Raw genomic sequence first — 514,381 nt, forward strand, 5'->3', positions numbered from 1 at the left:
CAGGGAAGGTAGTCTTGGTTCCTCAGGTCCCCCGATCTGAGTTCCACAAACCCCTCCCCCACCAGGCATCCCAGTGCACGCCCCTCTCTGTTTCGAGAACCATTTTCATTGGTTCCTATTTCCTAGAACCCAAAACACTGTGTTAAAAGAAATTTTACTTCATCTTCTCCACTGTGACCTTCTTATGGTCAAGGACTAAGTCTTCATTGTGTCACCAGAATGTAACTGAACACATGGGAGGTGCACACAGTAGGAGTTTTGAGTGAGTCCTGAGCAAACAGACATGACTCTGAGTCTCTGTGTAAGGAGCCCTGGCTAAGTATGTCTTTCTAGTCAGTCTTTCCCTGCCCTTCCCTTCTTGTACAAAACGTTTCCTTGCTGCTATCTACACAACCCACATGACCTACGTCCTCCTGCTTCCTGAAGTCTGGCTGTGACAGATATCATTTCCATGAACTTTTTTTGTTTAAAAAAAATACTATGTCTAGCATATTAGTCCTTGTGTGTGATAGGAGACAATACCTTCAGTTCAATTGCATCTGCCTCAGCAGATACCCAAGGTGGCCCCTGGACCACTCATTGAAGAAACACAGGGGGAAAGCAGGCTGTGTGTAGAGACATATAAGTAGACCTTTTATTTTATTTTTATTATTTTTTTTTGAACCAACCCAACATTTCCACCGGCAACTGTCAACACAGCTTAGGACACGAGCATTGTTTTATTTTTTATTTTCTTTTTAAAAAATCTGTTTAAAATTAAACAGGTGTCGTTTTAATTTTGTCTTTCTCTCTTAGAAAATGTATTTATGTCAATGCAGAAAGCCTCAAGACCCGTGGGCAGTTTTGTAGTGTGTGTGTGTGTGTGTGTGTGTGTGTGTGTGTGTGTGTGTGTGATTTAAAGCCAGGTCTTTTCAAAACACACAGGGGAAAGGTCTGGGAGGTGGGGTGTCAGCGTGTCAGTTCTTGTTTTCTAGAAGCCTGGATTCTTTGGCAATGTGGTGACTTGGATCCCTTGGGGGCAGGGCATAAGAAATGCCCCACAGTCTGGGAAGAGGGAGCTTTATGCGGTTTAAAAACAAGCAGGAACATGGGGGAAATGAAGGATTCCGGTCCCCATCCAATGAACATGCTTTCAAAAGTGGCCTGAAGGCCAGGAGAGGGGGAAGGAAGCCCCTGTTCTCTTACAAGCCTCCAAATTCATTTCAAGCCACCTCTTCAGCCCTCGGAGTATGGCACATCAGCCAGGGAGGGGTGGTGACGCTGCCATGCCCCCAATCACTGACACTTTAAGAGACCCTTAGAGACACACTCCCTTAGAGACCTCCCCAGTTGAAGACCCTCTTCTCCCCCACCTCAGACACAAACTCAGAAACATTGGAGAGGTGTTCCCCGTGTGTCCCCGGGTGCCCTTGGTCAGCCTGGAACACTCTTATCTCTGCTCTGAAGTCTCTTTGTGGGAGGGCACACACACACACAGGTGCAGCACAGAGACGTAGAATGGCTTCCACTGAGAAGAAGGTGATTCCTCTGTGGTTTGGCTTTGATGTCAATGCACGAAGAATGAAGCTCCTCCTATGCCCTGAGTTGGAGCCAAGAGATGGCAGCGGCCTGATGAGAGTGGGAGGGTGTCTGTCACTCAGATTTGGAATTCCTTCAGGGTCCTTTGTCACTAACTTCAGGAAGAGAAGACAAGACAATAACCTGGTAGGAGAATGAAAATGACTACAATGACGACCAGGTGAAGAGAGCATCCCAAGGCAGCCATTGTCCAGATGGCTCCTTCTCATACCCTGACAGCTGAGTGAGGGAGTCTTGATGCATCTTGCTGGAGACAGGGCAGATCCTGCCCCTTGTGGGGAACTAGAGTCAAAGGAATAGTTGGGTGGTGGGATAGAAGGGGACGCTCAGGGCTGTGAGTGGCAGGATGGGGAGAGGTGGATTTTTTGCTGTTGTTGGTTTGTTTTTAATTAAATACTTTGGACAGTGGATGCCTTCTCCAGTTTATTGGATTGGTTAAGTTTTGCCCTTTCTGTGCAGTGCCAGGGCCAAGGTCAGGTGAAGTTCCTGGGGCTCGGGTCCCGATGTGTCTGCTCCAGGGATGAGTAACCTGGGAAGGTTGGTGAGGATGCGTCCTTCTCTCAGGAGAAGTCCCAGGTCTGCCCTGTGGCGGTCTTGTTCCGGCGGTTCAGAACCCCTTGATGTAGCAGTAGGCCTCCAGCGTGGCAAATAGTATGTAGAGGAGCCATAGGCTCACAAAGAGCCATGTCGTGGCAAGCTTGCAGCCACGAGGACCTCCGAGCTCCCCGCCCAGATGGGGCCGCCGACGATACAAGAGCACACTGAGGCAGACAAATGCAAAGATGGTGAAAAGAGTGACCGAGAAGGCCAGAGTGCCAGCGGACACATGGAACTCCTGTCCCTGCATGGCCCAGTAGATGGCGGCCACGGACCAGGCCAAACCAATACCCAGGAAGACATTGACGGCATTACTGCCTGTGACGTTGCCAATGGAAGCATCTGCATACACGTCCTGCAGGGCAGCGGCTTTGCTGGCAAATGTATCTGGAAAAGGACAGAGACAAATGGGAGCTGTGGGAGGATGGGCTGAGCGGGGCCTTATGAGCATCCTTTATAGGCAGCTTGGCAGCATGGGCAAAGGGACCACTTCCAGCTCTGCTACTCTTGAGCTGTGTGGCCTTGAGTGCATCCAATATGGGTCAGGGTTTCCTAGTCCTCATCTGTAGGTATCTGAAGCTTTCTACGAGCTATTCCCATCCCAATATTTACCTATCAGGCATATCGTTCCCCACTGACTCTGTTTTTAGCAAAGAAATAATTCATAACATCTACCCAAGGAACTTTCACATCCCTGGAAGCAGGTTGCCACTGTCATGTGGGTCATGCACTCACGTAACCTCGACGGCGACTGAACGATGCCCATGTGCTCAGGAAAATAAGGGCTAAGGCATCTACAGAAGGTCCTTAAGTTAGCTAAAGACTTGACTCTAGAATTCCTGTGGAAGAATCCTTTTCATAGTATCCTCCCACAGCCAAAGAGTTTCATCAAGAGCCATGCAATCAGAGATATGAACCATAGCATATTCTTCTGAAAGCCCCGGTGTCGTCATGTGCTTTCTGGACCAATTTTTGGGTCTTGGAAATACCTTAAACTATGCCCCTATGCAGTATATCCTGATATCTCACTGTTGCCAAGTTTCCTGGATCTCCCAGGGAAAGTGTCTTGGTCTATCTTAACTATAATTTTTCAGGTTGGCTCTTATCTATCCCTGGTTATTTTCCCCATATGTCTTTCCCCCTCACATCTGCCCCTTTCCCTCTGATGGCTGAGGCATGTCAAGGCCTGGGGAGCAGTGAGCACAGGGCATCTCACCTGCAAGGCTCCTGGCACCATTTGATTTCTTAACAGCAGACTCACTTCTATAATAGCCAGATTTCTGACATCACTAATTCATAAAGCAGTTCTCTCAGCCCCCCAGTCTGAGCTGGGATTTTAGAAGAAAGATTTCCTGAAATGTGCTGTGGGTATAGTGTGATGATTCATTTAGAGTATTAACTTGGTTAGATGGGGATTGGTCGAATGGTATCTGTGGGTGTGTCTGTGATGAAGTTTCCAGAGATTATTAGATCCTAAGGGCTATGAGTCAAGGAATGGACACATTCACTAATGAAGTCATAATTCAGTGACATTATTAGGAGGCACTGAAAGGCAAGAGGGACCTAGTTGGGGCAGGTATCTCACTGGGGAACATTTCTTGGGGGATAATAGCTTGCCTTGGGCCTTTTACCACATTCTTTGTTTCTTGTCAAGCAAGATATGAATTGCTTTTCTCCATCGTATCCTTCCATGACATGTTGTGCTGACACCCCAAAACTGTGAATAAAATGGATTCTTCCGTCTTTAAGTTTTTCTCTTGGGATTTCTGTCATAGCCACACTGAAGAACTTAATACTTAGAATTGACCTCTGGAAGGGTATCCTTCTTTGTTACGGTGACGGATGCCCCAGATTCACCCTGGAGACCTTTGCCTGGTGAGATTTAGTACAAATACTTGAAGCTAGCAAAAGGTCAGAGTTCAAATGCCGTAGAAACCCAGATTGAGTTAAGTAGGGAGCCTGGCCTAATACCTGCTACTTAGTATTTGTCATTCAGGCATGGTTTCCATAGGACCTGCCCTGACTCAGCTTAACTCAAGGTTTCCTGTTTGACACCTTTACTTCATAGGAATTATTAAGATGGATTTTAATTAGTTGGGTCTAGTCTCCTTTGCTAGATTTTTTTTTTTAGCTAAGGGCTGAGGAGGAAACATGTCTGCCTTGACTCACATAATAGATCTGCAACCAGCACAACACCGTACCAGGCATCTTGAGAGCTCAGTCAACATTAGTCTACTAAACGAATTAATGAATAGTTACTGCGGTTTGCCTTTGGATGCTTAGAAGAAGATAAACAGCATGGAATTCCTCACACTAAAGGACAAATCCCACTAAGGTTCTCATGCCAGTTCTGATAGGAGACGCTTTGACTTCAAAGGTGACCACAGGAGCAAGGGAGGCCAACAAGGATTGTAGGTATCTTTATGGGGACATCTGTGAGCAGGCTAATCTTTAAACTCTCATAGGCTGCCGAAGGCAAATGGAAGGGCGTTATTCTATTTATTTAATTACATTGCGTGTATCTTATTAATATAACATGAAGGCTAAGAAATCGGGCCACTCACTTGGTTAGGTACCATATACTTGGTAGGCCTCAGTTTCCCCTGTCTAGTAAGGCTTGGATGAGCAGGGCAGGGATTGGCCATGTGAATTGTTTGTGACCCACAGGGCCTGCTGTTTCTGATCTGAGATTAGGCAGAGTGTAGGGGTCATTTAAATGAGGGGACATCCTCCCTGCAAACTTAAGCACTCCTCACTCTCACCTGGCACAGAGGTGCCGAATGCCACAAAAACAACAGCTGTGACCGAATCCTTGAGCCCGATGGTGCAGCCGAAGTGAGAGGCCAGGTCCCCGATGATGGCGGTGAGCATGCCAATAATGAGGATGGAGACCACGAAGCAGGCCCAGCCGTGGCAGTACTCTGTGGGGGGCACACAGGCAAAGAGCACCTTCCAGAAGACCGTCAGGAAGTGCATGACGTAGTCAAAGCAGGATGGCAGCCTCTCCTCTCCAGATTCGTCTTCATCCTCATCCCCTCCTGGAGATAAGATAAACAGGCCTGAGAAAGGGAAGGGAGGTCAGAGCTCCACCCATGAAAATGTCAAGTCCAACCCACATCCCAGGCATCCCAGGCCAGAATGGGGATCCAGCTCTCTCTGGACAGCAGGTGGGAAACAGGGTGGGCACCACACAAACAGTTGGGAAATGGGAAACAAACTGGTCATGCAGCCACTGATCAGCTTAAATGCAGGGTGCTGAGTGAGCACGGAAGAAGGCAAACAAGCCATGGGATAAAGAAAAGGAATAGAGAATGGGATTAAGAGGCAGGGTGGGAAAACAGGACAGGAGATACAGAGGAGGGACAAAGAAGGCCGGGACTGGATGCATTTGATCTAGGCAAAGAAAACAAAATTGGCTGTGTGGTTGCTCAGTCTTCACTGGGTGCCAGTGGGATTCCTCCTGTGTTTTCTAACCTGTCTACAGCAATAGCAATCATAATACTGTCGTTATTCATCTCCAGGGGAATGGCTGTCATCCTAGATCATGGAGGTAGACCAGAAAGTTAGTACCATCCCTCTGATACCCCATGGTCTATGCTCATTCTTGCTAAGAGATGTGGATGCATGTGCCCCTCCAGTGGCCCAGGAGAAAAATCTGCCTTAGTTTGGAAGGAGCAGAAGTCAGGAATTTGGATTCTAATTCTAATTTTGAATGAAAGAAATCTTAGCCTGGGGCACTTTACCTATAGTTTCTGAGCTTCAGTTCCCTCCTTTGTGAAGGGGGGGGGGTAGACTATGTGGCCTACATTCCTTTTGTTGTCTCTTGAGGGGCACAGTCAGGTCATCAGAAGGGACACAGCAGAATGGGTGAGAAAGCAGGGCAGCAGCAGCAGCGAGCCTCTTTTCCTGGCTGTGAGTTTGCTCTGGCTCTGGGGCCTTAGGGATGTGACCCTGTGGGTTGCTATGACAACAAAACCTCATGGAAAAAGACAAGGCCAGTAGTGCTTGTCAGTTCCAGAGAACTATAGTGTTGCTGAGAGACAATGCAGGGGCAGCTGGGAGACCCTGTCCATCCTCATTCCAACACATTTCCAGGCATCTGGGGCTTCTGCCTGGGCTAGACTGGGTCCTCCTGTAAATGTCAAAGGAACCATCCTGGGTGGAGATTAGTTAAGGGGGTCAAGGCAAAACATTTTGCTAACTCTTGACATCCAGTCCTGTAAGGCAGAATTATTTTTCATTTTACAGAAAAGGAAGACAAACCAAGGAGAAGATAAAGAATGGTGGGGACTTGAGTTTCCTCTGTACTTATTTAACAGTCGTTCTCTTTAGGGCCAAGAACACTGAAGACAGAGAGCATCCTTGCACTAATTGACACAAAAGGATCAAGGTTGGAAGACAGATGTGGCTATCTCTTTCAGCTGCTCAGTGAGATAGGTAAACATGTAGGACCAGAGCCAGGAAGATCCACTGTAGACTCTCCTTGGAAGTGATAAGCCACAAAGCTAGGCTTGATCTTCTTTCTTGGGCATTGTCGGTGCTCCTAGCAAGGCTCTTTTTAGGACCCTCTTACCTGCACTAACAGTGATGGCTTCCATGAACTGGTCCCTCCAGGAATGGGTCCCCACAACCAATGCCAGGTTTGTCTTCTTGATCAGCTTATCCACTGTACTCTGTCATGGAGAGAAAAACTTGGCATGATAAAGTTAGAGTTCTCAGAACCAATGAGGCCTCTGTGTTACATAGGAATGAAAGATGCCCTAAATTGTCCGAGTTCTAAACATTTTCCATGAGGTGGCTTTGGATGGTGTCTTCCCTTTTCTTTGGTTGTGAATTCTGACAGCAGGTGCTCAGAGAAATGTAACTCTAGAGGATTTTTGTGGTCTCGCTGAGACAGGGTCTCTCTGTTATGGATCTCTGGTTGTGGTGGAATTCTCCATGTGGACCAGGCTGACCTTGAATTTACAGAGGTCATCTGCTTCAGCCTCACATGTACCTGGAATTAAGGGCCTGTGAACCACCACACCTGACTTTAAATATCACTATAGAATAAGATGTCAATAGGCCTTGCCCTGGAGTAGTGAGTTTTGGTATCTTTAAAACATACACTTAGACAGTTATGGTGCCACACCTAAAGGCTGCCTCCCCTACTTATTTGATATTCTATATCATGTTTCCCTATAGTATTCCTAGTGTACAAATAACCAGCACTACTTGTTGGATATTATAAATGGGGAAATGGAGACTTGAGTGAACACATGATTTGTTCAGTTTCCATTTCACATTCTCAGTAGTGAAATCAGAACAAGGCCTTATGGAGAGATGGCTCAGTGGTTAGGAAATACCCAGTTCTACTCCTGTCCCCCACCTTAATTAGCTATCATTTCATTAGACCTCACTGATGGTCTGACCTTGAACTCATAGGACTCTTCAATGATGACCTCTAGTTTGGGGTGTTCACCCAATACTGGCTTTCCCATCTCTGCTATTCTCTTGGCTTCCTCTTCCTCCACAGTCAGCTTCCTGTCTGTCACTTCTGCAACAAAAGAAACAGCAGACTAGCTTTAGCACATGTTCCATCTCCCAGAACGTCATAGCTCAGAGACACAAGCAGTGAGTGCAAAACAAGCAGCCCTCAAATACTGGGTATATCCTAGCCGCTGAGCAATCGCTCCAGCTTTTGGCCTGTGTATTTCTAACATCTCTTTCTACTAAGTGCCGGATATTCTGTGATCAGACCATAAACAGGCTCCTGGTAGGCCTGCGATGAGCATTTATCTTTTTGTTTTATCCCTGGGTAGAGAATCTGACCCAAAAAATTCCCAGTGAATGATACCAAGTTAAGTCCCCAAGACGTTTGGTTGCAGAGCTGGGAAGGAGGGCCAAATCTCTTGATCTTTAATTCGTTTGAATTGCTGGCTGTGGTTGTCTACTGCTCCATGTAAGAGTTCTGGGAGATACATGCATCCAATGGCCCTGCCTACTGGCTCCCGTTAGCATTTGTTTAACACAGCTGTCACTGTTCCATCTATGAAAGAGAAAGGAGAATGTTCGCAGCGATAGCTCCACTTCATACGGGAATGACATCCTCATGGTGAGAAAGTAGAATAATATCCCAAGGAACTGCATGGTGTTCCGATGACAGATCCCCCAGGATTTCTATATAAGGCAGGGACATTTCTTCTGGAATAACAATAATATAACTCATTAAGAACAAGAATAAAACAAAGTTCTTCCTTTATGTTCTTCATAAGCTTTCTGTGAGTCACTCTGCCTCTTGCATCATGGACTGACAGTCCCTTCTCATGCTGAACAGCTAAACAGTCTTTCCACTTCATCTGGTGAGCCCATTCTACAGCCACTTCACCATGAAGACATGTTTTCTGGATTAGAATGAAATAGAGATTGGATCTTTTTATTCCCCTTTGATTAGAAAATCGCTCTTGGCAGCCTGTTTCTTTCAGAGCTCATTTAAACATCTCCCCCATCCAAGTCTACATTCTCACATGCAATTAGTTCTTTTATTCAGCTCTTTAATTGCTTTCATTCCACACAGTAAACCTCCCACAGGAGTCCTCTAGTCCTTGGATAATCCCAAGGACAAAATGGGTTGGAGGCCAAGGAAGTCTTTTTTTTTTTTTTTTCCTGAGGCCTAGGAATTAGTGAAGTGTGGGGCAGAGAAACTTGGGTTCTTGTGGCTGCAGTGAAAGCAACTCAGGGGAAGACTATGAAGCACGGATGGGTGTTGCTAAATAGAGAGACTTATTTATATGAAGATTTTTCTCCTTGGAGAAGGGCAGTTGACAGTGGCGCAGGCTCCAGTATCTGAGCCAGTTGTTGGAGTTATTGTTTTCTGCAACCAATGGGAAGGCTATCTGTGACAAGGTCTGGGAGCTGTCCGTGGTGCTGCACCAGCCTAGCGCTGGTGTTTGTTGAAGATCTAGGTCTTTTTTTTGTTGTTAGACTTGTGCTGTGACACATGTGTAATGCATTGTAATTGATATGGACCCCTCCCCTCGTTCCCTATCACCTCTGTCAAGACTCTCTCAACAAGTTTCCATTCCACATTCATACATTTTAGTTAGATTTTGAGACCCTGTGAGTTTAACCTGGGCCGTCTGCAAAATGGTGGGTTTGGAACTATATGCTGGAGAATTGTGGGCTCCCTAATTGTTTACTCAACTGACAGCAATGACCCCCTAGTTCCCAGAACCTATCGTGGTCACTAGGGTTGCAGGTTGGGAGGGTTGTTTTGACTTCCTTTCCCTTCCATGGTTGCCATTGGTGAAAGAGTCATTCTTGTGCAGGCTCATTGTAGATGAGGAAAGTTCATTGAGTTCATGATGAGAATGGCTGTACAGTGTCCATGGGATGGCATTCTCTAGTTCTTCTTCTTGTCCTCTGGCTCTTGCACTCTTCCTGCCCCTCTTCCACAATGTTCTCCAAGCCTTAAGGAGGGGCTCTACATGTCTTGTTTACCATGGGTAACTCACCTTTCACTTATTCTCCATTCCTTTTTATACTTCCAAGTTGGATGTTATCTTCTAGCAGCCTCACCTCACATACTTTAATATGGGTCTCTGGTGAGTTTATTCTGAAGGCAAATCTGGAAGTCTGAATTGATGGGGGTATTTGCAAGGACAGCAGTCCTAGAAATGGAACTGCAAAGCATTGCGGGGAGAAGCCCTTAGAGAAGGCAGAGAAACTCCTTAAAGAATTGGTAGCCTTTTCTTCTTCTCTCTGGCATTGGCATCACACCGTACCGCTTGTCTCAGCAGTGACAGTGTCATTCTGCCCCTCCCTCCTCAGTTCCCTCGTGTCATACTTTACATGTGCCACGAGAAGTTTATACCAATATAATGAGCTCTCCAGTGACACATAAATGTACCTGTCTAACCCCTTGTCTAGCTATCAATCTAGCACTATATCCATCTGGCATATTATTGATTACCTGCTGACCTGTCCACCCCTGTGGTGACAGCCACTTTTTGTATCTAGCCTCCTGCAAAAATCTCTTTGACAAGCAGCCAATCCTCTATGATTAAGTCACCCAGAGCCCCACAGAAGCACTGTTTATATCTGTTAACTGACTCTCTCACACACACCTTTCTATAAACTCTGACTTGCAAGTTATCCTCTCTTTTTTCTAATTTTTGTATAATGGTCATTACTTTAAGTTCAAGTTAAGTTAATTTCTTCAAGTTCCAAACATAAAAGACAAAGGATAATCACTCCTCAGAATTTCCAGTGAGGAGAACAAAGGAGAGGTGATCTTGATATTCAGGCCGACTAAACAAACTCTCAGTTCTAGGAATAGAAAGGGAAAGAGGTGGGGAGGGAGGGAGAATATAAATAAGATGGAAGATTGGACAAATACTGGAAGAACAAAGAGCCTTCCAGGCTAGACAAGGATGGACTGTGAGTGCTCTGAAGACATCCCCACAAAGAAGCAGAGGTGGGGTTAAGTCTCCCACTTTAAGGCCCCTGAACTTGACGAGACAGCCCAGGACAAGTGCATTTACTCTCGTTCACCACCAGGCACTGTTAACCATGTTTCTGTTCTCCCAAGAAGGTTGAAATCAAAACCTGAGCTGTCTGGTAGCTATGAAGCCTAGTGAAGGGCTCCTCAGAGGTCTATCCGCTGAAAGGTAGAGAGCATCCCCTCTGTGTTTTATATTTCTACAGGCATTTGAAAGCATGTTAAAGGTGCAGTGAAACTTAAACCAAATCCAGATATGTGTGTTAGGGAGTGAAGGAGAGAGCTGGAACAAGGGAACCTGAACATATTCATGTGGGGGTAGTATGAGCACAGAGAAAGAAAGAACAGCATCCTGGGGGCAGAGTGCAGAGCATAGAGCTGGAGCTAGCCCTTATCCTCCTGGCATAAAAATAAACAAGAAGACAAAGAGGTTATAGCATCACTTTCACAAAAGGAAAACACTAGGTGCGCTTTTTGCTTATGACTTCAAGGAGGCGAATGATCTTCTACATCTATTGCTTCTTCCTAAACCCAAGGGTTGTCCTGTAGGTAACCTCGAACACCAGTGCACTCTGTAAGATGTTTCTTCTCTCAAATGGCCTCAGTGTGTGTGTGTGTGTGTGTGTGTGTGTGTGTGTGCATGTGTGTGTGTTCAAAGAACAGATGAAATGTAAGATGTTCTTTTAAAACATCTTGAAACTGTCTTGTGGAGCCCATTCCATCTGAATTGAGTACAGTGCTGCCAGACACAAAGGGCTGCCTTCTTTTTTGGTCATGAGGTTGGATGCTGTTCGTGAAGGGCTCCCACTCATGCCAGTCTACTCTCAGAGTATGTCCACGTCCTACACAGGATCTAAATTCTGAATGAGTATCTCTCTCTCTAAAATAAAGTCTCTACATGTCTTTCTTATCCAGAACCCTGTTCCCTCACAGTTTTACTAATTGGAGCATATGTAACTTTAAGGATAAATGATGAATGAATCTAAATCTAGCAATTTAGGTCTCATCTGTGATGAGTTAGCAGGTCTTTAGGAACAATAAAAGTCTCTCTGTATATTTTTAAACAAACTACCTTTCATGTTCTAGGTAGTTACTGGTTGTTTTTTCCCGGGTGTCTGGGGTCAGTCTTTTCGTTTTGAATTCTATGTCAATCCTGTTGGAGATTCTGGTCCTAACTTTTATCCTAACTCACCCAACAATAAGATGCAGATGAACTGAGATGCATGGAAGTCTATGATCTACTGTCCTCTTGGAAGGTTTTCTTTTAACGACTAACTATGCGTTCCCCCACATTCACTGATGAGAATGATGCTCAAGGAGTTATCTACTTCCCCATAATTACATAATTATGTAAGGGGTCTCACAGTCTTGGGAGAATCTGTCAGGTTATCTTGACCCTGAAGTTCCTCTTAAGTAAAATAATGGATATTGATCTTAAACCAAGTAATAGCATTGGCAAGAATAGAAAAGAGGGGAAAGACAGACAGCTCTTACCTGGAGATAACAGGAGCGCTGTTTGCAAGTGGATACCAGAGAAGAGGGAGAAAGAAAAGTAAAGAACATTAAGGACCCATTTGAAAGTGTCCCCTGGCTTTGTGGCTCCTGACAGCAAAAGGAATGCAGTGGGTTTAGAAGGTGAGAGCTCAAGAACACATGCAGACAGCAGCATTTGAGCATGTGCAGCGCTTGAACATGCGCAGCAACAGCAGCAGCAACAGCAGCAGCAAGAGGCGTGAGAAGCTGGAACAGCTGCTGAGCAGTTATAAGAAAGTTAGCACCACACCTTCCCTGAACACATGAGTGCTAAGGATGGAGGCATGAGGATGGGAGGACCAAGTGGATAAAAAGGGTGCTAGGGTGATCACCGTGACTCAGTCTGAAAAGGAGTGAGGACTAGTTATCACAGACACGGTGTGCATCTAGCAATCCTGCCAGAGTAGCTGGCTTGCTGATGACAAGTGAAGCATAGGGCTTGAATGTAAACTCCAGATAGCAATATGCAAGAGTGTAATAGTGTTCACATCTATGATTCCCAGCTCTAGCCTTACAATCGATCATGCTTTGCCTCCTACCACCCATAAGGTTTTCACAATCACAAATGGTATCTTAGATACCATTATGGCCAGGCTTTTGACTTTTCCCTAAAAGAATGATATAAGGAAAAAGATGCATCCTTCATCAGACTGTTGTCCCTGAATGATTTGTAATATCTTGGACTTCAGAAACATGGACTCCTCCTACTTTGTTGCACCTGTCTCCTCTTGTCCCTGTAGTTAGTAATGCTTAATAAAGCCTTGTTGTTTACTATCTTGAAAGTTGGTAGTGTTTTTGTTCAAAATGGTAGGTGAACTGTAGAACAGAGGGACAGTCAGACCAAGACTTGTATAAGGACAGGAAACAATCAAAAAACACACACAACACAGGATATCTCTAGCTTATTTTTGTTTGTGCCAAACTCTCTTGTCTCTATGGTAACCTGACAGGTTCTTCCCATGATTGAGAGACTCATTACATGAAATAAGAGCTTTGCTTATGCTAAACTCTCTTGGACTTCAAAATCCACCAGTTAAAAAGAAATTCTCATGATTTTTCACAGCACATTTTCATCCTGATTGTATGTGTAATTGTACACCCCTCACTCCTTGGCACTTGTCAGGTCTGGCAACATCTTGCTACATACTCCTGGTAGAGACTGACAAGGAAGAAGAGTCTGCTTATATATGTGGGGATATCTCTAAACTTTTTTTCTAGTAACCTCAAGGAATGCAACACATGCCTGAGACCCTCCATATGTGTAGACAACTGCACATTCATAGCCACTGAAGATATGTGTGGACTCAGAATCTACATGGTGTGTAAGTAGGTGAGCAACAGTCAATTTTTCTTAGTTGTTTCCATTTAGACTGTGAAGGTAGTTAAATGGCCAGTGGGTATTCTCATTACATCGACAAAGATAGCAAGGGAGGTAGTAGTTCATTCTGTTCCTTCTATGGATCAGCAGGAAGAGCACTTCAGACTCTTAGGCTCAAGTGAAGATCCAAACATATTAATGTACCCAGGCAAACCAGACATTCTCTGCTTCTTGTCTTCATGAATCTGAGGTTTAACTAAGGAGGTATGGATGCGTCTGTGAGATCCAAGTAGGTCAACTTTGAGTGACTGACGACTGCCAGGGTGTTTTTCTTAATTTCCCATGTATTGATCTTCAGGGTCATGTGAGAATTATTTATTCCTGCTCAGATACTCTAGAGACAACCAGGAAAGAAGATCTCTCAATGATCTTTTTTTGGGGGGCAGGGGGGGCACTTGACAAGGTGTGCCTCTGGATGTGGAAAGAAATAGGCCTCACTATTGGATAGCGCCTTCTTGCCTTTCTACAGGAGGCTTCCTATGGCCAGGCACTGACCCAGTAGCCCTGACAATGCAGCGCTCATCTTGCTAAGAGAAGTTCACACTTACACGCTGAGGTTTAGCTCCATGCCAGGGCAATCTCATTTTCTCTCATTCTTTTTTTTCCCCCTCTACTGCAGATCATGCAGAACTTTTAATATCACCTCCGAAAAGGCTGTTGTGTTTCTCAGAATAGAGTCTCCTATTTCAAGTGCAGTCCTTTTTAAAAAATTCAATTGTCATTTTGACCATGCAGAGATGATGCCAGCCTGAATGCCTGAGCCTTTCCTAGACAGTGGTGATAATGAAAAGCAATTTCCACTGTACTGTCTCTCACTCTGAAAACAGTAGGGCATCCTGCAAATCAGAATGGATTTTCATTTGACTCTGGATCTAGACAATTGGGTTTTATAACCTTTCACCTCATGGTCTAATGCCAATATCAGGGAAGAACTGAAGAAACTGAAAATTAATGCCCTAGAGTCTAGGGCCTAGACCATAGGTCAGGTGGCTGGAAATGCCATACATTCTTCACTGAAAACTTCCATCTTGGCACCTTGGTCTCTGGGAAGATCTGGGGGGCATACCACATAAACAGTTTTCTGAAATCCTTTCTCCTTACCTTCCCTCCCACCCCCAGGACTAGGCTTCCTAAGACTTTCCTGGAATCATCTTGGTGAAAGGGTAACCTCAAATGGGGGGCAGCCACAGGCATTTGCACCAGCCAGGTCTTCTGAAGAACACAAGGTTTATCTTAGGATATTTCCTGTCCTGCTGTCTGTTAAGAGATTCAAGGGAGAAAATATTGCACTTTAACAGTAAAATGAAGGCATAGTTGGACTTGTAGTCACCTCCTCCTGTCTGGAGCCACTGCCTTCCTTCCAGATGCTTGGACCATCCAATGAGCTCCTTTCATCCTCCCTTTGGTGAAACTGTCTTACATGGGCCTTGGGTATCTTTTGTCTCCAGCAAATCATAGAGATGTGTAGTCACTGAACAAAGGGGATGTGATAGAAATGAGGTAGATCAGTCACTGAGACAATTTCTGGGAATATTCTGGAAAATGAGATCTGGAAGATAGGCTGGAGTTCAGTGTGAGAGGCCATGGGATGAGATTCTCTTTCTTCTGGCATCTCCAGTGGTTGGGCTGGTGGGAATCCCTCATTCAGTGGGCAAAAGAAGGCTGAGCTTGCTTTGCTCCTTGAATGTCAGATGTGTTCAAACCAGTGCTGTCACAAAACTGTTGAGTTCTGCAGACAGTTTCAGGGGACGATGATAACTGGTCATCGTTTGAGGAGAAGCCCTGCAGGAGAGCTTTGAGAATGTCTCTATTGACCTCATTCTCTTAGATCTATTGTTGTAGCTCCCTGTTGCTAGATATGAAACCACTGAAGAATGGTCACTCCTATAGATGAACAAGTGATTTTGCATTCCCATATCTTTTTTTCCCAACATTTTCAAAGTGGTAGCTTCTGGTAATTTCCATTAAATGAAGAAAGCTTCTTTTCTATTTTCTCTGGTGGCATCAATCCAGTGTCAGTCCTTTAAGAACGAGCCTCTGGCTGGGATGTTAAGATTCATGCTCTACAACGAACAAACAAACAAACAAACAAACAAAACAAGGAGAGGGTCTTCTTCTCTCATTAGAGGCGAGTAGTGTCTTGAGCTCTAAGCAATGTCTTCACTTGCAGATGTGAAGCAAAGGCAGATATCCATGAGCTGTGCATTGGCTGTCTCTGGTCTCTCATTGATAAGCATCATGCTCTTTTCTAGGGCCTATTTGTTCAGGGAACAGTTGAACCTAAAACAACAACTTACCCTCTCTTACAGATTTTCAATTTTCTGTTTTCATTATCTCAAAGCAGCCTACATAAGAGACCTTGTTTTAGACTAGGAAGAAAGGTAAGATGGAGTGGATGAGATGGTAAGGGAGAGCGTAGAGCTTGAGATTCCTTATTGCAATGTTACTTCAGAAGTCATTTCTCTCCCAGAGAGTTCTCAGAGACCATGGCCAATAGTATACCTCCTCATGTCATGGTCTACCCAACTGGGAAATAGCCAGATAGTGCACTTACCTCTGAGAAGAGCAGAGAGGCCTGTGGGCCATTCTGCAAGTGAATAGCTTGCCAAGCATTCAATAGACATTGAGGAATGCAGCAGAAAATGGTCAAAGCATTATGGCAACATGGGTCCCACCCTTCCTTCAAGACCCCTCGCCCACTGTCAATCCAAGCTAGAGTGAGGGGTGGCAGAAAAGGGGCACAAACATGCAACACATCACATTCCTTTCTTTTTCTTCTCCTCCCCACCCACCAAGGAGTTTTCACATTGACAGGCTATAGCATGGAGAGAGAGGGTATTTAAAGTGTAGGGGACAGTAACAATTGGATACTTGGATAATACAGAAATAACTCATTAGGGCAACAAGGAGTTGAGGCTGCAGTACTGCCCAGAAGGTGGGAGAGGAGGAATATGAAAATAAACTATGGCTAAGAAGGCAGAGATGACACTGAAACAGGGTGAGAGCAAGAATAAAGGAGGGAAAAGAACAATTTCTGTCAACAGGAGATGGAGATGAGAACAAAAGGTGAGGGCAAAAATAGATCACTTTTTCTTCCTTTTTAAAAATTGTTTTCTTGTTTGTTTAAATTTTCTTGCGTTCTTTTTCCCTTTTCCCTTTCTTGGCTGTTGCTTTGATTTAAAAAGAATCTCACACCTGATATTCCACGTTCCATCCATTTCGGTTCACCAAGGGCAATGAAGAAATTCTCTTGCCTCTCGTACTCCTCCTCATCTACTATTTTAACCCTTATGGTTTTCCTGTAGGGACAACAAGAGAGAGAGTGTCGACTAGGTGGGCAGGTTGTTTGTTTGCCTGAGTACAACCTTTAGCAATCATTCCCGTCACTTTTGGCATATGAAGCCCTGCCCTGCCATGGTGGCCTTAGATAGGACTATGGTGGATTGTTCTGTCTTATATATAAAAAATGCTCTTAGCTTCTCTTGTTCCTCAGTCATAGTTGTTCTTATAAGTGAGAAGGAAAGGGAACCAGGAGGACGAGGACAAGTGGGAGCCAAGAGGCAGGAGGGGAATGGGAGGGAAGATTGGGCTCATGGTGGGGAGGAGTCATTTTAGATCCTGTTAATGGTTAGTAGGAAGTCAGTTGGGCAGCACATTCTGTTGTCACATGGTAACAATAGCATTTCTGTAGGCATCGAGTAAATGGCCTGGCCACTGAGAATGATCCAAAACCTGTCCACAATGAACAGATAATCTGCAGAACCTAGGTCTTCAGTCCCTTCTTTTACCTCATTAAGAAAAATTTAAAAGGGCAGTACCTATGAAGAGAGAGAGAGACTAGAGAGGAGAAAGGAGGTAGGGAGAAAGGGGCCTATTGACTTTCTCATTCTTTATTTCATAAGGAGGTTCAGGAGTGGGGACCAAAATAAGTGTTAGCTTCTACATGGTACAGGATTCCTGTACTATCCTTGTCATAAAGGGATGCTATATCCCAAGGCTGATCTTCTAAATGCTGATTAGTCTGGGTTCAGAACACAAGGTTATAGAGATTTTTGTCCCTTTCTGGGTCACAGTGGAGTGTCTGTTACAAATAAAAGCAAGCCTATCTTTGAGAGACACTCCCCTCCAAAGACGCATTTGAGCCTTACTCAGTCACACAGTCAGATGGAGAGGTTTCAGGGAAGACTTGGATTTTCATGCTTGGCTTCTCTTGGCCAGTGATGGTTAGCAGCTCCTGTTAGAGAACTAGCTGGAACTGTTTTTCTCTGAGATTTATTTGTGGCAGGGAAGACCCTGGGACCCAAATTCCCACAAAGGGAAAAGAGAATAGGTGATAGTTTAAATGTCCTCAGATCAGCTTGGTGTGATGGTACACACCTTGATTCTAGCACAAGGAAGGCAGAGGCAGGGGCAGGGAAATCTCTAAGTTCAAGGGCAACCTGGTCTACAAAGTGAGTTCCAGAATAGCCAGGACTACACAGAGAAATCCTGTCTTGAAAAATAAAAAATAAAAACAGGCCTCACATCCTCTGATGTTCCTTTGACATTCTGAAGATCTGAAGACATACTTTACTTCGCTTTGCTAGTAATAAAGCACAAGCAGTGTTGAGCTAGTGTGTGTGTGTGTACACATATCTGTGAGTATGTATATGTGTGTGTATGTATGTGAGTGTAAGCATGTGTATATGTGAGTATGTGTAAATATGTGTATGTATATGTGTGAGTGTGTGTATGTGTGCATATATTGTGTGTATATGTATTTATGTGTGCATGTGCATATATGTGTATTTGTGTTTGCGTGTGGTATGTTGTGTGAGTGTGTATGAGTGTGCATGTGTGTGTGTGTGTTTTACTTAGGATTCTTTTTCATACCTTATTGGGTGGACAAAAGACAAACATCCTCGCTGAATGGGCATTTGGAGGTCAGAAATTTCTCTGTGTATAAGACATGAATGTGTTTTGCTACCAAAGGGGACTGTTGCATGAGATCAGAGTGGGCCTGCCTTAGAGAGATATGATGATGGTTTGGTCAAGGAATACTGACCCCTAATCCAGCAGCTCTTCCTCTAGAGCACAACTTATTCTAGAATGGGTGGTCTGATATCTTGTTGGAGATCAGAGGCATACTAGGCCATTCAAATGGAAAGCACAGCTCTGTCCATTCTGAGACATCTCCTGGGCTTGCGGAGAAAGCTTGCCCTGAGGTCAGAATTCTCTCTCTGCTGCTCCATCTGCCTTCACATCTAGCTTCCCTTAACAGGGGGATTGGAGTAAGGCAAGGAGGTCTTTGATGGAGACCTTTACTTTAAGATCAGTCAATGTCAAGGAGAGAAATAACCTTTGATTGTAGAGATGTGGCAGATAAGATGGCTCCTATGGGTTCCTTGTGGGAGTGAGATGAGTTATGACCAAATATATTGCTTCTCAACCTCCTGGGACAGAAACTCAGCCTTGTGGATAACTGTACTTTGGAAAATGTGCTGAGAGTTTGTTCCCTGTGATTCCTCCTATCTGTAAACAAACCTTGCCTCCAAACTACATCATGGAGAACTTTACTTATCAAACTCTCAGAGTTCTCTCTCTCTCTCTCTCTCTCTCTCTCTCTCTCTCTCTCTCTCTCCCACCCATATTCATTTTGCCACCCCAGAATAATGGCCGTTGGGTCTTGAGGACCTCTCTATGGATACCATGTGACAGGTTGGCAGGTGTTAGGACAGAGAGAGGAGAAGTGAAAAGAACAAGAGAGGAAGAAACAGGAATGTAGAAGTCAGGAGAAGGAGGAGGAAACATAGGCGAGAGGAAGACAGGAAGAAGATTGTTACTGTTAGTGTGGAGGACAGGGTACTACACCTTTCTGAACACTCATATCCACCATGCGGGGGCCCATCATCTCAATGACGTAATTCTTGTTTTTCTCATACGCCTTATCATCAATTACCTTGATGTGAATTGTTTTGCTGTGGATGGAAAAATAAAGTTTCATAAGCAAGGGCAAGGCAGCTGGAGAAGAAACAGGGAAGAAAAGAGAAAGAGACCGAGAAGGGTTCAAATTGGCCCTAGTTCCACAAGTGCATGGAGGAAGGTGGCTGCCCTGGCCCTCCTCCAGCTTCAGTGAGTCCTTTTGAATTTCATGGGGCTGCGTGTTATAACTATACTTGAAGACTAGAGGTAGCTCAGGCTTTATAGACAAAGGTTCCGAGTTTTAATCCCAGAGATGCTCTGTGATCTTGGACAAATATACAAACAAGACAAACAATGTTTCGATAGTATCAAGGGTTATATAGCACCTCCTTTATCCATTAGGGATAATTTTCAAGACCCCAGTGAACATATGACATCACAGATAGTACCAAACCTTATAATGCTGTCTGTGCATACATATGATAAAGTTTAGTTTAGACATGAGACACAATACAAGATAACAACTAGTTATAAAATAGAAGAATTATAACAGTGCCAGTTTGGCATGGGGGTACACACACTTGTAACCCAAGTACTCTGGAGCCTAAGGAAGAAGGTTGGTGTGAGTTTAGGGCTAGCATGGACCACACAGTAAGTTTGAGGACAGCCTGGACTACAAAACCAATACCCTATCTCAAAAGACTAAACTAAACAAAAACCACTCACACTCACTATAATAAAAGCTGTTTATAATTTATTACTTCTGGAGTTTCCCTTTTAGTATTTTCAGACAATAGTTTCATAGGCAATAGAGACTGTCTGGTTCCCACACTTAAAACTTAAAGCCATTAATGTCTATACATTGTAACTATTAGTGAGTTTCACTGTGACATTTTCAGAAATATCTTACCAGCATCCAGCTCTCACTGCCCCGTCTCATCTGCTTCTCTCCCTGCTCCCCATAATTCCCCACAGTTCCCTGTGATCCTTCTGGAGACTGATGCAAGGCTACTATGCACATAAGAAGATTGCCCCGGTAGGTCTTCTCATAAGGCTTATTCTCCATCTCTTTGCTTTTGGAACAAGGAAGAACTTTTTTTTTTTAACTTCTAGAACCAGCAGATGATGACTGAAAGTGCTTATTTTATAAAAAGAACAGAAAGGAAGGGACAAATAGGCCTGTGGGAATCGTGCCCAGAATAGTAGACTCTTGCCCTTTTGTGTGGTGGTAGGGATCACAGGGAGCCACGAGAACTGCTCTGTTTGCGTCACACATAGTCTAATTTGTGGTGATGGAGGAGATGCTGTCTACAGACAAGATGCTGCAGTGTGTGAACGTGAGAGGAGGGTTCAGAACTCTGGGGCCGTTTGAGTCGGGATCAGCGTTCAAGTTCTACATCAATCCTTTGGCCAATTTCAAGCTGTTTCCCACATTGCTTTGTGTATGAGAAAGTGTTATTCTGTAGAACAAATGTGTAGGTGACTGTTTTTGTGTCACCTACCCACCCGCCCTGCTGCTTCTCCTTTCTTCAGTTGCTTTAAAAAGAGAGGTAAGCCCGTGCCTCGAAGCTGTCCCTTCTGATGGGACATTGCAGGACCAGAAACCCTCTCTGCACATTTTGTCTTCCCTGGTGAATGCCATTGTGTTGTGGAACAGCCTCTCTCTGCAGCATAGGAATGCAGAGCTCTGCAGGACCCTGGTCTGCTCCCATCCACGCGCCCTCCCAGCCTTGGTGTTCACAGAGGAGACAGTGGCCCTCTGATCTACTCTTTATTCCTTTTAAATGAGGCATGGCCATCTTTATAGTCTAACTTGGCACAGGCTCTTTGTTCCCTGAAGCCTCCCCAACTCAGCCTTTCCAGTCTGCCCATGTGTCTCTGGTTCTTCTACTAACCTCACTTACTGGGTCCATCCCTCCTGAAGTGAGCATAACAGCTGTTAATCCTGCCCTGGACCATGCCACTAATTGCTTATGAAATGACACTTTTAACTTTGATGGCCTTTATACCCGCTTCAGTTCATTAAAGCCTGGGTAGCTGTCATGGGAAACAATGTCTCTGCAGCCCGTGAAAGTCACAGCACTATGGCTTTCCTTCTTCTAGGGACTGATAGCCTGGGTTAAAAAAAAATCTCTCCTCTATTCTTTCCCTCTGGGTAGCCTTGGGCAACCTGATAAAGCTCAAGCTCTAACATCTTTCAAGTGTAAAGTCTCAAGTGCAAAATGGCACAATAGTATCTACTTTGTAGTGTCTCCCAAATAATGTGGAAGCACACGGAGGGAGGTGTGTTCTCTACTGAGGGCTTTAAAAAATGGAATTATTATTATTAAGTATAGCACCAATCCCAGTTTGAGAGTCACATGTAAAGGCATCTTTTTTATCTCCAGTCATTAAGCCAGCAAATAAGGGGAAATCAACAAATAGTGCTTTCTGCAAATAGAAGTCAGGTCAAGAAAGGGCTGGAAAAACCAGAATAATAGATCCCCAAATGGGTTATTACTGGGGCTTGGCGTGCTAGGAGGGGTATAGAGAGTCTCACAGTCTCTCAAAATCTGGTCTCTGCCGTTATCCATGAGAAGCTCTGGACTGTTATACCATGTGGATCAAGTCATTTTGATTTCTAGTCAGCAGATAAACAGGAAAAGAGACACTGTGGACATCGTAGTAGAAGACAGGAGAAAGGAAGGCAGGTGTTGAGTCACAGCAGGAGGAGATGAGGCTAGCTGGCTGGAAGCGCCAGCTGGAGGGTAGGGTGAGGGAAGGAGGCAGTGTTCCCCCTCTGAGCTCATTGGTGGGAAAGACATCTGTGTCCACTGAATGCATTACCTTGCCTGGAGGCTGGAGAAACCCTTACAGCTTCCTAAAACTGACACAGTTTTCATTTCTGTCCCTCACACAAGTGAGACCACAAGGACATTAGCTCGGAGTCATCAGCTGGGCCTCGAGTTCTTTCCAAACTTGTTCCCTGAGTTTCAGCTGTAGCATAATCATCTACCAGTTGGCTCAGACTCTGAACCCGGAACCATCGCTCTCCTGCACTGATGCTTTCCTTCCTTCCTTCCTTCCTTCCTTCATCCTCTCCACCCGACTCTGGCTCCAAATACCTTGACCATCAGCCTTCACTCTGCAACCAAGATCAGGACACCAGGGCTTCTCTCTTGGACAGCTGCAGCCTCCAAAGAGACTTTCCTGTCCTTGGCCCTACTTCAGTCTCTCTCTCTCTCTCTCTCTCTCTCTCTCTCTCTCTCTCTCTCTCTCTCTCTGTCTCTCTCTCTCTCTCTCTTTCTCCTGTTACAACCAGAGTGGGAGATTAAAAAGGCAGTGTAGCCAGAGGTGGTGGCACAGACTTGCAATCCAAACACTCCAGAGACTGAAGGATTGTAAGTTGGTAGGGTTGAGACCAGACTGGCCTACAGAATTCCAGCTTAACCTTGATTGCCCAGTGAGACCCCTAACTCAAGTGAAGTCCAGATCCTGTCATGGCCTCTGCAGTTGTAACAAGCAAAATCCAGTGTCCCAGAGGAACTTCTCCATCCGATCCAGCGGGGCCGAGCTTCAGACCTTGCTCATCATAAGGCCCCCTTTCACTGCTCCTGAACACCATACTCTTTCCACTTTCAGACTGGGTTGTTTCTCACTCAGGGTAAGCTCCCTCATGTTCCTTGTCTGGGATGCTCTTGACCTAGATCTGGACTTATTCTCATATGTTGGGTTTTCTTGCCCACCTTACCTCCCTGGAGAAGCCTTCCATAGCCACCGTAGCCCCTAGAAGCCTCCTCCCACCATGGATTGCAGTCTGTTCCATCTCACCGCTCCATTTGTTCATGGCTTGAAGTTATCTTGTTGCTTACTGTTTCCAGTCTGTCCGTCCCCACCTGAGTATAAACTCTGTGAGAGAAGGGACTGAGCCTATCTTATTTGAAGTATGTCCCTGGCACATGCCCAGCCACAAGAGACCCTCAGAAAGACCTTGTAGAGTCTTTAGCAACCAGTACACTGGTTGCTAAACCACCTGGGGGCTCACATCATTCTGCTATAAAGACATGTAACAAAGGACAAAACAAAACAAAAGAAAACAAAAAAACCAAGACAAAACCTCTGAAGGTCACTGTGGTTGGATACTCAAAACCTCTGAGGGACACAAAGTCTGAGAGGCCAATACCACCCATCCTACCCCCTCAACTGGCTTAACCTACTCCATTCATCCATTCTGGGGAAAACAGTGCCCACAATCAACATGGGGACCATTAACTCAGGTGAGGAAATCAGAGTGACTCATTCTGTATTACCACTTTTTACTTCCAGCTCAGTGGCTGCTTCTGAATGGACATGGAGACAGACTATCCCGATCCACTGCCTGGAGAGCCAAAGATGCCGTCAGAGGCCATGGGGCCAGCACCTGCCTTTCTTATAAGCCTTCTGCTAAAAGGTGCCAGAGTGGTGTTTCCAGCCTGGGATCTGCCTGTGCCTCTTGGAGAAGAGTCTCCTGGGAGATCTCCTACCAATAATCCCAGAGGGATTCGGAAAACATTTACCCAGCCTGGCTGGCCTCTTAGAACATTGCTTTACATTGAGGACACCAAATATGAATGAGTCTCTGGGTGTCATTCCTATTTGACTGTGAGTTCCTTTAGATTAAAGGGGCTGATGCAGCATTTGATAGTTGAACAAGTGAATGATACATCGCCAGTTGCCCCTCGAGGGGATTGGCCCTTCTAGAAAGATCTTTGCAATGGTCATGTCCAGTTACTCTCAAAGTAGAACCCAATTCTCAGTCTCTATAGCAACGAGCATAACCAAGTGTCAGCTCTGTATTTACAGGCCCGTTGGAACCCCACATTTGCCCTGAATCAGCCCAAGGGAGAGGGGCTGGGGGAGACAGGAAGATTCACAGCTCCAATTCCCTCCTTCTTCTAAGTCAAGAAGGGAAGTGAAAAAAAGCAGCAGTGGTCTGGGAATGGATGGTTGCTATGCCCTGAAATTGATAAATCTCCTTCTTGGGAAGGCAAGGGGAATAATCTATAAAATAATTTATTTAACAGTGTGTCTGCTCCCGGCGCTGTAGACAGAAAATGACTGGTTATCTGATTCATGGCTTTAGAGATGTTGGGTCTCTCTTTCTGGCTTTCTTTCTCTGATGGGGATCTCATTTTAAATGATGATTTTTTTTTATCCAAGGAGGGAATCATTTTTTATTTTAGAGATATAAAACTTCAGACTCAGGAAAAACCTTCTAATAATGAGGAAGAGAGCTGCGGCTCCATAGGACCCATGTCAAGCCCAGTCAAAGCCCTTTGCCCACTTGAACATCTACGAACCTTGCACTTTCAGTGAGTAATTTTCAGAGATGCCCATTGAATAGCATATGCAGGGAAGATGGCTGTGTCTGGGTTGGACAGAGAGACTCCTTCAGCTAGAGACTTAACTACCTGGGGAAGGGGCCAATTCTATAGCTGTCTTCTTGACTGAACCAGACACAGAGCAGACTGACAAAGAGTTGCAGTACTGCATAACTGCACAGCCCACTGCTCTTGGGGCGAGCATAATAGACAAAGTTCTTGAAGAATCGAACCTCATAACATGCTTTCATGAACGTAGGGGGCCAGAGACACATTGACATAATGCTGGGAGAGCTAGGCTTGGGTGCACAATCTAAAAGACCACCAGAAAGCTCACTACTCTAGTTAAATGACATCTTAATGCAGTATTTAAATATATCAGAGTTAATGCGGGAAAATCCATCATGAGTGAAATGTCAAATTTCAGACACTGACAGGTCCCCAGGCTGCACTTCATGCCTCTCCTCAGCATCCTAGCCCTCCTCTTAGCTCGGTGATGCATTCTTGTGCTACGTGGTGCCTGTGGCATGACAGGAAGAATGGTAGATTAGGAAAGCACACAAGTTTCTGCTCCTTCCTTTCCTCCTGAGCCACCTGTTCTTATTACACTTGTCCAAGAACAGCAAGAGGCCAATCCTCTTTTGGGATGATTATGGGAAGCAATGGGAGCAAAACTCTATAATCCTTGTTGTTGTTGTTGTTGTTTTGTAATTGTAGATCTTGTTTAAACATAAGGGAGAGAGAGAGGTAGAGAGAGAGAGAGCACGTACTTGTATGAGGATATGTACATACATGTGTGTATGTGTATATATGTGAGTGTTTGTCTGTGTGTATACATGCATGTGTGCTTGTTTGAGGGTATGTACATATATGTGTGTGCATATGTTTGTGCTTGTCTGTGTACAAGCATATATGCATGTGTGCTTGTGCATGGGTATGTACATATATGTGTGCTTGTCTTTGTGCATATGCATGTGTTTATGCATGTGTATATGTGTGCTTATACCTATATGTGTGTATGCCTATGCTGGTGTTTGTACATGAGCATGTCTCTCTGTGTGCATGTGTGTCTGTACATGCATATTCATGTGTGTGCATGTATATGCATGTGTGTGTGTGCATGTTGTGTTTGTGTTGAGCATGTTTCTCTGTCTGCCTGTCTTTCTCTCTCTCTCTCTCTCTCTCTCTCTCTCTCTCTCTCTCTCTCTCTCTGTATGTTTTATACAAGGCTTCTTGCTCACCCTCTGGGACTGTCTTCCCAGTCTGATTGCCTGCCTATCCACCAGAGCTCCCATCTCCACTGGCTCTTCATCTTTTCTCCCTTCCCTCTGCAAGGGCCCAGCTCCCATGCATTGACCAAAGCATTCTGTAGGCCCAGTCTCCAGTGTGCTCCCTGTTGTGCTCAATAGAGAGAGGACAGCTAGGGGTTGGGATGGATAGAGAGGATGGTGAGGATATGGCCTTTGAATTGTGCTCTAGACAGATGGATGCTAGTTCTCTGTCGCCCTAGCACCTGCCTTCCTGCCCTCCTCAGGCGGTGGGAGTTGCATTCCTCAGCATGGTCCCTTCTGCTGGCACCTCCTCTTGGTAACATCATCCCCCTCAAATCTCTGTCACCTCAGGCCCGGACTCTCACAGCAGTCAAACTCACTTTTGGCTCCCATGCTTCAAGCTCGGTTACAGTACATCCTCTCGTCAGCCAGGGGCTTTCTGTGGCTTTTAAGGGAAAATCTTTAGTATCTGTGTGTTGTTGAACTGCTGACCAAAGATTTAAAGGCAGCTCCAAAAATAAGACCTCCTTTGGAACCTAGAATCATTGTTCAGAATGAGTTTTGAGAGATCTGAGGACTGCCGTACTAGAGAGCGCAAAGTGATGATGGTGTCTGTATCAAGGTTGACCCTAAGAATAAAGAGTCCTTAATTTAAACCTAAGAGAGAGGAAAGTCCTCATGTGCCACTTTTTTTTTTTACTTAGGTTCCAGGAAACAGATCCTGCTGCACTTAGGATTCGATTGAACGTGAATGAGGGTGAAGAAATGGCAGGCATTAAGTGTGCTGTGTGCTGCTCCTCCAGATGTGCGAGTTCTAGTCTCGGCTCCCATAGCAGGCACAGCTGTCTGTACCTCAGCTCGAGTCATCCATCTGATACCTGCTTCAGGCCTCTGAGGTTAGCTGCAGACCTGTAGCATATTCTCTCTCTCTCTCTCACACACACACACACACACACACACACACACACACACAAATAAAAACAAATCCTTTTTTTAAAAAAAGAGACCGAGACAGAGACTGTATGATCTAGCTGAGAAACTGACACAACACAAATATTTGGAAGGCTTGAGAAATCACAGCATGCAGGGCTCCATTCCCAGAGTGCCCGGTACCACAGCTCTGCCCCAGCTTGGAGGATGTGCACTGTGGACACAGGCCCAGGTGCTGCATGGCTGCTGAGCGAGCCTGCACAGTTCACCTGGCTTGTTTCACAAAATGTGTTCTGCCAGTCTCCCTCTGCACACTCAGCCCTAGGATACCTACCTGCCGTCTCTTACCCCAAATGCATAAACCCAATTCTTACCTCAGGACATTTGTACTAACCGTTTCCTTTCTCTGGACTGTCATTCCCCAGAGAGTCTCATGACTAGGTTTTCAAGACCATGTCTCAGCTTATATGTTAATTCTCTGTCTTCTCAGCTCTAACCTCCAGCAACTTTCCGCACCATCGTCTTATCTCGCCTTCATCCTATTAGCCTTCTTACCTGGTTCCCTCACCAGAACACAAGTGCCATTAAAAGCAGAAACCCTGCCTGCCTCACTCACCAGCACTGGCACACACTCTGGCCCATGGGCAGTTGATATATATTGAATGGATGATTTGTGAATAGTCGTAAGTGGTGGAGCCAGAAGCTGAGCCCAGGATGTAAGAGCACAGAGCCCACACTTAGTACTTAGCATAAGATTACCATGAGGATGCAGAGAGCCCTTGGCTGCCTCTTTCACTCCATCCCTGCACACACTACTCCATTGAGAAGCCCCGTTACAGAGCTACCATTATGAAAAGATGGCTTTAATACTTCCCCCATCTCTTCCCCAACAGTCTAGACCTCTTTCCCCAACCTTCAAAACATGTTTAAAAAGAGTTGCCTTGTCTACAGCCTTCACTGTTGCCACTTTAATTATTTACTGGCGATGGCTCTATGTCTCAGCCTTTCCCCACTGCTCTGTCTTGTGCCTGATGCCATGGAAATAAAGATTCTCTCCATCATTCAGTAGTGAAGAACTCCAGCTTCACGGTCAGAGCCATCTGTATACAGTACTTACAAATGTTAGCCTCTAGGCTAATTTGTGAAGCTTTCTGTAGGCCTCGTTTTCCTCATCTGAGGGAGGGAACAGTTTGTAAGGCCCACTCACAGGGTCATCAAAAAGACCAAAGGAGATAATGTGAGGAAAGCTTATAGCGAGGGACCAGCAAAGAATAAGTAGTCAGAAATGACATTACATTTGATGATGTTCTGTTTAAGCTATAACTCATGTAATTCTTTCGCTGGTCCCCAGTATGGACTCATAAAAGGGTATAACATACCTGATTGTCTAATAAGTAGGGCCAAGCAGGGTACTTTCTCAACTCCACGGATGGACTGATGAAGAATCACAGATTGTCTCACTGCCATACAGCTGTCTGTCAGCCTCCCCTATTATAACGAAAGGGGATAGACCTTTTCCTTCACCCATAGCTCCAGTGTCACAGGATAACCTTCCCTACCAGCCAGCTCTGCTCTCTCTTCTCAGCTGATTGCAGAAGCGACCCAACTGCATATTCACACCCCACTAGGGATCCACAGGCTTAAGGCTCCTGCTTTATCTCCATAATGGAAGGGAGTCCAAGAGATCAATTTGTATTCCTGCCCCCCCCCACCCCTCTCTGGCTCTGATAGGCAAAGTTCCCCAAGAGTGATCAGGGCTTGTTGACCCCATCCACCCAAGACTCTGATCTGGTGGTGCCATTTCCAGGTTCTCAAATCCCTTTGCTTCCCTGGCCTCACTTCTGTGAATCCTCCTGGGCTCTATCCTGGGTGAGGCACTGTGAGAGTCTGTTCCCCTTTTAGAGGCCGGCCGTTCCTTCCTCCCATTTCCACAGCCTCAATCTGTCCACTGTGTGCAGAAGGTTTGCAACCAATACTCCCTTTAAGCAGGGCATTTACATATTCATTTCCTATTGGAAGAAATAAAATGAGCTTGGGGAAAGCCTGGATTTACGGAGAGGCCAGATTCAACTGACAGGAGGCAGCCCAGGGGGTGGGTTGGGGGGAGGGGTGCATGTTTGTGTATACTACACATCTGGGGGCTGCTGCCTTCTCGGATGACATTATAGGCATGAAACCGATGGACTCATTCACCTGAGACAGGAGGAGGTGACATTTTGAGGTGATAAAAGAAAACGCAATGATTGTGACAATAATATAATACATTTTCAAAGGTACATCTGCTCGGAGGGCTCTTAATCAAGGATTTCAAAGCACTTTCCCTCAATCTTGCCCATTCATCTTTCCACCATCCCTGGGAAACAGCCGGCAGGTAGGTAGCAGAGCACTATAAATAGACTACTGTATCATTATCTGTGATGTGAGCACTGTGTATTTAGACAGCATTTTCTCTGAAGCACTCAAGAGCTCCACACACATGATATTATCTAATTCGAACTCATTCATACAGTGTCCCCCACATTTGCTGCCTTCCAGGCAGTTTGGAAAGCTCCCAAGCTACAGAAACTCACATTTTCTATGCCAACTCTCTTCCTTCCTTTAAAAGGTCACAGGCAGAGGCACTTCTCAGAGCTACTCTTGCTAACCTGAAGCAGCCAACACTACAGCTTACTCACCTATTCTAGGTATTGGGGGGGGGGCACAAACACCCTCATACGCTAACTCAGTTTTATAATAATGATATCAAGGGATGGGGTGGGGGTGGGAATTCCTTTCCTTCCTGCCAGATCTCAGGTGAGTCTACCTTTCTAGTTTTAGTGACACCTCCCTTATGTGGCTGTCAGATGCACTTCATGATCTTAAAAGAGACAGGGTAGGAGATGGACTGGAGCATGCGCCAACCATATGAGCTCATGACTGAGGCCACACTCCTAGGGGAATCTCTGCTTACCTTGAAAGTGCACATCACCTCTCTACCTCTATGTTGGATTTCTTCCACTCATAAGAGCTTCTGGACTTTCCTTCCACTGATGCCATTGGGCGAGTGATGTTCTGGTATGTACTAACACTACTTGTCCCCAGTTATACAGAAGTGACCAATTAATGCAGTTGTCACCTTCTCTGTCATTTCTAGTGTTCTAAAATCTGTGAGGACGAGCACTGTTTGTTTGGTTAATTGCCTCTATCTGCCGAGGTGAGAGCATATGTCAGATGCTTGGTAAAGGTGTATGTGGCATGAGGGAGGGAGGGAGGGAGGGAGGGAGGGAGGGAGGGAGGGAGGGAGGGAGCCAGCGGCTGAATGACGGAAAGACCACAGCAAGCATCTTCTGGGTTATGGTTTCACTCTTTCACACAGGTCTGAACGGGGAATGCTGCTGTTATATTTCCTGGAGACTACAGCCTCACTGTTGTCTCTCTCAGCCATTGGGGACAAACAGCAGCAGCTGAATAGAAATCATGGAGTTTATTTGGCTTCCTCCAATAATTTAGTTGCACTCAGGACTCAAGTTGCTCTTGGGATCTGCTTCAAAAGCCCAACAGAATCTCCACCTGAATCTGTCTCTATAGTAGAGGGAAAGTGAGTGAAGTCTGAATAGTGAAAACTTCAGCTAACGTCACCTCTATTGCTGGCAGATGTGCGATCCTGGCATTGAGCCTAACCTCTCGGAGCTTCTGTCTCTTCAGCAATAATGTGAGGATAACTTCTACATTGGGTAGTTGTGGGAGTTAAATGGGGAAACACAGGCAATGGGCTCAGCGACCAGCTGCCCCTTCCCCTATCCTGCCCCTAGATCCCCACCCCTACCATCCTTTCTTCTGGAAGCATCCTCTATTTGGATGCTTCTAGCTGTTACATCCCAGGTTTTAGGCGCCATGCTGAAAGTGTTGGAACTGGTACTATATTTAGATGCCTTAGCTCTTTTACTTTTTTATACCACTGGGTTGCTATGGTGATGGTGGAGCAGGGAGGGGGAAGGACAGCTTGAAAGAAAGCATGGAGCTCAGCCATAAAGATCATCTGCCCTGGCTGTGGACTGTTCCTGGGAGTTGACATTCTCTAAGGAGCTTTAGCAGAGCATTTCATCAGGAGATGCTGCAAGAAGACAGGTGCTGCCTGGTAAAGGTGGGAAGGAAAGGGAGAGGGAGACAAGGGGAGGGTAGGGGAGGGAAGGGAAGGGAAGGGAAGGGAAGGGAAGGGAAGGGAAGGGAAGGGAAGGGAAGGGAAGGGAAGGGAAGGGAAGGGAAGGGAAGGGAAGAGAAAGAGGACAATGCTAAAAACCTCTTTCTTCACTGAACACAGCCTTGAGCCCTGGAGCCTTCCTCAGATGGCTTTACCATCAATCAAGACAGGGGACAGCAAGTGAGGTTGAGGATAATAGAATCAGTTATTCTAGAGTTCAGAGGTCGATGAGACCAGACACCTTTGTAAGAACAAAGTCCTGTCCCTACATCATGGCCCGTGATTGGTCCTGGGTTCAATCCATGGAAGAAATCAAAGTCGTACAAGGGCAGAAATGAAACTGCTCAGAACTCTGATATGCTTGGTGGATTTGCAGGAGGGCAGGTAGGCTCTGAGCTGATGATGACAAAACTGGATCTTGCAGAAAGCTCCACTGTTCCTAACATCATTTCACTGGGTCTTTAAAATGGCTTGGGTAAGTAGGATTATCTCTTCACAAGGAAAGGGCGGAGGAGTTGGCAATTTTCCTAGTGTCTCATAGCTGGTAAGTGGCAGACTTGGGGGTCGAACTCAAGCCATCTGGAATCTAAATCCATTATCTATCTCAATATACCAGTGGTTATCAAAAACAGTTTATTAAAGCTGAGTATAATGATACAATGAAATGTAACCAAAAAGCGGATAAAGACAGCATTGCCATTATCAATGTGAAGAGTCCTTCTTGGACAATTCCACTTCTAGGAAGAGAGGATTCTGGGTAGAATCTTTTAAAACATGGTTACTGATGCTTCCATCTTAAAAACCCTGGGGGAAGGCCGAATGTGCTGGCTGCTATGCCCTAGTCTAAGATGCTGACCCAGCAGATCTGGGGAGCATGTATTTAGACAAGAAACTAGAAGATTCTGATAAACACTAGTCTTTCTGAGAATAGCTTAGCACCTAGAAGATGGAACACAGTTGCAGCAGACATCTTTTTTTCTGACCTGATTTCTCATTTGTCCGAGTTCGAACATCAAGAACTAATCAGGTGGCTGGGTGTGGTGGTGGATGCTTTTAATCTCAGCACTTGGGAGACAGGGACAGGTAGATCTCTAAGTTTGAGGCCACTCTGGCTTACAAAGCAAGTTCCAAAGTAGCTATGGAGCTATATACCCAGCCACAATTTTATACTTTTGAGACAGAGTCTTGCAAATTTGCACAAGTTAGCCTTAAACTCTCTTTGTGGTCCAGGCAGGTCTCAGTCTTTCTGTCTTCCTACCTCAGCTTCCCAACTAGCTGGAGATACATGTCTCCAGTTGTGGTGGCTTAGCTGATAGAATTTTTTAAAGATTCTTTTTTTGTTTTTTGGGTTTTTTGGTGTTCTTAAAAAAATAAAATCTTCTTAAAACATCAGCAAAGGATTGTAGTACATTTATTATGTAATCTTTGCCCCCCAGGCTGAGATCTCATCTCCAGAAACCTCCAGTGGCTTTACTCATGAGTCTACCTCATTCAAACCTGCTCTAGCTTTAGCTTCTGGCCTGTCGCTGACTTTTGCACCCAGCACCTACTTCTTTTATCTCTCACTCTCTCGTGTTGATGGTCCTGTAAGCTTGGGGGGTGGGGGAGGGGCTGGGGAGGTTTCTGGCTATGCCAAAACCCTTCTGGCAAAATGTGGTCACTCAGTGTGAAGTATTACACATAAGAACAAGAAGTTGAACCAAAGGAGAAACAAAACTAAAGGAAGTTAAGTGCTGTGAGCACAGAAGGAGTTCAGAAGAGGCAGTCTGAAGTCAAGCTGTCCAGGAATTCCAGAGCAGGTAGACAACACTTGACTGCATTCTCTCCTGTCTCCCCTATTCTGAGTTCCTTAGGTTATCATCTGCTTTCATGCCCCAGCTCTTTGTTCTGGGGCTAGGGGGAGGCAAGTATTGAGGCAGAATGGGGCAGGACAGGAAGAAGACAAGACTCAAAATGGAAACTCCTGGTCAAAAGGAAATGGTTTACCCGACTCCTCGAGCCTTCATATTGCTCATCATTGGTTTCTATTGTCCCATTTTTGGGACCTAACTGGAACCTCTTCTCAGCATCATCTTTATATTGTGGCCAAATGCACAGAGTGACGTTTTTTGAAGGTGCATGCCTCTAGCGTGGAGCCCTCTGATTCTGATTTATGTTTTCTGCATAGCTCTTTGACATTTATAAAGTGCATATTCTTGTAGGCTAGGCAGAATAGTTATCAAGGAACTTATTATATTACTGAAAGTGCAACAAACAGGCTAGTTTTTAAGGATCTTGGTCTTTCTCCCAAGTAGGAGCGAGTCCTGTTGGAGAGTCAGCTGCAATTACCTTAAGTTCTGGAGGAAAAGGAGAAAGAGAGCAGTGTGGTTCTCCTTCCACAGAGCCAAACCTGAATACACCAACAGTGCACAGGTAGTGGGCCATATTTTCTGTTCCCAGTTGACTACTACTGGCCTCTAATATTCAGAGGTTTAGGAATACAAAAAATCCTTTGTATAAACAACAAACTCTTTTGTGTAGAGAATCATTTCATTGGATTATCACAACACTCCACCATCATTCATGAGTTAGATTCACTCTCCCTTGCAGGTTGTGGCAATTGAGATGCAGAAGTGTCAAGGAATCTGCCTAAGTTCATGCAGTTGGTGAGTGATCGAGGGTGAATTAGGCTCCTGCCTTCAGCTAATGAGGTCGGAAATCTTTTCAATGCTCTTCTTCTTTCCTGACTACAAGTCTTACCTAATCCCAACTTAGACATTCTGAAGGCAACAAAAGAGATGTGTGAAGTCAGCCTATTTCCATGAATCAGGAATATTGTTGTACAGGGAGAAGTTAAGAGGAGAGTGCACAGGCTGATCTATGCTTGAATGACATCTCTGTCGCTTATAGCTAGATAGCACTGGCGGGGTGATGGTGGTGGCATTAAGTCTCTAGTTTCTCATATATGATAGGTTGACAGGAGAATTCAGTGAGGTGCTTTCATATTACCTAGTATAAACTGCTCAATACATAGTCATTGCTATGTAGCTCTTCACAATGCTAACATTAATCATGGAATCTGTTTTAATTAAAAGATCCTGCAAAAGATGGTGTCATCTTGCTATTTTCCAAGATGGAGGTTACATCTCTGTTAATTAACTTCCCTTGCCTGTTTCCTAAATGGTTACAGCGCTTCTCCTCCTTCTCCTTCCCCTCCTCCTCTTCTTCCTCTTCCTTGTATTCTTCCTCCTCCTCCTCCTCTTCCTCCTCCTCTTTTTTTTCCTTATCATCTTTATTATTTATATCCCCCTTTAAGAGGCATTTCAATGCTTGTTGCTGTCATCAGCCTTCTTGGGCATGGGGATAGAAATCCTGAGAGTGAATGGTTGGTTCCCTTAACCTTTCCCCCTGCTGGTCATTACTCAGTGGAGCTCAACACATTGTTGTTTTTTTAAAATTTGTACTCATACTGTCTGGTTAAATTTCTAAAGAAGCGAACTTGTCACTGAAGCCATCAGACAGAGAGAGCATTTACCTTTTCTCTCACATCAACAAGTACCTCATGTCTCAAAGTCCCTCTCCATCTCTGTTAAGTATTCAGTTTCCTGGGGGAGAGCGGTTCTCAGAGGCCTGGCATGAAAAGAGGGGAAAGTGGCATATTTTCTGGCATTGCTACATGTTCACGGAGAATCAGAGACTCTCCCGGGAGGGAAAGCAGAGAGAAAGTCTGGACTTCAAACACTGTACTGCAGGGTCTAAAGAGCTCCTGTGATTCAGAGTCCTAGAATTCCATTCCATTAATGGGATTCTTTTCCCATGTAAGACAGATGGGGCTGTGCAGGTGTGAAGAACACCAGGAGAAAAGAAAGGACCTAGGGACACTTGTATGAAGCTCATGAAGTTGGTGTTGAGCAGGAAGACACAGCGAGACACACCATAGTGTGTCAGGTATTGTGACTGAGACATTTGATGCCACTTATAAATGATTATTGGGTTTCTACCAAATGCGATTGATATTAGGGGATGAAAGTGTTAAAAAGACAAATAAGATGTTGTTCATCATTTTGAAAAGCTAAGTATGATATGGCTTACAAATATTAAGAACTATACCTCCTGGTCAAATTTATAGCCCTCATGTGCATGTTTGGCAACTTCCCCTAAATTCTATTTTCACCATTTTCATGTATAGTGAAACAAATCATACCAACATGCACACAAAAACCACAAAATAATAATAACAAATAGTAATAATAGCACAGATGTTACACTGTTCTCGGTGAAGGTGAACTGTGGGCCCCACTCTCCCTGGATGGCAATGCAGGTAGGTAGTTCAGGTTGTTTACTAGTAGTGTGGTGCCCCGAGGCTTTTCTCTACCCTTAATCCAACTCACCTCCTTGCCTGCATTGACTGGAGTGGCCACACTCCGATAATATCCCCAACACAATGCTTGGAGCCTGATGAATGGGACACATGCTACTAAGATACAACACTGGGCAAAGATGAATTAAAAACAATCTCCCTGCTCTTTAGGAATTCCCAGTGTCATGGAGAAGGTAGACATGTTTACTGTGAATCCAGTCTGATTTAGACAACTTGAAAGGACCTCAAAGACTAGCTCTTAAATGTCCTATGCCACATGTCATTTGATAGTAACCGAAGCTCATACTGCCACACCTGTCCCAGGCACTGGCTGCTTTTCTTGTATGAGCTCATTCAGCGGTTACAACCCAACAACAGTAGAAATTATTGTATCTTCTTTTACACGTGTTAAAGCTAAGACACAGGGGGATTACGCAACTTATCTAAGGTCACACAGCTGAGAGATGAGAGAGACAGAGTTTCTACTGGGAATGTCTATTTTCACATTCAAGGAAACCAAAGCAGTTTGGGACATCATCTGTCACCTTGTGATTGGCTGAGTTTTGAAGTGCTGTGATAAGACACTATGACCAAAGCAACTTGGGGAGGAAAGAGTTTTTATTTTGCCTGACTGCTTATGCAAGTCCATCACTGAGGGGAGCCAGAATGAGGAATTCTGGGTAGGAACCTGGAGGCAGGAACTGATGCAGAGGCCATGGAGGAGCTCTGCTTACTGACTTGCTGCCTGTGGCTTGCTCAGCCTGTTTTCTATAACACTCAGGACCAACAGCCCAGGGGTAGCACCACACAAAGTGAGTTATATCGACCATCAATCAAGAAAATGCCCCACAGGCCAGTTGACTAGAGGCACTAGCTCAACTGAGATGTCTCCTCCATATGACTCCAGCTTGTGTCAAGCTAACAGAAAACTAACCAGCAACTCTGTGCTCTCTATGGCATTTTAATAACCAGCATTTATTGAGCGTTTCTTCCAACTTATCTCATTTAATTCCCATTGCAAGTTGATGAGGCAGATACTGATGGTACATCAGAGGGATGTAGTAAAATGTCTAGAGTAGCACAGAGAAGTGGATAGAAGCCAGGATTCCAGCCCAGTTGGCTGATTCTAAGCTCAAAGCTTTCCTTTGACCCACATTTCTTCTTGCAGAAAGGCTGAGTTCTGGTAGAATCTCAATAACTACAGAATCAGTATTTCTATTCCCATTGCCTAAGGAGAAGACATGCCTAGCACTCTACTCCAGAAACATGCTAGTGTCTATGTTCTTGTGAAGTGGGTCAAATGGCATAAATCAGATCCCCTACTACATAAAGATAGTGCTGAGCAATGAGGGAAAAGGTTCCAGATTCCTGGTGTGAGCCTCTTGCAACTCCAAAGGCCACAACTGACTATAACAAGAGGCCTCAGAATCCATTGTTCTACCACTCACAATACAGGCCTCACTGTCTTTGTGGCTATTCAAAGAATCATAAATCCTTGGAGCATCTCCAACTATATAACATATTTTAAAAATTGCCATGATTGCTCAAAGGGAAAATAATTGAGGGTAATTCTTAACTTTAATTGTCCTAGCAAAAGTCTATGTTAAGAGTGTCATTATGACAACCATCATAAAAACAGGAAAAGAAGAATAGTTCAATATGAAGAGTGGGGAGGAGATAGAGAGGCAGATGGCTGTGAAGTACAGCCTTCCTAAGGAGGCTCTTGGGCCTCAGTATATCTCTCAACCATCTCAGGTTTTCAGAAAATTAACTAAATGTTTATGTTGTTATCTATGGATGGGCAGGGAGTCATAGAAGCATTGTGTATCAATGACCCTTGGGCCTTGGGGTCAACAGGTTCACACACTTGATATTTAATCATACTTATCTTCACTTATTTTTATTGCTTTGTGGTAAACATATCTCAAGAGCTATTCTTTCTGCCTTATTCCTGTCTTAAGCACTTACTCTTGGTCAAATATTCAATTCTCCTTTTTGGACGTACAGGAAGAGCACTTATGCTGTCACTTGCAATTTCAGTTCTTAGGCGGCTGAAACAAACACAAAGCAATGTCTTCAAGAATCCAGGAAGAAAGTAAGTCAGCATCTCCTATCTCGTGTTTATGTTTTTCAGACATTGGGCTCCACATCTCCTCTGCCACTTCCACTCTCTAGCAGGCATTCATGAACCTGAATTTTGCTCCTGTCAAATAGAAAAAGCTAACTGGTATCCTAAATATGTATGCAGCACCTAACTATCACGTGGAAGGGATAGGCTAGAAATAGACAGGTATAAATTGGATCCTCTGTCCATCAAGAGGGGCAGACAGTCCTTGATGGAGAACAGGCAGATGCTGTGGAAAGTGAGTAGTCAGTGGAAAGAAGGTTCGGCTGGTAGACGTTAAAACAATCTTGGAAATAGCCATTTGGAACTCAGGAGGTTTATGGAGTTGAGACAAGAGACGGGAGGCTGTAACTATTGCAGGCTGAGATGGGACAATGAGAAAGCAGACAGTGGAGTTGGTCCCCATGGCTACAGTCGAAAGTCATGGGCACAAGCTGTGAGATGCTGGCTGGTGGTGTTTTGAGAACTAACAAACCTTTTAGGTCAGCATGTCCTGGGAATAGCATTCCTCTAGGAAGGTTTCCCGGGGAAGGTAGGATGCCCTCCCTCCCCCGCTCTGCTTATGAGTTCTGCTGCTTCCTTCCTAAGGATTGCTTCAAAGCTAATCTTTCAGAGCTGTGTCAGCTGGAACCAGCTCTGTCCTCCCTGCTACCCACAGGTAATGGCTCTTCCCCATCAGGCTATGAAGCTTCTCCTGCTGTTTCCTGCCACTGTCTTCTGACGTCTGAGTCACTTGCCTTGCCAGTAATGGCTTTGGTGCCTGGCTCACAGTCTTCTTGACAGCACCCTGGCTGAAGCTAGTACCAAAGATGACTAATTAAATATCCTTGGCCCTCAGTCCCTTGGTCTTTTCATTTCCAGTGACCTTCACCCATCCACTCTCAAGTCTATCCTTATAATCTTACAACTGGCCATCATGAAGATACCAAATTCAAACATTCCATAGTGGAACTTTGCAAAAGCTGCCTCACCTTCAAGCCCCATGTCAGTGGATTTTGAAGCCACCTATCCACTCCTGTTTCCTGGCTACCACTCTGAATTACCAAGCTTCTAATCATAAACTAGTCCCCGTCGTTTTTGCCCAGTTACATCTCACAAGTACCCTTTCATCCTTTTATCTCCTACCCAGCCTCTCCCGTATTAGTCACCAATGCCTCTGGCTGGGATTCTGGAACTCAGTTTCCTACGATGATTCATGCTCACTCAGCTTCATTCTCTGCATCTGTTCTGGAGCAAATCTCCTTTATGCCCTCCCTTCCCCTCAAACAAGAGATATTTTCCTGGAATGCTGTTACTCGATCTCTGCGTGGTTTCTACCTGTTACGCTTACTTTTAATTTTTAACTTGATAGAATTTAGATTCACCTGGGAAATGGGCCTCTGAGCATGTCTATTGGGAGCTCATCTTGATTACAGTTTAAAGTTGGAGAACAAGCCCGCCATGGGTGGCACCATTCCCTAGGCAATGGATCTTAGGCAGTATAAGAGTGGAACAATTGAGCTGCTCACTAGCATTCATGCATTTATTGCTCTCTTCTTCTACAGGTACAATATGGCTAGCTGCTTTGAGCTTCTGATGACGTGACTTCTCCACCATCCATTAAGTTGATTTTGTTGGAGTATTTTTTAAATAATAGCAAATGGGAAAGAAACTAAAATGCCATCCAATCTTTAGATTTCAGTTATCTTCCAAACTCCTTATACTGGAAGCTATCCTATGTCCTATGTCAGCATGTTATATTGGATTGAGTAGCACTTAACCACATTCAACTGCAATTGCTTGCTAATATGACCATCCCTGGAGCCTTGACTAATTTCCAGATCAGTGTAGGGCCTTATGAAATGAATGAATGATCAAACAAAGGAAGGAATGGAAGGTTGAAACATTCTGAATGCAGAAATGGTGCATAAGACAAATGTTTTATACCAAAGTAAATAATAGGGATACCATAGGTAGGTAGAGGGCCTTCTGCAAGAGTTGAGGATGATTGAACTGGAAGCTACTAGTTTTTTTGGAATGACAGCTATGTCAAAAGATGTTTTCCTGAAAGGATGTTTAGCTAAATCAAACACGTGAATGGACACATGATGTTAAAAAGGAATATAAAAATAACCCAACAGACAGTGGATGACACTGGATTAGGTGATATGCCTTACCGTGGTCATCATTTGTTATGACTCAATAAAAAGAAACGCACCAAAAAAAAAAAATTGGTGGTGTTCTGGTGGCTTCTTGCCACTTCCTGAGACTCATGGCTGATTGCTGGAGTGATATAGGCTGATACCGACTCATGGTAAGTTTTGCTAAGAGAGACTCATATAGTGAGGCAAGACTCATGGACATGTGATGTTTGGAGGGAGCACAAACAGGACTCAATGGATGGTGACATGGCTTGCATAGCTAGCTTTGCCACCACTGCTCATTGTTTGCTCATGTGTTTGCTATCCTGACACTATTGAACTGGACTGCTGGTATATTTGTGAAGGGTTTGTGAGTGTATTGAGCTGCTGCTGCTGATTCATGTGAATTGAACTGCTAAAATCCTGACAACACAGATTGAATTGCTCCAAAGAGAAATTTGTAAACAGGTTCACTTTCCCAGTATCCTAATAATCTTTCTTTTCCACTGCCTGTGGTGGGTGGTGGACTAGAAGAAGGGAGGTTAAAACATTGAAGAACTCATATAAAAAGTAGGTTTTGAAAAATTTAAGACAACAGATATTTGAAAATAATCCCTTCTGGTTTGGCATACTGATTTGGGAAATGTGTAGACATGAGGAAACAGGTTTGTAGAGAGACAGATTCAGCACTTATACACAAAAAGGGCAGTGTAAAATCTATTTATGGATCTACTCTACAAATACGGAATTTATACAGAGAGGAGTAAGGTACCTAGGAGGGCTTATCCAATGATTCAGGCCCAAATGAGCATCACTCCCTAACTTCCTATTTAACTACCTCTATTTTTGTTGTTGTGCATATAAGACTTGCACAAGGGTGTGGGGTACACTGTGCTGTTTTGACAGAGATATACATTATGCAACAATCTAATGAAGGAACTGACATTTCATTACTTTAAATATTTACCATTTCTTGGTGTTGGCAGACTCTCCTCTGCTATCTATTCTAAGATATGTTTTTGATCATTGTTAATTACAGTCTATATAATCTCTTTATTTTGAGGATCTGCTAGGATTATTTTTTTCTTCTAAGTACTCTTTCTTCTTTTTGAGCATGCTTTTGTAATTCCAGCTGTTAATTACCCCAGCATACAACCATGCCATTTTGACCCCTGCTCACTGTTTTCATGCAATGAGATGCTTGTTTTTCAATTGGCTTCTATTGTTTTTCTCCAAAAGACAATTTCTTTAATCAGCATACTGGCTGCCTGTAGATTGATCTACATTTCACCAGAAGGATTCTTGCTCTGTCTTCCTCATGCATCCTTCAGGTTGATCTGACATTTTAAAAAACTCTGTGCTGTGAATTATATTTTTTCTCTACTGCAACTGAGTATTTGTGAGACCTTCAACATTTTGCATAAATATGCACATCCTGCAGTGCACTTGTCAATTTCAAAAGCTTCACGCCTGTTAATAGATAAAAGCAGACTATAACTGACTTTTCATAAGAGCTATATTTTACCCCTAGAATCCCAGATCTGACGATATAATCTTAATTGAGGCATAAAGGTTTGATTTAGAGAAGGCACAACTATTTTCAGGGTTAAGATGCAAAGACAAAGCCACCTCAAGAATCTGATGGTGCTCTTTCTCAACTGCGACAGACCCTCTATCTTTGGAGGTACTAATTCACAGCATTACCTACTCTAAATAAGCATTTTTGATTCTTATAGTAACATGCTAAGACATCTTTGGTGAGTTTGTTCAACTAGAAGTAGCCCCACTATGGAAGTATCAAACTGAACCCTAGTTGAGAGAGCTGCAATGGTTGCATCTGGCTCTCTCTTGGCTCTAGGAGTAATTCTTAGTCATTGGGAAGTCATGAACTTCCCTGAGAATTCACGTGTATCCAAGCACATACAATAGTTTGCATATAATTTCAGATGGTTCATGGGCTCTATAAAAACTCCAGTCATCAAACCCCTAATGATCCATGGACTCCAGGTTCATAAACACTGGCTAAAGATCAATTACTGATCAGTTATTGATGGTTGAGGGATTTCACAAAGCTCTGAATGTGCAGAAAACAGCTGCACAGAAAGCATGCACTGCTGGGCAGTAGCTACAACTCCCAGCAGGAGCTACCCATCTTGTATATAATCAAGCCCAGCATGGCTGAGAGCTCTTGCATCTTTCCTTCTGCAGAGCATCACATTTTCTACTCCTTTCTATTATGAGATTTTTTTTTTAATTTTACAGCATCAGATCTCTTTTTTTAATGATGGAAGACAGCACAAAGTAGTTCCTTTAAATAAAAGAAAAATACCTTACACTCATTTTAGTTTAAACAAACCAGGTTTGTTTTCTTTTTGTCTTTAATCAGGAAGAAGAGAAAGGGGGAAGGTAGCTCCTGTGTTAAAAGCACCCCCCCCTTTTTGCTGCCTTTCTCTTCCCACAAACCTTTGCTTGCTCTGATATCTTCTACTCCTTAGACTATCTTTTATTACGTCTCATCTTACTCTCAAAGCTGGCATCTGAAAATCTTCTCTCAGCTCCAATCTTCCAAATGTCTAGTATTTATCTCACTCCATACCGCTCTGCACACATATCTGATTTGTGAGCCCAATGTGCTTGATTGACTGAGCTACCATTGCCTCTGCTCCTTTAAAACTCAAGGCAACATAATCTTCCTCCTTCAATAGGTTTCAATAGTTTTTTTTTTTTAAAAACCTAACTGACTTTTCATTTTACAAAGTCATGCTTAAAGGAAAGCTAGAACAACTTAGCAACCACTAATTGCAAACTATGATCTATTTTGCCCATCTTGCCATAAGTTCATTATAAAGCAATTTGAGATTTTTCTTCTCCCCTCTCAAAGAAAAATACTCCAAGACACTGTCATGTCATAAGTATACATTTTCAAACTGGAGCTACCACCTCATCTCTTTCCACCTCCACTATTCATATAATTTGTTGAGGTTGTTATTTGACTATTCTAGAAGCCCCAGCTCTCCCACAATGCCCTCCCCCCACCCTATGGTAGGTGCAAATGTGTACCCCTCCTCCAGACAGTCAGGGCTCTTGTGCTATAAGCGAGTGGCTTTTTCACAGTTGTAGGTTGGTTTGCCTTTGATCATGTTCTGCTGCTATGATTTGAATGCAGTAGCTCCAATAGATTCATGGTTTAAATGTTTATTCTTCAGCTGATGATGCTATTTTAGGAAGCTGTGAACTATTACAAGGCGGAGCCTAGTTAGTGGGCGCAGAACATGGGAGCCTAGGCTTTTGAAGCTTCTAATTAGTCTCTGGTCCTGGTTTTGCTCTTTGATTTCTGGTCCACTGTGTTGTGAACAGTCGCTGCCACGTTTTCCTGCAGCCTTGATCTCAGCTGCCCCATCCCGCCTTCTCCACTCTGATGAACTGAAACTATGAACCCCAAATAATGTTTTTCCTTTGTTTCTGTCAGGTGTTTGGGTATCCAGTTCACCACGATTACACCAAACCCTCCCCGAGAGAGAAGACAGGATTATTGTTCATTACTCTGGACACACTCCTTCCTCTGGGCTTTCTAATGTGGACTCTATTCATTTCTCGAATCCTCCTCTGTGTGTTTCAAATAGGAGCGGCCTTTCTAAGCAATGTCTGACCCAAAGACCATGCCATCTTTAAGCTGTAGATGTGGTCCGGTGACTGGTTAGAGCTGTGTCTCCACTCTGATAGAGGAAGCAAGTCCGAGAGACAAAGGCTGGCATGGGAGGAGTGGAAAGACCCCTGGAGATGGACGAGATCCAAGCTCTGGTCATCGCCGCCACTTTTCTCCTCAGCCTTTAGCATGGGGCCACTGAATCTCTCCTCTCAGAAGTGAAGTCAAAGTTTCATTTTCTGCCTTTTGCAGCCAATGAGTCTTCTCAAACAACACCTGCCACCTTATTCAAGTCTCTACAGCTAGTAGTGGATTCAGGATTCTGCATTCAATAATGGCCTTCATAAACTATCTTCTGTTTTCAGCCTGAAATAACATTTGTCATTATGGGATTTAGGGGCGTGGTGACTGATCACATGTTACACTTGTCACAGGTGCTAGGAGGGTCCCATGTTAGCACTGCAGCATGAAATGATAGCTTCCCATGCATTCTGACCATATACTGAGCCTGAGTTTGTTCCTTTGGCATTAGGTCAACTATCCCGCAGACTATTTCTAACAATTGACTAATTAATTGGCTTTCCTCAAGCTTAATCTGGGAAGACCAGATGGGAGAGACTGCAGCATGCTTATCAGCAATCGTCTTGGTCATGTGATTGATTTCCTATTTGCATGGTGCATAGAGCATTGGGTATAAAAGATGAAATAATGTATTTGGACACTGATAAACCAGCTAGGTTGCCTTAGGAAAACAATATTACTCGTTTGGGTCCTGCTTTTCCCATTTGCTGGCTGGAGACATCCCATAGTATCTGCCTTCTACAGAGAGGATGGGATCGGGGAAGATAAGCCCAGCAGCACTTTGTCCTTAGCTATGCTTTCTCAGAGAGTCATGTCAGGCTCATCCCTAAACAAACAGGCTGCTGTAGAACTGACAGGTTTGCTCTGATAAATACATGGCCCAAGGCAGGGTCACTCTTGCAAGAGCTGCCCTGATGTACTTGATGAAGGAGCTGAGGTGAGCCTCCCTGACTCTGATAAGCTCATTTGTCAGCTGCCCCTGCTTTGAAAGCCTCTTGGCTCAGGATTTGGTGATGAAAATGGCTCTTGAGTCTTTTGCCACCCTCCCCCCTCTGTCCTTATGACGCACACACTAGTATGTGTCCTAACTAATGCCCTGGCTGGAATCTAAGTGCAACCTGACAGATTGTTCCTTGCTAAGCCTCCTGCCAGCATGCTGCTGGAGAGCACAGCTCTCCTGTATAAAGCCCAGTAAGGATGGCTGATGGGCCGGCATGGGCCACTTGTTCAGGGGCCCATCTAGTTCTGAATGTGCCTCTGTCCTTGCCCTTGCCATACATTTTTTTTCCCAGAAGCTCCTTTCCAGGGACTCTCCTCCAGTAGAAGGCCATGGTAGAAAGATGGTGGTTCTGGAGACACGGGTTCAAATCTCTGTCCTGCTGTCACGTGTCTGTGGAAACTAACATTTGGGAATACTAAGGTTCGTATTGCACTGAAGCCATAACCAACAGTCAGCTAACATCCACATATAGCGGTGCTAAGGAAATGCTGGTTTCCTTTCTCATTTCTCAGTCATAAGACAGAAAGCATCCCCGTCAATGAGATACCTTATATTTTAGGAAGAAAATGGCATGTACAGTTGATTCCAAAAAGGAATGTTTCCAAAGGGCACCGTGGGAAACAATGTATTTCCCTTTATCTACAACATGCTGAGAGTCAGATTTAGGGTTCTGCATTTCTTCAGCAACAAGAAAGGATGCAACATGAACTAAATGGCTGCCCGGCAAGGAGGCATACGGAGAGGGTGGGGCTCGGTTGAAGACAGATTGTGTTCTTTGGTGCTGGTGGAAAGGGTAGACCTGCTCAGCAAAGCCCCAGGGGCTGGCAGTCTATGATAGTGACAAGAGTCATTCTCATCTGCGGAGCTGGCTTACATTTTCAAAGCACTTTCTCTTCTTTTATCTTTGTCCCCCTTACAACGTCCATGTGAGACGGGTGTTATCGCTCCCATCTGATGGAAAGGAAATGAAGCCAGTGCAGGAGTATTGTAAGTGACAAGACAGGCTCTCAGGAGTCGGACATAAAGCAGCATTCTCCCTCTTAGCTCAGTGAGGTGACCTTGAACTAACTGATTGTACTGTGGGTCTCAGTTTGCTTGTTTGTAATCTGTTCTCAAAGCACCCATCCTTCATCACAGGGTACGGAGAAGATACACTCTAGAGACCTAAATTCAAACCTCACTGCACCCCATACTAGCTCCATGCGGGATTAGCAAACAAGTCCCCAACTGCTCCTAGGACCCAGCATGCTTACTCCAGAGCTTGGAACTTCAGGAAGTTCACTTTGGGTATCCTTGTCCTCAGGACCTTTTCTGGAGATTGTTCTATGGTCCCTAGATGCCCTGAAAGGTCTCTGGATAAGCTTATGGCTAAGCTGAGAAGACACACTTCCTATAGAGATCAGACACCATGTTGAGTAGATTGAGTATTGACAATAAAGCCAGAGATCTGAATCCCTGCCAGCGTCCTTCTCTGCCTCAGTTTCTCTATCTGAGAAGAAGAAGGCATTTACTTCTGTCGTGACCTTTGATCTTTTGAGCTGTCATGTTGACCATGAAAACAGATTCCTCCCTGCCCTACTTGTGGCCTGCAGGCTCAACAGATGTGTCATCACTCCATTTGTTGAATTCTATGTTACTTTTTTTTTTTTTTTTTTGACGTGAGTAAGGCAGCTGGCAAGTCCAGAGAAAGTCAAGTCCTTGAAGAGAGTCAGGTCAACAAAGAGATAATTGGAGGCTGCTGGTTAAGGAGGCCAGCAGGCTGCCATGGTGCCCTTTGGAGAAGTAGACGGGAATGTGTAGAAAGTTAAATGCTTTCTCAGTGTCCTGAGAAAGAGGCAAGAGGTATGTGGCCTCAGAATAGGTCAGAAATGCCTGCTGCAGTAAAGGGAAGGTGAGACACCATCTTGCAGAAATACTGGGAGGCCCCGAGGCCCAAGAGAGGCTGTAAAAGCCAACGGGAAGTCAGTGGGCAGAGGGACTGGGCCAGAATCAGATCTGGACTCAGGAGAATCTCAATGGTAAAGACTTGATAGCTATAGGTACCGCCCTCAGAAAATCTTTTATAAAACAAAACAAAACAAAACATCTCTTTGAGGATGAATGAGACTTCAGGGACACATCTACATGCCTTTCAGTTCATCCATACAAAGCCACTGTAAATGGTTCTGCATAGTGAAAGCAGTTTAAAGTGTGTGACTTCCAGGAGGACTATGCCACTTTCTGTCTGCTGACTCTCCAGTCAAGTCACTTGGGTACCGAGCCTAGTCCCACCACAAGCTTGTTTGGCCACTGTGACTAAACTTCTCAACTGCTCTGTCTCAGATTTTGTATCAGTGGGGAGATATCGTCACTGGCCAAGGCCCAAACTCACAGAAAGAAAACAAATTAATATGAATAGAAAACCTATAACACCGAATGACCTCCTTACACACACACACACACACACACACACACACACACACGCACGCACATGCAGGCACATGCACACACACTTATACATATGTCCACACATAGTCCAACAACTATAGTTGTCTCAGACAGCCTAAGGAGCTTTTCTGACATGCTGGTTCAGGGCAGAGCACAACCATAGAGCTTTCAGAACCTGAGCAGCCAAAGTGTGCACTTGGTACTGGCTTCCAGTGCCAATCCTGTCTTTGTGCACAAGCCTCTAATATCTTAACACTTTTCTCTCTATGGCTCTGATCTGCTTCTGCCCCACACTGCAGATCCTGAGCCCCAGTCCTGGGCCCAGCAACTACTCTTGCTTGTCCTCAGCTCTGTAGAGGGAAACCCAATGATGGCACTCATACTTCAGCTTAAGTGTCACCCTGGCTGGAGCCAACTGAGCTCATGGAAAGGGAGGTCAGAGGTTCCCTGGACATATGACCACAACAGTTGTTGTGGCAAGTGCCCCTGGGCTGGCTTCCAATGGGAAGCATCAAGGCAGGATACCACAGCTTCAGCTGCCCAAGAGAAGTGCCCCACCATTCTCCCTTCCTTCAAACCCTCTTTTTCCAAGTTTTACACACACACACACACACACACACACACGTGTGTGTGTGTATGTATGTATGTATGTATGTATGTATGTATGTATGTATGTATGTATATGTACACACTCTCTGTCCATTAGGTATATTCCTCCTCTCCAATTCACATCTCATTACACAACTGCATGGACTAAAAATACTTCTGGCAGCTGTGATCAAACCCAAACTGAGCAAGATGTAGATTTAATGAGGCTTCCATGGAAACAAGAATCCTTTTGCCAGGCAAAAGGATATGTCTGTGCCAGGAAAAGGAGGAGAGCAGGGGACCGTGTAGAGAGGAGATGGAGGTGTTGGTTACATGGGGACAGTGGGGAGTCCCAAGAATCTCCTTTACCCAGCAACTTTTTCTGGAAGGGGTTCAACCTACATCCGGAGACTGCACTGCCTGGCGACAGTCAGCCGCCCTGGTCAGCAACATTCCGAGAGCCACCCTACGTGGATGTGGCAAGGGAACCACAGTTTATTTTAGGCTTGAGATAAATATTTACCACCGGAGTCTCTCAAACAGACACTCAGCAGTTGGAAAAAAATATTAAAGTATAAAAATAAAAAGCTGCTGACTCCAGGGTTTGTTGATGATCAAAACAACAACAACAAAAAAGTGCCGAGGAGAAAGGTCTCTAGATGCAAAGACATTTTCTTCCCTGCAGGTTCTTTCCCTTGGAGAATCATTTCCCTCCAGCCCTGGCTGCTAGAGCCATGATGTTCCTCAAATATTCTCAAAGAGAAAGCTGAAACCTTTGTTGGCACAAATGCCTCGTGGCTCCCTGGTGTCCGATCTCACGTCACCCGGCCGGGATGGCTCCTGCTGTAGTTTCTGCTTTCTCTCCAAGGCCCTTAGCAATTTCTTGTGAGTTCCCACTGCCAATGTAGTTATATTTACATCTGAAGGACTAGTGGTTTTTTTTTTCCTGGATAAAAAATGGGGATCACAAAACCATGCACCAATTTGGCCAGGAGCTGGCTTTTGCCAGACTTGTGAATCCAAAGTCGTTTTTACACTTTTAATGTTTTGAAAGGAAAGAAGCATACACAACAGAGACCGCAGGACTATCCTTACTCTCTTTGTGTACAGGGCTAGTCTGACAGTCCCTGAATAGTTGTAGAATCAAATGGATTTCATTTCAAACTTTAGTTCTTCCATGGATTAGATCAGTGGCTTTATGGAATATACTTAAATTTTCTTCAAATTCTCTCTCTCTCTCTCTCTCTCTCTCTCTCTCTCTCTCTCTCTCTCTCTCTATGTGTGTGTGTGTGTGTGTGTGTGTGTGTGTGTGTGTGTCTGTCATCTATCTGTCTCAGACTTGTGCATCAGATGCAAGTTCTTAGCTACTGCTCTGCTCCAGTGCCCTACATGCTGCCATGTTCCCTGCCATGATGATTATGGATCCATCCTCTGAAACAGGCTCCTAATTAAATACCTATCTTCTTCCTTCCTTCCTTCCTTCCTTCCTTCCTTCCTTCCTTCCTTCCTTCCTTTCTTTTTTCTTTCTCTCTCTCTCTCTCTCTCTCTCTCTCTCTCTCTCTCTCTCCCTCCCTCCCTCCCTCTCCTTCCTTCCTTCCTTCCTTTCTTCCTTCCTCTCTCTCTCTCTGTATCTCTTCCTCCCTCCCTCCCTCCCTCCCTCCCTCCCTCCCTCCCTCCCTCCCTCCCTTTCTCTCTTTTCTTGGTCATGGTGTTTCTTTGTCTAAGACATTGGACTATGAAAGTGCTAGCAAAGCTAATAAAGACAGAAACTACTGCTCATGCTAATCACAGCCCCGTGCCAGAGTTCCTTATGCACAAGAACCTCTCAACACAATGTTAATACATTAGAACCCTGTGCCAACTTACCTATGGTCTCGAGTATGCATTTAGAAACAGACCATCTTTAATAGTACAAAACCCCCATGGGGCTGAGCAGGACGGCACACACCTTTAAGCTCAGTACTTGGGAGGCAGAGGTAGGTGAATCCCTGTGAGTTCAGGGACAGCCTGGTCTACATAGCAAGTTCCAGGACAGGCACGGCTACCTAGAGGAAAAACAAACAAAACAAAACCTCCCTGTGCTTTATCTTTTTTTCTTCTTCTTTGTGTTTTATAGATGACTACATAAATCACCCAATTCAATTGTCCTGAAGAGACACCAACACTATATTTGCTATCCCTTGAAATAAGTAACTGGGCTGCGGTGTCAAAGGGTACTGAGAAGATAGTGCTTGTGAGGTCAGGCTTATACCTGGGCCAGCCGCTCTAGTCTGTGTGGACAAAACTTCAGAGGGTGATTTAGTCGCAGACAGTTGTTCCGAGGAGGCGGCTAGAGGGTGTCCAGCTTAGCAGATCACTTCTACCCAGGGACAGAAAGTACATAAATAACTGCAGGGCTTCAAGATTAATGGCTGATTAAAAAAAAAAGAGGAGGGGGGACCCAAGTTTCATCTCCATGTAGAAAAACTAAGCTCAGTTGCACGTGCCTGTAGTCCCAGCCCTGAGAAGACAAAGTCAGGTGGATCTTTGAGACTCACTGGGAAGCCAGCCTAAAACAAGCAAGTCCCAGGTCCCATTGGGAGGCATTGGGTCAAGAAAAAAAGGAGCTGGGCACCTCCTGAGAACTCACGCACAGTGTCCGTGATACATCTAGTCTCCATCTGTATGACCACACATGCATGACTGCCTGAGAACGTCTGTTGGTACATTTACCAAACCAGAGGTGAAATAAAACTTCTAATCCTGACTCTTGAATACAATGTGTGCTTTTTCCAAAGGAACTGCACTTTACAGTTGCTAGGTACGGAATGGTCCGAACGTCTGAGATGACGGTGAATGTGATTCAGATCGTGTATAGCTGTTTACGAGATTTTGTTCAAGTAGATCTTGAGTTATGAAGACAAAGGCATTAGCTGTCTCTTGTGAGACTATGCCGGGGCCTAGCAAACACAGAAGTAGAAGCTCACAGTCAGCTATTGGATGGGTCACACGGCCCCCAGTGGAGGAGCTAGAAAAAGTACCCAAGGAGCTAAAGGGAACTGCAACCCTATAGGTGGAACAACAATATGAACTAACCAGTACCCCCCGGAGCTCGTGTCTCTAGCTGCATATGAATCAGAAGATGGCCTAGTCGGCCATCACTGGAAAGAGAGGCCCATTGGTCATGCAAACTTTATATGCCCCAGTACCGGGGAACGCCAGGGCCAAGAAGTGGGAGTGGGGGTGGGGTGGGGGAGTGGGTGGGGGAGCGTGTGGGGGCACTTTTGGGATAGCATTGGAAATGTAAATGAAATAAATAAAAAAAAAAAGAAAGTCTGGCCCATGATGATGGGTGTAGCCTTTCCTCTTCAGTTTTGACGATTTCTGTTTTATGCTGTCTGAAACTCTGACAGTAGACACATATATTTGTGATCATTCTTCCTGATGGACCAGGGTGGCTAATTTTTGATAGAAATCTCTCTCTATCTGTTGAGATTTTCTGGGCGTGAATTATTTGGCTGATTAGTTTGTCTACTTTTATCATTTTATGTTTACTATTTGTATAAATTATATTTTCATTACTACACTGTAAACCTACTATATTTTTGTATTTCAGTGCATGTTTGTGAATAATGCATAGTTTGCTGTGTCTGTTTTAAGTTCATTACTCCTGCCTATTTCTGCCTTTTCACTGAATATGCTCACTAATATAGTTGGATTTAGCTTCACTCTTTTATTATCTGTCATATCTTCATATTTTGTTGTTATTATTTCTCAATTTCACACTTATTGCTCATTTTAAATTAATTTTAATATTCTGCTTTAACTCCTCTGCTGGCTCATTACCTCTTTGGACTGTTTTTTATTGGTTGCTGTCAGGATGACAGGAGACAGCGTGCGCTCATCAGCCTGACCTAAAAGATGACCCCATACTGGTCCATATAACATGCAAGAACCCTGCTGGGACCTGCGCACTTCTATGTCTCCTCACATGCCTCATAGCATGACGTCACAGTTTTTGCTTCAAACCCTCATTTGAGTGATAAGAGTAGAACTACACACACCAGTCCTTCCTAAACTTTTACTATTTCTGCTTCCTTCTCATTCTTTTCTGATGATCTATCTGCAGACCTGTTTCGTTTGATGATATTTCTAGTCTAGTTTATCATGGATTACTGGCAGCTACTGTTCTATTACTGTGATAAAAATACCATGACCAAAGCAACCTATGCGAGGAACCATTTAATTGTGGGCTTGCTTACAGTTTTGGAGGATTATTCCATGACCATTATGATAGGGAGTGTGAGGGCAGGCAGGCATATCTCTGAAGCAACAGCTGAGAGTTTACATCTTGATCTATCGGCAGGAAGCAAAGGGGGTGAGGCTGGGCTCAGTGGGGCCTTTTGAAACCATAAAACTACTCCCAATAATAGAACTCCTCCAACAAGGCCACACCTCTTAATTATCCTTAAATATTCTACCAACTGGCAACCAAACATTCAAACAGATGAATCTATGGGGACCATTTGTCTTCCACAACATCTTATCACGTCTTTACTAAAATATAGAATTACTGGACAGCAATCTAGGCTGAACAGTTTGCCAATCCTTAGTCTCCATTGTCATCTTCTCCTGCTTTTTTATGAAGAAACACCACTTGTTCTTCCTTCTCCAATGTTTAACTTTCTTTGCTGTACTTCAGGACTCTTCCCTTTTCCTATGGTTGTCAAGCAGCCCAGGATGATAAGTACCCTATGTCCATTCTTTGTGTCCATCCTCTTTGGTAGTCCAACTTTGTTTTGCTGTTTTATTTTCTGTTTTCTCTTCCTGGAATGGTCATTACATTCAGATAAGATGGCCTGATGTGCCACATGCTCCACTTTTCCAGGTCACTTCTGTCTATTCTTCAGGACGGATTGTCTCACCGTATGGACATCCACTTGTTGCCCATTACACCATGCCAATCTGATAGCCACCAAGACCTATAGTTTCTCTGGTTCTTTCCATTAGTGTGTTCTGTTTGAATGATTGGGATTGAACCCAAGACCATGGACATGCTACACACATGTGACCCCTCTCAAACTATGTCCCCAGACTCCGGGGTCTTCATCATTTTCATTCTTTAGCTGAGACCCTTCATCCTTCGTCCATGATAACTACATTTCCTTTAACCTATTTTTAAAAGGATTTGCAAAAGTTATGTTTAATGATGTTTGTATGCCTGTGGATATGTATGTGGGTGTGCAGGTGCCCAGGGAGGTCAGAGGTGTCGGAGCTCAACCTGGTTCTTTTTTAAATGTTATTTTTTTCCTGCATGCCATAACATGTATGTAGTGTTCAGGGAATAATTTAAAGGTGTTGCCTCTCTCCTTCCACCAAGTGAATACCAGGGATCAAACTTAGGCAGTCAGAGTTGGCTAAGTAGCTTTACTCACTGAGCCATCTTGCTAGACCCTTGTTACACCTTCTAAGTTTTCAAAGCACGTATTTAAACTGTAATTATGTGGATTTTCACTTGAGGTCTGTCTGCCCCTCTAGAATACATGGTCAATTCATAACAGAGGTCCAGGCTTTATTAGTGCCTGTTGCCTAGTAGCTAGTTAATATGTATTTGTTGAATAGAGTGATGGATCACTCTGACTTTTAGATTTTTTTTTATTAACTTTATCATTGGTAAGAAGCTTGAAACCTTACATTAATAGAGACTCCTTTCCTTTTCAATAAAGGGATATCCTACATAGCTCCTTGAGCATCACACATCTTTGCACCAAAGATAGTGAGTACCACAACAACCCAGAGACACAGGATAGGCCATGTGGTTTCTCAGAGCTCAGAGCAGAGGCAGAAACATGGCCAGTGTAGTCTCTTGCTGGGTTCCTCCATTCTGGTTGCTATTTTCTAACCTTCATTCAGAGAGCAAAAAATGGTGTGTAAAGTAGACTCCTCTTTTTGAAATAGATGTTTCTTTTTCAAAGTTGGCCTTCCAGACCTTTAGGCAATGTTGATAAGCATATAGGAAATTATGTGGGCTGACAATTATGTACTCCTAGTCAATCCTCCTATCAAGTCTTTATAAATCCTGCAGCTAATCAAGGATAGTATAGAGATATTGGGACAGATTTTATACCAATAAATTTAGCAACATAGGCAACACTCAGATTTATTTATTAAAAAAGAGAGCAAAATCAAAAACAAGTTGTTGCCTTCCAAAGATGGAAGCTAAGTCCCTATTGCTGAAGACAGTATGCTTTGGACAGATGTCCTGGAGTATCTGAGGCAGTTCTGATTTAAAAGTCTCTTTCCCAAAGGCTAGCTTTTATAGTATAAAAAATGCAATGTAAGCTTCTAAGATAGGAAGTAACCAATACTCTGACCTAGCTGTGATCTACAACAGTGACCAGCATGGTACAATGGCCCTAAGGATGTAGTAGTGGCAGTCATATCTTGGCACTAACCAACAGCTGTCTAACTGGACTTGAGGTCCACTCAAAGGAAGGAAATCATGCCTGCTATTGGAAACCTTGCCAATTACATGGGGCTACTGAGGTCATGGACCTTAAAGGGAACATACAATGACCACTTTAGCAAACCATCGTAATTCCTAACTGCATTCTAAAACTTATCCTTATTAACCACAAGTAAGTGTAGCTCTCACCATTCATCAAAGCACTTTCTCTGCAATGGATAGAGACAATTTCAAAAAACCACATCCAGTCAAAATGTAGGGAACAAGATAGTCATAAGGTGCCCAGCCTCAGCTGATATATCTACAGTACATCTCCTGCATGTTAAGCTATGGGACCATGTTGGAAGAGAGGGCAGGAAGGTCTTAAGAGCCAGGGAGCTGAGAAATCTTCTGTGAGATCTTGTCTCGTAGGAATGACAGGGAAGCATCACCCATGATACCTCAACAAAGTGGCTGCCTCAGCAAGACTTGAATAAATACAGTACCAATAGATATGCTAACATGGTAGAGATAAATCTCAATTGAGAATTTATTGATATATAAATCTGACTGCTTAACTATAAGCTTCTAGAGTTTTGTTTTACTGGTTTACTGGAATGCTAGACAACTGTCCACAGAGGAATTATGACTAAGAAGGTATGGGAGGCACTGAGACAAGCAATCCAGAGCTGGAAAGACCACCATTGGTCGCTGCGGAGGCTAGCTTAGAGACAGAGGCAGAGAGACTGTTGCTGGGGCAGAGAGTAGCTGGGTGTAGTGCTGGAACTTGCCGCTAACTAAGCACTGCTGAGACTGGGAGAAATAGTCTTTCCCAGGGAAGAACACACCAATTTGTTATCTAACTCCAAGTGGTCAGGTCTGAAATCATATACATATGACTAACATTAAAGTGAGCATAACATAAATGGCACTCCTCACACACTCACACACACAGACACACACATACTACACACACTGTAACATGCATTTCCAGAAGCTTGTGGGACAGCTAGCTGGGCATATGTAAAAGCAAACAACAATTAGACTCCGAGTTAAATAAAATGGAGAGTAAGGGCTGACACTCCAAGCTCTCTGACTTCCATGTGCAACCACGGCACATGGTACCCGCATTCATATATACAAATATACATACACACAAATTTATACACATACACTATACACACAAAGTTAACAATTCACTAAAATTGGTACACATAACATTGAAAATATAAATATGTATCAAAGAAATTTCATTCCTTAAAAATTATTATGAAATATAATTACCTCATTTTGCCCACACTCTCTTTCCTTCTTCCAACTCTTCTCATGTCTCCTGCCCCCACCCCCAAAATCTCTGGACTCTTTTGTCTTGTTCTTGTTACATTTACATATACATTCATAAATGTACAAATACAAAATGCTGAGTTTGATCCCGTTGCTTGTATGTCTATGATTTCAGGGATTATTTTAGATATTAGCACTGGATAACTAGAGATTCTATTCTTTGCTAAACAAAACTTCCTACAAGGAAATTCTAAGTCCAGATGTTTTCACAGGTACATCCAATTGACTGTCTAAGGGAAAGAATAATTTCAAAGTGACACAGATTCTCAGAAAACAAAAGGAGAGAGAACTTCTTGACTTGGTATGTGAGGCCTGTGTAACCTCGTTCTCCACTCCTTAGAGGAAGGTTTGTTCTCACAGACCTCACAGAAGGGGGAAAATTGAGGCCTGTACCCCTCATGAAAACAGAGAAGAACAGTGACAGGCAGTTTTACGTTTTCAGTTTAGAGTCTCATGACTGTCACCACTGGTGTAGCAATGCTGGAGATCAACCCGGGGCTTCCTGCTCGCCAGGCAAGCACCCTGCCAACTGAGTTCTATCCTCAGCCCTTCTCATGAAAATGGATACAAAGGACCTTTAACAAAACAATGTCAGGCCAAGCACAGCAGCACACAATTAGCAAGCAGGAGTTAGATCCATCGTGGAAGCTTATGAATCAACATACATAGTTAAACTATGCTAATGACTTTAAGAAGCAAAACAGTATGTGTCTGTGTATGTGATACATCGGGGAAAAAACTGACAAATTCAATTCATAGTCACGGTATAAAGAAATGATAAGAATAAAAGAAAAGTGTCTCAACCCTAACCCATGCAAACACAAAAGGAAAAAGAAATGACTGGCATAAAGACATGAGAGAACTAAAGTTCTTTGCGCTTTTTTTGGGGGGGGGCAGGGCCTCATACAGCACTTGGCCTGAACTCCTTATATAGATGAGAATGTCCTTGAACTTCTGATCTTCCTGTCTCCATTTCCTGAAGCCTGACTTAAGTGCTGTTGTGATTGGACCTGGGGGTTTCTGCACGCTAGGCAAGCACTCTACCAATTCATCAATATTCCACAGCTCCGTGATTGCCAGTTTTTAAAATCCTAGCACAACTGGCTGTTATCATTTAGAAGAATGGGAATTGATCCATTTCTATCTCCTTGTACTAAGGTCAAATCTAAGTGGATTAAGGAACTCCACATAAAACTAGAGACACTGAAACTTATAGAGGAGAAAGTAGGGAAAAGCCTCGAAGATATGGGTACAGGGGAAAAATTCCTGAATAGAACAGCAATGGCTTGTGCTGTAAGATCAAGAATCGATAAATGGGACCTCATAAAATTGCAAAGCTTCTGCAAAGCAAAAGACACCGTCAATAAGACAAAAAGGCCACTAACATCTTTACCTATCCCAAATCGGATAGGGGACTAATATCCAATATATATAAAGAACTCAAGAAGGTGGACTCCAGAAAATCAAATAACCCCATTAAAAAATGGGGCTCAGAGCTGAACAAAGAATTCTCACCTGAGGAATACCGAATGGCAGAGAAACACCTGAAAAAATGTTCAACATCCTTAATCATCAGGGAAATGCAAATCAAAACAACACTGAGATTCCACTTCACTCCAGTCAGAATGGCTAAGATCAAAAACTCAGGTGACAGCAGATGTTGGCGAGGATGTGGAGAAAGGGGAACACTCCTCCATTGTTGGTGGGATTGCAAGCTTGTACAACAACTCTGGAAATCAGTCTGGCGGTTCCTCAGAAAATTGGACATAGTACTACCAGAGGATCCCGCAATACCTCTCCTGGGCATATATCCAGAAGATGTTCCAACCGGTAAGAAGAACACATGCTCCACTATGTTCATAGCAGCCTTGTTTATAATAGCCAGAAGCTGGAAAGAACCCAGATGCCCCTCAACAGAGGAATGGATACAGAAAATGTGGTACATTTACACAATGGAATACTACTCAGCTATTAAGAAAAATGAATTTATGAAATTCCTAGGCAAATGGATGGACATGGAGGGTATCATCCTGAGTGAAGTAACCCAATCACAAAGGAACTCGCACAATATGTACTCACTGATAAGTGGATAATAGCCCAGAAACTTAGGATACCCAAGATATAAGATACAACTTGCCAAACGCATGAAATTCAAGAAGAACGAAGACCAAAGTGTGGACACTTTACCCTTTCTTAGAAATGGGAACAAAACACCCATAGAAGGAGTTACAGAGACAAAATTTGGAGCTGTGACGAAAGGATGGACCATCTAGTGACTGCCATATGCAGGGATCCATCCCATAATCAGCTTCCAAATGTTGACACCATTGCATACACTAGCAAGATTTCGCTGAAAGGACCCAGTTATAGCTCTCTCTTGTGAGACTATGCCAGGGCCTAGCAAACACAGAAGTGGATGATCACAGTCAGCTATTGGATGGGTCACATGGCCCCTAATGGAGGAGCTAGAGAAATTACCCAAGGAGCTATAGGGAACTGCAACCCTATAGGTGGAACAACAATATGAACTAACCAGTACCCAGGAGCTCTTGTCTTTAGCTGCATATGTATCAAAAGATGGCCTAGTCAGCCATCACTGCAAAGAGAGGCCCATTGGACTTGCAAACTTTATATGCCCCAGTACAGGGGAACGCCAGGGCCAAAAAGGGGGAGTGGGTGGGTAGGGGATTGGGGGGGTGGGTATGGGAGACCTTTGGGATAGCATTGAAAATGTAAATGAGGAAAATACCTAATAAAAAAATCCTAGAAAAAAATAAAACAACTACTGGTTGCTAGATGAATTTTGATAGCCAGGCACAAGATATCTAGAGAACAAAATCTCAGCTACATAGATAGCCTGAGCTACATGAACCCTCATCTCAAAACAATAAATAAATAAATAGATAAACAGACAGGTAGACACATAAGTCCCATACAATTCTTTGAAATGAAAACAAAACCCATAAAATCACTTGAAATAAAATTAGCAAAACATAGTAGGATGTCTACAGCCACAGTGATAACACAGGGAGATGGCTATGTTGGTTAAAGGGCTTGCTTTGCAAGTACAAGCACATGCATTTGATTGCCATCAGCCAAGTACAAAATAGCCAGACATGGTGGCACACATTTGTAACCCTGGCAAGGAGAAGGGCAAAGACAGGAAGCTAGCTGGGGCTCGCTCCCTACCTATCCTAGCCTACTTGCAGAGTTATCATGTCAATGAAAGATAAATACAGATGAACCCGGAGGGAAGACACCCAAAGTTGATCCCTGCCTTTCACATATGGGTATACCCAATCAAATGCACATGTGCACACACACAATATTCAAAACAAAACATTCCAGAAAGAGATTCAAAATCTAAGCCAATGAACATCCATATGTTCATAGACTGAAAGCTTCCACATTGTTAAGTTTTAATTCTAGCCAAATTGGCATGTTTGTTAAGTACATATCCTGAATCATAATCACAGATTTTTAAAAATAAAAACTGAGCCCAAGCACAATGGCACATACCTACAATCCCAGTACTTGGGAGACTGAAGGAGGAAGATTACAACTTTTAGGCCAGCTTGAGTTAACGTAGTGAGTTCCAGGATAGTGGTGCAAAGAGACTCTGATTGGAAATAGGAGCATCAACCAAACAAAGTGAAAAGGCCATTGTTGTAGGTAGCAAAGTTGCAAGGGCCAAACCATCAAAGCCCGTTGACATCAGACATGGAGTTACAGGATTTGGAGTTTGCCCTGAGGGGTTTCCTGTCTTGCTTTAGTCCAGTATTTCCTCACTGTATGCTGTGTGCCATTTTATGTTGGAAGCATATTCCAACATAATTTGCTTCTTGATTTTACAGGGGGTTATAATTAAAAGATTGGCTTGTGTCTCAGAAGAGACTTTGAATTTTTAAACTGTGCTGAGAGTGTGAAATCCTATGGGGACTTTTGAAATTGAACTAAATGCATTATCATGTGGTTACAAGCCTATGGGGGTTTTCTCTTTCTCTGTTTCTCTATCACTCTGTGTTTCTGTCTCTGTGTGTACCTCTGTCTCTCTGTGTGTCTCTGTCTGTCTCTCTCTCTCTCTCTCTCTGCTTTGTACTTGTGAACAGATGTAAGCTCTCTGCTACTGCTCTAGGCCCATGCCTGTCTGCCTGCTGCCATGCTCCCCATCATGATGATCACGGACTGGAACCCTCTAGAACCTTGAGCCCCACAAATAAACTCTTTTATGAGTAGCCTTGGCCATGGTGTTTTGTCACGGCCGTAGAAAAATAAGCAAGTCAGCCAACAACTGATTCTGAAATGAATATATGAAATGACATATGAAAGACCTAGAATAATCTTTGAAAAGGAAGAGCAACATGGAAGAATCCACACCACTCACTGAAATGTCATAGTGATCAGCCAGTATGATACTGAGCCCTCTGTAGAAGTGAGTTCGTAGACACCAGAAGGAGCAAAATTACAAAGCAAGGGATTGTGTATGGTTTCTAAGAAAATCAGTTTACCGGGAAAACAAGTTATAGATTTTCCAATTACAGAGCCCAAGAACAATTGGTACACTGTGTACAAACTGTGACCTTGAAAGCCAGAACGAACAGGAGCATTAATTAGGACCATGGCAATATTAAAGATGTGACAATGTCCATGGCTTTTTCATTCTTATACCATGTGTGTTTGATCTGACCTTTAATTAAGTACAACTTATTTTGCAAGCAATTTGTGTTGCTATCTTTGCATGTGTTTTTATTTCATGACAAATTATTTTAAGAGGCTCTATTTGATAGCTATGGATGGGACACACGGCAGAAGTCTTACTATAGAGTAAGACTTTACAAATGGAAGATGTCTCCATATCATGAACAAATGCCACATACAGTTCTGCTCTGAAAAACATATCCATGAGTAACTCAGGCTTGGTGATGTGACTCAGGCTTGATCATAGTGGTAGCCACCTTGTTGCTCTGATGAGGAATGGTGATGACATTCATTTTAGAATAGGATGGAGCCATTGCGCTCAGAAGGAGGCTTGGACTGGGTGGTAATGTCATTACAACAGACCAGGAGTCTCATTTTGATGGGCTATCTCCCCTGTTCAGTTCAATGTGGTTGATGGTTAATTTTTTCCTCCCATACCATCCTTTAGAGCCCTGTTGAAGGAAGTTGCACCTGTGTCTCCTTCCCTACAAAGTGGTGGGGATAATTTTTAACCCCAATGCTAAGTACAGGGTCTGACCTGTAGGACCCTCAGAGAAAGCAACTTTTTAGTGGGGGGAAGGGAGAAGTTTGAGAAGTATTGAAATGTCAGTGTGAGCATAAAAGATGAGGTAAGAAACACCAGCAATGAGCAAAAGGATCTGTTTGATGGATAGAAATGAGTGTAAGACCCCCACAGGAAGAGCGAGGTGTTGGAGAACAAAGAGTGGTGGGGACAAAGGGTAGGATAGGGCAGATGGTGGGCATTTTGGAGCTGACAACACAATAGGATTTAGACTGATATCCTGGTCTATAGAAAACTACACCAAAGGATAAGAGTCAGCATTTGGTGACATAGAAGTAGGAAACCAAGATAACTCTCGTCAGCTCCAGTAAAACTAGGTTCCTTCTACATCCACTGTGGCTGATAATTCTTATCAGAGTCCTTGAATAGAATAGCACACTTCACGCTCAGGTTGTAATAAATGTTGCCAGAAGCACAGCACACTTGTAGACTCAGATCTATACATCAGATCCCATCGACAAGGACACCCAAGGCATTTCGGTCTGCAGGGATACAGTTGGCTTGCTCTGTGCACAGAGCCTTGGCCTCTGGACATGAAATGATGTTGCAACAGATTAGCTCATGCCAATACTGTGTAGGATGGGGGGAGGGCTCCACACATAATCTCAGCAGTCCCAAGGGACTGAAGCATTTTTTTTTTAATTTAAGCTGTTCCCTATAGCAGGAGTGAGCTGTAGGAACCCTGCAAAGCACAAGAGAAGCCCTTGTTTCTGTTTGTTATCCTGAAATGACTCTCAAAGACTTATGAACCCTTTAAATTGGGGCTTTATAGAAAAGAATCAGGGTGAGGTATTAGAGGCAAATTTGCCACCTCCATAATTTCTTCCTATAGTCCATCCTCGAAATTTTTTATAATTTAGGGCAGCTCCTACAAGTCCATTTTCTCACCTCTGATAAAATTTTTTTTGTATCAATGGATGCATCTGTCCTTTATATTTCTACTCTTGGACAGGTTCATGATGACTCCCATATGAGTTGCTTTGAATGCCCCTGTGTACTGCAGCAATAGCCAAAGTTGTATCTATGTCAGTTTCTGTCATATGCCAACATCCTCTACAGCTTGGATCACAATAGAAGCTCCATCAGAGACCACCCAATGATGGAATAAACAACCAGCGTTATATTCAAGATTCCCTTACTAGTTCCCTCCAGCCATTGAACAGAAACAGACATTCAACTCAATGTGAATGATAGACTGGGACAAGGGCTTGCCCAGTGACCCCATCATTTCACCCTTACAATATCCCTAGCCCAACAAACTGAGTTCAATATTGTGGCCCTGTCCCCTCCTTGTCTTGGGTTACCACTACAGATGGATTATTGGTGGGTTCCTTCTAGGGAACAAACATATGTATCCTTTATAAACCAGAGCGTTGTCTACCCAATGTGCTTGGTATGAAGATTTGCTCTGAATTAGAGTTGCTCACAGTGGTGTGGTCCAAGTGTACAAAATTCTATTTAAGACTCTGCCCTCCTTAGACAAACAGACAAACATCATATCTTGGATGCACAACTCCCTTCCATTCCCCATGTTTCCAATTGCATGGAGGAGACAGTCCCAACTACTGTTGGGTCTTATGGGACCATCTCTTCTCTGTCTCCATCTCCTGTTTGTCCTGCTGCAGTAACACTCTTTATTAGCACTTCTTCTATACTTTTCTATCTCCCTTGGGCCTTTGATGCTCTCTCTTTCTAGACTGCTCTCTCCTCAACTGCCAATGTTACTCTTCTTTTCCTTCCAGACTCCACCTTAAATGCTGGTTTGTCAAGAGGTCTCTCCATGTCAAGTTCACCCATTATTCTCAATCTCACCACCATTTCATGCTGCTGACCGCACTTACCATATAATATGATGCATATATATCTGTTATACACTCCAGTTTTCCCCAGCAGGCTGAAATGTGCTCAAAGAAAAGAGACTTTGAGTTCATCATCACTGCATCCTGATCTCAGAAACTTCTGGGTAGGTGCTTTAAAATTGGGGAATAAGTAAAAATTATACGTAGCCACCTCTTCTTTCTTGTTCATGTAGAAATGTCCTCTCTCTCAGACATAGAAATCAAGTGCTTACTGCATCTGATGAGAGTTGTGAGGTTGCACTGCCCTGAGGGTTTTACCTCAAGTCTGCAATCCCCGTACTGGCTGGTTTTGTGTGTCAACTTGACACAGGCTAGAGCTATCACAGAGAAAGGAGCTTCAGTTGGGAAAATGCATTCATGAGATGCAGCTGTGGGGCATTTTCTCAATTAGTGATCAAGGCAGGAGGGCCCCTTGTGGGTGGTGCCATCCCTGGGTTGGTAGTCTTGAGTTCTATAAGAGAGCAAGCTGAACAAGCCAGGGGAAGCAAGCCATTAAATAACATCCCTCCATGGCCTCTGCATCAGCTCCTGCTTCCTGACCTGCTTGAGTTCCAGTCCTGACTTCCTTTGGTGATCAACAGCAACATGGAAGTGTATGCTGAATAAACCCTTTCCTCCACAACTTGCTTCTTGGTCATAATGCTTGTGCAGGAATAGAAACCCTGACTAACCCCCTTCTTCTAACTGACTTTAGTTTTATAATATGGAAACACATAAAGACCATGCTTAACTCTCACACTGGTGAATATGGGTCAGATACTCAATTCAATATTCAATTTTCAAGCTCCTATGACAATTTATAAATAATGCCTTCATTCTATAGATGAAGCCCTGAGCCTGTAGCTCAAGACAAGTGTCCATATGTTAAAACATGAGCATCCTTTCTAAGTGATGAATATCTTGAGCATTAGGGGTCATGCTTACTTTGAGAACATGTTGTAAACCATCAAGCATGATACAGAGGTAAAACATCCTTCTCACTTATTATCACAAGCAAGGCTCCAAACAGAAGAAAGGAGATGACCAGGATGTAAACAGGTAACACAGGAAGTCACTGTGATAAGTGCAAGAAAAATCACAAAGAGAAGTCCGAGACGGTGATGTCCCCTGTAGCCATTTACCTGTTTATGCTTTGACAAAAGACCAATACCCTCAAGCCCCAGCTGCAGGGCTTCAGTGAGGCTCTGCTAGTGACACTGGGAGGAGAGATGGGTAGGTGATTAAGAGAGCTTACTGTTCTTGTAGAGGGCCCAAGATCAATTCCTGGCACCCACATGACAGCTCACAGACAGCTTTAATTCCAGTTCCAGGGGGGGATCATATGCCTTTTTCTGACTTCAAAAGGCTCCTGTGTACAGAGGATTCATAGACATATGCTCAGGCACACACACACACACACACACACACACACACACACTATACAGATAAACATGTTTTTAAAAGGAAGAAAACGTGAAACTGTTCAAGCATTAAATAAGGTGACAGTGGTGTGGATAGCAAAGATGATCTGGGGTACATTTTTTAGTCTGCCCTGGATTTTGACAGGTAAATCTAGCCGAGGAGAGGCCAGGGGGTTAAGGCAGAGGCAGAAGGACTCGTTTCTGCTAGAGAATGTGAAGGGCACATTTACGAAATGGGGTACACCTGCATCACAGGCAGGGATCTAGAGAACCTTCAGACCAGCCTGAGTCCTGCTACAGATTGGGGTTTTCACTATTGAGTAAAAGGGAATAGTGCTTCTTCTAACTCAGAGCTCCAGTCTTACTTCGGAAAGTTTTTCCTCTAGTCATTTAAATTAGCATTGGCTTAGAGAGGAACCCAGTTAGTAATCCACGGCATGATTTAGTTGAAATGTAATCAGAGACCCTTTGGTGGTGCTAGTGAATTTTACCACTACCATCCCCCCAAAAGAACTATGTTTGAGGGACAGTATGGGGCCAGAACCTTGAGGACTCGATCAATTACTAGAGTAAGATTGGAGATGAAAGAGTAAAAATGACCTTGCTGTGACTAGAAGCAAGTGGGAGGGGAAGCTGGAACTGGAGGATGAGGCATGGAAAGGCCTTTGTGGCCCCAAGCTTCCTGAAGAGGAAGGCAGAGGGGATGAAGATGCAGTTGCAGAAAGAACATACAGAAAAGCCCTTGAGGACAGACAAGTAAGTTCAGTCTTAGGTCCACCAAGAATAAGGTACATGTCTGTTGGATATCAAGGCAAGAGGGCCTGGTGGGCAGGTAGTAAATACTCTAGGGATCATCAGGGCATCGTGCTCCAAGGCCAGGAAGCTGGGAGGCACTAACTGAATGACTGGAGTGACCAGGGGGACTCGTGGATGACTAGTGGAATGAAAAACGGATGAGACAAAGAGGAAGATGGGAAAAGGGGGAAGGGGAAAGGGAGCAGAGAGTTGGGAAACCAATAGCGGTGAGAGCAATCGACAAATAAATGCTACAAAGAATACCCAAGGTCACAGAGGTGGCTCAGTGGTTATAAGCATCTCCTGCTCTTCTAGAAGACCTGAGTTCGGGGACCCAGCTTCTATATCAGATGATTCGCAGCCATCTGCCACTCCATCTCCCAGGGAATTCCATGCCACCAGCCCCTGCCACATGCAGATATACACACTTACACATAACTAAAAAGAATCTTAAAAAGAACACGTGAACTGTGCTAACCCACATAAGGATGATGCCTGTGTCCATATCAAAACTGCAAAGCTTGAAAGTTTATGCTAAAGTGGGAGGCTAAGTATGAAGCTTACAAATAACAAAGTCTCTGAAAATTAGTAAAATGCTTTCAGTGTCTTTAATTTTAATAGAGAGACATCTATTGGTTTGTTTTTCTGCAAAGTCCCAGGTAGTGTTCAAGAAAATGTAACAGTTGGGGTGGGGGGTGGGAAGACCCAGAAGTCTGTATTTAAGAAAGAGCAATGGTGAAAGCTTTGTGAAGAAATCTCAGTAGACCAGGAAAACAACAAGTTGTTGTTTGGGAAATGTATTTGTTTTCTGATTTGGTCTTACGAGCAAATGAACCTGTTTGTAGGATGATATTAGAAAGAGCAATGAGTGGGGCATGGGAGAGGAGGCTGAGGCTAGCCCCAGCCAAGAAGAGCTGGTAGATCAGCTCTCTGACATCCCTAGAGAGATTGGGCTGGAGGACACAAGGGAAGGGAAGCGGGAGCCAAATCGCTTGCTTGGATACAGCAGAAGAAGAGTGGCGTCATCTATTGAGGGCAGGGTGGATGGGATGGAAAATGGAAGGATTGGAACCGTGACCGAGTGGATAGGTCAGGCACCCATGGGAAATGCATGAGATAGTCATGATGTAGCCTTGACAGTCTGGGTATGACAAGAAGCAGGCCTGATGCTGGTGACAGCAGCCAGCTTCATAACTTCCTGTCACCTGAAGGTCACACTCAGTGTTCTCTAGCTTACAAATGTGCCAGTCGAATTTTTGTTCTCACATAGTTACCTACTCTGACTGTCTGCCTGTCCTTTTCTATTTTCCTCTTTTGTTGGGACACTTGTCATACTGGAATTAGGGCCATTCAGACTCTGATCTAGCCTGATTTTAACTTGTTACAGTGATAAGACCCTGTTTCTAAACACGATTACATTCTGAAACAGTGAGTAGATATGCACTGTGGGGGGCCCGTGAGATTCAAGTCTGGGGGATGGTCATGGAACATGGTCTGTAGCTATACTCTATATTGTTCTGATGGGCACATCGGGAGTACACGGCAGTTACCAACTGCAATGCAGCCAAGGACTCCTCTGTTTTTTTTCCTCTCTCTCTCTTTTTAATCTTCATTTATTCACAAAGTCATTTGTATTCCAGAAAAGACTGGTACTTAGCCATTCCTAGCTCAAAGTTGATCCTTTACCACAGAGAAAATGACCCTGCAAAAGCGAAGGCGAGATTAAACATGAGGCAAATCACTAAATTGTGCACATTACACCCACAGGCTAAATCAGCATGCACCAATAGAGCCGGGCTTGCTGGAAGCTGGTTCGGAGATCCACATCTGTACTAACATGAGCAACAGGCTTTAAAGCATTTTGTGATTGCTCACTTTCCTGTTCAGCTACAGGAAACCCAAAGTCAAAACAACTTAGTAACCCAAACTGACCATGGCATTGTGTGTCCTCGCCCCAGTGTTTCCAGGGGCAAATAGAATTGTCCTCTTTGAAGACTTGAGAATAAGCTTAGTGAGAAGTTCACGAACTTCGTGCACTGGGAATTCCTCAAACCGGGTTCTTCCTAGATGGTATTCATAACCCCATAGTAGGTGCTTTTCACCTTTTCCTATAAATGCTGTAGGTTCTTGTATACTTAGGACAGGTGAGGTTGTACCAGAACAGGTAACAGGAGTCACGGGTCAGGGGAAAGAATTTGAACAGAAGGTATCTAACCTTTGGGGAATTACACACCCTCTCACAGTTTCAGGCTTCAGTACCCTGACCTCTGAGGAACATCTAATATTTTAGAGTTGGCAGGGAAGTTAGGCTCACTTACATATGAGACAACTGACAGTTGAAGTGAGTTTCTCAAGGACACACATAGGGAGGGCTCTGGCTGAGCTGAGAGAATTGTCAGGTCTCTTGACTCTTAGCCCAGTCCTCTTCTCACTCCTGGAAAAGCATCCAAACAAAAAAATGTTCCCACAGGAAGTGAGCTCAGTTGTTACATACACTTGCTATGACTTAATTGGTCTTCTTCAACTTCCTCCCTGGAAATTCAGCTTCAGAAATGCATAGGCTAAACTTTTTAGAGGTTTGTTGGATCTTTAAAAAGTACACTCTAAATATCTCCCTTTCTTCCCCCTCCCCCCTGCTATCCTCTGGCAATTCCATTAAAAATAGCTTTGACTTGAAATTGGCCTGGAGATCATCACTGGATCTGCAATTATATAACTCCTCAACTGAATGTATTATCATACCAAACAAAACCCAAATGGATTTATGGCAGGGCTGAACTGGCTGAGAGAAAATCAAATTCATGTAGGGAATTGCAGAGCTCCAAGGAGTGATGTGTGTGTGTGTGTGTGTGTGTGTGTGTGTGTGTGTGTGTGTGTGTGTGTGTTGTGCATGTGAGAGTTCCTGACTGTGCATGTGTGTGTATACCTATATGATGTGTTTGTGTGTGTGCCTGCACACCTGCATACATGAGTGTGTTCACTCATACATGTGATAGGAGTGCTCCAAAGACTGTGTAAAGCGACACATCCTTGTCCCAGTCTCTCGTTGCAACATGACTGGCAGAGGTAGCATGGTGTGAACTTTGCAGACCCGCAGACCTATGTGGAGATGATGAATGGATAGCTCACTCCCTCATCAGGAACTATAGGCAGAAATTCCCCACACAAAGATGACCTGCAGGATACAGAATCACAGATTCTGAGGATGCCTTGTTCTATGAACACTTATGATCATCTTGCCTGTTCATCTCTACTGTTTCTTTCTTTCGTTACCCTTCAGTGAATTACTTTGGGCCCCAGAAGATAAATGGCCTGCAGGAAACACCCAGGTAGACACTTATGGTCAGGGACAGATAGCAGCACACTTAGCACCATACCAGTTGGCTTCTCTCATGCCTGTTTCAGGGTGTTCATCTCTCCCTACAGCACCTTCCCCAGCATTTGAGAAACGGCTTCTTCCTCCAGGAATGTACTAAGAAATAATCTTTGGAGGGTACAATGATACACGTCTTTGTGTCTCAGTACTCTGAAAGCAGAGGCAGGCATCTGTTTGTGAGTTCAAGGTCACACTGGTCTACTTAGCTTAATTAATAGTGAGATCCTTTCTCAAAATAAAACACACATGCACATTTGCACATGCATGCATTTAGACACCCACATTCATTTTTTGCAAAATTAACCCAAATCCAAAGTATTTTGTTGATTCAGATAGCATGCTGGGTAAAAGCAGGAACTCTTGGTTTGAATCTCAGTAGCTAGAGTTTCCCTTTTTCAAAACAGGTACAACAACAGCTTTTCCTTTATATGGGTTCTGTAAGGAGTGAATGGCACAAGTCTAGGCATACAGGAAGTACTAATGGGCACAGCTGCTGTCACTAGTAAGCAAGCCTACGTGTGAGACGGGCCAAGTGTCGGTTGGGAACTGAAGCAGAATGAGAACAGGCTAGGAGCAGGGACCATGGCAGTGATGGGCAGCACAAAGACAGCTGCTGAACATGTGGCCTGTGGACAGATGGGCTCCATGTATTCCTCCTGAGCAGGTCACTTAGAGCAGTGGTTCTCAACCTGTGGGTGGAGACCCCCTTGGGGATCCAACGATCTTGTCACAGGGTTTGGATACCAGACATCCTGAATATTGGGTGTTTATACTATGATTCGTATCAGTAGCGAAATTACAGTTATGAAGTAGCAACAAAATAATTTTATGGTTGGAGGGGGTCACCACAACATGAGGAACTGTATTAAAATGGTCACAGCCTTAGGAAGGCTGAGAACCACCGAGCTAGAGATTCTGAGCACTGGGTCAGGCCACCGACATTTTTAGGCTTCAGATCTGTAAGGTTAAATCTGAGGGAGAGCCCAGGCCTCACACTGTAGAGTTTTTTCTTCTTAAAGATGACTTATTTTTAATTAAGTATGTGTGTGTGTGTGTGTGTGTGTGTGTGTGTGTGTGTGTGTGTATGTGTGTGTGTGTGCGTGCGTGTGCACATGAGTGCAGGCGCCTGTGGAGGCTAGAAGCACCAGAGTCCCCTGGAACTGGAGTTATAGGCTACTTAACATGGGTTCTATGACCTGAACTCACAGCCTCCAAGAGCAGTGTGCACTGTTTAACGGCCTATCACCCCTCCCCCACACTGTACAGACCAATGAAGAGCTTCCCCATGGTTACAAGGGAAGGCAGAATTTCTATGCTGCCTGAAAAGCCTTTTCCCAGGCCTCCCTGCCCTCCATTCCTTTGATAAGACAGGTATCAGACACTTTTTGAGCTTAGCTACACAGTTCCCAGGAGAATGTCTAGACCTATGCTTATTTTGCAACAGAGAATAATGACAGGAAAGGGAGGCAGCCCCCATAAAGGGAGTTCTGCTTTAAAGACAGAAATGAGAATCATGTACTTTGAATCTGCGTGTCCATGGCTGCTGAAGTGTTCCAAGTAATGGTCCTTGGATATTCTGGATCCTTCTCCAACATCCGCCAAATGGCTTGCTGAAAGACCAGGAATGGAACCAGATGCTGGACACAGTTGATACACAGTAAATAAATGGTGAGTGATGACAAGGTGTGTGTGTGTGTGTGTGTGTGTGTGTGTGTGTGTGTGTGTGTGTGTGTATGTCTGAAGCAGAGAGACTGCAAGCCTAACAAGAAGAGTGGCTATGGTCTCCCTTTACCTGAGAAGGAAGAGTTTACTTGAGAGCCTCAAATAATGGCACACCACTGCTTGTGTGTGTGTGTGTGTGTGTGTGTGTGTGTGTGTACAGCATCGTGGAAAGGATCTGTAGAGCCCAGAAGGAAGAACAAGTTAAGAGTTTGACTCTCAGAAAAGTGGTACTTCCCAGACAAGTGACTAGGTTCGTGCACTGGGCCATCTTGCCCTGATGATCAGCCACTCTTTTCAAGTGGACAGGCAGGCAGGCTCCCACTCTTCACTGCTCTTGGAGTACACCTGGAAGTGTGTGAGTTACAGGGAATGGAAGGTAAAATAATGGTGGTGGTGTGCCATTATTTGAGGCCCCAAGTAAACAATTTCCACCAACCATTCTTCCTCTGGCAAAGGGAGAGTGTAGCCACTGTACCTGGCAGAGCTGCTGCCTCTGTGCTTCAGGGAGGAAGCTGGCTCTTTCACTTGAGAGCCGTAGGAGTGACTGGATGAGCATCGACCTTTAGAAACAAATTCGGAACAAAGACAAAGCCCCGGGCTGGATTGTCTTCACAGACATTTTAGCAATGGCACTGCTGCCTCATAAACCTGCCAATGTAATTCATTTTATTTGAACAAAATCGTCGGACATTTCAATATAATATTTAAGCTAACCTGTCTTGACGATCTCTTTCCCCCCAGAGTACTGTTTGCTAATTATTATTTTTATTATTATTTTAATTTGGGAGATTTGAAAATGTTTGTTTAATTTTTGAGAATTTCATATTTGTACTATTCTTACATCATTTACCCTCTGGCTTGGTGTGGCTGGCTAGTTTTTTGTCAAGTTGACATAAGTTGGAGTCACGGGAGAGAAGGGAGCCTCAATTGAGAAAATGTCTCCATAAGATTTGTGAGCTGTAGGCAAGCCTGTAGGATATTAATTAGTGATCAATGGGGATGGACCCAGCCTGTTGTGGGTGGTACCATCCCTTGGCTGGTGGTCCTGGGTTCTATAAGAATGCAGGATGGGCAAGCCATGAGGAGCAAGCCAGGAAGCAACATCCCTCCATGACCTCTGCCCTGTTTGAGTTTCTGCCCTGACCTCCTCCAATGACAAGCAGTGATGAGGAAGCACAAGCCAAGCAAACCCTTTCCCTCTGAGTTGCTTTAGTCATGGTGTTTGATTGCAGCAACAGTGACCCTGACTAAGACACTTGGTGACCTCTTAGTAGCAAAATATGTTACTACGTAGCTTCATATAATTAACTGATTTGATTTTTTAAAAAAAATCTTTATCCTTCAAAGGGTCCTTGCCTATTCTGAGATTGCTTCTCTGTGCCCCCTCCAGAGAATGCGGAGGAAAGCGTCTCAGTCTCCAGGACCGAAGCAGTCCTTGCTGCGGCCACCAAGCGTGCTAAAGGCTGTTTGAGGCCCTATTTTTTGAGGCACTGTACAAATAGCTCACTAAAGATCTTATCTCCCCCGATGGCGTGAGACAGAGAGCTCACATCTAGTAACCAGCCAGGCTCCTTGCTCCAACCCGGGAGATTCCTGAGGAGCCCTCTGAACTGTGGAGCCGAAGATGTGCTGGGTTGTGCTTCCTCCCAAGATATTCAGTCTCTAGGCTCTGCCGATGGATTAGCCTTTCTCTGTGCAAATATCCTATTCAGAGTCTGGTTTCTAGGAAACCTGACCCCCACAATTAACTAACCACAAATGAGATCCCCTGTAGGTATGATTTAATCTTGTTTTCTAGTAAAATATACTTTTTTTGTGTTTTCTAGCACTCTGACACCTTGGCTCTTGCTGTTTCTGAAGAGACTTCCCCTCAAAGGGTTAACTAACTCCTGAAGATAATGAAGGACTCATCTGCAAGGAGACCTTTCATACACAAGCCACTGTCCACACTGTCAATACCTCCTTTGATAAGCTCTTACACTTGGGCACCCTTTACTTGTGCCAATTCTGTAGGGTCCCTAAGTCCCACAGTCCCAAGAAGTTATTTAAGCTAGACATTCCTAAACCTCTTCATGTGGCCTGGCCCATCCTTCTCCTGGAGAAACCACAGTACAGGCTCTCTCCACGCTTCTCCTCTCTTCCCACCTTCTGGCCCACCCCAGAGCTTCCCCATGTAGCATGTAGCCCTGCAAGGGCTATACCATGGCTTTGCAGGCAGCTGTGAGTACAGATATTTTCACTTCACAATGGCCACTTCTGCACCTGTGTGTTATACCACGACTGATGAAAATACATTTCAGGTACATTTTCAAATGTAGTGTCCAAATACCACTTTCTTCAAATCTCTAGAACATCGGCGTCCTTGCAGGGATCCTGCCCTTTAAGCAGAGAAGCCTCAGGGAAAGCTGCTCTGTTAGTCACTTCCCAGCAAGCTGTCTGGCGCTCGGTAGACCAGGTTATATTAGGCAGGATCCAAATTTTCCATTATTCCTGCCCTGTTTCCACCCACCCTCTGACTCTTTGTTTTGGAACAGGCACAAATAAGAGTGAAGACTTTCCTACCTAAATAAACTCTTGGGTCTTCTAAATTTATTCTTGAGTCTTTTTCTGCCTAAAACTTAATTTTCTTGGATCTGGTTGCACAGTAAGGCCTGAGTCTTTGTTCCTCCTCCCTGGCTTCTTGTGGGGTCAACCTACATCTAGAGGAAAAAGCATTCCTGAGAAGGGATGGTCATATTAGTGACATATTTAGCCCTACACAAATTAGGAATTGCTTTTGGACTCTCTAGTTCTCTCAACAAACATAAAGCCTCCAAAAGTCATTCTAAATTCTTTGAAGAAATCCCCTAGACTCAAGTTTGGAAATTTTAAGAAGAATCTGGTTTGGGGCTTTGGATGCTGTGGGTGGAGATGTCTGATAAAGGATATAACTAAAGAGGAAACAATGTGATTCATATGCATGTACACACACACACACACACACACACACACACACACACACAGAGAGAGAGAGAGAGAGAGACAGAGAGACAGAGACAGAGACAGAGAGACAGAGACAGAGAGACAGAGACAGAGACAGAGAGACAGAACGACTGTTCATAGTGGAATAAAGCTTTGCTCTCTATAAGACCATTAAAAGATTTTTTCCATTCATTAAACATTTTGGCTTACCATGAGTTAAAAGCAATATACTCTACCTGCACCTGAAGTCTCTGGGGAGCAATGTCACAGGCAATTCACATTGTGTCAAGCCCATCAAGACCACATCAATGCCAAGGATCCTCTGAGATCCTGCTCATTACAGCCTCCCAGCTCCACTCTTCCATGCACATGCAAGTGTTTTGTTTGGAATGGTTGTTTCTTTGTGATATTTCTTGGTTTCCAGAACACAAGGTTTGAGAATAGAAGTTATCTTTATCCACATTATATCATCAAGAGTACTAGACACATTGGATGGCAAGCTACTCAATTGACTGTCTAGCATGCACAGGGTCCTAGGTTTGGTCCCCAAGATCATAAAAACTGAGAGTGGCACACTGCTGTGATCCTGGAATTTGGGAGGCAAAAGCAAGGAGGGTGTGTAAGTCGAGGTTATCCTTGACTACATAGTCAGTTCAAAGCCAGTTTAGATAAAACATTCTTTCCAAGAGCTAACCTAGGTAATTCTGATTGCCCAAGGGGAGCACTCTCCTCCCCACTTTTCTTTACACATTGATTTATTGGATAAATGGGAATTTATCCCTGATTTTCCCTATGTGAGCACTGTGGGGTCCACATTTCCAGAGTGCACTGACAAACCATAGGGAAGAACCTTTTTATACCTATGCATCCATCACCGGGAATTTTCCATACCTCACCCATCCCCCTATGGATCATATGATGTCCCGGCTGGCAGTTCAACATCCTCATTTGGCAGAGGATCAAAGCAAGAAGGTCCAGATAGGAAATGGAAGGCTACATAAGCAACTTATGGCCAGCGCAGGCTTAAGGCAGAGTGTAGAAGTTATGGGCTCGGGAGTTTTAGCCTAGATCTTGGGTTTGTCACCAACTACTTGTATAACCTTGCATTTATTAAACTATACATCTACAGTTAACCTTGTCATTGGTTCTTTCGGAAGGAGGATAACATCACAAGACAATTGTGGAAATTAAATAAAGTAATACCTAGGACATTGCCTGGCAAATAGTGTGCTACGTGCATGTCAGCCACATGTGTTACAAAGCAGTAGAAATGCAAACTCCTCTTCCATTATGAAAACTTTGTTGGTTCTTTGCTGACCAGTGAATGACTGCATTTCCCAGCACTTTTTGCTAGGACTGTGAGTGAATGATGGCCAAAGGTACATGAGTATAAGTTGTATGTGATGATGGAAAGCCATGTGGTTGGTCACAGGCACAAAGACCTTCTTAACTACTGATTGGATAATGCCAGAGCAAATCAGCATATTCCCCAAATGGAGCCCCTAAAGAAAAGAGCCTGTCTCCTTGACTCAACAGTCCAGAGGGCTACTTAATCGGGACACTCAATCTATGAGTAAGAAACAAAACTTCCCTGTGAAGGTCCTGAGATTTGAGGGCTATTGTGGGAGCTGGAAGGGAAGCTAGGGTTAGAACTCAGTTTGCTAGAGTGCTTGCCTGGCATGCATGAGGCCACCTCTAGTCAACCTCTAGCACTGCAGAAACTGGAAATGGTGATATATACCTACAATCCCAGCACTTGGGAGGCAGAGGCTGTAGGCTCAGAAATTTAATGAGGCAAGCCTGGGCTACACTAGATTTTGGATGAGAATAAAAAAATAATAAACAAACAACCAATACGGGACATGTGTTGGGAAAACCAAGGGGGAAGATTAGTGTGTATGTGAACTCTATGACTCTTGGCTGCAACTTTGGGGCCTGAAGAAGAAAAAGGTAATACAGGATAGCTCTGTGTTCTTTAGGGCTCCCACAATGAGTGACAAGACAAGGCTCAATTATTTCAGCCCTGGCAGGATATTCTGTAAAACTCAACAGTACAAAAGTTAGCAGCGTGGTGGTCAGGCTCCAGTCTCCCCTCTACCTGTAGCTGTGTGCCTCTGGGCAAGCCACATGACATGCCCCAGCTCTGGATTCCCTATCTATGAAATGAGGGCCTGGAGGATCTTAAAGTGTTCTCAGCTCTAAGGATTTGGGAGCTTTGCAAGTTCATTCATTCAACAAACATGGAGAGATCACTGCACGGGGTGCTCATGTGCACAATGAACTTTCAGAGATGCTCTCTGAAATCAAGATGCTCAGAGTCCTAAAGTCAGGCAAAGGTGTTCTTCGTGGCCTTGTAGCCCTCACTTACCTTGACTTAAATGGGGGTGGGGGGCATGGCTAAGACCCACCTCACAAGGCTGAGTACTTAAGAGAGGTGATTGTTTCAGAGGAGCCTGAGAACAATTCAGAAAACTCCTTTTTTGTTTGTTTGTTTGTTTTACTTTTTGTATCTTCAAAATGCTGCACTTTTGACCCTAAAAGAAACCTATCTCCGATTCCCTCATTTTCCAAATAGATCCAAGGCTCACGGAAGTGAAACAGCTTGTCTAAAGCCCCTTACCTGGAAAGTGGGTCAAGTGTGGTAACCTAGACCCAACATGGCCTTAGAAAGAAAGTGGCATTTCAAAAAGCATTACGTTCACCCTGTTGAAAGGCCTGAGGGTGTTTTTGGGCTTCAGGGCCATCGATTACTGATGCTACGATGTGCTTACAGACAGGAGCCTAGCATGGCTGTCCTGTGAGAGGCCCAATCAGCAGCTGACAGAGACAGATGCAGATACTTACATCTAACCATTGCACTGAAATTGGGAACCCCTATGGTTAAATTAGGGCAGGGATGGAGGAAGCAGATCCCATAGGAAGACCAGCAGTCTCGACTAACCTGAGCCCTGGGAGCTCCCAGACACTGAGCCACCAACCAGGCAGCATATAGGAGCTGGTCCAAGACCCCAGACACATATATAGAAGAGGACTGCCTGGTCTGGCCTCAGTGGGAGAAGTCTCTCTTTGAGAGATTTGAGGCTCCAGGGAGGGCGTGGACAGGGGGAAGGAGGAATGGGATAAGAAACTGTGGGAGGGGGACTGGGAGAGAGGCATCAGCTGGATTGTAAATAAATCTTAAAAATCTTAATTTTTTTAAAAAAAAAAACTTTTTCTTTACAGCGGATGTTACTGAACTGGAGGGGATTCTCAAAGCCCCCCCTACAGACTGTGTAAGTTTGCTCTAATCAGGTCTGACATCTTCAGATCTGACCTGTGACTGCTACAGAGCCTCTGGAGCAGTTTCTTTGTAAGCTTTTCAGCCTCAGTTTCTATTTATTGTACCGTTCCCAGTTTTGTTTAGAAATATGTAGCAGTAAAATTATCCGTGCAGTCAAACCAGGGTAGAGGTGGAGGATTGTGTAGCTACCTTCTAGATGCAAGGATTCAACCTTCCAGGGAAAACAAAAAGCCCCTCACCCTGTTGCCATGGGAACAGCCCAGCTATGCTGAAGATGCTCTGCAGGAGGCTGCTTGGAAACAGAGATAGGGAGAAGGTTTCCTTTCCAATGAGGTAAGGGGCTGTGACAAAGCAATCTAGTCAGAAATTCTGGTGCCTGTTGCTTCTCAGAGAACTGCCCCATCCTCTGGTCATGGAACAGATATCTAGATAGCTAGAAAAGGAGCCATGGCCCGAGGATTACTGTAGGGCTCTCTGCTTAGAATTCACTCATAGGGCAGGAGGGCTTCCTCATCCCCAAAGCTGCAGTTCCATCCCTGACTCTCCAGGAGAAGAAGTCATGATACCCATTTCCTGCAGAAGCCAAGGATGTAACCGGAAAGAGATTGGTTAGATCAGAGGTTTGGAGATTCTTCACTGCCTCGGTCTCACGCCATGCATCCAAACAAAGACTAGTAATGATGATTGCCCTCTGATCCATATCTATCTTTTGCTTTCTCACAGGTAGCTCATCTCCTCAGCCCATCCTCAGCTATTTCTGACTCATACTCTCCTCTGGGGACCATGTCCCTTGCCTTCCTGTTTGAAGAGCTCCAGGTGCACTGGGGAGGGGTCAGATGGCACCAGCATTAAAAGCATGTGCTCTGAGGTCAATGGACTTGACCTTTCCTGGCTTTGTCAGTTCCTGGCTCTGTGACCAGATCCATAAACCTGTGGGTCCTGCTTTCTCTGTCTGTCAGGATTGCTTGGCATATTATACAACAACAAGGAAAATACTTAGCCAAGTGCCTTGGCTATGATGGGTCTATAATAAACATAGATTGGGCAGAAAACGTTTACAAAATTTAAGCTCAGTGATTTTCGGAGTTCCCCTACTAGTAGCGGACTGTGATTTTATTTTATTTTTATTTTTTAATGTATCACGTTCACCCTTCATGGTTCACAGTCTTCTGTGAACAAACAAACAAACAAAAACAAAAAACACCAAAAGTCCAACTCTCATTCATCATCTGCTTTAGTAGTTCTTTCTTAAAAATAACTGTACTAAAAACAAATAGCAGGAAAGAGAAATGCAATGAATGCTAATGATGTGTTGGATAGCAGGATACTAGGCATGTGGGTTTTCTTTTTTTTTCCTTTTACTATGGAAATAAAATCTTTTAAAAGTGGTGATATCCAACAGTCTGTCTATGTGATCTCTTTCTCTTTTGACATCTAGTCAAAAGGGCTTAACAATTAGCAAACTTTATCTTTTCCACAGAAAATATTTCCATGTCGTCCTCTCCAGGCCTGGCTTCCTTCCCAGGCTCTGCTCCCCCAGAGCCAGCGTTCATCTGTGAGGAAGAGCCAGAGGAATCCTTGATCCACCAGCCACAGGCATGCATGGCATGAGGCTGCTCACCTGGCTCTGCCATCTTGTGTAATCTGATCACCCATACACGACTGTGATGGGACAAACCATACCACCTGCTCCTTTGAATGCAAGTTCAAAGGCTCTCCGACTCTCCATTTTGGTCAGTAGATAATTGGTGGAACCAAGAATGTGACTCCCCGGGTACACTGCTGCCTCTTCAGAACATGTTTCCCCAAAGGTAGAACGTCCCGACACCCCAAATGTACCCAACTTAATAACTCCACTTTCTTCTCTTCTTTCATCAATGGCATGCCTCTCTCCATTACCAAGCCAACAGTCATCTGGTCACCTTCTCGCCCTCCTCCTTCCTTGCCTTCTCTTTCTTTCTCTCATTCTTTTTCTCTCCCACTACTTTATTCACTCTATCCTGAAGTCCTGTCACTTCTCTGTCCCTCAGACTGTCCCATGATAAGTCTTCTCATCTAGTCCTGGTCACCTCCCCTCCTGGTGGCTCAGCTATGCACCTGGTCTTGATAACCAGAAGAACACCAGATGAAATTTTTCTTGGGGGCTGAAAAAATCAAAAGATTTCTAAATCCTTAGAGCCCAGGATTGAAAATTATTTGCCATTATCAAAAGGGTGGGGCAACAGGGAGATTCGGGAGTGTTCTTCGCTTTGCCTTGGGTATTTTTTATGAGTTTGATGCCCAACTTTTCCCTTCTTCTGAAGCCTAAATCTCGACAGCCTCTTAGCTCCAAGTTGTGCACACAGTAGATACCTAATAAACATACATTTTTAAGTTGCGTATTTTTTTAAAAAAAGACTCATTTGAGCTACAATAGAGACCTTATAGGATGGACTGGTGGTTCTCAACCCTAAGGGTTTGTTTGTTTGTTTGTTTGTTTGTTTGTTTTTAAATAACATTGATGTCTGAGCTTCATCCTTATTGACTCTAATTTAACTCTTCATGAATATATCTGGTCCTAGACCTTTTAAAATATCTCTAAGGCTGAGGACTGCTGGTTTATGGAGATAACAGTGAATGTCAAAAGCTCCGATCTTACTGAATAGCTGGAGGATTATGAAACAAATCATCCAACCTCGCTGGGTTTCCATTTCACCTTATAGAGATCTGAGTGGTTGCACTGCACTATTTCTATGGAGCACTCAAGTTCTGATAATATTCTCTGCCTTCTCCTAGAGAGCCCCCACCACAAGAGTTCACCACTTACCTCGGAGGACCTAAAGACCTTTATTTGATGTTCCATGAACTGGAAGACATAAGAAGTCTAGTGTATGCTCTTTCATTTTTGTTGTTTCTCCCCAGCCTGTTCTAGCCACTGGAAGAAACAACTGTGACTTCGACCAACCAACCAGTCAACCAAGCAATCGATTGATAATAAGAGGGTCACATGAGAGTGGGGCTTCATCTCATTCTTAGCTTCACAGCTGACATTTCCTTACACTTATGGAATGTGTTTTATTCAAAGTCACTAAGCCTGTACAACCAAATTGTTTCCTTCAAAATTCCTCCTACCTTGAAGACCGGGAGCTGTGTCAAATCAAATACTTATCTCTCTCGCTGCTTTAGAACATAGAAGGTACTGTAGGGGAGAAAGCTCAAATTTTGCCCTGGGGGCTTAACTGAAAAAAATGTGTGCATTAATAATAATCTGCACATCTGCAGGTACACACACACACACACACACACACACACACACACACACAAACTCACACACAGACTCACATATACAATTTAAACCTAAACACAAAGTTCTACAATAGATTATCCGACGGTACTCAAAGAAGGAAAAGAGGTATATTCTTTCCACTATCACCAGCTGGGTCTCTTGTTTTGTAATACTTGTGTCATGCTAAGTTTATTCCTTATCTCACCAATTCTTGACTAATAGGAGGGCTTCCAGGAGTTCCCTAATATAGAGGGAAGTGACAAAAAAAATCCCTCCCATTCTTTCTATGATGACTGCCTTCCATTATGCTAGTAACTGTCCTCAAATCCATCCCTGAGTTTTTCATAAAGTTAGAGGGAGGTCAAAATCAGGAGGAAGAGGGCTAGAAAGAAAGTTGTATGTCAGACAGCTAAACAGAGGTGCTGGTGATGCCAAGACAAGATCTAAACAGGGAGCAGTGAGTGTGGGCTTGGCAAAGGCCAAACATCTGGGATGAGCACAATGACCTTTTTAATCTACTCAGTGTCTTCTTTGTAGCCCAGTGACAGTCTTACAGACTCATTGTGTTCGTCATCTTTCCATCACCATAACAAATAGCTGAGACAAGCAACCTATCAGGAGAAAAACTTGTCTAAGCGTACAGTTCTAAAGATGCCCTTGCTTCAGGCCTGTGTTAGCATGGCATGGCAGGAACGCACTGTAGAATAAAACATTCACCTATGGCCAGAAATTGACAAAGAGGAAAGTGAGGAGTGCTGCCTCAGTAGTCCCTTTGAGGACATACCCCACTGGGTTCTAATTTCCACTAACTTGAAGTTGTGTCAAGTGTCCTTTGGGGAGCCCTTATGATCTCAACTATAGCATCAGTGTCCTTTGGCTCTCAATTCCAATTACTTTTCTTCCTGTTTAATGTAAGCAGTAGTAGGGGGCTACTGTACTGGTGATATGCTATGCAAGGAGCTGAATCCTGCCTGTTTGTGACCATTGCCAGGGGTGTCTTCCCTGTACTGTTTTTCTTTGCTTAGTTCTTCAATCTCAGAATGCCTCTTCCATCTCATAGGTGTCAAATATGACTTCATAAATATAGAGCATTCTGTCCAACCCCTGTGTTAACACATGAGGAAATTGGTCCCTTCTAGACACAGTGCTCCTATGGTTACATACTTGGTGGTGTTAACGTTCTGATATTTTGAAAGCTTGTGCCCAGGTCTGATGGGTACTGCGAGGAGAAAGAAGAGCCTTGACTTGGCCTTTAGCCTTTCCTTTTCATTCTAATCTTGTCCTTTGACAGTCTCATCTACTCTTCTGTCTTCTCCGTCACCTCTGTGCTGCTGGTCATTTAATCTGTGTCCCTTCCTCAGATCTCATCTTGTACTTCAGGTTCACAATTTCATTGTCATTATCTCAAAAGCAAGATACCCAAACTGGAATTCACCCCTCGTTCCACAAATATTGTGGTGTTTCTTTCTCTTATTCCTATATTCCAATCCCATCTATGCTACAGAACTGGATGAAAATCAAGCAGCCGCTTCCTTACCATTCCCCCTCTACTGTGCCACTCAGTCTCCAGATCTACTTTTTTTTTTTTTTTTTTTTTTTTACCATAGATGTCTTCTTATCCATTTCCCTTCCTTTCAGTGGACACAATCCAGGCCCCCACCATACCTCACATACATTGCTGTGACAGCTTCTTAATTAGTGGCTCTCTTCTAAGACTCTCCCCATCTGCTGCTTCTCTATCCTCCATATTGCTGCTAGACTAAGTTTTCTAAAACACAGATCTGTCACGCTATTCTCTTGCTCAAACACTTCTGTGTTTGTTTTACTGCCTGCAAAGAAATGTCCTTTCAGCCTGTCAATCTGGGCTCTCTGCTGTTTGCTCAGTCTTGGAAGTTCTTTCCCTCTTTACAGTTTTTATTGTTCAGATCTCCTTCAAAGGCCACACACTGTCTTTTAATGTCTAGAAGTGTTCCCTCCCCCCTCTTGTATTACCCTTTCAGAGCACCACGTCTTTAATAAAGGCATCTTCCATCCCATACATTCTCCATGGACAGTCTCATTTCAAATATCCTAACATTAATTTGATGGCATGTTAATGATTTAAGACTCACATTTGCTGGTGAGATGGCTCAGTGGGTAAGAGCACCCGACTGCTCTTCCGAAGGTCTGGAGTTCAAATCCCAGCAACCACATGGTGGCTCACAACCACCTGTAATGAGATCTGACTCTCTCTTCTGGAGTGTCGGAAGACAGCTACAGTGTACTTACATAAAAAAAAAAAAAAAGAAGTAATATTGGGCTGGTGAGATGGCTCAGTGGGTAAGAGCACCCGACTGCTCTTCCGAAGGTCCAGAGTTCAAGTCCCAGCAACCACATGGTGGCTCACAACCATCTGTAATGAGATCTGACTCCCTCTTCTGGAGTGTCTGAAGACAGCTACAGTGTACTTACATATAATAAATAAATAAATCTTAAAAAAAAAAAAAGACTCACATTTGTTAGAAGGAACAAACCCATGAACAACCTGAAGAAGAAGGCATAGAGGATCTAAACTATTTTCTCTCCACTAATCAGCTCCAGACTGTTAAGATGTTTCTCTTCTAACCTTTGTACCTTGTACTCTGAAGTCTTACCACTGGGTGTTCATGACTTATAAAACTTTCCTTTCCTTACTACTTCAAAAGGACCCACTGAATAAAAAAGATATCTGAAGATAAATTGCCTTGACATTTGTCAAGGTCATAACTAAGTTAATTAGTCTCTGTTATGGGCTTAGTAGTTGGTGGGTAAAAGTAGGACATTGTTATATGCATCAAGTAGGTCTCATCATACATTGGGCTCTGGGTCTATCCGTGCACTATTTTTGTGTCCTCAGCCAGATCTTAGGGAGGCGTATTTTCCTAGGTAACTTGGTCCATCTCAGATCTTACCCCGCTTAAGCCTCACTCAATGCCTGAGTAGAGGGAGAGTGCAACAGAACGTGGGGGTGAACCAAGCTAACCTCCCTAGGAAGCTCTCACAGAAAGCTCAGCCTGGAGCCCGACTATTGTAGTCTGGATTCCTGCACACAAAGTATAGAAAAGCAACGCTGTAGGGATTGTGATTTCCTTTATCTTACAGTTTATAAACCTTTGGATTCTATGACTCACTAAATAGAGTATTTATTGCTCTAATGCCTTTATTGAGCACTTAATACCAGATACTATAGGAGACAGAAAGTCAGATATGCTCCAAATATAAGAAGTTCATAGGGCAGTCATGAAGATGGCTATATACTCAAGGAAATCAAATATTGGTAGAGAGCCAGAGGTAGCAACAGATTCAGAGGTTTTGATTAGAAAAAGAAATTTGGACCAGTGGCCTTAACTGTAAGTTAGCCTTGAGAAAGAAAAGATACAAAGGCACATACTTTTTGTGAAACTCAACTATAGATTCCTTGATGGTGAAATCCAATCTTTTACACAAAGCTCAATTCAAGAGTTATCAGACATCTTCCTGCCAGGGTGGGATGCACAGAGGAGAGGGTAGGGTGCAGAGATAAATAAGAGCTCTCACCCTTGGACCTCAGACCACACCAACAGTATACTCTATGTGTTGTCCAAGTGTCTACACCACTCTCTTCCCCTAAACACTTGGTGGCTTGCTCATCTTACTCAAATCTACTTCTCCTTGAGCTAGACCTCCCAGGACAACATCACAGCCTCAAATTTGGAGATCTGAAAGTTTATGAAAAGAGCTTCAGACCCTAAAGTGTTTGCTTAATACTTACTGAGACTGCGCATTAGAGGCCATGTAATGCTTTCTTTATTGGAAACGCAACACATCTAACTCAGTCACGTGTTGTCACACCTTTCAGATGGGTGAAATGATGCTGCTGGCTAGGAAGGCAGAGATGCATATTTACATTTGTCCTGTTTGTATACATGGAGTATACATGGATGTCCATGTGAGCTCATGCTGAGGGCAGAGGGGAGAGGAGAGAGAATTCAAGTGCAAGCAATGATTCTCAGTGATTCAACCATCAGGAAACCCAGCTTGGCTTTTCTGCAGGCCTCTCCTAGGAAGAATACCTGTATCTAGGGGACAACCCTCAAGCCTGGATAATTGAGCTGAGTGACAGGAGAAGTCCTTTAGGAATCCCCAGGGGCTTGTCTGAGTAGAGCCATGAACACTCATAATACCAGGGAAGAAAAAATAACAACAGTCCATCTTGGCACCCTAGCTGTAAATGGCTCATTTACTCTGGCAAGAGGAATGGAGTTTTAATGACAAATTGTAATGTTGCACAGCAGGCTGGGTTGTGTGCTGTAAATTATTTGGAAAGAGGCACTATACCTTAGTACAAAGAGGATTGCTTTCTGCGGCAGAGTCTAGTCTAGGTGTGGAATGACAGCTTCCCGCAAGACCCCCTCCCCCATCTCATCCCATCCAGTGCTCCCCTCTCCCATCTCCAGGCCCTCTCTTTCCTTCATCAGGGAAATGAGGACAGGGGTAGTTGGATTTTATCGAAGTACATTTTCACTCATGGGAAGGCAAAGAGACACTGTAGGACTTAGCAGTACTCTGAGCCCAAAGGCACAGGGCTCAACAGGCAACTGTCTGCCCTTTTGAGAACTCCCAGAGTCTTTGCTCCACGTAGATTCACTTTCATATTGAGAAGGGAGCTCTGAGGAGCCTGGGAAAGGACTAGAAGCATACCAGGAGACCTGAAAAGTCCATACTGTTAACTTCTTTTTGAAAATGCAGTCAGTGCATGCATGTAGGCGGCTCTTGGGGATAGGAGGCAGATACCATGATGGCAGAGATAGCGCCCTCCTCTTAGCATTCACGATCTCCATCTCATTCCAAGGCTTCTTGTAATTGAGCTAGCCATGTAACCAGCATTGGCCAACAGACCATCAATGAAAGCACAGTGTGTCGTTTCAAGGTTGAAGCTGTTGAGAATCTAAGTGTTTCTTCCCTCTCTCCTGTGCACTCTAGTGATGTAGGTGTAGCTGGAGTAGTCAAGAGATGAAGGCAGATGACGTGTCCTAGACTATGCTTTGTGTTTGTATAAATAAGAAACAAAACTTCATTACATTAAGTTGATGAGATTTCTTTTTTGATTTGTTACTTACAGGACATGTGAACCTGCTGGGACCAATATAACCATCAACTATGTGGTTTATCTCTATAACAATATTTCCTAAAGCTGGGTGGGCTGTTCCCCGACCTGCTTCTGTGTTGGCCTTCGTTTGCAGCAGGTCTGACTGTGGAGCTGTGTCAATGCATTCTGCCAGGCTTGCATTCCAGAACCAGCTCTGCCACTTCCTAGGTGATCTCTGAGAATTCATCTAGCCTGGAAGAGCCTCTATCTTTTCAATATGTCAAACAAGAGGATCTATCTTGCCATACTAGTATGACAAATTAGGCAATATTCGTAAAAGCCTTAAGGCAGTTCTTAACCCACAGCACATGCTCAGAACAGTCAATTCCTTCCTTCCCAACCCCGTCATCCTTCTTAAGCTTTGGTAGGTCCTACGTGAAAGAAGGCTAACGAGAACCCAGCCTGACCACAGGTCTCCTAAGAAATCCGTGCTATCTAAACACTTGAACGTTATGCATGCCACTTGTCAGTCATATTTCTTAGACAAACTGCACAACGTCTAGACCTCCATTTTTTTTCACCCTCGGAATGGAGGGCAGAAGCCTCAGTCATTGATTATCTTGAAGTTCAAACACTAGCTGGGCACACAACAGCCACCACATGTAAAGGTTCTCTTTTTTTGTTAGCATCTCACTTGTGGATGAGAATTTGAGAAAATCTGAGATCCAGATACGTTGCTCACACAGACTGAAGAGCGGGTGGCTCATGACGCTATGCCCAGAGCTGTTTTCTGGTCCTCCTCTTCTCCAAGATATATCTCAGAGCCACCATTAGCTACCTTTTCTCAAGTGTTTTTGGTTACTTATAAAGACAAAGCAATGGTTAGGAGTGGAGAGAGGGAAAGGAAGCCCAAAGAGAACATTAGACACAACTGTTCATCTATCCTCTAGGTGACTTCTGATATTCCAGGTACTGCGTCAAGCATGGAGGCTGAATGGGAGTCACTGTCGTCACAATTGGATAAGGAAGTGAGACACATAAACAGAGTGTGGTCAAATGATGTTTGAGAGGACAGCTGTAGATTAAGATACTAGGGAAGATCAAATTCAATATTCACAGTATTAGTGTGTGTGTGTGTGTGTGTGTACACTTTCTGGAGAAGGTAACCTACCAATGCGTTTTATAGAATATGTAGCAGTTTCTTGGCAAGGGAAGGGTCAAGGTATTCAAGACACTTAGTATATAATAAATCTTTTATAACAGGTCATATTGTGCTGTTTAGAAAAGGATGGCCTCATCTAAACCGAAATACTCAGAAAATCTAATGATCTTGATCTCAGGCTTATCCCTGGATAGCACACTGCTAAGAAATAGGAGTTGCTCTACATGGACTGGGCATTAGGCTCAACTCTAAAATTAAATTTAGGTTATATATAACAAAAGAGCAACAGTACACAGACAAGACACAGTAGGGCTATGGTCAGAGAGACAGAAGCTGTATGTGCTGTTAAAGCAGAAAGCATGAGGTGAAGTGTTGAGCCATGAGGTTGGCTAGGTGGGTGGCCCTGGTCCCTGATGACATTGCTTTCCAGGATAAGGAGGTTGCATCCTATTCTGCTGATGATGTGGAGTCACTGAGGAGCCCAAGAGCTGAGCTTGATGTGCTAACGTGTTGCCATTAGTGCTCCTTTCTGAATGTGTCCTCTCTGTCTCCATCATTTTGGTTCTACCTGTCTTCAGAACTATGATCTGTCCCTTTCTTCTCTGCCACTTTTTGGGCTTCTAATACAAAGCCTCAAATTTGGCTTTTATTATATTATCCCATTGAAGAAATGGATTCCAGGGTTAAATTATTTATCCCAAGCCATTGAAAAATCCATGCAAACCCCATATGACCTAAAACACAACAGAAGCACACCCCCGGTCCTACCTCCTACACCATTTCAGCTTCAAAACTCTCTCCCTCCTCCAGTTCCCACTCAATGTCTGGCTCTTGCCATGTCTCTACGTCATGTTATTCCTCATCTCTCTGCATTCTGACCTCCACTCTGAGGTCATCAAAGCTTTTGGGTCAATGGCCTTCTTGTAGTGTCCCACCCTCATGTGCTAAAGAATAGAGCATCTCCTGGCTTTTTAAATACTGCATCTCTTTTGCTGGTAACTCTCTATCCATCATACCTTATGCATTATTAAGATCACAGATCCTAAGGGGCTCACCTTTGGTTTCTTTTGTGTTGTCTTTTTAATCCATTTCATCCATACAAGTCTTGTCCCGTGTCTCTATTGAGTAGATTCAAATCTTCATCTTTAGTCATTTTTCCAATTGCCTTCCTAGCATGTCTATCTGGATGTTTAATAGGCATCATAGACATCTCAAGATTGGCAAGTCTCTCCCATGGCACCATAATTTCCTCATTCAGTGGCACTGCCTTTCTTATATAAACAATGGAGCTGAAGCTGGGAGGCTGGGATCTATTCAATTCATCTTGTGTTTGCTTTATATCCAATCCAACCCCGTGTCCTTTAACCTAACAGCTTTGTCTCAGACATGTCCAAAATCTACCTCATTTCCCCCCCCCCCCATATTTACCTAACACTGCCTTACACTAGGTCTCCATGATCTCCATTCTTTTGTGGTGAACAGCTTCCTAAGGGGCCTTTGCATTTGAGGAAGGAGAATGTGTTAGTTACAGAATGTGACAGGGTTTATACTTGCTTAACCAAACTCTGCATGTGTGCAGTTGTGAACAAACATCTGGTCAACCTGAGTGACCACAGGGATACATGAGATTTAATCAGTACAATGAGTGAATCAATAAAGAGACAAGACCAAGGGGGCAGAGAGGTCAAGGTCACAGAGAAGAGAGCAGAGGTGGAGTAGAATTGTCCTTAAAGCAGAGAGATATCCCAGGCACTAAACCTCATGAGAAAGTTACCAAGGAAGCAAATTTCTTTCTCTCTCTGTGTGTGTGTGTGTGTGTGTGTGTGTGTGTGTGTGTGTGTGATTAGAGAATAGCCAGGTTTCCCCTTAATCTATAAAGGAAAGCTCTAGAGACCAGAGTGGCTGACTTATGATAGCTATACATTTAGTCCATGGCCAACCTGAAGAGAATTTAGAATCTCTTGTCTCCCCCTGTAGTGTCTGTTGAGATGAACTGAATTATGAGAGAGGAATGAGTTTGTCTTGGTGAGTTTCCTTTGGGTGATCAGTTCTTTCTCAGTTAAAGTGTGAGCAAGGAAACCAAACCAAGAAATGAAAATTCTGGGGCTGGTGAGATGGCTCCGTGGTTGAGCATCAGTGTTCTTGCAGAGGACTTGAGTTCACTTTGCAGCACCCACATGGTGGCTCACTACTGTCGTTAACTCCAGTTTGATGATCTCTCTAACCTCTACAGCACCAGGCATGCACATGGTTCATATACATACATGCAGACAAAGCACTCACACACACACACCATAAAAAATAAATCTTAAAAATAAATAAATGAAAATCATTCCCCCAGAGAACATAGTGCAGTTGGGAAATACTGTAGGATTCTCTGAATGCTGGGGAAGGAGCACCCTCTTTCACTACATAGACATTTTCAGTTTATTACCTAGAATCATAATGTATTAGTGCCTTAAAAATTATAGGCCAGGTGTGGTGGCTCACGCCTTCAATCCCATCACTTGGGAGGCAGAGACAGGTGAATTTCTGAGCTCAAGGCCAGCCTGGTCTACAGAGTGAGTTTCAGAACAGCCAGGGCTACACAGAGAAACTCTGTCTCAAAAAACAAAAGCAAACAAAAATTATAGAAGAGCTAAGTCATTTTACAGAGGAAGGAATCTGTTTGCTGAGCACACAGGGAATCTGTGGCCATGCTGGGAATAGAATTGAAGTATTCAGACATCCCTTCACAGGAAAAGCACTGAGTGTGTGCAATGTAGGCAGCAAATTCTAGCATGATTCCTCTCCAAATTTGTCCAAACAATATAAATGGCACCACTACACACCTTCATGTTTGGAGAAAAAGAGCCTGAGCAGTAGCTCAGAATCTTTCCTTTACCTCCCTCCACATTCACCTATTAAATAGACAGCTCCTCCAGCATAGCCTGCAATTTTTCCTCTCACAGAACAAAGCCCAGCCTCGTCACCATGCTGTTACAGGTCGAGGGTGACCACTAAAGGTCATGAACCCCTAACCTCCAATACTTTGGAATGTGACTTTATTTGGGAAAAAGATGACCATGATTAGTGAGGATGAAGCCACATTGGAAAAAGTTAGGTCTCTTGTCCAATATGGACATTGCGAAGATGGGTGTGTGAGGGCAGATACCTGGGCAGAAGATTTTGTTATGATAAAGGCAGAGACTAGGGTTATGCACTTATAATCCACAGAATGACCAGGCTTGCCAGAGACCCACTCCAGGCTAGAAAAAACTCATTGGGGAAGAGGGCCAACATATTTCTATTATTTCGAGCCACATCATGTGTGGTGCTTTGTAATATTTCTCTAGGAATAAATACACATGGCTTCCAGGGATCTGCCTGTTGTGTTTTGTGTCTACCTCACACAACTGGCTTATTTTCTATGTTCTAGGACACAATAAGCTCATAGCCCTTCCAAGGATGTTGTGTGCACATATTACTTCCCATAGAACATTTGGTTATTTCCAGCTCTTCATGTAATAGACATCTTCATGCCTTATTTGAAGTTGCTTTAAATAGTACAACTTCAGAGAGACCTTTCCAGAATATCATACCTACGTAAGGGCAAAGCATCCTGCCTAACTCCCCCCACCACAGTCACATCAATCCAATTGTTTCTAAGCTGCCTGCTTGCTTTACTACTCTAGAATGCCAGCTGTATAGAGGAGGCATGGACCATTCAAGTGCAGCTGTTGTTCTAAACCCAGTTCAGTCACTTGTGGGAGGAGTTCACTTGCCATCCTTGATGAGGTACACAGCTTGGAATATAGATGGCACTCAAAGAATTTGTTCTGAATGAGCAGAGGGAGCCATGTCCTATTGATAACAAGTCTTGCTGTGTGCCCCCTTGCTGAAGGCAGGAAGCAAACAGTCTTGAAACAGCCTGCCATGGGTCACAGAAGGACTGATCAGGCAGGTGCCTCGTGGGAACCCGAAATAGAATTGGAAAACAGGCCTCTAAGATTTAAAACACGTGCTTCTTCCACTAGTCCAATGGAAATATGTATAGATGTCAAGACTTTAGAAATCAAATCACACTCTAAAAGGACCCAGGGAGCTGGCCACCGAAAAAGAATCCTAAGGTAATTTAATCTCTAAAATGAGCAGTAGTAACCTAATTTGCAGTCAGTAGGAAATTTAGCTTTATGGAGATAACATAGACGCGATCAAGGCAAAGTTATGACTTCTATTCTAAAAACACAAAGAGACTTATTTGTTTGACATGCTCACAGGGAGATGAATTTTCAATATAAACTCATCTCATGTCTTTACCCTTTGTTCAGGGTTAGATGCTAGATTCAACGATCTGTAGCAAAAAAAAAAAAAAAAAAAAAAAAAAAAAAAGAAAGCCACCGAGCCTTTTCGATTTGAGAGTTGGTGGTAACAGTTTTTGACCAGTTTGAAATTTCTCAGCATTTTGTTAATTTGACCCTCAGGGAAAAAGAAGTTATTCAGTTCCCCTCCTTAGGGAGAACAAAGAATGACTTAGCATGGCCTGTGTTTGAGCAGGCTTCCTACTCTGCCAGGTGAATAATCTCATTCACAGCTCCCCGGGCTCCACCATGCATCTGTCCTGTAACTCCTGAGGAAGGTTCATAGATGGCAGACACTCCCTGAATTCCTGTTCTCAGAAGAGGAGAGGCACCAGGGAAAGGCTGGTGTGTTCCTGCTCCCAAGGCAGGGCACAGTGGTTACTGTGAGAATGGAGGGAGAGGCCTCAAGACTGAAAGAACTTCCTGGCACCACTCAGAGAGAGGCTGCTGAGAAGGGGGCCTCCAGTCACTAACCCCGTGGGATAGATCTTAAGTGCTGGGTTCATTGGTGCACTTCAGGACTAGAACAATAAATACCATGCATGAAACAGAGGCTTGAGATCTCTTCATTGAGAGAAAGAAAGAATGAGCAAATGACTGTACCACTCACCCAGGCTAAGCACACTAAATCCAGGTTCACACCTATACCCCCATTGGGCCAACAAAAAAATTCCTAGAGAGTGGGAACTTGCCACTGTTTTTGCAACAGCCCACCTCACCTCTTTGTCTTCATAGTTAAAGTTAACTGATGGGACTTGCAGAGTTTTGAAGAGATGCTTTGCCTCTGTCCTGTTTGGTATGGAAGAACCTTCAACAAACATCTGTGGAATGACTGTGTCTAGACACTGCTTTCATGACTCCTAGGCAGGACAAAGACAGGGAGCAGAGAGGACTACATTCTTAGCCCTCTGTTTATCTTATTGTGTGTGGACAAATAAATAACCTAAGCCACCTTAGAGAGGAAACTATGTGACAGACCTCCTATTAGCCACCACTTTGAAAACGCCTTCCCAGTGCCAGGCACTCGGCTTGTATGTACTACATATTTAACAGGTATTGGTTGGAACATTTGTGCTGTCCAACATTAACAACTGGCATTCAAAGCTGAATCAAAGCCTCTTTAAGCTCTTCCAGGCTTAGAGAGAGTAGCCAATAGCTGGGGACATACACCTAACTCAGAACACAGCAGAAAACATCTAAACCACATTTACCACCCTCAATCCTTCAGTGTTCTGGTACTTTCCTTTCCAGCCTGCAAATGAAAGGAGTGTTTGATTTCTTGTCCAGTAGAGAGAATTTTAACTAACTAACTAACTAACTAACTAACTAACTAACTAACTTCTCCTTCCTCTTTGTGTTAGTGTGTATGCATGTGGAGAAGAGATGATAAATTTTGTTTTTCTTCTCCAGCCACTGTCTGATAATAATGATGGTGATAATAATAACTATTATCATCATCATCTTCATCGTCGTTGTCATCATCATCATCGCAGACATGTTCTTTCATTGGCCAATGCTGACTGGCTAGCTAGTAAACATAAGCCCAGGGTTCTACCTGTCTCTACCTCCTAGGGCTGGGATTTCCAGTGTTTACCACTGTCTGGTTTTTCCAAAATAGGATCTGGGTATTGAACCCATATTCTCATGCTTACAAGGCAAGCACTTTGTCAACTATGCTGTATGTCCCAGCCCCCTTCCTCTCCTTCATGAGGGAAAGGAGATAAACATCCCTTGTCTTCCCAGTCAGCCTGAGGGAGGGGGTACCAGTTGGTACCTCTCAAAAGGTAATAGTAAACTTCTCTTAGAGTGGTAATTTACATGGTTTTTTTCCTAGTGTCATCAAAATGATCAGAACAGAGTGGATAGTTCTTAAAAGCTGATGTGTCCAAAGAGCCTTGGGCACATGATAACAAGGAAGATCATGCCTGTGGCTTCCTGCCAGTTATGAGGCCTTCTGGAGCAGTAGGGCCAACCATCTGAAGAGGGTCAGTTGTGTAAATTCCTAAAAAGAGGGGCAGGAGACTTTTCATGGATCCAGTCACCTCTGGATCTTAGAGGACATGAAGAAGACAGGTGTGTACAGCTTCTCAAAGTAGAACATAAAGGCTAGAGGCTAGGGGAAGCCACGATCTGCTCAGGCAGCTGCTGGAATAGGAAGGGGATGCTTCTTGGTAGAAGGACTAGAGGAATGGACCTGACCAAAAGAAAGTGATTCTCTGAGGTGGTCTGAAATGACTGGGGGCTGTGATGCTCTATACCATGCTAAATAACAAACATGACAACAGAGGGTGAAGCCAGGGTGAATAACAACCCCAAAACATTTCTTCTTATCTTCTGCCATATCCCAAAATACCGAAGAAGATTAAGCTTTGGAGGGAGACAATCTGGGTGGGGCAAAGTATGCTGGCATGACAGATACCAACTGACCGCACACTCTTGGTGCTGATACTCCAAAGATGGCAGAGTCTGAGGAGGAAGAGAAATAAAGCAGTTGACAATACTTGAAGTTTCTCGTCTTCCTTTAAATCCCTGGAGTCCTGAACCTAGTTGACATCTGAGGAGGAGGTTTCAAATTAACTTTGAGATTGGTGCTTTAAGCTAAATTGATGGACCAGTTTTCAACAACAGAAGTTGTCAGGCAATCACGAATTGGAAGTATCGTTAAGGTGTGAGCCTAAAGTGCATCCTTGGGGAGGGAGGGTGATTCAGTGTAAAACTTGTGGAGATAATAGAGAAAAATAAGAGTACCTCATTGTTATTCAGTCTGGGCCCTGATTGTTTTATTAACTGGTTCCACGTGGACTGTATCACTGCACAGTCATCACTGAACACACTGGGGAACGTGGGGATTAAGAAGGGACATAGCTGCTGACTACACCTGACCTTAAATCATTCAGACAGTCTCCCACTTTACTCCATACACCAGATGCAGTTCACAAGTAGGTGTCACAGAACACTGAGAGCATGGATTATGGGTGATGCAGCAATAGATTTGGCTGCTTGTTCCTCAAACCTTAGGATTCTGGGCCAATGACTGTTTTCTTTATGGTATGAGGGTGGTGCCTACTAGCACGATGCTGTAAAGATTTGGTAAGAATAATTTTACATCAGATTATTATCTCTGTGGTCCCCTTCACACCCCTTCTGGAGGGGACCTCTTTCCGAATTTGGAGGCTCCCTTTATGATTGACATCTCTCTAATTATATTATTCACTATGCAAGGACTGAGAAAGAAAGCCACACCTTTCTGGATCTCTATGACAGCTATGCACACACAGTAGGGTTCAGCCAACTCTGATTCTGCTCAAGTATCACTGTGATAAATTGCCAGGGAAACCTGGACTCTGGGGAGAAAAGGATGGTGATGAAAACACTGAACATAAGAACTAATTTATTGAACACTCCTTCAAGCTAGACATGGTGCCAGATCCTTTAAATGCATCCTTTCATGGAGTACAAAGAAGTTAGTCCACTACATTTTAATTTAGCCTCGTGCAGATTCTTAGGGTAGAGGCAGAAGGCAGCCAGATTCTTTGCCAAAATGTCACAGGAATGCCTCTAGCTCAGTTGCTGTTAAAGTCTTTGCTTCCCCCAGAAGCCTTTTGAGCTGGGCCTTTACAGTCTACATAGCTCTCAGCACTACTGTCTTCCAAGTTCCTGCTGGGATGGCCCATTAAGCTCTGCTTACATCATTCAACTGCTTTTCCAGTTCAAAGGCCTAAGGTCTTCCACATTCTCAAAACAACAGCAACCACCAGCATGATAGTCCTGTCACAGTAATAGGCCACTTTCTGGTACTAACATCTGTATTAGTTACTTTTTAAAAAATTGTTATGATAAAGCACAATGACCAAAGCTACTTATAAAACACAGATTTAGCTGGGCCTCAGAGGCTTAGGTCTATGATGTCAGAGCAAAGGCACGGCCATAGGAACGTCTGAGAGCATCCACATGCAGCAGGTAGAGAGGACACATTAAGAATGGTGCCAGTCTTGGGAAACCTCAACATCCACCCCCAGTGACACACCTCCTCCAACAAGGACACACCCCCTAATCCTTCCCAAACAGTTCCATCAACTCGAGACCAAGTATTCAAACATATGAGCCTATAGAAGCTTATAGAGGCCATTTACATTCAAACCACCATAGATTTCTTCCATGAAACCTAGGGAGTGGGCACTTGCCACTGTGTTTGCAACAGCCCATCTCACCTTTTTGTCTTCATAGTTAAAGTTAACTGATGGGACTTGCAGAGTTCTGAAGAGATGCTTTGCCTCTGTCCTGTTTGGTGTGGAAGAACCTTCAACAAACATCTGTGGAATGACTGTGTCTAGACACTGCTTTCATGACTCCTAGGCAGGACAAAGACAGGGAGCAGAGAGGACTACATTCTTAGCCCTCTGTTTATCTTATTGTGTGGGGACAAATAAATAACCTAAGCCACCTTAGAGGGGAAACTATGTGACAGACCTCCTATTAGCCACCACTTAAGGTTTGGTGTTAGTTAACTGGCTTCAAGTAAACTAATGTTTACCATTACATAACATCAGTAGAAGTTGCTATGGTTGAAATATAAGTTTACTCAAGATGAAGGAGATGGCTCCATTGGTAAAATGCCCACTATGCAAACATAAGGACTGGAATTTGAATTCTCAGACCCTACAGAGTGGTACTCGTCCCTGGTTCTGGTCCTCAGAACTGATAGAGTGATACATGACTGCAACTCCAGCACTAGCGTGTGAGGTGGGCAGGGCAAGAAGACAGACCAGCAACACAAATCGGGAGGAGAGATAGCCATTGTCTTCTTCTCACATCATGCATGCATATACACCTGCACACACAAAAACACCCCTATACCAATAAATACATCACGCACAACACACCAAAAAGGGAAAGGTCTCTTAAAAGAGTCATGTATTAAAACTTAATTACCAATGATGGCTTTGTGAATGAGTGGATTTAGGGTATGTCAGAAAATGTGGAGGGCAGGCCCTAATTAGGGGAAGTGGGTGGTCACTGGGGGAGAGGTCTTTGAAGGCTCTATCTTATCCCTAACTCCTTCATTCTGTTTTACTTTCTCTGCTTTCTGCCCACTGGGAGGAGAGCAGTGATAAGCCACCATATGCTCCTGACATGCGTTCAGCCTCACTAAGGACCAGGAACGGTAGAATTACATAAACATGGGCTGAAACCTCTGGTATCAGTCCCCAACCTCCACCCTGGTATTAGGCTCATGCCTTTAAGACATCATGGCAAAGTTGCATGTAGGTATGAGAACATTCCTCATATCGGTAGAAGACGAGGCATAGCTAGATTAAATACATTGCTCAAAGTGAGAGAGCCGGCAACTGGGAAATCCAAGTTTCAGCCCATTAAAGTGTCTCTTAAGCACCATCTGTCCCCTGTGCCCTAGTGACAATGGGTGGGTGACTTGCTAGGATGTTGTGTAGCTCATAAACAATAGTACGGAGATTTAAACATCCTAGCCTTGAAACTTGGTATCAGGACTCCGAAGCAGGGGTTTATCAATGGACTATGAACATTTGTCTCTATCTGTGAGCCTCTTCAATAGAACCAAAGTAGTCATGGACCCTCTCTTAATCTCTTAAATATTTCAGCAAAAAAGAGGCCCAGACCTTGGATGAATGGGAAGCTTTGAGTGATGCTGTGATGAAAGAAACATTATTTTCAGGGGTTATGCCACCTGAAGTGAACTGTTATCCTATTAGTAACTTCATACCCCCACCCTGAATATTTCCTCCCATCCCCAGGGACCCATTACCTTCCTTATCCCAACTCTCTCTGTACTTCTCCAAGGCTGACCTCCCCATTTGACCCTGCTACCTATCAACCTGTTCTTTCTGGAAACGAAGTCTGCCTAACTGCTGTCTTGGGGTACAGATCCACCCCAGTAGCCTCCCTCTCTCCAGTGCTTGCCTCTATTTTGTGCATCCCTTGCCTTTATCCAGGTCTTCTCTCACTTACCCACCCTCAGGGTTAGCAATTCCCTGCTATAAGTTTCCCCAACCATGACCGTTCCACTCCTGAAACACCCATCTTGTTATGTGGGCTCTGTCTGTCTTCTGACTGGGGGACAGAGGCTGTGCCTGACTTTTCTTTGTAAACCCACTGTGTGACAGAGAATGTGGCACACAGTAGGGTCCCAAACAATGTGGGCCAGAAGGATACATTTGGCCTGGACGCTGGGTTTGGCTATCAGACAAACCTTTCTCTATGTTCCCACAACCTCAATCCATTCACCTCCACTTAACACAAAGACATTTTTATAGGAAGTAAAAAACAAAAGTAATTCACCCTTCAAGATCTGGCTCTCAACCCACTTCCAAAAAGGGAGTCTCTTGGATTGCTCCCAGCTCATTATGATCTTCTTAAATGAATTGTTACAGCCACCACAGTCTGTATATTTCAGTTGTCAGCTGCATTTTCTATGACTGTCTTCGACAGTCATGTTCCGGTGCTCGCACATTTGTGTTTTTACTGTCCTGACATGTCTGTACACCCCACGAATGTTGAGACTATTTCTAAAATGGCAGTGTCATTGTGTTGTCTTCCTTGCTTGATGGCTCCTGACAGGCTGAGCTCTTTTCGGGACCAACGCTCTCTTACATCAGTCTTACCAGTGAGAGATCAGCGGGGCTTTGCTAAACGAGGTCATTTGGTGACCTCTTTTAGCTCCATGCCCCAAACGTACTAAGTACCCACAGATCTTATTTGCCGACTGGAGACACAAAAATTCACAGTTCTTATCCTAAGGCATGCTTCAGATGGGGCACAGAAATCCTTCAATTAAACACTCTTGCAATTTATTGGTTTTGCTTTTTATAAATGCTTGCTTCTTTGGTCTCAAAATTGAAGAAGTATTGGGAGACATCCTTTGGCAAGTCTTTTACATATCAATTTTATGTAGAGCCCCTAAATCACTCTGGATTTCATATACTTCCATTATTAAACTCAATACATCACCAAGAGAACAGACAGTGGTACCAGCTGGATTTGCTGGGGGCCCACACACTGACACCTGCACTAAAGCGTAGTTCCTAAATATGGAATCAGCTTTGCTATTTAATTTTTTTTTTTTTAGTGGAGGAAACAGACATCCCAACCCCCTCACTGGAGGTGCTGCTCTGCTGTATCAGCTACAAAACACAGGCTTCTGCTCTGTTTTGCCAACTGATTATATAGGAGGGCTCCACACAGATGATAGGCTTAGGACCCAAAGATAGCCCCACTGTCAAATATATCATTGTTTTCTCTCTTCCCTTTGTATAGTAAAAGTGTGTGGGGGAAGAGAAGCACACAAAAGAAACAAATGAACTCACCTTCCTTAGATAACCATTGGAGCACTCTGTCCCCAGCAGCCAGTCCCAGGTGTCCTTGTGGCTCTCCAACTGCTGCATCCTGCACTACTGAGCCCTAAAGCTCTTTGGTTAGCAGGGAAGGAGGGGAGAGAGACCCCAAGGCTACAAGGCTTAAAGCTAGGCTTGGGGAAGCCAGCTGCAAAGCTACAGGGGAGAGGAAAAAAGAGGAGAGAAGGGAGGCCCAGACAACAGCAAGTGTTGGAAGTGTCGGATGAAGGAGAGGAGGTGCAGGATTAAGGTCTCCTGAAACAGTATGAATAGCTTCAAAGCTGCTAGAGCGGCTGGCATTTGCTATCTTTAACACAGGCAGAGGACAAAGGCAAAGGCGTCCTGTTTTGGCAAACCCAGAGTCAGCTCTAGGCCCTTATCCACAATCCCTTCTGCATCCTGCTAAGTACATGCAGAGATACCTCTGACTCTGGGCAGAGGACGATCTGTAAAGCTGAGAAGGCTGTGGCTGGGTAGTTCAAGCTACGTTATGATTGGCAGGAATCTGGGTCTGCAGCAAGATGTGCTGAGTCCCTTCCAGCAGATTTCATCTTAGTCCCGAGTGTCTAGAAAGGTGGTTTTCATTTCATTATTTTATATGCATGCCGAACCTGTTCCCCCTTTTAAATGGGCGCTTAGAAAACTGTAAAACACCTCGAGGTCCACAGACATTCAACAGGAGAACAGAGTGAGAGTCCTTGCTTCCGACACCAGCTTTAGCTCCTCTGTGTGTTCACTGGAGGTCGGGGGAAACAAAACCAGGCATCTGAGCACAGTGGCACACAGCCTTAATCGGTACTCAGGAGTTGGAGGCAGGAGGAGAAGGAGGTCAGGCAATCCTCAGCTACACCTGGACTACATGAGACCACATTCACAAACACATTCTAGAAAAAAAAATGCAGGAATAAGATCCATTCCTTTACACACAGATTTGTGAACCTGGCTGGCCTGAGTGTCTCCACAGAGACCAGTCTAGGTGACATCATGGAGACCAGTCTAGGTGACATTCTACATCTGGCTTCAACTCCTGTCCTTTCTGCAGCCTGTGCTGTGCTATGCTTTTCATGCTTTTTCATGTGTTCTGGTATTTGTCTTGTTCAAAATCACCCCTCTTTCCACTAGCCAAACATACAGATGTTTATTGTTTATGTTATACATAGGAGGAAGGAGAGGAAGAAGAGGAAGAAGAAAAAGAAGAGGAGGAGGAGGAAGAAGAAGAGGAAGAAGAGGGAGAAGAAGAAGAGGGAGAAAAAGAAGAGGGAGAAGAAGAAGAAGAAGAAGAAGAAGAAGAAGAAGAAGAAGAAGAAGAAGAAGAAGAAGAAGAAGAAGAAGAAGAAGAAGAAGAAGAAGAAGTCGTCACATTTCCTGGAACTAGGATTACAGATGGCTGTGAATGACCATGTGCATGCTGGGAATTGAACCTGGGTCCTCTGGAAGAGCAGCCTGTGCTTTCAACCACTGAGCCATCATCTACAGTCTTCAGTTAGAGCTGAACGTCTACAAGCCTTAGTAAGTACAAAGGGCTATGATGTCACCATAGGAGAAGTGTTAGAGAAGCTTTGCTTAGATCTGAGCTGGAGTTATTACCCACAAGTTCAGTACTAATGAATCAAAAGCATCTGTAAAGTAGTCTTTAAATAGAAACGCACATGCAGGACAAGGTTACACATTAGTTGCTGAAGATGTTGTAACCAGAGGCTCCCAGGATCCCAGCTCAGTACTCCTCCCAGAGTAATGTTTCACGATTCATTCATTAAATATCTAAAGCAGCTCTCCATATAAAATACAACTGCAATGATGAATACAACCCAGTGGTGCTTTGTTTGCACAATGTCAGCTCCCTGGGATGGCTTTCTATTTTTAATCATAGGGGCTATAGGACAAGCAAACAACAGTGGGAAAAAAACTGGGAAATTGCATGTCATGGTTTAGATATGGCTGTGCCCTCCAGTGGTTTGTGTGTTGAGGCTTGATTCCCTGTACAGCAAGATGAGTAGTGGTGACATCATTAAGAAGTGAGAAGCAGGGAGCAGTCCTTGGGTCATTGAGGAGCTGTCCTCAGAAAAGACAAAGGTAGCTCTCCTGTTACTCCCTGAGATTTCTCAAGAGTGAGTTCATTTTAGGAACCTGGTCCCTGAATCAGTCTTCAGATTCCTGACTTACAATGTGAGCTTTCTCTCTCACACTCCTACCATGAAGCCATCCATCACCAGGCCCTCACCAGAGGCTGTCATCCAGATGAGGGAGGCCTGGCTTGGGCATTTAACCTGAAAAGGATGAACTAAATGTATTTGCTTTATAAGGTTACCTACCCTACCATGGGCATTTTCTTAAGGTAACAGAAAATAGTCTAATGCACCTTGCATACACTCTATAGTAATCCTGTATGACTGACATTGTCCTCTTTCCCAAGCAATAAGTTAATGTTAGAGACATTAGTTGATTTACTTGATATTCTATAGAACAGGAGGCAGAATTCTAACAGGCAGGGCCCCAGGGGTGAGTGCCTTGAAAAATCAATCTTTTCTTTCCAGCGTGAGACCTGTAAATCTGGTAATAATTATAAGCCATGGCTCTGTTACATGGCAGAGATGGAGGGATTTTGCAGATAACAGAGTCCATAATTAGCTGATGCTTCAGCCTTGACTTTGAGGGAAAATATCATACATGTGCCCAACTAATTAAATAAACTCTTTAAAAGTAACAGAGGTTCTTTCTGTAGATGGACATAAAAAGGTAAGCCATGAATTCGCCAGCTGGGAGAACACTACTTCTACAACAATCCTGAGATTGGAATGAGACCCCCAAGACTCAGGTGAGAGAAGAACCCTAGCTGGTATCTTAATTTGAACCCAGAAACTGATTCACAAGACGCTGATAGATAATAGATAATTGTTGCTTCGTTGTGTTAAATGAAGCAGCAATTGAACATTAACGCATGTATCCAAGAGGTAGCAGAGTCAGGGCAAAACACAAGCCCACCTGCCTCCATAGCTGATTTTCTTTCCCTTTGTGCCACGTCATGGTGCCATGCTTGGTGGGCTGTCCTTTTGCCTCTCTGTGTATTGGTTAGCCCTCGGGAAGAGGGGCAGAGCATGGAGATATGAAGGTATCCAGATGCAACAGCTGAGATCTGATACAAAGGGGGCTCCCAGTCTTGGATGGTAACTGTAAGTGTCCAGGGAAAGTGTGGGGAGCCACTCAATGTTGAGAGATGTTGAGTATTTTATCTTTTCTTGCTGAAGAAATAGTTAACAAGAGATTTTAGGGGAAACAGTGGGTCTCCAAGGTTGAATGACCTCAAGAAGTCAGTATTATGATCAAATTTTTTATGTACACAAAGAGCAAATGCATATGACTCAATAAGCATGTTCAGGGAGAAGGCCTAACTAGTTCTCAGATCAGTGCTGGGGCAGTGGCCAGATGCAGGGCAGAAGGCAAATGTTTAGTGAAGAAAGACTTCTTGAGTGAAGAAAGTATGTAAATGGGGACACTATCAAGACAGGGAGCTGGTGACAAGGTGTTCAGACTCAAGGGGAGCTATGTCAGTGGTACCATTTGTGATGGCTCACTCAATTGTCCTCTTGGCAGGATTTAGAATGGTCTGTGGGACAAACTCCTGAGTGCATTTGTAAGGGTATTTCCAGGGACCTTTAAATGAAATGAGAATACCCACCCCGAACTTTGATGGCACTATCCCATAGACTAGAATCCCAGATTGAATAAACATAAAACAAATGAGAGAATACCACCGTTTGCCACTCTCTGATCCCTGACTGTGGGATACTGCTCACATTGGTATCCCACAGTCCTGCTACCATGAGGCCCTCTGCCATGACAGATTGTATCCTTCCACTATAAGTCAAAATAAAGTTTTTATTCCTTAAGTCACTTTTGTGTTAAGAAGTAACGGATACAGCAATTATACCCTAAACGTGAGACACTACAGGTAAGGGTTTTTACCTCTGAAACCTCATGTCTAGCTTTGTGTTTCTGACTTTGGTTATCCTGTGAGAAAGCACAAGTATAGGCTGAGTGGTCAGGCCTGTGTCTAGACTCTCACTGGGGTTCAGTGTGAGATTCCTGAGTAGTATGTCATACACGCCATAACACATGGTCATATGATGAGAACTCAATGAATGCCATTATTATTATTTGACACTTTGTACACCCTCGACAGGCTTATTGAAAAGTAGTAGGTCTTACTACAGATGGCTTAGCAATCAGGAAAGGCCTTTCAGTCTGCAGGGTTTCATAACACTAGGCCATCAACTCCACTCTGCAGCTATAACACTTTCCCAAAGCCTCTAGATCAACAACAGGTTTGAGTGGCGGCTGGGGCAGTGGGTCTAGGAAGTGACTGCTATGCTGTTTGTGTGCTCAGAGTCATGCCGAGGGCCCTCCAGAGCCTATCCTGTAATTATTGTAGCTGTTCTAATTCACAGTCCCACTAGGAAGTGGTTTTACATCTAATTACCTTTCAGAGGAGAAAGACTTTGCCCAGCCCCGCTCCTGGCCTTCTATCTCCCTTGCTTCTGTTGCACTCTCTGCCTTCCTTCTTCCTTTCCCTCCATTCCCCAAGCAGCTAAACAAACTCCACATCAAGATGCAGACAAGTCAACCTCAAGGTCACCTTCAGCTCTGGCCTGGGGCAGCTCTTGCCTTGGGGAGCAGCCTGTCATGTTCCCTGACATTGTCAAAGAAAGACCAGATAATGGCATTCCCCTCCACCTTCCTCCAGACAATACTCTTTGACTTTCTATCTTTAGATCAACTCTCTTTTCCCTAAAAGCTAACCTTGGGCACAGGTAGGGAATCCAATTACTAAGTCAAACTGGGGGAAGATGCTGGCTCAGGCAGAGTAGAAAAGCTGAGCCATGGCCAAGGTTCTGCTAGTTACTTACCTAATACTTAGTGGCCACCCCCTGGTGAGTAATTGAGACTGGACACTGACATAAATGTTTTCTCTTGGTGACTGTATGAAAACTCACAACAACCCTGAGAGATAAGTTTGTTAATAACCACATTATGTTAACAAGTAAAGTGAGAGCCTAGGCAACTCCTGGCTTACCACCCCAACTAGCCAATCAGAGACTCTCTCTTCTCTGGCTTGACAACAGTCCCACAGGTTTTTGGTTTTTGCTTTTGTTTGTGTGTGTGTGTGTGTGTGTGTGTGTGTGTGTGTGTGTGTGTGTGTAAGTGCACACTCGCGCGCTACTCTTTTACCTCTTTCTATACATGTGCTTCAATGTGCACTGTTGCATTTCTAGATTTGATTCTGGTGATATGTCTGCTACAGCTATAAAGCAGAGTAGTGTCTCCCTGCTCCCAGACTCACACTTAGTACTTGCATTAGTTCCTTCCTTCCTTCCTTCCTTCCTTCCTTCCTTCCTTCCTTCCTTCCTTCCTTCCTTCCTTCCTTCCTTCCTTTCTCTCTCTCTCTCTCTCTCTCTCTCTCTCTCTCTCTCTCTCTCTCTCTCTCTCTCTTTCTTTCTTTCTTTCTCTGTCTCTCTCTCTTTCTCTTTCTCCTCCTCCTCCTCCTTCTTCCTCTCTCTCTCTCTCTCTCTCTCTCTCATTCATTTTTCGAGATGAAGTTTCTCTGTATAGACTCGGCTGTCCTGGAACTGTGTAGAACTGTGGTCTCAAACTCACAGGTATCCACCGGCCTCTGCCTCCCAAGTGCTGAGATTAAAGGCACACACTAGTTACTTTTCTAATTGAACCAGACAAAAGCAACTTAAAAGAGGAAGGGTTTGCTTTGGCTCATGATTTGAGGAGCAATTCCATCATGGTGGAGAAGGCATGGTGCAGGAGTATGAAGCAACTGGACACAGTCAGAAAATCAGAGATGAGTGATGATGCCCAACTTGCTTTCTCCTTTGACCCATGAGGATGGTTCTATCCACAGTCTGGTGGATCTTCCCCCCTTATCAGTTAAAACTCTCTAGAAACACTTCATGGATATACCTAGGGGCAGATATACTATGTGAATCTAGAATCAGTCAGGCTGAAAATGAAAATGAACCATCAGAGTCCTCCTACACACCCATCAGCAGAGCCTTCATCTTGTCACAGACAGCCATGGTTGTCCCTAGGTTACTCATGACATTTTCAGCTTTACCCAAGCCAAGTTCATCTCTTTGCAGAGAAAAGCAGTAGCATCTTCATTTTTCAAAAAGCAGGCAAGGCACCTGCAGTTCAGGGCCAGCTTCAAGACCTTGAGTGACTCCAACGAGAGAACGACTGGAGAATCAGTCCTATTTCCCCACCACAGTTGTAGATAAAATAGTTTTTTAAATCCTCAGATAGGTTCTCGTTAAACAGCCCAGGCTGGCTTCAAACTCATAATCCTCCTGCCTCATTACCAACCTTCTGAGTGCTGTGATTGTAAGTGTATGCCACCATACTCTACTAGGAAGGGCCTGGTAAACAATGAAAGAAAACTCATTCCATGGAAGGAAGCTATAGCTCCAGTGGCCCAGGCTTCTGCTGTCATGAAGGGTAAGTGAACAGAAATGAGCATATAGCTTTGGAACACAGTCTGAAGCTGTCCACAGTTGCTGAAGAACTGCGGCACAGTTGAAAGACTATGAAGGGACCCAGGAGAAGAGGATCAGATGGTAGAAGAAAGGGCCATTATAACTGCTGTCACTAAATAACTAAATGAACCTAGGTATGTGACTTAGACAAAGTGGTCTTTTTATTTTTGGCATGAGCCATCTATTTGCAAACAATAATGGAAGAGCTTTGCAATTGATTAGAGCCTGTCTGTTACAAAGCTGGTAAAAGAGTTCTGGCTTCCTTGGGCCCTCAGGATCAGTGTCCTGAGAGACAGCAAACTCTTCCCCAGGCAGCATTTCTTTCCTCCAGTCCAGAGCTGGCAATGTGCATAGTGAAGTGTGGACAGTCAAAGTATATATATACTTTGACTTTGTAGCTGATTGTACAATAGGTAGCTTCAAGCAATTGGACTTATTTTTCAGGTCTGAAGACTAGACATTGAAAACCAAGGGTGATACCATTTAGGTACTAACTGTTCCCCCTCTGTGCCATAGGCTGTGTGGCTAGCTAGTAGATTCAATTGCTGGACAAGCTTAACCATGAAAAACCTAACCTCACTGATGGGCTAATTCATCACCTGTTCACGCTGAATAGATTATTACGAGCTGGAGTCTGGTGGGGGAAAAGGAGGTCCCCAACTCTGGAGGTACAAACCTTTGCAAACCTCTTCAGTTCCTGTTTGCAAATAGATGGCTATCAGCAAAAATAAAAAGAGTAAGTCTAAGTCACATACCTCAGTTCGTTTAGTTACTTAGTGACAGCAGCTATAATGGCCTTCTCTTCCACCATCTGGGGTTTTGGGAGAGGCAACCTTGCCTTGGTCCTTTCCTGTCTATTTCTCTCTCTGCTTCTTGGCTACCATACAGTGAGCATCTTTGCTTCATCATGTCCTTCCACCACCATGTTCTTTATCACCATTGCTCAGAAAGAGTGGACTGGGTTGTATAAACACGTGAGCTAGGATAAAAGTGGTTCCTTGAAGCTACTTCTCTTAGCTTATTTGCCACATCGAAGTCAAGTCAGGCTGGTACATGGGTTGATCTATCTAGAGACTGTAAGGAAGAATCTGATGCATGCTCCTCTCCCAGCCTCTTAGGTTTACTGGTAACTGCCCAGGGTCCCTTGTCTGTATCACTTGTACCACTGTTTCTGTTATCATGTGGCCTGCATCTCTGTGAGTCTTCACCTGGCATCTTTATCAGGATGCCAGTATGCTCTTGTCATAACTGACTTCCCTGCAAAGACTCAACTTCCAAATAAGGTTTCCTTCTGAGCTTCTGCGTGAAGGTGAATCTGAAAGGGGAGCATACTACTGAACCTAGCACAGCTTACTGCTGGCACTTTGGGCAGACCCTCCCCTATTAATAGTGGGAAAAAGAATTTGAAGATCTGAAGATGGGAGATAAGGAAACCTAAGCTACCTTCCCAACATGACAGGGTTAGAACCCTCTGAACGGTGTCCATAGCAAGACTGAGAAGCCACCCAGCCACCTAAAAGGCCATGAAGGAATGAAGCTGAACAGTAAAGAAAAATCACACAGAACGCTAAGGTAACTTCCTTGTCAGCTTAAGAAGAGGTGTTCTTTCTGCCTGGAATTCCTAAGTCAAGACTGCCAAGGGCTCTACTCATATTACACTGTTTCTCTTCAAGTTGACAGAAAAACGGGCAAAAGTCCTTTTGCTTTCTTTCTTCTTCCAAACCCTAATCGGACTGAAGGGAACCAAGGGGAAGAGCATGAAGACCATGGGAAGAGCACAGGGTTCTTCTTCTCTCTTCTCTGCCAGCAAGAACAACTCTGAGCAGTGTAGTTCAGGATGAGGAGCAAAGTATGACTGAGAAAACCTGTGTCCTTCTAGGGACGGGGACATTCTGACGGTAGGATTCAGCAACAGCCAGGAAGAGCTACTTGAGTCCAATCTGGCCCAAGCAGATAAGCTCCTTCCCAGGGAAAGAAAGGGTCTGGGCAGGAGGGCAGGGCAGCTCCCTATGCATTGGAAAGGGGCTATCATTACATGGCCCAGATAGGACAGAATTACATGCTCCCTGAAGGAAATGCTTAATTGATTTCTCAGGGTATCTCTTGAGATTCAAAGGCAACCAGTGCTCAGAGGTAGCCAAGTGGTACAGACACTGTCCTTCTAAAGAGCTGGTGGCAGACAGGTCTTCCGACTGTGCAGGAGTTAGTTCGGGAATGCCAGTGTCCAGACAGTTCTGTGGGTCTTGCTGAGGCTGGGAGAGGAAGAGGTAAAGGATAGAAAGTGGAGATTGGTGGGGTGCTCCCTGACCCTCATGCCCAAGCACAATATCCAATCAATGGCCTCCCTGAGATTTCTGCAACCTCCAAGTGGTACACAGACAGAAGATGAGCCAGGATTCTACTCAAGAACTCGCCCATCCCTCTACTCAGCTATTCACTTGTTCCAGAGATATCAATTTCCTCTTTGTGCTACATAGAGCATCCTGCTAGCCATACAGGTTAGAACCAGGTGCTGTTGTGGTCAAGAATGCAGACTGGATGAGGAATACTTGCCCCCAAAGCCATCATCTTCTTATGTTTGTCTATGCTACCCTGAGCCCAGGTCAATGAGCCATTCTTTCAAATAAGTTCTAAATCAACTGAAGAATGGAGCATGCGAGAACAACACCAAAACAAATCTGCGACAGAAGGGGGTTTGCTTCTGTTTCACCTCAGCCTTTGGTGGTTCCTTTGTATGGAAGAGGCAAGTACTGCACATAACCATGTTCCAACCAGACCATGGCCTCCCTGAGGACAAGGACCATCTGTTTTCATTGCTCAGCCCTGAGTATGAGCTCTCCAAATGCCTGCCGACTACACACTAAGTAACTGACACGATTCTCTGACCTCCATTTTTTGTTGCTCCTAGCCTCACGGATATGGAGGGCTGTCATAGGCTCTCCTGGGGTTACACCTAATCCACACCCACTCCTCCTTGCTTTTAATTCTCTCTAGTCCTTGTTCCTGGCAGCCTTCAGGCACTATAGTGGAAACTATATCAAAGAACAAAAGCAAAAACCCAAACAAGACAAAACCACCACCACCAACAACAACAACAATAAAAGAAGAAAAACAAAATCCTGGGTCTGACTGCAAGGTCCTTTCCCCAGCAACAGGCAGTGCTTCATCTGTTGGTAGGATCGCATGATAAAAGGATAAATCAAGTGAATAAAAGGATTCACTTGTGCAAGTGTGGAATTGAATCAAGGTTATGAATCCAGATTCCTCGGCTAAGTGTTACAAAATTTATTTGGGACCTACCTAATTCCCTAGGCTCAGTTGTTCCAGAATTAAAAGAATAATAAACAATCAGTGTACATGTCTGTTTTAATTAAAAAAAAACCACACTGTTTTATTACTGAAGTTCAGTAATATAGCTTGAAATTTGGTCTGGTTGTCTGCCCAGCATGTCAGAATTGCCCCCACCCCGAAATTACTTTAGGTATCCGGCAACTCTGGCTATTAAGAAAAAATGAGAGGCTAAGGAGATAGCTCAGTGAGTTAGAGGGCTTGCTTTGCAAGCATGAAGATGTGAGTTTAACTCCCCAGCACCCAAATAAAATGCTGGGCATGCCTTGACATGCCTATAATTCCAGCATCAGTGCAGGGCTACAGAGATAGATGGATCCCAGAGGTGTGCTGACCAGCCAGCCTAGCCATAATGGTGAGTCTCAGTTCAGTGAGAGATCCTGTCTCAAGGGAACAAAGTAGAGAGCAATAGAGAAAGACAGGAGACCAAGGCCTGCTCTGGTCTCGGCACACAAACACGCACACACACGCACACACTCACATGCATACAACAGACAACAGCAATAGCAACACACACACACACACACACACACAGAAACAGAGAGAGATAGGCACACTCTTAGCCCTCTCTATGTGTGAAAAAGGAAAGGTGGTGTTTTCCTTTTAAGCTGGTTCCAGCTTAATGACTTTATTGTAGTACTAAGATATGTGCTAAGATAGAAAGAATGTGTTCAGAATCAGAAGATGAAGGTTTTGATACTTAACCTTAAAAAAGAGAAAAAAAGCCTGTGCTCTGGGGCAAATGATATCACAAAGTCCTTATGTTTTTTTTAAAAGCAGACTTTTAAGTTGTTATACAAGTAACTGGACTTTTACTGCATAAGCACGGTAGTAGGAGCAATAATGAATTTTCCTAGAGTTCTGAACGCCAACGGTAAGGCCCAGGAACCAACAGTCTTCCCACTTTCTCTATAACATTCTGATCTCTCTATAGGGTTAACACATCAGAGCTGCTTTAAAGCACCAGCACCTACTATCTTCAAAACATTGCCATCCATGAATTCCTGTGGCAGTCAGCACTTGACCTCAGTCATCCCATTCTCTCCTCAACCCCCAAGGTAGACACTGTAGATCCAATAGCCCACAAAAGTTAATTAAAATGTCATTCCTCTCTGCTTTTAACTCATCACAATAACACCAGTTATGTTTTGCTATCCTGCAGAAAACGATAATCATTAGTTACCAGCTAAGAATATCCTAGAACACAGGTTGCACAGAGAAATGGCAGATGGTTAAACAAACAAACAAACAAACAAACAAACAAATGTATGATAGAAGTAATTTAACAAACTCTGGTCTACTTAATGAAACCTGGTGTGTTAGGAGGGGATCTAGAAGAGTCTAGTCTTATTTTTAAAAGCTGTGTGCTTCACGTGTCCAATGGGAACTCATGCTTCTGTGGGTTCATGCAATAAATACAGAGTTCTGTGTTATGATGGATGAAGAAGAGAGAGGCATTGAGGGAAAAAATAGTCACTTTACATTAACAGATCTCAAGGAGAGGCAGGCTCTTAATTGATCTATCTCGTGAGGTTCTCTACTACTTCCATAGGATTAGAGTATGGATTAGAGTATGTGGCATGTTCTTATATCTACAGTTCAGCACAGGTATCACCTCACAGATCCTTCTTAACACAGCTCACTGGGACAGCCACTACTAAGAGGTGACTCTAAGGTGACTCTATTTTCCTCCACATCCCTGGACAGAGGTGCCACTTATGGAGAATAGATCCCAAGAGTTCCTGGAGAGACCTCAAGTTCCAGCTCTGCAGATAAAGAAAGACAGCTGTGACACCATTCCATACACTAGCAAGATTTTATTGAAAGGACGCAGATGTAGCTGTCTCTTGTGAGACTATGCCGGGGCCCAGCAAACACAGAAGTGGATGCTCACAGTCAGCTAATGGATGGATCATAGGGCTCCCAATGGAGGAGCTAGAGAAAGTAGCCAAGGAGCTAAAGGGATCTGCAACCCTATAGGTGGAACAACATTATGAGCTAACCAGTACCCCGGAGCTCTTGACTCTAGCTGCATATATATCAAAAGATGGCCTAGTCGGCCATCACTGGAAAGAGAGGCCCATTGGACTTGCAAACTTTATATGCCCCAGTACAGGGGAATACCAGGGCCAAAAAGGGGGAGTGGGTGGGCAGGGGAGTGGGGTGGGTGGATATGGGGGACTTTTGGTATAGCATTGGAAATGTAAATGAGTTAAATACCTAATAAAAAATGGAAAAAAAAAAAAAAAAGAAAGACAGCTGTATGCTGCTGTCCCACAGAAATCAGGTAGAGAGGAAGAGGTTGAAAGAGAACTGGCATTCTATTCTTGACTGCTGGAGGAAGCATGGAATCACTTTGGCTTGATCTAAAGCATGGGCAGCACTGAAAACTCAGACCAGAGAGGAGCTTTTGAAGTGACTCAGTCTCACATAATATAACTGAAAACAAGACAGAACTCTCAGATGATGCCACCCTCCCAGAGAGGGCAGATCAGTAAGGGGAGAAGTGACCCTGGTAGCCTTGAGAGCTGTATCACTCAGAATTGCAAACCAGGAATGGTCACTGTTGTTCTGGCCAGCCTAATGCCAGCTCTGATATCTGCTGTTGACAGTGGGACACATTGCTTGGGTCTGGGGAGTGCCCCTTCTTCTAGCCAACTACAACAACATAGACCAATGTGACTTCAAGGCTCTACTACAGAGCTTATACACTGTTCCAGTTTAGAGGGTACAGGGAGTCTTGCCTGAGACTCCCTTCTAAATGGCACTGCCCACAACCTACTGATACAACTGTTTAGATCATTTATGGAATTTTCATGGCAACTTCATATCTCCACTCCATTACCCAGTTATAGAGGTTAGCTGGGGTGGGGGTGGGGGTGGAGGTGGGGAGAAAGGACTTGACAACAAACGCATGGGTGGCTAGGAGATTTTTACATTGTCATGTTTAAAACAAAACAAAACAAAACAAAACAACAACAAGATCAGTCCCCTCTAGAGAAATTGACCATTAAGTCTGGAAAGAGTTGTCCAGGTTGGCGAAGAGGGCTGCAAGGACACCCAGAGATAAAACTGTTGATCTGTCAGGTTCTACAGGAAGCTGGAAGGAAGAAATGCAATTGCCAACGTGGCAGGAAACAGAGATGCCAGGGGACTGAGGCCTCAGGCTCAGGAGGAAATATATCAGGATGAGATGGCCATCCTTCTTGCTGCTTCAGGCCCTATCTGATGGCTTTACGCTATCAGCTCTCATCTCTGCTGGATCTTTATAATGAAATCTTTCTGTCTCACCTAGAGACAAACAAATCGTTCATGGTGAAGGAGGAAGATGCACTGTCACGAGGGCTTTGTTTCCTGGGAGACATCCATCTTCTCAGCGCTATCAAGAAGTTAGTGTCACCATCCAAGCAACAGTTTTTTTTTAAGGGATATTTTTTTCCAGCTCCTTCCAACTTACTTGAAGTCATAGATAAGAGAGAGGACAGAAGGCAACCCAGTGAGGAGGCCAGCACAGAGAAGGAGGGGAGCGTGGAAAGAGAGACCAGATTGGAAGAGCACAGTGACTGAAGGGGCTCCTGGGGAAGGTGTTGGGTATAGAGACACCATGGCAGAGGTCTGCTGACTCTGGAGCATCTTCAACTAAGGAAGAGCTGCTTTCGCAGGGGATGCTAATTGGAAATAACAAGCAGAAGAAAGTACCCTCCCAATGCAGATTAACATACCAGAGGTAGGCAAAGTGAACCAGTGTAAGGGTACACAGCCAAGGCAATCGGTAACTGTCTTGCTGAGGTGGCTGTCATGCTTGTGAGAGCATGACTTCTGAGTCACCACAATCCCAAAAGAGAAGGTTAGAGACAGTAGTGGGCCCAGTGCATGTCACAAAGGACACACAAGGAAAAACCTAAAAAGCAGACAAGCCAAGGCCAACATGTCTAGGGGAGTTGGACGACTAGAGAGAGGTAGTAGTAGTCTGTTCTATGGCCAAATTTCCCATACTTGGTGTATTAAGTGACTGTCAAGATGACACCTAGAGAAAGCCAAGTTAAGGACTCGCTGCAGCATCATCTGGATCACAAATAAGTGCTTCTTTAGGGGGTTTGATATAACATTGACTGGAACTGGACTGGGTTCATGCAAGGGCAGATTATCCATTATGTAGCTACAGCCACTGACCTGTGCAAGGGAGGGCGCCAAGCCAATGGCTGACCTCGAACATATACCAGTACAGACTGATCAGCATGTTTTTAGAAAAATGAAATTTTCCAGAATAAGTTGTATTTTCAGCTTTAAATTCTTCTTTAATTTGGGTAAGTTTGTTTATGTTAGCAAATAAGACAAGGGGTTCCATTGTGACATTTTCATACATATAGAGCATGATTGTATTTTGCCCAGATTTGTCAGCCTAGAGCCATCTCTCAACCCTCCTGCAAACTTCAGCTGGCTCCTTTCTCTCCTCATTTTCACAATGCTCACTTCTTCCTGTGTGTGCTGGAGGTAAGACCTGACTCCTATGAATGCTACCTGAGAATATTTATGTGATGCTAGTTGGCAAAATCCTCAAAGCATCCCATTCTTGCAAAAAGGTCTTCAATGGCATAGAATCTATGTATGTGGGTCTTGCTGTAGTTGAGAATCAAACAATCTATATTCAGCTATCAAGTACATACTACTGGCTTTGTGCCAGGACTTAAGACTGTATTGGGAAGTACAGCTTAATTCCTCATTTAAAAAAAAGTAAGAATAAAACAACATCTTCAATAATCAGTCTACTGCCTTCAATAATCAGCCTTCATGGGCCTAGGGGAAACCCAGCCAAAGGTGTGCACACATGCTCTAGGAGTATGATGGGGAGACCGGACCAAGAAGAATCTTCAGTTACTGGTCTGGCTTTGTTTAGCATTCCTTGCCTTTTTTCTTGGGAATGAGTGAGGAAACTTTGACTTTAGGAGTCAGAAGAGTCCAGAGAAGACAAACTTTTATTAAAACGCAGAAACTCCATTGGCTCAGGATCTTCCTCCTTCCCTGAACAGTTTCAAGGTGAGCTGAGAGATTAAAAATAGTCCATGCTATATTAGTATCCTTAGTTAAGACATTAGTCACATAATACTCCAAGACTTGCACTCTCAAAACAGCCTTCACATCCAAATTGTCATATTCTTTGCAGGACTAACATTTTACTGGTGAATAAAAATAAAGCAGAGATGCCCGAAGCAGAAGGGGACATTAACGCTGCAGCTTCTAACATCCTTTGCGTTCCCAGCTTCTGTCCCATCTAATGTGATATTTCCATCATATCCAATGTGATATTGGGAACTGCCTTCACTCTTTGAGTTCTGCTTTATAGTTTGTAAAATGAGAGGTGAAATATCTTCCAGCTTTAACATATAATTTGGTTGGAATATGTATCACACAGCCAATACTGTGTTCTTCCTTGAAGGAGGCCTCTGCTACTCAATTATAGTAGATCCTGCTATTTGCACATTTGACTATTCCCAGAGGAGCCCCCTGACCCCTGCAAAGGTCTGTGAGTTGGAACAAGCTGTTATTTTACAGAAGCACGAGTGAGCCTTAGATAGATAAGAGCCAGTCACTTCTTTAATGCGTGAAATTAGCATGCAAGCAAAACTCGTATCTCCAAGAGGTTTTGTTACTGTTTGCTGTAGATTCAAGCACTTTATATCATTCTATAGGGATAGGTATAAAACTGGGATTCTCCTGGATCATGAAGATATCAGTAGTATCTATCACAAAATATCAAGGGATCATAGTAATACAGGTGTAATATTGTCACACACCAGCCAATGCCACTTCCATCACTACTGTGTCTTTAATGAAGATTCCTTAACATTTGACTGCTGTGTCACACACACGATAGCGATCTCTCTTTTCCCCTTTATTAACTCTTTCTCAAATATACCATTCTCCCACGTGTCTGCATTTGTGTGTACATGTTGATCCTTTCTTCCTAAGAGTGAGATCCTGGAGAGATGAAACGTCAGCTTGTCTTATTCCTCTAGCCTCAGCAGGCGCTGAGGTTGCCTACCAATGTACTAACACATAACAAACATTTAGTAAACATTTGTTGAATGACTGAGTTCCTTCTAAGAGAAGGCACTGTGCTAAAGGTGCATTTTTTTCCTATTTGTATTTTGTACTTAACCTTATCTTACAGGTAGAGAGATGATGTTAGTTCTATTGTTTCAACAATAACAACAACAAAATCTCTAGGACCCATGCAGATGATACGACTATGCAATGTTATACTCCCAGTGAGGGGTGGGTTCATACCCATTTCTCAGATTTCAAGGTTCGGAGTTTTCCATCATACCATGATGTTGCAAATGCCTTAGAGGGAGGACTAAACAAGATACACTCTTGGATCTAGTGTGTGCACACATGCATTCACGAGTGTGAAAGTAGGAGTGCATGTGCTATACCACATGTATGGAAGTCAGGAGACAATCTTGGCTGTCGGTCATTATCTTCTACCTTGTCTGAGATGGGCTCTCTCTACTGTTTTTCTACTGTGTATGCCAGGCTAGCTGCCCTGCTCACTTCCAGGGATTCAGGAATCCTGGGATTACAGATGCTCACATTATACATTCAGCTTCTGTGTTCTAGAGACTCCAACTCAGATCCTTGTACTGGCATAGCAAGCATGCTTACTCATGAGCCCATCTCCCCAGTTCCAGTACTCCTGATAGAACATGTAACTGGGGAGTACCTACATAACTGTAGTCAACGGAAAAGTTCCAGTATCACTAGCTTTAATATGTACTGGGCAAGTACTTCTCCGAAGACCAGTCGCTCCTGTCCAAGTACCTGAAGGGGTCAACTCAGCTCCCAGACCGGCCTTGCAATTAGAAAGCCTTTTTAGGAACTGAGTTGTTGCTTGTTGGGTTTGAAAACTGGAATTGGAAGGTACCCATTTTTGGAAAATTAAGCAAGTTATTGCCGGGCAGTGGTGGTGCACGCCTTTAATCTCAGCACTTGGGAGGCAGAGGCAGGCAGATTTCTGAGTTCTAGGCCAGCCTGGTCTACAGAGTGAGTTCCAGAACAGCCAGGGTGATACAGAGAAATCCTGTCTCAAAAAAACAAAAACAAGAAACAAACAAACAAAAGCAAGTTATTTGAAAAGCTGCTTTTCTGGTTTTGTCAGGACCTTCATATTTTTTACCTATAAGAAATGCTCTACCCTGATGTGTACTTCCAATAACAATGTTTAAGGAACAAGTTTTCTAAAAGGCAAAAGGCCCTGTCCAGCTCAAATATGTCATAAGTTAGGATGAGGACTCCTCACAGTGACCAGAAACTAGCATGCTCTCATTAATTACAGTCACACAGAGATCTACGTAACTTGATCTTCTCAATGGTGTCTGCTGAAAATACTGTTTAGTCATCGCACTGCAGCTACCAACCCTGCTTACTGAACACATCATGGAACCTGAACGTCTCCAGGCATTACAGTAAGTCCTGTAAGAAAGCTATTACTCCTATTTTACCATCGGGGAGATTAAATCATAGATAATAATTTTTTTTCTTATTCATGTGGTTAAGTCAACAGGGAAGTTAGACTTCTGACCAAAAGTATTCAGAGTCCATGGTTCTTCTACTATATAGTACTGTTACCTATGGTTATAGACACTTGAAAGCACCATGGGCTTTTAACTTTAACAGGCCTTTGGCTTGTTATTCTTCAGTAAAGGAAGTCCAAAGAGTCAAACCATCCTGAAATCAATCAGTGGTGCAAAGGGATAGATAGAAACATAAACTTGTTTGTCAAGGCACATGTGCATATGCATGTATAGACACAGAGAGAGGGAAAGAGAGTGGGAGGCGGAGGGGAAGGGGGAGGGGGAGGGGAGGGGAGGGGGAGGGAAAGGTGGAGGGGGAGGGGAGGGGGAGGGGGAGGGGGAGGAGGAGGGGGAGGGGGAGAGGGAGAGGGAGAGGGAGAGTTTTGATAAAATATAGGCATACTCAGAGACCCTAGGTAGATAACAGATCATTAAGAGAATGAAGAAATTGGGGACCAATTTTTTACCTTGTCCAAACTAACTTTTCATGACAATGGAAGGTAAATATTGAATGGGAATTTCCCCCAAATCTAGCCAATCACAGGAGGTTGTGTGGATTTGACATCATCTAACGCCTGAAAATAAACACTCTCATGCCAATATTACCATAAACATATGTGAAATTTCGCTAAGTTCATCTTCCCAGTGAGAACCTCGATTTATCTGTATGCATGAGTACTTTCCCTAGAGCATATAGAAATAGCTAGTATTCTCTGGAAGGCATGAGTTCTTATGCTAACAAATGATTATCTTTCTCAGAAAAAAAGTGACTAAATAGTGTCCTAACAAACCAATTTGTTGACAGCTTTTTCCCTTCAGGAGACAGGATCCCCCACCCTATTCTTTTAGCAAGTGAGACTATGACTCACACTCAACGCCTACATTAGGGTTTGGAAGATTTTACAGAAAAAAAAAGTATATGACAATCTCACCTGTATCCAGGCGAGGGACATATTGTTATTTTCACTCTTTATATGTCAGGGTTTCCTTTCAGAGTTACTAAGTGACTTGTCTAAAATCAGAAGAGATTAGAAAATACAGCAATAGAATCCCTTGGGTCATCCAGCTGTTCCCAGAAGAACCGAGACTTTTAGAGTGTTGTCCCATGGCTGGACCCTAGAAGAAAGGCTTCAATAGCATTTTGGAGGGGGGGGGGGCTATGGAAATTCTCTAACCCTCTTTTCCAGGAGTTCCTTCCCTTCTATTTTCTGAATGATTCAATGACCCACAAGTAGAAGCTACAGGTTCATGAAACAGTTATCATTCTCCTTTCTCTTCTTCACACCATCTCCTGCCTATAGAAGAGCAGGTATCCCGAGATGGGTCCCTCTCTCATTGGCAGTCCCCTAAGGTTCCTTGAAAAGCTGACCCTACCATAAGCTAAGAAAGCCATTCTTCCCACCCCCACCATGCTCTCTATACAAGTCGAGAACAGAATGCCCATTTGCAAGAAGGATCAGTGAGGAGGGATGGCTGAAGCACAGGCTCTTGGGTTCTGATGGGCTGAATGGAGCAACGAGTGGTGAAATAGCTCAGAGCAGCTCTAAACTGTGAAACAGAAGATGTATTTCCTCCCACAAATCTCCCTCACTGCATAGCCAAAAGTTGGAGCTTCTACTTAAGCCAAAAGGCAAAAAAGACAATGGTCCTCAGTGCTCTCCTTCTCTATGACACTTGCAGTTCTCTGGTCATATGGACTTGCCCACTTCGGGTGAGACAAGCCTTGTTCCATGAAACAGTGTATTGAGAGACATTGCCAAGTTTCAATCAATTTTTCCAATCTCTAAGTAGGAAGAGCAGTGTCTGGAATCTAGCTATGAAACACACCTGCCATGTGGTACTGAGGGGAGGTAAGCCTGTGCCAGTTGTTGTTATCTTAAGGATATGATATGACCAGACTATTATTGTCCTGGAATAGTAAGTTTCCAAACTCATAGCCTTTGGTATGGAAGAGGGAGGAAGGAGAAGTCTATGTATTTCCAAGCTCTTGTTTGGTCATAAGCATTCTTCCAGATCTTATAGAACCTTTTGACACCACACAACTCTACTGTCCATCATTTTGATTGTCAGTGGACAAAATGCTCTGAGTCCTTAGATCTGAACAAACCATCCAGAAACAATTGAGAAAGAGGAAACTGATGGAGGGCCTGGAAGCAGGGCCTGTCCAGTAGTGTCTGCTGATCCCTCATACCTGTGATGAAAGCAAAGTTTGGGATTAACACAAATACAAGGGGAGCACTGTAAGGAGCAGTAGTAAAGCACAGAGAGAGATGACGCGGGCTGGGCTATGGAGGAATGAAATACAGGAAAGTTACTTACACTGTTTCATCATTCTTGAACTCCAGCTCCCCATATGCATCTTCAAAGTCCTCGCCACCACCCTTGGCTGTCCCTTCTACTGTCCTAAAAGGGACGATGACTGTGCCCCTGGCACCTGATGTCCTCAAAACCTTGACTTCCATAACACCAATACTTTCACTGACATGAATGGTATCACATTCAAAAGTGAAAATTCCTGCATGGTCATCATCCAAGATGGTTACTGTGGCCACACAAGGGGAGGCCAGGACAGCCCGAGGCAAAGGAAGACTATTGAGTATTGCTGGGAGCATCCCCTCCGCCAGCTGCTCCTCTTCTACACGGACATTGCTCAGCCTCACAAAGAAGTGTTCATCCTCCTCAAAAATGTCATCATCAATGATGCCCACAGAGAACTCCTTCTGGGTCTCTCCTGGCTTCAGAACCACAGTGCCCTCTGTGAACTCATAGTCTGCCCCTGCATTGGCGGAGCCGTCCTCTGTTTTGTAGTCCACGTACATGGTCTTGGATATATCTCCCCCTTTCCTCACCACGGTCAGGAGGACAGCTCCACAGTTCTCCAGGCACTGATAAGAACATGGGTCAAAGAAGACCTTAGAGGCAAAGTCCTCCGGCTCATCGGTATGCACCTCGCTCATGCTGGAGGTCTTCTTGGCTTGCTCGGCTGCATGCTTCTTAAGTATATTGCCCGCACCAGTCATCATCCGGGTGGCTTGGATGCGGTAGAAAGCACGGCTCTTCTGTTGATGGGAAAGAGCATAGTAATTGGCCATCTCCACCAGCTGATCTAGGTCCTTTTCTGGGTGTTTTTGTTTCAGATCCTTTAGAATCCGGATCATTTCCCTGCGAGATTCATCTACCTCCTTTCCTTCCAAAGGTGTAAAGTTCCCATCTAGAAAGTGAGAATTCATCATTTTCCCATCCATCTCAATGCCCTTAGGGTGGTCACCCTCTGTCTCAATGATAATTCCTCGGTGTTTATCTGTGCGGTATTTTTTGTGCATGTATTTGTAGAAGAGCAGTCGCTTATCTGCCACCCAAGCCAGCAGGACACACACGGGAAAGAAGAAGAGAGTAAGGAGGCCTTCCCAAACCTGGACCACACCAGGAGAGAAGACTGCCAGGATCATATAGAGCCAAATGTAGGCGAAGATGCTCCAAGCAGCCGTGACGAAGAAGACTCGCAGGTGCTTGATCTTTCGAGTCTCCCCATCTGGGATCACATAGACACAGATGCCAATGATGATGAACATGTTGAAGGCTGCACTGCCAACGATGGTAGATGGTCCCAGATCACCAGCAATGAACCCGTGACCACACACCTCAATTAAAGACAGGAGAATCTCTGGAGCAGAAGAGCCCAGGGCCATCAGGGTCAGATTGGAGACAGTTTCATTCCATACCCGAATTGTAGTTGTGCTGGTCTCTCCATTGGGCTTCTTGATGGTCACTTCCCTCTCTTGGGAAGTAATGACTTCAATAGATGCCATGAATCGGTCAGCAATGATAGACACCCCAAGAAACATGTATATCAGGGCCACAAAATAGACAATGACCCTGGCAATCTTGTCCCCAAGGGAAGGGTTCTCTGGATACCAGATTGGCAAAATGACACCCTCCTTGCAGTCTGATGACCCCGAACAGGACTCATTGTTCTGCCCTGCACTGGGCACATCCCCCGAGTCACCAGCCTCTGCTCGAAGACAATTCAGGAAGAGCACAAAAGTAACCAGCCCAAAATGGAGGAAGGCAGAGGTGAGAGGCTGCAGCCGTAACCACGCCATACACAAGACTTAGGTTCTGGCTCCACCACAGCACCAATGGTCCTCCTGACAGGCCTGTGACCTAGAAAAAAATCAGAGGCAGGAAAAGGCATGAGAAAAAATAGGGGCAACAATTGGCAGGTTCCCACCAACACAAATGGATGGTTCACCTCGATTGACATATGGCACTCACATATGGGGCAGTCTCTCACTTGGAAAATAGATGTCAATGGGAGACACAAATAGCTTCTCTGTCCTCAAAAACCATCTGGTAGAGATTCCGTTGAAGAATGGTTTGAAATAGCTGGCAAGACTAGGGATGGAAATCCAAGTGATACCTCCTAGTCCTGAGTTGTAGCTCCACTCGTCCCTAGAATCAACTTAAAATAGATGCTTATTCCCCATCTTCCTTCTCATTTGCACTGTTGCTAGAACTTTCAGTCTTCCTTGCCCTGTGTTCTTATTCACGAACCTTGCACAACTCAGGTTTGCAAGCATATGTGCTGAGCTGTGCATGATATACATGGGCTGGTCCTTGGGATAGTACACCTTGCTCTGGGTGTGATTGAGCTCTTGTGGGTGAAAGTTCCTTCCTCAAATATGAAACTTCTGGAGGCAGCCAGGAGTTCTGAGGCTTTCTGTGAAAAAGAATTGATTTCACACTGAATGTTGCAATGTGTCCCTCAGACACTGTCCACTGTGTCTTTTTTACTCTCCTCCTGTTAAACCCTGTTTAGAATAGGCTACGAGTATGGTGATCATTCAGCCACCGAACTCCACTTGAAAACATGGAAGGGGCCAAGAAGTAGAAATTGTTACAACTAAAACACGTGAATGGTTCACATATACAGTTTTTTTTAAAGACTAGAAGCCGGGCATGGTGGCACACATCTTTAATCCCAGCACTTGGGAGGCAGAAGCAGTCAGATTTCTGAGTTCTAGGCCAGCCTGGTCTACGAAGTGAATTCATGACAGCCAGGGCTATACAGAGAAACCCTGTCTCGAAAAACCAAAACCAAAACCAAAACCAACCAACCAAACAAAACCAAAAAAGATTTGAGGTGAATCTGGGAATTACATACAGCTTCATCGGTTGGGCTCAAAGCACTGAGCAATAACTGTGCACAGAATAGACAAGAAGTACATTCATTCTTTTCAGTTGAGACTATGAGCTAGCTTCTGATCATTTGAGGCTATATGACCTTTCACTTACTGACTCACTCAAACAGAATAGGAATGGAAACAACTAAGCAGTCATTTTTCATAAGCAAGGCTCCACTTTCTCCTCCACTAGAATCCTATGGAGTGTAACTAGTAATGCAGAACCATGAACTTCTCTGTTTGTGCAGTCCCTTGAAGGTGTCAAGGTTCCTATTGTCCCCATTGACTTTTCTTTTTCCATTGGTTCTCATTTCTGAAAGCAAAGTCTCCCCCAACATCGGTTTACTAGTTATTTGTGAGCGATACCAGGTATTAGCCTGCAAACATTCCTCTCCATCCCGCTCTGTAGCCAGTCCAACACAAAGTCCTATCAGTTCTCTTCCCGATCTTAATCACCACCATCGTGGTCCAAGCCACCACTGCTCCTTGTCCTATGTACCTGCTGCAGTAGCCTTCCAACTGGAAGCCTCACTTCAACTCTTGCCAGAGACTAAAGCTCAATTCTACTTTCCTTGCTCAACTGTAGTAATACTGGGCTTCTGGGACTCGAACTTAGGATCCCACGCATGCTAGACAACTACTCTACCACAGAGCAATATTTCCCCAGGCAACCATAATAATAAACAAACAAACAAACAAAACAAAACCCCCAACCAAACAACCCCCCACACACAAATAGATGTAAGCCTTTCACTCCCCTACTTGAAGCTTTTTCATGGTTTTCTTGCTCTTGATATAAATCCTTGACTCCCTGCTGTGTCCAGCCAAGCCTTGCAGGAGCCACCTCTTTCATTATCTTCCCAGTTCATCCCCTGTCACTCTCGCTGCATTTTAACAATGTCCTTCCTTCATTTTACCCTGATTAGGCAAGCTAGCGTCTGCCTCAGAACTTTTGCACATGCCATTGTTCACACTTGAAAGGAGAGTTTCTTCTTTGTACCTTCCAACCACAGCAACCATCTGTATTAACTGTCACTCTCTCTGGAACAAACAATAACTTCTTCTCATTGATAAAAATGGGTAGGGTTTGTTTGTTTTGTTTTGTTTACTGTTATTTACTCTCATTGGATTTTTTCCCTCTGTGACATTTTAGATACTTTGGAATTTTACGTTTCATTTTTTTTTTGTTAGATGAATTATGTCTTATCCATTAAGATGCGATGACATAAGACCAGGGTTTCGGTCTCTCCTATTTACTGTGGAATCCTAAGTTGATGCTAGCAGTGTTCAGTAAATGTGTGTATTTGAAATGAATGATATAGCTACCAAAAAGCTTCCTGAGGAGTCAGTCAGCCCTCTTCCAAAACTATTTTATGGTCTAAAGTGTAGCTAATTTCTTTAGGAATATGTAAAGATCTCTTTTTGTGGTTTTTTGTTGTTTTGGTTTTTTTTGTCTTTGTTTTTGTTTTGTTTTTTGAGACAGGGTTTCTCTGTGTAGCCCTGGCTGTCCTAGAACTCACTCTGTAGACCAGGCTGGCCTCGAACTCAGAAATCCATCTGCTCTGCCTCCCAAGTGGGGATTAAAGGCGTGCGCCATCACGCCTGGCTTTAAAGAACTCATAGGCAAATCATTATTTGATTTTAGAGGTTATATAGGTTCTTTTTAAATTTCTAAAACTCACACTCCATATCCAGTGCGTACTATAAAGGTCTTCCCTTCAGGGCACTATGTATTAACTCCCCTTTATACTGCCCAGGAAAGCAGCCAAATGCTGAGGTTCACAGGAGTCCAGAAACTGGTCCTCATAACAGTGGCTTAGGGCCTCTGTCTTTGACCTCACTCAGAGGATAAAGGGGTCATGAAATTACCATGGAGTGGTAGAGGGCTTGAAGATGTTCAGCATCACAGTTCAAAGGTTAAAAATGATCTTGTAATATGCCCAGAGATCCCAGTCACAAGTCTGACACTCATTCGCCCTTGGGAAATGCGGATAAAGGATTTTTGGTTTCTTGCCTCTGCTTTCAAAACTCCTGAGTTACTGAATTCTCATCCCCATGCAGGAGAAGATGGAGCTAAAGTAGCTTTTAAATCAAGAGCCCACAGCGACAGAAGGTAGCATCCTCAGGTGAGAAAGGACATGGCGCATCATAGTGGTAGTTGTCCTCATCAACAGGGGAGAGGCAAGAACTCTTACTCTAATAATGCACCCAGAGACTTAAGAGGGTCCTATAGACACACTGTGGTGCCAAGTTTTCGTGGCAAATAAATACACTGTCCCTGGGCCTTAACCAGAGGATGGTTTCTTGAGTAAACATGCTGGAGGCAGGAACAAAACAAAAAGACAGGAAGGCAACCAGCTGGCAAGCAGCTGACCAGAGTTTGGAGTTGAAGGTAGAAAATACTTTGAGCGCCTACCAACTCTTTCTAGACGCACCAGGAAATAGATTATGGCTGTGATATTGTTAGACTGTAAATGTTAGACTACAATGGCCAAGGCAATCATGTTTTTAAATGCCATTGGTCTAGGTCCAAACACAAACGAGACAGAGCCTAACCCGCTAGGGTATCTCCTCACCCTGTTAAAGACCCAGACTCAGGAATAGGACTTAACTGAAAAAGATATTAACAGTAATTGCTATTTAAAAGCATTTAGTACACACATCCTATTACCTTTAGTATTTATAAGAACCCTATGTAGTTAGCACCATTTTTATTTTTATATTTTGGAGAAAAGTGAGTCTTTTTTTAAATCATTTACTCAAAATGTAAGGCAAAAAAAAAAATCATCAATAGAGTCAAAACACACAGGAAAATGGGATAAAATTTTTGACCACTCAAATTTACCAAAACAGACCAGTTTGGTAACTGGTAGATGGGAACATGGATGGCACCAGTCGGCTTCCAGTCTGATGTGGACTCAGGAGCCACATGAGCTAGAGAGCAGCATGATATGTCACTGTTCCCACATAGAAGACACTAACCATTTAACAGAGTTTCTGAGTCCCCAGGCTTACAGGGCTGTGCCGGAGCCTGCTCCTGACATCCGCCCAAATCTTCTTCTTCTCGTCATTCAGCTTGACAAATATTGACAAAAGCCTGCGATTTGCTACTGCATGCCAGTGGGTAAAATGAGAAATGAGACAGTGTTTGCCCACAAAGGTACACTTGAGTGGGAGTGGAAAGGCATGAACATAGATAGCTTTCCTAGGGATGAGGGGTAAGGGCAGAGTGCTGAGGACACTCAGGGAGAGTGCTGAGCCAGCTTGGGATTCGGGGAGACAGTTCTGAAGGAGATGATCCCTGAAATAGGTCTTCAAGCATGAGTGAGCTTTAAAAAAGAGAGAGAGAGAGAAGAAAAGAAAGAAGGAAGGAAGAGAAAGGCCAGTTAAAGAGAAAGGTCTAGGCAAAGACACAGAGGCTTGAGGGAGACAGCCATGTGCCTTGGATTACAAGGAACACAATGTGGGGAAGAGGAGCCAGAAGCAGCCAATGGCAGGAGAAAGTACTTTCCCCACGGTGTTTCTACAGTAAGCTGAAAAAAGGGGATTTTATCCTAAGACAAGGAAAACCAACGGTGGGGTTTTAAACAGGAGAACGACATGGTCTCATTTATATTTCAAAAAAAAAAATCCATTTCCCCCAAACCTTACGATGGCTGTAGAAGAGTCGTTCACTATACCTCACGGGACAGAGCAGTTACAGATGAAAAAGAAACTATGGTCTATTCAACCCAGAGTGACTCTCTGCTCCCACTCGGCTCTCTCAGCAGAATGCATGACCTGGCTCAGCCCATGACCTCCTGTCTGTTTCCCGGCTTATTCTCCTAATGTGCTGCCCCACAACCTCCAGGGCCTTCTGCAACGTGTCTGTGTCCTCAAGAGTGGCTCCTGACATCTTTTCATATCAGTGGCAAATTTAATTAAAATCACTGTTCCTCTGCACATCCAGATCATTAATAAAACAATGCCACTAGGCCAGACTGAACAATTCTCCCTCCTGCTACGCCCTCCACTTTCTCCAATGGGAACAGGGCTTAGTGCCTGTCACCAGCCTCTGTAGAGTCATTCTGCTCTGCTTGGCTTCTAAATCTGGGCCCCTGCACAGGCCTCACAGCCAATTTACATTAAAGTTATAGATGCAGCCAGCCTGCACTTGCTCTCACATGACATCTGGCACAGACACATTGCAAAGCTTCCTGTGTTTCCTCTTCCCACCTTGGGGGAGGGGTGGTATTTGTGTAGAGTCCTTGCCTCTAAGCAAGACACTCTGAGAAATGCAGCCACTCAACTCCCTACTCTGTCTAAAGAGTATGAGATAAGCTAAAGAGCTTCGATGGCCTGGCTGACACAGGAGGACCTGGGTCCATGGAGGCAAACATGATACTCAGTGCTTTTCCTGCATTATTAGGTCTCCTAGTCTTCCTACGAAAGAAGGCTTTATCAGATCCATTTTGCAGATGGCACATTAGAGCTCAGAAAGACTAAGTAATTTGACCAAGACCACAATTACTAAAGAGAAATGTAGGCATCTGAATTTTATAAGTCTGCTTCTGGAACCCATGATGTTGGGCCCCAGCTTTGGGGATCCTTTTGAGCAAGAACCCAAATAGAACAAAATGAGTCCTTCTGGATGCAGAGGCTTCCCCCACAAGCCTGGAGGTTCTGCATGCCTCTAGGCAGCTGGGAGCAATAGAAAACCTTGGATCTGAAAGCAGAATGCAAGGTTTGTTCCTAGTTGTGTTCCAGTGAACGGGAGACCCTGGAAAGTCCATGGTACTCTCGGGGTAATACCTGAATCATCTATAAAGCTCAGGTTGGGTTTGACAGCTTTTATAGTTATTTAACTCAAAGATGCTTTGATCATTGGGAAGGTACACATTTAAGTGAGATCAGCCCACAGCAGTGGAAGAGCCAGGATTGGAGTTTAGAGAAGAGAAGGCAGAATATAAAGACTAAGCCAAGAGATGGTGGTTGGAAGAGAAGGCCAAGACAAGGTCAAGGACAGTCTTCAGTCTGGATTTACCAAAAGCCTGTTGGATTGAGTCCATTTTGTAAGAAACTGTTCTTTGTTGATTTAGGCTCAGACACTGTGCTAGTGACTGGGATACAGCCATTAATGAATATAATTCACATCAAGCCTTATAGACTTTATCTTCTGATGAAGGATGGAGATAAACAAAGATAAGTATAATTGATTATAACCAGGCCCTGGAACGTCATTGATGTTGGGGACCTGGGTCCATGGTGGAAACATGGGGGGATGGCTGAAGTACAATAGAGCTTTAAAATAATGTGGATAACCTCACAGCAACACAGGGAGCAATAGTCCATACTTTTTCCTTCTCCGGTCATATGAATGTCATCTTTCACCTTCTCTTGACCTTCTAACACTTTAATGGCACCTGAACTATTTGATGATATTGGAAACCTGCAGACAATCTTCCAGGAGATGCCACACACAAGAAAAGAAAGTCTATGGACAGAGCAGAGCTTCTGTCTCCTCATACTACGTATGATTCATGAACTTGAAAGGGACAATAAAACAATGATCCCATGCATCTATTAAGAACATATTTAGCCGGGCGTGGTGGCGCATGCCTTTAATCCCAGCACTGGGGAGGCAGAGGCAGGCGGATTTCTGAGTTCGAGGCCAGCCTGGTCTACCAAGTGAGTTCCAGGACACCCAGGGCTATACAGATAAACCCTGTCTCAAAAAAACAAAAAGAAAAAAAAGAAAAAGAAAAAGAAAACCACCTGGTTAGAACAGACGCGTGTCTACACTGTAGTGAGATAAACTGTGTATGGGCACAATGCCTGCACTTTTCTAAAATGAGGAATTGCAATTCAACTCAGAGAGGATTTTGTCGTTTAACTTTTTTTTAAAGTGGGTGGTTTTGTTTGTTTATTTTTTTGTATGTTTGAGTGTTTTGACTACATGTGTGTATGTGCAATCCATCCATCCTGTTCTCAGTGAAAATCTACCACTCTGGGCTACAATGTTGAACTTTGACAACCTTTGTCACTATAAGATTCCATAATTCAAAGATACACTATAATTTATTAAACTCATAAAATCCAGATAATCTGGGGCACCGCCAGTGCCAAGAACAGTCCAGAGACCCGGGTGGGGGGCTTTGCTTAGGTTAAGTCTGCTTTCCTGTTAATGAATCTACATCTTCACACAGTCCTCCCACAACTGCAGACCACGATTTAAGTGATTCTACATTCTAGAGATGTCCGTACATCAAAATATCTTTTGAGATCTGAAAAGTGTAGAAATATAGATTCAACCTCAGCTCCACGTTTAGGCTTCTTAGAAGTAGAGCCTAGATTTTTGTATTTTTATAAAGTTCCTTCATTGATCTTTGAGATACTGCTAAGTCTGAGAGTCTTAAGAAAGGAAACTAGAAGAAGTGTGTTTCAAAAGATTTTCCTAAGAAAATTTTAAGAAAGAAAAATATATGTATCACAATGATTTCAACCATTAAGGATTTTCTTGGACCAGGAGGACTTCTATTGCATCATGAGTTGATCTACAAGTATTTACAATAAAGTCTTGCTGTATAGTAGGCAAGCATCTGACCTTCATGACCTCCTATTTGCTTTCCTGCTTTGACAAGGACAGTTATTCTCCATCTACAAAAGGATTTTCCTTTTGCTGCTCTCTCTAAACTTGCCATTTCATACATTTTACTGAAGATAGATAAAAATAGAGTTCTCTTATCTTCATAGGAAAGGGGTGCTGCTCATTTGTTTACAGCAAAATGTATTTCTAGTTACATCTCCTTTCAGAGATAAAAACACAGACCATCTCTTAATTCTGGGATCTTTTGGTCTACACGTTCACTCACAAACTCGTCCTTGTATGCAGCTTAGTGGTGTGATAGGGGTTGGCTTATTGTGAGAAAATTAAACCTTTGTTCTAAATTTATTTTTCCCCACCCACAAACTAAAAAACAACAAAAAAAAGAGTAAGTTCTAAGAGAGCTTAGGGATTTTTATATGAGATTACTGTATCCACGTTGCCTAAATTAGTGTCTAGCATATAGTAGATGCTTAGTATAGATTTATTGAATGGATGTGCAAAAAACTTAGTAAGAATCATATCCAATGATTTCCCCAATCCTTGGCAATGTTCAGCTGGAGGTTGGAGAACCATCTGTCAGGGATTCTGTGAGCAAAGATTTCCAGATTTGAGAAATATGAACAAAAATATAGTCCTCCTTGAGAAGCACACATTGCGTTGGAGCAAAGTGACAGAAAACTGAATAAGTAGGACAAAGCAAGTACTACACTTGGGAGTACATACAATCCTGTGTCAAGAAAGTTTGAAGAAGGAAGGGTTAGAATGACATGGGATCACCGGGACCAGTTCCATGATCCAGCTAACATTGTATCTATGACTTGAAAACGGAATGGGAGACAGCTAGATGAAAGCCAGTGTACTGTCAACATGGGTAGCGGGACGCCCATGCTAGAAGGAAGGTGTGGAAGCTTGAATAAGCACTGTGCCTTTAGAGAAAAGCAGACAATATGAAAACAGCCATGGAAGTAGGTGGGGTATCTCTGGAATCCTTGAACGCCTGGCCAAAAAACTTGGGCATCCCCTTGGAGAATATGAGAAGCAATATAGGTGGCAAGTTTTTTAATGAGAAGAGAGATAGGATTAGTGTTTTCTTTTAGACAAGCATTCTGCAGTGGTAGTAGCATGGACAACTCTATAGATGGGCAAAACCAGGGCCTACTGGAAGCAGAGGCCAGTTTAGACTTTCTCGGCACTAGTCAGGAGAGGGAGGAGAACCAGATGCTGAGGAAGACATAGGTTTCAGAGCAACCTAAGTAGAATCAGTCTAAGCTAGAGAACAGTGCCAAAAAGGTGACAGGGAAAGAAAGGAATGAAGCAGGAAGCTCGTCACATCAACATCTTCTCCATCAACACGGGTCAAGCAATGCTTCTTCTGGCTCAGAGATCCAGGCTCAAAGAAACAGAAGCTGGAGGGATCGGCACAAAGGCATCCAAGTCATATGCCTGCTGAACTTAGGACTTTATGGAACACTGGACAAATAAGACCAGCAGGAGTTCTCAGCTCTCCAGGAAGAAGGCAGGAAGTCCTTGGAACTGAACCAAGGCACAAGTGTTCTCCTCAGTCTAAAAGAGGTGAAGGGCTGTTGGTTGATTCAATAACCCAGATATGATAAGCCTTGGAGGCACACTGATAGGAGATTGCCTGACTCCATCCCCAAGGAGCTAACAGAAGTTTACACAAGATCAGTATCTAAATTCAAGCAAAAGGTCCAGGGACTTAAAAAAATTTCTTGGAAACATCAGAGAAGGGGTGGGGTTGGGCATCCACTGTCTGTCAAAAATAAGAATGTCGTTCATACAGAAGGAACTAAATCCATGGAATATATCCCTCCTAGGAAGTAGTGCTAGGAGGAATTTTTTTTTTTAAATACAAAATGTTAAGATTAACTCAAAGCCAAGTCTGAGTACAAGAAAGATTTATTCTGGTTATTGATTCATGGGTAGTAGGTGGTAGTGGTTTTGGTATCTGTTGAGTATTCATTGTGTGCCCATCAAACTTGAAGATTCTTTGAAGATCATGCTGCCTGCATGTGTTCTCTGATATACTGGGTACAAACATGTGTCACACTCTGGTCTAACTTCAATCCAGTGAGAATTACCATGTGTCACACTCTGGTCTAACCTCTATCCAGTGAGAATTACATACTTTGCTTTGCCTACTGCAACAGAAAGACAGCTGCCAATCTTGTCCCATCCCTTATAATCTGCTTCCCACAAAATAAGGTGATTTTTTTGTTTTTCTGAGACAGAGTCTTCCTGTTTAGCCCACACTGGCCTTGGACTTCCTATCTTGTTTTAGACTCCTGATGCTGGGAATATAGTCTACTGCTACCAAAACCAACCATAAATGTCTTTTAAAAATATCTACTGCAGAGCTCATGCACTTCCTTGCATCCCTGCTGTTCTGGAAACTCTTTCCTCTTCTAACTATGAATTTTCTGACTTTACCGCCTGTTGATATAATTTAAACTCCAGTAAGATAAGGTGATCTAATGTTTCTTTAAAAGCTAACTATGGATCTAACTGTGGATATATCCACATAGGTCACTTCTTTCACTTCATTCATGTTTCAGATGCCACCTTCCTTGCCAGGATCTCCCCGTTCATCCTATCTGAAGGTAGTCCTTCTCCTGGACTATCATATCATATCATATCATATCATATCACATTTCATATCTTTCATTGCACGTATCAGTTTCTGAACACATTGTTGGTTTTGTCCATTTGTTGGTTGGCTTATTAAGGAATAAAAATTCTATTTGGGCAAGGAATGTGCCCTCTCCATTCACCACAGTGCATCAGTCTGGCATAAGGAGGGCTCACTAAGTATTTATTGGATGAATGAATGAATGATTATAGTACTAAGTGATTCAGAAACCATGTACATTGAGAGGGGATAGCCGATGCTCCTCCAAAAACACTAGGAGAACCAATAGAATCACGTGGTTTTGGAGCATAATCTAAGTCCAAATCAACACAGTTCCCCTTCTGAACTCTAGCCCTCTCTCCTGCACTTCCTTCTAGAGGATGTGATAATGACAACCAATATTTATACTGCATCATTTATTCAACAAAGTTCTAGCCAGTTGATGTGCCAAGAGTTTACAAAGGCTTCCTCCCTTGAATGATCTTGTTTTAGCTTTCTTGTGAGGGTGATCACACAGATGAAGAACACAGTCGACTGCGTTCAGTCTACTGCCAATTTTTCTACACCAGTAAGTATGGAACCGAAACTAGACCTTCCTCCTCTGACTACATAAGTCTCCTTGCACCAGGCCTGAAGGAGTACATCAGATGAGGAAGGGCCGAGAAAAAGGCATCCCTGAACTGGAAGGTTATTGGGATAGAAAATAGATGTGTGAGAAATATAGCACAGTCTAGAGCAGATGTTGCTTTCCTTCCTGCCCCTGGCTGTTTCAGAGAGTCCACCTCCTGACCCTAGTGTTGATGTTACTCATGGAGAGAGTGCTGACATCCTCTGACTCGTGGCTGAGTGGCACAGGGAGGCTGGAAAACACAGTCCTTTACATAAGTTTTAGACTATTCTCCCAAAGCTTGATTCATCTTAATGCCATTTCAATTAGCTGAAGATTTAAGCTGTTGAAATATGGAATTCAATCATATCATTGACTAGATGTGAAACAAATGGAGTCTGACAAACAGTCAGAGTCATCTCTCTGAGCTATAGTTGGGGGCTTCGCTCATACAGTCAACTCTAGTGGTGTGTGGCCTCCCTTTCACAAGGAACAACTTCTATTTGCTGTCTTTGAAGCTGTGCTCGTGGTCTTACATCCCTTCATGATTCCCTTTAAGTTCACCCCCACTCCTGCCCCTTAGTTCCTTCTGAGGAGCAAAAAGGTACAGGCACAAGGTGGTTCTTCCAAGGAGTATGGTGATGTAGGTAATGTGGGCGGAGCTTATGGAAGGAGTCTGGTAATGTAGGTAATGTGGGCAGAGCTTATGGAAGGCCCCCAAAGCACTGTGCTTGTACCAGATTCTTAATATTTTACATAGATTTTAATGTGTTCCACGCCCTAGGGGGAAAGAAGTGTTGAGGTTGAAACAGGATGGTTGGAGCATGTGGGGGCCTAGAACACTGCCAGTCATTTTGAGAAAGCACTAAAGTTTTACAATAGAAGGCAACTAGGGACTGCATAGCGAGGACGATCAGCTAAGCTTCATTGAGTATATTCAATTCCTAAAACCGATGGACATCCTGTTGTAGGCAATGCACAAGGAGCTGGTAATTAGGCATAGGTACAGGGAACTAAAGGCACAGGCTCTAGGAATATCCTGGCCACCAAGGGCAGACTGCCCAGAAATGATGGAGAAAAGGAAAACTGGGAAGAGGCAGATTCTTTGAGCAGTAGTGGATGAGAGACCATAGGAGAGCTCTACCTACCAGGAGTCCAGCAAGGACACTTCTAATGAGCTAACGGTCAACGCTATCTGTTGGAGGTGAGTATGGGGTGAGAGAGACAATGTTCTCTATAATTTGGAGGGTGAGAGGTCCTAGAGTAGAAGGTTGAGAAAGGTGGGAAGTGATGATCAATTGGGAGACAAGGAAATAGAATAATGATCATGCTGTTTCAATCATTTAATAAAGGTAAGGCAAGAGGATGGTGGGGAGGGGAAAGGGGACAGGCAGTACTCTGTTTAGAGAGGGGTTTGTGGAGAGGCAGGATTCTGTGTTAAAGGAGCAAGATATTCCAGATAAGAGAAGGAGTCTAGGCTAGGGAGAGAGTGGCTGCTCTCAGGGAAAGAGATGGGGGTGGGGGGTGTTTCCTGGTCCTGAGAGTAGTGACAGGGTTGAAAGAGGAGCTGAGTGGAACAGGTTCGATGCAGAGAAGGAGCGCTGACTGCATCACAGTCTTCTCCTTTCTACAGGACACTGAGGCTGTCTCCAATCAAGGGATTTAGAAAGGACCTTCTGGAAGCCAGGGTAGAATTAGCTTCTAGCCCTACTTCTGGATCCAGTCCTTATATGACCTAGCACTTTTGTGCACCCAGGACCACCTTACTTGTAAATCCAAGTGGCAAGTATCTGCTTGGCCTGTTCCATAATCCGTCAAGGATGAAATGAAGTAGTTTTTTCTTAGTAGGTGTGATTCTATGAACAGTAGCCAAGTATCCAGGATCCTACAATTTGATTTTTCCACTCCCCATACAGTTCTTTAAAGAAATCTATCTTCATTCACGTGTGAATTTTTAAATCTAGAAGCCTTGCTCCATGGTCTCTACAGATTTACTATAAATGTAAGTCCTTCTCATTCTCCTTTTATATCCTCAAAGACCTCCCCATTTCTCATAGTTCTGGGTTTGTTTTGTTCTGTGCTCAAGAAGCATGTCTTACACCTCCTCAGCCATTTCTTCCTTATGAGGCTTCTCTGCCCAGGGCTGGGTTTAGAATGTCTATTCAAGACACATGAACATATGAACTGTCAAACATAAACCAACCTAATTAAAGAAAAGTAGTGGATCGTCTTCCTTGAAAGAACATTGTAGAGCTAGAGAGAGCCACTAGGGACTAGGCTCATAACCAAAAGTACAAGAACAGTCAAGTTTGTACATGAAAACAGAGAGAGGAACACCTTTCTCCACCAGCCCACTTGGGGATCTACAGAAACTTCCCATTGGCTCTACATTCCAGTTTCTGCCAGTTTCTGCATATTGTATAAAAGAACAATTTGATCCTTCACTTCTGGAGTTAAAACCTTCCTAGTGCCTCACTGGAAAAATGTCATGCAATTCCTCAGCATGAAGTGCAAGCCCTTGCAGCTTGACCCTACCCCTTTCTCTTCTCCCAGCTTTCAGCAAAGCTAACCTGAACCCATCCTTCCTTTTTGGCTTAGCTGTTCCCTGAGCCTCAAGACCTGGAGGCGAGGTGATCATTTCTATTTACGTCCACTGATCTGCCATTGCCACTCATGGGGCAGAAATCACTTTATACAGTAATTGCCCAAACACTGCTTGGTTGTGGTTGCTAGAATGTATGTTTATGAGGAAAGGAACCATTTTATTTTGCTTGCTTCTGTACCTAGCTCTTGTCTGGCAGAGTAGGTGCTTGCTGGTAGCTTGCTTGTTCAATAAATGTCTCCCTGAGAGAACTGAAGGCTCTCTCTTTTGGAGAAAATATTTCACCCTCTAGGCAAAACAACGGGGCTCAAGTGAGAAGAATTTCCCCTCTCTACTTATCAAACTTAGTAATGTGAAAAGAAATCAAGACGGTGATGTCTTCCAAATCCTGATTGTGGGCAATGGATGTACCACGCAGGGTGGGAAGCAGTACCACCTATGCCTGTGGGCAATACCCATCATTGTGACCAGAGATCACACACACACACACACACACACACACACACACACACACAAACTGTTCTGTATAGGAACAGAGGAGGGCTGTGGTAAGTGAATCTGGCTGTCAACTCATGGAAGGGCCCAGTGTGAAAAGATTTTATTTTTGTACTACAGATTAAATAAACACCCTAATCTGATGCTTCACCATTGAGCCACACCCTTGGCTTTCTGCCCCTCCCCCAAACACCAGTTGTTGTTGTTGTTGTTGTTGTCAATGATGAGATCTCACTAGATTGCCCAGACAGGCTTTGAATTTATAATCCTCCTGGTGAGATTACAGACATTTGCTGCCAGGCATGGCTTGATTTTACAAACAGAACAAAGCCAACAGCAACAAATCAGAGTTGATTCGAGAAAACTTCTCTCCCTTCTCCTACTGGGAGGAGAAGACATCCCGGGTGGGGAAGATGTAACAAATCCCTCTGATTCCATTAGTTTAACCAAACAGTGTCCAAGTGCCTACTCTATGCTGGCTAGGGACACAAGGATAAGCCTTGGGGATACAGTGTGGATGAAGGCAAACCTTCTTTCTTCTCTTCCTGGAGCTCATTGTCTAGAGCTGCGCTTCTCCTCCCCGACCGACCCCCCCCCCCCCATCGCTCAGTCACATCAGTAAAATTCAGTTCCATTTTAGATCACTTCAAAGTTGTGGGTTCAGATTAAGGATGTAGGAAATAAGGAAATCTAGCCTGGTCAGAGAAGGAATGGAAAGCTTTCTTGGGTAAGGAATGTTAGAGGTGGTGGGGGAAGAACTATAAGTAGTCCATGGAGAGGGCCTTGCATCATGGCCTTCTGGTCTTCAAGTAAAGAAAGAATCTCTACAATCAAGTGTCAGTTATGCAGGCTCTGCTCAGGCTCCTTACACACACACACACACACACACACACACACACACACACACACACACACAAGTACAGTTCATATATTTTAAGAGACTTGTGTGATGTAGTGCAGACCCAGGGTGACCAGTCCCCATCCAGTCACCCAAAGCTCTGGTCATTAACCATCCTCTTTTGCAACACTGCAAGACCTCACTGTAGAGGCAGCTTCCTCTTGAAGTTAGATGAGCAGCCAGAGGCTGCCAGCAGGGTGGGAAGGTGGGGAGAAGGACCCGTTCCGGGAGGTCACCTGCCCCTGGATTAGTGAACCGATCCCCCCCACTTCAGGAAGAGCATGGCAGGGCCACTATATTTGTAAACCCGGGGTAAACAAGAGCACAGCTCAAGTGGATGGGGCACAACAGGTGTGAAAGATTAATCACAGGAGCTGCTGCAAGTCACCAGGTCGCTGGAGGCCTGCAGGCTTCCCTCTGGGTACCCCACCAGAAGACCAATGTGTTCCCATTGTGTATCCACAGCCCTCCCCCTTTGGAAGTTTCTTGACCACCCAGGAGCTGGGCACCTGGTGCCCAGCTGCAGTCTACAGTTCTGATAAATTGCACCCAATTTCAATCTTTCTGCCTGGGAAACCTTAGCACCAAACATTCAGATGCTTGTTTGTTAATTGCCAAAAGAGAAAGAGAAAGAGAGGGAGAGGGTAGGAGGCAAGCAGTGAGTGAGGAAATTTACAGCACTGCATTAAAGGCATTTGTTCTATCCCCTCCCCTTCCCCTTTAAAAATAAAACACAACGAATGAAAAAGAAAAACTACCTCCCTCCCTGAAACCCCTCTAGCAAATCCTATTTATCCTCTGACCCAGTGTGGCTCAGGTCCTCAGGGCAGGTCAGCCAGGGCTTGCAGAAGCAGCCTGGCCTTTAAAAGAGGGCTCCTGCCTGAGAGAGAGAGAGAGAGAGAGAGAGAGAGAGAGAGAGAGAGAGAGAGAGAGAGAGAGTTGAAGAAAGGAGGGGACCTTAGTTATATACTTTTCACAGCTCTCCAGGCAGCCCTGGATTTCTCAGATCACCAGGTAGCTCTTGGCTGGAGAGCCCTCTGGGATTGGAGGGAAGGGGATACAATGGGACTGCAGTTATGGGCAGGCAGCAATGGAGTCCCGAGATTGGGGTACGTGCATGCGTGTGCGCGCATGAGTTCGTGTGTGTGTGTGTGTGTGTGTGTGTGTGTGTGTCACGCGCATGCGCGCGTCCGCCTAGGGAATAACGCGGTCCCCCTCCTAGCCACTCAGCTCCAAGAACTCACACGCCCTGACACCCGCGACACACACACACACACACACACACACACACACACACACACACACGCACCGCCATGAAGCTTCCTCATTGAGCTACCCCGCCACTAAGTCATCAAACCCAAAACAGGACTGTACACACGTTTCCAGTACTATGGCTCACAGGCATCTCTAGCAGCACCCCCAGCACTCTAGCTTAGACACCCTCCCAGATTTTCCCCCACTACACCGCATATACAACATATTTCCCGGGCACCCTCCCCCACTTTTCTGGCACTAAACCCGCCGCAAGGCAGCGCATACGAATGATCTTGAGAAATAACTTATCATGATTCTTCACCAGGGACCCTCTCTCGGGAGAATATCAGGCTTGGGATCTTGGCAGGCGTCCCCTGCCTCTGCGGTCCTCCAGAGCTTGGGGATTGTGGGCTCATCCCATTACTCACCGATTCCCCTCAGCCTCCAGAGCTCGATGGGCAAGTGAGGCGGGCTAGGAAGGTGCACGATGCCCGCGCCGCCCAGCTCCTCACGGGCCGCAGCGGCTCATCGCCCCCGCGGGCTGCGGGCCGGCTGCAGCGGCGTCCAGGGCATGGCAGTCCGCCGCGGCTGCCGCCCGGAGCTGTGGGCTAGCAGCTGTCAGGGGGCTACCAGGCAGCGCATCTGGAGCAGGATCGCTGGGGCCAGGGCGCAGGGAGCGTTGTACAGACCCTCGGCGGCGTCCAGCCAAGGAGCAGAGACTGCCCGAGTGGCCCAAGCAAGGCCCGGAGTCCCGGCCGCGGTCGCCTGGGGATCCCTATGGGAGGGGTGGGACGGAGAGCAGCGCGGCGCGCCCTGGCGGCTCGGAGGGACCCCGGCGGGGGCTGGCTGCCGCGACGCCCGGGCTTTCCCCGGGCTGGGAGCGCGCGGCTCAGCCTTGCCCACTGTCACCACCGGAGACGTCTCGGCCTCGCCGCGCTCAGAGGGGACGAGCGTAGGGGCTGGTTTCTGGGTGAGCCTAGAGCTTTGCCCATTAAGCCTCCGCAAGGAGCCAAATCAAAAAGCCAATCTCCAAGCCTCCAAACTCGACGTCACCCTATCAGCTGGGAGACAGCTACACCGAATGACAAGCCGCGCATATTTAGCCTCGGGAGCGGAGGGGAGTTTTCCACAGCGCTTCTCAGCGGGCCTGGGACACCAAGCACGGACCTAGCATGCAGAGTCCCAGGAGATTGAATGCAGATGCAAGCCCTACCAAGAAGCCACCAACCCAACCGTTGAGCCTGGAGCTTAGAGCATTGGAGCTGGCTGCAGCTGCAAGGAGTCCTGACCTGGATTCCCGGGAGTTGGTAGTCCTGAAGTCCCGGCAGCAGGCAAGAAGCTCGGCACAGGCTTTCCTCTTGTCCTCGGGAGACGCCACCGCCCGCAGTCCCGAAATTAAGTTCCCTCCAAACACATTGTGGTTTTTAAATATAGCAGGGAATGATTACCCAGGCAAGGTCCACCCAGGCCTAGGGGAAGACTCGAGGGGGATGGAGGTTGGCAATGTGTGTGTGTGTGTGGGGGGGGGGGGACAACGACGACTCCTTTTTCTCTCCCATTTATTCCCCCCCCCCCTTTCTTGGTGCAGAACTCACCCTGTCATTTTCTCAACCCAAGTCAAGCAAGAGCTTTGTGAGAGACGCTTGGGTGAGCACTGCTATGTTGGCTTTGGTGATTTTTAAAGCTAAAAATAAAAGGGGGCTGCCTTTCAAATTGCTGCTTACTCTGGGCCTGGAGACCAAGGCAGAGATGGTCCTTTGATGCAGCATCAGAACTAGGGTTTGGGGCTTGGCTCGAGAGTAGTGCACACACAGCCTTAAATCAGATGCCTGTAATTTCTGCTATATTTGTCACGCGTGGTCCTGGTGGCAGGAGGAGTGGGCAGACATGCCTAAGGATGGGATTGCGTGTCCTCAGCATATTGGTGTCATCAGGCAGCTGTGAAATGAGAGTGGAGGCTGGCCTTTTGCATAGACCCCAGTGTAGATGGGACAGAAACTGCTTCTGCTGTCTGAAGCCAAGCATAAGAGGAATCAGACAGTATCCTATCTCCTGAGCAGAGTTAGTGCCAGTGAATTTGGTTGCATTGTTTGATACCATCCTCACAGAAGGCTATGAAATATACACAATTACTCTTCCACTTTTCGGTTGACCTTTGTTGTCTAGAAGTTAAACAGCTGTCCTAAGAGGACATGCAGCAGAGTCAAGGATGGGAAAGGAGGAGACCAAGTAGAGTCCTACTGACAAGCAGCAAAGTGTGATACCACAAAGCATGTACAACCCTCCAGCTCCCTGACACCAACCAGGGAGAAGGACCTCTTTAACAAGGTTTGGTCCAAAGAGCTTGTACCTGCAAGAGGTAGAAAGCACCCGAACTTGGAAGGAAATATACTCTTTGGGTGGGGACCCTCAGTGCAGTGTTCCTTTAGTAAGTCAGAAGGTGATCCTATCCTGAATTTGGGCTCCTTGTGGACTGCTAGGAGCGGTTTCAGATAATTTATGGGCCTTGAATCTTGGTGATTTTAAGAGCTCAGATTCTGGCATTGTAGGATTTCAATGACTTCAAGGCATGTGAAGGTTTCATACCCATCAGGCAGCAGGATTGGCCTTGTGCTTGTCTGCATGGAACAGCAGGACAGAGTCTAAATGGGCTTCAGTCAAGATGAGAGGGACGGATGTGTGCAAACTGGGGTAGGTAACTTTTAGAGATACCTCAGATCTTTTATAAAAGTGAGAGCTGTTGTGACTCAGTGATTTTCCTGGAATATGGCAGTGACTGGGGATGTAAATGAAGAGATGCGTGTGAGGATGTGTGTAGTGGTACTCAGAACAGTGAAAAATTGAAATCACTTAAATTTTTTTCAACAAAATTGGGGAAATAAACCACAGTCAATGATACAATGCTATATAAAATTTTGGTGGTGGGGGGGGGATCCTCCACCCTCCAAGTTGAAATGTTGACTGGCTTGTGCAGACAACCACAGATGCTGTTGAGTTCAAATGTACAAGATGCTGATGCAGCATTCTGGGTCTTGGCGTGGAAAGGTTTCCATTAAAACTTTTTGTGTTAGAATGAGAAGAAAAAAGTAGAAGGGAGGGAATGAGGGAGACAGGGAAGCAAGGAGACAGAGTGGAGAGAGACAGAGAGAGAGAGACAGAGAGAGAGAGAGAGAGAGAGAGAGAGGGAGAGGGAGAGGGAGAGGGAGAGGGAGAAGGAGAGAGAGAGAGAGGGAGAGGGAGAGAGAGAGAGGAGAGAGAGAATATGAATGTGTTGCTATGCCCTGTCAACATAAAAAATACATTTAAAAAATTGAAAATTGCTGTTTTTGGTGGTGGTGTTTCTAGAGGTATATTTTCTTTTTAGATAAACTTTATTAAGACATAACTACGTGCAATCAAGCCACTTGTTTAAAGTGCACAAGTTGATGGTTCTGTGGCACTTTAGATATTCAGTGTCCTGGTAAAAATAAAGGCTTGCTTCTAAGGCGCTATTGAGAGGTAAAAGGTGCAAATGGGTGGAGGGTTAGTAGGAAGTTTTTAAGTCATTAGAGATGAACTCTAAGAGGAGGGGAAGACTGGATACATAGGTAAAGTACTTGCCATGCAGTCATGAAGACCTGAGTTTGGATCCTCCAGAACCCATATAAAAAGCCAGGTATGGTGGCGTCTGCCTGTAATTCCAGTGCTGGGCAGTAGGTAGGGACAGACAGAGGGTCACTGAAGTGCATTGAGCAGCTAGGCCAGTCAAATAGGCAAGCTTCAGGTTCAGTGAGAGACCCTATCCTGAAAAATAAGTTAGAGAGCAGAGTATCTGAAGACAGCAACCTCCGACCCCTACATGTATGTGCACATGTGTGCACATACAAGACTGTGGGGTTATAACTATCCTTTTCTGTCTTGTATTTCCTGACTGTGATGTAAACATTCTTGCTTTGCTATGTGTTCTGGCCATGCTATTCTGCTGCCCTAGGAGACACTAAGTAACTGCAGTCCTGCACTCATGAACTTCCAGAACAAACATTTTCTCTATCTTAGACACATTGTAGCAAGGCTATACTGACTGAAAGAATGGGTTTGGTAAAAATGCATGCAAGTTAAGCAACAACAAAATCAGAATATAGATCCTTCCCATTCTACTGTTCACTAACTTGCTTCTTTATATTATCTTGTTTGTTTCAGAGTCTTCTTTGTTATATTTACTTATCCATCGATATCTGTCTTGGTGACTTTTCCTGTTGTTGTGATAAAATACCCCGACAAAAGCAACTACAGGAAAGGAGGATTCATTTCGGCTTACTATTCCATTGTATAGTTCATCCATCATGACCCGGAGCATGGTGGCAGGAGCTTGGAAGCTGGTCACATTGCACCTGTAATCAAGAAGTGATGAGTATCCCCACTCAGCTAACTTCCTCCTCTTTATGCAGTTCAGGACCCAAGCCTAGGGAATTGGGTCACCTCATTGTATGGTGGGTCTTCCCAGTCAACAAACCTATCAAAATAATCCCTTAGTGGAAAGCCCAGCGGCTAGCCTAATATAAACAATCCCTCACAGGTGTGTCTAGAGGCTTGTTCCCTAGGTAACCCCTTATCCTGTCAAGATGACAATCAACGTCGACCATCACAGTGTGTCTTCAATAAACATTAATTGTTCTCTAAAACCACATCACCAGAAATGTTAAAATGATACTAGTATTGGCTTCTAAAAGAACAAATACAACTAACCAAAATCCTGTGGCAGGAAGCACAGTGCCCTCTAAGCCCATATCAAGGCGCTGTTGAGCAGGAAGGTAGGAAAGGCTGGAGATGTCAATGCATCTTTAAAATGCAGCTCTAGATAGAGTTAACCTGTGTGAGTTCTAGGAGCTAGGCTAAAATAACAAAGGCGAGCCTCATACTCTGGTCCTTAATATCCCATCAGTAAAATGACTATATCAATAATCACCATAATAATACTCACTAAATGGAGCTGTGAGGATTCAGTGAGATTCTATTTGATTATAAAGTAATTTCTAAATATAAGTGATTTTATTTCAGTTCTCCATCTCTTTTTCTCTCAACTTTCCTTTCCCCTTTCTTAAGTTCAACAACCTCCTTTCATGTGGCCAATGAAGTCTCAGGCTTCTCTGAACTCTGAAGTTCATGATTCATGGAAAATACCAAATTTGACGAGATCCTGTCTTCCACTGTTTGATCGTTTATTCCTGGGAGGGCTAGAACTGCAGGGGACTATCACAGGCTGGCAAGCACACAAGCTCTTTCCTGTCAGCAACAAGAGCCTTATGAGCTTCCTGCTCAACAGAAAAGTTAAGTTATACAGCCCAGCCAGAGAGCTTAAAGGGGAAAGTCAGACTCTCATTATGAATCTGAATTGTGGTCCTCAAAATTCATATTGAAGCCCTAACCACCACTGCCTTACTTAGAATGTGGTGGTTGAGGGCGCTGGAGACATGACTCCGTTTGTGAACTGCTTGCTGTGGAAGAACAAGTTTGGTCGACAGCATCCATATAAAATCTGGATGTGTCAGTAGATATCTGTAATCCAATTCCACACTGGGAAGGCAGAGACAGGAAGATGATCAGCCAGCCTCAAGCTACAGGTTCAGTGAGAGACCCTGCCTCAAAGAAGACAGAAATTGAGGAAGGCACCTGACTTCTACCTTTGGTCTCTATGCACACATGCTTGCACACTACACATGCACACATGTGCATGAGGAAGCTTCTAGCCTCCTCCATACAACTTTTTTTAGACCTAGAATGTCTTCAGCCTCTGAGACTTGCTGGTGAATAAGCTCACCCCTTCCTAGTTCTTTCTGAACTCTGACTGGCTGGTTCAACTCAGCTGTTCTGGCCCAAACTCCTTTCACCCAGTCTTCTCGGTTCCCAAATGAAAGACACACATGCACACACATGTACACACATGCACACACACATGCACACACACAGCTTTTTATATTTTGATGTGCCTAAAACAGCTCAGTGGCTGGGCCACTTCCCAACCTCTGCATGGCCAGCTGTAACTTTATTTACCAATCAGAACCAACCGGAGACAAGGTGCCTCAGTGTCTTATGTGCCGATTCTCACGCAAAGAATTTTGGGAACCCAAATTAGCACAATATAAGCAGCCACATACAATCTCCATGTCCACAAAATACACACTCCGAGATTTTCAGTTTTTAGTGGACAAATGGCTGTGTATAGCTAGCTATGTATAAAATATATTGGTTGTCTTGATATCTGGATATATTATGGAGAGTTTAATTCAGTTATCATATGCATCATCACAAAGATATATTATTTCTTTTGGCGGAAACATTAACTCTCCCCTTCAGCTGTTTGGGGGTATCCACAGCCCCTTGTTGTTATCGTTCCCTGTAGACACCTCATTGTGCAATGAAACACTGGAAGGAATCCCTCTTCCCCCTCACTGAACCTTTATATTCTTTCACACCACTCTATATCATATTTGGTTTCCAGATTAGTGTCTTTCTTTTAACTACCATGTATGAGGCCATTGAGTCTCTTGGTTCACACATGCACCTAAAGATGGACCCTCTGGTATACAGAGTAGGTGAGCATGTATCATTAGTTGACAATGGCAGTTTTCAGCTGTTTTTTCTGATTCACATTCCGACTCTCCCACATTATTTTGTCACATTTTTGCCTCTGACAGTCTACTTAATTTTAGGCCTTCTGGTGGGTGTATACTTAACCTTATTCCATGGCTTTAATTACAATATCTTAGTGACTATTAAAATGGAAATATTCTCACACATGAACTGTCTTTTATGTGTTCTTTTTGAGATATGTCCACGAATCTGTGGTTTAATTTCTGGCAAGCCTGTCTGTGTTTCTTTTGCTTCAGTGTGCCTAGTCTTTGCACATCCTGGGTCAGACTTTTGTTTTTTTTCTGTGCAGAAGAGGCCAACCACTGAGACACATCCCCCACCCCCTGGATGAGAGTCTTCTTGACACAGTTTGCATACTGCAGATACCTCCTCACAGCCTGTGACTTTCATTTTCACTCTCCATGTTATATCTTTAAATGAGCAAACGTTCTTGCTTTTAGCACATTACATCTAGACGGAGATCAGGAAGTCTTATGGAAGAGTTAGGAGAAGGACTGAGGAACTTGGGGGAAATAGGGACTCTAAAGAAGACCAACAGAGTCAACTAATGTGGACCCTTGGGAGCTCCCAGACTGAACTACCAACCAAAGAGCGTATGTGGGCTGGACCTAGGCCCCCTGCACATATGTAGCAAATGTATAGTTTGGTGTTCATGTGGCTCCCCAACAACTAGAGAGGGGCTTTCCCTGACTCTGCTGCCTGCCTGTGGATCCTGTTCCCCTTGTCTGAACTCGGCGGGAGAGGATGTGCTTAGTCCTGCAGTGACTTGAGGTGCCAGGGTAAGTTTGTAGTCAGAGAGGGCTTTCCAGTTCTCAGAGGTGAAGGGGAGGGGGAGGCGGAGAGGGACCATGTGAGGGGGGACTGGAAGGAGGATGGCTACGATCAGGATATAAAGTTAATAAATAAATTAATGTAAACAAAACCCAGCAAATTACATTTATCATGACTTTCTTATTTTCAGAGCTTTCTGTTTGCTGTTTGTGTATCCGAGGCTATGAAGGGACTGCTCTGTGTTAGAGTTTTGGACTTGTACAATTTAGATCTGAACTGAGCTGGAAAGCTGGCTGTGGACATAAATTGTTTGCAACCTACATTTAATAAGTGTTCAACCTCTCCTCTAGCCCACCACCCAGCAGAGGTAGTGGAAGAGAAAAGTTACTAAGATATAGGGGAAGTGGAGCTGTTCAGCAAGAGTTCTTTGGGGGCCAGCTCGATCTTCTTGGGCAGCAGTTCAGTCCTGTATCAAACACTAACTATGATTCAGCAGCTGCAGACCAGTCCTCTGGGCAGGTAGATACCAGGCATGAACAGGCAGCTACAGTCCAGTCCTTTTAGCAAGCAGACAGCAGGCACAAACCAGCAACTATACTTCAATCCTGAAGAAACCTCCAGGCTTGCCAACTGGTCTGAGGTGAGGCTGCAGAAGTGGCAAGCTGCCACAGGAACCTTGAGAGCACCCCTTGGGTGAGTTTCTCTCAATGGCAGTATTATCACAAATTGAGCTCAACAACGATATGTAAGATGAATCAATGAATGTGTCTCTTTAGCGAAGAATAGCAAGGTGGAGGAAACCAAACCAAGGCTCAGTGGTCATCTTCCACTGCCTGTGAGGTCATATTTATATTCCTTCATCAAGAGTCCTTTCACATGTTTGCTATATCCAAACACCTTTCACCAGTGTGTCTGATTCAGGAAAACATTCTTTCACTCATTTTGCTTTATCAAGACATCCTGTGTGCCCCAGAAAAATCATCATTTGACATAACTAACTTTCCAAAGAACTAGAAGTTTCCACTTCAGCTAAACTTTATACAAAAGATGCTTGTACAGTGGGCTCAGATGCCCAGCACAGCTTTTAACCTCTGTTTGTGTATTTAATGTGAGGCAGAAGTGGAATGCTTTCTTTTTTCCCTGTACGAATATACATATAGTTAAAAAGTGATACGGTTTATTAAAAAGAATCCATTTCACCTGCTGCGTCCCCTTTTGATTTAACTCAAGTGTTTGTGTGTGTGTGTGTATCTGTTATGGAATGTTTTATTGGCTTGTTTTCTGCTTTCATAACCATACTATTCTGTTTCAAATATTAAAACTCATCTTAAAATATTAGTGCCGAGGACAGCAAGAGTAATGTTTGCTGTGTTCTTCTTCATGAATAAATGGGTTGCACATATGTTTTAGAATTTAGTCAGTCCTCAGAAGAACATCTAGTGGGAATTTAGCCAAAATTGAATTAAATCTGTAGGTCAATTTGGAAGGTGTTGCCATAACTACATTATTGAGTCTTCCGGCACAGGAACATGGGACATGGGATGTCTATCTCTTCAGGCCTTCCCTTCTGAGTGACGTCTTAAATCCTGTGATGCGCAGGACATACACATTTGTTTATGTTTGTCCTCATGTATTTCAGTTGTATGATGCCAGATAAAAGCTATTTTTCCTTCTATTTCTGGTTAAACAAATTTTAATGCTAAGCTGTTTTTGTACAATGCTAATAAAGTTTGCCATTGCCGATCTTGTTTACGGTGATATTAAGTTCACTTTTAATGACATAAATATTTGTAGCTGCTTTACTCTGTCTTTAGGTTTTTTTTCCCCTTTATGTAACTATGCTTACAGGTTTCTTTCTTTGAAATCTTTTATTTTTTCTACTGGTTAGGATTCAAAATATGCTCAATAGAAGCAGGCCCAGCAGCAGTTTCCGTTTCTTTCTTGAGTTCAGTGAAAGCACTATCAATCCTGCCTCATAAGCCATGGCATTCCTGTTTGTGCCTTAGAGACAATTTTGGAGTAGTGGAATTCCTTTCCTCAGTTTCTTGAGCTTTCTTTGCACAGTTTTGGTTTAAAATCATGAATGTGTGTTAAACATAAGCAAATGCCCCTCTAACCCGTAGCCTGAGCTTGCTGTATGAGCTATCTCCTTACTCTCCTAAGGGCTTGAGTTTTTAAATTTTATTTTTATATTGTATTAAGCTAATAAAATTTATTTTAAAATATACAACTCAGTATTGACATTTTTAAGTCATCAAAATAATTTATAATAATTAAATGCCTCTTAAATATACATGATATCTTCTGAAGCTAAAGGTAATATGCACTCAGCCAGCTTTTAAAATCTATTTGGAGCATTAAACATGATAGAAGAAGAAAAAAAACTCTTATGCAGTCCTCTATGAAATGAAACTGTAACAAGTTCTTGATTAGACAGAAACCATTCCATCTCTAAGGGAGAATTCTCAGAGTAACTGTGGTTTCATAGAATAAATTGTGTAGTGTTCCTTCTGTTTCTATTGTGTGGAATAGTTTGAAGAGTATTGGTATTAGGTCTTCTTTGGAGGACTGATAGAGTTCTGCACTAAACCCATCTGGTCCTGGGCTTTTTTTTTTTTTTTGGTTGGGAGACTTTTAATGACTGCTTTTATTTCTTTAGGGGTTATGGGACTGTTTAGATAGTTTATCTGATCCTGACTTAAATTTGGTATTTGGTATTTAGGAAATTGTCCATTTCATCCAGATTTTCCAGTTTTGTTAAATATAGGCTTTTATAGTAGGATTTGATGATTTTTTTTTTTTTGTATTTCCTCAGTTTCTGTTGTTCCCTTTTCATTTCTGATTTTGTTAATTTAGATACTGTCTCTGTCCCCTCTGGTTAGTTTGACTAAGGGTTTATCTATCTTGTTGATTTTCTCAAAGAACCAGTTCCTGGTTTTTGTTGATTCTTTGTATAGTTCTTTTTGTTTCTACTTGATTTATTCAGCCCTGCGTTTGATTATTTCCTGCCTTCGATTCCTCTTGGGTGTATTTACTTCCTTTTAATCTGGAGCTTTCAGGTTGCTGTCAAGCTGCTAATGTATGCTCTCTCCAGTTTCTTTTTGGAGGCACTTAGAGTTGAGTTTTCCTCTTAGTACTGCTTTTATTGTCCTATAAGTTTGAGTATGTTGTGCCTTCATTTTCATTAAATTCTAAAAAGTCTTTAATTTCTTTATTTCTTCATTGACCAAGTTAGCATTGAATAGGGTATCGTTCAGCTTTCATGTGTATGTGGGCTTTTTGTTGTTTTTGTTTCTATTGAAGACCAGCCTTAGTCTGTGGTGGTCTGATAGGATGCATGGGATTATTTCAATCTTCTTGTTGAGGCCCAAGTGCTTGATTTTTATGATATCATCTTAACATTCCTGGAATGATCACACTGCTGTGTTCTATTGTCCCTTTAAATGTATTGCTCAATTTCATTTGCTTCTAATTTGTTAATTCTTTTTCTACATTCAAATCCAAGACTGGCCTACTTTTCTATATTCGCTTTGATATCAGGTTTTTAGCTTTATCAAGTGAGCCAAGATGTACCCCTTCTTCTTTATGCTTTGGAGGAATTTACAGAATGTTGAGGAAGCCAGTGTAAGCCTCTTTTTGTTTTTGTTAATTTTTGTTTGTTTATTTCGTTTTAAGATAGAATTTCACTCAGTAGCCCTGGAATTTGTAGATCATGCTGTCTTGAACTCTCAAACATCTGTCTGCCTCTGCCTCCCCAGGGGTAGGATTTAAAGTGATTGCCATTGTTCACACACATCCTAGCAAAGAGAGTGAGAAGCCACCCTGGGTTATATAACATAACCCTGTCTCAAAATAAAAAAACAAAACAAAACAAAAAAGAAATTAAAAAGAACATTTATTATCTTGTTTGGGAGGCTGGGAGTTGGACATGGCTTCATTGGGCTGAAACTAGGGTGTAACACGTGTTGTAGGAAAAAAAAATCCTTTCTTAACCTTTCCAGTCTTCTATGGGCCTCATATTTGGCTCACAGGCTGTCCTTCTGTCCTTCATGCAGCAGCATTACATTTGATTTTAAGGTACAGATGCATTCACTAACTTTTATTACAGAGTAGTAAGTTGTGTTTTTCAAGTAATTTGTCTATTTCACATGTAGTCAAACTTAATTGGCACTATATTGTAATAAGTTCTTTTAATTTTTAATTAATTATATAGGATAGTGTACACAATAATGGATTTCATCAAATATTTGTGTACATGTGTGTCATCATCCTTTGCTCTTCTTTGTTCCCTACTTCCCTTACTCTCTCCCCTTTTCCAGCTGGTTCCATCTCTTCTCCCAGATAGTTCCCACTCCTTCCCTCCCTCCCTCCCTCCCTCCCTCCCTCCCTCCCTCCCTCCCTCCCTCCCTCCCTCTCTCCCTCCCTCCCTCCCTTCCTCCTTCTCTCCCTTCATCCCTCCCTCCCTCCCTTCCTCCCTCCGGCCCTCCTTTCCATCCTTCCCCCGCTCCTTTCCTCCCTTCGTCCTTCCTTTTTCATCTTTCTGTTTTTCCTTCTTTCTGAAACAGTGTCTTTTTGCATAGCCCTGGCTGTCCTGGAACTCACTCTGTAGACCAGGCTGACCTTGAACTCTGCCTCCAGAGGGCTGGGATCAAAAGCATACACCACCACTTCCACCCTCACTTCTGCTTTCTACTGTATCATTACTCAGTTTCTCATCTCACTTAAAATCTTGTCCTCCCATCTCCTGATTCTTTCCAATGTCATAAGCTCATCTCACATACATAAATACACATGTACATAAATATAGTTTTAAATCTAGGTTTCACACATGACAGAAAGCAAGCACTTTTTGTTCTTATGAATCTCAATCATTTTAATTAACATAATGAATTTCAGTTTCTTCTATTTTTCTGCAAATGCCATCATTTTTTTTTAGTGTGGCTACATATAACTGTACTGTATATATGTGCCATATTTTCTTTATCCATTCATTTCTTGTTAGACATTGAGGCCTCTCATATCTTCAGTTTTGTTTGTTGTTTGTTTTTGTTTTTGTTTTTCTGAGACAGGGTTTCTCTGTGTAGCCCTGACTGTCCTTGAACTCATCTTTAGACCAGGCTGGCCTCGAAATCAGAGATCTGCCTGCCTCTGCCACCCAAGTGCAAGGATTAAAGGCGTGTGCCACTGCCCAGCTACATGTCTTCAGTTTTACAAGGCACTTCCACACTGATTTCCATGTTTACCTACCTAGCTGCAGTGAATGAGGGCCCCCTTTCCCCTCACTCTGTCTTTTCTTTTTAAAGAATTATTTATTATATGTAAGTACACTGTAGCTGTCTTCAGACACACCAGAAGAGGGCATCAGATCTCATTTAGGATGGTTGTGAGCCACAATGTGGTTGTTGGGATTTGAACTCAGGACCTTCGAAAGAGCAGTCAGTGATCTTAAGCGGTGAGCCATTTCTCCAGCCCTCCTCTCCCATCCTCATTAGAGCTTCTTTTCATTTTAAATTATGTTATGTGTATATGTACTTTCTTGCAGCTGTGTTTGTGCACCACGTGTGTGCCTGATGGTCATAGAGGCCAGGAGAGGGTGTTACAGATGGTTGTGAGCCACCATGCAGGTGCTGGAAATCAAACCAGGGTCCTTGGAAAAAGAAGACTTACCTACACAGACATCCCTCCAGGAGCCTTATTTCTTTTTGTTTGTTTGCTTTATGGGGGTATGATTATAGCTACTTTGACCTGAAGAGAGATGGCATTTATAGGCATTGTTTTTATATTTTATTTATTTAGTTATTTAGTTATTATTTTTTATTAGATATTTTCTTTATTTACATTTCAAATGCTATCCTGAAAGTTCCCTATACCCTCCCCCTGCCCTGCTTCCCTACCCACCCACTCCCACCTCTTGGCCCTGGCATTCCCCTATACTGGGGCATATACAGTTTGCAAGACCAAGGGGCCTCTCTTACCAATGATGGCCGACTAGGCCATCTTCTGCTACATACGCAGCTAGAGACATGAGCTCTGGGGGGGGGGGGGAGGATACTGGTTAGTTCACATTGTTGTTCCATCTATAGGGTTGCAGACCCCCTTCCCTTGGGTGTTTCTCTAGCTCCTCCATTGGGGGCCCTGTGTTCCATCTTATAGATGACTGTGAGCATCCACTTCTGTATTTGCCAGGGACTGGCATAGCCTCATACCAGACAGCTATAACAGGGTTCCTTCAGCAAAATCTTTCTGGCATATGGAATAGTGTCTGGGTTTGGTGGCTGATTATGGGATGGATCCCTGGTTGGGGTAGTCTCTGGATAGTCCATCCTTTTGTCTTAGCTTCAAACTTTGTCTCTGTAACTCCTTTCATGGGTATTTTATTCCCTATTCTAAGGAGAAATGAAGTATCCACATTTTGGTCTTCCTTCTTCTTGATTTTCTTGTGTTTTGCAAATTGTATCTTGGGTATTCTAAATTTGTGGGCTAATACCCACCTATCAGTGAGTGCATATCAAGTGACTTCTTGTGTGATTGGGTTACCTCACTAAGGATGATATCCTCCAGATGCATCCATTTGCCCAAGAATTTCATAAACCCATTGTTTTTAATTGCTGAGTAGTACTCCATTGTGTAAATGTACCACATTTTCTGTATCCATTCCTCTGTTGAAGGACATCTGGGTTCTTTCCAGCTTCTGGCTATTATAAATAAGGCTGCTATGAAAATAGTGGAGCATGTGTTCTTATTACCAGTTGGAACTTCTTCTGGGTATATGCCCAGGAATGGTATGGATCCTCCGGTAGTACTATGTCCAATTTTCTGAGGAACCTCCAGACTGACTTCCAGAGTGGTTGTAAAAGCTTTCAATCCCACCAGCAGTGGAGGAGTGTTCCTCTTTCTCCACATCCTCACCAGCATCTGCTGTCACCTGAATTTTTGATCTTAGCCATCCTGACTGGTGTGAGGTGGAATCTCAAGGTTGTTTTGATTTGTATTTCCCTGATGATTAAGGATGTTGAACATTTTTTCAGGTGTTTCTCAGCCATTTGGTATTCCTCAGTTGAGAATTCTTTATTTAGCTCTGAACCCCATTTTTAATGGGGCTATTTGAATTTCTGGAGTCCAGCTTCTTGAGCTCTTTGTATATATTGGATATTAGTCCCCTATTAGATTTAGGATCGGTAAAAATCCTTTCCCAATCTGTTGGTGGCCTTTGTGTCTAAATGACAGTGTCTTTTGCCTTACAGAAGCTTTGCAATTTCATAAGGTCCCATTTGTCAATTCTTGATCTTATAGCACAAGCCATTGCTGTTCTGTTTAGGAATTTTTTCCCCAGTGCCCATATCTTTTCCCCACTTTCTCCTCTAGAAATTTCACTGTCTCTGATTTTATGTGGAGTTCTTTGATCCACTTAGACTTGAGCTTTGACCAAGGACATAAGATTGGATCAATTCGCATTCTTCTACATGATAAACGCCAGTTGTGCCAGCACCATTTGTTGAAAATTCTCTCTCCCCCCACCCCCCACTGGATGGTTTTAGCTCCCTTGTGAAAGATCAAGTGACCATAGGTGTGTGGATTCATTTCTGGATCTTCAATTCTGTTTCATTGATTTACCTGTCTGTCACTGTACCTGTACCATGCAGTTGTTTTGTTTTGTTTTGTTTTGTTTTGTTTTGTTTTGTTTTGTTTTTTATCACAATTGCTCTGTAGTACAGTTTGAGGTCAGGCATGGTGATTCCCCCAGAGGTTCTTTTATTGTTGAGAATAGTTTTTGCTATTCTAGGTTTTTTGTTATTCCAGATGAATTTGCAAATTACCCTTTCTAACTCAGTGAAGAATTGAGTTGGAATTTTGGTGGGGATTGCATTGAATCTGTAGATTGCTTTCGGCAGGATAGCCATTTTGACTATATTGATCCTGCCAATCCATGAGCATGAGAGATCTTTCCATCTTCTTAGATCTTCTTCAATTTCTTTCTTCAGAGACTTGAAGTTCTTATTATACAGCTCTTTCACTTCCTTAGTTAGAGTCACACCAAGGTATTTTATATTATTTGTGACTATTGTGAAGGGTGCTGTTTCCCTAATTTCTTTCTCTGCCCGTTTATCCTTTGTGTAGAGAAAGGCCATTGATTTGTTTGAGTTAATTTTATATCTAGCTACTGCAGTGAAGCTGTTTATCAGGTTTAGGAGTTCTTTGGTGGAATTTTTAGGGTCACTTATATATACTATCATATCATCTGCAAATAGTGATATTTTGACTTCTTCCTTTCTAATTTGTATCCCCTTGATGTCCTTTTGTTGTCAAATTGCTCTGGCTAGGACTTCAAGTACTATATTGAATAGATAGGGAGAAAGTAGGCAGCCTTGTCTAGTCCCTGATTTTAGTGGGATTACTTCGAGTTTCTCTCCATTTAGTTTGATGTTGGCTACTGGTTTAGTGTAGATTGCTTTTATCATGGTTAGGTATGGGCCTTGAATTCCTGATCTTTCCAAGACTTTTATCATGAATGAGTGTTGGATTTTGTCAAATGCTTTCTCAGCATCTAATGAGATATGGTTTTTGTCTTTGAGTTTGTTTATATGGTGAATTATGTTGATGGATTTCTGGATATTAAACCATTCTTGCATCCCTGGGATGAAGCCTACTTGGGCATGATGGATGATCATTTTGATGTGTTCTTGGATTCAGTTGCTAGAATTTTATTGAGTATTTTTGCATTGATATTCATAAGGGGAATTGGTCTGAAGTTCTCTTTCTTTGTTGGATCTTTGTGTGGTTTAGGTATCAGAGTAATTGTGGCTTCATAGAATGAATTGGGTAGAGTACCTTCTGTTTCTATTTGGTGGAATAGTTTGAGGACAGTTGGAATTAGTTTTTTCTTGAAGGTCTGATAGAACTCAGCACTAAACCCACCTGGTCCTGGGCTTTTTTTGGTTGGGAGACTATTGATGACTGCTTCTATTTTTTTTTTTTAGGGGATATGGGACTATTTAGATTGTTAATCTGATCTTGATTTAAGTTTGGTACCTGATATCTGTCTAGGAAGTTGTCCATTTCATCCAGGTTTTCCAGTTTTGTTGAGTATAGCCTTTTGTAGTAGGATCTGATGATGTTTTGGATTTCCTCAGGTTCTGTTGTTATGTCTCCTTTTTTTCATTTCTGATTTTGTTAATTAGAATACTGTCCTTGTGTCCTCTAGTTAGTCTGGCTAAAGGTTTATCTATCTTGTTGATTTTCTCAAAGAACCAGCTCCTGCTTTGGTTGATTCTTTGAATAGTTCTTTTTGTTTCCACTTGGTTGATTTCAGCCCTGAGTTTGATTATTTCCTGCCGTCTACTCCTCTTGCATGAATTTGCTTCCTTTAGTTCTAGAGCTTCTAGGTGTGCTGTCAGGCTGCTAGTGTATTCTCTCTCTAGTTTCTTTTTGGAGGCATTCAGGGCTATAAGTTTTCCTCTTAGGACTGCCTTCATTGTGTCCCATTATGTTTGGGTATGTTGTGGCTTCATTTTCATTAAACTCTAAAAAGTCTTTAATTTCTTTCTTTATTTCTTCCTTGACCAAGGAATCATTGAGTAGAGTGTTGTTCAGTTTCCATGTGAATGCTGGCTTTCTATTACTTATGCTGTTATTGAAGATCAGTCTTAGTCCGTGGCAATCTGATAGGATGCATGGGATAATTTCAATATTTTTGTATCTGTTGAGGCCTGTTTTGTGACCGATTGATTATATAATCAGTTTTGGAGGAGGTACCATGTGGTGTAAGAAGAAGGTATATCCTTTTGTCTTAGGATAAAACGTTCTGTAGATATCTATTAAATCCCTTTGTTTCATAACTTCTGTTAGTGTCCATGTGTCTCTGTTTAGTTTCTGTTTCAGGATCTGTCAATTGGTGACAGTGGGGTGTTGAAGTCTCCCACTATTATTGTGTGAGTTGCAACGTGTGCTTTGATCTTTACTAAAGTTTCTTTAAAGAATGTGGCTGCCCTTGCATTAGAGCATAGATATTCAGAATTGAGAGTTCATCTAGGTAGATTTTACCTTTGATGAGTATGAAGTGCCTCTCCTTGTCTTTTTTTTTTTTTTTTATAACTTTGGGTTGGAAATCAATTTTATTCAATATTAGAATGGCTACTCCAGCTTGTTTCTTGGGACCACTTGCTTGGAAAATTGTTTTTCAGCCTTTCACTCTGAGGTAGTGTCTGTCTTTTTCCCTGAGGTGGGTTTCCTGTAAACAGCAAAATGATGGGTCCTGTTTGTGTAGCCAGTCTATTAGTCTATGTCTTTTTATTGGAGAATTGAGTGCATTGATGTTAAGAGAATTTAAAGAAAAGTAATTGTTGCTTCCTGTTATTTTTGTTGTTAAAGTTAGGATTCTGTTCTTGCAGCTGTCTTCTTTTAGGTTTGTTGAAGGATTACTTTCTTGCTTTTTCTAGGGTGTGGTTTCCATCCTTGTGTTGGTGTTTTCCCTTTATTATCCTTTGAAGGGCTGGATTCATGGAAAGATATTGTGTGAATTTGGTTTTGTCATGGAATACTTTCGTTTCTCCATCTATAGTAATTAAGAGTTTTGCTGGGTATAGTAACCTGAACTGGCATTTGTGTTCTCTTGGGGTCTGTATAACATGTGTCCAGGATCTTTTGGCTTTCATAGTCTCTGGTGAGAAGTGTGATGTAATTCTAATAGGTCTGCTTTTTTATGTTACTTGACCTTTTTCCCTTACTGCTTTTAATATTCTATCTTTATTTAGTGCATTTGTTGTTCTGATTATTACGTGTCGGGAGGAATTTCTTTTCTAGTACAGTGTATTTGGAGTTCTGTAGGCTTCTTGTATGTTCATCGGCATCTCTTTCTTTAGGTTAGGGACGTTTTCTTCTATAATTTTGTGGAAGATATTTACTGGCCCGTTAGGTTGAAAATCTTCATTCTCATCTATACCTATTATTCTTAGGTTTGGTCTTCTCCTTGTGTTCTGGATTTCCTGGATGTTTTGAGTTAGGATCTTTTTGCATTTTGCATTTTCTTTGATTGTTGTGTCCATGTTTTCTATTGAATCTTCTGAACCTGAGTTCTCTCTTCCATTTCTTGTATCCTGTTGCTGATGCTCACATCTATGGTTCCTGTTTTCTTTCCTAGGGTTTCTATCTCCAAGTTGTCTTCCTTTGGGTTTTCTTTATTGTTTCTATTTCACTTTTTAGATCTTGGTGGTTTTGTTCAATTTTATCACCTGTTTGGTAGTTTTTTCCTGTAATTCTTTAAGGGATTTTTGTGTTTCCTCTTTAATGACTTCTACCTGTTTAGCAGTGTTTTCCTGTAATTCTTTAAGGAATTTTTGTGCTTCCTCTTTAAATACTTCTACCTGTTTAGCAATTTTCTTCTTTATTTCTTTTTTTTCTTTTTTTTCCCATTTTTATTAGGTATTTAGCTCATTTACATTTCCAATGCTATACCAAAAGTCCCCCATACCCACCCACCCCCACTCTCCTACCCACCCACTCCCCCTTTTTGGCCCTGGCGTTCCTCTGTACTGGGGCATACAAAGTTTGCGTGTCCAATCGGCCTCTCTTTCCAGTGATGGCCGACTAGGCCATCTTTTGATACATATGCAGCTAGAGTCAAGAGCTCCGAGGTACTGGTTAATTCATAATGTTGTTCCACCTATAGGGTTGCAGATCCCTTTAGCTCCTTGGGTTCTTTCTCTAGCTCCTCCATTGGGAGCCCTGTGATCCATCCATTAGCTGACTGTGAGCATCCACTTCTGTGTTTGCTAGGCCCCGGCATAGTCTCACAAGAGACAGCTACATCTGGGTCCTTTCGATAAAATCTTGCTAGTGTATGCAATGGTGTCAGCGTTTGGATGCTGATTATGGGGTGGATCCCTGGATATGGCAGTCTCTACATGGTCCATCCTTTCATCTCAGCTCCAAACTTTGTCTCTGTAACTCCTTCCATGGGTGTTTTGTTCCCAAATCTAAGGAGGGGCATAGTGTCCACACTTCAGTCTTCATTCTTCTTGAGTTTCATGTGTTTAGCAAATTGTATCTTATATCTTGGGAATCCTAGGTTTGGGGCTAATATCCACTTATCAGTGAGTACATATTGTGTGAGTTCCTTTGTGAATGTGTTACCTCACTCAGGATGATGCCCTCCAGGTCCATCCATTTGGCTAGGAATTTCATAAATTCATTCTTTTTAATAGCTGAGTAGTACTACATTGTGTAAATGTACCACATTTTCTCTATCCATTCCTCTGTTGAGGGGCATCTGGGTTCTTTCCAGCTTCTGGCTATTATAAATAAGGCTGCTATGAAGATAGTGGAGCATGTGTCCTTCTTACCAGTTGGGGCATCTTCTGGATATATGCCCAGGAGAGGTATTGCTGGATCCTCCGGTAGTACTATGTCCAATTTTCTGAGGAACCGCCAGACTGATTTCCAGAGTGGCTGTACAAGCTTGCAATCCCACCAACAATGGAGGAGTGTTCCTCTTTCTCCACATCCTCTCCAGCATCTGCTGTCACCTGAATTTTTCATCTTAGCCATTCTGACTGGTGTGAGGTGGAATCTCAGGGTTGTTTTGATTTGCATTTCCCTGATGATTAACATTTTTTTCAGGTGCTTCTCTGCCATTCGGTATTCCTCGGGTGAGAAATCTTTGTTCAGTTCTGAGCCCCATTTTTTAATGGGGTTATTTGATTTTATGGAGTCTACCTTCTTGACTTCTTTATATATACTGGATATTAGTCCCCTGTCTGATTTGGGATAGGTAAAGATCCTTTCCCAATCTGTTGGTGGTCTTTTTGTCTTATTGACGGTGTCTTTTGCCTTGCAGAAGCTTTGCAATTTTATGAGGTCCCATTTATCGATTCTCGATCTTACAGCACAAGCCATTGCTGTTCTATTCAGGAATTTTTCCCTGTACCCATATCTTCGAGGCTTTTCCCTACTTTCTCCTCTATAAGTTTCAGTGTCTCTGGTTTTATGTGGAGATCCTTAATCCACTTAGATTTGACCTTAGTACAAGGAGATAGTACTGGATCAATTCGAAATCTTCTACATGATAACAGTCAGCTGTGCCAGCACCATTTGTTGAAAATGCTGTCTTTTTTCCACTGGATGGTTTTAGCTCCCTTGTCAAAGATCAAGTGACCATAGGTGTGTGGGTTCATCTCTGGGTCTTCAATTCTGTTCCATTGGTCTACTTGTCTGTTGCTATACCAGTATTATGCAGTTTTTATCACAATTGCTCTGTAGTACATCTTTAGGTCGGGCATGGTGATTCCACCAGAGGTTCTTTTATCCTTGAGAAGAGTTTTTGCTATCCTTGTTTTTTTGTTATTCCAGATGAATCTGCCGATTGCTCTTTCTAATTCGTTGAAGAATTGAGTTGGAATTTTGATGGGGATTGCATTGAATCTGTAGATTGCTTTTGGCAAGATAGCCATTTTTACAATGTTGATCCTGCCAATCCATGAGCATGGGAGATCTTTCCATCTTCTGAGATCTTCTTTAATTTCTTTCTTCAGAGATTTGAAGTTTTTATCATACAGATCTTTCACCTCCTTAGTTAGAGTCACGCCAAGATATTTTATATTATTTGTGACTATTGAGAAGGGTGTTGTTTTCTTAATTTCTTTCTCAGCCTGTTTATTCTTTGTATAGAGAAAGGCCATTGACTTGTTTGAGTTTATTTTATATCCAGCTACTTCACCGAAGCTGTTTATCAGGTTTAGGAGTTCTCTGGTAGAATTTTTTGGGTCACTTATATATACTATCATATCATCTGCAAAAAGTGATATTTTGACTTCCTCTTTTCCAATTTGTATCCCCTTGATCTCCTTTTGTTGTCGAATTGCTCTGGCTAATACTTCAAGTACTGTGTTGAAAAGGTAGGGAGAAAGTGGGCAGCCTTGTCTAGTCCCTGATTTTAGTGGGATAGCTTCCAGCTTCTCTCCATTTACTTTGATGTTGGCTACTGGTTTGCTGTAGATTGCTTTTATCATGGTTAGGTATGGGCCTTGAATTCCTGATCTTTCCAAAACTTTTATCATGAGTGGGTGTTGAATCTTGTCAAATGCTTTTTCTGCATCTAACGAGATGATCATGTGGTTTTTGTCTTTGACTTTGTTTATATAATGGATTACATTGATGGATTTTCGTATATTAAACCATCCCTGCATTCCTGGAATAAAACCTACTTGGTCAGGATGGATGATTGCTTTAATGTGTTCTTGGATTCGGTTAGCAAGAATTTTATTGAGGATTTTTGCATCAATATTCATAAGAGAAATTGGTCTGAAGTTCTCTATCTTTGTTGGGTCTTTCTGTGGTTTTGGTATCAGAGTAATAGTGGCTTCATAAAATGAGTTGGGTAGAGTACCTTCTACTTCTATTTTGTGAAATAGTTTGTGCAGAACTGGAATTAGATCTTCTTTGAAGGTCTGATAGAACTCTGCACTAAACCCGTCTGGTCCTGGGCTTTTTTTGGCTGGGAGACTATTAATAACTGCTTCTATTTCTTTAGGTGATATGGGACTGTTTAGATGGTCAACTTGATCCTGACTCAACTTTGGTACCTGGTATCTGTCCAGAAATTTGTCCATTTCGTCCAGGTTTTCCAGTTTTGTTGAGTATAACCTTTTGTAGAAGGATCTGATGGTGTTTTGGATTTCTTCAGGATCTGTTGTTATGTCTCCCTTTTCATTTCTGATTTTGTTAATTAGGATTTTGTCCCTGTGCCCTTTAGTGAGTCTATCTAAGGGTTTATCTATCTTGTTGATTTTCTCAAAGAACCAACTCCTCATTTGGTTAATTCTTTGAATAGTTCTTCTTGTTTCCACTTGGTTGATTTCACCCCTGAGTTTGATTATTTCCTGCCGTCTACTCCTCTTGGGTGAATTTGCTTCCTTTTTTCTAGAGCTTTTAGATGTGTTGTCAAGCTGCTAGTATGTGCTCTCTCCCGTTTCTTCTTGGAGGCACTCAGAGCTATGAGTTTCCCTCTTAGAAATGCTTTTATTGTGTCCCATAAGTTTGGGTACGTTGTGGCTTCATTTTCATTAAACTCTAAAAAGTCTTTAATTTCTTTCTTTATTCCTTCCTTGACCAAGGTATCATTGAGAAGAGTGTTGTTCAGTTTCCACGTGAATGTTGGCTTTCCGTTATTTATGTTGTTATTGAAGATCAGTCTTAGGCCATGGTGGTCTGATAGGATACATGGGACAATTTCAATATTTTTGTATTTGTTGAGGCCTGTTTTGTGACCAATTATATGGTCAATTTTGGAGAGGGTCCCGTGAGGTGCTGAGAAGAAGGTATATCCTTTTGTTTTAGGATAAAATGTTCTGTAGATATCTGTCAGGTCCATTTGTTTCATAACTTCTGTTAGTTTCACTGTGTCCCTGTTTAGTTTCTGTTTCCATGATCTGTCCATTGATGAAAGTGGTGTGTTGAAGTCTCCCACTATTATTGTGTGAGGTGCGACGTGTGCTTTGAGCTTTACTAAGGTGTCTTTAATGAATGTGGCTGCCCTTGCATTTGGAGTGTAGATATTCAGAATTGTGAGTTTCTCTTGGAGGATTTTACCTTTGATGAGTATGAAGTGTCCCTCCTTGTCTTTTTTGATAACTTTGGGTGGGAAGTCGATTTTATCCGATATTAGAATGGCTACCCCAGCTTGTTTCTTCAGACCATTTGCTTGGAAAATTGTTTTCCAGCCTTTCACTCTAAGGTAGTGTCTGTCTTTTTCCCTGAGATGGGTTTCCTGTAAGCAGCAGAATGTTGGGTCCTGTTTGTGTAGCCAGTCTGTTAGTCTATGTCTTTTTATTGGGGAATTGAGTCCATTGATATTAAGAGATATTAAGGAAAAGTAATTGTTGCTTCCTTTTATTTTTGTTGTTAGAGTTGGCATTCAGTTCTTGTGACTGTCTTCTTTTTGGTTTGTTGAGGGATTACTTTCTTGCTTGTTCTAGGGCGTGATTTCCGTCCTTGTATTGCTTCTTTTCTGTTATTATCCTTTGAATGGCTGGATTCGTGGAAAGATATTGTGTGAATTTGGATTTGTCGTGGAATACTTTGGTTTCTCCATCTATGGTAATTGAGAGTTTGGCCGGGTATATTAGCCTGGGCTGGCATTTGTGTTCTCTTAGTGTCTGTATAACATCTGTCCAGGCTCTTCTGGCTTTCATAGTCTCTGGTGAAAAGTCTGGTGTAATTCTCATAGGCCTTCCTTTATATGTTACTTGACCTTTCTCCCTTACTGCTTTTAATATTCTATCTTTATTTAGTGCATTTGTTGTTCTGATTATTATGTGTCGGGAGGAATTTCTTTTCTGGTCCAGTCTATTTGGAGTTCTGTAGGCTTCTTGTATGATCATGGGCATCTCTTTCTTTATGTTTGGGAAGTTTTCTTTCATTATTTTGTTGAAGATATTAGCTGGCCCTTTAAGTTGAAAATCTTCATTCTCATCAATTCCTATTATCCGTAGGTTTGGTCTTCTCATTGTGTCCTGGATTTCCTGGATGTTTTGAGTTAGGATCCTTTTGCATTTTGTATTTTCTTTGACTGTTGTGTCGATGTTCTCTATGGAATCTTCTGCACCTGAGATTCTCTCTTCCATTTCTTGTATTCTGTTGCTGATGCTCGCATCTATGGTTCCAGATCTCTTTCCTAGGGTTTCTATCTCCAGCGTTGCCTCGCTTTGGTTTTTCTTTACTGTGTCTACTTCCCCTTTTAGTTCTAGTATGGTTTTGTTCATTTCCATTACCTGTTTGGATGTGTTTTCCTGTTTTTCTTTAAGGACTTCTACCTGTTTGGCTGTGTTTTTCTGCTTTTCTTTAAGGGCCTGTAACTCTTTAGCAGTGCTCTCCTGTAATTCTTTAAGTGACTTATGAAAGTCCTTCTTGATGTCCTCTATCATCATCATGAGAAATGTTTTTAAATCTGGGTCTAGATTTTCGGTTGTGTTGGGGTGCCCAGGACTAGGTGGGGTGGGAGTGCTGCGTTCTGATGATGGTGAGTGGTCTTGATTTCTGTTAGTAGGATTCTTACGTTTGCCTTTCGCCATCTGGTAATCTCTGAAGCTAGCTGTTATAGTTGTCTCTGTTAAGAGCTTGTTCTTCAGGTGACTCTGTTAGCCTCTATAAGCAGACCTGGGAGGGTAGCACTCTCCTTGGTTTCAGTGGGTAGAGTATTCTCTGCAGGAAAGCTCTCTTCTTGCAGGGAAGGTACCCAGATATCTGGTGTTCGAACCGGACTCCTGGCAGAAGTTGTGTTCCACTCACTAGAGGTCTTAGGATCCCTTGTGGAATCCTGTGTAGGCCCTTGCGGGTGTCAGGTGACTCCGCTGGCAAGGTAGCCCGGGGCTCGAGTGGAGCGGAAGGAGCTTGTGCCCCAGGTCAGGCCCAGGTAGTCTGCTTCCCTATGTACCGCAGTCTCAGGTTCCGAGGGATTGGATTGGGGCCGGTGCTGTGTTCCACTCACCAGAGGTCTTAGGATCCCGTGGGGAGTTCTGTGTGGGCCCTTGCAGGTGTCAGGCAACTCCGCTGGCAAGGTAGCCCGGGGCTTGAGTCTTCTTCTTTATTTCTGTAAGTGAATTATTAATGCCTGTCTTAAAATCCTCTACCAGCATTGTGAGATATGATTTAAAATCCGAATCTTGCTTTTTGGGTGTGTTGGGGTATCCAGGACTCGCTGTGGTGGGAGTACTGGGTTCTGATGATGCCGAGTGGTCTTGGTTTCTGTTAGTAAGATTCTTACGTTTGCCTTTCACCATCTGGTGATCTCTGGTGTTAGATGTTCTACCTGTCTCTGGCTGGAGCTTGTTCCTCCTGTGATTCTGTTAGCCTCTGTCAAGCACTCCTGAGAGCCTGACTCTCTCCTGAGTCCCAGTGGTCAGAGTACACTCTGCAGGCAAGCTCTCCTCTTTCAGGGAAGGTACACAGAGGTCTGGAGCTCAGCTCTGCCTCCTGGCTGAAGATGAAGGCCTGAAGGGCCCCTGTCCAAGAAACTCTGTTGCTTCTGGGGCCTGTGTGCTCTCCTGTGCAGACTGGTCTCTAAGGCATGCCTTTATAGAGCCAAGATCTTCAGTTAGTAAAGACACACATGTGCTCAAGGAAGTCCAGCATGATCATCAATTCCTTTAGCAACGGTGCAGGCCTGCAGACACCAAGCCCAGGCAGACCTGCCCTGCTTCCTCATTTGGATTGTCATGACTCTGTGCAGTAGTCAGATGGGTCCCAAGGATGTCAAATAACCAGAGACTGCTTCGAGTCTGTCACAGAGACAGACACAGCCTACACCTGATGTGCTTGTATTTAATAGCTGAGTAGTATTCCATTGTGTAAGTGAACCACATTTTCTTTATCTATTCTTCAGTTCAGGGACATTTAGGTTGTTTCCAGTTTCTGGCTATTATGAATAAAGCTGCTATAAACATAGTAGAGCAAGTGTCCTTGTCCATCACAAAATCAAATTTAGACTATCTTTCCATTAATTAATCCCTTCAGAGGATACTAGAAAGAAAACCTCACCTCTCCCTCATCAAAACTATTTTTTTTTTGTAAAAGACTCTTGATAGAAACACATTTTTACATACTTTTGCAAAAATAAATGAATTAAAATCAAGCCAACCTTCAAAGAAACTTGAAACTTTGCTACAACCAGCTCAGCCTTTTGCCTAATGCAATCAAAAAGGAAAAAAAAGGTTTTTAAGATTAGTTGCCTAAAAGAATACGCTTGACAGATATTTTTCATGTATTTTACACAATGTGATTTTTGTAAAAAAAAAAAGTATGTCTCAAGCAGATTTGTTTTGGATGCTTCTTGTGTAGAGTTTCTATGCCTTTCTCTCCTATTAAGTATGCTGACTTTCCATAGTGTTATCCACTGGGCCAGGAGGTAGTTTCTCATAGTGGCTTGTGTCTGTATGACTTTTAATACTGAAGCCAAATGAAACAAACAAACAACCATGTCTCTTCCAGCTGTTTTCAGGGAGGTCATTTCAAAGGCCACATGCCGCTCTGAGACTGGCAGATGGCTCACTGTTGTGAGTTGCCAAAGGAGCTATGGAGAGATTAAAAACAAAACAAAACAAAACAAAACAAAAAAAAAAAAACAGTGGCTTATAAATATCAGATTCCTATTCAGTGTCTTCAGATGGGCCTTACAGAAACCTCATTTTGGCCAGCTCATAAAAACTGAAACAGTTTCTCGTGTTGGCCAGACTTGGCACACAGAGCAATTTCCATATCTGATGAAGTTATTCTTTATTTCCTCTATGTTGTACAATCAAAACACACTACTACCTCTTAAGTCCCAGTATACCTCATTTTTCATACTGAAAAAAAAAAAGAAAGAAAGAAAAAAGAGACAGGAAAAAAAGGCTTGTGTCCAATGGAACACTGAGAACATCATAACATTTTTATATATATAGTTTATTTTTGTGGGAGACAAATTTTATAAGACTGTTTTTTACTGTTGTTGGTCACCGCTAAGTAAGACTGGACATCTAACTTCTCTACCATTTCTGAAAGCTAAGTGTGCTTGCAGGAGAAACTTATCAAGATCAAGATGATTAACTGAGACTGACTTTCTCCCTGTTCCTTTGTGTGCCCTCTGACTTCATTCTCTGTTCCTTGTGTAGAGTCGCTGTCTGTGATTGTACTTGGACGGCTTGCTTGTGGCAATACTTCTCTGGTGGATTATCATTGTCTGCACAATAAACATAACAGCCTCTGTGGGGGAAAAAAAAGATATTCTGCTGAAACTTAAACTGATCATAGCCAGTATACAAACACCAAATCAGAATTCTGGTTGCAATTTTATTTAAATAAATTCATTAATTTAGGAAAGATTGACATTTTATCTTGTTGTTTTAAAATCCATTTATTTACTTACTTTCTATCCTCATCAAGCCCCTGTCCCCCAACCTCAACTCCTCCTAGTCCCACCCTTACAAATCCCTCGCCCATTACACCCTCCTCTTCTCCCCACTTTGGTACCACCCACCCTGGGACATGTAGCCGCAGTTGGCCTTAGTGCATTCTCTCCCACTGAAGCCAGACCAAGCAGTCCAGTTAGGAGAAGGAAGTCCAATGGCAGGCAACAAATTCAGAGACAGCTCCCACTCTAATTGTTAGGGGACCCACATGAAGACCAAGCTACACATCTGCTGCAAATGTATATGAAACCTAAGTTCAGCCACTGCATGATATTTAGTTGGTGGTTCAGTTTCTGTGATTCCCCCATGGGCCCAGGTTAGGTGATTCTGTAGGTCCTTGACCCCTCTGGCTCACTCAATTTTATCCCCAACTCTTCCACGAGAGTCCTTGAGCAACAACTGATGTTTGATTGTGGGTCTCTGCATCTGTTAATGATACTGTAACATTCTATTGGGAATTTGTCTCTCTAGAGACAAATCTAGAGATCTTTTCCACCGTACCCTCACATGTGCTACGGTTACAAGCACATGCCACTTTAGTTAGCAAATATCAATTTCCCCCATATTCCCAAAAGACCTAATAGTTTTTGCTTCTTAGACCTTTTACCTTTCTTTGCTAGTGGGTGGAGGAGTGTGTAGCCCTGTCTGACTTGGCATTCATTATATAGACTAATTGATCTTGAACTCGTGTCTCAACCTGCCAAGTGCTGGCATTGTAGGCATGTACTACCATCCCTGGATTTGTCTGTTTCCTTTCTTGTGAAATGTTTTGTTAGGTATTTTGCAGTTTTGGTCTTCATTACAAAAAAAAAGTTTAATATTCCTGACATTTAAATGTCTATTTACTAAAACTACAAATTTCCATATTTTATTCTGTATCCAATCACTTCAATATGATGCCTTCAACCATAGGTTTTTGTGTTGATGAACAACTAACAAACAATGGAGTAAATGTTGTCTGCATATTTAATTCTCATGACAGTTCTGTATAGTCGATGTCATCATGTCAGATCTATGGGTAAGGAAACTTGGATCCATAGCAAAATTTCTTAATTGTTTTAGGAAATTAGCCTTTTTAACTGAAATTTTAAAAATTTCTGTTTATCTATATTTATACTGGTGTTCTCAGTTTTACTTTATTGACTAAAATTTAGAAAGCAATGTTGAATAATAGAAAAATAAATGCATTCTCCAAGTTTCTGATTTTAATAGAAATGTGATATTTTTTTTTCTAAATCTTGAGGGCCTGTCTTTTTGCGAATGGACAATTACAAAGATAACTAGTCTCAAGAAGAGTCCTGGAAGCAGGAGAGTTAGATTTGGATGTTCCATTCAAGAGTGACAGGGGAGGCAGCCAAGAAGCACGTCTGAAGTAATAGAGGCTTCATACATCCAAGTAAGAAGCAGGTGCTCACTGGGGCTGATGGAGTCTAAAGACAACAGTAATCAAAATATCTGATTAAGAGTGTGTGAGAGGGAGGTAGAGTGAACCTTTGAGATTAATGCATTTGTTGGGGTTGTTGTCTTGGTTGTGATGCTAGGGTATTTCTTTTAAGTGAGTACCATGTATGTTCTGTAAACTAAGAAAAATGCTCAAATCAACGTCCTTCAGAGCAATAGCTCATAGGTGTCTAGGAGGCTTTACTTCTTTCTCTGGTGGAATTTTACTTTGAAATACGTCCTATTATCTGATGAGCATTTCCTGGCCTATGAGACAAAACAGAAACTTATTTAAGGACTTATATGTTGGAATTTGCAAAGGAATTCTAAAGGAGAACTTTATATCTTTTAATTAAACCAATAATCTGGGGCTTTCTGAAATACAATTTTTATTAATTACCTTTCCCGAGGTTCTGGTATTGTATATTTTAAGAAGTGAAATGCATGTCTTGGTTACTACTAAGAATATTTGAATGGAATAAGGCATGGCCCTAGCAAGATCATACACTTAGGCCCTCATATACATGTAGAGTCATTCTTGATTTCTAACTTGGGTAGCCAGCCACAAGGTAGGAACATCCCAGTGTTTTCACCTTTAAGAGTGTTCTTGTCAAATAATGGCCAGTAGTCTCTAACAATAGGAAAGGGAGAGCATTGATGACCAAGACATCTAGCATTGAGGTGACTGACAGTAAGCACATGTGCTATTTTTTTCTCTTTGTTCTTTATTAGGGACATTCTGGCTAAAAAGTTAAAAATTAGCAGTAGCTCATTAAGCTTTCTTGCTTGGTATAGTTAGCAGTGCCTCCTTGTAGTCATGAATTTCTATTTTTGTGAACTCAGCAACTCCCAAGGTGCTCTTCAAATAGTCAAGAGGCCCACAAGAAGGTAATTCCCACTACATCATACCACTTCTCAAGGTAATTCCTCTTTCTTCGTGGGTAGAATATTCCAAAGGGCCATGTTTGGTTAAATACTATTTGGGGGATACTGTAGGAGCCCTGGGCATCACTGGACAGAGACATTAGAGTGTGTGGTGGAATTGCTTCCAACACTGGAGGCAAAGTCATCTCTAATAGTGAGATCACAGATTGAGTCAGTATCCTTTTCTAAAAATATTTTATTAGATATTTTCTTTATTTACATTTCAAATATTATCCCCTTTATTAGTTTCCCCTCCAAAAGCCCCCTACCTCCTGCTCACCAACCCATCCACTCCCGCTTCCTGACCCTGGCATTCCCCTATACTGGGGCATAGAACCTTCACAAAACCAAGGGCCTCTCCTCCTATTGATGACCAACTAGGCCATCCTCTGCTACATATGCAGTTAAGGCCATGAGTCCCACCATGTATTTTCTTTGGTTGGTGGTTTAATCCCAGGGAGCTCTGGAGATACTGGTTAGTTCATATCGTTGTTCCTCCTATGGGGCTGCCAAACCCCTTCAGCTCCTTGGGTACTTTCTCTAGCTCCTTCATTGGGGACCTTGTGCTCCATCCAATGGATGGCTGAGAGCATCCACCTCGGCATTTGCCAGGCACTGGCATAGCCTCTCAGGAGACAGCTATATCAGGCTCTGAGTCGGTATTCTTTGAGGCAATGGTTTTACAAGCAGTGAAATTTGAGTTCAGCTCAATGTTATTTCCAACAACCAAAGCACAATGGGAAACCAAGTATGGAGGGTCACTAGTTCAGATATTTGCCAGTCCTTATTTCTAAGAAATCTAGAAAGTGGTGTACTACTTGTTCTTTTTGATGGCAACGAGCAAGAGGATGTGAATTTTCTTGTACCAGAATCCAGAAGGTTGCTAAGAACCAACATTAAGACTCCAGAAAGCACAGGAAATGGTTGTCAAAGACTTTATCAGATAAAAAGTCTTCAATTGTCTTAATTTTTAAGGTACTGACAAGTAGTCTACTGTGTCCCTTCAGAGACAGAGGCAAACCATACTGGAGAAGCTGCTGAGATAGGCTTTTGAACAGTGTGTTAGCCAAATCTATGAGAAGAAAACATGGGCCAGCTGTTTGATAGAATCATTACCCTCGCTAGTACCCCCATCAGTACCTCCCCACCTCACCCCTTGGTATGGAGGTTTTAACACAGGCCTTTACACACCCCTGGCAAGTGCTGTCACCAAACTAGGGGTTTTTGTTGTGTTTTGTTTGTTTGCTTTTGCTTTTTGTTTTGTTTTGTCTTGTTTACTTTTTAATTTGAGATAGCATGTCACTAAAGTTGCCCAACCTGACTTCAAAGTTGAGAGTCCCTCACCTCAGCCTCCAAAGTGGTCAAGATTACAGGCTTGCCTCACAAGGCCTGTTAATACTATTTGGTATAGCACTCTTGATGGGTGGATACAGGGTAAGGCCCATAGTCATCTATGGTGACACACTATTTCCCAGAACTAGTAACATCAAACTGGGCTGTTAAATTGTAAGAAAGTGTGGATGATATCCTTTTATTGATTAGGCTTTCTATAATAGGTTTTCGTCTCTAAAGGTTCCATTATAACTTATTAGACTATTTTAACTACTTTCACTGAGAGTTCATAGGGTCCCATTGTATCAAGCCAGTGTGTAAGGGTTTAAAAGAGTCCCTTCATTTTAACCTACTAATTATCACGTCGCAGTATTTGTACCCAGGATAAACTCTTTTACAGCAATGGGCATGATGAAGGGATATTATAGGCAAGGTTATGGTGAAAGTGAGGTTTACTAGTTTCTTTTGCTCACAGTGACTTACCGCTTCAAGATCATAGGGATATAGGATTCAGATTTATTTGGGTCATGCTGTTACTGTAGTTTGAGCCCAAATCCTGATATGGTTATGGATTCAACAATAGTGCATTTTAGCAAATGTTACAATGAAGTTAGTGTCCATGCTACAAAGACACAAAGGCTCATCAGTGCCCTTTAAAACAACTTATTACATAACCTCTTTAGAACAAAGTCATGACCACACCAACTCATACAAGAAAGCATTTAATTGGGGCTGGCTTATAGTTTCAGATATTTAGTTTATTGTCATCATGGTGGGGAGCATGGTTTAGAGTTCTATATCCAGATCTGAAGGCAGCAGAAAAAAAAGAAACTCTAGGCTTGGTGTGGGCTTCTGAAACTCAAAGGCCATCCCCAGTGACACACTTCCTCCAACAAGGACACTCCTTCTAATCCTTTCCAATAATGCTACTCCTTGGTGATGAAATATTCAAGTCTATGAGCCTAGGACAGCCATTCTCTTTAACCCACCAGAGTACTTAAAGTTTAAAGTTACCCCCTGCCCCTCTGACTTGGCACCTAAGACAGCGACTTCTCTTTTTCTTGTCTTTCTTATTAAAGGGGGAGGGGAAGGAGGAAGCCTCTGTTACTAAGCAATACCTTCTTCCTGTGATTGCCTTGACTAAGAAACAGCCACCTCTTTATTTCCTTCCCCTCACCTTTTGGGGTAAAATCTTTAGAATAGCTTGCATTTCTTGATGGCTAAAAATGTCCTGTCCTATCCCTTTGTCTATTTACCAGACAATCTCCTAGAGTTATAGAGGGGCCCCTGTTTTCAGCAGGGACCTCATACTGTGGTTCTTGGTAACCCTATTTGTAGGCAGTCACCTTGTTCTCTATCAGTTTCTAATAGACCTCATAGGTAGAGACATAGGCAAATGAAGAGTAGAATAGCAGATCCCACAGCACAGGTGCCCTCTGAGTACCAGTCAGAAAGTTAGCAGCCTCCAGGAATTATGCCTTAGCCATTCAGCCATAGCTAGAGGAAAAAGGCTTCCTTTCAACCTACTGAGACTCTTCTAGAGCATTGTTTGCTCCAGCTTCAGTGGCACCACTTGACAGCCTCTGAAACTGCTTATCTTTCTGCCTCTTCCTAACATGCCATCATGCCTAGGGATGTATCTGTCCTTTGGAATATAGCACATGGAAGCAAGCTCCTTTCTAATCTTGCATGGTCTTACTATAGATAGCAATCTGACATTTATGTAGCAGTTTATATTTTGAAATTATATCCATTGATGTTATCTCCTTAGATAATAATGATGATCTCTGAAGGTAGATATTCTTCCCCTTGAAAGCTTAGGAAGCACAGATCCCTAAATGACAATGTGATTTACTTAAGGGTCATATGCCTAGGGAGGTGTTGAGACAAAAGACTATGGCTGTGATTTCTACCTCCAGGCTGTCTTCTTCAGTATAATATTTTCAGGTAGCATTTTGAGGTCTCTAATACTCTTTGTTTGTTGATATTCAAACCAAAAATAATGACCCCAAAAGATGTGCCACTATCCCACAAGGACTCATGCTCCACTATGTTCATAGCAGTTTTATTCATAATAGTCAGAAACTGGAAACGACCTAGGTGTCCCTCAAGACACCTAGATTGAATAAATTAAAGAATGGATAAAGAAAATGTGGTTCACTTACACAATGAAATGCTACTCAGCTATTAAAAGCAAGCACATCATGAATTTTGCAGGCAAATGAATTAAGCTAGAAAATATCATCCTCTGGGGGTAACCCAGACCCAAAAGGACATGAAGGTATGTACTCACTTCATAAATGGATATTAACCATAAAGTACAGGAGGATAACCATACTACAATTCATAGACCCAAAGAAGCCCAAAACCAAGGCGGGGCCAAAGGAGGATGGTTGAATCTTTATTAGAAGGGGAAATAAAATAGATATTGGAGGTAGCTGGAGGGAGGGACCTCGGTGGGAGAGGTCAGGATGAGGAGGGGAACAGGAATGGAGGGATCAGGTGTAGAGAGAGCAGGGGGAGAAAGATTGGAAATCGGTAGGGGGCAGGCATTTCTATGTTGGGATGGGGGCATGTAGGGTGTCTATAGGGGTGATTTTAGCTGAGACTTCTAGTAGTGGGTGGAATGGATCCTCAAGTGACCACTTCATGTAGCCAGGCAGGAGTCCCAGAGGAGGGATAAAGATAGCCCATGCACAAAACCTTTGACCCAAAATGTGTCCTGTCTACAAGATGTGCAGAGGTAAAGACAGACCAGAGAGGGAGGAAATGGCCAACCAATAACTGGCCCAAATTGAGACCTATCCCATGAGCAAAAACCAAGCCATGACACTACTAATGATATTGGGTTATGTTTGCAGATAGGAGCCTAGCATAACTGTTCACTGAGAGGCTCCGCCCACCAGCTGACTGAAACAGATGCAGAAGCCCACTGCTAAATAATAGATGGAACTCAAGGAGTCTTATGGAAGAGTTGGGGGAGGACTGAGGGACCAGAAAAGAATAAGGGACTACACAGAAAGACCAACAAAGTCAACTAACCTGAACCCCTGTGGGCTCCCAGAAACTGAATCACCATCCAAAGAGTGATCATGGGTTGGACCTAGGCACCTCTTATGCATATATGTAGCAGATATGCACCCTGGTCTTCATGCAGGTCCCCCAAACAACTGCAGCAGGGGCTGTCCCTACATCTGTTGTCTGCCTGTAGGCCCCATTCCTCTATCTGGGCTGCACTGTCTGGCCTCAGTGGAGAGAATGTCTCCAGTCCTTCAGGGACTTGATGTGGGGTGGGGTGGGGGGTATTACCTGGGGGACATCCCTATTTTCTGAGAAGGGGTAGGGGAATGATGGGGAAAGCTGGGTTGGGGGAGAACTGGGAGGAGAAGGTGTGCAAATATTGGGATATAAAGTAAACAAATAAATGAATGAATGAATAAATAAATAAATAAATAAATACAAAAATAAAGAGAAAACATCCCATAGGCAGAAAGTTTTACTGCAGAGTGGGATGGTCTACTTCATATTTTCAGGAGTAAAAAAGTTGTCTTGATGATGGGTGATGAGCTAGGGATAAATAAAGATCTAAAGAAGTTTAAGTAACAAGGAGCAATTGTATGTGGACTTCTCCCCACACCACAGCTTGTGGATTCCACTCAAAGGCTCTGCAGTGTGGAGGCAATAGATGACCTGAACCACAGACACAGGAGCTGTGATGTGGATGTATCTATTCGCCTGGGTTCCCTATGATCTGTTGATCTTTGGACTTTGTCTAGTGGAGGTTTGTTGTTGTTGTTGTTGTGTTGTCTTGTGTGTGTGTGAGTGTATGTGTGACTCTCAGAATACCAGAAAAATCTCTCCTAGACATGGCTACAAAGGCAAGTCTAGGACAATGGCAATATCAATGGATGTGTTAATGTTGAAGGGAAAATGTTCAAGGGTCCCTCCCCCAAAGAAAGAACTTCTGGGAGAAGGTGGATTACTCTCTCCCAGGGTTGGACACCTTTATGCATTGTCCAATGCTGAGTGGTCAGCTTTGAAACCAAATATGCTTACATGCATACATGAATACATGAATACATACATACATACATACATACATACATACATACATACATACGTATATACATACATTTGTGCATACATACATACACACATATGTACAATCAAAAAGGGGCTATTGCTTTAAGAATTGGAGGGCATGGGAAGGGCTCAAGGGAGGGTAGTTGGGAAAAGCTGGGGAGAGGAAACAGAGGTAAAAGTGAAGTTAATTCTATTTCAGTTGAAAACAAAAGATGATGATGGTGATGGTAGTGATGATGATGGTGATGGTGATGATGACGATGATAATAAAAATGATGAATCAACAGCAGCAGAAAAAAAATTAGTAAAGGAGAGAGGAGTGGTGTTTGGTATGCTGATGCACCCCAATAGTGGAGGGAGTGAACACAGCATCACCTAGCATGATCTCACACCCATTCACATGGACATCTCACTTTGATGAGAGTAAGAAGGCTACCATAAAATCCAGCTCATATGTGAAGGGGCCTCAGGGTTTGTAATTTGTTTATCCATCTGTCCATCCATCCATCCATCCATCTATCCATCCATCCATCCATCCATCCATCCATCCATCCACTCATTAATTATAGAATAGTCTATGGGTTTGTGGGTGCTGGGATATATTAGCAAACACAAAAAAGTCTTTTCCCTTGCAGTGTGGAGGACAGTAAACAAGTGAGCTGAGGTTTATGTCCACGATCTTAAGGTGAAGATAGCTGCTGTGAAGGGAACTAAGGCCAAGTGAGGCTTCAGGGAGCAACCATAGTGACAGATATAATCTTGTAGGCAATTTAGACAGAGATCCTTAAGGGATGCAATTTGGAGAAGGAGGTAATTAGGTTTGGTCAAGTATGTGAAATATGGGTTCTGTGATGGCACTAGTGTTGTTAGAAGGAAAGGAGTGGAACAAGCTATTTCTCTCCTCCTCCTAGGAAGACACAGCAAGGTGGTGGCCACAGCTCTCTAAACCAGGTAGCACCTAACAGAAAGGACATACCCCAGGACTCTCATCTTCGGACTTTTCAGTCTTTGAAACTGCCATTTAGGCCACCACAGTCTCTGACACTTTTGTCACATCATCCTAAACTGACTAGTCTATTTGGTTTCTGTCAGAAGCTCTTCTTCCTGTCTTTTATAGGTCTCTAAAGAGGAGACATTTGCGTGGTGGCTTGAATGAAATCAACCCATGTGGGTTAGTAGGCAGAGCAGTGGCTGTATCCATGTCACAGGAATAAAAGGCAGCTGCTACTGTTAGGGATGAGGTGTAGAGAGAGGAGAGATGACACCCAGCTCTGACTACTGGGGAAGGCATACAGCCTACATTCCTGTATCTTTTCTACCTATGATATCATATCCTTCCTCCTCACTGTTTGATCAGTCCTCTTCCTAATGGAAGGCAGGGAAAGGGGTCCTCTGTCTACTGCATTTGTCTAGAGTTTCAAGGAAATAACACAGTGGTAACAAAGTCTCTAATAGAATCAAATGCGCACTTCTGGTTTCCATCTGCACCTGGAGCTGACCCTATGCCACAGCTCTCCATACCCAGGTACCTCCAACAGTGAGCAGGTCTCCCAAGAGTGCTGACACACCTGAGAGCACAGGTGAGACCATCACTTCTGCTCAAATACCTGGACTAAGAGGGACCAGTCAGAGCCCCCAGGACATAGGAACTGAGGAGCAGCCTAGAACAGGATTCTTCCGGTTTCCATCTGTGCCTGGAGTGGACTCTGTGCCACAGCTCTCTATTGCCAAACTCCTCCCAGAGAGAACTGGTCTCCTAGGAGTGCTGACACACAGGCTTACAGGAGGAACAAGCCACAGTCAGAGACAGCAAGAGCAGCTAACACCAGAGATAATCAGATGGCAAGAGGCAAGAGCAAGAACATAAGCAACACAAACCAAGGCTACTTTGCATCATTAGAACCCAGTTCTCCCACCACAGGGAGCCCTGGATAACCCAAGACAACAGAAAAGCAACACTCCGATTTAAAACCACATCTCATGATGTTAATAGAGAACTTTAAGAAGGACATAAATAACTCCCTTAAAGAAATACAGGAGAACACAGGTAAACAGGTAGACGAAGCCCATAAAGAGGAAACACAAAAGTCCCTTAAAGAATTACAGGAAAACACATCTAAACAGGCGAAGGAATTTTAAAAACCCACCGAGGTTCTAAAAATGGAAATAGAAACAATAAAGAAATCACAAAGAGAGACAACCCTGGTGTTATAAAATCTAGGAAAGAGATCAGGAGTTATAGATGCAAGCATCACCAACAGAATACAAGAGATAGAAAAGAGAATCTCAGAGGCAGAAGATACCATAGAAAACATTGACACAACAGTCAAAGAAAATGCAAAATGCAAATAGCTCCTAACCCAAAACATCCAGGAAATCCAGGACACAATGGAGAAGAACAAACCTAAGGATATAGTTATAGATACAGCGAAGATTCCCAACTTAAAGGGCCAGTAAATATCTTCAACAAAATTATAGAAGAAAACTTCCCTAACCTAAAAAAAGAGATGCCCATGGACAAACAAGAAGCCTACAGAACCCCAAATAGACTGGACCAGAATAGAAATTCCTCCTGTCACCTAACAGTCAAAACATCAAGTGCACTAAACAAAGAAAGAATATTCAAAGCAGCAAGGGGAAAAGGTCAAATAACATATAAAGGCAGACCTATCAGAATTACACCAGACTTCTCACCAGAGACTAGGAAAGCTAGAAGATCCTGGGCAGATGTCATTCAGACCCTAAGAGAATACAAATGCCAGTGCAGGCTACTATACCCAGCAAAACTCTCAATTACCATAGATGATAGAAACCAAGATATTCCATGAAAAATCAAATTTACACAATATCTTTCCACAAATTCAGCCCTACAAGGTACAATAAATGGAAAACTCCAACACAAGGAGGGAAACTATACCCTAGAAAAAGCAAGAAATTAATCTTCTTTCAACAAAATCAAAAGAAGATAGCCATACAAACATAATTCCACCTCTAACCACAAAAATAACAGGAAGCAACAATCTCTATGCCTTAATATTTCCTATGGCCAAGAAACACCTAAAGAAATGTTCAATATTCTTAGTCATCAGAGAAATGCAAATCAAAACAATCTTGAGATTCAACCTCACACCAGTCAGAATGGCTAAAATCAAAAACTCAAGTAACAGCAGATGCTGGCAAGGATGTGGAGAAAAAGGAATACTCCTCCATTGCTGGTGGGATTGCAAGCTGGTACAACCTACTCTGGAAATCAGTCTGTCAGTTCCTCAGAAAATTGGACATAGTACTATCTGAGAACCCAGGTATACTACTAATGAGCATTCACCCAGAATATTCTCCAACATGTAAAGAGGACACATGTTCTACTATGTTCATAGCAGCCATATTCATAATAGCCAGAAGCTAGAAACAACCCAGATGTCCCTCAACAGAGGAATGGATACAGAAAATGTGGTACATTTACACAATGGAATACTACTCAGCTATTCAAAACAATGACTTCATGAAATTCACAGGCAAATGAATAGTTCTAGAAAATATCTTCCTGAGTAAGGTAACTCAGTCACAAAAGAACACATATGCTATGTACTCACAGAAAAGTGGATATTAGGCAAAGAGCATGGAATACCCATGGTACAACTCACGGACCACAAGAGGCTCAAGAGGAAGGAAGACCATAGAGTGGATTCTTCAGTCCTACTTAGAAGGGGAAACAAAATAATCAAGGGAAGTAGGGGGTGGGAGGGACTTGGGAGGAAGAGAAGAGTGGGAGGGGAAAAGAGGAAGAAACAGGTATGGGAGGAGATGGGGGAGATGTACAGAGGGTCAAGAAACTGAACAGAGGTGTGTAGCAATGGGGGATGGGGAACTGGGGGTAGCAACCAGAAAGTCCCAGATGCCAGGAAAGCCTCCCAGGACCCCACGGGGATGGCATTAGCTGAAATACCTCACAAAGGGGAGGGAGAGCCTGTGGAGACCATATCCAGAGGTTAGGCATGGCTCCCTCAATGAGGAATGAGGGCACCCACCCATCTCCAAAATTTTAACCCAGAATTGCTCCTGTGTAAAGAAAATACAGGGACAAAGAGTGGAGCAGAGACTGAAGGAACGGCTATTCAGAGACTGCCCCACCTGGAGATCCATCCTACAAGCAGATACCAAACCCAGACACTACTGCAGATGCCAAGAAGTGCTTGCTGACAGGAGCCTGATACAGTTGTCTCCTGAGAGGTTCTGCCAGAGCCTGACCAATATAGATCTAGATGCTTGCAGACAACCATCAGACTGAGCACGGGAATCCCAATGGAGGAGTTAGGGGAAGGACTGAAGGAGCTGAAGGGGTCTTATCTGGCATCAGTGGGGGTGGAGGGGAGGCTATTGGTCCTGTTAGGGCTTGATGCCCCAGTGTAGAGGAATGATAGTGAGGTGAGGCAGGAGTGGGTGGGTAGGTGAAGAAGCACCCTCACAGAAGCAGGGTAAGGGGTGATAGGATAGGGTTTGCAGAGGGGAAACCAGGAAAGGGGATAGCATTTGAAATGTAAATAAATAAAATTCCAATTTAAAAAAGTAAAAATAAAGATAAACTTTTTTAAAAAATCACACGAACATAGTTTTTGAGGTAATTTCGAGCACTCTTCTGACAATTCCCAAGCCAGGTCTCTTCATTCTTTTTTTTTTTTTGTGGGTGCAGCGAACTTTATTGATGGTATTCAAGAGAGTAGGGAGGGCTCCCTAGGCCCCTCCTGTTATTATGGGGGTCTGGGCTGGAAATTGTGAGGGAGATGCTCAGTGTTGGGGGCTGAGTTGAGATAGGGACTCCTCAGCAACCGAGGGCCTCTCTCTTGCTCTCAGTGTCCTTGCTGGGGTGGGTGGTCCAGGGTTTCTTACTCCTTGGAGGCCATGTCGGCCATGAGGTCCACCACCCTGTTGCTGTAGCCGTATTCATTGTCATACTAGGAAATGAGCTTGACAAAGTTGTCATTGAGAGCAATGCCAGCCCCGGCATCAAAGGTGAAAGAGTGAGAGTTGCTGTTGAAGTCGCAGGAGACAACCTGGTCCTCAGTGTAGCCCAAGATGCCCTTCAGTGGGCCCTCAGATGCCTGCTTCACCACCTTCTTGATGCCATCATACTTGGCAGGTTTCTCCAGGCGGCACACCAGGTCCACGACGGACACATTGGGGGTAGGAACACGGAAGGCTCATGCCAGCGAGCTTCCCGTTCAGCTCTGGAATGACCTTGCCCACAGCCTTGGCAGCACCAGTGGATGCAGGGATGATGTTCTGGGCAGCCCCACGGCCATCATGCCACAGCTTTCCAGAGGGGCTATCCACAGTCTTCTGAGTGGCAGTGATGGCATGGACCGTGGTCATGAGCCCTTCCACAATGCCAAAGTTGTCATGGATGACCTTGGCCAGGGGGGCTAAGCAGTTGGTGGTGCAGGATGCATTGCTGACAATCTTGAGTGAGTTGTCATATTTCTCGTGGTTCATACCCATCACAAACATGGGGGCATCGGCAGAAGGGGCAGAGATGATGACCCTTTTGGCTCCACCCTTCAAGTGGGCCCTGGCCTTCTCCATGGTGGTGAAGACACCAGTAGACTCCACGACATACTCAGCACCGGCCTCACCCCATTTGATGTTAGCGGGGTCTCGCTCCTGGAAGATGGTGATGGGCTTCCCGTTGATGACAAGCTTCCCATTCTCGGCCTTGACTGTGCTGTTGAATTTGCCGTGGGTGGAGTCATACTGGAACATGTAGACCATGTAGTTGAGGTCAATGAAGGGGTCGTTGATGGCAACAATCTCCACTTTGCCATGTGGAGAGCAGATGGCAGCCCTGGTGACCAGGCGCCCAATACGGCCAAATCCGTTCACACCGACCTTCACCATTTTGTCTACGGGAAGAGGCTGGCACTGCTCAAGAAGATGCGGCTGTCTCTGGAACAGGGACGAGCAGAGAGCCGGTCTCTTCATTCTTATCTTCCATTCTCCTTCAGACTATCTCACTGAACTCTTAGGCCTCAATCACTCAATTCTGAACAACCATACACATGGTTAGTTCTGTTGTAGCGATGCCCAGTGACCTATTAACAATCTCTCCCTTACTTGTGGTTTCTATTGTGATTTTAAAAAACCACGACAAAAGCATCTTGGGAAGGAAATGGTTTATTTTAAAACTTCCAGGTCACACTTCATCACTGAGGGAAGTTGGGCAAAAACTGAAGGTGTGGCCTTACTTATTGGTCCTTTTTGGCTTGCTTAGCTTGCTTATATTACCCAGAATTGACTGCACATGTATGGTGCATCCCACCCTATTGGCTGTTTCATCGCATATCAATCATTAATCAAGAATATGCACAATTGTTGGTAGTGAATGTTTTGCTTGCATATATGTATGTGCATTGCATGCACACAACAGCCACAGAGGGCAGAAGAAGGCATCTTGTCCCATGGGCCTGTAGTTACAGAGTTGTGAGCCACGATGTCAGTGCTGGGAATTGAACCAAACCCAGGTCCTCTGGGAAAATAATCAAAGCTTTTAACCACTGTGTCATCTCCCTAGTGCCACAGAATAGATTTTCAAAGCTGTTTGTGTGTTGTAAATTCCTTGCACTTTCTTATCTCTCCAATGTGTACACTTCCTTTCCACTGGTTCAGATATGGTGCGAATCCTTTCAGTACTTCAGGAGTTGTATTAATATTCCATAGCCTGAACACTGTAGTGGCGAATGGTTCCTTGAACTTCAATGAAATGCAGACTGAACATCCATAGTAAGTAAAATTATAGAACTCTACATAATAAGAGTGTGTGGCTTGCTTTATTCTATCTTAGGATGTCAAAGAGACAACCAAAAAAATCCTTGGGCCTAACCTGAATTTCACACATGCCGTTTACCTGGAGAATATTTGATATTATCACTTGTCTCCTTTGTTGTGTGATCAAGGAATGTGTTGTGGGTCTATACTGAGAAAGTGGTAAGGTATGTTGGGGCTCAGTGGCAGGATACTAGCATCTATGATATACAATAGTCTAATACTCATTAATACAAAAAGCAAAATAATTTAAACCTTTAAAAATTACTTACATACATACAAATGAATAGTTCCATGAAGACATCAAAGTTTTGGTACAATTAACATTCCAGGAACAGTGACACTGTATAGATGAGGAGAAACTGTAGAAATAGTTTCACAAAATGCAAGTGATGGGTGATGAGGATTGTATTCCCTTTTTAAGTCAAAGAAGTCTTCTGTATTGCAAACAACCTAAGCTTATCACCAACTACTATACAAATAAATGAGACTCACACTATAGTTATTTTATTTGACTTTGACAGTTACAGCAGTGTGACCCCCTAATACACTCTTCTAACTGCTGGTCTGGCTACTTCCCCAGTATGTACCTGGTACTTGCTGTTTCTCCCTCCCTTCTGCTCATGGTCCATCTGTCCTCGTGGTGGCTTTGTTTCTTCTGTATTCCTCCCACCCCCCCTCCTCCTCCTCCTCCAACTCTCATCATTTCTCTCCTGCAACCAGCTCACTCCAAACCAACCTACCTCTAATGCCTCCAGCACTTAGCTGTAGCCAATTTTATTTAACCAACACTTCTAAAACAAGGAGCAAGGTTTTCACAACAAATGCTTGTAACATGAGAAGTCAGTCAATGGTGTAGACTTTGAGTTATACAATTTAGCATTACTATCAATACCAACAGACCAAACCGCAACAGTCTTCTAACAAATGTCTTTCAAATTCTCCTTTAAATTTCTTTCCCCACCCCAAAGCCCCTTTTGCTTTAGAAAGGACACCAGGCAAACACTGAAATCATAAAAAGAACCAGGTGAGTAAGTACCAGAATAAGAGCCTGATTTATAGCACAAATTCCCTGGCTCACAGAATTGTCCTCTATAAAGTGGACGGCTCCCGCCTTCACTACTCCCTGCTCTTCTCTGATCATGTGTTGCTGGCTTTCAACCACATATGCAATAGCAATGCTTGTTGTTGTTACACACTCCTCTGCAAGTACAGTTCCTGGCATTGCACAACCTAAAGACAACTGTAGAAGCTAGTGTGTGAATTCAGCACCTAAATCACCCCAGCATTGTGGTAGCTTCTGGCATCATTTTGGTGGCGTATATTCCATCTCAGAATGATGGGTGTAACCACTGGATTTTTGGAAAAAAAAAAACCTAAGAGTTTCCCCATTGTCACATAGCAAAGTTCAGCACAACTACTGACATTTCAGCTATCTATGGTATGAAGGTTTCTTTCAGCGGGCATAATGCTATTGTGTACTGTGTAATTCAAATGCTGATTTCTGTGACCCCCATATCTGGTTGCAATCCATATTCTGAGAATCTCATACCTCAGTCTCAGTGTTTTGTAAACATTGCTCCGCTATTCTTCCCTGATTGGTCAAAAAAGAAACCCATCAGTCAGTGACTGAGCAGGAGAGAGACCAGGGCTAGACTTCTTCCCAGCCAGGGCAGTCAGGGAAGGAGACAGAGGAACTGAGGATTAGCCATGGGGAGAGTCCAGGAGACACCATGAGAAAACAGCTCAAGCAGAGAAAGCCATCAAATGCAAGGGTCTCAGGGACTTTGGCTGGGAGGTAGGCAGATTAGTTTAGAAGATTTAGATAGAGTAACACTGCTCAGTTCTTGTATACTTAAAGCTTGTTAAATAAATATAGTAGTCTAGTCTCAATTATTTGGGAGATAGCGAGGTTAAGAGAAAAACAAACACAAAAAAGGCATTAAACTGCTTTCTTCGCACATCCATATATTTTAGAAATCTCTCTCTCTCTCTCTCTCTCTCTCTCTCTCTCTCTCTCTCTCTCTCCCCCCTCTCTCTCTCTCTCTCTCTCTCTCTCTCTCTCTCTTGGTTTTTAGAGACAGACAGGGTTTCTCTGTGTAGCCCTGGATGTCCTGGAACTCACTCTGTAGACCAGGCTGGCCTCAAACTCAGAAATCCGCCTGCCTCTGCCTCCCAAGTGTTGGGATTAAAGGCGTGTGCCACCACTGCCTGGCTAGAAATGTCATTTTGATTCTTATTTTATAGTAACAATAAAATAGATGATGATTTAATACAATTGAGAACAGACAATGACAATGGTAAGAATAGCATAGACTAAGGAAGCCCAAAGTTGATATAGAAGCTTCTAGAAAACTATAAAAATGAACCTCACAAATATGTACTTTCTTTTCTTGAAAAAATATGAAAGGCAGATTTTACATGTAGAAGTATAAAGAATGTGACAAAACGTTTGGGCACAGTAGAGTAGAATGCAGGGCATTCACTCGGCTTGGGTAAGACCCTGGGTTCTTGGCTGTGCTGCTTAGCACCATAAACCAGGAAGAGGAAAAAATTTCAATCAAAACAAACTTAAAAAGTGGTAATTATATGGCATTAAGAGGCTAGAGAGCTGACACAGCAGTTAAGAGTGCTTGCTGCTCTTGCAGAGTCCCTGAGTCTGGTCCCCAGCACACAAGCTGGGTGATCCACAACTACCAATAACTCCAGCTCTCTCGGATCTGACTCTGGCCTCCACAAGAAACTGAACTCACACTTACACACAGAGAAATAATAAGAGAGGGGAAATGAGAAAGATAGACAATATGAAATAATTATAAGAAATTTAAATATAGAAACACAATGCTAATTCCCAGTGATTTTATTTCAAGATGAAATTCTCAGATTTGTGAAAGGTAACATGACTGATGGGAGACAATGGAGAGTTTCTTGTGGTCAATGACGTGGATTTTGTCCATTGTGTGGCTCCAATTAGTTTAGGATGAAGTCAGTTAACTGTTTGCTGGGGGTCGTTGGGGCACTTCTGGACGTAATACTGCTTTTGCAAGTGCACCAAAAATAATCAAAGCCACGATAAGAAAAATGCGAGCACCTAAAATAATTAATAGCTTGTTGATACTCACATGTATTTTGGCTCGATATCTCTTCAGAGGGTTAGTTATAGGGCCACTGTTTACACTACCACCTTTTCCTCTTTGTAAACATTTTGGTGGTTGCCAACCTTGAACACAGTGACAGTTGCCCTGGTTGTTACACACCCCTCTGAAGTTACATGAACTAATGTTGCAATTAAATTTCAAAGTTTGATGAAAAACACATCTTTGATTTTTACAGTATTTTCCAGGGCCACAAGTTGCACCATCCATTACAAGCCCTATTTCTGGAAGGTCTAATCCATGGTGTATATCATACCCAAAGCACTGTACTTCTTTAACATCTTGAACCTTTAGGTGATAAAAGGTAGTGTGCTCACCTCCACCAACAATACGCTTGACACCATCACAGTGGAGCATTCCACAAAAAACATCCTCCTTTTGACATGGGACAGTTTGGCTTCCTCCTCGTTTGATTCTAACGCCACAGTTTCCAAATCGGTCACCTTTGACATTTAATTCATGATAGCATGCTGGTGAACTATCCTTTACTTGGTATCCAAAAAGAGCTTGACACTGCAAATGACGGTCAGTACAGTTTCCTGCTATGCAGACTGCCAGTGGAGAACAAGGAGTTCCGTCCATGATGTAAAAATTTCCTGGGCAATGCTCTGAGGCTCCACTACAGTACTCTGGAAGATCACAAATACCATTTTTGTCTCTGCATATTGTTCCAGTGGGTGCAAACTTACAAGATAGACAGCAACCTCCTTTATTACAAGAGCTGCCCTGAGTAAACTCACAATCGACTTCACAACACTTATCAGTGGTACAGTCTTTCACAGAACCACAGTCACAGCTCTCACTGCCCTCCACTATCTTATTTCCACAACGAGGAACGTTTTGTATATTATGTGTTCTGCGCACTTCACTCATGCAAGGATCCCAACCATGGATCCTCATATGTAGCACATCATGGGAACAATTGCTAATCATATCCTGAAGAGTAGGAAATTCATCCATGAGACAACTGCTCCTTCTGAAACAAACACAACCCGGTGTATCATGCCTCACATTCAGAAGGTGACCCACTGCATGTGCCAGGAAAGATCCAGCCAGAAAAAAATGGTTTGTTCCTACATATGTATATAATACTCCCCAGTTGGGGTTACATATTCCATCCTGAAAGCCTGCATAATCTGTATTTCCAAGTTTTCTTCCAAGGAGAAGAGCTGTAGTGGCATGCTCCATATGCCAAAAGTAACCAGCTTTCCAATAGCCAAATAATTCCATAAGTCTCCAAACATTGTTATAAAATGAGGAAATTGAGTAGTGGTCCTTGTCATTCCAAATACACGCAGCACGCGCGAACACAAACATTCCACTTGTTTTATAAATGCTATGTGAAATGCTGGTCATAATCAATATTAACTCAATTGAGGCAGTTGAATTGCTCCCAATTTGTGTGTATAATTCATGAGTCACCGTGTATTGTATTCCCACATTTTTCGAATGGTAACGCCACAGATATACAGGGGCTGCTCTGGGACTTCCAGCGAGCTTAGTCTCTTCAGGGAGGTTACCTACCTTTGCCATAATCTCATCATTTCTACACTTTTTTGACTCACGTGACCTTTCGTCCACCACAAGCAGAGAAATTACATGCTCAAATTTGGAAGAAGATGCCAATGGTTTGATTTCATAAGTGAAGTCATCTACCTGTATCATGCCTTTCAGACCTCCAGTGCAGGTATCTAGTGTAGCTTGGGACCCAGGGACTCCTTCCAGGTAGCTGTAGAAGTAACAATCCCGAGGAACAAATGGGTAATCCTTCTGCTGGGCTCCTTGGTCATTAGAGGTATATACAGGAAAATTTTGAGGAATCATGTTTTTCTTGAGTTTCATGTGGACCACATGTCTTTGTCCCCTAAAGCGCATGCTATAGGTGATGTGCCCTGACATATCACTTTTGCCCATTCTCTGGGGAACCTTCCTGGGGATGACAATTTCAGAGGTAGAGAAGCGCCATTTGGGTGGGCTACGGGAACAGCAGGCAGGAGACAACAGTGCCCAGAGCACAGAGAGCCAGAGAGCACCTCTCAGGAGGGCCAAAGTCCAGGTAGGTGGTCTGAGGAAGGGAGCCATGGACCAAACCAAATCTGGTCCACTGGGTGACAGACAAGACTAAGACATCAGAGCATGAGGAGAGCAGAGTGAGGCAAGAGGCTTACAACCCTGCTAAGTAAAGGGAGAGAGGCTGTTACATAACAATGCTCTGCTCATCCAAGCATTGTGTGCTCAGCGATCTGGAGACCCTATGGCAGAAGCCCCAGGGAAGAGCAAAAAGTGGGAGGCACTTGGAGAAACAAGTATATATTTGAGTTAATAGAGCTCATATCTGACTGTGAAAATATAAGTGGGAAAAAGAAATTTGGGGTTTTAGGACAATTATATTTTATATTCATAGATACATACATATATAAACAATATCATAAGACATAATGTAGCATATAATAGACAACATGTACATAATATATGCTATATATAGTACAGTATATACTTTATGAGGAAAGAATTGACCATTTAACTATATCCAAAAACAAATATTAGTAAAACATTGGATGTTCCTCTATCAGAGATCATGTGGGAAGAAATATTATATATAGAAATAATTTGAGCATTTTTTATCTTCATTTTGAATTTTAAGACAATATATGTGTGTTTACATATATCATACACCATAATATATAATATAAGATGTATATCTTATAACCTATATATCATATGTAGAATATATATCATATATGTTATATGATATATATATATACACACACATATATATATATATCAGTATAAATCATATATTATAAAGGAAAGGATTAGCCATTTAATTATGTCCAGAAACAAACATTAGTAAGACAGTAGATGCTCCTCTATCAGGGATCTTGTGGAGAGAATTATTGTTTATAGAAATATATTTGGGCATTTTTTTTATCTTACCGGCCTTTGCTAATACATTTTTCTGAATTTGTGGTTTATTCTGCATGTGTACACATGTTTCCTTGTGGATTTTCCTCTGTGATTTTAAATTCTGGTTTATTTGTTTGCCTATTTGTTTTCCTTTTTTTTTTTTTTTCTTTTTTTTCAAGTTAGGAAGGGCACGGAGCTAGGTGTGTGGGGAAGTATGGAGGATCAGTGCTGAGGTCCAGCTTGGTATTCAGGTACTGAGGAAGACAGCAAGGCCAGCATCAGAAGGAGCCAACTGCTTTTGACTTCTGGCAAATTAATTCTCTCCTGCTATTCTGAAGCCAGAAGATGATGACTTCTAGCGTTTTAACCGTCTCTTGCCATTCTGGGGCCAAAAGACGATGGCTTCTAGAAATTAACTCCTAATGATAACAGCAGGGAAATTAAGAAAACTTAGTTTCTTAGATTCTTTTCTAAGAAAAGAATCTTTTGATTCAAGGGCCTCTCACTAGCCCAGTGAGAAATTCAGAGTTCATTAATTCATGAGCCAGAAAGGATAGAAAAGAAAGTCAGGTTCATACACACAGAGACATATGCATACTGGATGAAGCAGAGAAGGTCTACACTACCACTTTCTTGACTTTCTTAGGTTTTATACCTTTTCCAGAAATAGATCACATGGTTTTCTAAGCACTTACATTCCATAAGTTTATAGTAAGTTTAAACTAATAGTTCATGGCATAGACTATTAAAAGTTTAAAGAGCTACAGAAAAATTGTTTACATGTCTGTCCATTAAGACTAATACCTAACTAAAGATCCACTATCCATTTTCTGGCTTCACAAGTTCATTAGACGCTTAAAGCAATAGTTTTTATATCACAAGTTAGAGCAGTTTTGTCAACAGATGAATCTGCTGCCTCGTGTCTTATTTTTTGTCTTATATAGATGAACTAGTTCATCATTTACTTTCTATTCTTGTACCTACAATAAATTGTCCATTCCAAGTTTATGACTTTTGGTTACCAGATAGTGGCCTCATTATTAACCTAGAAGAAATGTTTTCCTAGATTATAAATTTATTCCAAGCCTTTTTCCCCCTAGTGCAATTAGCCCATGACACATGAAGGCTTACAGAACTCTACTTGTAGCTTTTATTCTATGGGGTGGGGGGGGTGCAATAAGATTACTTGTATCAATTTAGGAAGTTCTATAAAATCATGGTCAGGAATTATGAAAGCCTGAATTCATCTATATAGCAGTACTACATGAAACTACATCCTCATACTGAATCTACAGTAGATATGCCCAAGAGAGTAGATAAATACCCAGAAAAAAAAATGCATTCATCTCTGTAATAGGGGCAGAAAAGCTTTTCTGCAGTGAGAAGCAATGAATTCTCTGAAAACCCGGCATCTCAGAGCACACCCATCACAACCATGAAAAACAGTGGGTGATCTGTACAAAATGCACTTGCTTGTCATAGCCCTTTCTAGATGGCTTCTGAAAGATGTTAAAGGAAATGGAGAATAATAAATCATGAAAGAAATAGGTTGTATGGAATTTTTTTTCAGTAAAAATACAAAGAAGTAAACCAACTAGAGGTCATTGACAGAATGTTAAAACTACATAGGTATCACGAAAAGAAAAACAACAGGTTGTAAAACATAGTTTCTTATTAAAATAAGTGAGTGATAACCAGTCCTCAAAACCCTATAAACATATTCTTACCTATGACGGTTCATAGCATTATTATTTCTAAGCTTATTCCAAATACTTAAAATAAAATGCCACTCCTAAGTCATAACACCTAAAGTTTAGAGACAGATAAACTGATTAATTGAATGATCCTCTACATTAACATCAGTGAATTTCTGACATTCAAAGTGGCATGAGTGACTACCCAAGAGGTAGTGACTAAGAGAAGGAACTAGACCAAAGGTTATTCTCTGTACGTGCTTTCATTGAAGGGAGCTGTAGAACATTGCAGACTGATGAATGGGATTACTGAGACAATCAGCAAATGCCTGATATATGGAGTGATGAGGCATGGAAGAACATTTCTGGAGTGATGGAAAATGAGAGTCAAGTCTTCTCACATGATGGTGTCCAAGTAAAACAGATAAGTTTTATTGTGTCTAAGTAAAACTCATCTGCTGCATTTTAAGTGTTTGTATCTGATTGTATGCTAGGTAAACCTCAAAGGAGTATGTCTAGCAAAGTGTCTAGGTTTAGCTTGTTTTATACCTCTTTCATCATTCATACATCATTAACATCTGAGAGCACCCCTGCCTACCCATTAAAATACCGTTTTAACACTGTATTACATGTATATAATTTCAATTCACTATGGAAATTGACTGACTTAGCTTATCACCTTCATTTGACTTTTACTCTACTTGGTTGGTATCAGTCTTAGTTAGGTTTCCTATTGCTGTGAATAAACATCATAAAGGAAATCAAGTTAGAGAGAAATTGGTTTGTTTTCACTTACAACTCTCAAGTTACACTCTGTGATGGAGGGAAGTTGGAGCAGAAACTCAAAGCAGAACAGGAAACTGGAGGCAGGAACTTAGGCAGAGGCCATGGAAGAGTACTGCTTACTGGCTTGCACTCTACTGGCTCAGCCTTCTTTCTTATAGTACCCAGAACCAATCTCCCAGGGGTAGTATCACCCATTGAGCTTGGGTGCTCCATTCCAGGATTGCTTGATAATGATGCCTTCTTATGTTTTTCATTTCTATATTCCTCATGTATCTGGTATGGTATGATTGGTCATGGGAAGTCGCTCACTGCCTATAGCCTGATGTGATTACTTCCTGTGTCATAGCCTACTCTATTGGGAAATTTTCCTGTAGCTCAACATGAAGATGAGCTTTCATCAAACAATATAGTTTAGGTGAATCAATGATTTTATGGAATTCCTGATTTGATTTAAATAGTTTTAGGGGGTTATAGTAGTTGATAGAAAGTTTAAGGAGATGGTTTAAAATGTTTGCCAGAAAGATATAATCAAGTTAGACTTAAGAGCAGAAGTATGCCCCTTTCCTTATAGAATAGCAAGGACTGGATGGGTTAGAAAAGGAGCAAAGTGAGTTTTAAGACATTGCATACACATATTTGTACTTGGAATAGAAAATACTTTAATTTTCCAGGGAGTGCTGGTCCCAAAATTATCAAGCTTTATTCCCTCAGAAAAAAATCTTCTAAGTGATCAGTCTAGTCACTGGCTGCCATCAGCAACCTCCTCCATCATTGGGTGCTATCAGAACAGACCCTTTTCAGCACTACTTGTGTTGGGCCCAGAGGGCCTTGACAGATGTTTTACAAACTCTAAAAGAACACATTTGCTAGCTCAGACCCCCATTTCCAGAAAATCTATCAATCACAATAGACAGAGAAAGTAAAGTATTCCATGGTAAAACGAAATTTAACAAGTATTTATTTAAAAAGCAAGCTCTACAGAAAGGAGTTGAAGGAAAATTTCAATCTGAAGGGGTCAACCACACTCAACAACAACAATAATATTAGGCAAAGGAATAAATAATGTCATACCAGTAAATCAAAGGAGGAGGAAAACCCACATCATCACAACAAAATAACAGGAATCAATAAACGTTGCACAATGATAATTCTTGTACTAATGGGCTCAATTCCTCAATTAACAAAAAACCCCATAGATTAATAGATTGGATTAAAAGAGAGGATCCATCTTTCTGGTGCATCCAAGAAACACACTTTACCTAATCAAAGCTAGACATCACCTCAAAATAAACGAATGGGAAAGATATTCCAAGCAAAGGTACCAAAGAAGAAAGCCACGTGGCCATCTTAACATTTGACAAAATAGAACTCAAAGCAAAACTAATCAGAAGAGATAGGGAAGGATACCAAATCAAAGAAAAAATCCACCAAGAAGATACTGAAATTCTAAACATGTATGCAGCAAACATAGGGCACCCAAGTTCATAAAAGCAATACTTCTAGAGTTAAAACCAATTAACCTCCATACACTGTGAGTGGGTTACTTTAATACTCCACTTTCAACAGACAGGTCACACAGACCAAAAGTAAACCGAAAAATACTGGACTTACATGACATCATAAATCAGATGGATGTAGGAAAACAAAACAAAACAAAACAAAACAATATTGGCAGGCCATTTCATCCAAACACAAAAGATTATACCTTCTCAGCACCTCCTGTAACTTTCTCCAAAATTGGCCGCATACTCATACACAAAGTTAGTGTCAACAGATAAAAGAAAATTGAAATGACATTTACATTTTACCTGACCTCAATGGATGAAAGATGAATATCCACAACAACAGAAAGTATATAAACTCATGAAAACTGACCCAACCCATTTGAGAGCGTCAAACCCTGACACTCTCCACGATACTCTGCTATGCTTGCAGATAGGAGCCTAGCATAAATGTCTCCTGTGAAGTTTCATCCAACAGTAGATGGAGGCAGTTACAGAGACGCACAGCCAAACACATCAGGCAGAGCTTAGAGAATCTTCTAGAGAAGACTGGGAGATAGAAGTGACCAAGCCAGAGGAGACAAGAACAACACAAGACTTATAGAATCAAGTAACCTGGGACCATGGGAACTCATAGAGCCTGGGCTGCCAACCAGGGAGCATGCAGAGGCTAGACCTAGACCCCCCTACACATTTGTAGCAAATGTAGCTTGATCTTCATGTGAGTTCCCTAACAGGGTAAGTGGGGGTATGGAAAGTAGAGAGATGGGCTGTCTTAGTCTCTGTTCCCTGCCATTGGGCCTCCTTAACTCCTACCTGTACCACCTGGTTGGGCTTCAGTGGGAGAGGAGGTGCCTAGTCCTGCTGGGACCAGATATCAGCCCAGGATGGAGTGGTACCCAAGGGTGGCTCCTCTTGTCTTCAGAGAAGGGGAGTGGGCAATGGGGAGAGGGACTTGTAAGGGTGGGACTGGGAGAAGAGGGGGAATGGAGTAAAATCTGGATGTAAAGTGAATTTAAAAGTTAATTATTGGAAAAAATGGGACAAGAGAGAAATCAAGAATGCATTTTAAAACTTTTATTATTTAGTGAAAATGAAAATATAGGGAGCTGGTGAGATGGCTCGGTGTGTAAGAGCACCCGACTGCTCTTCTGAAGGTCTGGAGTTCAAATCCCAGCAACCACATGGTGGCTCACAACCATCCGTAACGAGATCTGGCGCCCTCTTCTGGAGTGTCTTCAGTGTACTTACATATAATAAATAAATAAATCTTAAAAAAAAAAGAAAAGAAAATGAAAATATGGCATACCTAAACTGTGGGAAACAATAAAGGCAGTTCCAAAAGGCAAGTTCATAGTCAGAAGTGCCTACATTAAGAAAAAAACAAAAAACAAAAAAAGAAGTCTCATATTAGCCACTTCATGGCACACCTGAAAACTCTAGAACTAAAAAACTAAAAGAACTAACACCCCAAAGGATGAAAAAATTAAACTGAGAACTGAAATCAATATAATAGAAACCAAAAAACCAACAATACAAAGAATCAATTAAAAAAAAGAGTTGGTTCTTTGAGAAAAATCAGTAAGATTAATAAGCCCTTAGTCAAATAAACAAAAAAAAAATGGAAAGGAAAGATCCATATTAATAAAATTAGAGACAAAAGGGAAACATCACAACAGACAGTGAGGCAGTGCAGAGAATCATATGGGCATACTTCAAAAATCTGCACAATATAGTCATGCTATAATGTTTTTGAATTGTCTTTTTCTTTTCAATCCTCACTCCCTCGCTTGAGACCCTGTTGTCTGACTGAGCTGGATTGGTCATCAAGCAAACTGATAAGCATAATAAACCACATAAACAAACTGAGAGACAAAAGCCACATGATGATCTCATTAGATGCAGAAAAGTCCTTTGACAAGATCCAGCATCCCTTCATGATCAATCAGAGTCCTGGACAGATTAGACGTACACGTGACATACCTCAGCATAATAAAGGTAGCATCCAGCAAGCTCATAGCCAATACCAACCTAAACAGAGAAAAACACACAAGAGAGTGCAAAAATGTTCGTTTTCTCCATACTATTCACAACAGTACTTGAAGTATTAGCTAGAGTTGTAAGGCATGAGAAGAGGATCAAATAGGAAAAAAACAATTCAAAGTATTTTTATTTGCAGATGATAGGATTGTATCCACAAGAGATCCTAAATACTCTACTGGGAAATTTTACACTTGATAAGTGTTTTTAGGAAAGAAGAATGGTACAGAATTAACACCTAAAAATCAGTAGCCCTGTGTACACAAGTTACAAAGGCCTTGAGAGAAAAATATCAAAGAAACAACACCCTTCACAATAACCACAAAACCAAGAACAACAAGAAGCAGAATATCTTGGGATAGCTCTAGCCCAGAAAGTGAAAGAAGAAGAAGATATCAAATGATGTAAAGATTTTCTATGCTCATGGATTGTTAGGATTATATAGTGAAAATGGCCATCAAAGCAAAAGCAATCAAAAGTTTTATGCAATCTACATCAAAACTGGGACACAATCCTTCACAGAAATTGAAAGACCAATTTTCACCTTCATATGTAAATACAAACACACACACACACACACACACACACACACACACACACACACACACACACACACACATAGCTAAAACAAGCCTGAATGATAGGAGAACAGCTGGAGGCATTGCCATGTTCTATCTCAAGTTGTACTACACAGAGTTATAGCAAAAAATTTTTAAAAGCATGGTATTGGCTCAAAACCAAATATGTTGATCAATAGAACTGAATTAAGAACTCAGACTTAAGTCCACCAACTACAGATACCTAATTTCTGATGAAAATTCAAAAACAAAACAATATTACACACTGTGGGGGAGCTTCTGTTTCCAGTCCCTTTATTGAAAATAGATTTTTTTTTTATCATCACAAAATGTGTCCTGATTATGGTTTCCTTTCCTTCTACTCCTCTCAGTTCCTCCCCAAGTTCCCTCCTATCCACCATCCACTCCTTTTCTGTCTCTCATTACAAAATTCCAGGCATTGTGTTTCAGGAATACATGACCAATGCTAAATAGAGCTGCTTTGCATGTACATCACTAAGTATTCCATGGTATTATTACTACATAATGTTAATTTTCCAGTTATTTTCCTGTAGAGGCATTTTAGCTTTGTACTGTTTAAAATAAAGCTCATTAAAAAGCCAAACATTTTGATGTGTCCTAATGCATGACTACATCAATTGCCATATCTCCAATTCTTGAAGGGTTTCAGCTCCCTGTACTAATTTTCTTTTTTCTTTTTTTTTTTTTTTCTTACACACAAGATTTATTGGGAAAGAGGAAAAAATAGCAAAGAACTTAGCCTAAGGTAGGCTTCATACAGGGATTTTTTTGGTTAGAGGGTAGTGGAGCTTTCAAGGGTGGCCTCAAATTGGTGGCATTCTGAGGCCTGATCTTGGGGCAAGCTCTGGGATTGGTGGTGCTTCGAGTTCGAGAATTTTCTGTATAGGGTGAAGTTTGGCCACCTGTATTTTGAGGGGCTAGAAATGGCCAGTAAAGTAGTCTAGGGGTGAGGCCTGGCTAACACACATACTCACTCATAGACTCACAAATATATAATGTAGAACGTCTATAATATAAAATTATATTTATGTATATAGTATATAAATGAGGGAACAGCCATGCATATCACTAAAGACCTCTCTATATTTTATTTTTTTAGTTTAAAACAATTTTTATATTTAAATATATTTTGATCATATTTTTCCCTCTCCCAAGTTCATCTGGATCCTCTCCTCTTCCCAACTCATCTAACTTTAAATTCTTTTTAACAACAACAACAACAAAAAAAAACAACTCAAATCCATGCAGCACTAAAATGACCCAAATCTAGAAAACAAAATGAGCATCACCCCAAACAAAGCAAGACAAACACCATCAAGCTCCTGTCTGGTATAACTCAGAGATTCACCATGACTATGAATAGATTATAATAATATTATAATATTAACTAATAATATAATAATATAATTAACAATTAATTGTAATAATAGGCTATATTATATCTTAGCCCCCAATCCTCATGGCACTAGGATTGCAATTGAGAGTACTCCTAAGATGTAGCACCTAGTCATATCAGTCCAAGACATATAAAGTCCAAAACCCAAGATTACATGGATTCTGTCTGTGTAGGCAGGGTCCTATTTTAACATATATGTCTGGCAGTTGTTGTAGCATTGAGCAGAATAAAAGAAGTTTGATTACAAAAGCAGAAATAGCAATTAGCCTCATGACCTATTATCTTGCTAGGACAGCAAACTTGACTAGATCAATTTTTTTTTAAATACAATAACTGCAAAGTTTATTTTTTAAAATGTGGGATACATTTTCTATATTATGTAGAAGCATATCTGTGAACATGATATGCAGGCTTTTTTGGGATTTTTTTTGTTTTAATTTTTTGTTCTTTTTTTTCTTAAACATATATTACGAAAAGCATATTTTTTGATCATAAGGTACAAATTGATGTTTGTAGTTTCTTTTCCACGGAGAGAAGTAACCCAAGAAGGAAGTCAGGCCAGCACATCATAGACCCTAAATAAAACACCTGGCATCTCTTGTGATTGAAATGCCATATTAATGAGCTCTCATCTGCAGTGACATTTTACCAGGAACCAATTAACCACTGTAATTACACCTCCTTCTTGTGCGCTCTGAAATGTGAAGTGACTGGGTATTGGGTTCCTGTGTTCACTGTGTTTTCTTTTTCTTTTTTCTTTTCCATTTTTTATTAGGTATTCAGCTCATTTACATTTCCAATGCTATACCAAAAGTCCCCCATGCCCACCCACCCCCACTCCCCTACCCACCCACTCCCCCTTTTTGGCCCTGGTGTTCCCCTGTACTGGGGCATATAAAGTTTGCAAGTCCAATGGGCCTCTCTTTGCAGTGATGGCCGACTAGGCCATCTTTTGATACATATGCAGCTAGAGACAAGAGCTCCGGGGTACTGGTTAGTTCATAATGTTGTTCCACCTATAGGGTTGCAGATCCCTTTAGTTCCTTGGGTGCTTTCTCTAGTTCCTCCATTGGGGGCCCTGTGGTCCATTCAATAGCTGACTGTGAGCATCCACTTCTGTGTTTGCTAGGCCCTGGCATAGTCTCACAAGAGACAGCTATATCTATCTGGGTCCTTTCAGCAAAATCTTGCTAGTGTATGCAATGGTGTCAGCGTTTGGAAGCTGATCATGGGATGGATCTCTGGATATGGCAATCACTAGATGGTCCATCCTTTCGTCACACTTCCAAATTTTGTCTCTGTACCTCCTTCCATGGGTGTTTTGTTTCCTATTCTAAGAAGGGGCAAAGTGTCCACACTTTGGTCTTCGTTCTCTTGAGTTTAATGTTTTTAGCAAATTATATCTTATATCTTGGGTATTCTAAGTTTCTGGGCTAATATCCACTTATCAGTGAGTACATATTGTGAGAGTTCCTTTGTGATTGGGTTACCTCACTCAGGATGATGCCCTCCAGGTCCATCCATTTGCCTAGGAATTTCATAAATTCATTCTTTTTAATAGCTGAGTAGTACTCCATTGTGTAAATGTACCACATTTTCTGTATCCACTCCTCTGTTGAGGGGCATCTGGGTTCTTTCCAGCTTCTGGCTATTATAAATAAGGCTGCTATGAACATAGTGGAGCATGTGTCCTTCTTACCGGTTGGGGCATCTTCTGGATATACGCCCAGAAGAGGTATTACTGGATCCTCTGGTAGTACTATGTCCAATTTTCTGAGGAACCGCCAGACTGATTTCCAGAGTGGTTGTACAAGCTTGCAATCCCACCAACAATGGAGGAGTGTTCCTCTTTCTCCACATCCTCTCCAGCATCTGCTGCCACCTGAATTTTTCATCTTAGCCATTCTGACTGGTGTGAGGTGGAATCTCAGGGTTGTTTTGATTTGCATTTCCCTGATGATTAAGGATGTTGAACATTTTTTCAGGTGCTTCTCTGCCATTCGGTATTCCTCGGGTGAGAAATCTTTGTTCAGTTCTGAGCCCCATTTTTTAATGGGGTTATTTGATTTTATGGAGTCTACCTTCTTGACTTCTTTATATATACTGGATATTAGTCCCCTGTCTGATTTGGGATAGGTAAAGATCCTTTCCCAATCTGTTGGTGGTCTTTTTGTCTTATTGACGGTGTCTTTTGCCTTGCAGAAGCTTTGCAATTTTATGAGGTCCCATTTATCGATTCTCGATCTTACAGCACAAGCCATTGCTGTTCTATTCAGGAATTTTTCCCTGTACCCATATCTTCGAGGCTTTTCCCTACTTTCTCCTCTATAAGTTTCAGTGTCTCTGGTTTTATGTGGAGATCCTTAATCCACTTAGATTTGACCTTAGTACAAGGAGATAGGAATGGATCAATCGAAATCTTCTACATGATAACAGCCAGTTGTGCCAGCACCATTTGTTGAAAATGCTATCTTTTTTCCACTGGATGGTTTTAGCTCCCTTGTCAAAGATCAAGTGACCATAGGTGTGTGGGTTCATCTCTGGGTCTTCAATTCTGTTCCATTGGTCTACTTGTCTGTTGCTATACCAGTACCATGCAGTTTTTATCACAATTGCTCTGTAGTACATCTTTAGGTCGGGCATGGTGATTCCACCAGAGGTTCTTTTATCCTTGAGAAGAGTTTTTGCTATCATCGGTTTTTTGTTATTCCAGATGAATCTGCCGATTGCCCTTTCAAATTCGTTGAAGAATTGAGTTGGAATTTTGATGGGGATTGCATTGAATCTGTAGATTGCTTTTGGCAAGATAGCCATTTTTACTATATTGATCCTGCCGATCCATGAGCATGGGAGATCTTTCCATCTTCTGAGATCTTCTTTAATTTCTTTCTTCAGAGACTTGAAGTTCTTATCATACAGATCTTTCACTTCCTTAGTTAGAGTCACGCCTAGGTATTTTATATTATTTGTGGCTTTTGAGAAGGGTGTTGTTTCCCTAATTTCTTTCTCAGCCTGTTTGTCCTTTGTGTAGAGAAAGGCCATTGACTTGTTTGAGTTAATTTTATATCCAGCTACTTCACTGAAGCTGTTTATCAGGCTTAGGAGTTCTCTGGTGGAATTTTTAGGGTCACGTATATATACTATCATATCATATCATATCATATCATATCATCAGCAAAAAGTGATAATTTGACTTCTTCCTTTCCAATTTGTATCCCCTTGATCTCCTTTTGTTGTCTAATTGCTCTGGCTAGGACTTCAAGTACAATATTGAATAGGTAGGGAGAGAGTGGACAGCCTTGTCTAGTCCCTGATTTTAGTGGGATTGCTTCAAGCTTCTCACCATTTACTTTGATGCTGGCTACTGGTTTGCTGTAGATTGCTTTTATCATGGTTAGGTATGGGCCTTGAATTCCTGATCTTTCCAAGACTTTTATCATGAATGGGTGTTGGATTTTGTCAAATGCTTTCTCAGCATCTAACGAGATGATCATGTGGTTTTTGTCTTTGAGTTTGTTTATATACTGGATTACGTTGATGGATTTCTGTATATTGAACCATCCCTGCATCCCTGGGATGAAACCTACTTGGTCAGGATGGATGATTGTTTTGATGTGTTCTTGGATTCCATTAGCAAGAACTTTATTGAGGATTTTTGCATCAATATTCATAAGGGATACTGGTCTGAAGTTCTCTATCTTTGTGGGGTCTTTTTGTGGTTTAGGTATCAGAGTAATTGTGGCTTCATAGAATGAGTTGGGTAGAGTACCTTCTGTTTCTATTTTGTGGAATAGTTTGTGAAGAACTGGGATTAGATCTTCTTTGAAGGTCTGATAGAACTCTGCACTAAACCCATCTGGTCCTGGGCTTTTTTTGGTTGGGAGACTATTAATGACTGCTTCTATTTCTTTGGGGGATATCGGGCTGTTTAGATCATTAACCTGATCTTGATTCAACTTTGGTACCTGGTATCTGTCTAGAAACTTCTCCATTTCATCTAGGTTCTCCAGTTTTGTTAAGCATAGCCTTTTGTAGAAGGATCTGATGGTGTTTTGGATTTCTTCAGGATCTCTTGTTATGTCTCCCTTTTCATTTCTGATTTTGTTAATTAGAATGCTTTCCCTGTGCCCTCTACTGAGTCTGGCTAAGGGTTTTTCTATCTTGTTGATTTTTCTCAAAGAACCAGCTCCTCGATTGGTTGATTCTCTGAATAGTTCTTTTTGTTTCCACTTGGTTGATTTCGTCCCTGAGTTTGATTATTTCCTGCCGTCTACTCCTCTTGGGTAAATTTGCTTCCTTTTGTTCTAGAGCTTTTAGGTGTGTTGTCAAGCTGCTAATGTATGCTCTCTCTAATTTCTTTTTGGAGACACTCAGAGCTATGAGTTTTCCTCTTAGAAATGCTTTCATTGTGTCCCATAAGTTTGGGTATGAAGTGGCCTCATTTTCATTGAACTCTAAGAAGTCCTTAATTTCTTTCTTTATTCCTTCCTTGACCAAGGATCATTGAGAAGAGTGTTGTTCAGTTTCCACATGAATGTTGGCTTTCTATTATTTATTTTGTTATTGAAGATCAGCCTTAGTGCATGGTGATCTGATAGGATGCATGGGGCAGTTTCAATATTTTTGAATCTGTTGAGGCCTGTTTTGTGACCTATTATGTGGTCAGTTTTGGAGAAGGTACCATGAGGTGCTGAGAAGAAGGTATATCCTTTTGTTTTAGGATAAAATGTTCTGTAGAGGAGGGGCAGATCCATTTGTTTCATAACTTCTGTTAGTTTCACTGTGTCCCTGTTTAGTTTCTGTTTCCATGATCTGTCCATTGGTGAAAGTGGTGTGTTGAAGTCTCCCACTATTATTGTGTGAGGTGCAATGTGTGCTTTGAGATTTACTAAAGTTTTTTTTTTTTTTAATGAATGTGGCTGCCCTTGTATTTGGAGCATAGATATTCAGAATTGATAGTTCCTCTTGGAGGATTTTACCCTTGATGAGAATGAAGTGCCCCTCCTTGTCTTTTTTGATGACTTTGGGTTGGAAGTCAATCTTATCAGATATTAGGATGGCTACTCCAGCTTGTTTCTTCATACCATTTGCTTGGAAAATTGTTTTCCAGCCTTTCATTCTGAGGTAGTGTCTATCTTTTTCTCTGAGATGAGTTTCCTATAAGCAGCAAAATGTTGGGTCTTGTTTGTGTAGCCAGTTTGTTAGTCTATGTCTTTTTATTGGGGAGTTGAGACCATTGATGTTAAGAGATATTAAGGAAAAATAATTGTTGCTTCCTGTTATTTTTGTTGTTAAAGTTGGCATTCTGTTCTTGTGGCTGTCTTCTTTTAGGTTTGTTGAGGGATTACCTTCTTTTTTTTTCTAGGGCGTTGTTCCCGTTCTTGTATTGGTTTTTTTCTGTTATTATCCCTTGAAGGGCTGGATTCATGGAGAGATAATGTTTGAATTTGGTTTTGTCGTGGAATACTTTGGTTTCTCCATCTATGGTAATTGAGAGTTTGGCTGGGTATAGTAGCCTGGGCTGGAATTTGTGTTCTCTTAGTGTCTGTATAACATCTGTCCAGGCTCTTCTGGCTTTCATAGTCTCTGGTGAAATATCTGGTGTAATTCTGATAGGCTTGCCTTTATATGTTACTTGACCTTTTTCCCTTACTGCTTTTAGTATTCTATCTTTACTTAGTGCATTTGTTGTTCTGATTATTATGTGTCGGGAGGAATTTCTTTTCTGGTCCAGTCTATTTGGAGTTCTGTAGGCTTCTTGTATGTTCATAGGCATCTCTTTCTTTAGATTTGGGAAGTTTTCTTCAATAATTTTGTTGAAGATGTTTGCTGGTCCTTTGAGTTGAAAATCTTCATTCTCATCCACTTCTATTATCCGTAGGTTTTTATTATCCACTTTCTATTATCCGTTCTTCTTATTGTGTCCTGGATTTCCTGGATATTTTGAGTTAGGATCTTTTTGCATTTTTCCATTTTCTTTGATTGTTGTGCCGATGTTCTCTATGAAATCTTCTGCACCTGAGATTCTCTCTTCCATCTCTTGTATTCTGTTGCTGATGCTCGCATCTATGGTTCCAGATTTCTTTCCTAGGGTTTCTATCTCCAGTGTTGCCTCACTTTGAGTTTTCTTTATTGTGTCTACTTCCCTTTTTAGGTCTAGTATGGTTTTGTTCATTTCCATCACCTGTTTGTATGTTTTTTCCTCTTTTTCTGTAAGGACTTCTACCTGTTTGATTGTGTTTTCCTGTTTTTCTTTAAGGACTTGTAACTCTTTAGCAGTGTTCTCCTGTATTTCTTTAAGTGAGTTATTAAAGTCCTTCTTGATGTCCTCTACCATCATCATGAGATATGCTTTGAAATCTGGGTCTAGGTTTTCGGGTGTGTTGGGGTGCCCTGGACTGGGCGAAGTGGGAGTGCTGGGTTCTGATGATGGTGAGTGGTCTTGGTTCCTGTTAGTAAGATTCCTACGTTTACCTTTCGCCATCTGGTAATCTCTGGAGTTAGTTGTTATAGTTGACTCTGTTTAGAGATTGTTCTTCTGGTGATTCTGTTACCATCTATCAGCATACCTGGGAGACAGATTCTCTCCTCTGAGTTTGAGTGCTCAGAGCACTCTCTGCTGGCAAGCTCTCTTACAGGGAAGGTGCGCAGATATCTTGTGTTTGGACCTCCTCCTGGCCGAAGAAGAAGGCCCATAACAGGACCTTTCTCAGAAGCTGTGTTGCTTTGGCAGGTCCCAGAAGCTGTCAGCTTCTGTGGTGCAGACTGTCACCTGTGCAGACTAAATTCCTAAGTTCGGTGGAGTCCCGGAACCAAGGTGGCGCCTGCTACTCCTGAGGCTGAGGCCTTCCGAGCCAGGCAGACACCTGTCCTCTGGTCCGGACAGTGGCCGGCTGTCTGCGGCCCGCAAAGGGTGCTGCCTCAGCGGCTCTGTGCCTCCGCCTGTCCCAGAAGCTGTCCGGTTCTGTGGTGCACCCTCTCACCTGTTCAGACTAATTTCCTAAGTTCGGCGGAGTCCCGGAACCCCTGTACTAATTTTCAATAAAAAAAACTTTGTTCTATAAAGAAGAAAAGAAAAGGCTGGGCAGTGGTTGCACCTGCCCTTAGTCCTAGCACTTGGGAGATAGAGGCAGGCAGATTGCTGAGATCAAGGCCAGCCTGGTCTACAGAGTGAGTTCCAGGACAGCCAGGGCTACAGAGAGAAACCCTGTCTCAAAAATAGAAAGAAAGAAAGAAAGAAAGAAAGAAAGAAAGAAAGAAAGAAAGAAAGAAAGAAAGAAAGAAGAAAGAAAGGGAGGGAGGGAGGAAGGAAGGAGGGAAGGAAGGGAAGGAAGGAAAGAAGAGAAGAGAGAAAAGCAAAGAACAGAAAAGAAGAGAACAGGCTTCTAAATGATAATAATAATATATAACAAAATAAAATATACTAAGACAAAACAAAAACTATCACATTGGAGTTGAACAAGACAAACAAGGAAAAGAGCCAAAAGGAAGGCATAAAGAATCAGAAGCACACTCATTCATATACATTCAGAAACCCTACACAAACACTAAACTTGAAGTTATAATAGATATAAAAAGGCCTGATGCAGAGCTGTGCAGGCCCTGTTCATGCTGCCTCAGTCTCTGAGAGGTCATATGGACTTTCATCTTGTTGACTTAGAGGCCTTATTTCCTCCACGCCTTCTGGCTCATACACCCTCTCTTCCTCCTCCTCTGTGGGGTTCTCTGAGTCCTGGGAGGGGAAGGATTTGATGAAGACTCCAATTTAGGGCCAAATGTTTCAAGGTCTCTTACTTTATGCATGTCTGGCTAGAGGCCTCAGTATTTGTTCCCATCTGCCATAGAAGGAAGCTTCTGTAATGATGATCTATGAGTATAGCAAAGTGCCATTAGAAGCCATTTTATCATTACAAGTTCAGTTTGGGTCAGTTTGATTTGGTGTTGTCTGTTTGTTAATTTTTTTAGACCAGTATTATTTGGTTTTACCTTGGGTCCTAGACTATCGAATGTCTGGTTCTTGTTCCACCTTGTGGAATGGGCCTTAAATGAAGGCAGATATTAGTTGGATATGTCCACAAGGTTTGTGCTACCATTGTGCCAACAATTTGTGCTCAAAAACTACCTATAGAAGAATGAAATTAACATTCATAGCTTTCACCTTGTATAAACCCTATTCATAATGGATCAAAGAGGATAATTTAGAACCCAAATCACTAGAACTTGTAGATGATAACATGAAGAATACTCCTTAGGACTTTTTGGCAGACAAGAAAATTCTATATAGAACAGCATTAACATAGGAACTAGCCCCAGGTATCAGCAAGATGAGACTCCTGAGAATGAAAAGGGGTTGCACACTAATAAAATAAAGTATCAAGAGATAAGACAGAACATTAGAAAGTCTTCACCAGCTGTACTTTAGACAAGGGGCCAATATCTGTAATTTACAAAGAATTGCAAATTGCAAACACTAAGACAAGGAAACTACTAATCAACAATTTGGTCAACTAATTGAATGAACAGTTTAAAAAAAAAAGGAAGGAAAACCACAAACAACCAATGACTGTTTTTGGAAACATTTAATACCCCTGGCCATTAGAGAAATGAAAATCAAAAGTATTTTTGATGAGATACCACCTCCTCCCAGTCAAAATGTCTATCATGAATAAGACTGACAATGTGAGAGAATGGGAGAGTGAAAGCAAGAGAGAGCCAGAGTGAGAGGAAGTGAGAGAGAGAGAGAGAGAGAGAGAAGCAAGAGAGAGCCAGAGTGAGAGGAAGTGAGAGAGAGAGAGAGAGAGAGAGAGAGAGAGAGAGAGAGACAGAGAGACAGAGAAGGGAGGGGAAGAAGAGAGGAGGCATTGAGGGAGAAAGGGACAGACTTTTGTTCACTAGTTGAAGTACAAATTAATACAACCAATATGAAAATAAGTGGGGTGATTTCTCAAAAACTATAGCTAGAACTACTGCATGGCCCTGCTATATCACTCCTAGGCACATACCCAGAGAATTTGATAATCTGCCACAGGGATATTTGCACCTCTCATGTCTATTGATGCTTATTCACTATAACAAGGAAATGAAACAAACCTTGTTGTCTATCAACTGATGAATGGAAAATGAAAATCTGGCATGTATATAAAATGGACAATTATTTAGCTCTAAAGAAAAATAAAATCATATTTGAAGGAAAATGAATACACTGAGCATATACAATATCACACACAGTCACTTAATCTCAGAAAGAAAACAATACATGTTCTTCCTCATACACAAACTCTAGCTTAACATGTATGTATAAGTGTGTGTGTGTGTGTGTGTGTGTTTCATCTAGTACACACTAGAAATTGCCTTTGGGTAAAATATAGCATGCAGAAAAGAGAAAAGGAGACTGGGTGATGAAGGACTGAATACAGGTAATAAACACTTGAGTCATGAAAGAGATTATAGAACTAAGAGTTCTTCCCGTTTTAACTCTGTTTGGGGTTCTCCAAGTTTTTGTGGTGGGTAAATTCCTAAACATGTACTAGATAATGAAAGGGTAAAATCTAACGTGAAGCTCCAAATCTTCAAAATGGTTGTTCCAACTGGATAGAAGTTCACTGAAATTTATAGACTTTGGGTCTGGCTAATTTCACTGTGTGATGGTTTTTATTTGTAAGTTCCCTTTAATAAATTTTGAATTATTTAAAAACAAATAGTTGACCAGTGAGGCCAGCAGGAAATTTTTGTGCTTTTATCTGGAAGGTGTTTATCTTTCTAGAAGATGTGCAAATTTTGATTTAATAGTGGGCAAAAATGAACCCACCAAAATCTATATCCCAAAACACCCTGAATAGGGCACTATGTCATGCTTTTAATATTGCTACGGTTTGTATATAATGTTTCCCAATCTCCCTGTAAAGACATGTGGACTGACGGCTTTGATCATAGCTAGCAGACCTAACCATTAAAAGGTATTTAGATCCTGAGGCTCTGATCTAACCAATGGATTAATCCACTGATAGATTCATACTTTGGTAACATTATTGGAAGGTGGTAGGAACTTGCAGAGGTAGGACCTAGGTGGGAGAAGCAGGTCAATGGGAACATGTGCTTAGATGCTATCTATATCTTGTTCCAAGTCCCGCTAGGTCTCACCCTTCGCTTACAGGCCTTGATGATGTGAGTGTCCTCCTGTGTTACAGGAGCCCACTTCCATGGTGTTTTGACTCACCACGGACTCATAGCAATGGAGCTGGTACCAAAACTTCTGAAATCATAAGCCCAAATGAACTTTTTTTTTTCCATTGTATACAATTTCTCTCAGACACTTGCCACAGTGATGAAAAGCTAATTAAGACAAGTGTGGCTTCGATTGTAGTTTGAATATATTGGTATTAACATTAATGACTTTCACAAAGTCTACCAAAGAGTCTTAGAACTAGAGACCATGCAAAGAACTGTGGTCAGGCACTTGAGCTTATTCATTCCATTACACAAAGTGAAGATCTTAGTGTCCAGAGAGGTAAAGGGACCTATAGCAGAGCTGAGACTCCAATAGGACTCTTAAACCCTTGCAATGTGTTATCTCCCTAAAGTCTGTGTAGTGTCCTGGAGAATGCTGGCAGGGTATGAGAAGAGGAGAGGAGGGAACTGAGGAAGACAGATAAAAATCCTGACTCCAGAGAGTCCATGGCTAGTGCTGCTTTTGTAAAGACAAGGTTGCCTAACAATGCCAGTCACTTGGCTAGTAGATTATATTTTCTTTAAAAATATTATGTAATTTGTAATTTATGATAGTTTTGAAATATTATACCTAAACTTTACATGTTTATTATGTGTCTTCAACTACTAGGTTAGTTTGCAAGTCCAGAAAAATGATCAGTGAAAATGTCATTTTACTCTCTATCTTGTACTCGATCTCAAGGTAAGTTCTTCATTTTTGAAAAAGTGAGTATGATGTTTGCTATAGACTTTTTTTCTTCTGGTAGAAATTTTTCTTTTACTTGTAGTGTTTGTATGAGTGAGGGAGTGTGTGTGTGTGTGTGTGTGTGTGTGTATGTGTGCGTGTACAATGATTGAACCTAGGGTCTTGTGCATACTAGGCAAAGAACTTAACTATTGAACAACATTGCTGGCCATGTTTTAAAGTCATGAATGAATGTTGGATTTCAATAAATTACTTCATTTGGTTTCATGGTTTTTTCTTCTTTAGATTATTAATTAGTGAGTTATAACAACTGAATTTAAGTGTTGAGGAATTGAATTGATGGGACAAGTTCAAATTATTTTTAACATTCCAAATATTTTAATGATTTTTATTAACTCTTTTCTTATGTTTATTGATTAGTCATAACTGCCCAACTCCCCCCTGATCTGCCCCACCTCCCTACCCATAATATTATCCCTCTTTTTTGATGTTTTTAATTCAAAATATTTTACCTGTCCTTCACTTAAATCCAGACAACTCTGAGATTCCACCTTACACCCATCAGAATGGCTAAGATCAAAAACCCAAGTGACAGCACGTGCTGGAGTGGATGTGGGGCAAGGGAAACAGTCCTCCATTGCTGGTGAACTTACACAACCACTTTCAGTGCAAGTCATGACAGGACAAGCATTTAGGAAGTTTCTTCTGATTGCTGACAGAGTATTGGTTGAAAGGAATGCCGCCGAAATTGTAGCCAAAGGTGGCATTATGCTTCCAGAAAAGTCTCAAGGAAAAGTATTGCAAGGAACGGTCGTGGCTGTGGGGTCAGGCAGGAAAGGAAAGAGTGGAGAGATTGAGCCTGTCAGTGTGAAAGTTGGAGATAAAGTTCTTCTCCCAGAATATGGAGGCAACGAAGTAGTTCTAGACGACAAGGATTAGTTCTTCTTATTTAGAGATAGTGACATTTTTGGAAAGTATGCGGACTGAAATTGCTGATGAAATGATGTCATGTGAAACTGCCCATTCCACAGATGTCGTGAATTATTTCATCATGTAAATAATTTCCATGCCTCCCTTTTATAATAAATGGATGATACCTAAACTGACGAAAAAAAAATCAATCTGCCAGTTTCTCAGAATATTGGGAATAGTTCTACCTCATGATCCAGCTATACCATTCCTGGACATATACCCAAAAGGATCCTCTCATTACCAGAGGGACACCTGCTCCACATTCAAAGCAGCCTTATTCATAATATCCAGAAACTGGAAACAACCTAGATATCCTTCAACTGAAGAATGGATAAAGAAAATGTGCTACATCTACACAGTGGAATACAATTTAGCTATTAAAAACAAAGACTTCATGAAATTTGCAGGCAAATTAGTAGAACTTGGGAATATCATCCTGATCGAGGTTATTCAGACTCAGAAAGATATTTGCTAAGATATGTACTCACTTATAATTGGACATTAGCTATAAAGTGCAGGACAACCACACTACAATCAATAGACCCAAAGACATGGGGTAATAAGGAGGCCCCAAGTGAGGATATGAGACTCTCACTCAGAAGGGGAAACAAAAGAGTCATCAGAGGTAGATGGAGAGAGGAAACAAGGTGGGAGAGGGGATGAAGATGGGTGATGACCAGGTGTCTTAGTTAGGGTTTTACTGCTGTGAACAGACACCACGACCAAGGCAACCCTTACAAAGACAACCTTTAATTGGGGCTGGCTTACACATTCAGAGCTTTAGTTCATTATTATCAAGGCAGGAGCATGGCAGCATCTAGTCAGGCATGGTGCAGGCAGAGCTGAGAGTTCATCTTCATCTGAAGGCTGCTAGGAAGAGACTGGCTTCCAGGAAGCTAGGATAAGGATATTAAAGCCCATGTTCAGATGTCCCAGGGTATGGTGGCACTCCAGGGATACTTCTTCTCTGAGTTGAAGGGTAGGAGGTAGTAGTAGGAGGGGATTTGTAAGGCTGGGACTGGGAAGAGAGGAGGGAGGGCCGCTATGGTTCGGATGAAATGGGAATTTAAAAAATAAATTACAAAGAACTAAAATAATAAAAATGAAAAAGAAGAGTTTATCATTACTATCACTTATATATTAATCATAATTATGTTGGGGGAGGATATGTGCGGATATAAATGCAGTTGTCTAAGGAGGTGCCCACACCAAATCCTCCTGACGTGGTGCTTGCAAGGGGTTGCGAGCCATGGAGTCTATTTCAAAGAAGGGCAGTTAATTCTCCACCCAATATGAGAGTTCCTGACTCATTTCCCAGAAGCTAGCAACGGTTGCTTTGTTGCATGGTAGTGAAGTACTGGATTCAGCTTCCTGTGTCAAAGGATTCCCAATCTCTCTGACCCTGATACTTCCACAGGCTCTTCACAGGACCCTGTATACAGTGGGGAATGGAAAGAGCCAAGGGGTCATGAGGAGGCAGAAGAAAAGGATACACCAAAAGAAAGAAAGGTGCTCTTCAAAAACAGAATTATATGAGTTCTATGGTCAATGCTTTCTCATCCTAGGAGTAACAGGATCCAAACTAGGGACTGACAATTCAGAAAACACTCTAAATCAAGGCCGCTACTGGAAAACCAAAATTGGAAAGAGGATACACATGTGAATAAAAGAGTCAACCCATTAGAGCCTAACAGAGAAATGAGCAAAGTGGAGATAACATAAACCATAATACAACAAAATATTATGTAGTAAAAATCTAAATATTAATAAATATATGAATAAACAATAAAATACAAATATAAGGTAAATGTGATAATAAAACAATGTATATACTATATATTGTAAAATAATGCATACTTCTTGAATTATTTAGCTAGAATTTCTGCCTACTGTAAGTTTTTTGAAAGAAATAATCATAGTTTTGATAAAGATGAACTCTAAGTAAATCAGAATTATTGAAATCTGGAAACCTCTCAACACTCTAAATTCGGTGTTTTGATTAGATATAGTATGAGATTAGACTTAGAATAGGGTGGGGTAACATGGTCTACTCTGACAGGAAATTCACCCAGTGATTACAACATTATGTGCTGAACTGAAGGTGTTGTTCAGTGGTGAAGGAAAGTCTGGCCATCATGAAGACTTGAGATCTAACTCTTAAGGACAAATTGCTGAAGTTGTGTCCAAACTTGGGATATGGTTTGAAAGTCAGCCTCTTCAGTTCCCTTCTGTTGCTTCCTACTGCCACCATGTGGTAGCATTTGAAACTGTGCTAAGACCTGCCTGCATACATGTGCTACCAGGCATGACAACCTAATCTTTCTGCAGGACCTGACACCTACAAAGTCTGGCCTCAAGAACCACGTGTGTTGTTGAGGTGGTGATTGCTACTGTTCTTGGTGTTTTGTTTTGTTTTGATTTGATTTGTTTTATTTTGTTTTGTTTTTTTCAAGACAGGATTTCTCTGTGTAGCCTTGTCTGTCCAGTAGCCCACTTTGTAGACCAGGCTGCCTTCAAACTCAAGAGATCCATATGCCTCTGTCCCCAGAGTGCTGGGATTAAAGGCACGTGTCACAACCACCCGGCATGAACACATTTTTTAAATCTAAAACAGAGAAAAGAATGGAAAAAAATCCTCACTTCAAAATGTTTTAAGTAAGTTCACAAGGTTGTGTTGATCTGCATTCATGGCTCACACTGATCACATGTCCCATTGGTCTTCAGGCTGAACATGTCTCTAGAGGCCTTTTGTGGAAAGCCAGGAAGTACAGAGGGTCTAATGGAAAGGAACTATGTTTGGGAAAGGTAAAAATGACCCAGTTCGCAAAGAAGAGTTGGTATTGCTGTCCTTCAGCTACCTGGGACTAGGCTTAAAGCACACTGGCAGATTGCAGCACGTTGTGGAAGGCAGGCTGAGACATCAGAAGTGCTGCTTTAACCTTCCCTCTTGACTTCTAGGAACAAAGGTCACCACCCAGCTGGAGCTGTGTCTTTCCTCCCACAGCATGAGTGTCACAGACACACCTAGGCATGCCCAGATGCTTATCAGGCTGTTGAGAATCCAAACTCAGTTTCATGTACTCTACTCATCCAGCTCTCTCTTCAGTCCCCAAACTGTTTCTTTAAAGGTATAAAAAGGGGTGGGGGAGAACTTGCATGGCATGTGAAAGAGCTGGGGTTTGATCTTCAGAACCTCAAAGAAAGCATGTTCTTTATTAGATATTTTCTTTATATATACATTTCAAATGCCATCCTGAAAGTCCCCTATACACTCCCCCAGCTCTGCTCCCCTACCCACCCACTCCCGCTTCTTGGCCCTGGCATTCCCCTGTACTGGGGTATATAAAGTATGCAATACCAAGAGGCCTCTCTTCCCAATGATGGCCAACTAGGCCATCTTCTGCTACATATGCAGCTAGAGACATGAGCTCTGGGGGTACTGGTTAGTTCATATGGGTGTTCTACCTATCGGGTTGCAGACCCCTTCAGCTCCTTGGGTACTTAATCTAGCTTAGAAAGCATGTTTTTAAAGATACTTGTAATATACTATCAAATGACTGGACAAGCTTTAGGCTTGTTTTTTTTCTTAAAGAGAAACAATATAATTTGAAAAAGTTGGAGTACATACAATATATGAAAATGTAATATGTTTTGAAACACAAAGCCAAAGGAATAATGGCACTTTGTACACAACTAAGACAAGTTAATGGACTGAGAAAAGGGCTTAAAAAACAAAGCGTAAATAGTACTAAATAACCAAAGAGTTCCTGGAAGTTCTGAGTAAGCTCTCCTTTGTTACACAGGGAAGCACCGAACTTCAGGGTAGAATCAACAGGAATAGTATTTTGGAAGATGAAGGCTGAATTTCTCAAATAGATGAAAGACAAGATAAGATGAAGTTTCCAAACCCTAAGCAAGATAATTAAAGAGCTTTTACACCCAAGGACACAGTACAGGACATTACAGAAGAGCAAAGAAAGAAGACAGGAAAAGAACCCAGGAGAAAGGATAGGCAAGCCAGAAGACAGGGGGAGTTTTATAGTTGTATTCTTTAAACCATGCGACTGTCAAGACAGTAGAATCATACCTTCAAGATATGAAATAAAAGCCCAGAAGTGGGCTGGGAATGGATGGTTCAGTGGAAAAGAACTTGCCATGCCATCAGGGAGACCTGAGATGCTGGGTGATTGCTTGTAATCCCGGTGCTGGGGAGGTAGAGACAGGAGGATCCCCAAGATTTGTTGGCTGCCATGGCTTGCCCAATTGGTCATCTCCAGGCACAGTGTGCCCTTGGCTCAAAACGGGTGAACAGTATCCCTAAGGATGCCACAGGAGGTTGTGCTTTGATCTTACACACATGCATACATGTGCACTCACACATGCACTCACACGCACTTGAGTGTGCACACACACATGCACACTCACACACTGAATATGCAGGGGCTGATGAGAGATAGCTCAATGGATACAGTGCATGGTGTGCAAGCCTGTGGACCATCGTTCAGATCCCCACCATTCATGGAAAAGTAGAGTGTGGCAGTGTGAGCCAGTAATCCAGAACTGGAGTAGGCAGAGACAGGCACATCCCAATGGCTTGTGACCAACGGATCTGCCCAAAACAACAAGCTGTAGGGACACTGAGAGACCCTGTCTCATTCAATAAATGAATGAATGAATCTCACCTTGAATCTATTAACTCTCACCATCATACATTTAATCTTCTTACTAAATCTTTATTGAAACTAAAATAAATTTCAACAAATAAAGACATTCCTTGTCCCAGTACAGGGGAACACAAGGGCCAGGAAGCAGGAGTGGGTGGGTTGGGAAGCAAGGCAGGGGAGGGTATGGGGGCTTTGGGGATAGCATCTGAAATGTAAATGAAGAAAATATCTAATAAAAAAAAAAGGAAAAGAGACATTCCTAGTTGAGTTCTGGACTCCATATGTATGTATGGGCCCAAACACCCACATACCATGTGCAAACATAGGTATCAACACACATGCATGCACACACACACACACACACACACACACACACACACAATCTATCTATCTCTCTCTCTCTCTCTCACACACACACACACACACAATCTCTCTCTCTCTCTCTCTCTCTCTCTCTCTCTCTCTCTCTCACACACACACACACACACACACACACTCACATTCCCCCAACCGCTTTTTTTGGTAGTCTTATTTCTACTCTCCTTCTTTTCTTTTTCATCTTTCATTTTATATTTTGTAGCTAGTGTTTCACTTTGTAGCCCAGACTGGCTTGAAACTTTCAATCCTCCTGTCTTGAACTCTGAAGCACTGATTTTAGACATGTGTCATTATCTCTAGAAAAATATCCTTCTTTAAGAATTCCTAAATGCATTGGTCCAGTTTATGTGGCTGTAGTAAACACGAGAGATATCCTTGCAGAATAGGCCCTACGTGAAATGGAGCTGTTTCAAACAGGTCTCAATCTTAGGCCGACTTCTCATTCTCGGCCAGCTTTCCTGCTCCTATCTTACTTGCAGCATTTATACTCTGGGCCCCCAGGAAAAAAACACTAAATGGGGAGGGGCACACGGAAATGGGGCAGACTTTCAAAGCATTTTAAATTCCATTTTCAATTGTGAAGGATCAAATGGACCCCTTTCAACTAAAGTGACTATCCATATGTGCAAACGTTTGATATGAACTGTTACACACACATGTCCACATGTGCAAATATTTGATATGAACTGTTACACACACATATCCATATGTGCAAACATTTGATATGAACTGTTACAAACACATATCCCTTACCTGGACTAGATCTGAGACATCAAGTCTCATTCTAAATGTTTTACATATATTTGTTAATTTCTTCCTCATCCCACAAGGAGATGAGACCCAGAGTGATGTAGTTAGCAAAGAGAGTATAGTCCCAAATTAGAGGAGACATTGCTAACAAAACTTTAAGTGCACTGAATGATGGGCATATATACAGCAATGCCAGCTTCATTATTGGTTTCATGTCAAACTCAAAGGCCTTATGAAGTAACTTTGTTGTAATGTGTACCTAGACTTAGAATAAATTCAGACTCTCCAACACCAGGAGTAAGTGGGACAAGCAGGACCCAGGAACACATGATCTCTGCCCAACCCAGTGGCACAGGTTTCTTCCAATCTGGGCCAATGCCCTGAGCAGACCTTGGGTGCAAACTCTGCAGCCAGCCCCACAGCACCCAGAGGAAGCCCCACTCCCAGGCATTTTAACATGCCCAGGATCACAGGATCACAGGATCACGGGAACACAGGAACACAGGAACACAGGAGCTTGGTCACACCAGGATCTCCAGGTCCCAGAGGTAGCTTGACTCCTAGGAGTTTGGTCACACCCAGGATATCAGTATCACAGGATCTCAGAATCACAGGATCACTAAGACAGCTTGACTCTGAAGAGTTATGATACAACCAGGATCATAAGAAGGGCAGGCTCCAGTCAGATATAGCGAGGACAGGTAGCACTAGAGATAACCTGATGGCAGGAGGCAAGCAGAAGAACAAAAGCAACAAAAATCAAGGTTACTTGGCCTCATCAGAACCCAATTCTCCCACCATAGCAAGTCCTGGATACACGACCACACAGGAAAAGCAAGATTCTAATCTAAAATCACTTCTCATGATGATGATGATAGAGTACCTTAAGAACGTCATAGATAACTCCTTTAAAGAAATACAGGAGAACACAGGTAAACAGGTAGAAGCCTTTAAAGAGGAAACGAAAAATCTCTTAAAGAACTACAGGAATCACAATCAAATAGGTGAAGGAAATAAACAAAACCATCCAAGATCTAAAAATGGAAGTAGAAACAATAAAGAAATTACAAAGAGAGACAATCCCAGTGTTAGAAAACCTAGGAAAGAGATGAGGAGTCATAGATGCAAGCATCACCAACAGAATACAAGAGATAGAAGAGAGAATCAAAGAGGCAGAAGATACCATAGAAAACATTGACACAACAGTCAAAGAAAATGCAAAATGCAAAAAGCTCCTAACCCAAAACATCCAGGAAATCCAGGACACAATGGAGAAGAACAAACCTAAGGATAATAGTTATAGAAGACAGCGAAGATTCCCAACTTAAAGGGCCAGTAAATATCTTATTCTATAATTTCAACAAAATCATAGAAGAAAACTTCCCTAACCTAAAGAAAGAGATGCCCATGGACAAACAAGAAGCCTACAGAACTCCAAATAGACTGGACCAGAAAAGAAATTCCTCCTGTCACCGAACAGTCAAAACATCAAGTGCGCTAAACAAAGAAAGAATATTAAAAGCAGCAAGGGGAAAAGGTCAAATAACATATAAAGGCAGACCTATCAGAATTACACCAGACTTCTCACCAGAGACTAGGAAACTAGGAGATCCTGGGCAGATGTCATTCAGACCCTAAGAGAACACAAATGCCAGCCCAGCCTACTATATCCAGCAAAACTCTCAATTACCATAGACAGAGAAAACAAGATATTCCATGAAACATCAACTTTACACAATATCTTTCCACAAATCCAGCCCTATGAAAGATATTAGATGGAAATTACCAACAAGCAGAGACACCCTAGAAAAAGCAAGAAAGTATTCTTTCAACAAACCCAAAAGAAGATAGCCACACAAATATAACAACAAACAAACAATAATAACAACAAAAAATAACAGAAAGTAACAATCACTTTTCCTTAATATCTCTCAATATGAAAATTAATATTACCAACATATCCTAATGGATTGAAATTCAAAAATATGAGGAATTAGAAATTTGTTGGCTGTCACCCAGTGGTCTCTTTAATTTGGTAATTTGAGAAATAGGTCCAATATTGTACAGTCCATATACACTTTCTGCTTGTTTGTACATGATAGTACCTTACTGTGTATCACATGATGGTCTTGAAATCATGCTTCCCCTATCTCTCCCTCTCTAGTAGTGGGATTGTTTATTTGATGCTTTTACATTATAATATGGTTTTCAGAACAGCTTACATATTTCAAAAGTATCTATATAGCCAAAAGAAACATAGACAATTAGTTAGGGAGGTGGTTTGTAAGAGAACAACAGAGTGAGACAGAATGTTTTGCTTGATATTTAAATTATTCTATCAACTTTGAAGAAGATGACCTTGTAAGTTACTCTTTTCCAGAGATGACTACTTTTCAAAATCATCACAGCCAATGAACTAGAATCTTACCCTCACCTAATGTCTGTGCCTCCCTCCAAGCAGAACCATTGTTCATTGAAACACTTGATGAATGACTTCATGGATAGACCATCTTAATACACACACCATTTCTTATATGAATGTAACCTGTTCCCTGTGGGCTGAGAATGATGACAATCACTCAAGTCAAATAGCTTTGACCATAGCAGGAAATCTGTATTCGAATAATTGTGCCTACAATTCATTCCTTGGTGCAGTAGCAGTCAAATCTTAGTTACTAAGGAGGTAAAATCCTTTGTTGGTGTGAGGTACATTGAAGTACAGCCTTATTACAATGAACTCCAATGTCTAAAACTTGTTCTTATTTTGGGGTTGTACCACAGTAAAAGCCAAGATTTTAATGTTTACTAAAAACAAAACAAACAAAGAAACAAAAAAACTTTATCTTTTTATGTTCATTTAATAACGTGCCCATCATTTTTATGACTGGTAGAAAATATGTATTGTGTTAAATATAATAATAAAAATAATAATACAAAAAAGAAGTGGAAAGAAAAAACAACAAAAAATACATTCAGACTCAAGTAATGGTTTGAGTAGCCAAGCTACAAAGCAAGAAATCTGGATCCACAAAAAAATAAGGCAGCGAGACGCACCTTCTTGGGGTTAACAGGAATGCCTAAATAGCAACAGAACTTTGCCACAAACAATGTGAATCCACCCTTGAGCATGCCAGTAGCCAGTAAACTCTACCACTCTTAAGTGTACACACATCCAGGGGAAGATAATTTGGAAAGTATTGCAGTGCTGCTCCTCCAGAGCCTAAGAAACTCACCTCGTTCAACAGCTTCAGTACAAAATGACTCACAGATGAGTAACCCTGAGTGGCAGTCATCGGGAGAGCAGATGCTTGGACCTTAGACTATGTACCCCAGACTAGGCCTAAACTCATCACATAGCCCAGGCTGCTCTCAAACTTCTTACTATCATACCTCCTCAGCCATGCAGTGCCGAAGCAAATGCATGCCCCCAAACCTGGTTTATACTGACCCAAGTTCTAGTGCTTACAAAGAATTGATCAGACTGGTGCTAATACTAGCAACTGCAGCTTCTTTCTGCTGAACATTTAAGGCCCGAGACTGCTCGCCTACAGAGACCTCCTACCAAGACAAGTAACTTCTGCCCCCATCTCCACCCCAAATCCATGCTCTACATAATAAAAAGGTACTGATGCATGCTGAGATTCCAGGTTGTTCACAGTGGGATGTGTGGCCTCAGGATAGCACAGACCACCTGACCCAGCTTATCTTTTTCTCCATTACCTTACTACCCAGTCAGAGCTCCAGACCCCAGCCAGGAAGGTCACAGCAATGTACAATAATGTGTAATTATATAGCTGTACTTTTATATGATTGGCAGAGCAGGTTTTCTCATACCAGCATACCACAAGCATATAAGTTGTGCATTACGGTATATTACAGCAACCATGATTTCATCAAGTGCAAAGAATTTTTTAGGTGTACAGCACAGCAATCATACCTGTAGCATACCTCTGGCCGAAAGGTCATTATGAAGCATGTGAGTGTACTTGAATAAGTGAGCTAGTCTCTGGACTACCAAATAAAAGCTAAGGGTATCCTTTTGATAGCCTGGGCTTTCAATCTTTTTCTACTCATGTATAACATTGCTCTTATGGCTTCTCCATATTCAGCAACTCACACACAGCTCTCAAAGCTGGGAACTCTTCCAGGGATAAGTACACTACATTCTGCACTTAACTCCCCTGATGTCTGATTTTACTCTGTTCCCAAGTAGATAATGCCTTTATCTCATTGCAGCTTCATGCCTCCATATAAGTCTTTAAGATGAACTTGGCATGGGCTTCTCTATTTTTTCCAGAGATTTCTTTAAATTACCTCATCTATTCCTGTTGATAATGGAAGTCTTGTAGTCATCTCTCAAGGTACTAGAATAATTCAACGCCACCTGGGAAGGACAAACTGCACTGTGGACATTTAGCACCTTTGGATCTCATTGTACAGTGAATGTTGTATAGATGTTTACACCCATTCGAGTTCTTGCTTTCAAGTATCAAACTGATCCTGGGTGGATTAGGTTGCTCACAGGGCTTGAACCATGGTGACTGTGAGGCTGAGAGCAATCCAGTTTCTAGAGATGGCCCATAGTAAGCAGAAATTCTTCAGCATGTAGCCCCAGTGTTACCAAAGTTAGATGCCACCACCCAAGTGTCCTTGGGCAAATGGTAACTGTTACTCAAAATAAGTATTAGGGAAAGGGATGGAAGCCGGGTAATAGAGGAAAACCAAGGAAGAGAAGCAGGTTGTGATAAAGTTTGGAGAAGGGTGATTCTATGGAGGAACTGATAATGGAACAACATCTATTCAAAACTCAGTCATCCTCAATGAATCTCTGTGTTTGTAAGGTGATAAAAATAAATCAACTTGTTCAGGAACGAATCTATGAGCTCTTCTTCTCTGGACTTAGCATTTCCTACTTAGGAAGAGCAGGACACTCCAAGTGCCCAATGGGAAAATCCTATGACATTTTTCTGCTTTTAGTCACTGAACTTACTTCTATTACTTTCAAAGATGGTTCTACAGTAGCTGCTAAGTGTCACACTTTCAGTGACTTTCAAATACAACTAGAGAATTGCTAATAAAAATTCTATTTCCCGGGGCTGGAGAGATGGCTCAGCAGGTAAGAGCACTGACTGCTCTTCCAGAGGTTCTGAGTTCAATTCCCAGCAACCACATGGTGGCTCACAACCATCTGTAATGGAATCCAATGTACTCTTCTGGTGTGTCTGAAGACAGCTACAGTGTACTCATATAAATTTTTTAAAAATTAATTTAAAAATTCTATTTCCCTCCTACTTCCACAGATGCAGATTCTTTTATTTCATTTTTAATTTATATTTTACACTCCATATTCCATTCCCCGCCCCACCCCACCCAGCCTCTGACTGCTCCACATCTCATACCTCCTTCCCATCCCTCCCCATCTCCAAGTGGATGACCCCAACCCCCACCCCACCTGACCTCTGAATTCCCTTAGGCTTCTAGTCTCTTGAGGGTTAGGTGCATCATCTCTGAATGAACACAGACCCAGAAGTCCTCTGTTGTACATGTGTTGGGGGCCTCATATCAGCTGGTGTATGCTGTCTCTTTGGTGTTCCAGTGTTTGAAAGATCTCTGGGGTCCAGATTAATTGAGACTCCTGGTCTTCCTACAGGATCACCCTTCTCCACCTCAGCTTCTTCCAGCCTTCCCTGATTCAACAACAGAGGTCAACTGCTTCTGTCTATTGGGTGGGTGCAAATATCTGCATCTGACTCTTTCAGCTGCTTGTTGGGTCTTTTAGAGGGCCATCATGATAGATCCCTTTTTGTAAGCTCTCCATAGCCTCAGTAATAGTGTCAAGTCTTGGGACCTCCCCTTGAGCTGGATCCCACTTTGGAACTGTCACTGTACCTTCTTTTCCCCAGGCTCCTCTCCATTTCCATCCCTGTAACTCTTTCATACAGTAACAATTATAGGTCAGAGATGTGTCTGTGGGATGGCAACCCCATCCCTCACTTTCTCCCTACTGTCAGACTTTACATGTGATGTCCCTCCCTTTGAGTCCTGAGAGTCTCTCACCTCCCAGGTCTAGGGTGCATTCTGGAGGGTCCCTCCAACCTCCTATTTCCCGAGGTTGCCTGTTTCCATTCTTTCTGCTGGTCCTCAGGCTTCAGTCCTTTTCCCTCACCCAATACCAGATCAGGTTCCTCTCTCCACCCTACTCCCCCCTCCACTCTGTCCACTTTCCCTCCTTGGTCCCTCCCTCCCCACTTGTGATAACAATAAGAATGTTCTTAGGGAAGCCTGAAATTCCTACATAGCTGTCATCTGATCCTCAGCCATCCTTTCTGCAAGCCCCACAATTTTACCAAGTAAATTTACAGGATGGTTTTTCTTTGCTCTTAATTCCTTACATTTGTTTTCAAAGCATTCTTAAAATTACATTTTTTTATTTGTGTGTGTGTGTGTGTATTTGCAAGCATGCATGTGTGTTGAGGCATTGTCTTTTACTGTATAGTGTAATGCTACGTGTGGGCCCTCAAGACCTGGAGTCTGCATGCAACCCTTGTGACTCTGCCTCCAGTTAATTGTGATTGGTAAATGAAGATGCCAACAGCCAATAGCAGGGTAGAAGAGAAATAGGCAGGGTTGAAGTTTCCCAGGCTTGGAGAGAAGGGACCATGAGGAGGGAAGAAAGAGGAAGAAGCTGCCTTGGACTAAAGGAAGAAACATGCAGGACTGGAAAAAGGAAAGCCTCCATGGGTTACCTGAGTCATAAATCTTGGCCATGTGGGCTGGCCACTGGAGCGAAGAGCATCCCTGATGAAACATAGTAAGCAACAGGAAAACAGATTCTAACAGCATGGAGGGTAGGCAGCTGACCAGATATTGTGCTGCCTATGGCCATTTAAAAATATAAAGGCTGTGTGTCTTTTATCTGGGAACATAAGCGGTCCAAGATGGGGAAGAAGCAGCAGGCTGGGATTTTTAATAACTTTTTACAGCACATGTGCACATGTTTTCTGGCACACAAGTGGACATTAGAAGATAACCCTTAGACGTTGGTTCCCTCCTTGCCATCCTAACACTTAGGAATGGCCATTATACTAGCCATTCATAACGAAAAAAGAAAAAAGACAGTCTTTACAATTTAGTGGACATGGACTGAAGGGAGAAGATATGTACCGCCCCTCTCCAAGATGTCCCACTTTCCACCTGTCCCTGCCTTCCCTCTCAGAGATGTCATGTGCCTCCACCTGTCCCATCTGCTTCTTTCTCAGCCACTCCCTTGTACTTTTTGTTCTTCTGTTATACATTCAAAACCTCTGCCATAGTTCCAAAGAAATACTATGATTGCAATGCTCTGAGCCTGTCCTCTTGGCCAGTACTGCCACCACCCATATGTCCCCCCCCTACACACACACACACACGGGGGGTGGGGGGAAGGAGAGACATGGAGGAGGACAGGGAGAGGGAGGGGGAGAGGAAGTTGTAGAAACCCATCCTCACCAGCTGCTGATGCCAGAGCTCTGGCAATGCACCAAAGCTTGTCTGAACTGCCCACTTTGTCTTTTCAGCTTTCAAAATCACGGGGTCCCAAAATATCTCATATCTTACTCTGTGGTATACTTCCAAAACTCGCTTCTGTTCCTCTTCTCTTCAGGAGAATTTCAGTTTTCTACATTTCTCTTCCTCCTTAGACTACACACAACTACAAAGTTAAGACTAAAATTAGACATACTGGATAGATGCTTCTCTAAGTTCAAGACCAGCCTGATCTACAGAACAAGTTCTAAGACAGTCAAGCTTAAGCAGTGAAGGAAACCATTAAAACCAGAAAGCTGATAAACATGTAATTGAATGAGGGAGAATGTTCCAACCCCTGCTGGCTTAACATAGAACATAAAATAGACCATATTTAGCACAATCCAGGAATGAGAATGAGAAGATAGAAAATCTAGAAGTCTATTCAGTCCCTAGAATGTGCCATCATTTTCGGATTCATTGTCTTCAATTTTGAAATACACCTTGAAAATGTGGACAAGGTATATTTCATCTAGGGATATTGAATATAATCCTCAAACACTGGTGCATAGTTGCATAGCAAGGCTCAGAGCCACTGTGAAATTCCAGATGCCTAAAACACAAAACCTTGTATTCTCCTACCTAGATCGCTGGCATATGTGCATTAAAGTGCTTAACAGTTTCATGCTGACAGTAAAAAGTACGAGTAGAAAAATCAAATACCATCAGTTTTTAGCACCATGACAATGTTAACATTGATGCATGCCAATATTTTTGAAATTCAACGCAGGCATGTCTGGAAACAATGGAGGCTGGCCTCTTAGAACGTGTGTACTTCCTCTTGTGATTTTGGAACCTCTGCCTCACATATAGGCATAAGCAAAGTATGTCCAGACATTGGAATGTGGCACAAGATGGGACAACAGAAAGAAAACAGAACAACCTACAGAAATTATGAACTTAAAACACAGAAGCCCATTTTTTAATTGCACCATGAATTGATTGCAAGATGAAAACCCCCAAGCTCACTGGAAAATATGAAATTGTCAGAGGTATCATGGATGACTCTGCTTCCTATACTTAACTATGATTTCCTTCAGAATGTGGCTTATTAGGGTAAGTAACAAGAATTACTTTCAAATTCCCCTTTAAATCCGTTTGCCCCCAAAGTGGGCCCTTTGGCTTTAGAAAGGACACCAGGCAAACACTGAAATCATAAAAAGAACCAGGTGAGTAAGTACCAGAATAAGAGCCTGATTTACAACACAAATACCCTGGCTCACAGAATTGTCCTCTATAAAGTGGACGGCTCCCGCCTTCACTACTCCCTGCTCTTCTCTGATCATGTGTTGCTGGCTTTCAACCACATATGCAATAGCAATGCTTGTTGTTGTTACACACTCCTCTGCAAGTACAGTTCCTGGCATTGCACAACCTAAAGACAACTGTAGAAGCTAGTGTGTGAATTCAGCACCTAAATCACCCCAGCATTGTGGTAGCTTCTGGCATCATTTTGGTGGCGTATATTCCATCTCAGAATGATGGGTGTAACCACTGGATTTTTGGAAAAAAAAAAAAAAACCTAAGAGTTTCCCCATTGTCACATAGCAAAGTTCAGCACAACTACTGACATTCCAGCTATCTATGGTATGAAGGTTTCTTTCAGCGGGCATAATGCTATTGTGTACTGTGTAATTTGAATGCTGATTTCTGTGACCCCCATATCTGGTTGCAATCCATATTCTGAGAATCTCATACCTCAGTCTCAGTGTTTTGTAAACATTGCTCCGCTATTCTTCCCTGATTGGTCAAAAAAGAAACCCATCAGTCAGTGACTGAGCAGGAGAGAGACCAGGGCTAGACTTCTTCCCAGCCAGGGCAGTCAGGGAAGGAGACAGAGGAACTGAGGATTAGCCATGGGGAGAGTCCAGGAGACATCATGAGAAAAAAGCTCAAGCAGAGAAAGCCATCAAATGCAAGGGTCTCAGGGACTTTGGCTGGGAGGTAGGCAGATTAGTTTAGAAGATTTAGATAGAGTAACACTGCTCAGTTCTTGTATACTTAAAGCTTGTTAAATAAATATAGTAGTCTAGTCTCAATTATTTGGGAGATAGCGAGGTTAAGAGAAAAACAAACACAAAAAAGGCATTAAACTGCTTTCGTCGCACACCCATATATTTTAGAAATGCCTTTTTGATTCTTATTTTACATTAACAATAAAATAGATGATGATCTAATACAATTGAGAACAGACAATGGTAAGAATAGCATAGACTAAGGCAGCCCAAAGTTGATATAGAAGCTTCTAGAAAACTATAAAAATGAACCTCACAAATATGTACTTTCTTTTCTTGAAAAAATATGAAAGGCAGATTTTACATGAAGAAGTATAAAGAATGTGACAAAACGTTTGGGCTCAGTAGAGTAGAAAGCAGGGTATTCACTGGGCTTGGATAAGACCCTGGGTTCTTGGCTGTGCTGCTTAGCACCATAATCCAGGAAGTGGAAAAAATTTCAATCAAAACAAACTTAAGAAGTGGTAAATTATATGGCATTAAGAGGCTAGAGAGCTGACACAGCAGTTAAGAGTGCTTGCTGCTCTTGCAGAGACCCTGAATCTGGTCCCCAGCACACAAGTTGGGTGATCCACAACTACTAATAACTCCAGCTCTCTTGGATCAAACTCTGGCCTCCACAATGCAATCCCCATCAAAATTCCAACTCAATTCTTCAACGAATTAGAAAGAGCAATCTGCAAATTCATCTGGAATAACAAAAAACCTAGGATAGCAAAAACTCTTCTCAAGGATAAAAGAACCTCTGGTGGAATCACCATGCCCGACCTAAAGATGTACTACAGAGCAATTGTGATAAAAACTGCATGGTACTGGTATAGTGACAGACAAGTAGACCAATGGAATAGAATTGAAGACCCAGAAATGAACCCACACACCTATGGTCACTTGATCTTCGACAAGGGAGCTAAAACCATCCAGTGGAAAAAAGACAGCATTTTCAACAATTGGTGCTGGCACAACTGGTTGTTATCATGTAGAAGAATGTGAATCGATCCATTCCTATCTCCTTGTACTAAGGTCAAATCTAAGTGGATCAAGGAACTTCACATAAAACCAGAGACACTGAAACTTATAGAGGTGAAAGTGGGGAAAAGCCTTGAAGATATGGGCACAGGGGAAAAATTCCTGAATAGAACAGCAATGGCTTGTGCTGTAAGATCGAGAATTGACAAATGGGACCTCATAAAACTGCAAAGCTTCTGCAAGGCAAAAGACACTGTCAATAAGACAAAAAGGCCACCAACAGATTGGGAAAGGATCTTTACCAATCCTAAATCAGATAGGGGACTAATATCCAATATATATAAAGAACTCAAGAAGGTGGACTCCAGAAAATCAAATAACCCCATTAAAAAATGGGGCTCAGAGTTAAACAAAGAATTCTCACCTGAGGAATACCGAATGGCAGAGAAGCACCTGAAAAAATGTTCAACATCCTTAATCATCAGGGAAATGCAAATCAAAACAACCCTGAGATTCCACCTCACACCAGTCAGAATGGCTAAGATAAAAAATTCAGGTGACAGCAGATGCTGACGAGGATGTGGAGAAAGAGGAACACTCCTCCATTGTTGGTGGGATTGCAAGCTTGTACAACCACTCCGGAAATCAGTCTGGCCGTTCCTTAGAAAATTGGACATAGTACTACCTGAGGATCCAGCAATACCTCTCCTGGGCATATATCCAGAAGATGTCCCAACCAGTAAAAAGGACACATGCTCCACTATGTTCATAGCAGCCTTATTTATAATAACCAGAAGCTGGAAAGAACCCAGATGTTCCTCAACAGAGGAATGGATACAGAAAATGTGGTACATTTACACAATGGAGTACTACTCAGCTATTAAAAAGAATGAATTTATGAAATTCCTAGGCAAATGGATAGACCTGGAGGGCATCATCCTGAGTGAGGTAACACAATCACAAAGGAACTCACACAATATGTACTCACTGATAAGTGGTATTAGCCCAAAACTTAGGATAACCAAGATATAAGATACAATTTGCTAAATGCATGAAACTCAAGAAGAATGAAGACCAAAGTGTGGACACTGAGCCCCTTCTTAGAATTGGGAACAAAAAACCCATGGAAGGAGTTACAGAGACAAAGTTTGGAGCTGTGACGAAAGGATGGACCATCTAGAGATTGCCATATTCAGGGATCCATCCCATAATCAGCTTCCAAACGCTGACACCATTGCATACACTAGCAAGATTTTGCTGAAAGGACCCAGATATAGCTGTCTCTTGTGAGACCATGACGGGGCCTAGCAAACACAGAAGTGGATGCTCACAGTCAGCTATTGGATGGATCACAGGGCTCCCAATGGAGAAGATAGAGAAAGTACCCAAGGAGCTAAAGGGATCTGCAACCCTATAGGTGGAACAACATTATGAACTAACCAGTACCCCGGAGCTCTTGACTCTAGCTGCATATGTATGAAAAAGATGGCCTAGTTGGCCATCACTAAAAAGAGAGGCCTATTGGACATGCAAACTTTATATGCCCCAGTACAGGGGAACACCAGGGCCAAAAAAAAAAAAAAAATGGGAATGGGTGGGTAGGGAAGTGGGGGGAAGGGTATGGGGGACTTTTGGGATAGGATTGGAAATGTAATTGAGGAAAATATGTAATAAAAATATATCTATATAAAAAAGAGTGCTTGCTGCTCTTGCAGAGACCCTGAGTCTGGTGCCCAGCACACAAGCTGGGTGATCCACAACTACCAATAACTCCAGCTCTCTCGGATCCAACTCTGGCCTCCACAAGAAACTATATTCACACTTACACACAGAGTAATAATGAAGCAGGGAGGGAGGGAGAGAGAGGAAGACGGGGATGGGGATATGAGTTCTTGGGTAGAATTTTGGGGGTCACATATGTATATTATTATATCATCTGCAAATAGTGATATTTTGACTTCTTCCTTTCCAATTTGTATCTCTTTGACCTCCTTTTGTTGTCTAATTACTCTGGCTAGGACTTCTAGTACTATATTGAATATGTACAGAGAAAGTGGGCAGCCTTATCTAGTCCCTGATTTTAGTAGGATTGCTTCAAGTTTCTCTCCATTTAGTTTGATATTGGCTGCTGGTTTCCTGTATATTGCTTTTACTATGTTTAAGCATGGACCTTGAATTCCTGATCTTTCCAAGACTTTTACCATGAAAGGGTATTGAATTTTGATAAGTGGATAGCAGCCCAAATGCTAGGAATACCCAAGATACAATTCACAGACCACATGAAATTCAAGAAGAAGGAAGACCAAAGTGTGGTCCTTCTTAGAAGGGGGAACAAAATACTTATGGGAGCAAATACAGAGACAAAGTGTGGAACAGAGACTGAAGGAAAGGCCTTCCAGAAACAACCCCACCTGGGGATCCATCCCATATACAGTCACCAAACCCAGACACTTATTGTGGATGCCAAGAAGTGCATGTTGACAGGAGCTTGATAAAGCTGTCTCTTGAGAGGTTCTACCAGAGCCTGACATATACAGAGGTGGATGCTCGAAGCCAACCATTGAACAGATCACAGGGTCCCCGATGGAGGAGCTAGAGAAAGGACTGAAAGAGGTGAAGGGGTTTAAAACCCTATAGGAAGAACAATATCAACCAACTAGAGCTCCCAGGGTCTAACCTATCAACCAAGGACTACACATGGAGGAACCCATGGCTCCTGCCATATATGTAGCAGAGGATGGCCTTGTCAATGGGAGAATAGGCCCTTGGTCCTGTAAAGGTTTGATGCCCCAGTGTATGGGAATTCGAGGGCAGAGAGGTGGCAGTGGGTGGTTGGATGAGAGCACATCCTCATAGAAGCAGGAGGATGGGGGATGGGATAGGGAGTTTCTAGGGGGAAATCAGGAAAGGGGATAACATTTGAAATGTAAATAAATAAAATATCCAATAAAAAAGAAAACCAAACCAAACAAACAAACAAAAACATAGAAACACAATGCTAATTCCTCAGTGATTTTATTTTAAGATGAAATTCTCCAATTTATCAATGGTTACACATCATCGACAATTTCTTGTGGTAATTGACATGGATTTTGTCCATTGTGTGGCTTCAAATAGTTTGGTATGAAGTCAACTGTCTGTTAACAGCAGAATGTTGCTCCTCTTCTGTAGTTTCTGAAACAAATATTGCTTTGAAAACTGCACCCAAAAGAATCGAAGCCAAGATAAGAATCATGCGAATACTTAAAATGACTATTAGCCTGTTGGCACTCACATGTATTTCAGCTTGATGTTTTTTCTGAGTGGTAGGTGGAGGGCCACTATTTGTACTACCACCTTTTCCTATTTGTAAACAATGTGGTGGCTGCCATCCTCGAACACAGTGACAGTTGCCTTTGTTGTTGCACACCCCTCTGAAGTTACACGAACTAATGTTGCAATTAAAATTCAAAGTTGGATGAGCAACACATCTTTGAGCTTTACAATATTTGCCAGGGCCACAGGTTGCACCATCCACTACAAGCCCCATTTCTGGAAGTTCTGTCCCATGGTGTGCATCATACCCAAAGCACTGTTCTTCTTTAACATCTTGAACCTTTAGGTGATAAAAGGTAGTGTGCTCACCTCCACCAGGAATATGACTGACACCATCACAGTGGATCATTCCACAAAAAACATCCTCCTTTTGACATGGGACAGGTTGGCTTCCTCCACGTATGATTCTAATGCCACAGTTTCCAAATCGGTCACCTTTGACATTTAATTCATTATAGCATGCTGGTGAACCATCCTTTACTTGGTATCCAAAAAGAGCTTGACACTGCAAATGACGGTCACTACAGTTTCCTGCTATGCAGACTGCCAGTGGAGAACAAGGAGTTCCATCCATGATGTAAAAATTTCCTGGGCAATGCTCTGAGGCTCCACTACAGTACTCTGGAAGATCACAAATACCATTTTTGTCTCTGCATATTGTTCCAGTGGGTGCAAACTTACAAGATAGACAGCAACCTCCTGCAGCACAAGAGCTACCCTGAGTAAACTCACAATTGACTTCACAACACTTATCAGTGGTACAGTCTTTCACAGAACCACAGTCACATTTCTCACTGGCCTCCACTCTCTTATTTCCACAACGAGGAACTTCATACATGTTTACTTCTTTAGCTGTTTTTAGCTCTAAACTCAAGCAAGGGTCCCAGTCATGGATCCTCCTATGTAACTCATTATGGGAACAATTACTAATCATATCATGAAGAGTAGGAAATTCATCCATGAGACAACTGCTCCTTCTGAAACAAACACAGCCTGGTGTATCATGGCTTACATCTAAAAGGTGACCCACTGCATGTGCCAGGAAAGATCCAGCCAGAAATAAATGGTTTTTTCCTACATATGTAAATAATACTCCCCAGTTGGGGTTACATAATCCATTCTGAAAGCTTCCATAATCTGTATTTTTTGGTCTTGATGCAAGGAGAATAGCTGTAGTGGCATACAAATCGTGCAATTCTTTAGATTTCCATACACCAAAACCTGCCATAACACTCCAAGGATCAAGGTGGGGATTTTCACCGGGGACAGTATGCAGGTTCTTCGTATTCCAAATCCATACACCACGTGCATACACAATCAATCCACTTATTTTATAAATGCTATCTGAAATGCTATTCATAATCAGTATTAACTCAACTGAGGTGGAGGAATTGCTCCCAGTTTGTTTGAATAAGTCATGAGTCACCGTGTAGTGTATTCCTACACTTTTCAAATGGTAACGCCACAGATATACAGGGGCTGCTCTGGGACTTCCAGCCAGCTTGGTCTCTTCAGAGAGGTCACCTGCCTTTGCCATAATCTCATCATTTCTACACTTTTTTGACTCACGTGACCTTTCATCCACCACAAGCAGAGAAATTACATGCTCAAATTTGGAAGAAGATGCCAATGGTTTGATTTCATAAGTGAAGTCATCCACCTGTATCATGCCTTTCAGACCTCCAGTACAGGTATCTAGTATAGCTTGGGACCCAGGGACTCCTTCCAGGAAGCTGTAGAAGTAACAATCCCGAGGAACAAATGGGTAATCCTTCTGTTGGGCTCCTTGGTCATTAGAGGTATATACAGGAAAATTTTGAGGAATCATGTTTTTCTTGAGTTTCATGTGGACCACATGTCTTTGTCCCCTAAAGCGCATGCTATAGGTGATGTGCCCAGACATATCACTTTTGCCCATTCTCTGGGGAACCTTCCTGGGGATGACAATTTCAGAGGTAGAGAAGCGCCATTTGGGTGGGCTACGGGAACAGCAGGCAGGAGACAACAGTGCCCAGAGCACAGAGAGCCAGAGAGCACCTCTCAGGAGGGCCAAAGTCCAGGTAGATGGTCTGAGGAAGGGAGCCATGGACCAAACCAAATCTGGTCCACTGGGTGACAGACAAAACTAAGACATCAGAGCATGAGGAGAGCAGAGGCAAGAGGCTTACAACCTCTGCTAAGTAAAGGGAGGGAGGCTATTACCTAACAATGCTATGCTCATCCAAGCATTGTGTGCTCAGGGATCTGGAGAACCTATGGCAGAAGCCCGAGGGAAAAGCAAAAAGTGGGAGGCACTTGGAGAAACAAGTATATATTTGAGTTAATACAGCTCATATCTGACTGTGAAAATTTAAGTGGAAAAAAGAAATTTTGAACTTTAGAACAAAATATGTGTATGTGTGATTACATATATCATACACTATAATATATAATATATATCTTATAACATATCACATAAAAATTTTACATATAATATATTGTGTGTGTGTATATATATACATATATATATATCATAGAGTAAATCTTATATTATATAAGGAAAGCATTGACCATTTAATTACATCCAAAAACAAACATTAGTAAGACAGATGCTCCTCTATCAGAGATCTTGTGAGAATTATAGTTTATAGAAGTAACTAGGATTTTTTTTTTGAAGAATTATTTTATGTATGTGAGTACACTGTAGCTGTCTTCAGACACACCAGAGGAGGATATCAGATCCCATTACAGATGGTTGTGAGCCACCATGTGATTACTGGGAATTGAACTCAGAACCTCTAGAAGAACAGTCAATGCCCTCAGCTTTTGAGGGCATTGACTTCAGCCCGGACTTTGGGCATTTTTTTTTAATATTATTATTTTACTGGACTTTTGTTAATACATTTTTCTGAATTTGTGGTTTATCCTACATGTGTACACATGTTTCCTTGTGGATTTTCATTTGTGTTTTAAAATTCTGGTTTATTTGTTTGCCTGTTTGTTTGTTTGTTCTCAAGAAATGAAAGGCACAGAGCTGGGTAGGTGGGAAGGTATGGATGAACAGTGCTGAGGTTAAGCTCGGCATTCAGGTACTAAGTAAGGCAGCAAGGCTGGCATTAGCAGGAGCCAAAATCTTTTGACTTCTGGCAATTTAATTCTCTCCTGCTAATCTTGAAAGAAAGATGAAATTTCAAGACCTGTAAGTCATATAAAGTACTCAGAAATTGCTGGTTGTTTGTGAGCCTAGAGGCTGCCTGGGGCTGAGAAAAGGGAAAAACAAACCTGGGTATGCCCCGTAGTTAAAACATTCCTGGGAACATCTTGACCATAAGATAAAGGGGAATGTGAAGACATAACAGGACTATCTGAACTGAGTCAACAACTCACAGAACTCTGAACCCTGCACGTACATGTAATTTTTCTGTTAATGTTTGAATAAGCCAATAGTGTGTTGCTATGCTGAATTCCACACCCCTAAGCCCCTTACCCCATTAAAAAACCCTAGCTTTCAAGCCTCATGGCCGACATCTGTTATCTCCTGTGTTGGATGCATGTCAGCCCGGAGCTCCGTAATTAAAGTCCTCATGTATTTACATCAAGATGGTCCTTCATGATTTTGGGGGTGCAAGCCGAATCGGGAATTGAGTGGGGGTTTCCCCACTAGGTTCTATCAGTCTGAACCCAGAAGATGATGACTTCTAGGGATTTAACTGTCTCTTGCCATTCTGGGGCCAAAAGAGGATGGCTTCTAGAAATTAACTCCTGCTGATAGCAGCAGGGAAATTAAGAAAACTTAGTTTCTTAGATTCTTTTCTCTTTGACTAAAGGGCCTTTCACTAGCCCGGTGAGAAACTCAGAGTTCATTAATTCATGAGCCAGAGAAAATAGAAAACAAAGTCAAGTACATACACACAGAGACATATGTACACTGGATGAAACAGAAAAGGTCTACACTACCATTTTCTTGTCTTTCTTAGGTTTTATACCTTCTCCAGAAATAGATCACAATGTTTTCTAAGCATGTTTACATTCCATAAGTTCATAGTAACTCTAAACTTATAGTCCATGTCATAGATCGATAAGGTTTAAAGAGCTACAGAAGAACTATTTACATATCTGCCCATTAAGAATAGTACCTAACTGAACATCCACTATCTATTTTCTGGCTCCACAAGTTCATTATAAGTTTAAAACAATAGGTTTTTTAAATTAGATATTTTTTTATTTACATTTCAAATGTTATCCCCTTTCCTAGTTTTGAAAGAAAATAAAAACTTGAGACCTGTGATTCATGTATATTATGTCAAATAGCCCAAAGAGTTGTTTGTGAGCTTTGTAACCTGGGGCCGAGAACATAGCAGAACAGGCCAGGACATGCCCTGGCAGGCCAATCGTTAAGACATTCCTGAGGCTGCTTGGCCATAAAGATAAAGAGAGATAAAGAGAATGACATGCCGGATTGGCCCGGTGCCTCCCTATCTCCTGCCCTTCTGACCTAAGTTAAATGTTATCTGCATATACAGTCTGCTGATGTTTAAATGAACCAATCATGTGAAACCGTGCCAATTCCTCCTTCAGCCCCACCCCTTTTCTTTAAAAACTCCTAGCTTCCAAGCCTCGTGGTCGAATCCACTGTCTCCTGCGTGAGATACATTTCGACCGGGAGCTCTGCCATTAAACTACCTTGTGATTTTACATCAGGATGGTGGTCTGTTCGTGATTCTTGGGTGCCCGTCGAATCAGTAGTTGAGTGGGGTTTTCCCCACTAGGATCTTTCATTTGGAGGGCCCAACGAGATCTTCATGACACCCAGGAGCCCCGAAAGACCCCTTGGAGGTACGTTTGTTTGTGTGTGTCTTACATGTTATCTGTTGTCTAAGTGTGGCACCGATGAATTTGTGCCTTGGTTTTTCAGTTCTGAGATTGTGAATTTGTGTCTTGGTTTTTCAATTCTGAGATTGTGAATTTGTGTCTTGGTTTTTCTGTTTTGAGATTGTGGATTTGTGTCTTGGTTTTTCAGTTGTGAGATTGTGGGTTCGAGTCCCACCTCGTGTCTTGGTTTACGGTTCTGAGATTGTGGGTTCAAGTCCCATCTCGAGCCTTGGTTTTACGGTTCTGAGATTGTGGGTTCAAGTTCCACCTCGTGCCTTGGTTTTACGTCTGGCAGACAGAGTGAGGAATGAGTGTGCTTAGATACTGGTGTCTTTTATTCTCTGTTGCTGTCTTGTTTTTCTGTTGCTGTCTTGTTTTTGTTTGTGGTTTTCGTTATGGGACAGACTGTGTCTACCCCTTTATCTTTGACTAAGGACCATTGGACTGATGTTAGGGTAAGAGGATGGAATATATCAGTGATAGTTAAAAAGAAACCTTGGTTGACTTTCTGTTCCTCGGAATGGCCTTCCTTTGGAGTAGGCTGGCCGGCCAAGGGGATGTTTGACCTTCCCATCATTAGGACCATAAAGGCCATTGTCTTTCAGGAAGGACCAGGATCGCACCCGGACCAGCAACCATACATCACGGTGTGGGAGGATTTGGCGGGGTATCTGCCTCCGTGGGTTCGGCCGTTTCTCCCACCCTTATGCCTGGGCACTAGGATCCTGGCTGTCCGAGAGAGTGCTGTGAACGGGACGTAGAAGTCACAGCCTAAAGAAGATGGCGAGTGCCGCACCCCACCAGCACTCACCCCTAAGATCTACCCAGAGATAGAGGAACCTCCTGAGTGGCCCGATTCCCAGCCTCCACCCTACCTTCGAGTTCCCCAACCGCTAGCTCCCTTAGCCCCACTCCAGGCCCCAGCCTCAGGGACCGGGGGAGGAGGTCCCTCAGCAGGAACAAGGAGCCAGCGGGGAGCCACCCCTGAGGGGCCAGCCGATTCAACCGTGGCACTTCCCCTCAGGGCTGTTGGGGCTCTGAACGGTCTACAACTTCTGCAGTATTGGCCCTTTTCCTCCTCTGATCTCTATAACTGGAAAGTCAATCACCCCCCTTTCTCAGAAAATCCTGCAGGGCTCACAGGGCTGATAGAGTCTCTGATGTACTCCCACCAGCCTACCTGGGACGATTGCCAGCAGCTCCTGCAGACACTGTTTATTACCAAGGAGAGGGAGAGGATTCTCCTCGAGGCTCGGAAGAACATCCAAGATGAGACCGGACGACCGGTCCAGACCCAGGTCCAGATAGATGAAGGATTCCCCCTGACCCGCCCCCAGTGGGATTATAACACAGCACAAGGTAGGGAATGGCTGTCCAATTATCATCAGGCTCTAGTGGCAGGTCTCAGGGGCACCGCTCGCAGGCCCACCAATTTGGCTAAGGCAAGGGAAATTATGCAGGAGGCAACTGAGCCTCCCTCAGTCTTTTTAGAAAGACTCATGGAAGTTTATAGGAGATACACCCCATTTGTCCCTACATCTGAAGGGCAGCGGGCCTCAGTGATTATGGCCTTCATCGGTCAATCAGCTCCTGATATTAGGAAAAAGTTACAGCAGACTGAGGGGTTGCAGGATTACACTATAATGGATGTAGTTAGAGAGGCTGAGAAAGTGTATCACAAGAGAGAGACAGAAGATGAAAAGCAAGAAAGGGAGAAGAGAGAGAGGAGAGAAGATGAGGATAGGAGAGACAAAAGGCAGGAGAAAGTTTTGACTCGGATTCTGGCCGCCACAGCAGACAAAGGAAGAAGCAGGGCTAGACAGTCAGGGTACCTGAGAGACGAAAAATGGCAGGGGGACCCGGAAGAGATAAACCACACCTAGTAAAAGACCAATGTGCGTACTGCAAGGATACAGGCCATTGGGCTCGTGAATGCCCTAAGAAGAAACAGGGAACACAAGTACTGTCCCATGGAGAAGACAAAGACTAGGGTAGATGGGGCTCGGCCCCCCTCCCCGAGCCTAGGGTAACATTAGAAGTGGAGGGGACCCCTGTCAATTTCCTGGTTGACACAGGTGCAGAATTTTCAGTGCTTAAGACAGCACTAGGCCAAGTAAGAAAAAATGAAAAAACATTAGTCATTGGGGCCACAGGACAGAAATCATACCCGTGGACCATGTCCCGGAGAGTGAACCTAGGACGGAACCAAGTGATTCATTCATTCCTGGTCATTCCGGAGTGTCCCATGCCCCTATTGGGAAGACTAATTAACCAAATTGAAAACACAAATAACCTTCGCCTCTCCCAGACCAAAGGTATCTTGGGGAGTAGAGACACCTCAGACCTTAGCACTGTCTTTACAATTAGGAGAGGAATATGGGATCTATCAGGGCAAATTAAAACCCCCTGAGGGACTACAGGATTGGCTTACTCGGTTTCCTCAAGCATGGGCCGAAACAGGAGGTATGGGAATGGCAAGGCAGGTCCCCCTGGTGGTGATTGAGCTCAAGTCCGAGGCTATACGCATTGGGGTCCGACAATACCCCATGGGAAGAGAAGCTCAGGAGGGTATACACCCCCACATCACCAGACTGCTCCAACAAGGGATCCTAGTCCCCTGCAAGTCTCTTTGGAATATCCCCCTACTCCCAGTAAAGAAACTGGGGACGAATGACTACCATCCTGTACAGGACCTCAGAGAGGTAAACAAAAGACATCCAGGACATCCATCCCACAATGCCCAATCCTTATAACCTGCTCAGCACACTACCACCTGAGCAAACCTGGTACACGGTTCTAGATCTTAAAGATGCCTTCTTCTGTCTGAGGTTACACCCCAATAGTCAACCCCTGTTCGCCTTTGAATGGTGAGATCCAGAAAGTGAAAAGACTGGAGAGCTCACATGGATGAGGCTACCCCAGGGATTCAAAAATTCACCCACTTTGTTTGATGAGGCCTTGCACAAGAGACTTTGCCTCTTTTCGAGCCAACAACCCCCAGGTGACCCTTGTACAGTATGTTGATGACCTTCTGATAGCTGCAGGAACTCGTGAAGAACAGATGTGACCTACTTGGGATACATCCTGAGGAATGGACAACGATGGCTCACCAACGCCAGAAAACAGACAGTGATGCGAATCCCGACCCCGACCACCCCTCACCAGGTAGGAGAGTTCCTGGGGACAGCAGGATTCTGTAGACTATGGATCCCAGGGTTTGCCACCCTGGCAGCCCCACTGTACTCCCTAACAAAGGAAAGAGGGGAATTTATTTGGACCCAAGAACATCAGTCGGCTTTTGAGACTCTGAAAAAGGCCTTTCTACAAGTCCCTGACCTAGCACTTCCAGATGTAAATAAGCCGTTCACTTTGTATATCGATGAGAGAAATGGGGTAGCCCGTGGAGTCCTCACTTAAACCCTAGGGCCCTGGAAGTGCCCAGTAGCTTATCTATCAAAGAAACTGGACCCTGTGGCTAGCGGATGGCCTCCATGCCTACGAGCAATAGCAGCCACGTCAGTGCTGGTAAAAGATGCTAATAAGCTGACTATGGGCCAGAATGTTACTGTGGTGGCCCCACACTCTCTTGAGAGCATTATCAGGCAGCCGCCAGATTGCTGGATGACCAACGCCCGAATGAATCACTATCAAAGTTTGCTGCTGACTGAGCGAGTGGCTTTCACTCCCCCTGCTGTCCTCAATTCCGCTACCTTACTACCCAAAACTAACGAAACCCCCATGCACAACTGTGGGGAGATATTATTAGAAGAAACTGGAACTTGTCCGGACCTCTCTGACCAGCTGTGGCCAGGAGCAGCAACATGGTTCACCGAGGGAAGCAGCTTTGTGGTAGAAGGTAAGTGAAGGGCCAGGGCAGCGGTAGTAGATGGAAAATCTGTCATATGGTCTAACAGTCTGCCTGAGGGAACCTCAGCTCAAAAAGCAGAGCTCATCGCTCTAACCCAGGCTTTGAGGCTGGCAGAGGTAAGGCTATCAATATTTACACTGACAGCCGATATGCTTTCACTACGGCTCACGTTCATGGAGCGATCTATAGGCAGTGTGGCTTATTGACCTCCGCTGGAAAAGATGTTAAGAACAAAGAAGAGATCCTTGGTCTGTTGGAGGCTGTTCATCTGCCTCTCAAGGTAGCAATCATCCACTGCCCAAGGCATCAAAAAGGAACCGGACTAGTAGAAAAGGGAAATCAAATGGCAGACCAAGTGGCTAAAGAAGCGGCCCAGGGGCCAATAACTCTGGTAGTTAAAACTGTGCCCCAACCAGCTGAAGAAGAAACAGAAATAAAGGTTCTCACAGAAGAAAAGGGGATAAAGTACCTAGGTGACATACACCGTCTCACTCATTTAGGATCTAAAAAGACGATAAAATTAGTCAGTAGGTCCTCCTATCACATTTCTGGGCTACAAAAGGTGGCAGAAGACCTGGTGAGAAACTGCCAAACCTGCGCGCTCACCAATGCTGGATCCAGCAGGCTCCCTGGAGGAAGGTGTCTGTGGGGAGACAGATCTGGGACCTACTGGGAAATTGACTTTACTGAGGTAGAACCAGCCCGGTTCGGAAATAAATATCTGTTAGTCTTTATAGATACCTTCTCTGGGTGGGTTGAAGCGTTTCCCACCAAGGAGACAGCCACCAGAGTAACCAAGAAGATACTTGAAGAAATTGTCCCTCGTTTTGGGGTACCCAAGGTAATCGGGTCAGACAACGGACCTTCATTTGTCTCTCAGGTAAGTCAGGGTTTGACCAGACAACTGGGGACAAATTGGAAGTTACATTGTGCATACAGACCCCAGAGTTCAGGACAGGTAGAAAGAATGAATAGAACTCTAAAAAGAGACCTTGATAAATTGACCTTAGAGACCAGCGTGAACGATTGGACAGCCCTGCTCACTTATGCTTTATTCAGGGCCCAGAATACCCCCGGAACCTCTGGCCTAACACCCTTTGAATTAATGTATGGGGTGCCTCCGCCCATCTATGCGACAGAAGAGAGTAGAACTTGCCCGGATGTATCCTTCATCCCCTCCTCTCACCTTTTAGCCCGACTCAAGGCTCTTGAAATTGTGAGAAAGGAGATCTGGGAACAGCTAAAAGAAACCTATGTTGCTGGTGACATACAGGTGCTGCATCAGTTTGAAGTAGGAGACGCTGTCCTGGTGAGGAGACATCAATCAGGGAACCCTTAAGCCATGGTGGAAAGGAACCTACTTGGTGCTGCTAACGACACCCACTGCTGTTAAAGTGAAAGAAATCCCAACCTGGGTTCACGCGTCTCACGTCAAGAAGGCACCCCCTGAGACTGACCAAAATGAATGGATCCTGGAAAACACTGCTAATCCTCTTAAGTTTCGCTTACGTCACTGGCGCCATCCTGAAGAAAAGTGACAACCCACACCAGCCTATGAATCTCACTTGGCAAGTGTTATCCCAATCGGGGGAAATACTATTTACCACCTCAAAATTAGAACCTCCGGGGGGCATGGTGGCCAACCCTGTATTTTTGCCTTCACCAAATCATTCCCGCAGCCAGGAGTACTCCCCCTAATGAGGTCCGAAGCTATGGGTTTTATAGCTGACCCAAGCATGTTAAGAGTTCCTGGTGTGGAGGGGCCTAAGTAGTACTATTGCAGTCAATGGAGTTTTGTTACCTCAAATGATGGAGATTGGAAATGGGCCGTTGAGCCCTCTGGGGATGGATTGGAATTTGCTTTTCAAAATAAGGGGCCAGGCAAACATGCAGAAATGGGGCTATACAAAGATCAGGAATGCAAGGCTACAGACTTAGATCGTGTGGAACTGCAGTTCACAGAAATGGGAAAAAATCATGCCCTTGCCCAGTGGATTGGAGGCATGACCTGGGGAATCGTGTTCTACAATTATGGTAGCAGACCTGGATCATTGCTCCATGTCTGTCTAAATATCGAAAGTCCTCCAGCCCTACCAGTAGGCCCTAATAAGGTGCTCCCTGAGCCGAACCAACCCTTTCCCCCCACCCAAAAGACTCCCCAAGAGCCCTCGACCATTGCCCCCACATACCCCTTGACAGGACAGAGACTGTTTGATTTGGTCCGAGGGGCTTACTTTGCCCTCAATGAAACAGATCCCAATGCAACTACCGACTACTGGTTATGCCTATCCACAGGCCCCCCATACTATGAGGGAATCACTTTTGATGGAAACTTTAACAAAACCAGTAACCGTGCTTCCTGTTCATGGGGAACAGGGCAAAAATTAACCCTGACTGAGGTGTCCGTAAGAAGCCCTGGTCTCTGTATAGGGACACCCCCTCCTTCCCACCGGCACCTATGTGGCCAAACTAGTTCCGTGTCTAGGACAGATACCAATTATTACCTTGTGCCATCTCCAGCTGGCTGGTGGGCTTGTAGTACAGGACTCACCCCATGCATATCAACTAGTGTTTTTGACCCCTCTCGTGATTTTTGTGTCATGGTTCAGTTATTGCCTTGAGTGTATTATCATCCTGCTTCCCGCATAGAGGATGAATATACACAGGGGAGATTTAAAAGAGAGCCAGTCTCCCTTACCCTAGCTATGTTAATGGGGGTAGGACTTACAGCAGAAGTAGGAACAGGGGCAGCAGCCTTAACTGAGGGAAGACAAGAAATGCAGTCTTTAAGAGATGTTGTCAATGAAAACCTAAGGACTTTAGAAAAATCTATGGATGCCTTAGAAAAATCTTTAACCTCCCTGTCAGTAGTTTTACAAAACAGAAGAGGTCTAGATTTACTGTTTTTAAAAGAAGGAGGACTTTGTGCAGCCTTAAAAGAAGAAAGCTGTTTTTATGCAGACCACACAGGAATAGTCAGAGATTCTATGCAGAAACTGAGAGAAAGGTTGGATCAGAGAAGGCGAAATCGAGAAGCTCAATAGGGATGGTTCGTGTCTTGATATTCTCGGTCTCTGTAGATGACCACTCTATTTTCTGTCCTCGCTGGACCGATTCTTTTAATATGCTTAGTTTTAATTTTTGGCCCCTGCATAATAAATAAGGGAATTGCTTTTAATCAGAGTAGAGTAGATGCAGTCAAGCTCATGGTTTTACAAAGACAGTACCAGCCTATAATTCAGATAGAAGAAGAATTAAGAGATACGGTATTTTGAAATTCTAAGATTAGAATTACTTAGTAGAAGAAGAGGGGAATGAAAGAAAATAAAAACTTGAGACCTGTGATTCATGTCATTTATGTCAAATAGCCCAAAGAGTTGTTTGTGAGCTTTGAAACCTGGGGCTGAGAACATAGCAGAACAGGCCAGGACATGCCCTGGCAGGCCAATCGTTAAGACATTCCTGAGGCTGCTTGGCCATAAAGATAAAGAGAGATAAAGAGAATGACATGCCAGACTGGCCCTGTGCCTCCCTACCTCCTGCCCTTCTGACCTAAGTTAAATGTTATCTGCATATACAGTCTGCTGATGTTTAAATGAACCAATCATGTGAAACCGTGCCAATTGCTCCCTCAGCTGCACCCCTTTTCTTTAAAAACCCCTAGCTTCCAAACCTCTTGGTTGAATCCACTGTCTCCTGCATGAGATACATTTCGACTCGGAGCTCCGCCATTAAACTACCTCATGTTGTTACATCAGGATGGTCGTCTGTTCGTGATTATTGGGTCAGTAGTTGAATCAGTAGTTGAGTGGGGCTTTCCCCACTAGGTTCTTTCATTTTCCCCTCTGAAAATCCCCTATCCCCTTCCCCCATCCCACCTCCCCCTGCTCACCAACCAACCCACTCCCACTTCCTGGACTTGGCATTCCCCTGTGCTGGGACATAGAACCTTCACAGGACCAAGGGCCTCTTCTCCCATTGATGACTGACTAGGTCATTCTCTGCTACATATGCAGCTAGAGCCATATGTCCCACCATGTGTTTTCTTTGATTGGTAGTTTAGTCCCAGGGATCTCTGAGGGATACTTGTTAGTTCATTATTGTTGTTCCTCCTAGGGGGGTGCAAACCCCTTCAGCTCCTTGGGTAATTTCTCTAGCTCCTTCATTGTGGACCCTGTGCTTCATCCAATGAATGGCTGTGAGCATCCACTTCTGTACTTGCTAGGCAGAGCTAGCTCTTGTTGGCATCCACAATAGTGTCTGGGTTTGGTGGTTGTTTGTGGGATAGATCTCCAGGTGGGGTAGTCTCTGGATGGTCGTTCCTTCAGTCTCTGCTCTGAACTTTGTGGAGAGCCGTGCTGCGAACAATCGCGTGCGTGCCGTGAGCAATCACCATTATAAGATGGTGCTGGCTTCCACTGCACCTAACTAGTAAACAAGCCTTATGTGCAAGTGCAAGAGTGAACTCACGCCTAGTCACTGCACATCTCACAGCGTAGTAATGGGGTGATGGGCGAGCAACAAATCAGGAGCTATCACGCCACATCAGGTGCTGAAACATCACCCTGCAGGCTATATAAGCAGCACCATTTTTCCGGTTCGGGGTCTTCCCTCCTGATAAGTAAGCAATAAAGGCTTTGCCGCAGAAGATTCCGGTTGTCCTGAGTGTGTTCTTGCCGGCGGGGACAAAAGCTCGGTATAGAACTTTGTCTCTGTAACTCCCTCCCTGGGTTTTTTGTTCCCCCTTCTAAAAAGAATTGAAGTATCCACACTTTGGTCTTCCTCCTTCTTGAGTTTCATGTGTTTTGCAAATTGTATCTTGGATATTCTGAGCCTCTGGGCTAATATCCATTTATCAATGAGTATATACCATGTATGTTCTTTTGTGGTTGGGTTATCACACTCAGGATGATATTTTCTAGTTCCATCCATTTGTCTAAGAATTTCATGAATTCATTGTTTTTAATAGCTGTGTAATACTCCATTGTGTAAATGTACCACATTTTCTGTATCCATTCCTCTGTTGAGGGACATCTGGGTTCTTTCCAGCTTCTGGATATTATAAATAAGGCTTCTATGAACATAGTGGAGCATGTGTCCTTATTACATGTAGGAACATCTTCTGGGTATAAGACAAGTTTTTATGTCACAAGTTACAACAGATTTGTCAAGAGACAAATCAGCTGCCTTGTGTCTTTTTATTTTTAACTTTGTACAGATAAACTACTCCATCATTTATTTTCTGTTATTGTACCTACAATAAATTGTCCATTCCCAGCTTATAACATTTAGTTACCAGATAGTGGCCTCATTCCTAACCTAAAAGGAATGTATTCCTAGATTGTAAATTTATTCCAAGCCTTTTTCCTCTCTAGTGTAATTAGCCCATGATACATGATGGTTTACAGGACTCTATTTGTACCTTTTATTCTATACTGGGCTTGAGATTACCTCTACCCATTTAGGGAATTCTATAAAAGGAATTATGAAATCATCAATTCATCTAAACAGCATTACTACATGAAATTACATCTTCCTGTAGACTCTGCAGGAGGTTTTCCAAAGAGAGTAGGTAAATGCAGGGGGTCTGTCCTGGTGGGGATCTTCTTTCTTGTTGGTTCTTCTTGATGCAGTGGAGCTGGTAAAGTGTGGGATAAGGGTAAGAACTGTCATACGAGTTATTTAGGGTTTCCAGTATAATAATGAAAAGTTTACTTATCTAAGACTAAGTTACCTTGCTACTGTAGCTGACCTGCCTTCTGTGATCCTCTGAGGTCAGAAACTGCAGTTTCTGGCACTTAGCACATCCTTCTCAAACAGCAATGGATTAAGTAAATAGCCTTTGTACTATCTCAGCAGGAACTGCTCAGCTCTAACTTTCAAACTGCTAGTAGTAAGAAGTCACAAGAAGAAAAAGAGACATTTTGAAAAGTGATTACAGCATGTATTACTAACTTGTAAAAAGTTTCCTATGAATGCTATCTGAGGACAAAAGGGGAAAGATCCTAAGTGGGAAAGGGAAAAATTCGACTAAGTGGGAAAAGGGAAATATTTCTTCTTTAATTGAGGAAAGGCAATAAATTCTACTAAGGGAAAAAAACTCTTCTCTGTTATCATTGTCCTCAGTACTTATATATCTTTCAAAATACATGATCAAATGCTAAAAAGTTCATCACAAGTTCACACACACAAAAAATCAAATCATAAATTGAAATAGAAGTTTACAACAGCGAATGTTTACACGCATATCCATTAGGAGTAATTATCTGGCTGAACATCCATCATCTGTCACAACTCCACAGGTTCACTGAAAGTTTAAAACCATAACTAAGTTATTAGTGAAGTTTTGTATAGATAAACCCACTCAATATTTTATCTCCTGTCCTAGCTCCTATAATAAATTGTTAGTCCTATTTTTATGACCTTTGGTTAACTGTTTTACAACCTCTTAGAATGTGCTCTGAGTAGGGGAAAGTCTAGTTGCAACATCCACTCCAGTAGTGAACCACCTGACAGGCCAAAAAGCCTGGCCGCAGTCCCAAGGCAAAAAGTTAATGGAAACTTAGTCTCCTGGAACTGTGGCATCCTGTATAACGAATGCTCCAATGTCCTTGCTTTAGTAGGTAAACAGATCTGTGTGCTTTCCCTTAATATTGCTTTATTATAAGTGCTTCTAAGGATTGAATTTTTGACATATAGGTAAGTTAGATTCTTCACCAGTCCTAGGCCGTCAGTCCTTGAGCCGACCCTGGGCATGGATAGCTAAGTCACTGCCCTACACAGGAATTTACCATTATCTAGGAAGAAGGAAGGTTGTGGTCTAGGGAGGAACCAGAGTAGATACTTAGAAATATATAGATAGCTGAGTTACACCCATACACAGGAATTTACAATGGCCTAGGGGGAAGGTGGACTATACAATAGAGTAGAATAGGAACTATGGCAAGGGTACAAAGCCCTTTCCCCTGGCTTCTAAGATTAAGCTGACCTTAGGTGGAGCTGTTTTGATCCCAGTTGTTAACATTGAATTTTATCCCAGCTGGTTCTTGCCAGTCCTTCATGTTTGCTTTCCTCTGTTTTATGTAAGGATCTGGTAACCTCATTGTACCTTGCCAGTGTGTCACCTAAACTCCCTATTTTCTTCTGTATAAAAAGTCTGATGCACGAATTGACAAATTACATTCAGATCCACACTCTCTCATACCTGAGTCTGTCTGTCAATTCTCGCTGACTCTATGCCCATCTGTCCAAGACCCTGATTCCCACAGATTGAGGGGGGCCAACTGGGCCTAGTCCGTGGCATCTGGTTACTAAGAAAAATTAACTGGTGACTCATGGTAGAATGGCAGAGTTCTCATTGCAGTTCTGACTATCAGAAAAGGACCTAATAGCAGTTCCACTATAAAAGAGTTTAATAATCACTGATATAATTTTAGGAATTCTGATAAGATTATCATTAAGACTTGAGAAGTCATCTATTTATCTATATAGACTTACTACAAGACAGTCTTTGTGGATCAGCAGAGATCTGCTCTAAAGGGGTGGGCTAATACCTGCTTATTGTTATATATGTTTAATAACAGTGAAAGCATATTAATAGCAGGAATCTTTCCTAAAATGAATTCTCTTAAGGCCTTGCCTGATTAGAGTGAATCTGTCACAGGTCATATTATAACCAGAAGCAGACAATTTCAGGAAGATCATCTGCTAGTTATTACCTTTCCCCATTATGGCTCCTGACAGGTAAATACCCAGAAAATCATTAAGTTGGCAGGAAAGGCATATCAGCAATGAAAAGCAATGAATTCTCTGAAGACCCTGCATCTCAGAACATACCCATCACAGCCATGCAAAATAGTGAACCATCTCTAGAAAACGTACTTGCTGTCACAGCCTTTTCTAGAAGGCTTCTGAAAGACCTGAAAGGAATTGGACAATGGGAAATCATGATAGGGATATGTCATATGGATTTTGTTCAATAAAAATCCAAAAGAAGTAAACCAACTGGACGTGATTGATGGAATGTTAAGACTACAGAGATGTAGCTGTCTCTTGTGAGACTATGCCGGGGCCCAGCAAACACAGAAGTGGATGCTCACAGTCAGCTAATGGATGGATCATAGGGCTCCCAATGGAGGAGCTAGAGAAAGTAGCCAAGGAGCTAAAGGGATCTGCAACCCTATAGGTGGAACAACATTATGAGCTAACCAGTACCCCGGAGCTCTTGACTCTAGCTGCATATATATCAAAAGATGGCCTAGTCGGCCATCACTGGAAAGAGAGGCCCATTGGACTTGCAAACTTTATATGCCCCAGTACAGGGGAATACCAGGGCCAAAAAGGGGGAGTGGGTGGGCAGGGGAGTGGGGGTGGGTGGATATGGGGGACTTTTGGTATAGCATTGGAAATGTAAATGAGTTAAATACCTAATAAAAAATGGAAAAAAAAAAAAGACTACAGAGATGTCACAAAAAGAAAAAAAAAAATCAAGGTGTAAAACAGTTGTTTTTTTTTTTTTTTTATCAAATTCAAGCAAGTGATAACCAGTCCTCAAAACACTATATACTGCTTCCTGTTCCCATTTGCACCTGAGAGTTGACCCTGGGCCACAAGCCCCAACACCCCAATCCCACCCAGGAAGACTTTGTCCTCCAGTACTGCTGACACACTCAGGCTCACATGTAAGACAAGAAGTACCACCCCAATACCTGACCCAGGTGGGTCATGCCTGAAACCCAGTGGACCCAGGAACCACAGTGCAGCTGGGAATAGGATCCCTAGGGTTTCCATCCACGCCTGGGAGCTGAGACTAGGCCACAGACCTCTGCACCCCAATACAGCCCAGAGAAAACATGTCACGGGCTCACAGTAGGGCAAGCTACAGTCAGAGAGACTGCAAGGCCAACTAACACCAGAGATGACCTGATGGTGAGAGGCAAGTACAAGAACAAAAGCAACAGAAACCAATGCTACTTGACATCATCAGAACTCAGATCTCACAACACAGCAACCATGGACACTGCAACACACCAGAAAATCCAGGTTCTAATCTAAAATCATGAAAGATCCTAACAGAATGTAAAAGGTCACAGAAGTCCTGAAATTGGCAAAATAGATTTCATTGTTAGCAGAACTAGCTTCACTGATTTAGAAAAATAGAGGTGCACAATGCTCTGGCCAGTCCTTGAACCCGTGTGTCTGCCAATGTTCTGACCGTTCCTTCAACCCAGGTGTGTGCCCACTGCTGCACCTCACTGCCAGGTGTTTGTGATATTGGTTTTTGGGACAGAGTCGGAAAAACTCCCCAGCAACTACAGCCAGGCAAATCCAGGATTGCTACACCTGCACCAGACTCTTTCCTTGTACCCCTCCCATACCCATTTCTTGAGAATAGACATTGTTTAGATCTGGAAATCCCATACTTCCCCCTTCTCCTTTCCTCCCTGAGGGCCTAAAAAAACTGGGACCTCTTTCCCCTAGGGGTCGACTCCTCTATCCCTGCATGGGATATGAGTTGTCCCCAGAGCTCTGGCTTTCCCTGAATAAAGCCTCATGTGGACTGCGTCAAGCTTGGTCTCTTATAAGTTCTTGGGTGTCCACTATTGTCCCGAGGCCTGAGCGAGGGGCTCCTCTCAGAGTCTTTCAATCACATCTCATGATGATGATGAAAGAGGACTTTAAGAAGGACAGAACTAACTCCCTTAAAGAAATACAGGAATACACAGGTAAACAGGTAGAAGCCTTTAAAGTGTAAACACATAAATCCAAAAAAAAAAAAATACAGGAAAATACAACAAAACAGGTGAAGGAATTGAACAAAATCATCTTGGACCTAAAAAATGGAAATAGGAACAAAAAAGAAATCACAAAGGGAGACAACCCTGGAGATAGAAAACCTAGGAAAGAGAACAGGAATAACAGATGCAAGCATCTACAACAAAATACAAGAGACCGAGAGAATCTCAGGAGCAGAAAATACCATAGAAAATATTCACATAACAGTCAAAGAAAATCCAAAATGCAAAAAGCTCCTAAGCCAAAACATCCAAAAAATTTAGGATACAAAGAAAAGACCAAATCTAAGAACAGTAGATTTAGAAGAAAGATTCTCAACTTAAAGGGCAAGCAAACATCTACAACAAAATTATAAAAGAAAACTTCCCTACCCTAAAGAAAGAGGTGCACATGAACATACAAGAAGCCTGTAGAACTCCAAAAAGATTGGACCAGAAAAGAAATTCCTCCCATCACATAATAGTCAAAACATCAAATGCACGAAACAAAGAAAATGAACATTTGTGGGAAGCCACATGTGCCATTGCAGAGTGGCACTGACTACTGCTGGCCACCACGCATAAGTTTGGACAAACAATCAATGTGTACATATGCAGTAAAGTTTTTTGCAAAGACACTGCCTGGCCCGGCATGATAATGAGGTTCTGTAAGGTACTGAGAGAATAACCAATCAGATGTGAGACATGCAAATGAGGTATGATAATGAGGTTCTGTAAGGTACTGAGAGTATAACCAATCAGATGTGAGACATGCAAATGAGGTATGATAATGAGGTTCTGTAAGGTACTATGAGAGAGTAGCCAATCAGATGAGAAACATGCAAATGAGGCTTAGTGCATAACCAATCCGGGTGTGAGACACGCCTCTCCTAGGCCTATAAAAGCAGCAACAGTTCTGGGCTCGCAGGGTCTTTTCGCCTCTACAATCAAGCTCTCCCAATAAACGTGTGCAGAAGGATCCTGTTGCAGCGTCGTTCTTCCTGGCCAGTCGAGCACCCGCAAGAAACATTAATAGTGGTAAGGGGAAAAGGTCAGACCTATCAGAATTACACCAGACTTCTCAACAGAGACTCCAAAAGCAAGAAGATCTTGAACAGATGTCATACTGATCCTAAGAGAACACAAATTCCAGCCCAGGCTGCTATACCCAACAATTACCATAGATGGAGAAACCAAAATATTCAATTACAAAAACAAATTTAAACAATATTTTTCCATAAATCTGGCCCTACAAAGGATAATACTCCAACACAAGGAGGGAAACTATACCCACTAAAACACAAAGAATTAGTCTTGTAACAAGCAAAAAAGAAGATAGTCACACAAACATAATTTCACATCTAACAACAAAAATAACAAGAAATAACAATCACTTTCCTTAATATCTCTTAATATCAATGCACTCAATTCTCCAATAAAAAGAGACTAACAGTCTGGATACTTAAACAGGACCCAACTTTTTGCTGCATACAGGAAATACATCTTAGTGAAGGACACTTCCTCAGAGTAAAAGGCTGGAAAAAATTTTTCCAAGCAAATGGTCCGAAGAAGCAAGCTGGAGTAGCCATTCTAATATTGAGTAACAATTGACTTTCAACCAAAAGTTATCAAAAAAAAAAAAAAAAAGTGAGGAAGGACACTTCATACTCATCAAAGGAAAAATCTACTAAGATAAACTCTCAAATGTGAATATCTATGCCACAAACGCAAGGGCACCCATATTTGTAAAAAAAAACATTACTAAAGCTCAAAGCACGAATTAAACCTCACAAAATAATAGTGGGAGACTTCAACACCCCACTCTCACCAATGGACAGATCATGGAAACAGAAACTAAACAGAGGCACAGTGAAACTAACAGAAGTTATGAATGAAACGGATTTAACAGATATCTATAGAACATTTCATCCTAAAATAAAAGAATATACCTTCTTCTCAGGACCTCATGGTACCTTCTCCAAAATTGATCATATAATAGGATACAAAACAAGCCTCAACCAATACAATAAGATTGAAATAATCCCATGTATCCAATTAGATCACCATTCACTTACGCTGATCTTCAATAACAACAAAAACAACAGAAATCCCACATACTCATGGAAACTGAACAACTTTGTACTCAATGATAACTTAGTCAGGGAAGAAATAAAGAAAGAAGTTAAAGACTTTTTAGAACTTAATGAAAATGTAGGTAAAACATACCCAAATATATGGGACACAGCAAAAGCAGTGCTAAGAGGAAAATGTATAGCTCTGAGTACCTCCATAAAGAACTGGAGAGAGCATACACTATCCGCTTGACAGCACACCTGAAAGCTCTAGAACAAAAAGAAGCAAATAAACCCAAGAGGAGTGGATGGCAGGAAACAAGCAAACACTAGGCTGAAATCAACCAAGTAGAAACAAAGAGAACAACACAAAGAATCAACAACACCAGAAGCAGGTTCTTTGAGAAAATCAACAGGATAGGTAAACCCTTAGTCTGACTAACCAGAGGGCACAGACACGGTATCCCAATTAACAAAATCAGAAATGAAAAGAGAGACATAACAACAAAATTTGGAGAAACTAAAAAAAAAAAAAAAAAATCAGGTCCTACTACAAAAACCTATGCTCAACAAAACTAGAAAATGCAGATGAAATATATGATTTCCTAGAGAGATACCAGGTTCCAAAGCTAACTCAGGATCAGATAAACCATCACCAGTCCCATCACCCGTAAAGAAATAGAAGCAGTCATTAAAAGTCTTCCAAAAAAAAAAAAACCCCAGGACCAAATGGTTTTAGTGCAAAATTCTATCAGACCTTCAAAGAAGACCTAATATCAACACTCTTCAAACTATTCCACAAAATAGAAACAAAAGGAACACTACCTAATTCCTTCTATAAAGTCACAGTTACATTGATACCTAAACCACACAAAGACCCAACAAAGAAAGAGAACTTCAGACCAATTTCTCTTAAGAATATTGGTGCAAAAATAATAAGGGTTTCCCTCTGCCCAGAGCTGATCTTGTACCACAGCATCTGTAGCTGATCCTGTGCCACAGCACTCAATACCCAAATACTGCTGGGAGAGAGCTAGCATCCTGGGAGTGCAGAGAAGCCTGTGACTGCAGATAAGACTACCACTGCTACTAAGAGAGACCCACCAGGAACCCTCAGGACACAGCAACTGAGGAGCAGCATGAAACAGGAGCCTTCTGGTTTCCCTCTATGCCCAGAGCTGATCTTGTGCCATAGCACTACATATGCAAATACTGCTAGGAGAGGACCAGTCTCCCCGGAATGCCAACACCCCAATGAGCACAGGTATGACCACCACTTCTATTCAAATTCCTGGCCCAAGAGGGACCCTCTCAGAGCCATCAGGATACAGGAACCAAGGATCAGCAGGGGACAGTATCCTTCTGGTTACTGTCTACACCCTGGAGCTAACCCTGTACCACAGCTCTCCATACCCAAATTCCTCCAGGAGAGAACTGGTCTCCCAGAATTACTGATACACAGGCTTGGAGGAGGGAAAAGCCACAGTAAGAGACAGCAAGACCAGCTAACACCAGAGATAACCAAATGGCAAGAGGCAAAGGAATGAATATAAGCAACAGATGCCAATGTTACTTGTCATCATCAGAACCCAGTTCTCCCACCACAGCAAGCCCTAGATACACAACAGAAAATGGACACTGATCTAAAATCACATCTTATGATGATGATACAAGACTTTTAAAAGGACATAAATAACTCCCTTAAAGAAATACAGGAGAGGAGCTGGAGAGATGGTTCAGTGGGTCAGAGCACTGACTGCTCTTCCGAAGGTCCTGAGTTCAAATCCCAGCAACCACATGGTGGCTCACAAACACTCACAATGAGATCTGATGCCCTCCTCCAGTGTATCTAAAGACAGCTACAGTGTACTTACATATAATAATAAATAATCTTTAAAAAAAAAAAAAGGAAAGAAATACAGAACACAGGTAAATTGCTTAAAGCCCTTAAAGAGGAAACAGAAAACTCCCTTAAAGAAATACAGAAAAACCCAACCAAACAGGTGAAGGAATTGAACAAAACCATCTAGGATATAAAAATGGAAATAGAAACAACAAAGAAATCACAAAGGGAGACAACTCTGGAGATAGAGAACCTAGGAGAGAGATCAGGAGTCAGAGATGCAAGCATCAACCAACAGAATGCAAGAGATTGAAGAGAGAATCTCAGGGGCAGGAGAAACCATACAAAACATTGACAAAATAGTCAAAGAAAATGTGAAATGCAAAAAGCTCCTAGCCAAAAACCTCCAGGGATTCCAGGACACAATAAGAAGACCAAACCTAAGAATAATAGGTATACAAAAGAATGAAGATTCCCAACTTAAAGGGCAAGTAAATACCTTCAACAAAATAATAGAAGAAAACTTCCCTAACCTAAAGAAAGAGATGCACATAAAGATGCAAGAAGCCTACAGGACTCCAAAATAGACTGGACCAGAAAAGAAATTCCTCCTGTCATATAATAGTCAAAACATCAAAGCACAAAACAAAGAAAAAATACTAAAAGCAGTAAAGGGAAAAGGTCAAATAACATATAAAGGTCGACCTATCAAAATTACACCAGATTTTTCAACAGAAACTATGAAAGCTAGAAGATCCTGGGAAGATTTCATAGACACCTAAGAGAACACAAATTCCAGCCCAGACGACTATACCCAGAAAAACTCACAACTACCATAGATGTAGAAACCAAGACATTCCATGAAAAAAAAACAAAAACAAAAAACTAATTTACACCAATTGGGTATGGGGAATCCTGGAATAAGGGTCCTCAAAGCTAAGTGGGTAAGGATTCTGCAGTGACAAACAGAAACAAACACAGAGGCAGTTTGGATCTGAGTGTATTTTGCATCTCTCAAGAAGGGGGTTTTATACATTAAAAACAAACAAACAAACAAACAAACATTACATCACTTAGAAACTATATCCAGTTAAACAATCACAAATACCAACAAAAAATCATTTGGCACAGTAAAGCACAAAAATGATCCAAACATTACAACTCTGAAACTATGTATTCAGTGAATCACAAACAGAACAGGTAACATCATTATAAATCATAAAAATAAAACAATTCTAAAAGGATGTATTCACTGGGGGCAGTCGATTAAGGCTAGTGACATATTTCCAAGAGCAAGTTAATAAATTTTTATAGTCAGTACTCTTAATCACTGAGCTAACTCTCCAGCCCCATGGTCAATTATTACTTAATATCTAGTACCTGATTTTTTTAATAAATCTTCAATGTTTAAATTTAAGCTATTCTTATTCTTTTTAATTAAGTCTTTCTTTACCATATACCAAAACCCACCTCCACTGATATGGAATTTTATTGTTGGGAAAGTTTTTATCTATCATAATAGTCTTGTAAATGATTTCAAAAGTAAAGCATTGGTTTCCCCAGGGATAAGGTCATATTAGTGACCCCCATCTCAAGGAATGGTTTCTTACCCATTATTCTCATTTAAGATCTTGGCCTAGGCTACCAGGAACATGTAAATAAGAAAAGGAATAAGAGAAAACAAAACAGATAGATTGCCATGAGAACGACGGCTCAATATTTTTTTTTCCTTTGGCAAATAGTTCCACGACCAGTTCCAGGAGGCCTCCCCCTTTTGAAGTCAACCCCTCTATCTGTGGAACTTGTCACAGAGATCCTACTGGAGATGGTGTGGCAAATTTAAACAATATCTTTCCACAAATCCAGCCCTACAAAGGATAATAAATGGAAAATAACAACACAAGATGGGAAACTACATCCTATCAAATCAATATGGATTATGGCAGGTCTTTAATAATAACAAAAACAACAGAAATCCCACATAAACATGGAAGCTGAACAACACTCCCTTCAATGATAACTTGGGCAAGGAAGAAATAAAGAAAGAAATTAAAGGCTTTTTAGAACTTAATGAAAATAAAGATACAACATATCCAAACTTATGGGATACAATGAAAGCAGTCCTAAGAGGAAAACTCATAGCTCTGAGTGCCTCCAAAAAGAAACTGGAGAGAGCTTACACTACCAGCTTAACAGCACACCTGAAAGCTCTAGAACAAAAAGAAGCAAGTACACCCAAGAAGAGTAGATGGCAGGAAATAATCAAACACAGGGCTGAAATCAACCAAGTAGAAACAAACAAACAAACAAAACAAACTATACAAAGAATCAACCAAACAAGGAGCTGGTTCTTTGAGAAAATCAACAAGACAGATAAACCCTTAGTCTGACTAACAAGAGGACACAGAGACAGTATCCAAATTAACAAAATCAGAAGTGAAAGGGAAATAACAGAAACTGAGGAAATTCAAAACATCATCAGATCCTACTACAAAAGCCTATACTCAACAAAACTGGAAAATCTGGATGAAATGGACAGTTTTCTAAACAGATACCAAAGACCAAAGTTAAATCAGGATCAGATAAACCATCTAAACAGTACCAAAACCCCTAAAGGAATAGAAGCAGTCATTAAAAGTCTGCCAACCAAAAGAAAAAACAAACAAACAAAAACACAAAAAGCAAAAAACCAAAAGCAGCAAGTTCCTGCACTTGTGATGGCAACTCTCTGCCCTGGTGGCCTGGTGGGCAATGGCCGATCTGTTTTTATTTCATGGACACTGACTCAGAACTGCAAAATCTCTCCACCCAGCTCGCTAGGTTCCCACTGGCTGGTCGTTACCACACCAGCCCCATGCTTCAAATCCTCCACTGCCTTTGTTGTGCACATCAGACAAACCCGTGCTTTCATGCCATACCTTTCTCTCCAATAATTGACATAACTTCTGATAAATGTGTAAATACTAAATCAACAATTTCAGAAGTTAAAGCAGTTCCCATTGAAATACTATGCTATAGATCTAAAATATGTACCTACATGCTTTTAATTTTCCAAACTTGGCAAAATGAAACACATACATTTGCAAAATTTTATTTCTTTAGGTAACTTTAGGGTTACTCCCTGCAGGTAATGATGTTTGATTACATAAAGAACAAATAGAACATTTTCTTATAATTTCCTGGCTTGTTGCCAAGTGAAAGAAAAATCTCCTTTTAAAGCTTTCCTGTTAATATGGTGCTTCTTGTGAAATTCTGAAGTTTCTAACACATTTCTTATTAATAGTTGATCAATTTCATTATTACCTTGTACTAGAGGGCCTGGTAGACCCACATGGGATCTACTATGTGTTATATACAATGAATAATTTCTATTTCTGATTACTAGTTATAGTTTAATAAACAGAAAAGTTAATTCCCAATCATCCAGAATCAGTTCAGCAGTTTCTATGCAAAACAACTCCTACTGCATCTTAAGAGCCAAAACCAACCGGGCGGTGGCAGTGCACACCTTTAATCCCAGCACTTGGGAGACAGAGGCAAGAGGGTTTCTGAGTTCGAGGCCAGCCTGGTCTACAATGTGATTTCCAGGACAGCCAGAGCTACACAGTGAAACCCTGTTTCGAAAAAACCAAAGGAAAAAACAAACAAACAAACAAACAAACAAAAACCAAAAACAGTCAGTGCTATATTAAAAGATTTTGGAAAATCTAATAATGCCATAAGAATTGCATAAACTCTGATTTTTTATAAAACTGAATCATAGGGACTTTGAATTATTTTACTTAACTTTTCTGACTTATAACCTGCATTTCATGATTTATTCGCAAAAGTATAAAATATAGAGGCTCCAGAAATTGGAATCTCTTTCACTGTACTTACTGTATAAGGGATAATCCTATTAGTTCTTTTTTATAAATTGAAATCACTTGCTTGTGTTGTTACTCTGCCAAAAAAATCACTTCAAGCCCATTGCTAATTTTCATTTTCTGCCCATAATAAGGCAGTCGTCAGCATTAGTAAAAGGAATCGCAATCTCTGCTGGGTCTGTTTCTTAATGAAGAAATGATTAATGAAGTCTCAATGAATTCAGAAGTCTTTTCTTTTTCTTTTTTTACCATAGTTTTTTATTATTACAATTTATAACTTTTATTTTTTTACAGTTCACTCCTTCAGTCTTTAGCTGTCAACTGCAACTGTCAACTGGGGCTGCACCTTCACCAATGGCCTTTCATGGCCTCTTATACTACCGAGCCTCCGCTGTTGTTCATGTTGGCTTCGTGACTTTACAACCAGTACCATAGGGTGGCTCTTACATATTACCAAATACAAATGCAGCATGAAGTACAACCTTGGCTATATCTGGAAAATAGCTTCTTTGATATTTCACCTCAGTCATGGTGGTCCCTTTTTATTCACCACTAATGTCTTAGCTCCAGCTAACCAGCATCAATTGTTCCAGTAGTCTCCTTCTCCTCTTGAATATAAAGCCAGAGACATATGGCTGAAGCTGTTAAATTCTGCTGCTTATAGGAGCTGGAACGCAGCCCTCTTGTTCTATTATACTATCATTAGCTTCCTTTTTTCCAACTCCTTCGTTGCCTAACCTTGGCTGTCCTGTGTCTTGCTCCAGACTTTCAAAAGCCTTTTCTATATAGGTCTTTAATTTTTTTTTTTACTCGGTGTGCTAAAAATATCTATTTGAAGACACTATTTTCTCACTACATAAGAATTCTTGCAGGAGAATGACTAGAAGGCTATATAACTAATTTACAGGCCACTTTTGGAACATTACCATCTATATGTGCATCATGTAGTTTCTCTTTTAATAGAGCCAATTCCTCTTCAGCCTCAGCTGATAATTTTCTTGAACTATTTAGTTCTTTATCATTATATAAGGTTTGAAATGAATTACTTAGCTCTTGAGTAGTTATTACACTTATCAACTTTAGCCAGTTAATATCTCTCAACAACTTTTCAAAATCATTAACAGTTCTTAATCGGTCTCTCCTGATTGTACCTTCTGTGGTCTAATTTCCTACAAATTACCTTATATCGTAGAAATTAATAGAGTATCTCTTTGTATCTTTTCCGGAGCAATTTGTAATCCCCAACAAGGTAAGATTCTCTCTATTCATTAAACATTTTTCTAAGATATTTGTAAGGTGATAACTCCAGAAGTTCTTTTGGGGCTGGGCGTGGTGGCGCATGCCTTTAATCCCAGCACTCAGGAGGCAGAGGCAGGCAGTTTTCTGAGTTAGAGGCCAGCCTGGTCTACAGAGTGAGTTCCAGGACAGCCAGGGCTATACAGAGAAATCCTGTCTCAAAATAAAAAAAAAATAAAAAATAAAAAAAAGAAGAAAAAGAAAAACAAAACAACAACAAAAACCAAAACAGACAGTCTTTTGTTGTACAGGATTGTTTAGCTATCCTGGGATTTTTTTTTTCCCATATAAAGTTGAAAATTGTCCTTGAAGGTTTGTAAATAATTGTTTTGGAATTTTGATGGGAATTGAATTTAATTTGTATATTGCTTTTGGTAAGATGGCCATTTTCAGTAGGCTAATTCTACCAATACATGAGCATGGCAGATCTTTTCATCTTCTGACATCTTCTAACATTTATTTCTTCAGAGACTTGAAGTTCTTGTCATACAGATCTTTCACTTCTTTGGATAGAGTTACATCCATATATTTTATATTATTTGTGGCTATTATAAAGGGTGTTGTCTCCCTGATATCTTTCGCAGCCTGTTTATCATTTGTACAAAGGAGGGTTACTGATCTTTTGTAGTTAATTTTGCATCCAACCACTTTGCTGAAGGTGTTTATCAGCAGTAGGAGTTCTTTGGTAAAGGTTTTGTGGTCACTTATGTATACTATCATATCACCTGCAAATAGTGATACCTTGACATCTTCTGTTCCCATTTAAACCCCCTTGATTTCATTTAGTGTCTTATTGCTTTAGCTAGAACTTGAAGTACTATACTGAAGAGATATGGAGAGAGTGACAGCCTTACCTTCTTCTTGACATTGATGGAATTGGGTTAAACTTCTTCCCATTTAATTTGATGTTGGCTATTGGCTTGCTGTATATGGTAGGCTTATTTTTTCTTTTTTCTTTCTTTCTTTTTTGTTTTTCTTTTTGTTTTTCGAGACAGGGTTTCTCTGTATGGCTCTGGCTATCCTGGAACTCAACTTTGTAGACCAGGCTGGCCTCGAACTCAGAAATCCGCCTGCCTCTGCCTCCTGAGTGCTGGGATTAAAGGCGTGCATCACCACACCCAGCTATATTTTTCAAAACCTACTTTAATAAGTGTACTTAAATGCTTTAACCTCTCTTTAGCCCACAGCCCACCAGAGGTAAGGGAAAGGAAAGGTTAATAGGGCAAAGGAGAATGTGGACCTGTTTAGAAATACTTCTTTGGGGTGAATCCAATCTTCATTATCAGGATATCAGCAGCTCAGTTCATACAAATCAGCAGTGGTGATCCACTCACAAACATCACTCATGAATTTGCAATGGAAGTTCAATCCAGAAGAAACCACAAGAGTCTGCCAATCAGCCTGAGTCCATGGAAGCAGAAAGAAGCCACTGGAACACCAGAAGTTCTTTGGTGTGTTTCTCTCTAATAAGTCATACCACATGATAATGATAGAAGAAAGCAAGGTGTGATGGTTTGTATATGCTCAGGCCAGGGACTGGCACTATTAGAAGGTCTGGCCTTGTTGGAGTAGGTGTGTCACTGTGGGTGTGGGCTTAAGACCCTTACCCTAGCTACCTGAAACTCAGTCTTCCACTAGCAACCTTCAGATGAAGATATAGAACTCTCATCTCCTCCTGTATCATGCCTGCCTGGATGCTGCCATGTTCCCACCTTGATGATACTGGACTAAGCCTCTGATCCTGAAAGCCAGACCCAGTTAAATGTTGTCCTTTATAAAACTTGCCTTGTCATGGTGTCTGTTCATAGCAGTAAAACCCTAAGACACAAGTCAAACTTATGAAGACCAGCATCAGTAAAGCCCAATGAAGACCAGCAAAGAGTGGTAAGGGAAACTATTATCACACAGTGTCATTCATTGTTCACTGGGTTATACTTCTATCTTTTCCAAACATCACATGTTCTCTCAAGCATCCAGTCTAGCAAAACATCACATGCCCTTCTTCTAGACAGCTTCCAAAAAAACCACATGTCTGTTCTCAGCCAAACATCCTACCACATGTCTGCTTGAGCAAAACCATCGTCTCATAAGACATTTTACAAAAAAAATCATGTGACACACTCACTCTCCAAAGAAACCAGAAATTTCCACTTCAATCTAGGATATATGAGAAGTCTGGAAAAAAATTCAACCACAGAAAATACTAATCAGAAGATACCAACTGAGAACTCTTCATGGTTTTCAAAAATTGTTGGGAGAGATTAATTGGTTAAAGATCACAATTAGAATTAACTAATCAAGAGCTAAGTAATTTATTTCAAACCTTACAAAGTGATAAGGACTAAAATATTCCTACCAAATTACCATCTGAGGCTGAGTGAGAATCGAATCTGGTAGGAAAGAAATTACAGGGTCCACATGTGGACCATTTGGATCTAAAGCTGGACTCTGTTTTAATTATTTTGGTTTATACTCATTCTCTCACAAGAATTCTTATGCAGAGACAGTATATCTTAGAAAGGATATGTCTAGCACACAGAGGAAAAGATTTCAAAACTATGTAGAAAAGTTTCTGAATTGATTCTGAAAGAAAAAAAATGAGACTTTGTCAATTAACAGGAATAGACCCAACAGAAACTGTGATACTATTTTGAAGTGAAATTTGTTGGTTTCTTTGGAGACTGAGTTGTGCCATGTGATTGTTTTTTTGGAGGGGGCAGGGAAAGGAGAACTATCTTATGAGTTAATGTTTTTGCTGAAGCAGACACATGGGAAGATGCTTTGCTGAGAACACACACGTGGTATTTTTCTGGAAACTGCCTGAAAAGAAACCATGTAATGTTTTGCTAGAGCAGACACTTGAGAAAATATGTGATGTTTGAAAAGGGTATAAATATAACCCAATAGACAGTGGATGACACTGTGTGGTATTGGTTCACCTTGCCACTCTTTGCTGGTCTTTGTTGGGCTTTACTGATGCTGGTCTTTTGTTGACGTGCTAAATGGCTTTGCCACTCTTGGCTGACCATTGTTTGTCATGACTTCATAGAGAGAAATGCCTCAAAGAAATTTGGTGGTGTTCCAATAGCTGCTTGCTGCTTCAACAGACTCAGGCTGATGGGCAGAGCCTAGTGGTTTCTTCTGGATCAAAGTGTCACTGCTGACTCATGAATGGTGTTTGCAAGTGGATTGAGCTACTGCTGCTAACTTGTGTGAACTGAACTACTGATATCCTGACGATACAGATTGGATTCACCTCAAAGAATTATTTTTAAACAGGTCCACATCCTCCTTTTCTCTATTAGTCTTTTCATTACTTCTGGTGGGTGGTGGGCTAGAAGGAAGGTTAGAGCATTTAAATATATCTATTAAATTAGGTTTTGGAAAATATAAAACTAGGGGTGGTGCCCAACGTGGCTTAGGAATTATAGGTAATTCTGCTACTAACATACTAGAAAAATGACAGGTTTTGATGGGTTAGCAATGTTGTTTAAGGAGTGTCTTAGTCAGGGTTTCTATTCCTGCACAAACATCATGACCAAGAAGCAAGTTGGGGAGGAAAGGGTTTATTCAGCTTACACTTCCATACTGCTGTTCATCAGGAAGTCAGGACTGGAATTCAAGCAGATAAGGAAGCAGGAGCTGATGCAGAGGCCATGGAGGGATGTTCATTGCTGGCTTGCTTCTCCTGGCTTGCTCGGCCTGCTCTCTTATAAAACCCAAGACTGCCAGCCCAGAGATGGTCCCACCCACAAGGGGCCTTTCCCCCTTATCACTAATTGAGAAAATACCCCACAGCTGGATAGCATGGAGGCATTTCCCCATCTGAAGCTCCTTTCTCTGTGATCACCCCAGCCTGTGTCAAATTGACACAAAACCAGCCAGTAAAAGGAGGTTGGCAAAATAGAAGCTGCTACCACTAGGCTGTCTCCTATCTTGTTCTCAGAGTTTTTTATTTTGCTTCATAGTTTTCATGTATATTATTTTGAAAAAGTTTAGGAGGAAGCTGACAATTCTCTTCTGTTAGAGAAGACTGAAGAGTTGGCTATGCACTTACAGAGTTTGCAGATAGAGGTGGAAGTGCTTGGAAAACAAAAAGAGCCAATGGGAGGAAAACAACAGGATTCAGGACTGATGCTTGAGACATGAAATTTACTGCATGATAAAAGTGGGAAGCAAGCCAAGCTGGAAAGTAAACTGGTGACATCCCACTCTGCTCCATGCACTTTCACTGCTAGGCATCCAAAGCACCTCTGTGTGTGAGACAAGAACTAGGAAGAGCAGGAGGTAGTGCAGACTCAATGGGGTCTCTCAAGTGTACCACCAGAGTATTTGCCTGGGGCTACACAGGCACATTCACCTTGCCAGCACATTTGGCCATGCTTATAATTAACTGATCTTGTATCCAATAGAAATGTTACCTTTAAAGCATTTAAAAGAGTATACAATACTATTGTATCGTATAGCTTGCATTCTCCATTTGTTAAAGAAATCCTAAATAACTGGGCTATGCAGCATAGGGTTATCCCCCAAGATTAGAAGGAGACTGTTGTCAGCTCTACTAAAAGCTGCACAGTTGTTAAAATGGTTGTCATGGTGGAGGCATAAACAAACAAACAAACCATTTAGCAAGGAAGATAAAAGTTACTCAAGACCAGTTGATTGGTGAAGGGCATTATGCTGTCTTACAAGAACAAATACAATCTAATGATAGCATAATTTGGATTGATTACCTGTGTGGAACCAGAAGGGCAAACAGAAACATTGAGAGTTAATATGGCTGACATGCCCATAAACTTATGGAGAAAGGATCTTTTACAACAACAAAGTACTCAAATTAGTATTCATTCAATTAAAAGGAACAGCAAATGATTAAATTAGGGATGATATGGTAAATACTCCTGGGGAAGGTATTGATATGGGTAACTAAAAACAGTCACAAACTGTGCTCACTATAAAAAAAAACAACAACAACAACAAAAAAAAAACAATGAGATATCACAGGGATGGAGTTTCCATATTTATAAAAGGAGTCATTGCTAACATACCATCAGCCTTGCCCCTAAAATGGTTATCAAACAGACCTATATTGCAAGAGCAACAGCCCATAACAACAACAACAAAAAAAATTGTAGGCAATTAAACAACTGGTACAAGAACAGCTGGAATCTCAACATATAAGAATATTCCAGCCCACAAATTTCCCCTATGATGGTTAATAAAAAAAAAAAAAAAGTGTGGGGGGGTGTGATGATAACAGAGTTAAGAGGGTTTAATACAATAATTCAACCAATGGGTCCTTTATAGCCTAGATTTCCTTTATCCTGTGTTAGCAAGATCATGGCCAATAATAATAATTGATTTTAAAAATTACTTTTTTCACAATACCCCTGCATGAACAAGATAGAAAAAGGATTGCTTTCTCAATACCTACCCAGATAATAATGGTCCAATAAAAAAAATACCATTAAAATGTACTTCCACAGAAAATTTTAAATAGTCCAACTTTATGTCAATATTTTATTCAACAACCATTAAAAATAATTCATAAGCTATCATTTATCATTATATGGATGACACTTTGTTGGCAAACTCCAACAACTATGGTTTAAAAAACCCTCCTTTATACAAATGATGAATGGGCCAAGAAAAAAAAAATTAGAGAAACAACACCCTTTACAATAGCCAAGAATAATATAAAATATCTTGGTTTAACTTTAACCAAGCAAGTGAAAGGTCTGTATGACAAAAACCTCAAGTCCCTGAAGAAATAAATTTTAGAAGATATCATAAGATGAAAAGACCTCCCATGGTCATGGATAGCTAGGATTAACATAATGAAAATGGCCATCTTACCAAAAGCAATCTACATAATCAATGCAATACCCATCCAAATTCCAACACAATTTTCTATAGACCTTGAAAGAGAAATACTCAACTTCTTAAAGAAAAAACAAAACTCAGGATAACCAAAACATTCCTAAATAATAAAAGAACTTCTGGAGGAATCACCATCCCTGACCTCAAGCTGCACTACAGAGCAGGAGTGATTAAAAACAAAACAAAACAAAACAAAACAAAACAAAACAAAACAAAAAAACCAAACTGTATGGTATTGGTACACTGACATGTTGATCAATGGAATTGATGACCCAGAAATAAATCCACATACATATGGACACTTGATTTTTTTATTAAAGAAAAAAAAACCCATACAATGGAAGAAAGAAAGTATCTTCAACAAATGCTGATTTGACTGGTCTTACATGTAGAGGAATACAAATAGATTCATATTTATCACCCTGCATAAAACTCAAGTCCTCAACATGAAACTGGATACACTAAATCGCATAAAAGAGAAAGTGGGAAATACCCTTGAACACACTGGTACAGAAGACAATTTACTGAATAGAACACCAATGGCTCAGGCTTTAAGATCAACAATTGAAAAAGGGGACCTCATAAAACTACAGTTCCTGTAATGCAAAGGATACTGTCAATAGAACAAAATGGCAACCTACAGACTGGAAAAGGATCTTCACCAACTCTACATCTGACTAAGGGCTAATATCCAAAATTTACAAAGAACTCGGAAAGTTAGATACCAGCATCCCAAATAACCCAAGTTTTAAAAGGGGGGGGGGGCACACAAAGCTAAACAGAATTCTCAACAGAAGAAACCTGAATGGCCAAAAAACACTTAAAGAAATGTTCAAATTCCTTAGGCACCAGAGAAATACAAATCAAAACAAATCAGAGATTCCACCTTACACACATCGGAATAGCTATGATCAAAAACTCAAGAGATAGCACATACTGGTGAGGATGTGGAGTAAAGGGAACACTCCTCCATTGCTGGTGGGAATACAAACTTAGACAACCTCTTTGGAAATCAACTTGGCAGTTTCTCAGAAAACAGGATAGTTCTACCTCAAGACTCAGCTACTCCATTCCTGGGCATATACCCAAAAGATGCTCCAGTATCCCAGAAAGACACTTGCTCAACTATGTTCATAGCAGTTTTATTGGTAATAGCCTGTTGGCCTGAGTCCCAGTGGCTTTCCACGGAGATCTCTGGCTAGGCCTGGGGCTAGGGTTCCAGTGAAGGGAAGTGAGTGCGGGCAGGGAGGGGAAGTTGCTTCCTCACTTCTGCTGCAGTGGTTGGCTCCACCTCCACCTCTACCTTGCCTTCCATCTGTGACACCCTGCACTGAGTTGGGTCAGGCTGGGCCAATGAGAGGTCAACTAGTCAGTGAAGAGTGTGGCAGAAACTCAGGTGGCGCTTCAGAAGAGCAGACCTCTTCCCAAGTGTTACAGCTCTTAGGACAAAATGCTTGGACGACAGAGTAGTTCTCACACCCCTTCATCCTTCCTGATGGGATTCTTATACACAATTTTGGGGTGGGTAAGGGTCTGACAACAGGTACTTCTAACTGGTTTGGTCTGAGAGCGTTGGGGAAACATTATTTGCACATGGGAGCATGAATTTTGCAAGCAAATGGATGGAACTTGAAAATATCATCTGAGTGAGGTAACCCAGTGCCAAAAGGACATGCATGGTATGTACTAACTTGTAAGTGGGTATTAGCCATGAAATACAGGATACCCATGATACACTCCACAGACCCAAAGAAGCTAAACAAGAAGGAAAGCACAAACAAAGATGCTTGAATCTTACTTAGAGGGGGAATAAATAAAATAGTCGTAAGAGGCAGATGGAAGGAGAAGGGATGAGAGGGAGAAGGAATGAGAGGGAAATGAGGGGGTTTAGGATCAGGTGTGGAGGGGCAGAAGAGATGGCCAGGTGGCCATGAGAATCAATGGAGATCTGCAACTCCATAACAGAGATAGTGTTGGGGAAGGGGGGGAGCATCTTGTGGACATGCCAGAGGCCTGAAATAAGAGAGACACACAAAAATCAATGAGGATGACCTCAGCTGTGACTCACAATTTTGGGGATATAGAACCTGAAGAGGCCACCTTCTGTAGCCAGGCAGAAACCCCAGTGAAGCAATAGAAACACTAACTCACTCAAAAAACTTTCAACCCAAAATTTATCTTGTATTCAAGATACACAGGCATGGAGATGGAGCAGAGACCAAGGGAATGGCCAACCAAAAACTGGCCCAACTTGAGATCCATCCCATGGGCAAGTACCAATCTTGACATTATTAATGATACTCTGTTATGCTTGCAGACAGAAATCTAGCATGGCTGTCTTCTGAGGGTCTCCATCCACCAGTTAACTCAGAGAAATGCAGACAGACACCCACAGCCAAACAGTGGATACAGTTAGGGGACTCTTATGGAAGAATAGGAGAAAGCCACCCCACAAAGGAATAGGAACTCCACAGAAAAAACAACAGAGTCAACTGACATGGACCCTTAGGGCTCTCAGAGACTGAACCATCAACCAATGAGCATACACGGGCTGGGCTGGAACTAACACACACCCCCGCCCCCGCCAGCACATATGTAGTAGATATGCAGCTTGGTCTTCATCTGGGTTCTGAACAACTGGAGCAGGCACTATCCCAAAAGCTGTTGCCTGTTGTGGGATGCATTCTTTTAGCTGGGCTGCCTTGTCTGGCCTCAGTGGAAGAGGAAGCCCTATCCTCCCAGAAACTTGCAGTGCCAGGGTGGGAGGATATCCAAGGGGCCCCAAACCACTCAGAGGAAAATGGGAGGAGGTATGGGGGGAAGGATTGTGGAAAGTGGTGAGCGGGTTGGGGGGCAGGGAGAAGTAAGTGGGATATAAAGTGAGTAAGTAAAAAGTAAAATAATTAAATTTAAAAAGTAACACTGAAACTTATCAAATAACATTCACAACTATAATCATTCTCAATAATAGTATAAGAATATAAATGGGTCAGGTGTATCTATCTATGGAATAGTAACTTTGTGTAAGAGGGGACAGAAAAAAATAAAAGAGCTTGTGGATGAGGAAAAAACTGTAAGATTCTGAATTCTGGACATGACATAACTGCTGCACAATCCACCTCACAGGATCTGTAATTTCTTGTATAAGATCTGCACAAGATAAAGCCAATGACAATTCCATCATTGAAGAGGGATGGCCTTGAGGGCCTTCCTCTCTGGGATAAGTGGTCAGAAGCTGATGGTATTGAAGGAGAGTTACTCTATTTCGTTCATTAGTAGATTGCTCATGCCCCAGCTGATAGTCATATACATATGGACAGAACTAACTAGACTTTGGATCATTATTAATAATGAAAAGACTATAGGATTTTGGAATTATAAGTTTACAATTATATACTAATATGAAGGTTGTGCAATCTGCAAATAATAAAAGATTAACTTTTTACTGAAAAAAAAAAAACAAACACAAAAATTCTCCCATGCTGGGGGTTATAGATTACTCAAAAAAATACAGAAAAAATGCTCAAAAAAAAATAGACCACAAAAAGTACACAGTCATAGGGATAAACTGCAAACTCTTAATGATTTTCAAAAATTAGTGGGAGATATTAACTGGCTGAAGTCTACAATTAGATTAAATATACATGAGTTAAATAATTTGTTTCAAACATTAAAAGGAGAGTCAAATTAAAACAATCCAAGATGTTTAATAGCTAAAGCAAAAAAAAAAAAAAAAAAAAAAAAAAAAAAGATTAACTTTAATAAAACAAAAACTGCAAGAGGCATATGTGGATAAAATTAATCCTAAATTTAATTATGTTCTGGTAATGTTACCTTCAACTCATTCTCCTACTGGGTTCACTATACAAAGAAAAGATAGTACAATAAATTTTCTTAGGTCATAAATAAAATAAAAAATTAAAGACATATATGAAAAAGATTAATTCTAAAAGTAAAATAACCAATCCTAAATCAGATAGGGGACTAATATCCAATATATATAAAGAACTCAAGAAGGTGGACTCCAGAAAATTAAATAACCCCATTAAAAAATGGGGCTCAGAGCTAAACAAAGAATTCTCACCTGAGGAATACCGAATGGCTGAGAAACACCTGAAAAAATGTTCAACATCCTTAATCATCAGAGAAATGCAAATCAAAACAACCCTGAGATTCCACCTCACACCAGTCAGAATGGCTAAGATAAAAAATTCAGGTGACAGCAGATGCTGGCAAGGATGTGGAGAAAGAGAAACACTCCTCCATTGTTGGTGGGATTGCAAGCTTGTACAACAACTCTGGAAGTCAGTCTGGCAGTACCTCAGAAAATTGGACATAGTACTACCAGAGGATCCTGCAATAACTTTCCTGGGTATATATCCAGAAGATGTTCCAACTGGTAAGAAGGACACATGCTCCACTATGTTCATAGCAGTCTTATTTATAATAGCCAGAAGCTGGAAAGAACCCAGATGCCCCTCAACAGAGGAATGGATACAGAAGATGTGGTATATTTACACAATGGAGTACTATCCTGTTATTAAAAAGAATGAATTTATGAAATTCCTACACAAATGGATGGACCTGCAGGGTATCATCCTGAGTGAGGTAACCCAATCACAAAAGAACTCACACAATATGTACCCACTGATAAGTGGATATTAGCCCAGAAACTTAGAATACCCAAGATACAAGATACAATTTGCAAAACATATGAAACTCAATAAGAACGAAGACCAAAGTGTGGACACTTTCTCCCTTCTTAGAATTGGGAACAAAACACCCATGGGAGGAGTTACAGAGACAGTTTGGATCTAAGACGAAAGGATGGACCATCTAGAGACTGCCATATCTGGGGATCCATCCCATAATCAGCCTCCAAACGCTGACACCATTGCATACACCAACAATATTTTGCTGAAAAGACCCTGATATAGCTGTCTCTTGTGAGGTATGCCGGGGCCTGGCAAACACAGAAGTGGAAGCTCACAGTCAGCTAATGGAGCTGAGCCCCCAATGGAGGAGCTAGAGAAAGTACCCAAGGAGCTAAAGTGGTCGGCAACCCTATAGGTGGAAAAACAATATGAACTAACCAGTACCCCCTGAGCTCGTGTCTCTAGCTGCATATGTATCAGAAGTTGGCCTAGTCAGCCATCATTGGGAAGAAAGGCCCTTTGGTCTAGCAAACTTTATATGCCTCAGTACAGGGGAAAGCCAGGGCCAAGAAGTGGGAGTGGGTGGGCAGGGGAGTGGGGGGGGGGGAGGTGTCTGGGGGACTTTTGGGATAGCATTTGAAATGTAAATGAAGAAAATACCTAATTAAAAGAATAAACTTTAAAAAATAAAAGTAAAATAAAATTAGAACAATTGTCAGCAACAAATCCAACCAAAATTTTAGTTCCTCTTACAAATGATAAGATTATGTCATTATGGGTGATCAATAAAAATTGACAAAGAGCTTGTAGCAACTACTTGGGTAAAATTACTAACAAATATTCAAAAAGCAAATGTATACAGTGTATTTTAAAAACAAATTAAATTCTTCTACATATTGTAAAAAGAAAAAAAAGAAAACACCAATTCCAGAGGCACCAACATTTTATAGTGATACAAACAAAATGGGGATGACAGGTTGTAAATCAGATAAAATAAGCAAGGTGATCAAAAGTCCATAAACATCAGTTGAAAAATCAAAATTATATGCATTCCTTAAAGTATTATTAATTTATCTTGAATCTCTTAAAATAATTACTAATCGTTTATATGCAAAAAGAGTCATTCTTCATATTGAAAGACCCACAATGTGAGGACTCGCCCACGTTCTGACTCAGGAGAGGCAACACCCCAAATCACTCACGAGAAACGGTCTTGCTGCAAACTGCAAGAGGACTTTTAATTCAAGAGCGTTCTCGGGCCTATGGTCCTACACCATGCAGGGGTAGAGGACCCTGGCGCCCCAAGTAGCTGGGTAAGGGGGTATTTAAAGGAAGAAACCACAATTCAAGGAAGTGGGGAGGGCTTGTTGGAAAATACCAAAGATACCAGTTAAGAGTCACAAAGAAGTGCAAAGTCACAAGAGTCACAAAGAATACCTGGTAATTGTTCGGGTTATCTCTCAAGACAGTTTCTAAGAGCCCCTAACAATAGCACATTTGCATAGCGGGTTCCAGCAATGGTCTGGGTGGGGCAGGGTGACTTTCTTTGAATGAACACTCTTTGAACCCAGGAAGCAGGTGGGTGGAGGAATGTCGCTATCTGTTTTATGATTAGCATACCTTGGAGCATTGAGTTACAGAGGTCACATTCCCAAGCCTGGGCCTAAAAGCCTAGAATTTTGCTTTTATATTTTTTCAATATAGAGATTACTAAATTTGTACCTGATAACTCAAAAACAATTTTGTTATTTATACAATTACAACAAGCCATCTGAAGTAAAAACTATCTATTATACATTACTTATATTTGGTCTCATACAGGTTTGCCCAGTACATTAGCTCAAAAAAGTGACCAATTACAAAAAAGTTATAAGCCTACAATTTTCATGAAAAACATTAATTTTTAAGAAGTTTTTCTTTAAAAAAACGGTTTAAAACATTTCCATCACTTGACAACAAGCCGAAAAATAATAAAAATTTCCTACATGTTCTCTATATAATCAAACTCTATTACCTGCTGATAAAACCCTAGGGGATACCAAAAGAATAGCATTGGGTAGATGGTTGTTTTCCATTTTACATACTTCAGGTTTCAATGGGCAAGTGCTCTAAGTTCTGAAAAAGGCTGACTGTGTAATTACAGGTTTACTGGAAATTGTAACATCCTCCAGCCTAAAGCAGGCTGGTTCAGACCTTATGGCACTGAGGCGGGGCCACCTGTAGTGCAGCTCTTCAGTTGGTTTCCTTTGATGTGACACTGCCTACCACCTGCTGAAAATCTAGGTCCTCCTAGATTTTCCTGAGTTAACTGCAACCTGTGAAATTGTCGACTTACTGCTAAAAGGCTGTGCTGACAACTTGGCATCACAACATCAAGAAACTTGGCGTGGCAGGGGATGGGTTTACCCCCTTTATAAGCGTAGATTTTTGTTAAACATTTGAGCTTTGATCAGGAACCTTGTCTTGGGTTCCATTTTTCTTTCAACTGCCTAGTTTCTGTCTTTTCTGCACTAGTTTGCCTCCCAGGAGTAACCCCAGTCCATGTGAGCCGCGGGACAGCTCTCAACAGGAAATAATGGCAATTATAGGGATACCTGTATAAATTAAACCTGGCAATGCTCCTGCATACGTATCCAATAAGATGAAGTAATTTTTTGCATACTACAATATAAACCAGATTACTGGACTATCACATAATACCACAGGACAAGCAGTTATAGAAAGAACCAATCTTACCTTAAAAGAGATGCTTATTAAACAAAAAGGGAGAGAAAAACCCACAGGGAGAGACAACTTTGTTAACTAAATTTTCTTAATGTTGGTGAAAAAGGAGCAACAGCAGCTGAGAAAGACTGGGTTATCAAAAACAAAACAAAACAACAACAACAAAACTGAGGAACTAAGCCAGACAATATACTATAAAGATGTGCTGACATTAGAGTGGAAACCTGCAAGTTTTAAGATGGGACATGGTTATGTTTGTGTATCTAGAGGGAATGAGAAAATATGGTTACCAACAAAACTTTTAAAATTTAGATCTGACCAGGTAAAACCTCTTATCAGCTGAGACATGAACGTCTTCACAAAGCAAACAGCCCAGGTGAATTCCTCTCACAGACTGTCTCAATTACTAATTTCTCCAAAATATGTATGCAAATCAACTTCAAAATGGCTAGCCCAAATGATCAATCACAGAGATTTGACAGACTAATAATGCAGAAACTAGGCAATAAATGCTACAGCTAGCTTTTTAAAAACTAACCATTCCCACCCCCTCTGGTTCCAAGCAAAAACTAATCACTCCAATTTAGCAAACAGAAATTATATAGAAAAGAACCATTGTCCTGATCCCTTACATTGGGGTGGATGGTTTTGGTCATTTAATGTGTTATGGTTATTATTATCTAGGAGGGTAGGTTATTTTGTTTAATTGTTGTATATTGACAAAAAAATTAATTTTTTTATTAGGTATTTTCTTCATTTACATTTCCAATGCTATCCCAAAAGTCCCACATACCATCCACCCCCACTCCCCTACCCACCCACTTCCACTTCTTGGCCCTAGCGTTCCCCTGTACTGAAGCATCTAAAGTTTGCAAGACCAATGGGCCTCTCTTTCTAATCAATCTCGTTGCTTGTCTTTTAAAATTATTTACCTAATCTCAGTTTAATTTTTGTAAGTCATATAGTTCTATAAAATTTAAGGTTGCTTTACTGGATTACTGTACATCAATAAAAATTTAAGGTTGTTTTGCTTAATTATTGTATATTGATAGAAATTTAAGGTTGTTTTGTTAGACTATACATAAGCTGTTTAAGGTGTTATGTAAAGTTCTAGTTTTATGGTTCTTATTGTTTCTATTGTGTCTAGATTAATATTGTTTTTAAAAGGCAAGTTTTTAAACAGAAAGGGGGATATGAAGTAAAATTCTTTGGTTTCTTTGGAGATTCAGTTGTGTCATGTGATTTTTTGGGGGGCCGGTGGGGAAACGATCTTATGAAAATGTTTTTTGGTGAAGCAGACATGTAGGAAGATGTTTTGCTGAGAACACACACATTATATTTTTCTGGAAGCTGCCTGAAAAGGAGCCATGTAATGTTTTGCTAAAGCAGACACTTGAGAAAACATGTGATGTTTGGAAAGGGTATAAATATAACCAACAGACAGTGGATGACACTGTGTGGTATTGGTTCACCTTGCCACACTTTGCTGGACTTTGCTGACACTGATCTTTACTGACGATGCTGTATGGTATTGGTTTGCCTTGCCACTCATTGTTTGTCATGACTTCATAGAGAGAAATGCACCAAAGAACTTTTGGTGGTGGTATTCCAGCAGCTTCTTGCTGCTTTCATGACCTCAGGACAATTGGCAGAGCCTCATGGTTTCTTCTGGATCAAACTCCCATTGCTGACTCGTAAATGGTGTTTATGAATCGGTCGAGCTACTGCTGCTGATTTGTGTTAACTGAGGGGCTGATACTCTGATAATGAAGATTGGATTCACTACAAAGAACTATTTCGAAATAGTTCCACACCCTCCTTTACCCTATTAGGTGGATGGTGGGCTAGAAGAAAGGTTGTAACATTTAAGTACACTAATTTGATCTTGAAAAATATAAGCCTACACTTTTTACTAATGCTTTATTTTTGAATACATTTTTACTAGATATTTACTTCATTTACATTTCAAATGTTTTCCCCAAAGTCCCCTATACGCTCACCCCACCCTCCTTCCCAACCCACCCACTCCCGCTTCCTGGCCCTAGCATTCCCCTGTACTGGGACATATGATCTTCTCAAGACCTAGGGCCTCTCCTCCCATTAAAGGCAGACTAGACCATCCTCTGCTACATATGCAAACAGAGACACAGTTCTGTGGGGGTACTGGTTAGTTCATATAGTTGATCCTCCTATAGGGTTGCTGACCCCTTTAGGTCCTTGGTAACTTTCTCTAGCTCCTTCTTTAGGGGTCCTGTGTTCCATCCAATGGATGATTTGAGTATCCACTTCTGTATTTGCCAGGCACTGGCATAGCCTCACAAGAGAGAGCTATAACAGTGTCCTGTCACCAAAATCTTGCTGACATATGAAATGCTGTCTGGATTTGGTGGTTGTATATTGGATGGATCCCCAGATGGGGCAGTCTCTGAATGGTCCTTTCTACTGTCTCAGCTCTGAACTTTGTTTCTGTAACTCCTTCCATGGGTACTTTGTTCCTCATTCTAAGAAGGAACAAAGTATATACATTTTGGTCTTTCTTCTTCTTGAGTTTCATGAGTTTGGTAAATTGTATCTTGGGTAGTCTAAGTTTCTGGGCTACTATCCACTTATCATTGAGTGCATATCATGTGTGTTCTTTTGTGATTGGATTACCTCACTCAGGATGATATCCTCCAGATACATCCATTTGCCTAAGATTTTCATAAATTCATTGTTTTTCATTATTGGAGTAGTACTCCATTGTATCCATTCCTCTTTTGAAGGAAATGTGGGTTCTTTCCAGCTTCTAGATATTATAAATAAGGCTGCTATGAACATACTGGAGCATGTGTCCTTGTTACAAGCTGGAACATCTTCTGCCCAGGAGAGGTACTGCTGGATCTTCTGGTAGTACTATGTCCAATTTTCTGAGGAACTGCCAGACAGATTTCTAGAGTGGCTGTACAACCTTGCAATCCCACCAGAAATGGAAGAGTGTTCTTTTTTCTCCACATCTTCGCCAGCATCTGATGTCACCTGAATTTTTTATCTTAGCCATTCTGACTGGTGTGAGGTGGAATCTCAGGGTTGTTTTGATTTGCATTTCCCTGATGATTGAAGATGTTGAACATTTTTTTTCAGGTGCTTCTCAGCCATTCGGTATTCCTCAGGTGAGAATTCTTTGTTTAGCTCTGTACCCCATTTTTAAATAGGGTTACTTGATTTTCTAAAGTCCAGCTTCTTGGGTTCCTTATATATATTGGATATTAGTCCCCTATCTGATTTAAAATTGGTAAAGATCCTTTCCCAATCTGTTGGTGGCCTTCTTGTCTTACTGACGGTGTCTTTTGCCTTACAGAAGCTTCGAAATTTTATGAGGTCTCATTTGTCAATTCTCAATCTTAAAGCACAAGCAATTGCTGTTCTGTTCAAAAAAATCTCCCCTGTGCCCGTATCTTTGAGGCTTTTTCCCACTTTCTCCTCTATAAGTTGCAGAGTCTCTGGTTTATGGGGAGTTCCTTGATCCACTTAGACTTGAGCTTTGTACAAGGAGATAAGAATGGATCAATTCGCAATCTTCTATATGCTAACCACCAATTGACCCAGCACCATTTGTTGAAGGTGCTGTCTTCTTTCCACTGGACAGTTTTAGCTCCTTTGTCAAAGATCAAGTGACCATAGGTGTGTGGGTTCATTACTGGGTCTTTAATTCTATTCCATTGATCTACCTGACTGTCACTGTACCAGTACCATGCAGTTTTTTTTTTTTTTTTTTTTTTTTTTTTTTATCACAATTGCTCTGTAGTACACCTTGAGGTCAGGCATGGTGATTCCCCCAGAGGTTCTCTTATTGTTGAGAATAGTTTTTGCTATCTTAGGTTTTTTTTGTTATTCCAGATGAATTTGCAAATTGCTCTTTCTAACTCTATGAAGGATTAACTTGGAATTTTGATGAGGATTGCATTGAATCTATAGATTTCTTTCAACAAGATAGCCATTTTGACTATGCTAATCCTGCCAATCCATGAGCATGGGAGATCTTTCCATCTTCTGAGATCTTCTTCAATTTCTTTCTTCAGAGACTTGAAGGTCTTATCATAAAGATCTTTCATTTCCTGAGTTAGAGTTACACCAAGGCATTTTATATTGTGACTATTGTGAAGGGTGTTGTTTCCCTAATTTCTTTCTTGGCCTGTTTATCCTGTGTAGAGAAAGGTCACAGATTTGTTTGAGTTAATTTTATATCCAGCTACTTCACTGAAGCTTTTTATCAAGTTTAGGAGTTCCCTGTTGGAATTTTTCAGGTCATTTATATATACTATCATATCATCTGCAAATAGTGATATTTTGACTTCTTCCTTTCCAATTTGTATCCCCTTGATCTCCTTTTGTTTTCGAATTGCTCTAGCTAGGATTTCAAGTACTAAATTGAGTATGTAGGGAGAAAGTGGGCAGCCTTGTCTAGTCCCTGATTCTAGTGGTGTTGCTTTGAGTTTCTCTGCATTTAGTTTGATGTTGGCTACTGGTTTGTTGTATATTGATTGCTATTATTATGTTTAAGTATGGGCCTTGAATTCCTGATCTTTCCAAGACTTTTATCATGAATGGGTGTTGGACTTTTCAAATGCTTTCTCAGCATCTAACGAGATGATCATGTGGTTTTTGTCTTTGAGTTTGTTTATATAGTGGATTACGTTGGTAGATTTACATATATTAAACCATCCCTGCATCCCTGGAATGAAGCCTACTTGATCATGATGGATGATCATTTTGATGTGTTCTAGGATCCAGTTTGCGAGGATTTTATTGAGTATTTTTGCATTGATATTCATAAGGGAAATTGGTCTGAAGTTCTCTTTGTTGGATCTTTATGTGGTTTAGGTATCAGAGTAATTGTGGCTTCATAGAATGAATTGTGTAGAGTACCTTCTGTTTCTATTTTTTAGAACAGTTTGAGAAGAATGGGAATTAGGTCTTCTTTGAAGGTCTGATAGAACTCTGTACTGAACCCATCTGGTCCTGGGCTTTCTTTGGTTGGGAGACTATTGATGGCTGCTTCTATTTCTTTAGGGGCTATGGAACTGTTTACATTATTAATCTGATCCTGATTTAATTTTGGTACCTGGTATCTGTTTAGGAATTTGTCCATTTCATCCATATTTTCTAGTTTGTTGAGTATAGCCCTTTGTAGTAGGATCTGATGATGCTTTGGATTTCCTCATGTTCTGTTCTATGTCTCCTTTTTCATTTCTGATTTTGTTAATTAGGATACTGTCCCTGTGCCTTCTAATTAGTCTGGCTAAGGGTTTATCTATCTTGTTTTCTCAAAGAACCAGCTCCTGGTTTGAGTGATTCTTTGAATAGTTGGTTTTGTTTCCACTTGGTTGATTTCAGCCCTGAGTTTGATTCTTTCCTGCCATCTACTCCTCTTTGGTGAATTTGCTTCCTTTTGTTCTAGAGCTTTTAGGTGTGCTGTCAAGCTGCTAGTGTATGCTCTCTCTAGTTTCTTTTTTGGAGGCACTCAGATATGAGTTTTTCTCTCAGGAATGTTTTCATTGTGTCCCACAAGTTTGGGTATGTTGTGGTTTCATTTCATTAAACTCTAAAAAGTCTTTAATTTCTTTCTTTATTTCTTCCTTACCCAAGTTATCATTGAATGGAGTGTTGTTCAGCTTCCACGTGAATGTTGGCTTTGTATTATTTCTGTTGTTATTGAAGATCAGCCTTAGTCCATGGTGATCTGATAGGATGCATGGGATAATTTCAATATTTTTATCTGGTCAGGCCTGTTTTGTGACCAATTACATGGTCAATTTTGGAGAAGGTACCATAAGGTGCTAAGAAGGTACATCCTTTTGTCTGCTAAATCCATTTGTTTCATAACTTCTGTTAGTGTCCATATGTCTCTGTTTAGTTTCTGTTTCCAGGATCTCTCCATTGATGAGAGTAGGATGTTGAATTCTCCCACTATTATTGTATGAGGTGCAATGTGTGCTTTGAGCTTTACTAAAGTTTCTTTAATGAATGTGGCTGCCCTTGCATTTGGAGCATATTCAGGACTAAGAGTTCATCCTGGTAGATTTTATCTTTGATGAGTATGAAGTGCCTCTCCTTGTGTTTTTTAATAACCTTGGGTTGGAAGTCAATTTTATTCAATATTAGAATAGCTACTCCAGATTGTTTCTTCGGACCATTTGCTTGGAAAATTGTTTTCCAGCCCTTCACTCTGAGGTAGTGTCTGTCTATTTCCCTGAGGTGAGTTTCCTGTAAGCAGAAAAGAGTTGGGTCTTCTTTGTGTAGCCAGTCTGTTAGTCTATGTCTTTTTATTGGGGAATTGAGTCCATTGATATTAAGAGATATTAAGGAAAAGTAATTGTTGCTTCCTGTTATTTTTTTTTTTTTGTTAGAGCTGGGATTCTGTTCTTGTGTCTGTCTTCTTTTAGGTTTGTTGGATTACTTTCTTGCTTTTTCTAGGGTGTAGGTTCCATCCTTGTGTTGGTGTTTTCCCTTTATTATCCTTTGAAGGGCTGGATTCGTGGTAAGATAGTGTATGAATTTGGTTTTGTCGTGGAATACTTTGGTTTCTCTATCTATGGTAATTAAGAGTTTTGCTGGGTATAGTAGCCTGGACTGGCATTTGTGTTCTCTTAGGGTCTATATAACATCTGTCCAGGATCTTTTGGCTTTCATAGTCTCTGGTGAGAAGTCTGGTGTAATTCTAATAGGTCTGCCTTTATATGTTACTTGACCTTTTTCCCTTGCTGCTTTTAATATTCTATCTTTATTTAGTGCACTTGATGTTTTGACTGTTGGGTGACAGGAGGAATTTCTTTTCTGGTCCAGTCTATTTGGAGTTCTGTAGGCTTCTTGTATGTTCATGGTCATATCTTTCTTTAGGTTAGGGAAGTTTTCTTCTATAATTTTGTTGAAGATATTTACTGGTACTTTAAGTTGGAAATATTCATTCTCATCTATACCAATTATTCTTAGGTTTGGTCTTCTCATTGTGTGCTGTATTTCCTGGATGTTTTGAGTTAGGATCTTTTTGCATTTTGCATTTTCTTTTACTGTTGTGTCCATGTTTTCTATGGAATCTTCTGTACCAGGGATTCTCTCTTCCATTTCTTGTATTCTGTTGCTGATGCTTGCATCTATGGTTCCTGATTTCTTTCCTAGGAGTTCTATCTCCGTAGTTGTCTCCCTTTGTGTTTTCTTTATTGTTTCTACTTCCATTTTTGGATCCTGGATGGTTTTGTTCAATTCTTTCAGCTGTCTGGTAGTGTTTCCCTATAACTCTCTAACGGATTTTTTGTGTTTCCTTTTAAGGGCTTCTAGCTGTTTACCTGTATTTCCTTCTTAATTTCCTCCATCATCATGAGAAGTGATTTTAGACCCATGTCTTGCTTTTCTGGTGTGATGGTGAATCCAGGACTTGCTACGGTGGGAGAGTTTGGTTCTGATGATGCCAAGTAACCTTGGTTTCTTTTGCTTTTGTTCTTATGCTTGCCTCCTGCCATCTGATCATCTCAAGTGCTTGCTGTCCTCAATATATCTGATTGGAGCCTATCCTTCCTATAATCCCAGTTGATTCAGGACTCCTCAGAGTCCATCTTTCTCTGTGATCCTTTGATTGCAGGCTCCTGTGAACCTGAGATTCTGGGTGTGTCAAGAGTTCTTGTCAGTCATGTTTTCTTTGAGACCCTGAAATACTGGTGTGACCAAGCTCCTGTTATCCTGGGATCCTGTTATCCTAAGATCCTGGGCTTATTACAGTGTTTGGAAGTGGTGTCTCCTCTGAGGACTGTGGAGCTGTCTAGTCTGTTATAAACCAAGGTAAATCAGTACTGATCAGAAGGAACCCGAGCCTCTGGTCACTCAGGGTTCCTGTGTCCTTGCTCCTGCTGTCACAGGCCCATCACCATTAGTTTGGAACAGATGTTGTGTTCCACTGATCCCCTGGGGACCGTGGGGGTGTCTACCAACTTGCACCCAAGGAAACCCGGAGCTGGTGCTTACCGGAAGGGCTTTACTAATGCTTTAATTGTCTCATTATAAGCAGAAAATGAATATTGGCAAAAAAAACTTGAAGTAATTTTGGAGGGAGAAATTAACAACAAATACCCCCCAAAACAAGCAATTACACGTTATGAAAAGAACTAAATTCTCCTCTACAGTGTAAAAGGGGCAGCAATTTGTCATTCTATACTGATACAAAGAAATCAGGAAAGGCAGGTTATAAGTCAGAAAAAAATAAGTAGAGTGATTCAGAAACCTTATGATTCAGTTCAAAAATCAAAGTTATATGGATATAAATTTGAAACTTTTAGGTTCATGGTCCTGGTATTTGGGGGAGTCTTCAAACTAGGGAAAAATGGAGAGATCCCAGGGAAATAAGGAGAGATCCCAGTCTCAGGAATAGATAGGTAGGGAAACTTAAGCTGTTGGTTGACCATATTGATCCATGACCTATGCTGCATCTGAGGTCCATGAAGGTGCCTGTGGCCCATGCTTTGGCCAAGAGCCATATTAATATCTATGGTCTAAGCTGCTGTTGGAGAGCATGTTGAGGTCTGTTGTCCATGCTGCCAACAGAAGCCATGTGGATGTCTGTGGTCCAAGGTTTCACCATATAGAAGTCCATATCACACAGAAGAACATGTTGATGCCTATCACCTGTCTTACCACTGAAGGCCATGTGGATGCTGGTGGTCTGTGCTCCTGTTTGAAACCCTGGTGATGTTAATGGACTGGATTGCTACCAAGGACATAATGGTTTATGGCCTACGGCCCAGAGGACACGTTGGTATCTGAGGCTTGTGCTACCACCAAGGGCCATGAAAGTGTCAATGGTCCATACTAGAACAGAGGCCCATGCTGATGTCTGGGGTCTGTACTGCCACCAGAGGCCATGTTGATATCCATGGTTCAAGCTGTTGCCAGAAGCCAAATGGAAGTCCATAATCCATGTTCCAGCTAACTGTAAAATACAAGGAAGCTACTTTTGCAGTGGTATTAGTGACTGTAGACTCTCAGTTGAGAGAGCTATAGAAGACTTTTGTGACAACCCCTAACCCCATCACCACCACCACCATTCAAAGAAAGTAGCTGCCTAAAAAGAAAGCCATCAAAGAAAACTCTTTTAAACTTTAGGTAAGAATGCTGAAGTGTAGCTCTCCAAAAGTGATAGCTTCTGGCAGGAGTGAAGATAGGGAAGGACTTAGTTTTCTTTAAGGAGCTAGCTATTGGGTCGGGGTCGGGGGGGGGGTGTTAACCATCCTCTGGTAAGTATACAAACAAATTGGATCTATAGTCTTTTTCTTCTCCTTTGGAGGGACTTGGGGGGGAGGTCACAAGGGTTGGGGACAGACCTGGGAGGATTAGGAAGTATATGCTTTGTAGGGTGCATTATGTGAAATTTCCAAATAATCAATAAAAATATTATATCGGGAAAAAATAGAAAATCAACTATATTGGGGCAAAATCTTCTGAAAAGTGTTCCCTCTCAGTCAGCACATAAAAGCCATGGTCCAGAAGAGCTGAGGCTTCATCTCATGCTGGAAACTGAACTTGGTAGTGTAACAATCACCCAAGTAATACTGGTTTTAAAAGTTTGAAGGGATCATAGAACATAGATGAGGCTTGGCATTGTTTAGCAGAGCTAGAGTCCCTCAAGGGAGAGAGGAAGAGTCTGTTAGTGAAGGTGCAGATTCAGTTGCAGTATAGAAGGCCCAGGATTGAAGAGGTCATGGAAAAAAAATCAAGGCTTGACACTGTGTGGCAGGGTCAGGGAACTTGAAGATAGCCCAGAAGTAGTTGACAGAAGTACAATAGGAGACCATTGCATTTTAGAGATAGCAGTACCAAGAGAACAGCCAAGGACAGCAACTGTGGAATAGGCCTCAGCCTGAGATAAAGTTTGTGTGCTTGCAGTTGGCAGTCCAAAGAAGTAAAACTAAATGTCTCAACCTTTTGGAGCCTGGAGGATCATTAAAGGGTCCCAGATGTCAAGCATCAAACTTTGAACACTGTTGAATATGGATTTGGATTTTGACTTTATTTGATTGTGACTATGCATGCCCTAGTTCTTCCCTCCCAGGGTAAAAAAAAGTCTTTAACTTCTTTGTCTTTAGTTTTGTTCTTGTTTTGTCTTACAGGAGCCCACAGTTAGAGAGACTTTTAGTATTTCAGATAAATTTGGGGACTTAAAGAGCCTTTGTATTTTGAAAGAGATTAGGTACTATATAAAAAGAAAACTGGACACTTAAAGTGTTGAAAAATTTAAAAACTATGGGACTTTTAAAAATTGGAATGTTTCACACTGTCATATGACATTAGCATGACACCATGGACAAACAAGAAGGGTTGTGGCTTAGGAAATGCTGTGTCAAATTGACAATGGGTAGATTATTATGGTTGGTTTTCATATCAAATAGATACAACCTAGGGTCATCTGAGAAGAAGGAATCATAATCCAGAAAACATCTATATGATTTTGTAGGCAAGTCTACAGGTAATTTTTCTGAACAATGATTGATGTAGGAGAACTGCCCATTGTAGATGGTGCTATCCGGAGTGATCCTCGGCCGTATAAGAAAGGAAGTTGAGGAAGAAATGGGAAGCAAGCCAGGAAGCCATGTTCCTCCATGGCCAATGCATCAGTCCCTGCCTTGAGTTCCTACCCTGACTAAGAGTGTAAGCAAAATAAACCCTTTATTTTCCAAGTTGCTTTTGGTCAGTGTTTTATCACAGCAACAGAAAAATAACTAAGCCACTAACTTTGAAGTCAGTTTGTAATTATCCATTAAGTAATATTCTAAGATCACTAAAACTAATGTGTTGAAATTAATTAAAATTGATTGAGAGAAAAGTGGGGTGTTTTTATCATTTGGAATAGTTATAGTGGGAATATTTCAGCTAAAACTTCAGGTATTTAGAATTCAGTACTGAGATTACACAAGGTAGAGAATTGAGACTGCCTAAACAGAAGTAAAAGAAGAAAATGAGCTACTGGTTTTAAAAACAAAACTCTTACCTTTCCTACCATTTTGTTTAAGGATCAGACTACAGGAGATCTAACAAACAAACTAGAACCAACTCCCAGATTATGCTACTGCACAACACAGCCTTTTCATAACCTCAACAAAAATGTCACATCTTCTTACCATCATGCACTACATATGAACAGGTTTCAGAGGCTGAGTTATAAAGTATTAGGAATAAAATATAAGACCATTACTAGATTATGATCACTTATTTATAAGCTTAACATAAAGTCACCATTTTATTGGGAAAATCTGGATCTATGCCTATGATTTTCATCAGAAACCAAACTGAGATAGCAAAAATATTCCAGTGACTAGAAAGAGTATGAGTGGGTAATAGGAAAGTAGAATTCATGGCATGTTATGGAAGTAGTAGTCACATTTTTTTTATAGATTGGTAGTGGAGTGTGTGTGTGTGTGTGTGTGTGTGTGTGTGTTCAACACTACTATTTTCATTTGCAAGTAGACTGAAAAGCATACAGACTTATACTTGACTTTTTAATCAAAAATTTCTGCCATCATACTATTCACATCCAGGTTTCCACAGGTCTGGAATCTTCTTCCTACATATCAAGATGAGAACATTTCATTGAAAAAAACAAAACAAAACAAAAAATTGAGCACAGTCAGGTTGTCTTAGGCTTAAGAGTTTCTGGGTTTCGTCCTTGGAGGAGTTGAGGATCTTCCCAAGGCCTCGGACCTCGAATATTCTTCCAGTTTTCAAAAGTGGAGTCCTTTATTTTCTACAGAGCCACAAAGTTAAGCGTATTAGTTCAAAAGCCCAGTGGCTTTGAGTGATGTTATCACTAAGTGGTGATCAGGTCAAGGAAAACCCAATAGGCTCAAGAACAAGTTCAGCAAATAGACTCCAAGCCAACCTCAGGGACTTCCTGGGTTTAGAACTTTACTTGCTTGCTACAGAGAGACGTTACATTAATAAGCCCATAGTGGCAAAAGGAGTTTACACTCTGTTCCTAAGAGCACAACGAAAGGAAAGAGACTGGGAAAACAGGAGTATATGTGAAGCTGTACTAGTGTAGCAACAGCTGAAAGGCTGGTATGAGTAACAGTAGAAAACAGAAGACCTAAGGTGTAGACCCTGGCATCTTCACAAGGAAGAAAACAACCAAAGCGCCTTGTTTTGCAACCTGGGAAATGATACTGGGCTTCAGAATGAAGTCATTCTCCTCTGGTAACCTGAGTAAAAGTATTTATCCTAGGCAGAACCATTCAACTACACTCTGATATACCATAGCTTCCCTTAGTCTTAAATGTCTCAAGCATGGGGGGAAGCTGGAGAAAAGGGATGGACAGAAGAGCTCCTTGAACCTCTTCAATAGTCACTTTTATATACCTGCTTCTATTCTGAAATAACTGAGGGAAGAAAAAAATTGCTATGAGATCAACGGGTAATTTATATCCAAAAATGGAGAAAATAGCATATGTTTTCCTTGATGTTTAGATACAAAGTATTAACCCTTTTATTGAAGAACCATACAATCTTTACCAATTAGCACAGGCCACCTTGGCATTGCCTCTCTTATAAGTGGTTGCTAAAAGGCAAGATGAAATACTCTATATTCATAAAGCTATTAACCTTTATGATTCCTAAAAGAACTACACAGAAAAATCTATTCCCAGACAAGCCCTTCACAGCCCTGACTGCCTGCTCAGTGCTCACTCACTTCCCCAAGCAAACAGTCCAAGGCTTCAACAAAGGACAGGGAAGCAGGAAATGAAAGTGTTTCTCTTTCAGGTAGGAGTGTATGTTAAATATATATGGATGTACAAAGTGCTATTAATTTAGCATAAATATTTTCAAGAATGGCTATGAAACTATCTAAAGCAGCAGTTCTTAACATTCCAAATGCCACAACCCTTTATTATAATCTCTCATGTTGTAGTGATCCCTCAATCATAAAATTATTTTTGTTGCTACTTCCTAACTGTAATTTGGGGACTGTTATGAATAGTAATGTAAATATCTGATATTTCCAGTGGTCTTTAAGGGGCCACAACCCACAGTTTGAGAATTACTTATCTAAAGGAACTAAATGGCCTTTTAGTTTGTTTCTTTGTTTGTTTTTTGAGACAGAGTTTATATAGCCAAGGTTAGCCTTGAACTCACTATGTAGTATAAGTTGGCTTTGAACTACCAGCAATCCTAGTGTCTAGTGTCTTAGTTAGGGTTTTACTGCTGTGAACAGACACCATGACCAAGGCAGCTCTTATAAGGTCAACATTTAATCAGGGCTGTCTTACAGGTTCAGAGGCTCAGTCCATTATTATCAAGGCAGGAGGATGGCAGCGTCCTGGCATGCATGGTACAGGAAGAGCTAAAAGTTCTATATCTTCATCTGAAGGCTGCTAGGAGAAGACTGAGTTCCAAGCAGCTAGGATGAGGGTCTTAAAGCCCACACTCACAGGGATACACCTACTCCAATAAGGCACACCTACTCCAAAAACTACTAGGAGGCTACACATCCTAATAGTGCCACTCCCTAGGCTGAGCATATACAAACTATCAAGCTTGGCCTCCCTAAATACTGGCATAGCAAACATGTGCTACCATTCCTAGCAAAATCACCATTATACAGATATGTTGAAGTATAAATGCTTATTAGAATTTAAAATAATTCTTAGGATATGAGACAAAATTGACAAGAAAGAGTCATGGGAACATATTGTGTTTAGGGGCCATTTACAGGAAAGACTCCTTGTAGAAAATCTACAAAATTTATGTTTGGCTGCATGTCAGGCTGTACATAATGTTATGCAAGACTCAAGCCTCACTGTCTAATACCCGGTGCTATAGAACTTACTCCCCAGCACTTCTGGTTCCAAATTTAAGATAATTTACCAAATACTGTAAACTCAGATTAAACTTATTTTTTCTTTACTATTAATATATCTTGAGAAATAGAACCAGTCATGACTAATGAGAATGTTACAAAACATAGAATATTAACATACTATACCTCATACTCTGACTCTAAAGTTATTTTATTCACTTTCAATTTTTTCTCCAATTCAGGATCAATCTGTAGAAAAGAAAAAAGAACATATATCATTTAATTCTTTTATATTCATTTTTCACTTTATTTTTTTTTCATTTTTTACTTTTAAAAGTCATAGGAGAGCAGAGACTAAAGGAAAGGCCATCCAGAGAGATGCCCCAACTGGGGACACCAAACCCTGAAACTGTTTGTTGATGCCAAGAAGTGCTAGCTGACAGGACCGTGGTATAGCTGTCTCCTGAGAGGCTCTGCTAGCACCTGACGAACATAAATGCAGATACTCACAGTAACCATCAGACTGAGCCCAGGGACCTCAGTGGAAGAGTTAGGGGAAGGACTTAAGAAGTTGAAGGGATTTGCAGCCCCATAGGAAGAACAACAATACCAACTAACTGGACTCCCCACCCCCACCCCCACAACCCCACCAGAGCTCCCAGGGACTAAGCCACCAACCAAAGAGTATACATGAGTGGACCCATGGCTCCAGCTGCTTTTGTAGCATAGGATGGCCTTATCTGGAATTGGAGAGGAGGCCCTTGGTAATGTGGAGGCTTGATGCCCCAGTGTAGTGGGATGCTAGAGCAGTAAGGCAGGAGTGGGTGGGTAGGTGGGGGAGCACCTCTAGAGGATGGGGGATTTGCAGAGGGGAGAACAGGAAGGGGGAAAACATTTGAAATGTAAATAAATAAAATAACCAATAAAAAAGAGAGAAAGATTATATAATCTCCAAAAAAAAAAAAAAAAAGTCATAGGAGAGCTGAGCCTGGTGGCTCATGCCTTTAATCCCAGCACAAAGGAGGTAGAAATAGAAGATCTCTATGAATCTGAGATCAGCCTGCTCTCATGAGTCCTAGGCCAGCAAAGGACACAATGAGTCCCTACCCAAACAAACAAACAAACAAACAAAATCATAGAAAAAAATAGATAAGAAAATTCATCCAATTTAAAGCATATGTCAAAATCTCTAATATCAACTATAATAATTAATGCATAGTGAAAACTAATACATAACTCCAGACACTGATCTACACTAGGAATTGTTTACTAGGCATTTGGCATGTACATATACTGTTTAATGCTCACAAAACCTATTAGATAGACATAAATTCCATCATCTACTATGTGTATAGAAAGCAGGATACACCAAGTTGAATAACTTGTGACAGATACTTGTGTTGGTATTAAACATTGGCCCTCTGCCTCCAGAGGCAGCAGTATTCACCTACTGCTAATGTAGATTTTGTAGTACAGAAATATTTAAAATATTGCTATATAATGCACTTGAAAATAAAAGAACCTTTTCCATAGACCAAATAAAGAGTTAGAAATTTAGAGTTCCAGCCGGGCGTGGTGGCACACGCCTTTAATCCCAGCACTCGGGAGGCAGAGGCAGGCAGATTTCTGAGTTCGAGATCAGCCTGGTCTACAAAATGAGTTCCAGGACAGCCAGGGCTACACAGAGAAACCCTGTCTCAAAAAAAAAAAAAAAAAAAAAAAACCCAACAAAGAAATTTAGAGTTCCATAGTGGCACACTGAAACTCATGTCTATTACATGTGTGTTACAAAAAAATAAAAAAAAGGAATGTTGGTGAAATAAACAAGACACAGAACATAGACTCACTGAGTATGAGTGACTTAACAGAGCCTATGAACAAAGTGATGAGCCAGGGGTTTAATCCCAGAATTCCACTAGAATGATGTATGGTAGAGACAAATGTGATAAATCAAAAAAGGATAAATTATAACAAGTAGATCTAAAAATCCCAACTCATGGGGCTGGAGAGATGGCTCAGCAGTTGAGAGCACTGACTGCTCTTCTGAAGGTCCTGAGTTAAAATCTCAGCAACCACATGGTGGCTCACAACCATCTGTAATGAGATCTGACACTCTCTTCTGGTGTGTCTGAATATAGCTACAGTGTACTCACATATAATAAATAAAGTAAATCTTTAAAAAAAAAATCCCACACATATGTACCTGAGCTTCCAGAATTATATCAGTATTGGTCATGTGCCATTTCTGCCTTATCAGCAAATACTATCCTATTGAATAACACTTCCCTAAGCTATCTTCTCACGCTTCTATTTTCTATTCAAAGTGAGATTTAAAACAAAATAAATAAATACATAAAATAAAATAAAATAAAATAAAATAAAATAAAATAGCTCAATTAAGTCTTCAGTTTAGGGTTTCCTTAGAGCTGAGAATTGGAGTTGAAAGTCATTTTCCCTCCACTGCACTTGCCAAGCCTGGAACAAGTATAGAATCATAACTAAGTGTTATTAGCGTTACAGCCAGCTATATCATGTTTGTGCTCATGTATGAAATTTATAAAAATAAATAAATAAATAAATAAGGAAAGAAAGTAAAAGGATTATTAGAAATGTGCATTGGGGTCGAGCGTGGTGGCGCATGCCTTTAATCCCAGCACTTGGGAGGCAGAGGCAGGCGAATCTCTAAGTTTGAGGCCAACCTGGTCTACAGAGTGAGTTCCAGGACAGCCAGGGCTACACAGAGAAACCCTGTCTGGAAAAAAAAAAAAAAAAAAAAAAAAAAAGAAATGTGTGTTGAGAATGAAGAAAGGAAGAAGTGAGAGATAAGAAAGGGTACTAGGAGTGTGGTGGTTTGAATATGGTTGGCCCACAGGAAGTGGCACTATTAGGAGGTGTGGCCTTGTTGGAGGAATTGTGTCACTTTGGGTATGGGCTTTAAGGTCCTATGCTCAAGCTCCATCCAATGTGAAAGAGAGTCCTCTCCTGGCTGCCTTTGTATCAAGATGTAGAACTCTCAGATCCTCCAGCACCATTTCTGACTACTCACTGTTATGCTTCCAGCCATAATGATAATGGACTAAACCTCTGAAACTATAAGCCAGCCCCAATTGAATGTTGTCCTTTGTAAGAGTTGCCTTAGTCAAGATGTCTCTTCACAAGAATAAAACCCAAACTATGACAAGTGAAAAGAATATTATCAAAGCACATTACATACATGTATGGAAATGTCATAATGAAGAATGTTACTTTGTACAGTTTATATGTTAATTTAAAAAGAAGAGGAGCCAAGTTTGGAAAGCAGGAAGATGTTGATACTGGGGATTAGGAAAATCATCACCTAGGGCTGCAAAGACAAAAGCAGAAAGCAAATGACAAGTGACAGGGTTTATCTCTCCCAAAGGAATTACTAAATTATTATTACTAAATTAGTAATTATTAAATTCCTAAATTCTAAACTCCATAAAATAAAAATATAGAGCTAAGCTGAAAATCTCTGAAAAGTACAGCTGAATTTCTTGGCATACTAATTAAAAGTCATATAAAGTCAGGTCTAAAGAATAAGGAATAAGCTGAGACACACTAAAGCTAACTGTAATTCCAACTAAGCCAGGACCCAGCTCATGCCCAAGTGTTAAGGGCACCAGACCCCACTCTGCCTGCCAAGAAAAAAAATGATGAACTGTTTCTGAAGGAAAACAATATCACCTAGAACCTTTACAGCCACCTACAAACAATAATTAATATTTAGGTGAAAATAATTATAAGGCATATTCAAAGATAAAATCATATAGTAAAAAATGAAGAAAATGGATAATTATACCCTTATGGGAGATGGGACTTTTAAGTAATTATGATTCACAAAGTGTTTGTTACCCCCAAAAAATGGATAAAATATGGCACTATGAAAAATTTCTCTAGAGTACTGAAATACATAATAAAAGAATTAAGTGAACAGTTTAGAAGTAAAAAATATGTACTAAATCACAAAGTTATATAGCTATCTCTTGTGAGGCTATGCCATTGTCTGGCAAACACAGAAGTGGATGCTCACAGTCAGCTATAGGATAGAACACAGGGACCCCAATGGAGGAGCTAGAGAAAGTACCCAAGGAGCTGAAGGGGTCTGAAACCCTACAGGTAGAACAACAATATGAACTAACCAGTACCCCAGAGCTCGTGTCTCTAGCTGAACAACAATATGAACTAACCAGTACCCCAGAGCTCGTGTCTCTAGCTGAACAACAATATGAACTAACCAGTACCCCCAGAGCTCGTGTCTCTAGCTGCATATGTATCAGAAGATGGCCTAGTTGGCCATTAGTGGAAAGAGAGGCCCATTGGTCGTGCAAACTTTATATGCCTCAGTACAGGGGAACGCCAGGGCCAAGAAGTGGGAGTGGGTGGATAGGGAAACAGGGTGGGGGGAGGGTATAGGGGACTTTTGGGATAGCATTTGAAATATAAATGAAGAAAATATCTAACAAAAAAAATTTTTAAATAAGAATCGATAAGGACCTCATAAAATTGCAAAGCTTCTGTAAGGCAAAAGACATTGTCAATTTAAAAAAAAAAAAAAAAAAGAACAGGGTTAGTAAGAAACTCATCATAACAAAAGACAGATTTAGTAATTAGAAGGTAAAACAGCAGAGAGAATCCAGGGATGAGTATATACACAAAAAGGGTTAAGTGCAGATTAAGAGTATTTTCTGCAGTACATATAGGCCATGAACTTACACATAGTTTAATAGTACACTCTACAGCTCCTATAGCTCATGAACTTAGGCATAGTTCAATAGTACACTTTATAAATCTTAAAGTCCCATGTAGGAAGCAGAAAGAAAACTGAGGTAAAAACAAACAAAAAACTTTTTTCTAAAACATTGATCTTTTGTTTTATGTATCCCATGGTTTTGCTTAAAATCCTCAAAGAATCCAAATGACAGTTTGAAACTCCAGGGTTTTTTTTTCCACATTAGAGTACCTAAGAGTTAAGGAAACCATTTCCTGCTTCCATCACTCAATATCAATTCCTCTCCCCTCCCTCATTGTGCTGGAGGTCAAACCCATGGCTTGCTGGATGGTAGGCAAGTACTCTACCACTCAGTTTGATTCACAGGCCAGGGAATCACTGTGTATAAAATAATAGAAAGCTAGACCCTTGATAAGACTGAACAAGGCCAACTGTGTTCCTGCTAGACAAAAACATGTCTAGTATCAGATCTTCCCCTGTTGGTCACCACTATATTTAGTTCCACCTCATAAAGAAAATGGAATTTTAATAAATTTTGTAGATCAGTCAAATAAATAATATGATAAGTAAGTGGGGTGTATGCACAAGCTAACTCAGCATTTACTACCCTGTTTTAAGATGAACCAATTTAGGATTGATTTGTAAGTACTTGACTGTTTCTTCCTGGACATGTGGGATTCAGTCTTCTTATGTGTTTTCATCCCCATATCCAATATAACCAACTGCAACTTCTTTTTGCATATTGTGCAGTCTGCTGTTTTGGTTATTTAACTCCCTACTCTAGTTGCATGTGCCCTTTTCATCTGTCCTTAAAGTAACAGGATTACTTAGTTTTCTTTTCTAGTGATGTCTGGATCATATCAGCACTATTATTATGATTATTCTTATTTTCATTATCTGGTCTTGAAAATAGGGTCACAATATTTACATTAAATATTAAGCTAAACTCTCTTGTTACAAAGCACAAGATAGATAGGCAAATCAAAGACTGTCCTATTCACATGTACTTAAACTACATACTTAGCAGTATGTAGTACCTGGTGGGGATACAGCAATGGAGAGTCCACTACCACAGTGAACAATACTTGTTCCAGCATATAATGGTACATTATATATTATTTAGAAAAGTCTTCAACTATCAGGTATGTGTTCCCTCTCCCCAAATTACAAGACATTTCTCAGTTAATAAACCAGACATCTTATGTAACAGACAGCACAAATTTAAGAGTGAAAGTGTAATTACAGAGGGTACAAATCCTAGCTCTGTCCGGTGTACACACATTACTATACGCAGGATAGTATAGCTGTCTGGACCTTTTTTTCCACACCTGTAAAATGGAGGTCCTAGTATACTCACTCCTACAATAATACAGATGCTATAAAAAAAGATAGGTGTCTTCATTTATAATAAAATATTTTATTTTAGTATCAATTACCAATGAGAAATGGCAATATACTTATAACATCACTGGCAGTTACAATAGAATAGCTCATTTATAATTAGAGAGGAAAACTGTGTTCTTAAATTCCATAAGAATCCAAAAACAACTACGTCTGAGAATATTTGGGGAGAGAAACAACAATGTTACAAGTAAATACAGAGACCTTTTCCTGAATGCTTCATATGATTCACTTGCACGGACTCACATTAGTGATACTCTAAACAAGAAAAGGTGCAAAGACCAGCTATTGGGTTTGCAAGACAAAACAGATTAAAATTGCTAAGTGAAATGAGCATGAAATTCTCCTACACAAGCCAAACACCAATTATAGTTCTTACCTTAATTGTCACAGCATCGTACCGGATTTGTGAAAATTCACGAAGACCAAAAGAACCTCCAACAACCAGCAACTGAAACAAAGGAAGGGAATAGCTACATGAACTAGAAGGTCAACTCTGACTAGCTACATTCAGTTAAACAATGCCTTAGACAGCATATAAACAACCTATAGATTATATTTCCTAGAAAATTATTACTCATTTTCTTAAAAGTAAATGTGGTGGGGGTTACCTTCAAATGCATTCTAGTGACACCTGAAACCTGAACAAATATTAAACCCTAAATACACTGTTTTCTTTCTATACATAAATACATATAGCAAAGTTTAATTTTCAAAATAGGCACAATAAGATTAGCAACAATAACTAGTAATAAAGTACAACAATGATAATATATTGCAATAAATGCCATTTGAATTACTTGCATCTGAAATAATCCATGAGATTTTTCTCTTTTTTTTTTTTTTTTTTTTTTTAAACAACAGACAAGATGCAGCAAGTGAAATGTCAGAAAGGGAGGCCACTATACTATCCTGGAAAAATTATAAGATTGTAACTGATGTCATAAATCAATACTACATATGTATTTGACTTTTCTTGTTTACTTTTTTTTTTTTTTTGAGACAGAGTGCGGTGATTTGAATAAGAATGGCCCCCAAGGGCTCATATATTTGAATGCTTAGTTATCAGAGATTCACAAGGTTTGAAAGGATTAGGAGGTGTGGCCTTGATGGAGAAGTATCACACTGGGGATGATCTTTGAGGTGTCAGAGCCTAGAAGGCTCTCTCTTCCTGCTGCCTGAAGGTCTAGAAGTCGAATTCTCCAATTATTTCCCCAGCAGCATGTTTGCCTGCATGCCACTGTGCTCCTCGCCATGAAGGCAATGGACTGAACCTCTGAAACTGTCAGCCAGCCCCAACTAAATGTTTGTCTTTGTAAGAGTTGCCATACATGGTCATGGTATCTCCTCACAGCAATAGAAACCAACTAAGGCACAGGGTCTCATTAACCAAGATGACCCTCAACTTGGTATGTGCCTTGAACTTCCGATTCCCCTGCTTCCAAACTCAAAAGGAAATAAAAACACACCCAACTAAATGATTGCCTACTGTTATATAGTTTGGAGTGGACCTGTCTCTACTTAAATCCCTTTAGAGATGTATGTAACCTTAGAAGGTAAACCAACAGAAATGCCATTTGTTAACTAACTGATCAAACCAAGTCAAAAAAAAAAAATGTCTATCCAATTAAGTTATTTTTTTAGTTTTGTTTGTTTGGTTGGTTTTGTCTTGTTTTGTTTTGTCTATAAATATTTCCTGCCGATGTAACAGGACAGAACTCTTGAAACCTCTTTGAGTTTTGAGTGCTGTTTGATTCATGAGTCTTCTTTGATCACACAGAATCAGTAAAATCTGTTTTGCTTGAAGTTTTAATTTTAAGATTTATTTAGTATTTGTGCATGCAACCATACATGCACGCTTACGTGTACATGTGCACGTATGTGTCTATTGATGTGCCAGTACATGCGGGTGACTGTGGAGATCAGAAGAGGACATCAGGTACCATGGAGCTAGAGTTACAAGCAGTCACGAGCAGCCAGATACAGCTGCTGGGAAACTCTAGTCCTCTGAAAGAGCAGCAAGTACTCTTAATCAGGGAACCACCTCTCTCCTCCCTTGAGTTTCTAATACTATAACTACATAGGGTACACCTGGGAATAAAACTCTGGCCTTGTCTGTGTAGAATTTCTTTCAACTTCATGACTTTACAAAATTGGACATTTGTAAACACTGCCTTTTATTTTCTTAACAAATTATAAAGGAGTCTTGCAGCATATGACCCATTTTTCTGTATGAAGAAACCCTTTCAGAGAGCTTCCAAACTGCTACTGCTATTTTACCCAAGAGTGAGCTGGCTATAATCCTCACATCAGAGATGAATAAGCTAAGCCAATTAGGAGCAAAAAGCTTGATATCCATATCACTACTTAAATAATTAAATAGAAAGAGTGTAAAAACATAAAATAGAAATTTAAAATTTGAGGTTCATAAAAGCAACAAAACTCCACTGTTGTAACTTTAAAACTTCTGACAAAAAGAAAATGAAAAAAAAAAAAAAAAAACTAGATAAACTCAGAAGGTAAGAAACGGGGAGAGCACCTGTGCTGCGTGTCCCTGCATGCGCACACGCTTGCACATGTACACAGGTTGAAGGGTGAAAAGTAAAACAAAACAAAAAAATCATCAAAAAAACAACATTAGATTTAGAGTCTCTGTTCACTAGATTAGTGGCTCAATTAGAGGAACTGCTCTGCTCTCTGAAAGGGTTTCTGCATCAGAAAAATGGGCCATATGCTTTTCTTCTAAGAACATTCTCTCCTCTTGTTTCCTCTCTTGCAATCTAGAGATTCACCTCTTAGGTTTTAGGGCCCTTCATTAACCACCATGATTTCTAGGTAAACAGCAGCCACAATAAAAATTTGTATTTAACAATTATACATATAAAATATTCTTAGCTACTTTTAAAAAAAATGCTATTTGGGATACATAAGACTAAATCAAAATGGCTGCTTTTATACATACATATAATATATAATTTTATATATATACACACATATATATAATTAACATGTAACAATTTTAATTTTTAAAAGTCATAAAACTGAAAGGGAGAAAGGAATCACAGGAGAAGTTGGCGGGGGAGAGGTAGGGATGAAAAGGGTGTAAACACAGTGCTTATCTATTAAATCTATATAGTAATTTTAAATAAAAAAGAATGCTATTTTGCACACATGTATGTGCATAAAGCAAACAGAAATGAACGACTAGCTAGCTGTGTGTGTGTGTGCACGCGCGCGCGCGCGCGCGCGTGTGTGTGTGTGTGTGTGCGCGCGCGCGCGTTATAAAACAGAAGAGGAGAAACCCAGAACTCAGAGGAGGATTTCTCAAATTGGGCATAGAAAGTGCTCTTTGCTTAACTTCTGGAAGGGCATCTGTAAAATAAATTAGGCTTAAGAGTTTTTTCTAGACAGAGTTCCAGAGTGTGCCTTCATAAGACTGATAGGACCATTTAAAAACTGACCAAGAAAGGAATTTCCATTTGTAAAGGAGCCTCTTTCCTGCTGGGTAGCCCCGAAAATAGGGCAGGGTGCTAAGTCTACATAGAAAGCCTAGCCCTGAGATTTTTTTTTTCTTTCCATAACATCTTGACTTTTATAATTTTGAAAGAAAATCAAATTGACTCCCATAGTGATAAATGGTAAGTCAGTAGCAACATCCGTGATTTTGAACGGCAGAGGAACTTGCAGAAATAAAAAAATTTATATATGCCTTGTAAATTGCTGTCATTTTATAAAAACGAACGCTTACCCCAAAACTCTTAAAGCAGATTGCAGAGTTCCCTAATTATCAAAACAAGATCCAGACACATCAAAGACGACTTAAAAAAACATATTACGTTTCTAAAATCAACCTTTCTTTTAGCAGTGCTTAAATACAAAAGGCACTTCACACGTGCCAAGAACCACACCAAGAAAAATGTCTTGTATTTTTAAAAGTTTTTGTTTATTTTCTTTTATATCGTAATATGCTAAAGCAAATTAACTTAACAATGATCAAACAACAAATTATGAACATAATTACTACAAATGAATGTAATTATTAAAGAAGACATTTGATTAGTCTTCTTGCAAAATCTCAACATTTAACCCAGGAAAGGTACTGTAAAACGGGGATAGTAACACGCGCGTTCACGAAGGGAAAGGAAACGGGGGGTGGGGGATGGCGGGACCCGAGGTACACTTTTGAGCGTGAACTTAAAAACAAAAACAAAAACCTCAAAGCTCCGGTGGCTCCCACAGACCCCCTAGTCAGCAGTATCCGAAAGACAGCACCAATACGCCACTCAGCCAAAGAGGGCCCGCCCCTTCCGGACTCGCAGCCCCTGCTCCCGTCACAGCCGCTCACCAACATGGGAACTCCATAGCGTAGAGTCTTGTTCTTACGCAGAGCTCGCAACACAGCGGGCGCAATCATGGCAGAAGGTGCGGCCTGCTTAGTCAGCCGCTTCCAGAGCGAGCCCAGCGCGGCCCGCAACACGTCTCAGGCGAAGTTGTAGACTCAGCGCAGGCTTTGGGTGCCAGGTCCACGCCTGATAAGCCTCCCCGAGGCAAACGGAAACGATTGGCCTTAACGCACTTCTGCTTCCTCCCTCCCCCGGAAGTCGAGGCTTCTGAGCTCTGGTTCCGTGACCTCAGGATACGCCGGGTGCAATTGGGTTTTTCGATTTGGAAAATCTGTAATTCGCATATTCTGGATCTTGACTTCTGCGACTCAAGAAACTCAGATAAAGGGCGGGGTTGGTTTTTAAGCTAATGCACAAGTAGCACCAGGTTAATGAACACATTTTAAGTCGTGGCTCATCAGTTGTAACTGAACTTTTTAAAATTTTTTATTATTTTATTTATTTACAATTCAAATGCTATCCCCCGTCCCGGTTTCTGCTCCGCAAACCCTCTATCCTACTCCTTACTCTCTGCTTCTTTGAGGGTGCTCCCCCACCGACTCCCACCTCACTGCCCTAGCATTCTCCTACACTGGAGCATCAGGCCTTCAGAGGACCAAGGGCCTCTCCTCCAATGGATACCAGATAAAGCCATCCTCTGCTACAAATGCACCTGGAGCCATAGGTCCCTCCACGCATACTCTTTGGTTGGTGGTTTAGTCCCTGGGAGCTCTGGGGAATCTGATTGGTTGTTCTACCTATGGGGTTGCAAATCCCTTCAGTTCCTTCAAGTCCTTCCCCAACTCCTCTATTGGGGTCCCTGTTCTCAGTCCGATGGTTGGATGTGAGCATCCACATCTGTATAGGTAAGGCTCTGACAGCCTCTCAGGAGACAGCTATATCAAGCTCCTTGCAACAAGCACTTCTTGGCATCGGCAATAGTGATGGCTGTATGGGTATTGATCAACAATAGGTTTGGTAGCTGCATATGGGATGGATCCCCAGGTAGGGCAGTCTCTGATGGCCTTTCCTTCAGTCTCTACTCCACTCTTTGTCCCTATATTTTCTTTAGACAAGAGCAATTTTGGATTAAAATTTTTGAGAAAAGTGGGTGGCCCCATCCCTCAACTGGGGGTCATGTCTAACCTCTGGATATGGTCTCTACAGGTTCTCCCTCCCCTTTGTTGGGTATTTCAGCTAATGTCATCCCCATTGGGTCCTGGGAACCTCTTGCTTTCCTGGTGTCTGGGACCTTCTGTTGGCTACCTCCTGTTCATCTCCCATTGCAACACACCTTTCTGTTCAGTTCCCTGATCCTGGCTCTGTACATCTCCCCTGTTTCTTCCCACCTGACCCTGCCCCCCCTTTTTTTCTTCTCCCCTTCCTTTATTCCTCCCAACCTTCCCACCCTCTATCTCCCATGATTATTTTGTTCCCTCTTCTAAGTAGGACTGAAGCATCACACTTTGGTCTTCCTTCTTCTTGAGCTTCATATGGTCTGTATAAGTTGTATCATGAATATTCCAAGCTTTTTTTCCTAATATCCACTTATCAGTGAGTGTATACCATGTGTGTTCTTTTGTGACTGGATTACCTCACTCAAGATGATATAGTCTAGGTTTTTTTTTTTTTTTTTTTTTTTGCCTGCGAATTTCATGAAGTCCTATACTTAATGAATGAACACTTGTTTTTCATTGTTTGTGTGCCTCTGGATGAGTCAAGAAACACAGAAACAAAAAAGAAGAAACAGGTCATCTAATAGGGACACAAACTAGAAAGTATGATAGTTTGGATGAACAAAACACCTGCCTTGTCTTTTCCAGGAAGAGACAGAGAAAACCTTTGCCTCTGCCTCTGTCTCTCTGATGCCACTGAAATGCTTTGGGAGTAGCCTCACAAGTAACCACAGGAGAAGCTACGTATCTCCTTAAGCTTAGGATAACATCTATGTCAGGGGGAAAGAGGGCATAAAGGCAAAGGGGAGACTGAATGATCTTAATCTCACACAGCACTGGAAAGACAGGTTTATACATAATTAAAAGATCCTCTCTGTCTCTACAATTTTCAGAGCAAGTTTAAAATTATTTGTTAGAAGACTACAGTGTGGTGCTGTTTTGTTGTGGTGGTGTTTTTGTTTAGTTGGTTGGTTTTGCCACTTTTCATTCCATACTAATATTCCTTACTGAATATGCCATGAATTTACACACCTCCAATTTACACACTCCCATAGTACTTGAAGTCCACTGTACTCTATAGGCAACATAAATTATTCCCTCTTCAGAGCTCCATAGCCTTTGACTTATAACTTGGCACACTGTGTATTGTGTTAGTGTATAAAAGTGTCACTATTGTTAGTAGCATACAAACAAGTAAACAGGAGGATAGCTACAGTATTTCAGAGTTTGAATATTAATATTGGGGGAAAGACGTAATTTGCATTAAATCAAAGGAAACGTTGATGTGTCCACGACAACATTTCTTAAAGCAAGACTTTTTGTCAATCCCTTCCCTCCCCTGTGTCTTCACTTGACTGTAGATTAGAGATCTGCAAATGTGTGAATCAAGTAGTATAAGGGTGAGCAGTTTTAAACTGAGAGGTTAAACAACACAGTTAGAAGTATTAGAAGAAAATTTTGTAGATATACTAAAATTACTTTGGATCAGAATTTAGGATTGACAGGATAGGTCTCTAATAACAGGGGTGCTATAAATTATGAAGGGTGTCTCCTTCAAAGCTGGTGTTTATCGTTCTTGGTTGACTGTGCTGATCTGCCTGCTTCAGGAGCACTAGGATTACAGGTGTATGCCATTATACCTAGCCTTGGATTGACATCTTTCTGTTGTTTTGAAAAATCTTCTCTGTACAAAGATGAAACCATAAGGGACTACAAGATTTATTAAAATAGTGTGAAGTGTATAGCACTTACACAGCATCAACTTTCACCTTAAATTCATTTCCTATGACATTTCAAAACTCATCCAGTGTCCATATTACTTAAGTGTGTTCTCACTTCAACAGATATTACAAATCAAGGGGCCTGGCTCCAAAACTCTGGGCATTTTCTGACCTCCTCACTACATAGAAGACCATCGTCGTTCTGAGTCATATTCCATCAAAGCCCTGCACCCAGCTAGTGATTTATAATGGGATTAATCATACACATATAGTCTAGATAGTGCTATTATCAGTAATATGCTATCCTTTTCATATAAGTATATATCCACATTAGTGAAAGGTAACAAGCTTATCCAAGGTTATACTCTGTCAAGTAGTACAGATATTCCTTCCTGTAGAATTGACTATTATCTAATTGATAGTGGCTTCTATGGATATTTCATGGATCCTCTTAAATTGTAAACCTTAAGCTTGTCTTTAGTCCTTGTGGGAAACATTATGTTAGAGCCTTAAGTCCTTGAATGAGAAGCAACCCCATAGATTCAAATGTTTGAATATGTGGTTCCCAGTTGGTAGAACTGTTTGAGGAGGAATAGAAGGTATGGACTTGTCAGAGGAGGTGTGTCACTAGGAATGGGTTTTAAGGTTTCAAAACCCAATGCCAGTCTCACTCTTGCCCTTCCTCCTCCCGACCTCTCTCCTTTCCCCTCCCCTCCCAAGATATATCTTCTGCTGTGGATCAAAGGTAAGCTCTCTGCTACTGCTCCAGTGTTATACATGCTTGTCTGCTGCCATTAAACTTTGTTTTATATGTTATCTAGATCATGGTGTTTTGTCACGGCAATATAAAAGTAGCTAAGACAAACAATTCTTTTCCACATTAATACCTCTGTCTCAGTGCTGTGTGTGTGTGTGTGTGTGTGTGTGTGTGTGTGTGTGTGTGTGTCCTTCACCATTCAGGTTGTCAGACTTAGTGGCAAGAACCATTACCCCAAGTCATCTTGCTGTTCTGTACTAGTGACTGTCAAACATTAGTGTGTCTCTGAATCCTATAGAGAATACTAAAAATCTATTCTAGGCCCTATCGCCAGTTTCTGATTGCGCAGGTGATGGATGAAACCTAAAATATATTTCCTAACAAGCTTCCAGGTCATACTGAAACTGAGGTTCTAGGGACAACACTGAAGAACCCCTGATCTATCTTCTTTCCCTAAAAATGTTTTTCCTTCAAACTTGATCAGTGTGGGGATTTCTGGTACATTGCTAAAACCTGGAAACCATAACCTCCTTCTATGATCACTAAGACAACATGTCAAAAAAAAAATCTTATTTTGGTTCTCCTTACCATTTGATGTAACTTCTGAGTATAACTGGAGTGGTTGAGAGTAGATTTACTCCAGTTCCGTTTTATTTAGCTAAAACAAGTTACAATTAGGTTGTTAGCACAAAACTAGAAAACTCTTAGTCCTTTATGCACATTCTCTGATAAAAGTGATCACAAGCACTCTCTAGGGTATTTCCAGTACCATCCTGTTTTCTATGGGGTGTGAGCTATAGGATAAATGAGGCCACATAACTGCCCCTCTCCTGGTCATCCCCTCCCACAATCCTTCCCCCATCCATCCCGTTCTCCTCTGAGAGGGTAGCCCCCCCCCCCCTGGGTATCCACCCACCCTGGCACATCAAGTCTCTTCCTCTCCCACTGAGGCCAAATAAGGCAGCCCAGCTAGAACAACAGAATAATATATCGCACATACAGGGAACAGCTTTTGAGATAGCCCCTGCTCCAGTTGTTTGGGAAAGACCAAGCTGCACATCTGTTACATATGTACCAGGAAGCCTAGTTCCAGCCCGTGTATGTTCTTTTGATTGGTGGTTCAGTCTTTGAGAGCCCCACAAGCCCAGGTTAGTTGATTCTGCTGATCTTCCTGTGGAGTTTCTCTCCCTTTAGGGGCTGCAATCCTTCCTCCTAGTCTTCCTTAAGAGTCCCCAAGCTGCATCCACTGTTTGGCTGTGGGTGTATGCCTCTGTGGTTTATGGTTTGGGCATCTCAAGAGGACAGATGGTAGCTAATCTTAATGGTCACATTGATGGAAAAGAAATCTTTTGGCAACTCTGTAAGGAAGTTTCTAAATTAGGTTAAATGAGGTCGGGAAGATCCATCCTAAGTGTGGGGATCACAACACCATGGGTGAAGAATAGAAGGGAGAGTGCCAATATTCATCACTCTGCTTCCTGGTGGCAGATACAATACAGCAGCTGTCTCCTCACACCCCTGCTGCATATCTTGCCTGCTGTGGTAGGATTGCTCAGTCAAACTGAGACAAATGTATCCCTTTTTGTTTGTTTGTTTTGTTTTTTTGTTTTTGTTTTTAATTTTGCCACACCAACAAGAAAAGTTGCTGATACAATTTTACCTCTGCCACTAGAGTTATCAAATTGAGCAAAGCTCTATCCAACTTTTCAGTTGTCAAGGGCCAATTTATAAAGTAAACGCTTAACATAGTTTAATATTTTCAGGTAGACAGTTAAATCTTAAGGATGGAATTCTAGCCAAGACAGATGCTCACATTCAATTCTAGCAATAGTCATTGTTCAATTCACTTTCAAATAAAGAACAAGGGAAATTTTTATAGGATTTTTTTCTGGCACCTATTTCTTGGAGGTTGTTGTGTATGTTTGTCCCTACTCCATATTATGTGCTTGTGTAGAGGCCGTAGTCAACATTGGGTATCTTCCTCTCTCTCCACCTTATAATTTGTAGCAATCTTTGAACCTGTAGCTTTCCATTTGAATCCTGTCTCCTCATCGTACTGCTGCTGTTATATAGTACCATTACGGTCAAAGTTTATGTGGTTAATGGGTAACCAAACTTACGCCTTCATGCTTGCACAGCAAGCACATTCCCTACTGAGCCTTCCATGACTACAGAATATGCTAATGCATATTTTGCATATTTTAGAGCCATTCTTTAAATATGTCATGGTTTTCCATTTAGGACTCAAACCGATCAACATTTGAAGAATTTCTTCCATTTTTATTACTTCAGATGAACCTGGTTAGGTTTACAATTTTTAGTAATGTGACCAAGAGCCTAATATGGACAGGTTTGGAGTTGTTTGTTTTGATAACTAGTAATGGAACATACAGTATTTTAGCCACCTATGGACTGCATATAAGACAGTTCTTGAAAAATTTAGTAACTGAAAATTCCCATAGACTAGTATTTTTACTAAATATTTTCTATGTTTACATATATGAAGGTTTAATAGCATGCTACATGAATTTAAATCTGAGAAAAGACTCTACCTTCTAGGTTTGCCTACATATAGTTTATGATGTCATAGGATTGGCAGTACACTGTATCACTAGTAACGCATAACCATAAAACTTTATTGGAATAGAACCATATCTTTTTAATATTCATTGTTCTTTTCAGGCTATAAATGCAAAAATATAAGAACTGCAAGCCTAAAACATTTTTAAATTATTTCTCTTTCCCCCCTCCCCCTTTCCCCCCTTTCTCTCTCTCTCTCTCTCTCGTGTGTGTGTGTGTGTGTGTGTGTGTGTGTGTGTGTGTGTGTGTGTGTGTGTGTCTAGGGGTAGGAGTTGTTGTCCTGGTGCTGGAGTGATGGTTAGAGAAAAACTTGGGGGAGTCAGATGTCTTCCACCATGTGGGTTCCAGAAATCGCTCAGGTCCTCAAGCCTGGTAAAAGGTGCCTTTATATGCTGAGGCATCTCACCACCCCAGTCATTTACTAGACTTTCTGAGTCTGAAGTAAACTGCCAGGTTTGGTAACAAAACAGCTGTACATCTGGAACAAGTTTATCATCTTTAACCATTGACTTATTTCACCTATAAAACTGGAACGACTCAAACTGCCTTGTAGTTTTGAGAGTTTAATACTGGGAAAGTGCAGTAGAATACAGTATCTAGCACCTAGAAAGTAGAGGCAGTAGTGTGTTCTGATTATGATGAAGACTCTGAAGCCAGACTGCATGGCTTTAAACTTAAGCTGACATTAAGTAACTGTGTGACCTGGGCAAGTTTCTTAACCTGTCTATGCCTTGTTCATCTCATTGTAAAACGGACATAACAGCTTCTCTAAGAGTTTTGTGAGCCTAAAGTGAAATGTTAAGGGCTTAGGATAATAACTAGGACCCTGGTCAGCACTCAGGAATTGTTAGAAATTCTATGATAGTGCTGAGTCCTAGTGTTGGCCTCTTGGGTAAAGTAAACCTCAAAATTATGTTTCTTTCCCCTTCCCATTGTCCCATCAGAGATATTGGTTTATGAAGATGACAGAAAAATAAGGAAATACTTAATAGTCTTCTAAAGAAAAAAAAATCCAAGACTGTAAACGTTCAATAAGTTAAACAGGTCTTTATTGAGTGTCATAGTTCAAGAGGCAAATCTGGACACACTGGTATCAAACAGTGATCTTGAAACAGGATCACTGATGAATTGGTGATGAGTCCTAGTTAATGTGATTTATGTCTACTTGCTTTGCAAGTAGCTCTCAGGCATGCAACCTGTGAAACAGCTGATGTTTACATACAGGGATCCAAGGGATATAAGAATTAGAGCAGAAAGAGACTCACACAGAGCCATCAGGACAGAGGAGCCTAGGAGCAACCTGGGACAGGATTCTTCGAGTTTCCATCTGTACCAGAAGCTGATCCTGTGTCACAGCGCTCCATACCAAAATACCGCTGGGAGAGAGCTGGTCTCCCAGGAGTGCTGACAAATCAGTGAGCACAGGTAGGACCACCACTTCTACTCAAATTCCTGGACCAAGAGGGACGAGCCCAAAGCCATCAAGATACAGGAACTAAGGAACAGCCAAGGAAAGGATCCTTCTGGTTTCCGTCTGCACCCAGAATTGACCCTGTGCCACAGCTTTCCAGACCCAAATTCCTCTAGGAGAGAACTGGTCTCCCAGGAATGCTGACACACAGGTTTATAGGAGAGACAAGTCACAGTTAGAGACAGCAAGATGAGCTAAGACCAGAGATAAACAGATGGCGAGAGGTGAGAGCAAGAACATAAGTAATAGAAAACAAGACTACTTAGCATTATCAGAATCCAGTTCTACCTTCAGAATTCAGTTCTATCGAACCCTGGATAGCCCGACACACCAGAAAATCAAGACTCTGATTTAAAATCATATGTCATGATGATGATAGAGGACTTTAAGAAGGACATAAATAACTCCCTTAAAGAAATACAGGGGAGCACAGGTTAACAGCTAGAAACCCTTAAAGAGGTAACACAAAAATCCCTTAAAGAATTACAGAAAAACACAACAAATCAGGTGAAGGAATTGAACAAAATCATCCAGGATTGTGGGGCTCTGGGCTATGTACAGACAGCCTGGTTTCCAGTTGAGGCTAGATGTTGAATCCCGGGACCCAGTGGTGATAATTCACTTACATGGGATGGAAGGAGTTCTCTCATGTCTCCTGGAACCCTGGCTCCTGTCAAAGTTACTGCCCCCTCAGCTCCCACAAGAGAAGCATGGTTAGTAGTCACATAGGCAATGTCCCAAGCTTCTGACTTTCAGGCTAGCTAGCAACAGTAAAGATAACAGCACACCATAAGAGGGGCTGTTTGGCCCCTCCTTACTCTCTTGCTCTTACTCCCCTTACTCTCTCCTTGCTCTCTCCTCACCCTTTCCCTCTTGCTCTCTCCCTCTTACTCTAGCCTTTCTTCTCTCTCTCCTTTTCCCCCTTTCTCTCCTCTCGGACATGGCCAGTCTCTTTCTCTTTCTACCTTTTCTCTTTCTCCCTGCCTTTCTACAATAAAGCTCTAAAACCATAGACTGTCTCTGTTCATCAAGGCCCACTGTGTTTACTCTCGCCTCTCTCCAATAACCCCAGGGCAACCCGGTGTCGCCCTGGGGTCCCCGGTTGGGGGCTGCCCCTTGTCCGCCCTCCCCCCACCATTGAGTGGGGTCAGTGGCTTAGATGCCCACCCAGGGCCGAGTGGACAGTGCCCAGTACCCCTCCCGTATCCGCCTGCCTGGAGCATAAGAGGAACTCTGGCTGGGCGCAGGTTATCTGCCCTTCCCCCTCCTTCCCCTACACCCCTTTTAGTGCTCACACAGGATCTAAAAATTGAAATAGAAAAAACAAAGAAATCACAAAGGGAGACAATCTTGGAGATAGAAAACCCAGGAGAGAGATCAGGAGTCACAGATGCAAGCATCACCAACAGAATACAAGAGATAAAAGAGAGAATCTCAGGTGCAGAAGATACCATAGAAAACATTGGCACAACAGTCAAAGAAAATGCGAAATGCAAAAAGATCCTAACCCAAAACATCCAGGAAATCCAGGACACAATAAGACCAAATCAAGGATAATAGGTTTAGAAGAGAGTGAAGATTCTCAACTTAAAGGGTCAGTAAATATCTTCAACAAAATTATAGAAGAAAACTTTCCTAACCTAAACAAAGAGATGCCCATGAACATACAAGAAGCTTACAAGCCTCCAAATAGACTGGACCAGAAAAAAAATTCCTCCCGTCACATAATAGTCAAAACATCAAATGCACAAAACAAAGAAAAAGAATATTAAAAGCAACAAGGAGAAAAGGTCAAGTAACATATAAAGGCTGACCTATCAGAATTATACCTGACTTCTCACAAGAGGCTATGAAAGCTGGAAGACCCTGGACAGATGTCATTCAGACCCTAAGAGAACACAAATGCCAGCCCAGGCTACTATACCCAACAAACCTCTCAATTACCATAGATGGAGAAACCAAGATATTACATGACAAAACCAAATTTAAACAGTATCATTCCACAAATCCAGCCCTATAAAGAATAATAATAGATGGAAAACTCCCAACACAAGGAGGAATACTACACCCTAAAAAAAGCAAGAAAGTAATCTTCATTCAACAAACCCAAAAGAAGATACACACACACATAAAAATAACAGGAAGCAACAATCACTATTCCCTAATATCTCTTAACACCAATGGACCCAATTCCCCAATAAAAAGACATAGACTAACAGACTGGTTGCGTAAACGGGACCCAACATTTTACTATATACAGGAAACACACCTGAGTGTCAAAGACAAACACTACCTTAGAGTAAAGGGATGGAAAACAATTTTCCAAACAAATGGTCCCAAGAAACAAGCTGGAGTAGCCATTCTAATATTGAATAAAATCAAATTTCAACCAAAAGTCATCAAAAAAGATAAGGAAGGACACTTCATACTTATCAAAGGAAAAAAATCTACCAAGAAGAACTCTCAATTCTGAACATCTATGCTCCAAATACAAGGGCACACACATTCATAAAACAAACGTTAATGCAGCGCGAACAATAATAGTGGGGGACTTCAACACCCCTCTTTCATCATCGGACAGATCAGGGAAACACAAACAAAACAGAGACAGAGTGAAAAGAACAGAAGTTATGAATTCAACAGATATCTATAGAACATTTCATCCTAAAGCAAAAGAATATACCTTCTTCTCAGCATCTCATGGTACCTTCTCCAAAATTGACCATATAATCAGTCACAAAACAGACCTCAGCAGATACAAAAAGACTGAAATAATCCCATGCCTATCAGATCACTACGGATTAAGGCTAGTCTTCAATAGCAAGAAAAACAACAGAAAGCCCACATACACATGGAAGCTGAACAACACTCTACTCAATGATAACTTGGTCAAGGAAGAAATAAAGAAAGAAATTAAAGACTTTTTAGAATTTAATGAAAATGACAGTACAACATACCCAAACTTATGGGACACAATGAAAGCAGTCCTAAGAGGAAAACTCATGGCTCTGAGTGCCTCCAAAAAAAAAAAAAAAAACAAAACAAAAAAAAAAAAAACTGGAGAGAGCAAACCCTACCAGCTTAACAGCAGACCTAAAAGCTCTAGAACAAAAAGAAGTACCCCCAAGAGGAGTAGATGGCAGGAAATAATCAAACACAGGGCTGAAATCAACCAAGTAGAAACAAAAAGAACTATACAAAGAATCAACCAAACCAGGAGGTGGTTCTTTGAGAAAATCAACAAGACAGATAAACCCTTAGCCAGACTAACCAGAGGGCACAAAGACAGTGTCCAAATTAACAAAATCAGAAATGAAAAGGCAGATATAACAACAGAAACTGAGGAAATTAAAAAAGCATCAGATCCTACTACAAAAGCCTATATTCAACAAAACTGGAAAATATAGATGAACAATTTTCTAGACAGATACCAAATATCAGATATACTATCTAAAGAGTCCCATTCTGTCAGACCTTTAAAGAAGACAAAATACCTATACTCTTCAAACTATTCCACAAAATAGAAACAGAAGGAACACTATCTAACTCATTCTATGAAGACACAGTTACACTGCATATTCTCCCTTGGAGATGGAATGGTTTCTGTCCAATCAGGAACTTGTCACAATTTCCTTTCATAGAGGACTTCATATGAGTTTTTTTCTACTTCCATCCTGTTTAATATTCTAAGTAGATTTTAAAAACTGAAAGAAAAAAAAAGAATCAGAGCAGAAAGGAAATAACATAAGGTACTTAAAGAAAATAATTTTCCAAGAAGTGAAAAGCCTGGAAGGTATACAAGTATCCAGTAATAATAAACTCGTATTCAAACAGAATTAGAAACATAGCATTACAACTGAAACGAAATTCAATTCTGTGTCTTCATTTGCAAACCTGTCAACACTGAAAAGAATCATCCCAGTTTCCTGTTACTAGTCAATATATTACGAAGTTCTTTTGTAAATCATTCTGCTGGCAAATAACAAAATTGCATTGAAAACCTTTATTAGTCCTCCTTTCTTCCCTGTCTCCCCTATAGTAATGGAACATGAGGGGAATTCGCAGTTAGAGGCATTAGTGTTTAATAGAGCTGGATTTTTCATCAACAGTGCTTTCTTCTGTCAAATTTTGTATTATTAAGTGCATCGGGTAAATAGTCACATGCTTTGAACTCTCTATATACATATCAACACAAGAGTTAATGGCAGTTCAGAATCTCATTCCCACTGGTCAGAATTCTTTAAAATACTGTCTCTTTTTTAAAAATCATAACTGCACACTGTAGGTGAGGACTGGTCTCAATAAAATTTTGAAGTTAAAAGGTACAGCAAAGAAGGCTTAACTGTGGGAAGCCATATATGCCATTACAAGGTGGCGCTTACTACCGCTGGCCACCACCCATAAGTTTGGGTAAACAACCAATATGCGCATGTGCAGTAGAGTTTTTTTGCCTAGTCACTGCCTGGCCCGGGACATGTAAATGAGGTACTGAATGCATGACCAATCGGGTGTAGATATGTAAATGGGGTATGTTAACGAGGTACTGAGAGCATAACCAATCGGATGTAGATATGTAAATGAGGTACTGAAAGCATAACCAATCGGGTGTGAGACACGCCTCTCCTAGGCCTATATAAGCAGCACCAGTTCTGGGCTCTGGGTCTTTTCGCCTCTGCAATCAAGCTCTCCCAATAAACGTGTGCAGAAGGATCCTGTTGTGGCATATGCTTTCTGGGCAAGTCGAGCGTGCACACTTAACCTAGGATAGTAGCCAACCCTGAAACTACTGTGAGAGGTAGAGAGCTTAGGAAGTCAAACCCTGTATTCTTCAGTGATGTTAAAAAGATACAAAAAAAGATCACCCACTCTCAAAAGGTAAGTTGTTCCAGCTTAGTGACTAAATTTTATCTTTGTATTTCTGTACTAGTGTTGATAGTTATCTGCTAAATGAAGAAAAACATCATTATCTGTACAAAGATACATTCCACTCAAAGTGGGTAAAATAAAATCCTTATGACTACACACACACACATACACACACACACACCAGAGGAAGAGGGAGAGAGGGAGGCAGGGAAGAAGAAGAGGAAGGGAGGAAGGAAGAGGGAGAGGGAGAGGGAGAGGGAGAGGGAGAGGGAGAGGGAGAGGGAGAGGGAGAGGGAGAGGGAGAGGGAGAGGGAGAGGGAGAGGGAGAGGGAGAGGGAGGAGAGGGTGAGGGAGATCTAACACTAGCTTCCTACTCACAGAGATCTGCTTGCCTCTGCATCCTAATGCTGAGAGCAAAGACATGTACCATTATACTTGGCTTCTAAATATATTTTAATTGCTTATTTGCACAATAAAACCCAAAATACTACAAAGAGCATGTATCTAACTTAAAACTAATGTGATTAAAACAACACCTGATTAGTTTTCTCAGATTGTTCAATGGATTCTTCCATTCTAATCTGGATGCCTACACGATCCTCTCTAGCTGTCTATCAGTCCTTCTGGTCTTTATTGAAAGCCTAAAGAGAAAAGATGAAAGTAAACTGATTTTTAAAATATAGTTTTTGTATGTTTTCATGTTGTGGACACACTAAAACAAATTTGAGACCAAAATAGAGGGGAGTATCTAACTTGAAGTTAGCTCACCTTTCTGACCCTCATTTTTTTTTCCATTCTAATACAAATTTTACCCAGGAGTATTTTAGATTCACAATCCTATGACTTGGTTATTAATGGCTACACAAGCTGAAGCACTTACTAACCACATATGTTACTGGAGGTTGATCAGTCTGTCCTGAGCACCTAGGAATAAAACAATGTTCCACTTCATACTCTGCCTCTGTATCTGGGGCAGATGCTCAGAGAGCAGAGCTCTGGACTTAGCCCAGTTCTTCATTCTGGCTATTGAAATACCATGGAACATTTCCAACAGAATCTGTACATTTTAACCACCTGATGAAACATGTCATTGTTGACTGAATTCTAGTCCCACATGTTCTTATTTAATGTGGGCTGACCAGCCCGCTGTCTGGATGATTCTAAGCAGAGAGAGAGAGCTCCTGACAGTGGTGAATCTCAAGGTTCAGCATGAACCAGTTACCTAGAAGGACAGAGTTGCTGGCTGGCACACACTCATCTCACTCCATAAGAATGGGATGAAACCCAAGCATTTGCAGGTGATACGTTGCTTTTGTTCAGAGACCTTGCATGAGGACTGCTAGCTATGAGGGAATATTACTGATACTGCCATCCATAGTCCAGAGTTTAAATCATGATTCTCTTTTACCAACTATGTAGTCCTAGGAAAATACTTTATTCTCTCCTCTTCAGTCTCTTTATAGCAATACTTAGATCTCAGGGTAAGTCATAGTGTTACTAATCAGTTTAAGACAGTCCCTGGCATAGACTATAATTACAAATACTATTTCTATTTGTTGCCTGTGGCTAGACTGTCCAATTAATTAAATGAAATCACCCACACAGAAAACTGTAGGAAAAGGAAACAAAAACAACTGAAGCAAACAGTGTCTATTAGAATTACATATAATTCACAATGACAAATATAAGAAATACTTTATGAAAACTTAAAAATACCTATAATCCATTTTCAAAACATTAAACATTATAATTTATGTGGTAGGTGCATCATATATAATTTTAAGGTGGTAGGAATATTTGAGTCAGTCTATAAGAAACATAAAATTTGAATAATCTATATAGATTCTCAACATCTCATTTAGTTTTCATATAACTAAGAGTGAAATATTACAGTATTTGCCTAAAACTTAAATGTTTTAGTTAAGTGTTTCTTTCCTAAGGAGACCCAAATGTTATCAGAATCCTTATCAACCAAAGTAAAACTTCTACCAATGATATTTTTTATTTAGATCAACAATACAACACACAACAGTGTTTTATCCTCCTTGCCATTAGTTTTACTTTCTATGTCTAAAAGCCTTTCAAAACCAATTTCCAAGCCCTGAGGTGAATACTAGAAGTAAGCAGGCCCATGGCAGAGCTGTTACCCATGCCATCAGATACAAGAAGGGTAGCAGACACTGGGCCTCCAGAGTGCTGCTGGTCAAGACAAGATGTGGAATGCGTCTTGCCTTCTATGGAGCTTACAATGACTCCTGTTACTAAGTCAGTTTCAAAAAGTACTGAATGGCTTAGTTATGTGAAGATTGTTTAAAGCAAATGTCTCCCTGTATCAAGAGTTTTCCCAGAGGTAAAGTATCACTGGACTGTTCTAGACTTTCCTTTCCATTCTCCCCTGATGCCACTACACGATGGCTTTCCTTTTCTGAACTCCTTACAATACTTGCTGGTTATCTGCTTATCTTCTATGTTGCTGCACTGTGCTCTGTTTTGGATGGCAATATTTTTCTTACTGGTTGTGTTTATTACTCACCCTGATAAGATTCTTAACTTTTCCTCTATTTATGCATGCTCTTACTAGATGATTGGCACCTAACGATTCCCTCTTCTATGAAATCCTCAGTGTCCAGACCTCAGGAGCTATTTTCTTTTGCTGTCTGTAATATAAACAACTTACACTTAGATAACTAACTCCATTTTAAGGGTTTCCTTCCTAACTGTAACCACAATGTCCCTTTGGATGAAATATGTGCATTTCTCTTTTTATAAAGGTGTCCTGACAAAACTAATGTGCAATCAACATCTGTTAAGTGACTGCTAGACTGTCGGGAAAACTCTTCATAATCTTATGTCAAAATAATAGTCTGGCCAATTTACTGAAAAGAAGGAAATTATTTTGTTAAAGTGGAAAAAAAATAGGCTTGGTTCAACTATCCTCAGTACTCTAAAACCAACTTAGATGTTACATAAACAGGACAGCTCCCACCTCACCAATATCCCTGCATCTCCAGCATCTCTTCATTACACTGTGTACTCAGGCTTTCCTCAGAAATGCTCACCAAATTTCCTTGCACCCTCTACAAACAAACAAAACTTATTCCTTCTCCTTTTTGAAAAATGGTCCATTAACCTTATTAAAACCAAAACTAGTGTTTATAGCTTTGGGGGAAAATACCTTTTTCAAAAAATACTTTTTTTTTTTTTTTTTTTCAAAAAGAAAACCCATACCAATGCCTTCTCATCCTAACTCAGTCAGAAGCAGGCTGATTCAGGTCCATCCTACCAGGAGGGCAGTTCCTTCCCTTAGGCTTTTTGTCTGACACTAGAAACTGAGAATTGTTAAGCAGTTTTGAAGGCTCAAGTGCCACCTTGAGACATGATCTTTTTCAGATGTCTTGATGGTTGATTGGGCCCTGCTGCTTCCCATCCCATGCCAATGGATCCTTTAACAGTACTGTAAAATAGCAACTAAGGCAGTTCAGAGACTGTGGGACTCATCTGTATATCCCAAAGCCTTTTGAACAAATTGACTTGAGTAGAGATGCCTTACTACAATTTCCCACAGCACTGTAGCTACTGAGTAACACCAGTTGCTCTACAATTTTTAACTAATTGCTTCAGTCATTATTTTCCTAATGTCACTGACTGAGCATTCTCTTTTAAAGCTAACTTCCCCATCCTCAATATACATGCTCTGCTAATAGTTCTTGAAATGTTTCAGTTATGATCATTCCTTAGCACTGTGTATGTTTTTAACTTGTGGACAAAGACTTACAGGCAAGTGGAAAAAGTAAGTTCTCTTTACAATCCAGAACTCATTTTTCAATATGAGTCTTGATTATATATGAGGGAATATGATCCCCTAGTCCCCCAAAATTGTCCATTAGAAACCCAAGAACCAGTAGCTTTCTTACCTCTTTAATTCTCCATAAGGCATCAATTTTATGCTACTGTGTGTGTGTGTGTGTGTGTGTATTACTGTATACATATATTTTCTTTTTTAATTTAAAAAAAATAAAAACGAAAGAAAGAAAAAACTTCATTCGCCTATGTCCAATATAGGCATCTAGGTATATAGTTACAAATTAAAGGCCACAAATACTTCCCAAGAAAAAGCATTTAAAAAAAAAAAAAAAAACAAAATCAGCTCCTCCTTTCACATAGCACAGCTAGCCATCACAGCATGCCAGCTAAGAGAAAGGTGTCGTCCATGGAGACAGGAAGGCTGAGCTTTTCCTCTTTGGATGATAGCTGAGTTTTTATTGGCAGTCCTAGTAAAATATGTAACTTCTCATTCATTCTAAGCAAGGCTTCCCCCACACACACACCACCACAGCTTTTCTTCAAATAACCCCTGTACTCTTCCATTAGAATAGGAGATTTTGAATAGCAGGGTTTTGGGTGATAAGCAGTCACTTTAAATCTTGTATTGGCTATGTGGAGGAGAAAGAATATGGGAGGATGTCAGAGATGGTGAGTGAGAGAGAGAGTTCATTGGACACACTGGAAGACAGCAAGCATTTCAAAGCTGCTTTCGGTATCTCACGAAGGCCCAAACTGCTACCATGGTGAGGGCAAACACTGGTAGCAGCACCATAGCTACAGGAACTCCACTTGGCTCTCCTTCACCTCGATGTACTATAGGTCCATTCTGCACTGGTAACTAAAAGGGAAGGAGAAATATTAACTCTCTGACTACTGTGTATGCAACAACTAAAAGATCCAAGTTGATAATGACCTGCAAATGTAGTCTCTATCACCCAAAGCTATAAAACCCACACACATACTAACAAAAGAAACAAACTATTGTCCTAGTTGAAGTATCACTCTCACAGATGTTTTGGTAGGGAATCATTTAACTTTTGTTTACTAGCTTAATGGGACCTCACAGAGTAGAGTAGATAATTTCTGTTTCTATAATGTCTCTACCTTGTTATATATGCTTCCTAACAGGAAAATGAAGGGGTGAGATGAAAATTAATGATCCTTCAGGAAGTCTGGATATTGCAGAGCAGAAGAGGGGTGAGAAAGGAAACCTTTCTAAAAACATTTACTTACAAGGAACATCAGTCATTTTAATACAATAAGAGCAGATCCAAACTCTGTCAACACACTTACAATGTCATTACTTGGAAAGATTCTAACTCAGCCTCTTGCTCCTAAGATGGGACCTTGTCCTCCATGCCCACATTCAAAATGCTAGGTACAGATAAAGGTGAAATCTATCTGGAGTAGACATTAAAGACTTGGAGATAAACAACCTACATTCTAGTCATTCTCAATGTCTTTTTTTTTTTTTTGGTTTTCGAGACAGGGTTTCTCTGTGTAGTCCTGGCTGTCCTGTAACTCACTCTGTAGACCAGGCTGGCCTCAAACTCAGAAATCCACCTGCCTCTGCCTCCGGAGTGCTGGGATTAAAGGTGTGTGCCACCATGCCTGAAGTATTTCCTTAATTTATATCTGCATTGTCTTTCTTCATTCCAGCCCTGTTTTACAGGGTGGCCCCTCTTAAATCAATTTTTGGTGGTTGTACTGGCTGGTTTTGTGTCAACTTGACACAGGCTGGAGTTATCACAGAGAAAGGAGTTTCAGATGAGAAATGCCTCCATGAGATCCAGCTGTAAGGCATTTTTCAATTAGTGATCAAGGGGGAAGGGCCTCTTATAGGTGGTACCATCTCTGGGCTGATAGTCTTGGGGTCTTTAAGAAAGCAAGCTGAGCAAGACAAGGGAAGAAAGCAAGTAAGAAACATTCCTCCATGGCCTCTGCATCAGCTCCTGCTTCCTGACCTGTTTGAGTTCCAGTCCTGACTTCCTTGGCGATGAACAGCAGTATGGAGGTGTAAGCTAAATAAATCCTTTCCTCCCCAACTTGCTTCTTGGTCATGATGTTTGTGCAGGAATAGAAACCCTGACTAAGACAGTGGTTAACTTGAAATAACAATACCATCTTCTTCCAGTTAGATTAACCTCATTACATCCAGCCCATGAAACCCTAACCCATTTTATAGGGAAGCAACTGCACAAACTGTCTTCTGAAACTGCTGTTCGACCATTTATCAAATGATGACAAGTCCTAAAAGACATGGGTCTTCAGGTTAGATAAAATTTTGGACCAATACTGCTTGTTGCATTCTAAGTTATTTGTGGCTGTTTCTAAAGTGAACACATATTCTCCAAAAGGAACCCTTATCATATCTGAAACATGTGCCCACATAAATTCTCCATGCTTTAGAACCAGAGAAGAACCACTGCAAAAGCAGATGCTGACCAATACTATACTGTCTTTTATCACTTGCTTTTGTGTTCAACACACCAATGTTCTGTTTGCAGCTCTGGTTGCTTTCTTGGATATCACTTTATGTTTTGGGGGTATTTGTTTTTTTGGTTTTTTTTTTTTCTTTTTTATTTTCTTCTTCTTTTCTTCTTCTTCTTCTCTTTCTTCTTCTTCTTCTTCTTCTTCTTCTTCTTCTTCTTCTCTTTCTTCTTCTTCTTCTTCTTCTTCTTCTTCTCCTTCTTCTCCTTCTCCTCCTCCTCCTCCTCCTCCTCCTCCTCCTCCTCCTCCTCCTCCTCCTCCTCCTCCTCCTCCTCCTCCTTCTTCTTCTTCTTCTTCTTCTTTTTTTAATAGTTTGAGTTTTCTTTCAGAGTCTCACCACATAGTTCAAACTGACTTCTGCTTTCTCCAATTTTGTTTTGTTTTTGTTTTTGTTTTGGGGTTTGGTTTTTTGTTTGTTTGTTTGTTTGTTTGTTTACACTAGCTCCTTTCAATCTTCTTCAGCCTCTGTATCCTCATTTGGCCTCTTACCAAGTAATTCTACTTTCTTTCCATTTTCACTTAATGAAACTTTAATCCACTGAAGGTAGAACTTGGGTTACATACTTCTTTTACTGATAGGCAGAAATCCTAAAGGACTCCTGCCTATGCTGACAAAGGCAATCATAACAGAAGATAAAGTAAAGCAGACTTTGAAGCTTACAAACCTATTCACAAGAACAGTGTAAAAGCCTACTGTCCCATATCCAGGTGCAGGTAATACCTACCCTGTGCTGTACTCTCAGGGACACAGCACATCCCGCATTACGGAAGAGGTCTACAGCATCTTGGTGCAGCAGGTTCTTCAGATCTTGGCCATTTACCTGTCAATAGCAAGAGAGAGAAGTCAGAAAGGCAAAAGACTAAGTCTCTTAAGTGAACAATTTACTTTTATGCAGTGAACCAATCCCTTAAAAATAAAATCAGACTCTTTCAGGTCAAACTCCAAGGTCTAGAAATATGAGCTAAGTTACTGAGCATGTAGAAGGAAGTTTCTTCATTTTCAAAGTTAGGTTTTCCAACAACCTATCTATGAACCATCTGAAGTGAATTCAGGTTTTAGTAGACTTGGTTCTCCTCTTTCTTAACTTCTGTGCTTATCCTGTTTGAATGTACTGGCTCTGGTTACTAGACCTACAGATCATCTGTGAGTATCTGTCTATCTCTAGGTAGGTAGCATCAGGTAACCCTCTATGACATCATCTTCAGGTTATCCCCTTATTCTTTATATTCCTAGTCCTCAGCATCTCTAGCTTCAGCCCTGGAAACAATTCTTTAGACCATTCTAGCAGGTTTATTTTATTGTCAACAATTTTCATTGATTCCATGTAAATTCCTATCCTCAAGTTTACTAAAAATCTTTTTTTTTTTTTGTGAAGATAGAAACCTTTACAAATGACTTGAATGTAGGGCATTCTTACTACACAGAGTTGACAAATGTGAAGCACTAGTACTCTTGCTGCTGTTAGGAGTCACAGTGTTATTTATATCACACTCAGTAACTCAACACATCCCACCTTGTGCAAGACATATGGATTTATACATGTCACTGTTACTATTTATGGGATTAATAGATGAAATATTTACTATATTTAATAGGCCTGTGATTTATATTTAATTCCAATTTAATTCCTGCAATTATCCTATGAAGTAGATTGCATTTTTATACTAACTTTGTTAAAGAAGTAACTATCACACAGCCTCCTAAGTATAGAAACTAGGGCTAGAGATTTTAAATAATGGAATGAAGCTCAGAATACTCTTAACATTTCACTGTTCTTTGAATGTCTCTATTTTCCCACCCTGACTTGCTAACTGCTCCTTTGCTCAACTGAAGCTGAAGCTATTTACATTTATATTGTTCTTCCCACTCTCATCAGTCTTAGGTTAAGTTTTAGACAAACTGGGTGGCTCAAGAGGATACTGAGACAGATCAACTTTGCATAGAGTTCTCATTTGTTGGGAGCCCAGGAAAAGTCCAGTGGTAGAAACACCTTACATACATGGTCCTGATCAAACCTAAGTTATTGAATAGAAAAGTTCACAAGGAGCTTAAGAAACACAGCAGCTACAAAAATTTCCCACTCAGTGAGACTGAATAGTCACCAGAAGAAAGTGTTGTAAGAGGCAGGCTTGACAGTCACAGTGAAAATACACGAAGAAGCAGCTAACACCCTACAGAAACCCACTGTGTCGTCTTCAACCACCATCCCCATCCAGACCTACCATCTCCCATCTCTAACACATTTTTATTGTTCTTTCTCTTCATGAGTCCTGCTAGTATCTTTGATAAGTGGAACTACCAATACTTTTATTTTATTTTATTTTTTGAATCGGATATTTTATTTACATTTCAAATGTTATCCCTGTTCCTGGTTTCCCCTCCGAAAAACACACTACCCTTATCTCTCCCTGACCCCATTCTCCTGCTCACCAACCTACCCACTCCTGCTTCCTGGCCCTGGCATTCCCCCACTTTGGAGAATAAAGCCTTCACAGGACCAAGGGCTTCTCCTCCCAATGCTGTCTGACTAGGCCATCCTCTGCTACATATGCAGTTGGAACCATGAGTCCCACAATGTGTACTCTTTGGTTGGTGGTTTAGTGCCTGAGAGTTCTGGGGTTACTGGCTAGTTCATATTGTTGTTCCTCCTAGGGGGCTGCAAACCCTTTCAGCTCCTTAGGTCCTTTCTCTAGCTGCTTCATTGGGGACCCTGTACTCAGTCCAATGGATGGCTGTGAGCATCCACTTCTGTATTTGTCAGGCACTGGCAGAGCCTACCAGGAGAGAGCTGTATCATGCTCCTGTCAGCAAGCACTTGGTATCCACAACAGTGTCTGGGTTTGGCAATTGTATATGGAATGGATCGCCAAGTGGGGCACTTTGTGGATGGTCATTTCTTTAGTCTCTACTTCATACTTTGTCTCTGTAACTCCTTCCATGGATATTTTGTTCCCCCTTCTAAGAAGAATCGAAGTATCCACACTTTGGTCTTCCTTCTTCTTAAGTTTCATGTGGTTTGTGAATTGTATTTTGAATATTCTGAGCTTCTAGGCTAATATTCACTTATCAGTGAGTGCATATCATGTGTGTTCTTTTGTGGTTGGGTTACCTCACTCAGGATGATATCCTCTAGATCCATGCTTAAGAATTTCATATTCATTATTTTTAATAACTTAATAGTACTCCACTGTGTGAATGAACTACATTTTCTGTATCCACTCATCTGTTGAGGGACATCTGGGTTCTTTCCAGCTCCTCGCTATTGTAAATAAGGCTATGAACATAGTGGAGCCTGTGTCCTTGTTACACTTTAGATTGGGGATGTTTTCTTTTATCATTTTGTTGAAAACATTTACTAGCCCTTTAGGTTGAAAATCTTCACGGTCTTCTGTACCTATTATCCTTAGGTTTGGTCTTCTCAGTTTGTCTAGATTTCCTGGATGTTTTGGGTTAGGATCTTTTTGCATTTCTCATTTTCTTTGATTGTTGTGTCAATGTTTTCTATGGTATCTTCTGCACCTGAGATTCTCTCTTCTATCTCTTGTATTCTGTTGGTGGTATTTGCATCTATGGCTCCTGACTTCTTTCCTAGGTTTTCTATCTCCAAGGTTGTCTCCCTTTGTGATTTATTTGTTTCTACTTCCATTTTTAGATCCTGGATGGTTTTGTTCAATTCCTTCACCTGTTTGGATGTGTTTTCCTGTAATTCTTTAAGGGATTTTTACCTTTTCTCTTTTAAGGGCTTCTACCTGTTTACATGTGTTCTCCTGTATTTCTTTAAGGGAATATTTATGTCCTTCTTAAAGTCCTCCATCATCATCATGAGGAGTGACTTTAAATCCATGTCTTGCTTTTCTGGCATGATGGTGTGTGTATCCAGGACTTGCTATGGTGGAAGAATTTGGTTGTGATGATGCCAAGTAACCTTGATTTCTGTTGCCTCTGTTCTTACACTTGCCTCCCGCCATCTGATTATCTCAAGTGCTCCCTGCCCTCGCTATATCTGATTGGACCCTGTCCTTCCTGCAATCCCGGTTGAGTCAGAACTCCTCAGAGTCCAGCTTTCTCTGTAATCCTGTGATTCCATGATCCTGTAATCCTGAGATTCTGGGTGTGTCAGAGTTCCTGGGAGTCAAGCTTCTTCTGAGACCCTGAGATCCAAGAGTGACCAAGCTCCTGGGATTCTGGGATCTTGGGATCCTAAAATCCTGGGCATGTTAAGAGTTCCTGGGAGTGGTACCTCCTCTGGGGGCCATGGGACTGTCTGCTGAGTTCGCAACCAAGGTAGACCAGCGACTGGAAGGAACCTGAACCACTGATCGGGCAGGGCTCCTGCATCTCTGGCTCCTGCTGCTCCCAGTCACTCAGGTGGTGTAGGAACTGATGATGTGTTCTGCTCACCAGTGATCCTAACATCCTGGGCGTGCTAGAGCACCTGGGGAGCAGAGAGTCCTCTAGGGACCATGGGACTGTCCGCCGAGTTTGTGGGTGCTGGCACCCACCGACAGGCTGGATATTTTCAATAATCATAATTTCTCTAGTTATCAACTAAGATTAAACTCAGACATTAACATTTAGACATACTAGACATATAGCAAACTCTAAAAAACCTACCCTCAACTTCTGCCCTTCACACTTTCAGTCCTTCAGTCCTTCATTAGATTTTTGTCTTTATCATCTTCACATTTTACTTGCATTTTACTCATCTAGGATTTTGGCTATAATTTCAAAAAAGCACTTTGTAAATTATTGTAATCATTTGTCCCAGTACCTGACACATAGTCCAGGAACACACTGCCCTACTTTCCTTGCCATTATTGAGTTGAATATCCCTGGAGAAAAGCATGGCCACATTCTGTACAGAGATCCAAGTTAGCTGCTATCCTTAAAACCCTTCTATTCACCAAGCAAACTCACTAACAAATATTCATAGTATCTGTTACATACCTTCTTCATTATCCTAACCTGAGTCACCTCAGTAGGTTCTTCTGCTTCATCCTTTGTGAGAATCCTGAAAGCAGCTCACTCTTTCTTTTTCATCTTCTTCCTCATCTGTGAATGTTCTCTCACTGCTGTTTCCTAATCCCCACTTAAATCTATTTTTATTTATCAAGAATAACCCACACACTATATTTTACAGAACTCAGTCACTTTCTTCTCTTGATTATAATCTTTTGATGGTCCTTCTGAACTAAAACCACTGTTCTCTACATAGAAAACAATGTATGTACATGGCTGCTCTCCTTCTTCTTCTGCAAAATTGTTGAAGGACCTGCTTATGGGGCTGGTGACATGACTGTTTGGCCAAGAGCACTGCTTCTCTTCTAGAGGACCTGGGTTCAGTTCCCAGCACCATGGCAGCTTACAACCATCTGTAACCCCAGTTCCAGGGGTTAAGAAGTACTCATTTGGCCTCCTGCAGATACCAAGTCCAGATACATGATATACATACATCCATACACTAAATAAAATCTTTAATAGTCCTAGTTTGTGGAAGTTCTAAATCAAGTATCTGACATAATCCTTAATTTTTAATCAAATCCTGTCTTGGTCTATGCTTCATTCACTTACTTCAGCCTTTTACCAGTTTGGCTCTCTTGCTCTATTCAGTTCATAAGACAAAGTAGGAAATAATTGTTTTTTCTTAGACCTTGGGCCACAATCCAAGGCACATGTGGAAACAGGAAGCACTTCTGTAGCGAGAAGTCCCATCCTTCTTCAAATTTCTTTTAATTTGAGCACAGCCCTTAGAAGCAGGCCTAAATCCTAGATAATAATTCACAGTCTCAGTACTTTCCCATTCTTTATACCAATGTGTATGTTATTTTCATACAAATAAGCTGAGCTACAGCAACATTAAAAAAATGAATTTTTAAGATTTTATAGCATGGTCTAAGCATTCCCAATGCTCAAAATTGACGGTATAATAAATGACACTGTAGCCAGTGAGGTAGAACAGAAATAAAAAAATACAGCCACACATAAGAGTTTTAAAAGTCTTATTATACCTGAATTTTTATTTACTTTAGGAATATTCAATTGATTCTAAGACTAAGGGTCTGGAGCTGAAGAGATGGCTCAGTTGTTAAAAGCATACACCGTTCTTCCTGAGGACCTCCGTTCAGTTTCCAGCAATCACATAGGGCAGTTCATAATCTCCTATAACTCTTACTCCAGGAGGATTCCATGCCTCTGGCTTCCATGGCACCAGCACTCATGTGTACATTTCACCCTACACACATACACACACACACACACACACACACACACACACACAGTTAAAATAATAAAAAATTTAAAGGGTCAGTGAGCCCATATGACTGTATTTGTTAGTCAACCTTTCTATTTTAAATGAATTTTCTGATTTGGTCATTTGTTAAGCCTATGTTGAGTACTGTACTGAGATATGGAAACCAAAAAAAAAAAATTTAATTCCTATCTTTGAGTATATAAAAATAAGATTCATGATTACTATATAATAAGAAACATTAACAGGATAAAATGGGAGCACAATTGACAGATATCCAAACTGTACTTCATTTTTTTTCATCTTAATAATGGGTAAGGAAGGGCCCTAAATTTAAAGAAGAAACTTAATCCTTACCTTGCTTTTTAAAGTTAAGACCATTATTAAGGACTGACAGTCTCCCAAGAAAAGGCACAATTCAGTTTTTTAGTCAACAAAAGAGAAGTGATAAAGTTATCAAGAGAAAGTTGAAAAGTGTGGATCTTAAGTCTCCTTCCTCCAAACCAGTCCTTTCTTTCTACCTGCTTTGTGTTTTTTGAACTGGGGCAAGTAACTTCACATTTTATGTTAAATTTGCCTTGTCTGTCAAACAAGAATAATACTATCCTCCCATCCCAGCGGTAAAGTTGGAAGACTGATCAATGTTCTTCCTATTCAATGATACACTCTAAATATTTTCATTTCCAAACAGGCAGGCCAAGATGGAATCAGATGTGGTCTAGGGAGCAAAGTATAGCAAAGAAAGCCGAAGCCATTTCTCACCGAGAGGATCTTATCACCCTCCTGGAGCCGCCCATCCTGGGCCGCAGCCCCATCCTCTTTGATACGGCTGACGTAGATGCCACTGTCGTTGGAGACATACTGTTGATCTGTCCCACCGACGATGTTGAAGCCCAGCCCTGAGAAAATCATGGAAGAGTGAGGAGAGAGGGACGAAGAAGAAAGAAAGATTAGAGGAGAAGAAAGGAGAGGCAAATGGTCTAGTGGGGAAGAGAGACTAATAATTCAGACTGTGAGGTAAGCTAAAACACAGTCATGGGCAAAGTCAATAAGTCATTATGAACAAAGTTCAAAAGTACCTAGATTGCTAATTCGAACCAGGCAGTACTACAGGTACTGTGATCACAACTGTGATCAAAATGACTGGCTAGATGAAATATAAATATATATGTACATATATATAACATGGGAAATAGTATGGTTGAGTCTTGATATAAGTGCTTCTGCCCACACTTGATTTTGATCCTGTTGGTGATATTCAGAGGACCCAAATTCTGGTATTCCTGTATTAATGTAACAGGGCTAGCTGTGCTCATGAAAAGTAGGTTTGTTTTAAACTATTAAATAATATGTTCTTCTTCTTCTTTTTTTTTTTTTTTTGGGTTTTTTTTTTTTTTTTTTTTTTTTTTTTTTTTTTTTTTTGGTTTTTTCGAGACAGGGATTCTCTGTGTAGTCCTGGCTGTCCTGGAACTCACTTTGTAGACCAGGCTGGCCTGGAACTCAGAAATCCGCCTGCCTCTGCCTCTGGAGTGCTGGGATTAAAGGCATGCGCCATTCTTAACTGAAGTCTCTCCACATGTTTCTTCTGTGTTTCAATATTGGGATCATTTGCATATGTCAGTGTTTTGGAAGAAGCAGTCTTGGAAGTTTATCTCTTTCTATTTTATACTGGGGTAGGAGGGTAGTGATATGGTTGTTAGAGGAAACCTCAGAACTAGAAAAGCAACTGCTACTTTACAGGAGAACCAAGTCACCAAACTCACTCTTCTCTTTCTATGTCAAGTACAATTGACCACATACCTACACACAGTGATGGCCAAGTTTACTCACTATAGAAAACTAATTGCTCACTGATTAGTGGCTGAGTACTCCCCTCCTCCTAGTCCCTGGGACCCTCCATTCTATTCTTAGTTTCTACGAGTTTCATTAGTTGACATGAGTAAAAATTTCAGTTACAGGAGAAAGGTTCTAGAAATCTGCTGTACAAGACTGTGTCTACCCAGTTATATTAATAAGTATAATATGGTATACTTTCAAATTGGTTAATATGGTAGACATAAGTATACTTATTATAATAAAATATAGCAAGCAAACAAGTTAGCTGGCTAATTGATTTTTTTTCCCCTTTGGTTTTTCGAGACAGGGTTTCTCTGTATAGCCCTGGCTGTCCTGGAACTCACTTTGTAGACCAGGCTGGCCTCGAACTCAGAGATCCACCTGCCTCTGCCTCCTGAGTGCTGGGATCAAAGGCGTGCGCCACCACGCCTGGCTGATTAAATTTTCATGATCCAACCACTAAGTTGTAGCAAGTATTTTGTCTACAAAAATCATTTGATTTTCTTGAATAAATTGTTTTTAAACTTAGGTAAAGAAGAAAAAGGGAAAGGGTGAAAGAGAAAGGGAAAGAGAAGAAATAAGAAAACAAAGAAAGTAATCTCTTCTTTCTGTAACTATAGGCATAATTCAGGGACACAGTACAAAGAGAAGAAAGACAGGTGGGATTAATTTAAAAGACTAAGTATTGGTGCAACAGGAAGGGGAAGCCAGTCATGGCTCCCCTAATGATCTCAGTAGAAACGTATCACTAACATGTGGGCTTTCTAAGTTCTCTGAAGGGTAGAACAAAGCTAAGACTCAAAGTACTAGCACAGCATACCAAATAATCCACAATGTAATGAGGGACAGAACCAAAGAGGAAGTATCAGAAAGTTTGTGATCTAAATAGCATACCTTGTACATAAGTCTTTGCCACCAAGTTAACTTTGTGTTTATTTGGGGACTTAGGACACACAACAGGAAAAAATTACTTCTAGAAGACTATTTTCATAACCCTGAAGAGTAGAATAGGAAAAACCTGAACTCTAAATTACTTATTCATTTTTTTTATAACATCCAAATTTAAATTATACATGATTGTAGTTTAAATGTGGAGGGGACTGGCAAAATAGCAGAAACCAGATCATGGAAGGCTTTGAAAATTTAGACTTAAAAATAGTGGCAGGTTTGAACAAGGGGGCTGAGGCCGATCAGTTCTCTCAATGCTGAGACAAACCAGAGAAAACTCTTGCAGTGAAATTTAACATCTTCACTATGGTATGAGTCTCTCATGAAATAGCTACTGTCTTTGAAGAGCTTGGAAATGAGGAATCAGGTGTTAAGGAGCCAAATGAAACAGTGATTACATAGAGGGACTTTGTTACAGGTTATTTAAAACTCTAGAACAGCATTTAAAAAGTTGTACAAAAAAACCTGAGATCTATTATTTGAAAGTACCGTCTTTTATTCACCCCTAATACCACATCATAGAGGTACATTTATTTAACACATTGGTATTTCTGTTGTCAGTGAACCAAACCACTTGAAATAAGAACTCTTAGCCTTTCAACCATATTTACAAAATGAACTTATCTATACCTTAAAACTTTACTAGAATGAATGACAGTTACCACAGCAGTGAGTAGTGACATTACAGTTTGTACTTGGGGCTAGAGAAATAGCTTAGCAATATAGCATTTACCTAGCTAGCATGCTGGGTAATACCCAGCACTACCAATAAACAGATAAAAACTTAACCATGTTTTAAATTATGTGTGTGTATATGTGTGTGTATACATATACATAAACATATGCATAAACATATACATATATATTTCCTAATCCATTTGTTCAATAAAAATCACTGACGATTTACTAGTAGTCAGGCAACTGTTATGTCCTGATGAAGACAAAAAGCTAACCTGTACTAAACTGTTCAGTTCTGACTTTAACCACCAACAAACATATTCTTTCTGTCTCTTTTTGATATTTCATAAGTCAGATTGGTTTTAAGTTCAACTCCATAACTTACCAGATGAGGAATGAAGCAAATGAGTTTGGAAATCTGATAATCACCTTTCTTTTCTGGAAAATAAGGGTTACAAATTCTACCCTCTCTCTCTCTCTCTCTCAAAGGTAACTGTTAGACTCTTGTAACAAAATCTGAAAAATGTCTTTGTAAAACATAGTAACTGTTACATTGGGACAAAGCACTAGGAGTTCCTGTCAAGGAACTAGCGACTGTTTAATTTCCAATTAAAAGTCTGATGGGGCAAGGAAGAATATATGATGTAGTCATGAAAATTCTTTTAAAAATGAGAAAAAAAGGAGTTAAAAAAAATCTACCTACCTACAAATACAAAAGGCTCAATTACATTTTAAATTCTCTGAAATTAAGTATGCTTGTCATTGATTTCCTAGACATCCCCTTCAGAGCTAATTTAACTTAGAGTAGCTGGAGAGATGGCTCTGAGTTAAATGAACAAGACTGGCTACTTTTCCAGTGGACCTGGGTTTGATTCATAACTCCAGTTCCAGAAGCCTTCTGACCTCTGAAGGCATCAGGCTAGCATGTGTTGTACATAAATACATACATTCAGACAAAACACACACACACACAAATAAGATACACTTAAAAGATAAACTTTTAGCATGGGTAACATTTAAAATCTACAGTAATTTTCCAGCACATGTACCAATTAACTAGAACAGGTATCAGCTAAAAACAACTAGAGAGGATAGATTAATATATTATTGCCGGGCAGTGGTGGCACATACCTTTAATCCCAGCACGTGGGAGGGAGAGACAGGTGGATTTCTGAGTTCAAGGCCAGCATGGTCTACAAAGTGAGTTCCAGGACAGCCAGGGCTATACAGAGAAACCCTGTCTCGAAAAACCAAAAAAAAAAAAAAAAAAAAAAAAAAAAAAAAAAAATCTAGTCTGTATCAGCTAACAGCTGTTATATACCAGAATACACACCAGAAAAATCTTTTCTAAGCAGAGCAGGCACATATTCTGGTGTGTTGGGAATCTAGATATGCACCTACTGCCTTAGTATTATTAAGATACACTTTTTAATTTCAAAAACATCCTAATTAGGGCAAATGTGATCATCCCATCTATGAAAAATAATACAAGAATATATTCAGTGCAACACACAATAGCATGGAAGTAAGAATTATCTAGGTTAGAGAATAGATTAAAAGTTAAAAATTAGAATCATTTAATAAACATGTACAAAGTAACATGGGTAGAATTCTGAAATGTTATTCATAGTACAAAACCTTCTGATAAATAAGAACACATACACAGACAAAATTTTATTATCTATTTACAAAAAGGCATGCATATTTAAGGATGTGTAAAGATACATTGCAGTGAATAGCTATGAGAGGATACATTGTATCATTTACACAGAGTGTAAGAATAACACCAGAACTAACCAGTACCACCACCCCCCCCCCCCAGGGCTGTGTCTCTAGCTGCATTATATAGCAGAAGATGGCCTAGTCGGCCATCAATGGGAGGAGAGGCCCTTGGTTTTGCAAAGATCATATGCCCCAGTATAGGGGAATGCCAGGGCCAAGAAGCGAGAGTGGGTGGGTTGAGGAACAGGGGGGAGGGTATAGGGGGCTTTGGGGATAGCAGTTGAAATGTAAATAAAGAAAATATCTAATAAAAAAAAGAAAATATGGAAAAAAAAAAGAACACCAGAAAAGGACATACTGACAACACAATTATCCTCTGAAGCTGAAGGGTGTAATTAATTCAGTCTCAGCACATAGGGTCTCAAATAGGTTAAGGGCAAAGTGAGACTCAACTGGTTTTCTTCAAAAAATGAAGAAACGTTGCATTGTGAATTCTAGTTTTAATGTGCTAATAAATTTTAAGACATGGCAAAAATAAAGTAAGTTGTTTAGTCTTTATCTTACATGAGCAAACATGTAAAATATAAATATAAAATATCATTATATATTATATACATATACATATTCACACACACACATATATATATGTGTATATATGTGTGTGTATATATATGATATAGTTTAAAAGACAATGACTCCCTCTTCTGGCCTCCAGGGGCATCAGGCATCTATATGATGAACATAAAAACATGCAAGCAAACACTTGTACACATTAGAAATAAATAAGACTCTTTAAAAAAAAGGATGACATCAGTATGGAGAGAAAGAGAAATAAAGTATGTCCAATTGAAGAGACTTGTAAAGCTAAACAAGACATACCTTCTTCTGTCTGCCTCCTGACTCTAGGTCTGAATCCAGTTTACCATTAAGAGCAATAGCAATAACCGTTTATATTTATTGACTGCTTAATATGTGCTAAATAATATGCTTTACATTTCACATGCATGCTATATCATTTAATCTTATTACCAAACATGAAATAGTACTCAGTATTTAATGGGTGACTATTTTTATTTTATTAAACCATAATCACATCATTTCCTCCTCCTTTTCCTCCCTTACACCCATCCCATGTGGCCTCTACCTCACTCCCTCTGAAATCCATGTGACCTCCTCTTCTTTAACCACTGTTATTACATATACAATATAAACTAGCAAATACAGCTTGCTGAGTCCATTCAGTGTTGACTGCATGTATAATGCTTCTAGGGCTCACCACTTGGTATTCGATAACCAATCATGAAGCTCATCCCTGGGAAAGACTAATTTTCCCTCTCTCAGTACTGATCAAATTGCCTGTAGCTCTTCAGGTAGGGGTGGAGCTCCATGAGATTTCCCCAATCCACACTGGCATTTTCACTGATTAAAATGCAGAGAAAAATAGAGGCTATGCCTAGCCCCTATTGATACATCTGCAACCAACACTTACAACTAAGTCTCAGTAAACATTTCAAAAGAAGGGGCATAAAAACTGTAAGAGGCAGAGAACCAGTATGTCTGCTGTGAAGTTGCATCTTCTAATCATGACAGGGAAGCCACACCCATGGAACCTCTCAGGATCTTCTGAATTCTACTCCCCTTCTCTGTTTCCAGTGCTTGAGGCCTCATTTCTTGGGGTACATGGCACCAGCTATTGCCCCACTAATGTCTATTCCAGGCAGGACAGTTATAAGGTCAGGCACCACTAAAGCACCTTAAAGAGCTAAGAAGTATCTGGACTAGAATTAACATTATAAAGCTATAAAACAAATGAAAGTATATACTGTATATATACTTTCACAAGTGTATCAGTAAGTTCTAATACTTTTATTTCTGTAACCAAAGAAACAGGCATACAAAGGGGAATGACTTGCACCATCATATTATTATATAGAAAAGTTAGGATCTGTATTCACTCATTCTGACTCTCCCCTCCGCCCCCAAAGGAGCAAGATAACTTTGTTGGGAGCAAAATGATAGTACAGATTAATACAGATTAATTAACAGTAATTAATACATATTAATAATTACTGTTAAGATTGACGGTGGGACACATAAATGAGAGTACTGAAGACCCATTCTGATTCTTAAACACTGTGAATTTATATTGAAACTCAATTCTCTGTGACTAGTTCAGAAACCTATCCCCACAGTAATTGCTCAATAAATAAATATATATGAATTGAAAAGAATAAACTGGTATTTCATATGAACTCAGGGAGTTAACTTAATTAAGGCATCTTAAATCCAAACTACTATATTATTTCAAGAAATTCTCTGTTCCCAATATAAAATCTTTCTTGTTTGTTACTTATTTTGACTAATGAATCCACTTTACTTCAGAAAACAGAAAAATGATGCCACAACTAAAAAGCATTACACACAACTTCCTTATCTTATCTGATGAGCTGACAAAATGTACACCCTAGCAAAGATGTTTCAAGGTACCATCTTCCCAAACATGCAGTACAAACTCTTTTCGTGGCTCTGAAAACCTGTCTTCCAAATATCTAAGTAAACATGCTATTCTCTTATTCTGTAATAAGCAACTGCCCAGACACTGACTATCTATGTGCCTTTCAGGTATTAGATCACGCTTCCCCTGCCTCTCTTATTTTCCACAATGAAATGATTTACTTTCTTTAGTTTTGCCTCATATTACAATCTGGATTCTTTTCACTATGACTACCTTTTTAAACTTTTTAAATATTTTTGAAATTAAAATATAATCACACCCTCTTTTCCCTTCCTCCCTCTAACACCCATCACTAACTCTCAAAATCATGGCCTTTTTTCTTTCTTTCTTTCTTTTTTTTCTTTAATTGTATAACTGCCCTCTTTTCAATTTTTCTGTTTCTTACTCAACATATAATAAACTTTATATGTAGTAGGCATGGAACTATAGTTTGTGATACAAGGGGAGAATGACATTATCTAACTTATTTCCAAAACACTTGCTGCTACAGGCATTTTATAGTTTACTGTGTACAGAAAAATCTCTTGTGTCCTCTATGTATGCAGCACACCTGACAATAAAATGCTGATTGGCCTATAGGCTTAGGCAGGAAATACAAGGTGAGACATGGGTAGGGAGATGAAATTCTGGGACAGAGCCAGGAGCAGTGGATTTAGCCCTGGAACAGGGAGAAAGACAGAAGCAGGTAGCTGAGCAGAGGTAACCAACTACATGGCAGAACTTAAAATCGAATAATGGGATGATTAACTTGTAAGCTAGTTGGGGAACAGCCAAAGCTATGGCCAAGGTGTATTTTGAGTCTCAGAGTTGTTATTCCGGGAGCCTGGGGCAGGGAGGGAAAACTTGGATTTTACATTTTTGTTTTCTCCCTTGCAGTATAGCACTGAATCTGAATCTGTAAGAAACAGAGTATCTCTTATGAAGGCTCTAAGCTCTTGGGTTACTTTCCTTATTAGGATACTTTTAGCACATGCCCACCACTACTCTCCCTCATGCTCTAGGTATGTTTTTCCCCAAGGATTCAAATACTACTTACTTAGTTTCCAGACTGTGCCATTAATGCGAAGTGGTAGAGAGGTGGAACCTAGTGATAAAGTTATGTCACTAAAGGGGAATACCCTTTCAAGGAGATATGTGGACTCCTTTGAAATGAACAACTTTCTTACATATTTATATACCTTAAGACAGAAAGCAACAGAACCAACAAACCAAGACTGAAACCTGTAAAACCGTAAGCTAAAATGAACCTTCCATGTAAATTATATCAGAAATTTTTATGACAGTTATAGAAAGCTAACACAGTCTCCTTTAGTGCTGCAAAACTATTAGAACCAGAGATGACTTCTTGTTCTTTATTATAATGTCTGCAATTCCTAATTATAATGTAGATACATAATGAATATGGTTTCCCTTTATTTTTTAATCCTATAAAAGCAACAATCCTGATCCTATCATCTAAGCATATTAAGAGTATCTTCCCTTTGATATTGCATTTAATCAAATATAATCACTAGCCACTTTTCTGCTTAGTCAAATGTTTCTATAGTTTAGCATCAACTGACTTGCTTTCCAGTTTACCCCAAATAATGCCAATATACTTTAACATTTTTTCAAGAATTGTTTCTTAAAATTGATCCTTAACATAATCTCAAAAGACATAACCATATATTTTTCTTTCTTTGCAGGGCTCTCTAGTTATTCCTTCCTCTTGTTTAAAACATCTTAACTGTTTCCTAGCCTTATAACAACAACTTAAGTCCAACTAGATTATATCTAGTGAGGACTGTGGTTTATGACTTTGAAAGCTTAAATAGCACACATTACTAATTCTCTTAAAAGCATCCCATTGTAATATTCTATATCTATCAGACTGGTGACCACTTTGTATAATGAACTAAAGAAAGCACTAGGAAAAAAAGAAATTAAGTACATGTTCATTTTCTAACAATTGTGCTGTTTAGACAAGGTCTCAGTACATTGCCCTAACTAGACTGAAATTCACTATGAAGACCAAGCTGGATTTGAACTCACAGAAATCTGCCTGCCGGCACCCAGGTGCAGGGACTAAAGGAATACACTTCCATATCCAGTGTAATATATGTTCTTTAAAGAGAGAGAGAGAGTGTGAGAGAGAGAGAGAGAATGCTTCAAAGTATAAAGACAAGACACAAGTAAAACAGCAAATAATAATGGCGAAACCTACAGTATTTAGTTTAGATTTTAATGTTACAAAGTCCATATCCCAAATCTGCCCCAGAAAGCTATGTGACAATAGAATCCAAGGTTTCCTCATTTGTAAAATGGAAACCAGTGGGTCTGTGTTTCGCTTTGCAGCTGGGGTGTCTTAAAGCCGCCTAGATGCCACTTGGGGAAGCAAAACACAGGGGCTCTAGGCTATGTTCCTTTCTAGCCACTGGGCTGGCAGGCTCTCGGGATGCCCACATGCTGCTCAAGGAAGGCAAAACGCAGCCTACGATAGGGGTCCCAGTCCATGTTTCTCCAGGTGATAAACAGCAGGGATTGAGACAGAGGCTGTGGTTCTCAAACTCCTGTGCATCCAGACTCTGCTGCTGGGAATGAGGGGGTGGGGGAGGCCGGAGACGAGGGGGCATGAGGAGGTGGGAATCTGGCTTAGCTCAGGGTGAGTGCCAGGAGTGGGGAGGGCCCTTCTGCTGAATCTTAGGTGAGGTCCTGTACGATGAAGGCTCCCCTGATGAAGGAGACAGTCCTTGCTTGTCCAAACTGTTTATTCATAGCGGATAAGGATGCATACGACTTACAGGGTAAAATAGAGATTAAATACCTTTTGTAGGAAGGAATGCCTGGGAAGGGAAACTTAATGGCTAAACCCTGGGGCCTATCTAGATATGTCATTAGTACGGAAAACGCTGGGTTTCTATGCTACAAGACCAGTTGTCATGGCCTTCTTAGTAGGGTGTCATGGTCACATGCTTCTGGACAGGAACCTGGTTGGGAGCAAATTTAAATGCCTACAATTTTCAATTATGAGAATTGTCCAGGTCACTTAATCTGCTTGAATTTACCAGTTTTTCTGTCTTGTGGCACCGTCCACTGGCCCACAATACCTATTCTGCCTGTTCCTTTGGCAATACATGAAAGGCAATCTTATGCAATATTGATAATAAGGTGACTTCTAGACTGAGTAAGAAGACTTCAGAGACTCTAAGCCCCAGTGTAGGGGATGCCAGGAAGCAGGATTGGGTGGGTTGGTGAGGAGGGGAAGGGGAGAGATGTCAGGGAGTTTTCGGAGGGGAAACCAGGAAAGGGGATAACATTTGAAATGTAAATAAAAAATAAATATCTAATAAAATACCTTGGTGTGACTCTAACTTAGGAAGTGAAAGATCTGTATGATAAGAACTTCAAGTCTCTGAAGAAAGAAATTGAAGAAGATCTCAGAAAATGGAAAGATCTCCCATGCTCATGGATTGGCAGGATTAATATAGTAAAAATGGCTATCCTGCCGAAAGCAATCTACAGATTCAATGCAATCCCCATCAAAATTCCAATTCAATTCTTCACTAAGATAGAAAGGACAATTTGCAAATTCATCTGGAGAAATAAAAAACCTAGAATAGCAAAAACTATTCTCAACAATAAAAGAACCTCTGGTGGAATCACCATGCCTGACATTAAGCTGTACTACAGAGCAATTGTGATAAAAACTGCATAGTACTGGTACGGTAACAGACAGGTAGATCAATGGAATAGAATTGAAGACCCAGAAATGAATCCACACAGCTAGATTCTAGGTTTTTTATTTTTCCAGATGAATTTGCAAATTGTCACTAGATCTTTGACAAGGGAGCTAAAACCATCCAGTGGAAAAAACACAACATTTTCAACAAATGGTGTGGGCACAACTGGCGGTTATCATGTAGAAGAATGCGAATTGATCCATTCTTATCTCCTTGTACAAAGCTCAAGTCTAAGTGAATCAAAGACCTCCACATAAGACCAGAGACACTGAAATTAATAGAGGAGAAAGTGGGGGAAAGCCTCGAAGATATGGGCACAGGGGGAAAATTCCTAAACAGAACAGCAATGGCTTGCACTGTAAGATCAAGAATTGACAAATGGAACCTCATAAAATTGCAAAGCTTCTGTAAGGCAAAAGACACTGTCAATAAGACAAAAAGGCCACCAACAGATTGGGAAAGGATTTTTACCAATCCTAAATCTGATAGGGGAGTAATATCCAATATATATAAAGAACTCATGAAGTTGGACTCCAGAAAACCAAACAACCCCATTAAAAATGGGGTTCAGATGTTCCAACCAGTAAGAAGGACACATGCTCCACTATGTTCAGAGCAGCCTTATTTATAATAGCCAGAAGCTGGAAAGAACCCAGATGCCCCTCAACAGAGGAATGGATACAGAAAATGTGGTACATTTACACAATGGAGTACTACTCAGCTATTAAAAAGAATGAATTTATGAAATTCCTAGCCAAATGGATGGACCTGGAGAGCATCATCCTGAGTGAGGTAACACAATCACAAAGGAACTCACACAATATGTACTCACTGATAAGTGGATACTAGCCCAAAACCTAGGATACCCACGATATAAGATACAATTTCCTAAACACATGAAACTCAAGAAAAATGAAGACTGAAGTGTGGACACTATGCCCCTCCTTAGAAGTGGGAACAAAACATCCATGGAAGGAGTTACAGAAACAAAGTATGGAGCTGAGATGAAAGGATGGACCATGTAGAGACTGCCATATCCAGGGATCCACCCCATAATCAGCTTCCAAATGCTGACACCATTGCATACACTAGCAAGATTTTACTGAAAGGACCCAGATGTAGCTGTCTCTTGTGAGACTATGCCGGGGCCTAGCAAACACAGAAGTGGATGCTCACAGTCAGCTAATGGATGGATCACAGGGCTCCCAATGGAGGAGCTAGAGAAAGTACCCAAGGAGCTAAAGGGATCTTCAACCCTATAGGTGGAACAACATTATGAACTAACCAGTACCCCTGAGCTCTTGACTCTAGCTGCATATGTATCAAAAGATGGCCTAGTCGGCCATCACTGGAAAGAGAGGCCCATTGGACACGCAGACTTTGTGTGCCCCGGTACAGGGGAACGCCAGGGCCAAAGGGGGGGAGTGGGTGGGTAGGGGAGTGGGGGTGGGTGGGTAAGGGGGACTTTTGGTATAGCATTGGAAATGTAAATGAGCTAAATACCTAATAAAAAAAAAAAAAGAAATTATCTAATAAATCTATAAGTATGGGGGAAAAAAAAAAAAGAAAGAAAGAAAGAAAGAAAGAAAGAAAGAAAGAAAGAAAGAAAGAAAGAAAGAAAGGAAGGAAGAAAAGACAAGAAGAGAAAAGAAAAAGAAAAACCAACCAACCAACCAACAAACCAACCCAACCTAAACCAAATCAAACCAAACACTTCAAAAGTACTATTGAGTTTGTTTGGGTCGGTCATCTACTGTGGGGCCCCTAAATTTTGTTTGTATGCCCAGCAAGACTTGGTTGGAGAAAATGAATTTTTCCTTTATGAGGGTTATCAATTGGAGATAGCTTCTTGGTTAGGGATGGGGCTTTTGTTCATTTCCCCTCTCAGTGCTGGCATTCCATCTGGCTTGGACTTGTGCACATTTCACGGCCCCTGTGAGTTCATGTGTGTGGAAGGTCCTGCTTCCTTGGTGTTCTCCATTTGCACTGACTCTTACACTCTTCCTGGCTCCTCCTGTGTAGAATTCCCTGGCCCTGAGAGAAGGAGATCGATAGGGACCTCCCATTTACAATGGAATGCTCCAAGATCTCTCACTCTCTGCATTCTTTAGCTGTGGGTTTCTGTATTTCTTCCCATCTACTATAGGAGGAAGCTTCTCTGATGATGGCTGAGAAAAATGCTGATCTATGGGTACAGCAGAGTGGTTTTAGGAGTCACTTAATTGCTATGCTTCTTTAGTGAAACCATAGTCTTTGGTTTCTCCTAGGGTAAAAAATGGTTTAACATTTTCCAAATGAATTCTGTCTTTAATATTATTCTTAACTAATTTAAAAATAAAGTTTCATTTTTTTCAAAAAAAAAAAAAAAAAAAAAAAAAAAGAATGAATTTGCCGGGCATGGTGGCACACACCTTTAATCCCAGCACTCGGGAGGCAGAGGCAGGCAGATTTCTGAGTTTGAGGCCAGCCTGGTCTACAAAGTGAGTTCCAGGACAGCCAGAGCTATACAGAGAAACCCTGTCTCAAAAAACCAAAAAAAAAAAAAATGAATTTATGAAATTCCTAGGCAAATGGATGGACCTGGAGGGCATCATCCTGAGTGAGGTAACCCAATCACAAAAGAACTCACACAATATATACTCACTGATAAGTGGATATAGCCCAGAAATTTAGAATACCCAAGATATAAGATACAATTGCTAAACTCATGAAACTCAAGAAGGACGAAGACCAAAGTGTGGACACTTTACCCCTTCTTAGAATTGGGAACAAAACACCCATGGAAGGAGTTACAGAGACAAAGTTTGAAGCTGAGACGAAAAGATGGACCATCTGGAAACTTCCATATCCGGGGATCCATCCCATAATCAGCTTCCAAACGCTGACACCATTGCATACACTAGCAAGAGTTTGCTAAAAGGACCCAGATATGGCTGTCTCTTGTGAGACTATGCCGGGCCTGGCAAACACAGAAGTGGATGCTCACAGTCAGCTATTGGATGGATCACAGGGCCCCCAATGGAGGAGCTAGAGAAAGTACCCAAGGAGCTGAAGGGATCCCCCCCAAGCCTCCCCCCCCCCAAGCTCGTGTCTCTAGCTGCATATGAATCAGAAGATGGCCTAGTCGGCCATCAGTGGAAAGAGAGGCCCATTGGTCGTGCAAACCTTATATGCCTCAGTACAGGGGAACGCCAGGGCCAAGAAGTGGGTGGGTGGGTAGGGGAGTGGGTGGGGGAGCCTGTGGGGGACTTTTGGGATAGCATTGGAAATGTAAATGAAACAAATACCCAATAAAAAAATATGAAAAAAAAAGGGGTTCAGAGTTAAACAAAGAATTCTCAACTGAGAAATACCGAATGGCTGAGAAACACCTAAAAAAATGTTCAACATCCTTAATCATCAGAGAAATACAAATCAAAACAATCTTGAGATTCCACCTCATACCAGTCAGGATGGCTAAGATCAAAAATTCAGGTGACAGCAGATGCTGGCGAGGATGTGGAGAAAGAGGAACACTCCTCCACTGGTGGTGGGATTGCAAGCTTGTACAACCACTTTGGAAGTCAGTCTGGAGGTTCCTGAGAAAATTAGACATAATACTACAGGAAGATCCAGCAATACCTCTCCTGGGCATATACCCAGAAGAAGTTCCAACTGGTAATAAGAACACATGTTCCACTATGTTCATAGCAGCCTTATTTATAATAGCCAGAAGCTGGAAAGAACCCAGATGTCCCTCAACAGAAGAATGGATACAGAAAATGTGGTACATTTACACAATGGATTACTACTCAGCTATTAAAAACAATGAAATTATGAAATTCTTAGGCAAATGGATGTATCTGGAGGATATCATCCTTAGTGAGGTAACCCAATCACACAAGAAGTCACTTGATATGCACTCACTGATAGGTGGGTATTAGCCCACAAATTTAGAATACCCAAGATACAATTTGCAAAACACAAGAAAATCAAGAAGAGGGAAGACCAATGGGTGGATACTTCATTCCTGTTTAGAATAGGGACAAAATACCCATGAAAGGAGTTACAGAGACAAAGTTTGGAGCTAAGACAAAAGGATGGACTATCCAGAGACTACCCCACCCGGGGATTCATCCCATAATCAGCCACCAAACCCAGACACTATTGCATATGCCAGAAAGAGTTTGCTGAAGGGACCCTGTTATAGCTGCCTCATATGAGGCTATGCCAGTGCCTGGCAAATACAGAAGTGGATGCTCACAGTCATCTATAAGATGGAGCACAGGGGCCCCAATGGAGAAGCTAGAGAAAGCACCCAAGGAGCTGAAGGGGTCTGCAACTCTATAGGTGGAACAACAATATGAACTAACCAGTACCCCAGAGCTCATGTCTCTAGCTGCATATGTAGCAGAAGATGGCTTAGTCAGCCATCACTGGGAAGAGAGGCTCCTTGGTCTTACAAACTATATGCCCCTGTACAGGGGAATGCCAGGGCCAAGAAGCGGGAGTGGGTGGGGAGGGGAGCAGGGGGGGGAGGGTATAGGGAACTTTCGGGATAGCATTTGAAATGTATATAAAGAAAATATCTAATAAAATAAATTAATAAATAAGAAAAAAGAAAAAATATTACGAAAAAAAAAGACGACTTCAGAGGAGAGGGTTCTTAGCCTGCGTCTTGACCAATGATAGGAAGAGGCATTAAGATGGAATCTTAGAAAGATTGATTTCACATTTATACTGAATAGTCTCAAAAATTCGATCTCTGCTTACCTGGGTGATTTCTCTCTTGAATCTCCTAAACTAAACTACTCCTATACCCAGACTGATTTATTCACTGATCTAGAAATACATTTTTTTCCTAATATTCTTATTATTATTATGGCTAAGGCTCTTTTTACCCATAATCCTGCACTAAAACCTGTCCTTTCTATAAAGCCTCTTTAAGCTTATCAAAAAGGCCCTCTTCCTTTGACCTTTTCCAGGATGGAGTCTGGGATGGTTTATCTTTATTGCCAATTTATTTTAAATCACCTAGAAACAGAAGCAAACTTCTGGTCATATTTATGAGTGTGTTCTTGGAAACCTTAACAGAAAGGAAGACTTTATCCTGAATGGAGGTGTTCTATGGTCTGGGACCTAGGCTGGATAAAAACGGGAAATGAGTGGAACATCAGCACCCATCTCTCTGCTCCAAACTGTGCAGGGCAACGTGACCAGACCCTCACGTTCCAGTTGCTGAGTCTTTCCTGCCATGATGGAGGTTGCCCTCAAACTATAAACTCTCCCCTAAATTGTTTTTGTCAGTTATTTGTCACAACTAATACTGGGTCAGACTAGCATGCTCTTTCATGAAGCCCTCTTCCTTTTCCTTCCTGCTACATGGATACACTCACAGTCCTTAACCACGTGAACCTACGTAATCAGATTTAACCCTTTGCATGTGACTACATGTCTCTATTGTACTACAAATTCCATAAAGGGCTGGATTTCCTGCAGCCAGAGAAAACAGAGCAAAGGCAGAGCACTATAGTCTCCAGTCTATTTAATAGGTGCAGGAAGGAATAAGTCAGAAAACTGTTAGCAGCATCTGCAGTTAAGTGGGAAGCACAGGACTGAAAACTAAATGCTCAGACGAGTGTGCAGTCTCAGGTTCTCACCTTGACATGCCCACCTAAAAACTTTCCACAATGCAATTTTTACAGCTTTTTTAAGCATTTTTTAAATTTTATTTATTGTATATATGTGAGTACACTGTTGCTCTCTTCAGACACACCAGAAGAGGGCATCGGATCCCATTAGAGACTGTTGTGAGCCACCATATGGCTGCTGGGAACTAAACTCAGGACCTCTGGAAGAACAGTCAGTGCTCTTAGCCACTAAGCCATCTCTCCAGCCCATTTTTACATCTTTTTACATGCATTAAATCCCTCTAAGGAATAGGTATGCTATAACAACAAAAACAAAAAAGAAAGTTAAGGAAAAGGTTAACAGTCAAACTCATAGGTACTGTGGTGGGAGAAAACATGTAGTACAGTAGAATCAACAGACCTGGAGTAGACTCTTAGGACTCTTGCTGGCCTTAGACCTTGAGCAAGTCTTTAATCTCCTTCAGACAACTTCCCAATCTAATAATGTGGATTAAACACCTACTATTTAAGAGTTCTATAAGGTCATCACTCAGGAGGCAGAGGCAAGCGGATTTCTGAGTTCAAGGTCAGCCTGGTCTACAAAGTGAGTTCCAGGACAGCCAGGGCTACACAGAGAAACCCTGTCTTGAAAAACCAAAAAAAAAAAAAGAATTCTATAAGATCTAAATAAGCCTATGTGACTATAAACAGATACTCATTTAGCCTAAACAAAACATAAAAAATGAGTATAAAATATATATTAGTACACTTCCAGAAAGATACTTCCTTAATTACTCTTTATGAAAGCATTGTGCTAACTATCCCTTCCTTTAAAGGGCCTCTACAGACAATAAAGATATGGGTATTTCTTCTTTCCTCTCTGAAGATGGCAGATTGCTAAAACCCATTGAGCCCTTATATTTGGATACTGGAACCCTAAGAATACTCAGTTGTTCAATCTCTGGTACAGAGAATAAAAGCTAAATTGGTCTTGTCATAGTGTTCAGAATAGTGAGTCTTCACAACTTTAAGATCTCTAAATCTGATATGAGACAAAGTGAGACCCTCCAAGTCTTGTTCTAGAGGATAAAAAATGGACCATTAGATTACCAGCTAATCAAAAATTGTCAAAAACCTGGGGACCAGAGAGATAGCTCAGCAGTTAAGGGCATTTGCTGCCCTTGCGCAGGACTGGGTTCATTTCCCAGTACCCACCTTATGGCTCACAACCAGTTCCGGGGTCCTTAGCAGTCTTCTGGCTTCTGTAAATACCAGGTACACATATTACACATTCAAATGCAGACAAAACACTCATATGGATAATTTTTTTAAATCCTTTTTTAATGATAGAAATTATTTAAAATAACATAAGTAATGAGCCCAAGAACAAAAGCAAAACAGTCTTCTGAAATCAAAGGCCGCCGAGATTTTCCTTACTAGGGCGAGGAAGCAAGCACAGGGCAAAGGCCAAGCTACATACCATTTCCTTTTCACCCCTTAGTCACTCATTTCATTGTTGTGACTTTCCTATGATTGTGGGCTTATTTGTTTTCAGTTCATTTGCCTTACTAAACTGTAAATATCCAAGATTCTTGTCTGATACAATACTGGCACAGATAGTAATCATACACACATTCACCCCGTCAAACCAGACAGTGCTGCTTGCAAACAGTATTGTACACTCCGAATCAGAGGCTTCTTATATTGCTCCTTTAGAAAGAAAGACTCCTATGACACTATCAAAATTACCTAGAAGTTGTCAGTGGTAATTCCTGACTTATTCCCTGTGTCTCTCCATGACATCTCCATGAAGATTCTGAGACCAACGGTGCCACAGACCAGGAATGAGGAAGTGATAAGCAGGAACTTGAAACCTTTCCTTGTTTACTGAACCAACAAACTTCCAACGATTTTTTTTTTTTTACCAAATTTAATCCTAAATTTGTAATTACTTTTTCCCAGCAAGTTCAATGATTTACATCACTGTAATGGTTAATCTTAGTTTTCAGTTTGACTGGATCTGGAATCAACTAAGAGATTAGCCATGAACAAAATATAAAGGATTTTCTTGATGAGGTTATCTGAAATGGAAAGACTCACCCTAAATTGTAGACAGTACTTTCCAGTGTCAACCAGATAGGCAGTTCAAGGGAAAAAGCTTGCTTTTTAAAGCTGTACTTCCTTCACACTTCCCTGATGAGTTTAATCACCCTGTTAGTGAGTGCGTAAGTCTACCCTGTTGCTGCTGCTCCTGCTGTTGCCACATTTCTGCCCTGCTATCAGAACCATTCATCACTGGGATTCCAATATGGACTAAAGGCCAGTAACTCTCAAGGCATCCTCCAGATTGTCAGCACCAAGTTGGGTCTGCTGAGCAGCTACCAGGCTCTCAGCCTTCACTGTGCAAATAGCCATTGCTGGACTTCTCAGACTTTATCATGTAAGCTAATCTAACAAATTCCCTTTTGATACAGATATTCATTCTATTGACTTAATTCCTCTAGAGAATCCTGACTAATGACAATGACTAATATTTTAAAATATTTTATAAAAAGTCCAGAAACCACTCAATGGAACTTTATTTTTAAACAAATAACTATACAATTCAAAAATAAACCCTTTTGTGTAAAAATATGTTAACTAGCTATAAGTATTCCTCTTATTTAGTCTTTTGAAGCTTTTCCCTGCTCTAATCTTTGAAGGAAAATACTAAGACTAGAAACTTTAGATCTGTAAGTTCAATGCTTAGAAATTAGACAATGCCTATTCAAATGCCCAAAAGTTTAAACAATGATATTATGTCAAATTTTATGCTTAAAGCAAGAATAATATCAGAAGTCTGCTCTTGTCAGAAGACCTGGTAATACTGTGATTAATATCAGAAGTCTGCTCTTGTCAGAAGACCTGGTAATACTGTGATACCACAGCTAAGACTCTATATCCAAGTATATTGGGTTCTTGCTATGTGGCAAGAAGACAATCTCAAACATCACAAAAAGTAGTATCATGGTAGGTTATTTAGGTTAAAGAACTAGATGCCTTAATGCATTTGCAAAGGGAATCAGAAATGTGTATCTCATTGATCCTATGGGTTCATTAGCAAAAGGTTAAAAAACACATTAAAAAAAAACAGACTTTTATTTACAGATCTGAGACTGCTGGGTGAGATAACTCAGCGGGTAGGAAGTATTTGCCATTAAGTCTGACAACCTGAGTTCAATCCCTGGAACCCACATGATAGGAGGAGAAAACTGACTCCTGAAAGTTGTCCTCTGACCTCTACGGGCCCCTTCCCCAACAAACAAACAAACAAAAACACATAGACACACAAATGTAATAAAAATCCATCTCTACTACGTTAATCTCAAAGTTGGATTGAAGAATTAAATAAAATAAGAAAATTAGATTCAAGAAACTTGGGCATATTGAAAAGCCTTGGGCAAAAGTTTCTGAGTTTAGTTTAGGTTTCTACTGCTATGAAAAAAAACACCATGATACAAGCATGAAGGGATGAAAGGAGTTACTGAATCCTAAACAGACCATCATGAAGAGAAGTCAACACAGGCCTGGAGACACAAACTGAAACCGCACTACTTATTGGCTTGCTCCTAATGACTTACTCAGCCTGCTTTCGTACAATCCAGGACCACCTACCTGCCCCATGGTAGCACTGCCCACAGTGAGCTGGGCTCTCCCATCTCCATCATCAACTTAAGAAACGGCCAACAGGGGGCTGGTGAGATGGCTCAGTGGGTAAGAGCACCCGACTGCTCTTCCGAAGGTCAGGAGTTCAAATCCCAGCAACCACATGGTGGCTCACAACCATCCGTAACGAGATCTGGCGCCCTCTTCTGGAGTGTCTGAAGACAGCTTCAGTGTACTTACATATAATAAATAAATCTTTTTTTTTTTTTTTTTTTTTGGTTTTTCAAGACAGGGTTTCTCTGTGTAGCCCTGGCTGTCCTGGAACTCACTCTGTAGACCAGGCTGGCCTCGAACTCAGAAATCCGCCTACCTCTGCCTCCCGAGTGCTGGGATTAAAGGCGTGCGCCACCACGCCCGGCCATAAATAAATCTTTAAAAAAAGAAATGGCCAACAGGAGTGCCTACAAGCAATCTGATGGGGGCGTTTTTTCTCAACTAAGGGTCTTCCCAGATTAACTCTAGCTTCTGTCAAGTTACCTCAGCACCCCCAAAGAACTACCCAGAGCAAAGCTTCTGTATAAACCACAAAGATTAGCAGAGAGTTATTCCCATAAATATGATCAACTTCCAATTTTCTCATAACAGGAAGACAAAATATATGATTAGTTCTGAAAGCTGTGCTTTACACAGAATAGTCAGCAGTGATTAAGCTATTGCAAACTTATAGATAAGGAAAGTTAACAGACTATGCTAAGTAGTGGCCATCAGAATAGAAATTCACAGTAACCAATGATTTATTCAACTCTTGGAATACAGTATCTAACAGAACTTACTGGAGTCAGTTTAGCCATTCACTCACTAATGACAACAGTAACAAATACACACTGCTTACCATATATCAAGACATTGTCCTAAATATTTTCCAGAGAGCAAGTGGCTTCATCCTAACACTATATGTGAAACGCTTCATTTCATAACTGTCTCCATGTTACAGAAAAGAAACTACAAGAATCCATCAGTTAAGTTATTCTGCCAATACATTAAAACAAGCCAAAAAAAAAAAAGCAACAACAACAAAAAACTGGTAAGATGTTAGATTTAAAACAAAAAACAAAAACAAAAAATCTTGGCTCTAAGTGGTGAACCCTAAACCTAAAATGTTAAGGCCATAAAGAAAACTGCAAAGCCTAAGGAAGGCAGTGACACGATGTAGTAATCCAGCTATGAGCATCCATGAGGAAGACCACACAGCAACGCTAAATGGGAATTTTCCTGTCAGAATCACATGAAGTGTTTGTTTCAAGAATTGTTTGATCCACACTGAATCCAAATTTCTAAAGGTGAGACTAGAAAACAACATTTTCATTTCAATATTTTGCTAAAAAGTAAAAACGAAAACGCCCAAGTAATGGTGGTCAAGTGTGGCCAGGTCTGAAAACTTCTGTAAAAGGTCTCCGCCCGCTTTAGCATTCCAGTTGATATGGTAAATTGATTCCGCAAAAATGCAGGCAGGGACCCTAGCACCGGAGAAACTGTGAGACACTCAGAAACACACACACACACACACACACACACACACACACACACACACACACACACACCGCCGTTCGCTGCTCCTGTTTTTACCTGAACGGGCCCTCGGCGAAGAAACAAGGATGGAGCAAGCAACTGAATAACGGATACGGCGGCTCCCACACGCTGGCTAAACAGCGGGCTTTTTCCTGGTCTTGGCTATTGCCACCAACAGCAAGAAACCCGTCCTGGCCATAAACGCCTGTGGTAATCCGACTGGATTATGGGGCAGAGTCCTTGGGTCCGTTATCTAGCTAACAAAAGATGCCAATGGACTCTTTGCTCCGTGCCCGATAGCGTTCTGGGAAGCCGCTCGGTCGGGGCCTGCCTGCTCTCCAGCCAGGTAAACCCGGCTCCGCCAAAGCAAGGGACGCAGCAATTACTCCCTCCATGTCCCGCGCCTACCCGAAGGTCCTCTCGTCAGGTTGATCTCTTCCTCCGTGACTAAATAATCCACCCGTCCGTTCATATCTGACTGCTCTCCGGCCGGAAACCCCGGGTCAGCGGGTGGCCAGAGCAGGTGAAGGTGAATCAAGCTCCGCGCTGCCTCCCCAGCATAGCTTTTACAGTTTCCTCAGCGGTCAGACCGGAAAAGGAAACCGCGGGCACTGGGAACGTGGAGGATGCTGGGAGTGGTGGTTCTCTGAGCCCACCAGCGTTTTCCGGTACCTCGCACTGTTCTCAAGGCCGATCCTGAGGAGCCATGAGCAAAGAGAGGTATAATGCTCGCTTACACTGGAAGAGCATGGGGAAGGAGAGAGGGTAATAATGGTATGAGATAGAATTACATTGATACGTTTGACATTTTAAATAAAAATCTCAAAATATCTACAAATGTGTGTGTGTGTGTGTGTGTGTGTGTGTGTGTGTGTGTGTGTGTGTGAGAGAGATCTTTTATGAGCCTCAAACCACTCTATGAAAGGCATCATAGGCAAAGTACTAATGAGATTGCATACTTGGGTGGGAAATTGTAACCTTTTGTGCAATACAGATGAAATCCAATGTGATGCCCCATGTAAGAAAACTTGGTAACACTGCTTCAAGTTCCTTCGTTAGCAGTCCCCGTGTTAGTTAATAAAATGTATCCAAATAAAAAAATGAAACCTCCCCCCATCTCTCCTTCTCCCCCTCCCCTCCTCCTCCTCCCCACTCCCTTTCCCTCCCCCTCCCCTTCCCCCTCCCCCTCCCCCCCCTCTCTCTCTCTCTCTCTCTCTCATCAAGCAAGTGTTCACTGCTTAAAGCAAGGCACCTGGGCTGACACACATGACAGGAAGTGAGGATTTCCCTGATATTTACATCTGAGAGCATTGTTTTCCAGGGCCTTATGCACAAGATTTCTTAACTTAGACCTGACAAGACTCTTACTTAACTTTTAAATAGATGTATATATCCCTGGCTTGCATTTAATAATAGGCCTATCTAACTTAAGAAATGTGTACACATATACAGAGGAAAGATAATCATAGGCTTGTTCAAGAAAAATCCTCCAAGCAAAAGGAGGTGAAATGTCCTTTTCACAAAATGATTGCAAGACTTAAGATGTGACTTTCCAGCCCATCTTGACTTTTAAGATCGGACATTCCAAACAGAGGTGAAGAAACTTTCAGGTATCAAAACTACAAAGGCCTTAAGGACCAGGAAGGTGACCATAAATATGTATGGTGACTCAAGGGACTCCTGTGGTGTTAAGAGAATCAAAGACTGCATAATCAGACTATGGTATTCAAAGTTATGGCTAAAAGCCAAGCCAGCAACTCAGGTTTATTAAAACAAGTCAGAGGTGGATTCTATAGGAATGAGACAGGACAAGAAGGCAGGGAACCTGAGGCATGAGGGGAGAAGGATCCTGTCATCTCCAGGTCTGATTAAAATCTCTTGCCGGGCTGCTGAGATAGCTCAGCAGGTAAGAGCACTGACGGCTCTTCCAAAGGTCATGAGTTCAAATCCCAGCAACCATATGGTGGCTCACAACCATCTGTAACAAGATCTGATACCCTTTTCTGGAGTGTCTGAAGTCAGCTACAGTGTACTTACATATTAAGAAAGAAAAGGTAGGAAGGAAGGAAGGAAGGAAGGAAGGAAGGAAGGAAGGAAGGAAGGAAGGAAGGAAAAAATTACCCATTTAAAAAAAAAAAAAAACTCTTGCCAACTGAGCAAGCATTCTAGCACATTGAGCAGCATTTGCTGTAAAGGCTGCTGACATAGACTTAATATTTCTTCCCTGCATAGATAATGTATATAAAATTGTCAATGTCCTAAGCCTAAAACCTCAATGTGTATGGCTCTAGGTGGACAGGAACTTCATTCCTTTCTCTAGAAATTGCCTGAGAATCTTAAACCACGTGTAACATGTCCTACCTTCCTTTATTTGTAGAACTACACCTCAACTCTGTCAACTGTACCTGTCAGGTGCCCCTCCACAACCATCTACTAGTAAGACAGTGACTTCAAACTCCACGTAAACCTCATAGATAACTACTTTAAAAGCAATGAACACATAGCCATGCTTTTTATTGTCCCTTACTATCTTTTGAGTGCTTTGTTTTCTAATCCTCATCTGTGATGTTTTATGCTTGGCCTAGGGAGTGGCACTATTATGAGGTGTGGCTTTGTTATAAGAAGTGTGTCACTGTGGGGGTGGACTTTGAGAGACTGGGATTGCACTGAATCTGTACATTGCCTTTGATAGAATTATCATTTTCACAATATTCTACCAATTCATGAGTATGGATAGTTTTTCTGTTTTCTAGTAGCTCCCTGAATTCCTTCCTTCAGAGATTTAAAGTTTTCCTTCTACTTCCTTGGTTAGATTTAGTTGTAGGGTTGTTGTTGTTGTTGCTGCTGCTGCTGCTGCTGCTGCTGTTGTTGTTGTTTTACTTTTATTCACTTTACAGCCTGATCACTGCCCCCATTTCTGGTTACCCTCTCCCATAGTCCTTCCCCAATGCCCCCTCTCCTTCTCCTCTGAGAGGGTGGAGGCCCCCCTGGTTATCCTTCCACCCTGGCACATCAAGTCTTTGCAGGGCTAGGTGCATCCTCTCCCACTGAAGCCAGACAAGACAGCCCAGCTAGAAGAATATATCCCACAGACAGGCAACAGCTTTTAGGATAGCATCCATTCCAGTTGAAGACCAAGCTGCACATCTGTTCCATATGTGCAAGGGGACCTAAGTCCAGCCCATGTATGCTCTTTGGTTGGTGGTTCAGTCTCTGAGAGCTTGGGTCTGTTGACACTTTTGGCCTTCCTATGGAGTTCCATCCCCTTTGGAGCCCACAAGCCTTCCCTCAACTCTTCCATAAGAGTCCTCAAGCTCTATTCACTGTTTGGCTGAAGGTCTCTGCAATCATCTGAGTCAGCTACTGGGTGGAGCCTCTTAGAGAACATCCATGCTAGACTCATGTTTGCAAGCATGACAGAGTATCGCTAATAGTATCAAGGATTGGTGCTTGCCCATGAGATGGGTCTCTAGTTGGGCCACTTATTGCTTGGTCATTCTGTAGTCTCTGCTTCATCTCCAGTCCCTGCGTTTCTTGTAGGCAGGTTAAATTTTGGGTCAAAGGTTTTGTGGCTGGGTTGGTGTCTCTATCACTCCACTGGGGTTCTTGCCTGGCTACAGGAGGTGGTCTCTTCAGGTTCCATATATCAAATGCTGTGAGCTAAGGTCATCCCCATTGATTCTTAAACAAGTCTACCCCAGGTCTCTAGCATGTCCACAAGTTCCCCCACATACACCTTCCCACCCTCATCAGTTGCAGATTTGCATTGGTTCTCGTGATGATCTGGCCATCTCTCCTGCCTGTCCCCACACTCAATCCTGAACCTCCCATCCCCTTCCCCATCCCCTCACCCACACAGTTCCCTCCCTCCATCTGCCTCCTATGACTGTTTTATTTCCCCTTCTAAGTGAAATTCAAGCATCCTCACTCATCCACTAGAAAGTAGGGTTTGTTCAATATACAAAAATCCATCAACATTATCCAACAATATAAACAAACTGAAAGAAAAGAAATCATATGATTTCTGTGAATATGCTTGACCCAGGGAGAGGCTTTATTAGAAGGTGTGGCCTTGTCAGAGAAGTGTGTCACTGTTGGGGTGGGCAATGAAACCACGCTAACCACATTTAAGGCAGTTGTCTCCTACCAGCCTTCAGATGCAGGTGTAAAACTCTCAGCTCCTCCTGCACCATTCCTGTCTGGACACTGCCGTGCTCAGGCCTTGATGATAATGAACTGAACCTCTGAACCTGTAAGCCAGCCCCAATTAAATGTCATCCTTATAACAGTTGCCTTGGTCATGATGTCTGTTCCCAGGAGTAAAACCCTAAGACAATCTCATTAGATACTGATAAAGCCTTTGACAAAATTCAACACCCCTTCATGTTCAAAGTTTTGGAGTGATCAGGGATACAAGGCACATACCTAAACGTGATCAAAGCAATATACAGCAAGCCAATAGTCAACATCAAACTAAATGGAGAGAAATTAAAGCAATTCCACAAAAATCAGGCAAGGCTGCCCACTCTCTCCATATCTATTCAATATAGTACTTGAAGTTCTAACCAGAGCAGTCAGACAAATAAAGGAAATCAAGGGATACAAATTGGAAAGGAAGAAGTCAAAGTATCGCCGTATACAGATAATATGATAGTATACATAAATGACTCCAAAAATTCTACCAGAGAACTCTTACAGCTGATAAACACTTTCAGCAAAGTGGCTGAATACAGAATTAACACAAAGAAATCAGTAGCCCTCCTTTATACAAATGATAAACAGGCAGAGAAAGAAATTATGGAAACAACATCCTTTCCAATAGCCACAAATAATATAAAATATCTTGGTGTAACTCTAATCAAACAAGTCGAAGACCTCAAAGACCTATATGATAAGAACTTCAAGTCTCTGAAGAAAGAAATTGAGGAAGATCTCAAAAGATGGAAAGATCTCCCATGTTCATGGATCAGTAGGATTAGCATAGAGAAAATGGCCATCTTACCAAAAGCAATTTACAACTTCATTGCAATTCCCATCAAAATTCAAACACAAGCTGTTTCTTTTAAAGACTTTCTTCCAAAACTTTTCCAGAACAGCTAGCTAGCCTATCCATCCTTTCAGACTGCCATAGTCAAGGAATCAGCTAACCAATGAACTTTCTCAGCACACAGTGACTGAAAGGCAAATGATACCAGCTAGCTCTCCTTTGACGAAACTAATTTTCCTATTTCCCTTTGGGCCCCCAGAAGGGAATTCTTCACCCCAATTCAGCTAGAAACAGACAAAAGAAGAGCATTGTCCCAGTTCCTTATAACATAAGGATGGATGGTTTTAGTTATTTTATAAATTATAGATATGTTGTCATTTTAAGGAATACTTTACAAATGTTGTAGCTTTGGGCAGGAAGGAGACCAGAGAGCTTAGACTCAGGGATTTCTACCTTTCCTTTCCTCTTCTCTATCCTTCCTTCTTAGGTAAAGGAGAGGAGGGTGGAAGAGAAAAGGGGGGGGGGATATAGTAATATCATAGAAATTAGAAGAATAGTCATATATGGATAGTTTGTCAAATTTACTCTTAAACAAAACATTGCATAGCCATATCTTATACTAGTAGAAATCTCTATAATTGATGCAAAGTTGAAGTTATATTTTCTTACATTGGTATGGAATTTATTTTGATACTGATCTAAAGTTTTCATTGGTATGAATTTCTTATATTGATACAAAATTGGGATTAATATTGTTACTCTTAAATAGGCATTGTGCCTATACAATACATTTAAGAATACAAAGCTTAAACCTAGTCCTTCTATAACTGCTATTATAAACTATTCTTAGATGATTAAGCAATATGAGTTAAGGGTCAGATAGCAAACTCATGGTTCTGAGTTAATTATAAAAGGATGTTTTCTAGAATTTTGATTAGAAATGGCTGAGAGTAGTCAAGGCTTAACAGTTCAGAAATGCTTTGAATAGATAGTCTTCAAAGGTGTCAGAGGTCCACAGAATACAACATTTATAGCCATTTCTTTATTAAAGATCATTTGACTAGAGACATGTCTGCTCCCGACAACACCCCTTTTTTGGATTCAAAGAAACTGAGCATCAATAGAGTTGCTTCAGTTGTGGCAAGACAGCCACTAGGCAAAAATTGCCTCAGTTCATCTGCAGAGGAAAATACTCTCCAAGAAATGCAGAATAGTCGACTGACAGCTCTGTCAATACAGGGTAAATAGTCTTTCAAAATTCTGCATTACAAAGGTCTGTCAGATGATCTTTACAAAGGACCAGAAGTTGAAGACTTATGCTCTGGCATTTTGAGGAATGAGGGACTGTCTAGGTAGTCAGCTGTCTCTATAAATTGGTTACGTTTTGGAAACTATGTTTTGTGATCCCTATATTTGCAGGTAATATTTAAGTTGTTGCTGGATTTCTGATGAGGTTGAAGACTGGTTGCAATCTCATAGCCAACCCAAGCTCTTTAGCATCGAGAGAGATGATATAGATTTGAGAGGATAGTTTTCAGAGAGCATACAAAAAAAAAAAGGACATAATTCAGATGTAAAATTGTAAACCTTTGGCTGGACATGGTGGTGCACGCCTTTAATCCCAGCACTCCAGAGGCAGAGGCAGGCAGATTTCTGAGTTCGAGGCCAGCCTGGTCTACAAAGTGAGATCCAGGACAGCCAGAGCTATACAGAGAAACCCTGTCTCAAAAAAACAAAAAACAACAACAAAAAAAACAAAAACAAAAAAAGTAAGCCTTTAAGTTAGGATATATGGTAGAGTGCTTTTTATAAATTGACAAAATTGATGGATCAGGTATTAAGTGTATCATATACTTTATAAATTACATAATGGTAATAGTTGTGCTCAATTTATATCTGAGAAAAGAGTCTTTTAATTGGACGAAAAGGGAGAAATGTGGATTGCCCTGGGGCTCTTTATATTTTGATGCTATTTCTGCTTTCTCAAGAAGGGGCTGCCTCAACGAGGAGTGGATCACATACTCAGGTGATTTCATGTGAACCTTCTCCCCATTTTACCTGGTCACATAAATGCTAGAGCCTGTCACTGGGCAGTGGAAGAGAAAGGTGGGGTTGCAGGTTTTGGAGAGGGAGGAGGAAGGAGGAAGAGAAGATGAGGAGATGGAGGAGAGAAAGGAAGATTTAGGACGAGGTAGAAGGAAGATGCCACAGAATCACGTGGCCTGGAGGAGCAACAAGTAGCAATGTTCAACAAGAAGATTGGCCTATTATATATACTCTTGAGCTTTTCTCCTCCTCCTCCTCCTTCTTGAATATTTATCTTTTTGGTATAAAAAATTTTTGGAATGTTTCTTCTATTTCTACTTTTACTAATATTAATATTAGTCCTTCTTTGACTGTCTGGTAGAATTCTGAATTGAATCTATCAGAAATAGGGGTTTTTGTTTGTTTGTTGGATGTTGTAGATCTGTTTAAATGACTTATTTCATTTTGGTTTAGCTTTGTTAAGCTATTATATTTTCCAATTGAATGGAATACAAACTTTTAAAATGGTTTTCATGGTTCTCTGAATTTTCTTAGTGTCTGTTGTAATGTCTCCCTTCTCATGTCTTATTTTATTAATTTGAGTCTCCTCTTTCATTTGGTTAATTTGGATCAAAGTTTTGTTAAATTTATTCTTTCAAAGAACCAATTCTTTGTCTCATTGATTCTTTTTAATTTAATTTTGTCTTAATTTTTGTCCTGGTCATTATTTTTGTCTAATGCTTTGAGGATTGGTTTACTCTTCCTTTCCCAGTGCCTTAAGTTTCTTCATTGGGTTGTTTAGTTGAGATACCTCTGTTGTTGTTGTTGTTGTTTAATATAGGAGGCTACCTCTATAAACTACCTCCCTAGGTCTGCTATCACTGTATCCCATGGATTTGAATATGTTGGATTTTTTTCATTATTACTCAATTCTAGAAAAAATATTTCCTCTTCGATTGCCACAATGACACATTCCTTATTCAGTGGTGTGTTGTTTCATATCTGTAAGCTTGTACAGTTTCTCTTACTGTTGATTTCAAAATTTATTCATATAAAGTATGAAATGTGTATACTTCTCTATTTGGGTAAAATGTTTTTTAGGTATCTGTTAGATTCGTTTGATCTATGATGTTATTTAATTCTAGTGTTTATTTGTCTTTTGTACAGTTTATCTATTTAATTGACAGTAGGGTCTTAAAACTCTCCCATTATTATTGCGTTGGAGTTAAACTGAAATTTTAAATTGAGTAGCATTTTCTTTATAAAACTAGATAAATCCATATTTGGTCCATATATATTTAGAATTTTTATATTTTTATAATTTTTCCTTGATGGATTAACCCTTTAACTAATATGAAGCAACTTCCTGTATCTCTTCTGATAAGACTGATTTGAGTTGGGTCTAGTGGCGCACGTCTTTAATCCCATCCCTTGGGAGGCAGAGGCAGGCTGATCTCTGTAAAGGCCAGCCTGATCTGCAGAGGGAGTTCTAGGAGAACCAGAGTTACAGAGTGAGACCTTGTCTCCAAAACAAAACAAAACAAATTAAATTGAAGCTTATTTTGCTTTTGCTTTTTGCTTATTTTTTAATTTTTATTATATTTTTATTTACTTATTTTGTGTGCATGTGTGTTGCAATTCATGACATTTGTGTGGAGGCACTTGTACATGTTTAGAAGGCAGAGGACAAATAATGGGAATCACCATTTTCCTTCTAGTATGTGTGTCCTGGGAATTGAACTCAGGTCTTCAGGCTTGGCAGCAAGTGCCTTTATCCACTGATCCATCTTGTCAATGAAGCCTATTTTATGAGATAATTGATCTGGGCGTGGTGGCACACACCTTTGATCCCAGCACTTGGGAGGCACAGGCAGGCGGATTTCTGAGTTCAAGGCCAGCCTGGTCTACAGAGTGAGTACCAAGACAGCCAGGGCTACACAGAGAAACCCTGTCTCGAAAAAACAAAACAAACAAACAAACACCCTTAATTGAATAGCACCTGTTTGTTAATTGGTTCCATTAGCTTGGAGTAGTACATAGTTTTGCGTACTTTTACACTAAGGTATACTTATAGGAGGCAGCAAAAAGAAATTTTCCATTTTCTAATACAGTTTGCTAGTTCATTTCCATTGATATTCAGAGTTATTGTTGAAAGGTAAATATTGCTTCATGTATTAGCCAGGTTCTCTAGAGTAACAAAACCAGTAAGATGAGTATGTATATACAAGAATGTATAAACTCAATTTACTTTTAAAAAGTAACAAGCAGCAAAATCACACCTGAGAAGGCACTGAATCCTCCATGATGAAAGTGGTCCAATGTAGTCAACCTGCCACCAGGTTGTCATATTGAGGACTCAGTGCTGGTCTCTGCTCTTGGCAGATCTGGACCTTAGCAGAAGCTGTAACTAAGTCTGCCTTAATAGGTGGAAGTACATATTGTCAAGTTCATGTATAACCACCATGTTTGTTACCATGACTACATTGTTCATGGGTCCATTAGGCATCTGAAGGCCAGCCTGGTCTATATAGTGAGTTTTAGGATAGTCTGAGAAAGAGGCTGGCTGGCTGGCCATAGAATGGCTCATCTTATCTACTTGATTACTCTGCCTCTTCTTTTTTAAAAACAAATATTTTAGAACTATTTTATGTTCTAAATGTATATATGTCTATGTACCATATGTGTGCCTATGAGGATCAGAAGGCATTGAAGTCCCTGGAACTGGAGATGCAGATGGTTGTGAACATGGGCTGGAGAGATGGCTCAGCAGTTAAGAGCACTGGCTGCTCTTCCAGAGGTTCTGAGTTCAATTCCCAGCAACCACATGGTGGCGTACAACCATCTGTAATGGGATCCAATGCTTCTGGTGTGTCTGAATATGGTGTGTCATATGCATAAAATAATAAATAAATCTTTTTTAAAAAAAATAATTAGCTGGGCATGGTGGCGCACGCCTTTAATCCCAGCACTTGGGAGGCAGAGGCAGGCGGATTTCTGAGTTCAAGGCCAGCCTGGTCTACAGAATGAGTTCCAGGATAGCCAGGGCTACACAGAGAAACCCTGTCTCGAAAAAAAAAAAAGAATTAGCCACATGTCCTCCATAAGAACAACTGTGGCTCCTAGCTGCTGAGTCATCTCTCCAACTCCCTCTTCCTTCTACAGTCACATTTTGAGAACATTTACATGCATAACTGTCCTTTGTACTTTCAGAGAGATCCACATACCTCTTCCTTAAATATCTTTCCTACCAATTTTGCAATCATGCTCCTTCCAATTCCCATACTGCCCAGACAAACCATTGGCTACGGCCTAAGACTCAGTATGTGATCACTGAACTGGTCATCTCTCCTTCCAAGAAAAGTATGCAACCATGTGCATTATGTGAACCTATGCCTACTATGATGATTGACCTTCACCAGTGGTCTCCATGGTTGTCACATAAAGGGGCTGTAATGCTGCTGCTGTCCTTTTCTGGGTAGTACCTGCGTAATTTGCAGAAACATCTGTAAAGTAGGCCCTAGTCAATCGACTCTTCTCACCCAATTGACACAGGGCATACCCCATATATCCATAGATGAATGCTTGGGTACATAAAGCCTTGTCACATGAGTTAGATGTATAGTTATTAGGACAATTCTTTATATAACTTATTTGTGCCTTCAGGACCTTTGCCACACATAATCAGTTTCATTTGATGATGGATTGCTGATGTACATGCCCAGCTTTATGGCTTAGAGGGTGGATCCATTACTTTTCTGTTGGTGTGATGAAACACGTTAATCGAAAGTGATTTATGGATGGAGGGGTTTATTTTAGGATTGTGAATCGGGAGGAATGCATCCATGCCACAGAGGCAGCAAGTAGTAGGTGTGGCAGCAGAAGAGATCCACATCCCTCTTCCAGAGGTATTCAAAATATGAATCAGAGAGAGCAAGCTGAAAGTAGGGCAGAATCATAAGCCCTCAAATCCTGCCCCTCAGTAACATACCTCCTCCCAGTAAGGCTGCACCAGCACCCAGAACATCTCCATCTGCTAGGGTCCAAAGCTGCAAACATCTGGACCTATGGAGAACAGTTTTCATCTAAACCACTGTGAGTATCAATTCCATTTATCTTGTACAGTTCAAGTAGTTCATAACATGGATTTTCGATGTCCTCCATGCTACCAGAGGAATCTAAATTATAGGCTATATCCAGTTGGAAAACCAGCTCTAGATACCACCAAGCCCACTAGAGAATTTCAGCGATACAATTCTGTTTCACTAGAACCATTCCTGGCACCACGATTTGTATTAATCTGGGATGTCTAGAGGAATGGAATCAATAGAATATATGTGCATGTGAATGTATTAAATAAGCTTACTTTGAAATAGTAATGGCAGCCAAATCATACCTAAGAGGCTGAAAGCCTAGTACTCAGGCCATGGGGTTGAGTGCCTCAACCCTGAACCTGGCACTGAAAATATGGCGTCTACTGAAGAGTTACTTGGTCCTCAGTCATTGATGAAAGCCTAGATATGCTGGTTCTGATATCAGCAGAGGAATCAGCAGCAACGAGATAAATAAATTTGGTAGGAAGAGGGAAGGCCAAATGAACAAAAAGTGAATAATTTTCCTTTTACCCTTGCCCCTTTTTTTGGTAATCCAAAAGGTACAGCCATATTTGAAATAGGCCTTCCCATGATAATTAATGTAGTTAAGACAATTCTTCAATTGAAGCATCATACATAGGTGATCTGATTTGTAAAAAGTTGATATTAAAACCAAACCATTACACTCCTGCCATTTTGGAGAGTCTGGGAGTTTCTTGACTTTTTATTTAATAAGTGTCATAGCATCATTGATTTTTTTTCCCATCCTGGTCTCTTCAGTGTGTACATTTTACTGTTCAGACTGAAGTATTCCTTCTAAGATCCTTGGTAATATTGCTTTAGTGGGCATGAATTCCTTTAGCCTGCATTTCTCATGGAAAGTTTTTTTTTCAATCAATTAAAATAATTTTGCTTGGTTTATTAACTACCTGGGTTGTTAATATTTTGTTGTTATTTTTTCTAAGAATCTGAAAGACACTGGTCTTCTTGCTTTCATGTTTTAGACTGAGAAGTCAACAGTTATCTAAATGGATCTGTCTTTGTATTGACTTGGCCCTTCTCTGTTGAAGTTTTCAATCAGATACTTTTTCTGTACATTTAATACTTTGTAATAAAACACATGGAGATTTTTTTTTCTTGTTCTGTCTGTCTGGTATTCTGTGTGCCTCTTGTGTCTGGATGGGCTTCTATTTGCCTATTTGAGAAACTTGACTAGTGATTTCATTAACATATTCTATAATTTTTACATGGAGAATATTCCTGTAAGATGTAGGGTTTACTTTTTCAGTGTCACAGAGTTCTTGCATGTTTTATTCAAACATTAAAGGATCTCACCGACCTTTACTAAATGATCTAATTACTGTTGTGCCTTTACACCCAGTCTATCTTCAGCATTATCTATTCGATTGGCCAGGCTTTGAACTTGAGCTTTGTGTTTCTCATTTCCAACATCATTTCAGTTTGTGTTTTCTTCAGTATTTCTATCTCTTTATTCGGCTTTATTTTCATATCACATTCAGCTCTCTGTGTTCTCAAGAAATATTGGAGTCTCCTTTCATTTGTTTTACTATATTTAAAATCATTCTTTTGAACCCCACATCTGAAATTTCCTCTCAGTCATTAGTTTGGGATTGACATGTTTCAGAGTAGACAAGTTGCCTTGGTTTTTCATGTTGTATGTGGGTTTACTCTAGAATCTGCTAATCTGGAGTTAAATTGTATGCTTATGATTTTTCTAATTCAGGGTACCTCTCTTCTTTTAGTGGCTGGATTTGTGGTGTCCAGAAGAGACTAGATTGTAGTACAGTTATGTATAATGATGCTTTTGTCTGTTAGAGTGGTGTCAGGCCTAGGCTTTATTTCTGATCTGTCTCTGAAGGTTCTCCCTATGTGCAGGAACTGTCACTCTCTAGCAATTAACCCACTCTGATAATGGAATAGTAGGTGACTACAACACAGACCAATTTATTTAGCAAGTAAAGGAACCCCTGTGGTACTCGGTATACTAACATGTCAGAATGAATACAAAGGAAAAGGCAAAAAGAGAGGCAAACAATAATGTTGAGAATAGTAATAAGTATCAAATTGTTAGATGGGAAGTAGTGGAGAGAGACATGTGTAGGAGTAGGAAGAATTAAGGCAAAGGGAAAAAATGAGGTCAATAAGTAAGAGCTTTGATTGACAGTAGACTAGATAAAAGATTATACTCAGGGGCTGGTGAGATGGCTCAGCGGGTAAGAGCACTAACTGCTCTTCCAAAGGTCATGAGTTCAATTCCCAGCAACCACATGGTGGCTCACAACCACTTATAATGAGATCAGTGATATCATTAATTAAATGAACAATACAAAGGATCAGCAAAACCAAAAGCTGGTTCTTTGAAAGAATCAACAAAATAGATAAACCCCTAGCCAAACGAACTAAAGGGCAAAGAGGAAGTATCCAAATTAATAAAATCAGAAATGAAAAGGGAGACATAACAACAGAAACAGAGGAAATTCAAAAAATCATCAGATCCCACTATGAGTCTATACTCAACAAAACTGGAAAATCTAGATGGAATGGATGGTTTTCTAAACAGATGCGACCGTCTTTTTGCCTTTTGCCACACAAGTGTGTGCCTGCTGGGCTTTGAAAGTATAAAAGCACTACTCAAAAACAAATCAATTTATGTTGAAAGGATGAAGCATAAGGTTGAGTGATCCCAGATACCCTGGCCACACCAGTTTTCCCACTGGGATATGGCCTCTTTTATTTGTCAACTTCCTAGAATCATCTGGGAAGGGAGTCTCAGTGAAGGAATGTCTTCCTTGTTTGGCCTGTGTCATGCCTATGAGGGATTTTCTTTGTTGGGTTGGTTAATGTAAGAAGACCTAGCCCACTGTAGGAGGCACTATACCCTTGGCTGGTAGTCCTAGACTACGAGAGAGAGGAGAGCTTGTTGTGCAAGCAAACCTTTGCATGCATTTTATTTTTGTCTAATCATGACTGTGGATTTGACATGACTAAAGCCACTGACATGACTTCCCCATCCCTACTGCCAATAATGGACTATAACTGGGATTATAAGCCTCTTATGTTCTAAGTTGCTTTTGTCAGGGTATTTTATCACAGCAACAAAAATGAAACTAGGACACCATTTTAACAACTGGCATCCACACATAGATGGTCTTGTTCTTCACAAAGGTCAGACTATGGTTTCTAGCTGTAAGGACTTTGGCTTTTCTCTGAAGCATCTTTTGCACTTCCTGGAGTAGCTTTCTATCTAAGAATCTGCATTCGAATCCTTGCCTGTTTCCTGGACCCACATTAGTCATAAGGTGGTTGTCTGTTTAGCTGCTAGAAAGCAGGAGATACTCAAGGCTTGGTGATATAAAATGCAACGGCTTCAGTTCTTTCTGGTCCGAAAGTTCTAAAGGACAACTCTAAGATGATGATTCTCTACCAGAGCCCTGGAGAGGAGTGAGCTCGGAAGTGCAGAGAAGTCATCCTCCAGCACTTGCTTTCTTCAGGGGTTGCTGACCTCCTCCAGAGCTTGCTAAGCTTTTCCTGTTGGCATTCTGTCCATATTCCACCCCCACAGTTACCTGGCAACAGCCAGGTATGCTACTCTCCACAGTTACTTGGCAACAGCCAGGTAGGCCTGGCCCACTATAAAAGGGGCTGCTTGCCCCTTCCTCGCTCTCTTACTCTTGCTTCCCTCTCACTTCTCTCTTGCCCTCTTGGGCTTTTCCCTTCCTCCCTCCCTTTCCCCACTCTCCACGTGGTCATGGCCAGCTTCTACTCTCTCTACTCTCTGCCTTTCTCTGCCTCTACTACCCTCTTAACTCCCCTCCCCATGCCCTAAATAAACTCTATTCTATACTATACCATTGTGTGCTGGTTCCTCAGAAGGAAGAGATGCCTCAGCATGGGCCTGCTGAGATATCTCCTTCCTCCACACCTAACCACATCCCCAAAGAACAAATCTTATTATTTTTTTATCTTTTTATAATCAACATTTCCTCCGCTCTTTTGCCACTAAGTCCTTTACTGTCTTGCCTAGTGTGTAACATTAGATCTACTGCTTCTTTTACAGATCGAAAGTTTACAGTTTCTGGATGCCACTAGCCTGTCTATTATCTCTCCTTTCCATGCCGTCCCATTCACCCAGCACAAACGCAACACATGTTTACATTATACCCATGAAGTGAAGTCCTAACTGTTGGATAAATCTTCTCCTCCTTGCTGAATTTCTGATTCTCATCATAAATTCTTTGCTTGGTTTCGCTAAACTGTCTGGCAGTATTCTCTTATTTCTCAGTTTCCTTCAGATTGTTACCAACTTCCTTTTTAGGCAGTTGATAACTTTCCATTTCCTTGGAGTAAGTTGCTAGAGAATCATTGCACTTCCTTAGTATTATCAAATTCCCCTTTCTCTTTCATGTTTCTTATGCCCTCCATTGAAATCTATACAACTTCTACATGAAGTGTTCCACCTTCAAATATTAGTTTTTAGGACACATTAGGTTTGGTTTCAAGGGGGCATAGTCAGCAAATATCTTCCAACAAAATTATAGAAGAAAACTTCCCAAACCTAAAGAAAGAGATGTCCATGAACATACAAGAAGCCTACAGAACTCCAAATAGACTGGACCAGAAAAGAAATTCCTCCCAACACATAATAATCAGAACAACAAATGCACTAAATAAAGATAGAATATTAAAAGTAGTAAGGGAAAAGGGTCAAGTAACATATAAAGACAGGCCTATTAGAATTACACCAGACTTCTCACCAGAGACTATGAGAGCCAGAAGATCCTGGACAGATGTTATTCAGACCCTAAGAGAACACAAATGCCATCCCAGGCTACTATACCCAGTAAAACTCTCAATTACCATAGATGGAGAAACCAAAGTATTCCATGATAAAAACCAAATTCAAGGGGGCATAGTTGTGTAATCTCATTTTAGATACTTTGGCTGTAACTATTATCAGTGACTCACATAATACCTAAATGATACAGGTTACAAAGTTTTCATTACTAGTGTTGTTTCATTGAGAAGTGATGATACTGTAGAACTGGCCTAACAACCAAGTCAAGACTTCTTTGGAGCACTGATTTTTACTCCAGGAGAAGCACAAAGCAAATCAGAATCAACTTCCCCATTGGGGATGATAGAATATCATGTGGGCTCAGGTACCATGTTCACAGCTATTGTCTTGTGAGTGGCCAGGCTTAGGGCACTGTATTATCGGGGGTGGGGGTTGGGTGGAGGGAGAGCATCTCTCTGATGAGCAGCTTCAGGATAATATGCATTTAGTGCTGAACCACCTCTTCTCTAACACTGCATTTGTTCCAACTTGCACTTCAACTGAATTCTCTGGTTTTAAATTTACACACACACACACACACGAAGACTCTATGTCCCAGTATAGGGGAATGCCAGGACCAGGAATGGAAGTGGGTGGGTTGGGGAGCAGGGGGAGGGGGGAGGGGATTTTTGAAAGGGAAACTAGGAAAGGGGATAACATTTGAAATGTAAATAAAGAAAATATCTAATAAAAAATGTACACATACACACACACACACACACACACACACACACACACACACACACACACACACACACAGCACAGCACAAAGAGCATAGATAGAGATAGCTATTGCAGCTATTTTGTTGACAATTCGGGGAATTGAAATCCAAGGTAACATGCTGGAAAGGGGGGAAATCTTCTGAGGCTTTTCCTCAGCTTGCCAGTCACCATTTTTCCCCCACATCTCCAGTTATATGCTCTTTACACATTGTATGCATGTCCACATGCCCTCTTCTGAAAAGCATAGCAATCATGTTGTATTGGGGCCTACTTAGAGCATCTATCAAATTTTCTGTTTAAAAGCCATATTTCCAAGTATGCTGAGATACTGGGGGTTTAGGGTTTACTCTATGAACTTTGCAGTTTGTGTGACTAGGATTTACAGTGCCATTCTCTTCCAGCCAGCACTAGTAGTGCTGTGGGACTGGTCTGACAACAGACTTGACTGCCGCTGAGCAGGCCTCGGGGCTGCCTTGCATGTCAGGAGTCACACCAAGTGGCTCAATGACTTATCCTTGCTTGGCTTTCTCTTTGGGCAGAAACACTTGATCCTTCACAGAAGGGTAGGATGCCATGTGGGCTTAGGTGTTAAGGCTGTGGGCGTTCTGCTGAGCCCATATTCAGAGGAGCCAGGTTCAAGGCACTGTAAGTTTTTATGAGATCTGTAAATTCTGAATTCTGCTGCTAGAGAAGTAGGAAGGCCACTGAAGGCCAGGATCTTGAAGAGAGTTTAAGGAGCCATTTTGTGCTCATTTAGAACCCCTGGAAGTCCAGGATAAGCAGTCTTGCCCCATGCAAGATATCCATGTCAGTGTCATGTTTCTTAAACACAAACTGTCCCTTATTGCCCTTTGTTCCCATAAAGAAGGAAGTGGAGTGTTTGGTAGTTAGCTTGTTCCCAGACACACAGCACTGTAGCAGTTTGGCTATGGATTGAGTAACTACCAAAGTAGGAGTTCAGTGTAGTGACAGTGGGGCCTCAGAGATGAAGAAATGCAAAGGCTCCTGCTTTTGGAGTAGGACACTATCACAAGTTATTTAAAATTTCCTTGAGTACAATTGTTCTGACAAGACTGATGAGCTACCTACCATACTAAGGAGGCACCTACTACAATTGTTCTTGATTTGAAAAGGTATTGTTGATTAGTCTGAACAGGTGAGAGGGTGCGCCAGAGAACCGGACAGCTTCTGGGACAGGCGGAAGCACAGAGCCACTGTGGCAGCACCCTTTGCCGGCCGCAGACAGCCGGCCACCTTCCGGACCAGAGGACAGGTGTCCGCCTGGCTCGGGAGGCAGCCTCAGCCTCAGCAACAGCGGTCGCCATCTTGGTTCCGGGACTCCGCAGAACTTAGGAATTTAGTCTGCACAGGTGACAGTCTGCACCACAGAAGCTGACAGCTTCTGGGACCTGCCAAAGCAACACAGCTTCTGAGAAAGGTCCTGTTTTGGGCCTTCTTCTTCGGCCAGGAGGAGGTCCAAACACAAGATATCTGCGCACCTTCCCTGTAAGAGAGCTTGCTAGCAGAGAGTGCTCTGAGCACTGAAACTCAGAGGAGAGAATCTGTCTCCCAGGTCTGCTGAGAGACGGTAACAGAATCACCAGAAGAACAATCTCTAAACAGAGTCAACTATAACTACTAACTCCAGAGATTACCAGATGGCGAAAGGTAAATGTAGGAATCTTACTAACAGGAACCAAGACCACTCACCATCATCAGAACCCAGCACTCCCACTTCGCCCAGTCCAGGGCACCCCAACACACCCGAAAACCTAGACCCAGATTTAAAAGCATATCTCATGATGATGGTAGAGGACATCAAGAAGGACTTTAATAACTCACTTAAAGAAATACAGGAGAACACTGCTAAAGAGTTACAAGTCCTTAAAGAAAAACAGGAAAACACAATCAAACAGGTAGAAGTCCTTACAGAAAAAGAGGAAAAAACATACAAACAGGTGATGGAAATGAACAAAACCATACTAGACCTAAAAAGGGAAGTAGACACAATAAAGAAAACTCAAAGTGAGGCAACACTGGAGATAGAAACCCTAGGAAAGAAATCTGGAACCATAGATTTGAGCATCAGCAACAGAATACAAGAGATGGAAGAGAGAATCTCAGGTGCAGAAGATTCCATAGAGAACATCGGCACAACAATCAAAGAAAATGGAAAATGCAAAAAGATCCTAACTCAAAATATCCAGGAAATCCAGGACACAATAAGAAGAACGGATAATAGAAAGTGGATAATAAAAACCTACGGATAATAGAAGTGGATGAGAATGAAGATTTTCAACTCAAAGGACCAGCAAACATCTTCAACAAAATTATTGAAGAAAACTTCCCAAATCTAAAGAAAGAGATGCCTATGAACATACAAGAAGCCTACAGAACTCCAAATAGACTGGACCAGAAAAGAAATTCCTCCCGACACATAATAATCAGAACAGCAAATGCACAAAATAAAGATAGAATACTAAAAGCAGTAAGGGAAAAAGGTCAAGTAACATATAAAGGCAAGCCTATCAGAATTACACCAGATTTTTCACCAGAGACTATGAAAGCCAGAAGAGCCTGGACAGATGTTATACAGACACTAAGAGAACACAAATTCCAGCCCAGGCTACTATACCCAGCCAAACTCTCAATTACCATAGATGGAGAAACCAAAGTATTCCACGACAAAACCAAATTCACACATTATCTCTCCACGAATCCAGCCCTTCAAAGGATAATAACAGAAAAAAAACAATACAAGAACGGGAACAACGCCCTAGAAAAAAACAAGAAGGTAATCCCTCAACAAACCTAAAAGAAGACAGCCACAAGAACAGAATGCCAACTTTAACAACAAAAATAACAGGAAGCAACAATTACTTTTCCTTACTATCTCTTAACATCAATGGTCTCAACTCCCCAATAAAAAGACATAGACTAACAAACTGGCTACACAAACAAGACCCAACATTTTGCTGCTTACAGGAAACTCATCTCAGAGAAAAAGATAGACACTACCTCAGAATGAAAGGCTGGAAAACAATTTTCCAAGCAAATGGTATGAAGAAACAAGCTGGAGTAGCCATCCTAATATCTGATAAGATTGACTTCCAACCCAAAGTCATCAAAAAAGCCAAGGAGGGGCACTTCATTCTCATCAAAGGTAAAATCCTCCAAGAGGAACTCTCAATTCTGAATATCTATGCTCCAAACACAAGGGCAGCCACATTCATTAAAGAAAGTTTAGTAAAGCTCAAAAAACACATTGCACCTCACACAATAATAGTGGGAGACTTCAACACACCACTTTCACCAATGGACAGATCATGGAAACAGAAACTAAACAGGGACACACTGAAACAAACAGAAGTGATGAAACAAATGGATCTGACAGATAACTACAGAACATTTTATCCTAAAACAAAAGGATATACCTTCTTCTCAGCACCTCATGGTACCTTCTCCAAAATTGACCACATAATAGGTCACAAAACAGGCCTCAACAGATGCAAAAATATTGAAATTGTCCCATGTATCCTATCAGATCACCATGCACTAAGGCTGATCGTCAATAACAAAATAAATAACAGAAAGCCAACATTCACGTGGAAACTGAACAACACTCTTCTCAATGATACCTTGGTCAAGGAAGGAATAAAGAAAGAAAATAAGGACTTCTTAAGAGTTCAATGAAAATGAAGCCACTTCATACCCAAACTTATGGGACACAATGAAAGCATTTCTAAGAGGAAAACTCATAGCTCTGAGTGCCTCCAAAAAGAAACTAGAGAGAGCATACATTAGCAGCTTGACAACACACCTAAAAGCTCTAGAACAAAAGGAAGCAAATTCACCCAAGAGGAGTAGACAGCAGGAAATAATCAAACTCAGGGGTGAAATCAACCAAGTGGAAACAAGAAGAACTATTCAGAGAATCAACCAATTGAGGAGCTGGTTCTTTGAGAAAATCAACAAGATAGACAAACCATTAGCCAGACTCACTAGAAGGCACAGGGAAAGCATTCTAATTAACAAAATCAGAAATGAAAAGGGAGACATAACAAGAGATCCTGAAGAAATCCAAAACACCATCAGATCCTTCTACAAAGGGCTATACTCAACAAAACTGGAGTACCTGGATGAAATGGAGAAGTTTCTAGACAGATACCAGGTACCAAAGTTGAATCAAGATCAGGTTAATGATCTAAACAGCCCGATATCCCCCAAAGAAATAGAAGCAGTCATTAATAGTCTCCCAACCAAAAAAAGCCCAGGACCAGATGGGTTTAGTGCAGAGTTCTATCAGACCTTCGAAGAAGATCTAATCCCAGTTCTTCACAAACTATCCCACAAAATAGAAACAGAAGGTACTCTACCCAACTCATTCTATGAAGCCACAATTACTCTGATACCTAAACCACAAAAAGACCCCACAAAGATAGAGAACTTCAGACCAATATCCCTTATGAATATTGATGCAAAAATCCTCAATAAAGTTCTTGCTAACCGAATCCAAGAACACATCAAAACAATCATCCATCCTGACCAAGTAGGTTTCATCCCAGGGATGCAGGGATGGTTCAATATACGGAAATCCATCAACGTAATCCAGTATATAAACAAACTCAAAGACAAAAACCACATGATCATCTCGTTAGATGCTGAGAAAGCATTTGACAAAATCCAACACCCATTCATGATAAAAGTCTTGGAAAGATCAGGAATTCAAGGCCCATACCTAAACATGATAAAAGCAATCTACAGCAAACCAGTAGCCAGCATCAAAGTAAATGGTGAGAAGCTTGAAGCAATCCCACTAAAATCAGGGACTAGACAAGGCTGTCCACTCTCTCCCTACCTATTCAACATTGTACTTGAAGTCCTAGCCAGAGCAATTAGACAACAAAAGGAGATCAAGGGGATACAAATTGGAAAGGAAGAAGTCAAATTATCACTTTTTGCAGATGATATGATAGTATATATAAGTGACCCTAAAAATTCCACCAGAGAACTCCTAAGCCTGATAAACAGCTTCAGTGAAGTAGCTGGATATAAAATTAACTCAAACAAGTCAATGGCCTTTCTCTACACAAAGGACAAACAGGCTGAGAAAGAAATTAGGGAAACAACACCCTTCTCAATAGCCACAAATAATATAAAATACCTAGGCATGACTCTAACTAAGGAAGTGAAAGATCTGTATGACAAGAACTTCAAGTCTCTGAAGAAAGAAATTAAAGAAGATCTCAGAAGATGGAAAGATCTCCCATGCTCATGGATCGGCAGGATCAATATAGTAAAAATGGCTATCTTGCCAAAAGCAATCTACAGATTCAATGCAATCCCCATCAAAATTCCAACTCAATTCTTCAACGAATTAGAAAGGGCAATCGGCAGATTCATCTGGAATAACAAAAAACCTAGGATAGCAAAAACTCTTCTCAAGGATAAAAGAACCTCTGGTGGAATCACCATGCCCGACCTAAAGATGTACTACAGAGCAATTGTGATAAAAACTGCATGGTACTGGTATAATGACAGACAAGTAGACCAATGGAACAGAATTGAAGACCCAGAGATGAACCCACACACCTATGGTCACTTGATCTTTGACAAGGGAGCTAAAACCATCCAGTGGAAAAAAGACAGCATTTTCAACAAATGGTGCTGGCACAGCTGGCTGTTATCATGTAGAAGATTTCGATTGATCCATTCCTATCTCCTTGTACTAAGGTCAAATCTAAGTGGATTAAGGATCTTCACATAAAACCAGAGACACTGAAACTTATAGAGGAGAAAGTAGGGAAAAGCCTCGAAGATATGGGTACAGGGAAAAATTCCTGAATAGAACAGCAATGGCTTGTGCTGTAAGATCGAGAATCGATAAATGGGACCTCATAAAATTGCAAAGCTTCTTCAAGGCAAAAGACACCGTCAATAAGACAAAAAGACCACCAACAGATTGGGAAAGGATCTTTACCTATCCCAAATCGGACAGGGGACTAATATCCAATATATATAAAGAAGTCAAGAAGGTAGACTCCATAAAATCAAATAACCCCATTAAAAAATGGGGCTCAGAACTGAACAAAGATTTCTCACCCGAGGAATACCGAATGGCAGAGAAGCACCTGAAAAAATGTTCAACATCTTTAATCATCCAGCCACTTTTACCTACTAGGTCCTCATGCTGCCCCTGATCTTTGAGATTGTTTACTCTGAACAATTGATCTCAACAATCTGTAACTTTTTAAAAAAGAAGCTCTGAGCTAAGAGTTTGTTTTAGTCTGAAAGGAGACTTTGGATGGGGACTTTAGAAAAAATGCTAATACTGAAATGTTAGGGAATCTTTAAGAGAAAGACATCTTGCAGTATGAGGTGGACGTGATCTTCTGATGGCGAGGGAGAGTTTTGGTTTGGATATGATGCATCCCCCAAAGTTCACTGTCTCCAGCAGGTGGGTCCAGTCACTGGAAGTTAATTAGTGAATGCATGTCTTGATAGATTCATAGTATTCATGATTGAGAGGTGGGGTCAAATAGCAGTTAATACATTCTTGGAGGAGCACCCAGGCAATATATACCTTGTCCCTGGCTCCTGAAACCTTTCCTCTCTTCCTTCCCCTCTCCCTGTCATACCTTTCCCCCAGTACTGGCTCTCTCTCTCTCTCTCCTACTCTCTCTTTGTTCTACCTGCCCAGCAGCAGGAGCACAACTTCACCCACTCACAATACTTGCCTCATGATGGCACAGTAGAGCCACCTGATCATGTATGGACTAACTTCTAACTTTTGGCATAAAAAGTTAGAAAGGAAGAAGGGAGAGAGGGAGGGAGGGAGAGAGAAAGGGAAGGAGGGAGGAAAAAGAAAAACAAAAATAAAAGTATATCCTGAGAAATGATTCAAGTGTTAGTGATTTAAGATATAATCCTAAAATGTGAATGTTCAGTGAAGGAGCTGGGAAACTGTGGGGCACAGTGCAGAAATCTATAAAGAATGAATGAATGGGTGTGAGGTGGTAACCAGGACACACTGTACTACCCTGGAAGACCTTCTGAGAGATAGTATCAAGCACCTGTAATTGTTTCATGAAGACTGGGAAACGGGGTTTTGTTTGTTTGTTTTTTCTTTTATTGCTTGAGAGATGCTCCCAAGCACATTTACTGCCTCTCATTTCTGACATGCTTCATGAACAGGCCAAGTACTGCCTTAATAAAGAAGGAAGACATTTGTGTGTACCGGAGGTCTCCGTACTATTACAGCCAACCTCCTGAGCCCGGGACAGTCTCCCTTGGGTATTGCCAGCATCTGCTGCTCTGTCCTTCCCAACCATCAATAGGCTTCCGTTTGTTTTGTTTTGTTTTCCTGGTTTCCCAGGATTTCTTTTCTCATATAAAGCATTTAGATTTAGTCCTTGTCTCGGTGTCTTTTTGTTTTCCTAGGGAGCTTGTGGAACGTACACACCAGTGGCCCACACGGCGTCCTCCTGTCCCATCATTGCTCATTTGTACTCACGGTAGATAATTTCCATGGTTTGCCACTGCAAATGCTTATGACTTGTGTCTTCCTTTTCCTGACAGTTTTCTCTAGGACCATTCAGTAATTCCCCAATGTGTTTCACATGACTCTCAGGGAGGCCACGGAGGATGGGTCCTGTGGCTCAGAGAAGCCTGGTCAGCAATCTACTTCCTTTGTGCTTCTCAAACCAACGGAGCCTACCTAACTTCACAAAGAATCCAGCAAACTAACTCTTTAAATTGACAGTTTCATTCACCTGTAAAACAATGACAGTACCTTTCTGACAGTAGACCAGGCTGGCCTTAAACTCATGGAGATCTGCTTGCCTCTGCCTCCCAAGTGCTGGGGTCAAAGGCGTGTACCTGAAAGTTACTTTTTAAAAGAAGTTATATGATGGCAAATGGCTACCATTTGGGAAAGTATCTATGGTTGGATAACTATCTTATTCTTTATAGCAAGACAAACTCAAAACATTCAAAGGAGCAGAAGCCAGTAGGATCTCAGGAACCACCCATTAATTCGTTTTGTATGGGTTTCTACCCTCTGCCCTTCCCTTTCTCCGTCCTTCACTGAACAGTCACATCTTAGGGTTATATCTTGAATTACTAACACTTGAATCATGTCTTGTTTTTTGGATTTTTTTCTTTTTGTGCTATAAGTCCATGGTCAGCTGGCTCCGCTGATTATTTCAAAGTACTACCAAGCATACAAACAAAAGTCAACAATTATAAAATAACATTAGATTAATACATCTTCATCAGTTTTACATACTTATACAACAAATACTTTTTGGAAACTCAACGAATGAGAGCATCCACCTTTTGTTTCCACGTGAAAACATGTACTTGAACATGTCTTTTTCTTCTGTATCATCTGTAGCCAAGGTTAACCAGATTATAATATTACTTTACTCTCCAGTTTCTGCGGTTTCAATAATAAACCTTTTCTGATGGTACACGGTCTACGCTGGTCCTCATCTTCTCCTGGGGTGCAGAAATCTACTAAGGCGTGACCACTGGACTTTCCCACAAAACACATAAATAACAAGGAAACATACATGGAATATTGAATAGTTCAGCAATTATTTTCCAAAGACTGAATCACTTTGGAGAGTAGAATGGAGTTTCCAAGGGCAAAGGCACAGCAGAAGCTACTAAATATTTTGGAGTGCCAGCTCCACACATGTACAGCTATGCAAGGATGGCACAGCCAAAAGTGCATTGAAAAGAATAGTACCACAGAGGAAGAGGGTATAGTACAGTGGACATCAAAAAGGTCAGCTGACTCAATGTTACTCAGATGTTATCTTGAGATATGATGGGTATCGGATCAGACCTGTATTTTCTTTCTTTTCTTTTTTTGGGTGTTTTTTTTTTTTTTTTTTTTTTTTTTGGTTTTTTGAGACAGGGTTTCTCTGTATAGCCCTGACTGTCCTGGAACTCACTCTGTAGACTAGGCTGGCCTCGAACTCAAAAATCTGCCTGACTCTGCCTTCCAAGTGCTGGAATTAAAGGCATGTGCCACCACTGCCCGACTCAGACCTGTATTTTCAATGGATGGGCTCTTTAAAATTCTAAGAATAGACTATGGGCAACTGGGCACAAAACACCAGCCAGGTACCTCTAGTGTATGCCACAGCATTTTAAATGAACATGTGAGTATTCACAATTGAAGTTTGAACAAAAGCTCTAGTAGTAGTACTTTGAAAAGAGGGCAGAGTGATATCTCCAAGGTAACTAAAGAGGTATTCTTTCTCTCCTGTTATTATTTTATGCAATTAATATACCACTTCATTAAAATATGTGTTTGAATTGGGCAGTGTGTCATAAAAGATAATGAACAAAACATATAAAAACAATTCTGTTCCATGGGATTTATATATATTCACAAAAAGACCCCAAGAGTGTTCCTAAACTGTCAGATAATGGCAAAGATAATAGACAAGGTAGACCATCAGAAACATGGGGAACGAGGTCATGGGGTTTTAATTAAAGGAACAACAATAAACAAAAATCAGCTTCTCACTTTTGTTTGCTAAATAAATTCAAGCAGTTGGGTGGCTCAGACATTATCATTTCTCAATTACACTTTATTTGCTGCTTAAGAGAATAAATAACAGCCAAGAACACATTAAGAATTACCTGTGCCTGGTGACAATATTTCTGATACAGATGAAGAGGGAGATACTTTCATCTTCCTGTAAACTCTCAGAAATATGCCCAGATTCATACATACAGTAATATTGTTGTTGCCAAACTTAGTGCATAGGCGGCTATTAAGCTATATGTCTTCCTAACCTGGTGAAGAGGCCTTAGTCTCTTTGGGACCAGAAGGTATTTTACAATATATTCTATAAAGCCCAGCTATGAGCAGACAAATTAGGATGGATAAAACAGGCACAGTTATTGACAGGACAGTGATAATGACTCTTCTTTTTTGAGATGTTGGACCACTGTCAATACTACCTCCATAACCTCTGTGCAGGCAGAAAGGCGGGGACCACCCATAGTCACAGTGACAGTGATGCTTGTTATTACAGACCCCCTTCCTATTACAAGTCTCAGGAAGGCAAGCATTTGAAAGGACAGACAGACTGACACACTTCTTGTGTAGGCAGATCTTTCCTACTCCACAGGTGGTGCCATCTTTCACTTCACCAACATCAGGCACACCCATCCCCAAACAATGGCCAGTACTCCAGCAGGTGATACCATTGGCATAAATGTTCTGCAAAACATAAGGAGCCTGGGGATGGTGAATGTCTTCTACATTTTCACAGTGGACTTTCCCACAAAACACATCTGACATTCTGCATTTTAGGAATACTGTGCCATCTGTGCCACAATGGCCAAACCTGTTTCCTTGTAAGTTGATTTCTTTATAGCAATTATGAGATGCGCTTCTTGCACCTTTGCCAAAAATCTCCCTGCACTGTTGGTCATGGTTATTACACTGCTTTTGATAGCAGTAGGCACCGGCACCACAGGGGACCCCATCCTGTACATATCCATCTTCTGGGCACTGGTGAGATGTTCCATTGCACCATTCTGGAAGGTCACATTCATTGATCTTTGGTCTACAGAGTTCCCCCAAGAGCATGAATTTGCAGTCTTTGCAACAGAGCCCAAAACTACAAGCAGCTGCAGGTCTCAGCGTACAGTTAAGAAAACAACAGGGATCTTGCTCACATTCCTGTACAGATCCACAGTCACACTCTTCTTCACTTTCAACCATACCATTCCCACAGCGCTTCACCAGGAAACCTGCCCCTGGTCTTGGATGATTGTACAGACAAGTTCCTTGGTTTAAAGTGGTCTTCATAAAATCACTATAGCTGCAATTGGTGAATCTCTCTGCTGGCACTCTGAAAGTACTCATGACACAACCACTTTTCCCACAAGAGCAGGATTCCTCATCATGCTTCATACCAAAAGTATGGCCTAACTCATGGGCCACCGTGTTGGCAAAAAGAGACCAGGCGTCCCCTTGGAAATTTTCAACTCCACAATCAAGAGGAGGACGACATATTCCTGCAATGTAGGCTATACCAAGTACACTTATAAGTGAGCTTCTAATGAAGATATGGGCTGCATCATGATGTACCTGAGAAAGACTGATTTGTTTCCAATGAGAAAAATCTTCTAAGACCTGATGTATGTTTTCCATTGGGAGAACATTTCCTCGATTCCAAATCTCGATGCCAACCAAAGTCACATAAGTATCCAGCGGCTTGTACATGGAATCTACCATGTTAACAACAAGAACCACATCTCCTCGTACCTTTGACAAGTTTTGTTGAGCGTTAGTGAAGAAACCATAGTCTACCACTACAGCCAGCTCCAGAAACCACATGTGGGGCCACAGTTTTCCATAATTTTGCTTCATAGCTGACTTCTTAGCCTCTTCAACTCCAAAGGGTTGGTACAGTAGTCTCTTCTCCGTTAAACTACATAGCATAGGTGGAAATTGTGTCTTGTTATTATTTAATGTATAGACTAGGTGCTCGAATGTGCTAGAGTGCTTGATAGGTTCAATTTCATAAGAGAAGCCATTCATTTGTAACACTCCCTGCAACCCCCCATTGCAGGCACTGAAAGCAACTAAAGACTCAAGGGCTCCCTCTACATAACCATGATAGTAACAGTCACTAGGGACAAAGGGGTAATCGCTGAGGGGGGTGTGTTCCTCTGTGTAGGTGAGTACAGGGATGTGAGTAGAAACCAACAGCTTCTTGACTCGCATATGGACAACATGTCTACGGCCACCAAATACAAGGCTATAGGAGAGCCACTCTGAATTCTTTGCACCCCTGGCCCTGCTGGTCACCTTCAGAGGGATAACTACTTCTGGAGAACTGAGGTATTGAGTGGACCCAGTCTGTGAGAGGTCAATAAGGGATGGAAGTGCCTTAAGCCAGAGCAGCAAAAGAGTGACTCTCATGAGTGTTCTAGCATCTGCACCTAACATTATGAAGCACTCCATCCAGAGCTGATAAAGACAGGGTATGAGACACTTCTGTCCTGGCTCTTCCCCTGGAGCAGGCCAGGGAATAGTGCTGCCATGTCGAGATTGTGTCCTGGCAGAGCCTGAGCATCAGAGTTGCAGTGCTGAAAGTGGAAAAACAAAAGAGTGCTCAGATAAGGTGAAGAAGTCAAGTGAGAAAATACCTACTGACTGGCACATCAAGGCAATGGTTTGGGATTTGGTTTCAATGAATGGGATGAAGAGTTCTGAAGTGAGGGTAGACAAGATAATATTGAGAACTTTCAAAGTATGAAGATAAGTACTTACACAAGTAGCTTAATCCTTATTGGTGGTATGAGGACATCCATAATAAAAGGAATTAAAGCAAAATTAGGAGTAGAGTTTGACTATATCTCGATTTTTCTAGCATAGTATTAACCTACATTTGGGTATCTGCATAATTATTGATAGTGTCCCAGTGACAGTTAAAATTGGAGACATGAAAAATAATCAAACAATCTGTGTGTGTACATAATATATATATATTGGTTTTCGAGACAGGGTTTCTCTGTGTAGTCCTGGCTGTCCTGGACTGTATATATATTTGTATAAGTCTTAGGATTTATATGGATTGTTCATTATTTGCTGTCTCCTTGATGAGTTCCCCTTGGAGGAATGGATGTATACATATATATGTATGTATATGTATGTGTATATGTATATACACACATATAACACACACACACACACACATATAGCATTACACGGTCCTTACCGACAGGGTTTATAACTTTTATTTTTTTGTTTTGTTTTGTTTTGTTTTTTGTTTTGTTTTTGTTATTGTTTTTGTTTTTCATGACAGGGTTTCTCTGTGTAGCCCTGACTGTCCTGGAACTCACTTTGTAGACCAGGCTGGCCTTGAACTCAGAAATCCGCTTGCCTCTGCCTCCCAAGTGCTGGGATTAAAAGTGTGTGCCATCACTGCCTGGCATTATAACTTTTATCTTAATGTCTTCTATAATACCTAGTATATTTCCATGGACCATGGAAAAGTAGGGGGAACCACCACAGATATGGTGGAACACTTTAAATTATAAATGAATGTTACTTAAAATGAATTAAACTTTAATAATAGTTTCAGAAGAGGGAAAATTTATGAAAATTTTTCTAAGGCTATGGCAGGAACATGTTCTCATCGGTTACCTGTAGAAAATGGCAATGCCAAAAGAAAATGACTTCTGGAAAACTAGCAGCCTCTACCAGCCTCCCAGGTGATGGGGTTACAGGGACGCACTGATGTGCCCAGCTTTTTATTGTAGCTTTAATCATGCTGACACGATGAACCATGCCTAAGATGTGCGAAATAAAAATACCTAACCAAATAACAATCAACTCCAGAATTCCAAATCCATCTTCCTTAAAGTAGGCATCCTGATTTAACTTTTCCTGCACCTCCATACATCCTTTTATGTTTACTTTTGATGACAGAGAAAAAGAAGGAAAGGAAAAAGGGAAGGAGAAAAGGAGGCAAGGAAGACTGTATGGCCTTGGGAAGAAGGAGAGAGAAACAGAGAAGCACACACCATTCTCAACCTTTAAAAAACCCCTCCACCTGCATAATTCAACTTGAACTTAAAAAGACTTTCCTGTGCACTCTGATTCCATCATCAGATGCTTCCTATACCATATGGTTCTGGTATGGTATATACCATCTTCCAGTCCAGTCAATACCAGAACATTCATTCTCCATCTGACTGCACTGATTTTGACATTTCTCATCACTCTTGCACAAAGTTCAAAGACATGAGCTCCAGACAGATAAAATTATGCCTCACCAAAAATTTTACCCTCATTATTGTTAATCTCAGCAAAACACCCCCAAATCAAAAGTTTTTAATTACTCACGTCATAACTATAATCCCTCTGTCTGTCTTTCTGTGTGTCTCTGTCTTTCTCTGTGTCTGTCTCTGTCTCTCTGTGTGTCTCTCTTTCATCCACACAAACATTTCTTATATCCTAAAGAATTTACATTTCTAATCCCTCCAACTCTTCCTTCCTCTGATACCCACACCTCAAGCTCAGAAAAAAACCTGAGTACTTGCCCCTTCCATTGAGGGTGGTTTCTCTTAGTCTCTTGCCTTTGTCCCCTGTTGCATTTGAGCCTAAGGTACCATTTCCAGCACTTCCACCGCTACATATCAAAGTCTTTAATATCCTGCCGCTACAGGTTCTATGTTGAACATGTCCAGAAGTTTGTGTCTAAAGCCCTAATTATATGGAGGTGCCATTGGGGGACACTGTGAACCTCCTGAAGGGGGCGCCAAGGAGAAGTTCTCTGGCTCATTGGAACCCTGGCTTGTCTTCTTCCTCTGAGAATCCACTCCCCTGCTTGTGATGAGTATGGATTGCTTCTGCTTTTCATTTCTTACCATTCCCATCTGGGCTATTCACCTGATCATGAACTAGAACCGAGAAAACACTGACCTAAAATAACCCTTTCTCCTTGTAAGTTTTATTATTTAGGTATTATGTTATAGTGACAGGAAATATAACTAATATACCCATTTAAAATACATATTATAGGGGGGAGACTACATAAATCCTGTCGAATTCATTATTGTTTTATTGGAGCTGTTATAAAAATAATCCTCAAATAACACGATTATCAAAAATTTTAAAAGGGGATGTACAGTCTGAACTGTAAGCCCCTGGCTTCCCAAGAACAAGGAATGGAGACATTTTTCCGACATATATCCAAATCCTCTGATGCCTTAGTTTCATTTTCCTAGATACAATATTCAAACTTCCTTAATGTTCTAAGTCTTCTTGTTCATGTGGAGATAATCCATTTTCATCTCATTGATATCACAGTAAAATTAAATCACTAACCAAGTACACATTGTCTGAGTGTAAAATAGTTAAGGTTTTGTCTGTTCTAAGTTTTGACACATATTGGTTTGTCTCAGTCTGAAAACATGCTTGCCATTGATGCTCCTAAAAGACCCTGGATCCATTTGACTAGGGTCTTGGAAAAGTTGGAGGGTTTGTTTACTCAGCAAGACACAAGCAGCACACAAGACAACTACAAATTTTTGTTGTTTTGAGACAGGGTTTCTCTGTGTAGCTCTGGCTGTGCTCACCCTTGCACTGTAGACCATGCTGGCCTCGCACTCAGGGATCTGTCTACCTCTGCTTCCTGAGTGCTGGAATCAAAGACATGCCCACCAGCTCTGACATTAAAAAAAGAAAAAAAAAAAAAAAGAAGAAAACTTTATAAAACCTACAAGCTCAGAAGCTCTCTGGATTAGCATCCGATCATCACGTCTAGATTCATTTTCTATATCTCTTCTGCCAAATTCCCCCTTTTTATCGAGTGGGAGTTGTTGAGGATGAGAGCATGTGGAGTTGGAAGAGCAAACCAAAGGCAAAGTGCCATGGAGAAAGCTGAGGAGCAACCTGAACCTACCTCCCACCTATCCTCCCAGAGCTTAGCTTTAGAGCAGGCAGCAAGAAAATAAGCTCAAAACCCATTGCAGAAGACTTCCTGCAATGTAGTCCTCTGAACTAAAGACAACATGGTATCACTGCACTACTAAAGTTCAGCCACATTGTCTATGTTTTTCAACATTGTTAGAAGCATCTTCCAGGGGGCGTGGTGGTGCACGCCTTTAATCCCAGCACTTGGGAGGCAGAGGCAGGCAGATTTCTGAGTTCGAGGCCAGCCTGGTCTACAAAGTGAGTTCCAGGACAACCAGGGCTATACAGAGAAACCCTGTCTCCAACGCCCCCCCCCCCAAAATAGAAGCATCTCCCTTCACTTATTGCACCCCAGCATACCATGCTCTATATAACTTTAGATGGGCACCTGTATGCAAGCCTGATGGCATACCTGAGCTGATCCATTTAGAGAGTTTGATATTTAATGGGCCATGATGTACATTTAAAAAAGAAAAAAAGAAAATAGAACTACCAGAGGGCATCCCTGAAATGTTCCTATTGATTCTCACACATCCTGTGTTGATTAGGACTAGGCAAGCTGAGTGTGTGATGCTGAGTTAAAAAAAAAAAAAAAATCGAGCCATCTTGGGTCCCGGATCCCTCAGAGACTAGTCTGTGCCAGTGAGAGTGTGGACTACAGAAGCTACACAGCTTCTGGGACAAGTAGAAGCAACACAGCTTCTGGGACAGGCCCTGTTTCAGGCCTTCATCTTCAGCCAGGAGGCAGGTCCAAACACCAGATATCTGTGCACCTTCCCTGCAAGAGGAGAGCTTGCCTGCAGAGAGTACTCTGACCACTGAAACTCAGGAGAGAGCTAGACTACCAGGTCTGCTGACAGAGGCTAACAGAATCACAGGAGGAACAAGCTCCAACCAGAGACAACTATAACTTCTAACTCCAGAGATTACCAGATGGTGAAAGGCAAACGTAAGCATCTTACTAACAGAAACCAAGACCACTCACCATCATCAGAACCCAGCACTCCCACCTCAGCCAGTCCTGGATACCCCAACACACCCGAAAAGCAAGAATCAGATTTAAAATCACATCTCATGATGCAGGTAGAGGACATCAAGAAGGACTTTATAACTCGCTTAAAGAAATACAGGAGAACACTGCTTAAGAGGTAGAAGTCCTTAAAGAAATGCAGGAAAACACAACCAAACAGGTGATGGAATTGAACAAAACCATCCAAGACCTAAAAAGGGAAGTAGAAACAATAGAGAAAACCCAAAGTGAGACAACACTGGAGATAGAAACCCTAGGAAAGAAATCTGGAACCATAGATGCAAGCATCAGCAACAGAATACAAGAGATGGAAGAGAGAATCTCAGGTGCAGAAGATTCCATAGAGAACATGGGCACAATAATCAAAGAAAATGCAAAATGCAAAAAGATCCTAACTCAAAACATCCAGGAAATCCAGGACACAATGAGAAGACCAAACCTATGGATGATAGGAGTAGATGAGAATGAAGATTTTCAACTTAAAGGGCCAGCAAATATCTTCAACAAAATTATAGAAGAAAACTTCCCTAACCTAAAGAAAGAGATGCCCATGAACATACAAGAAGCCTACAGAACTCCAAATGGACTGGACCAGAAAAGAAATTCCTCCCGACACATAATAATCAGAACAACAAATGCACTAAACAAAGAATGTTAAAAACAGTAAGGGAAAAAGGTCAAGTAACATATAAAGGCAGGCCTATTAGAATTATACCAGACTTCTCACCAGAGACTATGAAAGCCAGAAGATCCTGGACAGATGTTATGCAGACCCTAAGAGAACACAAATGCCAACCCAGGATAATATACCCAGCAAAACTCTCAATTACCATAGGTGGAGAAACCAAATATTCCATGATAAAACCAAATTCACACAATATCTTTCCACGAATCCAGGCCTTCAAAGGATAATAAAGGGAAAACACCAACACAAGGATGGAAACTACACCCTAGAAAGAGCAAGAAAGTAATCCTTCAACAAACCTAAAAGAAGACAGCCACAAGAACAGAATCCCAACTTTAACAACAAAAATAACAGGAAGCAACAATTACTTTTCTTTAATTTCTCTTAACATCAATGGACTCAATTCCCCAATAAAAAGACATAGAATAATAGACTGGCTACACAAACAGGACCCAACATATTTTTGCTTAAAGGAAACCCACCTCAGGGAAAAGGACAGACACTACCTCAGAGTGAAAGGCTGGAAAACAATTTTCCAAGCAAATGGTCCGAAGAAACGAGCTGGAGTAGCCATTCTAATATCGAATAAAATTGACTTCCAACCCAAAGTTATCAAAAAAGACAAGGAGGGGCACTTCATACTCATCAAAGGTAAAATCTACCAAGATAAATTCTCAATTCTGAATATCTATGCTCCAAATACAAGGGCAGCCACATTCATTAAAGAAACTTTAGTAGAGCTCAAAGCACACATTGCACCTCACAATAATAGTGGGAGACTTCAACACCCCACTCTCACCAATGGACAGATTCTGGAAACAGAAACTAAACAGAGACACATGGACACTAACAGAAGTTATGAAACAAATGGATTTAATTGATATCTTCAGAACATTTTATCCTAAAACAAAAGGATATACCTTCTTCTCAGCACCACATGGTACCTCCTCCAAAATTGATCGTATAATTGTAAACCCGTAAAACAGGTCTGCAACTTTATAGGTGGAACAAGAATATGAACTAACCAATACCCCCAGAACTCATATCTCTAGCTTCATATGTAACAGATGATGGCCTAGTCGGCCATCACTGGGAAGAGAGGTCCCTTGGTATTGCAAACTTTATATGCACCTGTACAGGGGAATGCCAGAGCCAAGAAACGGGAGTGGGTGGGTAGGGGAGCAGGGCGGAGGGAGGGTATAGGGAACTTTCGGGATAGCATTTGAAATGTAAAGAAAATATCTAATAATAAATAAATAAATAAAAAATAAAAAAAAGTTTAAAAAAATCAAGGAGAAATGGCTTTCAGTATGTTCACTTTATAAGCTTATTTGAATCCACATGGTACTCACCTCTCTTCTACCTCTCCATTTCAGGGTCAGAAGAGAAGTGAGTCTCCCCTAATTAATTTTTAACTTTATTATTATGGGAGTTTGTGAGCCACAGCAGGAATATGGAGGTCAGAAGGCAACTTTATGGAGAGGGTTACTCCTTCTACCTTTCCATGTGATCTGGGGTCTATCTGTGGCTACCAGGCTTGTGTCCAAGTGACTTTGCCCGCTGAGCCATCTCACCAGCCCTCTCCCCTCAGTTCAGGTAAGTAGCAGTTCCATGCTGCTTTCTGACCTACCTGGGGACTTGATCTATCAATTTTCAATACTCCTACTGTATCTTTATCTTCTATGTTGCCTGCTCTTTAACTGGCAATTAGGATAATCAACCAATTCCCTTAGATTTGCTCAGAACTATCCTGGTTTTAACCCCTAGAGTCCTCCATTCCAGCCATGCCCTTAGTTCCAGACAAACCACAATCATTCCGCCCTCTACCCCCTGGGACCTGTGCTTAAGCCACTCACATATTTAAAAGGAAAGAAATGCAAAAATTATGAATTTTCACATTACCCAATAGACTGTGCTAGAGAAGAACTTACACGGAGAGTTAAACTGGATGAGTGACATATCAGCAGAAAACAGTTGTTGTCTGGCCCCTTTTGTCAGATGGTTGGCACGATCCTTATCAGTAAACAGAAGTTTACAGTTGTAGCTATACCGAACGAAGAAATCAAGCCCCTCTCTTACCCCCTTTGTCTACTTCACAGCTAAATTCTAGATTTAGTTGCTTAGCAACAAAGATCTTTCACTTCTATATAAATAGCCAACTCTAGAGATTTAGCTCAGTGGCAAAGTATTTGCCTAGCAAGCCCAATGCTCTGGGTTGGATCTACAGTTCAACAACAACAACAACAACAAACCCATAAAATTATTTTAAAAGTCAAAATCATAGAGAGCACCCAACTCTAGACTCTCTTCTTCTGGCCTCACTGTTCCTATACAGCTTTGTTTCAGAACACTGTGAAGAAGTTGGGCTGCTCTCCTGCTCACAGCTTTTGTCTCTCTTAGACTTGTTTTGAGAAAAAGCATATTCAAAATAAGAAGTCAAGAAAAATGTTGATAGAATGTTTGATGTGGTGTGTAATCTATAAGAGTGGTTTAACTATTTAGTAACTAATTCTGGGATGGTTTCTTTTGTAAGAGATTCTTATTCATGGAAACTTCCCACTGATAATTTAACTAGCAAGCACATAACCCACGAGATAACCATAAGTTAGAATCATTATAAATCAATTCTCTATTTTTCCCCCCTCAGGAAAAGACTCTACTATTCATTCTGGTTTCCTTGAAAACTTCTCTGGAACTGTTTTCAGCCATCTAGACAGAACTAGCAACTTGGGTGACTGAGACCAGAGGATCACAAAGCCTAACCTAGACTCAAGGAAGTTCAAGGCCAGTCTTCACTATATATGGAGACCCTGTCTCAAGAAAGTTTTAAAATCAGGACTCCTTCCTAGTTTTAAAAGACATATAAAACGGCTAGAGACAAGGCTCAGTTGGTAAAGTCCTTGCCATGCAAGCATGAGGACCAGGGTTTGATACCCAATGCCCATGTAAAAGTAAGGCACCGAAGCACAGGCCTGTAATCTCAGCACTAGAGTGGCAGGGGAGGGAGAAACGAGTACTCATTGAAGCTTACTGGCTAGCCAGTCCAGCTGAATTAGTGAGTTCTAGGTTTAGTGAGAGACTGCTTCCTAAAACTAGGCATAGGGACTAGAGAGATGGCTCAGATGTTAAAAATACTGGTTACTCTTCCAGAGGACACAGGTTTGATTCCCAGCACCAATGTGACAGCTCACAACCACAGGTAACTCCAGTTCTAGGGGATCCAATGCCCTCTTTTGGCCTTCATGGGCATCATGAATGTGATATACAGACACACATACAGGCAAAACACTCCTGCATATAAAATAAAAATAAATCTTTAGAAATCAAAATAGAGTGTAATAGAAAATGCCTGATATTGACCTCCAGTCTCCATAGACCTGCATGTACACCAATACATACATATACACACATGTGAGCATATACGTACAAAAATAAATAAGTTTAACAAGCCATAAATAAAAAAGAAATTCCTTAAGATGGTAAATGGGTTCCATAAAAATTTAAAATATACATTATGGAAAATATACATTTACTATTTATTAAAAATTTTTGGAATTTCAAAAAAATCAGATAGGGCTGTTCTACTCAAGTGTTCTATGTATTCGAATCCGTTTATTTAAGAAAAGAAAAAGATGAGACACAATGCTTCAGGGGAAAGAAATAAATCATTATTTACATGGGAAACAACAGAATTCAGAAATGTCTCCCCTGATCCCAAGTTCCCCTGTATCTGTCACTGTGTGGTCTTCCCTTGAGCTTCAATGGGACCTGGAACTTAATTCCAAACAAAAACATGACACTGTTTAATCAAGATTGTCCTAAGTGGGCCATTAGTCCTTCTTCACTTGTCATCTCTGTAATTAAACAACTGATCCAATCTACTTAGGAAGGAAATAAAGTTATTTAGCTCCCTTTTTTGGGATGCTGAAAGTCCAAAGGGTGGAGCACACACAAGGACTTGCTAAGTGTACACTGCCCATGGCCTAAGCTGCAGCGGCAGAATGGTCCAGGGACTAGTGACTGTGGTGGGGCCAGGCTTGCTCCTTTTATAACAAGCCTCTAGTGAGGACTCAAGACATTACCATCTAGGACTATGCCCTAATTACCTAAAGGTCCCATCTCCTGAGGTTTTCCCCTCCTCCCAGTAGACTACTCTGTAGACCAAGCATTTAATCACAATGCGCCCTAGTATGTACCTTTTTTTTTTTTTTTTTTGAGACAGGGTTTCTCTGTGTAGCCCTGGCTGTCCTGGAACTCTCTCTGTAGACCAGGCTGGCCTCGAACTCAGAAATCCGCCTGCCTCTGCCTCCCAAGTGCTGGGATTAAAAGTGTGCACCACCACCTAGTATGTATCCTTAACTACACTCAAATGATAACAGTGGGCTTACCCTAGTAGGCTAGCCCTCTTAGAAATAGTGCAGAGATGAGTTAAAGCACTGAGCACAAGAAGCCACTTTCCAGATTCACAGGCAGCCAGACATTAACCTCTAACCTTGAATAAAGTGGAGAAAACACAACTTAAACACAAAGTCAAGGCAGGGAAAGCTGTATTTCCTGTAGCGCTATCAAGTGGCAAAACACAATAGTGTTAAGAGAAATCTCCAATGATATGGGATTCTACAACCTGGCAAAGAAATCAGGATATAATACAAAGTTGCTGCTCGAGTGGCTAAAAGCAGTGTCCACACAGAGACGTTAACTGCCAGAATTGGCATGACGGATGAAGAAGGGATTAAAGGGGCCTTAGAAACAGACACGCTGGAAGCAGGGGATGTCTCTGACTCTATTGCCTGCCTTTGGACCCCTAATAACCCTAATAACCCTAATCCTCAGTAGAAGATGTGCCTAGTCCTACTACAGTTTGATATGCCAAGGTGGTTTAAAATCCATAGGTGACCTCTGTGAAGGAAAGGAAGGCGTGGGGGAAGGGAGGGAAGAGGCAGGAACTGGGCAGAGAGGAAGGAGGGGAAGCTTTGATTGGGATGTAATTAGTGAAAAAATACACATGCTGAAATAAATTTATTATACATGATCAAGATGTAGACTAAATGTTCTCTGAGAATGTCCAAAGAACATACCACTGCCACACCCACTCCAGTGGAGTCTGTGTGACAAGTCCAAAAGCTTGGCCGCAGTCCTGAGGCAAAAGGTTTCATGGAAACTGGTCTCCTGGAGCATCTTTGGTGTCCCATAACAGGATGTGGCCCAGATATGTCCTTGCGATAGTCTGGTGAAGAGTTTTGCATGCTTTCTTTCAGTATTTTTTTTTTTTTTTTTTTGGTTTTTCGAGACAGGGTTTCTCTGTATAGCCCTGGCTGTCCTGGAACTCACTTTGTAGACCAGGCTGGCCTTGAACTCAGAAATCCGCCTGCCTCTGCCTCCTGAGTGCTGGGATTAAAGGTATGTGCCACCACACCCGGCTTCAGTATTGTTTTATTGTAAGTGCTTCCAAGGAATGATCTGACAAATAGCTAAGTTAGATTGGTTTCCACCAGTGTTCCAATATCCTAGGCAATAGTTGGGCCGACCTTGGGCTTTGAATTTCTTAAGAATGCTATTCATTCAGACAAAAAACCTCCAAAGTTGACAGAGAGATAGTGAAAAAAATCAGCACTGCAGTTTACTGGAGCCAGGCGAGGTGGTGCATGCCTTTAATCCCAGCACTTGGGAGGCAGAGGCAGGTGAATTTTTGAGACTTATGAGAAAGGTGTCAAGCTTACCATAGCCCGACCGCTTCCCAACTCCCTCCTCCAGTAATTTCTCTTGGTGCAATTTCTCTTTTATGGATGAATCTTGATGGATACAAGACCTGGTTCCAGCAGTAATTCTATTAGAAATGTAATGCAAGTCTGGGTTGTTTTGGTCATGTTGGTGGCCTTCAAACAAAGTCCCACCAGTTCTCAGAACAGATTAAGAACTTCTGGCCTTGTTTTAGCCTCAATGTCATCTTGAGCTAGTTTGAAGCCAGTATGTGATATATGAGGCATTGTTTCAAAACCAAAACCAAAAAAACAACCAACCAACCAAAATGGTAAGAGAACAAAGTACACCACCTTGAGGCAAGGTATCAGTGTGAACTGATGGGAGCTTTTAATCTACACTGAATAGACAGATATATGTGGAAATGTGTATAAAGTGTCTCGTGTGTGTGTGTGTGTGTGTGTGTGTGTGTGTGTGTAATGTATGTCACCTGTCAGCTGAGGCCTAAAAGCAGTGACACCAATAGCAATAAACAAACATCATGATTTCCAAATGCTATTTTCAAAGTAGAATATATATACTTAGATGGCTGTTCTCAAGGTCAGGATAAATCTCAAATAAACATCTTACTATGCTAACAGCAAAGAATGAAAGAGTGCAGGGGAAAAAAATCCCAGGAATTGGCTGCCAGTGGCAAAACTGACAACTTCAGCAGCACTATATAAATATGGGCTCCAAGAGCTCCCCAATGATACAAATAGCATAGAGATGAAGAGGCTACTTATAGCAAAAAGCCAACTAACAAAGAACAACAGAATTACAAAAGAACTTAAGTACTATACCAGCAGCACAGGTAAGAACTACCATTTGAGGCTAACTAGTGGCTACATGTTTATGGAGTAACAAGAATTATTTACAAAATCTTTCAATATAACTTAAAAGGGCTAGAAAGATGGCTCTCTGGATAAGAGCACTTGTTCAGCAAGCATGAAGGCCTGAGTTTAAAGGCCCAGCATGCACTTAAGCCAAGTAAGGCTGGACATTCATGCATGCCTGTAACTCCAGCTTTGTGGGGGAAGGGATAGTTCCTGGAACTGAGAGTCAGCCAGGCTAGCCAAAACAGTCAGCAAGCTTCCAGTTCAGCAGGACACCTTATGGCAAGGGACTGACAAGAGCGATAGCGAAGACCACGTGGGTGCACTTATGTACACAAATGCGCACACATGCATGCACCAACATATAACACAGTACTTCCCATTTTGCACTTAACTGAAAAACTGGAGTCAGCAGCACTGGAGAAAAACACTTTGACAATATAGAGTAAGAGCCCTGAGGACGCAGAGACTGCTGTGACCCAAACCATGGACCATGCACACGACACTATACACAAACACAGTCAATATAGTCCTGTCTAAAATATACCAATGGGAAAAACTCCAAAATAACTCAGGACATAGTTAAGAACCTAAGCTACAGATCGCCAGAATTACATTCCACACACTAGCAAACACTGACAAGTGCTCACAACAGACGAACATGATAAGAATCTATAGGACGGTAATGATACAAACAAGTGAGTTTTCCTTTACCTTTCAATTATTCAATAAATATATTACTGTCATATAGAGGAATAGCCAAATAGTACAAGACATGCTTAATTATTCCATTAACATATCTCAGAGACAAGGGAAAGGCATGATGAGTAATATATACAAATAACTTTATTGTTTTAAAGATATATACTGGCATATCTGTGAGTTAGGTGCACTGCCCAAGTCCAGTAGAGGAAAGATTACAAAAGATATTTAAGAAATATTCACATAGAAAACATGGTAGGGAGAACGTCCTTTTGTAAAGAACAAGTGCATTCCGTACAAACTGCGATAGTGTTTCCAGGCTCAAGAGCCTCCCACGGTGCTGAGGTATAGCGACTGACAAGGAGCTGGCCAGCTTCTTCCTCGTCCAACATTCACTGGAGTCTCATTCGTTTCTCAGGGGGACCTTTAGTGCTCACAGTCTGCTGAATGTTCTTTGTGCTCTCCTTCTCCTCAGATTTTACAGTTTCTGGCAAAGGCTCTGCCTCTTTTTTTGCCTGATCCACTAGACAGCAAAAGCAGGAATTTTGTCAAGACAAATGAAGGTAGAAGAAAGACATAATTTTAAACACTGGTTAACATTAAAGGTTTACTCTTTCAAATTCATTTTTAATTGCTTATGTGGTTGAATATTTAGTTGTTTCCCCCAGGTAAACATATTTTAAAATTCTCTTATAAACCTAAAAAAAATAAATCAAAAAATTTTATAATGCTAGGCAAACATGTTTGTACTAAAATGAGACATTATGTGTGAACAAGCCACAAAAACTGGCAACATCACAGACAGCTCAACACCTGTTCACAATGGTGAAACCTACTATCATGTCACTTTGGCCTCCTTGCTCTTCCCAATCTTTCCACCCAGACTCTACCTCCAAATGCTTTGGTCACTTCCACAGAGCCACTATCTGCTTGCATTCAACAAGTCAAAGGTTAGGAATGGCAAACTATACTGAGATGCCTAAGGGACAAACTGGCTGCAGCTCATCTCCCATGCCGCTGCTGTTAGAACATTACACAGCTGCCTGATCTTACTTTAAGTTTAATAAGAGCAGCAAATAAACCATACCTGGGACAGGCTTTTCTCCAGACTTTTGCTAGGATTTGAAAAATAGGAAATGGGGAACAAAAGAGGGAAAAGTCAAGTTAATAAAGTTTCTTCTGGGCTTTACAGTCTTAAACGGCACCTTATGTAACTGCATTATAAACGACAACTACCATTCAAGCACCATAAAAACAAGCTTCCCACTTCCTACTCGTTACCCTTCATTTCAGAAAGATATAAATCAAACATAAAAACACTGCTCACCAGCCGGGCGTGGTGGCGCACGCCTTTAATCCCAGCACTTGGGAGGCAGAGGCAGGTGGATTTCTGAGTTCAAGACCAGCCTGGTCTACAAAGTTGAGTTCCAGGACAGCCTGGTCTATACAGAGAAACCCTGTCTCGAAAAATACCAAAAAAAAAAAAAAACCAACAACAACAACAAAAAAAAAAAAAAAAACCACTGTTCATCTAAAAATCTGTCACCCTCTACACACAGGCAACAATAAAAGAGTAGCCACATAGAATCTAATGAGAAGAAATAACAGTGTCCAAACCTTCTGATACTTACCTGCTTAGAGGATATGGACTATAAGAAAGGACCCCAGATTTGGTTTAATCATAGCACTTGGGAGGCAGAGGCAAGTGGGTCTCTGTGACTTTTGAGGCCAACCTGGTCTACACAGCAATTTCCATGGATAAACCCTTTAAGTATAGCAGGAATGGAAACTGAGAAAAAAATGCCTTTTCCCCTAAAGATTTATTTTTATCTGTATTTTGCCTGTATGTACAGTTGTGTACCATGTACATGCCTGGTGGCCATGGAAACCAGAAAACATCCAATCCCTTGGAATTAGATTACAGATGTCTGTGAGCTGTTAAGTGGGTGCTGGAAACAAAACCCAGACCCTCTATGAAGCAGCAAGTGCTCTTACTTGCTGCACCACCTCTTCAGCCCAGCTGGTCCAGTGGGTTAAGATCATGGACTGCTCTTGTTTGTTTTTGTTTTTTCGAGACAGGGTTTCTCTGTGTAGCCCTGGCTGTCCTGGAACTCGCTCTGTAGACCAGACTGGCCTCGAACTCAGAGATCCACCTGCCTCCGCCTCCCGAGTGCTGGGATTAAAGGCGTGCACCACCACTGCCCGGCCATGTACTGCTCTTGCAGAAGACCTGAATTTGGTTCCGGACACCCACACTGGGCAGCATACAACCACCTAGAACACCGGCTCCGGGATCAGGTGCCCTCTTTTGGCCCGTGAGGAGAACACTGCATTCACATGCACAACGTATACACAGACACACCAAACAAATAATTAAAAAACAATTTAAAAAATGATTGTAAGCGGTATAGTATTAAAAATAAAACTTCAGGGGCCTGGGAGATAGATCAGCAGATAAAGGCACTTGTCACCAAAGCCTGGCTACCTACCTACCTCCACCTACCTTAGTTTGATTACCAGAAACCCAGGAACTATAAGTTCGTGTTCTCTCTCTCTCTCTCTCTCTCTCTCTCTCTCTCTCTCTCTGTCTCTCTCTCTGTCTCTGTCTCTGTCTCTGTCTCTCTCTCTCTCTCTCTCTCACACACACACACACACAGACACACACACACAGACACACACACACACACACACACACACATTTTTTAATGAAACTGCAAAAAAGACTGTTGGGGACATTAGAAGTCAGAAGCAGTGTCAAGTCCCCTACTATGCAGCAGGGCTTTACGGTCCTTGGTTTTTTTTTTTTTTTTTGATAGACTTTCTTATTTTTCTGTCCTAGTACTCATATTAAATCCTCCAAAACACCTTCTTCTCCCTTGAGGCTCATAACCAACTCCTTACTCTCAACAGTGACACTCTGCATGCTAAATCACACTGACACACTGACAGAACAATGGGACACTAATACCACAACCACTATACTTTCCGACCTACCTTGGCAGACTCCTATTGTTGGCATGATGGCCAACAAAACCAGCAGAGGGTCTCAGATCCCCTGGAACTAGAGTTACAGATGGTTCTGAAGCACAGGGTGAGTGCTGGCGATTGAACCCAGGTCCTCTGTAAGAGCAGCCGTGGCTCTTAAGCACCAAGCCACCTCTCTCCCCACTGTCATGTGTTTTCTCAATGTCTTTCTGAACATAGGTGCTCCCCTTAAGCCTCCTTAGCTATCTGCTTTATAGAAGACCACACATTTCTCTGGAATCACCTGCTCCACATTCATACTGTCAATTATGAACTTGCATGCTCTAACTGCAAGAATTGTGAACATTTACACTTAACCAGACCAAATAGGTCTTCTTATTCACTGTGCAGAGAAAGTTAACCATGGTAGGCCTGACACGGCCCTCCTCAGAAAGGCTGCTTACAGTGGCTTGGTGATAAAGAGCTGTGATCCTAGATCCTCAGAAGGCTGAGGAGGGAGGAGCCCATGGTCAGAGCCTACTTGTGCTCCGTGAGCTTCAAGGCAACTTAGCTCAGGCAACTTAGTGAGACCCTGGCAATCAATCAATCAATAAATAAATGAATAGGGCCAGTAAACTGGCTCAGTGCGTACAGTAAAATGCACCTACCACCACACCTGACCCGCTTTTGACCCCAAGGACCCACACGGAGAAATTCAACTTGTTGCCCTATAATCATAAGTTACCCTTTAACATCCGTATGTCCCCTCTCCAGAGAACCACCCTACCATTAAGCCACAATAAGTTAATGCTATCTATCTATCTATCTATCTATCTATCTATCTATCTATCTATCTATCTATCTACCTATCTATTTATTTGGGAAAAAAGGGGGTTGTTGAAGACATAGCTCCTCCAAGGCCATGAGTTTAACCCCCAACATTGAAAAAAAATTAAAAACAAAACAAAAAAAAAAGGCCTATTTTCAAGGTTGGCCCTTGGCTGGAATATACAAACTTGAATTGTAGGGGTTCCCACCATTCTGTACCTGATAACACTGGGTCACTGTCTCTATGCTGCACAAATAATATGGTTTATGTCAAAGATCTGCTTTCCTTCAGAGACTGTGGGCCTTTGTTAAACATGTAAGAGAGGCATCAGTATATGATAAACTAAAAAATGTAGTTCTGAGTTTCTAATAAATTTTCAAGGCAGAAATATTCACATATTGCTGTGTTTTTATGGTTGAGGTAAAAATGCATACTGTATAGCCTGTATAAGAAAGGGAAAAGGAGCCGGGTGTGGTGGCGCACGACTGTAATCCCAGCACTTGGGAGGCAGAGGCAGACGGATTTCTGAGTTCGAGGCCAGCCTGGTCTACAAAGTGAGTTCCAGGACAGCCAGGACTATACAGAGAAACCCTGTCTCAAAAACACCAAAAAAAAAAAAAAAAGAGAGAGAGAAAAAGGGAAAAGGACAAGGAAACCTGTACTGTATACAAACCACCACAGGCTCCTCCAGACTCTATTGTGTTCTCCCCATAGAATCTGACTATACACTCTTTAAAACAAAATGCATAGGAATGTTGTGCCTGTATGTATTTCTGTACACTCTATGCATACTTGGTGCCTACAGAGGCCAAAAGAGGGCACTGGAGTCCCTGAACCTAGAGTTACAGACAGCTATGAGCTGCCATGCGGGTACCAGGAATCCAACCTGGATCCTCTGTGAAAACAGCCAGTGTTCTTAACCACTGAGCTGTCTCTCCAGCCCTTAGCTATATGCTCTTACTATATCTCACAGAAATAAATCTCTACCAAGTAAAACTACATACAATCTTTATAACAAATTTCCAAATATGAAGGTGGTTACAGACACCCACACACAGCTGTATATCATGAACATATCAAGACAAATATATCTAAGTTTGGAGGAGTAAATATTTAATAGAAGAGGAAACATATAGAGTAACATAGAGAGGAATGAAAAATTTGAGATTTTTGTACTGCTAGCTCTGAACTACCACTTGAGCAGACACCTTAAGCACCAGCACACACTGACTAGTCTTTCCCAGTGGACACTGCTGTCGACCAGCAGAATGTGCTGTGAGATATGCAAACAGAACAGGAATGCTTTTAGGCAACCTGAATCAAACAAGGTAAACCTGACTGTTGTCCCATCTTATAGTACCCCAGCAGTTTCCAGATTAAAAACCAAAACCACTCAAAAGAATTTCATCATAAAAGACATTAACAGCAGATAAAACCATATGCATTTAATAATTCATTTTCAAAAGAACCTCCAGGAATATCTATAAAAAGAAACCTTATAATTAATATTTTTTAAATTATCTTACTTTTTTGGTATAAGGTTTTTTCTTTTTATGTGTATGTTTTGTTTGCATGCATGTCTGTGCACCACATGCATGCATGGTACTTGCAGAGGCCAGAAGAAGGTATTGAATGTTTGTGAACTATCACGTGGGTGCTAGGAATCAACCCCAGTTCCTCTGTTAGAGCAAGCAGTGCTCTTAACTGTTAAGCCATATCTCTAGCCCTGACATTTTGGTTTTGTTTTGTTTTAAGATTTACTTTTATTTATGTATATGTGTACATGTTCAAATTCACACATGTGGGTACCCATAGAGGCCAGATGATAGTATCTGAACCCTGGAACTGGAGTTGTAGGCAGTTATGAGATACCTGATTTGAGTGCTGGGAATCAAACTTGGGTAATCTCAAAGAGCAACAATGACTCTTTACCAATTGAGCATCACTCCAGCCTCTGGTGCAAATATTAAGATCGAGTTTGTATGAATTTACATGACAACTCAACCTAAATGAGCTATGTTCGCCCATGCTCAAGAGTCACTTATGTCTAGTGGCTTTATAGTCTAGGATTATTGAACCCATTATGCCGTCAGCAGCCTTATGGTTAAGAATATTATCTAAATACAGCCTCAATGTTCACAGATTCAATAAGGGGCACTGAACAATGCTGAATCCATTTCTTATATTCATTAACTCCACTAAGAACCTCTTTTCTCATTCAGAGGTAAATCTTTAGCTAATAAGAAAAAGCAGTATTTTTAAATCATACCTAAGAGACTTTCCAATTAAAAATGTGTTAGAACAACATCAAATGAAAATTCACAACACATTCTTGTTACCTGAACAAATCTGGGTGGAAATTTCTGTCTAAGGTCTATGAGTAAAGCATCCACACGCTGTCTTTGAAAAATAGAGCTTGGTTCTTCTTTCCTTTTGGCTTTAGGTTTGACTTTCTCTATTAAAATATAAAATTCAAATCAACATCCTGAACATACTCAAACCATTATTTTTAATGATATCTCTATTAAGACAACTCTTCAAATAAAACATAGTAAATACATAAAAGAAGTTCCTAGCTCTCTTTTGCAAACATTTCAAAAGCTGATATAGTTCAATATCACTGTGTAGCACTGATAGACAAACCGTTCTTTTTTTTTTTTTTTTTTTGGTTTTTCGAGACAGAGTTTCTCTGTGTAGCCCTGGCTGTCCTGAACTCACTCTGTAGACCAGGCTGGCCTCAAACTCAGAGATCCACCTGCCTCTGCCTCCCAAGTGCTGGGATTAACGGCGCATGCCACCACCGCCTGGAGACAAACAGTTCTTAAACTAACATTCCTCATAATTACCTAAATCAATCCATATTATTTTTGAGTATTTTAAGTACAATTCAGCGGTCCTTTTCCACAGAATCTACTCAGGACACATAGAAAAGACAGATTTTGCAAACTAGTCACTACACTCAATTATAAAGACAGCAATTAAACCAGGCAAGAGAATCAGGAGTTGAAGGTCATCCTTGGTCATACAGCAAGATCAGATTAACCTGCCTGGACCACACAAAATCTGTTTCAAAAGTTTGCATTTAGCAGGGAATGGTAATGCATGTCTCTGCTTATCCTAGCGCTTGGGAGGATGAAGGCAGGTGAACTGTGGGATCAAGGCCAGCCTGAGCTCCACTGGAGAACTTTTCTAAAGCACATTGATTTATTCATTCTCATTCCCTCTGAGAAAAAAAAGCTAGCCACTGTATCCAGGGGGAAAATTACAAAACAAGATCATGAAGGCAAGATTAAAAGGAATATTGAAAAAAAATCTGAAGTTACATATGTGATTTGCTCTAAATAGATAGCATAAGGTGGGGACAACATCACTCCACTAAGGCCCACTTTCCTTTTTTTTTTTTTTTTTTTTTTAAGATTTGATTTATTTGAGTACACTATAGCTGTCTTCAGACACCAGAAGAGGGCGTCAGATCCCATTACAGAGGGTTATGAGCTACCAAGTGGTTGCTGGAAACTGAACTCAGGACCTCTGGAAGAGCAGTCGGGTGCTCTTAACTGCTGAGCCATCTCCCCAGCCCCCACTTTCCTACATTAAACGTTACTGCCTGTACCCCAATATTAACAATCAAAATAACCATATCTGAAGGGCCACTGAATGGCTCTGAATCCTACATAAAGGCTATCTTTTCCACACTTCAGTATTCTCAAAAAAGAAAATACACTGATATAGACACATTTCCGGAGATAGGTTTTTGGTGATACATGGTAAAAGAACAGCACAGATTACCAGCCATGGAAACTAAAGGACCCAGCATCATAACAGGTGGTAATATCAAAGAATCAGAAAGGGACCTAGGGCCAATGAAAAAGTACAGTGGACAAAGATACTAGCTATGCAAGCCTGAAGATCTGCGTTTACTCTCCAGAACACACATTTAAGGTGGAGAGAACAACCAACTATGGAGTTATCCTCTGACACCCACAAATGTGCTGTGGTACAAACAACACACACACACACCTTGGGTGAGGGGTCAGGGGAGAGGATAGACAACCAGTAAGTAACCCCATCAACTAGGGATAGAACTTGGGAGTAAAGTTCTTACCTAGTAAAGTCCTGGGTTTAAACCTTATCACAACACACAACAGGAGGGGGTGAAAATAGGAAGTGGGGAGGGAGAAGGACATGGCCTGGCCATCTGAAGAAAGGCCACCAAGAATAGTATCTCATCTCCCTGACTTTGAAGACTAGCGGGATGAAGAGTTCCAAAAATCCAAGATAACTCAAGAAATAAAAAATAACCTTTGCTCATCCATCATCACTGTCCCTCCTCTTTGCATTTTAAACCATTTAAAACCTTCAATCGTCTTTACAACGCTTGTGAACATAAGAGCCCACGGACAAAATAACTGTTGTGATGTTACTATTCCTGCACCTATGACATGAACACAAGGGCCGCAATGCCATCACCTTCTGAAAAATTAAAACCTATCTAGGTAACGTTACAAGCCCTCGAGCTTCATCCCCAGAGAACCAAACTGTTTTGGGAGGGCCTGGGCACTCCACTTACCTTGTTCTTCGTGATCTTTAAAGTGCCACCAATATCCTTTGGAAGGATGGTATCGACAGTATGACATAGCTTCATCAAAAGCTGACTGAATTCCATGCACTGCAGTAAGCTTGTAAAACAAAAAAACCCCAACACATTCTAAATCTCTCAAGAGGTCAACTAATGTGTCCTAAGTAAATACAAATATTACCTATTCAAAGACAGTAATTTCCTATTTTCAGAATTACCATTTGACAGTTGTAGTCACCCTTCAGTATCTGCAAGGGATTAGTTCCATATTCACATGCCTTATATAAAATAATGAGCATTTCAGTGTAACCTATAAATTTTATATATTGTTAAATCATTTCTAAATTACTTATAAGGCATAGCATAACATAATATAAATACTATATAGACAGCTATTACAATGTATTGTTTAGGGAACAATAAAATGGACAACAAAATAGTACAGGTGTAACAGGTGTAGTTCTTGTTCCAGGTGTTTTATGCATGTTACTAATGTAGACTGTAGTTATTCAGGCAGACTCAATATATTAGCACTAAGTTGATCCACAGAAACAGAACTCAAAACCCTCCAACAGTCAGCATTTTATACCAGCTGGCACAAAGTGAAAGACCTTCTACTTGCTTCAGAGCACGGTATCTCAGTTAGATGTCTGCTTTAATGTTCAAAGAATGTGAAAAAAGCTAAGTGTGCAATCTCAGTACTTAGAAGATGGAAGCAGGAGAACCAGGGGTTCAAGGCCAGTGTTCAACAGTACAGGGCTACTACGTCAAGGACGGAAGGGAGGGAGGGAAGGCAGGCAGGCAGGTGAGGGAAGACACATACCACTCTGGAGTTTATAACTGATCCCAAGTCTGGCGCCTGATAGATGACTCCAGCGATGATATAGTAATCAGCCAGTGGAATAACTAAAGCAGCAAGGAAAAATGCTTATGAACACACCTTGAAAACAAACTGCTAAAAAGATGATTTTTCAAGAATTGGACAGCTAAACTTAAACACTTCCCTAAATAGAACTTTAAGGGAAGGTCTGGCAATTTCTCTCTTTATAAGTAAGCAACACAGGAAAACAGCCACACTGTTCATTTCTTGTTACCTAGAGTTGAGTACTTCTATATCATTCCATCTATATAGCCAGAGGAGTTCATCAACTCCTAACCACAGGCACATCTCAATCAAGTTAGGTACAGGTATAGGTACACATAGCACACACCAGTGTTCTGTGTATGCTGTGCATTGCTGTCAGCCAACTCGAGTGACGATATCTGGTGATATCGTCTGATGATATGTTGGGAGCCGCGCCCACATTCGCCGTTACAAGATGGCGCTGACAGCTGTGTTCTAAGTGGTAAACAAATAATCTGCGCATGTGCCAAGGGTATCTTATGACTACTTGTGCTCTGCCTTCCCCGTGACGTCAACTCGGCCGATGGGCTGCAGCCAATCAGGGAGTGACACGTCCGAGGCGAAGGAGAATGCTCCTTAAGAGGGACGGGGTTTCGTTTTCTCGCTCTCTTGCTTTTCTCTCTCTCTTGCTTCTTGCTCTCTTGCTTCTTGCTCTCTTGCTTCCTGCACCCTGGCTCCTGAAGATGTAAGAAATAAAGCTTTGCCGCAGAAGATTCTGGTCTGTGGTGTTCTTCCTGGCCGGTCGTGAGAACGCGTCTAATAACAATTGGTGCCGAATTCCGGGACGAGAAAAAACTCGGGACTGGCGCAAGGAAGATCCCTCATTCCAGAACCAGAACTGCGGGTCGCGGTAATAAAGGTTCCCGTAAAGCAGACTGTTAAGAAGGATTCAACTGTATGAATTCAGAACTTTTCAGCTGGGGAACGGCGGTAACCCGTAAGTATAGCTTTACGAGGTAAGCCTGGCCTTGAACTTTCTAAGGAAATTCAAGACAGTCTATCAGAAGTAAAGTGGAAAATGTTTGGCCTTGAATTTTTTCTAGTGTTAGAAGCCCTTTTGTTCCTTTTCACATGTTATCAAGTGGTTAAGATAGGGCGGATTCTAGATGAAATTCAGGACAAGCTATCAGAAGTAAAGCGGGGAGAGAGAGTAGGAGCAAAGAGGAAATATGGTACACAAAATAAGTATACAGGCCTTTCCAAGGGTCTTGAACCCGAGGAAAAGTTAAGGTTAGGTAGGAATACCTGGAGAGAGATTAGAAGAAAAAGAGGAAAAAGGGAAAAGAAAAAAGATCAATCAGCGGAGGCTTCTAAGAGAAGGAGCCTATACTCATCACTAGATGAGCTCAAGGAGCCAGTTTTTAGTAGTTCTGAATCAAATGAAAAGGCTATTAGGGCCTGGAAGGCGCTCTCCCGAGCAGGTGAAGCCACTGGACAATAATGACAGAGGCAGGCTCTTGCAGCCTACAAGGTCTTATTGTCTACCCTGGAGTTGTAGATCAGAATTGTAAAGGGGAACTTCAGGTTCTCTGTTCTTGTCCTCAAGTTGTCTTTTCTATATCACAAAGGGACAGAATAGCTCAACTAATAATAATTTTGCCAAGCCTACATGGCTGTTTTTTCTTCTTCTGGTATTCCTTGAGCTGCCAGAGGGATTGGTTCTACTGAAAGTGATTCTGATTACTTAATAATGCCTTTAGATTGTTGTCAAATTTTATCTACTCACGTAGGGGTAAACCCTCGTGGCGTCAGGCCATTACAGGTCTGACAGATGGATGTCACGCATATTTCCTCCTTTGAGAGAAATCAATATTTACATGTTTAGATAAGAAGAGATCACCTCCATACCTTAAATGATTTTCAAAAGCTGTTGGGAGATATTAATTGGCTTAGACCTTTTTTAAAGATTCCTTCCGCTGAGTTAAGGCCTTTGTTTGGTATTTTAGAAGGAGATCCTCATATCTCCTCCCCTAGGACTCTTACTCTAGCTGCTAACCAGGCCTTACAAAAAGTGGAAAAGGCCTTACAGAATGCACAATTACAACGTATTGAGGATTCGCAGCCTTTCAGTTTGTGTGTCTTTAAGACAGCACAATTGCCAACTGCAGTTTTGTGGCAGAATGGGCCATTGTTGTGGATCCATCCAAACGTATCCCCAGCTAAAATAATAGATTGGTATCCTGATGCAATTGCACAGCTTGCCCTTAAAGGTCTAAAAGCAGCAATCACCCACTTTGGGCAAAGTCCATATCTTTTAATTGTACCTTATACCGCTGCACAGGTTCAAACCTTGGCAGCCGCATCTAATGATTGGGCAGTTTTAGTTACCTCCTTTTCAGGAAAAATAGATAACCATTATCCAAAACATCCAATCTTACAGTTTGCCCAAAATCAATCTGTTGTGTTTCCACAAATAACAGTAAGAAACCCACTTAAAAATGGGATTGTGGTATATACTGATGGATCAAAAACTGGCATAGGTGCCTATGTGGCTAATGGTAAAGTGGTATCCAAACAATATAATGAAAATTCACCGCAAGTGGTAGAATGTTTAGTGGTCTTAGAAGTTTTAAAAACCTTTTTAGAACCCCTTAATATTGTGTCAGATTCCTGTTATGTGGTAAATGCAGTAAATCTTTTAGAAGTGGCTGGAGTGATTAAGCCTTCCAGTAGAGTTGCCAATATTTTTCAGCAGATACAATTAGTTTTGTTATCTAGAAGATCTCCTGTTTATATTACTCATGTTAGAGCCCATTCAGGCCTACCTGGCCCCATGGCTCTGGGAAATGATTTGGCAGATAAGGCCACTAAAGTGGTGGCTGCTGCCCTATCATCCCCGGTAGAGGCTGCAAGAAATTTTCATAACAATTTTCATGTGACGGCTGAAACATTACGCAGTCGTTTCTCCTTGACAAGAAAAGAAGCCCGTGACATTGTTACTCAATGTCAAAGCTGCTGTGAGTTCTTGCCAGTTCCTCATGTGGGAATTAACCCACGCGGTATTCGACCTCTACAGGTCTGGCAAATGGATGTTACACATGTTTCTTCCTTTGGAAAACTTCAATATCTCCATGTGTCCATTGACACATGTTCTGGCATCATGTTTGCTTCTCCGTTAACCGGAGAAAAAGCCTCACATGTGATTCAACATTGTCTTGAGGCATGGAGTGCTTGGGGGAAACCCAGACTCCTTAAGACTGATAATGGACCAGCTTATACGTCTCAAAAATTCCAACAGTTCTGCCGTCAGATGGACGTAACCCACCTGACTGGACTTCCATACAACCCTCAAGGACAGGGTATTGTTGAGCGTGCGCATCGCACCCTCAAAGCCTATCTTATAAAACAGAAGAGGGGAACTTTTGAGGAGACTGTACCCCGAGCACCAAGAGTGTCGGTGTCTTTGGCACTCTTTACACTCAATTTTTTAAATATTGATGCTCATGGCCATACTGCGGCTGAACGTCATTGTTCAGAGCCAGATAGGCCCAATGAGATGGTTAAATGGAAAAATGTCCTTGATAATAAATGGTATGGCCCGGATCCTATCTTGATAAGATCCAGGGGAGCTGTCTGTGTTTTCCCACAGGATGAAGACAACCCATTTTGGGTACCAGAAAGACTCACCCGAAAAATCCAGACTGACCAAGGGAATACTAATGTCCCTCGTCTTGGTGATGTCCAGGGCGTCAATAATAAAGAGAGAGCAGCGTTGGGGGATAATGTCGACATTTCCACTCCCAATGACGGTGATGTATAATGCTCAAGTATTCTCCTGCTTTTTTACCACTAACTAGGAACTGGGTTTGGCCTTAATTCAGACAGCCTTGGCTCTGTCTGGACAGGTCCAGACGACTGACACCATTAACACTTTGTCAGCCTCAGTGACTACAGTCATAGATGAACAGGCCTCAGCTAATGTCAAGATACAGAGAGGTCTCATGCTGGTTAATCAACTCATAGATCTTGTCCAGATACAACTAGATGTATTATGACAAATAACTCAGCAGGGTTGTGAACAAAAGTTTCCGGAATTGTGTGTTATTTCCATTCAGTATGTTAAATTTACTAGGACAGCTAATTTGTCAAAAAGTCTTTTTCAGTATATGTTACAGAATTGGATGGCTGAATTTGAACAGATCCTTCGGGAATTGAGACTTCAGGTCAACTCCACGCGCTTGGACCTGTCCCTGACCAAAGGATTACCCAATTGGATCTCCTCAGCATTTTCTTTCTTTAAAAAATGGGTGGGATTAATATTATTTGGAGATACACTTTGCTGTGGATTAGTGTTGCTTCTTTGATTGGTCTGTAAGCTTAAGGCCTAAACTAGGAGAGACAAGGTGGTTATTGCCCAGGCGCTTGCAGGACTAGAACATGGAGCTCCCCCTGATATATGGTTATCTATGCTTAGGCAATAGGTCGCTGGCCACTCAGCTCTTATATCCCATGAGGCTAGTCTCATTGCACGGGATAGAGTGAGTGTGCTTCAGCAGCCCGAGAGAGTTGCAAGGCTAAGCACTGCAATGGAAAGGCTCTGCGGCATATATGAGCCTATTCTAGGGAGACATGTCATCTTTCATGAAGGTTCAGTGTCCTAGTTCCCTTCCCCCAGGCAAAACGACACGGGAGCAGGTCAGGGTTGCTCTGGGTAAAAGCCTGTGAGCCTAAGAGCTAATCCTGTACATGGCTCCTTTACCTACACACTGGGGATTTGACCTCTATCTCCACTCTCATTAATATGGGTGGCCTATTTGCTCTTATTAAAAGGATAGGGGGAGAATGATATACTTGCCTCTGAGTCCCAGGACTGAGTCCAATGTCACCTAATGCCATTTCTATATCCTGAATATTCCCAAGTGACCTTGCTTATTATCTAAGGTTCCCTTTTCTCTGTAGAGACTCTAAACCTTTCATTCTGAAACAAGATTTGGATTCTGAACTGCAACCTCTTTGGCAAGTGAGACTAAAGGATGTCCCCAAGTATCTTGATGTGGAGCATCTACTTGGGAGATGTCTCTTGGCAATACTACCCAGCTTTCTACTTTGGATCATCTCTTCAGTGAGACTGCAAATTCCTGGCTTGATCTCAAGGTGTTTTTCAAGTTCCAGTGTTCACTAAACTACATGCCGTAGCTCTCTCATTCAAACCAGACCTGGGTTCATTTACTCCTCACTGTTGTTTCCTAAGTGAGTATCATTTGGTAATAAACCCAGGTATGATTTTTGATTGAATGTGCCATTTGAAGATACTCACTTTATTCTCTATGAATTTAATAAAACTATATAGGTCATGTATTTTATTTTATTTTTTTAATTTTTTGGGGGGGGAGGGGGTTCGAGACAGGGTTTCTCTGTATAGCCCTGGCTGTCCTGGAGCTCACTTTGTAGACCAGGCTGGCCTCGAACTCAGAAATCCGCCTGCCTCTGCCTCCCGAGTGCTGGGATTAAAGGTGTGCGCCACCACACCCGGCGGTCATGTATTTTATAAAGTTATCATCTCAGAGACTGAGGGGAAATGAAAGGTTCTCAAGAGACTCAAGGTCCAGGGACTCAACAACTGTGCTCGAGTGCTACAAGAGTTTGGGATATACTTCTTAAGTGTAGCTATACCTGCCTGCCCAGCCAAAATGTAGAATTTGAATATGGTGGATGCCTGGTTTGCTACTAGGAGTCTGTGATTCTAGTAGGCAGAAAATGCTATGCCTATGTGACCAGTTCTTTAAAACAAACAAACAAACAAACAAACAAAACAAAAACCAAAAAAAAACAAAAACCAAAAACAAAAACCAAAGAAACAAAAAAAAAAAACAAAAACCCTCAGGCTCAGAGTTTCAAATGACTTTCTGGAAATAAATAAATAAATAAATAAATAAATAAATAAATATGTGTGTGTGTGTGTGTGTGTGTGTGTGTGTATGTACACTCACATATAGTTTTATCTATGCTGAACAGAAGGAATACTTGGTATGGGTCCTCAGAAGATGTAGATTCCTACAATGTCTTTTTGCTTGACTGTCTAGCTGTGTAACCTTCTGGGCAGCCATAATGAATTCTGATCATGAGTACAATGGATGCTGATGCTAACAAGTATTAGATATGTATGTAGTTTGGAGAACCTACCGAAACAGAATTCAATGCAAATGAAGACAAAAGAAACCAAAATACATAACACACAAGTCAGTTGCAGAATGGTATACCAAAGTAAATCCCTTATTTAAAAACACAGGTCAGAAAGCAAATAAATTATGGTGTTTTGTACTTTTTACCTTGAGCAGGGGACTGCCGCTGTTGCTTTCGAATGATGAAAAGAATGGGCTCTTGAGCATGTAAAAGGATGTATTCGATTCCAACCATCTGACTGAAAGGGGCACACAGAGATCGTGAATGAGTCCAAACTTTCTATAGGACACTTAAGTTACCAGATAAAGTATAACAGCATTGTAAAAGCGGGGCTAAAAGTGCTGATGATCAGTGGTTAAGGTTGGCTATTGAATAAAACTACCTATTTTCCTATACAGGTGGTATATAGATTAAAATGTGGCTTTAAAACAATATAAAACCTCATAAATTTAAATTTAGTTTCAGTAAGATTATATTTAAAACTACAGTAAGTTACCTTTAACAGCTACATTTACCTCATAGTAAAAGTTATTTAAAATATAGAAACTTTTTTTTCAGAATATGAAAATTTATTACTGTTTCCATTGCCAAATTTTATGATCTTGGTCTTTCCTTCTCGCCTTTGCATAGAGCCAAAAGAGACACCTTGGCTACTTTAACGGCCTTAAAGCGGACTCCAGGAATAACACCTCCAGCGTGACCTTTTCAACCCAACTCAGCACCAGAGCCTCATCATTCTCCTCCACGCCGCCAGGCGGCCATCACGCGGCCACCACGGGGCCATCACGGCTGTCATCTTGCTGTTCTTAACAAGCTGCACCCTGACACACTTCCTGATGGCAGAATTTGGCTGTTTGGCCTCAACCCCTACTTTTTCCAGCACAATTCCCTTTGCATGAGAGGCACCCCAAACAGATTGGCCTTCAGGGCAGTGCCCAAGTGGGCTTTCTTGTACTGCTTATCATGCCACTTCTGGTCCCATCAGTGACTATGGAGCTTCCAGGTAGTACGGAGACCACAGCACTTGTTCATCTTGTCGGCGCCGTGGGCCCAAGAGAAACAGAAGAACTAAACTTTATAAAACTTACCTCATCCCCAATATTTACATGAGTTATTTCAGAAACTTGTGCAAATGGAACAAAACTCTTATTTAGCATCCTATGTGTGAAGAATCCTGTTTCATGTTTGGATAAAATTTTTTCATTTGTCAAAGAAGGTCTTGCAATAAACCAGACTACATTAAATAATATCAGATTTGAAAAGAGAATAATAATAGTTATCTGACTGAATGGCCCCAATGATAAACTTACTCACTGAGCAGTAGCTCCGGTCCTACCTTACACAGACATTTCAAAGACGTTTAAGTTACAAATGGATGTCAAATTTGTACAAACCCAAACAGAGTGTGTTTTATTATTTTAGATTATATATGTTTACATACATGTATTATATTTTATACATACACACACAAATGTGGGTGTATGTGTGTGTAAGGTCAAAGGACAATCTTTTATGTATATGAGTGCACTGTAGCTGTACAGATGGTTGTGAGCCATCATGTGGCTGCTGGGAACTGAATTCAGGACCTCTGCTCGCTCCGGCTCTGCTCGCTCTGGCCCAAAGATTTATCATTACATGTAAGTACACTGTAGCTATCTTCAGACACACTAGAAGGCATCAGATCTCACTATAGATCCACTATGTATGTGGTTGCTGGGATTTGAACTCAGGACCTTCAGAAGACCAGTCAGTGCTCTTAACTGCTGAGCATCTCTCCAGCCCTTGTTTATTTTTGAGACTGCAATTTAATGAAAAATATTTCTCCCTTCCCCTTCCTCCAAGTCTCCCACCTATACCTCCCCACTCTCCTTCAAATTCACAGCCCCTTTTTCATCAAGTTATTACTACATATATGTACTCATAGTATACATATTATATACTTACATATATATGTATATTATATACTTATATATAATACATATTATAAACTTATGTGTATTATATATAAATGAAAATATAGATATTATATGTAATTCCTAACTATAACCTGTTAAGTCCATATGATGTGCCTTGTATGCATGTTTTCAGGGCTGGCTGCTTGGCACTAGACAACCGATTGGTGTGCTCTTGGCTGGGAGGCCCTCTCTCCCACTCCCAGCTTTACTCAGTGGCCTGTAACTCTTTGTTAGGGTTGAGGCCACATGTATCCCCACCAAGCGCCTGAGAGCACAACTTTCAAGAGCTGATTCTCTCCTCCACCATCGGATTACCAAGCACCTGCACAGGTACTTTTACCCACCAAGTTATCTCCCCAGCTAAAACTTTGCTTTCCTTCCAAAGGTTCTACTGTGTCTGTTACCAACCACCACGCACAGGCCAAAATAACTATTTGCTGCAAAATCTCTAGAACAACTTACTTCAAGTGCTCTAATGTCAGCCTCTGCATTTTGACCACCTCATTATTACACGTCCTGTCATAGAAAGGATTGCTTCTTTCTGAAAAGTAATCCAGGACACTGCCACTGTTCAAGATGGGGATCCAAGAGCTGTCAACCCAGGAGATCCCCAGCAGGTTATCTATGGGGGGAAAAAAACAGTTAGAAAAGAGAAATAACCTACTTTAACAAATACCTATTATGTGCTATGAATTAAAGAATGATTTATTCTGCCCTATGTACTGTGACAGTCTAATAGAAGTCAGATATGAAAAAGAAACATAGGAAGTAGTAAAGTTAGGGATAAATGAATTACAAAAGCACAAAAGGGGAAGCAGAACACTTTAAAGGGGAAATGGAAATTATTTTTCATGGGGCAAGAGGTGGATTTTGCACTGTGTTAAAGAAGAAAGGCTCACCACAAAGAAAAGAAGTATAAACTACTTCCAGGGAGATACCCAGAGGGGCTCCAGGGAGATGCTCAGAGGAGAAGTGGCAGGGGAGAGGGGAAGGCTTGGGGGAAGGGGTAGTGGGGTGGGGGGCAGTGAGTTGGATATAAAATGAATAAGTAAAAAAAATAAATTAAATAAATAAATAAAAACTATTTCCTAGTATAGAAAACTCATTTACAAAGGTATTAAAAGAACTCGGTGGTAGTGGTGCATATCTTTAGTCCCAGCACTGGGAAACAGAGGTAGACAGATCTCTGAGTTCTAGGCTAGCCTGGTCTACAAAGCAAGTTCAAGGACAGTTAGGGCAACAAAGAGAAACCCTGTCTCAAAAAAACCCAAAAAATTAAAATCCTAGAAATCCTGACTTCTTAAGTGTTGAAAACTGATTCAAAACAATTAAAACGAGCCGGGCATACACCTTTAATCCCAGCACTTGGGAGGCAAAAGCAGGTGGATTTCTGAGTTCGAGGCCAGCCTGGTCTACAAAGTGAGTTCCAGGACAACTAGGGCTACACAGAGAAACCCTGTCTCGAAAAACCAAAAAAAAAAAAAAAAAAAAAAAAAAAAAAAAAAAAGAAAAGAAAAGAAAACAATTAAAACAGCCACAACCACCAGTTTAAAGATCCTTCCACTGATCAACAGGGAATATTAGGGAGCCTTTTATTACAGATGAGAGGATAGTGTTGTAAAAGTTAAGGGGAAGATGGTAAAATCCACTATTACAGCCATACTGTTTCAGATTCAGAGTAGAATTAAACCTCAAATTCTAAAAAGATATGGTAGATCCAGGAACAGTGATGAAGACCTATAAGTCATAGCACTCTGGGATGCTGAGATAGGTGGATCAAAAGATTGAGGCCAACTTGGACTACATGTGATCCTGTCTTAAAAGATACGGTAAATTGGTTTCCTATAATGAGTTTAATTGAGCATTGGCTATGATGATGTTTCATATCAGTGCCTACTAAACACCATTATAGTTAAGTAATCAACACCCTAACATATAATACTGGATGAAAAACTTCAGCTCTTCTATACAGCTACTTTTACCATTTCTGAAGAAGTCAGATCTAGGTCAAAGTGACAAGCAATCCCGTGAAATATTAATCAAATGAGAAAAAGTTGTTACATGTTAAAACAATTTTAAAAAAAAAATCATGCTTTGTGTGTTTTAAAATAGAGGGAATGATGGGCGTTTAGGCACACGCCTTTAATCCCAGCAGAGGCAGGCAGATTTCTGAGTTCAAGGCCAGGCTGGTCTACAAAGTGAGTTCCAGGACAGCCAGGGCTACACAGAGAAACCCTGTCTTGAAAAACCAAATAAAATAAAATAAAATAAAAGGAACAAATGAAGTATATTAACAAAAATAATACCAACCATTTATATATATGTGTGTGTGTGTGTATGTGTGTGTGTATACACACAAATATATATGGGTAAAGTCACAATATATAAAACCAGGAAATAATGTTTTTGGAAAAAGGCATCTTTGCTAATGAAGAGCAACACAGGGAAAACCACGACTATGATTTAAATTTCCTAATCCTACTAACAATTCCATTTACCATAAAATGTACATTTCTTTTAGCTGCTTTAGGAAACGATAACTTTTTCCTTAAAAAAGTTTTATCTTTCTGCCATTACCAGGCATAACCATTTCATGTCCATATCTATTAACTAACCATTGGTAGGTAGGTAAGATCTATAATTATACATACAATATTATGCACATTAAATGCTTGGCACACTGTAACCCAATAACTGTTACAGTAGTAATGGTGGCATTTTCTCTGTTCTCATGGCAAATTTATATACTTTTATTACTAATTCTTTTTTTAAATTAATTTATTTTATAATTGCAAGTACACTGTGGCTATCTTCAGACAGACCAGAAAAGGGCATCAGATCCCATTACAGATGGTTGTGAGCCACCATGTGGTTGGTGGAATTTGAACTCAGGATCTCTGAAGAGCAATCAGTACTCTTAACCCGCTAAGCCATCTCTCTAGCCCCCTTATTACTAATTCTTATTCCATAACCAGAATCACAGATAATCTGCTCCCACTAAATTGTGAGTTTTTATTCATCAGGAATGAGCATAATAATCACTAAATGCTTCCAATCCATGCCTGAAGGTCAAGGCAAGTATGACTTACTTTATTATTCACAGATCTCAATCAATTTAAACAGCCTCATGTATCCATGGACATTCATCTACAAAAACTGAAATGAAAAGTCAAGTCTGAAAATAAAAGGTAAGTTGTGATCACTTCATAAACAGAATATACCAAAAACCAAGCAGATTTAACCTTCTCACTAATGCAGTCATCACTCTTCCAAGCTACCTCTAATTTCTGTCCATCCCAGAAAAGCCCTGGTTTCGTTTTGTTTTCCTTTTTTTGTTTCTAATTCTATCCCTGACTTTTACACTACTGTCAGCAGCTAAAATGATCTAGTAAAGAAATGCGTAAATGAAAAAAAAAAAAGACAAAGTCAGAATATGCCGTCCCTGTTGACTGTTCTCTCACATTTATCTTTCCAGATCTTCTCTTCTACATCTCCTCCCTATGCCAGCTTCTCTGCCATTCCTCTAAACACCAGACACATTACAATTACGCTAACAAATCTAAGTAATAAGCAATCCACTATGTACATGTATGAAATTGCCAAGAGGAAGAATGAAATATACACAAGCAAAAACAAACTGCTAAACAAAATGCTACCCGACCAAGAAGCTAGTAAGAGGTTGAGTCTCCATTCATTTATTTATTCTTACTCAATGAAAATATACCTCTACTGCTCAGCTTGCCGAAGGCAACCACTGAATGAATGATAAGTGAAAGGTATTATAGGCTAAAATTTAAAATTATTAATAAGAAGACGGGGATTTCTGTCCGGGGACCCATAAGGTGGGATCAGCCCTTATCTTATTCCACTTCTCTCTTCCGAAAAGCTATCCCTTCGCCCCGACATAACGCCCAGCATTGTGAGAGAAACCCCTAAATTGTTTCTAGTTTTTCCGCATCTACCCTTTTAAAGAGACTCGTCAGAAAACGGGAAAGCGCGACCCCTTTTCGTTAGATTAGAGCCTTAGGGTATCCAGGAGCCACTCAGAAGAACTTGAGAGACCTCACAAAAGAGGGTAACGCTGACTTCCGCAAGCTATGAAACCCCAGTAAACCACAATCTGGTAAGGGGAGCATAAAATTAATTACCTCGGATATCCACCGCCGCCATAATTCCAAAAGCGCTATAAGAGCCTCCTTCCGGCGCACAGTAAAGGCGATGACTACCGCGACGGAAGCGGAGGCTGCCGGCCGTACGGTTAGCGGGGAGGTCAAAAGTATTCACGCGGAGCGCGGCGGCAGGAAAAAAAAAAAGTGTTTGGGGGCGGGGATGAGACCTAAAGTGGGTGGAGCCGGGTTGAGCTTTGGTCGTTGGACACGGGCGGGAAAGAAGAAGGCGTGTCACAGGGTGGCGGCGGGGAGGGGAGGGGATTGGGACACGCAGAAGGATGGCGCAGGGAAGGCGGGGCCTGTAGACCTGTGGAGTAAGAAGATAAAGAATGACCCCCTCGCTTAGATGCCAAACTGCAGCTGGCAGAGGTTGTAGTAACAGAGCCAGAACAAAACAAACAAACAAAAAATAAGCAAAGCGTTAGGCCCAAACAGTGGGGAAAGTAATTTCATTTACAAGTAAAGAGGTTAAACAGAGCGCTGCCTCGTGCTCACTACTAACATTCTAAAATTCTCTAAACCAAGGCTTTCACTTGTAATCCCATCTCTCAGGAGGCAGAGCCAAGTGCATAACAAATTTGGGGCCAGCCTGGACTACACACAGAGACAGTATTTTTAAAAACCTCATGAGTATAAAAACAAACTGTTAGACTTAGGAGCTCCGTTTTTCACCTTATCTCAAGCAGAGAAAATCAAGAGACTTTGTTATTCCTGTTATTGAACCAACTAAAAACCTAAACCAGTTAAAAACCTGTAGCATTTTATGACTAAATTTCAAGAGATAGGAAGGGAATTCAGGGGTGAATTATTAACAAGATTAAAAAGAGAAAAGGAACTGGGCGTGGTGGCGCATGCCTTTAATCCCAGCCTGGTCTACAAAGTGAGTTCCAGGACAGCCAGGGCTATACAGAGAAACCCTGTCTCAAAATAAATAAATAAATAAATAAATAAATAAATAAATAAATAAATAAATAAATAAATCAATAAATAAATAAATCAATAAATAAAATTTTTAAATGAGAGAAAAGGAACGAAAAAACAACAACAAAAAAGAGAGAGAGAGAGAGAGAAGAGGAATTCCTTGAGTAGTGTCTAAACACTTGAAGGCAGGGAACAATTCTGTGATGTGAGGAAGCCATAGAAACCCACAACAGAACGTTCTGTCTCTAGTGTGGTTTTCTAAAAGCAAAATGATGGAGATGCTTACAAACAAGATACAGAAACTGAGAGGAGAACCCCAAAACCTGAAGGAAGGAACCTAAATTCACAAAACTAAGGACTACCTAGGCTCCCCCAGCATGTAACCAGAATCCACAAACAAGGCAGGAGAACCATTAATTTAACTGGGACTTTTCGACTCACAGATCAAAGAATTCCACATTTTAAATTCTCAGCATAATAAATACATCACACACACACACACACACACACACACACACACACACACACACACGTTGGTTTTCAAGACAAGATTTTTTAGCTGTCCTGGAACTTGGTTTGCTGACTAGGCTACCAAGCTGGCCTTGAACTCACAGAGATCTACTTGCCTCCGCCTCTCAAGTGCTGGTATTAAAGGTGTGGGCCACCACATCCAGAGAAAACATATTTCTTGTTCACTTCAATTTGTGAACTAGGATTTTATACCGGAAATGACAAAGAAGTGTGTCCAAACTGCTCTGCTTTTCTGTTTGGTTTGTTTCTTTGTTTTTATTCGGATAGTTTCAGCAGGAAAAGGCAAGCTTTTGGGTTTTGTTTCACTGATCTTGTTTCCTTATGTCTTTAGAAGATTAGGAAAGGCTGTGGCAACACACAGAACGTATGATAAGCCAGACTGGAGAAGTTCACTGTATTTTGCAGCCTGGCGAGGGCCCTGCCAGAGGGCTTTCTGTTTGGTTTGTTTCTTTGTTTCTTTTGTTTTTATGTGGACAGTTTCAACAGGAAACAGCAAGTTTTATAGGATATAGCTAAATAGCTTTATGTGATGCAGCCCACAGGTTAGAACATTCACGATTGGTGTGCCTGGGTGTGGCACCGCCCTGAGGACCACAGGTCCTGAGGACTTCATGCTGTTAGGAGCTCTGCTCCGCTCGCTGCCCTCACTGCCCCCTTAATCTAGGAACTGTGAAAACTCTAAGGGCAACTCCACCCCTCACTGGACAGTATCTCTGTCCCTCACAATAATAGTGCTTGTTCTTTATCAAGCATTACTGCTGGAGCAGATTAATGATATAGTTACCACTCTAGAAAGAACTTAAAGATATAGATTGTCAGCAGTGACCACCACCCTTAGAAAATATTTGGAAAAATAAAATTGTTAGTGAAGCTAGGTTGAGATGTTTTTGCTACTGGCTCTGATGTAGAACATCTTAGGTAACAATTTGAAGTTCAGAAAGGCACACTCTTATAAGGTAACCTAGGAACATTTTATGGCCAAGGAACAAGAACAATGGCAGCCCTGGCTGACGTGAGTCTCACTGAGGCTGGCTGGTGGTGGCTGATTTCTTATACTCATTTTTACCCTCAATGTCCTGATATGATTTAATAGGATTACTGATGAGAATATGTGCATTCTGCGTAAAAGTATAATAAGAATTGCTGATGAGTATATTAATTCTGAGGATTTAAAGTAGATATCACTGATTTTTATGTAAAAGTTTAGATTTGTGATTCTTTTAAGATTCTTATAAGATTACTTTTTATAAATAATGAACTAATTAATCCCCCCTTTTTTTGAACCTCAAATTGCTGTTTGCCAGTAAGAGAAACTGGCTGAGAAAACTACTTTGCTTGCTCACACTTAATCTATGTAATCTATAATAAGTTGCTTAGTTACAAATGTTTGTGAGTTCTTGGGAATAATTTGCTTTTTTTTAAGATTTATTTATTTATTTTATATATATGCGCACACTGTAGCTGTCTTCAGGCACACCAGAAGAGGGCATCAGATCCCATTATACATGGTTGTGAGCCACCATGTAGTTGCTGGAAATTGAACTCAGGCCCTCTGGAAAAGCACTCAGTACTCTTAGCTGCTGAGCCATCTCTCCAGCTCCGTAATTTGTTTACCTGTACTATGTAATGTTATTTTTTTTCTTTTTCTTTTTCTATTTTTGTTTTTTTGAGACAGGGTTTCTCTGTCACTTTGTAAACCAGGCTGGCCTCGAACTCAGAAATCCACCTGCCTCTGCCTCCCGAGTGCTGGGATTAAAGGCGTGCGCCACCATGCCCGGCTGTAATGTTATTTCTTATGAAGGTATTGGGGAAGTCATTCACTAGAAGAAAACTAGAATGTAATCACATTGTAATTTTATAATGCTTGAAAGATTTTGCTGGGACATATAAGCCATGGGAGAAAGAATAAAGTTGTTGGAACATTGTTCCTTCTACCTACCAACTATGTGTATATATGAATGCTTTGTATATGTGTATATGTATATAGGTATATATATGTATATATGTGTGTAAATTTTGTGTGGGAATGTGTTGGAGCTCTGTTCCATCCATCAAAGCTTGTGTGGATGTATGTTGGAGCTTGCTCTACTCACCAAGCCCCCCCCCCCCGTGTGTGTGTGTGTGTGTGTGTGTGTGTGTGTGTGTGTGCGTGTGCGCATGCGTGTAAGTGTTTGATTTTCCCCCTTTCTCTTCTCTAACTGCTGGCTGCCACAGGCAGCAGCCCTGGTCCATGTCTGGGCAGACCCCTGTCAGTGGCTATACCACTGACACCCATTGGGTTTACCATATGGTGACAGAGCCTGTCTTTGACAACAGGCAACAGGCAACAGGATAAATGTGATTGAACTTTGGTTTAGAAAGATGCTTGCTTTAAGTGTTTGAAGTGGTCATAAGACTCAAGTCAGGGAATCTAAGTAGGAAGTCATTGGAAACTAAATGGTGTCTACACTAATACAAATGATTGAACTGAAATATTTAGAGGACAGTGTTAAAAAGCAATAGTGACTAATACCCTGGTGAAGAAGACAGAGGCATTCTCTCAGGGTACTGATTTATAAAACCAGCTGCGACTAATCAACTTAGGAGTAACAACAGTGAGTAGATGAAAATGAAGATCTGTTTATTTTGTATAGGTTTGTAAGGCATCCGATAGACCAGGGGTTCTTTAGCTTTTTAAGGCTGAGATTTAGAGCCAGCTAGCTCTTCTGAGGTAAGGGGGCGCTGGCCTGTTAATTATTTAGTAACTGACAGGCTCTCCTCTGCAGAAGGTGCTCAGCAACATTTGTTGATTGAGCTAATGCTTGTAAAAGTGAACAGATGGTATGATGGCCTTTGGGACAATAATAAACTCCTAGAGTTCAACAGTAAATGAAATGAGAGGTTGTGATATGGAAATGGATCTTAAGAAAACACCTAAGATCTCTCCTGACTAGAGAACAATGCAGACCATACAACCCAAGGACAACTTATGCTAAGGTTCTGAGTAAAAAAAAAAAAAAAGAAATACATGACCATTATTCATATGATATCTTTCTAAGAACATCTTCTAGCAAGTGTGATGTCTGTGTGAGATGTTTTCTCCTCTTTTTTTTAAAAGATTTATTTGTTTACATTATATATGTGAGTACATTGTAGCTGTCTTCAGACACACCAGAAGAGGGTACTGGATCCCATCACAGATGGTTGTGAGCCACCATGTGGTCACTAGGAATTGAACTCATGACCTCTGAAAGGGCAGTCAGTGCTCTTAGCCGCTGAGCCATCTCTCCATCCCATATTTTCTCCTCTTATGAAGAGGGAATTCAGTTATTTCATAATACAAACGAGGGTATAAAGTAACCCCAGAACTGCTGAGACAACACCACTGAAATGTTATTCTGGAATCTCTGAGAGTAACTTCAGTGGTCCAGGGAGAGATCAAGTATCTATTCGGTTTGTGTGTTTAAGGGTTACAAGAAAATGAATCACATATATATATATATATATCACAAAATACAAAACAGTACAGCTGTCCACCCAGGGAAGTAGCTGTAATTGTAAAGTAGTCTAATCACTGAGAGCTCTCTACCTCTGATCCCAATTACAGAACACAGATATGCTCAGCCCGGAAGAAACAGAATTACAGACACTCGATGGCTATCATCATTCTTCTCACTACAGAACATTCATCCAGGTTTGTGAGGTTGTATGGCACTAAACTTCAAACACCCCAAGAAGCAACCAAAAGCACCAACAATAGCAAACTAGATGGTCAGAATTTCACAGCAAGGTGGAAGAGACGTGACCAGCATAGTGTTCTTCAGGTTTAATGTCCTCAAGTTGCTTAGCTGATTCTGGAATGTTACAGAGAGGAGTACCCTACTCACCTGTCATGTAGGAGCCCAAAGTTAACTAACTGTATGCCAAGTGACAGTTGCAGAAGGTGATAGATGTAGGAAAACACACAAACCTGCTGATAAATCACTCTTGTGGAGCCATAAATAGAGGATTAGGCAGTTTCCTAAATAAGGCTACCAAGAAGAGGGTGTGATTAAGTAGTAGGTGCCTCCCTAGCATAGGCAGGGCACTTGGTTGCATCTCTAGCATGCAAAAAAAGTTGTAGCCAGGTGTGGTGGCTCACGTTTGTAATCCCAGCACTTGTGTGGCAGAGGCAGGAAGATCCCTGCAAGTTCAAGGCCAGTCTGGTCTACAAAGTGAATTCCAGGCCAGCCGGGGCTATATAGTGAGAGACTATCTCAAAAACCCACGCTAAAACAACCCCTAGATTTTATTAATATGATCATTTGGCCCCAGTATTCTTCTTGCCCTTTTAATCTGGACCTTACCGACATGTGAGTCTCACTGTTAGTCATGTTTATTCCGTCATTTTTCATGATTAAAATCAACCAAAGTTTCACCTAATTTGACTATATTTCTTTAAAAATCAACTTTCACCTTAATGAATTCTAGAGGGTCTTTTTCTCTTTCATATATTTCCACTCTTAATCCTATTCTTCCATTTCTTGTGGCTTCTTCCTTCATTTTTAAAAATAAACATCTTATCAATGCTCTTTTAATCATTTAATGCTATAAGATTTCCTCAAGGAAACATTTTCCATTGTATCCCTTGAGTTTCAATGTGCAGTGCTTTCCTTTTCACTTTATTCTGGGTGTTTCTAGAGTCTTGACTCGGGTAACTAACCCTCGGGTTACTGGGTGCTTTCAGTTGTTCTTTTTGTTACTCTGCTTGCCTTTCTCTCAGAGCGTCTTCTATGTCTCCCACTGCTGTATGGCAATGAGTAATGCTGTACCTGGGACATCTAAAACTTCCATGAGTACCATTCTCCTCTGCCCTCATTCACACATGGAGCCCAGTACACAAGAGAGCAAATGTGTCTGAGGGTGAGTGGGTAGGCATGTTCACACAGACACAAACACACACACACACACACAGGCACACACACACACACACACACACACACACACACACACATACATACATACATGTTAATGCCCACACAAACACACAGAGGCACATACACACACATGTGCACAAGCACAGGCTCACACACACAGGCACGTGTCTGTGCACACACACACACACACACACACACACACACACACACACACACACCAAACATTGACCTAGAAAATTCTACTAGGGTTTAACCAAGATTAAAACAAAGGACAAAAGTTGAAACAAACAGTTTACAACTCTGAAGATGCTGACATTCAATAGTAAGTGATTTTAATCAGAGGGAAATGTGGATGGGGAGAAAGCAAGAAACAACATCTGTGGACAGATGTTCCCCTTAGCCTCTCTTCTCCACTGACTCGTGGGGAAATTATAATCTTTTTGTACCCACCACTTCTTAGAAGCAGAGCTGTCCGGGTGATGGATTCAGTGACTGCATGATTCAACCCATTCCATGTTACTCTCTCTGCAGCTTGGTAGCTGGGTGACTCTGATCCAATGTCTGTCTTCCCAGTAATTACATTTTTGTGTCCTCCAATCATTGCCTCCTGCTGAGAATTCCTGCAGTTCACATTTTATTTCAAAATCGAGCCTATGTAGACGTAAGAAAATTGGTCTCTGTCCTCAGAACCATGCATAAACTATGCTGATATAAGAAAATTTTACCAAGTATTTATGGATAGAAGGAAACCTCTGGATTCATACTCAATTTCCGCTGACAGAAGCAGCTCATTTCCCCTACTGATGTCTGTCGCTGTGAATGTGACTTTCTGCGAGCTTGACAAATAATGTAAACTCATTTTGTATCTTCTTATAACTGTCAAGAGTAAGATGCAATGCTACTTCACAGATTAACCCTTCATAGCAGGAGGGGGGCAAGGTTGACATGATAGAGTCCATTTTCTCATCCACCCACACCATATGGTGTTTTCCAGTTAGATGCAGACAGAGTATCGATGCATATAATCATCAGATAGATAAAGTACTTATGTCAAATATAAATGCACGCTACGTATGTGCTACTACAGGCTGAGAATGCCCATCTGATACGTGGCCAAATCACTGAAAGAAACAACTTTCCCTTCTTTTTCTTCCTTTATTCTTTAAGCTGCTAGTTGTGGTCGAGTATAGAATGACCATGTGCATAAATATCGTAATAAAAAGTAAAGGTGATTTAACAGATGTTGCATGGTTCCAGAGGATGAATCAACCCCTCATTACCATACACCACAGAAGCTCGTCGGCATCTGCCTCCATGGGTTTCATCATACTCCTGTCTGATCTTTCCTTGCTCGCCTCTCATCCATCCATTTGGGGCCAGGAAGGTTCATTCTGTACCAATGTATATATATAAAGTATATAATTAAAGAATTCTATAGGGGCTCATAATTAAGAGATTGCCTTGAACCTCATAAGAGAACTTGGGTTTGGGGCCTTTGAACAGTGTGGTCATATTTAAAGGCTATAGGGACTTTTAGAGATGGGCTAAGTGCACTTTGCATTATAAGATGACTATGAAGCATTAGAGGATTAGAGGTGAGGGTGGAATGATGTCATTTAAACTGATGTATCTGGGTGGCAAGTTGATGTAGTTGCCTGAGGCCACGCTAACTGGGTTCCTGAGTGGGAGGCCGGAGCTGTATAGGAGAGACCGGAGAGAGAAGTAAAGAGACCAAGACAAATTTTCTGATCATGGCCCCATGTTTACTAAGAGTCTGTGCTTATGTAGAGGGAAAACCCATCCCCTGCCACACCAGGCTTCTTGATGCTTTGTTGCTAAGTTGTTAGCATTAGGTCTCCAAGTCCACAGGTTGTCGGCTATCTCAGGAATATCTCAGGAATATCTCAGGAAGACAGGTTCAGCCTCTCAGCAGGTAGTGACGTCTCAGAGAAGAGCAGGTGACAGAACAATAAAGCCATCTAGGTCAGAAGGCTCCACCCCAGATGGTCTCATTCACAGTGGCAGCCAGGTCTGAACTAGCCTACTCAAGGCTGGGGGAGGCTACAAGTTGACAAGGGGTGTAGTTGTCATCCTGACTGGATTGAGAAACACTATGGAGACATACCTCTGGGCATATTTTATACGAGCGTATCCAGAAAGTTTAACTGAAGAAGGTGAACCCACCCCGAATATGGCCTACACCACCCAACAGACCAGGGACCCACAGTTTGATCAAACAGAAAACAGCTGAGCACCATCTTGCCCCCTTTCCGCTGCCTGACTACACCGCAGTGTGACCATGAGCCGTGTGCATCTGCTGCCTTCATGTCCTTGCCACGGTGGATTACACTCTCCAACTGTCAGCCAAAGTAGACCCTTCCTTCTTTAACTTGCTTTGGTGGGGAGGATTAGATATTTTTATCACACGAGCAAGGAAAGTAACCACAGGCATAGCCAATTTGAGTATAAAGACTTTACAAAGGTGAAGGCTTTACTTGCTGACATTAATGTTAGTTATTATTAAAGCAGACCACTAAAACTATCTGAATAAACCTCCAAAATTCTGTACATTTAAAATCTTAGTCCTGGGGGTGGGGGTGGGGCTGCTGAGACAACTCAGCAGTTTGCCAGTGATTTGCTTCAAAGCCTGACAACCTGTGTTCAAACCCTGGAACCCACAGGAAGGTAGAAGGAGAGAGCTGACCCCACAAAGTTACCAACTGAGCATCATGAATGGACCAATGCAGTCACATCATACACACAACAACAATAACAATAATAAATAATTTTTAATTAAAAAAAAAACCTTGATCTTGACCTCATAGTTTCTTGATAGGTCCCTGCCACATGACTTCACTATGTCTTGCTCAATCACACTCCATGAAACAAAGCTATGGTAAATACTTAGGAATAAACAGAAGTAGGGTCAATAGTGATACTCCTTGATCATTCTGCTTACTCAGGCTAATATAACTTTAGATATAGTACACACACACACACACAACCCAAATGCTTATGGAAGTTATAGTTATTATAGAATAAGAATTCAAATGTTAATATGGAACATACCTTGGATGCATATTAACCAAAAGTTAATAGAGGTGAGAAGTGGTGGTTGATAAATCAAGGCAGAGGTTATCAATGTGATGAACGTAGGACCGGGTGGGGGTGGAATGGGATTACTTCCTTCCTTGCTCAGGCCCGCAGGTGGCTGATGGATGTGTTTGAAAGTGGGAAGGGCTCAGTGAAGGAAAGCTGTCCTCACTTTTTCACACATAAAATTTTCTGCCCTGGGTTATGCTTTACCAACCCAGATGGGGAAACCATCATTTCTGACTTCAGAGGAAAGATTAGTGGTAAAATTCGTTAGGCTTCCTGAGTAATAATAATAATAATAAAGTGTGATGTCTTCCAAGAAAATAATTAAACCACCATGGGGCAAAGAGTCTCATCGGTATAATTTAAAATTATGAAGTAGGTCATTACTTGATGTCCTGAGTCTAGAGTGTACCTCGCTAGTTCGTAATCAGACTCCATCTGTTCAAAATTAGTCAAATTATTATGCATACCCAGAAAGAAAAAAAATATTCATTTCATTTTATGGCTGTCAATGTATTGTCGAATGTAATTCATATGGGCTTTTATTATTCATTTTAATTTTCCTAAAGTGCTTCAATGAAAAGAGTAGCATATATGAGATGGATAATAAAAGCTCTCACTCATGAGCTCGGAGTCATAGAAAGATGGATTTGGAGAGTGCTATGGTTTGAATCTGAAAAACCTGCCTCAGGCTCTGTGAACACAATGCTGCAGCCAATAGCACTACCCTGGAAGGCCGTGGCAACTTTAAGAGGTGGGACCTAGAAAGAGTCCATGGATGGGTTTCCACCTCACACTGTGCCTCCAGGCCACCATAAGTGTCTGCCTGCCGCATGCTCCTGTCAGCACAGGTGCTTACCATACCCTCTCCACCATGATGAACTTGAATCCTGTGCCCAAATAAATTTTTCCTTCTTCCAGCTGTTCCCATCAGGACATCTTGTTTATTTCAACAAGCAGACAATGAACAAGTTCAAGTTGAATATTGTTATTCCTACTTATAAGAGAGGAAACACAGACACGTGGCAGGCAAGCTGCCAGGTGATGAAGAGGTCAATTAGGACAAGTCAAATGGAAAGTAACTGTCAAATCTCTTCAGTGTATTTTCTGCAGCAGTGCAGGCAGGGGACAGAAAAGGAAGATACTGGCTCCCCAGGGTTCCATTTCCAGAATGGCAGAGTCTAATGGAAGCCAGATGGGAGAACTTGTCCTACTGCCAAGGGGCCCTAAATAAAGGCTACTAATGTGTCTATTGACTTATAGAGCAGCAGGAAGGAACAGAAAGGACGAGGAATGGACAGACACTGAGTCAGGATGAATAAAATGGCCTCCAGAAAACCCTCAGTGACAAGGGCTTGGCAAAGGTGCCTGGGAAGGGTCTCTTAAAGAAAATCCCAGTAGAGATACCCCACATGCAGCTGCCTACTCTGAAAATGCAGCTGTCCGCACTTGCGTCAGAGCCCCCACCAGAGTCACTTAGACCAAGAGCTAAGCCAGGTGGGAATTCTTCACTTCCCTCCCAGGGTCTTCCTTCTGTGTTCTGGCTTCTGTCTGTTGACAGTGTCAGATGTCTATTAGTCCCTAACAAAGGGCCTCCTGCTATATTTATTGAACAGCACAGAAAACATGGGATGGAAAAGGAATGAGGAACTATCTATGTATCTATTATTATTATTATTATTATTATTATTATTATTATTAATTTTTTTGAGATAGGACCTCTCGGTAGCCCTAGCTGTCCTGGAATTCCCTCTGTAGACCAGACTGGCCTCAAACTCACAGAGACCTGCCTGCTGTCTTCCAAGTGCTAGGATTAAAGGTATATGTATGTGTATATATATGTACACATACATACACATATATACATATATACACATATATGTACACACACATATATACATACACATATATGTACACACATATATACACATATACATGTTTATATATAAACAGTTTTACAAAGGAAGAAGTTACTTTACAGAATAACACTCAAAACTGCAAACAGATGTTATCAACCTTTCTCCCCATGCTGCTCTCAACATTTATTTGTTTTCTCCACAAGTCGTGGTCACTTGGTTGCTTTCAGCTTGAATATACTAAGCTTCAGGTGACTGTGGAACATACACAGATAGTGAGCTCCAGAGTGCGGTTGGAATAAGAGCTATGTTTGAGAGAAAGCTGTGGATGAGAGTGTTCATGGGTAATGTCTGAAGCAATGATAAACCACCTTCCTCTCTGTAGCCCTGCTGATGACATGGCTGCTGACTTCATTATCTCTCATTTGAACTGTGAAAATCATCTCCATACTGATCCCCTTTCCAGCTCTCCCCTTTCCAGCTCGTTCTTCATATTTCCACCAGTGTGATATTTCTAAATATAATATGTATCATTACTCAAAGCATCTAGTCTGCAAAGAAAACCTATACCTTTTGCTCCAAGTCTCATAGCAGTTAAAGAATAGGACAGCTACATTGAGAACATTTTTAAAAATATACTGCTTTATATGGTTATCATACTTAAAATTGGGGAAGTGGGACTCACTTTCTGAGCATGGTGGTGCATGCCTTTAGTCCCAGCACTCCAGAACTTGGGACAGGAGCATCGTGAGTTCAAGGACAACTTGGAGTACATATTGAAAGGAAGACATGAACAGATGCTCTCCAAATTTTTGACAGGTTGACTGGTACTACCATAAAGTCCCAGATATATTAGCTGTGGGTTTTGGCCTCAAACCCCAATTAGACATCAAGGACATACACTGGGGTTTGAAAGATCTGGATGAGATACATCTAGGACAGGCAATTTTCAGAATTCTATATGCAGATAGAAAGACTCCCTTGATCCCTCACTCAGGTATAATCTCTATCCATGACCTCAAATCCTTATCACTCAAATGACTTTTAACACATAACTAAAAATTACTCAAGGGAATGGTGGCTTTCCCTCCTCCCTACAACTCTAGGATGCGAGATGGTTCACACTGGCACCTGCTAGTCCAAATTCAACTTGCAAACATCTTTTGTAAGCCAACACAATTCCCTATGCAGCACCAGTTTTTAAAATCTTTATTCCTTCCTTGCTATTAAAATGTGAACACATACCCACCTTAGTCGGGGGGGAGGTTGACATTTTGGCAGTGGTTAATCAAGTAGATGGAGCTAGAACAGTATTTCTCCTTAGGTAGGGTAATTGAGTTTCAGTCCATCACTCCTGGCCCAGTTCAATCAAGTGGACTCGGTCTGTGCTTCTGATCATTAGCTCACGTGCCAATCACCTGCAGAATCCGGCTCAATTTAAGATTCTGCTAGTTCAAATTCAACTTGCAAACATCTTTTGTTTGGTCTAAGAAGAGATTCTAAAACACCCCAAGGATGGATGTTGCTGGACAAGGAACTGCCCTTCTGTAGCAAGGGATGGGGCAGGTAGCATAGAGGTTAAGTGCTTCCTCTGCACTGACCTCTTGGTGCAGAGGAATGTAGCCACAAGTGGGTATCTTCTCTCGGGACATTCCCATAGTAACTAACTTGGCTCTGTGCTGTGGTTGGAATCTGAGATGCCCATAAGATTGTGCATTTGAACATTTAGCCTCCAGTTGGTGGCACTGTTTGGAAGATTACAGAGCCCTTAGGAGGTGGAGCCTTGCTAAGGGAAGTACTCGCTGTGGGCAGGCTTTCAGGCTGCTCTCCCTCTGCTTCCTGTGTGTAGATGAAATGTTATCAGTCAGCTTGCTGCTCCTGCCACCATGTCTCCAGGCCACGTTGGACTCTGGAACTGTGGCCTAAATAAGCTGTTTCTTCTCTTAAGTAGCTTTTTGTCAGAGCATCTCAACATGGCAACACAAAACAAACCCTACCCCTAACTCTAGTGCTAATCAACCTTAAATAATTCTAGAAAAGATAGGGAAGTGTCTTATAAGGTTTCCATTTCTGTGAAGAGACGCCATGACAATGGCAACTCTTACAAAGGGAAAAACATTTAATTGGCTAGCTTGCAGTTTAGTTTAGAGGTTCAGTCCATTATCATCATGGTGGGAAGCATGGCAGCACACAGGCAAACAGGGTGGCAAAGAAAGAGCTGAGAGTTCTACATCTGGGTTGGCAGGCAGCAGAAAGAGAGACCCTGGGCCTGGCTTAAGCATCTGAAACCACAAAGTCCACCCCAAGTGACACACTTCCTCCAATAAGGCCATGCCTTCTAGTTGTGTCATTCCCTGGTGACCAAGCAATCATAGTCATAAATCTATGGGGGACATCCTTATTCAAGCCATCACATTTCTCTCCCTGGCCCCATAGGTTTGTAGCCATATCATAATGGGAAATTGCATTCAGTCCACCTTCAGAAATCCCCACAGTCTGTTATAGTCTCAATCCTGCTTAAAAATCAGGGAGTTAGGCCAGGCATGGTGGCGCATGCCTTTAATCCCAGCACTAGGGAGGCAGAGGCAGGCGGGTTTCTGAGTTCGAAGCCAGCCTGGTCTACAAAGTGAGTTCCAGGACAGCCAGGGCTACACAGAGAAACCCTGTCTCGAAAAAAAAAAAAAAAAGAAAAAAGAAAAAAGAAAAAAAATCAGGGAGTTATTGAAAGTTAGCTTTTCATAAAGGAGATGATTAGCTGGTAGGTGGCCTTCAAGATGTAGGAATAAGTCATAATCAAAGCAGAATTCCTTAGGTTCTTCCTTGTTGTAAAAATGAACTTTGGTTGGTAATATGAAGCCAGCATACCTAGGTTCTTACAGTTTGTAAGCTGGGTCTTTGCACACTCTTTGGTTTAGGAAAGCTTTATAAGGAAAAGACTTTGTCTACCAAATGCTGATGTGACAGTCCTCAAGGACTAATAGGCACATTATTTTTGTCTTTCTACCAGTAAGAGAGCACTATTTTTGAAGTTACATTGTATCAAGTGTCTCTTGTTTTGAGAATTATGAAACTATTTCCTTCTTTCCTTAGGGCGCAGTACAAGCTCCTCCTCCTGGCTTGCAATGCCCTGCATATTAAAAGTCCTATTTTCCTCTTCAACTTCATCTTTAAACCCTCTGCCTTGTCCCTAGCAGTGCATTTTAATCCCTTTCATCTTGATCCCTCTGTCCATGGAGGTCTTCCTACCCACCATGCCCTTCTTTTCCTCTACCTGGTCAACCCCTAGAAATCCTTAGTAGTGGAACTTTGCTGATGAAATGAGTTTGTTGAATTGGAATTCTTCCCAGACCTCATCATCACCACTGTGAGTTAGATAGCTCTCTTACATGCTCTTGCAGCATCCTGTGTATATTCTAGAATAATGGTTAAGTGCATTTTTAAAGGAGGCAGTTTCTCTTTATCCCCAGCTAGCTCCTTAATGAATGAGACAGAGACTATAAGATTTATTTAATTAGCTTTACAACACAATAACTGGGCAATCATGCCTACTCTAATCCTCTAAGCCAATCTGGCTACCTACCAGCCAAAATCCCTGAGATACTTGCATTTTTAGTATTGATCTGCCTCTCTCTGCGTCAGGTGTGTTCTCCCATGGTGTCTCTGGGACCCTCTTCCTCTTGGCAAATCCCCTTTTCCTCTTCTCTCTCTCCGTTTCTCTCACTGGCAGAAGCCCTGACCTATTTTTCCTTCTGTCCAGCCATTGGCTGATCAGCTTTTATTGACAACTCAGAGAATAAAGAGGGAGCAATGTTTACATAAACTTGAGATTGGAGAGTCTTTGAATAAGCGTTACAATGCCATGTTCGGATTGTAACCAGATATGGGGGCAGAGAAATTGGTATATGAATAACACTACAAGGATAATCTTATATGGTGCACAAAAACATTAGGCTTACAGTGTACATTCTAGAATAATTATTAAATCTTTTCTCTTCTTGAAGAACCCCCTATGGTTGGTAAGCTGTCAATAAACAGCGTGGTATTCTAACCACGGAATAAATGAGTACATGAGGAAACAGAGAGCCATTCATGTTACTTTCTACCTCTAGTGCTCTGAATCTTTTGATGACCCCCCTTTCTCATTTTTTAGTTGTTGTTTCTGTTGTTGAGACAGTGTCTTAGTGTGAAGCTTAGCCTAGCCTCAAAATTGTTATCCCTTTGCCTTTACCTCGAAAGTGCTGGGATAAGGGGCATGTGCCACCATGCCTGACTGGTAGACTTCAGTTATAGGTCCTGGACAATTCATTAGCTAAATTCCTTACCTGATTCCTGATCTCCAGAACTCATGTAAGACCTGACACACTAGCACAGGTCTGTAATTTCATTGAACTCCTACCAAGAGATAGAAAGTGGAGGCAGGAGAATTGCCAGAAGACCACACAGGTCAGCTAGTCTAGTATACAACGCAGCGAACAAAAAACCCTGCCTTGATCAATGCAGAATCAAGAACCATTACCCAAGATTAGCTTCTAACCTCTACACAAATCCTGTGGTATATGGCATGCACACACACATGTGCACATGCAAACATGCCTGCACACACACCATGCATCCACACATGCATGCACGCACATACACAGCCTTCAAGCATAGGGAGGTATCAATGGATATACATTAAATGAATATAGGTGTCAGTTCAGCTGTTTTCTTCTCGAATTATCAGTCGTGGGAAGAATGACCATACATATCCTAACTTGTCATATAGAGCCAAGTCTACTGGTAGGCCTGTGTCAAATAATCTCATAGAGGGGGTGTGAGGTGATCTCCACAGTCACTTTCCTAATAATCTGACATAGTTATAGGAAACAGAATGCCATGGGCTATAAAATCACCTACCAAAGGCAACCTTGCTAAGAGTGGGTGTGGCCGCGGCCCCAAGATGGCGCCCAGGACTGCTGCCAAGTCTTATGACTGGCACCAGACTTCCCAATATCCCTCAAGATAGCACAGATGCACCACGACGTAAGATCAGATGATGTGACGAATGTAGTCCTGAGCCAATGAACTGTGCCTACGTGGACTGGGGTGAAGGGGAGTGGACTGGAGGGGATAAAGGGGGATGGCCGAGAGAGGTTGGGGCATTCTTCTTTTTCCTACACGTTTGTGAAGTTCCTGAATAAACTGCCTTGAGAAGGACGTCGGTTTCGTCGCTTCTTTTCTGCTGGTCGGAGTCGTTAGCGACAAGTGGTGCAACATAACCTATTATTTTCCTATGTATGTAAATAAAGGGCAGAGATCCTGTAAAGCTTCAGCTTACACTTATATCATCACAATGACACCCTGTACACGATAGCTCTGCTATCCACTTCTTCTCACGTTGCTATCCTGACTATTTTCAGAGTCCAGGAGAGTTCCCCCTGCCAGACCTAACCTCCTGCAACTTCATCGGGTGCCCTGCTAAGAGAGCAGCAAGGCACGTGGAGCTCCACAGTAGGTCCATTTAAAGGCAGATCCAGACTTCTCTGTCAAAGGACCATGGTTTCCCTTTATAAAGTTGCACTGGTCAGGAAATTGCTTTGCTACTATTTAAGCTGGTACGGGAGTCACTTGTAGCCAGTTTCTGGGGGTGGCAGTAGCAATTAAAAGCAATTACCCAAAGACCTAATTTTGATAACCTTGTATTGTCAACAAATGACTCACAGTTTGGACATCTGCAGCTGGGTAGGAATAATCTATGGAGAGACTGTCACCTTGGACCATGCACTCTCATTGAAAGCAGCAGAAATTGGCTCTCATAGATGTGTGAAGGTGTACAAAAATTGTATGAATTTTTATGTTTGAATCACAGATGCCATGCACTATATAAAAAAACAAATAGTATATAGATAATATTGAAGTTTTATGAAAATCACATTATGTGATTCTTTTTATACAAAAATGTCCAAACCAGACATATCTACAAAGGTAGAGCATAGCCTGGTTATTGTCCTGCTGGTGGAGAGGGTATGGGCTGTTGGGAATTATTTGCTAATTGCTATGGTATTTATTTGAGGGAGCAGTAGAGATGTCTTAAACTTCTCTTTCAGTTTATACAGAGTTCCCTTGTAGTCGGTTTCTGGGAGTTGGGTAAAGTCTACACTCTGTGAATATGCCCAAGGCCTTTGATTTATACTTTATAGATTGTAGAGACAGAGCTAACTAGACACAGTTAAAGATAGAAGGAGAGAATGAGAAGAAGTCAGAAGATTATAACATATTGCTAGAGTTAGTTTGGGATCAAAAAGAGCAATTCAGGAGAGAGAGAGAGAGAGAGAGAGAGAGAGAGGGAGGGAGGGAGGGAGGGAGGGAGGGAGGGAGGGAGGGAGGGAGAGAGAAAGAGAGAGAGAGAGAGAGAGAGAGAGAGAGATTGAGATTGAATCAGTCAGCTTGGAGAGGAGTTTGAGCCAGAATAGCTGAGTGGACCCAACCAGCCAGAGTTCTGAAAGAACAAGAAAGGGTAAGCTTATTCAGCAGTAAGTGTCGGAGGCTGAAAACATTCTAGGCCTAGATTAGAGTGTACAGAGGCTAGATGCTTCCAGGCCTGGGCCTAGGTTAGCAGTAATACTCTAAGACAACAGTTACATCAGGTGAATAAAAGTTATTTTTACAAGGACTCACTGAATTAGAAATTGCCCCCAAGTAATGGCAGTATAGCTGAGCAGCCCTGGGACAGCTCTGTCATCAGCAGCACACACATTCATTTATGTATTTTCTCTTTCTCCCTTCTCTCTTACTCCCCCACCCCCATTTGAAACTATCTTTTAACAGCTGGATGCTTGAAGCCCCAGGAGGACCCCTAAGTGCAAACTCACTAGCTCAGTCATGTGGGCTAAATTCTCAGGAAGACACACTTTGGTGTGTAGCAAGCATAACATTATTAGAGATGCTCTTGCGAGTTAGGGAAACAGTCTGGGGATTCACATAAGCTGATAGACAGGACTGACAACGTGCCCAACCACCCCCAAGAGAAGACCTAGAGGTGAGATGGCCCTGTGAATTGTACCAATGAAGGGGAAATGTCCTCTATTCTTTTAAGGGTGTCTGGGTGGTTCATCCTAGCATCCATTCTGAACAACATTTGAGAGATCAGAGTGCTGCTTTGAAAAGCACAAACAGAAGTTCATGATATACTTGGATTGCTATAACTGGACTGCAGAAATCAATGTCCCCTCTTTTAATCTCTGAGCCACAGTGTACTGGCTGGTTTTGTGTGTCAACTTGACACAGGCTGGAATTATCACAGAGAAAGGAGGCTCCCTTGAGGAAATGCCTCCACAAGATCCAGCTGTAAGGCATTTTCTCAATTTGTGATCATGAGTGGGAGGGCCCATTGTGAATGGTGCCATCCCTGGGCTGGTAGTCTTGGGTTCAATAAGAAAGCAAGCTGAGCAAGCCAGGAGAAGCAAGCCAGTAAAGGACATCCCTCCATGGCCTCTGCCTCAGCTCCTGCTTCCTGACCTGCTTGAGTTCCAGTCCTGACTTCCTTTGGTGATGAACAGCAATGAGCAAGTGTAAGCTGAATAAACCCTTTCCTCCCCAACTTGCTTCTTGGTCATGATGTTTTATGCAGGAATGGAAGCCCTGACTAAGACACACAGAGAATGAGTTTCTACAAAATTATATTGCTTTTGCCACTAGGACTAATATCACAAATTTACATTAATATTATTAAGCAAAACACATGATCCAGCCATCACTGTATAAGACATATCCATCAAAGTGAAGACATTTAGCTAAGGTTCCCATTGCTGTGCTTCTCAATATCATGTGACTGTGTTATGGGTAGCAGGGCCCTCCAAAGCAGAGTGAACACCCTGATGCGGGGCCGTCTGACAGGCAGCGAATTCAAGCCCTGAGGTAAAAGAAGCCACAAAAGAACCTAAAACTACAGCTACAACACAAACAAACAAACAACACCTCAGCTTCTGGCAGCCAGAGCCCTAGAGTGACTAAAGTGGGGAGCAGGGGGTGGGGTTTGGGGAGAGCAGGCAGTGGCTTGCAAAGATCACCATAACAACCAGAATATAAGGCAACTTTTGGGAGTACTTCCCTGATTGGTCCTAATTATTTGCATGCCCAAAAGAGAGATGGCCCAGCAGTTAAGAGCACTTGCTGCTCTTCTAGAGGACCCAGGTTGTTTCCAGCACCCATATCAGCCAGCTCACACCTGTCTGTAACAGCGGCAGGGGACCCAACACCCTCTTCTGGCCTGCATGGTCACCTGCACATACATACACAGACACGAATAAAAAACAAAATAAATCTTTAAAAAATTAAGCTATCTAACCCAATTAAAGTTGTAAATTCCAAGCTAGTGATAAAGCATCTTGTGTCAAAACATCCCTTACTATCTACCTACTCCGTTCTTGGAGGTGGAGGGAGGATGGAGAGGAACCCAATTGGGAATAGGAGGCGGTCTGCACAGACCAGTTCACTGGTTATGTTATTTGACCTAAAACTTGCTCATGACTTGATCTTGGAATCCCCAGTCTCAAGAACCATGAGGAATAACTCTCTGGTCTTCATCAATCGCTCAGCCCTTTGTTATAGCTACTGGAATGGACTATGACGGAGACTGGCATCAGGGAGTGGGATGTTGCTGTAACAAACACTTCAAATTGTGATACAGCTTTGGAACTAGGTAGTAGGTGGATTAAAGGAACATAACGGAAAAGGCCTAGATGCCAGGCACAACTGTGTGGCTGATTCTGCTGTGGGGCTCAAAGCACAAAGAGAGAGCCTGGAGCTCCTCAAATAATGACCTAATAAATGCTAATTCACGATGATCATGTTGTTTGGAACATGAGCCATTCTTCTGAAGTCTTAGAAAGAAATGAAGGAATAAGGCATTGGAAACTCAGGAGAGAGGCTGTTCTGTAACAAAGTGGCAAAGAGCTCAGCTGAACTGTACTGGAGTAATGCGTGTAAGGTAGAACCTGGGAGTGATGAGCAGGCTCTTTGGCAGAAGAAATCTCTAAGCAAAATGTTCAGGATGATGCCTGGCTTCTGATTACATAGGGCAAAATTCGAGAGAGAGAGAGAGAGAGAGAGAGAAGAGAGAGAGAGAGAGAAAGAGAGAGAAGAGAGAGAGAGAGAGATCCAGAAAATTCAGCCCAGCAGGAGAATTAAAAATAAATCATTTGAAAGAAAACCCCCAAGGTGGTGTCAGAGCAACTGTTCTCTGATATTACTATGCAGCGGGGTGCTATCCATCCCGGCAACAGAAAAGCGGCGCTGGTGTCTTTCTGGGGACTATTGTGGCTGTCTCAACCATCATAGTCCCCAAATGTCAGGACTTAAAGGACAGATCAGTTTCAAATGACAGGCCTTGGGTGGTACTCCTGGGACCTCACTGCTTACTGCCCAAGGCCACCTCAAGTGTCTCCCCCAAGCTTTCAGGTACAATTCTCTTTGGTCACTGCACCTCACACTTGATTCACCTCACACTTGATCTGATGCACCTCTGATGCCTTTCTGGAAGGCATCAACAGTAAGCTGGACATCCATGCAGTGCCATGCACAGGACCCACGCACAGGACCCATGCACAGCACAAGAACTCTGGACATGGATGCCTCCACCTAAAGTTCAAGGAATTCCCTGGAGAGTCTTTGGAGAGCCTTAGGCTCCCAAATCTGTAGTGCCATCTGCATGCGACACCAGTGTGGGAGAGGTACAAGCATAAGACTCCAATCCTTGAATGTACTGTGTAGTCTTGTGCTCAGAGAAGTGGGATGAGTCAGCCCGGGCCTTGGGAGCTCAACCCCCACACTCGTGTATCTGGAAGGCAAGAATATAGTCAAAAGATTCTATTAGAGGCTTAGTATTAAATTTCGCTTACCTTGTTCGGTTTGGGACCTGCTTGGGATCCATTAGTCTGTCTTCCTTTTTTCTCCCTCTTGGATTGGAAGGGTTTACCCTGTCCTGTCACACTGTCACATTTAGGGAGTAGATAACTTGTTTGTTTTCACATGTTCAGAGCTGGAGTGTAGTCTGGCTCAGAATGAATCCCACCTTGGGGTTTCCTAGAGCCAATTTAGATGAGACTCTAGGCTTTGGATTTCTGAGCTGGTGCTGAGTGAGTTGCAGGTTGGTGGCTTTTGGGATGGACCGAATGCATTCTGTTTGTGAAAAGGGTTTGGAAGGTCACACAATGCTGTCGTCTTAAGATGCCTTCCAAAGTCTTCTGTCGAATTTAATCAACAACAGGATAGTATTAAGAGGTGGAGTCTTGAGGTGCTGTGTAGCCATTTTATCCTAGTTGAAACAATCCCTTCACAAGACTCAGGAAGTGTATGAAACTTATCAGTCTCAGAAAACTAAAACTTAGAAAATTCACTAGCCCCTTCTCTTAAGGTTTTGAGAACTTCATTTTTCTAAGTACCTAGGCCCTAAGCAGAGTGGGAACACATCCATCCCCTTGCTACCAGGGGTTACACATTAACCAAGGCCCACTCCCCAACACAGAGGGTGTGACCCTTGTCAGACAGGCACAAAGCATAGATCACAGATTAACTAAGTCAGCTTTCTTGCGATGCTGGGATGCAGGGCTTTCCCTGCCCTCAAAAGCCTTTAAGATTAGACCCTTGTTTTGTGTGCTAGGAGTGAAAATGACTACTTCTGTACCACTAGCTGCAGTGTTAATAAATCTGTTGTCTGGAGGATGGTTTGACTTAGCACCCCCACTTTCCTGCCCCCTCGGTCCCTCTGTCCATCTCTCCTTTCCATCCCTCAGATAGGTTATATAAGCAAGCAGTGAACAGTTGCTGAGAAAAGAGACTCTCCTCCCAGCTGAGCTGCCTGCAGTAGACTTTCTGACTGGCTGCGCTGCCTGCAATTTGGGGAAGGAGCGCCAGAGCTGCAGGTTTCCTGAGTCATCACCCATACTGGGGCAGGTTTTTTCAGTAATGCAGCTGCCGGAGTCAGCTATGCTTCCTGTGAGTAATCGCAATAAACTCACCGGTTCCCTAAGCTTGCCTTGTAGGGAACCCTCCCTTGGTATGTCTTAGTGCCCCATCTCAGGCAGTAGATGCGTGTAGATGTTTGTTTGGGTGACCCACCTGGAATCCCAGCCATCCAGGATATGGAGACAGGATCCTGGCCAAACTAGGAGAATCATTGAGCCCCGATTCAGTGAGAGGCCCTTCCTCAGCAAGCAGAATGGAGGGTGCTTGAAAAGGACACCTGACACTTCTGGCCTCCACAAATGCGCTTGTGCAGTGCACCCCCACCCCCACCCCACACATATACCATCCGTACACACAATTTTATATGCTTATGCAGCATTTGTCATTAGGATATTTAATTTTGGAAAATTTTAACATCTAACAAATTTCTTGTTTACGCTCAACATCCGTAGCAGGTGGAGAGAGAAGGTAAATAAATAAATACGAGCAGCTGTAGGCTGGGGTCGGGCCACACTCAGACAGACAAGCTTGTTTTCAGCCCTGGAGCTGCAGGGGATGGGCTGAATCTTGGCTCCCCCTGAACAATCTAGTGAGTCGCTGAGAAGCGAGGTGATTTTCACAGGGGCTTCAGTGCTTCAGGCAATATCTTATTTGTCCTTTCTTTTGGCTCTTAGAAACAATACAATAACTGGACCTTCATCTTAGGGAAGATGAAGACATTTTAATCTATCCTAAGCACATGACCCACTCAATGGGTCTCCACACTAGCAGGAGACTACCCCTGTCTTGTAAGCCTCAGTTCTCACAACAACTTGGAACTGAGGACTTAACATATTCATTCAGAGCAGAGGTTCTCAACCTGTGGGTGGTGACTTCCTTGGAGTCTTGAATGGCCCTTTCACAGGGGTCATCGCCTAAGATCATTGGAAAGCACAGATAATTCGTAGCAAAACTGCACTTATGAAGCAGCAGTGAAAATGGTTTTATGGTTGGAGGTCAGCACAACATGAGGGACAGGAGTAAAGGGTCGCAGCTTCAGGAAGGCTGAGAACCACCAATTCAGAGTCCAAACTCTGCTCTGGGCCTTCTCTTCTCCACACTAAGCTGGGCTGAATAACACTATACTTTAAGTAACAACCAGTTCAAAACAGAGCAAGACCTTTACCTGGCAACACTATCAGTGCTCGGTGAAGATAGGACAAACGTGTCAGCTCCCGTGGGAATTACTTACTGGAAAATAGGAAGCAAAGGAAGATAGGAAGGAGAGGATAAGGAAAGAGGGGCAGGAAGAAGATAGCAATGAATAAATTCTACTTCAGACCATGAGGTATGAAAATGTGTGGCCAGAGACAGAGTGACAGAACCAAGTCAACTATTTTACATTCCCAAGAGTCTGGTTCATGTGTATTCATCCCGGTTCCTTGTCTCTGTCCTTCCCATCCTCAAACCCAAACTTCTCCCTCTCAGGTACGCTCTGCAGTGCTGACTTTACAGACAAAACCTCAGCAGTCTAAACAGGGCTGGGTTGCAGCTGAATATAGGCAAAGGAGATAAATAATGGATAATGGACTTGGCAGGCCACGGCGTAGCGGCCGTGGCAGAGTCTGTGGGAGTCCAGATGTGCGTTGGCAGATGTCAAGAGATACTGGATTTAAGAGAAGGCAAATAAAATCTGTCCTTCCAGAGTACCGGGATTAGGAGACTACACCCCACTGTCATCTCAGGACATCAAAAATGATCCATGTGATCCAAACATTTGTAATCACAGTTTGCTGTGAGGCAGAGTCTCTCTCATGGAGTCTGACAGGCATCATCTCTGCCTGGGCTTGCCAGCTCCAGTCTCATGTCACATTGTACCTGTCAGGCCTTCAACTCTGAAGGGACTGACTTTAGGAAGTACAGTGGTGTCAGCAAGTGATTGATATGTTGGTACACTGCATGTCTTCCTTTCCTCATAGAAACACTGAATAAAACCCCAGTGAGGACACTAGAGGCAGGCTGAGAAGCTACACCCATTCTGCCCCAGTCACCATAAAACCGAGAAGGGATTCTTCCACCAAAGAGGTGGTAGCTTGGCAGTTAGTCACATCCTGCTGGTACATCTGCCCCTCTATGTGGTGCAGTGCTAAGCAATTGGGAAGGATTCTTCCCATAAAGGCTCTGCAACATGGAAACAAGAAGGCAGCCCATGCACTCGGTGTCCTAGTTTATCTGGAGGCTGTCCAAGAGCCTGGTTGAGGTCACATCCGCCTCCAAGTGCCTTGTGCATTGCAAGACCCGCCAGAACCTAGCCACTGAAAACAAAGGTGAGTCTCAGATCAGAGCTGCAGTTCTCCAGACCAACACCAGAGGGAGCAAAAGAACAGAAAAGCTTTGAGAAATCCTTGCACCTTCACAGCTCACTGAAAGTCTTCTGGTACATCAAACTAAAGACTGGAACACACCGCTGCTTTCCAAATGTCCAAATACAGGCCGAAAATGTATAAGACATGCATAGTTATAGGAAAATACAGCTAAATCAAAAGAGTTTTTAAATTTTCTCTAGAAACCGATTCCACAAAAATATTTATGAATTGCCCGATAAAAAAAGTAAAACATTGCCGAGCGCGTGTGGCGCACACCTTTAATCCCACCACTTGGGAGGCAGAGGCAGGCAGATTTCTGAGTTCGAAGCCAGCCTGGTCTACAGAGTGAGTTCCAGGACAGCCAGGGCTACACAGAGAAACCCTGTCTCGAAAAAACAAAAAAGTAAAACATCGTGTCATAAAGATGTATAATGAACTAAAATATTGTGATCCAAGTTCTCTGATGGCGAGTCAGGTAGACTTCAAGTTCAAGACCAGCCTGGGCTTTGTGATGAATTCAAGACCTGCCTGAGTTTCATGGCAATACACTGTCTAACAAACAAACTAACAAAAACAAAAGAGCCAAAAGAGAAAAAAAAAATCAAATGAATGAAAAATTTAAATTATACATAAGTAAAATGAAAGTAACAACCAAGAGATGTAAACTATCAAAAGGGAAGTTGTATAGTTACTCCAGAAATACTGGGAAAATGGAAGGACAGACCATCCAAAGTGGTCAGGTTACTGGAGCACAAAGAAAAAATGAAGGGCTGGAGGGTGGGATCTCTAATCCCAGCATTCAGGAGGCAGAGGCAGGTGGATCTCTGTGAATTTAAGGTCAGCCTGGTCTACAGCGTGCGTTTCAGAACAGCCAGGGCTAAACAGAGAAACTCAGTCTTGAAAACCCAAAACAGAAGAGGAGGAGGAAACAGCCCAGTAAGCAAGGTGTGTGTGATGGTGCACACCACTAGCCCCAGCTTCTCAGGGAGGGAGCAGAGACCGTAACACTGTGGGAATCACCTGCCTCGCACAGAGAAGGCCCTGGCTCCATCTCTAGCACTGCAAGAGAGATGGGATGGGAAAGGTGATTATTGTATATAGGTTACTAAGGACAAAAGAGAATGCTATGGTAATAAGTGTACAGTGTATGTATTATGTATATGTTTGTATTATGTATACATAATTCAAGATGTAATTTGAGACATCAGTAACATGGGAAGAAGATAGAGTTATACGAGTGTAGTCTAAAATGCAGCTGAAGCTACGCTGTTGTCAACGGAAGGCTGAGTGCTATTAGTTTGTTTTATGCAATAATAAGAACAAAAAGAAAATATCTATAAAATGTAAACAAAAGGAAAGGAGAAAGTCAAAACATGTCACCTGCAGAAACACTCATTTAGAACACATGTAGGTTCTAGAACGCGAGTGTACCTCCTCTTTTTCTGCTTCCTGTGAGTGGCCCTTCCACCATGCTCCTCCTGCTATGCATGCTGTCTGACATAGACCAGAGCCAGGGGATGAAGGACCACAGACTGAGAGCCCTGAAACTGAGAGCCAAAGAACTCCTGCCTTCCATTGTTTGTGTCACTCTACCATAAATGCCACCGAAATGAAGAAGCATTTAATGCTATCCACAATGACACAGCAACAAAATAGATAACTAGAGAAACTGGCCAATCCCTGGAACCATGCACTGTATTAACGCTAAATCTCCAATCAATAAGAACATAAGAGACCAATAATGAGAAAGAAGTGATCAAGACCAGGTGGCTTCACTAAAGAACCCCAATGTGCAGTTAAAGAATGAGCAGTCTTCTGAAAATTAGGGGAAACTTTAGATCATTCTACCGCGTTAGCATTACCCTAAGACCTTAGCAGAAGACCACACCCAATACTGTGGATGAAGAATCATGCCAAATTTCCCAACAAAACGGTAGCACTCTGCATCCCACAGCATCACAACCAAATGGGATTTAATCATGGAATAGGAACAGTTCAACCTATCAAAATCAAAGCCAATCTAGAACCTGGTATGATTGCTCCTGGTTTTAATCCCAGCGTTGGGGAAGTAGAGGCTGGAGCCATGTGAGTTCCAGGCTAACCTAGGTCACAGTGACATATGGACCACAAAATGGAATTGTGAGCCAAATAAATTCTTTCTTGAATTACTTTTGTTGAGGCACAGTGGTGGTCTGAGTGAAAATGCCCCCACCCCACTACCCAACCTTCACAGGTTCATAGGGGGTGGAGCTATAAGGAGGTGTGGCCTTGTTGAAATAGATGTGGCCTTATTGGAAGAAGTGTGTCACTGGTGGGCTTTGAGGTTTCAAATGTTCAAGCTAGACCCAGTGTCTCTCTCTTCCTAATGCCTGCGGATCTGGACATAGAACTCTCTGCTTCTTATCCAACACCATGTCCAGCTGCGTGCCATCGTGTTTCTCGTCATGATGATAATGGACCAAACCTCTAAACCTGTAAGCCAGACCCAATTAAATGCTTTCCTTTACAAGGGTTGTGTGGTCATGATGTCCCTTTACAGCAATAAAACCCTAACTAAGGCAGGCACTGTGTCATAGAACAGGAGAAGAAACCAAGACACCGAAGAACCCATAGTGAGGCCATTCCCCAATGGCGAGTGGAAGGGAAACACAGATCTGCTGCTCATGATGGGGGTGGGGTGTGTAAGCTTGGGGCAGGATCTCCTCCAGCAGAGCCTTGGGATAATGTCAGGCCCAGTCAGAAGGCAACCTGTAACCCCTTACAAGGACCTTAGGGCTGGGGATGTAGTTCAGTGGCGAACACCTGTGCAGCATATGTGAGATCTCCCACATTGCTAAACACACACAGAATGCAAAATAGTTTAGCCAGAACCATCTAAATAAAAAAACTCCTACAGAAGCTGTGGGGTTGCTTCAAAGTCATGATAGTCTACTTTGGGGGCAATTCTATTGTATGTAAAGCTCTAGCCTTTTAGTACTCTGTAGGGAAAAGAAATAAGTGTGTGTGTGTGTGTGTGTGTGTGTTTCAAAAAAAGCTACAAAATGTTAAAGATGCTCCTGGGAGCTATTAACCATGCTGTCAGAGTTTCACATATTGTTGTAAAAAATGAAAAGACAAAAAAAAAAAAACCAAAAAACAAACAAACAAACAAAAAAACCCCAAAACCCTACACACACTGAACTGACAGGCAAACAACAGATTAGGCCTAACAGAGGATTTGAGAATAAAAAGTTCCAATTAGTGCTACACTAGTCTGATATTCACCATTACAGATTAACTCCACCTGATCCTGCAGCACAAGTCATTAGAAGTCCCCTGGAAGTCACAAAACCTTAAAATAGTTTTTTTTTTTTTTAAATTTTGCTTTATTTATTTATTTATTTTTGTAGGAATCATCTTTTATTGGGGGAGGGTTCATCAATTCTTTTTTTTTTAATTTATTTATTTATTATATGTAAGTATACTGTAGCTGTCTTAGACACTCCAGAAGAGGCATCCAATTTCGTTACGGATGGTTGTGAGCCACCATATGGTTGCTGGGATTTGAACTCAGGACCTTTGGAAGAGCAGTCGGTGCTCTTAACCCCTGAGCCATCTCACCAGCCCCTAAAATAGTTTTTATAGCAGGGCCATTACGTGGGAAAATCTAACTCTAGAGTCCACTTGAGCGGGATTGAAGTAAGGAGACTGAATGTAGGCATTGGCTACAGAACCCAGAGTTGCCTTCTCATGGAGACTGGTGGGAGAAAGAATATAGCTGGAGGGAAAGAGAGAGAGAAAATCCACAAAATTTTCAGAGTGGCTGAGGCATGGATCCAAGGAGGAGGGAGTGGCCAATCTTAACTGTAGTAGAAATGGAATGTAAATCCCTGGGCCCAAGCAGGGAGGACAGGGGAAAATTAGTCAATCTCTCTCATCCCTATCATCCAAGATCACATTGGTGCCTCCCCTTTGCTAAGCCCTCCATCAACCAAGAGGGAAATGGAGCTGGTGGAGCAGGGGTCAGTATGGGCACTGGAGGGTGGGGAGTGACACAGCCTTTTGTGATGGCCAGTACTGATTGTTAACTTAACAGGGTCTAGGATCACCTAGGAGACAAACCTCTGGGCGTGCCTACGACGAGTAGAAACTCCTCTCTATATTGGGTTAACTGAGATTGGGAAGGCCTACCCTAACAGTGGGCAGCACCCTAACAGTGGGCGGCACCATTCCATGGGGCAGGGTCCTGCATTAAAAAGAAGGGGAGATTATCACCAGCTTCATCCCTCTCTGCTTCCTGACTGAGGATACAATGTGAACAGCCATCTTATCCTCCTGCCGCTGAGCCTTCCTTGCCATGTTGGATGCTAGCCTCAAACTGTGAGCCAAAAGAAACTCTTTCTTCCTCTCTCAAGTTGCCCTCTTCAGGCATTTTGCCACAGCAACAGGACAAGTGTCTGATACAGCTCTGGAGCCTGCTCCAAGTGCAAGGGATCCTACCACATCCAGGACAGTCGGTGAACCTGCATTTTTGCACTGGAAGTGACGACTCAAACTGACTTACATGCCCATTGGTTTGCTTTCCTAAGAAGCCCATGGGTGTATATGGCATTTAAAGCAATTGGATTTTTATCACTTATCTGACATCCCACAAGCTCTGCCTCTCACCTCATCTTTGCCTCTATTCCTTTTCCAGTCAGCTAAGCAAGGTGAGCATAGACAGTCCTCAGCCCAACGCTCATACAATATTCCAAATGGAAAACGAACTGCCTCTCAGCATCTAAGGCTAGGGGAATATCATCTCTACTTGGTACGTGTGCCCTTCCTGAATTCGTCATTATGCTACAGGAAGATGAAGTAATTTTACCGGCTCTATCTAGAATGGGTGCCAGCAATGAATGATGGGGTGGTGCAGACAGGGAGATGATTGACAGTTCTCCCAGACCACACAGCATAGGGGAAGGAAGAGTCTCCTGAGGACAGACGTTAGCGGGTCTAAATAATGGATATCATGGCTCCCAAGCAGGGAGTATAATGGACACTGGAGACAAGGAGGCTGGAGAGGGAGTTGTGTGGTAAGAGGGAGGAGCAGGGGCAGCAAGATCTTACTTTTCAAAATACAGCTAGCTGAAGGAACTATGGTACTATAGAGAGACTTGTTTAGGGAAGGAAGAAGATAACATGAATTAAAATATGAAATGCACACTAACTACGTGTAGACACAAACTAACTTGAAAATTTCACACTTCCTATGGAAGAATAGTTGAAGATTATTGTGAGAAACAATATCGTGGCTTCATAGTAAGAGTGCCAGAAACTCAGAAAGGTGACAGGAGACAGATCCATTTGTAGTTTTTCAGAAGCCGGGTGTCAGTGAGAACAAAAGGCTTAAAACAGTGTGTGTGTGTGTGTGTGTGTGTGTGTGTGTGTGTGTGTGTGTGTGTGCACATGCGCACCCCTCTATTCATAATTGCATTTTTCTGCCTACTAAATTCCTCATTGGCTAAGCTCTTGATGGAGATACAGTCTTCTTGTGTCTAGAATGGCTCCCTCTTCAAATTCTTCATTCTCTTGGTTCAGGAAGCAAGGCTTTATTTAATATATATCCAGAGGCTTGAGATTTCCTTCGTTTTTAATACGCAGCCTTGGTCATGTGGCAGACTGTAACTTTTCAACCATGGAATGAGCAACAGTACCAGGGCAAACAGGTGCTAGCTGCCAAGTAGGGAGGACGGAGCCTAGGGACTCCTGCATCTCTGTGACACCCTGATGATGTCTAAATGCACCCATACTGAAAACGGAACACAATCATTTACTTCTTACATATGGATGAAAGCAGATGATAGAAATGCTATCATTTTTCTCAGGTAAATTTTGAAGTTCAGTGCAATTAGCAAAACATCCTCAAAATAGCTTTGGTTTGATTGTCACACCATCTAATCCTGAAAAGCTTAGATTTGAATAAACAAGATTCAAATATATATCTCATGTCTGCTCAAGACACTGAGCTGAAGGAAGAGGCAACAGCAGCCCTAGCTGTCTCCTGGGGTGTATGCAAGCTCAGAACCAGTCTGCAAAGAGAGGGGGAAGCCTTTGAAGGTCAGTGGTCAGGCAAAGAGTCAGAGACTCCAAGAAGCAGGATCAGAGAAGATACAAGGCTGGAACCCACAGGGAGCAGGTGTAGCATGCTAGCACATAATCCTTTCCTTCCAAGTTCTTCACCTCCAGTGCCAGCCTCGGGAGTAAAGACTTCCCATAGACTTCTGCGAGGTGTGCTCACAGCTTGCCTGTTATGGGTGGAAGGTGAAGCGTTGATAGTGCATCATAGCTCCATGATCGCTAGACACCTACCATGGCCCAGTCGTCTTTCTCTTATAAGGGAAGAAGTGTACCCGAGAGCCACTGAAAGGAGGAAAATCAAAATACCACTTTCCGTGCAATGGAGTAAATGCCAAATTGATTAGTTCAGCGTTCTCTCTTTAGGGCCAGCAGCCTACATCAATGGCTTCCAAGGGACTTTTCCTCTTGGATGAGACACAAATCCCCTCACTTTTGGTGAGAAATGCAAGCAATAAAAAGTTTGTGTGGTTATGCACTCGAGGAGGGGAAAGCAAGGTAGCCAGAAGGTCCCCGAAGAAGGCCCTGACTCAGTTTCCCTGTGCCAGGCAAATGAAGTAGAAGAAACTGAGTGGAGGTTAGACCAATTCACTTCCCAGAATCCTACCAAGAAACTGAACAAAAATCAGAGGAAAGGCAGAGCTAAGAGAGAAGGGGAAATCGGGGCTCCCCCTTTCTCCTCTTCCTCAGGTACACCAGGGACAAGCAGAAGCAGCCGAGGACTTACTAGCCATGCGGAATCTTGATCCCACCCGAGGAGAACCGAATTGGAGAGGCAGTCTGGAAGACCGTCAGGCCACTCAACTCAAACTGGGCAGAGTCTGGAATACGATGAATTTCTGGCTCCCAAATTCACGCTCTGCTTCATTTCCTAAAATAATGCTCGGCATATGGTCAATAATTAATGAATGAATATTTGAGAAATTCTCCTTGGCACTTCTTTAATTCCATCTGAGGGGAAGCAAGCATTTCCAAGAAGCGAGAACACGCTACAAATGAGTGGCTAAGCCAGACAGAAGCATGCTGAAAGCAAGCAAATAAACAATGCCAGGCAACCACACTCAGCACTGCCAAGTGGGACAGATGGGCATAGTAACTCCTTCCTCACTTCCTACCCCCATGGTCTTCCCTCCCTTCCTCGCTGGTGCTCCCCTCCCCTTCATCCTTAGGAGTACCAAGGTCTTGTGCTGAGTTCTTTGTCTTACACAAGGAAATGTCACATGAGTTATCTGTCTCTTCGAACCCTATCCTTAAAACCAAAACTGAAGGAAAGACATAGTGCGGGGAGGGGAGTTGTCATGCCATTAACCTTAACCTTTTAACTTGATTCTTTTATTTTCTGCATGTATGTGTTTGTATGTATACGTGTGTGGTGTGTATGGGTATGTGCACACATCTGTGCAGAGGACAAAAGTCCACATAGATGTCTTCCTCAATCACTGTCCACCTTATTGGGACAGGGTCTCTCACTGATTCATTGATTTAACCAGATTGGCTGCCTGTGAGCTCCAACGATCTTCTGTCTCTATCTCCTTAGTACTGAGGTTACAGAGGCTTGCTTGCACAACCTTATCAACCGAGCCATCTCCCAAGACCCACGTCTTACCTTTAGATGGTTAAAGTGACCTGAATTACTTCTTTTTGTTGAGACATTACCAAGTCCAAGGTCTGGGTCTTTATTTGATATTTGCTCTCTATGATTCTTTCTACCCTAATCCACTGGGGTAACAGGAAATCTTTCAATCTCTTCCGTCTGCTCAACTACTTGAAAATAGAAAGGGCCAGGAGTTGGCAGATATTTACGAATTATTGGAGTTCTGCCGCCACATTATTATGGGATCCAGCCATGGTAGGATTTAGTGTGTAATACAATTACCGTCTGCCAAGTACTTACACCATGCTTCACAACAAACCCACTGGGTCATAACCCCACCCCCACTTAATGAGTGGGGAAATCTGAGGTTGTCTAAAGTTGAATAACTTGCCCAGGAACTAGCCAAGAGAGAATGCCAGCTACACACACACCTGTCCGACTTCAAAACTCCTTCACCACTGAGCAAACAGAGCGCCTCACTTGTCAGAAGACGGTAGACTCAGTGTGTAAGCAGAGACTCTTTACCCTCTTTGGAGCATTAGGGAGGCTCAAGTGGGATTAAAGGTGATGGAGCATTTAGAAAAGGGACGTTCTATAAAATGCAAGGTATAATTTAGTACGCCAAGTTCAGGTCCAATTAAAAAGCTTTAGTTCACCATGAATGGTAACTACCCATGTGAAACATTCATCCTTAGCATGAAGTATGTCCCAGTTAAGGTGCCATGCATTTTTCATTTACCAACTTCATAAATACCAAGTCCTTATACAAGTTTTACTCTTGATGTAAGGAAGCTATGTAATGATGTATTTGTGTTGGGAGCGCAGGTTGGTCTCACCTTTTAAATTTGAATTATACATATGACAAGGTCTCCCTCTGTAGCCCAGGCTGGTCTGGACTTCACTCTGCATACTAGGCTAATCTCAAATGTGAAACATGCTTTGTGTCTCAATCTCCCGAGTGTTAGGATTACAGGCAGGACACCCCATAGCCAGTTGGACCACATTTAGACAAACAACTGTGCGCCAGGGAGATGGTTTCATGGTTAAAACACTTGTAAACCACCCACCCTTGGCTTGGGGGCCCACCCACAATGCCAGCAATTGGAAGGTGGAGACGGGGGATCTCCAGAGAAAGCTGGCTAACCAGACCAACAGCTCCGAAACCCTGGATCCAATTGAGAGACCTGTTTCCATGAAAAACATGGAGAGCAATCAATGAAGACTCCCAACATCAACCTCAGGTCTCCACATACAAGTGCACTGGCATTACACACATATGTGTTCACGCACAGAGAAACACACACATTCTCATGCATACCACACACATACTCACGGGGGAGAAAAGAGCAAATTGACGGACTTTCTTGAGCTGGGTGTATGGCTCAGTGGTAGAATGTTTGCCTAGCACAAATGAGGCTCTGGGTTTGACCCTCAGCACGGTGTGTGTGTGTGGGGGAGGTTACTTTAAAAATTAACCAATTTTCCTGACAGAAAAGTAAATAAGAACAAAAAATAAATACGAGTAATGCAAGAGATTAAGAATAATGTAAGAGCTTCCAAGGACAGATTACATGGGTTTAAATACCAGGCTTGTTACTTACTGGGAGTACAACCTTGACAAGTCTCTGTAACATGCTGTGGAGGAAAAGAAATAGCCCAAATAGATTCATGGGCGTGAATGATTGGCCCATGGAGGTGGCACTATTCGGAGGTGTGGCCTTGTTGGAAGAAGTGTGTCACTGTGGAGGCAGACTTTTGAGAGCTCATATATGCTCAAGGTCCACCCAGTGTGGAGCACAGGCTCTTCCTGGTTGCCTTCAGATCAAGATAGAGAACTCTTGACTCTGTCTCCAGCAGCATGCCTACTTGCATGCCACCATGTGTCCCGCCATGATGATGATGGACTAAACTGGACTACTGAGACTGTAAGCCAGCATCAATTAAATCTTTTCTTTTATAAGAGTTGTCATGGTCAGAGTATCTCTTCACAGCAATAGAAACCCTAAGACATGTGGTATTCAAAATTGGAGTAACTACTTATTTCACTAGATTGTTATGAAGGTTACATGTATGCAAAGTGCTTAACCCAGTCCCTGGTACGATGTAAGCACCAGGTATTTGATATCTACTATTGTTCACTTCATTTAGTATTATCCACAATAGTGCATAACGTAATATAAAAAGCCGTCTGGATACAAAAACAACTGGCTCTGTACTTTAAGGTACATACCTACAATAGACTATTATATAGCCATGAGAATAAGGCATGGGGGCCCAGCTCAGCTGTGGAGCACTTGCTTGCATGAATCCCCAGGTTCAATCCCCAGAACTGCAAGAGGGAAGCACTAAAAGAATATTTAATTCCATGAAACGTGAAAGTTTAAAAAGAAGGAAACAAATTTTAAACATTGACCCATACCGCTTACATTTGTTAAGCAGAAATACAAAACTTTGAGTAAGAGTCTCCGGGTACCCCTATGTATACGCTGAGGCTTTTGTTAACAGTTTTTTATACTTTCCTAAACTTCTAGTGCAGAACAGCGGGTGTGGCCATATTATGTCAATCTTGTTAAAGTGCAACTTCTGGGTCAGTGGGCTGGCAGTCTTGCACCCGGAGCACTTCTTGCAGGCTCATCAGTGATGCTCATTCTGCTGGTCCAAAACCTGAGTAGGAAGTTTTCACAGCACTGTCTCTGAGCTCCTCTTGGAGCTACAGAAGCACCGATTGCTGGATCCAAGGCTAGGGTCCTGTTTTAGACAATCTGGACTATGTCCTTAGAGCTTGCATATAATAATTTCCAGAAGATGTTGATGCTGCGGATCTGGGAAACACCCTTTGAAAATCACATTAAGAGCATCTTTTCGTTCCCTTAATATCACTAAAAATGTATCTATCCTCTTCATTGCCTATAAACCCAAATCCAAATGCTTTATTCAGAAACCCCTGGCATCCCTCTCACTTGGAAAGCCATAAAGTCAAACCTTTAGGCCTTAAATATGTCTGAGGTGTCCAACATTACAGCTCTGAGAGCTTTCTTGCTTTGTCTGGTATTTTACTCCTTCCCTGTGCCCATCCTTTGGGGGGTCTTCAAATGTTATTACCCTGTAAGGAATTCCCAGGGCTCCACAGCGCTTTCTGTGATTGCTAGTGGGAATTGTATCTTCCAGCAGTAAACTGGGTTCTTTTGGTGTGTGTGTGGTGGGGGGGGGGGGGCTGTAACTTGCCTATTTTCATCTGCCTGTGTGTGGCTCAGCCAATCTCCTGCATACAGCTGACACTCTCACTGACAGAGGGAAAGAAAGAAGGAGCCTCCCCAGGAAGGGTGCGTAACTGTCCAGTAATGGAAACTGGAACCCTGTGCCCGCCAAGCCTGATGACCAACAGTAACAGGTGTTTCCATCTCCGCTTCTGTGATTCATTCTGCATAGCTGCGCACGCACATAGCGTAAGCACACACAGTCTCCCGGAATACAACGCCAGGCACGCAGACGTGCACCCGGTGTCCTGGGCGCCCGGGAGACACACCTCAGCGACAACCTGGATCCACAAAAGCGAGGCTCTGCCACCTAAAATAGTAATGTCTTACTGCAAACAAAACAAGCAGTGGCACCTGCTTATTTTCCTTGCTCCCTGGCGCACCTTTCTCTTTAGTCCTAAAGAAAGCTATTGAGGTGACCCCCCCCCCTCCCAGTCCTTCCCATACACACACACCCCTCCCCCATAGCTTCTTTTGGCCACGGCGCGCCTCGGAAGGCTGGATGAATGGGAACCAGGGGGCCCTCTTTGTCGCTAATCTTCCCCTCCTTTGAGCAAGCCCAGCTTCTTCCGGGTCAGCGACAATCACCACCACCCCAGTCGGGCCCGTTGTCCCCTGCACCACGGCCAGGCTCGCACAGGGTCCGGTAGCCCGCGGGGACAGGTTGCGGGAGCAGAAAAGGGCGGGGACGAGGGCGGGCGCCGAGGGAACGGGGGAGGGAGCTGGGAGGGGAGCGATCGCAGGAGGAGGGAGCTGCCTCGGGCGGCTGGCGAAAAGGATGGGAGTGCGGGGCAAGCGCGCGGCGCCCAGGGTAACGGCCGCGGCAGAGTCTGCGGGGCGCGAAGCCAGCGCTCCGCGCTTTTAAAGCCCGGATCGCGACGCGCTCTAGGCGCGGGCGGCGGCCGGATGGAGAGGAAGGGCTTGGCGGCCCGATCCTCGGGGAACCCTAGCCCGCCTGCGCTGGGTGAGGGACCGCGGCCCGTGCCGCCGCCGTGCGTCCCGAGCGGCGGAGGAGCCCCGGAGCGGGGCCAGGCTGGAACGGCGGCCGAGCCCGCGGAGCTTATCCGGCGCGCACACGAGTTCAAGAGCCAAGGGGCGCAGTGCTACAAGGACAAGAAATTCCGCGAAGCCATCGGCAAATACCACCGGGCGTTGCTGGAGCTGAAGGGATTGCTGCCGTCACAAGAGGAGCGGGACGCACGGCCAGCCTCCTCGGCAGGGGTTCCCAAATCCAGCCGCCTCTCAGAGGAGCAGAGCAAGACGGTTGAAGCCATTGAGATCGACTGTTACAACAGCCTGGCAGGTAAGCCGCGCCCCGCCGCACCCCCTCCTCTCCTTCCCCGGGCCTCCAGGGGCCCCGCCCGGCCACGCGTCCCGTCCCCAGCTTTCCCAACCTAGTCTCTCTGGATCCCAGAGCGCCGCTGAGGCACACCGCGGTGCAGACTCCCTCCCGTGACAGTGGTGCTCTGGGGAGATCTGGGAGGGAGGCGCTTGAGAAAAAGTGTGACTTTCAAGATGATGTCTTCCAAAGGCCATAGTCATCTTGAGTCTCTTCCCTTGCAAACATGGTGAATCTTGCCTATAAATGACCGGGCAGACAGAGGGCGACCCAGCGGGCCTGTCAGCGACTGCTACTGCTCACTTGGGTTCAAACTGAAGAGATAGAAGAAGCCAGAGATACCGCACAAGCCATGGGCTCTAAGGCTAGCTCATGCACCTGTCTGTCTCACTCGGGTGTCACTGGCTTTAAAGTTGACCTATGTCTTCCCTTAAGTAACCAGATGGAAACAGGCCTTCCCTCAAGTTCTCCTGCCCCAGTAGCAAAGGGGATTTTTTTTTTTTTTCAGGATGTCCTGAGTAAAATGGATTCCAAAATGCTACTTTCTTCTCTCCGGGTCTTGCTCCAGCAGTCTCAGGGCTCTGAGTTCATGGTTGGTCCTTAGCCCTGCTGAATTCTTAGTCTCCTGCCTAAGGCTCTTCTGTTGGGCTGAAGGTGTACTTCCATGGTGTGCTTTAGGGATGAGGCTAAGTGTGTGTGTGTGTGTGTGTGTGTGTGTGTGTGTGTGTGTGTGTGTGCATTATAGAAAATGTAAAGTCTGTAAAAAAGGAAAACGCTGAGGCTTTCGAAGGACTTCCTGCGAAATGTGGCAAACAGCGATATAAACAACTGCCTTACAGTGACGCAACCACCCTCTACTTTTCCCACCTAGTGTGTATGGTTTGGGGCACAGTCAAGCCTCTCTCTGTTAGAATAAAAGGCATTTCTTCATTTCTAACCTTGAAAGTTGCTTGAACTAAGTATGGCCTGTTAGGGGGTGGGGGCGGGGTGACGATGGATGCATCTGGAGGTTGAAAGACTACAACTATGGTCCATTCAGAAATGTAGATCTGCTGTGTTGGCTTTGGGCATTGAGCACCAGCTTCCCTCCGCCTTCCCATTCTGTCATGTTTGAGGTCATCTTTAGGCAAGTGCTCTACCCCTGTGCTGCCATGCCCCTATCAGGTCATCTTTACTAGGGTGAAACCCAGCCTGGGAAGACACGGTGTGAGGTAGCTTACACACGTTAAGAATTACACATGTAAACCAAGGGCAGTTACAGAGATGGTGACACTGGCCCTAGTATTACAAATAATGGCACCAGAGAAAATAATGGCACAGAAGGATGGAATAGGTGAATCCATAAAAGGATACTTGATTCCTCTGGTTTCCCGTAAGGATTTGGCCACTGCCCTGATGAACAGTTAAAGGGCAGAGCCTGTGAGGGCGGAGGAAGAGGCACTCAGGATGGCTAATGCAGTGATTTTGGAGTGGTAATGGGTGTTCTAGGACTACATTTACCCGGCCCATGAATAGCTAGCACTGCCTGCCCTCCACCCCACAAGTGGCTGTATTTCCATGGTGAAACCCAATGTATGTCCTTGGTCAGGCCTGCCTGGTCAGAGGACAGAGGTGTGGTCAATCTCTCCTTCTGTCCCTACCACACAAACACTTGGGGAAACTTCACTGGTGACAGAATGGAAATAAACCCAGAGGGCTTTCCCTTCTGCTGCCTGCTCTGGGGCTCATCACTTATGAACATTAACAATGTAGCATATGTGCAGTTAGGTACACTACATGCACTTTTGCTTTTTTGAAACAGGGTTCACTGTATAGCCCTGACTGGCCTGAAACTATGTAGACCAAGCTGGACTCGCACTCAGATATTCACCTGCCTCTTCCCTCAGAGCACTGAGATTAAAGGGGTGCACCACCATGTCCCGCTTACACTAATTTAAATATACATATGCAATCTGAAGGAAATATGGCCATTCACCTTGCAGAGGAGACTCCCAAGGCTCCAGAGCCATCCCTCTCCAAAGGCAATGCCCTGCCCATCATAGCTTGATGCAGAAAATCAGCATCATCTGGATCTCTTCTGCTACCACGTACCCAGACTCAGGTGGGCTCTCAAACGCCACATTTCAAAATTCTTTGGGATGCCCTCGGCCCTGGTAACCAGGAAGGAAAAACATACAGTGCCGTGATTCAAGGCTCTGAGAGGACTCACATAGGTTTCACATAGAATGTGAAAGATGACCAGCTGGCCAGTTCTGACAAAGTTAAAGTCCACAACCTGTGTGGACAATTCGGCACGTGACAGGAAGCCTCCACACAGAAATCACTTTGGTGAAACTTGACATTGCTGTCAAATCAGTTACCATTCTCCCAGAAGTCCCACCTAGTAGCAAATAATCCTTTCTCATGGGATTATCAAAGTAGTAGAAACCTATATAGATGTTTTCTTCTAGAAAACTGCAAAACATTTAGAGAAATGCAGAATGACGTCTAACTCCTCCACCTAAAGAGATCTGTGTTTAACCTGGTTTTACGAACACCTTTAATCCCAGCACTCAGGAGGCAGAGGCAGGAAGATCTCTGAGTCTGAGGCCAGCCTGGTCTATAGAGTAAATTCCAGGATAGCCAGGGCCACAGAGAGAAACCTTGTCTCAAAAAAACCAACCAACCAACCAACCAAACAAACAAACAAACAAACAAGAACAAAAAAAACCAAAAAAGAAATCTGTGTTGAATATGTGTATGGTATGTTGTTGTTGTTGTTGTTAGTTGTGGTGGTGGTGGTGGTGTGTGTGTGTATATATGTGTGTGTGTTTACAAAGCAAGGGTCCTTGTCCTCATATATATGTAGTCACATGTCCTGCTTTTAACCCCACTTCAAAAGAATTTATACACGTCACTAAAATATTTCATGAAGATTATTTTAAATGTAAAATAAGAAATGTAAGTGTGTCAGGCATGGCAGCACATGTCTTTAATCCCAGCACCTGGGAGGCAGATGCAGGCAGATCTCTGTAAGTTCGGGACCAGCCTGGTCTACAGAGTGAGTTCTAGGACAGCCAGGGCCACATAAAGAAACCCTGTCTCAAAAAAAAAAAAAATTAAGTGTGCATTTTCAGTTATGTTTGGATAGAAAGAAAAATGACTTGTGTTGTTTTAGTTAGGGCTAGCACAGTCCAGCCTGGCCCGTAAAATGTCCTCTCCCCTGACCGCTGGCTGGCAGGAAAGAGATGGGCAAGAACAAATTCATCCTGGCAGAAAAGCAGGTGACTTCTATTGGGGTTTTGTTGACACCTGGGCAGCCTGGTGATACGGTTCTTACAGCACTGTCTTTCCACATAAAGCCATATGTAGAGATAGAGGCTTGGCATTGGGAAAGAACTTAGAATAGCCCAGAAATACCTAGAGAATTAGGCTGTGTTGCTAAGGGCTGCTATTCTCCAAACGCGAGGCTAAGGTGAGGCTTCTGGAGAAAACGTAAGCTCATGAGCCCTCCTGATCTATCTATAACCCCCTGTAAGTAATAGCCAGGGGCTGCCAGGAAGCAGGTAGGAGGTGTTAGTCTAACACCCATTCGCATGTCCCCAGGAGCCCAAGAAGGGTGCACAGAGACAGTCTGCAAATGGTGCCAGGCTATTGTCTGTTCTGATCAGATTTCATTTTTTCAGGAGGACTCTGGCTAGCTGTGCAGGACTAATAGATGGGGATTTTGCGTGGCTTGTTTTCTGGGAGATTAAAGGGATAGTATTTTCTTCTTCCAGAATTTTAATAGACAAAACAGTCTCACCTGCCCAGGAAGACCAAGGAATCTGAGCCTTACAGGCCACAGAGCAAGCATGCATCTAACTGATGAGTGGGTCTTACTGAACTGAACAAGACACGTGATTCTCCTGGGGCCTTGGTACCTGTGGAGGGTAGAACATTTCCTCTTGGGACTTCGGGGGCTGAGTTAGGGCATGTGGCTACCAAGATGTACCACACATTGCTTTGTTGATACGTTTAAGTGATGCCCAAGGTTTAAATGGCAGCAGTGGGGATAGGTGCCATTGGCTCCAAAGGCTAGGAATGTGTGCTCCTCATGACCGGCAACAAGCACCATTTTGTTCTATTGCCATTTTCTATTTAGAGCTATGTTTGGGAGATTTCCTGTGTCTTACCAAAGGATAGACAGAATCAGATTGGTCTCAGCCGAAGCCCCCAGTATTAAAGTATGATGAGGCTTAGGAACAGCTTCATACCAAAAGAAGTCCTGGGATAGTGTCCTCTGAAACTAGCTTCATTGGTCTTAATAGACATGTCTTGAACTCATAGGCCAGGACTGGTCATAATCCTCAGAGCTGTCCTAGATTTTTGTCAGGTTGACATAAGCCAGGATCATTTGGAAAGGGGAACTTCAGTTGAGCAAATACAACCTCCCCCTCCCATCAGATTGGCCTAAAGGCAAATCTCTGAGGTATCTTCTGCATATGATTGATGTGGGAGGGCCTAGCCCATACTGGTCCTGGGTATATAAGAAAGCAGGCTAGACAAACCATGAAGAGCCAGCCAGTCAGCAATGCTCCTCCGTGGCCTTCAGTTCAGCTCCTGCCTTCAGGCTCCTGCTTGAGTGCCTGCTCTGACTTCCTTTCATGGTGGACGGTGATTGGGATGAGTTGGCCCAAATGAACCTCTTTCGGGCTGCTTTTGGCTGCCAACCCCAAGTGGCAATTGGCTGTGGTTCCCTATCCCAGCAATAGAAACCTAACTAAGGCAAGAGCCGAGCACAGCATGGAAATATAAACTTTGTTCAAAAAAGCAGGGAAACCATGTCTCTAAAGATCCCAAAATGTAAAACTCTTACCTGGGACACAGCTGCTACCCAGGACTTAGAAGATTAAAGCAAGAGAGTCATGAATTTAAGGCTAGCTATCCTGGTCTACATAGTGAGTTTAAGACCAGGCAGCCTCGTCTACACAGTGAGTTCAGGGCTAACCAGTATGGTCTACACAGTGAATTCAAGCTGGACTGTCTCAAAAACAACCCAACCAGAAAGAAGAAAAGGTAAAACTTTTCCTTTTTTTTTTTTTTTTCATGGTTGCCCTCTCTGACATGGTGGGGATTTTTTGTTTGTTTCTTTCTTTTCTTTTCTTTTTTTCCTTTTAATTTGCTATTCAGTGTCATTACACGTAAAGAAAATCAAATTTTTATATTGGAATGATCTTTACTATTCATCTGTGCTTTGTGCAATGCCAGTTTTAAATGAGAATATGACTATTTAACTTGCATGTGGAATCAAAAATTACACAATTCATATTTTGTAGTTCCTACATGCATACATAATGTATTCCTACTGGAACAGTGGGAATGCTGCACAAATGAACTGTTTTTATTTAACTTCTTTATATGCATATTTTATATGCAGATGCCATATGTGCACTTTCTACAGGGCTTTCTGATAAGTGGGGAGAGAGGAAGGAGCTGGGGGTCACCCTATTCTTTCCTTTGTGCCAGTTCTAGCGTAAGTGATTGGCTTATGACAGAGAACTAACAGAAATAAGGGATATGATCTGGTTCTATGGGATATTTGTGTTACTTAGTCCCTACCACCCCCCGAATTTGAAGACGTTTCTGGTTTAAGAGTGTGGCTTCTTGGGTCCGCTAATGTGTCCACTTCATTATAGACACGACACCTTCACCTACTCTCATTGAACTCTGGGTCATGGATCTGCCATAAGTCTGTGCTTGCAGGATATTGTGAATTCAAATGTGAATGGGGCTTCAAAGAGCAGTACTGCACTTATCTTACACACATGTTATATGCTGTCATCAGGCTTCACCTACAGCAACAGAAGAATATGAAAACAAGCACTGAATGCTTTCAAGCAAGGATCCAGGCAGCTTCATAAGTGGTCTGTCTCTGAAATCAACCCTAAATGAGTCTGTAGGAGAGGACCGAATGGATACATCTAAGTATACAAAACTGGGTGCAGACTCTGAGACGAAGTCTAGAAAGAAAGGATATTCAGCAAAAGGTGTGGTGGACCCAGACACCCTAGCATAGAGGTGCAGGAATCACAAATACAAAAAAAAAAAAAAATGGAAAGATGAAGGAATTCAGAAACTAGGGACAAGCAATTACCTGGTGGCCAGAAGATGAGACTTGGGGTGAGAAATCGGGAAAGGAGAGGGAGGGAAGGGAGACTCAAAGCTACTGAGACCTGGGGCTGTTGCATGGATAGTGTATTAGACAATATATCATGAAGTCCTTATAAATGTAGCTTCTAAAACCATCTTCCAAGGAAAGATGGGACAGTAAGTACACAGAACACGTTCAGGGAAGACACTGGGAAGAACAGTCTGGCCTTGGGCTTTCAGCAGAGTCTCTAAAGTGGATGCTTAGCCTCCAAACGATGACACCATTGCATACACTAGCAAGCGTTTGGTGCAAGGACCGTGATATAGCCGTCTCTTGTGAGACTAGGCCGGGGCCTAACAAACACAGAAGTGGATGCTCATAGTCAACTATTGGATGGATCACAGGGCCCCCAATGGAAGAGCTAGAGAAAGTATCCAAGTAGCTAAAGAGATCTGCAACCCTGTAGGTGCAACATTATGAACTAACCAGTACCCCGGAGCTCTTGACTCTAGCTGCATATGTATCAAAAGATGGCCTAGTCGGCCATCACTGGAAAGAGAGGCCCACTGGACAGGCAAACTTTATATGCCCCAGTACAGGGGAACGCCAGGGCCAAAAAATGGGAATGGGTGGGTAGGGGAGTGGGGGTGGGAGGGTGTGGGAGACTTTTGGGATAGCATTGGAAATGTAATTGAGGAAAATACGTAATAAAAAAAAAGAGAGAAAAAAAAAGTGGATGCTTACTCTGCCTCCAGGGGTGTCCATCAGGCAACCTCTAGCTAGAAACTCTGGAAGGCATCTTAAAACCAGATTCCCTACGGTCCAAATGCTCAAGAATATCTGTGAAAGATGCAAAGATCTGGCTGCTGCACAGACAGGAAGAAACACCAGGATGTGGAAGAGCCTAATGCCGTTCCGGGAGCGTTAAGGTTGGGTAGCAGCTCCACACGGATGGCCCCTCTGCCCTGTACTCAGTCTCAGCAGGCTCTTCCAAGATGGAAACTGGTTGTCTTAACCAACCAGCTCAACACTTCCTGATTCCCTTTGGCGATCCATGTATCTTTGAAACCATTTCATATTTCTGCTCAGATAATAACTGTGGCTCAGTCTCAATCACAACACAGTAACATGTGCCCTAGTCCAGACAAGGGCGTCAGACATAAAAAGACCAAAGATGTAGGTGGAGTGCTGGCTCAGCTGTCAAGAGCATGTCCTACTCTTGAAGAAGATCTGAGTTTGGTTCCCAGCACCCACTTTGCGTGGCTCACAACTGCTTATAACTTCAGTTCTGCAGGGATCTGACATCTCTGACCTCTGTGGGCTCCCGCACATACCCACCAGAGACACATAATTAAGCAATAATAAAAATATATCTTTAAAAACTGCCATAGAAGAGTTGAGTTTTTCTAATGAGGTCCATATGGATTTCAAATTGCTCATAGCAATGTGAGGTTCATTACCTATTGTATATCTTGTTCATTTATATTTTCATATCAACGTTGAAGAAGAACTATGTTCAATAGGACCCAAACCAATAGTTTTCATTTAAAAAATAATAGTAAGTGTCAGGGAGAGTTGGCTTAAGCCAGAGAAGCTCGTGTTAGAATGTGTCCAGGTCATCTCTCCATCTGTCCATATTTCTGCCAAGGGGACTTTACAAATATTTTAGGTTTATTTATTTAGGCACCCAAAATGACAGGCAGAGTTTACAGAGGCTACTTGGGGAGACAAATGTTTCCCATCTATAGTACGTCCATGTATAAAGGGCTCAAGAATTGTGTAAGATAAGAATTTATGATTGCAGATTGGTATATGAATTTTCTGGTCTGCATCACAAATTTTCTGTTTGGCTTAGATAGGGAAAGTTGTCTTTTATTTATTTATTTATTTTTGACAGGGTTTCTCTGTATAGCCCTGGCTGTCCTAGAACTCACTTTGTAGACCAGGCCGGCCTCAAACTCAGAAATCCGCCTGCCTCTGCCTCCCAAGTGCTGGGATTAAAGGCGTGCGCCACCACTTTCGGCTTAGGGAAGGTCATCTGAAATGAGCCTTGAAGCAACCACCACCAGCAAAACAACAGCCATGCTAATAACAGTAACCAGTAGAAGAGACAGAAAAGATTCGCATAAGCCTGGCACGTAGTCCACAGTCCACAAGTGTGTGTTGAGAAGACTGAAATGCTTATGTCTTGTGTATCTGTCCTGCCTTAAGGAACCAAATTACCCAACTGTTCACTTACTGTTTATTGGGTACCAGTTCCGTGGTAGATCCTGCAGGGACTTAGGGGTCTGCAGCAGTCAATATGAAGTGAAGTTTCCCCTTTCAATGAACTCTCATGTATATTCCACTTTGATCTGTACAGCTTTAGAAGACAGAAAGTCTGAGGACTGGGAACAGTTAAATCATTTTCCCTTGGCCACAGAGCAGTACACAGCAGACTGGAATTTATCTGTCATCCCAAAGCCTGCCATTTTAGCCATCCATGCCACATGGCTTCGGTATTAAAATGGGTCTTCGTGGAATTTCCATCAGTCCATCTGTTTTCCTCTTTTGCGACGGCACTGACTACATCACATTGGTGTTAGAAAGATAAGCTTTGATGTTTCCAGGGCAAACTCTCATGTCCATCCTTTAGTCATTTCTCCCAGAACTTAAGCACTATGCTTGCTCCTCATGGGATCCCATTTCATGCTGGTCCTGAGAGAATTACAAGGAGAGCCCTGGCCTCTGTGGCCAAGCAGAGCTGGTGTGTTCGTGACTTTTCATGCTGTGACAGAATACATGGCAGGAACGAATTAAGAAAGGAAGCACTGAGCAAGGCTCACAGTCCATCACGCCTGGGAAGGCATGATGACGGGGGTGCTTTGTGGCTGAGGCAGTGAGAGCCTGCAGTGACTGGTTAGAGGACCCGCTGCTAGGATGAATGCTTAGGCAGGAAGTAGGGCTATATCTCATAAGCCCTGTTCTTGCTGCTGTGTGTCTGCCAGCTGCCTTCCAACCTCCCCAAACAGAGACAACCAAGAAAAGCCAAACTGTTCAAACAACTGAGCCTATGGGGACACTCCCATCAAAACCATAAAGCCTAATACCCTCCCATGTCAAAGGTGACCTGGGTCTGTCCGGTCAGAGACGAATAAGTCTGTATGTGGAACTGTTTACAGAGCATAGAGACTCCGAAGCCCACCCTACCCCCTCCTCTTGGCTTCCTGCCTGCTCTGGGGTATGTGGCTCCAGTCACAAGTTTTGAGAAGTTTAAGTGGACGTGTTAAGAGTAGGTGTTCACTTCCGACGTAGAAGAAAGCACCTGCTGGGGAAGGTGCAGGGTGTGTTCTCTGAGGGCGGAGATGTCACCCCCATCTTTAGGAGCACATGCAGAAGCCTGGTGTGATGCAGAGGCCTGGGCTGCCAGTTCTGTCTCCTGTTTGCTATGTGCCTCGAGCCTAGAAACTTTACCTTTTGAGTTATGGGTTTCTAGTTTATGAAAAACAAGGGTTGGATTCTGGGATCTCTGAAGCCCCCTTCCAGTCTCTCAATGATACATTTCCGATGTCCTTCTCTTCTGCACTGCAGGCCATTTCACAGAACAACATGCTTCTGTGTGTTCTCACATGACCAGTCTCCAAAAACTTACACAAAAAGGCACAGTGCAGAACAGCATTTGTTATGACGTCCTCTGTTTAAATATTCAAGAGACAATAACGGTGTTAAGTTTGAGATTACATGAAATTGTAGCAAAGCTCACCTTTGAAAAAAAAGAGGTTAGTTAAGGAACTTCAGACAGAGGACAGACAGACAAGGAGCTCAGCTTTTTATATAAAATCTCTCTTATTGGATTTTCTAACTATATGCTTCATAACTTTTTTAAAAAGAAAAGTGATGACATTAGTTTTCTGGGTAGAGAAATTATGAGTTTGTTTGTTTGTTTGTTGCTTTCCTTACATTGACTCCAAAGTAACCCAACATACAAACACATTTTTCCATATTACTCTGAGAATCAGCTATGTCTTGTCATTGTCAGACAGTAACATCAAACATGTCAAACAAATATCCCAGAGCCCATATTTTCTCTTTAGGTCCCTAGCAGGATCCAGTCTACATACAGAGCTCAATCCAGGCAGTGTGGTACCTCACAGAGTAGGGGGATGCCACACATTAGCATCAGCTTGGGTCTGGTAGGCTAAGACAGGGAAGAGTAGGGTCAGGCTTGTGACATAAGTTGGTCCTGAACGTTACTGCTCTATCATTTGGGAAGGGGAGTGGGGTGACCATTTAGGATTCTTGTCTGGGAAATGTTGCCTGCTGCTGTGGCTCATCATCACCCAAACTTGTACCACTCTGTTCTCAGAATGTCATGTGGGGGCCAGTCTTTGAGATCAGGCTCTGCTGAAAACCAGTTCATCAACTTCAGGTAGAGGCTCAGTTTGTGTGTGTGTGTGTGTGTGTGTGTGTGTGTGTATGTGTGTGTGTCAGGCAATTTCCCTCCAAGTCCCCTTTTGGGAGCATGAAACCACTAGGATTTTAAGGGCTTTTAGCCATTTTCCTACCTCATCCTTTCTGTCTGGGAACGGCCAGAGCTGGGGAGGGAAATGGGAGACAAGCTCTCTTTTATTCTGGTCTACTCATCTGTGCTGACACGTGCTCATTCAAAGGGCTTGGCTGAGATTGCCAGGCAACCCTTGTAACTTGGAGAAGGCCAAGGGACTTCGTCATCTCCCGGGATGTTAGAGAAAGGTGTGTGGCTTCTGAGAGGGTGGTGGGTTGCAAAGGGGTTAAAGCCAATAGCAACGTCTCCATGGATCCTGGCATCCACTGATGACCCGAAAGAGCACATATTGATGCACGATTAGTCAAAAATACTGACATTTGACTCGAACTGCACAGTCATTCAGCACTAGAAATTACCCTCCCCCTCCCCAGAGGGGGGCAGGGAAAGAAACAAAAAGCTTTAGAGACAGGCTGGCAAGGGCAAGAGTTTCGGGGAATAGATGTCGGCCAAATTCTCGAATCTTACAAAGAAGCCACCCTTGGCATAAAGCTGAGTAGCCTTGGGGAGTCTGAAGGTTTTGGTCTAAGGCAAAACTGAGCTCTTTTCACCTCCAGATTGTAGACCACAGAACTACTAGAAATTTGAGTAGACTCTTCTCTGACACCTCTATAGGGAGGACTGTGTGCCCATGTGTGCTCAGAGACAGGGAAGGAAGAGATGAGATGCAGAGGAAAGCCCCAGCTACACAGCAGGGCCCCAGAAATGCACAGGGTAGCATAGTGGAGGAGAATCCTTTGCTTAGTGTAAGGACCTGGACTTGACCATCAACTCTGGACAGATCCCAACCCTGTGAGCTCCTTGGTTCATTAATGCATGGAGTTAAGATAGGTACCACAGAGGAATACCATATGATAACAGGCACACATACCCAGCACAGTGCTTGACATATAGGAGATGATTTAAATGACAGTTATGTGCAGGGGTGGTTATATTAATGACAGCAGAGGGAGGCATATGGGAGGAGGTGAGGAGGATGTGGCAAAGGAGGCTCTATGAACATGGGAAGGATATGGGAGAGCGCTAAGGACAAAGGAAGGGTCATAGGTCATGGATATTTCACCCCCACTAAGCAGCTGTGAGCTAGGATAGGTGAACAAGATGTATCCAACACCCTTGGTGTAGATGTGAGGAGGCTGAGTGAAGGAAAAGTTGACCAGATGTTCTCTAGAGAGTCAAGTGAATTCTATCAGGACCCCCTTTTCTAGACCCAAAGGGTTAAGAGCCTGTGTCCCATCCCAACTTCTCAGGATTAAGGGATCCATTCAGTCAACACATAGAAACTGCTTGATAGGCACTGGAAAAAAATGGTTCAGTGGGCAAAATACGTGTTACCACAAGCTTGAATCCCAGAGTTCAGATACCCAGCACCCACATAAATTCTGGGATGGAATGGTGGCACATCTGTAAGCCCAGCACTTGAGGTGAAGACAAGAGTATTCCCAGAGCAAGAATCCTGCTTAAACTAGCTGAATCATGAGCTCTTGGGTCAAGTAAAGAGGCCTTGCCTTAGTGTCTATGATGGAGAGAGACAGAGGAGACCGCAAAGTCAACCTCTGGCTTCTATAACCCAGGTACACACGCGCGCGTGAGCGCACACACACACACACCACATATAGCCAAAAATAAAAAGGGAAAGAACTGCTGGGTTCTTGACAGCCATGGGCTCCAGGCTGAGCCTGTGTAAGTGAATGGGGCTCAGTTAGATGTGTCCGAATGTGTTTCTCCTCCATCTTCCATCCTCTGCCCCAGGGTTTCCCAGGTTCTTTCTTTGAACTGACCAAGGAGGGAAAGAATTACAGGCCAGGGTGGGTACTCTCACAAATCAGACCTGACCCCAAGCGGTCTAAGAGCAAGGACTTGATGAGAGAAGAAGACCCTAACTGTGATCATTCAGGTCCCTGTAGGTCCCATAGAGCCTAACAAGAAAGCGAATGCATTGATGGAGTGGGATGGGGCAGGTGCCACAGAAGAAGTCAAAAGACAGATGCTGGCCATCTTCTACAGTGTCATGCAGGCACCTAGAGCCCAGAGCTGCTCCTAAGCTGAGGATGGAAACAGCTCTAGCATGGCTGGGTGTCGAGGAGTGAGAGGATAGTGATGTGAAAATCCCTGTGGATTTCCTCTCAGGTGTTCCAAGAGCAGAATGTCCCCAGTCCTCTCTACTCCACACCAGCCCAAGACCCAGACAGCACTGTTTGTGTAGCAACTCCTTTTTCTCTAACAGAATATAGACCAGGTGTTTGTTTTTTCTTCGTGTTTTTTCTTAATGTTTTTTAGTTATAAAATAAAACATTGTAGCAATCAAAGTTGTTGAAAAGTACAAGAAGTTATGACAATCAATAAACAAACAAACAGATAAAAATAGTTGTCAGTCATGTCACTTCATAATTTGCCTTTCTCCAGTTTGTGAAGGAATGAAGTTGGTCTGCTTTGACTCTTACAGACCCCATGGGGTGCTGCTCAGTCTCCCTTGGTGTCACCAGTGGCAGCCCAGTTCTTCCTGCCACCTCCTTTCGTAGCACTATATTAGTCTGTTGAATTAACTCAACAGACTAATGTAGGTGATGGGATGCACAAGGAGAAAGTCTTATTAAATCTTATCAACCAGGGCTGGAGAGATGGCTCAGTGCTTAAGAGCATCGACTGCTCTACCGAAGGTCCTGAGTTCAAATCCCAGCAACCACATGGTGGCTCACAGCCATCTGTAATGGGATCTGATGCCCTCTTCTGGTGTGTCTGAAGACACCTACAGTGTACTTACATATAATAATAAATAAATAGAATAGAATAAAGTAAAGCTTATCACTATCAGGAATTAATCACTAGACCCTTACTTTGTTGGCAGGTTCCTTTTGCTTCTTCCATGGTTATCACTCTTTTCCCTCATTTCCATGTCAGCCTTCCCCCCACACCCCCCGCCCCCCCCAACTCCTGTCATTACATGTGCAGAGCAATTTGGCTGGATTTTGCCCACTTGAATTTAACCAGTACCCACCAAGCTTCCCCATGCTCATCTGAGGCAGCTGTTGAAGATACTCCTCTGCAGGGGGTGGGGTGGATAGTTTTGCTTGGGGGGGTGGCACTGTTTTTTTTTTTAAGTCATTCGGTGTGTAAATGTTTGCACTCTCTATTTTTTCCATCCGTATTTTCCATTGAGAATAGTTTAGCCATTAAATTTTATTATTCCTTACACTTTTCCAGTTGCAGGAGCGTGCCATTATCGATTTAGCTACTAGTCAGCATTTTGGTTATTTTAACAATCTGCTCTGGTACTGTGCTGCCAGAGAGGTTGGGCGTGACTCTTCTGTTTCAGTTGAGCCTGTTAACCCACCCCAAGCATCTGATAGCAATGGAAGGCTACTGGAGAGTGGATGGGGCAGAAGAGATGCCACTGGGATTACAGAGGGTGGCAGGAAGGCTTTCAGAACAGAAAGGTTTGGCTTGCTGTTGTTGTTGTTGTTTTCTGTCTTAGTTACTGTTCTGTGGTTGTGATGAGACACCATGACCAAGGAAACTCTTACAAAGGACAATATTTAATCGGGGCTGTCTTACAGTTTCGGAGGATTAGTCCCTTATTATCATGGTGGGAAGTATGGCTGCATACAATCAGGCACGGTGCTGGAGCTGGAGCGTCTTTGTCCTTTCTGTAGGCAGCCACAGGAAGGTGGGTGGGTCTTCTGACCTCAGGGGATCTGAGCCTCAGGGGGACATTCTCACCCAAACCTCCACAATCTTCAAAGAGAACAGGATGAGACTTGAACTTCTGATGTCTCCCCTTCCCTAGCTTGGGATCAGACTTAGATATGTTCTCGGCAGAGCTGACAAGGGAAAGATGGTAGCACACGGGTTTATCCTGAGTACTTCTGGTGGTTGTACCAGTCACCACCTAGCAAATAGCCAAACTGACATCCCCGAGACCCTGCTTCCAGACAGAAGAAGACTCGGCCCATGCATCCTGTCATCCTTTGTCCCTCCATTGCCTTTCTGTGTCACATCAAGATCAAGAATGAGTTTTGGGGGCCATGGTGGTGATAATTTGAAAGAGAGTTGATATCACAGCCCAGTAAGGCCTTCCTCCTTGGAAGTGGCACGAGAGATGTGTACCAAAGGCTGAACTGACCTCGGGACTCAGCTTCAGCTCTCTTCAGTGGGTGCCAGTATCCCATAAATGACTCAGCTTAGAGGATGCTAAACTGCTTTTCCACCTTGGCTCCTTCACCTGCTATTTAATGGCTGGCTACCCCATCATCCTCCAAATCTTTATGGGTGGGGGGATTGATTCGATGCCCTACCAGATGGCAAAAATCTACAGATCCTCAAGTCCCTTATACAATGCGGTGTCATATTTGCCTGTAACCGGCATACATCCTCCTGTGTATTTTACATCATCTCTAGATTACCCACATGACCTAAAAAATGCATTTGCTATTCGGACGGCTGTCATAAATACTGCCTTAGGGGATGACAAGAAAAAGTCAGCTCAGTACAGATGCAGTTCCCCCCTCCCCCAAATATGTTTGACTGACAGTTGGCTGGATCTACATACACATGCAGATCTGCAGTGTGAAGGGATTGCTTGCCAGCAAAGTGGATATGAATAAAACCTTGAAGAAAGCAGTATCTTTTCAGTGCTTTCCCATAATCCCCTGCACAAGCCACGAAGGTCGGGTCCATATTGAGTAGCTTTATCAAGGGCATCTGTCTGGGATCCACAGTGATAGTGAGAGGAACCATGAAGCACCCCAGCACTGGGACATCCAGTCGGAGGTTTCAGAGGTAGGAAATGGCAGGTTGGTAAAGGCAAAGGAGATACTTTCCCAGAAAGAAAGCACCCCAGAAAGAAGGAAAACAAAAGAAGCACTTACCAGGATTTATATCAGCTCTAGTGGGAGCCTGTGGTCATCAGTATAAGTAGGAGGCCCAAGATTTGTGGTGATGGGATAAAGATTTACCCCCTTGATATAAATCTGCCAAGTGCATCCTGAATGTGGGAGTGGCAGGTGAGTGGGAGACTCCTCTGTCTGATTGTTGGAAAGGGAACATATTTCTGAGAACAAAGACACAGCTACTTGGAGGGTACTGGCTCCCATCTGGCCACCCTCCTGCTCACAGTCATTTTCCACTCTCTAATCTTGGAAGAAGAAGGCTTTGGAGAATAGCAACACCAGGTCCCACTCCTGTGGGTGTGACCCCCTACTGTCTCCCTAGTAGTTGAGTGCAGGGCTTAGAGAGTCACTTAGGGGAGCCTAGAGGCAGTTGATGGCTGCCGGGAGAGAAAGAGTCAGCTTTCTTTAGGAAGGAGTGTGGCCACTATGAGGTTATCCATGCCCTAGCTGACGACTCTACACCCATGAGCACACAGGCAGAACTAATGGGAATCAGTGGGTTGGGAGGAAGATGTAGGACTGAGGGGTGAGTGTGATCAAGACACATTGTATACATGCAAGAAATTTTCATGGAACAAATATAAAACCTTGAGTTCTTTACATTGGCAACAATTTAAAAAAAAATCACTTGACTCCCAGAGCCCCAGCTTCTGGAAGCAGAGTCAATGAATGATACCTGCTAGATTATACTATTACTAAGAGAGACTGCCATGACAGGTACTGGGTGAGGAATTTGAAATGCCTTAGAGATACTTGTCTGGAAGAGCAAAAGAGGCATACATCGTAGACACCTGAGGCCATGGGCATCTCCTGACTTAGGATGAAGTACACTGTTACATGAAGTACATTGTTAGTAACTAAAAGGATCCACTTGATGACCACATCTGCAGTCATAATTTCAGTGAAAAGAGATTCCCCGAACACACATTACAGACCTTATCAATAGGCAAGAGTATGTTATAATCAATAGACTTTTTTTAAAAAGTCATACTTTCTCAGTAAGCCATTAATAGAAATGAAGGAGAAAGGGTGCCCAATCATTAAAAAGCCATCCTCAAGAATCTAAAACTCACTTTGCACTTAGGAGCAAGAGACTGAAGGGCTATTCTCCCTTATGGCCTAGGAATTGAACTCTTGTGTGTTTGTTCATGAGCAATAAAGGTGGAAATAACTATTCTTATCAGTTTTACCCATAATAACTCATAATTCATAAACATTATGATGGCAAAACCATTCTGTACCTTAATTTTAATTTAGAGCATAAATAGATAGCTCAGGTATCTCTCTAGATAAATGATTGACAGTGGTACACCCACACCATACAATACTATTCACAAATGAAACAGAGCGAACTGTTGATACATGCGACAGCTTGGATCTCAAGGGAATTATGTTGGCTAAAAATAATTCTAAAACATTTTATACCATATTATTCCCTCTTCTGCCCCGCCCCCATCTCTTTCTGTTGTTTAGTTTGTTTTATAAGAGGATTTCTCTATGTAGCCTAGGCTGCCTTTGAACTCACTGTGTTTCCTGTGAACCCACTGTCCTCCTAGCACTAAATCCTGAATTCTAGGGCTAGGACATGTCCAGCCCATAGAACAATTTTGAAACAACAACATTTAAAACACAGAGAACAGATTGACAGCTAGCTCCTGGGGAGAAAGGGCAGGGGGAAGGTCGATGTGTTTATAAAGGATGACTGATGGGAAGGTCTGGAATCCAAGCCTGGACTGACGATAGCCTAAACTGTAACCCTGATTCCAGCACTTTACTTGGTGGCCTTGGGCAAGGGACTCAACTTCCTTGTGCCTCTGATTCCTCATCTGAAATATGGACAAAATTCGAGAATACACCTTGGAGGCAGTTGTCTAGAGTAACTCAGTGCTTAGAAAGCAGGTCTAGCCATTCACACTCGCTCCAGATTTCCCCACACCTGTGCTGACTGACTCCCGAGAGGTACCTGGGCACTGGCCACTGATGCACAGCTGGATCCTTCTGATCTCACCATGCAGCACCCTGTCCTGCCCCTTCTCTATCCCTCTGTCCAGGTTCCCTCATTCCAGCAAGAAATCTCAAGTCACCAGGAAAAATAGTCAGGATGCCCTGATTTCACAGTCTGTCTGAGAACAAGTGTTTGTCTATACATGCCAATATGCCAGCTCTAGAACTTGGCCATCTGACATCTCTGCCCTTTGGCTAGTCCTGGAGTACCTAGCGACTGTTCTGGGATTAACAGCTGCAGGATTCTTAAACGGGCATCTGGGGCCTGGAGAGATGGTTCAGCACTGCCTGCTCTTCCAGAGAACTCAAGTTTAGTTTCTTGCATCCATGTAGGTGGGTTATAGCAATTCCAGGTCCAAGTGATCCAATGCCCTTTTCTGACCTCCGTAGGTACCTGCACACATATGGTGTGCACACATAGGATAATAAATCTTTTTTTTTTTTAAAGAAAAGAAACACAGATTTGTAATCTCAGTTATTCAGGAGGCTGAGGCAGAGGGGATCACAGGTTCAAGGTAACCCCGGATAACAGAGATTGCATCTAGAAATAAAGATTTTAAAAATGAGAACAATGTTGGCATGGATGTAGGGAGGGGACACTCGGTCACCGCTGGTGGGAGTGCAAACTGGCATGGCTGCTATGGAAATCAGTATTGAAGGTTCCACAAAAAGCTAGAAATAGATCCACCACAGGATCTAGCTATACGACTGTTTTGTTTATGCCTAAAGGAGTCTATATCCTGCTATAGAGATGCCCATCCCCCATCACTGCTTTATTCACAACAGCCCAACCAGGAAATGGAAACAGAATGTCTATCCACTGGTGAATAGATAATGAGGATATGGTACATTTACACAATGGAATATTACTCAACTATTAAAAAAACAAAATTATGAAATTCACAGGTAAATGGAACTGGAATTAACCATTCTGAGTGAGGTAACCCAGACCCAGAAAGGCAAAGGTTGCATGTTTTCTCTCATTGTGAATGCTAGCTTTGAATCTTCAGTGTGTGTGTGTGTGTGTGTGTGTGTGTGTGTGTGTGTGTGTGTGTTGGAATACCTATAGAGGTCAGAAAATTAGTACAGAGATGTGGAGAGGGTGTTCCAAAAAAGAAGAAGAAAGAGAAGGAGGAGGAGGAGGAGGAGGAGGAGGAGGAGGAGGAGAAGAGAAGGAGAAGGAGAAGGAGAAGGAGAAGGAGAAGGAGAAGGAGAAGGAGAAGGAGAAGGAGAAGGAGAAGAAGAAGAAGAAGAAGAAGAAGAAGAAGAAGAAGAAGAAGAAGAAGAAGAAGAAGAAGAAGAAGAAGAAGAAGAAGAAGAGGAGAAGAGAAAACATTGTGGTATAAAGGGTTAAAGAGGAATAACAGAACAGAAATGATTAAGTTGGAGTAGGGGGTGGGAGGGTGTAGTAAGGGAAGGCATGGGAAGGAATAAAGAACAGCAAAGACCTTAAGAAAAAGCCATTTGGAAACCTACTCCTGGAGATGCTTCCTAAGATATATACATACACATATATAAAATGTTTAAGTGGAGCTATGCTATAATGGGGCAACACTTTCCCTACTCCATACCACAGGCTAACAGATAAAAATCCCAGCTCCAGGAATGAAGTTATCTCTTTTGAAGTTGTTGGCCAGTGGGTTGCAATGTACCCCTTGAAACATTGTAGCCAGTCATTGGCTACATTGTGGATTCTTCTTTCTTTCCCCTTTCTCCATTCTTTTTCCAACCTTTCAACTCTCCATACTAGATCTGAAAGGAGAAAGGAGGTGACCTTATCATTACTACTTCCTGCTGATTAAAGTGTTGAATTTCTCGAGGCAACTTTGATCTTAGCCAGCAGGATATCTAATTTTCTTCTTCTTTCTTCTTTGCACATGATTACTTAACAAACCATGACTGACAGCAACCAACATCAAATATCCAACAACCCACCACCAACAACCAACCATCCACATGTGCCTCTCAGAGCCCTAGAATTTCTATACCCTCAGAAAAGTCCTCAGAATTCTCAGTATCACACAGTCTCAGAAACTATCTGCTACTGGCAAAAATCACACCCCTGCTAGAGCACCAGGCAAATCATAGTCAGCTGCTGTGGGCTGTCTGAAGCAGCCACATAGCCCACAGCTGAGATTAAAGTGAAAACACATTTTATAATATTTCTTTGTTTTTCAAAGAAACAAAACCTCCAAAATTGTCACTACAGTCTATTGTCATGGCTCTTGGTTACCACTCTTCAGAATTTGACATTGGGACCTTGCTATTGAATACACCAATGCTTGAAGCATAGAACATGGAGAAATTAAGCTGGTTCTCACCTGCAAAATTCATACCTACTGGCTAGTTTTTATAGTTCTGGAAGGTGTTACGCACACTGCCAGAAGAGTAACCATCAGACTCACCCAGATGTAAACCTGAAAGCTGTAATAATGACAAGCCTGGCAAGATACACTCACTGGTTCACTGATGGCAAGAATGCCATGGGAGTAACCAGCCATTTTCTGTATTGACAAAAAGCCTGTTCCACAAGATGAAATCCATTCCTGGCACTTTTATCTGGGTCAAGAACCTGTGGCTAAACATGTCACAGGCCCTTCGGGAGAATCTACTACTAGTCTTCTGATAAATGGGCATAACATTAAGGCAGCTCCTGATAATTTATCTTTAAACCCATCTCCCAAGTCTGATGAGAGGAGTTTCTTTATGTAGTAGACAGTGAGAAGCCAAGACCATATCTAGTCAAGATGCAGAGAATGAAATCCTGAGGAATTCTCAGCCCTAAATAGGGCATCTATACCCTCTCCTCCCAGGGCTCATGGGTCACTGTGGAAGATGGTCCTTGATATACATTTAAGAACATGTCAAACGATTTGATGAGTTGGATAAAAATCCCCCTCCCTCAAGTGTGTAACAGCTGCTCCTGGGCCTCCTCATGGGAAGGTAACGTTGCTTCTCTAGGGCTATAATAAATTGCCTCGACTTGGAGGACTTAAAGTCAAGAAGACAGAGCACCACAGCACTCCAGAGGCTGAGAGTCCGAGGTCAAGAGGACAGCAGAGATAGTTCCTCCTGAAGGTTGAGAAATAAATGGTTATCTAAATACCTGGTAGCCTCAGACATCACTATGTCTCTTCCTGTGGCCTCTCTCCATCTAAGTCTCTGTGTCCATCCATGCTTCCCTCTTTAATAGAGACATTTGGATTAAGGCCCACTCTAATACATCCTCTTAAAAAATTACAATTACATCATTCTACACCCCCTGCCGTCCAGTTCCTCTCATGCCCTCCCTCAAACTCATGGCCTCTTTTTCTTTATTATTTTTATGTATTCGTGTGTAAATAAATATAGAGACACAACCTGCTGAGTTTCTTTAGTATTACTTGTATGTATATGGTTCTATAAAGGCTCCACTACTTAATATTGGATAATCAATTAGAGGGCTCACCCCTGGGCATGACTAGTTAATTCTCCCTTTTTCAGAGTTCTTAATTGCGTGTCACTCTTTATTGAGGGGTGGACCCTTGAGGGTTCCCTCATCCAAGCTGGGATGTTAACTAGTGTTGGAACTGTTCAGGTCGTGTGCATGTAGCCATATTATTGAGATTTCATGAACGAAGCTTCTCGATTAGATCTATAAGGCTCATGATCCCAGCATGCTTCCTGGTCCTCCAGTTCTTACAATTTCTTCCTTGATCGTTCCCTGAGCCTTGGGGGTAGGGATTGTGTTGTAGATGTACCAACTGGGGCTAGGTTCCACATGGTCAGTGGTTCTCTGCATTTTGACCAGTTATGACTTTCTGTAATGGTCTCCAATGACCTTCTCTTGATTAAATCAGCACAGGGTTTGTTTTTGTGTGTGTGGTTTTGTTTTGCTTTGTTTTTTAGTTTTGGCTTTTAATCTCTAAATAAGATCACATTCGCTGAGGATTATGACTCTTACATGTGTTTCGGGAGGGCATACGGCAACACAGCGTAGTGAAGCAGCTATGGAGAACGGGTCCCTTCTCCTGCCCAACCCCAGTGGCTCCTTCCTTCCCATGCAGCTCCTGCTTCCCTCTGTTCACTGGGTAAGAGCGCACCAGTGAGTCAGCTGTAAGAAGAAGTCGGTGACTGCATGAACTTGTTCTTCCCCTCCTTTGGGTTCTCTTCATCTTGTGCCAGTTGGTGGCATCTTGCCCAGGCAGTTGCTATGCCCTGGATGCACCAGGGGAAAAAAAAACAGCAACAGAACAGGTGCCAGAATCAGAGAAGATTCTGTCGCTGGCGTTGTAGCCTGAAGCCTCAGTGTGGTTGCCCTGGGGAATGTCGCACTTAAGGTTTTCTGTGTCCATGGGTGTGCTTGAAGCTCCTGGAGCCACCAACTCTCTAATCTTTATGAACATAGGTGTCTTTGTGGAGCTGAAATAGCCTGCCAACTCTCTTCATAAAATCATACCCAACCACCCAAGTAGGCAGTTCCAGAGGCACCTGTGATTGGAGTGGTTGGAAACTTACAGCCTTCACCCTGTAAATCACACCAGCTCCTACCACCACCACCACCACCACCACCACCAATCAGACCAGCAGAGTCTCCCTTTTGCTTCTTCTGAAGCGAGGATGGAGCTTATTCCTCTAGTCTCTGTTGCCTAAGCAACTCCAGGCGTGTTCATTTAGACTTCTCAGAAGACTTAGAAATCAGAAAACTAGTGACATGTTTTCAAGGAGGCTCTTAAGAGATGGTTGTTGCAGAGCTTGGGCCCGTCATCATGTGTCCAGAGTGGACACATCTCCCACCATGCAACTCATTTACTGTCAAATAACTACCTCTTCAGAGGCCAGGCTAAAATCACTGCGCTGTTCCCAGGAAGCAGCTTTGTGCCCAGTCAGTCCCGAGATTTACATTAAGAATGGAAAAGAAAAAAGGAAAGGAGGAAGGGAGGAGGGAGGGTGGGAGGAAGTAAGAAAGGGTGGGGGGAGGGAGGGAGGAAGGAAGGAAGGAAGGAAGGAAGGAAGGAAGGAAAGAAGGAAAGAAGGAAAGAAGGAAAGAAGGAAAGAAGGAAAGAAGGAAAGAAGGAAAGAAGGGCGGGCAGACAGACAGACAATGACTTGTCTTCTTGATTTAATGTTTGGTTTAAAAGCTTTGCTTCAAAAAAGAACCTTCCCTAAGGCCTTGCCTTGGAAGATCACCTCCAACTTGCATCCAGTCTATACACACACACACACACACACACACACACACACACACACACACACACACAAGAGGAAGGGAAGGAGAGAGATAGAGAGACAGAGAGAGAGACAGAGAGAGAGAAGAGATGAGATGAATCCATTAATGGGTGGGACTGATAAGTTATCTTACCTCTTAACCTTCTCATGCTGACCATAATCCCCTAAAGAAGACACCTCACTCAGCTGTAAGGATGGAATTCCTTTTAACAAGGAATCAGGGAAACAACTGTATTCTTCCATAAAGAGGCCAACACTTTTTCACAGGCTGCTGGATCTAAAAGGACAGATGGTAGAGGCTACTACTTATTAGTAGATCTTAGGCCCCTGGGTTAGCAGATAGAGAGTCAGGGCCTGATGAAGAGAAAATGGTTTTTGTCATGTTGGTTAGGGACAAAGGGTGAAGCAAAATCTCACCTTCTGATTCCCAGTCTGGGGAATATCGGTCTGTGCCACACTGCAATTCAAACAGGGCAGATAGCAACAAAGTGAAAAGATGCCTCTTCCTCAGCAGTGAGCCTAAAGTACCAAGGGAATGTGGATGAAGGGCTCAGACTCCCAGAGGAACAGGAGGACACAACAGGGTTTCCCCCATGCTAGCTAGCTCTACTGGCTGCATCTCTCACACTCCTGCCTGTCCAATTCCATTTGGTTAATACTCTGAAAACCCACACTTACTCCAAAAGGGAAAGGGGGTCTGGGTGCCTTGGTTGCTTGCCTTTCTGGCTTCATTTTTCTCACAGGCTCTGCACTGGGCTGTCTGCTCCAGCCTGATGTGTCTTCTCAGGGTCCCCCAGGCAACCCCTGCAAGTGCGTGTATGGGTGTTCCCTCTCAGTGTGAGCCTGTCTCTCCCTCCTCTCATCTCTCTTCCCACCCTGCCTAGAAAACTTCTCGTAGTTTCCCTTAGCCCAGTCATCCTCAAACAGGAGTGGGTTTACCTCTCCAGGGGATGGATATTCAGCAATGTCTGGGTGGGTGGGGAGGGGACATTTGTTAATTGTCACAATTAGTGTTTGATGAAGAGAAGTCAGTAATGCTCACCATCCCACAATGTACAAGGCTTCATCCTCTAACAAAAGGTGTCCTGGTCCCCAGCGTTCATAATGGTGAAATAATTCACTTTCATCTAAGCATCGCTCTTCCAGGAAGGCCTCCCCTAGTGCTTTAGCTTGAATGGAGGCCCCTCCCACAGTCCATGTGTTTCCACTCTGCCCTCTCCCTTATAATTTAACACCCAATTTCTTAGCAGTCTCTCAACCCAGGGGATAGAATGGGGTGTTCATAACTTGACACTGTATACGACGACATCTACAAATGTGTTGGGTCACAGCCTTAGCTAGCCAGAGACACATATGGCCTGTGGCCACAGGTTAAAACCGCATGGGGGAGGGCGCACATTGGTCCATTTTCCCACCCAGTGTCTGTGTTCCATGAAGCACACTTTCATCTATTGCTCTTGGGCACACTACTTTCGAGGTGTTCTTTCTTCCCAGGAGTGGCGTGGGTTTCTGAGAGCCTCAAACGTAGATGACTCCAGTGTTCTGGCAGACTTTGGGGAGTCTGGAAGAAATGGCCTGATAGCCCAGTTCTACCCCCCTCTACTTGAGTGGCCTTCAGCAAGTTGCTTGATTTCTCCGAACTCAATTTCATCATTTATGAAGGAGCATAAAAATAGAACCTGTTCCAAAGAGTGATGGAGAGTTAAAGACAAGCACAGTGTGTGACGTTCTGAGCCTGGCTCTGACAAGAGAGTGAGGGAAACCTTAAGGATGGGGCTGGGGAGATGGCTTGCTGTGTAAGAGTGCTTTCTGTACCATCATGAGGACCTGAGTTCAGAACTCAGAACCCACATGAAAGCTAGGTGTGGTCATAGGCATGTCTGTAATCATACTCATGTGAGGATGTGAAAAAGACAAGAAGTTTGATGGTTTTGGCCACCAGCCCAGATCCAGGTTCGGTGAGGAAGCCTGTATCAAGGGAATGAGACGGGAAGGGTCAGGACCACAATACCTTACAACCTCTTCTGGTCTCTGCACACACATACAGTGCTTCTGTGTGCACACTCATGTGTCCATATGCCACACTTCCTTTTCTTTTTTTTTCATTGGTTACTTTATTTATTTACATTTCAAATATTATCCCCCTTCCACAAACCCTCTATCTCATCTCCCTCCCCCTGCTTCTATGAGGATGCTCCCCCACTCCTCCACTCACACCTCACCACTCCAACATCCCCCTATACTGAGGCATCGAGCATCCACAGGACCAAGGGCCTCCCTTCCCATTGATACCAGACAAGACCATCCTCTGCTACATATGCAGCTGGAGGCATGGGTCCCCCCTTTTGTGTACTCTTTGGTTAGTGGTTTAGTCCCTGGGAGTTCTTTAGGGTCTGGTTGGTTAATACTGTTGTCTTTCCTATGGGGTTACAAATCCCTTCAGCTCCTTCCGTCCTTCCCCTAACTCCTCCCGTTGGGGTCCCCATGCTCAGTCTGATGGTTGGCTGTGGTGATCATCTGCATCTGTATTGGTAAGGCTCTGGCAGAGCCTCTCAGGAGATAGCTATTGCCACACTTTCTTACACAAACACACACACACACACACACACACACACACACTTTCTGTGAAGAGCCCCAGCAAACTCCAGGCCCACAGACAGAAGGATGGATTCTTGCTTGGGGGCAGCCTGTCACCTTATTCTTAAGTTCCTCCACACTCAAATGTGCCTACAAATAGAGAGTTCCCCTTCCAAAGCATAGAGGTGCCCCTGTGTCACCTTCAGGTAGGCTCAGGTCACCTCTAGCCTCTCCTCTTCCCCACCAGCATCTTCTTTCAAACCCTGGCCTGGCACCTAGCTTCTTATCTGGATTCCACCTCTCAAGTTCCACCTTCTGTTTCAGCCTTACTCTGGAAGGCTGCCCACTTCTCGGCCTCCCTGGGTGCTTCCTCCAATGTGATCAGGGGTTCCACACCCTGTTACCAACAAGCTAGGCCTTGCCTCCTATCAGGTCTGAACTCTGGTCCATAGCCAAGTGCCCCAGTTCCCATAGGATTCCCTACAAGGGATTTATAAATGTTGTTGTTGTTTTTTTTTTTTTTTTTTAAATGAGCTGAGGGCCAAATAGGTCATCGTACTTGCCTTCCCTCTTATGGGCTGGGAGAAGGTGGGGCTTTCCTATTTCCAGCTTCCTACTTCCTTTCTCTGATGCCTTAGACATCTAAAAACTGTTTTTGAAAGAAGCAGTGGCCTGTTTCCTAGACTGTCCAGGTCAATAAACAGAAGTGTCTGTGTAGAGATGGAAAGTGAGACCGGAAGGAGGTGCTGTGCCTGGTCAGAAAAGGCATCACACAGGGCACGGGAAGCTACACAGAGGAGATCCTTCTGCTCTAAGAGCAGATGTAAGAGCCAGGTCTGTCGGTGGCATCACATCCAGGAATGGCTTTCAAAGCTCTCCCTGTGAGCAGAGCCTGGGACTGGGGAGGGGTCAGAGGAGTCCAAGACCCCTGTTGAAGGTGGCTGGGCTGGGCAGGGTGGGGAGAGGGGGCTTGTGGCATCAGCTCATGGAGAGGGAGCCTCTGGTGCACCAAGAGCTTGAGACTCTGGGTGAGCAGCCCTGCTGGTTGGCTTTTGGCTTAACAGCCAGGAAAAAAATGTGGTGGGTTGGTTTCTTGATCTCTTTCACTTCCTGGTTCTCTTATTCTCAGGCTGAGTTTGTGTGGTTCGCCTGTTAGTCTGCAAAAAGGATGGGGGTTCGGTTCAGAATGCGTGACGGGATGCTACAGAAGGAGGGGAAACAAGTGAAATGGGAACTCTTAAGATTAAAGTCAGTCGCTGGGCGTGGTGTCACACGCCTTTAATCCCAGCACTTGGGAGGCAGAGGCAGGTGGATTTCTGAGTTCGAGGCCAGCCTGGTCTACAAAGTGAGTTCCAGGACAGCCAGGGCTATACAGAGAAACCCTGTCATGAAAAACCAACAACAACAACAACAAAAAAAAAAAAACCAAAAAAACAAAAAAAGATTAAAGTCAGTCACTGGGGAGCAGTGGCACATGCCTCTCATACATGCAGAAGGCAGAGAGAGGCACACGAGCTCCGTTTGTCTGAGGCCAGCCTGGTCTGCACAGAGAGTTGCAAGTCACCCAGGACCAGAAACAATTAATTAATTAAGATTGCAAGTGTTGTAAAAAGACCCTTCTAATGTGAATACCAGGGAAGATCCACATGTCTGTCAGCAGCCCCTCCAGCTCCTCATCCAGGCTGGTCTTGGGTGGCCACCATCTGATTTAAAGGAAAAGCCCAATGCTTTCCCACTCTCCCCTACCTGTAGCCTCTCCAGTGTGCACAGTGAACCTCTCTGCTGTTAGTCAGAGCTTACTACATATGGTGGGAACATCTCAGCAGACTCACAGTGAAGTGCCCAGGGCCCAGGCTTTCAACTACTTTCCAAGATGGTTCAACTCCCCTCCAGGAACACTCTCAACCTATCCCAGCTGCGGTTTAGGTCTCAACCTATCCCAACCTATCACTCTCAACCTATCCCAGCTGTGGTTTAGGTCAACAAGAAAATCCTCCAAGGGAGGGTTTGCACCATTCTATGTGAATTTATCTGACATGGCTAATTATAGAATGAGCGCCTGCCCCCTTAGCTTCCTCCTGCAGGGAACTCCGAGGAAGGTTCCATGTTGAGAATGGGACACGTGTGAGCTGGTCACTAGTCTGTGGGAAAGCTCCTATTCTAAAGAACTGTAGAAACAAGCAAAAAGGATTGAGGCCGAGACCTGTCTTGATGGAGGTCAGGGGCACACGCCCTCGGTATAAACTGAACAGAGTCAGAGTGAAGTTAGCAAGCACCGTTCGAGCGCTCCTTGCATGCCACACCATGTAGTAAGATAACCACATTCCGATAAGACGGGCTCTAGACTGTGGAGCCAGACAGCTTTAGTTTAAACCCTTCCATGACTCTTGCACATTGTGTACTCTCATGAACATCCTTGAATTCTTAAAGGCTCAATTATCCTTATCTGTAAAATGGAATGCTAATAGTACCCACACCATAAGATTCTGAGGATCACATCAGATAAATGCATACAGATGGTGAGACACGCCTCCGGCATAAGACAAGCAGTCAACAGGTAATAGCTAGCCTTATTACCGTTGCCTTTGATAGCTTCTTTCTTGGGCTTCTGTAACAAAGTCCCACAAACTACAAAGTCCCATTAACTAAATGGCTTCAGTCACACAGATGTATTATCACCTGGCTCTGGAGGTTAGAAGTCCAAAATGAGGGTGTCTGTGGGTTGTTTTCTTTGGAGGCCTGTGATGGAAAGTTTGTTCCATTTTCTGAAGTCCACCTCCTGGCCCACCCAGATTCCCACTCCTACTCTCTGGGAGCCTCAGGCATTCCTTGCTATAGGCACAGCCAGCTGTCTTCTGTTGTGTCCCTTTCTGTTGTTCTCTGTATGTGCAATTCCCCTTTCATAAGGACAGCAGTCATGTCAGATGTAGGCCTACTCTAGTGACCTGCTTTTAAAACAATTACCTCTGAGATCCTGTCTCCAAACAAGGTCACATGCTCACGTATTGGCAGCTGATAACATCCTGTGTATCTTTTAAGGGAAGCATAATTTGACCTATGATACAAGTCCATGTAACATGCTTAAAGTTATATGACTTAGTGGTGGTGAAGCTAGTTCTGTAAGCAGTGATGTTTGGATGGCAGATCCCACAGCGTAAACCCCAGAGGAGGCCTCAATTGTGCTCAACATCCTCTGGGATGAACAGATGAGGCAGGGATGTTTAACACTGTAACATGATGACACTGCCAATCTACAGAGATGGGCTGGGCTGAACTCGTAGCTATCCTGGGACCCATGTGGGATGTGGGATGTGGGCTACAAGCTAGCTAGCTGAAGGTGTTGTAGCCTCTGGTTTTGTAATGGCGTTTTCTCTTTATTTCTCTGTCTTCCACAGCCTGCCTGCTCCAGGCCGAGCTGGTAAATTATGAGCGAGTCAAGGAGTATTGCCTGAAGGTCCTGAAGAAGGAAGGAGAGAACTTCAAAGCTCTTTACAGGTCTGGTGTGGCCTTCTATCATCTTGGGGACTATGATAAAGCTCTCTACTACCTAAAAGAAGCAAGGACCCGACAACCCACAGGTGAGACAGATATCCCTGCTTTTTCACCACAGACACCCCTGACAGTTCCTAGGGCCTGCTCATCGCAGAAGATGGTGTCTGTGGCTGGCAGGACTGGGTGGGGCCAGAGGAAGAAAACACAAGGGCTCAGGTATAGGCAAGACCCAGAATGAGAAGAGCATGTGGTCCTTAACTTCACCTGGATTCTGGTTTCTAGGGACCCAAGGCACTCCTTCTCTTCAGATACACTGTAGAATTGGTTTTTGCCTTTCTCAGCTCAAAGCTAGGTCTCTTCACTGATTTAATAAATACATACTTACTATGTACGACCTAGAGTTCTTACTATGTAGCACAAGCTGTATCAGGCACCAGGGATGTAGACGATAAGGTGCCTCCCTTTTCCATGAATCCACATTTGACTGACAAGACAAAAGCGAGCAGAAACTTTTGATGCCCGGCATCTTTCAGGAAGCATGAGCCGACTTCTCCAATCAGCTGGCGTTCCTTTTAGATCACGTGTATTAGCTCTCCCAATCACTCTTTCATTCTATGGGTATTTGTAGAGGTAGTGCAGTGGACAAAGTGCAGTGAGCCAAGAAGGCTGCTGCTGTATCCAGCGCTCTGTGCTTGTAGTCCTAGTATTCAGGAACCTGTGGCAGGAGCATCTCTTAAGCCAGGAGTTCAAGACCAGCCTTGGCAACACAGGGAAGAGTAACTTATTTGGGTTTGTGTTTTCATTTTGTTTCTTTTGTATTTCCTTTCCTTTCCTTTCCTTTCCTTTCCTTTCCTTTCCTTTCTCTTCTCTTCTTTTCTCTTCTCTTCTTTCTCTCTCTCTCTTTTTTCCTTTCTTTCTTTCTTTCTTTCTTTCTTTCTTTCTTTCTTTCTTTCTTTCTTTCTTTTAACAAAGCCTTGCTGTATCAACCAGGCCATACTCAAACTCCCATCCTCCTGCCTCCCAAGGGTTGGGATTACAAGAGTGTGCTGCCACACCCAGCAAGGAGCTCATTATAATGGAGGAAGCCCATAGATAGACAAGTAGAGGATGCTAATTTGGCAGTAGTGAACACTATGAAGGAAATGAGGCGCAGAAAAGGGAATGCTGTTTTAAGGCAGGGGGTCCAAAAGCCTCTCCAATGACTATGGCCCTACGTAATTATTGTTCGTGTGGTTGATCCATTAACATAGCAAGACTTCCTCCAATTCGTCTTTAAGAACTTCTCAAGTTGCTAGCATCCTACCATATTTTTTTCTTTGTCTTTTTTAAAGAATACTTCTCTATTTTTATGTATGGTTGGCTCACTTTCTGTGAACAAAGTGTGTTCTACCAGCTTTGGAACTAAACAACTTTGGAACTAAAATTGGACCCATCCAACAGAGTTTTCTTGAGCACCTGCTGTATGCCAGTACAGGATGCTGCCTGGAGCTTTTAAGCGTGATTCACTACCATTTTCACTTCCACAAGTAGGTACCCCAGGCAGCTGTGTGACGCTTATGTTGTGGGCAGTCAAAGCTAAGTGACTCTAGCATGCCACTCACTCGGCTGGAATTAGGAGAGAATGTTCCTGTTGAGGGCTGGTCATCTGGCAATACTCAAAATGACAAAAATAAGCGTGGAGCAAAGTCATAATTTAAGCTCATAAGTTAAGTAAAACAACACAGTTGACTCATTTTTCTTGATCATGGTGTTAAGCACTTTTAGACTTCCTTCTTCTGGCCCTTACAGTGACTCTATGAGAAGGATACTATGATGTCGAAGAGAATCAGGTTTGGGCAGATGTGCCAATCACTACATTATCGTCTTGAGGTTTTGGGTGGTTTGTGATGTTTATTTGGTTAGTTTTCTGTTTTGCTTGTTTTGTTTTGCTGACAGGGTCTTTTTAAATAACCCCGGCTGTCCTAGAACTCACTATATAGACCAGACAGAACTCACTGAGATCTGTCACATGAGCGCCGAGATTAAAGAAGTGGGCCGCAGTGCCTGGCTCCTTGAGCGTCTTAATATTCCCAAGTGCCAATCTTCCCTTTTGCCACAGTAAGGGTCAGGATACACGCCTTGGAGATTGTAAGAAGAGCTAGATGGGATAATGAAGGCTTTAAAAAGCCAAGCATAAGCAAGCCCTCTGGTATACACCTATAGCCCCAGGTACCTGGGGAACAGAGGCAAGAATACCACATGACTCTAGGAGTTTGAGACCAGCTTGGGCAACAACCCCTCCATTAACCACAGCCAGCTGTGAGCAACATTTTTTTTTTCTGAGACAGGGTTTCTCTGTATAGTCCTGGCTGTCCTGGAACTCACTTTGAAGACCAGGCTGGCCCCGAACTCAGAAACCCGCCTGCCTCTGCCTCCCAAGTGGTGGGATTAAAAGCGTGTGCCACCACCGCCTGGCTTAGCAACATTTTTTAACTTAAAAAAATTTGCAAAGTAGACATTAAAGATGAATATTGTTTATTGTAAATGAGACACAGGGGTAGAGAAGTTGGGAGCTTGCCTGAGGGTTAGTGCCAAGCCGACTCTCAGCTAACTGCACGAATGCAGAGATCGCTGAGATAACTACTTCCGGTGTCAGGGGCGAGCACTTCCTGCCCCCCACCCCACCCCAACCCCATCCGACCATCCTCGCTTCCTGGTCACAGTAGGATGGTCATCTTTGCTAGAGAAGCAATGAGGCAAAGGCTGGCATCTGGCTGCTCTCTCTGCCGCTCCTAGGGAAAGGCAGAAAGGACCTTGGCTGACCACCATAATCCTTGCTGGGTAGCCCCTGAGCTGTGTTTTCTCTCCTCGCAGACACCAATGTGATTCGGTACATCCAGCTGACGGAGATGAAGCTCAGCAGATGTTCCCAAAGGGAGAAAGAAGCCATGTAACAAGGAAGCCTCTCTCAAGCCACACTCGTACCTGACCAGGGACTTCCAGGCACCGGTGGTGGAGAGTCCCGACGTGGGCTCTCTCCCTCTCTTCCCGGTTCTTCCTGTACTTCTCCTGTTGCTCATTCTGTTGCTCCCCAACTCTTGTCTGTAAGAAGGTGAGAGGCGGTCTTGGACCTTCGTGAGCAGCCCAGACGTGGACTTGTCCTTTTCTCTAGTAGGTCAGCAAATGGGACAGCTAGGGAAGTCTTGTGGACCGGGGATGGTTCTGTGGCTTTGACTTGGCCCAGTGTTTCTGAGCCTGGCAGGTGTATGGTGCCCACAGCCTGGACCCTTCTACTCCTTCCCAGTGGATCAGAGCATCTTGAGGAGACTGTGATGAACGTAAGAAGCGCTGGGCGAACTAATGCTGAGGATGTGAATTTCCTTCTGCCCCCTCAGTCAGTCACCTGAGCTCCTGCCACACCCCCGGACTTGTCCAGGCTTGTACTTTGTTTTCTCCCACTGTGAGGTCAGGTCTTTGCCAGGATTCACATGCCTTTAAGGCCCACTCTCAGTGCCCTCTGGTGACCACACATACCATTCTCCCACCCCCAGCTAGCCGGCAGCTGTAACAGCAGAAGGGCAGGGTGAAATGAGCCAAAGGTTGGGGGCAGAGCAGACTGAGTAGGTGACAGAGGAGGGAAAGAAAGAGCATTGGGTGGACTGAGGGATTAGGACTAATTAATGTAAATAAAAACTAACTCACAGGCATCCATTCCTGTCATTTCCCGTGGAGACAGTCCACTCCCTTATTTCTGTTCCCTCCTTGTCCCTCAGGCAGAGTGACCTACAGCTTCCGGTAAAGACAGTGAGGGGCACTTAGACCAAGACTATATACATCAGGTTGGCCACAGCCTCTGTGCTTAGTGGAGTGGGCTGGGATTGTAGAAACTGCCCCAGGACTTGGCTTTGTGGGAATTTGTACACCCCACCTCCCTTTTTGACAAAATTATCTGAACTCAATATCTAGTGCATAAAGAATTTTTGTCAAATGGGTACATTTCGACTGCAGACTGACTCTCCTGCCTTAAACCAATCGGGTCCCCGCCTGGTCTCCTGACACATATGCTTTTTATGCTATGCCACATTGAAACATGTCCCGAGGGCTCACTGGTCCCCCACCATAGTGCAATATAGGACAGAGTCCCAGTCTTCATGAAGATAGGGAAGTTGGGAAATCCATATGAGATTATTACCAATGACACCGTTAAGATATATGATGCTTAAACCTTTTCAAAGCACTTTCATGTATTTTTCGTGTGACTTAGTGAGACACTATTATATAAAATTAAAATATATAAAATGCAATAATGTTAATAGGATTTATTAAATGCACTATCTTCAGATCATTACACGGACAATCTCATTTCTTTCATATACTCATTCTGTGGGATCTTATTCCCAGGTGATGGAGAAGCCAGGAAAATTAATGTTCTTGAGGTCACATGGCCTTGCAGGATATGGCTAGGACTGAACCAGATCTGACTGGTTCCAGAGCTCTGGCTACTGACTATCTTATGCTTAGCTGCCTCTCTGTTGAATAGTTACACTGTTTGAGAGCAGAACAATTTCCATAAAGTTGAAACATGATTCACACATCAATCCTCCCACCCCCTTATATTTACATAGGCAAGAGAGAAAGAGACCAAAAGCCAGACTCCCTAGTGGCTTGAGCAGTGACCCCCCAGGAAAAAGACAATAGGCCTGGCAATTACATCTGTGTGCTGGCCGTTCTATTTGCTGATGGATCAGCATGAATCTGAACAATCCACCTGGCCTTCCTCACTGAATGGCCAGCAGTGAGAAAGGATCCCAAGTATAGGCGGAGACTAAAGGGAAACACAAAGTTAATTGTGTGTTATTTCTTCAAGCTGTTGCTTTGCCAGTTGCAAGATCCAGAAGCCAGCAGCCCAGCTCATATCCACACAGCTCCCCCAAACACTCCCAGTATATGTGTGTGGGGGTGCTGCAGGAAGGTGCTAGAAATATCCAGAGTCCCACCATGGCTCTGGAGAAGAAGAAAAGGAAAAAGCCATCCCAGGACCACTTTCCCTGACTTTAGAACATATTCTGTCTTCTTCCTCCAAAATGGCTTCTCCTAACCCCAACCCCAGACTCCTCTCAGCCCTGGCATATGCCTGCACCCATCCCCTCAGCCCTCAGTGCCATCCCTAAGCTCAGAGGTCATAAGCTGACAAACGGTTAAGATCTGAAGGATGAAAATGAGGTCAGAGGTGGTTTACAGAATGAGTTTAAACTGGCAGGCACCTCCTTTGCTCTTCAATGCATTAGGAATGGTTTTGGTACGAATTTCCAGTGGAGGGGAGGGAGAGAACGCTTGCTTGGATGAATGTGTCGGGGGAAGGGCTATAGTCATAGGAATAAAACCATTGCCACTCCAAAGAGAACGTTTGAAAAAGCACAATAAGTGACTCAGATACAGACACCCGTGGGAACTCCATTCACTGTGACCCAGACTTTAATGACCCACCCACACACACCTCAAAAAGGAAACCGTCTGGGGTATTAGTTAACACAAGGGGTGGCAGGGATGAATTTTCTGTTCATTTGTCAGCAGAGTCTCCAGAGAGCTGTTTCTCTTCCTTCTTCCACGTCTCCCGAAATCAAGGACTGTACTCTACCTGCAGACTTGGTGGGTGCCACCGTTGAACTGTGCAGACAAACACTCAGCGCGGGTCTGCCCTACACGGTCATCTGCCTGGACTTATGTGAAAGACCCTTTGGCACACAACTTAGACTTTGTGTTGTTATAAAAGCCACACACATGCGTTTGTAGACCACGTAAGGAAAGTTAAGGGTGACTCTTAGCTCGTCACACTAGCACCAAGAGGACACTGTCAGCCTTCCTGTAAGTCTTTCATTCTCCCTGGTATAACTGTGTGCGCACATACTCTCACCGGCTTTTGGTTTTTGCTTTTTTGTTTGTTTGTTTTTGTTTTCTAATGAAGAAAACTGGGTCGTGCTGTATATAGTCTTTAATGACTTACTTTTCAAATGTGTATTTATATTTTAGAATATGCAATATATGCACAGATCTATAAAATTCAAATAGTATACAAACTCTGTAGTTGAAAGTAACTCTTCTTCCCTGTGTGCCCACAGCAAAGTACCCTCTGGTTTCTTGTGTAACCCCTTCAAGAGATTCTCGTTTTTCAAAGATGTGTATATCCTTTTATCACTCACAAGTGGTAGCATGTCAGATGCTTCCCCCACCCCCACTGCTTTATGTAATATGTCATGGGCATTTCGGCATGTCTCTTGGACTTTTCTTCAGCATCTTCATGGTATGCGTGGATCTTTATTTTGTAACCCATCCACAAACACAGATGAGTTCACCTGTTTCCAGTCTTTACTGTAAATAATGTTGTAACTGACATTCTTGTCGCTAAATTTTGCACATGTCTGTGGCGAGTTCCTTAGGATATAATCCGAGAAGGAAATTGCGTGACTATTTTTAAGGATTTTGATACATGTTGCCAATACCCTGTAGAGAGTTTATACCCAGACACTGTTCTGTTTGCAGCCCCAGAGCACCCTGCTCTCTGGACTCTAAAAAGCACTAGGTTTTATCACTTATCAAATCTTTGCCAATTTGATAGGCAAATAACAGTACGTCAATGGTATTTCAACTTATTGCTTTAACATTCCTTGGTTATCAGTGACTAACATTTTCATATGCTTATTGACCATTTGAATTTCTTTCTTTGTGAATTTCCTATTTGTTTGATATTGATATGTTTATCTTTATCTATATTTATGTTTATCTTTATGATCTATTTGTAACTTTAAGAATATTATTTTTGTCAAGAAATGCAACAGATACGCTTTCCAAGTGCTTTGCTTTCAGATTTCATTTATGGTGCTTTTTAACATACATAAACTCCTAATTCTGCAACTAATTTGTTCTATGTTGCTAGCTTTTCCTGCTGGTATCCTCAACCCTCATGTCTGAAAGGCCATCTGAGCCAGCGCTTCTACAACTCCAAAATCCTTCGTCACATCCCATCCTCCTTAAGATAAAAATCAAAAGCCAAACCCCTTAAGTAACGCTCAAGGTCTTTCCTGTACCATCTCTCTCCAACTTCACCAGGCACACCTCCAACCCTCTTAAAGTATCCTCCACTCCACAGCCATGTAGCCCTAAGCCACCGAGCTGGGTCTGTGGGTCTTTCCACACTGGCCCCTGTTCCTTGTGAGGCATTCCTAGTACCTCACCCCATCCTTGCCATGTGCTGACCCAGGATCACTCCCCACACCGTAGTCTCTGTTCCTAAAGCGAAGCCTCCCTGCCTCTGCCCAGTGTCCCCCACAACTAATCAAGGGTTTAGCTCTGGCTGTTCTGGAACTCACTATGTGGACCAGGGTAGTTGGTCTGGAACTCAGAGATCCTCCTGCCTCTGCCTTCCAAGTGCCAGAATTAAAGGCGTGCACCAACACTGCCTGGCAAGAATGTCCTCTTTCCATTCACCCCCCCACCCCCCTCTTGCCCGGGAACTTCTCAAAGCAGACACTCAGGTTTCTTTGAAGCCAGAATGTCTGCCATTGTGGGTGCTTGGGAGCTGCGGAGCACAGCACATGCAATGAATGAACAGCAGGTTTGACAGCAGCAGATATTGTTTGTGGTAGAGTCAGGGCTGGACTAGTTTATGCCTCTGAGAAATGAGAACTTCCTGCATAACTCAGGTTGGCAGGGAAGCTGTGTGCCCCAGCTCTTGCTTTCCAAACTACTATAATCGCTTGAGCTTTTTAAAAGTGCATGCTCTCAGGCTCAGCCTCGGACCCAATGAACCAGATACCCAGGGATAATGCCCAGCATGGTGAGTGGGTAAGCTAGGGACCAGCTCTCACAGAATGGCAGACTCCCTCCAGCATCACTCCTGCAGGCACCCGGCCCAGTCACTTCAGAGCACGTGACCTCTTACAGTGGACAAGTGAAGCTTTGTCAGAGTGCTCACTGAACAGACTTGTGGTTGTGTGACACAGAGGTAGTTACTTTCTGACTCATTTTCCTAATTTACGTAGAAGGGCGTGAGGATTAAGAAACGACTGGTGCCGGGCAGTGGTGGCACACGTCTTTAATCCCACCATTTGGGAGGCAGAAGCAGGCGGATTTCTGAGTTCCAGCCTGGTCTACAGAGTGAGTCCCAGCACAGCCAGGGCTACACAGAGAAACCCTGTCTTGAAAAACCAAAAAGAAAAAAAAAAAAAAAAGAAACGAAAGGAAAAGGAATAAATGGCTCGCAGCTACTGTCTGCTACAGAGTAAGCACAGAATAAACTACTATTTCCTCGCCCACCCTCCTCAGCCTCAATTTCCCTCACTTACAGTGTGATGACACCTCTGTGCCTGCCCTCCCTGTTCTCACACTCGGTTCTCTAAAAGCCCTTGTGCAGCTCTGGTCAGTGGTACAAGCTTTTGGGAAGGGTGGCAGGAAACAGGCTGAGCCCTATGTGGCACTGTCTTGCCCTCTCCTCAGCAATCAACGGGAAACATTCTGATGGTTTTCAAGGCCCACTGCCCTCTGGTCACATCCAAAGAGCAACACAGTTTTCTTCCTGACAATCCACCCAAGAGGACAGGCAGCCTCCATGATGCAAGGAGGAAGCAAGTATTGGGAAATAGAAGGAAAAGTAGCCACTTGACTTCTGGTGACCTTGGTATTCCCATCACGTGACCGTGGTGCTGCAGTTTTGATGAAGATGTTCCACCCTCTGTATCCAGTGCCACAGCAGCCTGGGGGGCAGGGAGAGGGCAGGTGGTGGAGGCGGAGAAGATGCTCTCTGTCCATCAGGCATGGTATAGTTCAAATTACCGAGTCAGCATGAAAAGTCCCACTCTAAATGGACTGAAATTGGATTCTATTAAAAACCGCATGCAGCAAGGCCTTTGGCTATTAATACTTGCTAAGACATAGGAGAGAGAGTGGAGGCGTTTGGCCTCTGAAGAAGGTTGGGACTCAGCTGCTGTGGAATAGCTTGTGTGGAAGGAGGCCTACATTGCCCTGGTTTAAAGGTCTCTAAGAATGGTAAGAGTGGAAGGAAGCTTGAGGTGAAATCACCATACCCTCTCATATACGACTGGTCAAATCCAGTCTGGTGACCTACTGAAGGCCACACAGCTTGGAAGTTCTTCAACCAGAACAGGAACTGGGGCCAGTTTGCTCACGACAAACAATACTCTTTCCCCTAAGCCAAAACTGACTCACAAAACCCTTAACTTAAGAAACACATATTTTTTTATTAGGTATTTTCCTCATTTACATTTCCAATGCTATCCCAAAAGTCCCCTATACCCTTCCCCCCCCACTCCCCTACCCACCCACTCCCACTTTTTGGCCCTGGCGTTCCCCTGTACTGGGGCATATAAAGTTTGCATGTCCAATGGGCCTCTCTTTGCAGTGATAGCCGACTAGGCCATCTTTTGATACATATGCAGCTAGAGTCAAGAGCTCCGGGGTACTGGTTAGTTCATATTGTTGTTCCACCTATAGGGTTGTAGTTCCCTTTAGCTCCTTGGGTACTTTCTCTAGTTCCTCCATTGGAGGCCCTGTGATCCATCCTATAGCTGACTGTGAGCATCCACTTATGAAGAAACACATATTTTAATGTTATGAGTCGTTTTGTTCTAAAGAAAGTAGGGACATCATATTCAATCCACTCAGTAACTGTCCCCAATGTGCTCAGCAGAAGGGTGTACCATGGTTAGCAAGACATGTCCGCTGCCTGCAAGAGGATACCAGCAAGAATGGAAAGTAAGCAATACCAGTTCCATGTAGTGAGTGTCACCAAAGACTCTGGGGCACACATAAAAGGGAACGTCTATACCAGTCCTGAGGGAGCAGGAAGGCTTCTTCCCTGGAGTAAAAGAGAGATGTGTAAAGTCAGATCCTGCTCAATGACAATCTCAGTCTCCTTTCCTGGCTATGACTCTAAAAAGATGTCGGAAAGTATTGCACTGTCTTCCTGCCTCTTTCCTGGTTGCTCATGCCTGGAATCAAGCAATGCTGGCTCTTTGTTGCCTTTCTAGGACCAAGAGCCAAGAGATCACGAAAGACTCTCCAGTTGTGTTTGACCAAGTATTTCAGGTAGCTGTTTGTGTGTCTTTGAACGTAGGAGAGACTTAAGACTTCCACAGCTAGGAAGGTGGCTCAGCCAATAGAATTGCTGAGTTCAGATCTTCAGCACCACTACGGTGCTCTTCTTGGGGACCCAAGTGTGGCTCACAACCACTTATGACTTCACTTCCAGGAGCTCCAATACCCTCTTCTGGCCTCAGAAGACACATACACACAGAGAGACAGAGACAGAGAGATCCTCTTTTAAATAAAGTAAATATTACTAAAAGAAATAAAGGGCCCACATCTCCTGCTTTCAAAACTTACCATAAAGCTGTAATAATGAAAATCTTGCGAAGCTAACCTCAAGAGATATCATCGATCAATAGATCCACACAACAGAAATGAGAGTCCAAAAATAAGCTCTGACATTTACAGTAAATTGATTTTCAACAAGGGTACCAAGACAATGGGGGGGGGGTCTTTTCAATTAATGGTGCTGGGTTGACAATATATCCTGTGCCAAGGTAATGATTGGGACCATCTGCCTCATGGTACACACAGAGATCTCAACATGGGCTACAGTCTTGACTGTAAGTGGCGGCATTATAAAATTCTTTATGACTAGGTCTAGATAATGGTTCTGAAACCCAAGCAACAAAAGAAAATGATAAACTGGACTTCACTGGAAGTTGAAATATACTTCAAAAGATACTTTCCAGAAATGACAGTCCACAGAAGGGGCGTGAAGGGGCTGCAGATAGTGTATCTAACAAAGGACCTGAATCTGGAATGTATAAAGAACTATTACACCTTGGCAATAAAAGGAAACCTGATTTAAAAGGGTTAAGGAACCTGAATCTGTAATACACCAAAGAAAACAGGCAAATGCCAATACCCACATTAGCAGATGATCAATAACATTAACGAAGTGCATATCAAAACCACAGTGATCTACCACTTTGTGCCCTTAGGATGGGTCATCAGACAATTAACAAAAGGAACTGCATTTGTATTCATTTATTTCTTTGGTTTGGTTTGGTGTTTTATTTTTCCCAGACAGGGAGAGTTTCTCTGTGTAATCCTGGCTGTCCTGGAACTTACTGTAGACCAAAATCAGAGATCTGCCAGTGTCTGCCTCCTGAATGCTAAGATTAAAGGTGTGTGCCACCATTAACTTTTCTTATCACGGTGACCAAAATGCCTGTCAGAAGAAACTCAAGGGAAGAAGGAGTTGTTTTGAGAATACAGTCAGTCCATCAGGGAAAGAAAGACATGATGGCTGGGCTGACTTCTGTCTATGGTATCAGGAGCTTTTGAAACCCATTATTACATTTCAGCAGATCAGAAAGCAGGAAGCTAGACCAACTTGTCACCCTCCAAGCCCACCCCTATGCTCTGCACTTGCCAGCTAGGTTCCACATCTAAGTATTTCTTCAGTCTTCTCATGCCCTGTTTACTCACAGTTTCTATTGCTGTGAAGAGACGCCATGACTCTTATAAAGGAAACCATTTAACTGGGGCTGGCTTACAGTTTCAAAGATTTAGTCCATTATCATCATGGTCAGAAACATGTTGGCATGGAGTCAGACAGGGTGCTGGAGAAGTCGCAGAGAGTTCTACATCTGGATCTACAGGCAGCAGAGGGGGGGCGCAGGCAGACAGACACTGGTCTGGCTTGAGCTTTTGAAACCCCAAAGCCCACCCTAAGTGACACACTTTCCTAGGCCACACCTCCTATGGGCTACCCTCTAGGGGCCTATGGAAGCCATTTTTAATCAAACCACCACATTCCCCAAAAGAGGCAGTTACCACAAGCCATCTTGCCACATTTTCCCCCAGTTTCTCAAGCCTGGGTTCAAATAAAGTCATGTCTGTTACCTTTGTAGGCCCAAGGGTTGAGCAATCACAGTAGACACTGAAGTTGTGTCTGATTAAGTCTCTCAACTGATTACTGGCGTGCTCTCTGAATGTAATCAGAGGGTTAGCAAGACCCATGATCCTGGGATTCTTCCAGCACAAGCTGTTGGTGGCCCCGTGTTCAAAGCATTGGGGACATTTCCAACATGTCTTGGTTACTGATCTATTGCTCTGAAAAGACACCGTGATCAAGACGATTTATAAAGTAAAGCTTTTAACTTGGGGTTTGCTTATAGTTCCAGAGGGTAAGTTTATGACCCTCATGACATGGTATCTTGATAAGAGACTAGTAATATAGTTTAGCTAGCCCAATAGATCTAAAATGTTACCATTTCATCACTCAGTATAAAAACATATATTTAATGTCCCTTTCTTTAGGTGTGTGTGTGTGTGTGTGTGTGTGTGTGTGTGCCTGAGTGTGAGCACTTGTTGTACCAGTTCTAGAAATGGGGCTCAAGTAATCTTTAAGAGCACTGCTTGCTCTTAATCTCAAATCATCTCTCTAGCCCTCATATTCCTCTTTTTTTTTTTTTTGTAATGTAGTATGTAACTTACACTTAAGAGCACATACCATTTAGACTAGCCCAAGTGCAATTGCTTAATGATAACATGTGGCTAGGAGCTACCCCATCAGACCACACAGTTGTAGTTCTTCACAGAAGATTCTGCGAAGACGGAACAGTCACCAAATTGCAGGAACCTTCTTGGTGGTTTTCATCCTGATCCTTCACGGAGTTTCCAACACCATCATTTCCAGGCTCCTCTGAGGTCCACCAAGGCAAGACACAGCCAAGAACGCTGCAGAGAAGAGGAGGCCCCGTTCCATGAGCCGCCTCTGCCAGTCCTATGTTGACCCCACACAGCCTTTCTAAGGTGCAAGTTCAGACTCTCAAACTTACCAGGTACATGTCTCATTTAAAAAGATATGGAGATTATTATAATCCCAACTTACAGAATCTCTGTGAGGACTGCATGTGATGACATATACAAAATGCCACATAGAGAATGCAAAGTCAGCATGCTTTAGAATTAGCTTATTATGAACCGACATCATTAATCATCTCTCAACTTTAACACAGAGCCTGGCCCACATCAGATTCATGGAAAACATCTATCTCCACAAGGGAACCTTATGCCAGTGAGCTGACTCCTGGATCCTAACTCTGACACGGTCATTTCACTTCCACTGGTTGGGATGTACCCTCCCACAGCTGGTAGGCATCCCCAGGAGCATCCACCACAGCCTGCCTTTGGCTTTCGGTTCATAGCAAGTTCTTCCCTGTGGTGTCATTCCAAATAGTTAAAGACTCTCTCTGAGGTCTCTCACGTTCTCCTGTTTCCCTAGCCTGTACATCTTTGGTTTCTTCAGCTCTCCTTTATTTAACAGATTGTCCGGCTCTAAGCCTCCTAAAATGAGGCAGACTGAACTGGAAAGAGACTTTGATCGTCCCAACATTTGGACTTCCTCAACACCTTTGTGGTCAGACCATCTCACACTTTGTCTGTGGTGTGCTCGTAGCCCTATCTTGGATTTGTATCACTGATGTTTAATTATTGCCTTATAATTATGTGTGCCGTATACCCTATCCCCTGTCCGCACTTTCCCTTTGTGTTGTTTTGGTTACCTGTGCTCCCTGAGTCTGAAAATAGTAAATGAAAAACTCCATAATAAAAGCCATAAATTCTGAACGGTGCACTGTTCCAAGAAGCCTGATAAAATCTCACACCATCCTGCGCCAACCTGCACGGGGCACGGGGCATCGTCATCCAACACACCCACCCTGTGTATGCTGCCCGCCCAACAGTCATTAGTGGCTATCTCAGCTGTCAGATCAACTGTCACAGTGTCCCAGCACTAGGGTTTAAGTGGCCATTATCATACTTAAGAATGGCCCAGGGCATGGAACCAGTGAGCTAAAAATTTGGATGTGTCAAAGAGAAGCTTTAAGATGCTGCCTTTAGAGCTAAAGGGGTTTGCAACCCCGTAGGGTTGCTGATGCCAAGAAGCGCTTGCTGACAGGAGCCTAGTATAGTTGTCCCCTGAGAGACTTTGCCAGATGAGGGATATCAATATAGGTCTGGATACTTGCAGTCAACCATTAAACTGAGCACAGGGACCCCAATGGAGGAGTTAGGGGAAGAACTGAAGGAGCTGAAGGGGTTTGCAACCCCATAGGAAGAACAACAGTATCAACCAACCAGATCCCCCCTCCAGAGCTCCCAGGGACTAAAACCCCAACCAAAGAGTACACATGAAGGGACCCATGGCTCCAGCTGGATATGTAGCAGAGGATGGCCTTTTCGGGCATCACTGGGAGGGGAGCCCCTTGGTCCTGTGGAGACTCAATGCCTCAGCTTAGGGGGAATGCTAGGGTGCTGAGGCAGGAGTGGGTAGGTGGGTAGGAAAGCACCCTTATAGAGGCAGATGGAAGAGGGAGAGGATAAGAGATTTGTGGAGAGGAAACTGGGAAGGGGGATAACATTTGAAATGTCAATAAATAAAATAACCAATAAAAAATGAAAAAAAAAACTGTAAAAAAATGTTTCCTTTAAGTAAAAGCCCAAAGTATAATACAGTATCTTGAAAGAGACAGAAAATTCATGTAACATTCACTATTATAGTGAATGTATTATTGATTATGACTGTTGTTACTGATTATTGTTGAAAATCTCTTACTTTGACTACTTTGTAAATTAGACCTTTTTACAGTTATGTGTGCATTGGGATAAAACAGCTACAAAGGGTTCAGCTACAAAGTCAGGCATCCCCCAGGGTCTTGAAACATATTCCCTGTGAACAAGGAAGGCATTCGAAATACCCTGATCTCGGTGGAAAGGCGTCTCATCCAGCACTAACAGATCAGAAGAGCATTGATCATCCTTATTCTTGGAAATCCCCCTGCTGCCTTCCCAGAGGTTCCCCCTGAAACCTCCAAAGAGCAAGCATTACTCCGTTTCTAACCTCACAGATTCCTTTTCAAACCCAGAAATTCCTGGGAGTGGAATAACAGAGCATTAGGCCTTAATCCACCATTTTATTCCTAGTAAATCACTCATTATGATTTCAGCCTTTCTTCATGGTCTAGTGAAGTCATTTGGTTTCACTTCCCCAACCCATGCCTAGTTGTTGATTTCCTAAACTCTGTACTACCTTCAGATTTGGTAATAGTTCTTTCTGCCCTTCATCTAACACCTGATAGGAACCACAAGGAACTCATGGGTACTTAACTGGAAAGCCTGCAGTCTGCAGCTTAGTGAACGAGAAGCCCTGGCCAGAGGAAGAACAGGAAGATAATCCCCCTTGATAGACAGGATCCAGATCTATTTGGATTAATCTATAGAGGAAAGAAAATGGCTTTCTTCCATTCTTTTCAGGTTTTTTTTTTTTTTTTTTTTTGACTGAGCTGGGAATTAAACTGACAAAAAGCGTATTAGCTAGCAGGAGAAAGCTCATTTTAATTATGCACAAAAATCCCACAAAAATATGAGACTCTAAGAGAGCCAGATGATTGGAGTTTATATAGCATCCTGGGCCACAGAAAGGAATGGAGATTGGAGTTGTGGGGGCTGTGGAGACTAATTGAGAGGATGAGGGGAAGAAAATTGGTGAAAAAAAAATGTTGCCTTGTTAGGTAAATAAGAGTCTCTGGTGACTAATGTAATCTAGGGAAATTACCTTCATAATCCATAAAAGTTTTCTTCTTTTGAGACAGTTTCTCTATGTTGGGCAGGCTGGCTTCAAACTCACAGAGTTCCACCTGTCTTTAACTCCCAAGTGCTAGGACTAAAGGCTTGTGACACCTGGGTATGTGTGCATGTGTGTGTGTGTGTGTGGGGGGGGGGGGGAGTTTGTACACACATGTGCAGTGCCCAAAGGAGATCAGATCTCTTGTAGTTGGGGTTACAGACAGTCATGAGCTACCAATTGTGGGTGCTGGTATCTGAACTCAGGTTCTCTAGAAGAATAGCAAATGCTATTACCCATTGTCCCATCTCTCCAGATCCCAATATACAGCTTTAACTAAGGAAAAGTTAGATGCAAAGATCTAAGAAATTTTTATTTCATTGTGTGTCACAGGGTGAGAGGTGGGGAGATATTGGTGTCAGAAAACAACATTTAGAAGTTAATTCTTTCCTTCTAACATGCAAGTTCTAGAGATCAAAACAGGTTTGCTAGACCTTTTGGCAAGGGCTTTTACCTGCTGAGTTGTCTTGCCAGCCCTAGATGCAAAAATCTTTGAAGGCAACTTCTCAAAGATACCTGTGTCTGTGGTTTCTCAGAATAACCATCTAATAACCACTTTGGCAGAGATGTGTGATCTGGGGTGACATAGCCTGCTCACTTATTTCTATCCCAAGAGGTGGTATATGGGAAGAGGGAAGTGGGGACAAGCCCCAGGCAATGGGAGGTACACTGGGAGGGGGCAGGGCTCAGAAGAAGATCTGAGACTCACACCAGTGGAAGACCGAAGAAGGTCCCTGGGCGAGAAGCGAGCACAGCCCTCACCCACAGGAAAATCCCCAGTGGTTCTCAAGGCTCCCCCCCAGAGGAATCCAGGCCTAAAGCTATTGTTTGGATTTAATGTTACGATTTGTTTCATTTTCTTTGTTCTGCTAAGTCCTAAATAGAGTCTGGCAGCTTGCAAGGATAAAGGATTTTCCTAGAGTTAGAAGCTGCTGGGACCAAGAAATCATATAAAATACCTCATTCTTTCCTGGTCCCAACTGCAAAGCACTGGGGTACAGGGGGGCAGGAAGGGGGTTGCCTTATGGAAATGCTCCTTAAATGTTTACTTTTTTATTATATGTACCCACAGTATAGAAACTATTTCTTTGAAATGCAGGTAGACACCGGAAACCTGGATCTGCCCTATTTGGCTTGGACTTTAAGCTTCTAGCAGGTTACCTTTGTTTTTATTTCCTCTAAAGAGGGGTGAAATTTGTATCTATTAAGATGTCAGAATTGCAGGGCGTGGTGGCGCACACCTTTAATCCCAGCACTCGGGAGGCAGAGGCAGGCGGATTTCTGAGTTCGAGGCCAGCCTGGTCTACAAAGTGAGCTCCAGGACAGCCAGGGCTACACAGAGAAACCCTGTCTCGAAAAACCAAAAAAAAAAAAAAAATAGATATCAGAATTATCCAGTGAGCATTTAAAAACAAAATCCAGGTGAGGGGTGTTCTATTCTGTTTTGGTGGTACCTGGGATGGAACCAAGGGTCTCCTGTCTGCTAAGAAAGTGCTCCACCCTTAGTTAAATCCTCAGCCCAGATAATCATTTTTACAAGCCGAAGTTTACACACAATGGCATGGGCCTGCAGTGTCTGTTCTTAGGGAGTGTTAAGAAGCTGGGACGACAGTCCAGAACTTCAACACCAGCCTGAGCAACATTGCAAGACCCTAGGCTCCTCCCCTAAGAGAAAAAAGTTATGACTGGTTTGTGGGGAATTACTGAACAACTGTAAGACATACACAGTGGTGCCATCTATCAACCCATGGTACAGTCTGCCACCTGATAGGCACAGCCAGTCATTCCCAGGCTGTGCACCTATGTGCATGAATTAATGTGCATAAGGACATTGGTTTGCTTCAAAAGGTATGAATAGTGTTTTCTTTCTTGGCAGAGAGAGTTGGAGGCCATGAAGGGAAACTGATGAAGACAGCGGGGATGGACAGAGAATCTGAGGGTCAGGCGCAGTCTCCAGTTCATAGAAGACTGGAACTTAAGAGAAACTTCTATAATAAGGACGCGAAGAGACTTTAAAAATCAGGCCAGTGACATATTTGGTCACAAGGTTTGCTGGGAGTGAGGCATTGACTTGTAACAGTGTGAGATAAGGCAGGTCACTGAAGTCCCATCAGGCTTACCCTGAACGTGCAGAAGGACAGAAGGACCGGCTTCTCTCGCTTCCTTCCTTCCTCTTCTCCTCTTGGCAGCCACCGCAACCTTTTGAACTACCAAGCCCTGCAGTCCTAGCCTTGGGCCAAGCCCTACACCATACAGCTAAGACTTAAGCTTCTAAAGTAACCAAGGGCTCTTTTGAAAGAAGGTAGAGCTGGAGGTATAGATCATCTACATGACAGTGTACTGGGCCCTGGGCTCCATCCCCAGCAGCACAAGGAAAAGGAAGAGGAAGAGGGGGAGGGGGGAGGCGGAGGAAGAATAAAAACAGAAAAGGAAGGGAGCCAAGCTCTTATAAGCGAAGATGCTACCTACTACCCACGTTGCTCACTTTACAGTTGGAAATCTGAGGCACAAAGTGGGTTAAGGAAGAAACACTGGTCACAACACAGCATGGACTTCACTCACAGCCCTTCTGAGGCTCACTGTACGGAAGCCTTAGGTCTCAATCCAGAGCTGGGGGGGTTGACTGGATTGGTTTACTGCATTCCCTGGCAGATGGCTATAGAGGAATTTTAAATAAGACTATTAATAGGAGTTATGCATTAGGGAATGTCTAATGAATGAACTAATAGAGACATTGTCTGTTGATCATAACTTATGCTGACTATAGCTGATCTCCCCCCACCCCGTGTGTGTGTGTCTGTGTGTGTGTATGTCTGTATGGGAATGCCAACAACATTTGTTATGTTATGTTGGTGATATGTCTTTCCACAGCATTGTTCAATAGTCAAAGAGTTTACTTGAAGATAAGCTCCTAGAGCCATATCCCTATCACCCCAGCACTCCAGAGTCCAGCCTGGGCTACATATTAAGACTCTGTCTCTAAACCTAAGGGAAGGATGGGGAAAATAAGAAAAGAAAATAAACCCACTGAAGTATAAACTTCATTTAAAATTATAATGCAATCAGATTTTGTTTTGTCTGACATAGGGTATCATGCAGTCCACGATGGTCTGGGACTCAGTGTCTAGTGAAGGACAACTCCTCCCAAGTGTTGGAATGACAGGCATGTGCTGCCGTGTTCTCTCTCTCTCTCTCTCTCTCTCCCTCTCTCTCTCTCTCCCTCCCGTGTGTGTGTGTGTGTGTGTGTGTGTGTGTGTGTGTGTGTGTGTGTGTCACAGGACAGCTAGCAGAGTTGGTTCGTTCGCTCCCCCTACCACATGGGTCCCAGGAATTTGAACTCAGGTGAGGAGGCTAGACAGCAGGGTCTTTTCACTGAGCTTTGCCTCCAGCCCAGTGATCAGATTCTCGGCAGCAGCACCTGACGACCTTCTGTCCTGCTGGGAAGTGGTAACACTCCCAAAGCTCCCTGCCCACTCATCTCAACTTTGTTGTGCCGGGAATCATTGATAATCTTGTTAAAATGTAGACTTTGATTCAGTCAGTCTGGAGCAAGGCCCAGGGTTTTGCCTAACATGATCCCATTCCAGGTGATGCTTGGCAGCTGCTCTGTGGCCTGCACTGTAAGAAGGCTGCCACCCAGGCAGAGACAGACATTCTGCAGAGTCAGCGAGTTTCCAGCCATACCCCTAATTACTCCTTTGACAGTATCCTTATCTACCCATGCAGCACTAAATAACCTACAGGAGTCTTAAATGACCTGGAGACTTTGGGGTTTCCACCATTCTAAATATCCTGTGAGTTAGAACAAGGACTCCCCTCCACCTCAACCCTCCTGTTAGCTAAGTCCTTCCTTGTATAACCCCAACCCATCCCGTATAATCCGTATCCCGCATGCAACCTGTCATTTAGTTCTTCCTTTTCCTCCCTCCAGTGTAATCCAGTCCTAGCATAGGAAACAGCTGCAGCTGTCTTGTGCCAGCCTGCGGTTTGCTCTTCTCAGTAGGCTTGTAAATGCCAATGTATGAAGTAGTTATTATTTTAACCTCCATGTAACTGACAAGGAATTGAGACGCACTGGGTTAAATACATTGCCTGAAGCTATGTGATTCAGTTTAAAAAAAAAAAAAAAGTCAAAGTCCAAGGTCTTGGCCTGCCCCGGTATAGAAAGTCCTAGGATGACTTTTCATTCTCTTTGTGATAAAAAGGACATCTTCTCCTTAACCTAAATTACAGTTGCTCCTAACTCACCCTGGTCACTTTCCCTTCTCCTTAGTCTGGACTAAAACTGCATTAAGTCTCAGATATCCACAGAGAACGCATGGCTTTCACTTGCAGTATCTTCAGCACTTGGCCAAACTGGTCTCTGAGATTCCCAGTCTCTCTTACCCAAGCCAACCAAACCCAGTGTGACTGCCTCGCCGCTGCCTTCCTTTGCTCTTTTAAAAACCCTTGCCTTCTGCATCAAAAGCTATTTTCAGAGAAAGCTATGAAACCATTGATTAGTGTCTTCACATGGACAAAGGTTTTTAGGAAGCAGGCACTATAAGCCTTATCTCTGGGAGCTGTGGTCTGAAAGATAAACGACTATTAAGGAAAGAAATCAGGATAAGGAGTTGGGGGGGGGGGTACAAATTTCAGACAGGAAGAATATCAGAGTTACTCAGCAAATGTTTGTTGATGAACCAATGAAGAGAAAGATACATAAAAGTCCACTGGGAACCTAAGTTAGAGCTTCCTGTGGAAGCCAAGCCTCTCTTACTGCCTTTTATGCAACTCTTAAGAAAAGACAGTGACATTTTTTTAAAATAAATAATTAACTTATAGTGTCTTCCTTCCTCTCTTAGCCCAATTTTATCTTTGATTAGATATTCTTAAAGCCAAAATACTCTTTCAACTAGATGTGACTTAAAGGAGAGATCTATGGGCAGTGGTGGCTCACACCTTCAGTCCCAGCACCCAGGAGGCAGAGGGAAATGGATCTCTGATGTCAAGGCTAACCTGGTCTACAGAGTAAGTTCCAGGATGGCCAGAGCTACACAGAGAAACCCTGTCTTGAAGAAGGAGGGGAGAGGAAGATAGGGAAGGAGGAAGAGGGAGGAAGAGGAAGAGGAAGAGGAAGAGGAAGAGGGGGATGTCTGTAACTTTGGAAGTGACAGGGCTAACTTGCACAGAGCTCATGCTCTGATACTACTATGTTATCCTTGGGATCCCGGCTCTGGGCACTGGTACACAAACAGGAATGGGAACTAGGACCCAGATAATTCATTTTTATCAGAGACAAAAATCTCTCTGTGTATCTCAGGCTGTCCTCTAATGCTGGAAAGACAGGCATACGCCACCATGCTCAGAGAAAGCTAGAATGTTTGATGGTGTGCTACATAACTTTGTGTGTGCTGTAGTAGACCCACCATTGTGCAGCTCATTTTCCTGTCTCCACTCTCCTGGCCTTTACTGGTCTGAGTTATGGTACCTATGGCTTGCTCTTCTAATAGTCATTAAGCAAGACAACAGCAAAGGAGCTGTGGAGTGAAGTTTACACCCCAGGGAAGCCTAAAAATGTCTAGTGAATTTGCACCTCTGAAAAGAAATGACAATAGAATAGAATAGAATAGAATAGAATAGAATAGAATAGAATAGAATAATAGAAGAGTATGGAAGAGTATAGTAGAGGGAGAAGTCACTGCAAGGCCAATGAATAGGAGCTAAGTAGAGAATTCTTTCTCATTCACTGAAGCATTCCAGTATCTCTTGGAGTAGCAACCAGAGCTTCTTGACTATGAAGTGTCTGATTACACACAGAAAGAGCAAGATAGGGGAGGCTAGCATTGTTATTTAGTACGAAAATGTTAAGCTTCCATACAGGAAAATAAGAGTATGGTAAGTGTTTGAGCCAAGTCATTTTGGCATCATGGGCTGGGGATGTAGAGACAAGAGCACAGGAGTTCAGGATCATCTGTGGCTACAAAGTGAGCTTGAGGACAACCTGGGGCCTTTGTCTCAAACAAAACTAAACACCCAAAGACAACAACATAGCATCCTGCTGGGGGTGGGGGGAGTGGGGGCAGGTTTTTATCCACAGAACATTTATGTAAAAAGTGACCTGATTACAATCTAGGATTGTTAAAAAGTGCTCCCCAGCTATTTAGTAACACCTTGAGTATGCAGCTGTTAGCACGTTTCTGTTCCCTCAAAGGATACATGTGTCTTGCTTACTCTTGCATCCTCCATCATAGGCCAGTAATAACCCATAGGGCTATCATCAGTCAGGAGTAAGCACTTATTTTTTTAAAGATTTATTTATTTTCATGTGTATGGGTGTTTTGATTGCATGTACGTCTGTGCACCACATGTGTGTCTATTGCCCACAGAGGCCAGAAGAAGGTGTCAGAGTCCCTAAGACTGGAGTTACAGACAGTTGTGAGGGTTGGGACTCAAACCTAGATCCTTTGGACAAGCAACCAGTGCTCGTAACTGCTGAGCCATCTCTCCAGCCCCAGCAATAAGCATTTGTAATAAAGATGAAGGGCAAGAGGAAGTTGAATAGCTAAAACTGTTTCTACAGATCACCTGACAGAAGCTTAAGCTGAGGGTCTTGTGCCCTGTGTGGCCCTAATGAAAGCCAGCCTTCCATAACCCTGCTGTTCTCCCTGCCTGTATATTTTATCCATCTCATACTGTCTAAGCATCACCACTTTTGTAAGCAAAAGTCCCCACGTGTGTGCTAATTCTGGAGCTTTAAGTCTGACATGGTTTGTTCACTGAGGAAAAGTATAACAAAAACAGTATAAAATAAAAGATGCTTCCTTTGATGAGCCCAGGAAGAGTAGCCAGAATATAATCGTCTCCCTGCATGGGTCACTCAGAACTGATGGCCTTAAGAGCCATCATGGTTTCCATGGGAGCTGTCCTGTCTTTGACTTGTAAGGAGCAGCACCTGGGCTCCACAGAAAAGAGTCCACAGCTCAGAGAGCTCAAATTACTTCTCAGCAGACCCTTCCTTCTACCTGGATAATATCCCAAAATGTGCAAGTGAGGGGACCTGCCAACACCCCCAAAACGGACATGTCCATTTGTCCCCAAATAAAAGCGGCACCTTTCCCTCTGCCACACCTATAGCCCTCCAGATGACAGAGAGATGTGAGAGTAAAGACAAACGGGAGAGACTCGGAACTCTGCAGGTGTGGCCTTCAGCCTACACTTTTGCTGACTCACCCTGCCCTGCTTCTCTTTGCTCAAGCCCAGAAGTTAGGCCTGGGGACAGGAGAGAATCCAGACGTGGATTCTCAAGCCTTGCCCGGGAGTCTAGCTCAAAAGCATCCTGTCTGTCATTATGCCATCTCGGTGAAATGAAAGTCACCTACCTTTCTGGACATATAGGAGACTCGAGGAACCTGCGGAGGACTCTGCGGCCCGGAGAAGCAAAGATCTCAGAAAATAAAACCTGGGGGTGGGAAGGTTTCGAGGTACTCATGAGTTGTGGAGACTAAACCCACTGGGAGAAACCAAGCCTTAGACTCAGTTCAAATTTAGATCGAATGAATTAATTCTCACTGTTGGTAGAGCCAGACAGCATGCCATGGGGGAAGGGTGGGGGAAGGGGGGGCGGGGTTAAAGTGCGGGCGTCCAGGTGCTTCTCACTTCCCCACTATAGAGTAAGGAGAAGACCATTGCATCCTTTCCCGTGGCAACAGAGTTTTACAGAAGCAATGGTGTCTGTTACCACCTCACAGCCTATTACTATCCTATTCTCAGCTCACCCGCAGGCCACTGGGGTTTCCCAGGCATTCCAGAGCACAAGGCCAACAGGCCCTGAAGGGACATCCAAACTCAGTGCCTACCTCTGGGTCAGAACCTTACTTCTCAGCCTGGCACTTCTGGCCCCGGACCGCTGTGTTGGCCTCTGTCCCAGGGCAGACACCATGACCAAGGCATTTACTTGCCTTACAGGTTCAGAGGTTCAGTCCATTATCATCAAGGCAGGAGCACGGCAGCATCCAGGCAGGCATAGTGCAGGAGAAGCTGAGAGTTGCTGCTAGGAGAAGACTGGCTACCCCGGTTTAAATGTTTAAATTCACCCACCCAGCTGGCATTTCCTATGCCTCGTCTCTGCTTTATTTCTACACCTCGCCGCTTTCAGGGAACATATATTTTACTTATTAATTTGCTCTCTTATTTATTCGTCTTTCCCACTAGAACACCAGCATTTCCGTGTCTCTAGTACTAGCACAGTATGTGACTAGTAGGTAGCTATTCAGTGACCATGTGTTCAAAGAAAAAAAAAAAAAAAAGAAAGACAGTTTAGGTGCTTAAGGCTATAACACAGTAACTCTGACCTACTCCTAGCTGGGAATTGGGGTTCAGGCCTCCTTGCCCCCGTCATTGACATCTCTGTCACCCCAAAAGGACCCTGCACAGAGGCATTCCTGGTACTCAATCCCTTTGTTCTCTCCCTTCTGAGATTGTTCCTTACCCACCCTGCCCCCCTGTAATCAATGATTTTAAATACAGCAGCCATTCAACAAACGGCAGTGCCTGCTGCCTATCAGCCTTTGTGCTTCCTGTAGAGTTTTTATTCGATCATTATAAGCTAGATAGTGTGTATGTGCATTGTACATACATATGTGGGTGTGTCCCCTCACCCCCCCCCCCACCTCCAAGGTAACCTTGGAGTGGCTTTCTCAATCATCTGCCTTGTTTTTTTCTCTCACTGAATGGCTGCAGAGTCCCCGTGTTCTGCCTACCCCTGCTCCCCAGAGCTGGGGTTACAGGGAGCTATCACACCCAGGTTTGTATGCGGGCACTGGGGTCCGAACTCAGATCTTTGTGTTTGTGTAGCATATATTTTACCCACTGAGCCATCTTCCCAGTCTCCACATTATCTTGTTTTTACATAATCATGTGACCCTAGAGACCACATTGAATATTCAAGTGTCTGCTTTTACTTCTGTGAGGCTCCCTCTATGCATAAAGGTGGGCTCTGCTGGCGTACTGACACTTGGGATAGCCTGTAACTCAAAAGGTCACTTCTGACTCATCAGTCCAAAGCACAAATTGGACTTAGTGGTTCTGGTCTGTTCCTTTCTACCCAGAATAGGAAGATCTGAATGCAGACAAGGCCCTTATAAAAGACTGGAGCCCCAGTGTCTGGCTGCAAGGTACCTACCCCAGGCCAATGGGTAAGAAATTCTCCAGTTGCTACAATGACCAGAAGCATCACTTCACGACACCAGAGAAGATGGCACTGTCGTGATTCATAAGAGCACCCACACCCAGAGCTCCTCCCTTCAGGTCCAGCTGATTATCCAAGACATGGCTTTTATGTGGCCCTCTCTTACTCTTCCAGCAAGACGTTCACTTCTGACTTTGATTCTCTTTTGCCTGCTTGGGATCAATCCCAAGCCTTATACCTGCTCTGTGTGAGTTTTACTGCTCAGCTGCATCCCCAGCCCTAACTACTCCGTTTTGAATAAGATAAATCAAGTCGCCTTTCAAATGCTTGTAGACAAGGAAACAGATACTGACCTAAGACAATGCAGGTTGTGAGGCCTGAAGCTGGGACTCATGCATTTCGCTAGGACTTATCTCCCTCGAGGCTGGAGGGGATGTGTGGGGATTCCCCCATCAAATCCTTTGCCCTACTTCCATTTTTTTCCACCCAGGTCATTTTCCTAAGGAAAATGAGGTCAGGCTAACATTCAAAGCCACTCCAAAATTCAGGCTAAGGATAGGAGGCATGACGTTAGGGATGTGCAGAGAGAGGATAGAGCCCTGCTGGGAGAGTCAGAATGAGGCAGCATGGAGTGAGTGTAAATTGTAGGGGGTGAGGCAAATAAAGCTATCTCCATAGTGATGACATAGACAGACAGGTAATGGGGAGGGGCCCGTAAGGAGAGGGCTTAGCCTTTTAAATGGGGGCTTTATCCATAAGATTCCAGGATCCAAATCATGTCCCGCATCAAGGACACTACCTCTCAGGCTTGGTCCAACAATGCAGTCCAGGCAGGTGAGGCTAAAAGAAAAGTGGGTTGAAGGTTTCCCCGGGCAGATCCATTCGCAGCAGCTGCTCCCTGGGAACCACTTACAGGCTGCAGCTCCTGAAGCTCTGTCTATTGACTCTGTTTATTTCCCGGATTAGTCAAGGAGCGGCTGATACCCCAGCCTGCCCTGCCAAGGGCTCAGCTTCTGGTTCACCTCACAGGCTTCACCAATTCAATTAGCACACTCTCTACTCCACCTCTGCAGTCATTAATGAAAATACTGCTGAATGCCGGCAGGTCCCTGGGGCCTCCCCTCCACCCCTTCGTCCTCCAGCCTAGCTAATAGGCCCCGTTTCTAATCATCTTCCCCCACTGTTCAAGGATGCCCCCCTTCCCATTTACTCATTAATTCAATCATTCATTTGTTCCCTATCTAGAATAGAGACTTCACTCAGAATAGAACATGGAAAAGGCTTAACTACTGCCAGCTATTACTATGGCGAGAGGCCGTGGGGGAGCAAAGAAGTGCTAGATAGACTCCTGCACACAGCAATAGAAATGGAAGTAAGAGTAGCCGCTGCTGCTTACAGAGTGCTCTCCAGGTACCCAGCTAATGTTGTGCAGAGAGTACACGTCGGCCATGTTGGGCATGGCCCATGCTACTGAAGAAGCTGTCAGTCAGGATCAAAGGCATCAATTCTAAAGCCAAAGTTCTTCTGGCTCTCTCACTTACTGGCTTCTTTGCCCTAAGTGGCCCTTTGTAAAGTAAGGGTACTCTTACCTCATAGTGTTGTTGTGGGGGTTTAAATTATTCAATGAGATAATGGAGAAAAGACATCTGAAGTACTGCTCAGCACATAATATGCATTCGATAAATGATGGCGATTATTATTTAATGTAATACAACTGTCCCGTGTCGGGCATTGCAATCTGTGTTTGGCCAGCAGGTAGGTTGATTCTTAGGCCGAATTTCCCCAAAGTTCTGTAGACGGTAATGAAATAATGAAACCAGTATACTAACTCAAGACTGTTTGAGTCCAAATTCCATTTTGTTTCATTATTGCAGCCCAGGAAACATTATATTATGCAAACGTAAAACGTATTATGCAAGAAAACATGCATACATAATGATCTCACAAGCTACGAAAGCAAAGGAGACTGTAAAGCACGCGATACTCTTACAGGAGAGCAGAAGCTCAATGAAGTACCAGGAGGTACCAGATGAGGAAGAGGAGGAGGAGGAGGAGGAAGAGGAGGAGGAGAAGGAGGAGGACAGAGCAGTCATCCTGATGATGATAAAAGCCTGCCATATATTATAGTTTAAGAGAAAATGTTAGATGTCAGTGGCGGTGACGAAGGTGGCGCATACCTTTAATTCCAGCACTTGGGAGGCAGAGGCAGGGAGATCTGAGTTCGAGGGCAGCCTGGTCTACAGCATAAGCTCCAGGACAGCCAGGGCTACACAGAGAAACCCTGTCTGGAAAAACAAAAGAGAAAAAGAAAAAGTTAGGATGCTGGAAGACAGAGGAGTCACATGTTCTTTTTGTGCATAGACAGGAAATCACAGCTCAGACCTTTCTACTTCCATATCAGACGGGCTGGGATTGCAGGTCTGTGCTAGAGGGGGCTCATTTCTGAGCAGAGGGATAGCAGGGGACTTTCATGGAGACAGCGGCATCTGAATAGACTCTAAAGAACAGACTGAGTTAGACACTCCAAGAAAAGAGAGACACCCTATGGAGAGAAAAGAAATTTCACGAACAGAGGTATGCGGACAGGAATGTTTGGGGTGAGTTTAGAAATTTCATTTTGGATGCAACAAGGTGGGTGAGAGGAAATCACTGGGACTGAGCTAGCAAAGGAGTCATTGCTCTCTTAATAAAGGAAGCCTTGGAAGACACACTGGTCACGGCATAGATACTTCTCCCAGCTGGAGTCTCATGCAACCTTCACCTTGGGAAGAGCCACAGTAGGGAGAGGTAGAAAAGAGAGGATCCATCCATCAGGCGAGGGCAAGGCCCAGAGTTCTGGTGCAATTGGGTACTGATGGTGGAGACAGAGCAAGACTGCCATGGAGCCGGCTCCCGCTTGCTCTCGCTCATGTATAAACACAAATGGTTAAGAATACTGAAGTGTTTTCTCCAAGCTGGTAAACAGCACTTCTTTGAGCCACCCGAGGCCTCTTACTCAGAACTCCAGGACCTCCTTGGCAGCCTGCTGTGACTGCAAAAGTATCCTTTGGCTAGGAACTTGAGGGTACTTTTGCTACTATTTGACTCAAAGCTAAAAAATGAATGAGGGACAAGGGAGGGTAGGGCAGATAGGGCTTTGCTGAGATAGAATGTGGAAAAATAAGCAGAGTGACCTCGTCAGCCTGTTCACAGCAGCCTTGCCTATGGCTTGGGCAAGCTCCTGGCCAAGAACTCCCTTCCTGCTGAGTCACTGCAGTTGGCTTGGCCAAGGGACTGGCCTGTTGAGTGGGAGTCTGTTTCCTTCCCCAGCGGTGGGACACGGACACTGCCACTACTTTAGGTGCACATCTGACTGTTCTCTTGAGTTCCTAGTTTTATTTAGCTTCGAGCATCTGGTTAACCTGGTCTTGTCATTTGACTGGTAATACTGTAGCTGGTGCCGGAAAAAACGATCCTCCAGAGTTGCTTCTTGGCAGCGTTTGCTCAGGAATGACGCTGATATCTCCTCTCTCAGATGAGGTCAGGGAGAGGAAGCTTTGAGCTTGGTCTAGCCTCAGCTATATGTATTCTTTCCTAGTCTGAGCAACAGCCTTTATCATCCCTGCAGTCCAACTTGGTTGCTCCCGTTCCCGGGAGTTACCTCCTCCAGTCCACACATCACAAAAGAGAGCCATAACCCAGAAGGGTCCGAAAGGCAGAACAGGGTCACTAATGAGAGCAAGGTCCACAGCAACTTCGTACCTGTGTGGGTCTGGGGACCACAAACGCAACTGATGCTCCAGGATGAATGGTGTTCATAAACCCTCGGGTGTGGACTCTGGGTACCATAGAGTATTCTTCCTTTGGAGAGATGGCCCAGCTATTGAGACAGGAATCCAGGAAGAAGTTCCTGGACCTGCAAATTGGCTTGCTTGCTGGATGAAGATATTATTTCTTTTTCAAATTAGATGTATTCATTTTATTTTATGTGTAAGTGTTTTTGCCTGCATGTATGTCTAGGCACCATGTGTGTGCTTGGTACTCCAAGAGGCCAGATGAAGACATTGCATCCCCCTCATAGGGTTTCAATTCCACCTACCCACCCTGAAACACATTCCTAGGGAAGCACATTTTCCCTTTGTCCCCTCGGGTCCTCTGACAGCATCACAGGCTCAGAGCGGCCCTAGCCTGATGCTCTGAGTTCCTTCCTCCCTCAGCTAAGTTGTTTTGTTAACAGTGCCACCCCCACCCCCACCCCACCCCCACCCGCCCAGTCCCAGCCACTGTGCTAATTAGGTCATCTGGTTCAGCCTTTCCTGGACACCACTTATCACACTACAATGGCTGCTGACTCAGCATGCTGCTACAGCCTTTTCTTCCCCAGAAAGGGTCTGTAGTCACCAGGCCATCATGGAGAGGTCTGCCACCTTTCTTTTCTGCCTCTCAGTAGAACCCTCTTCTTAAACCCTAACAGACCAAATCCTTTTCATGTAGGTAACAATTCCCATGACTCCTCAAGGGCTAGGCCTCGTCCAAACTATTTATTAGCCTCATTCACATGATCCTCTCAGTAGCACATAGCGCTCAGCCATGTGGGGTAGGCGCTCCTCTTAGTGTCAATGAATAGACCGAGGAAATCTGAGTATGAAGGAATTTAAGAATGTAGCTAGAGCTTCAGTAAGGAAGAAGGCAAGATTCCAACCCAGGCTGCTGAGGTCTTGGAGTACTTTGTCTCCTGAAACACTACGTCACGAGGCCGAGTCACAGGCACACGGATGTCCAATCCTGTCCCAAGAACAGATCATATGCCATGTAGAGACTACCGCGCATGCGCGCTCGTAAAACCAGATGCTTGAAGAGGCACACATGACGGAGTCAAGGAAGAAGCTGCCTTTTCACCATGCTCCTGGCTGCGGGGGGCGGGGAGGGGCAAACTAGGAGAAATAAAAAAGGAGGAGGCAAGGCGTGGAGGCTGGAGGAAAGGAACACAGGAAGGCTGAGTGGAGAGAAAATGAGGATTAGCCTATGGGAGAGATGGGTGAGAGGGGCTGGAGAGCTGGTAGGTGGCTCAGAGGTGCACACCTCCCTTTTCAGAGCCACAGTGACAGCTGCAGGTTAAGCTGTTGATGACAGTGGCAACTGAGTCATGTTTACAACCTTTATGTGGTGCTAGGGATCAAACCCAAAGCTTTGTCTTCTTGCATGCTAGGCAAGCACTCTACCAACGGAGCTACATCCGTAATCCCACAGACTTCTTAGTGACAAAATCTTCCCAAAGGCTTGAGACACCGGTGGCCTCTCAACAAGGCTCTCCAGGGACTAGAATTTGCAAGGGGACCAGGAAGCCACGCCGGAGACCAAACACACATGTTCCTGCCAATGGGACTCAGGCACAACTCTAGTGCTGGTTCTCTGCCAGATGTCTGGACTGGCACCCTCGAAGGGCCAGGAAAGAGAGGGGCCATCCGCAAGGCCCCAGGCATGTCTCATCAACAGGCAGTGTCCTTTGGAAAACACTCCAGAGAAAACAGAGACAAAGAGTTTCCTCCCTCAGGTTAGAAATTCCCCTGAGGTTCTCTTAGGAGCCAAGTGTCTGTCTTTAGAAGAATCCTAGTCACTGGTCAAAGTTTTTAAAACGATCCTATAAACAGGAAATGTAGAGGGAGGCAAGATGAAAAAGACACGTGAACGTGTGAACGTTGCTGCTGGCAGGCAGAGGTGAGTGCAGGGGGCATTGCTGGCTCTTGACACTCTGAACAAAACAAAGGAAACCCAGATTTTTCCGCATTGCATTTGATGGACGTGGGAGCTTAGACGGAAAGCCTGGATGTGGAGCCCAGGGGGAGCCAGGGTGAGTGGGAAGGGAAGGGAGGAGGGTGAGGAGGAGCTAGGAAAAATGGAGTCATCCTGACTTGTCTTCACTTCCTCTGCCTCTCCCTTCCTAGTCATCCAGCTCTTCCCTTAGCACTTAGAGTCTCTGTTTCCTGAATCCCAGTCTGGTGCGTTCTAAACGCTTCCTGCCTCTCCCCTGGACCATGACTCAGGGTCAGAGTCAGGGTTGGTGTTAGAGGGTTAGGGCTAGGGTTAAGGTCAGGGTTAGAGAGCTATGGTTAGGGTTAGAGGGTTAGGACTAGGGTTAAGGTCAGGGTTAGAGAGTCAGGGTGAGAGTTATGGTTAGGATTAGAGGGTCAGAGTTAGGGCTAGGGTCAGAGTTAGAGTTAGGGATAGGTTAGAGAGTCAGGGTTAGGGTCAGGGTTGGGTGGTCTGCGTGTAACTCCAGTCTCTCCTCCTCCCACCCCTCTTCCTCACCACTTGTACTTTACCTCCTAGAATACCTCCACTCCATTTTTATACTGCATTACTTTTTTGTGATCCATTGCTTAACTCCACTACTTACTTTGGTATAATAAAAAGAGATGAACGTTGACTAGACTAGACCTCAGTCCCTCCGCGTTACTGATATTGATATTCTAGGAGGTTGTTCTACACATTGTAAACCCTGTCTGAAATAGCACAGATTTCTCAGCATTGCCTCTGCTCCTCTGGAGCATGCACCCTTCCCTGCCACTCCCACTGCCACAACCCCAAATTTCTCCAGACATTGTCAGATGTCTCCTAGTGACCACATCGCCTCTGGCTAAGTTCCACTGACCTAGCTACAAATCTCCACTCTGTCACTTACTGAGGTCCCTTAGGTACACGATATAGTGTCTCTGAACTCCAACTTTCTTAATATTAGCACAGGGTTAAATAACACCTACCTTAGAAGCCATTATGAGAAGTAAATAAAAAATTCCCACCCCATAGTAAATCATCAAACATGAAAGAAATCTGTGTACCCTCAGCTTGGATACAGTGACTCAGTCCTGGCCAGTCTAGCACGTACATGGTGAATGGATGGTGAACGAGCAAATGGATAGAAGAAATAACCTAATACCTAACCCAAGGGGCAGGGGGAACGTCACATCTTAGTTCAGTTATTTCCAGACAAGGTCTGGTTCTCTAGCCCAGGCTAGCCTTGAGCTCTCAACCCTGCCTCAGCCTCCAGAGTGCTGGGATCTCCGGCATGCAGCACCTACCCCACTCAGAGTTGTACTTACTACCGCTCTTCTTGATCTGTTCGTTCATCCAGAAGGTCCCAGTTATTGTTACTTTGTGCAGGACAAACCAGAGGCTGCACCACAATCGCACCCCACCCTGGATGTATTCCTAAGAGCATCTATCTACCTGTTAGTATGAACCCAGATGCCCCTCAACAGAGGAATGGATACAGAAAATGTGGTACATCTACACAATGGAGTACTACTCAGCTATTAAAAAGAATGGATTTATGAAATTCCTAGCCAAATGGATGGACCTGGAGGGCATCATCCTGAGTGAGGTAACACATTCACAAAGGAACTCACACAATATGTACTCACTGATAAGTGGATATTAGCCCCAAACCTAGGATACCCAAGATATAAGATACAATTTGCTAAACACATGAAACTCAAGAAGAATGAAGACTGAAGTGTGGACACTATGCCCCTCCTTAGAATTGGGAACAAAACACCCATGGAAGGAGTTACAGAGACAAAGTTTGGAGCTGAGATGAAAGGATGGACCATGTAGAGACTGCCATATCCAGGGATCCACCCCATAATCAGCATCCAAACGCTGACACCATTGCATACACTAGCAAGATTTTATCGAAAGGACCCAGATGTAGCTGTCTCTTGTGAGACTATGCCGGGGCCTAGCAAACACAGAAGTGGATGCTCACAGTCAGCTAATGGATGGGTCACAGGGCTCCCAATGGAGGAGCTAGAGAAAGTAGCCAAGGAGCTAAAGGGATCTGCAACCCTATAGGTGGAACAACATTATGAACTAACCAGTATCCCGGATCTCTTGACTCTAGCTGCATATGTATCAAAAGATGGCCTAGTCGGCCATCACTGGAAAGAGAGGCCCATTGGACACGCAAACTTTATATGCCCCAGTACAGGGGAATGCCAGGGCCAAAAAGGGGGAGTGGGTGGGTAGGGGAGTGGGGGTGGGTGGGTATGGGGGACTTTTGGTATAGCATTGGAAATGTAAATGAGCTAAATACCTAATAAAAAATGGAAAAAAAAGAGATAAAAGGTTTGGTAAACTAGGGAAACAGAGACATCCAGAGGAAGCTGTGCTATATTCAATCTTTTTTTTTTTTTAAATCAGGAACTCATTAACCCCAGAAATGACATGACTCTGTCCTAACCTTTATCACCTGTCAACTGTTTAGCTTGTAATCACAATTACAATTAGCTTGTAATGAAAGTTCACCTTGGGGAGGGACATTCAAACTGTAGAGGGCTTCAATGAGCTTCAGAATATAAATGGCGTGGCTGCCATGTCCGTAAGAGGCGCAGTGGGGATGCTCAGAAAATAGTTCTTATGTAAGGACTAAAAGACGAGAGAGAGAGAGAGAGAGAGAGAGAGAGAGAGAGACCACATTGAACTTCCTGCTGTCCATGGGACCTCTCCGGAACACTTGACACGATAACTCCTCTTGCTTTTTTTTTGGGTTTGGTTTGGTTTGGTTTTTTTTTTTTTTTTTTTTTTTATTGAGACAGGGTTTCTCTGTGTAGCCCTGGCTGTTCCTAGAACTCACTCTGTAGATCAGGCTGGCCTCGAACTCAGAAATCCGCCTGCCTCTGCCTCCCAAGTGCTGGGATTACAGGCATGCATCAACACTGCCCGGCCTCCTCTTGCTTTTTTAAGGCTCTTTGGAGTCTATGTTAGTTACTCTTCTTTCTGGTTCTTTGGGGTTTTTTCACCCTTTCTCAGAAGCTACCTCCCAGATGCCATGTGGCTGCTTGTCCATCTCCAAAAGGCAGGGCCCTTTCTATTTTCTCCATTTCCCTCTTCCAGGCAGCTGCCAGGATTTATAGCTTGCCTGCCCTACAGTGTGATTTTTCTTTTAAACTCTAATGTAAATTGTTCTTGAGCTTTAAGAAATAAATACACTCCCCCCCTGAGTTGTCAATTGACAATTTAAATTGTCAAGACCTAGCTAATTATGGCAGTTGAACGGATGAATGAATGAATGAATGAATGAATGGGAAAAATATCTAAGCCTCTGGGTAGTTTGGTTTATTCAAGGAGGAAAAAGATTTTCTAATTTAGAACTTGTAACTGAAGTGACATGATTTCAGGGCCAACAAATAAGTAAGTCTTTAGGACCCTCGGCAGGAGGCTGGAAGGGGGCTAAAGGGCACAGGCCCTTCTGACACAGACTCCTGAGGTGTTCTGGGTCTGTACTGGGCCTCTCCTGGAAGGGTGGGAAGGCCTCGGCCTCAATACCATTCATTTTCTTGGTGTCATTTTAGAGACGAGATTAGACTCGCCTCTGCCATCCTCCCACTCAAATCCATAGCCCGGAGTTCAAGTTGCAGAGGTGTGGGAGAGGGAAGCTCAGTCGTCCTGTTGAGGTCCGCCCCTCCTCCCTGCCCTCCCTGGCATAGCTGTATCCATTTTGTTCCATGCCCACCAGCTATTTCATATTGTTGCTGTAATATGCCTGTCCGTCATTAATGCAGAAAGATAACTTGACTCAGAGCAGGGTCATGCTGACAACCTACCTTATCTATGTTCTCTATGTTTTGAGGTTTGTTAATCTTGAAATTCAACAACTGCAAGCGCCACTTAGGACCAATCAGAATAAAGGTCAATTAGAACTGGCTAGTCAAAATAACTTGAGTCAGAACCAACCACTAGGCAGCACTTTCAGCACCTGCATATGGGCTCATTGTGGATTGTTCCTTTATAAACTGGCCTGGCGTCATAGCCTCAGCCCCTACATTCTACGGCTCTAAATCAACCAGTCTTAGGGTGTGCATTCAGTAAACCATCCCTGTCTGACTGAGATCAGTGTTTGTGTGGTTTGTGAGCCACTCTGGGACCCTAACACTTCCTTCAGGTTGGACTAAATTGTGGAGCAGAGTGGTCCAAGCCATGGCCTAGGGCCAGGCTTCTTCTTGAGGTGAGGTGGCCTGTGGCAGGGCGTTGGAGCTCGGGGATAGCTCCAACACAGCAGCCTGCAGGAGCGGGGAGGTGGTCAGTTGTCTAGATAACAAGTAAATTAGGGACAAGAAAACCTTTCTAACAATCAACCCATCTTATTGCCACCACACCCTGCCTCTCCAGGTGAGGGACACTTCCAGGATGTTTTCCATGGAGGGGTGAGCTCACAGAAGAGGAGAGTAGGCAGACCCTGTAGATCTGTCCCACCAGATGACTTAGGGCAATCACGGAGGGTTAAACTGTAAGTTTTGAGAACAAAACATCCTGGAGAAGACTACCTGACCAGGTAGTCAAAGCCTTTAATCCCCAAACTGGAGAGGCAGAGGCAGAAAGATCTCTGTGAGTTCAAGGCCAGCCTGGTCTACAGAGGGAGTTCCAGGACAGACAGGGCTACACAGAAAAACCCTGTGTCGAAAACAAAACAAAGGAGTCTTAGACGGAAATGGACCTGACTCCTTCATGACCCTGAAAGGTGACTCCAGTTTTTTAAGCCTCAGCTTCCTTGTCTGTGAAATAAAGATAAAAGGTTATTAAATAAGGAAATCCAAGCAAAGCGCCCACTGCATTTCAAAACACTGAGTAAGCCCTGGGCTTGTGCTAGTGATCTTTTTTTTTTTTTTTAATCTACAGTACTTTTCCTGCTTATTTTTTCATCCCTCCTTTTAGAAGCAAGGGACAATACAAACTCAGTCATTTGCTCAAACCTACGTCCATTCACATTTGATAATCTTCTTCCAAGGATCCCATCACTGTTCTGAACTCTGGGATACCACAGCAAATAAAATCACAAAACCTCTGCTCTTGGAGCCACAGAAACGGTTCAGAGGTTGACAGCACATGCCATCCCCATAAAGGACCTGTGTATATTTCCTCACACCCACATCTGGCAGCTCACAACTGTCTGTCAAGATCCTGAGAATCTGGTGTCCTTTTCTAACTGCCATGGATATGCACATAGCTAGAAGTAAAAAATAAAAACTCAAGCAAACCAAAACCCTACCCTTGTAGAGCTTACACTGAATTTGGGGATGCCGGGCAATGAACGGAAACTATAAATGATCATGAAATGCTAGAGAAAGAGTCATGAGCAAATCCTAAGTGGAAAAGATGCTTGATGGGTGATGGGATGGCTGCAACCTAAAAACAAGTCAGGAAGAGACCGAGCCAAGGCCCAGGAAGGCTATGATGCCAGCACATAAACCTGCTCTTTCCCCAAAGAAAGAACATTCCAGAGAAAGAGACGCCTGAGTGCTAAGACCCCAAGGCACGCACCAGGTTCAGCCAGTCTCCATATTGGGGGGTTCTGCACCTTCGATCCTGGATCCCAACAAGCTCAGATCAAAAATACATGAGGGGAATAGCGTGACTGTATTGAACTTGTAGAGAGTTGTTCTCTCACACGGCGCAGGATAACAGTTATCCACACAGCATTTTCCCGGGATTAGGTACTATAAATCAGGAGACCTAATATACAGGAATATGTTATAGGTTGTGTCCGAATACTACACCCTTGTATGAGGGGACTTGAGCATCTGTAGATTTGGGAATCTTCAAGACAGTCTCTTGAGGATCTTGACAGAGGGACAACTGTACCAGGACGGAGTTAGAGGCCACCACTGCTAGGTGAAGAGTACAGGGAGGGGCCAAGGAGGTAAAGTCGTACTGTGTACACTGTGGTGTTAAAAGCTGTGATCTAACTCCAGTGCTGCCTCATCGCAGGTACAAAGCCCACAGGCCCCTGTGACTGGGTAGATCATCCAGGAAAGGCTTCAAGGGACTCCAAGTTAGATGCCAGGAGAGGGGCAAGGATCTCAGGTGTAAATCATTGGGATGCAACGCTTTTCAGACCTCAGGTCAGAGCATAAGTTTGAAAAGTATGTGATGGATGATTTAGTGAGCGAAGGTGCCTGCCACCGAGCCCGACAAACCGAGTTCAAGCCTCAGGGCCTACATGATGGAAGGAGAGACCTACTCCTGCAAGCTATCCTCTTACCTACACATGCACACGCACAGTGTAAAAAAGATGTAATTTTTAAGTAAATGTAAGTGCGTGATCAAATAAAGCAGGCTGAGAGCCAGATGTGCTGGCACACATGTATAATCACAGAGCTGAGAAGGTGGACGATGGAGGATTGTTAAATTCTAGGCCAGCCTGGATTACATAACAAGACTAATTTCATACAAACAAAGCGAGGGGTAGTAGTGCTAGCAACCGGAATATTTGAAACCGAGGCACCCGAGGTATCCAGGGTAAATACTTCTTGATCCCCAAGCCAGAACAGATATTTAACCAACTCTGACAGATCCCTTCCTTCACTGGCCTTCTCACAAATTTCTCTACCTGCTAGGGCAGCTGCACAGCCTAAACTGACAGAATGCAGGGTCAGGAGATGGCCAGAAGGCTGCACTCACTTGGTCTTCATTTTAGGTCAATTTTGCCACCTGCTGTGTACCCCAAGGCTGTCTGCCTTGGTTCCTGTCTTCTGGGAAGATGACCTCCATCTGGCCACCCACCTTTGAGGGTGTTCTAGGACTGGATCAAAGAACCTCTTGAAAGGGCTGGCTGCCACTCCAAATAATTACAGATAAACGCACACGGGGTCGTTATGATGTCATGGGCCTGTGCAGGCAGAGCTGAAGGAGGAAATTGCTCACTTTGTGGGAGGGGCAGAACCCTTCCAGGCCATTATAGTCCACTAAGTGTATTTGCCAAGTTCAAATGCTTTCCCCATGACTTGAAAAGTGAACAGTCACCTGCCCTTTCACAAGGAGTTTGGTTACCTGGGCTACAGGGCTCCTCCTCCCAATCCACGAAACATGCATGGTAGACTTACACTTCTGACAGAAGGAAAGGCTGGGGAGGCAGCACAGAGTCCTGTTGAAGGGGAGTGGGGGGGGGCAATACATGTGGAGACAAGAAGAAGGTGAGCTAGAGGAAAGTAAGGGGCCTAGGGGTTATTCCAGAAAGAGCTGTGGGCCTCACATCTAGGGTCTCTCATTTCCTAACAATACCCAGCAGCTGAGTCACCAGATTTTGCGTATTCTTGTTTGAGTCAGGGTCCTGCTATGCAGGCCAGGCTGATCTCAAACTCACTGTGTAGCTCAGGCTAGTCTCTTGAATTCTCTGTCTTAGTTTACTGAGTGTTGAGGTTCCAAGTCTAAGACATCACTCCCAGGTTGTCTTCAGACCTTTTACAGAGCAAAAAACATAGTTACTGCATTCACACCTACGTCTAGAATGCTGTGGCAGAAGAGACTACCGGAGCCTCCGGAGTGACGGGGGTGGCTCATGATGGAGCTGAGATGACAGATCTGTGTTTGACATCAAGAAAATGTTCTACTGAACATCTCAGAAGCAAGCACCATCAAGCCTCAGACAAGCCTTTTCACACAGACAGCAGAAAAGCACTCGGAAGGGGCTGGTTATTCATACCTGGAACTTAGAGGTCCAGAGGTAAAATAGAGTTGGTGGCATAGACAGCTCAGAACCTGAATTCTAATATTAGAAGACCGTTCTCACAAGCTGCATCAACAACTTGGTGTCCCAGTCGGTCCAACTGGGCTTCTCACTTAATTACATGCTCACAGACCTACAATTTAAAATCCTGGCAGCCATGGTCTGTGCAATTAAAAACCAACAAACAGGCCTTACTTGTGCCTCTGGTTCTTGGCCAGAGTTTTTCATGTCTGTTCACACAGTTTCCTCTAACACTCAAGACTCTTACTACACCACTCCAGTCTCCTTCCCCAGTGCCTGTTAATTACTCTTCACCTTTTGGTCATGGTCAGGATTCATTGGTCACCATGATCAGATGCTATTCAAATCAATAAGGGAGCTTGTTCCTTTCCTGAGGTTTTAGCTATCCTTCCACCCACAAACCTCCACCTCCTATACACACATGGGCTGAAGACGGGATGCTGACTAGACTTTTTTTGTTTCCTTTTATGTTGTGTATCTTTGTCTGGGCACCACATGCTTGCAGTAGCAGTGGAGGCCAAGAGAGGGCATTGGATTCCCTAAATCTAGAGTTATGGGAGTTATAGACAGCTGTAAACTCATTTGAGGGTGGGAAACTGAACCAGGATCCTCTGCAAGAGCAGTTGGTGTTCTTAAGTGCTGAGCTATCTCTTCAGTCCTGTTGACTGGATTTGCATGTCCAGTGGCTTTTGAGAGCTCAATGTGAGATGTCAGCATCTGAGACCAAGATCAGCCTTCATCTATCAGCCACTGCTGCTCTCCCCACGTGTCTGAGCTTCCTGCATGGAATCAGTGCTCATGAGCTATGCCATCAACAAGCATCACAGACGACAGGGAAACCTACCTCAGAAGTACTCACCGTTTGCCCCTTCATAGACCAAATGGTAGTCCCAACAACAAGTTCTTATGAGAGCTCCTAGCAAGCAGATGTGTGGCCAGGTTTGAAGTTCAACCCCTGAGCCAATGCTTCCATTCAACCAGGCAACAAAGGAGCCACCATGAGACTTGCTTAAGGGTGAGGTCGCCATGCCAGGCCATAACATGACCTGGACATCCTATACCAAAAATGTTTATTACATGCCACCTCCTCTCCATCTCTGGATGTCCACACCCCAACCTTAGCTGCCATCTTTCTTGAGTTTGGGGTAGACAATTGAAATAGGCTCCTCTCCTTGTTTCCAGTCCAATGCTGTGGTAAAAATACCCTGAAGAAGGTAATGGGAAAGGGGGTTTCTTTTAGCTCACAGTCCCAGATTACAACCCATCATACCAGGGAAATGAAGGTGGCAGGCACTTGAAACAGCTATCATATAGCACACAGTCAAAAGCAGAGAGAAATGAATGTGTTCATGTTTCTCCACTCTCACACAGTTCCACAGTTCCAGAAGCCCTGTGTAGGGAATGGTGCCACCTACAGTGGATGTGTCTTCCCATGTCAATTAACTTTACCAAGACAATCATGCACAGAACCATCCACAGGCCAATTCAATGTAGATAATTCCTTACTGGGACTCTCTTCCCAAGTAATTCTAAGTTGTGTCAAGTTGAGGATTGACATTAGTGATCACACCACCTCCGATCACAATGAGCTCGACGTTGCTCCAGGCACCACTCTGCAATCTGAATGCACTTTTCTTTTCCTTTCTTTCTTTCTTTCTTTCTTTCTTTCTTTCTTTCTTTCTTTCTTTCTTTCTTTCTTTCTTTCTTTCTTTCTTCCTTTCTTTCTTTTTTTTTTTTGAAGATTTATTTATTTATTTATTATATGTAAGTACACTGTAGCTGTCTTCAGACACTCCAGAAGAGGGAGTCAGATCTCGTTATGGATGGTTGTGAGCCACCATGTGGTTGCTGGGATTTAAACTCCGGACCTTCAAAAGAGCAGTCGGGTGCTCTTACCCACTGAGCCACCTCACCAGCCCTGAATGCACTTTTCAAAATGCAAAGTATACAGTGTTTCCCCCTGCTTGAAAATATGTGACATCTACTTAAAGTAAAAATAGCTTACTGCAATCTACACAACTCAGTATGCTCTACTTGATGGATTTCCCCAGTAGTTTTCACTTGGAAGTAATTTTGCCTCCCAAGGGACAGCATCTGGAGCCATCCTTGACTGTCACAATGAGTGGAGAGCTACTTGAGAGCTATTGTATCTAGTGGCATTTAGAAGCCAGTGGTGCTGATAAATGTCCTTAGTGTACAGGGTGGTCCCCAAAAGCAAAGAGTTGTCTGTCCCAAAAATATCTATCATGCCAAGATTAAACATCCACAGCTTGACCTTGAACTCATATCCTCGGAATGTTTCTATTGACCGCCGTCTTAGTCGGTGTTCTCTAGAGTCACAGAACTTATAGAATGTATATATTAAGGGAATTTATTGTAATGGCTTACAGTCTACAGTCCAAATAACCCAACAATGGGAATCTAGTACTTGCTCAGCCCCATGAGGCTAGGTATTTCAGCTGGTCTTCTGTGTAAACTGGAATCCTGAAGAAGTACGTTCCAACAGGTGTGCTGGCAAGTAAGTGCAAGCAAAAGGAAGAACAGACACTTGCTTCTTCCACTGTCATTGTGTAGGCCTCCATCAGAAGGTATGGCCTAGATTAAAGGTGTGTACCACCGCACCTGGATTTGGAACTTGCTCTGCCCCAGGCTAGCCTTGAACTCAGAGATCTGCTTGCCTCTGTCTCCTGGGATTAAAGGCGTGTACTACCTTACCTGGGCCTAAGCTTTTCATGTCCACTATGTCTCAAGATCTGATTCACAGGTGTGCTCTCCACTTCCAGATTGTAGTTCATACTAGATGTAGTCAAGTTGACAACCAGGAATAGCCATCACAGCCATCTTGTTCTAAAGTTGGTTCCTATCCTCTGCTGTCCTTCCTAGTGACAATGACAACCTGCTGTTCACATAGGTGTAGTTAGCTTGTACAGCAGGCTGGAGTCGTGAGTCCTCTCAAGCTGTGTTACCTCAGCGCCTTTCACTTCACAGATACGTAGTAAGCACCAGGGGAGAAAAGATAGAGCAGAGGGGGGACAAAAAGAGCAACCATGGCTAAACACCATCCCTGTCACTCTGTGTCAGCGTTGCAAAGCCATAATTCCCATCTCTATTTCATGGGGAAGAGCCACCAGTTCCATTCGTGACATCTTAGAGAGCACACTGAGTGCACCTTGCAAACTTTCAAAGTTGGGGGTGGGGGCTTGGCATGAGGTTGTCTATCAGGACAGGCTTCTGTTTCTGCCAAACTCAAAGCCGAGTAAAATCACGTCTGTTCCAGTATCGGCTGCATCCCCAGCAGCACCGTGCAGAGTGCCTAGCTAAAGTGTCTATGAACATGTGGATAAATATCTGAGAACACAGCTAAAGCCCAGCCCACAGGGCCAGAGGTACATGATGCCCACTCTTCTGACAGCCCGAGAACCCACTTATTGAGCCAGACCCCAGTTTCAGCTCTTGCTCGTTACCCATGCTCCCCCGCCACTTGAAGTTCCTCACACAAAGTTGAAGGTATCTATGCTATCCTGTCACTCGGAGACCCAGCCGACTCTCTCAAAGTAAGCCAGCAGCCTCCACCCCAGCTACTCCCTCAGGCTCCTGGCTGGCTTCCTGGGAGCTTTGAGCAGGAGATGCAGCTGCAAGGAGGCTTCTCTCTAATGCACTCCTTCCAAGAAAGATGTCTCAGAGCTTTACCTTTTAACCCCAGAGGTCCCTGTCATCTTATTAGCACAGAGTGAAGACTGGGCTCTCTCCTGCACCTTCTGCTTAATCTGCTTAGCTGCTTAGCTTCTTTGTGGAATGTGCATAGCTTTTGTCAGGGAAAATTAAAGAGAGCCCAAAGTCCAATACACTATCTTCTTCAGGTTGTGAAAAACCCTATTGAGTAAGGCTCCAGTCTATCACTTTTTTTTCTATAGTGTCTACAAATATTGCTATTAAGAAATCTCATACTATAAATGTACCATGTCTAATCCCATCTCTCCCTCACTCCAACCACACTCTCCTCCCCCACCTCCCGGAAAAAAAAAATCTGTTCTTTATTCTCATCAGCCCCACCTAGTGGTACTTCACATATTTTTAATATTCTGAAAACTTTCTGAAGAATCCCCCTAAATGTACTTGTCTGTACTAATAATTTTTATCTAGCCTATTCAAATAAAACAGAAATATTTTTAAAATATTTGCCAGTTCATTTCAATATGATGATAAGTCCATTAAATATTTAACATATTTTAATTTAAAAAAAACCAGTATTTTCAAACTAAGGCAAAAAAATCAAAACCTTATGAAGAATTGCATCATTTAAACTTTTGTTTGTCTCTTGGGGCTTGGCTTCACAGGCAAATGCTTAAATTTTCATGTCCATTTCTATATTCAGTCTGTTTCAATGTCTTGTTCTGGTTGAAACTTCTATTTGGCCTCATTCTATGAAGTTGGAAAGGGCAGAAATGGTTTAATGCTTTTTCAGATAATTGTGTGCATTCCTCTCTGATGCTACAGCCAGACTCATGAAGGTATGCTTTCATAAAGTTTAGCTGAAATGCAGAAATCTAAACCAGATCTATGAACTTTTTATACCATGTTAAAAGCCACTCGACTATCTTAAACTGTGAGGGAATTTCCCCCCATTTTTCATGTGTGTATTGTGGATGTGTAGATACGATTTTGCACATATGTGGTATCAGGATAAAGCTGTAAAAGATATCTTGGCAGGTTGGAGTCAAGGAAAGCCACACAGTCACACCATGTAACAGATCAAGCACAAGAAGTTTATTGAGGGAGGAGGGAGAACAAAAGGCCATCTTGGAGTGCAGACATGAGAGACAGAGACAGACAGAGACAGAGACAGAGAGACCAGGAAACAGAAAGAATGACTGAGATGGAGATAGAGATTTGGGGTAGCCAGGATCTTTTAAAGGGGGTGCCTGTCACTATGCCACTCAACACGACATTGGAAATGTGCCTCACCTTGGGGTGGGGAGTGTAAGCTGCTGCAGCAGAACTGCTGGAAGGCAGGCTGTTTACAACACTTGGGAGCATGCATGCATGTGTGGAAGCATTTGTGTGGGAGACCCAAGGTTGATGTTGGAACTCATCTTTGATCATTCTTCCATCTTACTCACTGAGTCAGGGTCTCTCAATCAAACTCGGAGTTTGCTGATAAAGCTAGTGTAACTTTATTTTTTTAAATCTTATTTTTTAATGATGGTTTTAAAACATTTTAACCCACCACCCACCAGAGACAGTGGAAAGAAAGGATAAATGGGGGGAGGGAGTGGACCTGTTTAGAAAGATTCTTTAGAGCAACTCCCATCTGTGTTGTTTTGAAATCAGCAGTTCAGTTCACAAGTTAGTAGCGGCAGCTCAATCTGCTGGCAAACACCTCACAGATACACCAGCAGTCCAGTTTGGTAGAGTTGGGTTAACAACAGTGGTGACACAACCTGACAGAGACAGCCGGGCCTCAGCCTCAGCTCGAGTCAACAAGAGAGACTAACAGGAACACCACGAAAAGTTCTCAGCTGTGTCTTTCTCAGGGAAGTGAAGATCAAAGAAGACTCAAGACCCACAAGCGTTGCACAGCTAGCTGTACCAACAAACGAAGCTCACTCTCCATCACTCCTTGGAGTCCTGTTTACACCTCCAAACATCACGTGTCCTCCATGGGACTCGCCTCAGCACGTGCATTCAATCACCCCAAGTCCTCAGAAGTGGCAACAAACTGCAGCACACCATCAGAAGCTTTCTGGTGCGTTTTTCTCTATGGAGTCCCGACAAATGCAGCTCAACTACACAGTGTAAGGCGGACCAATACATACATGTCGTTAACAAAAATCTTTTATCATATGTCCTTTCATGTGGTTGCTTTAGCAGAACATCCTCTCTCTTGTGTCAGCTTCAGCGAAACATTCCTTCACAAGTCTGCCTTAGCCTTTCACGAAGCGTTCCTTCATGTGTGTGTCCCAGCAAAACACCATTCAACCAACTTTCCTTAAGTTTCCACTTCAGGCTAGTCTTGCTAGCTTGCTCTGTGGGGCCCTATGTTTCTGAGACGGAAATTGTTTTAGTCAGATTACCACATTCATTCAGCCTTTTGTGTGGGCTTCTGGAGACCCAAACTCAGGCTCTCACACTTGTGTGCGGCAAGAACTGTTACTACCAAGTGACCTTCCCAGGTCCTTCTGTAGGTGAACTTTTTAATGGATGATTTTGTAACTTCATTCTCTGTCATTTGGACATTATTGGCTCATTTATTCACATAAATAAATTGTCAAAAGATTGAAACAGCTCATTACATGGCATCAAAAACTCACATCACTCTAATCCAAAACAAAACAAAACAAAACAAAAAAAACAAAAAACAACCAAACCAAACAACTAAACAGCCAAACAACCAAACAAACCAATCAAATAAAAAATCCCTAAGGATTTAACTTTAACTGTCAAGCTCATAACATCTTCCAAAATTCTTATTTTTATATAAAAGCTTAACTTTGATTCCTGTCCATAAATAGCTATTTTACTCAAAGTGGCAAGCTCAATCCAGTTTTTGTTTTGTTTTTCAAAAAAAAAAATAGTTGTCAAATAAAGGAGCCTGAAACCCCACAGTTTGATTGACAACCGTTCTTCTAAGGAAAAATAACATTCCATTAAAAGCAGTCTGCAGTTCCATTTACGTGTCTGCCGGTATATGAGTGTTGACGTGAACTTTCATCATACAGAACATTTAAAAGAAGTCCTTGCTGGCCACTGTGTAGCTTAGTAGTTTGGGACTTGATTCCTGCTTTGCCAAGGATAGTCTTAGCTGGAGCTGAGCCTTCTTTTCTGTGAGCCTGTGGCAAAGCACACAGGAATGCTGCCCAGGTTGGAGCTGTATATCATGTGCCAAGGCTTCGCCTACCATGTCAGCACACTGGAGAGGGTGACTGGCAAAATAGTTTTACGGTCAGAAGGGTATCTAGCTGGGTTTGGTGGCACACGCCATTAAACTCAGCACTCGGGAGGCAGAGGCAGGCAGATTTCGAAGCCAGCCTGGTCTACAAAGTGAGTTCCAGGACAGCCAGGGCTATACAGAACCAAAAAAAAAAAAAAAAAAAAAAAAAAAGAAGAAGAAGGGTATCTAATGCAGACAGTTAGTCTAGGCAGGCTTGGAATTCACTATGTAGCCTAAGATAGTTTCAAAGTTACAGCAATCCTATCTCAGCCTCCTAAAGGCAATGATTGCAAGCATGTGCTAGCACACGACTAGGAAAATAGTTTGGATCCCAGGGATTAGCAGGCCAAACTTGGAAAGCTGGTGCTGTAAGGCAAACTCCTAAGATGGGTTGGGGGAGTAATGGGGAGGGGTGGGAGTTATGTTACGATAACTTATGGTTATGGCCAAGGAAAAAGAGCCACTGTGTCTGAATTTGATTTCCTAAGTCCCTCACTGAACACATTTCCCTCATGATTCTCTTGTGGTAAAAGAAAGATTGGCAGAACAAAGAACCCTGCTCTACCCTATTCAAGATAACAAGAAGGCAGAGATTTCTGCTGTTTGAGATTTTATCTATGTGTATGTGTCTGCCATGTGAGTGTGGGTGCTCATGGGAGACAGAAGAGGGTATTGGGGAGTCTGGAGCTGAATTTACAGGATCTGTGAGCCACGAAGTGTGGTGCTGGGAACCATACTTGGGTCTTCTATAAGAGCAGTGTGTGTTCTTCACTGCTGACGCTCTCTCTCTCTCTCTCTCTCTCTCTCTCTCTCTCTCTCTCTCTCTATCTCTCTCTCTCTCTCTCTCTCTCTATCTCTTTCCAGCATCACAGGCAGAGGATTCAAAACCCATTTACAGGGCAGGGCAGGGCTGCCCCCAGTGCTTAGAGTCATCTTTGTCACCAGCACCCAGGGACTTAAATAGTCTCATTCATCTTTCAGGTATTAAATTAAAACCACTCTCCACCTGCTTCTATGACTCCTTCGATTTCTCCGTCTTAATATAAATGGTAGAGAGATAGAAAGATATAAATATACGCAAGTGTGGAGATTTAGATTTAGTACCACCATTCTTGCCTTACCTTACTTTCCCCACTATATGATAAGCAGTGCTTATTTTCTGTCTCCTTTACTCTCACGACTCTCCAAAGTCTTTAAGCAGAAATGACCTGTCTATAAGCATACATTTTCGGGCAAATGCTTTTAGATGAGGGTATTCCTCTCCACGAAGCACCAACTTCATGGCATCTGTTTACCCTGTATACTGCAGCTGCTAACCATGTTTGGATATGGAATGCCCCACCCCCAGCAACAGGCTTGTATATTGAATGCTTGGTGTCTAAAAGGTGGTGTTATTCTGGCTTTGTAGTAGCAATGTCAGAAGGTGGGGATTGGCTGGAGGAAGTGGGTCACTAAGTTTGTGTGTACCTTTGAAGGTGATGCATGGTTCCAGGTCCGTTTCCTTCCCTCTTCTTGCCTGCCTCGAGGTAAAGAGGATCCTTCACCACTGCCAAGTGTGTGGTCAAGAAACCATAGAACAAACTCTCTGAAACTGGGAACCAAAAGAAAGGTTTCCCCTCATAGATTGTTCAGTTGGGTGTTTGTTCACAGTGACAATAATTGACAGAAAAAGAACAGGGAAGAGTCGGTGTTGTGGCTCTACCCTTGGCCATGAGCTTGTATTTGGGAGATTTTTTTAAAAGAGAAAACATAGAATGCTGTAAGCAAAGCCTAATGAGTGTTTCTGGTGGATGTTCAAAAGGTTCAAGTACAAGCAGAAATGTGGACAGAGAAGACCAAGCTCATGAGCTTTCAGGTGAATTATTAGCAACAGGATTAGAGACCAGGTATGTTATAGTCTGAGGAAATAATTAATCTGTATTTTGCTTGTGTTCTGAGATGCTGAGTGAGGCTGAATTTTAGAATAATGCACCAGTTAATGTGGCAGAGAGACGGTTAAGACAGGACAGCAATCAGGATTTGGCATGGTTATTGCTGGCTGCTTTTAGCCAGGTTTACATTAAGAATTGAGATCAGATTGCAAGCATAAGGACTTGAAAAATGTAGAGCACAGCCAGAAAAGGAGCTTGTGTTTAAAGTTTCAGGCAGAGAGCCTGGTTTTTAGATGAATATCTCTAAGAGGAAGTCAAGGGCTTTAAATTGGACACTAACGGGGAAATGCCTTAATGGCATTTCAGGAATTGACCAGGCTCCACCTATCAAAAGGTCAGGTAGGGCAGCACAGTAGAGCTGGCCTTGGTGGTGCAGGCACAGGGGAGCTGGCCCCGAGGGCATGCATGAGAACTGGAGAACTGTCTCTGCCCCTTTTCAACTACATCTTTGAGTAAGCTAGCCAGGGCCAGTGCTGGAGAGCTCACCCTGGCTGTGAGATTACAGGAGAGTTGGTGGGCTACTGACTAGGCTGAGATCCAGGGCTTTGAGTTGCCCCACATCTACCCCATCTATGAACTGCTTGAGTGTGTGAAGGGACTGGTCGTGCAGATCCAAAGCTGCAGGATCTCCATGACACAGGGCAACAACAGGATATCCAAGAGGAGTCCCAGTGAGGATCCAGAATTGTAGCAGAAACCAGAGACCTCTAACTACACCAGTGACTGATTCATTGCAATGAACATTTGCAAGTAAAGATGTATGGACAAAAGGGTGCACTGTGGGACACACTGTGACACATTACAGACTCCATGACAAGATTTTGTTGTGGTGGTGGTTTGTTTGTTTTTGTTTGTTTTGGGGGGAAGGTTGCAAGGGCAGAGGGCTGATATGAAGGGATGGGGAGATAAGTGAGATTGGAGTACATGATGTGAAATCCATAAAGAATCAATAAAAAGTTAAAAAAAAATAAGGTCCATGTAATTTTAAGTCTCCTGAAAGACTTAGCTTTGAGGAGTGAGAGCCGGGGTTCCCTGTTTGCATGAGGTCACCTGGGTAAGAGCTTCCCCAGGTTCAGCTGACAGTTTCTCTGGTCCAAGAGGGCACAGCTACCATTTGATCTGATGATCGACCGTGGTGCTATCTATGTAATATTGATTTTTGCAGAAATAAAGATGTTAAGAGTTATGGGATCAAGGGGTGTGTGGGTGCAGGTCAGGGTTAAGAGATGCAGGCATGCTGCATCTCAAGGCTTTGACGAAAGTGCTAAGCCAAGCCAACACTGGGGGAGTCCAAAGCACCCTGCTGCTAAATAAAATGGATTGCTGCTGGCCTACTCCAGTTATGGGGACACAGATGCCTGGGTCACTGCAGCCATCGCCAGTAACGTCTGGGCCATGTATGATAAGATCGGGAACCAGCATTTAACGAAGCCGGTCTCAAATTTATTCTGATGGACTGCATGGAGGGCAGTGTAGCCATTACGAGGGTGATCAACCTTCTGCTATCTATGAATGCCAAGGAAACCATAGGCTTTGGAATGCTCAAGGCCAAGGCTCAGGCCTTGGTGCAGTACCTGGAGTAACCCCTCACCCAAGTAGCAGCATCATAATAGTGCGATGGAAGAAAAGGAATGGTGATGGGGAGGAGCGGGGGACCTGGAAATGCCTTACTGGGCTAGGTACAGGAAGATGGGGGTTTGCTTTTTTTCTGAATAAATTTTCAACTCTTAAAAAAAAAGTTATGGGATCATGAATGGTTCCACCAAGACTCCAAAGGGAGGCCTGGGAGGACAAACAATGTGCATGGCAGGCAAGGGTCAGGGTCCTTGAGGCAGCTCTGAGAGAGCAAAGCAAGAATCTGTGAAGGTGAGACCATAGCTACAGTGAAGAATCCAGAATACTGGAGATCTCCAACATGTGCGTGTCTATGGAATGGTACCCTCCAGACTGAAGCATTCCTCTCCTGGAGAGAGGTGGTTAAGACAGTTAAACACTCCACCCTGAAAGACAACTCCTGAAGTTTTAGGACATGAACAACTCACAAGTCTCAGAATTATAAGACTTACAAAGCACCTTCCTCTCCAATATATAAACTGCAAAGATGGCCGTTGAGCTACCTGCAGAGATACAGCCCTTGTGAGTCTGTGCTCAGCCATTGGCTATTCGGTGATACAGCAGTGTTTGGGTCTTCCAGGCTCTTGTAAGTAACTCCAAGAAACTCACAGATTCATCAAAATGGCCTCTGGTAGACTCATTTCTCTGGTCTGTCCTTGGTTCCCTGTCTGTAATGAAAATTTGTCCATATCTCTCTCAGAAAAGTCACACAACAAGAAACTCCAAGCAATGAATGGAGCCAGCTCAAGAGAGACCACGTGGACTACAATGAAAGCCATAGAGCAGAGCTGCCTGATCCCTTCCGGAGTCCCTATCATGATGCTACATACCGCAGATGCTGGAAACGGAGCTGTAGAATGTAATGTTTATGCTGTTGGTGCTTGGTCTTGCTTTGGTTTCATGTTCTCCTCCTATTCTCTTGGGGATGGGAATGTTATTCTGTCCCATCATATCTTAGAGTTATGTACTTCCTTGAGTCTCAGAAGAGACTTTCACTTAGGACTCTTGAACAATGTTGGAAACGTTAAGACTGAGCACTCTTAGACACAGACTACTTACATTCCACATCACGAGATGGGCATGACCCTAGGAGGAAACAGCAGAATGTTATGGTTTGTATGGGGAGAATCCTCAAAAGCTTATGTTTCAGATGCTCTTCAGATAGCGGCAGTATTTTTGGAGATGGTGAAAACTTTGGGAGGCAGTGGTAGCAGAGGTAACAGGTCACCATGGCATGTTGCTGGAGGTGATGCCTGAGCTGCAGACCCTTGCCCTCTCTCTTGTACACCCTGACTTGGGTGCAGTGGCTTCTCAACAATATGGTCCTACAACATTCTACTCAAGTACATGGCAATAAGCAACTAAGGACTGAAGCCTATGAAACCATGAGTCATGATAACCCCTCTAGTTGTTTCTATCAGATAGTTTGTCACAGCATCAAGAAAGGCAGCTAATACATCCCACATCAATCACTTCATGCAGAGTTGGAACTTACACACACACAGCATCCCAAACTGCAGTGGGCGTCAGTACTTATTTATGAGAGGATCAGAGACTGAGCATTTTCTTGGGTAAGTCACACAGGACACAATTATGAATTTCTTAACTGTCCACCAGCTTCTAATCATGACCCGCAGGACATCTTCATTGCACGTTAAGGAGACTCATCATCTGAAGAGCAGCGTTGTCTCTTTCTTCACTCTTTCCCTTTTTCTCTTTTACAACAATTCCTCACCTCCTCTCCCACAAAAATACCACTTAATTTCGGGATGGTTTAGCTGGGCTGCAGTCTGCTCCAACACCTGGGTAGATAGCAGAAAGTGGGGTTACAGGAAAGATAATACTCGGGTGTCAGGGAGCTGGATACGTGAAGCTCTCGCCTTGCAAGCACGAGGGCTGGAGTTTAACTCCCCACACTTACCTACAAAATGGTCAAGCATGTGCAAAAGCAGAATAGGCTTTGCACTCCCAGTGCTGGGGAAATGAAGACGGGAGGCTTGTTGGTTAGTTAGTCTGGCACAGACTAATCTGTGAGCTCTAGGTTCACTGAGAGACCCTGTCTCCAAGGAGGTAGACCATAGGTGTGAATCATGTCCTGAGTGATCGTGTACTGTTGACATGGGCATGGCCATGACAAGGTTCCAATGCCTCAAACCTACAGGA

The 514,381-nt window shown here is 42.5% G+C and overlaps 9 protein-coding genes, 1 long non-coding RNA gene and 4 pseudogenes across 28 annotated transcripts; 4 read left to right on the forward strand and 10 right to left on the reverse strand.

The window, feature by feature from the left end:
* Positions 1 to 609: 609 nt before the first annotated feature.
* Positions 610 to 136,427, reverse strand: Slc8a3 (solute carrier family 8 (sodium/calcium exchanger), member 3). 8 transcript variants are annotated; one of them, NM_080440.3, is made up of 8 exons: positions 135,336 to 135,875; positions 116,955 to 118,799; positions 19,416 to 19,522; positions 12,149 to 12,166; positions 7,587 to 7,711; positions 6,749 to 6,848; positions 4,938 to 5,213; positions 610 to 2,562 (listed from the first exon to the last, which is right to left on the reverse strand). In NM_080440.3, the coding sequence occupies exons 2-8, from the start codon at positions 118,736 to 118,738 to the stop codon at positions 2,186 to 2,188; spliced, it is 2,787 nt and encodes a 928-aa protein (NP_536688.2). In that variant the 5' UTR covers positions 118,739 to 118,799; positions 135,336 to 135,875; the 3' UTR covers positions 610 to 2,185. The 8 variants fall into 8 exon arrangements, with proteins under 8 accessions (NP_536688.2, NP_001161392.1, XP_006515475.1 ...); XM_006515412.4 differs by lacking the exons at positions 19,416 to 19,522; positions 135,336 to 135,875 and adding exons at positions 16,761 to 16,864; positions 136,197 to 136,427 and having other exon boundaries at positions 612 to 2,562; XM_006515411.4 differs by lacking the exon at positions 19,416 to 19,522 and adding an exon at positions 16,761 to 16,864 and having other exon boundaries at positions 714 to 2,562; positions 135,336 to 136,084.
* On the forward strand, positions 30,979 to 45,953 carry Gm3693 (predicted gene 3693). Its single transcript, NR_152198.1, has 2 exons — positions 30,979 to 31,129; positions 43,240 to 45,953. It is a non-coding gene; the product is annotated as a predicted gene 3693 (long non-coding RNA).
* A 25,119-nt stretch (positions 136,428 to 161,546) lies between the features above and the next one.
* Positions 161,547 to 287,832, reverse strand: Cox16 (cytochrome c oxidase assembly protein 16). Of its 6 annotated transcripts, NM_001309810.2 has the most exons (5): positions 287,592 to 287,832; positions 283,626 to 283,697; positions 277,282 to 277,344; positions 177,113 to 177,202; positions 161,547 to 162,039 (listed from the first exon to the last, which is right to left on the reverse strand). In NM_001309810.2, the coding sequence occupies exons 1-4, from the start codon at positions 287,658 to 287,660 to the stop codon at positions 177,161 to 177,163; spliced, it is 246 nt and encodes an 81-aa protein (NP_001296739.1). In that variant the 5' UTR covers positions 287,661 to 287,832; the 3' UTR covers positions 161,547 to 162,039; positions 177,113 to 177,160. The 6 variants fall into 6 exon arrangements, 4 of the variants coding, with proteins under 4 accessions (NP_001296739.1, NP_001296738.1, NP_001296737.1 ...); NM_001309809.2 differs by lacking the exon at positions 177,113 to 177,202; NR_132134.1 differs by lacking the exons at positions 161,547 to 162,039; positions 177,113 to 177,202; positions 287,592 to 287,832 and adding exons at positions 273,298 to 274,866; positions 287,461 to 287,546.
* Gm20498 (predicted gene 20498) lies at positions 161,547 to 335,606 on the reverse strand. 2 transcript variants are annotated; one of them, NM_001309848.1, is made up of 6 exons: positions 335,411 to 335,606; positions 313,524 to 313,660; positions 307,239 to 307,334; positions 283,626 to 283,697; positions 277,282 to 277,344; positions 161,547 to 162,039 (listed from the first exon to the last, which is right to left on the reverse strand). In NM_001309848.1, exons 1-6 carry the CDS (start codon positions 335,472 to 335,474, stop codon positions 162,010 to 162,012), a joined length of 462 nt encoding a protein of 153 aa, NP_001296777.1. In that variant the 5' UTR covers positions 335,475 to 335,606; the 3' UTR covers positions 161,547 to 162,009. The 2 variants fall into 2 exon arrangements, with proteins under 2 accessions (NP_001296777.1, NP_001296776.1); NM_001309847.1 differs by lacking the exon at positions 161,547 to 162,039 and adding an exon at positions 273,298 to 275,046.
* Positions 174,692 to 175,934, reverse strand: Gm3695 (predicted gene 3695; annotated as a pseudogene).
* Positions 179,686 to 182,181, reverse strand: Gm4787 (predicted gene 4787). Its single transcript, NM_001038995.2, has one exon. It carries the CDS (start codon positions 182,075 to 182,077, stop codon positions 179,831 to 179,833), a length of 2,247 nt encoding a protein of 748 aa, NP_001034084.2. The 5' UTR covers positions 182,078 to 182,181; the 3' UTR covers positions 179,686 to 179,830.
* Positions 202,503 to 202,938, forward strand: Hspe1-ps2 (heat shock protein 1 (chaperonin 10), pseudogene 2; annotated as a pseudogene).
* Positions 222,138 to 224,734, reverse strand: Adam4 (a disintegrin and metallopeptidase domain 4). The gene has a single exon (NM_009620.2). The coding sequence runs from the start codon at positions 224,538 to 224,540 to the stop codon at positions 222,249 to 222,251; it is 2,292 nt and encodes a 763-aa protein (NP_033750.1). The 5' UTR covers positions 224,541 to 224,734; the 3' UTR covers positions 222,138 to 222,248.
* Synj2bp (synaptojanin 2 binding protein) lies at positions 294,889 to 335,606 on the reverse strand. Of its 4 annotated transcripts, NM_025292.7 has the most exons (4): positions 335,411 to 335,606; positions 313,524 to 313,660; positions 307,239 to 307,334; positions 294,889 to 304,861 (listed from the first exon to the last, which is right to left on the reverse strand). In NM_025292.7, exons 1-4 carry the CDS (start codon positions 335,472 to 335,474, stop codon positions 304,721 to 304,723), a joined length of 438 nt encoding a protein of 145 aa, NP_079568.1. In that variant the 5' UTR covers positions 335,475 to 335,606; the 3' UTR covers positions 294,889 to 304,720. The 4 variants fall into 4 exon arrangements, 2 of the variants coding, with proteins under 2 accessions (NP_079568.1, NP_001296743.1); NR_132136.1 differs by lacking the exon at positions 313,524 to 313,660; NM_001309814.1 differs by lacking the exon at positions 294,889 to 304,861 and having other exon boundaries at positions 306,816 to 307,334.
* A 25,663-nt stretch (positions 335,607 to 361,269) lies between these two features.
* On the reverse strand, positions 361,270 to 371,169 carry Adam21 (a disintegrin and metallopeptidase domain 21). Its single transcript, NM_020330.5, has 2 exons — positions 370,787 to 371,169; positions 361,270 to 363,806 (listed from the first exon to the last, which is right to left on the reverse strand). The coding sequence occupies exon 2, from the start codon at positions 363,679 to 363,681 to the stop codon at positions 361,492 to 361,494; it is 2,190 nt and encodes a 729-aa protein (NP_065063.1). The 5' UTR covers positions 363,682 to 363,806; positions 370,787 to 371,169; the 3' UTR covers positions 361,270 to 361,491.
* A 5,082-nt stretch (positions 371,170 to 376,251) lies between these two features.
* Positions 376,252 to 397,703, reverse strand: Med6 (mediator complex subunit 6). 3 transcript variants are annotated; one of them, NM_001347386.1, is made up of 9 exons: positions 397,635 to 397,703; positions 396,576 to 396,642; positions 393,949 to 394,108; positions 391,678 to 391,769; positions 385,328 to 385,410; positions 384,496 to 384,604; positions 382,265 to 382,380; positions 377,220 to 377,247; positions 376,252 to 376,655 (listed from the first exon to the last, which is right to left on the reverse strand). In NM_001347386.1, exons 3-9 carry the CDS (start codon positions 393,975 to 393,977, stop codon positions 376,525 to 376,527), a joined length of 588 nt encoding a protein of 195 aa, NP_001334315.1. In that variant the 5' UTR covers positions 393,978 to 394,108; positions 396,576 to 396,642; positions 397,635 to 397,703; the 3' UTR covers positions 376,252 to 376,524. The 3 variants fall into 3 exon arrangements, with proteins under 3 accessions (NP_001334315.1, NP_001334313.1, NP_001334314.1); NM_001347384.1 differs by lacking the exon at positions 396,576 to 396,642; NM_001347385.1 differs by lacking the exons at positions 382,265 to 382,380; positions 396,576 to 396,642.
* Positions 392,081 to 392,595, reverse strand: Gm16570 (predicted gene 16570; annotated as a pseudogene).
* Positions 397,704 to 433,943: 36,240 nt separating the features above from the next.
* Ttc9 (tetratricopeptide repeat domain 9) lies at positions 433,944 to 470,252 on the forward strand. The gene is made up of 3 exons (NM_001033149.3): positions 433,944 to 434,496; positions 463,261 to 463,443; positions 466,211 to 470,252. Exons 1-3 carry the CDS (start codon positions 434,100 to 434,102, stop codon positions 466,288 to 466,290), a joined length of 660 nt encoding a protein of 219 aa, NP_001028321.1. The 5' UTR covers positions 433,944 to 434,099; the 3' UTR covers positions 466,291 to 470,252.
* Gm3529 (predicted gene 3529) lies at positions 511,799 to 512,342 on the forward strand (annotated as a pseudogene).

The sequence above is a fragment of the Mus musculus genome, chromosome 12 (assembly GCF_000001635.26).
Source record: "Mus musculus strain C57BL/6J chromosome 12, GRCm38.p6 C57BL/6J".
Taxonomy (NCBI): Eukaryota; Metazoa; Chordata; class Mammalia; order Rodentia; family Muridae; genus Mus; species Mus musculus.

Bases quoted from the DNA above. Each gene is read 5' to 3' on its own strand.
- Synj2bp (NM_025292.7), bottom strand. From the start codon at position 335,474: ATGAACGGACGGGTGGATTATTTAGTCACGGAGGAAGAGATCAACCTG. The intron at 313,661-335,410 runs GTAGGCGCGGGA...TGATTTTCTCAG, and splicing joins CCTGACGAGAGGACCTTCGG to GGCTGGGCTTCAACATCGTC. The intron at 304,862-307,238 runs GTAGGTATTACC...CTTCCCTTTTAG, and splicing joins CCCTGAGAGTACAGCACAGG to TTACCAGTGCAGAATGGACC.
- Med6 (NM_001347384.1), bottom strand. From the start codon at position 397,656: ATGGCGGCGGTGGATATCCGAG. The intron at 382,381-384,495 runs GTAAGTGGAGTG...ATATTTTAATAG, and splicing joins TAAAGATCACGAAGAACAAG to AGAAAGTCAAACCTAAAGCC. The intron at 376,656-377,219 runs GTATGGTTTATT...TTTGCTGTCTAG, and splicing joins TGGAGAAAAGCCTGTCCCAG to TGGATCAGGCAAAAAAAGAG.
- Gm20498 (NM_001309847.1), bottom strand. From the start codon at position 335,474: ATGAACGGACGGGTGGATTATTTAGTCACGGAGGAAGAGATCAACCTG. The intron at 313,661-335,410 runs GTAGGCGCGGGA...TGATTTTCTCAG, and splicing joins CCTGACGAGAGGACCTTCGG to GGCTGGGCTTCAACATCGTC. The intron at 283,698-307,238 runs GTAGGTATTACC...CCTTTGTTTCAG, and splicing joins CCCTGAGAGTACAGCACAGG to TTGCTGGTTGTTGGAGGTTC.
- Slc8a3 (NM_080440.3), bottom strand. From the start codon at position 118,738: ATGGCGTGGTTACGGCTGCAGCCTCTCACCTCTGCCTTCCTCCATTTT. The intron at 6,849-7,586 runs GTCAGACCATCA...TCTCCATGACAG, and splicing joins AAGAGTCCTATGAGTTCAAG to AGTACAGTGGATAAGCTGAT. The intron at 2,563-4,937 runs GTGAGAGTGAGG...GTCCTTTTCCAG, and splicing joins ATTCGGCACCTCTGTGCCAG to ATACATTTGCCAGCAAAGCC.
- Ttc9 (NM_001033149.3), top strand. From the start codon at position 434,100: ATGGAGAGGAAGGGCTTGGCGGCCCGATCCTCGGGGAACCCTAGCCCG. The intron at 434,497-463,260 runs GTAAGCCGCGCC...TGTCTTCCACAG, and splicing joins CTGTTACAACAGCCTGGCAG to CCTGCCTGCTCCAGGCCGAG. The intron at 463,444-466,210 runs GTGAGACAGATA...CTCTCCTCGCAG, and splicing joins AAGGACCCGACAACCCACAG to ACACCAATGTGATTCGGTAC.
- Adam21 (NM_020330.5), bottom strand. From the start codon at position 363,681: ATGGAGTGCTTCATAATGTTAGGTGCAGATGCTAGAACACTCATGAGA.
- Adam4 (NM_009620.2), bottom strand. From the start codon at position 224,540: ATGGCTCCCTTCCTCAGACCATCTACCTGGACTTTGGCCCTCCTGAGA.
- Cox16 (NM_025461.6), bottom strand. From the start codon at position 287,660: ATGATTGCGCCCGCTGTGTTGCGAGCTCTGCGTAAGAACAAGACTCTA. The intron at 277,345-283,625 runs GTAAGAACTATA...TCTTTTCTACAG, and splicing joins ACGATGCTGTGACAATTAAG to ATTGATCCTGAATTGGAGAA. The intron at 275,047-277,281 runs GTATAGTATGTT...GTGGCTCTGTAG, and splicing joins CTTTAGAGTCAGAGTATGAG to AAAATAAAGGACTCCACTTT.
- Gm4787 (NM_001038995.2), bottom strand. From the start codon at position 182,077: ATGGCTCCCTTCCTCAGACCACCTACCTGGACTTTGGCCCTCCTGAGA.